Source organism: Balaenoptera ricei, chromosome 20 (genome assembly GCF_028023285.1).
Source record: "Balaenoptera ricei isolate mBalRic1 chromosome 20, mBalRic1.hap2, whole genome shotgun sequence".
Taxonomy (NCBI): domain Eukaryota; kingdom Metazoa; phylum Chordata; class Mammalia; order Artiodactyla; family Balaenopteridae; genus Balaenoptera; species Balaenoptera ricei.
This window is the reverse complement of record NC_082658.1, coordinates 61,598,850-62,175,565: the sequence shown is the minus strand read 5'-3', so window position 1 is coordinate 62,175,565 and position 576,716 is coordinate 61,598,850. Positions and strand designations below refer to the sequence as shown.

General features: G+C 45.2%; 7 protein-coding genes and 2 pseudogenes across 23 annotated transcripts in view; 6 read left to right on the top strand and 3 right to left on the bottom strand.

The window, feature by feature from the left end:
* SPECC1 (sperm antigen with calponin homology and coiled-coil domains 1) overlaps positions 1-258,400 on the top strand; it is a 265,582-nt gene extending 7,182 nt beyond the window's left edge. Inside the window, exons 1-15 of one of the 8 annotated variants that reach the window (XM_059908101.1) lie at positions 41,205-41,306; positions 69,011-69,177; positions 86,534-86,669; positions 163,492-165,071; positions 176,105-176,312; positions 179,011-179,084; positions 179,435-179,613; positions 193,935-194,080; positions 195,186-195,286; positions 199,125-199,206; positions 202,149-202,305; positions 205,239-205,341; positions 238,280-238,396; positions 247,717-247,776; positions 255,277-258,400. In XM_059908101.1, the coding sequence (XP_059764084.1) occupies positions 69,031-69,177; positions 86,534-86,669; positions 163,492-165,071; positions 176,105-176,312; positions 179,011-179,084; positions 179,435-179,613; positions 193,935-194,080; positions 195,186-195,286; positions 199,125-199,206; positions 202,149-202,305; positions 205,239-205,341; positions 238,280-238,396; positions 247,717-247,776; positions 255,277-255,366 (3,180 nt within the window). In that variant the 5' untranslated portion in view covers positions 41,205-41,306; positions 69,011-69,030 and the 3' untranslated portion in view covers positions 255,367-258,400. Of the gene's footprint in view, positions 1-41,203; positions 41,307-69,010; positions 69,178-86,533; positions 86,670-116,918; positions 117,120-163,491; positions 165,072-176,104; positions 176,313-179,010; positions 179,085-179,434; positions 179,614-185,978; positions 187,414-193,934; positions 194,081-195,185; positions 195,287-199,124; positions 199,207-202,148; positions 202,306-205,238; positions 205,342-205,458; positions 205,705-229,066; positions 229,292-234,956; positions 235,243-238,279; positions 238,397-247,716; positions 247,777-255,276 lie in introns of those variants that run through there. The other 7 variants (XM_059908106.1, XR_009499670.1, XM_059908102.1 and 4 more) reach the window with 7 other exon arrangements.
* Positions 258,401-272,024: 13,624 nt separating this feature from the next.
* On the top strand, positions 272,025-293,601 carry ADORA2B (adenosine A2b receptor). Its single transcript, XM_059908998.1, has 2 exons — positions 272,025-272,424; positions 291,071-293,601. The coding sequence occupies exons 1-2, from the start codon at positions 272,087-272,089 to the stop codon at positions 291,732-291,734; spliced, it is 1,002 nt and encodes a 333-aa protein (XP_059764981.1). The 5' UTR covers positions 272,025-272,086; the 3' UTR covers positions 291,735-293,601.
* On the bottom strand, positions 292,104-305,619 carry ZSWIM7 (zinc finger SWIM-type containing 7). The gene is made up of 5 exons (XM_059908999.1): positions 305,517-305,619; positions 303,291-303,312; positions 300,253-300,355; positions 295,451-295,555; positions 292,104-294,095 (listed from the first exon to the last, which is right to left on the bottom strand). The coding sequence occupies exons 1-5, from the start codon at positions 305,605-305,607 to the stop codon at positions 293,976-293,978; spliced, it is 441 nt and encodes a 146-aa protein (XP_059764982.1). The 5' UTR covers positions 305,608-305,619; the 3' UTR covers positions 292,104-293,975.
* Positions 305,620-305,718: 99 nt separating this feature from the next.
* Positions 305,719-331,767, top strand: TTC19 (tetratricopeptide repeat domain 19). 4 transcript variants are annotated; one of them, XR_009499671.1, is made up of 11 exons: positions 305,719-305,952; positions 306,032-306,150; positions 307,954-308,064; positions 308,522-308,560; positions 309,343-309,399; positions 309,713-309,774; positions 311,940-312,034; positions 327,195-327,349; positions 328,519-328,681; positions 329,239-329,840; positions 330,907-331,767. XR_009499671.1 is itself a non-coding variant. In XM_059908108.1 (10 exons), exons 1-10 carry the CDS (start codon positions 305,769-305,771, stop codon positions 329,370-329,372), a joined length of 1,119 nt encoding a protein of 372 aa, XP_059764091.1. In that variant the 5' UTR covers positions 305,719-305,768; the 3' UTR covers positions 329,373-330,016. The 4 variants fall into 4 exon arrangements, 3 of the variants coding, with proteins under 3 accessions (XP_059764091.1, XP_059764092.1, XP_059764093.1); XM_059908108.1 differs by lacking the exon at positions 330,907-331,767 and having other exon boundaries at positions 329,239-330,016; XM_059908110.1 differs by lacking the exon at positions 330,907-331,767 and having other exon boundaries at positions 305,727-305,784; positions 329,239-330,016.
* Positions 331,768-332,566: 799 nt separating this feature from the next.
* NCOR1 (nuclear receptor corepressor 1) lies at positions 332,567-478,333 on the bottom strand. Of its 4 annotated transcripts, XM_059908097.1 has the most exons (47): positions 478,163-478,333; positions 456,951-457,128; positions 449,129-449,262; positions 441,523-441,715; positions 436,635-436,817; positions 425,175-425,288; positions 419,410-419,466; positions 418,794-418,846; positions 418,434-418,460; positions 416,315-416,381; positions 413,836-414,008; positions 412,488-412,578; positions 410,257-410,435; positions 409,725-409,779; positions 408,949-409,050; positions 397,844-397,971; positions 395,030-395,247; positions 392,399-392,461; positions 390,430-390,569; positions 387,288-387,414; positions 379,804-380,350; positions 376,987-377,116; positions 374,610-374,805; positions 368,990-369,150; positions 364,429-364,549; positions 364,235-364,336; positions 363,774-363,874; positions 361,115-361,283; positions 359,985-360,125; positions 358,600-358,683; positions 357,852-358,108; positions 357,215-357,575; positions 355,293-355,520; positions 352,996-353,205; positions 352,414-352,563; positions 351,965-352,072; positions 349,576-349,741; positions 348,801-349,291; positions 346,239-346,367; positions 345,717-345,877; positions 345,322-345,545; positions 342,662-342,808; positions 340,913-341,055; positions 337,001-337,054; positions 336,334-336,555; positions 333,796-333,975; positions 332,567-333,645 (listed from the first exon to the last, which is right to left on the bottom strand). In XM_059908097.1, exons 2-47 carry the CDS (start codon positions 457,056-457,058, stop codon positions 333,440-333,442), a joined length of 7,401 nt encoding a protein of 2,466 aa, XP_059764080.1. In that variant the 5' UTR covers positions 457,059-457,128; positions 478,163-478,333; the 3' UTR covers positions 332,567-333,439. The 4 variants fall into 4 exon arrangements, with proteins under 4 accessions (XP_059764080.1, XP_059764083.1, XP_059764081.1 ...); XM_059908100.1 differs by lacking the exon at positions 418,434-418,460 and having other exon boundaries at positions 349,155-349,291; positions 397,844-397,968; XM_059908098.1 differs by lacking the exon at positions 418,434-418,460 and having other exon boundaries at positions 352,996-353,202; positions 397,844-397,968.
* On the top strand, positions 430,127-434,793 carry LOC132355827 (nucleophosmin-like; annotated as a pseudogene).
* LOC132355724 (glycine cleavage system H protein, mitochondrial-like) lies at positions 443,728-444,237 on the top strand (annotated as a pseudogene).
* A 50-nt stretch (positions 478,334-478,383) lies between the features above and the next one.
* PIGL (phosphatidylinositol glycan anchor biosynthesis class L) lies at positions 478,384-541,363 on the top strand. Of its 4 annotated transcripts, XM_059908111.1 has the most exons (8): positions 478,392-479,505; positions 490,007-490,106; positions 520,414-520,504; positions 523,621-523,688; positions 525,098-525,129; positions 526,564-526,697; positions 529,072-530,672; positions 531,540-533,339. In XM_059908111.1, the coding sequence occupies exons 1-7, from the start codon at positions 479,268-479,270 to the stop codon at positions 529,168-529,170; spliced, it is 762 nt and encodes a 253-aa protein (XP_059764094.1). In that variant the 5' UTR covers positions 478,392-479,267; the 3' UTR covers positions 529,171-530,672; positions 531,540-533,339. The 4 variants fall into 4 exon arrangements, with proteins under 4 accessions (XP_059764097.1, XP_059764095.1, XP_059764096.1 ...); XM_059908114.1 differs by lacking the exons at positions 529,072-530,672; positions 531,540-533,339 and adding an exon at positions 523,407-523,503 and having other exon boundaries at positions 478,384-479,505; positions 526,564-526,652; XM_059908112.1 differs by lacking the exons at positions 529,072-530,672; positions 531,540-533,339 and adding an exon at positions 540,932-541,363 and having other exon boundaries at positions 478,388-479,505.
* Positions 541,364-542,760: 1,397 nt separating this feature from the next.
* Positions 542,761-553,743, bottom strand: CENPV (centromere protein V). The gene is made up of 5 exons (XM_059906903.1): positions 553,329-553,743; positions 551,193-551,291; positions 549,914-549,983; positions 544,033-544,147; positions 542,761-543,070 (listed from the first exon to the last, which is right to left on the bottom strand). Exons 1-5 carry the CDS (start codon positions 553,697-553,699, stop codon positions 542,946-542,948), a joined length of 780 nt encoding a protein of 259 aa, XP_059762886.1. The 5' UTR covers positions 553,700-553,743; the 3' UTR covers positions 542,761-542,945.
* Between the last annotated feature and the right edge of the window lie 22,973 nt (positions 553,744-576,716).

Genomic DNA, 576,716 nt, shown 5'->3' with positions numbered 1-576,716 from the left:
TTCATTTTGGATGATCTGTCCATTGGTGTAAGTGAGGTGTTAAAGTCCCCCACTATTATTGTGTTACTGTCGATTTCCTCTTTTATAGCTGTTAGCAGTTGCCTTATGTATTGAGGTGCTCCTATGTTGGGTGCATATATATTTATAATTGTTATATCTTCTTCTTGGATTGATCCCTGGATCATTATGTAGTGTCCTTCCTTGTCTCTTGTAACATTCTTTATTTTAAAGTCTATTTTATCTGATATGAGTATAGCTACTCCAGCTTTCTTTTGATTTCCATTTGCATAGAATATCTTTTTCCATCCCCTCACTTTCAGTCTGTATGTGTCCCTAGGTCTAAAGTGGGTCTCTTGTAGACAGCATATAGATGGGTCTTGTTTTTGTATCCATTCAGCCAGTCTATGTCTTTTGGTTGGGGCATTTAATCCATTCACGTTTAAGGTAATAATCGATATGTATGTTCCTATGACCATTTTCTTAATTGTTTTGGGTTTGTTTTTGTAGGTCCTTTTCTTCTCTTGTGTTTCCCACTTAGAGAAGTTCCTTTAGCATTTGTTGTAGAGCTGGTTTGGTGGTGCTGAATTCTCTTAGCTTTTGCTTGTCTGTAAAGCTTTTGATTTCTCCATCAAATCTAAATGAGATCCTTGCCGGGTAGAGTAATCTTGGTTGTAGGTTCTTCCCTTTCATCACTTTAAGTATATCATGCCACTCCCTTCTGGCTTGCAGAGTTTCTGCTGAGAAATCAGCTGTTAACCTTATGGGAGTTCCCTTGTATGTTATTTGTCGTTTTTCCCTTGCTGCTTTCAATAATTTTTCTTTGTCTTTAATTTTTGCCACTTTGATTACTATGTGTCTCGGCGTGTTTCTCCTTGGGTTTATCCTGTATGGGACTCTCTGCGCTTCCTGGACTTGGGTGGCTATTTCCTTTCCCATGTTAGGGAAGTTTTCGACTACAATCTCTTCAAATATTTTCTCTGGTCCTTTCTCTCTCTCTTCTCCTTCTGGGACCCCTATAATGCGAATGTTGTTGCGTTTAATGTTGTCCCAGAGGTCTCTTAGGCTGTCTTCATTTCTTTTCATTCTTTTTTCTTTAGTCTGTTCCGCAGCAGTGAATTCCATCATTCTGTCTTCCAGGTCACTTATCCGTTCTTCTGCCTCAGTTATTCTGCTATTGATTCCTTCTAGTGTACTTTTCATTTCAGTTATTGTATTGGTCATCTCTGTTTGTTTGTTCTTTAATTCTTCTAGGTCTTTGTTAATCATTTCTTGCATCTTCTCAATCTTTGCCTCCATTCTTATTCCAAGGTCCTGGATCATCTTCACTATCATTATTCTGAATTCTTTTTCTGGAAGGTTGCCTATCTCCACTTCATTTAGTTGTTTTTCTGGGGTTTTTTCTTGTTCCTTCATCTGGTACATAGCCCTCTGCCTTTTCATCTTCTCTATCTTTCTGTAACTGTGGTTTTTGGTCCACAGGCTGCAGGATTATAGTTTTTCTTGCTTCTGTTGTCTGCCCTCTGGTGGTTGAGGCTATCTAAGAGGCTTGATGGGAGGCTCTGGTGGTGGGTAGAGCTGACTGTTGCTGTGGCGGTCAGAGCTCAGTAAAACCTTAATCCACTTGACTGTTGATGGGTGGGGCTGGGTTCCCTCCCTGTTGCTGTGGCGGTCAGAGCTCAGTAAAACCTTAATCCACTTGACTGTTGATGGGTGGGGCTGGGTTCCCTCCCTGTTGGCTGTTTTGCCTGAGGCAACCCAACACTGGAGCCTACCCGTGCTCTTTGGTGGGTTTAATGGCAGACTCTGGGAGGGCTCACGCCAAGGAGAACTTCCCAGAACCTCTGCTGCCAGTGTCCTTATCCCCACGGTGAAACAGAGCCACCACTCGCCTCTGCAGGAGACCCCCCAACACCAGCAGGTAGGTCTGGTTCAGTCTCCCCCAGGCTCACTGCTCCTTCCCCTGGGTCCTGATGCACACATTACTTTGTGTGTGCCCTCCAAGAGTGGGGTCTCTGTTTCCCCCAGTCCCGTCAAAGTCCTGCAATCCAATTCCCACTAGGCTTCAAAGTCTGATTCTCTAGGAATTCCTCCTCCCGTTGCCTGACCCCCAGGTTGGGAAGCCTGACGTGGGGCTCAGAACCTTTACTCCAGTGGGTGGACTTCTGTGGTATAAGTGTTCGCCAGTCTGTGAGTCACCCACCCAGCAGTTATGGGGTTTGATTTTACTCTGATTGTGCCCCTCCTACCGTCTCACTGTGGCTTCTCCTCTGTCCTTGGACGTGGGGTATCCTCCTTGGTGAAGTCCAGGGTCTTCCTGTCAATGATTGTCCAGCAGCCAGTTGTGATTCTGGTGCTCTCGCAAGAGGGAGTGAGAGCACGTCCTTCTACTCCGCCATCTTGGTTAATCTCCCCCCGGATTTATTGATTAATCCTATTCATTTTTCTTTTTCTATGTCATTAATTTCTGTTCTTTTTCTTTCTACTCAATTTAAGTTTATTTTACTCAAATTCTAGCCTTTGAATCGAAAGATTAGATCATTTATGTAATCAGTCTCCTTCTGATGGAGGCAAGGGCCTCTAATTCCTGTCGACTCCCATCTGGCCTTTGCTCTATTTTTAATTTAACCCTTCAAATCAGACATTATTGCTGTTATTATTATTATTATTTTCTAGGTTAATATTAAACTTATCTACCTGTTTACCATTGTCTTCACTCTTCATTCCTTCTCGATCACAGATACTCTTCTTTGGATCACTTTCCTTCTCCCTGAACTACATTCTTTAGAAGTTCCATCAGTGATAACACATTTTTCTGTTTTTATAATATCTGAAAATTCCTTTAATTTTGTCCACATTTTTGAATTTTGACTTCACCAGGTTTCTCTAACCTATTGATTCCAAAGTTTTATATATATATATAATATATATATATTTTTTCTAGTATTTTTAAAAGATACTTTGTAGCTGGAAGGTCTCGGGACTTCAATTCTGCTATATTGCTGAAAGATGAAAAACAAATTAATTTGTAGTCTAACAAACTGTCGGTTTTAGTGACTTTTCCCTGTACAAAGTTATATGTTCATCTCAAATTTATTAATTATAACTAATATTGTCTGTACACTTATTTTTTCTGTTTGACCTATTGATTCTGAGAGTTGTGTTAAAGACTTCCACTATGATTCCTAGTTCTATTAGTTTTTGCAATATTATATACATTTACAGGCCAGCCCTAAGCAAACGGGCTGTGTGCACTTCTGTTGAGTATATGTCTAGAAGTGGAATTGCTTGGTCATAGGGTGTGCATATGCTCAGTTTTTGTAGATACTGCCAAACAGTTTTCAACAGCGGTTGCATCAACTTATGTACCCAAGAAGCATACGTGGTCACCACACATCCTTGCCAACTCCTGGTAATTTCTTTTTTATTTTAGTCATTCTGGTGGGTATCACATTGTGGTTTTAACTTGGATTTCCCTGATGACAGATGAAATTGAGCTCTTTTGGTATCCTTAAGTTTTCACACATATCTAAACATTTTTTTCTCTTGATGTTTAAAGATAATCTGCATATATGAGATTTTTGGGGGTTTTGTACTTTATGCATCAGCAGTCATAAGTTTTACTGATTATTTGCTCATCATTGATTGTTTTATCTCCTGTTTTCCTCCTTTTTGGATTCATTATTTGTTTCGATTGAATGAGTCCTTAAGTAAATTTTTTCCCCCAGAGATTCTATGGGTGGTAAACTTTCTGAGCCTTCACATGTTTAAAAAATATATATTTTTAAAATTTTTTAAAAAAGGTTTTTTTTTAAATTTATTTATTTTGGGGTGTGTTGGGTCTTCGTTTCTGTGCCAGGGCTTTCTCCAGTTCCAGCGAGCGGGGTCTACTCTTCATCGCGGTGCGTGGGCCTCTCACTGTCGCGGCCTCTCGTTGCGGAGCACGGGCTCCAGACGCGCAGGCTCAGTAGTTGTGGCTCATGGGCCCAGCTGCTCCGCGGCATGTGGGATCTTCCCAGACCAGGGCTTGAACCCTTGTCCCCTGCATTGGCAGGCAGATTCTCAACCACTGCGCCACCAGGGAAGCCCTAAAAAATATTTCTAAATTTTGCTGTTCCACGTGAATACTCTTGACTAGGTATAAGATTCTAGGTTAAAAAATTTCTGAATTTTGAAGATAATTCTCCATTACCTGCTGGCATGGCATCTAATGTGGTTGATAAGTCTATGCCGCCTGATTCCTATTTCTTTGTAGTTAAACTGTTTATTTCTCTGAAGCTCTACAATTTTTTCTTTTTCTCTAGTGTTCTAAAATTTCAGCACTGTTTGTCTAGGGGTGGATTTCTCTTGTTCTTCCTGCTCGGTTCTCTGTGGTCCCTTTCATTCTATAGATTAATCCATTTATTTGGCCCTGGGGAAGTTTGAGGAGTTCCTCATGTCCTCCATTCTCTTTATTTTCTGCTTCTGGAATTACTGCTAAATGGGGTATTAGAATTTATCTTTAATTAATTTATCTTTCAAGTTTCTTGACTTTTCTCTCAAATGTTATGTCTCTTTATCTCTGTGGACAGTATTCTGGGAGATTTCCCTAATCTAGTGTTTAGCTTTGTCCAGTCAACTCTTTAGCCGATCTGTTGAGTGTTTTAAGTATTGTTTATCATATATTTAATTTTCAAGGTTTCTACTTTTTTAAATTTAATGTTTGTAATAGATAAGATATTCAGTGTTCAAAAATTATGCTGTATTAAAAGGTCTCCCCATCACCCTATCCGCCCCTACCCAGTTCTCCCTCACCCCACAAGTGGGTAACCATTGTTATTAGTTTCTTACGTATCCCTCCAGAGTCTCTTTATGTAAATATAAGCAAATATGAATTAGATTCCTGATTCCTACTTTTTCTTTTGCACAAATAGTACTACCCTTGGACCTGCTTTTTTGTTTTTTGGCCGCACCCCATGGCTTGCGGGATCTTAGTTCCCAGACCAGGTATCGAACCTGGGCCCCAGCAATGAGAGCGCCGAGCCCTAACCACTGGACCGCCAGGGGATTCTCTTGACCCTGCTTTTTAATCTCACAACGTGCAGTAGAGATCTTCACCCATCAGCTGGCTCTTGCTTTTGCAGATAGAGTCTCCCCTCAGTCTTTCCAAGGACATTTAATAATTTCTTCTACGTGCTTTATTATCTCCTTCTTCTGGTATATGTTCTCCTGTTGGCTTGGTGTCCCCATTTTCATGACGCTGAGTAAACACGTGGGGTGCCTTTCTTTGAGTGTGAGGACTCCTGTTTCCCTATCTCTTTGCTGCCCCTGGTGACTGCTGGCGAGCTGTGACGCGCTGCTGGGTGGCGTGTGTGGCTCCGGGGAGGGGCTCATGTTGTGACCGCTCAGTGTGTGTGTGGAAGCATCCGGGGCCCTGGCCATCCCAGCCGCTGCGCCCCGGTTCATCTCCTGGTCAGATCCCATCCCTGCCCCTCTTTCTCTCTGCTGATTTGGAGCCTGAAACCTGTTGCCATTTGCCCCCTGCATGACGGCCTCCTCCCAGGCTTGTGCTGGGCTGGGGTTCACTTAGGCAGTCTGATCCTGAGAACTCTCCACCTTTCAGAAGTGTCTTAGATGCTTTAGTTGGCCAGTGGCCCTGTTTCTTGTTTTCCAGGTCTCTTATTGATTTAGTGGTTTAAAAATATTTCTGTTGTTCCAAAGAATTTTAGGGTACCTGGAAGGCAGAAGTATGTGTTTAGTTCACTTTCTTGGTCCGATCTCCAATATTTCTTAATTTCTTTTTTTTTTTTTTTTTAAACTTTGGGTTTATTTATTTATTTATTTATTTATGGCTGTGTTGGGTCTTCGTTTCTGTGCGAGGGCTTTCTCTAGTTGCAGCAAGCGGGGGCCGCTCTTCATCGCGGTGCGCGGGCCTCTCACTATCGCGGCCTCTCTTGTTGCGGAGCACAGGCTCCAGACGCGCAGGCTCAGTAGTTGTGGCACACGGGCTTAGTTGCTCTGCGGCATGTGGGATCTTCCCAGACCAGGGCTCGAACCCGTGTCCCCTGCATTGGCAGGCAGATTCTCAACCACTGCGCCACCAGGGAAGCCCTCCAATATTTCTTTTATCTTCAATTTATTTCTGTGTCAGGGGTCCACTAGACCACCCCCAGATTTAGTGATTCCCTAGGAGGTCTCATGGGACTCAACACATTGTCATCTTCATGGCTGCGGTTTATCACAGTGAAAGGATACAAAGCGAGATCAGCAAAGGGAAAAGCCCCATGGGGTCAAGTCCAGGGGACCAGGCACAGGCTTCCAAAAGTCCTCTCCTGGCTGAGTCACACGGTGACGAGTTGTGAGAACACAGGTGAGGCGCTGTCCACCAGGAAGCTCTCCAGAGACTCGGCACCAGGGTCCTTCTCTGGGGGCTGGTCACACGGGCGTCCTCGGCCTAGCACCTATCCAAACTCCAGACTCCCGGAAGGAAAGCAGGTGTTCAGCATAAACCACCGTGTTTGCACAAACAATTTAGGAGTAATAAGAGCCTCTCTTATCAGTCCTACAAATGTCAGGAAGTAAAATCCGAGTTCCCAGATGCCAGCCAAGGGCCAACCCGGCAAGCAGACCTTTTTTCAGAAGAGCCGTCTCAGGCCTGCTCTGTTAACCCTTTTTTGTAAAGTGTGCCTCCTGTTTTCCACAGAAAAAGATGGATACCATACCTGGAACTGACTTCTCCCATCCAGCTTACCAAGTGCTTTTTGCCCTCTCTCTGGAGAGAGCAGCATTTTTTGAGTATTAAGATGCAGTGATGGGTAAAGAACTGTTTCCTGACTTTGGAAGAAGCCAAAGTATGGCATGTGCCAAGCAGCCCTGAGGGGCAGAGCATGGGGTGACTGTTAAATTATTGGTTCTCTTGTTGGTCTTTGGTCACTGCAGGGCAACTGGTGGCTCATCGTGAACATGGCAGTCCCCAGTGTCATGCATACCTTTTCCATGGTCCATTCTGGTCACCCCGTCCATGGCACGCTCTGCTGCCCAAACTCTGGCCCTGGCTCTGCTCATGGGGCATTTCATCTCTTACTTCTCTTCCGTGGCTGTGTTCAGTGGCTTTTGTTGCTTCACTTTGTGTCTAAGTTTAATCTCCCACAAGATTGAGAATTCCCTGAGGATCAAACAGCAAATCACATGTAGCTATGGACCCAGAGCCTCCCTGCCAGGGTGACTGCTTACGTTGGTCCCTGTTAGCGCCGCTTGAAGGAACAGCTGTGTTGCCGACCAGGGTTCTTGGCCTCCTTAATTAATAGAAATTGACCAGAGGCCAGATGAGAAATTCAGGCCAGGCTTTATTGGGGCCCCTGCTGCAGACGGGGGAAGCTAGAACAAACAACAGGTTCCCTTGCTTGCTTGCTCCCTGAGGCGGGGCGAGCTTGTTCCTTATATGGGGTGAGGGTAGGGGTGTGTCCAGGTGACGGGCCAGAGGGGTGACTTAGCTGTTTTGCCCACCCCTCTGGTGGTGTTGTGTGCAGGGGGCATGCGCAGTACCCTGCTTTTGCTCCCGACACCGTGTTTTCGCTCCAGGCTCTTCGAAAGTGGAGGTGGGTTTTTTGGTCTCTTTGTATCTTTGGCGTCCAGAATTTGCCCCAACTGAGCATTCGTGCAGTTATTTTTAGTCCCATACAGTTTCTTTGTATTTTGTTGCTCCAGGAGAGGTGTGTCCAGGGGCAAGCACTGCAGCACTGCAGCAAAGGGTCCCAGGTCCCAGCCTGTCTCAGCTACAAGGACACAGGAGGCTGTCTCTTCTTCATCCTATTCCCTGCTCACCACGTTGCTGACGTGTGTTCTGTGCTGAGGATGGTGATGTAAAGCTCCAAGCTGACATTAACAGCCTGCGTTGTCTGAGTTCTGTCTTCCCAAGCAGCAGATGGTATAATGAAATGTCTTCGCTGGAAAGGCTTTTTGAGGTCATTGAACCTGCGTGTGGACTTAGACTGTCAAATCTTTTCTGACTCTACGGGCTGTGTCTAGTTGTAGACCTCATTCCTCCCTCTCCCCATGGTTTTAGACCTCAGGTGTGGGGAATTGAATTAATCTCATGCTCATTCTTAGCACTTCATCATCGTTGGTCCGTCCAAGCCCCTCTCTTGTTTTGTGTGATTGTTCATGCTTTTGTTGGTTCATTTATAATTCATTCCTTCTTCTTCTGTGTACCCCACTCTCTCATTCTCTTCCCCCCATAGCCGACTATTCTAATGTGTTTAATACATATGCTTTTGTTGTATGTATTCTTTTTTTTTTTTTAGCGTCAATTGTGGTTTTATTTGTAGTTGTATGGCCCAAATGTAACTGTCAATTTATTCATTATCTTGACTTCATTAGATAATGTGCTTACATCTTCCCAAAATATTTGCATTTGAATGAAAGTCGCTTCCCTACCAAATATTTCCATGTCTTGTTGTATGTATTCCTAAGAATGTGTACTGTTTTGTGTGCATGTTTTTTCATATTTTTTAAAATTTGTGTGCATGTATTTTTTTCTTTTTTCTTTATTTATTTTTAACTTTTTATTTTATATTGGAGTGTAGTCGATTAACGATGTTGTGATAGTTCCAGGTGCACAGCAAAGGGACTCAGCCATACATGTGCATGTATCCATTCTCCCACAAACTCCCCTCCCATTCAGGCTATGTGTGCAAGTAGTTTTAATTTACATAAATGGTGTCACCTTATAGCTCTTCCTAGTGTTATCACTCACTGCCATGTTTCTATGACTCATCCCTGTTGCTATGGTGACTATCTGGTTTGTGTATCCACCACATCCTGCCTATCTCTCTCCTGGTGATGGACGCCCACATTGATTCCTATGCCCAGACACTACAAACAATGCTGAATGAACCTCTTGTACTTGTCCCATATGGACTTCTGGGAGCATCTCTCTGGGATTCAGGCCAGGAGCAGAACTGCCTGCTCATAACGTGTGCCTATACTTAATAGAACCGAGTACCACCGGTTGCTCTTGAAAGAGGCTGCACCATCCTACATTCCCCCCTCCCCCCAGCAATGCACAGGATTCCAAAGATCTTTATCTCTGCAAACACTTGGCGTTGTCCAGCTTTCTAATTTTTAGCAGCCTTACTCTTTTTATTTACATTTCTCTGGTTACTACCGACCGAGTTTGAGAATATCTTTATATATGCTTGCTGCCTTGTTGCATTTCCTGTAACATAAGTTGCCTGTTCCTGCTCTTTCCCCATTTTTCTTTCTTTCTTTTTTTTCTTTTAAATTTATTTATTTATTTGGCTACATTGGGTCTTCGTTGCTGCGTGTGGGCTTTCTGTAGTTGCGGCGAGCGGGGGCTACTCTTCGTTGTGGTGCCCGGGCTTCTCATTGTGGTGGCTTCTTCTTGTTGCGGAGCATGGGCTCTAGGCACGCGGGCTTCAGTAGTTGTGGTGCGTGGGCTCAGTAGTTGTGGCTTGCGGGCTCTAGAGCGCAGGCTCGGTAGTTGTGGTGCACAGGCTTAGTTGCTCCGCGGCATGTGGGATCTTCCCTGACCAGGGCTCGAACCCATGTCCCCTGCATTGGCAGGCAGACTCTCAACCACTGCGCCACCAGGGAAGTCCCGCGAACCCAGTTTTCGACTGGGATTTCTGACTAGAATATTTTAGACATTAGCCACTTGTTGATTTTTAGATGATGCAAATGGTTTCTCCTGATATGTAATGTGTCCATTCACTTTGTTGTTGGTATCTTTGTTGAGTAGAAATCCTTAATTCTGTAATCCAATAACCAATTTGGGGAGTAGAGGAGGGAAGGATTGGGAGTTTGGGATAAGCAGAGGCAAACTGTTATATATAGGACGGATAAACAATGAGGTCCTACTGTATAGCACAGGGAACTATATTCAATATCCTGTGATAAACCATCATGGAAAAGAATATGAAAAAGAATATATATATTTATGTATAACTGAGTCACTTTGCTGTACAGAATTAACACAACATTCAACTGTACTTCAAAAAAAAAAATTTGCCCCCAGATCCCAAGAAAAATGCCTATGTTTGTTGATTGACAACATTTTAATAATCAAGACATTTTTCCACGTAAAAATCCAGATTTCTAGCCTCTGTTGAATCAGTCGTGCTTCGATGTTGGCTAGGGTAACCGAGTGGTGGGCTGTCCCCCACCTGGCTCGCCTCATTCGTTCTTGTGACCTCTCGGTCGTGTGGTCTTTTGAGCTCATGACCAGCCCCTGCTGTGTGTGGAGCGACACCTTGAAATAAACAAGCGTGGTGGTAGTGAGGGTGCATGAGGGTGTTAAGTGAACTCGATAAGAGGGTGAAGTGGGCGTGGAGCTGGGAGCACAGTGTGGTTGCCGTCTTCACGACGTCCAACGAGTGTCAATGTAGGAACAGGAAACCTATTGCACTGCCCACCATCTTTCAGCAGTAGTAACTCGTTCTTTTCAACCTTTCCTGGGTTGTTGCTTGTTTTTATTTATTTATTTATTTATTTATGGCTGTGTTGGGTCTTCATTTCTGTGTGAGGGCTTTCTCTAGTTGTGGCAAGTGGGGGCCACTCTTCATCGCGGTGCGCGGGCCTCTCACCATCGCGGCCTCTCTTGTTGCGGAGCACAGGATCTAGACGCGCAGGCTCAGTAATTGTGGCCCACGGGCCTAGTTGCTCCGCGGCATGTGGGATCTTCCCAGACCAGGGCTCGAACCCGCGTCCCCTGCATTGGCAGGCAGATTCTCAACCACTGCGCCACCAGGGAAGCCCTGTTGTTTTTTTTTTTTTTTTTTTTTTTTTTTTTTTTTTTTTAAATTTATTTATTTATTTATTTATTTTTAGCTGTGTTGGGTCTTCGTTTCTGTGCGAGGGCTTTCTCCAGCTGCGGCAAGCGGGTGCCATTCTTCATCGCGGTGCGCGGGCCTCTCACTATCGCGGCCTCTCTTGTTGCGGAGCACGGGCTCCAGACGCGCAGGCTCAGCAGTTGTGGCTCACGGGCCTAGTCGCTCCGTGGCATGCGGGATCTTCCCAGACCAGGGCTCGAACCCGTGTCCCCTGACATTGGCAGGCAGATTCTCAACCACTGCGCCACCAGGGAAGCCCAGCCCTGTTGTTTTGATGCATTAAAAAAAAAGAAAGTCCATGGCTTAGTGGAGTCCACATATGAGTGGAGGCTCCAAACCAGGGGTCTAAAACCTTGTTCTGTAAAGAGCCAGATAGAAAATATTTTAGGCTTTTCGGGGTCATACATGCTCTCACAGCCACTCTGCTCCTGCCCTGATGGCTCAGACGTAGCCGTAGACAGTATGTGAATAAATGTGGTCCATTTGTTCGGTCCAGACTTGACCCACAGACTATTGTTTGCTCACTTAATGTTTTCTTCCTTCTGTTTTTTCTAAGGTGCACGGTTATAACATTCACCTAATCACTACATAGCAGGTACCTACTATGTGCCAGTGCTGAGATTATAGTGATGGATGAGGCACAAGTTCAGTCTTTAAGCTCGAGGTCTGGGTGGGGAGACAGACAAGGGAGGATAACAGGCCAGGACTGGGTGAGCCCAGATCGGGCATTGGGGTTTAGGGTAGGGCATATCAGGGAAGACTTTCTGTAAGAAGGAGGCATCAGAAATGAGCGGGAAGAGGAATTAGGCAAGACAGGGGCAGGGCCTTTTTGTACTTCATCTACAAATCCAAGAGGCGAGAGTTTTGCTCAGCATAGCTGGGAAGCATAGATGTGGGTTTTGTGGTGGCAAGGAGCGGGACTCAGGGTGGACGTAGTAGGGCTGGTAACCAGCCGAAAAGTGGGAAGCAGGAATGACAAGACAGAGACTGGGTAAAAATCCCACACACACAGTTATGTGTGCTTGAATTATCAAAGGTTGATGGTGTGTCAGAAAATAAGAAAACACAGAACGTTAATTTCACAAACTTAAAATAACCCTGATGGGGCTTCCCTGGTGGCGCAGTGGTTGAGAATCTGCCTACCAATGCAGGGCACACGGGTTCGAGCCCTGGTCTGGGAAGATCCCACATGCCGCGGAGCAACTAGGCCCCTGAGCCACAGCTACTGAGCCTGCGCGTCTGGAGCCTGTGCTCCGCAACAAGAGAGGCCGCGATAGTGAGAGGCCCGCGCACCGCGATGAAGAGTGGCCTCCACTTGCCACAACTAGAGAAAGCCCTCGCACAGAAACAAAGACCCAACACAGCCATTAAATAAATAAATATTAAAAAAAAAATAAAATAAAATAACCCTGATGGAGTACAGTGCAAGCCCACAAAAGTAAAGTGTAGACCAAGCTTACATATGGATGTATGCAAATATCCTAAATAAAATAACAAAATGAATTCAGCAGAATTTAAAGAGGAGTACATTTTTCCAAGTAAGTTTTATTCTGGGAATTGAAGAATGCTTTGATATTAGGACATAAGTTAGTTTAATTTATTGTGTAAGTAATAAAAGCGGAAAGCTGTGTAATCACCTTGAGAGAAACTGAAAAAGCACTTCATGGAATTTGACGCTGAACATTGTGCTTCCTTGAAAAGCTTTCACTGCCCTGCCTTCAGGTGTGCGGTCTCCCTGCCTAACTTCCTCGCCTTTTTGTTTCTCTGGCACACCTCTGCTCTTCATTTCTTTACGTTTTCCTTCTTCATGTCCTTTGTGACCCTTTCCTGTGTCCTCGGTGTGGAATAAGTTATTCTCTTCTCCCTGGTGCAGGGAACACTATTCAGACCTCTCATCGTGCATTTCAGTTGTAATTCTTAGCCTCTCTCAATACTTAGCTGATTTCCTTCTGTTGGAGCCTGGTCCTGTGGTGGGCACTGCACATACGGAGCTAAGTTAGATGATGCTGGTCACTTGCCTTTTCGCCCTCAGGCTGGTTCCCGCTGCTCCCCTGGCCTCTGCCGCCGGCTAAGGGTGTGAGTAGGAGGCGGGGAGGTGAGAGGAGGGTGGAAGCCAGGGGATTTCTCCCCCGTTTGCTGCCTTGGACAGTGTCTCAGGGGTGGTTCCAGCTCCAGCTGAGTGACGGTGGCCTCTGGCCTTTGTCCCACCTCCTTCCCTTGTCCCTCCAGCCTCATTAAACATGTTGGAGGGGTCCCGCTGTTGGGAATCTCTGGGTCGGCTCGCCACCCGACTTGGCATTTTAGCCCTTCCCCAGACCTTGTGGCCAGTTCCCATATTAGGTTCCCTCTACTGAGCTACCGCTCTTGAATTCTGTTTTCCTGATTGGACCCTGCCCAATGTAGACAAGAACCCTGCTTCTGGGTGCCCACAATCTTATAGGACAAACAGACATTAAAACGACTCTGATTTTTGTCTGTCCAATGCTCCTTCCTGCCTTCTTCCCGGAAGTAGACCTCACCTCGGGCACAAGCATTGGCCGTGACCCAGACTGAGACCATCATAGGACTTCACACTCCTTGTTCACAGAGACTTTTCCAAGGATAATCATGTCTCCAAACCAGGTTAATCCCTTTCTTTTGAGTTGCTGGAGATGGAGCTGGTGGGGCCAGAGCCCCCTTTGCTCTCGGGGGTCATAGGATGCGTGAGCTCTGCGGGAGGTTGGTCTTTGGGCGTTTTTGATTTTTCCTTTTTAAATTTATGAGCTTGGTCTTTGTTTGGTTCAGTGTGTGTCTCCAGTGCATAGTGAGTGCCAGTCAACATCATTTCATAAAATCTAAGATGCCATCCATTTTCAAACAATTATTTTGTGTTCCACTAAAAAAGAAAAAAAAAATACTGTCAATTAAACGGTGATGTAAATTTTTTTTAAAGGTTTTTTGTTAAATTTTTAAAAATTTATTTATTTATTTATTTTTGGCTGTGTTGGGTCTTCGTTTCTGTGCGAGGGCTTTATCTAGTTGTGGCAAGCGGGGGCCACTCTCCATCGTGGTGCGCGGGCCTCTCACTGTCGCGGCCTCTCTTGTTGCGGAGCACAGGCTCCAGACGCGCAGGCTCAGTAGTTGTGGCTCACGGGCCTAGTTGCTCCGCGGCATGTGGGATCGTCCCAGACCAGGGCTCGAACCCGTGTCCCCTGCATTAGCAGGCAGACTCTCAACGACTGCGCCACCAGGGAAGTCTGTAATGTTTTTTATTATGTGCACTTTTTATTTTAGGCTTATTAAAAGGTCTTTTAGACGTATTTAAGACATCAATTCATGTTCTACAGCGTTCTTGTTTGTATACAGAAAGGAAAGTGTAAATGAAGTGAACTGCTTAGGGCATTTCTAAAACCTCGTCTTCTGAGTCACTTTGACTCCAGGTCATTTGTCTGTGACTTTTTGCAGATGACATCCCCTCTGCCATCAGGACCCCTGGTAACGTGTGGTTGTAAAACGGTTCCTCACTTGTCTTCAGGATTTTCTTTTGAGCTTGTGACACCCATTCTTCAAATTTGATGCTGGCCCTTCCTTGTCTCCCCTGAAGGGATCAGCAGAACGTGTTGATAAGGCAACCAGGACTCACCGCTCCTTCGATTGCCCGTCTTGGTGTGCAGGCTGAGATACTGTAGGACTGCGGTCATCTGTGAGGCCACCTGGAATGGAAGCCGAGTCACTGCGCTTTTGCAGGGAGCTTATCCTGTAACCGGCCGAGCAGTACCGACCGGCCAATGGCTACCGTAGGCGGCATATGCAGACTTCAGGGATGTTAAAATGTGTGTCTTAGAATCGACAGACTGTGGTATCTGCACAGTTAGTTAAGCGAAGGAACCTGGTGCTGCCTGAACCCATCCCCCACTGAGAGAGCGAAGGCAACTCGCAAAAGACGTGGAGAGTGGGTGTCCCCGGATCCAGTTGTTCCTTGGGCCGCATCCACCCCTGCGCTTTCCACTGTTTATGTACGGAAGCAGGTCATCCCTCCCTCTTTCTCTGTGAAGCTAGTTCAGATTAGTTTCATGTCACTTGCAACCTAGAGAATCATGACTTATCCAGAAGCTTATAAAATGAGTGTAAACAGTGTGGCGTGTGCAGGAATTAAAGGAATATCAGGGCTCAGAAGTAGCATCAAGAAGAGAGAGACTCGCTGTGTCTGAGGGTTCCCTAAGGAGAAGGTGGTCAAGCTTTGACTCTTGAGTTTCCCAGGTGAGGCCGGACCCTCCTCTGGGGTGCTTCCCAAGGACCCCATGTACACTCGTGCTTCAAACTACTGGCCCCCACTGTCTTCCTCACCACTGTCTGTTTCCTAAGTCAGGAATCAAGGACCCAGTACATACTTGTTGAACAAATGAATGAATGCGTTTTGAGGAAGGAAGAGAAATTGCTTGTAGACAGGGGTGGGAAAGGCGCTCCAGGAAGAGAAGCGAGAAAGTGCAAAGGCAAACGGGCCTGGACGAGCAAGATGTGCTCTGGAAACTGCATGTAGGGAAGCTCTGGGAGGGGAGGCTCAGAGCTGACATGGTTGGAGGTGAGGCTGAGGGATGGGCAAAGGCTGGGGGATGGGGCTGATGTGTAAAGTAGGATACTTGGACCTTATTCCTTAGGCAGTGGGAACCATTGAAACATTAAAAACTTTTATTGTGGTAACATATACATAACATAAAATTTATCTTCTTAACCATTTTCAGCGTACAGCTCCGCGGCATGAAGTACATGCACATTGTTGTGCAACCATCACCACCTTCCATCTCCAAACTTTTTCATCTTCCTAAACTAAAATTCTGTCCCCATGAAACACCAACTCTTCATTTTCCTTTCCTCAGCCCCTGGTAACCACTCTTCTACTTTCTGTCCCTGTGAATTTGACTACTCTAGGTATCTTATAAGAACCACTGAAGTTTGGTGGTAACACGGTGGGTAAATAGATGTGCATTTTAGAACATTCACATGGGCCACGTTTTAGAGGATTGTCAAGAAGAGGAAGAGGCTGCTGAGTGTAGGGGAGCCAGTTGGGAACCTCGATGGTGTGTGAGCCAAGGCTTTCGCAGTGGGGATGACAAGAGAGGGCCTGGAACCCTCAGGGTCCTGGGTGTGGGGGTGGAAGTGCAGGAAGAGCTCGTTTTGACACCTTTTTTTGGCTTGGATACCGGCCATGATGGGGAATCCAAGAGGAACTTGGATGCCCAGGTTAGGATGGGTAGCAGAAGCATAGGTACCCTGTCCGTATCCCCTTCTTTTCACCGCTTCGGTGAACGTTGGCCTGACTCCCAGTGATTAGCACTCGCGTGTCTTTGCCCCGGGCTTTCTGGTGCCCACAGGTGCCCGCTTTGCTGCCCAGAACAACAGAGTGGAAGTGCCAGGGAATTAACACCCTCCCAACTCCCCAGAAACCCTCAGCCAAAGGTGATGGAGTTGGTGTATAACTACCCCAGCTCCCTGCACCTCCCCCCACTTTGGGACAACGCCAAGGAGCGTATTGTATATGCTGACGCCCAGAGTTGCCTGGTGGGGTTAAGCTTCAGGTACTCACAGTGGTAATTTGCTCGATGAAGCACACTTTGTTGGCTGCCTATTCTTTTTCTTGTCTAATTGCCCTGACCAGAAGCTCCAGTACAATTTCACTAGAAGTGGCAGAGAAGACATCCTTGTATTCCTGATCTTAGGGGGAAAAAGCATCCAGTGTTTCACTGTTAAGAATGATGTTGCCTGTGGGTTTTTAGTAGACGCCTTTCTTCAGGTTGAGGAAGTTCCCTTTTATTCCTAGCTTGTTGAGGGTTTTTTTATCAGGAAAGGGCGTTGGATTTTGTCACATGCTTTTTCTATGTCTATTGAGATGATTGTGTGATTTTTATTTATTCTATTTATTCTATTAATTGATTTTTGGATGTTAAACCAACCTTGCATTCCTCAGATAAGTTCCGTTTGGTCATGGTATGCAATTTTTTTTATATGTTGCCGGATTTGGTTTACTAGTATTTCGTTGAGGATTTTTATATCCATATTCAGAGGAGATACTGGTCTGTAGTTTTCTGGTGATGTCTTTATCTGGTTTTGGTATCAGGAAAATATTGTTGTCATGAAATGAGTTGGAAAGTGTTCCTTCCTCTCTGTTTTTGGAACAGTTTGTGAAGAATTGATATTAATTATTATTTAAATGTTTAGTAGAATTCAACATTGAAGTCTTCTGGGCCTGGGCTTTTCTTTGTGGCTAGTTTTTTTTTTTTTTAGTAGATCTTTATTGATAATTGCTTCACAATACTGTGTTAGTTTCTGTTGTACAACAGAGTGAATCAGCCATATGCATACATATGTCCCCATATCCCCTCCCTCTTGAGCCTCCCTCCCATCCTCCCTATCCCACCTCTCTAGGTCATCGCAAAGCACGGAGCTGAGAGGGTAGTTTTTTAAATTACTAATTCAGCCTCTTCACTGTCACCAGTATAGTTGTTTCTGTTATCCCTTCATTGCTTTCTTTTGCATTGAGTGCTCTCTAATATAACATTTCAGTGGGCTGAATAGTCTCCCCCCTACTTCACATTCACTTAGAACCTCAGAATATGACCTTATTTGGAAATAGGGTCTTTGTAGATGTAACTAGTTGGGGATCCTGAGATGATATCATCCGGTATTTAGGGTGGGCCCTAAATCCAAATGACTGGTGTCCTTATGAGAAGAGAAGAGGACACACAGAGGCACACAGAAAGCAGTCCACCCAAAGTCAGCAGAGATGCAGCTACAAGCTGAGGAACACCTAGGATCGCTTTGACCCAGCAGCACCTGGAAGACACAAGGAAAGGTTCTTTCCTAGAGTCTTCAGAGGGAGGAGACACCTTGATTTCAGACTTCTAGACTCCAGAACTGGGAGAGAAGACATTTCTGTTGTTTTAAGCCACTTAATTTGTGGTAATTTATTCCTGTAGACCTAGGAAACGAATACAAACCTTTTATTTCCTTTAGTGATTTTTTCCCCCCCACCATATCTGAGTTATGCTCTTTGTTGTCGCTGTAGGGTATACCATGTATATCTTATCAGAATCTACTACAGATTTATACGAACTTAATTCCAGTGAGTTATAGAAATGTTATTGCTATATAGCTCTATTTCCTTTGCTCCCCGTTTGTGGTATTACAGATTATATCTATTAATATTGCAAACCTGACCATACATTGTTATAATTATCATCTTAACCATCTACAGTGATTTCTTTAGCCCAATATAGATTTGTTCCAACCCATCTCCTTTGTGTAGCTGTTGGCAAATATATTACACATATATTTCTATATGTTACAGGTCCAACAATACATTATATGCATATTTTACATAATGAAAAAAATCAATTCAGAGGAGAATAAAACCTGTGTTTTTACTCTCATTTATAATTACATAATTACCTTCACTGGTGCTCTTTGATTTTTTTGCGTGTGAATTTGAATTTCCTTCTGGGGCCACTTGCTTTTACCTTGAAGAACTTCCTCTAGTATTTCTTCTAAAGCGGGCAACAAGTTCTCTGCAGGATGGCAGACATTTTATTGGCTTCCGCATGCTACCATGGCTATAATAAGATCTGAGGCTGGTCTTACAGGTAAGGCAGTGGGACATGACTCACTTGGAATGAATCATTCATTGCTGAAGGTGACTTCCAGAGCTTCATAGCTCACCCTACAGGTAACAGTGCACCACTGGTGTCCAGCCTCTGGGTAAGTGAACTAGGGTTTTTCTTTTGCTGCCAGGTACTCCTTCTGTATTGCTTTGTGACTTTTAAGTCAGTTGCTCAATTTCCTTTTTTTTTTTCTTTTAACTTTTATTGTAGAAAATTTCAAACATTCACAAAAATATACAGCCTCATATGATAAATATTCATGTACCCATGACCTGGCTTCAACAATGATTAAATCGTGACCAAACTTGTTTTATCTATACTTCCACCTAATCTCCCTCAATATTATTTTGTAAGTTGCTCAATTTCTTTTCCTCATTTTCTTCTGGAAAAGAGTGTGACGGGTATCCTAAACAAATTTAATTAAGGTGTAATGAGAAAAACCTATAAAACCCTTTGATGTGTAGTAATTAAATGAAAGCTGTATTAAAAGTGCAGGACTTAGTCATTATAAGTAGCAACAAAGGATGCCTACCACCATATGCTAGGGTTTTTTTTTTCTTTAAAGGAGCTGTAGTGTGGCATTTTAAAAAGTGTTCCAAATGACAGGGTGGTTGCAGACCAAGTCTAACTTTGAGACTGTAATGATAAAGGACTGTAAGCTTATAGTTTTTTTGGTTGACTTTAGGTGGGTTTTGGCAGAAGGCACATGTAAAGTGACGTTATTTGTAACCTGCATGTTGACTGAAGGGACAGAACCTAAAAGGAAAGACTAAAATATTAAACACAGTATTTATCAAGCAAAGGGTGTGTATGTTATTTTTTTATGATCAGGAAGAATACTTTTATTCCATCATCACTGACAGAGTTAGAGGCATTCCATGTGTGTCTCTGTGTGTCTTAGATATCAAAATACAAGAAAAGTTGGCGATGCTTAAGACCAATAGGTTTAAAGAAATGTTTTGTTTCCTGAATTTAATCTCTTTTTTTTCAAAAAGTAATTCTTGTTTGGTGTAAAAATTGCAAACAATACAGATATACGACTTAGGGAAAATTCCTAATGTTCCCCCAGCTGTTTTGTTTCTATTCTTCCAGACATTTCCTGTGCGTGCACTGGAACACATAATCTATATTTGTTTTCAGGAATCTGCTCATATTAACATAATCACACTGTACTGCTAGTTGGTTTTGTTTTCACATAACACACATCTTCGTATGTCAATATGTGGATATCTTTATGCTTCTTTTTGATGATTGAATTCTGTGTATGTACTCTCGTATAGGCAATATCCTGATGATGGACATTTGGATTATTTCTCATCTTTTTCCTGTTATAAACAATGCTTCAGTAACATTATTGTGTGTGTATCTTTGCCTAGTTATGTATTTTGGTAGAAATGATATCTAGGAGTAGAGATGATTATACTAAGTGAAGTAAATCAGAAAGAGAAAGGCAAATATCATATGATATCACTCATATGTGGAATCTAGAAAAATGATACAGATGAACTTACTTACAAAACAGAAATAGACTCACAGACATAGAAAACAAACTTACGGTTACCAAAGGTGGAGGTGGGAGGGATAAATTAGGAGGTTGGGATTAACAGATACACACTACTATACATAAAATAGATAAACAACAAGGTCCTACTGTAGACCACAAGGAACTATATTCAATATCCTGGGATAAACCATAATAGAAGAGAATATAAAAAAGAATGTATATATGTGTATAACTGAGTCATTTTGCTGTACAGCAGAAATTAACACAATATTGTAAATCAACTAGACTTAAAAAAAAAAGTTGTGTCTATTTAAGATTTTGCCAATTGTTATCCTAAAGAGCTGATCAATTTACAGTGGCTAAGAAGGCACCCCCCAACCCCAAACTAAAGCAGATCTTCCCTTTCCTACACTCTCAAAGCACCCTGTATTTCTCTTCTGTACCACATGTCAGAATTGCATTTAAATAATTATGTAAATTCCCCCTCCCCTATTTACCCCCTAAAAATATAACTTCAGTGTGGACAGGAACATTGTTTCTATTTTATTCATATTTGTATCTCCAGCACCCAGAATAATTCCTTACACATAATGTGTCCTCAGCAAATAATAAATATTACCCCACCCTCTCGCCTTGGTATTGTCAATGTTTGCCAGTCTAGCAAATATCGCAGATCATCGTTTTACTGTGTATTTTAAAATTATTAATTAGTGTGAGCAAACTTTCACATATATTTTTAAACCATTTATATTTCATCTGTGTTTTTTTCTCTTTTTTTCAACTGGACTGTTTACCTTATCATTGATTCGAAGAGCTCTTTCTATTTTTATGTGATATTAGCAGTGTTGCACATATTTTTAATCTGGTTTGTTTCTCGTCTTTTGAATTTGTTTATGGGGTTTGGTGCCCTATAAAAGTTTTGAATTTTTACATAGTAACATTATAAATCTCTTTTTTATGCCTCTGGACTTCACGCCAGAGGCATTAAATTTCCATCAACGAGCACATTATTTACATCTAACTTCTAACTGGCTGGATTATGACTACATTTTTCTAAAAGATTCTTTTATTTTTTAAATTGAAGTGTAGTTAATTTAAAATGTTGTGTTACTTTCAAGTGCACAGCAAAGTGATTCAGTTATACATATATATATATTATATTCTTTTTCATATTCCTTTCCATTATAGGTTATTACAAGATATTGAATATAGTTCCCTGTGCTATACAGTAGGTCCTTGTTGTTTATCTATTTTATATATATTAATGTGACTATGTTAACCCCAAACTCCTAATTTATCTCCCCCTCTAAAAGATTCTTGAGTTCTTTCTTAAATTGCCTTTTTTCCCTTTCAATATGAGTGACATTCTAACTTGGTGAAGGATTCCTGGGTCCCTTCTCCTCCTCAACACTCCACTGACATGGCTCTTTCATCTCTGACTTCTGATGTCATGGAGATGGCTGGAGAAGATTGTTTCCCTATTATAGGTGATCTGACACTTCTGCTTCATTTTCGTAGGTTATCTCTGTGTCCTTGAGCACCAGTCAACTTTGCCAGGATAGAGCCTGTCTTGATTGCCGTCTCCCGATTTCCTTGATATACGGTGAACGTTTTCTATTTCAGGAGAGTTTTCTTCTAGTACATCTTTCATTCGCTTTCCTGTCCCATTGCTCTCTTCTTCAATATAGCAATTATGTGTGCATCACATTTTTATCTTCCACAACAAACATCTTTCTAGTCACTTTCACCCCTGTTTTCCTCTGTTCCATCTTCTCAAATGAATCTTCTATTTCCCTGACTTTTTCAACATTTCAGTTTCACTTCTTGCTCTTCCTTGTGTAACGTTTACCATGGGATGGTGCTGCCATTTTCTTCCATTTGTGTCGTTTTCATCTCCTACTGTCATCTTATTAGCTCTTCTGTGATGACCTCTTTCTCCTGTGTCTTCCTTCAGTGGGGACCAGAGCCCTCAATGGGATGTTCCTTGCTTCTGCCTCTTAATATAGAGAAATCTGTAACTTGCTGAATTTCCCTCTCTATTTTGACTTTAACTGAAGGGAAGAGTAAATAAATATGTCTGCTTTTATAAGAGTTCACAGACATACAGCTTAAAAATTGCGTTTTGTGAAAAAGTAACAAATGACAGTATACAAAATTCAACATGTTCAAAAGGAGATATGGGGAAAAAGAAGTTTCTCTTTCACCACTGTTCCCTAGTCCCCAGTTCCCGACCCTGGAAAGAATAAATCTATATAATACATTCGTAGAGTGAAATTGCTTTTGTCAAAGAAGATATGCATTTGTAAATTTAATAGATATTCCAAATTGCCCTCCATAGAAGATATCAATATGTATCCTTCTAGCAAAAAATAAGAGTGCTGATTTCCTCACACTCTTACCAACATTGTGATGTACCAGAGTTTTCAAATTTTTGCCATGCTGATAGGTAAAATAGATTTATAGTTTTAATTAACATTTCCTTTTTTAAAACTGAGGTTGAGCATCTTATATGTTGAAGAGCCATTTGTATGTTTCTGTGAACAATTACATTTGCACATTTTTATTTTGGATTAATGGTGGTTTTTCCTTGGGTTTGTAGGCACCTTTCATGTATAGAAAATTAACTCTTTGCCTGGATATGAGTAAATAGTGTTTTTTTCTCAGTTCATTCAGTGATGTTTATTTAACTGTGTTTGTGCTGTATTTAATTAAATATGCAGAAAGATTTGGTTTGTATGTAGCTGATTTTTTTCTTTCCTAGGTTCTGAGTTTTCATATTATAAATAGAAAGACCTTCCCCATTCTGACTGTAAATATTCTCCTGCACTTTATTCTGCTACTTATTTTAGTTTTATTTTTCTTTGAAATATTTGGTATTGCTGGAGTCATTTTAGGGTAAGGAGAAAGTAGGGTGTCTAACTGCACTTTTCCTCTCAGATGCCTGTCCAGCTGACCATTTATTGAACCCATCCATCTTTTCCTTTGAAATACCAGCTTTAACATGTATTAAATTCCTGTGTGTGTTTGGACCTAATTCTTTTTTAAAAATTAATTAATTAATTTTTATTGAGGTATAGTTGATGTACAATGTTGTGTTAGTTTCAGGTGTACAGCAAAGTGATTCAGTTATACATATATGTATTTATATATATATGTACATATATATATATATATATATTTTTTTTTTAAGATTCTTTTCCCTTATAGGTTATTACAAAATATTGACTATATTTCCATGTGCTATGCAGTATGGACCGAATTCTCGATTTATCGATTCTGTTGCTCTGTTTATTTATTGATGTATACCAGTGTCAAACATTTAAAAATTTAGTCTTATAATATTTTTTAAAAAATACTAATTCAATAATATTATTTCGGAGAGAAATCACGTTGAAAGATTTTAGTAGCATCCTCACAGTAAGATATTTTAGATGGTTCTTCTGGACATAACCCGCTCTTCATTGTTAGGGCATCCGTTTACTTACTCGCTTTGAATTGATTTTGCTGATAGAAATCAGGACTTTTCTACATTCTCTTACCCTGGCTCCCCAGTGATATAGGAAAAGCATTTGCAGGGTTGGTAGAGGAAATTAGGATTTTTTGTTGTTGTTCTGGAATATATCGACACTAACTTAGGCTCATACTTGATAACTTCACCTCAGTAAGCATCCTCCTTTGATTAAACTGGCCATGGATATTCTCCAGGAAAAAAAAAAAATGCTACAATTTTTTTGGGCAAATGTGTGCATGAGCTGGTAAAGAAGAACTTCCTTTAGGCACAATTTCAGAGTTATAGAGGCACATCTTTGTTATCATGATCTTGCAAGTTTGCTAAATGCTTTACTGAAAATAGTACATGGAAAAATACAGCACAGTATGTCCCAAATAAGCACTTGGGTATTTCTTTTTAAAATTTATGGTTTAAGTTCTGTCTTGGACTTGTCAAATGCTTTCTTTTAAAACTGCATATTTATATAAGCATTTGTTTTAGTGCTTTTGTTACCAAACCAAACTTGGGCCCACTCTCACCAAGCCAATCTACTGACTTCAGGTTGTGGTGAAGGAAAGTACAGCGTTTATCACAGGGCCAAGCAAGGAGAACTGACAGCTCATGCTGAAAAGACCCGAACCCCCCAAGGGCTCTCAGGGAAGGGTTTTTAAAGACATTGTTAGGGGTGAGGGTTGTAGGGTGTGTGATCAGCTTGTGCACAATTCTCTGATTGGTTGGTGGTGAGGTAATCGGGAGTCAACATCATCGACCTTCTGGTTCCAGTGGGTCTGGGGTCTACGTGCTGTTGGTCAGCATGCAGTTAACTTCTTCCACCTGGTGGAGGGGTTTCAGTATCTGCAAAACAGCTCAAGGATACGGCTCAGGATGTTATCTATAGCCCTTGAGGAGGAACTAAAGGTCCTTGACTTGTTTTATGGCTAAACTATTATTATTTCATCTTGCTTCACTTTTTTCCTTTGTTTCTGCATTTTCTCACTTTTCTGATGAACTTTGCTCTTTGGAACTTGAGGAAGGCCTAGGAGGCCAAAGCTGTTCTACAAACAACAGGCAGGGGACACGGAAGGTGGCGAGTTGTCTGTCCCCAGGTAGGCCCTGCAGGGTCCTGCTTGGTTTCACTTTCCTTTGGAATTTTTTCATTCATTTATTAATTCAACAAATACTTCTTGATTCCCTGCTCCATGCTAGATGATGTTCTAGGTACTGAGGTTGGGTGGGGAGTGAAGCAGACAAGGACCCTGCTCTCGTTGAGTTTATCATCTCAGTGGGAAGATAGGCAAGCAATAAGGAAATTTCAGGTTGTGATCAGTTCTATGGAGAAAGTTAAGCAGGGTGGTGTGAGAGTGAATATCTGGTAGAAGGTCACTATAGTTATACTTTAAGTTAGTTACCATTCATTAGAGAGACAATGTGGGAAAATGGAAAAAGCATGGGCTTTTTCTGTACAAATCTCAGGTTTTTTTAACACATGTTGTGTGAACTTCAGCAAATTACATAACCTTTCTGATCCCCAGTTTCCTCAACTGCGCTGAGGGTAAAAACTAATACGTAGCTCATAGGGGCTTTTTGAGGATTAAATGTGCCAATTTAAGCAAAAAACCCTAGGAAAGTGTTGGATCTGTAATAGTTGCTTTATAAATAGTAGCTAAAATCTTTCTAGCTTAATTGCCTTCTTCATTAAAATTTAAAAAATAAGAAGCTTCCCCATGATTTCATTAGGTTTACTATCTTGTGCCTAATGAGATGTTTCAAAGAAAGCACCTTTAAATAGCCATTCATGCCCATGGTCACCATGGTAACTGCTAACATGGGGACTTGCTAGTATCGGCTTATTCATTTCCATGAATCATCATAGTTTAATGTTCATCTACTCTTGGTCAGATTTTGCTGAGGTCAAAAATAACAGAAAGGGGGCTTCCCTGGTGGCGCAGTGGTTGAGAATCTGCCTGCCAATGCAGGGGACACAGGTTCGAGCCCTGGTCTGGGAAGATCCCACATGCCACGGAACAACTGGGCCCGTGAGCCACAACTACTGAGCCTGCGCGTCTGGAGCCTGTGCTCTGCAACAAGAGAGGCCGCGATAGTGAGAGGCCTGCGCACCGCGATGAAGAGTGGCCCCCGCTTGCCACAACTAGAGAAAGCCCTTGCGCAGAAACGAAGACCCAACACAGCCAAAAATAAAATAAATAACAGAAAGGGAACAACATTTGTATTTAACACTGCAAAATTTTAGTAGAACCAAAAGGTAATAAATCTAGACACCCAAACAGGTTCTAGTGCAGAAACATCAGCACCACCAGTTTCTTCTGTTCCGCCATGAGGAATGCGACATACTGCGGTTCAGAGGAATTTTACTACCTCATCCATACAACTAGGGGTCCAGGCTGGGATCCTATTAGGCCACAGACTGGGAGCAGGCAGAGCCCCCAAGATACCAAGTCTGTCAGGGCTGCTGATGGGAACTTTCCATAGAGGAGATTCCGAGGCCAAGCTGGTCATCTTCTTAGATAGGCAGCCAATCAAAGGCCTGATAGGAGCTTAGGGAACAGGAAAGCAGGTAAGTCAGAACGGTGAAACCTACAGCAGGCCAGGGGCTTGTCGCAAGGGTCTGCATACAGCAACAAGAGAAGGTAGGAAGGCTCAGGGAACAGCTAAACTGACTTGAGCGTGTTTCCCAGTGTGGGGCTGCATCCACATTCTGAACGACACGCTTTGTTCTGTACCTACTTGTCCTGGAGACAGGACCACCCTAAATAGCACCATTTCTTTCTTCTTTTCCTTCTCTCTCAAGTAAAGCGGTCTCTCCTCTGTGCTGAGTCAATGGGACCTTTGTCAACTACCCCCTACTCATTTGTACTCTGACTTCTCCCTCTCCACTGATTTCTTCTCCCTCTACCTATAAACATGCTCAAAGATTTCCTGTCTTAAGAAAAAAGTCCTGGACTTCTCTGGTGGCGGAGTGGTTAAGAATCCGCCTGCCAATGCAGGGGACACAGGTTTGAGCCCTGGCCCGGGAAGATCCCACATGCCTTGGAGCAACTAAGCCCATGCACCACAACTACTGAGCCAGCACTCTAGAGCCTGTGAGCCACAACTACTGAGCCCGTGTGCCACAACTACTGAAGCCAGCGTGCCTAGAGCCCATGCTCCGCAACAAGAGAAGCCACCGCAACGAGAAGCCCGCGCACCGCAACAAAGAGTAGCCCCTGCTTGCAGCAACTAGAGAAAGCCTGCACACAGCAACGAAGACCCAACACAGACAAAAATTAAAAAATAAATAATAAAAAAAATTAATTATAAAGAAAAAAACCTATTAAAAAGAAGTCCACCCAAATCCCCTACTCTGACCTCCAACTGTTGACTTCCTTTTATGCCTAAGTTTTCAGGAATAGCCTGACTTCCCTTGTCTCTCATTTCCTCCTTAATTCTGTAACCTTGCTTCTAACTCTGTCTTCTGTAGACTTTGTTCTCGCTAAGTTCAGCAGCGAGCACCTAGGGGTATGTCCATCTGCCCTCTGGACTCTTCCAGCTGAACGTCTCCAGCACTTCAAATTCAGCATGAACTGAACTCATCATCCGCTTCAGTGGTGTGATGATTTGAAAACATATCCACAAATTCTTTGATACTTTTCCTTTTAAGAGGTGGAGTTAATTCCCTGTTCTTGAATGTGGGCTGGACTTAATGACTCCCTCCTAATGAATGGAATAAGGCAGAAAGGATGTGTGAGACTTGAGGGTCATTAAAAACATTGTGGCCTCCTCCTTGCTCTTTCTTGGGTCACCTGGTCCGGGGAAAGCCATGTGCCATAATTGAAGGGTATTCAAGCAGCCCTGTAGAGAGAGGTTCACTTGGCAAGAAACTGAGGTCTGCTAACAACCACAGCTTAGTTGCCAGGCATGTGAGCGAACCCCTTGGAACTCCAGCCATGGTCAAGCCTTTGGATGATGCAGCCCCAGCTCAGGGACAATCCAGCAAAGCCTCTCCTAGATTTCTGACCCACAGAAACTGTGAGATGATAAATGCTGGTTGTTTCAAGCTGGGAAATTTTGTGGGTAATTTGTTAACACAGCAGTAGATAACGAATATGCATGGCAAACCTTCTCTTTTGTCAATCTCAGCAAATTGTTTCCAAATCAGAAACACCTCCTTCCTCCCCCAAATCCGACTGGTGATCAAGTCCTGTTATTTCCATTTTGGTATCTGTAGGTTCAGCCTCTTGTGAATTTCTCCGTTACTCTCTTAGTATATTATATCTCATCTAGACTGTTTAAATTGCCTCATAACTGGTTTCTTGCTTCCAGCTTTACTCCCTTATAATCTATCCTCCACGCCGCCATCAGAGCAGTTGTCCTAAAATGTGAATTTGATCACCTTGCTTCTTTGCTTAAATCGTCCTCACTGACTAGGGCTTATCAAGTCCAAACACCTTAGCAACACAGGTAAAGACGTTTGAGGTTTGAGCCCTTCTTGCTTTGCAGCTTAATCTCCTGAATCTCATGCAGGAGAGAGTTCAGCCATCACAAGAATACTTGTTTATATTGCTTTGCAGCATTTCAGTATAGTTTTTAAATATGCCAATAATATGTGAAAAATGTATTTAATTTGTAAAGAAAACTGTCAACTACTGGGGAAGTCAGACTCATGGAGACTTAGTTGCCCATTGTAGTTTGGTCACATCAAGGCATCCTAACATCTTATAAAGAAGATGTGGTACATATATACAATGGAACATTAGCCACAAAAAGGAATGAAATAACGCCATTTGCAGCAACATGGATTAGAGATTATCATACTAAGTGAAGTAAGTCAGACAAAGACAAATATGTGATATCACTTATATGTGGAATCTAAAATATGACAGAATTGAACTTATCTATAAAACAAAACAAAAAACAAAAAAACAAACAGACTCATAGACATAGAGAACAGACTTGTGGTTGCCAAGTGGGGGTAGGGGAGGGATGGAGTGGGAGTCTGGGATTAGCAGATGCAAACTATTATATATAGAATGGATAAACAACAAGGTCCTACTGTAGAGCACAGGGAACTATATTCAATATCTTGTATAAACCATAATGGAAAAGAATATGAAAAAGAACATATACATGTATAACTGAGTCACTTTGCTGTACAGCAGAAATTAACACAACCTTGTAAATCAACTGTATTTCAATAAAATTTTTTAAAAAGGTATCCTAACATCTTAGCATTAAAAATCTTGATGTTTTGGTTAAGATCCAGGCCGCTCCAAATATTGATTACTGAGATATACCGTGTCAGTGAGTCACCTGAGATCATAGAAACGGTCTTAATCGGCATCATCAATGTCTTGAAGAAATAGTTTTCTGTGATTCCTCATTTTCACCCGTGTGAGTGCATGTCTGGTGTGAAAAGCAAACCCTGGTGTCACATTCCGTACTGCACACTGAAGAGAGAGATCGTCCATGACTGTAGTTTGAGTCCGAGTGTTTATCCCTTTCTCAGCCCTGAGTGAAGGTCAGATGGTTTATTCAGATCATCTGCTCTTGTCCGAGAAAAACAGCAGTGGTGTGGATGGGCCTTGAGTGCCATGTCTTTGAGTCTACCTTGCGGCTCCTTTTCTCCCTGGCTGAACCAGTGACAGGCCCTCCACCTGTCTAGCTCCCTGAGGTTTCAGTCAACAGTAGGTTGAAGTTATCTGCGATTCCTCTTCCTCGTGGCATGCCATAGGTATTCCTTGACATTCAGAGCAATATTTGATAGAGGAATTTTGCTAACATCTTGTTCTGTTTTCTCTCTGACCAAAACATGTATCATTAACTTTGGGGCAGTTCTAAAAAACGTTCCATTAGTGTGTGTTCTGTACCAGTTTTATCTCTGAGGGGTACAACATTAAATGAGGCCTCTGTAGTTTTCCTTTGAAATGCATCGGTTTTGCCCTGAGAAACATTATTCTGCCCTTGAGGAAGAACTTGGTTGGTTTACCAAAGAGGCCACGGTGCTTTGTTTGGAAGTCACGTGGAGGGCATGCGTGGTTTTCTGCCATTATTTCAGAAACTTCATAAAAGCAATAAAGTGCTCTAGCCCTTAGGAACAAATGCATCAATGGGCCAATAAATTCCAGTTCTTCAATGTTCGCTCCTGTGCTTTCTGCCTGAACATCCCTATTTTAACTGGCTGGGTGGCACGTCACAACGTATGGGACATGCATCTCTCCAGCTTACATTTTAGTCCTGTTCAATAGTGACCCTTCCAAACAACTGTACTTCAATTAAAAAAACGTTGATTAAAAATAGAAAAAAAACAGTGACGCTTCTAATTCCTGAGTCATATTTATACTCTCAAACTGATCTTTATATTTCCTTGAACCTCTCTGCTATATCAATTTTTCTGAACTGATGTAATGCCACGAAATATAAAAAGATAAAAACTGGGTTTTAACAAATATGAACACCAGTGCACCAATATTATGAAAATATACAGTGAAAATAGAGTAACAGACCAACCAAGATGAACCACACCCTTTTAACTAAAGGTTAGATGCAGAAAAATGACAAGTGCAAGTATAAATTTCAAACTTAACGGTTATATGAAGAGTATAACAGGATTTCAGTGAAAAGAATAATCTTAACATTTCAAGTTTGTAAAATACATGTGAGCAAAATTGTTGCATTTGTTTCTTTTGAAATTGAAATTCCCAGAGTACCTTTTGATGTGTTCATCCGGTTTTTCTTTCAAACATTTACTAAGTGCCCTGTATTTGGCACTCGGCAGGGGGCAGGGAGAATAAGACAGAGTTTCTGCCCTTACGGAGCTAATGGCTTTGCATGTGCGGTTTTCTTCTGTATCATATCCAGTCTGTACTTTGCTGCTTATTTTTCTATTTCTCCTTTTTCTTACTTATTATGTTTCAGATCCATAAACTATTTTAAGTCTATGTCCTCATTTCAGGTTACTTTTTTCTCCCATCTAAACATACAATAACAATTGTGGCATTAATCCTTGTGTATACAGGCTTAGAAATTCCATTTTTAAAATTCCAGGTGTAATACATAAAACGCATTCTTGTAAAAATTCAAATATAGCAGTACAGAGAGTAAAATATGAAAAGTCCCCTTTTACAATCTCCAGTCTAGCTGCTTCCCGAGAGCCATACATACAAGTGTGTGAAATTGCCTGTTTCCTATATTTTTGCTAACATTGTTATCCCTTTTAAAAAATATTAGTCCATATGATGGGTTTAAAAGTATCTCATTGCTTTAGTTCATGTCTGCTGGATACTGGGTAGATTAAGCATCTTTTCATATGTTTATTAGTCTTTAGTATTTTTGTGAATTGCCTTTTCCTATCTTTGCCTTCTTTTCCCTCTGGGACCGTTTGTTTCTCCTTGACTTAATTTTGGTAATCTATGTTTTCCCAGAAAATTATCCATTTTGCCTAGTTTACAAATCCATATATGTAATTATGTCCTCTTTCTTGTTTCTAATTTGGATGCCTTTTTTTCTTCCTTGATTAAATTTGCCAGAGGTTTTTTTTATCTTGTTAGTCCTTTTAAAACACCAGCTTTTAATTTTGTTAGTCTTCTGGACCATTAAAAAATGTATTCTGTTTCATTAATTGCTGCTTTTTCTTTATTCATTACTTCCTTCTACCTTTGGTGGATGTACTACTTTCATTTCTTCCTTCTGCTTTCTGTGCACGCATAGGAAGGTGCGAGCAAAGGTTCAATGGTTGTTGGGGGTTGGGAGAGTAACTGTTGGCGTCATCCCCGTTCCACGCCCCGCCTTCCCCCCCATCACCAATACAGACGGTTCAGAATCAGGAAGAAACAAGTCAGGCATCAGATGGAGATCGTGTCAGCTTTGTTAATAATAAGGCTGCTTGAAGAATAATGCTTGACCTGCGATTAGTCAGGCTAACGACCCTTTCCCTCTGGGTTAACTTAACCAAGACATTCTTAGAGCAAATGCTTTTTGGAAGGTTCAACATGAAGCCAGTTAGAGCTGAACAGATCAACTGCTCAGGGGCTATGAGAGCTACATGCCCTCAGGGGAGTTCAGTCTGCATAGTTCCATCCGGAGACCCAGATTGGAAACAAAGAAAAACGGGTGATTTGGTGGATCCCCAGCTGGTGGCTGACTGAGCAGGGCCAGAGTAAGGGCATTGAGGGAGCTGGTGGGGAGCCTGGTGGAAGCAGGTGGTCTTGGGGTTCAGACTGGGCGGGGAGGCCTGTGGGACCCGCAGGGGAGGGAAGGAACCCGAGGCTGGGAAGGGTGCAGGGGCAAACCAGGCTGGGAGGGAGGATGTGGTGGGACAGCTGGAAGAGGGGCCGCTGGATGTCAGAGACAGGTCTTTCAGGTTCAGAATCCTGATGGCAGGAGAGTCGGGTAGATGGGCACATCTCCAGGGATGATGGGACTTGTGGGGGACCAAGGCTGAGTCATTCTTCAGACGCTCTGGGGCTCTTGTTCTTTCCCAAATTTAGCTTAACATCTGCTCTGAAGCCAAAAGAGTCACTGCTTTCCTATTCCTGGCTAATTAAACAAATTCAAACATACGCATTGCCTCACTCAGCACCCTCACACGGCTAGGAGGGGAGCGCAGTGTGGGTGGCAGGTGTATGGCACCAGCAGCCGAGGGTGGTCTGGGCTGCGGTGGGAAGTCAGCAGAGGGGGTCCAGCCCTGGAGCCACATATGCCTCATGGCGACATGACCTGTCCAGGCTCCTTTGGGCATATGAATTCATCTGGCCCTCCAGGAGTGCTTTTTATGACAATATATCAAGGCATTGTAACTCATAAGCTGACAGAACTCTTGTTCCGAGCGACACGTTTACAGAAAGAGCCTGGCCTTTGTGTTTTCTTAGGGAGGGTGCAGTGACCCCTGCCCAGAGCTCTTATGAAGGCCAACTTCACTAACCACCCCTTTCCTGGTGCGGTGTGTCTCCCTCTGTAATTACTCCTCTCTATGTAATTTCCTACAGTGAAATTTTATGCTTTAGAACTAAATTAAAAAGTCATCTAAAGAAATGGTTGGGTTAACATAAAAGTCAAGTTCCTCTTAGGAGGAATGAGTGTTTACAGTCAGGCCTTATAGATATTTACAAAGAAGAGCAATGTATATCCTACACACTGACGTCAGGTTGCAGAGTTTCTATAGTAGATCAGCATATTCATTATGACCTGCTAACCCATCAGGTAAACAATTTTTCTTTCTTTCTTTCTTTTTTTGTTTTTAATTTTTGGCTGCGTTGGGTCTTCATTGCTGCGCATGGGCTTTCTCTAGTTGCAGCGAGTGGGAGCTACTCTTGGTTGCAGTGTGCGGGCTTCTCATTGCGGTGGCTTCTCTTGTTGCAGAGCATGGGCTCTAGGCATGTGGGCTTCAGCAGTTGCAATACTTGGGCTCAGTAGTTGTGGCACACAGGCTCCAGAGCACGCGGGCTTCAGTAGTTGTGGTGCCGGGGCTCCGTAGCTGTGGCTTGCGGGCTCTAGAGCACAGGCTCAGTAGTTGTGGTGCACGGGCTTAGTTGCTCTGCGGCATGTGGGATCTCCCTGGACCAGGGCTTGAACCTGTGTCCCCTGCATTGGCAGGTGGATTCTTAACCACTGCACCACCAGGGAAGTCCCAGCAATTTCTATTTATACTCATTTTCCAGTAAGAAACGCTGGATCTGTTGCTGGCAGGTGAAATGTCGAGACCTGTGAAGATTTTCCAGCTGTTTTTGCCCCTGCGAGGGTGCCCTTTCAAGGTGCATCATCACAGATCCTTGTGGGCACCTCTCTGCTAGAATGCAGGGGTCCTGGGGACTCTCACAGTCTTTGCAAAAATTCATCAAACATCTGTTTGAAACCCATTCAGAGCTACTTTTCATCTTTTGGCTTTGTCCTAGTTATTTTTAGGGCTGATACATTTATTTTTCCAAGAGCAAAACAGAACATTTTAAGGCTTTGATTTTTGGCTAAGGTTTAGTAAATTCTGTTCCGTGGAGAGCTGGCAGGTTTCCCACTGAGGCGCTTATGAACTTGGCTGGCACAGAGGTTTCCTTTAGCGCTGGTCTGGAGTCATGGACCCAGCCCAGGAGCTGGTCCACTCTTGTACTGTGCAGCCTCCGTGCCAGTGGACACCTGGACATGCCATTGTGGTCCGTCACCTCCCTCTGTTCTGAGATTCTCAGTCCCTGCAGAGGGAGTCTTGTCCAGGGTTTACTTATTTCTACAATTAAGAAAGCCTTCCTTGGGTCACATTGAACTTACTCTCCGCAGTATAAGCTATCAAGTCACAAATAGAGTCTGATGCTCTCAGATGCATAATTGTTGTTATGCTTAAATACTATTATTAAAATTGTACAACGTTACACGTTCATTGTAACGAGTGTAGAAAAATCTTTAAAACGTAAAGAAAATTAGAACCTCCCATCGTCCCAGCACCCAGAGATAACATCCTCTTTTTTGTAATTTATTTTTGAAATTTTTGTTTTAACGTGGTAAGAACACTTGACGTGAGATCTACTCTCTTGAATGTTTACGCATACAATACCTGATGGGTGATTGTAGGTACAACGTTATACAGCAGGTCTCTGGAGCTTTTGCTCATCTTGCTTGACTGAGACTTTATGCCCGTCAATTAAATAATTAAACTTTATGACCTTTCCCCTCCCCCAGCCCCTGGCAACCACCATTCTACTCTGTGATTCTGTGAATTTGACTATTTTAGATTCCTCACATAAGTGGAGTCATGCGGTATTTGTTCTTTTGTGACTGGTTTGTTTCACTTAGCATAATGTCCTCAGGTTCATCCATGTTGTCACATGTTGCAGAATTTCCTTCTTTTTTGAGGCCAAATTATATTCCATTGTATGTATACACCACATCTTCTTTATCCCTTCATCTGTCAGTGGACACTTAGGTTGATTCCACATCTTGGATATTGTGAATAACGCTGCCATGAACACAGGAGTGTTAATATCTCTTAGAGATCCTGATTTCAGTTCTTTTAGGTGAATACCCAGAAGTGTGATGACCTGATCATATGATAGTTCTACAGTTGACCCTTGAACAACATGGGTTTGAACTGCATGGGTCCACTTACACACAGATTTTTAAAAATAAATATATGGTTGGCCCTCTGTAGCCACAGGTTCTGCATCTTCAGTTCAGTGCTGATGCAAACTTAATACACAATCCATGGGTGGTTGACTCTGTGGATGTGGTACCTATGGATACGGAGGGTGGACTGCAGGACTTGAGCATCTGTTGATTTCGGTGTCCACGGCGGGTCCTGGAACCAACCCCCTGAAAACGCGGAGGGACAACTGTGTTTTTAATTTTTTGAGGAACCTCCATACTGTTTTCCATAGCGGCTGCACTGTTTTGCGTTCTCACCAGCAATGTACAGGGTTCCAGTATCTCCACATCCTCACCAACACTTGTCTTCTTTTTTTTTTTTTATAATAGCCATCCTGACTGGTGTGAGATGATATCTCATTGTGGTTTTTATTTGCATTTCCCTGATGATTACTGATGTTAACCATTTTTCATATACCTGTAGGCCATTTGTATGTCTTCTTTGGAGAAACATCTATTTAAGTCCTTGGCCTATCTTTTAATTGGATATTAGGTTTTATACTATTGAGTTATAGGAGTTCCTTATATATTTTGGAGATTAACCCCTTATCAGATATATAGTTTGCAAACATTTACTCCCATTCTGTATGTTGCCTTTCCACTTTGTTGGTTGTTTCCTTTGCTGTGCAGAAGCTTTTGGGGTTTGATGTAGTCCTGATTGTTTATTTTTGTTTTTGCTGCTTGTGCTTTTGGTGTCATATCCATGATATTATTACCAAGACCAATGTCATGAAGTTTTTCACCTTTTTTTTTTTTCTAAGAGTCTTATGGTTTCAGATCTTATGTTTAAGTCTTTAATCAATTTTGAGTTGGTTTTGTGTATGATATACAGGTACAATTTCATTCTTTTGCATGTGGATATCTAATTTCCCCTGCACCATTTGTTGAAGAAACTATCTTTTCCCCATTAGAGATTCAGTGCAATCCCTATCAAAAGCCCAATGGCATTTTTTTAACAGAAATACAAAAAACAATTCTAAAATTCATATGGAACTGCAAAAAACCACAAATCATTTTGAGAAAGAAGAACAAAGCTGGAGGCATCACACTTTCTAATTAAAAAATACACTACAAAGCTATAGTAATCAAAACAGTATGGCATAAAAAACACACATATAGACCAATGGAACAGAATAAAGATTCTAGAAATAAATCTACACCTATATGGTCAACTCATTCTTCAACAAGGGGACCAAGAATAACATTTTTAATATATAGACTTTTCTCTAAGTCTTTTTTCTATGCCTATTGTAAATATGGTTTCCTACTGTATACACCTTTTACAATCATATTTTCCACTAATTTATTGTCACCATTATTCTACATGATCAAATATGTTACAGTATCCTTTGTGAAGTTGCTATAAATCACATACCATAAATTCACAATTTTAAAGTGTACAATACAGTAATTTTTCTTGTGTATTGGCAAAGTTGTGCAACACTCACCTCTACCAAATTCCAGGATATTTACATCACCCCAAAAGGGAATCCTGGAGCCATTAGTAGTCACTCCCCATTCTAACCTATCCCTCCATCCCAGGGCAACCACTAACCTACTTTCTGTATTTATGGATTTGCCTATTCTGGAAATTGCATATGAATGTAATCATACAATATGTGGCCTTTTTGACGTGGCTTCTTTCACTCAGCATAATGTTTTCAAGGTTCATCTATGTTGTAGCATGTGCCACTACTTCACTTTTTTTTTTTTTTTACTTCATTCCTTTTTACTGATGAATAATATTCCATCATATGGACCTACACATTATGTTTATCCATTCATCACTTAATGAACATTTTTTTCCTACTTTTTGGCTACTGTGAATAGTGTGGTTGTGTACAGATTTTTGTTTGAACTCCTGTTTTTGGTTCTTTGGGGTATATACCAAGGAGTGGAATTACTGGGTCACAATGGTAACTCTGTGTTTAACTTTTGAGGAAATGCCAAAATGTTTTTCATGGGGGCCATGCCATTTTACATTACAACACACAATGTATGAAGGTTCAATTTCTTCATATCCTTGCCAACACTTATTACTGTCTGTCTTTTTGCCTGTAGTCATCCTAGTAGATGCGAGGTGGTATCTAATTGTAGCTTTGATTTGCATACCACTAATGCCTAATGATGGTGAATATCTTTTCATGTGCTTTTTGGCCATTTGTATATTTTATATTCTCCTTGGAGAAATGTGTGTTTGGCTCCTTTGCCCATTTTTTGGTTGGGTTACTTGTCCTTTATATTCTGGATAATAGACCCTTATCAGATATATGATTTGCAAATATTTTCTCCCATTATGTGGGCTATCTTTTTACTTTCTTGATAGTGTCCTTTGAAGCACAAAAGTTTTTAATTTTTATGAAGTCCAGCTTATCTAGTGTTTCTTTGGTTGCTTGTGTCTTGGGTGTAGTATCTAAGAAAACATTGCCTAGTCCAAGGTCATGAAGTTTTATACTTATATTTTCTTCTAAGAGTTTTCTATTTTTAGCTCTTACATTTTGAGGTAATTCTTGCATGTGGTGTGCGGTAGGAGTCTAACACTTCATTTTTTTGCATGTGGATGTCCAGTTGTCCCAACACCACTTGTTGAAAAGACTATTCTTTCCCCATTGAATCATTTTGGCACCCTTGTCCAAAATCAACTGCCCATAAATGTATGGGTTCATTTTTGGACTCTGAGTTCTGTTCTATTTATCTACATATGTCTATCCTTATGCCAGTACCACATGGTCTAGACTGCTGTAGCTTTGTAGTAAGTTTTGAAATTGGGAAGTATGAGTCCTGCTTTGTTCCTCTTTTTCAAAATTGTTTTGACTATTCTGGGTCCCTTGCATTTCCATATGAGTTGTAGAATTAACTTGTCAACTTCTGTGAAAAGAGTAGCTAGAATTTTGATATGGGTTGTGTTGATTCTGTAGATCAATTTGAGGAGCATTGCCGTCTCAAGTTTTTCAGTACTTGAACATGGGATGTCTGTCCATTTATTTAAGACTTCTTCAATTTTTTAAATGTTTTATAGTTTTTAGTGTACTGCAAGTCTTGCGTGTATTTTGTTAAATGTATTTCTAAATATTTTATTCTTTTTGAGGCTATTGTAAATGGAATTTTAAAAAATATATTTGGATTGTTTATTACAAGTGTATAAAAATAATTGATTTTTGTATATTGATCTTGTAGCCTACAACCTTGCTGAACAAGTTTATTAGCTCTGTTTTGTTGTTGTAGATTCCTTAGGATTTTCTACATATGAGATCATGTCATCTGCTAATAAATATAGCTTTACTTTCTTACCAATCTGGATACCTTGTCTTTCTTCCTCCCTCCCTCCCGCCCTTCCTTCCTTCCTTCCTCCTAATTTCCCTGGCTAAAGACTCCATTATATTGTTGACTAGAAGTGGTGAGAGCAGACATCCTTACCTTGTTACTGCTCTTACAGGAAAAGTTTCAGATTTTCACCATTAAGTACGATGTTAGTTGTTCGGTGTTTTGTAGTTGCTCTTTATCAGGCTGAGGAATTTCTCTTTTATTCCTAGCCTGTTGAGTGTGTTTTTGTTTTTGTTTTTGTTTTTTTTATCATGAATGTGCATTGGATTTTGTCAAATGCTTTTCTGCATCTGTTGAGATGATTATGTGGTTGTGTCCTTTATTCTATTAATATGGTGTATTACTTTGATTGATTGTCATATGTTGGAAAACCTTGAATTCCTGGGTAAATCCCACTTGGTCATGGTGTATAATCCTTTATATGTGTTGTTAAATTTGGTTTGCTAGTATTTTGTTGAGGATTTTTGTGTCAGTATCATAGGGAATATTGGTTGATATATGTCACTTTTAACAGCTGCATAATGTTTAATCATGTGAATATACCATCATCTAACCAATTAGATTTTAATTATTTCCTTTGTTGTCATCGTTGTTATCATCAAGGATAAGCTCATAACTCTTGTACACACGGCTTTAAATTCCTTCATAATTATTTTCATAGGATTCATTTCTACAAATGGAATAACTGAACCAAAGGTAATGCATAGATGCTCAGCTCATCTTGTCATTGGCATTTACATTTTGTTTATAGTTTTTGTTTTGCAGAGTTTTTTTTAAGTAGTCAAATCTGTTTTTCTTTATGTATTCTGCTTTTGCAGGTGGGCTCAGAGAGGCCTTTTTCATCTTGTTTAGATATAGAATCTCCTCTATTTTCCTCTAGTTCTTGTAATGCTTCTTTTTTTACCCACTTAAATCTTTATTCCTTCAAAATTCATTTGGTGTGCAGTAGGAATCTCTTTCTTTCCTTCTTTCTCTGTCACTCTCTTTTTCTGCATATGATCAGCCAGTTTTCCCAATGCCATTTAAAAAAACAATCCATTCCTTGTCCTCAGATTAGTGACGCCATGTTTATTGTAATCCAAATTCTTATGCTTGGGCTTTGTTATGATTCACTGATGATCTTTCTATTCCTGAGCCATACTATTATAATTATTTTACTTTTCTGGTCTGCTTTAATATCTGGGAGTATAAATACACTTTCTTTTTTTTCAAGAATTTTCTTTTATAGGGAAGAACGAATTATTTTACCAGATGAATTTTAGGATAACTTTATAAAGAATTTTCTTCACACTTCTAATCCTATTAGAATTTTTATTGGAATTACAATACATTTATTAAATTATTTTGTGAATGATGAATATCTAATTGGAAAACCATGGTATATTTTTCCATCCAGTCCTCTTTTTGTCATTCTGTAAAATATTGTAGATTTTGGGGGGCAACAGCAATTTTCTTACCAGGTTTATTCATAGATATTTTATATATATATTTTTTACTTTGTAAGTAGGATTTGTTTAGCATGCAATAACTTATTTAATTAATTATTTTATTACACAATTTAATACCTACTTGTTTTAGAAAATTTAGAAGATACAATGGGAATTAAAAAAATAAATGACCTGCAATTCCAGAGATAAGCACTGTTAACATTTTGTGTATATCTTTCTATTAATGGATTTACAGTCTAATTGGGGAAGTAAGATGATCACGTGAAAGGCTTAAATCCAAGGCGCTAGTGGGTGACTAGCTTGTACTTTTTTGTCTGTCCAGCTTTTTTTTTTTTTTTTGCTTTTGGGAACTGCTCTTACAACTAGTGGGGTCACCAATCACCCAGGTCCCTCTCCCCTCTACTGGGTTGGACAGTGTATCACTCTGGGGTTCTTTTCTGAGGTCTCTTCTTCTGAGATCTTGAATGCTAAAGCCCCCTAGTCCTGGAATGCTGCTGGGAAAGGCTTTCCCATCCCAAGAGCACCTGTGTTGGAATGATGTGAACTCAGGGAATTAGAGCCGAGAGGTGATGAGAAACAGCTTCCCGATGGCATTTGAACCTCCAGGTATAACTGGCTTAAAGCCAGCTTGAAGTCATCCCCAGACTAGCCAGTTAGCCAGTAAGTTTGCTAGTTTGCTTAAGCCGAGTTCTGTCACTTGCAGAGTCCCGACCATGGCCACCTCCTGTAACTGTGCCACGGGGCCATGCGCTGGAGGAACCCCCGGGTGAGTTAGGTCCCCGTGCGTCCCCGGCGCCCCGGAGGATGGATCTTCCTCCGCGAGGGCGTGTCCCGTGCATTGTGCCTCTCGCTTTCTTTAAGGCAAAGAGGGGGGGCCACCAGAGGCGGCAGCGTTTGCCAGGGGGGCATGGGGCCGCAGTTATAGCAACACGCCTGGCGGTGAAGGTAGTGGGGAGCGGTTCTAAGCTGCGTGAGCAGAGCACCTTTCTGTGGTCTGGGATGGGGATGGAACCGCGGTGAACACAGGGGACTCGGCATCACTGAGGCTCTGCCAACCCACACCGCCAGGTAAGAGCTACTCGGCTGCTTTTCACACCTATTTTACAGTCAAATAGCAATTAAAACCCAGTTTATGGCCGTGACTAAGCTCTGCCTGGCCCTGATCCCTTCAGTTCTTGGTGAGTGTGGATACAACACAGTAGCTTATTTACCTCGACAAAATTTCTTCCGTGTGTATTTTCCGTGCATCGAGTTCGCCCTCTGTAACAGGAGATCTTACCGTCATGGGGCTTGTAGGCCACCTGTCGTGAGAGTGCTCTTATGATTTTGGAGCTCTCTGAATTCAAAATGAAGTATGAAAATATGTATCTTGAGTGAAAAATGAAATCTCAACAGATCACGGAGCCTTGGACATCCAGGCTCCTCACCTCCGAGATCCCTGGAGTCCGCTGATCAGAACCACCTGCTTTGGAATGTTCCTGGCCGTAACCTGAATTTCCCATCCCATCTAGAACATTCTACAAGTCACAGGCTCGAAAGGAAGGGACCCTGACGCTTCAGGGCAGACTCACCTCTGAAGAGCAGCCTGGCTTTTTTTTTTTCTGTTTGATATCTCAGGGAGCAATCAGCGAGAAACTAGTCAGCCTGCATCTTTAAATCCTTATGTTTCAGAGAGGTTCAAAGGAAGTATTCAGGAACCAGTAGGAGAGAAGTGATTTTGCAGGGTTTTTGGGGGGGTGGGTGGGGGGTGGAGGGGAGGGAGAGGCAGAAGGAGAGGCCGTCGGAAGCCCTGGAGAGCAGAGCCCGCCTGTTTCCTGAGCGAGGCGTCGTTCCAGCGCTCAGTGCCCGGCCCCTCGAGTGTGGTTTCCTCCCGGCCGGCACCAAACCCCAAAATAGTGCGGCCGGCTTGCTGATGGAGGCCAGCCACTCCGAGAAGCAGGAGAAGCCAAAGGTTTTGCAGTAAGTACCCAGTTGGTTACTCTTTAAGATGGAGGTGGAAACTCTTAGAACAGCTGTATCTGGGGGAAGAGGTTCTTCTTTTGTGGCTGTAACGTCTCAAGTGCCGGTGACTCTTGCTGTGACTACAGCGTTGTTAATATATCCTCCTGTGGGTTCGTGGGCTGGGCAAGTTCACGCTACGTGCATGTTTGGGGGCCTAAAAATGGATTTCAGACATCTTCTGACAGCTTGAAAACACTGTCTTTTCTCACTGCCTGTGACTTTTCTCGTCTTGCCAAGTCAGGATAATTAATGCTAACTTTAGGTTAAACGTCTAAAGGTCTTTGGAAGAGAAATCCTCCCGGCGGGTACTAATTCCTAGCCGCGTGGAGAGCTGTGTTTCACAGCCGCGGTGAAGAGGGCTGCTTCTGTGCGTTCCTCTTGCCAAGTGTGGGAAGTCTGAAATCCCGCGGGGGAGGGGGGGAGCCGCCCACTTGCCTGGTCTTCACCCCCAGGAGGTTCTAGGGCCTTCTCCCCTGGAAGACCAGCTCTGGGGAGCACGCCCACCCCTCCTTGCAGAGGGCCCGATAACGTGCCCGTGCTCAGTATCTGGGCCAAACATTGTGCTTGCAAGGCCTAGATGGCAGAGTTTCAAAGATATGACAAAGATAGAGGCTTTTCTAGGAAGTTACTCGTTACATGGTTTCTGTTTAGACGGTCTTTTGCCCCACCCGCCCTGGCAAAGGGCTCCAGCTACTTTGAAAGGTCTCCTCCACTCCGTTTGCTGGAAATTAAGTTTGGGGTTTTTTTCCCCCCTTTTTTCCATTGAGTCTAATCTCTTGTTAGAATCGAACCTTTAGCTCAGTTACGTAGAAAGTCCATTCTTTAAGTTGACTCGAGAAACGTGCTTTGCCCCCTCCCATTCGGATGCAGAGGTGGAGGCACACATGTGCTTCTTTGACTTTGGGTCTGTTCTCTGCAGCTGCGCCCCACAGACTATACATTTTTACGTGGCTCTGGTTAGAGGGGCCATTTCATCTTTCCTTTGCCAAGTGAGTTTACGTGGAAGTCGCAGTGTCGTCTCAGCAGAAGAAACCCACGAAAGTCGAGGGAGTGCAAAGCAGACAAGACCACACCTTCATTTGGGAAGAGCCACCGCATGGGAAGCATCTTTTTCCCTCGCTTCAATTTTATTTTTCAAACATGTTTAATATTTTTAAAAATGTTAAACATAACACTTTTGTCTGCTTACTGCGTGGCAGACACAGCAGTTGAGCTCTCCCCGAGGATCATCTTCTCTGAGTCTCACTGTTGTCCCATGAGGCACCCACATGTGCGGTCTTCACTTTCAAGGTGGGGAAACTGAGGCACAGAAAGGTCTTGTAACTTGGCCAAGGGCAGACTGACTGGTGGGTGGGGGTGGTCTGGGATTGGAACGCAGGTCTTTCTAAACCCGGAGTAAGTTTAGAAATCAGAGGAAATAGTGACTCAATCCCATGCACTAAAACGACTTCAAATTTCTATATTTCTCTGGACCTGTACAATTAAATATTATAGCATACTTCTTTATATTATTAGTACACAATTATTTTTAATGGCGTATAATGTTCTAGTAAGGGTTTGTTCCATAAATTAATTAACTATTCCCTGTTCTTGAAAATGGGATTGCTTTTTGTTTGTTTGTTTGCTATGATAAAGGACACTTCAGTGACTGTCTTGTCCATATAATTTTCCCCAAGTTTTTGGATTATCTGTAGAATGGATTCTCAGAGGTGGGATTACTGGGTCAAAGCGCATGAATTTAAAATAATTAATTAATTAATTTTTGGCCACGTTGGGTCTTCGTTGCTGCGCACGGACTTTCTCTAGTTGCGACGATTGGGGGCTACTCTTCGTTGTGGTGCACGGGCTTCTCATTGCGGTGGCTTTTCTGGTTGTGGAGCACGGGCTCTAGGTGCATGGGCTTCAGTAGTTGTAGCGTGAGGGCTCAGTAGTTGTGTCTCGCGGGCTCTAGAGCACAGGCTCAGTAATTGTGGAGCACGGGCTTAGTTGCTCTGCAGCATGTGGGATCTTCCCAGACCAGGGCTTGAACCCGTGTCCCTTGCATTGGCAGGCGGATTCTTAACCACTGCGCCACCAGGGAAGACCAAAGCGCGTGAATTTTTAGCAGTGCTTTGTATATGTTGCTAGATTGCTTTTCTACCAACACTGTGTGTGAGATGTCAGTTTAATTTTATCCATTCCAGTGACAGCACCATGAAAGAAAAAAAAAAAACCAGGCAAAACAGTAGCACTTGTTGGTAATTTTGCATCTTTTTTAATATAGTTACGATGAACTTTTTTTTCACGTGTTTGTTTACAAATTGTACCTTCTCTTCCTTTGCTCATTTATCTGTTAGGATCTTAATGTGTTTTTTATGGGGGTGGCTAATTCATAAAGTTTTTTTTTTTAAGATTTATTTATTATTTATTTTTGGCTGCGTCGGGTCTTAGTTGCAGCACGTGGGCTCTTTGTTGCGGTGCACGGGCTTCTCTCTAGTTGCGGTGTGCGGTTTTTCTCTTCTCCAGTTGAGGCACGTGAGCTCAGTAGTTGTGGCACATGGGATTAGTTGCCCCGCGGCACGTGGGATCTTAGTTCCCTGACCGGGGATCGGACTCGCGTCCCCTGCATTGTAAGGCAGATTCTTTACCACTGGACCACCAGGGAAGTCCCCATAAAGGTTTTTAAAAGATTTACTCACAAAGTTTCATCAGTTATTTTCCCCAGACTATGTTTTACCTTTTTAAAATGAGTTTTTAAAAACCATACAGCCATTTAACATTTCTGCATAATCACATCTGTCCATTTTTAACTATTTCTTCTTACTTTAGAAATCTATATTTTTTTAAGGGATTTATTTCCTTCTGGTTTTTACTTCGGTGCATGATGTGAAAAGTGGACTTTGACTTAAACAAAATAATGCTAGGCAGTTTTTCCAATGTCATTTTTGAGTGATCTTTATGTTCTCTAATATTTTCTAACTTTGTCAGTTTATATCCTCAGCTGTTCTATGATACATGCTTTTTCTGGATTGTCTGTTTTATTTATAGGAGCTGACCGTTTCTGAGCTGTTATCACTCTGTGTTGATTTTGCTGTTTTAAGATGTGTGGAGAGAACGGGTTGTGTGGAGGGACACTGAGTCAGAGGAAGAGTTGTTGGCAGCGAGGGCTCCATCTCAGCCTCCCCGGCCTTAGTCTTCTCATCTGTAAAACGGGGATGGTTATAGTGTCCACGCCATGGGTTGTTGGGGTAGGGAAATAAAGTTAAACAAGGAAACACTGAAAAAGTATTTGGGGTACACAGATATGCATAGAGACATATATATATATATGTGTATGTCTATTTTATATACATAAATATACATTCTGTGTGTTTCTTTTTTATGTAATTTTTATTGGAGTATAGTTGATTTATTACAATGTTGTGTTAGTTTCAGGTGTGCAGCAAAGTGAATCAGATATAGATATATAGATATATCTATATCTATATATATAGATATATCTATCTCCACTCATTTTTAGATTCTTTTCCCATATAGCTCATTACAGAGTATTGAGTAGAGTTCTCTGTGCTCTACAGTAGGTCCTTATTAGTTATCTATTTTATATATAGTAGCGTGTATATGTGAATCCCAATCTCCCAATTTATCCCTCATCCCCCCTTCCCCCCCCCGTAACCATACGTTTATTTTCTATGTCTGTGACTCCTTTTCTGTTTTGTAAATAAGTTCATTTGTACCATTTTTTTTTTTTAGATTCCACATATAAGCGATATCATATGATATTTGTCTTTCTGTCTGACTTACTTCACTCAGTATGACAATATCTAGGTCCATCCATGTTGCTTCAAATGACATTATTTCGTTCTTTGTTATGGCTAAGTAATATTCCATTGTATATATATATACCACATCTTCTTTATCCATTCCTCTGTTGATGGACATTTAGGTTGCTTCTATGTCTTGGCTATTGTAAACAGTGCTGCAATGAACGTTGGGGTGCATGTATCTTTTTGAATTATGGTTTTCTCTGGATATATGCCCAGGAGTGGGATTGCTGGATCATCTGGTAGTTCTATATTTAGTTTTTTTAAGGAACCTCCATAGTGTTTTCCGTAATGGTTGTACCAATTTACATTCCCACCAAGTGTAGGAGGGTTCCCTTGTATTTCTTACGTAGAGCCAAATGTATCATTCTTTCCCTTTATGACTTAAGACAACCCTTCATGTAATCTTGGGAGACAGAAAAAGATGACACACTTGACTCTATGCACATTTAAAAACTTGGTACATTGAAAGACAGGCATGTGGCAGAGAGAACTATGTGCAGCGCCCATACCACAGAGAGCTGCTAACCATTATAAGAGAGGAATTTCCACACATCCATTAGAAAAAGACAAAGACACACAGGAAAAGTGGGCAAAGGCAATTTATAAATAGAAATGTATATTTATTTCCATAAATATATGAAGACATATTGACAGCCAGTAAAGAAACCTCAGTAAGAATCATGGAAATGCAAATTCAAATACTAATGAAATGTCACTTTCCCTGTAGCAGATAGGCAAAAACTGAAAACATAAATAACATCCAGCGTCAAAGAGAACATATGGAGATGGGCATTGGCAATCACAACTAATAGGAACAAGAATTAGCAAAGCTTTTTTGTACGGCAATTTTACAAAACCTACCAAAACGTGTAATAGCCTTTAATGTCTTAGAAAATACTGTACATGTTTTCAAGTAAGCACATCCAACATAATCATATTTCCATTAAAAATGTCGTTATTTATGTTAAGAAACCTGAACTCTAGATTTTTATTTGTATGAATATAAAAGTTCATTTTAAAAAAGTTCCGGATATAAAATATCAAGCTGTTTACTGTGTTACTTCTGGAGAGGTAGGGAGAATTAGGGCAAGGTCTCTTCTACCTTTTTCTAGATATACGTCCACGTTTGAGTTTTTCATGAGTCTATATTTGTGTAAGATAAATACATAAATAGACACTTTTCCAGGCCCACGGGCCAGAAGATTTTAGGGAGCAGGATCCTAGCTGTAGAGGCTCAGGATTGGGAAAGTTCACAATTTTAGGAATTTTAGAGGCAACATTTGAGGCAATGTTGAGAGGCAATATTTTAATCTTCCTTAACGGGTTTTAACATATGTTTTAGGAAAAGCAAGGACTTGTTGAGAAAACTCAACCGGGGGAGGGGCCTAGAGGGAAATTTCCTTCCTTGGTGAGCGCTGACCTCTTCCCAGCCCCGCCCCTGCCCCTGTTTCCACGCTGGACACGGGCGTCCCCACGTGCCTGGCTGGCGGACCCCACCCCGGCCTCACTGTGCGCCTCGCCTTCCCTCCAGCTGGGCTCCTTGTCAATGTCTTAAAACGCCGCCCTGCAGTGTCACGCATCCGGTCACCGGCCCAGCAGACACCTAGCGCCTGGTCCCGTCCAGCCTCTCGGGAGCAGCAAACTCTCTAATGAATTACTCATCACGATGCCTGCCGAGCAGGGCTGTGAGCTGCCGAACAGGGAGCCGTGCTGCAGAACGATGGGATGGGCGGGAGCCCCGCTTAGACCGGTGCTCAGGACCGGCCGCCAAACCGGCTGTGCTAAGAAGAGCATCCTTCCTTTGGCCACGGCCGGCCGTCCAGCTATTTGGAAACTCTAGCCGATTCCAATACTCCAGTCTCTCCCACTCCGTCCCCTTCTCTCTACCCTTACGGCCATTTCTCCCTTCCTTTCCCCGGGACCACTGTGTTCCCGATTTTAATTCCTCTTTTCACAGCTTTGGCCCTAGCCAGCTACTGTCACCTACTCATGACACGTCCTCAAACGGACTTACATCATTAACATATTTTAAAAGGCAACTTTGTGACTTACTGTCAATGAGAAACGATGAAAATGGAATAATGCTAAGTTTAAAAATTACAATAAAAAGTTCCCGGTAGTGAAGGCAGAGCTCTTTACCATGGTCTTTAAGGCCTGCGAGGTCGCTTTGACCACACAGGGACGCTACTGATGAAAGGAAACGTATTAGCGTTAGATATTCAGCCAGGAGAAATGAGTCCGCTGTCGGTGAATTCCGGGAGGGTGAGAGAAAGGAGGGGAGGTTGGAGGGCTTTTATTTATTTTGTTCAGTCGCCAGAGGGAGGTAAGCGGAAACACGGGGCAACCACGGAGACAGAGGGGGCCCCCCGGACAGCCCTGGAGCCACACCTGGGGCTGCAGTAAGGAGGAGAGCCAGGAGCAGCCTGGCCAGCGGCCTTGGGGAGAGTCAGCAGAATATTTGCTGGGGGGAGAATTTATGCGTAGATAAAGAGGGATGGTCTGGGTTGTGAATAAAAGTCTTTCCTCAGTCTGGGGCCTGAGACCTCTCTGGTACCCGCTGCCTCTGGGGACCTGTCTCGGTCTCACCGATGAGGTCTGAGCGTAAGGGTTTCCAGGGTCCTGGCCTCACCTGCAAATCGCTTTGCACTTCTGAGCACTGGGCATCTCCTGGCCATCACCAAGGAGGGCTGGGCCGCCCCGGGGGCTCCGGGCAGTGAGGGCAGAGGGTGAGGGCCCTGCTCTGCAGCCTGGGGTCATGGGACCCCGTCGCCCTCAGCCCGGCCGCCGCCTCCCTCCTGAGCGCCTCTTCCCGCCCCCGATCCCGCTGCCCGGCCACGTTCTGCCCCTTCTCACTTGTCATCCAGGCTGTCCTCCCTGACTCGGGCCCCGGGTGCACCACCGCTGGATGAGCTCTGACAGCACAGTCTGCCTTTCCTTGTAGTTTTTCCGGAACTGTCTGACAGTGTCCTGCTCGAGACCAGGAGCCGGGGTGAGCAGGGCCGTGTCTCTTTGGTCATCCCTGTGCCCAGTGCCGCGGGGACAGGGGGCAGGAGGCTGCGGTGGGGGCCCTGCAGGGCGTGCGTGGGACCGTGGTGGGGCTTGGATTTTATCCCGAGGGATGCGGAGGCCACTGGGGGACTTGAGGCCAAGGGCTGACACGGTCCGACGGGTATTTCAAAAGGAGCGCGGTGGGTGCTGCGAGCAGACAGTAGGAAGCCCCGGGCCCAGTGGGGTGTGTCCTGAAGGCAGAGCCACGGCTTTGGGCCCTGCCGGTCGGCAGGATCCCCTTACGTGTTGCCCTGATCAACGCCCTGGTCCTGAGTTTCTCACATTAAAATACGTGTAGAACTTTTAAATGAACAAACCTTTGTTGTTGCATCCCTCGGGAGGCTCGTGTGCGCCAGTTTGGGGCGCCCGGTGGCCCCGGCGGCGGGTGGCCGCTTCCAGCCCTGCCCGAGGGACGCCTGGTCCTGTCACCTGCTGTGTCCTTCAGGCACAGACGGTACTGAGTTGCCACTGGTCACACAGGGAAGAGGCACTCGGACCTGCAGGGTGAAGCCTCAACTCCTTAGCCCGGCTTTCAGGAAACCCCACAGTCTGCTGTTTCCTGCCGCTCCCCACCAGCGCGTCCACGGCTGCCGAGCAGGCAGCTCCAGCGCCCACACGCCTTCCCACCTAAAGTGCCCACGCATCCACGGCCCTCGTCCTCTGAGCTGCGCGAGTCTGCGGGGCCTCCCTAGCAAAGTACCCAGACTGGGGGCCTTAAACACAGACGTTTATTTTCTCACAGTTCTGGAGGCCAGAAGTCCAAGATCAAGGTGTGGACAGGGTTGGTTTCTCCCGAGGCCTCTCTCCTTGGTGTGCAGACGGCCGTCTTCTGCCTGTGTCTTCACAGGGTCGTCCCTCCATGAGTGTCTGTGTCCTACTCTCCTCCCGTGAGGACACCAGTCATACAGGATTAGGGCCCACCCCAATGGCCTCATTTTACCTTAATTGCCTCTTTAAGGCTCTGTGTCCAAATACAGTCACATTCTGAGGTGCTGGCAGTTAGGACCTCAATATAGGGATCTGTGGGGACACAGTTCAGCCCGTAACAAGAGTCTAGTTCAAATACCGCTTCGTCCTCAAGCCTCTCCCTGTTTTCATGCATCATGGCCCTTTAGCAGACTTCTTTCTAAAACTCTGTTCTTTAGTATCCCTCCCTCCCTCCCTCCCTTCCTTTCTTCCTTCATCTGAAATGCCAGGGACACTTATTGAGCACCTTCTGTGTGTCAGGGACCCACTTGATGGTGTGCATCCAGAGGTGAAAAATATGGTGCCTTCCTGGATGTTTAGGTGAGAGACAGACAAACAGGCATAGCAGCTGCGGTGCAGGGAGGATCGGAGGCAACAGAAAGCTTCCTGGGGCCCCGAATGCTTCAGCTCAGCCTTGAAAGGTGACGGGTGTTGCTGGCGGGGGCGGGGGGAGAACGCTGCCGCCAGAGGGGCGGCGTGCGTGCAGGCCCGGAGCTGTGAGGGTCGTGGTGCTTTCGGGGAGCTGCAGACAGTCCAGCCCGGAGCGGGTCTGAGCAGTGGGTGAGAGAGAACGGCGAGAGGCACGTGGAACTTTGTCTTCACCCTGAGAGAGGGGGTGGGGGTGGGAGGTCTGTAAGCAGTGGGGTCAGGGTGCGGGCACGAGTGGGTCTGTGTTTGGAAAGCCTGCTGGCAGCGCGGTGGCAGACGGCGGCCGTGGCCCTGACGCTGGGCAGGGAAACCAGTGGTCCTTCTGACCCCCCTGATTCTTCGAGGCTCTGGGAATAAAGAGCGGAAGGAAGATCCAGGAGAGACTTCGGAATCAGAGGGCAGGACCTGGTGACTGGCTAGATACGTGCGGGGTGTGGGGGGGGAGGACAGCGACGGGATTCCCATTAGGGCCCTGGGTTCCGAGTCTCAGCAAATGTCCCTGCTTTGAATGTGCGTGATTCAGGGACTTTTGATAAATGTATACACCCACAGAACCGCCACCGCAGTCAAGATATTAAACATCTCCTTCACCCCAAAAGTTTCCTCTGTGTCCCTTTACAGAAAGGCCCATTCCCAGCCCACCACCTGCAGCCCCGCTGCCGTCCCCAGGCAAACACTGATCAGCTTGCTGTCACTCTATTTTGCCTCTTCTAGAATTTCATATCAATGGAACCACACGCTGCGTAGTGTTTTGTATCTGGTTTCTTTTCAGATTCATCCATGCTGTTCTATGGATCAGTAGTTTGTTTCTTTTTATTGCCAGGTATGGATGTATTACAATTTGATGATCCATTCGTGTGTGTGCGTGTGTGTGTGTGTGTGTGTGCGCGCGCGCGTGTGTGTGCGTGCGTGCGCGTGTGTGTGTGCGTGTGCGTGCGTGCGTGTGCGTGTGTGTGTGTGTGTGTGTGTGTGTGTTGCTTCTATACAGATTCTCAGAGCTGCCTTTTTTATCAGCACCTGTGGATGAGTCTTCAGCCTCCTGGCCGTTTAGGAAGCTAAGTCCCATGCTTGGCTGTTCAGAGTCACCCTGGGAGTTTAGTAAAAAACTGAAAGCAGGACTCACCCTTGATGGACTGAATCAGGGTCCCGGCGAATGAACCCCAGGCATGCGTGTTTTCAATCAGTCTTGCAGGTGATTTTGATCAGCTGGGTTGGGGAACTGCTGCTTCACATGACTACTAGGGGAACAGTAGGTGTGGAGTTAAAACCTTCACAGTCCTGTTCGCTTATCACTAAGAGACCACCTCATCTGAACTCCTGGGTGATGTTATTCTTTCTGAGTGCCGACCACACCAACTTTACCTGCCGTGGGTCACCCTGGCCACTTATTTTTTCATTAGTTCATCAAACAATATTTCTGAGCTCTTACCACATGTAAGGCATCATCTACATGCTGTGTCTCTATGCAAAAGTGAATCAGACTTGGTGCTTACAATCCCTTGGAGAGATGTTGACATACACAGTCATACAAGAGAAGGCGGTACATGTAAAAGCACGTAGACAAAATGCTTGGTATTCAGAGGCACATCCAATAATTTCCAGCTTTTTGTGGGTGTGGGGAGGTGGCAGTCAGATGAGGTTACAGGAATGAAGTCACATTTGATCTGGGGCTTGAAGGATGGGTGAGATTTGTGTAAAGGGCAGTGAGGGTGAGAAAGGCAGCTCAGGCCGGCGAACAAGAAAAAAAGCAAGGATGTGGGCATCCCAGGCTGCTGGGGGCTAGGGAAGCCCATGTTGGGGGGAGCAGAATTGAGTTTGGGAAGGTGGGCTTGGGCCAGAGCAAGGAGAGATGGCATTCATTCAGCCCACATGAGCTTGACCAATGCATGCACAGTGTGACCTCCGCCACAATCACCCCCAGGTCTCCTGGTTCTTCTTTATAGTCAGCCCCTCTGAGGTGTTTGCCAGCCACCAAGCAGTTAACTCAGTTCTGGCGCTGTCCACCTGGACAGAGTGTAAAGGCTTAGTCCTACAAGACTGTCCCCCCTTCACACGCTGACCGCAGGTCCGCGCTGACCCCTGTGCTTCGGACCCACCAGCTATAGATCAGAGGTTGCCAGGACCCCCTCCTCGGATTTGACTAATTTGCTACTCAGAGAAACATTTCCTTACATTTGCCAGTTCATTATCAAGGGTATTATAAAGGCTACAGATGAACAGCCGGATGAAGGGGTACAGAGGGGGCGGTCCAGCAGGGTCCCGAGCCCTTCCTTAGGAGCTCCTGTCCCTGAGGACCTGGTGTGTGTCACCCTCCTGGACGTGTCCACCAAGAGATTATGGAGCTTAAACTGCAGGCCCCTCCCCCTTCCCAGAGGCTGAGGGAAGGGGCTGAGATCCCAACCCTCTAATCACTTGGTCTTCCTGGTGACCAGCCCCATACCAGGAACCACAGGCAAAGGCCAGATATATTTCATATACACAACCCCTCCTTCTACTCCCAGGCCCTGGTAACTGCTGGTCCGTGCTCTGTCCCCAGGGTGTTGCCTTTTCCAGGGCATCATGTGAATGGAGTCCCGTAGCAGGAAGCCTTTTGAGGCTGACCTCTTTCCCTAAGCATAATGCTTTTAAAATTCATCCACTTTTTTGCATGTACCACTAGCTCCTTCTTTTTCACTGATGAAGAGTGTTTCACTGCGTGGACACTCCAGTCTGTCTATCCACCCACCGTGGAGACAGGTTGTTTGCAGTTTTCGCCGTTATGAACTGTCGATGCAAAAATTGATTGATAGTCAATCTAAGAAAGAAAGGGACATTTTATTCGAGCCAACTCAGGGATTATAACCCGGGAGACGGCCTGTCAGGTAACTCTGAGAACTGTTCCCAAGAGGTAAGGCGGGGAGGCTGTGGTTTTGGCAAAGGGGGTACGTGCAATGAAGCACTCATGTCGGTAGACGGTTGCTGCTGGTCACAAGGAACAGACACCTTAATTAATGCTTTTTTTTTTTAAGTGCTTTTCTAAGTATGGGAAGATGCAAGAATCCAGGTTCATAAAAAATTTCTCCTGAAAATGTCTAACTGTCTGAGGGTTGGTTCTGCCAGTTTTCCCAGAACACAAAGTGCCTCCTCCTGGTCTTTGCTCAGAATTCCTTTCAAGGTGTCCTGTAGGTCACTGACTGCAGTGGCTGTTGACTTGGTTCTTGTGGAACTGGATGGTGGGCTACCTTCTTTATGTTACAGGCCCCTCCCTTTTGGTCTTAATTTTGACAAAGGTTTGGGAGGCATTTAGTGACCAATTTGTCCCACGGTCCTAGGAATGCTCATTCCCAGGTCGGGTGAGGATTTTGTTGATGGGCCACTTGATGTGCTGATACTGGGCTAGGCCCTGTTAATAGTTGCCCAAAACCTCTGGACCCCCTGTCCTACAGTCTTTTATGGTCCAGGAAACGGTTCCCTCTGCGGCTTCCTCCCAATTCTAGAGTTACACTGTTACAATCACTGATCTTATAGAACTATGTATTTGGTCAGTCGTTTCAAGTCACCTAATCATCATTAATTTTATCTGAGGCTCAGTCACACATTTGGTGATGTAAGAAACAATCCTTGTGTAAAATAGGCAGAATACAGGTGACATAGCTAGTAACGCTAATGTAAGGTCATAAGTAAGTATTTAAGCTAAGAACTTCCTTTAGGTGTGGCCCAGTATCTCTCTAGGTCTTCTGACCAGTCTGTTCTGCACCAATCACTGTCTTTAAGGGAAATGATATATTGGCTTCGTATATAAAGTCCACCAAAGATGTCTGCATGCACCAGGCCAGTGGTGGTTATCGTGGCCCCTTACAGGATTGAGAAAGGAATATTGCCTTCTAATGAGTTACATGGCTGGTACCAGAGGGAGAAGATTTTGGTTTTTTGTTTTTTAATTTTATTTTTTTACTGAAGTGTAGTTGATTTACAATGTTGTGTTAGTTTCAGGTATACAGCAAAGTGATTCACTTATATATATACATGTATGTATATTCTTTTTCAGATTCTTTTCCCTTATACGTTATTACAGAATATTGAGTATAGTTCCCTGTGCTATACAGTAGGTCCTTGTTGCAGAAGGAGAAAAATTGATCTTTATGGTTGAGTAGTTATCTCTGCCATTGGGGAAGTGTGGTTAATGCAGATGCACAGTGCACACTGGAGGGGGTGGGGAGGAGACCAAAAGCAGAGAGAAAAGTTTATGTTTAAATTTTTCTTGTCTTGCCTTAAAATATGAATTTTATTTCATCAGAGCCCAAGCCTGTGAATCAAGCTTCCCACTCAGACACAGTTTTCATTTCTCTTGGATAAATACTGAGGAGTGGGATTACTAGATTGTATGATAAGCGCATGTTTAATTTTGTAACGTTAAAAACAAGAGGCCCGGGGCTTCCCTGGTGGCACAGTGGTTGAGAATCTGCCTGCTAATGCAGGGCACACGGGTTCGAGCCCTGGTCTGGGAAGATCCCACATGCCGCGGAGCAACTGGGCCCGTGAGCCACAACTACTGAGCCTGCGCGTCTGGAGCCTGTGCTCCGCAACAAGAGAGGCCGCGACAGTGAGAGGCCCGCGCACCGCGATGAAGAGTGGCCCCCGCTTGCCGCAACTAGAGAAAGCCCTCGCACAGAAACGGAGACCCAACACAGCCAAAAATAAATAAATAAATAAATAAAGTAGCTATTAATTAAAAAAAAAAAATACTTGTTAAAAAAACAAAAAACAAAAAAACAAGAGGCCCCAAATGGAGTCGCTGACGCTGAGCCCCACGTCACCAAACTTCACTTAACTGCAGTTTCAGCCTCTCCCAGAAATAGGATCTTAAACCAGGGAATCAGGAATCCCCTGATCAGCACCAGAGAGGTCATCTGCCTGGTGGGCCCAGGCATCCCCTAAAGGGAAGTGACTTTGCAGTAACCAACCTGCTATTTTGCCGAGTATAACTTCCTGTTCTTGCTCCTTCTGCCTGTAAAAGTCTTTCGCTTTGTACGGTTCCTCGGAGTTCCTTTTTATGTGCTAGATCGGGTGCTGCTCTATTTATGAATCATTGAGGAAAGCCAATAAGATCTTTAAAATTTACTCAGTTAAATTTTGTTTTTTTTTAGCAATAAGAAATGGCTACACTGATTTGCAGAGCAGCTGCACCAGTTTGCATTTCCATCAACAATGGGAGTTCCAGTTGCTCCATATCCTTGCCTGCACTTGTTTTTATTTTTTTAAACTTCAAGCCATGCTAATTAGACGTGTAGTAATATCTCACTGTGGTTTCAATTTGCATTTACTTAATCACTCATGACATTGAGCGTCTTCTCATGTGTTTATTTGCCGTCCAATTATCTTCTTTGGTGAAGTGTTTAAATCTTTGACCAGTTTTTATTGATTTGCGTGTTTTGTCATTGTTGGGTTTTGTGAGTTTTGCTGAGTTTCCTCATAAATTCAGGAATCAGGTCCTTTATCAGTTTTGTGTTTTGCGGATGCTTCCCTTCCAGTTGGCTTTTCATTTTCTTGACCATGTCTTCTGAAGAGCAGAAGTTTTAAATTTTGATGAAGTCCAATGTATCAGTTTTTAAAAAAAATTTATTTATGGATCATGCTTTTGGTGTTGATTCTAAGAAATCGTTGCCTGACTGAAAGTCACAAAGATTTTCTCCTGTCTTCTTCTAGCAGCTTTCTAGTTTTATTAAGGTTTTCAACCTGTCTTTACCCAACATTGATTATGGCCCAGACAGTGGGTGGAGAGCTGTGGAACCACAGAGGAATGAGATGGTCCTTTGCTCCAGGATCCTCTGGGCCGAGAAGCCGTGGTGGGAGATGAGTCAGCAGGGTGTCAGTCTGGTTGGGGTGCTGTGAACCCTCCTTGTGGTGGGGAAGCAGGACAAGACAGTAGGGGTTAGGTTGAAAGTAGGAATGGGGGTGGGGAGCCATTGTCCTGGGTGTGGAGTGGCCGTGGGGAGGCCTGGAGGCTGGTGACAGAATAGCTGCCCATCCTTTGTGGCGCTGGGATCTGAGTGCAGGGCGCCTGGCAGGCGTGGGCAGAGCGCGCAGCGGGCCTCATCCCGGAACAAAGAGAAGGTGGGGGCAGCCTGGTGACGTGGCTCATGCCGGGCCCCCTGAGGGACAGGGAACTATCTTTCTTCACTGAAAGCCAGTCAGACATGTCAGTATCACAAAGAGCCCATCCTTAGGGGACGGCCACAGTGCTGTTGCATCATTGTCTCAGGCTCCTACCCTGGGGGTGGACCACAGAACCGCTGCTGTCCTGCTGTTCCTTGTAGATTTGCTCCCGAGACCCCTGCGAGGCACCCATGATGACAAGGTCGTCCCAGGAGCAGCCTGTACGTGATCCCTCATATTTGCGGCCATTGTATATATTTAAAACACAATCCTCAAAGCGTGGTGTGCTGGGGAAAGATAGGGCATGCTCCAGGCACTGAATACATTAACCCTGCAAAGGACAGCAGTTGCTTTCATGAGCCAGCTGGCACTACAGGAAAATAGCTGAAGCCTGTGGCTTAGAAAAGAATATTTCAGGAACGTGAAAACAAAAAAGAAATCAGCATGTCCAGTGATTTAACTTAAGCCGGTAACAATAAGGAAACCCAGAGCAGTGGCAGAGTCCTACAGCCCTGGTGGCGGGGTGGACTCTGCCTCTTACCCAGAGGGGTGTCTGCCAGGCCTGGGGTGGCCAGTGCCGCCGTGCGGGCCTGAGTCAGGCCCCTGCATGCTCTGTGCCTGTAGAAGCTCCAGGAAAGTTCTGTTTCCCCCTCGTTTCCTCCTGTGGTCCAGGAGCCAACCCAGACCGCTAACAGGGTCGGCGGCTGTGCGGTCCCTCCCTTTGTCCCTCCCCTGCCCTGCTGTCCGGTCCCTGCACTCGAGGTCCTGCAGACCCAGCTCCTGGGGCCACAGCTGGGAGCCTGGCCCGCCCGCTGGCGCTCCTCCACCACCGCCAAGAGCCAAGGCTTCCATACGCCCCCAAAGACACGATGAAAGGGCCCTTCATCTTCCTGGCCCAGTCCCTGCCTCCCTCCCTGGGCCCCCAGGATGAGAGTTCTCCCGGGAGCTTCTTCAGTGCCTTGGACAGACAGACAGGCAGACAGATGGACGGGCTGCCAGGGGCCACCCTGGCCGGCCTCCCGACACGCCTGGGCCACAGCACGCAGCGTGGCTGATCTCCGGCTGAGACCCTGCCGCTCTGAACCCTTCAAGCTCCCATGACTCGGGGCTGCCTTTTCAGAATAATGTCATCGTTATAAAAAACCCACAGCTGCCGACGGGGTCCTTTGTGAGTCTGTCAGGGACCACAGGCCTCTGAAGGTACCGATCAGAGGAGAAGTCCCCCCCTTTCTGAGCAAAAAGCAAGAAGGCAACCAGAGTCCATCTTGGTTTCTTCCCTATACAAGTTCTTTATTTTGTCGAGCTCAAGATTCACTTTGGTTATTCAATTGCTTGTTCCCAAACTCCTAATTTAGGAGCTTGGGATTAACATATACACTCTACTATATACAAAATAGATAACCAAAAATGCCCTACTGTATAGCACAGGGAACTATATTCAATATCTTGTAATAACCTATAAGGGAAAAGAATCTGAAAAAGAATATATATATGTATATATAACTGAATCACTTTGCTGTACACCTTAAACTAACACAACACTGTACATCAGCTATACTCCAATAGAAAAAAAATCCTAAAACAAATCGGTTGTTCCCACTGCCACACCCACCCACACACAGACACACACAGATGCACACACACACACACAGGCACAGACACACAGACAGTGCACACACAGGTATACATACACACAGACAGACACACACAAAGTCAGAAACTGGCCAGACAGCTCGGGGTCTGTCAGGTGAGCCCCCCTTTTGTCCTGAGGGCCCCTGCCTCTGCCATCTGCAGACTAGTGGTGAGGACCCGGTGGGGAGGAGCACGTCTTCGGGGGAAGAGAAACTTAAGTCGTGATGATTAGAGTATCGGAGGGGAGACGGCCACGGAGGAGGCCTGGCTTGTGATTCGGGGCATCACACGGCAGAGCCCGTGATGGTGCAGAAGGCTTCACGCCGCGCTCTTGCCCTGAGTCAGGGTGCGGGTGTGCGTGCTGGGATCTCCCACCGCAGCTCGGGAATGTTGAGCCGCTTTCTCAGCAAGGGGCCTTGGGAGGTGAACCTCCGCGGTTTCTCGTGAGCCCCGTGTACAGGGTGGAGAGCGTGGCCTGGGAGCTGCCCTTCCTGAGTCTGCAGAGCGGGGGCTGCCTTCTTCCTGGCCTCTATTTCCCTTTGGCCAGAGGCCCATGTGGCTAACGTCTAGTGAGCCCAGGGGGGCGGTGGATGTGGGGTGGGGCCCCACCTCTCCGCCCGTGGACGGAGGACCCCGGTTTGCATCTGTGCCCTGTAGCGCTGGGGGAGGGGACTTGCGTGCCCCCCATCTCTGTAGGGCAAGTGCATTGAAGTGAGTGGGTGGAGGGCATAGGGTTTTGCTGGGGGTGCTGGGGTCGGGGGCGGCATGCCCTACAGTGTTTGCATTGTTTTCTGGAGGAAATAGAACAGAATGACTCAGAAGTGGCCGCCCGTTTCCTTGGAAGCTGTGCCACCGACATCATAGGGCTTTGCCCCTTGTCCCACCTGGTTGAGGGGCCCCTGGTAGGAACAAAGAAACAGAAAAGGCTGCATAAAAGGTACTTACACTTGAAACTTTAAATTATTGGGTCCCTAAACCTGTGGTTGCCATTGGCTACCACTTAACAGAGCATCGAACATAAATGCATGTACTGTGATGTTTTGGTTAAGGTGTCTGAAATCTTAGAGCATAAAATTGTAAACAATTATTGACGGTTACGGTGAAACTGCGCTGTCTAGCACAAATTGAAAAAGCCGTCCTTCGGGAATAAAGTCACGAATGGAGATGAATCAGTAGATGATTTTAGAGATTTGGTGTTGAATAACTTCGGGAACTATTTCTTCAGCACGTTATAAGTTAATGAGATGAATTTCATAAGGCTAATGCTTATACATCAACATGAACCCTGTTTTCAAGGTAATAATGCTGGAAGGCTCCGTATCAATATCCATGGGGTTCTCATCCTGAAAGCAATCTGGGGACTGCTTACTTGGTAATTGTTTAGAGGCATTTATAAGTCTTACAGGAGAAGGACTGTCATTGCTTTATGGCTCCGTTTTGTGTTCCCTGATTAATTCAGCAAATACTTTGTGAATCTGGGTGCCTGGCTAGCGAGGGAAGGGCAGGGAGACACTTGCACACATTTCTTCAATGACAGGCAGGATCTAAACATTCATTAGCTAATGTTGGTTAAGCACCTGCTCAGTGCATCCGGGAACACGGTGATGAACCAGAAGGTAAGGTGCCCCGGGAGCTGTAGTGGGTGGGCCGAGGCTGATGTCTGGCTTTGGTGATAGAAGCTCTGAAGAAATGACCAGGGTCTGTGCAGTGAGCTCCTCCAGAGACTGGAAGGGAAAGGCCTTTTGGAGGAAGGAGCCCCCCTCCCCCGCCCCCTCCCCCCGCCGTGTGAAGAGCTGGAGGGGGGCCTTCCAGTTCAATGGTCCTCCTTGGGAACCAGCTGGGCAGGTCCGAGGGGCTGGAGTAGCTCCCACAGCACACAGGGGAGGGTCTCAGGATGCAGACGGGCAGCCCCACGATGGCCTAGGACTTTGGGGTTGTGACAGAGATCTTGGATTTGCGCTCTAAATATAGTGAGAAGCCACAGCAAGTTTCTCCGTAGGGAGGGACATGATCTGACTTGTGTGGGGTTTTTTTTTTTTAATAATTTTAAAAATTTAACTCGTGGTTAAAAACACACACATACCATAAAATGTACCATGTTAGCCGTTTTTATGATTTGTGTTTTTAAAGAGGCCTCCGGCTGCTGAGTGGCATTAACTGTTGTGGGCAGGATGGGCAAGAGCAGAGCTGGGGACCCGGGGATGCTGCGGCATCAGGAGGGGGGCGGGACGGGGAGGGGGCAGGGAAATGGGGGGGAGTCTTGGGCGGGTGAGTATCAGAAAGTCTTGTCGGCAGAGCCTCGCAGGAGGGGCTGGAACATTCCTGGGGGAGGTCTCTCAGGAGGGCCCTGGGGCCGTGGATGCCCCCAGACGAGAACGGTGGAGAGGTCTGGGTCTGGCCGCACTGCAGGGCAGAGCTCAGCTGGGCAGTCCCTTGATCTGGAACAAGGTTGAGCGCAGGCCCCGGCTCGGGAAGTGAGCAAATTCCTGGGGCCTCCCCGGTCGCTGACGGTGAAGCTGATGGTGACATCTCTGCCTCCGGCCCGAGCCTGGCACGGAGACGGTGTGAGGAGCACCAGCCTGAAGACGTGCACCAAGCACGGGTCTGGGCGGGAGCGGCGGCCCCAGCTGAGCGCTGGAGCCCGGGGAAGGGGTGACTCCGGGAGGGAGCTGCCGGAGCTGTGCTCTGTCCATCCGGACGAGAAGGAGGCCTCGCGGGCCTGGCGCCGGAGCCTGAGCTCCCCCGGCAGCCGTGGGTGTGAGAAGCGGCCCCGGGCCCGGGGGGGAGGCCACGGTGCTCTGAGTCTGGGAGGCCGGGAGGGAGGCCTCAAGGATCACAGAAACGGGAAGTCGGGAGAAGCTGCTGAGTCAGGACCGTCTCTGCGCTGTGCTCGGGCAGGCGGCCCCCGGGAAGGCGACAGGCCAGCTGCGTGGCAGGTCGGTGGACAGACGAGGGTAGGAGCCGCGGGGAGGCCCTCCTGCGCTGGGGGAGGCGTCCGGAGGGAGACGCCTGAGCTCGCTTTGGAAGGCGGGTGGGAGATGGCCAGGCCTTCGTTTGTGCCTCCACGTTGCCACCACCTTGTGGATGCTGCATCAGTGGTGGCCGCCCCTCCGCCCCACCCCCGCCTTCTCCGTGAGCCAGTGGGTAGCCCCGGCGGGTCGGGGAGGGGAGAACGCCCTTGAGGCCTTTCTCCCCGCAGCTCCTCCCGCCGCCCCCGCCCCCAGTGCCGCTGAGTTGGTTGGGTTGGTTGCAGTTCTCTGTCGAGGCCTCAGCTTCTACTCGTGGTCCAGCTCTCTCCGGATTCCAGCTGCTTCCTCCCCGACCCCGCAGGCTGGGGGTGATAATGTCCTAAGCCCGTGTTGCTCCTCTAGGCCGGCCCAACCCCTTGTAAACGGGTCCTTTTGGAGCTCTCCCCGGTTTCCCAGCTGATGTCCCAGACGGTGGCAGGGGCATCATGTGACTGAGCAAACATTGTGACTCAAGATGCTTTTGCCGAAATGGAGATGAAAGTCTGCGGTTCTCTCCTACCCTATAGCTTTTGTTTTGTTTTGTCTTTCTTATCACATTTTAAAAAATTGTGGTAAAATACACATAATATAAAATTTACTGTCTTAACCATTTTTAAGTGTTTAGTTCCGTGGCATTAAGTACATTCACACTGTTGTGCAACCATCACCACTATCCGTCCCCAGAACTGTTTTTATCTTACAAAACTGAAACTCTGTCCCCATTAAACAACAACTCCTATTCCTCTCTCCCCAAGCCCCTGGCCCCCACCATTTTACTTTCTGTTCCCGTGAATTTGACTCCTCTAAGTACTTCATATAAGTGTAATCATACAAGTGTGTTTGTCTTTTTCTGCCTGGCTTACTTCACTTAGCATAATGTCCTCAAGATTCATCCATGCTGTAGAATGTATCAGAATTTCCTTCCTTTTTAAGACTGAGTAATATTCCACTGGATGTATAGACCACATTTTGTGTATCCACTCATCCATCAGTGGACACTTGGGTTGCTTCCACCTTTTTTGGCTGTTGTGAATAATGCTGCTATGAACATGGGTGTGCAAATATCTCTTTGAGACCCTGCTTTCAGTTCTTTTGGGAATGTGCCCAGAAGTGGAATCGCTGGATCATACGGTAAAATCTATTTTTTATTTTTTGAGGAACTGCCATACTGTTCTCCATAGCAGCTGCACCATGGTACATTCCCAGCAACAGTTCACAAGAGTTCCAAATTTCTCCACATCCTCGCCAACATTTGTTATTTTCTGGTTTGGTTTGGTTTGGTAGTACCCATCCTAATGGGTGTGAAGTGGTATCTCATTGTGGTTTTGACTTGCATTTCCCTAATGATTAGTAATGTTGAGCATCTTTTCATGTACTTATTGGCCATGCATATATCTTCTTTGGAGAAATGTCTATTCAAGCCCTTTGTCCATCTTTAAATCAGGTTTGTTTTTGTTGCTGAGTTGCAGGAGTTCTTTATATATTCTGGATATTAGCCCTGTCTTAGTCTGCCTGGGCTGTCATAACAAAATACCATAGACTGAGTGATTTAAACGACAGAAATTGATTTCTTACAGTTCTGGAGGCTGGGAAGTCCAAGAGCAAGGTATGTATGGCTGATTTGGTGCTTGGTGAGGGCTCCCTTCCTGGCTTGCAGACGGCCGCCTTCTCACTATGTCCTCCCATGGCTTTTCATCAGTGTGTGTGCACAGGAGAAAGATCTCTCTCTCCCCCTCTTCTAATAAAGCCACCAATCCTATTGGATTAGGACCCACCCTTATCACTTCATTTAACCTTACTTTACCTCCTAAAAGCCCTATCTTCAAATGCAATCACACTGAGAATTAGGGCTTCAACATGTAAATGTGGTGGGACAGGAGACACAATTCAGTCCACAGCAAACCCATTTGCCAATATTTTCTTCCTTCTGTGAGTTGCCATTTTACTCTGTTGATTGTGTTCTTTGATGCACAAAAGTGTTTAATTTTGACATATTCCAATCTGTCTAGTTTTTCCTGTTGCCTGTGCTTTTGGTGTCATATTTAATCATTGCCAAATCCAATGTCATAAAGCTTTTCCCCTGTGTTTTCCTCTAAGAGTTTGACAGTTTGGGCTCTTATATTTAGGTCTTTCATCCATTTTGAGTTCATTTTTGTATATGGTGTAAGGTAAGGGTTCAACTTCATTCTTTTGGTGTGGATATCCAGTTTTCTCAGCACCATTTGCTGAAAAGACTGTCCTTTACTATTGAATGGTCTTGGCGCTAGACTATAGTTTATATTCTTAGTTACTCTTTCAACAGACCTTTTCAAACTATTCCTATAGAAAGAGCTCTTGGAAGTATTTTATTTCCGTCTCCTTTCTACTGCCTTGGCTCATTCTTTTAATTCTTTGATGTGAAACCGTGTTATAGGTAAGGAAATAACTACTGATTAGTGGCCACCAGCTCTGTGGGATGCCGGCTTCTTGGTTCAGCTTTGGAGACAGAAGGATGTCCTGGGGCAGCGATTCTCAGGGTTTGGTCTCAATATGGCTCCCAGATTACAGCCTCTCTCTAGGGTCTGCATTTCATATTTAGAGACCAGCTCCTCCTGTTTCTTATTCCAGATTAAGCTCTATTTGTTATGGTCTCCACCTCGTGGCAGTGTGTCATAGTTTCTCCAGGTCCCTATTCCACTTCCAGAGTTTGTTTTTGGCTTGAGATGGTATGGCTAGTGCTGTGCAGATGTTCTTTTCTGTTTAGTTTTTGTCTTATCCCTTCTTGGTCCTTGTTTTCTTTCAATGACTTCTCCTGATAGGATCAGTGAATTTTTGTTTGCCATTTTCCTTCTGATGCTGTGTGGAAACCTGTTCTTTTCTTTATTTACCGGGAAGGAATCTAAGGCTAACGGTCATGTCGAGACTAACAGGAAATAATAAGCTTCGAAGAGTTTCCTGTGGCCTCCAGCCGAAGTCTGGGATTCCCTTGGCTGCTCCCAAACTAGATTTTCAGAGTAAACGTTCCAGTGTTAGCATAAACGAACCAGGTGCCTGTCTAAGAATCAGCGCCCGAGGAGCTTCCCTCTTCCTCTGGAACTGAGTTTCTCGACCTCGACTCTTGACATTTTAGCCCAGATCATTCTTTGTTGTGGGGCTGCCCTTTGGGTACTGGGATGTCCAGAAGCATCCCTGGCTCTACCCTAGCACCTCCCCCCGCCCCAAGTTGTGACAACCCAAAGCAGCTGCACACATTGCCAAATGTCCCCCTGGAGGCAGAATCAGCCACCCACCCTGCTGAAGAGGTCAAGAGCAAACTGGGCACGTGTTCTAGAAAGCTCTAGCTAGATATTTTCAGCATGCTGTTCACTTGCCTTCTATTTCCTGCCAAGTCCCCTGGTAGTTGAGCTATGTGAACATTCTTAGTTTGTTCGTTCTCAGACTTGAATGCCTCAGTTCTCGGCTTCCTGGGGCTTATTGTACTTGGAGTGCAAACCTCAATGCCCTCTCCCACCCCCGGACACTCCTTATTTTTTTAAAAATTTATTTTTGGCCAAGCCGCGCAGCATGCAGGATCTTAGTTCCCCGACCAGAGATGGAACCCTCACCCCCTGCAGTGGAAGCGCAGAGTCCTAACCACTGGACCGCCAGGGAAGCCCCTGGACGCTCCCTATTATTTGTGATGGTCCAGAATGGTTTCCCAGTCGCCTTTCCGTTTTCTTGCCTTAAAAGGGTAACCAATCCGAGGGTCGAGACAACCCCTCCAGCCCAGGTTCTGAAGGCGGTGATGAAGCAGCCCAGCAGCATGTTGGAGGGGCTCTGACCCTCCCCGGTGCCCGGACACTCATCGTATTCCTAACTGTGTCCCTCTTCCCTCTCTCTCTTCTATCTTTTCTACTTAACTCCATACAATTAATGAGTTATGGTTTAAAGAGAAGTCTGGCACGATTCTGGCAAGGAAAGAAGCTTGATAATTAAATAAAATGAACAATTTAAGGAAAACACCCCTGGGAAGACCCTCTCCCCGCCCCTGTGGGAGTGAATTCCTAAATTTAACTGTACTGTGGACCCTCGAATAACACGGGTTTGAACAGCGTGGATCTACTTACAAGTGGATGTTTTTCAACAGTGGATGCAGCCATCTTTGAGATGGTTAGGAGGATTTTTAGAAATCAGGGAATTAGTAATAGAAAATTTTTTTTCATGATCTTGCACTTGGCCAGAACCCGTCTATTTCTTTTCCGTAAGAAAAGTATCGTTCACCCAGCATTCACGCCCACGTTTATCTTTCAGCAACGGGGGCCAGTTCTAGTGACTGTAAGGTGTCTGCCCGAGGTGTTCATCTTCCTCCGCGCTTTCCCTCTTTGACGTTGCCAAATGAAAACCGGCCGCTCTGTGTATAAAGAGAGCTCTTTCCTTACATGGCCCCGGCCAGTGCACGTTGATCCCACTGATCCGCCGCTGGGTGTTGCTGAGTTAATAAAGCAGAGCGGCCCTCAGCTGAACACGGTGAACAGTTGTGGGGGCCATCTGGTGTTTGCTGAGTGTCTTCTGGGTGCCACGTCCTCCTTCATCTTCAGTTTTGCGGTGCAGGCACCAGTAACTCCATTTATCAGGCGACGCTGTTGAGAATCATAGTGTTTAGCAAGCATGCCCGAGCTCACGCGGTGAACGGTGGAGCGGGATTTTGACCAGGAACACTGGATCCAAAAGCCCGCGTGCTTTCCCGCGGGAGAAAGATTATCCAGGGAGGCCGGACCCAGCCCTGGTGTGTAAGAGCCCATTAAAACTGGGTTTGAATCCTGGCTGTATGATAAACTCTGTGGTCTGGGCAAGTTGCTTAACCTCCCTGAACGGAGGTGACCCTTACCTCGTAGGATTACAGGGAGGGTTTGACACCAGGCCCGGGGCGAGGGGCGAGAGGAGGGTCGGAGAGGAGATGGTGGGAAGCAGATTGGGTGAAAGTCTGCAGAAACTAGGAGTGGGCCTGAGGGCACCTGCCCCCTGCCAGCAGGAGGGCTTCTTGGGAGTGGACAGAGGGCAGGGCCAGAGCAGGCCGATTTGGAGATTTGGAGAACACTAGGAAGACACCAGTCCTGCTGGATGGGGGTGGGCGATGCTTAACAAGGTCCTGGACGTGGAGTGTGGGGAGAAGGGTGCAAAGCTGGCCTTCAGCCTGGCTGGAGCGGTGTCCCCACCCTCTGCTATCATCCTTTCATCGTCCATCCCTGGAAAGCTGCTTTGATCCGGCAGAGCCCACTACCCCCCGCCCCACCCCCGGCATCCCACCCCCTGGCACACTCCCTACCATTAGGGCTCTCTTCCTGGTTCAGGAGGGGACATTACTTATTTCATTTCTGTGTATTTTGAATTCTGGAAGAAAATGGAATTTGAAGAGCCTGGCTGGTGCACGAGTGCAAAATAGAAGCCTCCGTCTGGGGAAATAACGGGAAAGACACATGAAGGGAGACAAGGAAAAAGAGCCTGGCAGTGAGGAGGGCCCGCGGGAGGAAGGCCCTCTGTGTACACTTGTCTGGGAGTAATTTGATGGGTTCAAGGTTCTAGGAGGATAAAGAAAGGTGTGATTATGCAAATGAAGTAAACCTGAGAATTCTGCCTCAGAGCAAGTAACCGGGCAGCCTTTGAAAAGTGGCTGCATGAAAAAAAAAAAAAAGTGGCTGCATGTTTTTCAGATGATTGTCTAGAAGGTTGTCAGAAATTAAGAGTTTAGATCTGGAATTTTGACTGGGATGCCTTTTTCCTCCTCTCCTCTCCCCTCCCCTCCCCTCCTCTCCTTTCCTCTCCTCCCCTCTCCTCCCCTCCCCTCCCCTCCCCTCCCCTCCCCTCTCCTTTCCTTTTCCTTCTTCCTTTCTTCCTTCCTTCCTTCCTTTGTTTATTTCTGTTATTGTTATTACTTTTTTTTTTTTTTTTGCCAAGGACTTAGGGCAACATTGGGGAAATTTTCTATCATCTTACTTCTGCTTTTCCTCTTCACATTCTTTCTTCCTTCTGGAGAATAAACAAGAGCCATTTCATTTCAGGGGTGACCTGGGCAGATTTTGGAAAGCATAGATGCATTGCAGAATCACCTATGTTTTCATCAAGTAAGCCCTGCAATAATCATCTCTAAGTAGTCGCAATCATCACGTAAAAGGGCGCCTTCATGAAACGTATTTTATTTCTCGTCTCCGTGAGTCAAACTGACATGTTACTGGTTGTTCCTGCGGTCCTGGATAAAATTCATCAGTAATTCTCTCCAAGAATCACTCAGGCTATGTTCGTTCATTTTATATTTATATTCATTTAATAAAATTAGTTGTTCTATAGGTCTTAACCTAGGAATTCTTTCATTGTTGCTGTGGAAACCAGAATTAAAAATTGTGGGCTGAGAAAGAAAAATAGCTGGCGCTGAACATCGTAAAATACACGAGAAGTGGTTTTTTAACTATAGAATTTTAAAAAATCATGATACCTGGAGCCAAGCTGAGACTATTGAACTAATCATATAACTGAAATCGTGGATAATTTTTCTCAAAAACACTTTAGAAAACAAATCGCTGTCTTAAAAATATTATTTTCACAGGACTTCCCTGGTGGTTCAGTGGTAAAGAACCTGCCTTGCAATGCAGAGGACGCGGGTTCAATCCCTGGTCAGGGAACTAAGATCCCCCAGGCTGCGGGGCAGCTAAGCCCGTGTGCCACAACTACTGAGCGCGCACGCCGCAAACTACAGGGCCCACGCGCCACAACTAGAGAGAGAAAACCCCTGCACCCCAACCAGAGAGAAGCCTGTGCGCTGCAATGAAAGATCCCGCGTGCTGCAACTAAGGCCCGACGCAGCCAAAAATAAATAATAAATAAATCTTTTAAAAAATACTATTTTCACCTGTAGCCACATTGGCACAGCTGCCAGGATAGCAGTGCTGCAGAATGAGCCCCAGGTGGGGTCTTGGACCCCCTGCCACCTGCTAATCCCTTTAAGTAGGAGCAGGAACTGGATGGCCCTGGCTGGGACGCTGTGGGTTGACATGGTGTCCCTGGGAAAGGAGAGAAGAATGGGAGGAGGTCCCCACTGCGCCAGGCTGGGGGCGGTGGCAGCCTGTTCTTTTTCTCAGAGGGGCGGACAAGGTGTCCTGGGGTGCGGTGAGGGGAGAGGAGGCCCAGGGCCACTGAGCACCAGCTGCGATCCCGGGGGGCAGTTATTTAGCCCCGGGTCCTGTGAGTGCAGCCACAGGCATTAGCTGTCACCTAGCGGTGTTTGTTTGTTTGTTTTTTTAAATTTTTATTGGAGTATAGTTGCTTGACAGTGTTGTGTTAGTTTCTGCTGTACAGCAAAGTGAATCAGCTATACATATACATATAGCCCGTCTTTTTTGGATTTCCTTCCGAGTGATGTTTTTTAAAGTGCTTTTTTTCGGTTTGTTTCGTGTCTGCGGTTTTGGTCTTCTGTCTCACATCTCTGGTCATGAGAGTCCACGGGGACAGCAGAGTCAGGGTCCCATTGTGCTACTGAGAACAAAATGGGCTCTGAGGGCTCCGAGAGGTTAAGAGATGGCCGGCCCACCTCCTCAGCCTTGATCGAAGGACTCAGGCTGTCTTGCTTGCCTTTGGACGGGGATTCACACTTCCCCACCCACCAGGTCTTTAACCGAATCCTGCTCCTTTGCATAAATTGTCTTTCATAGAATATTTTAGTTAGGGCGGGTAACTCTGCCCTATGATGTCAGGTCTGCCCAATTAAAATCTGCCCTATTAATTTTTTAAAATTTATTTAACAGATTTATTGAGGGTGCCCTATTAATTTTTGATACCATTTTTGCCCAAAAGAAGAAAAAACCTGTGCTTCTGTGAAATCTGATTTTCAAGTAATTCATTTATGTCTATTTGGAAATTACGTAAGTTGCTCAATTATCAGCCCTAAAACGGCAAGACTTAACGGACATAACATGTCTTGACTCAAGCTGACCTGTTTTACGTGGGGATATATATATATATATATATATCCAGTATATATATGTATATGCAGTAAGACTGTTCTAGGTGCCCCTGACCAAGGAGAAGCCATCATTTTGCCAAAGAGTAATGTCAGAGCATCAGTAATATTGCACTTTTTTTAAAAAAAAATGCGTTTATTTTTGGGTGCGTTGGGTCTTCGTTGCTGCGTGCGGGCTTTCTCTAGTTGCGGCGAGCAGGGGCTACTCCTCGTTGCGGTGCGCGGGCTTCTCATTGCGGTGGCTTCTCTTGTTGCGGAGCATGGGCTCTCAGTGCATGGGCTTCAGTAGTTGTGACTCGCGGGCTCTAGAGTGCAGGCTCAGTAGTTGTGGCGCACGGGCTTAGTTGCTCCACGGCATGTGAGTTCTTCCCGGACCAGGGCTCGAACCCGTGTCCCCTGCATTGGCAGGCGGATTCTTAACCACTGAGCCACCAGGGAAGCCCGCACATGTGTTGTTAATAGTTTGGTGAAAGCTGCTGTGAAGCCAGAGAAAGGAACCTGCTGCAAAGGTACCTTCTCAGTAGAAAGATGCTCTACGTGCAGCCCCATCCCGAAGGCTCGTTCTCCGTGACCACGGTGGCGCCCATGGTGCATGGGGATGGATCTCTGTGATATCTCTCAGCAGGTTCAAGTGTGGACACACACTTCTTCTTTTCTGCTCTTGTACAGAAGGACCCACTGGGACAAACATGAGGAGCGCAGCCAAACCCTGGAGTCCAGCCACCAGAGTCGGAAGCCATGGGGTGGACCGCGCGCGCCCCCTCCCCGCCCCCTCTCCCGGCATGAAGAGCTCCAAGTCGTCCACCTCGCTGGCATTTGAGTCCCGACTCAGCAAGGTATGGACGGGACACGCAGGGCAGGGCTGCTGGGCGCCCCGTGACAGTGAGCAAGGCCCCAGGAGCCCCGGCATAGCTTGACCTAAAGGCGCAGAGCAAAGGGGATGCAGTCGGAGTGCCCTGGGGTGGAGAGGGGAAATGTGCAGGTTAACAGGGTGGCTGGGATCCCCTGCCCTGGACCATGTGGACTCTCTAGCCAGAGTTTGCCCCCAACGCCCACTAGACGGGCTCAGCGTCACCAGGATCCTGATAATCCAGGTGTCAGCTCCCTACCCGCCTGCAGCTGGGCCCCCTCCTCTCCGTGTTCCTTCCCCCTGGCCCGGGCAGCCCCTGGGGGCTCCACTGCTGGCTCCTCCTCACCCCCCAGGGGCTCCTAATGTCCGCTGGGCCGGGGTGCCTCCTTCCTCACCCTGAGATGAAACTCAGAGACCGTGTCGCCTACCTACACACACACTTTGGAGAAGTCAGTGTAGTATCCTAACTATAAAAGCCAAACAAAAGGAACATCGCTTACAGGTAAATAATCCGCATTTCCACCCACGTCTGCCTGCGCGTGATTCCGCTGAAGGACCCCATGCTCCTTGGAGCCCTGTGGACGTGGCAGCTCCGGGCAGACGGATTCAGGGTTGTTGTGCTGATGTCTCAGATACCAGGAAGGCTGGGGGGGGGCGGGCGCGTGACGTGTTGGTTTGAATGCTGAGCACTCTTGGTAAAGTTCTGAACCCGAGTGCAGTCTCCCCTCGTTACTCTTAGAAAGTTGAGTGTATCTTAAAGTTGTGCAAGAAATACACTGTTTTTACATGTAAAACAGAGGGATGCCGTTGGCTCGGATAACAATAAGAAGATGCTCCGCCGCTGAGTGTCTGTGGAATCGGTGAGACGTGTGGGATGCAGGGCCGTTCTTTGTGCAAGATCGTCACGTTCACGGTCTCCATCCTCCCGTCCCTTAGGTGCCCGCGGCACCTCCAATTGCAGTGGCAACTAAAGATGCCCTCACAGATTTCCGACACACTCCCTGAGGGACAGCACCGTCCCTGGTGAGGACACTTGTTCTAGGCGACAGCTTCTGCTCTCATGAATTTTAACACTGTGTGTGGATGACCCACAAATTTGCATCTCCAGCCAGCACTCCTCCAACTGCCTTTGTGACACCACCTCTTGGATGTCTACAAGGCACCTTGAAGGTGACCTATTCAAAACTGAATCTGTTCTCCCTCCTCTCCATCTCTCTCCTGCCCCCCCAAACCTGCCGCCCCTGGTGACTCTTCCCACTTGAGTAAACAGAAACTCTGTCTTTTAGTCGCTCAGGCCTGGGCCCGTGGCCTCATCCTTGGACCCTCCTTTTCTCACATCCCATGGTCCGTCGGCAAAATGCCATCTACCTTAAAAATAGATGTCAACTCCCACCAGCTCCCACTGCCTCCTGGGGACCACCGGGGACATGCCGCCACCTTCCTGCTTTTGACTTGAGGCCTGTGCTCCGTTCTCAGCAGAAGCTGAGAGGTCCTTTCTACGCAAGTCATGTCACTTTTCTGCTTAATATGCTCCCGGCTCTCCCCACCGACTCAGAGGGGAGCAAAGTCAAACCCCTACCGCCACCCAGGCTGCCCAGGCTCCGGACACATGGCCTCCAGGTGCCCTGGCGCCGTCCCTCGTGCGAGCCAGGTGTGGTAGCCGCCCCTCAGCCTGGGGCGTCCCTCCCTCCACCCTTGCACTCTGCCGCTTCTCCTCCCCTAAGTCTGTGCTCAAGGTCACCTTGTCAGGTGCGCCCCTGACCAGTCTGTGTAAAGTGTGGCCTCGGCCCGTCCTCCTCGCCCTGCCTCGTTTTCCTTCTCAGCTCTTAGGACCCTCACACCCACCTGCGTGGTTACTCTCGTCTCCCCGTGGCTAGACTGGAAGCCCCACGAGGGCCGGGACCATCTGCTCTTTTGTTTGTCACAAGCTGTGCCCTTCACGCTTAGGAGAGCACCTGCTACCTGGCAGCGCTCGGCGTGGCTTGAATGCCCGAGCACACCTGTTCTCCCGGGGGTGATGGATGTGGGAATAGGAGGAGCTCGCTCGGAGAGGGGGTCGGGACCCTGGGCCGCACTGGGACCCCCAGCTCTGCCCCTTTCTAGCTGTGAAACGTCAGGCAAGCTATGTAGCTGCCCTGAGCTCCGAGGTGGGATGAGCACCGTATTTGCCACAAGGAGTAAATGTGGATAAAGTGTCCTACGTATAATTTTGATTATTATTCTATTATCCCAGACTTGACTGTTATTTCCATGATTTTAATTTTTATTATCTTTGACCTAGAGCACATTTGGGAGACATCTCTAATATGGATTTTAAACGAATACATACATTTCCCCCAGAACAGACCGTTAGAGCTTCTGGATTACATTAAAATATTTTAGAAGCAGTGTTTCAAAAAAGGTCTGAAGCTTGTGTGTTTCCTGAAGACAATGAAACGGTGGCCGCTCCGCCTTTGATTGGTGTGTGTTTGGGAAACTTGTTCCACGCGGAAAATGTCGGGGGAAAAGCAAATACTCCTGTGGAGACTCTCAGCTCTCGTCCTGGTCCTTGGGATCCCCAGGCCCGATCCTGTAGAAGAGGATGACGGGGCCTGGGGGAGGGAGTAGCAGAGAGCCATACCCCCCTGTACCCGCCTGGCTCTGACCCTCGCTGCTGTGCGCCTCAGTGGACAGAGGAAGAGGACAAAAAACCCGGAGAACAGAAGAGAAAGAGGCAACAGCGACGGACAGAAGAGCAAGCAGATTTCCCCCTGAGTATTTACTACGGAAATCTGTTAGCGTTCAGAGAAGTTGAATTACACAGTGAGCACAGCGTCCCACCACCTGGATGCCACAGTTAACGTCTTACTACGACTGCTTTGTAGGAGATGGACACATATGGGATGGACAGATGTGTTTTCACTGGCCCCAAATAGGAGAACTAAAACAAATGCACCAAAAGTAGGACGAAATACGCTACTGCAGATGCTGGCCTGAGCTGAAGGAGCCCTGGGGGAGCAGGTGGGGGAACAGGAGCCTGGATGGGACGGGGTGGGGTGGGGGGCTACCGTGAGTCTTCCTTGTGTCTCTGAGCACAGCACAGGGAGGCAAGTACCCGGACTGCTCTGATGCAGACAGGCTGTGTCACGCTGGCCACTTACGCGGCCCAAGTCTATTAGTCAGGACTCTCCTGGTCGCAAATGGCAAAACATTGGCTTGAGCAGAAAAGAAATATATGGAACAGATCTGAGGTTCCCGGGTCACTGTGTGCAGGCCAAAGGTGCAAGACCGGAGCACAGAGAGGCCAGGACCACAGACTGGGGTGTCCCAGGACTTCGTGTCACCTGTCTCTGCTTCTCTGCCACCTGCACGTGGTATGAAGCACGGCTGCCAGCCGGCCCAAGCCTCCCTCATCCCTTGGAAGGCCCAGCTGCTTCTTTGCTTCTGGCTGGTTAAAAACAAAAGCAAGAGAAAAATTGGCTAGGCACGAGTCATGTATTGATCCTGCCCAGTCTCCTGTGGCCAGGGTTCAGGGTGCCTGGAAAGCAGAGTCTTAAGGTTTATGTTCTCTACGAGTCTTGGGGACCCGGTCAGTCGTGTCATTGTCCTTCGGGAGTGAATGCTCCACACCTGCGCTGCCCGATAGAGGAGCCACCAGCCCCGTGTGGCGATGAGCCCTTGACACGTGCTGTGAGTGCAAAATACACACCAGAGCGGTCGCCTCGCCATCTTCATGTCTCCTTGACGTCCTCAGAGACGCTGGCTTCCCCACCTCCCGCCTCTGCTAAGGCCTGCCTCAGATACCCGTCCCGGGAAGGGAATAAAGGATACGCCCCGAGACGGCGGGACCAACTGCAGCTTCCTGTGGCCGCAAGAAGGCGTAGCTAAGACATTCTCTAGGAATCTTCTCTACTCTCCCTTCTAACTTGCTGCACCAAATCTGTCAGGCCCTAAGGAGAAACAAGCAAGACAGAAAAGAGTCAGAAGAACCTATACTTCTTCCTCCATGAAGCAAATTATCCTTAAAGAAAAACAAAACCGTGTGGCTGACAGGGTCTTGGTGCTCTGTCTGGGTGTCAGGCCTGTGCCTCTGAGGTCGGAGAGCCGAGTTCAGGACATTGGACCACCAGAGACCTCCTGGCCCCACTTGATATCAAACGGCGAAAGCTCTCCCAGAGATCTCCATCTCAACGCTAAGACCCAGCTCCACTCGACGACCGGCAAGCTGCAGTGCTGGACACCCTACGCCAGACAACTAGCAAGACAGAAACACAACCCCACCCATCAGCAGAGAGGCTGCCTAAAATCATACTAAGTTCACAGACACCCCAAAACACACCACCTGACTCGGTCCTGCCCACCAGAAAGACAAGATCCAGCCTCGTCTACCAGAACACAGGCACCAGTCCCCTCCACCAGGAAGCCTACACAACCCACTGAACCAACCTTACCCACTGGGGGCAGACACCAAAAACAACGAGAACTATGAACCTGCAGCCTGTGAAAAGGAGACCCCAAACACAGTAAGTTAAGCAAAAGGAGAAGACAGAGAAATACACAGCAGATGAAGGAGCAAGGTAAAAACCCACCAGACCAAACAAACGAAGAGGAAATAGGCAGTCTACCTGAAAAAGACTTCAGAGTAATGATAGTAAAGATGATCCCAAATCTTGGAAATAGAATGGAGAAAATACAAGAAATGTTTAACAAGGACGTAGAAGAACTAAAGAGCAAACAAACAGTGATGAACAACACAGTAAGTGGAATTAAAAATTCTCTAGAAAGAATCAATAGCAGAATAACTGAGGCAGAAGAACAGATAAGTGACCTGGAAGATAAAATAGTGGAAATAACTACTGCAGAGCAGAATAAAGAAAAAAGAATGAAAAGAATTGAGGACAGTCTTAGAGACTTCTGGGACAACATTAAACACACCAACATTCGAATTATAGGGGTCCCAGAAGAAGAAGAGAAAAAGAAAGGGACTGAGAAAATATTTGAAGAGATTATAGTTGAAAACTTCCCTAACATGGGAAAGGAAATAGTCAATCAAGTCCAGGAAGCACAGAGAATCCCATACAGGATAAACCCAAGGAGAAACGTGCCGAGACACATAGTAATCAAACTGTCAAAAATTAAATACAAAGAAAAAATATTAAAAGCAGCAAGGGAAAAGCAACAAGTAACATACAAGGGAATCCCCATAAGGTTAACAGTTGATCTTTCAGCAGAAACTCTGCAAGCCAGAACGGAGTGGCAGGACATATTGAAAGTGATGAAAGGGAAAAACCTACAACCAAGATTACTCTGCCCAGCAAAGATCTCATTCAGATTCAGTGGAGAAATTAAAACCTTTATAGACAAGCAAAAGCTAAGAGAATTCAGCACCACCAAACCAGCTTTACAACAAATGCTAAAGGAACTTCTCTAGGCAGGAAACACAAGAGAAGGAAAAAACCTACAATAACAAACACAAAACAATTAAGAAAATGGTGATAGGAACATACATATCGATAACTACCTTTAATGTAAATGGATTAAATGCTCCCACCGAAAGACATAGACTGGCTAAATGGGTACAAAAACAAGACCCATATATATGTTGTCTACAAGAGACCCACTTCAGACCTAGGGACACATACAGACTGAAAGTGAGGGGATGGGAAAAGATAGTCCATGCAAATGGAAATGAAAAAAAAGCTGGAGTAGCAGTTCTCATATCAGACAAAATAGACTTTAAAATAAAGACTATTACAAGAGACAAAGAAAGACACTACATAATGATCAAGGAATCAATCCAAGAAGAAGATATAACAATTGTAAATATTTATGCACCCAACATAGGAGCACCTCAATACATAAGGCAAATGCTAACAGCCATAAAAGGGAAGATTGACAGTAACACAATAATAGTAGGGGACTTTAACACTCCACTTTCACCAATGGACAGATCAGATCATCCAAAATGAAAATAAATAAGGAAACACAAGCTTTAAATGATACATTAAACAGGATGGACTTAATTGATATTTATAGGACATTCCATCCAAAAACAACAGGATACACTTTCTTCTCAAGTGCTCATGGAACATTCTCCAGGATCATATCTTGGGTAACAAATCAAGCCTTGGTAAATTTAAGAAAATTGAAATCATATCAAGTATCTTTTCCGACCACAATGCTATGAGACTAGATATCAATTACAGGAAAAAAATCTGTAAAAAATACAAACACATGGAGGCTAAGCTACTAAATAACCAAGAGATTACTGAAGAAATCAAAGAGGAAATCAAAAAATACCTAGAAACAAATGACAATGAAAACACGACGACCCAAAACCTATGGGATGAACAAAAAGCAGTTCTAAGAGGGAAGTTTATAGCAATACAATCCTACCTCAGGAAACAAGAAACATCTCAAATAAACAACCTAAGGTTACACCTAAAGCAATTAGAGAGAGAACAAAAAAACCCCCAAAGTTAGCAGAAGGAAAGAAATCATAAAGATCAGATCAGAAATAAATGAAAAAGAAATGAAGGAAACGATAGCAAAGATCAATAAAACTAAAAGCTGGTTCTTTGAGAAGATAAACAAAATTGATAAACCATTAGCCAGACTCATCAAGAAAAAAAGGGAGAAGACTCAAATCAAGAGAATTAGAAATGAAAAAGGAGAAGTAACAACTGACACTGCAGAAATATAAAGGATCATGAGAGATTACTACAAGCAACTATATACCAATAAAATGGACAACCTGGAAGAAATGGACAAATTCTTAGAAAAGCACAACCTTCTGAGACTGAACCAGGAAGACATAGAAAATATAAACAGACCAACCACAAGCACTGAAATTGAAACTGTGATTAAAAATCTCCCAACAAACAAAAGCCCAGGACCAGATGGCTTCACAGGTGAATTCTATGAAACATTTAGAGAAGAGCTAACACCTATCCTTCTCAAACTCTTCCAAAATATAGCAGACAGAGGAACACTCCCAAACTCATTCTACAAGGCCACCATCACCCTGATACCAAAACCAGACAGTCACAAAAAAAAGAAAACGACAGGCCAGTAACACTGATAAACATAGATGCAAAAATCCTCAACAAAATACTAGCAAACAGAATCCAACAGCACATTAAAAGGATCATACACCATGATCAAGTGGGATTTATCCCAGGAATGCAAGGATTCTTCAATATACGCAAATCAATCAGTGTGATACACCGTATTACAGATTGAAGGATAAAAACCATATGATCATCTCAATAGATGCAGAAAAAGCTTTCGACAAAATTCAACACCAATTTATGACAAAAACCCTCCAGAAAGTAGGCATAGAGGGAACCTACCTCAACATAATAAAGGCCATATATGACCAACCCACAGCCAACATCGTTCTCAGTGGTGAAAAACTGAAACCATTTCCACTAAGATCAGGAACAAGACAAGGTTGCCCACTCTCACCACTGTTATTCAACATAGTTCTGGAAGTCCTAGCCATGGCAATCAGAGAAGAAAAAGAAATAAAAGGAATCCAAATCGGAAAAGAAGAAGTAAAACCATCACTGTTTGCAGATGACATGATACTATACATAGAGAATCCTAAAAATGCTACCAGAAAACTGCTAGAGCTAATCAATGAATTTGGTAAAGTAGCAGAATACAAAATTAATGCAAAGAAATCTCCTGCATTCCTATACACTAATGTTGAAAAATCTGAAAGAGAAATTAAGGAAACACTCCCATTTACCACTGCAACAAAAAGAATAAAATACCTAGGAATAAACCTACCCAAGGAGACAAAAGACCTGTATGCAGAAAACTATAAGACACCGATGAAAGAAATTAAAGATGATAAAACTGATGGAAAGATATAGATATACCACATTCTTGGATTGGAAGAACCAACATTGTGAAAATGACTCTACTACCCAAAGCAATCTACAGATTCAATGCAATCCCTATCAAACTACCAATGGCATTTTTCACAGAACTAGAACAGAAGATTTCATGATTCGCATGGAAACACAAAAGACCCCGAATAACCAAAGCAATCTTGAGAAAGAAAAACGGAGCTGGAGGAATAAGGCTCCCTGACTTCAGATTATACTATAAAGCTGCAGTAATCCAGACAGTATGGTACTGGCACAAAAACAGAAATATAGATCAATGGAACAGGATAGAAAGCCCAGAGATAAACCCACACACATATGGTCACCTTATCTTTGACAAAGGAGGCAAGAATATAGAGTGGAGAAAAGACAGCCTCTTCAATAAGTGGTGCTGAGAAACTGTACAGCTTCATGTAAAAGAATGAAATTAGAACACTCCCTAACACCATACACAAAAATAAACTCAAAATGGATTAAAGACCTAAATGTAAGGCCAGACCCTATCAAACTCTTAGAGGAAAACATAGGCAGAACACTCTATGACCTAAATCACAGCAGGATCCGTTTTGACCCACCTCCTAGAGAAATGGAAATAAAAACAAAAATAAACAAGTGGGACCTAATGAAACTTCAAAGCTTTTGCACAGCAAAGGAAACCATAAACAAGATGAAAAGACAACCCTCAGAATGGGAGAAAATATTTGCAAATGAATCAATGGACAAAGGATTAATCCCCAAAATATACAAGCAGCTCATGCAGCTCAATATCAAAAAAACAAACAACCCAATCCAAAAATGGGCAGAAGACCTAAATAGACATTTCTCCAAAGAAGATATACAGATTGCCAACAAACACATGAAAGGATGCTCAACATCATTAATCATTAGAGAAATGCAAATCAAAACTATGAGATATCATCTCACACTGGTCAGAATGGCCATCATCAAAGAATCTACAAACAATAAATGCTGGAGAGGGTGTGGAGAAAAGGGAACCCTCTTGCACTGTCGGTGGGAATGTAAATTGATACAGCCACTATGGAGAACAGTATGGAGTTTCCTTAAAAAACTAAAAGTAGAACTACCATATGACCCAGCAATCCCACTACTGGGCATATACCCTGAGAAAACCATAATTCAAAAAGAGTCATGTACCACAATGTTCATTGCAGCTCTATTTACAATAGCCAGGACGTGGAAGCAACCTAAGTGTCCATCGACAGATGAATGGATAAAGAAGATGTGGCACATATATACAATGGAATATTACTCAGCCATAAAAAGAAACGAAATTGAGTTATTTGTAGTGAGGTGGATGGACCTAGAGGCTGTCATACAGAGTGAAGTAAGTCAGAAAGAGAAAAACAAATACTGTACGCTAACACATATATATGGAATCTAAAAAAAAAAAAAAAAAAAAAAAAGGTTCTGAAGAACCTAGGGGCAGGACAGGAATAAAGACACAGATGTAGAGAATGGACTTGAGAACATGGGGATGGGGAAGGGTAAGCTGGGACAAAGTGAGAGAGTGGCATGGACATATATACACTACCAAATGTAAAATAGATAGCTAGTGGGAAGCAGCTGCATAGCACAGGGAGATCAGCTCTGTGCTTTGTGACCACCTAGATGGGTGGGATAGCGAGGGTGGGAGGGAGACACAAGAGGGAAGGGATATGGGGATATATGTATACGTAGAGCTGATTCATTTTGTTATACAGCGGCAACTAACACAACATTGTAAAGCAATTATACCCCAATAAAGATGTTAAAAGAAAAAATAAATGAGTCACAGGGATGAAAAAAAAAATACAAACCAGATTTTGAAGAGTGACTACAAAAGAAATAAAAGACCTTATTAATGTGTTTTACATTGATTGATAATATTTTGAATGTATTGGGTTCAGAAAATATATCGTTAAAATTAATTTTACCTGTTTCATTTTACGTTTCTTCATGTTCCTATTCGACCATGTAAACTTAGGTCTGTGGCTCTTATGATATTTCCATCGTCGGTGCTGCTGTAAACCATTTGGTCCTCAAAGCGTGGTCCCCACACCGGCGGTATCAGCATCACCTGGGCGCTTGTCAGAAATGCAAATCCTCAGGCCCTGCCCCAGACCTAGGGATTCAGAAGCTTGGTGGTGTTGCTAGGGTTGCGGGCTGGGGTGCAGGCAGCCGTCTGCATTTTAACAGAGCCTCCAAGGATTCTGATGGACTCTCAAGTTTGAGAACCACTGCTCCAACCATAACATGTTATCTACCTTTAAAGACCGGGTTGTGTTCTGTGTGATGATTTGAAAGCTTTGAATCTCCCCCCTCCCCACCCCATCTTTGTGGAATTGAAGGAATTTCTTAGTTACATTCACCTGTGAGCTGTTCAAACGTTTTCCTTTTGTCAGCTTTCAGGTGCAGGTGCTCAGCGGCTTGAATATCAATGGACGTGTTAGTGAAAATACTTATCAAGCATATCAAAGCAACACCGACACTTTGGTAGGGATCTTCTATAACAAACCAGAAATCTCAAGTGGTGCCGAGGCTGCATTTGACGGCTAGGAAACAAAGCCAAGAATGCAGCCACAAACAGAGAAAGAAAAAGACTTAGTAACTGAGACTCATAGCTTTCTGTGTCTGATGTTGCCTTCAAAAAATAGTGACGGTGGGGCTTCCCTGGTGGTGCAGTGGTTGAGAATCTGCCTGCCAAAGCAGGGGACACGGGTTCGAGCCCTGGTCTGGGAAGATCCCACATGCCGTGGAGCAACTAGATCCGTGAGCCACAACTACTGAGCCTGTGCGTCTGGAGCCTGTGCTCCGCAACAAGAGATGCTGCGATAGTGAGAGGCCCGCGCACTGTGATGAAGAGTGGCCCCCTCTCGCCGCAACTAGAGAAAGCCCTCGCACAGAAACGAAGACCCAACACAGCCAAAAATAAATAAATAAATAAATAAATTAAAAAAAAAATAGTGACGGTGGGGCTTCCCTGGTGGCGCAGTGGTTGAGAATCTGCCTGCCAATGCAGGGGACACGGGTTCGAGCCCTGGTCTGGGAGGATCCCACATGCCGCGGAGCGACTGAGCCCGTGAGCCACAACTACTGAGCCTGCGCGTCTGGAGCCTGTGCTCTGCAACAAGAGAGGCCACGATAGTGAAAGGCCAGCACACCGCTGTGTGAAGAGTGGCCCCCTCTCACTGCAACTAGAGAAAGCCCTCGCACAGAAACGAAGACCCAACACAGCCAAAAATAAATAAATAAATTAAAAAAATAATTGTTAGAAATTATTAGCATGAATTTAAAAAAAAAAATAGTGACGGTGTAAGAGAGGCTTCGGCTGTTTGCCTCGGAAGACTGGTAGGATGGGTTTGGGGTCTGTAAGCCCTGCCCCCTGGGAGACCTTCTAAGCCGTGACTCTTTCTCCGATGGAATTCCCTGTGGAAGGTGCAGGAGAAATGAAGTGCTCCCTGTAAAAGCTTTGCTGCCACCCAAACACGCCGTGCTGCGTGGTAGGGAGAGACGGCATGCCCCTGGCCTGGAACGTGTCTGACTTATCCTTTCACCTGGAAAGGATGGGCTCAGATCTTTTTATAATACAGAGTGGGACCCCAAAGTCCACGAAGAGGCAGAGTAAGTTGGGTGCGGCTGGTAAAATGGAACTCAGAAGTGGGCTTCAGGGCTAGCATGGTGTGTAGAAGCAACAGAACTTTCAGGAACAGCTGTCATGTGTGGAGCAGGTGCCCTGTGCCAAGGTGTTTTGTATATTTCATTTCCACTTCTCACAATAGCCATGTGAAGTGTCTGCTATCCTTGGCTGTGCCTGGTACCTCATAAGCACGCACACCATGAATGTTTCCTGGACGTTGTTATGAAAAGATGGAGAGTCTGAGGTCCAGGGAGGTTAGTGACTTGTTTTAAAAAGTTCTACTGTGCCCTCTGGAATCCCCGTTGCATTGCCTTAATCTTTTCCTAAAACAGTCCCTTCTCATTCTTGCTTTCCTTTAAAAACAAAAATAATAACGACGAGTTGTGTTGGTTATGATTACAGCCGGCATCTGTTAAAAGCGTGCTATGTGTCAGACACTGTTATTCTAAGCACGTCCTACGGCTAACTCATTTAAGCCTCAAAGCTACACTCTGAGGTAGGTACCATTGCTAGATCTGTTTTTTAGGTGAAGAAACCAAAACACAGAGAGGTAAAGCGATTTGCCCTAGGTCACACAGCTAGTAAGAGGCAGAGCCAAGATTCCAACCCAGGATTCTAAGTTTGGACTTAGAGCCCATGCCCTTAGTCACCAACCTGGGCCGCCCACGTGATGTGGCTTTCCTGCAGCCCCATTTATTCACCCTCACCCCATGAGGTATGGCCAGAGTCTCTGACTCCTGTTGGTCTCTGGCCCAGCGGAAATGTTAAAGCCCTTGGAAACATGGTGCCAGGCCTAAATCCCGCTCTGCCTCACCCATACAGCCTTGAGTGAGTTAGTTAATCTCACGTTAGTTTTCTCATGTCCAACACGGCAGAGTTGTGGTTTGAATGACAAGAAACCTGTGGGTAAAGGACCTAGACGGACCCACTCCGCCCCGTGTCATCAGCTCCCGTCCGTTTCCTGAATTCTGCCCCCGACCCTCCAAACAGCCTCGTCCTCCGTGTCTTCAAAGCAAGAACTCGACTTTGCCCTCCTTCCGCCTCCCCTAGGTGCCTCCGCTGGTCCTGCTCGCAGAGGGCTCTCCCCAGCGCAGCCCCAGCCGGAGGGTTCCCCTGGCTGCAGGCACATGGGTGTCCCCGTTGTCAGCTCACCAAGTCTGAGTCCTTATCACTGCTGCAGACCTGGGGAATCTGGAGGGTCCTGCCCTGGTCCCACGTGCCGCTCCCTCTCTCCCCGGAGGCCACCCGCCTCTCCCGTCTTGGTTTTCTGAGTCACTGCACAGGAACCAGCCCCTTTGTTGGACGTTAACTCAGAGCACAGGCCTGCCTGCTCCGCTTTGACACGCGTGCAGCCTGGCCCTGTGGACTAAGTACACCGTGTGTATTGAGGATGGACGCCCAGCTTGCAGTAGGCCTTCCGGATCACAGTGTCCAGGACGGTGGGAGCAGCCCCAGGGGTCGTGGTGAGAGGGGAGGAGTCCCAGGGTCTCTGCTCCTGCCCCGCTCCCCCTTTCTCTCTCTCTCTTCCCCAGGGTATGTGCATAGGGCTGCTCTGGGCTCCCTGGGATGATGGTGCCCAGAAGGGATGGCCTCAGTTCTTTCCCCGGGACCCGACTCTCCCGGCCCACTTCTTCCTGGCTCTCACATCTGGACGGAAGGCAGTCAGATGAAATCAGATATGAAAGGCTGTTCAATGGCCGAAGCGCCCTTGAACCTTTAAACTATTAGCTGCAGCTGATATTTCAGATGGTCCCCATATCCCACAGGACACCTTAGGGATGGGGGAAAAGGGGCAAAAGAGCAAAGGGTGGGGGAGAAGGGCGTTTTCTCAGGACCTCCCTGAATCACATTCTTTTGGTGTGAAATGTTGTTTCATCCAGACCCGAGATTATTAATCACGGCATTTCCATATTGTCTGTGGAATGAATGTAAAGTCTGCCTTAGGATTAATAGTCAAAATTCACCGTGTTTGAAACGAGGTTAGATCAAGTCAGTCACTACAACGCTTGGCTTTTACCGTGGTGCCTTGGCAGTGCCGGTGTTTCTGATGAAGGAAGGGTCAGAGACAGCCACTGCTGGTGGTAAGCGGATGGGGGTGGCGAGTGCAGCCTTAGTCTAGGATCATGACGGGGCTGGCACGCCCTCCTATTTATAAGCCCAGAGCCTGGGGTATTGTTGTTGTCATATCGTTATAGTACCTGTGCTTTGAGCAAAAGCTTTACATTGATACAATATGCAATAAGCCCGACCAACAAATTCTTTAAGCCTAAATAAGTAAATAAAATCTAATATAACAACTAGGATTTAGGAGGTGAGAAGGATCTTAGATGATTGAATCAAATTCTTCTATTTTTTAGGTGAGGAAACTGAGTCCCTATTTAATAACTTGCCCAGCAGCCAATCAGTCACTGATTTCTAATACATAACAGTACCCCATGCTCTGGTTCCAGACTTTTGTTTGTGAGTATGAAGGTGCTGCCGTGGCTACCAGCCCAGTGAACCATCGTGGAAGGAGCACCAGGAAAGCTTTCAGACAGCAAAGATGGAAGTTTCTGGATGAGTTCCCACAGTTGTAATGGTGATGATGGTGATGATGGTGATTGTGATGGTGATGATGGTGATGATGGTGATGGTGATGGTGATGATGGTGATGATGGTGATGGTGATGATGGTGATGGTGATGATGATGATGGTGATGGCTGCTATTTATTGTTCTTATTTGATGTTCTTAATTAGGGTCAGAAACCTAGAGGTGTGTGTATTATTTTCTCCCTTTTAGAATTGAGAAGCCCTCAGCACCTCCCCCCATCACACAGGTAGGAAGAGGCGGAGGCAGGGTCTGTCCCCAGCAGCCTCTCTTGGAGCCACAGGCACACACCTTAACCACTATGTGGGCTGCTTCCCATGGGTTTGCTGGGCACCTCATATGTGGAAATCCCACATCCCAAGTCCTCTTTTGCATTGCCGCCCCTGTGAACAAAAGCAGACCCTCAGCTACAGCATCTACGCACTGCTAAATCCCCACTGGAGACCCTCCAGCCCTGAGCCTGGGGCAGTGACCTCCCACCTGCCACCCCTGCCTTCTGTTGCCTCGCCCGCCATCTCACCAAGAACCAAGCTCTATGGGAAGGGGCCGGGGGCAAGCTGTACCCGAGACCATGCCCTGGGGCGGGCGGGGATGGGGGCCAGGGTGGGATGGCTGGAGGCCGGTTCACTTCTGGCCCGGTGGGGGACCTCTCATTTGGTGGATGCCCTGTCCTGGTTTGCAGACCCAGCCTTGGCTCTCTGGGCCTTTGCTGCAGAGTTTGATAATTCCGCGCTTCTTTGCGTCAGACTTACTGATTTTAGGAATGTCGGAGAACCAGACAGAGGAAAGCAGAACCGTGAGCATATCATTTGCAAAATTACGTTAAGAATTCCCTTCCGTGTTTCCTCTGAGGTGTTTTCGAAGTCTAAAATCAGAATTGATTTCCCTGTGGGGACCCAGGAAGCCCCTGGCACGCTTCTAGGCAGAGTGAACAATAGTTCTTTTCTGTTGAGGAAATGGTGCTGACATCCTGAGCTATTGTCGTTCAGTACTAAATACTTGTTACACTGATGACCTGGCGGATAATTTGAGAGGCTGGAGAGCTTGGGGGCAGGGACCCTTATTATTCTGAAATGGGAGGTAGGAAAACAATCATGGGGTCCGTGTAAGAAGGCAGTTGAGGTATTTCTGCGTCAACCCTTGTCGTATTTCATCCCTTTTGTTAAGCTGCGGTGGCCTATGCTGTTGGCTGTTCAGTGTGGTTACATTTACATCCAGTAAACTGCAAGCGTGTGCACGCAGATTATCCTGTCAATGTTAACTGGTTAACTAGGTTAACTAGGATTGCTTGGCTAATATTTAGACTTTTACCACCTTTTTAAAAATGTAGGCTGTGGGGAGTTAGTGTTTAAGGAGTAGAGTTTCAGTTTGGGAAGATGGAAAAGTTCTGAATGGTGGTGATGGTTGTACAACCATGTAATGTACTTAAGGCCACTGAACTGTACACTTGAAATGGTTAAAATGATAAATTTTATGTTATGTATATTTTACCACGATCAAAAATAACAATGAGGGAAAACCCTAGACGAGCAATTGGCAGGGTGGCACCAGGGCTTTGCCCCTGGTTTAACCCATCCTCCAGTTTTCTTTCTTTTTTAGTGAGGCACAACATACTTACAAAACAGCATATAAAGTGCATTAATCTCAGTCTTAGCTGTGCAGCCCATTGAATTTTTACGTGTGCTTATATCTGTGTCACCATCACCCAGGCAAGATGTAGAACATGCCAGCACCCAAGAAGTTTCCTTCCCAGTCCGTAACTCCCCCAGAGGGAACCACTGTTTTGACTTCTGTCACCATCATTTGGTTTTGTCCATTCTTAAACTTCACTTACATGGAACCAGGCATAATATACTCTTTTGTGTCTGGTTTCTTTCACTTAGCATAATGAATGTGAGACCCACCCATTCATTACTGTGTCGGTAACTCTTTTTTTAAATTGCTGCGTGGTTTCCATTGTATACTGCACCACTATTTAATTTACCCCTTCTGTTGAAGAACATTTGGGTTGTTCTAGGTTCGGCTGTACTAAATAAAGCTGCTACAAACATTCTTTTCAGGAGCGTGTAGAGCTTGAGTGTGTTTGCTGGATCACAGGGTGCAAATATTTAGCTTTAGTGAATCCTCCTTGTTTTCCAAAGCGCTGACCAGTTTACAGTCCCACCAGCAGACGGGGAGTGTTCCAGTTGCCCCCCAACCTCACCAGCACTTGGTATTTCTCTTCTCTTTCAAGCCATTCTGAGGGATATGTCGCAACACCCTGAAATCTAAATGCTGCAAAGGTGGACGTGCTTTTTTTGCATTGTGCAAATATCTAGACCCCTAACCTTCAGTACGTGACCCCAGAGCCAGCAAAGCGGGATGGAGCAGGGCCCTTGGCCGATGTGGTGGGCCAGGCTGCTGCTTCCACGTCCCGGTTGATTTGAGGGCGTTTTCACGCTGGTTCCCAGGATGTCAGGCGCGTTTGTGGTGGCATCTGCCTGCCTCCATCTTCTGGAACAATTAGTGTTCTTTAGCGGAGACTCACACTGGTTGAGAGAACTTATTTGTGGGTTTTCTCTTTCACCTTGAGCGTAATTTACCTGGGCCAGCGCGTGAGCTCATTTCGGGGCGGGGTCCCCCCCTTACGCTTCAGTACCTTTCAACAAATATTTGTTCTGCACCTCCCATGCCAGGGAAGAAGGCAGAAAAGGAGCCAAGGGTCCCTAACAGCCTTCTTCTGGCCCCCACAAAAGTCCCTCTTCTCCCTTCGGAGGTGGTGTGTGTTTGGGGGCACGGGAGTGCTTGGGGTGCGCACACGTGGATGCTCAGATCTTTGTATCTCTTCCCCCTGCTTCCTCCAGACGTATGTGTTTGTGCTGCTTTTTATAGTCTTTGCATTTCTTGTGCGTTGCCCTATCCTGACTTCTGTGTACCACACAGTTCTTTCTTCATCAGTTCCCAGCCTTTTAACTTTTTTTAAAAGAAAACCTCATTATTTGACGTGTGAACGATGGGTAGTAACCACCCGCAGCCTTATACCGATCTCTGAAACAGTGATGGGGGATCACACTGTGCCCTGGGAGGGCATCGCGGGTTTGTGTGCTTTGCGCTTTTCCCTCCGCGCCTTCCTGCTACTCAAGGTGCCATCGCTGCCCCTCAGCTGCTGGGCAGGCGGGCCTGCTCGGTGCTTTCCTGGGTTATAGCGCTCCAGCCCGAAAACGCGTCTCTTCACCCTCTCTCTCTCCATCCACCTCTCTCCCAGCTCAAGCGGGCCAGCAGTGAGGACACGCTCAACAAGCCAGGAGGTGCCGCCGCTTCTGGGGCAGCTCGGCTGAAAAAGACGTCCACGTCCGGGGCCGTCTCCGAACTCGCAGAGAGCCGCCTGAGGGGCCCCCCAGGTAGGAGGGCCCGAGGGGGGGGCAGGTGGGAGGGACTCAGGGAGGAGGGGCTCAGGCGGGTGCGGGGGGGACAGGTGGGAGGGACCCAGGTGGGGGGGCGCAGGTGGGAGGGACCCAGGCAGGAGGGAGCCAGGTCAGAGGGACCCAGGTGGGCCTTTTCTTGTGCATTTGAAAGCACCTCGGGCATTCAGGCCTCCTTCCCCATCAGATACGTACCGAGCACTTACTCTGAGTGAGGACTGGTTCAGGCGACAACTTCCCACAACAGGAGATGGGATGATCCACAAAAGGAAACAGAGAGGCCGTGGGGAGGCCTGTGCTTCCCCGGTCCCTCTGGTTGTCCATCACCTAGCACGTGTTGCGTCCCTGGAGATCCAGGCTGGGTGGTGCAGGCCCTGGGGCTGTCTTGGTGTCTTCGTGGTGCTCCGCGTGTCAGATGAGCGAGTCAGTGCGTAGGTCCCTGGCACAGGCAGGGGCACAGCATCCATCCTGGGCCCTGTGGAAGCCGGGAAGATCCTCTCGGAAGGCTGCTCAGAGTCGTCTAGATACCAGTGGCCTCCAGAACCCCTGGGCTTTCTCAGTGTGACTAGTTCTTTTTGAGAAACCGAAAAGGTGTTTTTTTTTTTTTAAGTTTTAAAAATATTGATTTATTAATTCATTTAAAAATAACAGAAATAAAAATAAACCCATTACATGTTAACATAACTACCATATCTTTATGAAAAATTTTCAAAAACAAAAAATAATATCGAGAAAAATGGCATTTTATATCTTTGCATATCTTTTTTTTTTTTTAGAATTTTATTTTTTTATACAGCATGTTCTTATTAGTTATCGATTTTGTACATATTATTGTATATTTGTCAATCCCAATCTCCCAATTCATCCCACCACCACCAACCCCCCTCCACTTTCCCCCCTTGGTGTCCAAACATTTGTTCTCTACATCTGTGTCTCTATTTCTGCCCTGCAAACCAGTTCATCTGTACCATTTTTCTAGGTTCCACATATGTGCGTTAATATACGATATTTGTTTTTCTCTTTCTGACTTACTTCACTCTGTATGACAGTCTCTAGATCCATCCACATCTCTACAAATGACCCAATTTTGTTCCTTTTTATGGCTGAGTAATATTCCATTGTATATATGTACCACAACTTCTTTACCCATTCATCTGTCGATGGGCATTTAGGTTGCTTCCATAACCTGGCTATTGTAAATAGTGCTGCAATGACCATAGGGGTGCGTGTGTCTTTTTGAATTATGGTTTTCTCAGGGTATATGCCCGGGAGTGGGATTGCTGGGTCATATGGTAATTCTATTTTTAGTTTTCAAAGGAACCTCCATACTGTTCTCCATAGTGGCTGTATCAATTTACATTCCCACCAACAGTGCAAGAAGGTTCCCTTTTCTCTACACCCTCTCCAGCATTTGTTGTTTGTAGATTTTCTTATGATGCCCATTCTGACCAGTGTGAGGTGATATACCTCATTGTAGTTTTGATTTGCATTTCTCTAATAATTAGTGATGTTGAGCAGCTTTTCATGTGCTTCTTGGCCATCTGTATGTCTTCTTTGGAGAAATGTCTATTTAGGTCTTCTGCCCATTTTTGGATAATATTGAGCTGCATGAGCTGTTTATATATTTTGGAGATTAATCCTTTGTCCGTTGATTCGTTTGCAAATATTTTCTCCCATTCTGAGGGTTGTCTTTTTGTCTTGTTTGTAGTTTCCTTTGCTTTGCAAAGCTTTTAAGTTTCATTTAGGTCCCATTTGTTTATTTTTGTTTTTATTTCCGTTACTCTAGGAGGTGGATCAAAAAAGATCTTGCTGTGATTTATGTCAAAGAGTGTTCTTCCTATGTTTTCCTCTAAGAGTTTTATAGTGTCCGGTCTTACATTTAGGTCTCTAATCCATTTTGAGTTTATTTTTGTGTGTGGTGTGAGGGAGTGTTCTAATTTCATTCTTTCGAAAAGGTTTTTTTTAAACCATTATATTTGAGTCCAGAGTATAGGAAACTTAAAACATCGGAGAATGTATTTCATTTTCTTTTGCAGCACATAGATAAGAAAGCTAAGTTTTCCGTGGTCTAACTCACAATGCAGCTCAATTAATAATAGTAATGTACTGCTCAATTGTCTAAGGTGGGAACACAGCTGAAATATGACATTACTCATTTATAACAGGAGGTGAATGGTAGGCTACTTGTGACTTTTGCACTGTTACATAAAATATCACAATCCAGATTAGCTTTCCAAAGGTGTATTTTAATTTATTTAGTTTTCAAAATGTTGAATCTGTGAAGAATATATGTGGCTTTTTTTTCTAGGATGCAGGGGAATGGCCTTGTGTTTCTACATAATGGTTTTACTTTTTTTTTTTAAACTTGACACTTCATTATTTTTTAAAATTTTTATTGATTTATTTTCTTTTATTATTTTTTTGGCTGCGTCGGGTCTTAATTGCGGCACGTGGGATCTTCCCTGAGGCATGCGGGATCTTTCGTTGCAGTGTGTGGTCTCTTCATCGTGGCACGTGGGCTTCTCTCTAGTTGTGGTGTGCAGGTTTTTCTCTCTCTGGTTGTGGTGCGTGGGCTCTGTAGTTTGCGGCACTTGGGCTCTCTAGTTGTGGCTCATGGGCTTAGTTGCCCCGTAGCATGTGGGTCGTAGTTCCACCACCAGGGATCGAACCTGTGTCCCCTGCATTCGAAGGAGGATTCTTAACCACTGGACCACCAGGGAAGTCCCCACATTTGGTTTGTAAAATACAGCATATGAAAGTACAACTTATTTTCATCAAGGCAGCCTAAGACTGATTCTAAAAGTTAACAAAGGGACTTCCCTGGTGGTGCAGTGGTTAAGAATCCACCTGCCAATGCAGGGGACATGGGTTTCAGCCCCGGTCCGGGAAGATCCCACATGCCGTGGAGCAACTAAACCCGCGTGCCACAACTACTGAGCCTGTGTTCTAGAGCCTGCGCAACACAACTACTGAGCCCATATGCCACAACTTCTGAAGCCTGCACGCCTAGAGCCTGTGCTCCGCAGCAAGAGAAGCCACCACAATGGGAAGCCCGCGCACCGCAACGAAGAGTAGCCCCCGCTCGATGCAACTAGAGAAAGCCCGCATAGCAACGAAGACCCAACACAGCCAAAAATAAATAAATAAATAAACAAATAAATGAGTTAACAAAGCACCACTAAAAAACTAACAGACTGACCTCACTCTCAAATACTGATGCAAAAATGGGAGATGAAAATATTAGCAAGTAGGATTTAACAAGAAATTAAAAGAACAATAGTGCACATCACAACCAAGTGGATTTACGCCATCCAAGAATGGCTTAATAGGAGATTTGGAAATATAATCCATCATACAATATTAATAGACTAAAAAAGAAAAACCATATGGTCATCCCGATAGAGATGGAAGATGCCTTTGACAAAATTAACGCTCTTTCTGATTTAAAAACAAACTCTTGGGGGCTTCCCTGGTGGCGCAGTGGTTGAGAATCTGCCTGCCAATGCAGGGGACATGGGTTCGAACCCTGGTCTGGGAGGATCCCACATGCCGTGGAGCAACTGGGCCCGTGCACCACAACTGCTGAGCCTGCGCGTCTGGAGCCTGTGCTCTACAGCAGGAGAGGCCACGACAGTGCGAGGCCCGCGCACCGCGATGAAGAGTGGCCCCCGCTTGCAGCAACTAGAGAAAGCCCTCGCGGAGAAACGAAGACCCAACACAGCCAAAAATAAATAAATAAATAAACAAAACAAAAAACAACAAAAAAAACCCAAACTCTTGGTAGACTACAAGTGTATGGGTACTTCTTTAGTGATATGAAATATATGTATCTCAAGCCAAAGCCCACACTATGCCTAATGGTGAAATCCTAGAAGTGTTTCCATTAAAATCAAGAATGATTCAAGGTTGCCCACCACCAAATTTTTCTGCAAGTATTAACCTAGGCAGTGCGACAGGAGAGCTATAGGAGTGTATTCATGTTGGAAATGAGGATACAAGATGATGATTTTATGCAGATAATACCGCTGTATGTTTAGAAAAATGCTTAGAATTTCCTGAGAGTTGTATCATGAGAAAAAATTTAGCATGTCCTGAAAATCTATTAGATACGATAAGAGTTCAGTGTGTGGCTGGTTATAGAATATAAAATATCAATAGTTTTCTTATCAGTGACTAGTTAGAAAAGATAGTAAGAAATGATCCCATTTATGAAGGAACAAAAGAGGTAAAATACCTAGTAATAAGCTTAATATTACCAGAGCCTCTATTTTAAAAACTCTTAAAACCCTTTTAAAGGACATAAAAGAAGATATAAATACACATGGTTCTTGGATAAGAAGACTAAATATAATATAGATTAAATTTAGGGACTTCCCTGGTGGCACAATTGTTAAAAATCTGCCTGCCAATGCAGGGGACATGGGTTCGAGCCCTGGTCCGGGAAGATCCCACATGCCGCGGAGCAACTTAAGCCCGTGTGCCACAACTACCGAGCCTACGCTCTAGAGCCTGTGAGCCACAACTACCAACCCCATGCGCCACAACTACTGAAACCCACGTGCGTATAGCCCGTGCTCCGCAATAAGAGAAGCCCCAGCTCGCTGCAACTAGAGAAAGCCTGCAGGCAGCAACAAAGACCCAACACAGCCAAAAAAAAAAAAAAAGATTAAATTTAGTCAGTATACTATGTTAAATAAAACAAAGATGTCTAAATTATTCTATGAATTCATTTTCATCACAATTAAAATAACAGTGGGAATTTGAGAGTAGAAGCACTGATAAAATGATACTGGGTTTATCTAAAACAGGGGTTCTCAACTGCGGGCGATTTTGCCCTGCACCCCAACCCATGGAACGACTGGCAAAGTCTGCAGACATTTTTTGGTTGTCATCACTAGAGGGGTGATACTGACATCTAGTGGGTAGAGGTCAGAAATGCTGCTAAATATCCTACAAAGCACAGGACTTCCTGCCCAAAATGTCAATAGTGCCGGTGTGGATAAAACCCTGATCTAGAAGAATAAATACTGTAGAAGAATAACCAGGAAATTTCTGAAAAATTAGTGATCGAGGGACTAACCTCTTCAGTGGAACAGTGGAGACAGTCCAGAATACACTGGAGGATTTCATGTAGGATAAAGGCGGCATTTTATATCAAGGCGGATAATTCACTCAAAAATAACAACTGATTGGATTTTTAGGAAAAAATAAAGCTGGATCCCTATCTCACTCCTCTGCTCAAAACAAATTCCAAGTGAATTAGAGATTAAATTTTAAAAAGTGAAACCATGAAAGTACAAAGAGGAAACATGAGAGAATCAACTTGTAGTCTCGGCCTTGGAAGGGCCTTTCTAAGTAGGAACAAACACAGGAACCATAGAGGAAATGGTGAAAAATCACATAAGTATTAAACACTCCTTCGTAAAAAGAGGAAATTATTTGCAAAACATGTAACAAAGGGCACTTGTTTACAGTTTGTATAAATCAATAAGAAAAAGAAAAATAGTAAAAAAGAAAAAAGAGTAGTTCACGTAAAATGGAAATACAGATAGCCACTAGAAAGATGCCAAGTCTCACTTAGAGGTAAAGGAATGTAAATCAGAGCAATAATTACAATATACAATTTCCCCTAACAGATTAGTAAAAATTAAAATGATAGAGGGAATTCCCTGGTGGTCCAGTGGTTAGGACTCCACGCTTCCACTGCAGGGGGCACGGGTTTGATCCCTGGTCGGGGAACGAAGATCCCACATGCTGTGTGGCACAGCCAAAATAAGTTAAAAATAAAAACCAAAACATTAAAATGATTGATAATTTCTGATGTTATTAAGGGTGAAAGGACACACCACATATAGCTGATGACAAGGACAATCTGGTAAAATCTATCTGCATTTGAAATACATATAATCTTTCACCAAGGATTTCTACTGCTTAGCATTTAGCGTTACTGATATACTTGAAAAAGGATGCCGATATATATGGACAAGATGTTCGGTTGTGGCATTATTGTAACAGTAAAATACTGGAAATACCTAAGTGTGTATCAGCCCAGTGCTGATTGCAGAATGAGATTTTGGTACAGCAGAACAGTATGCAGCCATGGAAACTGACACAGATTTGTCTGTACGGACGGGGAAAGATCATTACTAAGTGGGGAAAATAACATGGTGCATCTAGTCTGACCTCATTGGTTTTGATTTTTAAATAGATGTTAATATAATTTTTGAAATCATAACTTTTTTTCTGGGAGGATGTAGGGATGTTATCTTTGAGGAGAGTTACCAGAATTGAAAGTGGTGGGGGAGGGACTTCCCTGGTGGCACAGTGGTTAAGAATCCGCCTGCCAGTGCAGGGGACATGGGTTCGAGCCCTGTTCGGGGAGGATCCCACATGCCGTGGAGCAACTAAGCCCGTCTGCCACAACTACTGAGCCTGTGCTCTAGAGCCTGTGAGCCACAACTACTGAAGCCTGGCACCTAGAGCCTGTGCTCCACAACAAGAGAAGCCACTGCAATGAGAATCCCGCGCACCGCGACGAAGAGTAGCCCCCGCGTGCCACAACTAGAGAAAGCCCGCGCGCAGCAGCGAAGACCCAAGGCAGCCAAAAATAAATTAAAAAAAAAAAAAGAAAAAAAAGACACTTAAAAACAAAAGAAGTGGTGGAGGAAGGAGACTTTTCATGTTAGATCTTTCTATACTGTTTAAAAATTTTAAAAACACATGCAGACATTGCTTTAAAAAATTAAAAACAGAGTAAATACAAATCATAACCTAAACTTTGGTTTTTTTTGCCTTAGCCAAATCCTTCCTCTTCCACTTGCTTTTTAGTGTGTCTTAACCATTCTTTGGTAAATTATTTAACTGCTTGATCCCAGCACGTGCTCCCTTTGTTCAGGATTCTAGAGAAAGACCTTGGTTTTACTGGTTCCCACACCCCATGGACTTTAGTTTCCTTACTTGTTCCCTTGAGGAAATACCTACAGATCTACGGCACAATGAAGTCACAGCAAAGGTCTGTGAATGCTTTGTAAACTGTAACGGGCTATTGGAATGTAAGATGCACTTCTATTCCTATAGTTTTCATTCAAATTCAGTTTGCCATCTACTTGATTGTAATGAAATTATATCCTTTGACCTTATCGAGTTGAATTAGAAAACTGCATTTGTCTCTGGACCTTTTGTTTTGAAGTGCAGGTTGTCCTTAACATTTTCATATCAGCTTTTGGACAGCTGGCACTTTTGTACATTGTCATGTATCCCCAAACTGCTTCGTTCCTGGTGAATTTGGACCCGTGCATCAGCTGATGAGCCCACGGTTAGAAGCAGTGGCCGGCGTGGCCATGCTGCCTGTCAGCCGGTGTGTCTCTGTTGCAGGTGCCAGCACCCCTGCAATTATGCAGTCGTGTTAGTTGTTCGTGTGAATATTGGATCACACTTTGTCTTTATTTTACGAGCACGAAAACCGGGGTAACGAGAGTGTTGGCACTAGTAATAAGTGTGGGTTTTTAAATCTCAGTCCTCTTGAGTCAAAGAGGGAGGTGATTTAGTGTGTTAGAAACGGCACCTCACTGGACTCACAACCATTCTCTATAGATTCAGCTGTGAAGAATAATATAAAACTAAAGAAAATAAGGAAAATGCTAGCAGTATGTAGTTCATTTCCTCTTAAAGGAAAGATGTAATTATAAATTATTTATAGACCTTAGGGGACAGAAATCTTTTTAAGGCCCTCAAGTCTTAGTTTTTGAACTTTTGGCTTTAGGACACTTTTTTTTTTGTTTTTTGTTTTTGGTAATGCGTGGTATGGTATAATCTGTGTTTTCTTTCAAATATATTAAATTTGGAAGGGATCTCACTGTGAAATTATGATACAGTGTTGTGGTTTTAAACTCACAGTGGTTAAACCTGTGATCAGCCTGTATTGCACCCTTTCCTGGGAATTGATCTGTCCTCAAGGAGGAGCCCTCAAACGTAGAACAGGAGAAAATGCTCACTCTTTAGGTAATAATGATTGTATGATTGCTCACGCTTGCATCTGCTGCTAACACACAGTCTAACCCAGGTGCTGGGGGAGCTGCGTGAAGGGGCTGGACTGTCTCCGGGTTCTGGTGTCCAGGCCCCAGCATCCCCGGGGCCCTGCCGCCGTCTGCAGTAACTGCAGCAGCCGCAGGGGTGTGGACGGGCGCTCGGGGTCCAGCCCCAGCTGGTGCCCCCGAGGTGCTGGCCTCATTCGTCCTCCCAGCAGCCTCCAGGAGAAGGCGGTGTTTCATCCAGATCAGGGGGCTTCAGAGAGGTCAAACGAGCGTGGCTTTGTCTCGCCCACGCCCGCCCTATTTCCACACTCAACACGGGCTCCTCCTAACTGATTCTGCATCAGTATTATTAACATCTCTGCGGTACAGCCGGACACACCTGCTTCTTTCTTCCTTTTCTCCCTCCGGTGCCCGTGGTGCAGACCTGGTCTTATCCGATGGGCGTGGAGCTTAGAGAATGGGGTGGCCCCTTGTGCTAGGCATTTGTCCTCCCTGGTACCCCATAACCGCGCATCTCAGCCCCCACGAGATACTGAGCGCCCCCAAAGCTGCAAGGCGGTCCTGCCACTAGATGGCAGTCTCGTCCAAACACTGACCCCTGCGCTGGGAGTCCCCGCTCTGACCAGCAGTCCTCCTGGCATTCATTAGGTCAACAAATATTTTCGAGTGCCTACTGTGTGCTCGGCACTGCCCTAGGCAACAGAGAGACATCGGGGAGCAGGACATGGAGCTCCGTGAACGGACTTGGCTGCGGCCGAGGGGGGGAGGGGGACAGCAGTGGCGGAGGAGGGCAGAGGGCAGGGGGCCGGGGACTGAGAGAAAGAGGGGTGAGTGCCCCGACCTCATTTTGGAAGGAGCCCTTTGGCTGCCTGTGCAGACTGGACGCATGGACAGGGGAGACCAGATGAGAGGCTATGGCCAGACCCCAGGAGAGAGACTTTTCAAGGCTGAATAATAGTCCATCGTATGTAAACACTACATTTTCTATATCCCTCCGCCATCGGACAGACCAGAAAGACCAGGAACGAGCTTTAACTTCAGGCGGAGTCTGGGGTGAGCCCGGTGTGAGGAGGGTTTGAACTTGGTGCTGGTATTATCAAGTCCTGGGTTCTGAGGTGGTACCTGGTGGTTTCACGGCCCTGTATTTCCCAGGGGTCATCAGGACTTGGCGGCTTTCCGGGGTCCTCCCCGGGCCTCCCGGCTTTCGAGTGGTTCCGAGGGGGGCGCTCTCCCTGCTCCCCAGGAACACTGATGTTTCTGCCAAGTCTTTCCATCCAGAAATGTGCTGCCTCTCCAGTTCTCTGAGTTTTCATTTTCGTTTTTCCCTAATGTCCGCTTATTGCCCCCGTCCTCCCCCCTCCCCCCTCCCCGTCCCCCCTCCCCCTCCCCTCCCCCTCCCCCTCCTCCTGCCCCCGGCTCTTCCTCCGGCCCCTTCTGTTTGTTGAGTTTATGCCTAGGTTTATACTTTTCCTGCTTGCGTGGATGGGATTCCTTAGTCATTGTATTTTCTTTCTTTTTCTTCTTTTTTAACATGGAAAACTTCATGAACTTGCATGTCATCCTCCACGCTAATCTGCTCTGTGTCCTTCCAAGTTTAGAATGCGCTGCTGAAGTGAGCACTTGTATTTTTTTTTAATTAGCTATTTTTAAACTATTTAATTCATAACTGACTCCTTCCCTTCCTGGTACTGATGGTTTTCAGTGGATTCTCATGTGTTTTCCAAGTGAAGGATTCAATCAGCTGCGATAACAGTGCCTTTTGTCTCCATCCGTAGCTGTGTCTTTTCTCTCTGATTTCTGCTGTATCGTGAGTGAGACCCGAGTTGTGCTCAGTGCTAGTGACGTCCTTGTTCTCATTTTACTGTGGTTGGGTTTTTTTTAACTTTATAAATTTATTTATTTTATTTTTGGCTGTGTTGGGTCTTCATTGCTGCGGGTGGGCTTTCTGTAGTTGCGGTGAGCTGGGGCTACTCTTTGTTGCGGTGCATGGGCTTCTCATTGCAGTGGCTTCTCTTGTTGTGGAGCACGGGCTCTAGGCACACAAGCTTCAGTAGGTGTGGCTCGCGGGCTTCAGTAGTTGCGGCTCGCAGGCTCTAGAGCGCAGGCTCAGTAGTTGTAGCGCACGGGCTTAGTTGCTCCTCAGCATGTGGGATCTTCCCGGACCAGGGCTCGAACCTGTGTCCCCTGCATTGGCAGGCGGATTCTTAACTACTGAACCACCAGGGAAGCCCACTGTGATTGCTTTTGATGTTTCCCCAGTAAATCAGATACAGAGAGTTGGCTTGAGATATTGTTTTGCAGTTTCAGTTCTTCCTTTCCTCTTTTGCTCAGTTACTAGGATTGGGTGGTAGATTTATTAAATGCCCTCAAGGCATTCTGTTATTACTTTAATTATTGATTTTCTTTTTACCCTGGCATCTCCTTCAGGAAATCCAAATATGTGTATATTTGGTCTCCTGGGTATGTCTTCCACATCACGCATTTCTTTAATCCTTTTGATTACTTTCATGCATCCTCTGATTTTTAAAAGTTTATCATCTAATATGCTTTGCTTTGTTTCTTTACTTGAATTCAACTATTGTGTCTTTAATCTTTAGTATAATTTCTCTGATCTCAAATTGTTTCTTCTTTATGACTTCTTGCTCTATCTTCATAGCTATAAAAGCTCCTTGAATTTCAATGAGGAGGCAAATTAGAGATTTTTTTAAAAATTTCCTATTTCTTCCAATAACTTTGTTTCATAGGTACATATTTATCTGGATTTCTCAGATGATTCCCCTTTTATGAACTGCTGAGACTTTCCATATAGATCTAGTGATTTTTTAGAATCGTCCATCTTCAGAGGGAAATCTGTCCTGTCATGTCCCAGGGGTGGTGTCCACGCTGGTGACTTTCTCTCACGCTGAGACTCAGGGTAAACTTTGAATAATGCAAAGTGCTGGCTTCCCTTGATTTACATGTTAGCTGCATTTCTAGAAAATTCAGTGTCTAATAAAGTGTAAAAACTCTCCTTGTGTTTCTGTGTAAAATAGTGTTAGATTCTGGACTCAGATCATTATAAACAGTTTTTTTTTTTTCACTTCCCGAATGCTGGGTATCCTAAGAAAGGGGAGAGGGCTGCAAGAAGCAGGCACACCCCTGACATTTGTAGGGCCTGGGGCAAGGAGGCAAATAAGGGCCCACTGTTTATTGGCAAGGTTCTGATCAGTGTAATTAAGTAGCCTATGAAGGATCAGGGATTTTGGATGATCTGTTAGGTTGTGGATTTGATGAAAATAATTTTCTGGCTCATTTTCATTGTTTTTATCAGTAAGGTATGAATTTTGTGTGGCAAATTTTATTCTTTTTTTCTGCTAAGCCTTTTTCCCCCTGAGTTTATGTTAGTATTTTCTAATTTCTATCACTTCATGATTTTGAATGATTCTCAAAGATTTTTTAAAAAATGTAATGGTATTCAAAGTGTATAGTTTTTATATAAATTTTCATCAAAATATAAATTAAAGTCAATATAATAGTTGAAAATGTATTTCACATGTTTTTTTTTTTTTTAATTACCTTTAAGTTTGCAGTAATTGTAGATTCACATGCAGTAGCAAGGTATGAGATTCCCTTGTCCCTTTTACCGGTTATCCCGAACGGTACCATTTTGCAAAATGCTAGTACAATGTCACAACTGGAGAGCAACATTGACACAGTCTGGTTATAGAGCATCTCCATCACCACCAGGATCCCTCCCGTGGTCCTTTTACAGCCACACTCACTTCTCTCGTTCCCCACCCCCTCCATAACCCCTGGCAACCACTAATCTGTTTTCCATTTCCATAGTTTTGCTATTTCAAGAATGTTATACAAATGGAATCATACAGTATGTAAGCTTTTGGGACTGTCTTTTTTCATTCAGCATAATTCTCTGGATATTAATCCAGGTTGTTGTGTATATCAAAAGTTTATTCCTTTTTACTTTCTTCATAGTATTTCATGGTGTGGGTGTACCACAGTTTATTCACCCACAAGTCTGGGTTGTGTCTAGTGTTTTGCTATCATGAACAAAGCTGTTACAAACATTATCATGAATAAAGCTGTACAGGTTTTTATGTGGACATTTTGTGGAAGCATTTCTCTGGGACAAATGCCCAGGAGTGCAATTGTTGGATTGTATGGTAGTTGCATGTTTAGTTTTTTAAGAAATTGACAAAATGTGTTTCCAGAGTGGCTGCACCATTTTATAGTCACGCCAGCAATGTGTGAGTGATCCAATTTCTCCACAGCCATGCTAATAGGTGTGTGGTGGTATTTCACTCTAGTTTTAATTTGCATTTCCCTGATGGCTAATGATGTTGAAGCACATCTTTTTTTTTGCAACTTTAAAAAAAAAATTATTTATTTAATTTATTATTTATTTTTGGCTGCATTGGGTCTTTGTTGCTGTGCGCGGGCTTTCTCTAGTTGCGGCAAGCGGGGCTACTCTTCGTTGCAGTGTGCAGGCTTCTCATTGCGGTGGTTTCTCTTGTTGCGGAGCACGGGCTCTAGGTGCTCAGTCTTCAGTAGTTGTAGCACGTGGGCTCAGTAGTTGCAGCTCGTGGGCTCTAGAGTGCAGGCTCAGTAGTTGTGGTGCACGGGCTTAGTTGCTCCTCAGCATGTGGGATCTTCCTGGACCAGGGCTCGAACCTGTGTCCCCTGCATTGGCAGGTGGATTCTTAACCACTGCACCACCGGGGAAAACCCAACATTATTCTTCTTTTCCAAAGTTGTTTTATCTAGTCTTGTTCCTTTGACTTTCTATATAAATTTTAGAATTATCTCATCTACGTACACACAAAAAGTCTTCTGGGAATAGACATCTTTACTGTGTTGAGTCTTCCAATACACAAACATTTATTTAGATCTCCTTTGATTTCCTTCATCAGCATTTTATAGTTTTTAGCATACAAATCCTATACCTATTTTGCTAGATTTAAACCTATTTCTTTTTTTTAGCAATTGTAAGTATTATGTTACTGTATTTCTAATTTTGGTGTTCATTGCTAGAATATTGAAATACAGTTGATTTTTTATGTTTATCTTGTATCTTGCAAACTTGCTGAACTCACTTATTAGTTGTCGGAGATTTTTTTCCTCTAGATTCCTTGGGATTTTCTATGTAGACAATCATGTCATCTACAAGTAGGAACAGTTTTAATTCTTCATTTCTGATCTGTATGCCTTTTATTTCCCTTTCTTGCCTTGTTGCACTGTCTAGAAATTCCAACACTGTGTTGACTAAAAGTGCTGAGAGCGGACATACTTGCCTTGTTCATAACGCTAGGGGGAAGGCATTCAGTCTTCTACCGTTAAGTATAATGTTAGCTTTCGGGTTTTTGTACGTGCTCTTTATCAAGTTGAGGAATTTCCCTTCTATCCTAATTTTTGTAAGATTTTTTTTTTTCTGAGGAATTTCCCTCTATTCCAACGTTTATCATGAACGGAAGGTGGAAAGTGGACCAGCTGACAGTCAACATATTCACCAGCTAGACTTACTTTTTAAAAATGTGGATGATTGGGAGAGCGTTTTGTGAACCACTCATTAAGAAAAGGGAGAGTGGAATTTTTAATGTTTTTATTTATACCCTTTCTTGTATGAAAGAATTTAAGAAGTCTTATAGAGATAAATGCAAGAAAATAAAAATATAAAAATGTGGGGGGGGGTGGAAATAGAAAAACCAAAAGCTAGAAGGAAAGTGCACTGATTGCTAGTTTGGCGAGGAGTTTCTAGAAGCCAGAGGGGAGAGGGAAACCTGATTCATGATGAGAAGATGAGAAGAAGCCAGCTAGTGATGAAACACACAACCTTCCTGGGACTGAAATGTACAAAAATCAAGTCTCCTTTAGGTATCTGAAGGAAACAAGGGATCGATTTTCTGAAGTCGGCAAAGGCATCTTATAAAGCAAAACTTATATGTCTGAACACCCCACTAGCACCCCTAGGTAACAGTTCTCTCCTTTATTATTCTTTTAAACAATTCATACATTTACTCTCTCTCTGCAGTATTTAATCAGAAACACAGCATTACTGTTAGATTTCGGTGAATTTAAACCAGGTGAGAGTATTGGGTTACGTGCCAGAGTGACAGTACAGCAATAAACTTCAGGGATGGAGATGTGATACTATTGATAATATGTGTTTGTGTTGACAGCTGGTGTCTGCTAGCTGAAATGTTGAGGATGCCTGTGAGTAAGCTTGGCAGGGGCCGTCGTAGAGCTCAGTATGACTGCAGTACAGTGGGTGGAGGTCGAGGACATTTCCCACTGCAACTGCCCTTCCCGGGAGAGCATGGTGACTAATGGCCTTTAATAGGGTTAGCTTCTGGACGGAGGGATGGGATGATTCGTTCTTCTAGGAGAACGATCGTGGGTGTTGCTCCTTGAGTGAGTGTGAGCTGGTTCGTGGTCAGAACCACGTGGCCTGGCGCCCGTACCCCAGGCTTCTTTATGGAAGAGGAGAAAAGGGAAGGAAACGGTGGGTCCCACTGTGGAATGAGTTTTATGTTCCAGAAGAAAGTTCTGCTTTTCTGGTTCTGGGTAACCGTCACGTTGGACGGAAGGTAAGCTGGAGGTCTTTCCACTGAATTCATGGAACATTCAAGTTCCAGGCCCTGAACTTGGCCATGACCTTCTGAAATGTTCAAATCGCTCTCTGGAAAACATGACCAGACCTGCTCCCTTGTGCTGCTTTTCCTGGCTGCCGACGCACAGTAGATTCTCAGCGCTCTGTTCTCTCTTCCTGAAAGTTTGGATGATTAAGCTTGCCGTTGAATTTTATTTGTTTGCATATTGATTTCCACATCAAAAATTAGGTGAATACTGAGGAAAGCATTTTTCCTAAGCAAATTACAGTACAGATAGAGTAGAAGTGTGTCCTGTTGATACGTGTCGCCCCCCTCCCTCAACTGAATCTTGCTCAGATTTTCTTAAACGCTCTTGGAGGGGATATTTATCCTCATTTGATCAGTTCCAAAAGACAGCCCAGCTGAGGTGGCTTTATGCTGTGGGAATTCGTTTCGGAACCTGAACGCAAGAGATTAATAATAAATGAAATCAACATATATTTGATCATCTAAGTGCAGAGTATTAAAGTCAGGAACTATGTGTGGGGTTGATGGCGGAGGGTCCGAAAAGAAGACCTGCAGACAGCAGTGGAGCGGCCGGAAGGCTGGAAGAAAAGTGGCAGAGGAGGGCACAGACGTGGCTTTGTTCTGCCCTTCCCGCCGTGCCCCAGCTGTGTGGCCTGAAGCGAAAGGATCCCCCAGCAACGCCGCCTGTCCCACTCTTGGAGTAGCTGCGTCTGTGGGCTTTCAAATGAAAGCAGGTGGAAAGGGTCCTTCTGCCGTTTGCCTCGTTCTCAGTGCATTATCCGAGTTAACCCATCCTGGCTCCCGGCCACCCCTGGGGCTCCTTTTGGGCCCTTGCAAACCATTCCTTTTAAAATCTGTTCTATCAAACTCTAATCTTTGGTCAGGTAAAATTTTAAAATCATATTCATTTTTTGAATCGGTCATAGAATCATGTGGCTCACAATGCAAAGGGTACAGTGAGAAGCTTTGCTGCCACCCCTCTGTCCGCCTCGTTGAGCACTGGCCCTCCACTATCCTTCTAGAGATTCCCAGTGTGTGCAGAAGCAGGTGTGCGTCCTCTTCCCTCTCTGCGCACAGACAGTGGCGGGAATGGAACGTGCTCATGCGCGTGGTGAGCCCCGGAACCCAGCCCGCACCCTCCCACGTGTGCGGTGTGCTTCACTCCTCTCCGGCCCGTCCCTCATCTCTCTGTGCTTATGAGAGCCGTTCATGACCTCGTTCAAAGTTATCTCCGCTTTTGGGGTTGTCATTTCCCTGGGCCAGGAAATTTACGCTCCTTAGGTGGTTTTCCTGGGCTTGAGTTTCCTCTCACTAAGGTTTGGTCTGCCCTCTGCAGGGCAAAACCATTTTGGGGGGCACGTGTGTGCGGGAAGACAGGAGAAGGGGCAGAGCTTTTGCCCTTAATTGTTTTCAGCAAACCTCAGCTCCTTTCCAGGATTAGCTTTCCAGACCATTTTCTTACAAGTTTCTGCCAACTTCATAGTCAGGCAAGGCTCTGCGTCCTGTCCTTTAGTTTTTTACACACGTCCTCGAGTTTGCCTGGGCCACCGTCACACTGATTGCTTAGGGATCACCCCTTTCTCCCATCGGCGTCGTTACTCACTGTGGGATGAGACTCTCCCGTTTGGAGAAGCATCACATGTTTCGTTGCCTGTAAGACGAAGTTAACCCCACCCATCTCAGGAAGCAGGGAGCACAAAAGGCAATGGCCTTTTTCAGAAACCAAGAACAGAGCCTAAAATGTAGATATCTTTATAAAACATGCTTTTCCTCTCAAACCATCCTCCGTAACAGGATCTCCGAGTTAGGAATTATGGCAATTAAATAAAATCCACCTGCTTTGGACTCTGGGGCGTCTTGACCAGGCTCTTCCAGCTCTGCTTTCCTAAGATGATACGCTTTTTTCTTCCTTGCACTTTGTCAACAATTCCTTTTTCAGTCAAAGTTAAAGTTTTCTTTTTTGGTTCCAAGCAGTAAAATTAGGGCCAGGTTTTGACTGAATATGTGGAAGAATGTTCTAGCAGCCACAGAAGTTCAGGGAAGCGTGCTGCCCCAGGAAACAAAGAGCTCCTGGTTATTGGTGGGGAGGTTTCGTTCTACGCTGAACTCCTTGCTGGAGATGTTGGAGGGCGATGGGATCAGACCCCACTAACGTCCTTCCCAGACCTCGAGGGGTTGCTATGAAGCTCAGAGACCTCCTCCTCAATGTCTTCTCTTGTCTCCTTCCATGTGGGAGACCCTGCTCCAGCCCCTCGGACCACCAGGTCCCTGATGACTCCAAACCTGCATCTCTGCCCCAACTTGCACCTGCCTTCCGGAAACGCTCCTCCAGCTGCCCACGGCGTCTCGTGGATGTTCTGCACGTGTTGTGTCCGTCTGTTCGTTCCTTCAACAAACGTGTCCGCTGAGCTCCAGGCATCTTCCCAGGTGCCGGGGACGCAGCCCCGAGCGAGACAAGGGAAGCCCCGGCTCTCCTGGGTCTCACACTGCGTTCGTGTGGGATCTGTCGGAGCGATGCCCACTCCTCTCGCTGCAGTTGTTTCCCTGCTTCCTCTAGCGTCTGACTCCTGCCGACTGCAGTGCTCTCCCGACACCCAGATCGGCTCTCCTGTCCTCCGTCAGCCTCCTTTCCTCCAGCGTGTGACTGTCTTTGTCACCACGTCTACCCACTTCTTTTCATTTCCTCTGGCTTCCCCTGACCCCACCTGGCACAGCATCTCTCACCTAAAGCACAGAGGCTTCCTGGTTGAAGCTGGGCTGCTGGTAATGTTTGCCCCACCCTCTTGTGCTGAGCGCCTGGGACCAGTTTGGGTCAATTCATTGACAAAGTTGGTTAAATTGGGGAATCCTAAAAAATGAAAGATATACTTTAAACATTTTATTTTCACCTAAAATGTTTAAGTGCTTTCATTCACTGATGTCCAGTTACAGAGCCAAGGTATTTTCTTGGAGCGCACCTGTCGGCGGGAACCCTTTGGCATCTTCCCACACCTGTAACACACCTTCCGTGATTTCCAGCTTTAAACAGGAGCGAGAACTTAGGTGCTTCCGAAGAAGACTGCCTGCAGAATCCTTTCACGTGTTTGCTAATGGTCCCCTCATCATTTAGAGCTACTTTGGGCATTTTTTAAAATTGAAGTATAGTTGATTTACAATGTTGTGTTAGTTTCAGGTGTACAGCAAAATGATTCAGTTATATATATATATATATATATATTTGTATGTAATATGTGTTTTCAGATTCTTTTCCATTATGGTTTATTACAAGACGTTGGATATAGTTCCCTGTGCTATACAGTAGGACCTTATTTACCTCTTTTATATATAGTAGTTTGTATCTGCTAATCCCCAACTCCTAATTTATCCCTCCCCCATCCCCTATTTTAACAGGTCACTTTCATCCAGTCTTTTCAAACCATTCAGAGTGGCTTTTGAGGAAACAATCTGTCTCTCTCTCTGCGCTATTTCATTGGTTTACATAATAATTAAATTACGTAAATAAAATCACTGGTACAACTAGAATAAATAGGGTTGGGACAAATAGACCTACTCTCAGTGTGCAGACAGCCCATGTGGAGGGGGCCGAAGTGCACAGCTGTTCCAGGTGGGGCCCCCCAACCCACTGTGCTCGTCCTGCCCGGGACATTGGTCAGCGTGTCCTGTTCAGATGGGCACCTTGGTTATCTTGGTGAGCTGGTCATGTGTGAAATGCTAGGAAGAGGGTAGATGACCAGCAGGCTTTGCATCAGCAGGGCCATCGTCCTGAACCACAGCTTTGGATGGCCCAGGCCTCTGCTCAGACACCTCGGGCTCTCCCGCGGGAGACCAGGGGCAAAGCTCCTGCCTGGATCCAGCGCGATCCCGCGGCAGCCTCGGCCCAACCCTGTGCGTGCCTTGAGCTCCAGTCCTGGGCCACAGGGGGGCTGGTTCTCCAAATACACTCAAGACTTTCCAACAATCCAGCCTTTGTTCGCCCTGGTGAGCACAGACCCGGCACTGCTCCTCCAGGACGCACATCCATGCCCGGCACCTGTCCTGCTGGCCCCTCCTGCCGCTCTGGACCCTGACAGCAGTGCTGTTCACCGCAAGAGGCAGGACCGACTCGTAAGCATCACCTCCTCCGTGAAGACTTTCTCGACCCCACAACAGGATGAGCTTTTCCCCTTCTAAAGATACGCCGCGTTTGTCTTTCTGCTCAGACCTCCCCGCGTCCTGCCCTGTAGCGCTCCCCTTTCCTGCCTCTTCCTTCTCGGCCGCTTCCACTGGACTGTGCGCTGGACCTGCTGGCAGCGCACTCAGGAAGCAAGCCCGTCCCAAGCGCGGCTGAGGCCTCTCTCTCCCCTTTATCTCATCTTCTTCAAAGCCAGTATCTTTCTAGCCTTTATTCCTGGCACTGAGGCACCCCCAGGCTTCAGTCTTGCTAATTGATTTGGAGTAATGACGGGGCTCTTTTTAGTTCAGAAATAATTCATAGAGTCTTGAAGGCTCATCCGTTTATCTCCCTTTACTTATTAAAAAAACCCCAGCTTTGTCGAAGTGTAATGTACATATCACTAAATTCACCCGTGTAAGATGTGCAAGCCAAAGAGTTTTAGTCAGTTTACCAAGTTACAACCATCCACCACGACGGAGCTTTAGAACATTTCTGTCACACCGAAAAGATGCCTTGTGTCGATTCCAGTCAATTCCTGTTTCAGGCCAGCTCCAGGCAACCACGAATCTGCTTTCTGTCCCTACAGATCCGCCCTCGACGTTTCCTGCCACCTTTCTGTCGTTGGCGTGTTTTTCAGACCAATATATGTGCTGTTTACCTGAGGAACTTTTCTTCTGATTCAGTTACTAGACTTCGTTTGTTACCCTGTCTTTGACTCTTTCTCCCAGCGTTTAAGTTTCTCTCGGTTTTCTTTGTGCGAACCTCGTTGGCCTTTGACTTATTAGGAAAGTTGAGGTTTCCCCCCTCCTTTAGAAGATGGAAAACTTGGAGAGTGTCATGTACAACACAGGTGCTGAATATTATTGATTGAATAAAGCAGCCTAAGCCCCATGCTCCTGGGACTTCCAGAAATCATTGAGGGGAACATGACCCCCTTTGTGCTCCTAGACGTGGAAGCTTAGGGAAAAACTCACGTTACACCCGTATGTAGGTAGCTGTTTGGTCTAGGCTTGTCTTTCACATATAACGTGAACTTCAGAATCTGAAGGCCAGTGATGAGTTTTTATTATTTATACGAAGCTCCAAGGGAAGGTGATGGGTAGATAATAAGGCTCTTGTAGGCTCAGGGGGTGGTCTGGACACGGTCACCTAATGAGTCAGTGGCTGAGACAAGGACAGACAATGGGCATTTTTATTGTACGGGGGTCTATAGTGCTAATGACCATTATCTCAATCTGCCTTCCTTTACCCTGTAGCGATGTTATTTATATTTAAATTAAGCCCTGTTGGAGATTTAAAAAATGTGTTTTCTCTAATTCAGGAAGGGTTTTCAAGACTTTCTCCCATAGTTTACAGTTACTTATTACAAGAAACTATTTGCTTTCCTGAATCCCGAAAGAGTTGCTTCTCTTTGAAGATTCTGGGGCCAGCTTCTCCTGAAGGCAAAGAGGTAGAGAAAGAAAGAACAAGTGCTTTGCAGGCAACAGGCCTGAATTGAACTCTGGCTCCTTCCTTTTTATCTCTACGTCCTTGGGCAAGATAGTGAATCTCTCTGTACCTGAGTCCCTTATGGAGAAAAAGGAGAGCTACCAGGTCAGATCATATCTGACTCAGCTGGACTTCAGCGCTGAGGAAGCGTGCCATGTTGTATTAACAGAACAGAAGGTAGTTGACTCAAAGGAGGTTTACCTTGGGGACACAGTGATGTCGTGGGAGAACCAGTTCTCTCTGTCTTTCTCGTCTACCCTCCTGGCCACCTCCCCTCGCCATCGTGGTGGAGACGGCCGCTGTAGTGCTGGTGACTGCAAGCCGGGAGGACAAAGCCCCATGGAAGAAGAGGGCATTCTTCCAGTGTGTCCCCTTAAGGGCAAGAAAGCGTTCCCGGACTCTCCCACGAGACCTCCCCCAGTCACTAGCAAGGAAAATGGTATCACCACAGTTGGCCTAGACCGTGTAATTAAGATTCATTCCTGGGGCTTCCCTGGTGGCGCAGTGGTTGAGAATCTGCCTGCCGATGCAGGGGACACGGGTTCGAGCCCTGGTCTGGGAAGATCCCACATGCCGCGGAGCAACTAGGCCTGTGAGCCACAACTACTGAGCCTGCGCGTCTGGAGCTTGTGCTCCGTAACAAGAGAGGCCGCGATAGTGAGAGGCCCGCACACCGCGATGAAGAGTGGCCCCCGCTTGCCGCAACTGGAGAAAGCCCTCGCACAGAAATGAAGACCCAACACAGCCAAAAATAAATAAATAAATAAATAAATAAAAATGATAATTAAAAAAAAAAAAAAGATTCATTCCTGAGCTAAGAACAGTGTGACCTTCTATCAGCATCACGTTCCGTGGAGTTCATTAGCAAAGAAGAAGGAAATGGCTGATGGACAGGTGATCCCCGGTGACTCTTATCCCTGTTTTGTGGTGTTACTTTAAGCCCGAGGTAGTTATTTGGATCATGATTTTTGTTAAAGGAATGGCCTTTGTTTTTTAAAGAGGTTTCAGGTTTATAAAAAAAATGAGTGGAAAGTATGGAAAGTTCCCATATACCCCCTCCGCACCCCCCTCTGTTTCCCCCTTTATTAACAGCCTACACTGTGAGGTACATTTGTTACAACTGATAAGCCAATATAGATCTGTTTTTTTTTTTTCATTTTTTTGATTGACGTATAGTTGATTTACAATGTTGTAGATACGTTATTATTAACTAGACTCCACAGTTTATATTGGAGTTCACCCTTTGGGTTGGTTATACATTCTGTGGCTTTGGACAAATGTATAATGACATGTATCCATCACTGGAGTGTCACCCGGAATAGATTCACTGCCTTAAAACTACCCTGTGATCCACCTAGTCTTCCCCCCACCTTTCTTCCTCCAAACCCCGGCAACCGCTGATTGTTCCACTGTCTCCGTGGTTTTGCCTTCTCCAGAGTGTCGTATGGTTGGAATCATACAGGATGCAGCCTTTGCAGACTGGCTTCTTTCACTCCGAAATCTGCATTTAAGGTGCCTCTGGCTCATTTCTTTTTAGTGCTGAATAATATGGACGCCCCACAGTTTGTTCATCCGTTTACCTATTCACAATTTGGTTGCTTCCACGTTTAGGCAATTATGAATAAAGCTGCTGTAGACATGTCTGTGCCAGCTTTTGTGTGGACATAACTTTCCAGTGCATGTGGGTAAATACCAAGGGGTGTGGTGGGTCATGTGGTGAGGATATGTTTACTTTTGTAAGAAACTGCCAAATTGTTTTCCCAAGCGGCTGTACCATTTTGCATCCTCATGAGCAATGAATGAGAGTTCCTGTTGCTCCACGTCTTTGCCAGCATTTGGTGTTGGTGTTTTCGATTTTCACCATTCTAATAGGTGTGTTGTGGTACGGATTATGATTTTTTAAAAAATCTTGGTATAACTGGAAATTTGAACTCTGATTAGCTATTTGATAAGAAATTACTGTCAATTTTTTCAGTTGGGATAATAGAATTGTTGGGTTTTTTTTTTCTAAAAGGAGTCCTTATCTTTAGAAACACAAACTGAAATATTTACCAGTGAAATAGGATATCTGGGATTGCTTCAAAATAATTGAGGATGGGGGAGAAGTGGATGATGGTACTTGAAACAAGATTGACCATGAATTGATAATTGGGTTGATAGGTACATAGAATATCATTATAATATTTCTTTCTACTTTTGCATATGTTTGAAGTTTTTCATAATAAATGTTTAAAATTAAAGTTCAAGGTCATGTTATTAAAAAACTGCACTTGTAGGTGTGTAGTAAAAATTTCAACCTGTCTTCTAGCACCACCTTCAGATTAAGCTCAGCCCTTAACGGTATTACGTATGTTCAATAATTGTACATGTACCGGAGTAATAATTATTTAAAGGATCTTCTTAGAAACTGAAGAACCTTTTGGTAATATAAGCAATTTTACCTAACATTGTTGAGAGAATATATGTGATTTTTTTTCAAAGTGAATTTTTTTTAATTACAAAAGCAAAAAGCAGTACACTGTGCATACAGCAAAATAAAAAACATATGGAGAGGCAAAAAAAAAACAAACATAAAGGTCATAAAAATCTTACCCACTCCACTGAAAGAGAGCCACTCTTAATCAGAGCCTTGAGGTATAATTTTCCAAACCCTTTACGGCTTATCTGTGTGTTTGTATCCAAGTGTTTTATGTCTGTATACAAATATACAAAAATTACGAATTATGTCCTTAGTATATGTACCGTTCTGCTTTATAACAACATGTCTGACACATTGTTTAGGGACTGCATAGGACACCATCGTATGGCTGTGTCATGATTTATCTAACTAGGCCCCTGTGTTGAACACTGAAGGTTTTTCCCCAGCTTTTTGCTGTTACAAACACAAGGGAAGCGATGGACAGTTGTGAAGAGCACAGACTCTGGAGTTAAATGGCGTGAGTACCGCGTGCAGAACAAAGTGGGCCCGCAGGCCTGGCGCGGCTCTCCTTAAGGGCTGGCGCTTGGCTGGCCTCTGGGAACTTGGATTTTGGGATGGTTTCCACCCCCCACGGATGAGGGGGTCACTGTGCTTAAACTCTCTGTGCAAACACTGTGGTTCATGCTGAACTCCTGCTTTCTTTCTGGGTGTCTGGACTCCTGTTGGGTGCTAGGCAGAGGGTGCCCGTGTGGCCAGTCCCCAGTTAAACCCTCGGCCCTGGGTTTTCTCTAGCGAGCTTTCTTCTTATGTAACAACACACCGGCGCTGTCACATCTTGTTGCTGGAGGAACGAAGCACACCCGCTCTGACACCCCTGGGAGAAGGTTCTTGGAAGCCTGCATCTGGTTGCTCTGGCCTTTGCCCCATGCGCCCTTTCCCCTTCTCAGTAGCCTTTCACTGTGGTAATCAAAGCCAGGAGCGCAACTCCACGCCCTGCAGGTCCTCCTAGTGAATCGGCAAACCGGGTGCCCCGGGGGACCCCTGACACAGGTTCAAATCTTGGCTCTGCCACTTCACACCTGAGTAACTCAGGCAAGTTACTTACCCTCTTTGTCATTTCCTAATCGTTAATTTGGGTTAAAAAAATAGTTTTATCTTGTTGGATTTTTGTAAGGAATTAAATCAATTAAAATATGTAAAGTACTTAGAATAGTGCCTGGCAGGTGATTATTTTTCAATAAATGTTAAGAATTATTATCTTGGAAGCGAGATGTTTATGTGTATTTGTAATTATTATTATTTTTTAACAAATTCCTAGAAGAATTGCTGGGCTTAAGGATATACACATTGTTTTTCTTTTTGTGTGTCCTGATCTTAAAAGTAAGATATGTTTACTGTTAAGGTATTAGAGATACTTGCTATAGAAAAAGCAATTCCTCTATGACTCTATTTTTCAGATATGGCTATTTGTAGTAACTTGCTACACACACGTCCAAATTTATTTCTGCATAGACTAATATGACCAGTATAATAGAGCATTTAAAAAATAGTGCCATGTACATACTATTTTACTGTATATGCCTGAATGTTAGGGGGTCCTTTTATTCAGTGAAGTTTCCTAAAAACCTTTTTTTGTCTTCCATTTCAAATAGAGATGAAATAGAAAACACATAATTTTAATGTTTAATTTATCAACTTTAGGTACACCCTTACCTTTGAAATCACACATTATATAAATATAATCATTTAGGATTCCATTGTTGCTCTTTTTAAAAATTATTATTATTTATTTGGCTGTGTCGGGTCTTAGTTGTGGTGCGAGTGGCTTGGTTGCCCTGCGGCACGTGGGATCTTAGTTCCCTGACCAGGGATCGAACCTGCATCCCCTGCATTGGAAGGCAGATTCTTAACCACTGGACCACCAGGGAAGTCCCCTGTTGTTGCTCTTTTAAAACAAGCATCATAGGCGTCTTCGACGTCCCTAGAGCATTTTTGAGTTTATTTAGCACCGGTTCTGGTTCTGGAGCATGTCAGCTGTACCTCCACCTGTGGCTCCGGACAAACACTCTGATTCCACTGGAAATTTTATCCTATTCCCATAACACTGGACGGTCAGCGTTTGTTTGCCCAGTTCGTATCATTGCCACAACTTGACTTCTCGCTGTCCTGCTTTCAAAGTTCTCTTTAAAAGATTTGTTTTCAGTGATGGCTGATACTTAAAATTGTGAGGTCATGCCCTAAGGAATAAATACTAGGAGTGTGTTAAATTTCTCTACCTCCTTTTAAAATGGTTTTATCAGGTTACTGCCATCAGCATCTAAAACTGTCACTGATGGATTATCACTGTCACTGGTGGTCCAGTGGTTAGGACTCGCTGCTCTCACTGCAGAGGGCCTGGGTTCAATCCCTGGTGGGGGAACTAAGATCCCACAAGCTGCGTGGCCAAATAAATAAATAAATAAATAAATAAAACTATCATTGGTGAAGGTTATTTCAGGATGTGTCTTCCTTAAACAGTATTTAACATTGATTGGATAATGATGTTTTTGGGGAAAATTTTTTTTGGAGACAATTGGGGAAATTTTAATATGAACTGTGTACTGTGTAATATTTTGAAAAATATTATTTTTCGTAGGTGTGATCATGGTGTTGTAGGAGAGTTTAGGAGATCCTGCTGAGTATTTGGCGGTGAAGTGTTGTGATGTCATGTGGTTGGCAACATACTTTCAAATCAGTCAATGAGAAGGAAAATGGAGAGGGGTCGAGATAAAGGCCAAATGTGGTAAAATGTTTATGCGGTAAAATGTTTACAATTGGTAAATGTAGGTGATGAATATAGAAGGTATTCATTGTAGTGTTCTGAGCACATTTTTCTGTGAATCTGAAAATGTTCACGGTGAAAAGTCGGACAATAAAAAAAGACTTTTTCCCCTTCAATATTATAAAACATTCATCCATGTTTATTTCTAGGACTTTTATATGTTCATATTTTACAGTTAAATTTATACTGAATTGAACTTATTTTTGGCATAAAGAAGGAGATATGGCTGTCAATTAATTTGAAGTGCTACTTTATGTTCAATTCTTTAATATTTTTATAAATTTATTTATTTTATTTATTTGGCTGCGTTGTGTCTTTGTTGCTGTGCGCCGGCTTTCTGTAGTTGAGGTGAGCGGGGGCTACTCTTCGTTGCGGTGTGCGGGCTTCTCATGGCGGTGGCTTCTCTTGTTGTGGAGCACCGGATGTAGGCGTGAGGGCTTCAGTAGTTGTGGCACGCAGGCTCAGTAGTTGTGGCTCACGGGCTCTAGAGCGCAGGCTCAGTAGTTGTGGCGCACGGGCTTCGTTGCTCCGCATCATGTGGGATCCTTCCCGACCAGGGCTCGAACCCGTGTCCCCTGTGTTGGCAGGCTGATTCTTAACCACTGCGCACCAGGGAAGTCCTGTTCAATTCTTTTAAATCTGTTTTTTTGGGGAATTTCCATTCTGTTGTAACCACTCTGGTTTTCTGATGTAATTTTATGGCATGTGTTCATCTCTAATAAGGCAAATCTCTCCTCTTTTTCTTCCTCTTCCAGATTTTCTTAGACTTTCTGATGCCTTTATTCCTCCAGGTGACTCTTGGAGTAAATACATCAAGTTCATGATTAATTTGAATTTTGTTAAAATTATAGATTAATTATTTGGGCAGAGTTGATGTCTTTATAATAGTTAGTCTTTTCATTTCAATAACATAGGATGTCTCTGGAGAGCAAAGAATCCTTCAGAAGTTCAAGTGACCATCCCAGAACTATTTTGTTTGTTTCAGTTAGCGTTGTATTACAGAGTAGGTAAATATGTTATTTACTTCAGTTTTATAAGATGTGGATGCAAACATGACTAAGACAGCATCACTGCCGCTCAGAGAGTTCACAGTCTTACGAAGAAGCATAGTTTAAATAATGTGGTTCTGTGGGAAAACACAAGCATTGACAAGGGACAGAAATACCATAAGGGAGTGAGTGAGAATTTGATTCTGGCTGGGATGGGCAGGCTCCCAGGGGAAGTGATGCCTGACCAGGAACTTAGAGGAAAGCATAGGCATTTGCCCGGTAGCCAGGGTAGGGGGGGGGTATCAAGTCAGAGGGAATATAGCAGATATGAAAGCATAGGGACCTGAGACAGTAGGGCATGTTCAGGGCACCACAACTGGCTTCATGTCGCTGGGAGATAAAGGGAGGGTGTACTCTTGAAAGATGAGGGTAGGGTAACGGGTGTCGGGGTGCAAGATGATACACCAAGAACTGGGGACTTTATGCTAAAGGTAGATGGGAGCGGCGGGGAGCTTTTAAGCAGAGGTGTGATAAGGTTGCATTTGCCTCCTTGATGGGTGGAATGGGGGAGGGGTTTGGGCAGCAGCAACACGGGAAGCATCGAGTGAGTTGGAAATTAGTGCTAGTTTATCCTTGTGTGAATTAACAGACTGAATTAAACAAGTGCCAGCAAAGATAAGAGAGAGGCAAGATTAGAACAATGTTAAGAAGATGAAATACACACAGGACTTGATTTAAATATTTTCGACTGTAAAAGAGAGTCATAGTTGTACAGGATGTATCTCGGGTTGGTATCTTGTCCAATTTTCATGATGAGATACATGTTAATTGCATAACAGTTTATGGGATTAAGAAGATGACTCATCAGTTTCAAAACTCTCCAGATAAGTATGTAACTGTTCTGTAAACTGAAGTGGTGTCACTGTGGCAGTGTTCACAAACTCAGCCTTTGTCGATTGATCCATACATATTTTGGGAAGTCAAACATCTTTTCTGGGCTTATTCTTCACCATTTATTTATTTATTTATTTATGGCTGCGTTGGGTCTTCGTTGCTGCGCACGGGCTTTCTCTAGTTGCGGCAAGTGGGGGCTACTCTTCGTTGCGGTGCGCAGGCTTCTCATTGCGGTGGCTTCTTGTTGCAGAGCATGGGCTCTAGGCACGTGCTTCAGTAGTTGTGGCTCACAGGCTCAGTAGTTGTGGCTCGCAGGCTCTAGAGCACAGGCTCAGTAGTTGTGGTGCACGGGCTTAGTTGTTCTGCGGCATGTGGGATCTTCCCAGACCAGGGCTCGAACTCGTGTCCCCTGCACTGGCAGGTGGATTCTTAACCACTGCACCACCAGGGAAGTCCATTCTTCACCTTTTAAAAAGGGGGGTTGAGCTTGATCTCATGTGCATTTCTGCTCTGAAGTCATCCTATGCAATTTATTTTCCTTCATACATCCGCTTCTGTGTGCTCCGGGTTGTGCCAGGTTTTGTAGTTTATAGAACTATGACTCTTGTCTTTGGCAAACTAGTTTTGTTGGAGAATAACTCACAGCGCTACTACTGAAAAGAAGTAACGTGTAAGAGCTGATGTGTTTACCGTACAGCCTATAAACTCACTCATGCATTCATTCCCTGTTCTCATGATGTTTGCACTCTACTGGAGAGACAATAAACCAGTTAACAAGTAAACATACAGTCGACTAAATGGTGGAAAGTGTCACAAAGGTCCACAAACCAGGGAAGTGTATGTGTGGAGGGTCTGATTGACTATTTCACATGATGTGATAAGAGAAGCCCCTCTTAATCGAATGAATGAGAAGTGAGAGCCCCTCGGAAGTGAGAGTGAGTGAACCATATGGTCTGTGTAATGTAGGAATGTGGGGAAAAGCGTCCCGGGCAGAGGGAACAGCAAGTGCAAGGGCCCTTGGGTGGGAGTAACTTGGCTTATCTGGGAAGAGTGAGGAGGCTACTATAGCAAGACAGGTGTGAGGGGGGAGGCAAATCCAATGGTGGAGGGAGGGGAAGGGAATTCAGGGCCTTGAAGGCCATTGTTAGGGCTTGGCTTTTCCGCCGAGTGAGACAGAAAGCCATCAGAGCGTGTCAGTGGGGGTGTGATATGATTTGACCTGGGTTTTAGAAGCATCACTCTGTTATGTGAAGATCAGGAGCAGAAGAAGGGAGAAGAAGGTTAGGAGGCGGCTGCAGTGATCCTGGTGGGAGGTGACTGTGGGCTGGACCAGGTGGTATCAGTGGAAGCGGTGAGAAGTGCTGAGGTGGTGGCATTTACCATATTTATCCTGATATCATCCGTTTATGGAGATGGAGGAGACTACGTGAGGCATCGATGGAAGAAAATCTAGAATTTGGTTTTGTTCCCATTAAACTGAAGATGTCTGTTAGGACAGCAAAGTGGAGGCGTCAAGAAGGTAGTTGGATAGATGAGTCTGGAGTTCAGAGGGCAGCATCAGGCTGAAGATATACAGGCAGGATCTAAAAGCCACAGCTTGGCTATGATGGCCAAGTTAAAGGCAAAGAGTTAAGTTGGATGGAGGTGACTGGGCATTAGGGCACTGGGGGTCTAGAGGAGATGAGGAGAAACCAATGAAGGGGACAGAGAGGAGGACCGGGGAAGTGGCAGAAAACTAGGAGAGTGTGGTGTCCCTGAAACCAAGGGAATAAACTGTTGTTGAGAGTGACCAGCGGTGACCTAAGATGTTGAATGAGAGCTGAGAATTGGCCAGTGTTGAAGTGATGCAGCACATGGAACCTGCCATCCTGCTCATAATTTTTTTTCCCCCATTACATACTTTTCACTGCAAGATTTAGTGAGTTCTAAGCGTTTTCACATAAGGCAGTCATTTATTTATTTATTTATTTTTGGCTGCGTTGGGTCTTCGTTGCTGCACTCAGGCTTTCTCTAGTTGCGGCCAGCGGGGGCTACTCTTCGATGCGCTGCACCGGCTTCTCATTGCGATGGCTTCTCTGGTTGCGGAGCACAGGCTCTAGGTGCACAGGCTTCAGTAGTTGTGGCTCGCTGGTTCTAGAGCACAGGTTCAGTAGTTGTGGCGCACAGGCTTAGTTGCTCCGCAGCATGTGGGATATTCCCGGTCCAGGCCTCGAACCCGTGTCCACTGCATTGGCAGGCAGCTTCTTGACCACTGCGCCACGAGGGAAGTCCCCGATAAGGCAGTCATTTCTGAGGTAAGTTTGTCCTTGTGACTGGCATGCATATTTATTATTAGCGGCAGTATTCATCGTGGAGAATGTTGTTAAAGCGTCGTCTTCACCGCCTCCGCCTCAAAACTTGCTTATTCGTCTACTCATTCATCCAAGAACTAATTCCCAAAAAATACTTACGAAGCGCCCGTCCTATGGCAACCCAGGTTTTTCCCGAAGGTCTGATTTCTCACGCGCGGGACTGTGCCTTCCTTCCTCGTGACACCTGGCCTCAGCGTCCCCGCAGTGGGGTTTTTCCAGCCTGCAGGGTCCAGCCGCAGTTCTCAGCGTCCGCCCCTAGAGGCCGGAAGTCGGGCAGCGGGCGCGTCCCTCCCCCGCCTGGGAGGGAAGCTTTGGAAGATCCAGAGCGATATGCAGATGAGGTGGGCGGGTGGTATGTAAATGAGGTGGGCGGGCCTGTAGGGTGGGCAGCCCGAGTCGAGGTGGACGGCCTGCGTGGGGGGCGGTATGTAGATAAGGTGGGCGGGCGGTATGCAGATGAGCGGGCGCGGAGCGGCCGGCGGTCGCGGGGACTGGAGGCGCCGGCCCTTTCTTTGACTGGAGCGGACCCGCCGGACGTAGCCGCCTCGCCAGCTGGAGCCGGCGCGAGCTGCCGCGCGGTGGACACGCCGTCCGAGGCGGCCGGTCGGCCGCTGCCCGAGGCCGCAGAGCATGGGCAACCACGCGGGGCGACCCGAGGATCCCGAAGCAGGTCGGTGCGGCGGGCGGGGGTCGCGGCACCCCCTCCCGGCCGGGCGCCCTTCCCCCACCGCCCTGGGCCGGGGCCGCGCTGCCCGCGGGCGCCGAGGGGCGCGGACGGCGAAGTTCCCGGGCGTGAGTCCCGCCTCTGGAATGCGCGCCGGGGGTGGTGAACTCACCTGTGCCCGCGCCGCGACGGGGAAACGCCGCCGGCTCACCTGGCGCCCGGGCCCGCGGGGGGGGCGGGGCGGGGGCGGCCGAGGGGCCGGGGTCGTCCCCGTGGCCGCGTGGGCAGTTCGTGCGGACTTTGTGGGCACTGTCCGTGTGCGTGTCACGCACTTTCCAGAGTCCTGTGGAAGGTGGCGGCCCATCAGCAGGTCTGTTAACTCATCCTCAGACCCGGGGCTGGATTGTGACTGTTTCTTACTCAAAATAGCCAGTGCTTATTCTGGGATACCGGCGCTTCTCCAGCTTATCAAATTTTTATTTGCTCAGAGATTGGGCGAGCTGGGTGGAAGGCAGCTGGCCTCTGGTTTTCATCTCCTGTTGGTCATCCTGACCTCCTGCGCAGAGTTAGATGCTGCTGACCGCGGGGTCGCGTTTACAAACAAAACAGAACATTTCTGAACTGCCACACACGCAAACGGGATTTCCTTTAGCCCCCAAAAGTGCATCTTGGCCGGTTGGGGAGAGATGGTCCAGCTGGGACTGGAGTCCTGGGCTGGCAGGTGACGGGTCTGTGTTTGTGGGACAGAGTCAGAACTCGAAACACTTTTTCCAGCGAGTGGTTTTTAAATTTGAATTTGAATGAGGAAATGGAAGCTCTGAGAGGTGCAGCGACTTGTCCAGGTGACTTAGCCCTCGCATTGGAGGCAAGGCCGTTAATTAAGACCTGGGTCTCTTAGCCTCGGGTCACTGCTCTTCACTCACCTTGGCAGGGAGGCCAGGCAGGGCCAGGCCGCATCCTTGAGACTGGGTGGTGGTGGGTGCCTCGCTGGCAGCTGTGGGACATTGGACTGATATGACAACCAGGGTGGAAAACTTTGCCACACAGGGAGACAGACCGCGAAGAAAAACTCTGGAGATGGGGTTACTGCATTGATTACGTAGCGGTGACTTTCTAAACTACACAGCGCTTATCCAAACTTCTTTGGGCAAAATAGCCAACATTTGCAAATTAATGCAGATTTGCCTATGTCATAAACAGCCCTGTGATAAGCTATTAGGTGAAGGATATGTAACATTTTAAAAACACCTCTCAGTAGTACACACTTGGCTCTGTGTATTATTTCTTTAGTGTCAAAACTGTGAAGAGACTGTGCCCTTTGTTAGAGTTTTTAAGAGTTATTCGGGTGCTTGTGTTCTGATTTCTAAGTGACCTTTTTATTTGTATTTTATTTTATTTTTTAAATAAATTTATTTATTTATTTATTTATTTATTTTATTTTTGGCTGCGTTGGGTCTTCGTTACTGCACGCGGGCTTTCTCTGGTTGTGGCGAGCGGGGGCTACTCTTCGTTGCGGTGCGCGAGCTTGTCACTGCGGTGGCTTCTCTTGTGGAGCAGGGGCTCTAGGCTCGCGGGCTTCAGTAGTTGCCCCACACAGGCTCAGTAGTTGTGGCTTGTGGGCTCTAGAGCGCAGGCTCAGTAGGTGTGGTGCACGGGCTTAGTTGCTGTGCAGCATGTGGGATCTTCCCGGACCAGGGCTCGGACCCGGGCTTGGACCCACGTCCCTTGCACTGGCAGGTGGACTCTTAACCACTGCGCCACCCGGGAAGTCCGACCTTGCTTTTTCAAGCGCTCTGAAGGATAGGAGATGAGAAGGACACTTTATGCCAGTGAGTTATTTTATTGCATTTTTCAGAGTGCAAGTAATTTCAGAATGGGAACTCAGGCTGATTTGCCGCGAGTAGAGATACCCAATTAGAAAGTCTTAGTAAAGATTATAATGCTAGACTATTGTTGGCTGAAAGTGTGTGTATAACTTTAGGTGATCTCCATGCTGAGATGAAATGCTATAGAATGCGCCAATGAGATCCCGGAAATGAGAGTTTCGTTAAAGATTAACGAACCCTCAATCCCCTCTACCACCTCGCTCGCAGGGAAGCGGTGGGGCCTCCCACTGGCAGGTGTGGTGCATCGGGCTAGCACCAGAGCCAGTGCTCTGGCGGCTCATCGGAGCAGGGCCCAAGGGCGGGCGGTGGAAACAGGTAGACGAGGCAGAGCAACAAACGCCCGAGTATGATTTTCACACCCGTCTTCTGTCCTGTCAGTTTTGTCCTCTGAGGCGCAGACCCTTAAGCAGAATCAGGAACAAAGGAGGGTTATCAGAGGGGAGAGGGAAGGGGTGGGACGCGGGACCGGGCCTGGAAAGCCTGTGGACCATGATGCAGACGCAGCACCTGGGAAAGGAAAAGGAGGGAGCAGCCGGTGTGGGCAGAGAACCGTGCAGGTCCCACCAAGTCCTGTCCCGCTGCCCGGAGCCCCCAGCAGACCGCCCAGGAGAGGAGCCCCCGCTCGGGCAGTGACGGCCAGTCCTTGGTCCTCTTGCTGGAGGCGGCCTGGGAGGAATGTGCCTTAGGCCCAGGAGCCAGGCTGAGTCCCAGCGGCACTGACAGCTGGAGCGTCAGCTAACCCCAGTCCTTGCAGCTGAATGCCAGGGTCTTTGTCGAATGGAGATCCAAGTGGCGCACCTCCTGGCTGACTCCCTCGGATCCCTGACCTCGGTTACTCGGACAGGGAGGGGCTATGAGAGGGTAAATGAGGTAAAAGCCCCATCTCCAACCCCTACCCCACCCCAGCCCCCTCTGCGGGCAGGCCTGAGGCCGAAGGCAGTTCTCAGCTGCTGCTGCTTTTCTAGCCTTGGAATTGGCTGCTGTGACAGCAAGAGTCTCTTTTGTGGGGTCTGCGATCCTCTGAGATGAGTCACTTTTGCTGTGGTGTTACAGTATGGACAGGAGAAATGAATCAAGCAGAAGGCATGAAAGTTTGCACGGATGAGGGCAGCTGGAATCAGAACGTGTTGACCACACCTCTTACTTCCTAAAAGGTCTCAGTTAACAGTCTTTCAGTTTCCAACCAGGTTGTTGGTGCCTGCAAGTCAGAGAGGGCTGCTGTGTGTAGTCGCGCAGGTCGTGCACTGTTCAAAGGCAGCTGGGAATAAAGAAATGAGTGGGCCCAGGTGGGGTTGTATCACTCCATTGGAAGGGGTGCCATTTTGCCATTTTATGTTCACACAAAGGTACCCAGTATGCTAAAGGAGGCGTTAGTTTCTACTTAGGGTTAGAAGCTTAGAAGGCTTTTCCCAGTCTCACAACTAGCTGATATCTGCTTACTCTTTGCTTTAAATTTGCATGTATGTGTTTAAACAGTGGCTACCAATGACAGGAAACAAAAGTAAAAGCTTCTACCCACACTCCCTCAGGTTCCACTCAGTACTGGTTATAGTTAATGCTAACTGTGGTTAGAGACGAATCCCAAAATAGCCCCTTAAGACAGTAAAAGTTGATTTCTCGCTCACGCCCCAGTCTAAGGGGAGGTGGGGGCCGTCCAGGGAGTTGTATGGTTCTTAGAGGCTCAGGCTGGGGAACGTCGTCTTCAGGGTCTGGCTCCCCGCTTGTGCTGGCTCTGGTGGCGGTCAGGAGGGGGGAGAGGGTGTGAGGGTCCTGCGGGGGCTGGCGGGGCCGGGCCTGGACGGGGTACCCGTCGTCCCCAGCCGCATTCCACCGGCCAGGCTCGAGCCTGGAAGACAGCTCATTCTCAACCACATCTGTGTCAATATTTTCTTACGAAATTTTAGTCAGAAAAATGGAAAGATATATATAGTTAACAGCCATAGACCCACCACATAGAGTCTACAATTAGCATTTTGTTACATTTGCTTTATCCTTCTATTCATCCTGCTGTCCATCCGTCAGTCCCTCTTATTTTTTGATGCATTTCAAAGAAATGGTGGTTATCTCTGTAATTCTACATAATATGCTATACCTATGCTATTTCTTGACTTATTAGCTTTGAAGGCTGTCTACTAACCGTCACTGTGAAAGGTGAGGAATTCAGCACATTTTTACTGCTGTCTTCCTCTCCTCCCCCAAGTCGTGCAAGTCATACTGAAATTTTCTAAATCTATTGTTAGTAAAGTGTTAATGGTGGAATACAGTTGTTGGTGTTTAGTTGTTCACTGTAAAATTCTTTCAACTTTACTATATGAAATTTTCATTCAAAAAACAAAAATACTAAGGAGATCTTTTATTATTTACCACTTGTATTTCTTGACGGTAACCAACTTTAAACAGTGTCCTTGGCTAGGTAAAGGAGGATATGCTGTCTCTAAATTTCTTCTGCCTTTTCCCCTACATCCTCCATACCCTATCCTGGCCTACTCTCAACCTTTATTTTTACATGGCTACAACATTCTGTTTCCTAATCAGTATTATTAAATCTTCTGTGCGTGTTTGTAGGTTGATTCTAAAAATTGAAAACCAATCAGCATTTAAAATATTAGGATCCCATGTATATTATGTGCTGGAAAATCAGGTAGTGCATTTAGATGTAGAAGAGAAGGAAATGCAATCTTAGGTCATTTAACTTATAATCTGTGACAGACAATATTACTTCAAAAGAAAAATAGAACGAGTAAGGAGATTGGAAAGTAGTGTAGTTATTTATTGATACTTTGAAAATTATCTTAACATGGTTTTACCCTCTTATCCACCTTCTTGATTTTATAGATTGTTGCAGAGAGTTCATTTTCTTCTTAGAGACACAAGGCTTGGTGGTTGAGAGTTTGGGCTCTGGAGCCAGACTCCGTGTTCAAATCCCAGTTTTGTCACTTAGTAGCTCTGAGACTTTGGGCAAGTGAGTTAAGCTCTAGAAAAGGGGATAGTAGAACAACCTACCTCATAGGGTTGTTGTGGTCATGAATAGGTTGAAACACATGATGGGTTAGAATAGGCTCACACATCACAGAAAGTGCCCGGTAAGCTTTAGTTGTTACTATTCTAGGCCTTCTGACTTAATGTTTCCGTTTGGACTTGGTTGCCTTCTGGTCTTGTCTCACTCTTCGGGTGAACCCACTGCTTCTTGAATCCTTTTTCTCTTTTCCTGCATTCCCTTTGCTTTGGCTGGAATATTTCCTGTGATTCTCTCTGTTGCTGAACTTTTATATATTGTATCATCTCTATGTTCACCTTTTTCTTCCAGTTTTCCTATTGACTTCTAAAATTTCATCAACTCTGTTTTCTATTTCCAATTTTTTTGTGTGTGTGCTCTGTTTTATCTTATTCATTAGCAGTTTGGGGTTTTGAGTTAAGGGAGGAGGGGAGTGGAGTTGGTAGGAGGGCTTGAGCAAATGAGTTAGTGGCTTCTCTTGTCCTTAGTTTTAGATTTCAAGGATTCATCAGAGTTTTTACAATAGTCACAAAGAAGAGAATATAGCATGCATTTTTCTCAGATATATTTTGTTCCACAGAAGAATTTCAGAGTGGAACTAGTGTCCTGAGAGACATACTTTGGAAAATGCAGCCTTTTAGGATTAAAAAGATGTATATAGCAAAGATCAATGATAACGCATAATAAAAAAAAAAAGGTGAGAATATCAGATATATTTGTTACTATAATAAATGTGAATGGGTTAAACTCACTTAAAAAAAGAGCCTCCTCCTCTAGATTAAAACAAAAAACAAAATGTATATGCTGCAGAAAAGCATATTCCGATGTTAGTTTGATTCTTAAAATTAAGTCAATTAAAGTTGTGAATAATAAGAAACGAATTCTAAAGAAAGCTTTCAATTCAGCATCTTGTTATTCTATTTATAACTCAAGTAAAATTTAATGATCACTAAGGGTGATTTATTAATCACTATTTGATTAGTATTTATTAACCAAGTTTTCAAACTTGGTTAATAAATTTTAAATATTTTAAATTGTGTTTATTTAATATATTTAGGTACCTGTTAAAGTCTGACTGACAAACAAGTCCAGTTTTTAGAAGTCTTATACATTTAATAATTATTCTTAAAAATATAGTGTTTCTTAAGTCCTCTTATACGTCCCCAAACACTCACACATTCTCTCTTTATATGTGTGTGTATATAGATGCACACTTTCAATTACACATTTTAAATTAGAATCTTGAGGCTGATCGGTAACTCTTGGTAGGTCCAGTTCTCCTAAACATTAAAACACGTAATTCCAAAATGCAGGTATTTCTTAATACATAGTACTATTACTACTTGTTTAATTATTTTGAATATTTCTCTCCTTGATTCTAACCTCTCAGATTAAAATATGTTTACTTAAGTGTTTTATTCCAAATAATAAATGGTATTGGGATTTCATCCCATATAATTTTGGGGTTGCCTTCTTAGTTTGCTGAGGTTTTTTAACCAACAGAGATTTCTGGCAGGAACAGGGACGGGATTCTTACCCATACCAGCTAGAGCACCTTTTGCTGTGGTTGGGGCACATTCTTGAGCAGTTGGGTTTGCGCCCATGCAAAGATAATCCACGTGTGATGCACTGTCTCAACCTTTATCTGAGGATATCTCTCTTATGCCTTCAACCTTACTGATAGGGTAGAGAATTCTAGGTTCAAAATCCTTGTAATCTCTCTGTGACACTAACTTCAAAACTTGAAGAAGGAAGTGGTCATAATGCCCATGTACCTTAGATTCAAATTATATTTTACTTAATTCCTGTAGCTCCTGACAGGAGTCTGAGACCTCCATTCAAACAGCTGGCCGTATCACTTGATTAGGGTTTGCATGTCTTTGGGACTTAAAATATGTAAACGTTTTCCCATCTGACTCAGAAGACCTTTGACTTGATACAACTCTGCCTGCTTTTCTTAACACTTTCTGTCTCTTAAGGCGGTGTCTTTCTTGATAGTAAAGCAAAATGTGATTTAATTGTGGCTATTGCTCATGCCTCTGCCTGGCTTACAGCTGACTGTAGTATCAGTTAAAGACACACACCACAGAGTACCTTAAATCAGACAGGACCTTCTTTATTGATAAAAGTACAATTCAAGGAGAAAAAGTAGCAGTTACAAAATGCAGTATACTAACTAGCAAAACCGTGGAAGTGATTAAAGCAAAAGCTATTAGAAATGCCTAAAAAAACTCACATGTGAAATGAGAGACTTCAACCTGTGTCTTACAGTTTTTCTAGATTGTTCATGGAATGGTTAAAACACTGATCTGTTCTAGACCAGAAAGAAAACCTTATTACCATCTCTTAAGGGAAATTTTACTGGTCACTGTGTGATTGTAAGGCAATAAAACTGTAGGAATAAAAATTGAAAATTTAAAAACTTAATCCATCTGGGTACAGCATGGTGTGACTATAGTTCATTATAATGTATTGCACATTTGAAAGTTGCTGGGAGGGTAAATCATTTTGTAAGTGTTGGTGACCGATGGTAACCAGACTTACTGTGGTGGTCATTTCACAGTGTGTACAAATATCCAGTCATTATGTTGTATACCTGAAACTAATATAATGTTGTTTGTCAATTATACCTAAAAAAAGAAAAAAAGAAAAAACTGTTTGGAAATTGATGCAAATAGGAACTGAAAACTGTAATTCACATCATTTAGAAAAATAGTTATGAAATACTTCATAAAGTTACAAATAGCAAGCAGATTCATTTCTCTGAAAGCTTTTGTTATCATAAATGAAGTGCAGAAAATTAGAAAATAAACAACAAAAGATATCTGGGAAAACAGGAGGGAGTTTTTTTAAAGGGGCAGAAATTAATAAAGTAAATTATGACAGCGTCTGTTCCCCCTTCTCCTACCCTCAGCACCTGGCAGGTGGCCTGGCACATGGTTGGCACTTAGTAAATATTTGTTAAATGAATATATGAATTAACAAAAAAGAAAAAAAAAACTCTAGAATTGAAAAATCTAAGAGTAGGTCCTTTGTTAAAACAATGAAGTAGATAAAGCTGTAGTTAAACGTAGAAAAAAAACCCCACAAATACCCCAAATTAGTAATGTAAGAATGTATGTAATCAGAGATGTGGAGATTTTTAAAAAGAGGAAAAAATAGAAATTTTTGATGAAATTGAAATTTTCTAGGAAAATGAAATTACCAAAATCAATTCATGAAGTAATGAGATACTTGGGCAGAAAAATAATCTTGGAAGACATCACAAAGTGACTTAAGAAAAAAAGCTCCAAAAAGAATCCTGAACCCAGATGGTGTTACAGGCAGAGTTTTTCAAAGATCAGAAAAATAGAATTTCTGTGCTATTTAAAGACGTCTAATGTATCATTTCCCAAAGATTATTATATTACAGAAGGTGTAGATAATGGTTTAAGGTATATACTGATGACTAGTTCTTATTTTGATAATTAAATTAAAATGTGTTAGAAAAATTGTAACTAGTTCATCGAATCTGTGTTGCTTAGGACAAGGTTAGGTTTAAAAAAAGTGAGTCGATATTAAGGTTATGCAGGAAAATATTAAATATATAATAGGACAGGTAAATGCAAATACAGCCAAAAATGCAAAGGTGATACTCAAATAACAGAAGCTTGAAAAATACTCCAAAGTACATAAAAGATGGAGAGCATTTCAATTTATTTTGACAGAAGCAGTGCTAATACTATCAACGCTCCTCCTGATACCAGAGGCTTTCAGAGAGAGAGGAAAAAAGAAACCCAGAGGACAGTATGGAGTGCACACCCCGGCTGAAATATAAGCCAAATTTACTCCAGCGATGCCTTTTTCAAATATTACACCCACTGGTTAAAAAAAAAAAAAAGGTTCATTCCAAGAATACAATAATGGTATTATATAAATAGAATTTACAACATCAGTAAATTTAAAGAGGAAAAAATTCATCTTACTGTATGTCAGTAGTGCATTTAATAACACTTAACATCTACCTCATAAACATTTAATAGGAATGAATGGATTCTTTCTTAAGATAATAAATAAAATGGTCTGAAAGCCACACACACCATGCTTAACAGGAAACTAAAAACATTCCTTCAAAGGTCAGGAAAAAAACAGTGGTGCCCATAGAGGACGTTGTTTTCAGATAGACTAGCCAAGGCAGTAAGATTTTTTTTTTAAGGTTTATTAAAAATGAGACAAAATTAGCATTATTTATAGAGACTGTAATTCTTCTGTTATAATAGCCAAGAAGGTCAACTGAAAAGTGATTAGAACTAGTGAGAATACAGTAAGGTAACCAGCTTGGAAATGCACGTATATGTGCCTATATGTGCGAACATGCGTCTACGTGCGTCCATGTGTGTATGTAGATGTGTGTAGGACAGTAGCTTTCTTTAAGTTAGTGATAACCAGAAACAAGGGTTTATTAAAAGGTCGCATTCATGGCGTGAGCCTGGGGAGAAATGGGTGGTGCGGCCCTCCGTGATGAACTGCGAGCTCTCCACTCTGAGCTGGGTGCCCGTGGTCACGAGATGGATGTCCCCTGTTACACGGAGGAATTGTCCTTCACATATTACAGGTTTTAAGCTCAGAAACAGTTGCTGAGTTTTGTAAAATGCCTCTCGGGCATCGCTCTTGAGATTATGATTTTTCTTTGTAGGCAGAATAATGTGATGGATTTGAAATTTTTCACCTTGTAATGAAATTTTCAATCAGGTTTTTCTTAAATCCACCTCTTGGAGAAAAAAGTTTTTTATCAGGAAAGGTGAATTATCAGTTAAAGCTTTTCTTGGTCCCTTGTTGCCTTGTATGTGAAAAAGGGTGTGCGTGCAGGGTTCTCTGCTACCTTTAACGTTCTGTGACTTTGTTTGGGGATGGAGGAGACTGGGATTTCACCTGGGGAGTGTGCTGCCCGAATGTGCTTTAGGTATGAGGTTTCTAGTCTGTTGAATCCTGTTTTACTTTCTTTAAGTGTTGTTATGGCTCCAATCAGCAGAGACCAGACTGTGTAGTAGTATCATAGAAGCAGCATTAAAACGTGGAGAATTTCGAAGGTTTCCGTGTATCCTTATGAAGACCTTGATGGCAGCTGTCCCCTGTATTGCCAGGGAATTTTTGAATTCTCAGGAGAAAGTAGGTTTGATATTTCAAAATTAATGCGGTTGGCCAAATATTTAAAATTGAGATTAAAAAAATCATTTAATGTTATGAAATTCAGAAAAGCTTCTTTCACAGAAAGAGTTTTTCTGCATTCCAGACCACTACAGAGATAAGCCAGATATCCTGAGCTGAGGACTCCCTGGGGGGCTGGCCAGGACATTGCCCCCATCGTCTCCTTCCCTGCCTGTCACAGAGGCCATCCCCCGTCATAAGTCAGATCTATTCGTAAATATTCTCTTACCAGTGTCCTTCTGCCCCTGCTCATTTTGTAAAACCCGTGCTCTGTTTCTCTAGTCTTTTCTCCTTTACCCCTTATCCTCCCTCATTTCCAGCTGCTTGTTCCAAATTAAACCTAATTACGATGAGTGTTAAGATTAGGGGTTATGATCAACTTGGAAAGTAAAGTCTTAAGTTTTGACCTGAAACTATATCCAGGAAAAAACCAGTGCCAACCACCTTCAGAGCCCTTGAAAATCCCCTTTGTTTCATCTGCCAAAGAATTCATCTCCTTCCTCTAAATAAATGGTCTTGCTTTTCTCTCTGGCACCAGTAGCCACATTAAAAAACAAAACAAAACAAAACAACTTGGAAGGTTAAGTTATCAGCAGTCTAACCTTCTCTTCTGATTTATAAACAGATAAACAAAGAGCCTATTCATAGGCTCATATGGGCATAGAACTATCATGAAAATTATCTGCTTGTAGTTTTATTTTGGTCTCTTCTGCTCTTTCTTCAGTCTGAGTGCATTACAGTGTGCCAGAGTTACGTGGAATTACATGCTTGCAAGCTAGACCAAAGATGTGACAGAATAGTGTCTTTTTGCAGGTTCACAATGTTGGGGAGGGGTGTGCCTTTGTGTGTGTTGTGTTTGTGTGTGTCCCTCACAACTTTCCTGGCATCCTAATCTTCTGTGGCTTTCTGCTTTTGTGCTTTCTGCCTTGGTAGGGATTTTCAATCAGTAATTCTAGGCAATTAAGAAAAAAGAAAAAATGAAAATGAAGAGATAACAGTGATTCCATTTTAATGAAATCTGTACATTAAAACAACCTCTTCTCTGTAATAAATTCTGGTATCCAGAGTCTTATGCTAACCACTTCGGATCCAGAATCATCCCCAGAAGTGTTACCAACGTCCTCCTTTTGTTTACTCAGGTCGTCACTGTCCATGTCAGTTCTGTCCCCAGCCTTGACTCTGGGGTGCCCTGGGGCTCCTTGATGGCTGTGGTCAGTCCACACGGGGTCATGTGCTGGTCACACTCTGGACTCCCCCCGCCACTTATCTCTTGCCGCAAGTGTGTTCCCACGCACCTGGAAACCAGTAACCAAAGCTGCCAGATGTGTCTAAAGCAGAGGTGCTTCTCCTGTTGATGAAAGAGTGTGAAGTTTAGGGCACAGACATGTTTACCATCTCTGGAGATCTCTTCTTGTTCCTGGTTAATGACAACACCGCAGGAGGCTGAAGGGCCGTCCAGGTGAGCCTTAGCCGGGGCCTCAGTGCGCACCTGTGTAGTCACGTGCCGTTCCTGCCTAAGGTGTGTCCTCTGTGTCCCGTGACCCACCTTCCGCTGTCCTTGCCCCTTTCCTGGGATGCTCCTGTCACAGGACTCACAGCCTGCCGCGGGTCACCCTGCCTGCCACCGTCCCGGTTTACTCTTGTTATCATCACCGTCAAAAGTGCCGCCATTGGGAAGATAAACAATACCTTTAACCTACAGCTCATCCTCCCAGGCCTCAGCTCGGATGTGGCCTCCCCAGGTGGACCTTTCCCCACCAGCCTGGGCAGGCTCCCTTCTCCCCCTGGGGGGGTCGGGGGGTGAGGGAAGATTCTTTGTGCGGCTGCTGAACGCCCCCCTGGGCTGGGCTGGGCCGGGCTGAGCCGCTGGGGTTTGTGCGAAGTAGAGAAATGTAGGCTTCTTTCCACGAGAGGACGGGACGGAGCAGGGCCAGACCGGGAGGAGTGAGAGAGGAGATGCTTAGGTGGCGCGGGGCCGGGGAGGGAGGTGAGATGGAAGAGGAGGAAGGGAGGAAGAAGCAAGGGGACACGGTCTGTGTGGGGAGGGGGGGGTGTCACTGGTGTGATCCTGGGTATCATCCCTCAAGGAGTTCTAATCCCCTCTTCCCCTCAAGGCTGTAGCATCGGATTTGAGTGCTTCAGAAATGAGACAGTCAGCGTGCACCATGCAGGGAGGGGGTTGATTCTACACGGATTGCGTGAAATAAACTGCATCTTCTCTCGGTGACAGGTCGTATATTAGACAGAGCCCTGGATTCAGAGACAGACCCTGGAGGTTCATTTCTCCTTTTTTGACCTTGGTGGGTTTTCACGTTGGTCAGATGAGGGGCTGAGCTGCATTCGTGACGCCCCTTCCACCTTTTAGAAGGAGTGCATGATTCCATGGGATACTTTGGAGATGCCAGACTAGAAAGCATTTTGAGTTTCTAGAGTACTGTTTTTTTCCCCCAATTGCAGGCCAGAAAGGAAAACTTCCAAATAAGGGTGCATGAGCTACTCTGGGAAACAAAGGGAAATCATACTAAAATACAAGTCTAGCCTTTGCCTTGGCATGAAAAGAATGCAGACTGCTGACTGACCTAAAGGTTTCTGTTTTATTTCATATTTAGGTGAAATGGGCAGCTTTGACCATTATTCCCAAAGAAGTTGCTATTTAGACTTTAAAGATGTTTGTGTAACACCGAGTGGATTATATTATCCTTGAGAGCCTTGTGCGCACTTTTATCTGTGAAACTGCCATGCTTCATTGTCTGTGTATCAGGAGCAGTGCCTGAAAGCCAAATTTAGAAAAAATTAATCTAGGCCCATGAATGTTGACAGTAGACATTTAGTCAGCACCCCATCTGATAACCGTCACAAGCATTGCTAGGTCACTTCCCCACAGTGTAGCCGTCTAAACAGAAGAAATGGTTCAGTGATTGTGGTGATTTGACTCACTGGGTAGCGCCAGACGGAACCGTCAGGATTACACCCAAGGATGAGAAGCATGTGATGTCTAGGGGGATGAACAAAGCCGAGTGCAGAGTTGTGTGTGTACCGATTATGTCTTTGTGGAAGTACGGTACAGAGGATGTGGATGGGCAAACCTCCTTTACTTACAGAGTGTCTGGAAGTTTTGGGATGGGGCCTGAGCTCCACATGTCATATTTCCCTCCACTCCCTTTGGCTCCTTACTTTGCCTTTCAGACCTTTATTTACCTGTGTGGATCTCTTGGCAGTTGAGCTTTTGACCTCTGATTGAAGAAATAATAAGACGAATTAAAACGAAATAAGACTTGGGATTTCCCTGGTGGCGCAGTGGTTGAGAATCCACCTGCCAGTGCAGGGGACATGGGTTCGAGCCCTGGTCCGGGAAGATCCCACATGCCGCGGAGCAACTGGGCCCGTGCGCCACAACTACTGAGCCCGTGCTCCACAACAGAGAAGCCACCGCAATGAGGAGACCGCGCACCGCAACAAAGAGTAGCCCCCGCTCGCCACAACTAGAGAGACGCCATGTGCAGCAATGAAGACCCAACGCAGCCCAAAATAAATAAATAAAATAAATAAATTTATATATTAAAAAAACGAAATAAGGCTAAATTAAAAGAAAGATTATTTTAAGATCAAATAATTAAATGAACACACTACACACGTGTAATGAGGTTATAATGGATAGTTCTGGTTGCTTCTGGGGAAATAGGCCTCGAGACAGAGATCTGTGTGCAGCAGGTTTATGGGGGGGTCCCCGTGGAAACAGTACGTGTGAGGGGGCCATGGAAGTGGGGTGGCAGAGGGGGAGTGATGCAGTCACAGCTGCTGTCCGTCAGTCCCGGGGGAGCTGGAGCTGGGACGGTGCTGACACCTGTCCCACATTGAGGCCGGGTGGTCAGACCTTTGTCGTCCGCCATCAGCCAGGGGAAGGCCCCAGGGGAGAATCTGTTTCCTGGCTTTTTCTGGCAATCTTTCATTTCCGTTACGAATTCTGCCCCGAAGGGAGCCCTCTGATGTCCTGAAAGCAGACGAAGACCACGCGGAGCTCTCTTCCTTAAAAGTTCACTGGCGGGGAGCTGGCTGCACGCTGACCACAGGTCCTGCCCGCACAGGGCCTGGCTGACTCGGGAGGTCAGCGCGGGGCCTGGCTCGCTCTGTCCCCCCGCGGGACGCGTGCGCCGGAGGCCGGGCGGGGAGGCCAGGTCACTGCCTGCCCTGCAGAGCCACAGGCCTGGTGACGCCTGGCAGGGTGAGACATGTACCTCTGGGCCCCGGCTCCCGTGCAGAGCCCCGAGACCAGTGGGATTTCTGAGTGATGGGGTGAGGGGAACGTCTTTTCTTACTTGGAACGAGCTCCTTCTCCCGTACCTGAGGGCGGGGCTGGTGGCAGAGGGACCAGCGGGCGGTGGGTCGGAGGCTTGGGACCCCTGGGGCGGGGAGGGGGTGTGGAGGGGTTTCACCACCAATGGCCAGGGGTCCCATCAATCTTGCCTGCATAGCGGAACCTCCCTAAACTCCTCACGGTGGGCCGTGGAGCTTCCGGGCTGCCAAGGGCGTCGAGGTGCTGGAGGGTGTGGCCCCTGGACGGGCTTCTCTTCCATCCAGCCGTGCTGAGTTGTGTCGTCTGCAATAAACCGGTGATCTACCTGTTTGCGGAATTCAGTGAGCGGCTCTAGCCGATGATCAAAGCTGAGGGGGAGGCCGTGAGACCGGTGGTTCATAGCCGGTTGGTCAGAAGTACAGGCGACAACGTGGGACTTGTGACAGCACCTCCGGGGGGTAGGGGGGAGGCAATCTTGGGGACTGAGTCCTTACTGTAACCTGTTGGTCCCGGGTTAAGTCCAGGTAGTTAGTTAGGGCAGAATTGAGGCGGCTGAGAGAGGCGGCCAGAGTGGGGAACCCACTCCTCTGGGGTCGGCTGTCGGGGCGAGTGCAGCAGGGAAGCAGGGTTCCTTCTTTCCAGCCAGGGTCCTCCCCACCTCCTCCGGCTCAGCCTGGCACCTTCGCTGTGGGCTCGGCACCTCCATCTGCAGCGCCCCCCGGAGGATGGGGAGCCCCCAGTCGGGGCCAGTCATTCCTAGGCTCCCGCCTCTAGCGCCCTCGTCAGACGTCGGAACCCTCCCTCCTGCCTCTGCGGCGGGCCGGCCCGGCTCGGCTCACACGCCTGGTGGTGCTTTGCCAGGTAACTGGTGATCCCTGAAGTCTGTTAGCCCTGTTCTTTATCTCAGGTTAATTTTCTCCCGTTGCTTTTTTCTTGCCACCTGGCTTTCCTGCAGTGCTTAGGTTGGTCTCGCTGACCGTCCTCCATGTCTCTCAATTTAAAAAAAAAATTGTATTCATCCCATTATCCTTTTTCTCAGGATTCGGAGTGACTTTCCTTAGCTGGTCTTCTCACTCACGGACTGGTTTTCTGTCTTGGGCAGTATTGCCAGGCATCGGTATTTAGCACCTGAAAGCAGTCTTTCCTGAGGCCAAGTTTTCCCCTTGAAGGAAGGTGTTTTCCTTTCAGATCTTACTGAAAATAGGGAAGGGAGACTTTGCAAAGATGTGTTTCCCCACTGGCCTTGCCTTGTAATCTGGGAACCATGACTGATTTGCTTCCGGGGGGGTCAGTGCTGCTGCCGGCCTTCAGTCACCCACCTCCCTTCCGCCGGCTCTCCTGACCAAAAAGAACACTTCTTACAGGTCCTGGGGCTTCTCTGACCACTCAGGCCCTCGCGCGGGGAGTGTGCGCTGGACTGCCGGACAGGGCGGACAGCCTGGGCAGGGGTAAGAGGGAGGGCTGGGTGCCTGGGAAGGATAGGCCCCAGGCGGCGTCCCCGCAGCCTTCAAACAGCCCCTTCGGCATCAGGCCGCGGGGTTTGCGTCCACGTGTGAGTCGGACCACGCAGAAAACAGAGCTGCACCGAGCATGGCAGGTCGAATAGAGAATAGTCCTTTAATAAGTTCAGCCTAATTTAAAGTATATTTATTCCCTGTGTCTTACGCAAACGTGCAAATTCCTGCAGGTCCCTCAGCGTGTGTGTACGCTGTTTCTTCTTAATACTCAACAGCCTGGGCTCTGGAGCGAGAATTCCTGCATTCTTATCCTGGCTTCCCTATTTACCAGCTGGGTGATCCTAGGCTAGTTGCTTAATTTCTTGCTTTGTTTTCCTTCTCTGTAAAATGGGGATAATAGCACTTCCTTAAAGGAATTCCCAGAACAACGTAAGGTTCTCAGAACAATGCCTGGAAGGGGGAATAAGTTCTCAAAAAATGTTAATAAACATTAACAAATAAATTAGCAATAAACTTTAACATCTCAGTAAATGTTAACCCCTCCTCCTCTTCTTTCTCCTCCTTCCTCTCATTTTCCTACTTATTTTCCATCGTTTTCCTTCAGGTAGACAGTGGTTCGTTTATCCCCTGATGTTGGCGGAGTGTGTCCCCTGCTGCCCTGTCCCACCCTCCCCTCCCCTCCCCTCCCCTCCCCATGCCCGCCCCAAGGTGCTTTTGGCGTGGTCAGGAGTGTATTAGTTTCCTATTGCTGCTGTAACAAATCCACAAACTTATGGGCTTAAAAGAGCACAGATTTATTTGCCTGTAGTTCTAGAGGTTAGATGTCTACAATCAAGGTGTTGGCCGGGCTGCATTCCTTCTGGAGCCTTCAGGACAAATCTGTTTCCTTGCCTTTTCCAACTTCTAAAGGTCACCTGCATTTTCCCTCAACCTTCAAAGTTCCTCCTCCAGCCTCTGGTTCTATGGTCACATCTCCTTTTTCTGTCTTTGACCCTCCTGCCTCCCTCTTATAAGACCCTTGTGATTATATTGACCCCCTAGATGATCCAAGATAATCTCCCCGAGTCAAGATCCGTAATCTCATCACTCCTGCAAAGCCGCTTTGCCACGTGACATATTCCCGGGTGCCGGGGGTTCGGAGTGGACATCTTTGGGGCATCATCGCGTTTACCACAGGGAGGAAGACACACAGTAAACCTTGTTACGGTGCACTCCCTCCACAGTGCTGCCCTGAGCAAAGAGGTGTGGAACCCAGACCAGGAAGCAGTATTTCTTCCCGGGGACATTGGGGAGGTTTTCACAGAAGAGGGACATCCGAGTGAGTCTTTCGGGATGAAGAGGCCTTTTGGGGGCGGAAGGGCCTTTCGGCAGCAGGCGCAGCACCTGCCAAGAAGTGAAGCTGTGCGAGAATGCAGCCATGTTGAGGGCTGGTTCGCTCTTTGTTGTTGCCAGAGCATTACGGGGGGATGGGAGGCAAAGATGTGGAGGTTCAAAAGGCAGTGAGTGTGCTGTGGTCAGGGGTTTAGAATGTATCCCGTGGGGAGAGGGGAGCCAGTGGAGCTGTTGTGGTGGTTTTTTTAAAAATACAAACGTCTTGTCTGGTTATGTAAGTTAATATGTGCTCATTTTGTAGAAAATGAAGACACTAAAGAACTGTGTCCAGACAGTAAAAATCACTCATAATCCTCCTGCCACTCAGAGATCATGACTCTTGACATTTCTGTGTGGTGTGGTTACTGAGCCTTTTTGATGCACACTTTCACACAGTTAGACCGTATTGTGTATTCAGATTCACATCCTGACTTCTTTACTTAACAGCGTATCATAAAGTTTCTTGGTGTCATTAAATATTCCCAAATATTCTTAACATCTCCGTGATATTCTGTTGTATGTATTAATGTGTCTAAGTTTCTGAATATATCCTTAGGCTAAATTATTAGATAGATATTTACTTGGCCAAGATATAAGATCATTTGTAAACCTCTTGATAGGTATTCTGTGTCCTTTCGGGAAGTGTTATAAAATACACGCAGCTGGTAGGAGGAGAGTGGTCCTCTTGGTCTCGTGGTAACCTTGCCGGTGTTATTCTGGTCCTAAATGATTTCTCCTAGTTAGATAGGCAAATAAGTATTTCATTGTTTTAATTTGTGTGTCTCTTGAATTTCATATATTTATTGGTCATTTTTTCTTGTGATTTGTCTACTGCTGTCTTTTCGCAATGTTCCATTGGAGTTTTAGTATTATTCTTGTTTATTTTTTGGCATGTGAACACTGCCAACCCATTTCTGTTATATTGTTGCAGATAATTTGTACAGGGTTGGTTTTTTTTTTTTGGTAGTATATTAATTATTCAGTTTTTTGAAATAAAGAAGTCTTTTTTTTCCATTGTGATTTCTAGCATTGTTTCCAGGCTTAGAAAGATTTTTCCTTCCCAAAGGTCAGATGTTTTTGGGTTTCGTGTTCCCATTTTTTAATATTTTTGTCTTTAATCCATTTGGAATGTACTTTGACATATGTTGTAAGAAAATGTATTTAAAACATTTGACCATTATTCCAGCAGCATTTACTGAGCAAGATTTCTTTTCCTCGCTGATTTGCATTTGCCATTTTTTATCTTATGTTAGACGCTTGTATATTCTTGGATATATTTTCTGTTCTCTATATTTTGCTCACTGGTTGTATGATTTTAATTGTTGTAGCTATGCAGTATCTTAGTATCTGACAAGGCAAGTTTTCTTCATTGTAATTTTTTTTTTTTTTTTTTTTACTGTTTTTCTTATTTATTCTTCCAAGTGAGTATTTGAGTCACTTTAGCTGGTTTCCAAAACATCCAATTTGAATTTTGGCGAAATTGTATTACTCTAGGAGGGAATTAGCACATTTTCCAGTATAGAGCTTTTCCTTCTAGGAATGTGATAAATGTCTTCATTAATAAAAATTTTAACTTTCTTCCCATAAAGGGAGAAATGAATTAAAGGCGATGTGTGTTAAGATTGGGTGATTGGGAAAATGCTGATATCAGTAAGAGAGAGAGAGAGAGACAGAGGCTGAAAACAGGGACATCCGGAGGAAGGTGTGAGAGACAACGTGAAGAATTCACTTTTAGAAATGTTGAGTTTTAGCGCATGGGCACATGTGAATGGCTCTGCCGTCTTCTGTTAAGCTGCCATCGATTTGTGTAAGGGAAAGTGGTTGCTGGTCGATGGAGATGGTCTAGGTACCCGCCCCCCGCCCCCCAGGGATGCTTCCTTTCCTCTAGGAGGGGTGGACAGCCGTGCTAGTATCTTTTACAATTCATTGTACAACAGGTACATTTGCTGTCATCCCTGCTGCGCTGTCCTCAGTCTTTATAGAGTCCTTTCTGGGTTTCGTCCTCTTTTTTTTTTTTTTTTATAAATTTATTTATTTTTGGCTGTGTTGGGTCTTCGTTTCTGTGCAAGGGCTTTCTCTAGTTGCGGCGAGCGGGGGCCACTCTTCATCGCGGTGCACGGGCCTCTTACTATCGTGGCCTCTCTTGTTGCGGAGCACAGGCTCCAGATGCGCAGGCTCAGTAGTTGTGGCTCAGGGGCCCAGTTGCTCCACGGCATGTGGGATCTTCCCGGACCAGGGCTCAAACCCGTGTCCCCTGCATTGGCAGGCAGATTCTCAACCACTGCGCCAGCAGGGAAGCCCTGGGTTTCATCCTCTTAACTGTTCTGTTTCAGGATGGCGCTTTTCAAGATGATGGGGTGAGATTGGCTCCTCCCTAATTTCTGAAATGCTGGTGCACTCTTTGTTGTTTTATTACGTGCTGTTTATTTTACTGGGTTTTGTAGCTTCATCTCTCTGCTGTACTTTCTTCATCTGCAAGTCCACCAGCTCTGTTGGGATGACCTGTCCTCACTGCTCCCATTGGTCTGTCCTCAAGACCCAGCTTAGTTGTGATCCCTTCCTTGACCACCTCCTCTGACGCCCTGGGCTGGACCCAGTGCCCTTCTGTGCTCCCAAGTCTCTCTTTTTACCGCGCTGTATTGAAACACCTCTTTGGGTATCTGTTACATACGTTCCGGCACATACCGTGTACCAGGGTGCTTGGCATATACAAGATATTCAGGAAAGCTTTGTTAAAATGCATATAACCTGGGACTTCCCTGGTGTCGCAGTGGTTAAGAATCCGCCTGCCAACGCAGGGGACACGGATTTGAGCTCTGGTCTGGGAAGATCCCATATGCCGCGGGGCAACTAAGCCCGTGCGCCACAGTGACTGAGCCTGTGCTCTAGAGCCCATGAGCCACAGCTGCTGAGCCCGTGAGCCACAACTGCTGAGCCCACGAGCCACAACTACTGAAGCCACATGCCTAGAGCCCAGGAACCTGGAGCGGGGAGGAGCTGGCAGTTGGGAAAAAGCGCGTCTCCTCTGTTTATTCTCAGAGACGTGAGCTCAGACGGAAATGTTCCCCATGGCTGGGTGGAGGGGGTCCCAGTGTGCCAGCCCGTTCACTGCTGGGTTCCAGAATGAAACTTGCTCTGTGATGCGTGATGATTTGCCGCTGCCCTAGAAGCATTGCTGTGTTTGGATGCCGGGGGCCAAACCGTTTTTTTTTGCAAAGGACAAACCTGATCCACCTTAAGAGAGATTGACTAACTTGAGCTAGAAACCTCAAGCTGAACATTCAGAATAAAGAGACAGAAGAAAGCATTCACCAGAAGAAAGTGGTAATTCTCAAGGAGTTAGTATTCCTGATGACACTTTTACAAGATGAAATACAAAGGATCACAGCCCCTATTGAGAACTGAGTTAGTTTTCTGGAAGGAGTGTCTTGTAAACACAAAGATATTGATATCATGAGGTGAATAAGGGAAGATGCTTGAGGTCAATCCAGGAGACCTAATCATTGAACACTAGGATTTCTAGCAGGGAAAAAGGAACAGATGGAGAAGACATAAAGAGGGACTTCCCTGGCGGTCCAGTGGTTAGGACTCCGCGCTCTCACTGCCGAGGGCCCCGGTTCCATCCCCGGTCGGGAAACTTAAGATCCCACCAGCTGCGTGGCCCAGCCAAAAAATAAAAAATAAAAATAAAATAATCAGTAAAAGGGAGAAGACATAAGTAAAGGGAGAAGACCTGAGCCAAAGAAAATGTTAGACGTCAGATGAGGGCTCACAGAATTCTGGGAAAAGACATAACTTGGTGGCTAGACTGCAGAAATGAAGATAAAAATCCTGGCAGCTTCTCCACAGGAGGGCAGTCCAGCTTTGAGGAGCGTGGGGATGGCACCGGGTGCCCCTGCCCTGGGGGCTAGGGTCACATCTGTAGGGACGAGTGACGCTGAAGGTCTTCGCGGCTTCCGTGCCAGCCCTGCGGGCCTGGGTGCTTCCCTGCAGCCACAGCGGCTGGTTTCGGTTCCTTGAGGAAGAAAAATCAGCTCGTAGAGGCCACTGAGTGGTGGTGGACTTGTCCCGAGGGCTGGCGAGCGAGGCTCGGCGATGCTGCAGCCAGGAGCAGCGCGCAGAACCGCAGGCAAGGTCGGCTCCGGCTGGACACGCCACTGCGTGTGCGGGAGCGCGGCCAGTGCGCCTGGCCCCAGACACGCTGGCACCGGGGCCACGGCCAGCGCCTGAGCCGCCGCCTGGCGGGACCTGGGGGTCTTGCTGCAGCCACCGTGCCTGCCAGCGAGCACCCCCGTCTCGGCGTCGCCGCGCAGCGGGAATTCCGGAGTCAGAGTCCAGCGCAGGCGCACACGACGTCAGCACAAGCGGCCTCCCTGGCTGCAAGGGGCGGGGGGGCGGCAGCTGGGAAAGCAAGCAGGTGACGTTCTCAGCTTCTCTGATGGGAGGTGGGCCCTGCCCTCCCCCGGGACTCGCAGGGTGTGGAAGTCCCCAAGCACAGGACAGAAAGGGTGCCGGCTGCAGCTCCCCCTGCCAAGGTGAGTCAGTCCAATGAATCAGGGCAAGAGAAGGGTATTTTTAGACATGAAGGACCTATGTCCCCTACTTGAGCACATATTCACACGTCCAATGAGATGCTGGTGACTGGATCAGTAGAAATATGGAGGGGGGTGGTGAAGAATTCAGGAAACACTGCACACAAGTGTAGGACGCTAATGCGGCTGAAAATGTGAAGTAGGATTCTTGAAAAGAAGGATTGCCCTCTCAGGGAAAATCTGGGGAATAGCCCAGAACTAAGAACTCTTGCCTACCTCAGCAAAACCCAGGCTTGCGGCTGGGGGCATTCAAGACATTCAGATGTAGAATTACTGTGAAAGTAATCTCGTCTTTGTTGGCAAGGGATTGGGGGGCATCGTTATTTAATTTTGATGAACGTGTGGTTAGGACTGTTAGGAACGCCTGGTAACCACGAACAGAGTAGAAAAGCTAGTTTTCCCCAAATAATAGGGATTGAGGGTGATCATGAGGGGTAAGCAGGCCACAGAGGAATGGAGAGAAACAGTACCAAATCAGCCAAAGTGGGGAGAGGAAAAATGGTGAACCAAGAGTTAATAAACAGTAAACAAAATGAAGTGGAAACAATAAAGCCAAAGAAACAGCCTCACAATAAGTATTCTTAAGCCAAATTCACCCATTAAAAACAGAGATAGCAATATTAGTGTCAGACAAAGTAGAGTGAAGAACAAAAGCGTTGAACAGCACAAAGAGAGATATATACTGATAAAAACCAAAAATACGTGACCATCTTTAATCTTTAAGTAACTACGCAGAACAAAAACTGGGAATAAAAGAAGAATTGAATTTAAAAAAAAAAAACCATGTTATGCCAGGAGATGTTAATTATGTGTCTTTTCTAATTTGACGGGCCAGGGAAACTAGGTTGCCAACTTGGGATGCCCACAGGGACCAGTTGGGCAGCGTGAATATGTGAATTCCTGGTGTAAAACAGCACAGATGACAGGATTGCACGTTGAACTGGAGGATGCATGCCTTGCCTAAGGGCATTGAGATTCATACATTTTAAAGCACTTTGCCAGCCAAAGAAAACATATCTGTACCTTGCAGGCTGCCAGTTTTCAACCTCTGAAACAAATTAAAAAAGCAAAGTATACAGGTTATAAATAGCACAATCAGCAAATTTATTTATTCTTCCTCTAGACCTTAGGATTGTTGACAGAAGTTGGTCATGTGCTTTGTCACAGAAAACAAAAAGTAAAATATAAACATTGTGATTGTATTTGCAATATGTCATCTTAATCCAGTGAAATTAGTGGTAAAAAAAAAAAAAGATGATTATTAAAAAAACTGCTTTGGAATTCAGAGACACTTTTTAAATAATCTCTGCACCAAAAGAAAGTCAAAACAGAAACTACAAATCACCTAGAAATAAACGGAGGGAGGAGAGTTTTGTAGCAAAATTCATGGAATAGAACTAAAGCCATACTCAGAGGAAAATGTATAATCATAGATGCCTTTATTAGTATATAAGACCAGAAAGACTGAAAATATATGAGTGAAATATTCAACTTATGAAACAGGAAAAAAATAAAAGATAGAGAAATAAGTTAATAATGATAAAAGCTGAAACGAGTGAAATAGAAAACATAAAATGGTAAAGAAGATAAATAAGGCCAAACACTAGTTCTTTGAAAGGCAAATAATGGAAATTATCTCTGATTTAAAAAAAAAAGGAGGGCTTCCCTGGTGGCGCAGTGGTTGAGAATCTGCCTGCCAATGCAGGGGACACGGGTTCGAGCCCTGGTCTGGGAAGATCCCACATGCCGCGGAGCAACTAGGCCCGTGAGCCACAACTACTGAGCCTGCACATCTGGAGCTTGTACCCCGCAGCAAGAGAGGCCGCGATAGTGAGAGGCCCGTGCACCGCGATGAAGAGTGGCCCCCGCTCGCCGCAACTAGAGAAGGCCCTCGCCCAGAAACAAAGACCCAACACAGCCAATAAAATAAAATAAAGAAGCTTTCATTTTAAAAAAAGGAAAAATATTAAAAATGAGTAAGGATCTATTGTTATAGTATGAAAGAAATGAAAAATTCAGCCTACACCTACATTTGAAAAACTGAAGGACGTGGATGAATTTCCCTCAAAATATAAATTCACAAAACTGTTCCTAGAAAAACTAGAAAACTTGAAGTATTATCCCTAGCATTTAACATTGTTCTGGTATTAATGCTATTAAGCAAAAACGTCTTTTGGTTTAAATATTGAAAAGAAAAAACAAATTAGACCAAAGAATAAGGGAATTTGATTGTAAGAGAAATATAAAAAGAACAATAGCTTTTTTTCTATACTAGCAGGAACTGGTTAACCCTGGAAATTAAAAAAAAAAAGAAAGAAAATCACGGGTGCCATAAAATATCTAGGATTAATTTTAACTAGACTATTATAGAACATAAGGTGAAAAATATTAAATCTCATTGTGGTTCATAAAACAAGACTTGAAATGATACAGAAACTGTACTTCTCAATTAATATGCGTGGATATGAGACTAATTTCTCCCCAGAATTATTTCTTAGGGAAAAAGGAAGCTCCTTACATGCAAGCCTCACAAAATGTCATTTTTAACTGAGCATGTCCTTAATTACTTTATTCTGAATAACAAAGTAATATTTGGGGAAGACAGACTAAAATAACCTGACTCTGATTTAATTTTAGAGTTTTAATTATAGAGTTGGTCTAGAAAAGGGAGGCACATTTAAAACAAACTTAGTACTTATGCCATGAGGTATGATCTCAGAGTTACAAGCATTATAGGTTGTTGGCGTGAGGCTTTGAAAGATTACATGACAGTACAGTAGGTGGTTAGGTCGTAGAGTTCTGAAATATATACCCACGGGAAGAACAGTTTTTTAAAGAATCAACCTGATATCATGCAGATAAGTATTTGTGACTTGGTATAACATTTTCAGTGACAGCATGATACTGTCACTGGACTCAAAAAGCACAGAATCTCAAACAACTTCAGCGGTTCTCCTGTAAATTGAATAGATGGTTTAAAAGTAGCTCTAGTGATGATGGAGACTGTGATGTAGAACATGGCTTGTGACAGATCTGGACATTTTCTTGAAATGTGAGTATGGGATCAATGTTTCTGAACGAATATATTTTATATAAGGTGATTTTAAATATGTACATATAAATAGAAATTTAATGTATTAATATACATATGTAATACAGTAAGGCATTATATCCAATCATAATATATTAACACATATAATATAAATATATACTTAAAGTACATATTTTATATGGAAATATGGAATACCTATTACATGTTAAATATATATAATATATAAATTAAAGATAGGGATTTGACTCCTTTGTCTGCAGCAATGAGACCTTTCTCAGGTTGGTCAAGAAGCTTGTATTTTGTTTTGTTTTTGTTTTTTTGCTCTTTGGGAGATGGGTATCACCTTAGATTCAGAGTCACTCCATTTTAGGATTACATTTGGCTACAAGTGACAACCCCCCTCCCCCAAATGATAGAGGTTGACCCCAGACCCAAGTTTATTTCTCACGTGAAAGTCTGGGTACGTGGTCCAGGCCGGCATGGGGCTTGATGTTCCGGGCCTGGGCTCCCGGTGACTTCCGGCTCCACCGTGTGAGACCCTGACTTCGTGGTCCCAAACGTGGCGTTTGTACTTCAGGCTTAAGGATGGAGGAAAGGGGTGTTAAGGAGACCTTCCAGAAAATGCTTCATCCAGTTGGCCAGAACCTAGTCACCCAGCCACACCCAGCTGCAAAGAGGCTGGAAAATGTCCTCATTCTGAAAGCAGTGCCCAGTGAAAAGTCAAGTTACTGAGGAGGAAAAGGGAAGGAATTCTGGGCTGCAGCCAACCTCTGCTTACAGATATGTAACAATCGGGGGAAATATTGCAGGATACCCTGCGTCTATGATGTCCACCTAGAAATAAATAAGGAAAAACTAAATGCCAGAGGAGGTGGTGGTCCAGGTCAACTGGCAATAGTATGACAAGCAACTAAATGGCAAAAAAGAAAGAAAAGAAAAAACAAAGAGTGAACATCAGTTGTAATCAGAGAAGTGGAAGTCAAACGTTACCATTTTTCGCCCATAGAAAAGAGTAACAGCTTCCCTGGCTGGTCAGGGACTAGAGAAACAGTTACCCCCCTACGTCCTGGTGGCAGTGTGAGTGATTGCAGTCTTTTTGGAAGGCAACCCGGCAGTAGCTGTTGAGATTGAAAATACACGTTTCTTTTGACAAAGCAGTTCCGTTTGGGGGATTCTGTCCTCTAGAAATAAAAGCATCAGTACTTAAGCATGCAGTGAAGGTAGAAAAAGTTTGTCAATTGCAGTACTTTTTTTGTAATGGCCCAAATCTAGGAACAGTCTGAATGTTCCTTGGTAGGAACTGGCTGAATAAATTGCAGGACATTATTCTTAGGAAGTATTCTATTATTAAAAAAGCAGCGAGATCAGGGGCTTCCCTGGTGGCGCAGTGGTTGAGAATCTGCCTGCCAATGCAGGGGACACGGGTTCGAGCCCTGGTCTGGGAAGATCCCACATGCTGCGGAGCAACTAGGCCCGTGAGCCACAACTACTGAGCCTGCGCGTCTGGAGCTTGTGCTGCGCAACAAGAGAGGCCGCGATAGTGAGAGGCCCGCGCACCGCGATGAAGAGTGGCCCCCACTTGCCGCAACTAGAGAAAGCCCTCGCACAGAAACGGAGACCCAACACAGCCAAAAATAAATAAATAAATAATTTAAAAAAATATATAGCAGCGAGATCTATTCCCACTGTCCTGGAAGGTTGTAAATGCAGTGTATTCTAACGTGATGAAATAGAATTCACAAAGGAGTGTTTGCAGCTTTATGCCGTGTATGCAGATGTCATGATCCCAAACAAAAGACTCAGCCCTTTTGTCTCAACGTGGAAGAACGCGTTCTTTCCATATCTCACAGTTCTTCTCGATGGCTCAGGAAGGTAGGGGATTTTGATTATTTCAGTTTTAGAAAGAGCATTGTTATCTCTGTGTGGCTTCACTCCTTGGCATGTAGTGAAGACGTGGGACCAGCTTGTCCAGGAAAGTGCAGACCACAGAGAGTTGTGTGCTTAGCAGAGGGGACTTTACAGGTGTCTTCACTGTGCCTTGGGCACTAGCGGGTCGTGAGTAGCACGGACGTTGGCTTCACGTCTGGACGGCTCGGTGAGCGGTCGCTGGTTTTATGAGATGCAGCTCTGTCGTGTCCACCTGTGGAGGTGCTCCGACCACTAGATATGACAGAAGTGATGCCGTGTGACCACCGGGGCTGGCCGGGTTACGACAGGCCGTGCAGCCCCCCTTGTTTGCAGAAACAGGGACGCTGGGAGCCCTGCGCCCACCTTGCTGGGAGGCCACCCCAGTGCTCCCACCAAACCCAGCCAAGCTCCCACCTGCCGGCCGTGCGGGCAAGCCAGCCCGGCCCCTCCCACATTTCCTGACCTGCAGAACCATGAGCGAAATAAAATGGTTGTTTAAAGCGTTGAGGTTATGGGGAAACTAGTCCTGAAACAGCAGTAACTGAGACACGCAGGGTTGGTAGATAGCAGCGTGACTGTGACGGTGTTCACACACTCAGGGTAGAGGAGCCTTCACGGGACTGATCCCAGCTGCGTGTTGCACGCAGGTAAACCATCCCATAAACAAGAAAGGTTTGCCTGGTTACGATGAGTACTCTTAAAATTCAGTATCCCACTTGGCCTTTTTACGTATAATGTTTTATTTTTAAGTATTACATATATGTATTATATAGTATGCATTATATACACTAAAAGTATGGCAAACAATATATATTTAAAAAAATTTTATTGAAGCATAGTTGATTTACGATGTTGTACTCATTTCTGCTGTACAGCAAATTGACTCATATAAATATATATATATATATATATTCTTTTTCATATTCTTTTCCATTATGGTTTATCCCAGGATATTGAATATAGTTCTCTGTGCTCTACAGTAGGACCTTGTTGTCTCTAATCCTATATGTAATAGTCTGCCTCTGCTAATCCCAAACTACCAATCCATCCCTCCCCCACGCCCCTCTTGGCAACCACGGGTTTGTTCTCTCTGTCTGTGAGTCTCTTTCTGTTTTGTAGATAGGTTCATTTGTGTCATATTTTAGATTCCACATATAAGTGATGTCATATGGTATTTGTCTTTCTCTTTTCTGATTTACTTCGCTTAATATGATAATCTCTACTTGCCTCCATGTTGCTGCAAATGGCATTATTTCATTCTTTTTTATGGCTGAGTAATATTCCATTGTGTGTGTGTGTGTGTGTGTGTGTGTTATATATACACACACACACACCCCACATCTTCTTTATCCATTCATCTGTCGATTCGTTTTTAATTGTTGCCTAATATCCCGTGCTGGGGTCTGAAGCCTTTTTTGTTTCTTCATTTTGAACTGGAGTACTATGCCGTTTTCTCTATGCTGTATTCCCATACTGGCGTACTGTACCAGGAAACTAACTCAGCTTTGCTCAGACCACGTTATGAACACTTTCTGAAACTTTGGTGTTTGTTTCCAGCATCTACTTCCCTCTTCTTTCAGGAACTCTTCTTGGCCAATTCACCATTTCTCCACTTTTAGTAGATCAGCCGATCCCTTGACATCAGTGAGACAAGGATGGTCCAATCAGACTGAGATGTGAGGAGACATTGTCAGGGCTTCTGGGAGAGACTTAGCGCTCTTCACTGGGTTTGGGGGTGTGCAGATACGAGGCCTGGAGCTGCCAGGGGCATCCCGCGGCCCTGAGGCAGAGCAGCTTACTGATGAAGGGCACCTGTCCAGGAAGCCCGGAGCAAGGGATGGAGGGAAATGGGCCCTGAGGACATCTTCCTGCTGAGCTGGACTTGACATTGGGCCGCTCCTGGACTTCCAGTTCTGCGAACCCAAAACCTCTCTTTTTATTACTGCAAGCTTGACTTGGGTTTTCTGTTGCAAAAACTCCTAGTGACCACATCCGCAGCATTTTTGAGATTCTGGGTAAAATTTCGGAGGGACCTTGCTAAATCAGAGGATCTCCAGCCAGTTCATCCGATGACTGGCCCCGGGTCCTGGGAGGCCTGGTGGGAAGGGTTAGGAATGTCCTGCTTCGAGAACAGAAGAGCGGGGGGATGAAAGCTGCCCTCAGATGTTCAGATGTCACGTGGAAAAGGCAATCCATTTGTTGTTTGTGGTTCCAGATGGTTTCCGAACTGGAACCCACATGTGCCATGTTCACGAAGACACCGTTCAGCCAGGTATAAAGAAGGATCGTCCGACTGTTTGAGCTGCTCAACAGTGGAAGCAGCTAATGCTGGGTCCAACGTGAGAGTTCAAAATAGCAACAGAAGTTGGATGCTATCGATAACTACTTTTCGTGGAAGATTAGGCTACATGATTTCTCTTTTTCTTCCAGTTCTGAAATAACAGGATTTTGAGCCTCCTTAGGTCTCAGAAGATGTACTTAATGTGTGACCCTTAGGCAAATAGTGAGGCCTCTCAGACTCTCATTTTCCTTTTCCATAAAATGAAGATAACAGTAGGTTGCCAGCTGATTTTTGTGAGCCTCATAATGTGTATGAAAATGCTGTGAAAACCAAAGCGCTCCACACATGTCAAGGGCTGTTACAACTGCCTACATTGTGAACTCCAGTTTAAAGAATGTGGACAGTTCCTTAAAGTTCTTTGTTTGTTTTGACCTATGGGTGGTTAAAAAAAAAAAAAGAGAGAGAGAGAAAAAGAAGTGATACTTATCAGATAAATAGGATTCAGCTTGCCCAGTCCCCCTAATTCTCTTGTTTCTCCAAGTGCAAATTCAGGTGAATTTCATATCTTTTAATGGTGGAACTCGGAAGTTTCTTGGGGGTCGCTGTGAGATAGAGCCAAGTGTCTCATCTTAAGGAGCCAGAGCTAAATCATGATCCGAGATAGGTCATTCCCCCCTGCATCAAGCCTCTCAAGGTCCATCTTTTCTGTCTGACCTGAAGAAAGGCTGCCCATGGAGAGGCAGGTCTTTTCATTCACTGGAGTCCCTCCTCCCCCAGCTCCTCCTCATTCTTCGCGTTTGCTGCCTGGAGACCCTGGGGATGCTGGGAGATTCCTGCGTGCGGATGCCAAGCTCTAGGGTTAGGTGATGAGGATGGTACCTGACCTGCACGATGGACCAGGAGGCTCACGTGGCCTGCAGAGCGAATTCCAGGCCACTTTGGTTTCAGGGGAAACTAGCTGTCCCTGTGCCTTCCGGCCGGCGCGTTGGGAGCTGCCCGTCCGGCTCTCGTTTGCATTTCGGCTCCTCCTGGTGATGACAAATCGAGCGGCTGTTCAGGCCGCCTGCAAGAAGCTCTTCTGCAAACACTGCCGCTTTGTCTCCTGCCCCATCTCGCCTTGAACCCGGCACAGAGCGGCCACTGTGTCCTCCCCAGGCCAGAGCCCCTCCTGAGTGTTAGGGGTCTTTTGTTCAGAAGCTCCCCGGTTCTGGAGCGCTGTACGTGGTGGCCGTGGTCCAGTGTGAGTGTTTGGGAAGGAGAAGAATGCAGATCTACGGGTGTTTTGAAACCTCACCCAAGTCGCAGACCAAGTGGAGCTGTGAGCAAAATTAATTCTGCGTTCTGGAAAAAGAAAAGTGAAATGACGCTGAGACACACCATTTGTCCTGTTACAAAAACCATCTCTGAATGTGGACCCTACTGCTTGCCTTCAGTGAAGGAAGCCAGATGAGCAAGTCATTTGGTTTATTTGTGTGTGTGTAGAACTCTTTCGTGTTTTTTCCTGTGTTTGGTTTGCAAAGGGAGTTTCCGTGAACTTTTATATGAGGTAAGTATGAATTTCTAGCAACCACTCGACTGAGATTCTCCAGAAGGCAGTCCAGCTATGGAAACACTTAACTGCCCCAGGCAAGGTGCGGCCCGGAGATGTGATAACAGACTCTGCCGCAGTGCTGCTGCTGGCTGAGTGGCCTCGAGCTGTCCTCTTTTATCTCATTCGTTCCAAGTCCAAAGGGTCAGCGCTGCCTATAAAACCAACTGCTGATTACCTCCTTCCGCACTGCGTCCACAGGCGCTCACATTTCTTTTTCTTAAATCTTATTAACAGAGTGGTAGACGCACAGGTTAAAAAAAAAGAAATAGGGCAAGACCCGTATTATGAAAATCCAGGCCACCGCTGCCTGTCCCCTTCTCCTTTCACGTCCCTCTTCTTCAAGGTAACCATTTCATCATCTTATGCTGCTTAGTTTTTTTCAGTAGACTTTTAGAGCAGTTTTAGGTTCACAGCAAAACTGAGCAGAAAGTACAGAGATTCCTCCCATATGCCCCCTGCTCCCACCCACGCCCGGCCCCGCCCACCAGCAGCGACCCGCACCGGAGTGGCGGGCTTGTGGCAGTCGGTGGGCCTACATGTCATCGTCACCCAGCGTCCGTAGTTTGCATCAGGGCTCATTCTTGGTGTTTGTACATTAGATGGGTTTAGACAAGTGTATAACGACATATATCCATCATCTAAGTATTATACGGAAGAGCTTCACCGCCCATAAGATACTTCATGCTCTGCCTGTTCATTCCCGCCCCCCTTAAAAGCCTGGCAATCACTGACTTCTTTTACCGTCTCCATAGTTTTGCCTTTTCCAGAATGTCATGTTGTTGGAATCGTGCAGAATGCAGCCTTTTTCGGATTGGCCTCTTTCACTTAGTCATATGCATTTAAGGTTCTTCTGTGTCTTTTCATGGCTTGATAGCTCATTTCTTTTTAGCACTGATTAATATTCCGTTGCTTGAGGTACCACAGTTTATCCATTCCCCCACCGAAGGGCATCCTGGTTGCTTCCAAGTTTTGGCAGCTGTGACTAAAGCTGCTGTCGATACCCGTGTGCAGGTTTTTGTGCGGACATACATTTTCAACTCATTTGGGTAAATACCAAGGAGTGCAATCGCTGGACTGCACAGCAAGAGGATATTTAGTTCTGTAAGAAACCACGAGTGTGTCTTCCCAAGTGGCTGTACCGCTTGCGTGCCCAGCAGCAAAGTACGAGCTCCTGTCGCTCCGCATCCTCACCAGCATTTGGTGACAGTGTTTGGGGTTTTCGCAGTTCTGACAGGTGTGCAGTGGCATCTCATTGTTGTTTTAATTTGCAATTCCCTAATGACATATGACACTGAGCATCTTTTCATATGCTTATTTGTCATCTGTATATCTTCCTTGGTGTCTGTTCCCATATTTTGCCCATTAATTAGATTGTTCATTTTCTTTTTTTTTTTTTAAACATCTTTATTGAAGTATAATTGCCTTACAATGGTGTGTTAGCTTCTGCTTTATAACAAAGTTAATCAGTTATACATATACAATATGTTCCCATATCTCTTCCCTCTTGCATCTCCCTCCCTCCCACCCTCCCCGTCCCGCCCCTCTAGGTGGTCACAAAGCACCGAGCTGATCTCCCTGTGCTATGCGGCTGCTTCCCACTAGCTATCTATTTTACATTTGGTAGTGTATGTATGTCCATGACACTCTCTCACCCTGTCACATCCCACCCCACCCCCTCCCCATATCCTCAAGTCCATTCTCTAGTAGGTCTGTGTCTTTATTCCCGTCTTGCCACTAGGTTCTTCATGGCTTTTTTTTTCCTTAGATTCCGTATATATGTGTTAGCATACTGTATTTGTTTTTCTCTTTCTGACTTACTTCACTCTGTATGACAGACTCTAACTCCATCCACCTCATTACAAATACCTCCATCTCATTTCTTTTTATGGCTGAGTAATATTCCATTGTATATATGTGCCACATCTTCTTTATCCATTCATCTGTCGATGGACATTTAGGTTGCTTCCATGTCCCGGCTATTGTAAATAGAGCTGCAATGAACATTTTGGTACATGACTCTTTGAACTATGGTTTTCTCAGGGTATATGCCCAGTAGTGGGATTGCTGGATCGTATGGTAGTTCTATTTGTAGTTTTTAAAGGAACCTCCATACTGTTCTCCATAGTGGCTGTATCAATTTACATTCCCACCAACAGTGCAAGAGAGTTCCCTTTCCTCCACACCCTCTCCAGCATTTATTGTTTCTAGATTTTTTGATGATGGCCATTCTGACCGGTGTGAGATGATATCTCATTGTAGTTTTGATTTGCATTTCTCTAATGATTAATGATGTTGAGCATTCTTTCATGTGTCTGTAGGCCATCTGTATATCTTCTTTGGACAAATGTCTATTTAGGTCTTCTGCCCATTTTTGGATTGGGTTGTTCGTTTTTTTGTTATTGAGCTGCATGAGCTGCTTGTAAATCTTGGAGATTAATCCTTTGTCAGTTGCTTCATTTGCAAATATTTTCTCCCATTCTGATGGTTGTCTTTTCATCTTGTTTATGGTTTCCTTTGCTGTGCAAAAGCTTTTAAGTTTCATTAGGTCCCATTTGTTTATTTGTGTTCTTATTTCCATTTCTCTGGGAGCTGGGTCAAAAAGAATCTTGCTGTGATGTATGTCATAGAGTGTTCTGCCTATGTTTTCCTCTAAGAGTTTGATAGTGTCTGGTCTTACACTTAGGTCTTTAATCCATTTTGAGTTTATTTTTGTGCATGGTGTCAGGGAGTGTTCTAATTTCATACTTTTACATGTATCTGTCCAATTTTCCCAGCACCACTTATTGAAGAGGCTGTCTTTTCTCCACTGTATATGCTTGCCTCCTTTATCAAAGATAAGGTGACCATATGTGCGTGGGTTTATCTCTGGGCTTTCTATCCTGTTCCATTGATCAATATTTCTGTTTTTGTGCCAGTACCAAGCTGTCTTTATTATTGTAGCTTTGTAATATAGTCTGAAGTCAGGGAGCCTGATTCCCCCAGCTCCATTTTTCGTTCTCAAGATTGCTTTGGCTACTCGGGGTCTTTTGTGTTTCCATACAAATTGTGAAATTTTTTGTTCTAGTTCTGTGAAAAATGCCAGTGGTAGTTTGATAGGGATTGCATTGAATCTGTAGATTGCTTTGGGTAGTAGAGTCATTTTCACAATGTTGATTCTTCCAATCCAGGAACATGGTATATCTTTCCATCTATTTGTATCATCTTTAATTTCTTTCATCAGTGTCTTATAATTTTCTGCATACAGGTCTTTTGTCTCCTTAGGTAGGTTTATTCCTAGATATTTTATTCTTTTTGTTGCAGTGGTAAACGGGAGTGTTTTCTTAATTTCACTTTCAGATTTTTCATCATTAGTGTATAGGAATGCAAGAGATTTCTGTGCATTAATTTTGTATCCTGCTACTTTACCAAATTCATTGATTAGCTCTAGTAGTTTTCTGGTAGCATCTTTAGGATTCTCTATGTATAGTATCATGTCATCTGCAAACAGTGACAGCTTTACTTCTTCTTTTCCGATTTGGATTCCTTTTATTTCTTTTTCTTCTCTGATTGCTGTGGCTAACACTTCCAAAACTATGTTGAATAATAGTGGTGAGAGTGGGCAACCTTGTCTTGTTCCTGATCTTAGTGGAAATGGTTTCAGTTTTTCACCATTGAGGACAATGTTGGCTGTGGGTTTGTCATATATGGCCTTTATTATGTTGAGGAAAGTTCCCTCTATGCCTACTTTCTGCAGGGCTTTTATCATAAATGGGTGTTGAATTTTGTCGAAAGCTTTCTCTGCATCTATTGAGATGATCATATGGTTTTTCTCCTTCAATTTGTTAATATGGTTTATCACATTGATTGATTTACGTATATTGAAGAATCCTTGCATTCCTGGGATAAACCCCACTTGATCATGGTGTATGATCCTTTTAATGTGCTGTTGGATTCTGTTTGCTAGTATTTTGTTGAGGATTTTTGCATCTATGTTCATCAGTGATATTGGCCTGTAGTTTTCTTTCTTTGTGACATCTTTGTCTGGTTTTGGTATCAGGATGATGGTGGCCTCGTAGAATGAGTTTGGGAGTGTTCCTCCCTCTGCAATATTTTGGAAGAGTTTGAGAAGGATAGGTGTTAGCTCTTCTCTAAATGTTTGATAGAATTCACCTGTGAAGCCATCTGGTCCTGGGCTTTTGTTTGTTGGAAGGTTTTTAATCACAGTTTCAATTTCAGTGCTTGTGATTGGTCTGTTCATATTTTCTATTTCTTCCTGGTTCAGTCTCGGCAGTTTGTGCATTTCTAAGAATCTGTCCATTTCTTCCAGGTTGTCCATTTTATTGGCGTAGAGTTGCTTGTAGTAATCTCTCATGATCTTTTGTATTTCTGCAGTGTCAGTGGTTACTTCTCCTTTTTCATTTCTAATTCTATTGATTTGAGTCTTCTCCCTTTTTCTCTTGATGAGTCTGGCTAATGGTTTATCAATTTTGTTTATCTTCTCAAAGAACCAGCTTTTAGTTTTATTGATTTTTGCTATTGTTTCCTTCATTTCTTTTTCATTTATTTCTGACCTGATCTTTATGATTTCTTTTCCTTCTGCTAGCTTTGGGGGTTTTTTGTTCTTCTTTCTCTAATTGCTTTAGGTGCAAGGTTAGGTTGTTTATTCGAGATGTTTCCTGTTTCTTGAGGTAGGCTTGTATTGCTATAAACTTCCCTCTTAGCACTGCCTTTGCTGCGTCCCATAGGTTTTGGGCCGTCGTATCTCCATTGTCATTTGTTTCTAGGTATTTTTTGATTTCCCCTTTGATTTCTTCAGTGATCACTTCGTTATTAAGTAGTGTATTATGTAGCCTCCATGTGTTTGTATTTTTTACACATCTTTTCCTGTAATTGATATCTAGTCTCATAGCGTTGTGGTCGGAAAAGATACTTGATACGATTTCAATTTTCTTAAATTTACCAAGGCTTGATTTGTGACCCAAGATATGATCTATCCTGGAGAATGTTCCATGCGCACTTGAGAAAAATGTGTATTCTGTTGTTTTTGGGTGGAATGTCCTATAAATATCAATTAAGTCCATCTTGTTTAATGTATCATTTAAAGCTTGTGTTTCCTTATTTATTTTCATTTTGGATGATCTGTCCATTGGTGAAAGTGGGGTGTTAAAGTCCCCTACTATGATTGTGTTGCTGTCGATTTCCCCTTTTATGGCTGTTAGTATTTGCCTTATGTATTGAGGTGCTCCTATGTTGGGTGCATAAATATTTACAATTGTTATACCTTCCTCTTGGATCGATCCCTTGATCATTATATAGTGTCCTTCTTTGTCTCTTATAATAGTCTTTATTTTAAAGTCTATTTTGTCTGATATGAGAATTGCTACTCCAGCTTTCTTTTGATTTCCATTTGCATGGAATATCTTTTTCCATCCCCTCACTTTCAGTCTGTATGTGTCTCTAGGTCTGAAGTGGGTCTCTTGTAGACAGCATATATATGGGTCTTGTTTTTGTATCCATTCAGCCAGTCTGTGTCTTTTGGTGGGAGCATTTAATCCATTTACATTCAAGGTAATTATCGATATGTATGTTCCTATTCCCATTTTCTTAAATGTTTTGGGTTTGTTATTGTAGGTGTTTTCCTTCTCTTGTGTTTCTTGCCTAGAGAAGTTCCTTTAGCATTTGTTGTAAAGCTGGTTTTGTGGTGCTGAACTCTCTCAGCTTTTGCTTGTCTGTAAAGGTTTTAATTTCTCCATCACATCTGAATGAGATCCTTGCTGGGTAGAGTAATCTTGGTTGTAGGTTTTTCTCCTTCATCACTTTAAGTATATCCTGCCACTCCCTTCTGGCTTGCAGAGTTTCTGCTGAAAGATCAGATGTTAACCTTATGGGGATTCCCTTGTGTGTTATTTGTTGTTTTTCCCTTGCTGCTTTTAATATGTTTTCTTTATATTTAATTTTTGACAGTTTGATTAATATGTGTCTTGGCGTGTTTCTCCTTGGGTTTATCCTGTATGGGACTCTCTGTGCTTCCTGGACTTGATTAACTATTTCCTTTCCCATATTAGGGAAGTTTTCAACTATAATCTCTTCAAATATTTTCTCAGTCCCTTTCTTTTTCTCTTCTTCTTCTGGGACCCCTATAATTCGAATGTTGGTGCGTTTAATGTTGTCCCAGAGGTCTCTGAGACTGTCCTCAGTTCTTTTCATTCTTTTTTCTTTATCCTGCTCTGCAGTAGTTATTTCCACCATTTTATCTTCCAGGTCACTTATCCTTTCTTCTGCCTCAGTTATTCTGCTATTGATCCCATCTAGAGTATTTTTAATTTCATGTATTGTGTTTTTCATAGTTGCTTGGTTCCTCTTTAGTTCTTCTACGTCCTTGTTAAATGTTTCTTGCATTTTGTCTATTCTATTTCCAAGATTTTGGATCATCCTTACTATCATTATTCTGAATTCTTTTTCAGGTAGACTACCTATTTCCTCTTCATTTGTTAGGTCTGGTGTGTTTTGACCCTGTTCCTTCATCTGCTGTGTGTTTTTCTGTCATCTCATTTTGCTTATCTTACTGTGTTTGGGGTCTCCTTTTCACAGGCTGCAGGTTCGTAGTTCCCGTTGTTTTTGGTATCTGTCCCCAGTGGGTAAGGTTGGTTCAGTGGGTTGTGTAGGCTTCCTGGTGGAGGGGACTATTGCCTGTGTTCTGGTGGATGAGGTTGAATCTTGTCTTTCTGGTGGGCACGTCCACGTCTGGTGGTGTGTTTTGGGGTGTCTGTGGCCTTAAGATTTTAGGCAGCCTCCCTGCTAATGGATGGGGCTGTGTTCCTGTCTTGCTAGTTGTTTGGCATAGGGTGTCCAGCCCTGTAGCTTGCTGGTCGTTGAGTGAAGCTGGGTCTTGATGTTGAGATGGAGATCTCTGAGAAATTTTTGCTGTTTGGTATTACGTGGAGCTGGTAGGTCTCTTGTGGACCAGTGTCCTGAAGTTGGCTCTCCCACCTCAGAGGCACAGCCCTGATGCCTGGCTGGAGCACCAAGAGCCTTTCATCCACACAGCTCAGAATATAAGGGAGAAAAAAATAGAAAGAAAAAAAGAGGATAAAATAAAATGAAATAAAGCTATTATAATAAAAAATAAGAAAAAAAATTATTGAATAAATGTATTCAGAAAAAAATTTTTTTTTAATTTTTAAAAATAGATTTATTAATTTTTTATAGTAAAAAATAAGAAAAAAATTTTTAAGAAAAAATTTATTAAGAAAAAAAAATTTTTAATTTTTTAAAATAAAAAATGTGAAAAAACTTATTAAAAAAATTTTTAATTTCTAAAAATAGAAAATACAGAAAAAATTATTAAGAAAACATATATTAGGAAAAAAAAATTTTTTAAGTAAAAAAAAAAAAAAAAAAAAAAAAAAATGGACGGACCTAACCCTAGGACTGATGGTGAAAGCATAGCTATACAGACAAAATCTCACCCAGAAGCATACACATATACACTCACAAAAAAAGGAAAAGGGGAAATTAATATATCCTGCTCCTAAAGTCCACCTTTTGAATTTGGGATGATTCGTTGTCTATTCAGGTATTCAACAGATGCAGGCACATCAAGTTGTTTGTGGAGCTTTAATCCGCTGCTTCTGAGGCTGCTGGTAGAGATTTCCCTTACTCTTCTCTGTTCTCACAGCTCCCAGCGTTCAGCTTTGGATTTGGACCCGCCTCTGCATGTACGTCACCTGAGGGCGTCCGTTCCCCGCCCAGACAGAACGGGGGTTAAAGGAGCAGCTGCTTCGGGGGCTCTGGCTCACTCAGGCCGGGGGAGGGAGCGGTACGGAGGAGGCGGGGCGAGCCTGCGGCGTCAGAGGCGTCGTGAAGTTGCAGCAGCCTGAGGCGCGCCGTGTGTTCTCCCGGGGAAGTTGTCCCCGGATCACGGGAGCCTGGCAGTGGCGAGCTGCACCGGCTCCCGGGAGGGGCAGTGTGGAGAGTGACCTGTGCTCGCACACAGGCTTCTTGGTGGCGGCAGCAGCAGCCTTAGCGTTTCCTACCAGTCTCTGGCGCTGATGGCCGCGGCTCGCGCCCGTCTCTGGGGTCCACGCTGTTAGCCGCGGCTCGCGCCCGCCTCTGGAGTTCGTCTAGGCGGCGCTCTGAATCCCCTCTCCTTGCGCGCCGCGAAACAAAGAGGCAAGAAAAAGTCTCTTGCCTCTTCGGCGGCTGCAGACCTCCTCTCTGGCTCCCTCCCGGCTCGCCGCGGCACGCCAACCCCTTCAGGCTGTGTTCACGCCGCCAACCCCAGTCCTCTCCCTGCGATCCGACCGAAGCCCGCGCCTCAGCTCCCAGCCCCGCCTGCCCCAGCGGGTGAGCAGACAAGCCTCTCGGGCTGGTGAGCGCTGCTCGGCGCTGAGCCTCTGTGCGGGAATCTCTCCGTTTTTCCCTCTGCGCCCCTGTTGCTGTGGGATCCGCGCTGATAGCCGCGGCTCGCACCCGTCTCTGGATTTCGTTTAGGTAGCGCTCTGAATCCCCTCTCCTTGCGCGCCGCGAAACAAAGAGGCAAGAAAAAGTCTCTTGCCTCTTCGGCAGCTGCAGACTTTTTCCCGGACTCCCTCCCGGCTAGCACCAAAGCCCGAGCCTCAGCTCCCAGCCCCCGCCCGCCCCGGCGGGTGAGCAGACAAGCCTCTCGGGCTGGTGAGTGCTGGTTGGCGCCGAGCCTCCGTGCGGGAATCTCTCCGCTTTGCCCTCCGCACCCCTGTGGCTGCGCTCTCCTCCGCGGCTCCGAAGCTTCCCCCCTCTGCCACCCACAGTCTCTGCCCGCAAAGGGGCTTCCTAGTGCCTGGAAACCTTTCCTCCTTCACGGCTCCCTCCCACTGGCGCAGGTCCCGTCCCTATTCTTTTGTCTCTGTTATTTCTTTTTTCTTTTACCCTACCCAAGTACGTGGGGATTTTCTTGCCTTTTGGGAGGTCTGACGTCTTCTGCCAGCGTTCAGTGGGTGTTCTGTAGGAGCAGTTCCACGTGTAGATGTATTTCTACTGTATCTGTGGGAAGGAAGGTGATCTCCGCGTCTTACTCTTCCGCCATCTTGCCCCTACTCCTCTGTTCATTTTCTTATTGTTGAGTTCTGTGTGTATTTTGGATAACAGTTCTTGATCAGATGTGTCTTTGGCGAATTTTTTCTCCCCGTCTGTGGCTTGTCTAATCATTCTCTTGACATTGCTGTATTTTAATTTTTCAAGTTTAGACATTCTGTGGATTCCTGCTATGATAGATGAGGATTTAACTAATAACATTTCACCTCCTCCCAGTGTCATAATATCACTATTTTTAGTTCCTTTCGTGGTTACCTCTTGTACTTTAATAATGTATTTTATCTTTTTTCTTGTTTTGTCAACTGTATTAGTATCTTTGACTCTCCATTTGTAAGATGAGGATGGATATTATTGTTACTACCCCTTTCTGCCAGCTCTCTCCACCTTGTCTTATACCTCCCAATTTCTTTCATCTGTACTTTAACTTTTTTTGCTAACAAGGATGATAATATTCAAATGTTCTATAAAATAGTCTATCCTACTTTGGGTCAATTTAAGTAGTATTAATGTTATTATGACTACATAGATAGTCTTCCTTGCAGAGTGAAGTCATGTGCTATGATTTTGTTACCTTTCTTGTGTGGCTTCTTGTTTTTATGAGGTTTCTGTTTTTTTCACCATGTTTATTATACCCTCATTCCCACCCCCCACCGCCACCCCCACCCCCCGTACTCGTCATCCAGTGAGGTGTTCTGTTAAAGAAATTCCCTTCTTAGGCACTTTGTCCTCTCACCCAGCTTGGGCTTGTTCTCCAGACTTGCTCCATGGATACCATCTTGGACTTCCCTTGACTGCTTTCCTCTGATAGGGCCATGCTTCCTGGATCACTCCTCCTCTTCTCTGTGATTTGTTTCCTTGTTTTCCTGGAGCACATCCTCAAATGACTTCCTCAGAAAGGGTGTTCACAATTTAATTTTCTGAGACTTTGTGTGTCTTGAAACGTGTTTTCCACCTCTCTGATTGATTTATAGTTAGATTGGGTATAGAATTCTAGGTTGAAAATCATTTTCCCACAGAACTCTGAAGGCGTTTACTTTGTTGCCTTCTAGAATTCAGTATTGCCTATACATGATGATGGCCAGTCTCATTCTCAGTTCACACCCCTTCCCTAAACTTTCAGGCATTCTTGGTATTTTGAAACTTTAAAAAAAGATGTATCTATCTCCATGTAGATCTTTTTTCGTTTGTTTTGCCTGACACGAATTCTGGAGACTCACATTCTTCAATTTTGGGGAATTGTCTTGTGTCCGTTCTTTGATTATTTCCTCCACTCTGTTCCCACTGATCTATAGTTCTGGAACTTCTATTAACTGATTGTTTGATTGCCTGGATTGGCCCTCTGTGTTTATCTTTTCTGTTTTCATCTTGTTTCGATTCTGTTGTACACATTGAGAGAGTTCCTTAATTTTGCATTCCATTCCTTCCACTGAATCTTTTAATTTGACAAACATATTTAAATTTTCTGAGAGCTTCTTCTTGTTTTATCTCTGTTCCTTTTCCATAGCATCCTGGCCTTGTTTTAGTGGATGTGTGTCACCTTGAATCTCAATGGCGAGACCTTCCTTGAGTGCCTTCAGCCAGTTAGCCTTCTACCTCACCTCCCCTGCACTCCAGGGCCTTTGCCCATTCTGTTCACACTTTCCTAGCCTTCCTTTCTCCCTTTTATCTAGTTTGAGGTATTTTTGTGGTAATTCAATTATGCTTATCAAGTTAAGTAGTTTGATATTCAGATGTTGCTCAGAGGAGAGGACCGTATGAGAGAAGGGATGTAGAAGTCATCAGTATGTAGGTGGTATTTAAAATCATGGCACTGAGTAGAAGCACCAGGAAAATATTCGTAGTAAGAGAAGGGAAAAGGCCCAGGACCGAGACCTGAGGAATTCCAGCATGCAGAGAGTCGGGAGGGGGAGGAACCAGACAGGGGGTGGCTGCTGAGGTCAGAGAGCGCTAGGTCAGCGTGACACCGGAGGCATGTGTCAAAAAGGGAGGTATTGTTCCCACCGTGCTGAGAGGATTGGAAACGCCCATTGCAGTGGACCACGTGGAGGTCACTGATGAACTGGCGTTTGGTTGAGTAATGGGAGTGGGCAGAGGAGGGGATATGGGGGGAGAAATGAAGACAACCAGTAAACACAGCTTGGGGCAGGATTCTGCTGTGAGGGGGAGGGGCAGATCAGAGATGAGCTGGAGGAAGATGTGGATTCAGATATTCTTTTTATTTTTATTATTTAAAAAAATTTTTTATTGTATAGTTGATTTACAGTGTTGCGTTAGTTTCAGGTATACAACAAAGTGATTCGGTTATACATATATATTTGTCTACTCTTTTTCAGATTCTTTTCCGTTATAGGTTATTACAAGATATTGAGTATAGTTCTCTGTACTATATAGTAGGTCCTTGTTATTTATCTGTTTTATATATAGTGGTGTGTATCTGTTAATCCCAAACTCCTAATTTATCCCTCTGTCCCCTTTTCCCCCTGCTAACCATAAGTTTATTTTCTATGTCTATGAGTCTGTTTCTGTTTTGTAAATAAGTTCATTTGTATCATTTTTAAAAGATTCCACATATAAGGGATATCGTATGATATTTCTCTTTATCTGGCTTACTTCACTTAGTATGATAATCTCTAGGTCTATCCATGTTGTTTCAAATAGCATTATTTCATTCTTTTTTATGGCTGAGTAGTATTCCATTGTGTGTGTGTGTGTGTGTGTGTGTGTGTGTGTATCTCACATCTTCTTCATCCATTCATTCGTCAGTGGACACTTAGGTTGTTTCCATGTCTTGGCTGTTGTAAATAGTGCTGCTGTGAACATAGGGGTGCATGTATCTTTTAAATTAAAGAGAATTAAGTGTGTTTAAATGCCAGTCAGAAGTATCCAGTGGAAAGAGAATGATAGTTCCACAAGTCACATGTGTATTGGGGACACTGGCTAGAGCTCAGTGGGGGTGGTGGAGAGCAGAAACACCCAAATAGTGAGTATGGTTGGCTGTGTGCTTAGAGATTATGCATGACCTTGGAGTGACCTTGAAGCCACGGGAAGAGGTTTGACGTTGATGCAGCAGACGAGAGGAGATACCTACAGATTCTGGAACAGAAAAATGAGAGTTATTTAAGGGTTACTGATCCAGAACATATCAGAGGTGGGAGATGCTGGAATCAGGAAGCCCTGTGAGAACGTTTCAGAAATTTCAACAGAACATCCCAAGGACCTGGCCTAGATTCAGTACTGAAGGGAAAGGAAAAATATGGAGACTTTTCCAAAACCAGTTAATACGTTTGAGTGACCCACTGGTTGGTTACAAAAAGAAAGGGGGAGGGAAGTTTTAAATATGTTTTCAAGGTTCCTTGAATGGGAGAACCTGAAAAACGTTTGATGCCAGTGTCAAACGTGAATAAAAAGAGTGAAGATTCTCAAAAGTGAGCCGCCGGCCAAGAGCGGAGAGGGACGAGGAGCCCGGGGAAATTAGATTTGACGGTGAAGAAATTATTGGAACTTTCCGAGAAAAAAGGTTATGAAGACTTACAGTAAAGACTAACCTAGTAGTTTAGATTTTTAGACACAGAACGAGTGAGTCCCCTTGTGTTTAGGAGGCAGGGCAACAGGCGTGTGACGATGTGAACCACATGTATCTCCTGTAGAGCAGGTCCTCTAATCCTTGGTGAATAAATCAAAGGTTAATCATTTACTTCAGAATGCCACCGTTTCCCTCAGCCGTGCACGTTAGAACAGCCCCAGTAGCATGTTCTTTAGGTAAGATGAGGAAGTCAGAAAGGGACTGAAAATAGTTTACCTTCAGCTGCTGAGAATCACTTCTGAAAACCCGGTCGATGATTGAAATGATCGCGCTATTGTTACGTACAACAACATGCTTTTTGTTCTCTGGAAAGATTAATTTTTCCCACCCCCTTCTCTCTCTGTGTGTTGGCATGATAGGATTTTTCCCTCCTCTTTTTTTCTTTATTGCATAAATGTAACTATAAAAAGAAACAGGAAAATTACTCACAGTCCGACCAGCTTAACACTCTCCTGTTCTGTGTCTCTGTGATATGTAGTTGGATGCACCTGTGATCAACCACAGTATAATACAGTTTTTCATTTGGCATTGTGAAACGTGACACGTCACACGCGGTTTAAAAAAATTATCGTGTTAGGTGGAGCTTGCTTTTATTTTAACTTCTTGCAGTTGGACCACCAGCCTCGGTAGGAGTAAGCCTGGTGTGAGGAGGGGAAGAAGACGAAAGATTCAGGGCGCCAGCTGAGCCGGGCCCTGTCCACGGACTCAGGCTTCCCGCCACCCCTGCTGTCGCCCTGCCCCGCTGTCCTGTGTGAGGGAGCGTGCGCAGGATGGATGGTTCCGTGGTGAGGCTTCTGAACTCAGTACTTGAAGGAGACTGAGAAGAGGAACCCTGCTGGTGGATGACATCATAAGCCGGGGGACTGCGCCCCTGCCAGTGACCGTGCCGGGGTGTCTGAGCACAGGTGGGGGAGCGACACCCACCTTAGTTTGGCCTGATGATGAATTTTAGCAACCCTCTCAACTTAACCTCAGCTCATTACAGTTTCTGGAAAGATGCGTCCAGAGATGGGAAGAGCCTTTCAGAAGATCAGGGGGCAAATTATACTGATCTTCCGGGGATGAAGTGGCAAGAACGGAAAAAGGAGCAGATGTGGTGAAAGTATAGCTGGACTGTGTGCTTCATAATCTACAACTGGATGCATTTCATTAATGTACTTTGGTTTGATGTAAGCAAATTCCTAGTGGTTTAGATAAGGCATAAGTAACACCAAGTGGCGAACAGACCAAGATTTGTTGGCAAAAGGAAGGGCTGAAGCTGTAGCTGGGAATGATGCCCGGGTTGGTCTCCGGTCCTCTGTCGTTCTTCCCAAACCAACAAATAGCTGAAAAGGAGCCTTACTTTTAGTGGCATCATTAGGAATGGCAAACGCCTCTATGGCAGTCAGTCCTGGACTCTCAGTTTTGCCTGTTCTGACTATAATTATGTTGAAACTTTAGTTACCCTCCAGTTTTCATTATGGTCCTTGCCAAGATTACTTCACTCCAGAGGGCTGGTGTTACTAAAATGTTTTATTGCTTAGTGGTTTTAATCTTCATTTTACAAGAATAATTAAATGCATCTTTTCTTCGTCACTGTTTAGCGTGATGGCAAGTGAGGCATCTGGACACCTACATGCATTACATGTGTATTATCGTGCTCTTAGCTTTCTGGTAACTTAATTTGGAAAAGTTAACTTAAAAACCATAGTTTTCCAGTATATGAATATGACAGTTTAGTCTTTATTATGTCAAAGTTTTCAAAGCACTCAGCCGTCAGGCACTTAAAGAGGACGCCACCCGCCTCCACTTCATCCCCTTGGATTCTGGGATGCTGGGAGATGCAGCTGCTCACGTCTCAGTAGCTGTCTTGGCAGTGGGTTCAGAGCTGTTTCGCCACAGTGGTTTCTGCTTCTGCCTCAGAAGACGGAGGCCTCTGCCAGCCTGTGGGCGCGTCCCTGCTTCCAACCCTCCCTACACAGCAGAGGCCTCCAGCCCACGGTGCAAACGTATAAGTTACTGCGATTGGCTGTGATTCATCAAATGTCTTTTGAGTTTGTAAAACAGGTCCAGATTTTTCATTTTATACTTTAACCTCCAAGGGGGTTTTATTTCTAGAGCACTTAGGAGATCGATATCTGGGTTTTCACCCCTAGAATTTTTTTTGACATCGTCTAGAGTAAATAGTATAAGTGAAAATTAAAAATGTAGTATAGATGAAGACTAAAAAAATAACGATGGTGGTATAGGGGAAAATAACAAATAATTCCGTACCTTACATTTCCCATTATAATAAGTATTATAAATCCTGAATCATTTCCATGTTATGTAAATCCGTTTGGCATTGAAAACCATACCATAGATGAACGTACTGGGCCCTTATCCTGTTGGTTCTTGTTTCTCTATGAATATAAATGCACACAGCATTCACACTTAGGTTAAAAATAATAGGTCATTGAATCAGATCAATGTCTCCTTAGTATTATTTGGGTCTTCTGATTTCTTCATCGAATTTATGCCCAGTCAAAATATGTTAATGATAAATTTTTTTTGAGTGTTTATTTAGGAATTCACAACAATCCTGTATTTTGTTTAGTTGCCAGGACTCTCAGTTCAGATGTGTTCCGTTGCAAGTTACAGAAAACCCAGTTCAGGGTGACTTATGAAGGGTGACTGTTGGCTTGTGTAATTGGAAGGCCGGGGTAGGGCCCGCCTCAGGGTGACTGGTCCACAGCTCCACAGCCCACTAAATGCTCGGTTTCCTTCTTTCTACCCTGCATCCTCACCTTCCTCTTGTGGTGGTGGTTGCCAGCCATCGCCAGACTTAACATGATCGCTCACCCGTGTCCAGTATGTTTTAGAAACTCGCCCAGGAAACCTCTCCTTGTGTCTCATTGACCTTGACTGGGGGGGCTCGTGCCGTGCCTTGAACCAGCAGCCATGGCTGGGGATGGGGTTATGCTGAGTAGCTCGGCTTGAAGTCAGCTCCCCGCCGAAGTACAGGTACAGAAACCCCAGTCAGAGCCGGGTAGTTACCTAGGGGAGGGGGGGATGGAGGGAGGCAACAGCCGCCCTGCTCACCATGCCCTGTAGTTGGAGTTGTTTATACAAGCGCTCGCTGGGTTTCATTGGTTTCTCCTTCTCTCTTCAGGGGCTGTGGCAGCAGCCAAGCGGACAGGCATTCCCACCCCTCGAGAACTTGCGGTAGCTGTCTCGAGAGAGAGAACGGTGCCACGCGGTCCCTCCAACTCCAGGAAAGCGGTATCCAGCCCCACCTCTTCCAGCACGCCCACCCCCACCAAGCACGTGCGGGCCACTCCCACGAGACCCAGGCCGGAGCACGAAGACGCAGAGAAGGCCGCGCTCGAGTCCCAGGTCCGGGAACTCTTGGCAGAAGCCAAAGAGAAAGATGGTGAAATTAACAGGCTCCGAAGTGAACTCAAGAAATGGATGGAGAAGTGGACTCAGAACACCGAAGGGGCTGACGCTTTGGACCCAAGCGTGGACGGAGCGTCAGTCTTGCCGGGTGACTCGGAGCCTTTGATCAGAGCCCTCGAGGAGAAGAACAAGAACTTCCAGAAAGAGCTCGCTGAGCTTGAGGATGAAAACCGGGCCTTGAAGGAGAAACTGACTTATTTTGAGCATTCCCCAAATTCAGAGGGGGGAGCGAGTCACACCGGGGACAGCAGCTGCCGGACGTCGGTAACTCAGGAGTCCAGCTTCGGGAGCCCGATGGGAAATGAGTTGTCGGGCGAAATCGACGCGTATAAAAAAAACCCACACGAAGGTGTGTTGCGGACGTCGGGCTCTTCGAGTAGCGATGTCACCAAGGCTTCCTTGTCCCCGGACGCCTCCGACTTTGAGCACATCCCAGCAGACGCCCCCCCAGGGCCCCTGTCCCCCGCCGGGAGCCTGGTCAAGAGCTCCAAGTGCTCGGCGGCCGGCAGCTCCCCGCACACCGCGAGCGAGCTGTCCCTGGCGTCCCTGACGGAGAAGATCCACAGGATGGAAGAAAACCACCACAGCACCGCCGAGGAGCTGCAGGCCACGTTGCAGGAGCTGTCGGACCAGCAGCAGATGGTGCAGGAACTGACGGCTGAAAACGAGAAGCTGACGGACGAGAAGACGCTCTTGGAAGCGTCCTTTCATCAGCATCGGGAGAGGGCGGAGCAGCTGAGTCAGGAGAACGAGAAGCTGATGGCCCTCCTGCAGGAGCGAGTCAAGAGCGAGGAGCCCGGCACCCAGGAAGGAAAAGTCCTGGAGCTGGAGCAGAAGTGCACGGAGGTCCTGGAGCAGGGCCGCTTCGAGCGAGAGAAGCTGCTCAACATCCAGCAGCAGCTGACCTGCCGTCTGAGGACGGTGGAGGAGGAGCACCGGGGGGCTCTGGAGACGGTCCGACACCTGAAGGAGGAGAACGGGAAACTGACCGCCTTCCTGGAGCTGGAGCGGCGTGACAGCGGGGCGATGGCCAAGACCCTGGAGGAGTGTCGGGTTACCTTGGAAGGGCTCAAGGTGGAGAACGGGTCTCTGAAGGCTCACCTGGAGAATGAGAAGCCGAAAGCTGTAGAGAGCAGCCCCCCGGGGCACACGGCCGAGGGCTGTGACGTTCAGGAGATGCTGACAGTGGCCCGAGCCGAGAAGGACCAGCTGGAACAGTCCTGCGCGGAGCTCAGACAGGAATTGCTGACGGCACATGGTGAGGTTAAGCGTGTCTCAAGCCTGCTGTCCAAGGTAAGGGGCGTTCTCTCTGCCAGTGTTTGCTCATCCTCGTCAACACAGCCCTCCTCGGCCTTTAGAGGCACACGGCACAGAGAATCAGGCCCTCGACTGCATTCATAATCCAGCATTCTAGCCTGAAGATCTGTCAGAGTCCAGACAGACTGGGGATGCAGAAATGAGACACCCCCGTTTCTGGCTACAGCAGTTGAATGTGTAGTGGGGATATAGTGAGTCTGGTGCAGGGATAAAGATGGTGCGGGGATAAAGAACATCGCAGAGGACAGCCCGGAGTCCAGTGCCCAGAGGAACACCTAGAATAACGTGGATAAAGGAGGTGGTAGTGCCAGAGGACTTGCTGGAAGAGGTGGCAGTTAGCGGAGTCTTGAAGGAGTGAGTGTGAGGCATCCAGGTGTCTCGGATACCATGCTTTGGGCACCTCGGAACAGAAATCGAAAACCACCCCAAGTTTCCCCACCAAGTAATGCTATAACCACTACTTTGGTGTTTTTTTCCAGATATGTGTGTGTGTGTGTGTGTATCCCACAAGTTAAAACAAATTTTTTTTAGAGTCATCCTGTGTATATTAAGTTTTTAAAAATCTGATGTTTCCTGAGCATGTTCTCATCATTAACTATTCTTTGAAACATGATGTTGAAGGCCAGACAGTACTCTGTTCTATAAATATTTCCTAAGTACTTTGCTAGTCGCCTGTTGTTGAACATTTATGTTCTTTTCCGGTCTTTCAATAGTGTAAATCATTTTTTGTCCCTCTGTCTTAGGAAAAATTCCTACTCATTGACTTACTGTGTCAGAGTATGACCGTTTTAAGGACGTTGAATGCGTTTGGCCAGATTGGCCGCCAGGAGTGTGACACAGGTGTGCTCCCACCAGCAGAGGGATTCCCTGACCCCTAGCCAACACTTGGTATCAAGTTGTTGGGTCATTCAGATCTGGTTTTCATTTCCTCCTTTACCCTTCCCCTTTTTACTTGGAAAGATCTTCCCCAACCCAGGATCGAATAAATGATCACCACCTTCATTTTTAAAAATAATCCTTTAATCAGTCTGGACCTTTGTTCTGTGGTGAAGATTGCTGGTGATTGTGTGATATTTTGTTTTTTATTTTTATTTTTTTATAAATTTATTTATTTATTTTGGCTGCGTTGGGTCTTCGTTGCTGTGCGCGGGCTTTCTCTAGTTGTGGCGAGCGGGGGCTACTCTTTGTTGTGGTGCGCGGGCCTCATCACAGCGGCCTCTCTTGTTGCAGAGCACGGGCTCTAGGCACACGGGCTTCAGCAGTTGTGGCACGCAGGCTCAGTAGTTGTGGTTCGCGGGCTCTAGAGCGCAGGCTCAGTAGTTGTGGCGCACGGGCTCAGTTGCTGTGCGGCATGTGGGATCTTCCTGGACAGGGCTCGAACCCGTGTCCCCTGCATTGGCAGGCGGATTCTCAACCACTGTGCCACCAGGGAAGCCCGATTGTGTGATATTCTGCCCACCCACAGAGCAGTGCTGGAAAAGTGTAGACAGGTGGCTTCCAATTTCCTGTTTCCTCTAAGCTCTGGGTCTGTGATTAGGGGTCCCTTGGTGAGAGAGGTTGAAAACATCTTCCCACCTTATTTCAGAGGCTGTCACTCTTTTAAGAAACAAATTTGCCCTGAACCCCCAGGGGGATTTCTCTTTCCTGCTTCATCTGCCTTAAGAATTGTCACTTGCAACCTGATTCTGGCATTGGGCTGATCTGAGTGGTGGGCAGTGTTAGAAGTTTTTATCATTGTGTTCTGAATTCACAGCATTTTATTGAAAGTGTGGAAGCAGTGCCCTTGGCAGGTACTAGCCAGGTGCCCATGTGAACTGTTGGTTGGTAATTTGTAGCTTTACATTGAGATTTCCTGTCTGGAATAATCCCCCTTCCCTTACTCTGTTGCAAAATGTTTGATCTCCCAGGCAACTTTCTTGAAGTTCTCCCTCAGTCCTTCATCTGTCTCTTTGTTATTTCCATTGGCATTACATTAAATACACGTGTCAGCGAGAAATAATTTGGCATCTTAAGACAATAGCTTATTTTTCTGATCAAAAAGTTGTATATTCATCACAGAAAAGTTTTAAGAAGAAAATAAATATTACATTTAATCTCACTACTTGGAGGAAAAAAATGCGGCTAACATTTTACTCTTTGTCTTTTCAGACATTTTCCTAGGTTAAGCACATTTTGACATGCATACAAACTTGAATTGGCATAATTACCATATTTAATCTTCCTATTCAGGAGAATAGAGTATGTCACTCCACATTCCGTGAACACAAAGACCCAGTTGGATTGGTTTATCAATTCTCCTATTAATCTGTTTCTACTTTTATCTTTATCAGTTCTTTCATCCTGCCTTTTGTATATTTCTTTGGTTTCTTCCTAGTTTCTTGAGTAGAATTCTTTGTTCATTTAAGTTTATCCTTTCTTGGTTGATAGTATAAGTATTTAAAGCTGTGAATTTGTCCCTTATTATAGCTTTGGCTAAATGAAGACAGTAAAGTCTAGAATTTTTAAATCAAGCTGTTTATTATATTATTCGTATATTCCATATCTTTATTAATTGCTTGCTGATTAGAATGATCAAATACTTGACAGTAGGATGAAAAAGGTCCTAGCTCGTATTTTGATATGAGTTGGAGGTAAAAGGTGTGAGGCATGATGTCACGGATCGAGATCTTAGGCCTGTGATTTTGTGTGTGTACACAGAGAAGTTGTAACTTCTAATCTTCATGCCCTTTTCTGTTACGTAGGAAAGTAAAACCCAGATCTCCGAGCCTGACTAATAGCTTATTGTAGCCCCACCGAAGCATATCAACTGACCCACCAGCAACCGTGAACTTAGATGATGAGACGTAGGGACTCTTGACCAAAGGAAACCAGAGCACTTTTAGCACAAAACTCTAATGAGGATATAAATGCTGGACCAGCTGGAACGCTTGGGTCCTCTGGACTCAGCTGATGGTTAATTTGGTGACCGTGGGCCCCTTCCAAGTGTACAGTAGAAGCGTGATGGTAGAGGGATCCTGGCCTTGTTCCTGATTTAAAGGGAGTGCTTTCAGCATTTCATCATGAAGGATGTCCATGGTAGGCATTGGCTATATACCTTTTATTGAGTTATGCGAGTATTTTGCGAAGAATTAGTGTTTTAACTTCATTGCTTGTTTTTTAAAAAAAGGTTGGGGATTGAATTTTTCTATATCTACTGTAGATCTTAGACATCTGTAAGATCTATGCAGTAGATCTTGTACATCTACTAAAATCTTATAGTTTTTATATAATCATAATGAGTTTTCTCCTTTAATGTGTGAATGAGGTGGATTAGGGTAACAGACTTTCTAAGGCAGTCTGGTGTTAAGCCACTTTTGCATTCCTGGGTAAATTCTAAGTCTCCAGTTCTCAACTGCTTCACTGGACGCTTTGCATAGAACTTTCAAACGTAACCTCCTTAAGCAGATGCCAGGGTGGCTGTCCTCTTTGTCACTGAGCAGACTGCGTGGTGCTGAACAGCTCTTGCCCTTGAGCCCTGCATCCGTCCACCCTAATTCTTGGCAGAAGGTGAATATTACGAGAAAAGAACAAAATAACCTATTTACAGAGAGGAAAGGCAACGCCAAACCATTCTGTGACCTTTTAGATTTAGTAAATCTATAGAAGTCTCCAGTTTAGATAAGATAGTTAAGTGACTCAGATACTGTTAGAAGAGCCTCGGAAAGGCCTTAAAAGGTACTTTTTTTTGGTACGGGGCGGGGGGCGTGTGTTATCAGTTCCTTATACAGTGAGTGGACAGTTGGCGGGTGTGTTTGTTAATGGTGTGAATGTTTTGTAGGCTTTCTCTTCCTCTCATTTCTTTGTCTTCAGCTAATGTCTTCATTCTTTGAGCTTCTGTGACACCCATTATATAACTTTGCTGACAGCTTTCTGTGTGAGTGTGTAACCTACCTCTGCACAGCTTTGAGGGAGGGGCTGATTTCCACAGAATCCTGAAGTCTCGGCCTCCTGCGATCGCACAGGTGCCTGCCCCAGCCAGCCAGGGGCGTGGAGTTGGACCACATCGTTGTTTCCAGACTGTAATGCAACCCAGGTTTACATTTTTTTGACTTTCAAGTTTTCATTCATTTGGGATCTTGATGTCAAGGTAGAGAATTTATAAGGCTTGGAACCTAGACGTTTTCAGAGAAAACACTGATGTTTTTCCCCTCCTGAGGTTGAAAGCTTATAGGTGGTATCTTTAGAGATTCAGTTCTTTCTGCAAAAACTCAGGTGTTTTTTCCCGAGGCGTAAGGGGATCGTAAAGAAACACTTGCTGTGAGTGGTCGGGGAAAACTAGAGGTGACATGATCATCGTGCAACCAGCGTTGGTCATCAAGGCAGAATAATTAGGGTAGCCACTGGCCACAAACGGCAGAAGCAGAATTTGAGAGGACGGCGTGGCCAAGTGGATGATCCCATCTCCGGGACTGAGAATAGGACCCTGCCAGGACTGGCAGGACCTGGACCCTGGCTTAAATAGCAGGTGGTCCGTGAGGACACCCAGGTGATGCTTTGGACCGTGAGAAACAGACCCCTGGTCGACGTCGGTGCCCGAGCCGGCAGATGAGCGCCCTACTCCGTAACCCAGAGTCTGGGGTCCAGGCGGGGTAACCTCACGGCTCGAGGCTGGCGGCTCCGTGACCCTCTCAGCCCTCCTGCCTGGGGTGCAGGTGAGCACGACCTCTTCAGTGTCTGGTCCCACGGTCCCTGCAGGCAGGAGGCTCTCAGTCCCGTGGGAAGAACTCTTCCCTGGGAGCCCCTCAGCAGCCCTCCCTTTATACCTGGTCAGAACTGGGTCACACACCCTCCCTTGGTCACCTTCCCTGAAATCACAGGGCCACAGCCTGATTCCTGAATAAATGGGCGTTCTAAGTAAGAAAAGAAGGGGGAGTGGCCCCTGGGTAGGTGAGCCATTGCCGCAGCCAGCAGGACTCCGCGTGGTCACTTCGCCACCCGTCGGCTTGTCTGCTTTCCCCTCCAGCCTCGGCCCCTTCACTGCCCTCCACCCCTATCCCCGCCGGGCGCCAGGCGAAGTTCTCGCCCTCAGGTGTCTGTGAGGGGGGCGCTGTGGCTGCCCCCTTCCTCCCCCTGCCGGTCCTGTTTTAAGCTTTCGGTCTGAACTGCAGCGTCCCTTCTTTAGGGAGACCCTCAGCTCTGGGGGGCTGTGGGCTTGTGGACCCAGGTGGCCATGTCCCGGATGAGCTGGGACCTCTTGCCCCACCCTGGGCACCTCGGAGGTGCTGAGTTGGGCCTGAGCGCTATTCTCTTCTTTAACTTGACCACAGGGCTGGTCTTTGAAGCCTCTGGCCACCCCAGCGCTTGCCTCCCCGGTGAGATCTTGGGAACCACCTCGGGGAGCATCACAGCCCTGGCTTCTGAAGGTCTCCTCGAGGGTTCCCCGGTGAAATACAGATTTTTACCCTCTTCCTTGAGTTTTCCGTCGCCATTTTTCTTTTTCCAGAACAAAAGTGCAGACTGAGTTAGCCTATTTCCTCTCCCGTGGCAGAGTAGCATTGTAAAAAACTAGTGCAAACGTAGGCCAGAGTGCGTGAGACCCGGCTCTCCATCAGCGGTGTCTGCTCAGAGCAGGGCCAAGAGTCAGCAGAAGGAGTTTTGGAATAACCAAGTTCGATGTAAAACAAACACAACAAAATAACACACACTCATGGTACAGTTACTCAAGCCGTCATGCTATGTACAGTCATGACATGTGACTTCTTCCATGTATTAAGCACCCGGTAAATGCTTGTTGAGTGAGTGAGTAAATGAATGAAGGAATGAATGTCAGAGAAACTTGCAACAGAATTAGGAGAGAGAGGCTGCTAGAATTTTATATCAGTATGTTAAAAAATAAAAGTTTATCATATTTTAATAACAGCTACCGTTTTAGTAGGCACTCTTAGGGCCTTTAGGTCATTTAATCTCAATTAATCATTGTAATTTTAGGCTGTAGGTACTGTCATTATCTTTTTTTTTTTTCCGTTGAGGAAACTGAGGCAGAGAATGATTAAGTTACGAGGCTTAATTAATTAACTGATGAAGGCCAGGATTCAAAGTTGGGTCTGACCCCCGAACTCTTATTCTTAATCCCTGACTTATACTGCTTCCTGGTTACATGAAAATAAAGAGGAGAGAGAAAGAACCATTGAAAGCAGACCTAAGGGCTCAAATACACTGTAGTCTTATGGCCAAAGCCCTTGGGTTTGAAGAGAGCAACCTGTTGGGTGTCGATGAACTAGGAAAAATTTTCTTACGTGTAAACACAGTAGAGAAGTCCACAGCGAAAAGCTGAGTCATCAAGACACGTCCTCTTGTTTGATTTATAACCTGAATCCTGAGGGGAGTCGGGGTTACCCAGGTGTGTTGGTGGGGCGGGGACAGCGGGAATGTCGCAGGGAGAGAACAGTAAGTTCTCGGCTGCCGATCAAGGAAGTGGTTTGCAGTTGCTGAGTGCACGGTGGCCACCTGCGGTGGGCCCGGAGGAGACCCAGTCGAGAGCTTTGAACTGTTCCCTCAAGCCAGCGGGAGCCTCTGAAGAATTCTTTTTTAATACCAGCTTAATTGAGATACAATTCATATAAAGTGTACAGGTCTGTGGGGTTTAGTATATTCTGAGAGTTGTGCAGCCGTCCCCACAATCGCTTTTAGAGCGTATTTGTCACCTCGTACCTGGGAGCAGTCCCCTCCCTCCAGCCCCTGGCAACCACGGCTGCTCTATTTTCTGTCCCTGCAGATTTGTCTGATCTGGACGTTTCATCTAAATGGAATCGCAGTGTGTGGCCTTTTGCGTCTGGCTTCTTTCCCTTGACATGATGTTTTCGAGGTTCATCCGCGTCGTACCGTGAGCCAGAATTTCATTCCTGCTCAGAGCTGAGCGATAGTCCATTGTCCGGACGGGCCACATTTTGTTTATCCCTTCGTCAGTTGATGGACAGGCGGGTCGTTTGCGGGTGTGCAGGAGAGAGGAGGGGTTCAGCTCATTGCAGATCTGTGGTTGTGCTGCTTACCGTGAGGTGGGGTGTCACTGAACACGGAGCAGGTTAGAGGAGGGACGGCTGTCGGATGTGGGTGTGGTGGAGCCAGAAGGGAGGTCCAGGCCGGCAAAGCCCGGCTGCTCTCGGAAGCTGCCGACCCAGCCACGGGCGGACGCCGAGGCCGGGCAGAGATACCTCTGAGTCCAGGAGGCCCCTCTGTTCTCGTGCCCGAGGACCCCTTGCCCCTCCGGTATCTGAGACACGGGAAGAATACGAGTAGGAGAACACCCTGCATTTCCCTTCGCTGGGGTTCGCAAAGCGTCTCAGCGGCGTCAGGGGAGGACACGTCCTTGCAGGTGGGGTGGGTAGGATTCTAAACTTTCCGTCACCACCCTCTGCCCGTGTAGACGACCCTCACCCGCCGTGGTCAGATCACCTGGTGGTGAAACCAGCCCAACCACTTGTCCACTCCCCTGGGAGAGAATCTAGGGGTGTGTGTGGTGCCCCCTGTGGCCAGCCCAGGAATGCTCTGTAATATCTGGGGGGGCCGGGGGGCGCCCCCAGGGCCCCCAGGACCGAAGCCCTCTTCCCCCGAGTGCCCCGCCGGAGCCCCTCCCCGAACCTGCCCTCTGTGGGGAGAGCCATCTCCTTCCTGGGGTGACCACCCCCATGGCTAATCCCCTGGGGGTGAGGGCGTGGAGAAAGGCCTGGTTTCGGCGTGGGGCAGCCCTGGAGGGCGTCCTGGGGCAGAGCCGCCCTGGGAGGAGCCGAGCCTCCGCTGTGACCACCCCACCGCTCCCCCCCTCTGCTGCCGGCCCTGCTCCCCCCACCCCGTCCCCACCCCTGCAGGTGCGGGTCTCCACAGTGCTCCCGGGTGAGTTCCTTGTGCACAGCCCAGAGATCTCAGGGTCTGTTTCCCTGGGAACAGGCCTGCGACAATAGCAGGTCCTCAGTTTCAGTGTCTGACAGGCCAGAGGAAAGGAGGTGAGCCTTGCTGAGATCCCAGCCCCGTCCGTCCGGCTCAGGCTGAGCCCCGCAAGACAAGTCCCTCCCAAGTGGTCTCTGCTGCCACCTGCCTTTGGTGGTTGTCAGAGCATCGGGGGCCGGCTTTAAGCGCCCCCTTTCCCGGGCTTCCGGGGAATTCATTTGACATATTTGTGATGCAATTCTGCACGGCCCATTTCTAGAGAAAGTTGACTTCTGAAGAGGAGAGGCGCTTGGAACGCGTGAGTGATTTCTCACTTTAAAGGGAAGCGTTGGAAAGAAACCGCGTCACCGGGTGTGTGAGTGCGGAGTGCGGTTCTCGGACTAGGGAAGCTGGACTCGGGAAGTGGCTGGGTGCGGGGGCAGCTGGAACCCGATAGTCGTGGGGGGCAGGGTGCTGGCCTGAGCGGCTGAACAGACTGTTCTTTTCAAATGATTTAATCTTTCTCTCTCTCCGTTAGTTACTCTGTGAGAGGAATATAACAGTACCTCCCTGTTACTACCCAGCCCCTGCGGGAGGAGTTGTGAAGCTACTTAGGGTTTTCCTTTTTCTTCTTCTTTTAAATAAAAGAGCTTTCCAGAATACATGGCTAAACCTGAGAGAATTATCCCAAAATCGAGAAGGAAGAGCGATGTGTGTAATTTGGAAGGGTGCACTGGCTTATGGGTTGGCTGACCTCAGCCGTGCTCGGCACACATCACAGGGGCCCCTCCCCGCCCCTGAGCTTACGCTGGTGCCTGCGCTCATGACCCCAGCACGGAGGACATAACGGGAGAGGCCGGCAGCCTCTGCTGCACGCGGAGAGCCTCCTCAGGCCCTCGGCCTTGCCTCACCTGGTCCCATCCTCCCGTTTTAGTCCCAGCCAAGTAATGGGCGTGTTTCTAGACCCCAGGGGAGCAGCCCTCAGCCTGAGGGTTCCATGATGCAGCCCGGCCACTCTGCAGAAGAAAAGCCAGGTCTGACTCGGGATGCGAGACTCACAGGTGCCCTCCGTGGCTGCTTCTTAAAGGCTGCCAGACGTCAGCCTTCTAGTAGCTAAGATGTAGTGGCTCTTTCTCTTTAAGAGTTGCCTTCCGTTTATTAAAGTAGCTATTGTAGAACAGAAGACTTCTGGTCTTTTCCATGTGTTGTAATTTTCTTGGACCTGTATTATCATTTAATGTGCATACACGAAGACAGAGAGAAATAATAGTTTTCATCGCATGCCTACCATATGCCATGCACTGTGATAAACTCGTGAAGTGCACTGTTTCATTTAATTGTTCAGATGAGGAAACTGAGGCAGGGAGCTGGAAGGATACAGGGCTTGGTCTGGCAGAACTGGGATTTAAACTCTGCAGTCTGGCTCCGGGCCTGCAGCCTCCGCCCCTTGGATGTCACACAGCAGCCTTCAGGCTCCTGACTCCCCTGCAGCGACGGGCACGGCCCTCCAGAGCCACCCTTTCTCCCGATCACTCTCCCCCTTACCTTGCCCACACCGGCACTCGCGCTCTCTCTCTCTCTCTTTCTCTCTCTTTCTCCTCCCTTCTTCCCTTCCTTCCTTATTTATCCTTTGTCACAAGCTCCCAGTTGAAAACCAGTGCAATACTGCCCTCCAGTGTTTGTTTATTCATTCATCAGCTACTCATTAGATGCCTCCTATGGGTCTGACAGTGTCAGCACCAGGGATACACCGGGGAAGACTGCAGACGGACTCTGTCCCCACAGAGCTTACGGCCCACACGTTTTGTACATTAAATGCAATTGGAAAAAAATTGTATCATATATGGAGAACCCCCTCTCCCAAATCTAGTAAGAAATCTGTTAGGTATCAAGCTTATGTTACCTACCAAATATATAGTTATTTAATAACAGAGAACTACAGAAACAGGGTATAGTTCATAATAATAAAATGATTAGTATATTCAGACAATAGAACACTATGCAGCATCTAAAGTAGTGACTTAAGGAATCCCCTGGCAGTCCAGTGGTTAGCACTTGGCGCTTTCATGGCCGAGGGGCCCGGGTTCAATCCCTGGTTGGGGAACTAAGATCCCACAAGCCTTGTGGCACGGCCAAAAAAAATAAAAAAGAATAAAGCTTTCCTTTAAAAAAAAAAAAAAAAGTACTGACCAGAGCAATGTGTATCATGAATACATCTCAAAAACATAGTTGAAAAGAAGTTACAGAAGTGTAATCAGCGTAGCATATAACAGGACACAGTATAATACAGGACAAGAGCATCTTACCGTAGGATACAATGCAGTATAATACAGTGCCCTGCAAAAGCTTAATACAGTGTAATACCATTTGTGTCAAAATTTAAAAACATCCAGAACAATACTGTGTATTATCATGGGCACGTCCACATATAGTAAACCTGAAAAACCATTCGAGGAAAAACCACTTGCCAATTTTTGGACACTCTCTGGTGTGGGAAGGAAGGTTGAGGCTTTAACAAACGTTAAAGATTTCGCAGACGTGGCAAAATTTAACCATTGGCTCGTCTGTTTTGGTGCCTGGTTACCGTCACCTTTGGTGCTTTTCTGTATATTGAGAACGTTCGCTGATTAAACTTGAACAGGTGAAATGGGCGTGCTGTGCGCTTCTCCGTGTCTGGCATGTGCACGTTTCTGGCATTGCTGTCACATGGATGTTCCTCTAAAGAAACACTGTAGCTACAGAGGTTTGGGGTGTGCAGGGAGGTGTCAGCCTCCTGGGGCCCCAGCAGGGGGCGCGGCGGCATAGCGGACGCGAGGCGGCTGGGCAGCACCGCGGAAGGGGCAGGAAGGGCGGGTATTTAATAAGCACGTGCAGCTTTCCGTAGGCTGTAGGCAGGGGCCCAGAATCCCCCCGTTTGGCCACTTAACATCCATCACGTTCCTCTGCACATCTGTTGCCTTGGCTGTTTCCGAGGCTCAGGATACAAAGACGGTGCCAGGCACACACGTGCCCAGAGCTTCCTCTGCCGCTGCATCGATGGGCCTGACGCTGACGTGCGGGGAGCTTTTTCCTGTCCAGGTGACTGGGGAACCGTCCTTTTCTTCCAGGTGGAAAAGGATTATTCTTACCTGAAGGAGGTCTGCGATCATCAGGCAGAACAGCTGAGCAGAACCAGCCTGAAGCTGCAGGAGAGAGCATCGGAGAGCGACGCGGAGATCAAGGACATGAAGGAGACCATCTTCGAGCTGGAGGACCAGGTGGAGCAACATCGAGCGGTCAAGTTACACAACAAGCAGCGCATTGGCGAGCTGGAAGGTCGGTGGGCCCGAGCCCTGGGCGGCGTGGGTCGGGAGGCGGGGGGCTGCTGCCGAGAGGTCTTCCTCGTGCGTGTGCTGTGGTCTCCCGGGAAGAACGGCAGGTAACAGAGGCAGAATCATCAGCCTCCTTGACTGAGCCGCAAAGCAGGTGATACAGAAGGAAGCCTGTGGATCGTGGGCGGACAGTGTGTGGAGTTAGGGGCACCGCGTGTGAGCCGCTGCCGACCACACGGCGGGTGCCAACAGGTGTTTGCCATTGGGCTCTGATGGCTAGAGAGGTAGGGGGCAGGGGGTCGGACTGATTCGAACAGCCTGTACTCCTGGCCTCGGGAGAAAACAATTCCAGCATGGGCCCCATGGATGGTTGGTATCAAATGACTCACAGAGGTTACCTACTTCTTACTGAAGAGGCACCAGTGTATGGCTTACTTGTGAACCGGTTGCTTGTTTTGAATAGGGAGGGATGTTTGTCAGAGATTAGTTAAACATTGCCTGCCTTGTCCAAATAAGCCTTATCAAATGATCGCATCTACTGTGTTTTCCCTTCGTAACAAAAGAATTAGCTTGCAGAGCTTTTAGTGACAATAGCACGACTGGTGGCCTGAAAAGTTCCCCCACGGGTACAGCCCATCCTGATTATTTGAGGAACCCTTATTTTCGAATTCACCTGCTCGCCCAGACCGACTTGTAACCCCCAAAATCAGTACTCACAGCGCTCCCACTGCCGCTGGTGCCCGTGCAGAGCAGTGGAAAGCTTGAGGCTCACGACGTGCAAAACATCGGGACCAGAGGCCCGCGGGAACGTAACCTGTCTTTGCCGCGGGAGCTGATCCCGTGCGCCTGGCGACTGTACGTACCTGCCTCGACCGTGGCACCTGGCCGCGTAGTCTACGCCTCGGTCCAGTGGTCGCGTCACAGCTACTTCGTGTGCAATGTGGGGGTGACAACAGGACACTCAGCGTCACCGTCACCCAGGCTCTTCTCAGAGGTCACACCTGAGAGTACAGCAGAACACCCGACGCCGGACCGGACAAGTACAAGGCCAAACAGGAGGAGACCCGTTTCGTTTGTATTTTGTTTGTTTTTGCTTCAGTGATTTATTGTTGTCGAGAATTCGGTCGTGCTGTCCCCAAATCCTAAAAAGTCAGCACAGACACACCAAGAAAGCAGCATGTAATTACTGTCCAGAGCACAGGTCAGGCCCACTCCCTCTGGTTACGTCATAATGTGTCCAAGACCGAAAAGAACAATGACGGACCTGCATCTTTTGAGAAGCCGTTAACATCTGTTGGGGACGTTAGGGTGTTGATAGGTGTCTTTTCACCAGGAGATGCGGGGACACGAAAATCCATCTCGAGATAAACCGCTCCTCCCCCTTAAGACCCTTCAGAGGAATGGCCAGAAAGATAAAAAGAAGTTAAGGAGTGCCGTCTTTTTCTGCACCATTGACCCCAAACACAAATCCTCAGGCCCCACGTGTGAACCTGAGCTGCTGGGGTAGAACCTGACCACGTGTGGGTTTTCTGAAGCTTTTCTGGTAATTCCGGTTCGTATCCTTAATAGACAAGGACAGCTTTGGAGGGACCATGAGGACCCACTGGAGAACTTACACTACGTGTAACGGACGCGATCAGATTTAAACTGAGCGACTCTTGACAGCAATGTGGAGAGAACCAGAGACAGAGAGGGACTGAGGATTTTTTTTTTAAGTTTCTAATTCAATTTTATTTTATTATTTTTTTATTGAAGTAGAGTTGATGTAGAATATTGTGTAAGTTATGGGTGTATAAGATAGTGAGTCAGAATTTTTGAAGTGTTAGTCCATTTATAGTTATTATAAAATATTGGCTATATTTCCCATGTTGTAAAATATATCCTTCTAGCTTATTTTATACCTAATAGTTTGTACCTCTTAATCCCCAGCCCCTATATTGCCCCCGCTTTCCTCTCCCCACTGGTAACCGCTAGTTTGTTCTCTATGTCTGCGAGTCTGCTTCTTTTTTGTTGTATTCACTGGTTTGTTGTATTCTTTAGATTCCACGTGTAAGTGAGATCATAGAGTATTTGTCTTTCTCGTTCTGACTTATTTCACTGAGCATAACACCCTCCAAGTAAGATGTTCTTTACTAGGGAAAGGAAGTCCAGTCCCCAGTGGAGCTGTTGACGTACACCCGCCAGACCCTTGTCACCCTGGAGATTCTGAGTCTGTGGGTCAGAGTCTGGGGCTTGAACATCTGCTCTTTTGGAAAGCTTCCCAAGTGATTCAGAGTTTTAACTGCAGTTAAGTCCCACGGCTGTAGAAACTGACCTAAAAGTCACAACGGTAATAACCAGCCATATCTGCTGTTACGCAAAAGCCCTCCCTCCACCTCACGGTGATGAAGGATGTTCAGGGTGCCGCGTGCACTTCCAGGGAGGCCGAGAGTAAGTGTGTGAGTGTGAGCCGCTGTTTGCTCTCTTCCCAGAGCTCTGTGAGGCTGTGCCCTAACCTCACACCACCGCTTTCCCGAATCATCCCGCTCTCTCCTGGAGGAGCCCCTGCCTCTGGCTCCCGTGCTCAGGACGCTGAATGGGGCCCCGGCAGAAGGGGTGGGCTTCAAAGCCTGTTGCAGGATCTGGGTCTGCTCTGCTTCCGAACTTAGCTTCTCCCCAGAGTCTCGAGACTTTTCCAACTCCGTCTGCCTGTTCATTTCCAGGCAATGTGATGAAACTGGAGGAACAGAAGTCGGACCTGGAGAGGCAGCTGAAGACTCTGACGAAGCAGATAAAGGTGAGACGCGGTCACGGCAGGGGTGGGACGCCCTCCATCATTTTACTGGAAGTGTCCCCGTTAACTTAGGTTTGGACACCTCTGAGAGGTACCCTGACGACTCTCTGGCCCGCTGCGTATAGCAGGTTTGCGGGGCCCGGGCCCTGGAACCACGAACGGCGTGGCCGGGAGGGAAGTTCAGGCGACCTTGATTTCAGGACGGGCACTCCGACACCTGAGGGTGCAGCCCCGCCTGGGCCTTTTCCCGGTGGCGAGGCTGCTACAGCCGACCTCGCCCGGGGACCCACCTGGGGCCCCGCAGCCCAGCCCGGGGGCCGGTCTGATGCGGGCGCGGACTGCGGCTCTTCCAGGACGAGACGGAGGAGTGGCGGCGCTTCCAGGCTGACCTGCAGACAGCGGTGGTGGTGGCCAACGACATCAAGTGCGAGGCCCAGCAGGAGCTGCGTGCCGTCAAGCGGCGGCTGCTGGAGGAGGAGGAGAAGAACGCCCGGCTGCAGAAGGCCCTGGGGGACGCGCGGGCCCGCGGCAGGTGGGTCAGTGCCGCAGGTACCCGGGCCCGGGCCCACCTGCTCTCCTGGCCGGGGCTGCCGGCATCCACGCACGTGATGCTGGGCGTCTGTCCTGAGCCCTCGCCTCCCCTCCAGGTTCCTCTGCCCCCAGCCCCAGCCAGGGAATAACTAACTCCACGGCTAAGGAATAACTAACCCCCGGCCAGGGAATAACTAACCCCAAGGCCAGGGAATAACTAACCCCCGGCCAGGGAATAACTAACCCCAAGGCCAGGGAATAACTAACCCCCGGCCAGGGAATAACTAACCCCCAGCGAAGGAATAACTAACCCCACGGCCAGGGAATAACTAACCCCAAGGCCAGGGAATAACTAACCCCAAGGCCAGGGAATAACTAACCCCAAGGCCAGGGAATAACTAACCCCAAGGCCAGGGAATAACTAACCCCACGGCCAGGGGATAACTAACCCCACGGCCAGGGGATAACTAACCCTAAGGCCAGGGGATAACTAACCCCCGGCCAGGGAATAACTAACCCCCAGCGAAGGAATAACTAACCCCACGGCCAGGGAATAACTAACCCCAAGGCCAGGGAATAACTAACCCCCGGCCAGGGAATAACTAACCCCCAGCGAAGGAATAACTAACCCCACGGCCAGGGAATAACTAACCCCAAGGCCAGGGAATAACTAACCCCAAGGCCAGGGAATAACTAACCCCACGGCCAGGGAATAACTAACCCCAAGGCCAGGGAATAACTAACCCCAAGGCCAGGGAATAACTAACCCCACGGCCAGGGAATAACTAACCCCAAGCCCAGGGAATAACTAACCCCAAGGCCAGGGAATAACTAACCCCAAGCCCAGGGAATAACTAACCCCACGGCCAGGGAATAACTAACCCCAAGGCCAGGGAATAACTAACCCCCGGCCAGGGAATAACTAACCCCCAGCGAAGGAATAACTAACCCCACGGCCAGGGAATAACTAACCCCAAGGCCAGGGAATAACTAACCCCCGGCCAGGGAATAACTAACCCCTGGTCAGGGAATAACTAACCCCAAGGCCAGGGAATAACTAACCCCGCGGCCAGGGAATAACTAACCCCACGGCCAGGGAATAACTAACCCCACGGCCAGGGAATAACTAACCCCAAGGCCAGGGAATAACTAACCCCCGGCCAGGGAATAACTAACCCCTGGTCAGGGAATAACTAACCCCAAGGCCAGGGAATAACTAACCCCGCGGCCAGGGAATAACTAACCCCACGGCCAGGGAATAACTAACCCCACGGCCAGGGAATAACTAACCCCAAGGCCAGGGAATAACTAACCCGTGGCCAGGGAATAACTAACCCCGCGGCCAGGGAATAACTAACCCCACGGCCAGGGAATAACTAACCCCACGGCCAGGGAATAACTGACCCAAGCCAGAGAATAAGTAACCTGTGGGCAGGGAATAAGTAACCCCCGGCCAGGGAGTAACTAACCCCAAGGCCAGGGAATAACTAACCCCACAGCCAGGGTATAATGAACCCCACGGCCAGGGCATAACTAGCTCCACGGTAGAAATATTCCGCCCAGCACCGTCACCGCCGTTCCCGGTGGTGAGAAAGCTCGTCACTCGAGGGGACAAAGTTTTAGCCAGGTCCTCTCTGGGTTTGGAGGAGAGGATGCTCTTACATCTCACTGCTGGTCCGGGCCACTCGTGTCGGTCACCCTCGCCCAGTGGGAGAAACTTGACCGCTTCCTGGGGCCTGGCCACCAGGTGGAGGCCTCACCGTCCTGGCCCAGGACCTGCTTCTGTATTAGCAGCCCCCGTGGGCTCCCTGCAGAAGACCTTGAAATAAGCCGCTTTATTAAAAAGGGTGAGCGTGGAGAACATACGTCCGGCTGATACGTGATTCCCTTCTGCTCTCGAGGGGGACAGCACAGTCCGTTACCCAAGCAGGCCCTTCTTAGCAGCGAGCTTTCAGAATAAGCTGTTCCCAAAGTGAGCCCAGAGTTGGTTATTGTTTAAAATGTAAATGGTTTACACACAAGACTATCAACAGTATTTTAGGCTTCAGCTGATGCAGTGCTGTCTTTTTCCCAATCAGGAATAGATGTCCTTGACGTTGAGATTCTTGGTTATTAGAAGTTATTTTGAATTTTTGGATTTCTCTCAACATAAAACGTAGTAGAATTTAAAAATCAGATTTATTAAGTTCTGGATGCAGATTTGTACAGTTTTCCCTTTTTACCTGTTTTCCAGGGTTGACAGAGGCTGGATTCCGAGCCTCTGGGTCTGATATAGTATCATGAACTTCACAGCAGTGGAAGGAGTAGATTTCTGCTCAGAATTCTCTTTTGATTCTCTTACCAAACTTGCTTCAATCAATCTGGCGGCCCTTTGTTTATGAAAATCAAGATCATAATTTTATAGTCACACCTATACCCTCTGGCCACCAAAAGCACGTGAATTTTAAGGGAGAAGCAGAATAGGAAAACTAGATTTCATAGTGTTCCCTATTGAAATGATTGTGAGGTCATTCTGGTTTGCTTTGGTGTCTGCTTTTGTTATTTGTCCACGTGTCTTGCTTTTCTATTATGTGTCTTTGGAAGAGGAACCACGTCATAACCTGCATTGCTTCATATATACGTGAATTTACAGATGAATGATAAAAGACAAGCCTTGAGTTTAAGAGGTGGCCCTAAATAAGTTATTGTATGGGATGCTGCATTTCTTACTTAGATTCTAAGATACAGGTCAGATTATACAACTCGAACCCTGATACCACAGGAAATTTGAGTGCGTCTTGACAATTTAGGGCCCCATGTGCTACATCCAACATTTTCAAACTTAGGGTCACTTTTTTTTTCAAACACAGTATGTTTCTCTTTTGATTTTCAAGTGATTTGCAAACCTACCTCCTAATTCCAGCAGTTTAATCCCTTTATCACAAAATGTTTCAAAATTCGAGAACTGACACCAGTTCAGAACATAGCATGTTACTGAAACCCTGCAGGCGTCCGTGGGTTTCTTGGCTGTCATTGCCCTTCAGATGATTGCCAGAGTGGTTTCTTGTCTGATTTTGTGCTGCCCCGGCTAGCTGCCCCTTCTAAAGCATTGGCTATTGGAAAGTTACTTGCTGATGCCTCCACCTCTTCCTGAACCTACCACGTGAGCCAGACTTGCAGCCAGCTCACACCCTCCGAGGTCCCAAAGCCGCAGAGTGTTTCCATCTTGGCTGCCTGGGTTCTTGACTTTGACAGTCTTCTGACGAGAACTCAGAAGTCCTTCTCGGTTCAGCCACAGCCAAAGAACTTGCAGAAAATTCTCTGATGGGGTCCTCTAAGTACAACCAAGAGAAAGTAAGAGCATCAGAAAAGCGACTTGATCGTGACCCTGGATGGACTGATTCACATTCTCATCAACTGGCATTCGAGAGATCATAGGCCAGTAGGCAGGCAGGTGGGGTGCCTGGGTGTGAAGGCAAGTTAGCGTTTATTACCAAGAACTCAATAGTTAAAGTGGAACGTTATTTAACGTAGTAGTTTTAGATGATTCTAAAGCTTAGCTCATTAGCCATCTTCAATCCTGTGATGTTTTCAGAGGTATTTTTATTTTGGAGTCAGAATAACTGTTACTAAGGCACATGGGAAAATGAGGCTCTGGTCTCATCTTTGCCACAAACTGGCAAGGTTTTCTTCCCAGACCGAGCTCCTTCCTCTCTTAAATGAGAAGGTAAGGGCTTCCCTGGTGGCGCAGTGGTTAAGAATCCGCCTGCCAATATAGGGGACATGGGTTCGAGCCCTGGTCGGGGAAGATCCCACAGGCCGTGGAGCAACTAAGCCTGTGCGCCACAACTACTGAGCCTGCGCTCTAGAGCCCGCAAGCCACAACTGAGCCCGCGTGCCACAGCTACTGAAGCCCGCACGCATAGAGCCCGTGCTCCGCAACAAGAGAAGCCCGTGCACCACAACGAAGAGTAGCCCCCGCTCGCCGCAACTAGAGAAAGCCCGCGCACAGCAATGAAGACCCAACGCAGCCAATAAATAAATAAATAAATAAATAAATTTATTTTAAAAAAAAAATGAGGGGCTTCCGTGGTGGCGCAGTGGTTGGGAACCTGCCTGCCAATGCAGGGGACACGGGTTCGAGCCCTGGTCTGGGAGGATCCCACATGCCGTGGAGCGGCTGGGCCCGTGAGCCACAACTGCTGAGCCTGCGCGTCTGGAGCCTGTGCTCCGCAGCGAGAGGCCGCGGCGGTGAGAGGCCTGCGCACCGCGGTGAAGAGTGGCCCCCGCTCGCCGCAACTGGAGAAAGCTCTCGCACAGAAATGAAGACCCAACATAGCCAAAAATAAATAAATTAAAAAAAAAAAAAAATGATGGGCTTCCCTGGTGGCGCAGTGGTTGAGAATCTGCCTGCCAATGCAGGGGACACGGGTTCGAGCCCTGGTCTGGGAAGATCCCACATGCCGCGGAGCGACTAGGCCCGTGAGCCACAATTGCTGAGCCTGCGCGTCTGGAGCCTGTGCTCCGCAACAAGAGAGGCCGCGATAAGGAGAGGCCTGCGCACCGTGATGAAGAGTGGCCCCCGCTTGCCACAACTAGAGAAAGCCCTCGCACAGAAACAAAGACCCAACACAGCCAAAAGTAAAATATAAATAAAAAAAAAAAAATGAGAAGGTAAGAGTAGGTCGGATTTTAAGACCCCCCCTAAGCTCTGTTCTGAGACTGTTTGGTCAGGGGGCCTTTCTCTGATGGGGGAGTCAGGGACACATGTGCCCCCAGTACCACGTTCCCAGCACAAGCCTTGGGTCTCCCTTACACAGTGGCATCTCCGTATTGTAGCTGGGCCGTGGACCTCCTCTTTCTCTTCCAGAAATTTGAACAAACCCGTGTAGTTTTTGTGGACCTGAAAATGATCTGTTTCGCCAGACACAGAAATTATTGGATGGAAGGATAATGAATAACTTTTTCAACTCTGGCTGCTTCTTGTTTTGAACCATTAAGAGAAATACAATGAAATTAAAACTTTCACCAAAGTTAAAACATCAGACCTTTTTCCTGAAAAGTTAAGTCCTTGGGATTCAGAGAACACATGTGCAGCTCGACTTAATGCCTTGATGGGCCACACGCAGCCTTTCTAACAGAAGACACTGTCGGTGATATGTACATGACACGGGCGTCTCAAACAGTAGCAGGGAGAGACCTTTGTGTGCCTTCTGTTTCTCTGACACAGTATGGACCATTGTTTTTAGGGTGACTCATTCGATTTTTGCTGTATGTATCATATGACACCAATAAGCAGCCTCTTAAAGAGTTAAACACACTGAATGTCTGTGCCTAAATAACTGTATCAGTTTCTAAAATAGAACGTCGAAGGTTCCCAGTGTGTTTAGCTTGTACCACTGGTTCTCTCGTTGTCACCTCTGAACTGAGCAGCATGGCGGCCGGTCACTGCCAGACTCTCTGGAATTGGCTTTTAACTCTGTGTGTGCACACGTGCATTCTGCCCTGACGTCAGTTGTGTGCCTGCGCGCCCTGTGTGTTGTTCTTACAGCTGTAATGTGTCACAGCCGCTCGCTGGGTGTCTGGAGCTGTCGCTGGAGAGGGAAAGTAGGAAGTTGGAGGCATAGCTTCTTGGGTCACTGAGATGACTTGTCCGGCTCTCTCCCTGTGGATGCTTTGATACAGCATCTCCGGCCCTTCAGCGAGGGGGCCAGTTCTCGTGGGGATTCCTGAGCAGTTTCCGAGCGAACCTCACATGCGAACCTCCAACTGCTGGGGGCCTCTGGCATTTTATTTGCCCCTCGAAGTAGAAACCGGTCCTCTGGTATCCCAACAAGCATAATCCTTTCACTCTCACATGACTTATTTTTTCAAAGCTTCAGTTTGCATCTGTGGCATTAGAGCTGTAGCCTATGATTCTAAAGAGCTACGTCTACTTCCCTGCTCCCAGGCCCCTGTCTTCACAGATTTGCTTTGAGAAGTGGGCGTGAGCTTCCCTGAAGCCTTTAGAGTGTGTGTACTGTAATAGTAAAAGAAATCTTTTTTTTTTTTTTTTTTTGGCCTTAACTGTAGGACAGTAGAGGGAAGCACGAGCCATTCTGTCAATTACAGGGGCCTGATTTGGTTGGTCTTGGACATCTCTGCCGACACCCTTGTCTGTCGGTGACGGTCTAGTGGGAGGAGCCCGGCGTGTTGAAGTTTTAGCATTTTCTCTGTCTGAAGACCTTTGACTTCCAAAAGAGATGGGGACAGTCGAAATTCAGACGTGCTGCTCTGAGCTTTTCCCCGTGGACAGCGCCAGCTGTTAGCCCTTGTGTGTGTAGACTAAGGTCGTGTTGCGTTAAGTGACACCTTTACCAGCCTTTGCCTCCCGTTTCTATTTTCCAGCTCCATGGTCTCTGTCAGCTATAGCAGAGCAGGTGGTGGAAGAGAGGCCGCCCAGCCCTTGCCATGATGGGAAACCACAGCCATTTCTGTGTGAAAGGGGGAATGTGTAGAGGAGAAATAACCTTTTGATAAAGAACCAAACGGTCTCCTTAGAACAGCCACTGTTGCCCAGAGTCATTGTCATCAAGTCTCTTTACCCTTTTTTTTTTTTTTTTTTTTTTTGCATTTTGGAGTCAACTCTACACAAAGATGATCCTTCCCTCTTTTTTTTTTTTTTTTTTCTTTGTTCTTCTCAGAAGATTCAGCAGTCTTTTGTTTGGAGCACAAAATAAAGTTGTTCTGCAAAACAAAGTCTGTCGTGAAAAAATTTTCGAGATGCAGCCAGAGTGCTGAGGGAGGGCCGTGGCGTTGCACGTGCAGAGTGAACGCAGCCCAGGCCGTGCTTTACTTTTTTGGAGTTTATTTTTATGTTTCCTTTTGAATACAGTGTCTGATAAGCTTGGAATTAACACTGTTTTAGGTGAAATAGGAAGCCGTCTGCATGACGTCTCGTTCTGAAGAAGTTAGAAAGTTCTGCTTCCTCTGTGTCAAGTCTTGATTTCACCTTTTCACGCTGGGGTCTGACTTCCTTAAGCTCGTCTGAAACAAGCCACCACCATGTTTTGGGCTGATTTCCAAAATCTCTTTGGGGTTCAATATGGATAGATGTTTGCTTGATCATAAAGGATGTAGTTGAATCAGATAAGTTTCTGTGGTGACGGTGCTAATTGGAATTGAACTGAGAACTAACGAACAACGACAAAAGCCTCGTGAATAAAACTCACCCTGGAAATCTAAAGACTTTTTCAATCCAGAAGCATATAACTCAGCGGGATCCAAGATTCAAAGCGTGACTTGAAACTCTTGGAAGTACGTACGTTTGTGAAGATCTGGGTCCAATTCAGCAACCTCCGTCAGGCAGAACTCATTGCAGCTCTCGTGTGAAGAACTTCTAGACCATTAGCTACGTCATCAGGAAGGTGAGACAAGATGGGATCCACGGAAAATTAGGAACAGGAAAGCCCTTTAACTCAGGAGGACATTGTGGGTGTCATACAAGAGAGCACAGAGTCACTAGAAAAATTCGACGTGGTGACAGAAAGAGGAGAGGTCGATGTCCTCTCTGTAAAAATAGTTCTGACATTCGCTGGAGTTGTCCTGGTGGGACAGGAATTTACATACTGGGAGATCTTTACCTCGGACTGAGAATCCTTAGGATGATATAAAACTCATTTGCCGGGTGTTTTCAAATACAAACAAGAAAAATGCAACCTCAGCTTCAAATGCACAGCTGTCTCTGCCCCACATATTTTGATCTGTCTTCCTCTGGGGACTGTCAAGTATTTTTATATGTAAGCGTTTATGAAGTGCTAAATAAACATGTCGTTATTTAGAAGAGTCTTTTGCCTGATTTTTAATCACTGGCCACGTTTCTGCGGGGCCTTCTGGTCACTTTGTTCTCAATTTTCCAGGGTGTGTAGTTTCAGAACTTTAAAGCCACGTCAGATGACTGGAATTGAGGCAGAAGCAAACGGTATTTTCAATGCAAGTTGTAGATAGGAGGTTGAGTTTTAAGTACAAATGTTATTTTTTTTTTTTAAATGATTTCATTATTGGAAACAAGAGGGCAAGGAGCAAGTATAATAATTTTGCATAAATGAATTTTTAATTAAAGATTCTGGAGTATTGGAAAGTACAGGACATGGTATTTGAAGTCTAGAACTGTCTTGTTGAAATTTAAAGACAAATAGTAGATTGTTTGGTGATTTACTGTATTGGATTTCTTCTTAATTATGAAGTAATATTTAGGTGAACCGGTAATAAAATGGAGGTGTTAAAGAAAATATTCATCCTTCTCCCCCTTGAGTAGCGTCCTGGAAGGTAATCAGTATTCTTCATCTGTTTTACACACATACTCTCTCAGATATTTGGTCTGCTTTCTTTATTTAGTCTGATGTGAGGAGTGGGTCTTCTTCTTCCAGATGGACAGCAGTCACGCCAGCACCGTTTATTATATCACCACACCATCCTTTGCCCGCAGAACTGAAATCCCACCTTGACGTCGTTCATTTCATCCGTTTTCAGAGAGACTTTCCCAGTGTGCTCTTGTTCTTCTTTCTCTGGAGCTGATTCTGCTTTAAACTGTCTTCATGGGATTATATGATTGCTAATACAATTTTTTACACTTGGCCTTTCATCTTAAAGTGTCATCTTTCACATACTTTCTTGAATTTTATTGTATTCTGAAGGCAGATGCTTTTAAGTGTCTAAATCTGTTTCCTGTTCTGTATTTACAAATGTCTGTTCTCCCTTGAGTGCGGTGATTCTTTTCAGTTTATACTGTGAAATCTATTCATGGATCAGGGCCTGTTTTTTCCCATCACTTATTCTTGCTTCAGTGGATAAAAGTGTATCAGGGCCTGTCACTCGCCCTGGATCAGTGGCTGGATTCTGCCTCGATCTGTGCTCACTCTGCCTGACTGCTCTTGAAATCTTCTTCTCATATCTTAAACTTGAAGGAAGCCTCTTTAAGGTAAATTTCTGTCGCATGTCGGAGACACAGACAGGGCAAGGAGTGCAGAGGAAGAGGTGCCAGCGGGGGAAATTCACCCGTGTCCAGTTTCTTCTCTGTTTGGTGAAGGCGGCATGTAGGAGCTGGTTTTGGGGTCTGTTTTGCTTGGCCGTTGTCCATTTCAGGCGTGTCCTGTGGCCATTCCCGATCTGCCCCCTTTTACTACTGTCCTTTGTGCCGGGGATCAACCACCCCGGCCTCCTCGGACAGGCGTGTCTTTCTTTGTGTCACTGATCCTTTGCGGGAGGGGTGCTCTGCCTGTCCCCCAGGTGTTGCTTCCAGCCCTGGCCGCCCTCCAGGACCCAGGGCCTCAGTGGGGTTTCCCACATCTTCAATCTCTTTGCAAGGGAATCGGGGTAAACCGGTAGTATTTTTCTCGTCACTTTCCCCCACTTATTCTCTGCGTCACAGAAATTCTTCAAAGTCAGAGGCACGGACATGCTATCTTTCTGTAGTTTCTGGTGCCGATGCAGGGTTTTTACGATGTATTCCTGTGTTGCTTGCTGTTGGGATTTGGAGGGTAAGAGGCTTGTGTTCAAAATGCCGTTTTACGCTGTTTGTTTTTATTGTCATAGACATACTTACACTGAAATTCCGAGGACACTGACACCTGAGACAGAATGCTTAACTGATTTCTGTCTCGCTGTGGACCTGCAGACTTCTTTTAGGTTTGTGTTGTGCACAATAAGAAGAAACATCTTGGGAACATTTCCTTCCAGGTCAGGATACAGAACAAGCAAAGGCACGGAGGACAGAAGAGGAAGAGAGCATCAGGCGGCCGGGCTTTGGTCCGGAAGCCAGTGGGTGGAGGGGAGTCACGGGCCGTCGGTCTGTGCGGCCCCAGGAAGGGCCTGGGTGGGCTCCATTCAGTTGTTCAGGAAAGAGCTGTGCTGAGTGCGAGATTGATGTGCCCCGTCTTCTTTACAAATACTAGTCTCCCGATTGTGAAGGCATCAGTGGTGTAATGCGACGTTTCCCAAACATAGTTAACCTTTGAATACCTTAAAACTAATTGCGAGCAATAACTCGCATGTCCTTGGATCAAAACCGACAGCAACGCCGAGCTGTGCCCTGTGTGATGACCTAAGAGCCGTAGAAAACCGACACTATTTGAAGATTCTGTTCTGTAACCAAACAAGGGAAGCCATGCGTTAGAGGCATTAGACAACATTTAATAAGTAAGGGGTGAGTACAGACATAGGCGCATGTACACGTTTAAATACCAGTGAGAGGTACAGAAGGTAGGCAGCAGTCAGCGAGCAGGGGACGTGGTCCACGGGCAGGACACACCCCCATCTCCCGTGTTGGTGCCTCGGGTGGCCTCACATACAACTGACTATCTGTCGTTCTCAGGGGTGGGTTGCACCTCCTAAGAGCAGATTACCCCATAAAAATAAGAGCAAGGAAAGAAATATTGGTAGCATTTTTCTTAAATATACATTAAACAAATTTGGAGAAGTCCCATCAGCGTTATTACTTTTTTTTTTAAGAGCCCTTTGTGCCTCTCACAGGACACCCACACATCATAGAAAAACCTGAGAAAGGCATGTCAAACAGCTGGGTTTTCACCCCAGATTCCCCACATACAAGCCTTATGACCTTCATCAAGTGTTTCATCTAAAATGAAGGATTGTAACTTACGGAGTTTTTGCGGAAAAGTAAATTAGATAATGATTTTAAGACCCATGGCACGGGCCGTGGAGTTATATATCAGACACAGATTTTTTTGTGGAAATTATTCATTGTCACCAGAGTTGTACATGCTGGGAGCAGACGGGAAACACGCCTCGTTTCTGTGGTTGGTTAAACGTGGTCGCTAAACGACGCAGCTGTCTGAGCTGCACTGAGAAGCAGATTGAGCAAAGCGCAAGAAGTGCAGCTGCAGGAGGCTTTTGTGTGCAGTTGTATTTACAGCACCGCGCGAGCTGTCCTTTTGGGCGATTCAAGGGATTTCCAAGGCTCTGTTGGCTATACGTGTGAGTTTTACTTTGCAGATCAACCCGACAGCCTCTCATGTGTCTTAGGAGGCCGCAGCTGACCGTGAACAGTGTCTAACCCACAGTGGGCCCTTGGAGTGTTTCCTTTACTTAGTGAATTGGCTAGTGTACACCTGGTTGTATGCTTGAGTATTTCTTAGTATCCTTTATAGAATACAGAGTCTTTATTCTTCTGCAGAACAGAGGGAATGTCATACTCGGTTTATCGCTGGGGTTGTTGCTGGTCGATCCTAACAGTCTGAAGCCAAGCGGTGTCCCTGCTCACGGTTACAGCGCTGATGGGACCAACAGCGTCCTATGCTTCTTCTCCCTACACACACACACACACACTTCTGTGGGTCTTCTCCCTACACACACACACACACACACACAGCCACACTTCTATGGTTCTCCCTACACACACACACACACACACACACACACACATACACACACACCCCTACCCCTATGCTTCTTCTCCCTAGACACACACACACACACACAGACACACACAGACACACCCCTATGCTGCTTCTCCCTAGACACACACACACACACACACACACACTTCTGTGGGTCTTCTCCCTACACACACACACACTTCTATGGTTCTGCTCCCTACACACACACACACACACACACACACAGACACACTTCTGTGGTTCTTCTCCCTACACACAAACACACACACACACACCCCTACCCCTATGCTTCTTCTCCCTAGACACACACACACACACACACACACAGAGACACACACACACACCCCTGTGCTTCTTCTCCCTAGACACACACACACACTTCTGTGGTTCTTCTCCCTACACACACACACACACAGACACACTTCTATGCTTCTTCTCCCTACACACACACACACACACACCCTTACCCCTATGCTTCTTCTCCCTAGACACACACACACAGACACACACACAGACACATACACACCCCTGTGCTGCTTCTCCCTAGACACACACACACACACCCCTACCCCTATGCTTCTTCTCCCTAGAAACACACACACACACACAACCCCCTGTGCTTCTCCCTAGACACACACATGCACACACACACTTCTATGGGTCTTCTCCCTACACACACACACACACACACACCCTTATGCGTCTTCTCCCTAGACACACACACACACACCCCTATGCATCTTCTCCCTACATACACACACACCCCTGTGCTTCTCCCTAGACACACACACACACACACACACTTCTGTGGGTCTTCTCCCTACACACCACACACACACACACACACACATATATCGCTGTTATGTAACGTGGTAGGTCTTTAGTCCAGTAGCTTCGTTAACCTACTTAAACAGCTGGCGGGGTTTTCTCACACTCATTCTTGCTGTTCTAGCCCAGCAGACTAGCGTTGCTAGTGTGGAACGCTGCCCTTGATACCTGAAAGCAGGGGGGCTGGGATTGGTTCTTGCATCCTTGCTACTTCCTTATGGTGTCGAAATGAGTCTTCTGTATCATTTGATGTTGTGAGTCACAGAGAAACTTAGGTAATCAAAGGGAGCACCTTGGCGGAATGTAATTTTATTCTCATTAAATTATCAAGGAGTGAAATAAAAATGGATTTTTAAAAACAGTCTTCCTTTGAGGGGTGCTTTAAATCCTCCAGGCCAGGTGGCAGGACGGGTACATGGATGGGTAAGAAGGTGCCCTCTTTATCACCTTCCTGAGAATGGCTGGGACAGAAATGAGAGGTTTTTTCCCTGCTCGTACCTAACCTGATTTCGCTCTCTTTCTGCATACTTACCATCTGATTTCATACTGTGTGACACAACAGGGAAAATAACAAAAACCAACCCCATTCGATTAAAAAAAAAAAAAAAAAAAAACCCTTACCAATTTCTGAAATACCTGATATTTCGTTCCAGAAAAAGTCATCAATTTACTGATTTTTTCTTTTTTTCACTCAAAAGAAGGGACTGTGGAGACAAGAGCGTAGGGCAGTGTGACTTAAGTGTTTTAAGTTCTGTTTCACTTAAATTTATTCTACTCACGTTGATTACAGAGCAACAGGAGAAAGCTTTGAGAATTAAGGACAAGTAAATTCAAGCACAGAAGCTTATGAGTAGCTAGGTTCCTTTCAAAAAGATCAATAAATGAATATTTTAAACTTCCACTGACCTTATTTAAAGTACACTGCCAGAAGTGTTCTGTTTGAGCCATTCTCATACATTAGTCACCTTTTTGCAAAACAGCTGTGGCAATTTGACACAATAGAAAGAGCAGTGATTTAGGAATCGGAAGTCGGGAGGTGTTGTCTTGGCTCATTCACAGGGAGATTAAATGACAGGCTAACGTCCCCTGGATGAGGAAGCCATGCATGAGAGGATTGACGCCGATGGTCTGTCTTTAAAAGGCTCTTCTATGAGTCTGTGCTGCAGTCTGGAAAGCACAGAGAGAACTCGCCAGGAAAGTGTGGGAGAGCGGAGAAGCCTCAGCTCACGCAGAGTTGCACTGTTGCTCTAGAGTACAATTACCATTCTCTTGGGGGGCAAACACATGAGTCAGGATTCTCTTGTACCTAAGAGGTGGCAGTCTCGTGGGTTTAAGCAGGAAGGCACCAAAGGGGTTGCAGGATCGTTGGGGGATGGGGGGACAGCTGGAGAGACAGACTCCAGGCTGAGCTTCCGGGAGCAACGCTCGAAGTCACAGCGCACAGAACTGGGCTGCCAGGAGAGCTGCTGCCTCTGCCGTGAAGGGGAGCCTTAAACCAGGACGCTGCCTGCCTGGTCGGAAAGCTGCCACCAGTTTCCAGCCGCAGGCGCACCTTGCCTCTGCTTCCGTCTGTCTCCGCGTAGTGAAAGCCCTGTGCCCTGCCTCTCCTTCCTGACTCGGGTCCCGATCCACGGCTCGTCCAGTCTTTCTGCTGGGAGCCTAAATCCCCCATCGGAAATCCTAGCTGCGGGGGGGGTCCCGAAATGTCATCTTTCCAACCTCTGTGCGCCAGGTGGGGATGAGATTCACATTGACACACCAACCCGTTGTATCTACCACGGACAGTAAGCTAACTATTTTATGATAAATAACATTTGTCTGGGTTTTTTTTTGCAGTTTACAGTTACATCCTTTTTATTTAGAGCTCATGTCAAGTCACTCTACATATAAAAATGCTATCTCTGGCCATTCCGGAGAAGACATCTCTCTGATGAAAATTAAGAGCGGTACCCACGTTATTTCCTAAAATGCAAAGCTGTTAGGGAAAACAGGATTTTCAGTCTGGGATCCTCCTCCCAGATTTGTTTCCTCTTCTCGACGTTGGTTGTTTCCGTCTCTGTTCTGTGTCCTGTGGGGACATCCTCCACCTTTTCAATCTGATTTGCTCTTTGCCGTGCAGACCTGTGAAGGAAGACTCGGAGCCCTCCGAGGTGGACGCCCCTGGCCGGTGGCACGGCGTCTACGTGAACAGAGCTCCTTCCACGTCTTCAGAGTCTGCAACCACCGTTAAGTCCCTTATCAAGTCATTTGACTTGGGACGTCCAGGTATTTCATCATTCTGTTTCATAAGCGAAACTCAAATTCAGACCGTGGCCCCATGGATCAAGCCCATCCTCCACCACTCTGGTCCCACATTGGTGTGACCACGGGGCCCTTCCCAGGCCATCCACGTGTAGACATGGTGCGCGATGCCCTCTGGGGCTCCAGTGAGACAACAGAGAGAGCCAGCTCTCCTGTCCTCCTCTCCTCAACTCCAGTTCCTGCCTCTCCACCTTCCTTTTCTGCCTCTGTGTCTGTGAAATCCAGGCCACTGCTGATGGCCTTCTTGCCATCTCGTGAGGATTAGCAGGGTCGGCCAGAGGCTCCGTCTCTTGGGAAATGAGGCACAGATCTGTGTGTTCGGCCGCCTTGCTGACACCCTGGCCTTCGTTATCCTAGAACGTGCTGCTACAAGCTTCTCCCCGTGGTCTTGTGTGCGGCCCCTGGTGCTGACCTGTGTTCCTGATCGTGGGACATGCCCAGCTTTTTCTGGCAGTGTCTGCCTGACCCACAATTCACCTTTATTCACTGTTACCGCCACATGAGAAAAATGCATCTCTCTACTGTACACCCATAAAGACAGGGAAGAGAAGAAACCAAATGTGCCTGTATGCAAAATACAATGTATTTCTTCCCTTGATTGCAACAGATATGCCTGTTGTAGTGGAAGGCCAGAGTAACAGCTAACCCTAGGATGCCGTCTCTGCTAAAATAGTTTGGGGCTAAATTAGATTAAGATTAGACTACAAAGACCGGAAGCTGTGAAGGCTCAGTGACTGCATTCGGTCTGTGAAGGTGGGAAAGGAATGAACAATAATGGTTTATGCAAGAGTGTTCTGTTCTGCCTGCTGTAGGTGACTCATCCCCTGTATGTTTTCTTGTTCCTCGTGAGTCCTACATCTAAGAGCAGCCCCCATTTAGTTAACTCCCCCCAACTCATTCCCCAATTCAATACTGGTCCAGGGCAGAAGAGGGTGAAAGAGTACACGTAATACCTAATTAGCATCATGGGATACTTCTTTAGCCACCAAAAGAGTAGCAAGTCAGGAACTATTATTTGCTGTTTTGAACCAGAGCAGCGTAGAAATGTCCCCATCTCTTTTCTTGGCAGGTGGAACTGGGCAGGACATTTCTGTCCATAAGGCCTCCAGGAGCCCCCTGAGTGGGATCCCCGTGAGGACCACTCCAGCCGCCGCTGTTTCTCCAATGCAGGTATCAGAGCCAACGGCGTGGGGCGGGGGGTAGGGCTGGTGTCACGCGGTACCCAGGCAACAAAAGGGAACCGAGAACCAGCGGGTTTATTTTTTTGAGGCACATTGAACATTTTTTTTAGTACACTTAAAATAATACTAATGAAACTTTCGTTAAAAATTACCTGTTGGTTCCTGAGGAAGGTCTGAGATGCTGCAAACGTCGTACAGGTTTGTTAACGCCTCTTTCTTGGTTTCCCATAAGATGACGCTGTCAAAGTTTTCAGTTAAATGAAGATTGTAATTTTTATTAGAAGTGGACATTGAACTGGATATATCTCTCAAAGAATCGATTTTTTAAAATGCCCCCAGAGAGAGAGAATGTTTACAGTTTATAAATTCTTAGAGTTCACTGCATGTAACTGCATGTAAAACCTGAAGGTTTTAGACCAAAGCCTCTTGGCATTTCTATGACCAGGGCCTTTGTTGTTATTAATGGCACTCAGCATTTTGCCTCTGCTGAGCTAAGATTGATGTTGTCATCAACAAGTTCCATTTTTGATGTTATTAGTAGTTATGGATATTGTTTGGGATCTTTTAAGCTTTAAAAAAAAATACTTTTTTCACTTTTTTGCCCTTGAAGGTAACTTCCACCACCTTCTGTGTAAAACCAGATAAAACAATTATTTATTTTATGATAATCATTTTTTATTTAATAAAAGTGAAAGAGGTCATGCTTCGTTTTTACTTATCTTTGTTGAGCTATAAACACAAGTTTGCTAGTAAATGTTTTACAACTGGCTCCTTGGGGGAAAGAGCCCCGATTTGTAGTGTTTGCCAATTTCTTGGTAAATATTCCCGTTGTGGCCAATTTCAAGCTGTTTCTACGACCTCAGTGCATATGGGGTTGAGAAGAGATGTACGTTAGATAGTATTTGTACAAGACAGACAGAGCAGGTGTGTAAACCCCATTAGCAAAATGTAGAAAAATAATTAGGAAGCAGTGAGTTTTGAGTATTTATTACTTTTGCTTTTAACATAGTCTCATTTTAATAATGGCTGTGTTTAGTAGCTTAGCCTGTGGAATTCCTGAAGATTTATCAATTGGCCCTATGAGCAGGTGCACACCAGCTGCAGCACACTGCTGGCTATAATTCACATACCGTGAAGTACAGACCTCTTCAGTACGTAACTTGAATGTTTCCATGTGTAACCAACACCAAGATAAAGCATGTCGGTCACCTCAGAAGGGCCTCTCGTGCCACCGTCTCGTCAGTGACCCCCTAGAAAGAACCGTTCTCTGACCTCTCTCGCCACAGATCAGTCCTCTGGGATCTCAGACTTCGTCACTGGATTGTTGTGCTCAACGTTGAGTCTGTGAGATTCGTTCCTATTTTTGTGGCACTTTGTCCTTTTCTCGTTGCGGTGTCACGTTCCTTTGTGTAAATATACCATTCTACTGATGGTTTATCCATCCTACTGATGGTTGACTTTTGGATTATTTCCAATTTTTAACTCTTGTGCTTATTTTATTTTATTTTATAAATTTATTTATGTATCTTTGGCTGCACTGGGTCTTCGTTGCTGCGCGTAAGCTTTCTCTAGCTGCAGCGAGCGGGGGCCACTCTTCATTGCGGTGCGTGGGCTTCTCACTGCGGTGGCCTCTCTTGTTGCGGAGCACGGGCTCTAGGCACACGGGCTTCAGTGGTTGTGGCACGCGGGCTCAGTAGTTGTGGCGCATGGGCTTAGTTGCTCTGCGGCATGTGAGATCTTCCCGGACCAGGGCTCGAACCCATGCCCCTGCATTGGCAGGCGGATTCTTAACCATTGCACCACCAGGGAAGCCCTTGTCCTTATTTTTAAAATATCTTTTTTCAAAAATTTCAGTATAAAAGGGAAAAAGTGAAAAATCCCCCTTGTTCCCTAGCCCCAGAATTAACCACTGTTTATGGCTTGTTGTATATTCTAGATGTTTTTCTTTAACATAAAAATGTGTGTGGGGGGCTTCCCTGGTGGCGCAGTGGTTGAGTCTGCCAATGCAGGGGACACGGATTCGAGCCCTGGTCTGGAAAGATCCCACATGCCGCGGAGCAGCTGGGCCCGTGAGCCACAATTACTGAGCCTGCGCGTCTGGAGCCTGTGCTCCGCAACAAGAGAGGCCGCGATAGTGAGAGGCCCGTGCACCGCGATGAAGAGTGGCCCCCGCTTGCCGCAACTAGAGAAAGCCCTCGCACAGAAACGAAGACCCAACACAGCCATAAATAAATAAATAAATAAATACTTTAAAAAAAAAAAAAGAGTAGTTAAAAAAAAATGTGTGTGTGTGTGTGTGTAGTGAGGGAGAGAAAGTGTTATAAATTGGGTTACACTACGTGTTATTCAGACACTGGCTCCTTTCGCTTTGTCATTGGCATGTACCCCCGAGGGCAGGGATTTTTATCCCTTCGGCTCGATGTTATTATCTCTTGTCTAGAACAGTGGCTGCACGTAATCATATCATAGTAGAAGCTCAATAAATATATGTTGAATAAATGAAGGAATGTATCAGATATCTTTCAATGTCAGTGTTTGGAGAAGTAATTCATTCTTTTTGAAGGCTATATGATAATGCAGTGATTAACTTAACCTCTCCTCTGTTGATAGGCATTTAGGTTGTTTTGGATTAAACTTATTACAAAAGTGAAATTCCTTCTACAAATTTTTCCCCACTCAAGGGGCGATTTCTGTATGAATGTGTACCCCCATTCTTTTGTAAGTACGTCAGTCACTCTAGCTAGTTAAGCAGGAAGGAATTTAACACAGGGAAGGCTGCGGGGGACGCTCTGGTCTGCACTGCGCTTCAGCAAACGTTCCCACAACACCCCGGGGTTGGCCCATTAAAGGAACATTTATTCCTGCCAGAATCAGGGAGTCTTCCTCTAAGTGCAGCCTGGGACCACTCCTGTCAACATGTAGGTTCAGGCTTCGGGCCACGGCACAGGTGCAGTCCCCTGTCAGCAGGTCCTGCCCTCTAGGTCCATCCAGGTCGTAGCTAGTGACAGGATTCCTTTCTTTTTTAAGGCTAAACAGCATTCCATTGCATGCAAAGACCACATTTCCTTTATCCATTTATCTGTTAATAAACTTTTAGGTTGTTTCCACCTCTTGGCTAATGTGAATCATGCTACAGTGAACATGGGTGTGCAAGTACCTCTTCAAGATCCCGTTTTCAGTTCCTTTGCGTATCTACCCAGAAGTGGTATTGCTGGATCACGTGGTAGTTCTATTTTTATGTTTTTGAGGAACCTCCCTACTGTTTTCCGTACCAGCGGCACCATTTCACATTCCCACCAGCAGTGCACGAGGGTTTTCTCCACACCCTCACCAACACTTGTTTTTTCTGTGGTGGTTGTTTTTTTTATAATGACCATCCTCGCAGGTGTGAGGTGATATCTCATTGTGGTTTTGATTTGCTTTTCCCTGATCACTAGCGATGTGGAGCATCTTTTCATGTGCCCGTTGGCCATTAAAAAACAGTATTTTTTACACGCATCCTTGAATATACATAGAATATTCCAGGAAGATGTTCACAAACCTCGTTAATAACAGTTACCCCAGGGAGAAGAACTGGGTGATGGGAGTGAAAGGGAGACTTTGTTTTCACTCTGTGTCCCTTCTGTTCCTAATAGGATTTATTACCTATTCAAATAAAGAAGTCGTTTTAAAAGGTCCCCCTGGGGATTCTAACGAGCTTGAGAACTGTTTTATGCGCGTGCGCACACACGCACCCGCACACACACGCGCACACACGCGCACACACCCCTTGCTCATGCTGTCCCTGATGTGACACGTCCACCTGTGTGGGTACCTTTTGGTTTCAGAGGCATTCAACCTTCAGCAGTGCTCGGCCGGCCAGCAAAGGAGTGACTCAGCACTTGGATCTCCCAGACCTTCCCCTCTCAGGTAAATCACCTTAAATAGGAAGTAGTTTTGACTTACGTATTGTGAGGTAAACTTTTCTTCTTTTCTTTGCATGAAACTGAGCTTAGAAAAAGAATCATTTATTTGCAATAAGTGGCATTTATTGCAAACGATTTCAGATTCTGAGTGTATGTGTTATGGACACAAGACCCCAGCTGTGTTCTGCTGGCTGCACTTCTCAGGGTGCATGAGTTTGGGAGAAATGTCAGGCTCTGGAGGTCTTTTGTCTGTTCTTTTAACTAAATCTCAAGAGCATATCTCATCTTTAAAAGTAACTATTTTGAGAAAAAAATCTTACCTGATTCTGAAGGTCTATCGCTCCCCCAGTACCTAAAATATGCCTCTTCTGAGCCATCTTTGGCTCTGAGTGTAGACCTCTTCCTGTTGTTATGCCATGTTTTTAAAACTTCGGATCCCGACGGTGAAGCGCTGCTTGTGACCGCAGGGCCTCACGCGCCTCATTTTCGCTCCTGCTGCACGTGCCGTGCTGATGGCTGATGTGAAGGAGCTGTTGAGGGGGAACCGGGGTGGGACGGCGTGTGGGCTTGCACCTTGGCCCCCCTGCTACCTCCCGTCTGGCTCTGGCCCGGCTGTTCCAGCCCTCGGCGCTGGGGTTCCCCCATCTCTGAAACAGAAATCGTGCTGTCCGCCTCGCGGGACAGCCTGGAGGGTTGAGTGAACCCAGCCGGGCTGGGGACAGAGCCGCGGAGGGGCTGCTGTCACCTACGCACTGTCGCCTGCGGAGTCGGCTCACACCCCAGAGCCAGGGGGCGTCAGCGGAAGGTTCCGGCTGTCTAGAACCTGCACCCTGGAAATTGATGGCTGGCTGCGAGGTCACTGCTATAAGGAAACAAAAATGGTGAAAAGAACACGAACTGACTTATTCCTGGTGCCTGTTAGAAGGAGAGAAAGCCAGAAATCTAGACCGCATGGAGAGAAATCCGTTGTGTCTTAGACAGTTTCTGTGACATGGTTAATAAAAAAGACATCCCCACTGTCCTTTTAGGCCATGGTCAAACACAGGTTTATCCTTAAAATAGTTGTCTCTGTGAGGCAAGTTTCACCCTTTGACTGTAAACTGTTTCACCTCACCACCTTATTTTTTTCCCTTCTGAATTTTTTTCTTTTTCATGGAATTAATAGGATTTTAGCCTTAGATAAACACTGACATTGAGAATTTAAAGATTACCTTGGTCCGTTCCCTGCATTTTACGGGTAAGAGGCTCAAGCCCTGAAGAGCTTAAGCGATTTACAAAGGCCACACTGATTTTGAGTAGCTCTGGGACCAGGATAGGACTTTTCCTGATTCCTTCTACCCGGTTGCCTTCGGGTGACAAGGCTGGCGATCGCTTTGATGAGCAGCTTCATAAAGAAGTGGTCACGGTTTGTACAGGGCTTCAAGTTGTCATAATGACTTCCAGGAAGAAGGAAATGGTGACCAGAGACCACGGGTTGTCCAGGGTCAGAGGAATAAGGAAACCAGAGGGGGTGCCCGCGTTGAGTTCTCCACATTGGCCACATAGCGTGAAATAGGAATAACTTGGTTATAAGCACAGGGCTCTGTGTGTTACGTTTTTTCAATGGTGGTAAAATATCTGTAACATCAAGTTTACCATCTGAACCATTTTCCAGTGCATCAGGTGAACTTTTGGTCTTAGTATTGGTAATCTCTGTTCCTCCAGCTCTAAAGTTTCCTTTGTGTAGAGAAACCGTTCTTTTCATTGACAAGATAAATACTGACGCTGAGCCCACAGCGGCGATTGCCCGGAAGTAAACAGTTCATCCTCAGCCACCCCCCTTCCCCCCCGCAGGCGCCTGTCCACCCAGGTGATTCTGTTTACCTGGCTCGGAAAGGACCGCACGGTGACAATGGCCTGCTTTCTGGCCAGCCTTGCAGCATCACGTCCCCAGAAGCTGCAGGACCGGGGTTAATACACTGTTTTTGTTGTTCCCTTTAGTGACGTAAACTCTGTTTTTCTCTGCTCTTCCCAGCTAATTAGCCTCACTCCCAGCTTGAGCACCCATAATTGATGCTATCAGCTGTACAAGTATTGTTTTCTCCACGACTGTGGCGTCAGAGGAGGGACCCTGGGCTTGGCCTGGTCACCAGCTGTGTGTGGCATCAAGCAAGTGACCAGTTTCCTGCTCCCAAATCCTCTGTACATACAAACTAGACAGTCTTGGGAATTTTCTCCCATTCTACATTTTTGTGATCCTTTAGGAAATATCCTCTGGAGGGTTAGGCTGTTTCATTAGCTGTTTTGCCACAAACTAATATGACAGCAGAGAGGAACCTTAGAAGAAATATCGTGACTGATTTTTGGCAAGCCAGGCCCTGTGGTTGGCATGGCTTCCTGTCCTGGGAAATGGATGTCATTCCTGTTCCCGGCATTTTGACCCGATAATCCCACTAGGGGTCTTCCTGCTGGCGCCCTCCCTCAGATGCGCGTCGATTAGAACATGGCACTTCACCGGGGGTCGGGCTGGCTTCATGGGCCTGGCCACCCGTGCACCTGCCAAAGGCTCTTAGAAGCAGGATCTCTGTTCAGTACCCTGCTGGTGCCATCTTGAAATTCAGAGTAATTTTTGAACAAGGGGCTAACTTGGCATTAGTCCCTATGAATTACAGAGCCAGTTCTGCCTGGAGAATCCTTTCTAGAAAACACCACGTCCCTGTTTGCATTTTCATCACTCAGTCCAAAAAGTGTATCTATGTATCTCCATCTGTATCTGTTGTGTATTTCTGTAATAATTTTACTGGAGTGTAGTTGATTTAAAATGTTGTGTTGGTTTCAGGTGCACAGCACAGTGATTCAGTGTCTGTTGTGCATTTGTACGTGACACTGATGTGAGGGTTGTACTGGGGAGTGTGGTGACCCGTCGGGCCTCTTCTCCTCACACGGGTGATTCTGTTGTCCCCACAGATCTTCTGAAGGGAAGGGCCGAGGACCTGAGACCAGACCCTTATCTCCGCAAGAGCCCCTCACTCGAGTCCCTGAGCAGACCCCCTTCTCTGGGCTTCGGGGGCTCCAAGCTGCTGAGCGCTCCCACCGGGGGCTGGAAGCCACAAAGCAAACTCAGGTATCCATCAGAGCCTGTTATGTCTCCTGCCTTTGCAGTGTCACACCAGCAATCCTGACTGCTGAAGAGGTTCCGGCCGAACTGTCTTCCTTTTGTCCTTTCACACTCCTAAATACCACTTCTCCGTCTGTGTCAACCCTTCCCTGAGGTTGCAGCTCACCACCCGGTATCCGGGACACCCCCTTTTCTGCCTTTGGTGTCTGACACCCATTTGGTATTTAATTTACCGTTGCATAGTATGTGTGCCTTTGTCACCGTTTGGGCTATAATTTAGTGGACAGTAAATACTTCATATTAACACTTTGATCTCTTTCTCAGCCCCTTGTATTGTGCTGCACTGAGCCTTTCAGTAAATATTTATGAATAGGCAGGTAGATGAATACACAAAATGGGCTACTTTAGAAGTAGTGGCTTTTTAACAAACATTAGAACTACCATTATGAGTATTATAAAAGGATTTTATGTAAGTCTGAATACCTCAGGTCAGCTATTGTCATATCTGTGGGTGTGGCCTATATTTGGACCCAAATAGATGAGGTCATATCTTTCAGAGGTTTACTTTAAAGCCCCAGATGTTACATTTCTGTCTTGTTTATGTGCAAGAGATTTAAATAATCAAAACAGGCTTTAAGTACCAGAATTAGTGCTATTCTGAAATTTCTCTTTTCTTTATGCCAGAAATGTATACAGACAGGCTATGTGTATATTAATATGCTATTTATATTATACATTCATCATGAAAGGTTAGATTAGTGAAGTTAATTTGTTGTTTCATTTTTATATTCATGTTATTGAGACAAACCAATAATAGAATAGAAATTATTTACTTTGGAAATTCTCGTATTATTATTATTATTGCAATCATATCTAGTTAACTTTACAATTTTAAAGAAAACTGGTAAATGGTTTATTTGCTTATGCAGAAACTCTTTTGCAAGGCTTCCCTTCAGTCTTCTCTGATTTGTCAGGCCTAGAAACTTGGCTGACAAATTTGAAGAGTTAAGTGATGAATTAAGACCAGGCCTAGTAAAAACAGGCAAAATCACCATAACTTCATCGTTAACAGTGATTCTGACCACAGAAACTCATGGACTCCAATTTACAAATATGCCGGGTACACGGGAGAGAAGCCACCTGAGGTCCCGAAGTGTCCCGTTACTCTTTTAAAAGTCATTGTCATTAAATAGTGGATGGATACAAAAGAATAATAATAAAATATGTCTAAGGCATGAAGAATTAACAGTACAATGGAGATGCACCTGGGTACCTACCTTCTAGTTTAAGGAAAAGAAAATCATTACTTTTGAAATTTCCTATCAGCCGCTTCATTGGTATCACCTCCCTGCCCCCCTCCAAGGTCACCACCATTCTGAACTTTCCTTGCTTTTCGTTATACTATCACCATGTATGTTTGTACCTCTAGCAGTATAAACAGTATATTATTTAATTTATATATTTAACATTTTGTATACATGGAAACATCTTGTGTTTATTTCCTTTTTTTAAATTCAAAATTGTTCCTGTGATTCACTCACATTATTGCATACATCTGTAACTCTTTAGTTTTTATGGGTACATAGTATCCCCTTGTATGAATATACCACAGTTTATCCATTTCCTGATGAGGTACATTTGCTTGTTTCCAATTTTTTGCTATTATAAAAAGTGCTGCTGTGAACATTCTTGTATATATGCCCTGATGATATATACCTCGGGGAGGAAATCCTATTACTCTTTTCTAAAAAATTGAGGTATGGTTGATTTACAATATTATATACGTTTCAGGTGTACAGCATAGTGATTCACACTTTTTAAAGGTTATACTCCATTTATGGTTGTTATAAAATATTGGCCATATTCCCTGTGCTGTACGATATATGCTTGCAGATTATTTATTTTACACGCGGTAGTTTGTACCTCTTAATCCCCCCACCCTTATATCGGCCCCCCTCCACTGGTAAACACTAGTTTGTTCTCTATATTTGTGAGTCTGTTTTGTTCTATTCACTAGTTTGTTTTATTTTTAGATCCCGCGTACAAATCCTGTCATAGAGTATTTGTCTGTTGCCCTTAAATTGTTGCTACAGGTGCCTCTCCAGACATGCACCACCTCCTGTTCTCGCTCTACTCCTAGTGGTGTAGGGAAATAGAATACCGTTCCACAAGCTATAGGAATGTCGTTCTCATTTCATGATATTCGTCATGGAAGACACTGTGTGATCTTTAGTCCCTCTTCAGTATTTGGATAATTTTAGGTCGCGTACAAAGTGTAGGTGTCTGTAGAAAACTGAGGCTGGGGCACCTAGACTCTTGCTCTTGGAATGATATGGTATTAATTAGTGAAATCACTTCCTCTGGCTAAACAGGTGCTCAGAATTGAGTTCTTGCACCATAAACTGAGGAGTATGAGTGTCACCTTCAGAGTTTCAGGGCCCCCCCCCCATTTTGAGTCAGTTTTACCGATTTTGTTTTCCATCTCCATTCCCATCACTTCCCCGTAAGTAACCAATCTGGTGTTTTTAAAATGCCCTTCCAGTCTACCTTTTATTTGTTACATAGAAATAGGTGTAGCCTTGAAGCATGCAGAGTGTTTTTCTATAGGTGTCTTTAATTAAAATGATAACTGTACATAAGTATTGATAAATAAATAAAAGGCTAGAAGGATGGAGCAGCAGATAGATTGGAAAGAAAAAAAAAAAAACAAAACCCTCCCCAGACTTCTGAAAGCCAAGAAGCACAATTTACTTTTCTCTTTCATACCATGAGACACACTAAAAATGTATTGTTGATGGGACCGATTTGGTGGTTTCTTTAGAGTCTTACTGGATAGACCTCGACTTTTGCTTTTCTAATCTAGTTAGTTATTTCCTATGTATTTGTGGGTTTTAAAAGTTAGCATCTTCTCTGTACTGTGTGCTCTCCTTTCTAACTAGCGTGGAAAGAAGAGACCCCCTGGCTGCCTTGGCCCGGGAATACGGTGGCTCCAAGCGCAACGCTCTCCTGAGGTGGTGCCAGAAGAAGACGGAGGGCTACGCGGTAAGGGACGGTGGCAGCCAGCGTCCAGCGGCTCGGGCGGGCGGGGTCCTGTGTCCTGCGTGTGTACTGGCCTGGCTGGGCCACTGTGCCTGTCACTGTCGACTTCTGTTCTCACAGGCGGGGTTGCCAGGGAGGGAGATGTCTGTGCGGCCCCAAGGACCCCGTCGGAGAGGCGGGCGGGACTGAAGGCCCGTCTGTACTCCCAGCAGATGTGACCTCAACGCAGGCCTGCGTCTCTTACGGGAGGGGGCCTTTTCCTTTGCTCAGAGGAGGTATAAACCCCCAAGCAGGGTGCCTGACAGGCTGCTCAACCCGAGCAGACAGCTTTCGCTAAATCATCTTCCCAAAGAGGGAGCCGTTTCCTAATTCACATAAAGGCCCCATGTGGTGGACCTTCAACTTCTTCTGTTACTTTAGGAGTTGCTTGCATTTAGTTGAAGAGTTTCGGTTTACTGGGACAGTTTTTGTTTTCTGTGGAGTTTAAACAAGGAAGTAACACCTGATATAAGTTTAAGTTTTTTTATTATGAAATTTCATACACAAAGACAAAAGTGCGTCAAGCGTGAATCATAGTTTCATGAATTATTGTCAAGTGAAAACCTACGGAGTTGCATCCAGAAACGGCACTGCTGTCCCTCAAACCCTTTGTGTGATTTTCCTGTCATAGCCCCTCACAACTCCCACAGGTACCTTTGTCCTCAATTTGGTTCCTGATGGCTTTCTCCAAAAGTGTGCGTCCCTAAATGCCACGTCCGTTTTGCCCACATTTGAACTTTATATAAATGGAAGTAAAAACTAGTATTTCCATCTGTCTTTTTAAGTTAAGTTATTGAGATTTATCCACGTTGCTGCCTATAACTGTAAGTCTGTTCATTTTCTTCACCCATCAGTAACCTATTGTATGATCCCACCATTATTCATTTATCCCTTCTGCTGTTGATGGGCAGGTGAGTCACTTCCAGTTTGGGGCTGTCATAAATCCTGCTGGTATGTTCTTGTACTCCTCTTGGAACACACACATGTGCTCATTCCTTCTGGATCTATACCTAGAAATGGAACGGCTGGGCCACAGGATGTCCGTGTGTGCAAGTGTGGTAGATCGTGCCAGCCAGATTTCCGAAGCAGCTGTATGGTTTACCTCCCACCAACGATTTATGAAATTTCTGTTTTCTCTACCTTCTCCCCAGCACTTGCCGTTGTCAGTCTTTTTGCTCCTGGTCATTTGGACACGTGTGACGTGGGGTCTCACTGTGGCTGTGACTTGGCGTTTCCCTGCTGGAGGGTGAGGTTGAGCTCCTTTTCATGTGCTCACTGGACATCTGTCTGGGCTGTCTGTCTTGGGACACCTGCTCAGGCTTTGTGCCCATTTTTAGAAGCAGATTGTCTTTCTTTCCTTATTGCTTCCAGGAGTTCTTTATATATTCTGCATACAAGTCCTTTGTCAAATAGACAAATATCCTCTCCCAGGGTGGTTGCATTTTCACTCTTTTGTTGAACAAAGTTCTTCATTTCAGTTAAGTATAATTTATCAGTCTCTGATGATTAGCGCATTTTGTTTCTGTTTAAGAAACCTTTGACTATTCCACAGTCATGAAAACATCTTCTTACATTTTCTTCTGGAAGTTGGATTGTTTTACCTTCCCGTTAAGGAGACGCCCTCTTTAAAATGGCCAACCTCTCCACTCTCCTTATTCAGACCCAGCCTCCCATACCTTTACCCCATTTTTCTAAAAATTCTGAAGCCGCTGGCACCACGACTCTCCTTCCCCAACCTCCAGCTTTTAAGGGTGGCAAGAAAACAAGGCCTTGGCCGAGAGCCAGCCCAGACGGCAAGGCAGCAGCTGGGATATCTTTGTAACAGCAGCAGTCAAGCGTCTCAAAATCAGACTCTGCCCAAGAAGAGAAGTGTCCCATATATGTGACATTAAAAAAGGAAAAGAAAAAATCAGGGTAATGACCAATAATAGAGGCTCCCAGGGTACAAAGGAGTCAGGGAGGAGAGCTGGTTACAGGAGGTTTCAGGGTGAAGGAAGTAGGCCTGGTAACAGAAAAGTGAAAATGGGAAGGAGTAATCAACCAGGCACGAGGTCCAACCATGGCCGAGCCCGTGGTCGAAGGGACTGTCATTTCCCCAATTTACAGAAGTGGGCTGAGGGACGTGCTAGAACAGGTACGAAAAGACAATTAAAATTTTCAGAAGGAATCAGCCCTTGAACGTGGAATGTCATTATAAGTAGGTCGCAGGGAGGGATTAGACGAGACATTTCCGGTTGTGAGAGTGAGAATGACATTTCCTGATGTAGTGCTTTGTCTTGCTTTGTTTTTTGTGAACATTTTGAACTAGTTTTCAAAGCATCTCACGCTGGATGAAACCCAAACTCATTTTGCCTGCAGAATATCTTCCATTCATTGTTAAATCTCTGTAAACTTGGAGAGAAATACAAATCATATGTGTCTGATTTATTTACTCTTCACAAAATATTCTCTGTCTAGACCTGTTTGTTTAAGACAGGCCTTTAAAGCTTGTTCTCTCTGACTTGGGAAGCCAAAAGTAAATTGTAGAAAACTCAGACAGTTTAAAAACCATCTTTTTAAAAACTGGTAGCCATGTAATTTTGAGTGAAAATGATTTCTTTTTACCCCACCAAAGTGTAGCGTGATGGATTAGATCAGAACTCTCCTTATGGGACTTCCTGGTGGCGCAGTGGTTAAGAATCCGCCTGCCAATGCAGGGGACACGGGTTCAAGCCCTGGTCCGGGAAGATCCCACATGCCACAGAGCAACTAAGCCCGTGGGCCACAACTACCGAGCCTGCGCTCTAGAGCCCGCGTGCCACAACGGCTGAAGCCCGTGTGCCACAACTACTGAAGCTCACGTGCCTAGAGCCCGTGCTCTGCAACAAGAGAAGCCACTGCAACGAAGAGTATCCCCTGCTTGCCACAACTAGAGAAAGCCCGCACGCAACAATGAAGACCCAAAGCAGCCAATAAAAAGGAACTCTCCTTATATTAATTCAGTGAATTTGTATTGAGCTGCCAGTTTGGAGCCATGTAATATTTAAGTGCTGGGAATGGAACAGGCAAAATCTCTGCTCCCGAGGAACTTACATTCTCATGGGGAACGACAGTTAATTAAAATTTAAAAGTAAAATATGTACTGTATTAGCCAGTGGAATGTGCTAGGGAGAAAAATAAAGCCAGGAAGGAGGCCTGGGAATGTCGGTCGGTCGTGCGGATGCAATTTTAACACAAAGGTCGGAGAGGGGACATTTGGGTGATGGCTCAGCTCACCTGGAGAAGGCGAGGACTCATGTTTTCATCAGTGTTTGTCTCACACCAAGTACTAGGCTTGGAGGTCATGGCCTCAGTGATGCATCAGCTGGAGTTGAAGTAATGCGAGGTGCCTGCTTCATTTGGCCGCAGCGAAGGTTAGAACGGCCAGCCAGACCCTCGGCTGAGGCCCCGCCCAGCCTTCTGGTGTCTCGGGGCTGCCCGAGGATGGAGGTTGGGCAGTAGAGCCTGAGCAGACCTGCACTATGCGCTGGGGCCCGCACTGAGCCAGAAATGGCTCTCGTTAAAAGGAGACCCTTCCAGATGGTCTGCTCAACTCAGATTTCCTTGGGTCCTTTTGGGAAAAAGTCAGACTTCCGGGGAAGGCCCTGCAGACTGCCCTCGGTCTTGGGCTTGGCGCTGGTTATGCCTTTAGCTGTATCCCACCCGACCCACGGAACCCCTGCTACTCCCTTTCTTCATCTGCCTTTAGTTCCCTCTTTGGGGTTATGGCAGAGAGATTTCCATCTCTAAAGAACCAGGAAGTGTCCTAAAGGGGCGGAAAACCAAGATGGGGTGGGTGGGGTGAGCAGAATTCTAAGAGTGATGCCCGGTGACCCTCGCCCGCCCTGTGCAGCTTCCCACTGTGTATGTGACAAAAGGGAGATGACCTGGGTTAGGTGGACCAACACATGAACCCGTAGAAGCCGAGAGTTTTCTCTGGAGCGTAAGGACCCGTACCGTCGGCGGGTTGGAAGGTGGAGGGGACGCGTGGGGAGGAGCTGACAGCCAGCGAGGAGACCGGGACGTTGCAGCACGGAGGCCCCGCAGCGCCGAGGCCCTGCCGACCCCCGGGAGACGCCATGGGGGCACCCCGCGGCTCTGGAGCGGACCTGCTGGTGCTGCAGGGTCCCCTGTCCTTCCTCTGCGGTCCCGACGCCCGCGGACCTCAGCCAGGCTAAGGGTGCCTGGCTTGCTTGGCCTTCCGCCGCCCTTCGCTGAGGGGCCTCGACCTGTAACGGTGATGAACGCGTGGAATTCAGCCCGGAATCTTGGCAAGGTCCCGGGACCTCCCAGGAAGCAGGACGAGGCGCAGCCCCCCACCCCCCACCCTCTGCAGGTGGCACCTTGGCTGCGTTCCCAGGGCCCTGCCATGCCCTGGACTGTGGCCGACACTGGCAATTCGATCAAGGTCATATGGCAAACTTAAGAGGGTGAGTTCTGGCAACACCCTGAGTCAACTAGGAAGTGGATTCTGTCCCAGAGCCTCCAGGGCAGAGCCCGGCCCGGCTGACACCTTGACGTCTGAAGCAAAGAACCCAGCGGAGCTTGCCGGGACTTCTGACCCGCTAAACACGAGCTCACAATAAATGGGTATCGTTTAAGCTGCTGCAGCAACACAATGCTGGTAGAGTGAAGTTACTGGGATCTGGACGTAACAGAGAGAACCCCAGATTCTTCCTTCGGGTCAGATTATTTACTTTTCGTATGTGATCAACCAGGGACAGACTTTTCCTCTTCAGGCCATTAGTGTACCATTCATCGTATGGTCAGCTCACGCTCAAAAGGCCCAAACTCCCCATGACTGTCAGGGAAGGATTTTTAAAGACAGAGAGGGAAAGGGTTGCAAGGTGTATAATCAGCTCGTGCACACCCTTCTGGTTGGCTGGAGGTGAGGTAACAGGGTGGTGTTTCAGGAATCTTAATCATCAACCTTCTGGTTCCAGCCAGTCTGGGGTCTACAAGCTGTGGTCAGCCTGCAGTCACCATCCGCCGCCTGGGCGGGGGGGGGGGGGGGGGGGGTGTCTTAGTTCCTGCGGAACAGCTCAAAGATATGCGTCAGGTTGTTCTGTGTATCCCTTGGGAGGAACCTGGACTCTGTCTTAATGCTGAACTATTGTTTCTTGACCACTTGTCCTTTCTTTCCGCATTCCCTCCTTACCTAATTAGTAACTGCTTAAATCTGCTCTTTGGAGCTCAGGAAAAACCTAGGAGACTGAAGCCTTTTTTCTACAAAAAAGAGACAGGGGACACAGAGGCTTTTGTACCCGGGAAGGCCCCACAGGATCCTGCTCTGTTTCAGTCCCCCCGCCTTTTCTTTGATATACTCCTCCGGAACGGGGCACGACATGGAAGGGAATAAAGTTTTTAGATAGAGAGGTTTATCATAAACTCCGCAGGGGAATTCGATTTTAGGGGGATCCAGTTTCAGAGGGAGTGACTGGGTACAGGGTTTCTTTTGTAGGCGATGAAAATGTTCTGGAATTACATAGTGGTGGTAGTTGTACAGCCATGTGAGAACACTCAAAAGCTACTGAATTGTACATTTTATAAGGGTAAACTTTATGGTATGTGAATTATATCTCAGTAAAGCTATTATTTACTTTTAGGAAAGGCAGTTAGAAGAGCTTCTGTAGAAAGATCAAGGAGATGGTGGGTGAGATGTAGGTGGGGGCAGGGTAGGAAACCAGTACTTAAATTATAAATCTTACCAAACTATAACTTTAACAAATGTATCCATGTATTACTTTGGGCATGTATACTGCCCATGTATATTAAAAAATAATTGAGGGACTTCCCTGGTGGTGCACTGGTTAAGAATCCGCCTGCCAATGCAGGGGACACGGGTTTGAGCCCTGGTCCAGGAAGATCCCACATGCCGCGGAGCAACTAAGCCCGTGAGCCACAACTACTGAGCCTGCGCTCTAGGGCCCGTACGCCACAACTACTGAGCCCGTGCTCTAGAGCCGGTGAGCCACAACTACTGAGCCCACGCGCCACAACTACTGAAGCCCATGTGCCTAGAGCCCGTGCTCCGCAGCAAGAGAAGCCACCACAATGAGAAGCCAGAGCACCGCAACGAAGAGTAGCCCCCGCTCGCTGCAACTAGAGAAAGCCCACACGCCGCAACTAGAGAAAGCCCTCACACAGCAACAAAGACCCAACATAGCCAAAGATAAATAAATAAAATAAATAAATTTAAAAAAAAAATTGAAAAGTAAAATGGAGATACGCAACGTGTGGGTCCTCTAGTTTTTATTTGGGAGGTGGGATTCACACGTGTTCACTTTAATATCATGATTCATAATCCAAATATATTCTTTGTATCTATTGTTGTGTTATGACATACAGTTTGGGGGTGAAGTCTGAGGGAAAAGGCCATAAAAGTGTGTTACAGTCAATAATTAAACCAGATCCTTTCTGACAAAAACTTTAAAGTGGAAGAGCAGAACACCTAAGGAATTACAGTACAAAGAATGGGCTTGAAAATCAAACATAAACCTAAAAGATTGATCGCACATTTTTCAGAAAAATGGGACTTCTCCAAGTGGTATACCTAAAATGTCCTTAACCCTGAATGGCGCATACTATAACTCAGAATTTTCTCGTTTTGGCCTGGCTCGTCTTATTTTTTCACATTTTATATCATCAAAGCTTTTGCCATTTGAAATAGCATAACTCTGATCCTGTTACACTAAGTAACATTTAAGTCTTGACTCAGATCAGTGTTCAGCCAACCATGGCCCAGGGGCCAAATGTGGCCCACCACGTGTTTTGTTTTGTTTTGTTTTGTTTTGTTTTAAATTTATTTATTTATTATTTATGGCTGTGTTGGGTCTTCGTTTCTGTGCGAGGGCTTTCTCTAGTTGTGGCAAGTGGGGGCCATTCTTCATCACGGTGCGCGGGCCTCTCATTATCGCGGCCTCTCTTGTTGCGGAGCACAGGCTCCAGATGCGCAGGCTCAGTAATTGTGGCTCACGGGCTCTGTTGCTCCGCGGCATATGGGATCTTCCCGGACCAGGGCTCGAACCCGTGTCCCCTGCATTGGCAGGCAGATTCTCAACCACTGCGCCACCAGGAAAGCCCCCACCACGTGTTTTTCATGAATAAAGTTTTATTGGCACACGGTCACATCCATTCATTTACATGTTGCCTATGGCTGCTTCCGTACTACAAGAGTGGAGTTGGGTAGTTGCAAAAGAGCCCTTCCCGGGAAAAGTTGGCTGACCCCTCCCTTAGACGAAGATGTACAGAAGTATCCCCCATCATTCAAACTATATTTGCCTTTTGCATGTCAGAGAGCAAGAAGCCAGTGTTCAGATGTCAAGAGATGTCAAGAGACTTACTTGAAAATGTATCTGAATCTGTTCAGTTTCTGATTTTGTATTGCACGAGTTGAGCTAGCAAGGAGATAGCTGTGCTGTCACGAAGGCCCAGACATCTTTGAGCCTGTTTTTAAGCTCTCAGCTAGCAGCTACACATTCTTCTGTGTTAGAGAAAAAAGCAGTCTTTGTGTTGTCCAAAACAAACCTTATTTTGCATCTGGAAAGAACACCCACGTCCTTGTCCCCGGCACTGTGTTTTTCTGTCTCTGCTTCCCAGACAAGCACCAGCAAGCGCCTAACCAATAGCGAGCAGCCTGTGCTCCATCAGGCCACTTGGGGCTCCGTTGGTTGTTTTCTTTTTTGAGACAGGTCTCTTGAGAGCTGCAAGCACGATTCAGAGAATGTAAAATGCTTTGATTTATTTATCGTCATTAAAGTGGCTCTTTTCCTGCATTATAAAGATAGATTCCCAATAGTAAACCAATGTCCTTATTGGCCTGTACTCTGTGGAGGCCCCTTTTCACCTGCTGTCTCTGCTTCTGCAGCTGTTTATGAAACACGGTGATTTGTGAAGACATTTTTCTTTCACATTTTAAAAAATTTAACTATAGTTGATTTACAATATTGTGTTAGTTTCAGGTGTACAGCTTCAGATTCTTTGCCATTATAGGTTATTATAAGATATTGAATATAGTTCATGTGCTTGCCATACAGTAAATCCTCATTGTTTATCTATTTTATATATAGTAGTGTGCATCTATTAATCCCCTACTCCTAATTTATCACCCCCCCCCTTCCCCTTTGGTAACCATAAATTTGTTTTCTTTGTGAGTCTGTTTCTGTTTTGTAAATAAGTTTATTTGTGTCATTTTTTTAGATTCCATGTGTAAGTGATATCATATGATACTTGTCTTTCTCTGTCTGACTTCACTTAGTATGATAATCTCTAAGTCCATCTGTGTTGCCGCAAGTGGCATTATTTCCTTCTTTTTATGGCTGAGTAACATTCCATTGTATTTATGTACCATGTCTTCTTTATCCATTCATCTGTTGGTGGACACTTAGGTTGCTTCCGTGTCTTGGCTATTGTGAATAGTGTTGCTATGAACATTGGGGTGCATGTATCTCTTCTAATTAAGAGTTTTTGTCTTTTCTGGATATATGCCCAAGAGTGGGATTGCTGGATCATACGATAACTCTATTTTTAGTTTTCTGAGGAACTTCCATACTGTTCTCCATAGTGGCTGCACCAATTTACATTCCCACCAACAGTGCACGAGGGTTCCCTTTTCTCCACACCCTCTCCAGCATTTGTTATTTATAGATTTTTTGATGATGGTCATTCTGACCAGTGTGAGATGATACCTCATTGTGGTTTTGATTTGCATTTCTCTAATAATTATCAATGTTGAGCATCTTTTCATGGGCCTGTTGGCCGTCTGTATGTTGTGGAGACATTTTAAATGGCACCAGGCATTGTCTTACAACCTGAGGCAACAGTAGAGCTTGTCTGGAGAATCAAGATGAAGGTTGTGGTAGACGTGCAGTCAACCCGTAACTCCTGCTGGTTTTATCTCGTGAGCCAGTGCTCAGGAGCCCCCCTTTCCTGCTCGCAGTTGTGTATGCACGCCCAGATGGATGAAATTCTGAGCAATAAAAAGGTTTTTCTGAACAACAATATCAAATGAAGGTTGTAGATTGTGAGGTTGTGTGCACAGCAGATGGGGAGGGTCTTCCCCCACCTTCACCTACACGGATCGCAAAGCAGCCCAGTGACACCCTCACCACTGCCAATGGGTCCGGGAAGGCACCCGATCTAAGCCAGGGGGTTCGGAACTAGAACTGAGAGAGACGTGCCTCTGATACAGCACCGGACACTGTGCAGCGTGTTTTCGTCGCTGTGCAGGAAAGAGCGGGCGTGGCAGGCCTGAGGAGGCTGTGCCCACGAGGCTGCCAGCCAGGGGGCCCGGGGCTGGCGTCTGGGGACTTGGATTTCGGGAGGGTTCCCACCGTTCCCAGAGCTGATGAGAGAGGCTCACTGTGCCTGAACAGTTGGTACAAACACTGTGGTTTATGCTGAACCTCTGCTTTCCCTCTGGGAGTTTGGAGTTTGTGTTCATACAAGGTAAAGGGCGTCTGCGTGACCAGCCCCCAGAAGAAAACGCTGGTGCCGAGTCCCCGGAGAGCCTCCTGTGTTCTCACGGCTCGTCGCCATGTGACTCCGCCTGGAGAGGACTCTTGGAAGCCTGCGCGCCTGGACTTGAGCCCACAGGGCTCTTCCCTTTGCTGATCTTGCCTTGTGTCCTTTCACTGAGATAAGTCTGTGCACAGATTCGTCACCGTGAGTGTGACTCTGGGCTGAGTCCTGTGCATCCTCCGAGTGATGGCTGAACCTGAGGTGGAGGTGGTCTCAGAGACCCTGACGTGGCTAACTGACCAGGAGAAGAGTGGAGGACAGAGAACGGGTCAGCTGCACGGGGAGATGGCCAGGTAATAAGACCGAATGAGACCCCTTGGGTCTCCTGGCTCCAGCATCTCAAGGCTCGGCAGCATCCTTTTTGGGTACCGTTGGCTTCTGTGAGACACTGAAATCTTTAGGACAGATTTCCCCTTTTCTTAAAACAGTTCCGGTTGGGTTCCGTTGCTTAACAGTTCTAGCTCATACAAAAGGATCATAACTGATCTTCTCTTTACTTCTGTGTTTTCTGAATATGAATATTTTACAGTAAGCATTTTTTCCTTTTATTATTAGAAAAAAATGGTGCTATTTGCTTTATTCCTTATTTGTGTTTTTTCAATTTAAAACAAAATAATTCTTTGGCAGAAAATAAAATAATTGTGTATAAACAGTGACATAGAGACTCCCCTGGTGGCACAGTGGTTTAGAATCAGCCTGCCAATGCAGGGGACACGAGTTTGGGCCCTGGTCCGGGAAGATCTCATGTGCTGCGGAGCAACTAAGCCCGCAAGCCACAACTACTGAGCCTGCGCTCTAGAGCCTGAGAGCCACAATTGCTGAGCCCGCGTGCTGCAACTACTAAAGCCCATGCGCTTAGAGCCCGTGCTCCGCAGCAAGAGAAGCCACCGCAATGAGAAGCCCGCACACAGCAATGAAGAGTAGCCCCCGCTCGCTGCAAGTAGAAAAAACCCGCGTGCAGCAACCATGACCGAGTGCAACCAAAAATCAATCAATCAATCAATCAATTTATAAATAAATAAACCAACAGTGACAACTCCTAGCCCATTGCTCAATTTTACCCTCTAAAAATATTTTTTATAACAATTGGGTATTTTTCTTTTTTTTTTTTTTTATAAATTTCTTTATTTTTGGCTGCATTGGGTCTTTGTTGGTGGTGCACAGTCTTCTCATTGTGGTGGCTTCTCTTGTTGCAGAGCACGGGCTCTAGGTGCACAGGCTTCAGTAGTTGTGGCACGCAGGCTCAGTAGTCGTGGCTCGCGAGCTCTGGAGTGCAGGCTCAGGAGTTGTGGCACACGGGCTTAGTTGCTCCGTGGCATGTGGGATCTTCCCGGACCAGGGCTCGAACCCGTGTCCCCTGCCTTGTCATGCGGATTCTTAACCACTGCGCCACCAGGGAAGTCCCTGGGTATTTTTCTTTAACTCAAGGTTTCTCAGCTTTCACCCTGCTGATGCTTAGGGCCAGATCATTCTTCCTGTGGAGGCTGCCCTATGCCTTGTAGGATTACAGCAGTATCCCTGGCCTCTACCCACTAGATGCCATGGCGTTCTCCTAGTGGTGACAACCAAAAATGTCTCCAGACATTGGCAGATGTCCCCAGCCAGGAGAGGGAGGGGACAAGATTGCCCCTGGTTGAGAACCACTGCTTTAAATATACAAATGTGTGTATATAAACTTACTTTACAAAAATGGGATCGTATATTGATCTGTGATGAACGTTTCAGTTGATGTATTGTGGTCATCTCTCTGTTGGTGCATTTAGAGCTACTTTATTATATTTCATACCTGCATAGGTTTTCACGGTGTGCGTCACCATACTTTATCTGGTCTCCTGTTAATGAACCTTTAGGTTGCTTGTTGCTTTACATTTGAATTTCTCAGGGTTCTTTGCTACAGACCACTGAATCCACTCCAGGTGTTTTAAGCAGGAAGGGGTTTGTTTAGTAAGGGTATACTTAGCTCACAGAATTGTTGGGAGTATTAAAGACACATACTCCAGGCTGAAATTCTAGAAACATTGGGTTGGCCAAAAAGTTCGTTCGGGTGTTTCGTAACCTCTTTCTAAACACCCGAACGAACTTTTTGGCCAACCCAATGACTCCCAAATTGTACATGTCAGAACTGACCTGCCAGGGGAGCTGCATCCGTGATTACTGGAGCTGTGGGCTCCAGAATCAGACCGCCTCTGCCATGGGGTGGGCTCGCAAAGTGGATGCCGCAGCCTTGTCTCTTTCCCCGTGTGACTCAGCTCTGAATCCGTCTCATGCAAGTGCCTCTGATTGACAGAACCCAAATCACATGCTGAACCCAGGCTGCATGTGTGTCTTGGAGATGTACTTTTCAACTTTGTAGGTCCTTGAAAGGGGTTAGATGACCGTTGATTAAAGCAATCCGTAATATCTGTCCTACCACCACCCCTAGAAATGCTGCCACGGGAACAGCAGCAAAAGTGGGGAGTTAGGAAATCCAAGACTCCAAGACTCTACAAAAGCAAGAAATAAGGTGGCAAAACTGTCAGGGCCAACCTTTTCAGAACTCTGAAATCTAATCAAAAACTTACAGCAACCAGGGGGAATACGTAATAGGTGAAGGGGGAAAATCACCCCGCTAGCGTCCCCCGCACCCCCAGCTCAGTGATAACTGTGAAGATGGGGGCCACTGTTCCTTGGGCAGCTCGCTAGTACCAGAGGGCGCCAAACAGACCTTGCTCTCCGAGGACTGTGGTTGTGCCTTTTGACCTGTTGATGGTTCCTTAAAGACAGGGTGGCCTCCCGGGTAAAAGCGTTTGAAGGCAGAGGTATTCTGCCTCCCAGGTCGAGGGGTGGGCGGGTGGTTGAAGCAGAGACAGACCGAGCAGCCCCGACAGGAGAGCCTGGGGAGGGAGGTATGTGGGGATGGGGCTGGGAAAAGTCCCCGTGTATCCCGAGAATCTCAGGAAGCTCAGGAAGGACCTGACAAGGCCTGAGCTCTGACCTCTGGCCGACCTTCAGGCTCCGCTGCACAGGCAGAGCCGCCCTGCAGAGACTGGGGAGGTCTCCCGGCATTTGAGGGAATCTCTGTCCAGTCACTAGCTGGTCACTGAACTAACAGAGCGGAGACTGCAGTGACTCGCTCGGAAAAGAATACAGACTCTACAGAACTAATTCAGAGAAGTCCCTGCACAAACAGGCACCACCGCAGATGGTAACAACAAACCCTGCAGAGGGAGAGACTCTGACTTCCCGAGTTGCCACACGGTCATGCTCTAAATGCCAGTTTGCAGTAGACAGTTACAGATACGCAGAAAACCAAGACAGTTTGGCACCATGCACAAGGGGAAAAAAATACAGGAACCGTCCCTGAGGAAGCCCAGACCCTGCACTTACTGACAAAGACTTTAAACCGTCTTCAGTACACTCAGCTCAAGGAGGCCTTGGCCAAAAAACGAAAGGAAATCAAGGAAGGAATTCATGAACAAAATGGGAAAATCAGCAAAGAGATAGGGAGTATAAAAAGGGACCAAACAAATTCTGCAGCTGAGAAGGATTAGAACTGAAATGAAAAATTTGAAAAGTGTTGGCAAAGATGTGAAGAGATTGTACCCCTCGCACCGCTGGTGGGAATGTAAAATGGTGCAGCCGCTGTGTATTTCGGAATTTACCTTCCCATTGCTAAATAGCACGCTTATACTGCTGTTTCTTGTTTCTTATTTTAGATGTTGTGTCTTGACCTCCTCCTGTGAAAGATGAGGGTTTATCTTTTTCACCACCCCTCGTACTTCCTGTCTTCCCATTCTCCCCAATGTGGTTGTGTGTATTTGGAGTTTACGTTAAAATGATACAAATGTTATCTGTGGATAAGCCATGTAATAGTATACATTACGTTTTCTTTTCTGTGTAATCTTTTGTTTTACTTGTATTTTTAATCATCTTTGTGTTTCTTTGTTTACTTTAGTTTTCTATATGATTATCACTAATTCAATCCAAACCCTCTTGGAATATCTCCTTACATCATATGTGTGAGGGATTCCACCAGTTTCCCCCTGAGGAATCTCTCCTGAGCTTTCTGACCTCCTCTATCCTGGCTTGTCCTCTGTGCCTGGTGCCCAGACGTCAAACCGTTTCACTGTTGTATTTCTTTTCTTTTCTTTTCTTTTTCCTGCTTTAGTCACCTTTATTTAGCACAGTACTGAAAGTCCCAGCCAGAGCAGTTAGGCAAGATACATAAATTAAAAGGCATTCAAATTGAAAAGGAACAAACAAAACTATTCACAAATTACATGATCTTATACATAGAAAATCCCAAAGAATCTACAAGTTGCAGGGTACAAGATCAACACACAAAAATCAGCTGTAGTTGTATATATTCACAATCAACAATCTGAAGATGAAATTTAAGAAAACAGGCCTTTTCTGGCAGAAATGGAAAAGCTGATCCTAAAATTCATATGGAATTGCAAGGAGTCCTGAAAACCCAAAACAGTGTTGAAAAAGAAGAACAAAATAGTGATGACTTTTGTGTGATGGTTACACAAAATAATGAATGTACTTAATGCACCTGAACTGTACACTTTAAAATGGTAACACTGTAAATTTTATGTAATTTCTTCCACAATAAAAAATTCATTATGACATCTATGTGAAAAAATTTTTAAATGGTTACAGCCTTTTCTGTAAAAAATAAATAAGGCAAGGAAAAAATGAGAAGCAGTTCAGGCATGAAATAATATGAACAGTATAATGGTGTTAACTCCAGGCTATAGTCAAACCCCGCTTATGATATGGTCTTGGATAATCTCTAGGCCTCCATTTCCTCATCTGTGAAATGGAGATAATTATTATCCCTACCTTAAAAGATCAGGAGGATTCAATGAAATAATGCAAATAAATCACTGAACACTGAGACTAATACAGAATAAAGGCTTAATAAATGCTAGCTGTCCTAATTGCAGAACTGTATTTATGGTTACAGTTATGTAAAATGTATGCTCTTGATGTGAAGGTCTCCCCCAGCTGATATTTCCTGATCTAGTTGATGGGATACACAGTGTGTGCACTTTATAAACAATCAAGCTGCACATTTATGATTTGTACCCCCTTTTGCATATATGTTTTACTTCAGAAAAAGTTTACTTAACTCAAAAAGAAAGGTGGTTGCACAACATTGTGAATGTACTTAATGCCACTGAACTGTACACTTAAAATGGTTAAAATGGCAAATTTTACCAAAATTTTTTAAAAGGAAGAAAAAGGAAAGAAAGGTGATTGTGGTGATGGTGTAGAGAATAGATGGGGCGGAGGAGAGAAGAGTGGGAGACCTATGGGGTGCTCAGGTGTCGCTGTTATATTTCTGCCTCCCCCCTTTTTTTGATCTTCGGGGTCCCATACCCTTTTTTTTTTTTTTTTTTTTTTCTTGTTTTGGTTCCTCCAGTATCTTCTGAACAAGAGTTCATGGAAGGTAAAATTTTATGACCTTGCATCTTTATTTTACTCTGACACTTGATGGTTTCATTGGGTATAAAATTTTAGGTCATAAAATATTTTCCTTCATAATTTTGTAGATGTCACTCCATTGTCTTCTAGTTTCCAGTGTTGAAGTGAGAACAAAATAATTCCAATCCTTTGCATTTTTTCCTTTCCAGAAGCTTGTAGGAGCTTCTGTCCCCTAGTATTCTACCATTTCAGGGTCATCTGCCTTGATGTGTATCTTTTTTTTTTTATTTTTTGCTGTCATACCGGACACTCACTGCACCTTTTCAATAAGGTAACGTATGTACTTATTTTCTTGAATTATTTCTTTGGTAATTTCTTCATCTCTGTTTTCTTTTTCTCAAATTCCTCCTAGCCTGGATCCCCCATTATCCTATCTTTTTTACCTTTTTTTCCATCTGTTTTACAGTTTTGTTTTCTAAGACTTCTTTAACTTAGTCTTCCAAAATCTATTAAATGTTTCATTTCTGCTATCATATTTTTTGCATCCTTTCAGTTTATTTTAATCTTTAACTGTAGTAAAACACCTATAATATAAAATTCAGCATCTTAACCATTTTTAAGTGTACAATTCAGTATTAAGTACATTTCCACTGTTTTGCAGCCATCACCACCATCCATCTCCAGAACCTTTTTATCTTCCCAAACTAAAACTCTGTCTCCATTAAACACTAACTACCCGTCCCCCAGCCCCCCGGCACCCACCCTTCTACTACTGTCTGTCTCTATGAATTTGATGGCTCCAGGGACCTCACACAAGTGAAATCATACTGTGTTTGTCCTTTTGTGACTGGTTTATTCTACATAATAATGTGGGCATAATGTCCTCAAGGGTCATCCAGGTAGCTAGCACGTGTCAGGATTTCCTTCTTTTGTAAGGCTGAGTAATATTCCTTTCTGTGTATGTGCTATCGTGTTTTTAAGTCTTAGGGGTTCTTTTTTTTTGGACCCTGAATTTTTTATAGCATCCTGTTCTTTTTTCACACATGTAATATCATCTATTAATCTTGCCGAGAATAATAGGTTGTTTTCATTCCCACATCTTCCCCCTGCCTAGATTTTCCTACAGATTCCTTTGTTGTGTTGGTATCGCCGGGTCTCTGTGCTGGAGGCTTTATCGGAAGCCAGGTGGTCTTGATGAGTGTGGGGCTCTGCAGAGCTGACTGGCAGCTCCTGGCTTGTGACTCAGGCTGTCACTGTGGAGTGCTGTACTCGTGCCATGCCCTTGACAGACTCCTGGTGTCGGTGTCTAGGGCTGGTCAGGTTCCCCAGAGAAGGACCTTCCGGTCTCCTGCCTGAGGGCAGCGGAGGTTTGGGGCAGCAGATCAGAGAAGAGGAGTCAGTGGGGAGGGGCGGGACTGTCCGCCACCTGGGCACCCGGTAAATACCTCTTGATTCCCTGTTTTCGGGACATGCCTCACCATGAAATAGGATTTTTGTATTGTTTTCTGATAAATGCTCTCTTGACGAAAGGAATCTTGCTTCTCTTTTGCATTTACTGGGAATTTGTTTTTAAATCCAGAAATAGATAAGCACTGTGGTCGATACCCCCCAGTCCGGGGACCCCCCCCCCCTTTGCTCTCCAGGCTTCGGCCGCGTGGAGGGGCCGCCCCGGGATGTACAGAGACGCCCGGGCATCTGTGGCTCTGACCGCTGTGCACGGACTTCCAGCCCCGGGCCTCCTGGTCTTAACGGCCTTTGTCGCCACGTCCCCGGTGCTCGTGCCAATCGCCTGACCTTGGGGAGGTTCTGCACTGAAGTCAGGTTGGATCTTCGCTCTTGCCCCTGCTGCCCTGGGATTTCGTTTTCTTAGGTCTGTTGTGTCAGCTATTTCCAGTGCATCCGCTTTTCAGATGCCAGAATTTTGTTTCCTTTCCCGTTTCCTTTTTCCTCGTCAGTTAATACCTTTGGGGGGAAAAAAACAAAATCTCTTCTCTGTGGTTTTAAAGGGCCTTTGAGAGAGAATGATATTAAGAACGTGTGTCCGTCTGCCTTCTTTACCCAGGAGTCTCAGAGCTATTTATAGGTTAAAATCTTAGCCTTCAGATGCCACGGTGGTTCCAGATATTCTTTTTTGAACATTTAAATCTTTCCTTTTTTTTTTTTTTTTTTGTGCAATTTGTGTTTATTTTACCAGGTAGAGTCGTAACTTTTTTTTCTCAATGAGTGGCTCTGTGTTTCAGCATCATTTATTGAACAGTCTTTGTTAAACCACTTGATAGACCCAGACATAAATGGAGATTCAGCATCTGGACTTTCCAGGCTCTTCTGCTGGTCTCTTGGTCTGGTTTTCTGCCACCAGTGGCTGCCATGCAGAAAAATGGGAAGGTGACCGGCAGGTACTTACCACGTGCAGGGCCGTGGGAAGGGCTCCGAGAACATTCCCTGTCCTTGTGATTGATCACAGTGTTTGCAGCTCTTCATTTTTCATTATTTGGTTGTATTTGTTGATTTTCTAGAGTTTCTGAGGCAGACTATTGCAAATAATAACTTTCCCCCTTCTTTCCAATATTTATACCTCTCGTACTTTTTTTGTTTTCTTCATTCATAAAAGTTCATAAAATGTTGAATAATAACTTTTTTTTTCCTTTAATTTTTATTTATTTATTTATTTATGGCTGTGTTGGGTCTTCGTTTCTGTGCGAGGGCTTTCTCTAGTTGCGGCGAGCGGGGGCCACTCTTCATCGCGGTGCGCGGGCCTCTCACTATCGCGGCCTCTCTTGTTGCGGAGCAAAGGCTCCAGGCGCGCAGGCTCAGCAATTGTGGCTCACGGGCCAAGTCGCTCCACAGCATGTGGGATCCTCCCAGACCAGGGCTCGAACCTGTGTCCCCTGCATTGGCAGGCAGATTCTCAACCACTGCGCCACCAGGGAAGCCCTTATAATAACTTTTGATGATGGATATTCTTGTCTTGTTTTGCATTCAAGGTGAGTAGTATCTCACCTTTAAATATGATTTTTGTGTTGTTTCCTGATAAACACTCTGCCCACTGAAGGAAGCTTAGTTCTGAGTTTACTGAGAGGTTTTTCTTTCTTTAATCCAGAAATAGATAAGAAATGTATCAAATTCCTTTTTGGCATTTGTTGAGCAATAAATCCATCAGGTGTTTTTCTCTTTTAACCCATCTATGTAATTAACATAAATAGATTATGTAACAGATTTCCTAATAGGGAAACATTCTTATATCCCTGGGGGCCAAATTCCAACTCGGTCATGGTGTATGGTATTTGTTAATATGGTATATTATCCCTGGGGGAAATCTCTGCTTGATTATGGCTGTTCTTTAGTATGAAGCATATTGTTTTCTGTACCCTATTCGTCATAAAGGACATTTGTCTTGTTGCGTGGTTTAGGCTGGACAGTGCCCCTCACTGTATGGTCAGGGGATTCGTTGAAGTCTTTCACTCTGATTGCGGTTTTTGTCAAAATCTTTGATTTCGAAGAGTTTTTAAACATTAGGTATTTTGATACCAGATTTAAGGGTTTGTAGCTCTTATACGTTTTCCTCTTATTTCAGTTGAACCTTTTGATCTGAAAGTTTACATTCTGTGATACCGACATTACTGTTCCCGTTGCTGTTCAGCTTTTATTTGCGTGATGTATCTTTGTGCTGCCTTTGTTTTCTGTCTTTACTCGCTTTAAGTGGATTTCTTTTAAATAGTTTTAGCTTTATGTGTAATCTGAAAATTCCTCGAATAGGGAAATTTAGTCCGTTCACATTTTCTTGTGGCTTATTAGTATGGATTTAGTCTTATTTAGTTTGTAGTATACTTTTCCTACTGGTTTTCTTTTTACTGATTTCCAGCCACGGCACCCGTGGTAAGCATGCGGGTTGAAAAGGTGGGAAAAGCACAGGTGTCCCCACCTGAGAATCCAAGTGAAGATTAAGCTAAGGTCAGTACTTATCAAATTTGAGTAGAATAAAGAGACCTTTTTCATCAAAATCAGGTTTGTACAATGTAGAGCTAAAAAGCCAGTCGAATGAATGAGAAATGGTTCGGGGATTCCTGCTGGGCTCAGAAGGCAGAGCTGGGGTCAGAGCGCAGGCCGGCTGCTCAGGCCAGGTGGATGGGTCAGCCTCCAGGGAAGCGGTCAAAGCCAGAGTCGTGCCTGAGAGGGAGAGGGACTTGGGAGACCTGGGAGCCATCTGGAGCATCGTGAGCTGGAGAGGAGGGGGTCAGACAGCAACCTGGAAGGGTCGGGGGGTGAGCAAGCTGGGCGAGGGGAGAAGGAGTGGACGTGGCCACACCACGTGGTCACACGTGCAGCTGTGCAGGGGCTCCAGGGACAGACGGTGCCAACAGCACAGCCAAGCAGAACTTCTGAACAGCGATTTGATGGAATCCGAACTGGGCAGGATTACTTAGCCGCTTGCTGAGTAGAGCAGGATATTCTTGAAAATACTTTTAATTACCCAGGGAGCATCCATTGCTGTCAGTGAAACCCACTTAGCTACTTGTGTTGGTGTTTGTGGGAGGAGCCATCCCTTCAGCCCCGTGTCTTTCTTGTCCTTGATCTCTCTCTCTCTCTCTCTTTATAATTGTGGTAAAATACACATAACGTAATATTGACCGTCTTCACCATTTTTAAGTGCGCAGCTCAGCGGCATTAGGCACATTCACGTTGCTGTTCAGCCGTCCCCGCCCTCCACCCCCAGACCGTTCTCATCTTCCCAAACTGAGTCTCTGTCCCCACCGAACAGTGATTCCCGCTTCCCCCGAGTAAACTGTTCTCTTTCTGTCTCTGTGAGTTTGCCGCCCCAGGTGCCCTAGAAGTGGCCCCGCGCGACGCTTGCCCCTCTGCGTCCGGCTGGTAGCACTTGGGCAATACGTCCTCGAGGTTCGTCCACGTTGGGGCAGGTGTCACCCCCCTGCTTTTGCAGCCCTCCGCCTGCCTCGTGGGTGAACTCAGCAGGGACACCTCAGTGCCCCAGAACCACAGCTCTGGGGACCACTTGCCACTCTCCGTGGCTCTGTACTGACCCGATGTTAGACCCGTACCTGTGGGCTGTGTGAGACGGTCAGCCTTTTCCAGCAGGAGTATTTTGCTGTTTTGTTTTCGCTCCCTTTTCTCAGAGCTTTGGAATGTAGTCCCCCCCCCCCCGCCCCCCGGTCACCACCACCTACTGGAAAGGCCGGTAGAGTAAGTCCTCCGTGTCCTCCAGGACAAGGAGAGTGTTTTGGTCCCCGAGGATTTGGGCTCTAGCGTTCCGAGGTCATAAAGGTCTGTGTTGAGGAACTAGAGGCAGAGGGTCCCAGAGGGAGAGGGATGGAGGGCAGGCTGGGTGTGGGCTGGGGAGGGGCTGGGTGTGGGCTGGGGAGGGGCTGTCGGGGAGAGTGGGTAGGAGTGTCGGCAGCCCAACAGGCCACTGGCCGGGGGACCCACATCCTGTCCGTTCCAACCTGCTGCATTCCTACGAAATGCAGGAGAAAGGGAGGGGGCAGGAGGAGGTGGGCTTTAGGGGCGGCATTAGAGGCTCTCGCTGTGAGCTAGCTGAGTCTTGTGGCTTCACAGGATCATTGGAACGAAATGCCCGCGTTCTTACATTGCCAGTGCATACGTTTCTCCGTGTGCATAGAAATGTTAGGCGTCCTGCCAGCTTCAGGAAGCAAGAGCAGGATTTTGAAAGTAAAATGGTGCGAGAATGTTTCCTCCTGTCTGCTCCCTGCCGGGGGGTGCTCTGGAGATGAGATACACCAGCAGCCGGTGTGGCAGGGCGGCACCACCGGACACCAAACGCCATCATCCTGCCTTCAGTAAGAGCTGAGGCCTGGATGTTTGCCGCCCTTCCCTCTCCATCCCCCCGGGCAGCTCGCAAGTCTGTTTAGATAATAACGGTCCCAAGTGACTCTGCACTGAGGATTTTTTCCATTCTCTTAATCATGAAACGTTCATCTGGGAAAAAGAAGCGTTCCAGCCACAGGAAGCTTCGGATTTCGGAGGCTGAATTCAGTCTTTCTGGGGGTGGGAGGTTAAGATTGGCTTGAAGATTGTTTGTCTAGTATAAATTAAACTCCGTCTTAGAACAGAATTCCTCCACAAGTTGTTTAGCTATTATGTATTATTTTCTTAGTAAGCACATCCAAAAATATACAAGTGCTGTTTCCCTTAAAAAATGGTTTTTTTTCCTTACTAAAAATATTCTGTTTGGAGTGTTTAGAACATCGTAGGATGGACAGAATCATGTTGTTCCCTGAAACTTTGTGGATTCCCTTACAAATGTGTAGAGAAGCCACTGGTATGTTGTGGGGTGGGCATGGGAGGGAATAAGATGAAAGAACGTCCTGGAGGGCAGTTTGGCAGAATCCATCATAATTTGTTCCACATGTGTGCAGAGTGATAACAAAAGACTGGAAACAGCCTAAACGTCTGTTGTGTCCATGCATGTCATAGGAAAGAACGGAGATGAGAATGAGCTGGTGTATAGTGAGTATCTCACATATGGCAGTCATTGTTCTGCATGCTTACCTGTGCCTTGTGCATTTAATCTTGACTGCAATCCTATGAGGTATCTATTCCAAATCCACTTTAAGGATTCGGAAACCAAGGCACAGAGAAGTTGCCTAATTGCTCACAGTCATACCACTAGTAAGTGACGGGACTTCTGGCTTCAGAATCCAGCCTCCTAGTTTCTACACTGTAACCGTTTCTGTGTTATGTGGTGTAAAGACCTATCTCTGTGGATCTTGGTGAGAGGGAAAAAATCAGGATGCAGAACTGTCTGCTACATTTGCATAAAAGGAGAGGAGATAAATATACATGTTTGTGTAAGTGCAGGGCGGGGCTGTCCAGTAGCACTTTCTGTGCTGATTAGAACATTCTAGATCTGTGACGTCCAGCATGGTAGCCACTCACCACTCGTGGTTCCCGAGCATTTAAAAGGTGGCTAATGTGGCCGAGAACCTGAATTTTAAACTTCATTTAATTTTAACTAATTTAAACAGCCACCCGTGGCTAGTGGCTATTGTGTTGGACAGTGTAGGACAGAACAGACGCGGGAGCTGGCAAGAGAGCATTTTATCTTCTGGTTTTCAGGCTCGACTTCAGCAGAAGCTTCTGCAGAAGCTTTCGTTGGAAGAGCAGGTTGCATAGCCAATCATTTCAATAGCATGAATATAATCTAACCGACTCTAATCTAGGCATTTGGAAGATGGGGAAACTAAAAACCAGAAAAGTTGAGTCATTTGCCTGAAGTCACAGTCACATGGCTGCTTTAGTGACAGAGGAAGACCCGGGCCTAGGAGCTGGTCACAACTCGGGTGTGTTTTTTCTCCTTAGAGTCACTTACGTTTTGGTTTGCCAAGGCCCGTTCAATCCGATTTTCGGCCACAAAAAGAAAACAAAACCCAGGCTTTTGTCTCCAGTGTCCCACAACCACACGGGGAACCCCGTCCACGACTTCCTGGTTCTCTGCAGCCCAACCACCAGGGGCCTCCTCCATGTGACCCCCCCCCCCCCATCACGGTGTGTCTGCCCTGCCGACTCCACTGAACGTGGCGAATCACTGGGGCCGGGAACCGCGCTTCGTTGTTTGTCTGTCCCTCGGCGCCTGGCCCACGGAGGGGCTCGATGAACATTTGCTCTAATTAGATTTCAGAGCAGTGGGTTGGGCTCTTCTTCCAGCCTGGAGATTTGACCCATGGGTGCAGATGGTTTGTGAGAAGGTTTCTGTACAACATCCTTGATGGATACAGATAAGCTCTCAGCTAGAAGGATGGGGTTTAGGGGTGCAGAGAGATGACAGAGCCTGGAAAGGGGGTGACTGGGCCATTCTAGGATGAATGGAACCAGCAGAGCTGCAAATAACCATCTCCTTTTTTTAGAAAGAGGCAGCCAAGAAGGTGAGTGAAATTAATGAAAATGATGGGTGAAATAAACAAAAGGCAGTAGAGGACAGGAGAGGAAGAAGATTCCCGAAACGTGTTCCTCCTGGAACGAGACCTGGAACGAGGGCTGGGCCTGGGGATAGGACGCGGCAGGGAGTTGTTTGGGAGCCAAGCCGAAGGGGGAGGGGAGACATCACAGCAAGCTGCAGAGGAGCTGCTGTCCCCTGTCCCCGTGCCGAGGGAGGCCAGCCCTACAAGCTGAGCTAGGGGCAGGGCGGGAGGGGCGCTGGCTTGGGGCTGGACCCAGCTAGGTGGTTCAGGGGCCGGCCGTGAGGCAGCAGGGCACGTGCAGTGAAACAGGACCATGTGTCACAATGCCAAGGTCAGAGAACCTCAGGGAGGGAAGTCGTGGGTGGGGACGCTCCAGCGCTTGTTCAGTGAAGAAGGACGAAGCACGGAAGATAAGCTCTAGCCACTCTTCTGATGTCAGTACCCTTTTGACTCTGTCTCCAGGGAGAGGTTATGCATATCTGCCTGTACGTCCCTGGAGACACAGCAGCCCTTTTGTCATCAGAAAGCCCTTATCCTCAGAAGATGTTCCTGTTCTCTTTCCCCTGTAACTTACCACCTTGGTCCTCACCATGTAAGGCAAAGGGCAACCCTTCCTAGACTCGCTGCTCTGAGCTACGGTTTCCCGGGTCTCAAGGCCTCAATTCCTTCAACAGGGATACAGTGTGGGAAGAATCGTTGAAAAAGTAAATTATTCCAAATTAATCTCTCAATTCAGTTCCAATTAAAATCCCAACTGGGGGACTTCCCTGGTGGCGCAGTGGTTAAGCATCTGCCTGCCAATGCAGGGGACACGGGTTCGAGCCCTGGGCCAGGAAGATCCCACTTGCCGTGGAGCAGCTCAGCCCGTGTGCAACTACTGAGCCCACGTGCCACAACTACTGAAGCCCACGTGCCTAGAGCCTGTGCTCCGCAACAAGAGAAGCCACCGCAATAAGAAGCCGGCGCACCAAAACGAAGAGTAGCCCCAACTCGCCGCAACTAGAGAAAGCCCGCGCATAGCAATGAAGACCGAACACAGCCAAAAATAAATAAATTAAATAAATAAATTAAAAAAAAATCCCAATTGGATTTTTTTATTCATGAACTTAAAATAATTAAAAATTCACCTGGTAGAACAAACAAGAACAGCCAAGAAAGTTTTGAGAAGGAGTATGTAGTATAATAATGAACGTACATTTGCCATACCTGATTGGGAACATACTGAAGCTGGAGTAGGTCAGGCCCCTTCATCCTACCCCCTGTTAATCCACCTTACGGATTCCAGAGAGATGACCATAAAATCTTAAATCTTATGCTCAGTGAAATAAGTCAGACAGAGAAGACAAGTACTGTATGACATCACGTATATGTGGAAACTGAAAAATAAGACAAACTAGTAAATATAGCAAAAAAAGAAACAGACTCACAGATACAGAGAACAAACTAGTGGTGGGGAGAAAAGGGAAGGGAGGAGGGGCAAGATAGGGAGGAGAGAGGATTAAGAGATACAAACCACTACACATAAAATAAATAAGCTACAAGGATATATTGTACAGCACAGGGAATATAGCCAATATTTTGTAATAACCATAAATGGAGTATAACCTTTAAAAACTGTGAATCACTATGTTGTACACCTGAAACTCACATAATATTGTACATTGATTGCCCCTCAATTTTCCAAAAAATTTTAAATGAAAAATACATAAATAATTTTTTAAAATGTGACTAGTACAACTGAGGAAAAAAAGGATAAGCAAAAGTTTTCAGACTTGATTTGAGAGATAATTAGCCACATAAAATCTTAAGTAGAGAAAAAAATGATTAAAACAATGATACGAATAGGATCACGAGAGGAAAGGAATTCCAAGGAAGCCCCAAAGTTATTTGCTTGAGGAACAAAAGGTTGGTTTCCATTCTCCACTGTGCAGCAGACACAAAAGAGGTACATGAAGCAAGTTCTGAGTTACCTATACCTGTACAACAAACCACCCCAAAACCTAGTGGGTTAGAATAACAACAGTGTTTTGTTCTCAAGTCTTCAGTTTAGGCTTGACTTGCTCTGCTGCACCATGTCTGGGACCTGGAACAGTTGGGGGCTGGTCAGTCTCTCTCCAGACAGCCTCTGCCCTTGGCTGGGGTGGGCTTCCGCACACCGGGGGCCTCGGGGCTCCCAGAGACGGTGTTCCGAGTCCTGGGTAGAAGCTTAAGGCTCCTTGTGCCCCGGTCTTGAGGGTCCCACGGGTCACTCCTCCACACTCACGTGAACTATTAAGGCCAAACCAGATTTCAGGAGGAGGAGGGTACACTCAGCCCCTCCAGTGGAAGATTTCAGAGACTCTGTAGCCTCCTTTAATCTATCACAGGGGAAAAAAATTACGGTCACTAGGCTGTCTTTCTAGCAAGTTCTTAATTCTATTTTCCTTTGTTCATCTACAGCCAAGTCTGTATTCTTCTTCCTCAAAATTTTGGGTGGGGGGAGGGGAAGAAAAGAGGGCATAACCCAAGGAACTATTCAATATAGAAACATACAATTATTAGGACTCAGATTCGTTCATCATGTTGGAATCTACATTGGCTTATTCTGTCTGTATTTGATGCCATTAATATTTTTAATAATGTGTATTATTTTTCCTAATTGTAAAAGTAGCACATAGTCATTTTAGAAAAAAACAGGAAACACATACAAAAAGAAGATGAAGAATTTGGTTGAATGTCAGCTCAATTTGGTTCCTGTTTCTGATTTATTGAAATCTTTTTGGCGTCTGAATCTATGCATTTGTTATTCTCTCTGTCTCTCCCAGATTTCCTCAACTAAGTCAATGATGATGTAGAAGAATACAGGACCAACCCTCTAGACTAACGTTTATCCCATAATTCATGAAAAACACCGAGTATCTAGAAGTTATTGCATATGGCAAACATATCAAAAACCAGAACATCAGAGTTTTCCCACGAGCTTCATAGGAACGTATACAGATTAGAAAACTGAGTTACAGATTTTTTATTAAGTTTTTCAAAAGAAAAGTTTATTTAGCTTAATTGGTAGACAACCTAGGGTATTGCCAGTTCCCCATTCTGAACAATAATGCTGCCGTAAACATTCTTGTAGGTATGTCTTTGGCAGACAGATGCCTGACTATTTCTTCTAGAAAAGTTGCCTAGAAGTGAAATTACTTGATCAAATCATACTTTAATGAAAAAAAAAAATGCTTCCGATTGCCTTCCTAAAAGCCTGTACCAATTTGTATTCCTATCAGCCAATATAAGAATACCTATTTCCCCGTATCTTCATTACCTATGTGAATTTACCATCTATTTCATTTTTGCCAATTGGTTGAGTGAAATATTTTGCTATTTTTATTTTCCGGTGAGACTGAACACCTCTTCTTACGTTTCTGACTGTTTGTTTCTCCTCTTTGGCGCCTCACCAGTTCATTCCTCTGCCAGTCTTTGCTTGAGTTGTTTCTCTCTTTCTCATGGTTTAAAGGAATATATTCTGGATATTAGTCATTTGCTGTATGTATGCATCTATCTTGTTTTTAATTTTTGTCCTACAGAAACTTAATTTTATGTAGTCGGTTCTCTCAGTTCTTTTATGCTCATTGCATCTTGTGCCTTGGATGGCTTTCTTTCCCCAAGATGATAAACCCGTTCATCTATATTCTAATAATGTTTGATGTTGGCTTATAAATTTAGCTGTCTGATAAGATATACTTATCTCCAGGCAGCTAATCTCTGAGAGAAGGGAAACTCACGAGGTGACCCCATGGTCACAGCTCTCTGCTGGGGAACAGTTTCCATCATGGTGCAGAGCTGGCGTGTTCGGGGGGTGGGAGGCAGTGATCAGAGTGGGCACCCAAAACAGTGACATTCAGCGGTACGGGGCCTCAGAAAGGAAGAATCTGCAGAGAGGGGCCCCTGTGGTCCACAGGCGGGTCTCCATGACTCCACAGCTGAGGACTGTGCTGTCCATGTGTGGGTCCAGGCCACTCGGGGGTTCACCAGGTAGCCCGCGGCTGGACCGGCTCCTGGAATGGGATGGACGCAGACGCGTATCCAGGCAGGGAGTGAGGCCGGGTCACGGGCAGGGGAGGGCGTGCAGGCCGCCTTTGTGGTGATTTCACCCGCCCCCCGCCCCCCATGTGTGCACGTGCTCTGTACTGTTTCTCACCAAATCTTCAAAGGAAGCTTGGTCCCCCCAGGACTCCTTCCTAGACGAGCTGAACCTTGCTGAGGAATGAGCTGCTTGTATCCTCCATGAGCTATAAATTGTTACATTCCCCCCCCCAAAAAAAACCTCAGTCTGCTTCTACAGCTGTGACAATAAGACGTCTCCAAAAAAGGTCCAGGAGGTCCCAGCGAGGGGATGCTAAGGCCTCCCTGTGCCCAGGACAGCTGGTCCCTACAGCAGGGGACAGACGGCATTTTCTAATCAGTCTCCTGTCTTCTTCCCAGAACCTTCATTTTTTTTTTCCTTTTAACTTTTTAAAAACTCGTGCATTTAGTGCACACAGAGTCGACCCACTCATAGAAATCTAGCAGAAGAGCCTAGAGAGACCCTGAGAGAAGATGAAGACGGGGTGGGAACATAGCCACATCCTCGGTGGGGTTGACGGGACCCACCAGTGTAGGCTCCGCAGAGTGGTTCATGTTTTTACCAGATGTTGGTGGGTGTTTCCAGGCAACAGAAGCAAATGAAGTGAAGCTTCCAGAAGCAAATGCTGCGGCGTGTTGGGTCTTGCTCTGCTCTGTCCCTCTGCGTTAGGAGTGCTGCTTCTCCGCTCGCCCTTCTAGAACTTGTCTACAGTCTCAGCCACTCTGATTATTTTCTTGGATGTTCACTAAAGTTAGTTTAGCTTCCCCTGTGCTCTTCAGTATTTCCACGTTTCTCAAATGACTTTTGCTGCCCTGAGGACAGAATTCTCTTATCTTAACGAAATTTTCTTCTAAGTGCTCCTAGAAACTTCACCTATTTTGGAGATGCTCAGAATGTTACCTTTTTTTATATCTGAGCCTTTCTTTCCCCAGAATTTTCTCTCACTCAGAAATATCTCTGAGGTATTTATATCCCAGAGAAAGTTAAAGATAATTTGCAGTGAGTAATTTCCCTTGGGAAAATAATCAGCAAGTTTCTTTTGGTTGTCGCTCTGCTTTTTCCCGCCAGTAAATCTTATAGTACCTAAATTCCAAAATGTTGGCATTCTTTTTAATGGCCACAGTTCAGCCCCTTAAGAAGATCAGGGTCCCAGTTTCTTTCCTTTTCCCTTCCTAATCCATCTTCCCTCCCCCCTCCCCCTCCTCCACTCCCTCCCCCTCCTCCCTTCCTTCCTTTCTGTTTTATTGATGTAGGTTTTATTGTACATACACACGTACAGCTCAGTGAATTTTCACAAAGTGCACATAGCCCACGTGACGAGCGTCCGGCTCACGACACACAGCATCGCCCCCACCCAGAGTCCCCTTCGTGTTCCCTTCCAGTTACCCACTTCCAGTCAAGGATAGCAGTTACCGAAGTCAATTTTACTCGGGAATAAGTAACAAGGAAAAGAACTGAGGATCTATCTTGTAGAATGCCTTGTTGGCCGTTTTCCTTTTTTCTCTACGTTATTCTTTTGATGAAGCCCTAAGGTTCAGCTGAGGGGTCATTAGGAAGAGGAAGACATCGTATTAGCACTCACAGGGTGTCTGTGTTCTTGTCCTTGGTCAGTGCACCTGTGAGCAGTGAGGACTGTGGCCCGCAAGCTCGGCAAGCCTCACCCCTCACCAAGGCTGAGCCGATCTTGGGCATCCCCAGCTGAAAAGAAGGCTTTTCATCCTGTCCAGGGGTGGGGCCTGGAGTCAGTAGTCACCTTGTTCCTTGGCCCAGGAAACGGTCCTCTCTCTGCCCTTACCCGGCGCCCCGGTCCCATCCTCGAGTACCTCCTGCTGTGTTTCCTTGACCTCTCTGGTCACGACAGTGGGGCTGGGCCCACAGCCCCTGCCCAGCTACCCTGGGTGCCTTTCTTGTCCTACCCAGAGGTAGGTGGTCCCCGTGCTGCCACCGGCACCCCCAAGCTGTCCGCACGGTCCAGTCTGCAGGGCCCCCGGGAAGGCCATGCCGTCCCCAGGAAGCCCCGGCTCCCTGCTCGGCGAGGCCATCCCCCTGTGTCCTCAGCGTCCCCTGCGCCCCCTCGGTCTGCTGACCAGAGACCCTCAGAGCGCCCAGGTCAGTGATCTGAAGACGGGTCCACAGGTGAACGGGGATCCGAGTGAGAGAGGCCCGGTGGGCACATCCGCTCACCCCTTGCCTGTGATTCACGCGAAAAACACGGCCGTCATCAAATCGTGCCACCCCACAGCTAACCCCTCACTCGCCCAAATATACCTTGGGGGGCAGTAAGGAAGCACGTGGGGTGGTGATAGCAACAGGGCGACCGCTGAGGCCTGATGCCTCTGCACGCTGGCCCTCACCTTCTGACCAGAGGGACCATAGATGCACACGTGTTTAGCTGTCCCGCCAGCTGTGCTGAGGTGGGAATTGTTGTACTCTTGTTGTTCACATAGAACCATGGACAGTTTCAGATGACCTTCAGGGAACTAGAGCTGGGTTGTTCCACCCAGAGATAAAAAGGGTCAGGTTTTTTTGATAGCGTCATGTTCTTGGAATGAATGTAATGACGAATCATATAGCCTGATGCCGTCTGTCTCTGCCAGAGTCAGAACTCTTCAAAGTCCAAAACCTGGGAAATTGTTGACATGAAAGAGAAGCCCTTCCTGACCCAGATGTTGGATTTGGTGAGCTGACCGGATTTGGAGTTTCCATTATTCCTTTTTTTACAAGCTAGGACGCTGCCTCCTTTGTCTGGGAGAGTGTTGGGTGGTCCCGCTGCTAAAGCGTGAGGGTCCGCGTGTGTCTCAACGATCCCCGATGGCCTGCGAGCGGCTGTCCTCCTGGAAGTGACCCGGCCATCTGCGCTGTCCTGAGGACATGAGTCGTTTTGATGGACTTTTCAACCCTGGCTTTGGTCGCACCAGATTTTCGTCTCGACCTGCTCAATAAACGAGGACATTTACACTTCAGATCAAAAGCTGTTCCTGAGTGGTGTTCAGTGAACTAAAACAGAGGGTGCCGTCTTGGTTTTGTGAGGTGGATGGCATTGTCATCCCTCTGGGTCCCTTTGGCCTCTCCAAATGCCAGTGAAGATTGTGCAGATGGAGAAAAATGATGCTTTGTGTCATAGACGGCACGAGAGAGAAGTGTAGAAAATGTTTTCATGTTTTAGGAAAAGAAAGATCTACCAAGTGTTAAACGCTTTCAATGTAAAGTGAATTTACACAGGAAGGAAGTCAAGGAGGGAGGGAGGGAGAGGGAAAAGAAAGGGAAAAGGAGGAAGGAAACACGGCAAGAGGACGCGTGCCCGCGGCCGGGCGGGCGGGAGCTGGCCCGTGACTCTGGTTTACCGGCAGCACTTCTTTTCGCCTCAGCTCTCTCACCTGTCACATGAGCACCACACCGCTTACCGTGCATGGCGGTTCTGGGAGTTAAGTGAGAAAATGCACAGCGACAGGCACCTTGTAGACACTCAGCAAACGTTTCTGCCCTGCTGCCCCCGTAAGTCTGGATCGCGGAGCATTTGGAAACACCGCCCCTCACCGTGATGCCGGGTTTCCCTGCAGCTGGCCCGGCCCAGCCCGGCTTCCCCTTCCCAGGGTCTGCTGGCCCAGCCCAGCGTCTGCTGTGAAAGCTGGAGACTCGGAGTGAGCTGGATGGATCGTGGCCCCGCCCGGCTCTTCCCTCTTCAGAAGGTATAAAATCAACGCGCTTCCCATGTCTAGAGCAGCCCCCAGGCCTCATCAGGTAGCTCCAGAGTCCCCAGAGAGACTTTTGAAGCCAAAGATGCAGATGAGCCACTTGTCAGGGGTCCCGGCTGTGGCGTCCAGCCTGAGGACAGACTGGCCCCTCCCAGTGGGGGATTCTCAGACGTTTATGTCACACTGGTGCCTGGCAGCTTGTGTGTTTGGCTGTGCTCTGGGCCACGTTCCCTCGCGGGGGGGTGGGAGTGTGCTTGCAGACCAGACCACGAGCAGGACGCACAGCTGACGGCGGCGCTCCAGAGGGGCGTCCTGGGGTCCCGGGACCACCCTGGACTGCAGTTGGAGGCGGGAAAAGACTTGTTAGAGAGGCCAGATGTGGCCCTGGGTCCCCGACGTGTCCTGGTTCAGGTAAAGCTGCGCGCGTGGCGGCAACACTACCTCCTCCACCGAGAGCGCCCAGGACAGGCCTGCGCTCGGGGCCCCCTGGGGTGTGCCCTCCCGCAGGCGCTTCCACGGCCTCTCCCAGGCTGTTTCAACACATTCAGGCAGCCGCTGTGTAGATCAGCCTCAGCGGTGAGGAGTCGGTGGGCTTGGGAACCTGGCGTTTCATTCAGGATGAGCTTGTGAACTTGGGAAGAAAACCAGCCCTGTTAGGATGAGCTCGGTCAAGGAGAAGGAGGCAGGTGGGTGTGAGGGTCTAAGAGGTGGAGGTAGCCTGGGGCTACCGGGGGTCCTGCCTGGGAACCGTCATCTCTGTGGGCTGCTGCCTGTCAAGTTGGATGTTGGCTTCCTTATCACTGTTTGCCAGGCAGCTCCCGGGGTCCCCGCCTGTCCTGAAGGAGGAGCTCCTTTCTCCCTGTGAAGCCTCAGCCCCTGGGTGTTTGGCATGCTGGTGAGGAGACTGTTGAGCATGGCTTTCTCCCCACCGAGACGCCCCCAAGTTATGGGGAGAAGAGGGTAGTGGCAGGAATAAGCCATGTGGGTTTTTAAGGTCTTCTTGTTTAGTCTTGGTCTCCCTGTTGTTAATTGGGGTCATAGGTGATGATGATGATGGTGATGGTGGTGATGATGATGGTGATGGTGATGATGGTGATGGTGGTGATGGTGATGATGGTGATGATGGTGATGGTGATGATACTGGTGGTGGTGATGATACTGGTGGTGGTGATAATGGTGATGGTGATGATGTTGGTGATGATGGTGATGGTGATGATGGTGATGGTGATGGTGATGATGATGATGATGGTGATGATGGTGATGGTGGTGATGATGATGGTGATGGTGATGATGATGATGATGTTGGTGATGATGGTGGTGGTGATGATGGTGATGGTGATGGTGGTGATGATGGTGATGGTGGTGATGATGATGGTGATGGTGATGTTGGTGATGATGATGATGGTGATGGTGATGATGTTGGTGATGGTGGTGGTGATGGTGATGATTCTTCTTTGGCCACATAAGGCTGGGAGGTGCTGGGATGTGCAAAGCTGACTAAGTAGGTTAATTTGAGAGTAAGATGTCAGAGCCTTTGACATACCAGAGGGTGGGCAGAAGTTCCCTACTGTTTTGAGATGTAGAGAAGAAACTTATGGTTACCAAGAGGGGAAGGTGGGATGGGGTGAATTGGGAGATTGAGATTGACATATATACACTACTATGTATAAAATAGATAACTAATGAGAACCTACTGTATAGCACAGGAAACTCTACTCAGTGCTCTCTGGTGACCTAAATGGGAAGGAAATCGTTAAAAAAAAAAATGGATATATGTATATATATAACTGATTCACTTTGCTGCACATCAGAAACTAACACAATATTGTAAAGCAACTATACTCCAATAAAAATTAATAATAAAAAAAAGAAGTTCCCTAGCGTTTTGAGCTCCAAAGACTTTTCTCGTGCCTTTTTTTTTTTTTTTTGGCCATGCTGCATAGCTGGCAGGATCTTAGTTCCCCATTACCCCTGCAGTGGAAGCATGGAATCTTAACCACTGGACCGTCAGAGAAGTCCCTTGTGCTTTTCTGTGAATGGATTTGGGCAACACCAGGCCACCAATCCTGGCACCAAAATTAAAGGTACTGCCGGCAGACTGGGTGGAGTCTGATCTTGTCTTACTGCAAACCCAGAGGCGGATACGCACATGGATCCTAGCACGGTCCCATTCATAGTCTGTGACTTGGCACGGTTTGGTGATTAATGCTGCTTTTCCCCCACAGAACATCGATATCACCAATTTCAGCAGCAGCTGGAGTGATGGCTTGGCCTTGTGTGCTCTCCTGCACACCTACCTGCCTGCTCACATCCCGTACCAGGAGCTGAACAGTCAGGAGAAGGTAAGTCCCCCCCACCACCCCGGTTACCCTCCAGAACACACAAGGGGAACTCCTCATACTTTCGATACATCCCAACCGGGGTAAGGTTTGTGGACTTGAGATGTAAATTGGGGTATTGATTCCAGCACAGATAACTACGGAGGACAGGTCTACACTGCAGAACGCCACCCCTGGTAAATGTTCTCAGTTTCCTTTGTTACCTAGAAAAACACAGTGGAGCCCAGTTGACTGTGGCTGCTGAGAAGTTCCTGTCACCCGGTTTTCAAAGAAAACCCTGGTGAACTCTCACCTTCATGGTTTCAAGACCTTGGCCAGCATTTTCAAAATCTTTCAAAATCTAAAGAACCAGAAAGCACCACTAAAAAGAGTTCCCTGCTCAAATAAGCTTGGGAAACTGTATATTATATCACACTTTTGGAGATTCACAGCACTCATAAAGACTTCAAGAAGTCCTTTGTTAAAGAAACCTGTGTGACTCTGTTTAGCTCAACCTATGTCAGAGCCACAGAACCTTTCTAACTTTTAATATAATCACCCGTAACAGGAATCAGCGGACTTCTCCTGTTGGGGGCCAGTGGTAGGCTTTGTGGATCTGTGGTCTCTGTCACAGCTACTCAGCTCTACCATTGTGGCGCCCAAGCAGCCACAGACGTTTGTAAACAAATGGGCATGCTGTGTTCCAATAAAACTTTATTTACAAAAACAAGTTGAGGGCCAGGATTGGCCTGCAGGCTGTGGTTTGCCAAATCCTGACCTAGAACATCCTAAAAATCACATTCCACAGAGTGTACTTTGGGAAACGCTGTCCCGGGCCCTGTACTCATTCACTCAACAAGCATTTCTTGCCAGGCCTAACTCACAGTAATAAGGGCAGCGGTGAGCACGTAGACAGGTTCTTTGTCCTCAGAAGGTGGACGTTCAGTAAACAAGTGAGTAAACCTGTAACAAGCAACACTGTAAATAAACGAACTGTGGAAGAACATGAGAGAGACACAGGGCTGTAGGGTGAACAAGGGGACCTGACTTCCACCAGGAAGGCTGGGAAGGTCTCCGAGGAGGCGGAATTCCAGCTGAAGAGCGGACGTGAAGGAGCCAGTGGCACAAAGTGGGGGAGCTTTCCAGAGCCGGGGAGCACAGCCGAGGGAGCGCCCGGTGCCTGCGGCCAGGCTAGCAGGGGACGGGGAAGGTGGCCTGCCATGCCGCCTGCCTTCCACGACGGCCGGCAGACGGCACTGAACGGTGACAGGCACGATTCCTGTTCTGAAAAGATCTCTCTGTGAAAAAGTGAACTGTCCCGGGGACAAGAATGAAAGAGGGGCTGCAGTTGGGAGGTTGTAGGCATTGTGGTGAGAGCTCACTTCCCTGTTCACCCGTTAGCGGAGGCCGGTGGCAGCATTGTGGGTGGGAAGGCAGAGGAAGATTCGAGATACATCTGAGATGCAGAACCAGCTAGACGTGGTGACTAAGTGGCTGTGTGGGGAGAAGAGAAAGTCAGAGGCGACCCAGGTGTCTGGCTGACAGGACCATTTGCTGAGGGGGAAGGAATAGAAATGTTTGAAAGCTCTGTTTTTGACTTTCTCACACTAGGATGTAAGTAAAGTCCAAATGGTCCTGGCACTGATGGCGATGATTACTGAACAAAGTGATTTAATTGTTTGGAGTGTGTATCAGTCAGGGTTCTCCAGAGAAACAGAACTACTAGGATGTGGGTGTGTATGTGTGTAAACACACAGATATATACACACACATACACAGAGAGAGAGAGGGAGAGAGATGTTTATTTTAAGCAATTGGCCCATGCAATTGTGGAGGCTGACAAATCCAAAATTTGCAGGGCGGGCTGGCAATCTGGGGACACAAGAAAGAGTTGGTGTTATAGGTGGAGTCTAAAAGCCATCTGCCAGCAGAATTCCCTCTTCTTTGGGGGAGATCAGTCTTTTTCCATTCAGACCTTCAACTGATTCGGTGAGGCCCACCCACGGTATGGCAGGTCATTTGCTTTACTCAAAGTCCACCAATTTAAATGTTAATCTTGTCTTAAGAATGCCATCACAGAAATACCTAGAATAATTTTTAGTCAAATATCTAGGTACCAAGGCCTAGCAAAGTCAACACATAAAATTAACCATCACAGAAGTATTAAAGTTTCAGGGCATAAATTAAAATTTATGCTTCGTAATCTGTAAAGCAGGCTGGACAGGATTATTAAACATTTGGGGGGGAAAATGGTCTGTTTTGAATCATGTTACGTCTGAGATGTCTGTGAAGTATGCAGGTAGCAATGTCAGAGGCAACTGGATAGCAAACCCAGGGTTCAGAGGGCAGGTCAGAGCTGGAAATAGAGATTTGGGGCCCCAGGGAATGGACCAGCTGTGTCTAATTGAACTGAAATGATGGAAGTGTGATACATCCACGCTGTCCCATGCGGTAGCCACTTGCCACATGGGCTGCTGATGGGAAGTGTCTCGTGTGACTGGAAAACTGAATTTTTATTTTTAATTACTTTTAATTAAATAGCCACATGTCATGAGTGATGTGAACCTGAACAGGGCAGGTATAAGGTGGCATTAAAGCCGTGAGCGTGGAGGTCACCTGGGCCCCAAGCACTAAGGAAAAGCCCTCCCGTGTGGCTCCTCTGCTCTTAGTATGTCACTTCTGACACCTCTGTGAACAGGTGTGGGGGGCCCACACCAGGTGATTCTGCGACACCTGCTGTGTGTCCTGCAGTTTAACTCAGTTCTGACACTCTCCACCTGCAGACGGCGTCAGGCCCCACAGGTTAAGGGCTCAGTCCTCCACAACTGCCCACCCCCTTCAGACACCTGTCACAAGTCCAGGTTGTCACCTGTGTTTCCAACCGACCGGCTGTAGATCAGAGGTGCCCAGGACCCCCTCCTCGGGTTCAGTTAATTTGCTAGAGCAGCTCACAGAACTCAGGAAAACAGCTTACTTACGAGGTTACTGGTCTGTTACAAAGGATATTAAAGGATACGGATGAGCAGCCAGATGAGATCCATAGAGCGAGGTCCGGGAGGATCCCGAGCACAGGAGCTTCTGTCCCCTGGAGTTTGGGGCGTGCCACCCTCCCACACATCGATGTGTTCACCCACCCAGAATCTTTCTGAACCCCGTCCTTTTGGGTTTTTGTGGTGGCTTATTATTAGAGGCATGATTGATTAAATCATTGTCCTTTGGTGATTGATTCAACCTCCAGCCCCTCTCCCGCCCCTGCAGGTCAGGGCGTGGGACAGAAAGTTCCAACCCTCTAATCCCGTGGTTGGTTCCCCTGGCAACCAGCCCCATCCTTCAGTCATCTAGGGGTTTAAAAAAAATTGCCTCATTAACATAAATGCTGGTGTTGTTGGAAGGGGTTTGTTATGAGTAACAAAAGACACCTGTTCTGGGCTTCCCTCGTGGTGCAATGGTTAAGAATCCACCTGCCAATGCAGGGGACACGGGTTCGAGCCCTGGTCTGGGAAGATCCCACATGCCACAGAGCAACTAAGCCCGTGCTCCACAACTACTGAGCCTGAGCTCTAGAGCCCACGAGCCACAACTGCTGAGCCTGCGTGCCACAACTACTGAAGCCCGCGTGCCTAGAGCCCGTGCTCTGCAGCAAGAGAAGCCACCATAATGAGAAGCCCACGCACCGCAACGAAGAGTAGCCCCCGCTCGCCGCAACTAGAGAAAGCCCGCGTGCAGCAATGAAGACCCAATGCAGCCAAAAAAAAAAGACACCTGTTTCACCTTTATTGCTCTGAAGCTGTTTCTGGAACCGAGGACAGAAACCAAATATTGTAACAAAAGATGCCCCCGTGGCTCCTACACAGAAAATTACAAAGGTTTTAGGAGCTCTGTGCCAGGAACCAGGACAAAGAGCAAAGGTGCATTTCTTACTATAAATCACAACTTCACAGAGGCACAGAGAGACCAAGGAACAAGCCTTGAGGACTCCACACTTGTCAGGGCAGAGGAGGGTGTCCCAGCGAAAGGACCAGAAGGAACAGCCATGGAGGAGACCAGCGGGGGCATGTGGAGTCCCGGGGTCCACGCAGCCTGGGCACTGTTGACAGAAAAATTAATCAGCTGATCTAACGAAGAAATAGAAAATCTTATTGGAGCCAAGTTGAGGATTATAACCCGGGAACAGCCTCTGAAATAGTTCCAAGAACTGTTCCGCCCTTTAGAGGTCAAAGCACAGTTCCATAGGATTTGAGACAGAGGGCTGGGCGTTAAATGGTTAACATGATCCCGGTCTGCTGCGGGTCATGGGTCGCCACGGCCCCTGGCAAGACTAAGGAGGAAGGCTGTCTCCTAGGGAGTGTCTTGTTGGCGCCGGCAGAATGGTGCTCCTTATGGGTGAGCAGGTATTCCTGCCGATGGGGAGGTCTGGTCGATGCCTAATGCAGGGACATCCTCAGAGTGTGACATTTTTGCCCGCAGTCGTGGGCGCTTTGCCCTCCAGTCAGTACGGACGTGTTGGAAAATAATGGGCCTAAAAGTGTTTGTTTTCACGCTTGGGATCGTGACGTTGCTTCCTGATGGCGGACACCGCAGCGTCTCCGTGGATGCCGCTGATTCCCGCGACGCGCGGCCGGCTGCCTGGGTCTGGAAGCCTGCGGAACAGCCAGGCGTCCCGGCTCAGCCGCGCTGTGGTCCTTGTGGTCCAGGGGCCCGTGGTTCCTACACGTGGGGTTGCCTTTCTTCTCCCCGATCCAGAACACTGTCATTGGGGAGCACGCCGTCAGGCCGTGGAAGGCTTCGGGTCTGTGAGGAGATGAGGGACTCAGCTCCAGGTGGCCAGAGTTTTCATCCTAAGATCATGTGGTGGGACTTCCCTGGCGGTCCAGCAGTTAAGATTACTCACTTCCACTGCAGCGGGTGCGGATTCGATCCCTGGTCAGGGAACTAAGATCCCACGTGTCACACAGTGTGGCCAAAAAAAAAAAAAAAAAAAGATCGTGTGGCTTCACAGCCTCCCCAAAGGACCAGCCAGCCTCCTGCTTCCTAAATGCCCCCATGTAGAGGCGCTCTGGGTGGAGGGACAGTTTAGCCACTGCCCTGGGGGAGCTTTGCATTCAGGATGGGGAGAGAAACTCATATCTATTTGAGTTACTGATGAGGGTTCTCAAAACAGTGTCTCAACACAGGCAAATCAAATCATTACAGTTTAAAACTGAGCATGTGTGTGAGACTCAGCCTGGGAGTATCTTGCTGGTGGAGAGAGAGGGATTCAGGCAGGGAAGGCTTCCTAGAAGGGGCATATTCGAAGTTGGGCTTCACAGGGGACGAGCTAATTTGAATGAAAAGTATGCCTTTGACCTCATCAGGATGCGTGGAGTCCAGCCCTCACCTGGAGCCCGGATCTGGGGAGCTCTCAGTGCGGGGTGCTTCTCGGGTTTTTTGCTGGACAACATACAGCAAAAAGGGCACCAAGAGAGGCCTGTGATAGTTGTAAAAACCCATTAAAATCAGAATCTAAAAATTGTGTGATCCAGCTCTCAATAGCCCAGAACGTTCAGAAGTCATGAGGTGTTCCTCCTTCCCCAGTGGAAGTGTGACATCGGTACCAGGTAGGGAATTTCTGATAACATTAACAAGGATGTCTTCTGAGACATTAAAGAGATTTACAAGCACAGGATGTGAGTTACAGTCAGTGGAAAGTTTGGTGTTTTTTCAGTAAAAAGCGTATTCCTCTGTCCTCCTGTGAAACTCTCGCTGAGGTCCTCAGATTCAGGTGATAGGATGGAGGTCTTTATGTTGGTGTCTGAAACGAAATACTGATGTGAGGGGGCAATTCTGGGCTGGGGCTCCTCAGTCCCGTCAGTTTCAGGCGAGACCCCCCCCCCCTCCACCACCACTGCAGGGCCAGCAGCAGTCCCCATGGCTGGGGGCTTCCACTGTCCAGGGGCTGGAAGGTCCTGGCCGGGCACACTCTCTGCGTCTGTCTCCCCTCTGGCCTCCCCACGGTGGCCGTGACGGTGTTCTAGTGAGAGAATTAGGATCAAGATGCTTCATCACTGATGTCCTGCTGCCACCAAAGCCAATAAAAGTCATTTTCATGCACCAGAAACCATCTCTCCCTATAATGGTCCATGTCATACCATATGCTCTTTCAGAGTGTTTTCCGACAATTTTTCGGCATGGACTATTTCTTCTTTGTTCAATTTCTGCTTAGAAAACACTAGCAGTTTCATTAGAATCAGGATAAAGGGTCTTGGGTGGGGGTGGAATTCTGTTATAAAACCTGAGGTTTAGAAATGCCTTTTCCTTAGACCTTACTGGTAATCAAAGAATACAGATTAAAACAAAATATTGTTTTTAGCCTGTTACATTTGGCAGAGGCTTTCGAAAATCGTAACATTCTATGCAAGTAAAGGTGGGAGAAAATGGGCACTTAAACATTGTTGCTGGAACTGAAAACTGTGTTAACATTTACGAAGCTGTTTGGCATTGCGTACCAAAAACCATAAAAAAATGTTTGTATCTTAATGTCTGGAGTAATGGTAGCCTGAAAACCATTGGCTTACAAACTCCTTTCCTCCCCCAGAATGAACCCAAAGGACTTTAAAGTAAGGACAAAGGCCTCATTAGCACCAAAATAGGAGCTTCCTGCTGCTGGCTGGGGCTAAAGTAAAGGAAGCCAGGAACCACTGGACAGCTCCCCTCTCAGCAGGACGGAGAGCAGCGTTAAAGTTTCCAGTCAGTCCATCCCCATTCATTACCTTTAATTTGGAGGAAGGGCGCTGGTGGCTTGGGCAAGATGACCACGGGTCAACGACTTTCCAAGGCCCCGACCACAGACCAGAAGAAAAGTTTTTTGCCGTGTTCTAGTGTTTCCCGTGACCTGGTACCTACTACAGAGAGTTTGCCTCAGTGTCCAGCGGACGTCTTAATCTTCAGGCACCAGATGTGCCGGAAAGGACAGAAAGGGGAAGTGGGGAAATGTATAAAATTATGTAGAAAACCTAAATGCATAAAAGTACGAAATTCTGCTGAGCAACAGAGAACATGAATACATAGGGAAACATTCATCTCTCACGTATACTTAATTTACCAATTTAATTAAAGTTTCATATAATCTGAGTGACTTCAAATGAATTACGGGAGGAGGCATGACCAAATGATTCTTAAGTTCATCCAGATGAAGAAGCATCAGAGAACAGCCAGAAAGGGTCTCAAAAAAGGAGCAACGAACGAGGGCTAAGTGACGTGGAGCCTCTAAAGTTCTAGGGGAAATTATTTTCAGCCTAGAGTTCTATATCCAGCCAGATTATTAACCTAGTGTGATGGTAGAAAAGAGAAAATTTCGTATATGAATGCATCCAGAAAATGTATCTCTCCCACAGCCTTTCTTTAAGAGGGAAACTCAGAATGTGCTCTAGTAGAATATGGGTCTCAGGGGGATTCCCTGGCGGTCCAGTGGTTAGGACTCTGAGCTTTCACTGCCGAGGGCGTGGGTTCAATCCCTGCTTGGAGAACTAACATCCCGCAAGCTGCAGGGCGCAGCCATAAATAGATAGATAGATAGATAGATAAAAAATTGTAAAAAAAGAACAGGGGTATCCAAAAACTGACATGAGGTTTGTGGACAAAAAGTGTCGCCTGCCATATCAGTAAACAAAGGATGTTGCGGCCATCAAGCCCTCAGCCACTGCCCCCCCCGCACCCCCCCCCCCCGACCATGTAACCTGCGACGATTCAGGATGGAGGAAGAAAGCAGGATACGGGCCCTAGATATTTAAGGTGCATTTCAGAGAAATGATTTCAATAAGCCCAGACTCTTGCATCTTCCCATGCATAGAAAAGTGCTAAACTCACTAGCTTGAGAAGTTTGGTTTTTTTTCTTTAATTAGCAGAAATCTTTTGATACTCAACTACCTGGTTTGTTTTTGCAAAACTCCTGTGTATTCTGGCTTCTCCCTGACCTCTTCGGAACAATCCCTTCAGAGCTATCTGAGAGCCTGTCTCCCAGGCTTAAGTCCTCAGTATGTCCACCAAATAAAACATAATTCTCCACTTTTAGGTTGTGCTTTTTTTTTTTTTTTTTCAGTCGACAGGTTCTGGAGGACTCCAGGGCTGAAGGGTTTCATAGAATAATGATACGATTAAGAGCTTGGGGACCTAATAAAGGGGGGCAATGAGAGAACGAACATGTTAGAACAGAAAGTCAGTTTGGTACAAAGATAATATCATAGATTGTAAGCCATAGTCAGAAAGATAAGAAATCAGAAGATGAGAAGGAGGCACAGATCTTCTCCCAGCAAGAAAAATCCCAACAAGCAGAAATGAAAACAAACGGACTTGAAGACAGTCAAGGTCCAGGTCTGGAGCACACTGAAACGTGGTGTGGTTTTGAGCCGTTGGTTGAGTTACAAAGAAGAAAATCCTTTGGAAAAAATGTTTTGAGGGGCACAGCATGACAACTGTGATGGAACTGGGGAGAGGAATCTGATCTCAGCTGCTGTGTAAACACCGCTTACTGTGTTCAGCCTTCAGAGTCGTCCTGTTAAGAGGGTGCTGAACACTTAAGTGTGGTTGAAGAAAAGGAAGCAAATTCCATCAGCTTTAACAGTTTAAAACTTGACAAGGTGGATGAAAGGCCAGGGAACGTCTTCCTTATCATACAAAGTGGAGTCAGGAACTGCCGTCTGTAATTGATGGGACAAGAAATGGAGGTTTAAGGAAAATGGTTAAAGTCACAAACATAACTAACACAGGCACAAACATGAGCTATGTGACTATAATGCAGGGAGGAGAGAGGTACCTAAGTCCTCATTTATCTTGGGAAGAAGTTAGAAGGCAATGCCTCTCTTTTGGAAATCAAGCAACGGTGGTATGAGCAGTTACAGACGTATGGAGGAGATCACCAGAATTAAAGAGAGAAACAAAAAGTTCTTCTCCCAAGGACCAGGATTGAGGGAAGCAACAGTTTTTCATATGACTATGTTTAACGATGTGCACATATTACTTTGATAATTTTTTTGGTATAACACCATGATTAAACAACTTGATACACAACATAATGTGTATGTCATAAATCTTGACAAAGCAAAAAAATAATAATAATAACCGAATTAACAAAAATGTATCTTTGATGGTCAGGAATCAATCAATAATGTCATTTTTAGTGACAATGGTAACCTGTTAATCTTTTTTTTCCCCATAAACTAAGATCATTGGTTGCATATCTGACTTCAAAACTTAAGTGTTTTATAAACAGTAGGTAATCTTTATAGGAATGTCAGTTGGTGTTTTTTCCCAGCAAAAGCTATATATTTTTAGTTGATAATTTCATTGTCTTTGTCTTTTCAACCTAGAAAAGAAATCTCTTGTTGGCATTTGAAGCAGCTGAAAGTGTAGGCATCAAACCCAGCCTGGTAAGTATCCTCCTTCGTGTCCCTGTGATACTTTGTTCTAATCATATGAGGAAGAACTTTATACCATCTACTAAATAATTTTTACAGAACAGTGAAATCCATCTTCTGAAGATAATGTTACTCATGATTCCTAATGAAAATTATCCAGTTGGTCTGACCACAAGTGATTTAGAGTGTTTTCAGTGAAGATTTCACTGTGGATAAATTTCAGTTCTAGACTGAATTATCATTAAAACCCTCTTGTTCAAGGCACCTAGAAATCTGAATAAAATGTAATTTGAAAAATATCAATACATAGCTGATCTCTGAAGAAAGACTGGGAAATAACCAGATGCTGGAAATTAAAAGAAGAGTGAAGACCAGAGCCCTGAAGCATGTGCTGGGACTCTGGCCACCCCCAGGGTTGGGGCTGGGGTGGTGGAGAGAGCTCGTAATGAGCGGGCATCTGATGGGTATAGGCTGTGGTTCTTGCCCACGCAGGGGCAAGAGACAAAGCCCTGAGCTCCTGTAAACAGTGCATTAGTCCTGAGACCCCTGCACAAAACCAAGGCTCACAAGTGCTGCTCTTCGTGACAGGGCAATAAAAATCTCCACCTTCCAGTGCAGGGAGGTGATAAGGAAGCTTGGTCTCCACCTGGGATTTTTTTGGTGGCCAAAAAAGGAAAGTCTCCTGTAAGGAGAGAAAACTGGGCCAGACGAGGTTTGGAGTCCAAATTTATAATATCTGCTGCAAGCAGCCCCCGGTTTATACTGTCTCTGCTGTAGGAGGCTCCTGGGCCGGTAGCACAGAGGCTGCTGAAAATACACTCACAATCCAGAATTACAAAACACTCAAGAAAATGATCTACTTGACAACAAGGACCTACTGTATAGCACAGGGAACTCTACTCAAGATTCTGTGATAACCTACGTGAGAAAAGAATCTGAAAAATAATGAATATATGTATATGTATAACTGAATCACTTTGCTGTACACCTGAAAGTAACACAACACTGTAAATCAGCTATGCTCCAATAAAATTTTAAAAAAGAAATCGATCTACTTGAGCTAGTCAGCAGGCACCACCAACAAGAGGATCATCTACCAGAACTTGAGATAATAAAACAGGAAGAAAGATACCTCAAAAGACTATGTTTAAACATATTAAAATCATAAGGAAGGAGCACAGTACTGTAAAAAAAAGACTTGGAGAAGAATCAAGTAAAACTTGTAGAAATTAAAATTTGGAATTAAAAATACCAGTTACCAGTTGGGCTGAAAACTGATTGGATACAGCAGAAGAGAGAACTACTGAATTGGAAACTAGATCTAAGGAAATTACCCAGAACATAAAACAGAGACATTTAAAAATGGAAAATGTAATAGAAGGGTTTTATTAGTTAATAGGTTTTTCAACTTCAAGAAATGGAAAACCCAACTAACAGTTGCTTCAACCATAAAGATATATGTGTGTGTGTGTGTGTGTGTGTGTGTGTATATATGTATGTGTGTGTGTGTGTGTGTGTGTATATATATATATATATATATACTTTTTTTTTTTTTTTAGTTTCAGAAATGGTTCACTGCTCAGTGTTATAATCAAGGACCCCAGAGTGTCTCTTCTCTTCACTCTACCATCTTTAATCTGTTGGTTCTTTGTCCTCATACTTGTTTCTCTGTGGTTGAACATGACTACCAAGCTCCAGACATCACTCCTGTCTGCAGGGCAGGAAGGAGGGAGAAGGGAGAAGAGCAAGTACCTAACATCTTACCCCTTTGATAAGGAAACCAAAAGGCTTCCCAGAGTCCCTCCAGCTCATTGGTAGTACTCTGTTATGTGGCCACACCAGCTGCAAGGGAATTTGAGAAAGTAAGCATATAACATTTCTCATTCTCTAAATTTAGCATGAAGCCTTTCAAGGAAGAGAGAAGTTAGGAACATCTGATAGTGTCTGTCACAGAGCTTAAGAGGCATGGAAGATAAAGTCAGACCATGTCTAAGTCCCACATCCAGTGGGAATTCCAGAAGAAGAGGAAAGAAAAAGTGAAGAGAGATAATATTTGAAGAAGTGGTGCCTGAAATTTTTCCAGAATGATGAAAGACCACAGATTCTTAATGAATCTCAAACAGGATGAATAATACAAAATTTCCATCCAGACACATCATAACATAACTGCAAAAAAAGCAAAGACATATAATCTACAAATAATTTCTACTAACCAATAATTTAAAAAAAAAAAACCTAGTAGAAAATTATCAAAGTCTGGAATACACAACTCACAAATGGCCAGTAAACATTTAAAAAGATGTTCAATCTTACTAGTGATTAGGAAAATCTCAGTTGAAGTAACAGTGAGACATACTTGTGTAACCTCAGAGGATGAAATAACAAAGGGAAAGGACAGCTATCGTAGGAATTTTAGTACTATGACAGTGTACGCCAAAGTGTTTGAAACAGAATGAGCAGTTTTCTAAAAAAAATATGTAAATACATTCCTTCAAATAGTAAATGTAAATATTTCTCCAAAACTTACTCAGAAAGAAGTAGAACTTTAACCTTTATCAAAGAAGTGAAATTCATTGTTTTAAATATAGTCACACACACACAAACAAAAAAATCCCAGTAAGCCCAAATTCCACTGAACCTTTACGAAACAGGTGTCCCTATTGTGTAAATACAAGTCTAGAGAATCTAAAAAGGAGTGAGGGGACTTAATATCTGGCCAAGATGGAGTAGCAGGAACCTGATTTATCTTCTGAAACAGTAAACAGCTAACAAGTAACCACAGATAATTTACATAAGGAATCAAAGACACAATGAAAACTTGTTAGAAGATGATATTATACACAGAATACGGTTTTCTTTGTAGTGTTACAGTTAATATTTGCTTTTTTAATTTAACATTGTTTCCTATTTTCCATCTCACGTACTACTGTAGTGAAAGCTGGGAAGCAAATGAGATCATCTTGTTGAACTAATCGTCAGAGCCAGCAATTTTATTTGTAGAGATGTCTTTGAGGCGCTACTGACAAACATCATGATGAATCTCAAAAACAGTTAGGAATGTTTGTGAGCAGTTTAACCTGTTTATGCCATCAAGAAAATAGAAGCTTCCTACATTATTAAATTTGCTTTACAGTATCGTGAGATGGATTGAAAAATAATATATTTAATTACACATGACATTTTAAAAAAACACCCAATCAGAATTGACAGCAGTAATAATCCCAAGTCCTTGGTCAAGTTCTGTTATTAGATTAGTCAGGAAAAAAAATTCCCTTATATGTGTACATTCTAGCAAATAAAGGTTTCTGGGTTTACCATGTTAGCAAGGATGAGATTTTTCACAAGTGAAAACCCTACGGTGTTCCCCAAATTTTAGAATGCATTCCTTCCCAGCCACGGTGTAATATAGAAGCTTAACCCCCACATCACAGGTGGAACAACAACTCACAGGAAGAAGAGGAGAGAGAATATGTGTGACACTGTTGCCACTGCCGTAAAAGCAGCCAGCATGTGTGCCCTCCGAGGGTTGATGTGCTTGTACCTGCTGAGGTGGGCACGCCCGCACTAGGTCACACGGTCTGTGAGGGTGTTGCTTGCTGGGTGAGCCCGTGTGTCCACCAGAACGGTCACTCCTCACACAGCCTAAGGTCTTCAGGTCACCTGGGAAGGGAGGTCATTACAACTCAGGATTTTATGGGGATATCAGAATGATTCCTTAGGCATAACTGGGCCTGATCTGTAGCATAAACTTTATAGAGGCTACTTAGACAATTAATTCACTTACTGTGTGCATGTTTACTCTGTGCTGGGCACTTTCCACGTGTTGGCTCATTGGTCCTCTCAAAAGTCCTGCGACGTAGATGCTCCTTGTGGGTGGGACACTGAGACAGTGCGGTTCCGTGAAAGGGCACGTGGCCAGTGAGTAGCAAAGACAAGGGTCAAGGAGGCCAGCTGTCTCCAGAGCCCACGTCTCAGCCCTCCGTGACCCTGCCTCTGGACAGCCGTGCCCACCTGGGCCCTGAAAGCACAACTTATTCATAGTCTGTGGGGCACGTGTGTGTTATATTGTAATTTCTCTGATTATAGAGCTTATCTCCATCCCCACCAAGACCCCTGAGGACAAGAAGCCCTATCTTTTTTCTTTTTATCAATTATTTTTATTGTGGTAAAATACGTGTAACATGCCCCAAGTGTCTGCCCCTTGACTGGCACCACTCTGCCTTGATTAATAGAGCTTTATAAATTGTGACATCAAGTCTTCCAACTTCATTCTTCTTTTCAGAATTGTTTTGGCTATTCCGGTACCTTTGCCTTTGTAAATTTTAGAATCAGTTTGTCGCTATCTACCCCAGAAAAAAGCTTGCTGGGATTTTGATTGGGGTTGCGTTGTATCTATAGATCAGATGGGAGGAATTGCCATTTTAACAATACTCCGTCTCCAATCTATGAACCTAGAATATCTCTCCATTTATTTAGAGCTTCTTGATTTCTTTCATCAGTATGTTGTAATTTTCTGCATGTGGTGTTTTATAGTTTTCTGCATGTAGATTTTTTTGGGTGCCATTTTAAATGGTTGGGTTTTTTTTTTCCAAATGCCGTTGTTAATTGCTGGCATGTAAGAAAGTTGATTTTGTGTCCTGAGACTTGGCTAAACTTGCATATTAGTTCCAAGAGGTTTTTCTGGTTGACTCTTTGGAGTTTTCTGCATAGACAGTCATGTCATCTGCAGATAAAGACAGTTTAGTTCTTTCTAATCTGTATGCCTTTTGTTTCTCTTTCTTGCCTTACTGCACTGGCTAGAACTTCCAGTACAGTACTGACTAGGAGAGGTGAGAGAAGACACCCTCACCTTGTTCTTTTTTGCTAATCTTAGGGGGGGAGTGCTCAGTTTTTCACTGTTAAGTATGATGTCAGCCTTTGGGTTTTGTATATGTTCTTTGTTAGGTAAAAGAAATTCCCTTCTATTTCTGGTATTTTGAGAACCTTTATTATGCATAGTTATTGAATTTTGTATAATGCTTTTTCTGCATCTATTGATATGACCATATGGGTTTTCTTATCAGTCTGTTAGTATAAATAACATTGATTGATTTATGGATGTTGAAGCAACCTTGCTTTCCTGAGATGAACCCCACTTGATCATGATTCAATTGATAATATTTATTAAGGATCATTGTGTCTATATTCAAGTGAGAAATTGGTAGTTTTTTTGTAATGTCTTTGTCTGGTTTTGGTATTAGTATTGGCGTTGGTTTCACAGAATGAGTAAGGAGGTGTTCCCTCCTCTTCTGTTTCCTGGAAGAGATTGTGCAGAATTGGTATTATTTCTTCCTGAACTGTCTGGAAGAATTAACCAGTGAAGCCATCTGGGCCTGGTGTTTTCTTTTTTTGGAAGGTTTTAAGCTACTAAATCAAACAACCCCCTCTTCTCCTGAAAGGTGCTAAATGATTTCTTCAAACACGTTCAGATGTGATGTTGACCATGTACCAAAATATTTTAAAATTTAATTATTGTTAGGTTCAGGCCTATCGGATACTCTGAGTAAAAGTGTGAATATTGATCAGACTTCCGAATCCTCTCTGAGCAGGAAGACGCGCCCGCCCTTGCCCCCCTTGGAGGGAGGTTTGCCGTCCCTCCAGCATCTCTGGGTCATCCTTCTGTTCTCAGAGCTCATCTACCTCTCAAGTGCTCGATTCCTCACCACTTCTTCTCCGTATCGTCATGTTGGCAACCCTCGTGTTGTGAGAATTTTAGCTCTCCATGCATCATCCGTCTGTGTGCACAGGCCTGACTGCAGTATTTTAGGTGGAAGGAGACTTTTTCCCCTTGTATTCTGTGAACGCTTTGTTTTCCTTTTCAAATTGTTGTAGGTACATCTGTGTGGAATGTTCCACACATTTCTTTTCCACCCCTTTCCCATGACCAAAGCTATGCTGATTTCTTAGCATAACCAGGGAGCAAAATCAGTAAAATATATTTAGATGTTGAAACAGAAGCTGAATGGCTGGTTCCAGGCCTCAGCCAGTTCTGACCCCGCCCAGGAGCAGATGTGCTAAGTTCAGCCTCCTTTTCCACTGCATCTCTGCTTCTGGCTTTACGCCAGGACCTTCCCCGGTGTTCTCCTGTGACCACAAAAGAATCCAAGTTCAGCCCCAAAGTGAATTACTAAATACGTTCAGCAGCATGAATTTCAGGAACGCCTGGCCAAGCGATAGACGGAGTGCCGTCCTGCCTGCTGTCGCTCCCCAGCCTCTGCCTCTGCTCGCTCACTGCCAACAAAATGAGGGGGAAACAACAATAAAACATGGAATGGTGACCCTTAATTCTGGTAAAACAGCTTTCGATCGGTTCAGGACTTTTGTGGCACGAATCCAACAGAAGGAAGCAGTACCGCACAGAGATGCTCACTGCAGAGTCTGTGTGGTGAAGAGGGGACCACAGCACATGCCATGCACTGAGAGGACAAAGGGTAGTCATTCCCCTGGACAGTGCACATCTGCTAAAATGGCACAGCACAGTTGTGCGGGAAATTGTGTATGAAAAGTGTTCAGTGACAAAGCACAGGGCACACAGTGACGGAGCGTGTGGGACACAGGTGTGTGTTCAGAGGTAGCTTGGAGAGGTGGGAATCCTTTCACAGTAATGGAATCGCGGTGACTCTTTTCAGAACTTTTGTTTTATTGAAGTATAGTTGATTTACAATGTTGTGTTAATTTCTGCTGTACAGCAAAGTGATTCAGTTATATACATACGTACATCTTTTTCATATTCTTTTCCATGATGGTTTATCACAGGATATTGAATATAGTTCCCTGTGCTCTACAGTAGGACCTTGTATCCATTCTATATATAATAGTTTGCAGCTGCGGATCCCAACCCCCTCCTCCTTGGCAACCACAAGTCTGTTCTCTGTGAGTCCGTTTCTATTTTGTATACAGATTCATTTGTGTCCTGTTTTAGGTTCCACATGTAAGTGATATCACATGGTGTTTGTCTTTCTCCTTCTGACTCACTTCACATAGTATGGTCATCTCTGGCTGCATCCATGCTGCTGCCAGTGGCATTATTTCATTCTTTTTTATGGCCGAGTAATATTCCATCGTATATATGTACCACATCTTCTTTGTCCATTCCTCTGTCGATGGACATTTAGGTTGTGTCCATGTCTTGGCTGTTGTGAATAGTGCTGCAGTGAACATTGGGGTGCATGGATCTTTCCGAATTATGGTTCTGTCCAGACATATGCCCAGGAGTGGGATTGCTGGATCATAGGGCAATTCTTATTTTTAGTTCAAAACTTCTGTTAATGTTCATTGTCGTGTTGTTAAAAGACGGGAGAGGCGGGAGGTCAAGTCTAATGTTTCCTAAAAGGGACAGCATCTCTTGCACAAACGGGAAGGAAAAGCTTTTCTTTTCACTCAGCACCTTTAGCACCGGCTGGGTGTTGCCTGCACCTGCCGGCTGCATGGGAAGGCCTCGTGGCGCCCTGTGACCTCTGCCCTCTCCCGCAGGAGCTCAGTGAGATGCTGCACACAGACCGGCCCGACTGGCAGAGCGTGATGCAGTACGTGGCCCAGATCTACAAGTACTTCGAGACGTAAGTCCGGAGGCGGCGCCCGCCGCTCTTCCCTGCTCCGCCCACCGCCCAGCTCGCCCAGGGCCGACACACACACACACAAGAAACAGCCAGGTCCACCGCGCCCACCTTGAACCCCGACGCACGTGGCCCGTAAGTGGGGGGGGGCCACGCTCTCTTGGGCCCCCCTTCTCCGCGGGAGCCCAGCGGTGTGTTCACTGGAGCTGCCCTGAGTCTCACGACAAACAGCACTTCCAAACCCCACCGTCTCTTCTACAAATGCTGGCTTCTGCCTCTATAAAAACTCTGCACTTGACACCTCCCAGCCCCCTCCAAAAAAAAAACGCTCAACAGAACACAAAAAGACAAAGTTTGCTCTCAAGCAGCGCTGAAACACATGAGCGCCCTGCATTTTGGGGAAAAGACTTGCGTCCTCAGTAAGGGCTTCACCACCTGTAGGTCTCCTGTCCCTTATTTGATTCTTTGGGTGGAAGATCAAACTTGAGATGCAAAGGAGCCCCTGGGTAGTTTGCTGGGTGTCCCTGGGAGGGACAGGAGGATGTGTGTCTGGGACGCAGTCACACCAGGACCCCGTGCTCAGCGGCGGCGGACGGGAAGCCTCCGTGACTGTCACCTGCTCCGAGTGTCCTGCACGTATTCACGCCCTGTCCACACCCACACGTTTGCCCCGCACGGAACCTGACAAAGTCGCTCAGACAGAAGGGACTGGCCTGTGCCGGCCGGGGTCCTCATGCTTTTGCACAAACAGTTGGAGGACACGTATTTCTCGGGGTGCTGGGCAGACAGCGATGTAAACAGTATTTCAACTCTGGCTGTGGTTTTAGCCCTTCTCCAGGCGGCCTACATTTGCATGGCAAAGGAGGCCCTGGGGGCAGGCAGAGCCAGCTAGGGTACAACTGAAGGAGGGAACTCAGTTTCCCTAGAGCCTGCAGTCACCCTAAGCGGCAGCAGAGCCCTCTCCAGAGCAGCCCTCCGCCTGGGAAGTGCAGGTGCAGGTAATCACCTGGGCAAATAAATGTACATTACGTAGCAAATGAGGCTCACCCCGGCCCAGGGGGGTCCCCCAGCTGCACGCATCAGCGCCCGTCGACCAGGGTCCTTCCCACGGCGACTGGCCCCGCGCAGTACTCCCTGCAGGCTGGTGGGAGCCCTCGTTCGTAGCCGGGGCCCCATCGGTCCCTGTCCTGGGGGCGGCTGAGCTCGGCCCTCCCTCCCGCCGCCTTGGAAGAGGCATCCGGTCCCACGCGGCGCCCATCCCTCCACCTCAAGCTGCCGGGCCGCTGGCTGGGGTTCTTCTGCGGGGCTCGTTGGAAACACACACCCCTCGCCTGCCCCAGCGTGGAGTCAGAGTACTGGGAAGGGGACCAGGGTTGTGTTCTGTGTATGTTCAAAGTCCCCGAGAAGCACTGGTGGCGGTGGCCCTGATGATCTGTCTTCACATGGAAGCTGGAGGCACCACCGGGGCAGCTGTAGCTCACGCCTCCCTGAGGGGCGGTCGGCTGAAAGATGCTCCCGGTGTCTCCTCGCCCCCCGACCCTGCCTTGCTTGCTCGGTGGGCACGCCGTTCCCCAGGAGTGGGGCTGGGCCGTTGCTGGCTGTGTGCAGCCTGGGGTCACCGTGGGGCTCCGTGCGGGAGGGGCCGCCGATGCCTCAGGGCGCCTGGAGGGGCCTGGGCGCTGCCGTGTCCTGTCTTCAGTGATCACCGAGGAGGATTTGGAGTCGGCAAGGAGCCTCTGCAGTGGTGGTGCTGTTTCCCCTCCCCCCATGCTGGAGCTGCTGCTGCCTTTAGGCTAAAGAGAGGAGGGAAGGCCACGTGCAATTTGTTTTCATAACGCCAAGAGGTTGCCCGACTGCTTTGCAGCGAGAGCACCCTTAGGGCCCAGGGCACCTGTGTTCTGCCCGCAGGGACACGGGTGGCATTGGGGCAGGTCTGGCCCTGCAGGCACCGTCAGGCCTTCCAGCGCTGCAGGGCCGGGGCCGGGGGCGGGGGGCGGCCGCGTAGGTCAGGCTTTAACTGGGGAGCTCGGGGCACAAGGTGAGCGTGGGAAACTTGAGAACACACGGTGGTTACTGTCGGCAAACCGCCTCCTCCCCGGTTTTCTGTCCTGAGGTTTTCAGAGGCCACAGTATCCGTGTTACTTCCCATCTTCCTTCAGCCAGCACTATGTCACTTAAAATTATTTGGTGGCTCTACAGATCCTTTTTCCAAAAAATGTATTATTTTTATACACAAGATAGATGCAGAATGCAAGACCCCCCAAGAGTGGAGGAGTTTTGTTTTGTTTTGTATTTTTAAAGACATGAAGAGAGGTCCATGGTTCTTTGCGTTGTGAGTTGTTTCACGGCTGACGGTGGCTCCATGGCCCCTGCCCACAGGGCTCGGTGTCTGGGGACACCAGGCAAATTCACCCACCTCCCATCCGGTCCCTCCTCGCTTCAGAAACTACGATGGCCTTTGGTTTTCGTTCTTCACCCAGCTGTTGTTTTATAGCTTTTGTTGATTCCACCCAGAGGATCCTGAGTGGCTCATACCTGGCGTCACGGTCCCCAGACCCATGGGCTGCTTTCCCGGTCCCCCTCCACGTCCCCGCCGAGGGGACAGGCACCGCGCTGCCTGGGGACAGAGGTCTCGGTCGTCAGATACCAGCCCCTTTGCCAAATCCAGCCCTGGTTCTTCCCAGCGCAGAGCTCGAGGGCCATTTGAGAGGAGCTGACCAGTGACATGCAGCAAAGGACAGGACCCAGCAACCTTTTCATAAAGGATTTTTAATACCGCGTGTGCCTGGCTTCACTGCGGGTTTCACTTCTCCGACCCAGGTTAGCGTTGGGCTAAACCTGTGCCGTCCCGAGTAGCTCAGTAACTTCGACTGCATGAGTGGAATGCAGCGGTGCGTGTGCGGCCTCATTTCTGCCCAGAGCACAGACCGTGCCCAGCGCTGTCAGGATGCAACAGAGGCGTGTGTAACTGTGAACGTGGACGTGTGCGATGTATGGCTCTGTAATATTTCTAATAAATATATTTTGTTTCTGTCTGACTATGAATTTGTCCCAGTGACATTTATTGTTACTATTTTCTCAAAATGCCAGGCTTCCCTTCAGTCTGTTTCCAAACCGGCATCTTCACGTCCCTGTTCCTCACTGGGCCGTGGTCCCCACTGCAGCTGCCGGGAGTCACCAGAAAGGACTGGGTCCTGACGCCCTTTGGCCCCCTCCCCTGCACAGGCCCTTGCTGTGACCGCGGTCCCCCGGGGACCCCGCCCTCCAGGGCCGCTCGGGATGCTGCAGAGCTGCTTGGACGTGCCCACTGGGGGTGGGGAGCAGGAGGGGTTATACCGAGATCGCGGAGGCAGAGTGAACACGAACTTTAACGGACCGGGGATGCTGGCGTGTGCTGACACCAGGACGCTGAGCGAGCGATTCGTCGGGTGATGTGTGGTCTTCGGGCACCACTCGGAGGCCATCCTTCATGGTGCCTTTGGGGACCAGCCCTGCCCACAGGAGAGGAGAGAGGAGAAGCCTCTCCACCTCCTCCTCCTCCCAGGGAGGCCCCACGCGCTGGCCTTTCCCCCCTGGGGGACTCCATCTTCCCAGGACAGCACAGCCTCTGATGAGGGTGTGACAGGCCCGGGGCCAGGACGGTGGCCGCCAGCCACTTCTCTGGGCCGTCAGGTGCTGCGCGATGCTGTACCCAGAAGATACCAGGCTCCCCGTGTGATGACCCGAAGCCGTCTCAGCGGCTCAGCCCACATACATGTGTGCGCGCCCACATACACGCACACACACGGACACGTGGACATTTGGTGGATGGCCGGTGCCTCAGCCGTTGCCAGTCGTCCCTCCGTGGTTTGGGGTCCAGCGGGGAGGTTCCTGGTCTGTGGGCCTGGGCCCCTCTCTGGACGAAGCACAGCCCGCGTGTACTGAGTCTGCTCCCGGTGGGGCTGACCCACAGCCCGCGCTCCTGGTGGCGTCTCGTGACTCGGCCTGAGTGGCTCTGAGCTGCCCGAGGGGTCTGTGGCCGCGGGGTCTTGGCCGGCCCTGGGCACCTTCCGTGGTGCTTCTGCTGTTCCTGCCGCAGGGCACTCAGCTCCCCAGGCCAGAGCCGCGTCTTCATTTGTTCAGATGACGAGATCAGATGTATTATAGGGCCAGGGATATTTTCAGCCAGTCTGAGCTTGCAGTCCTGTAAGCCAGGGTCTTAGACCTTATCTCCTAGACCAGCTCATGCCCCTCAGGGTCTCAAGACAAGTTTGAAGCTGTGCACTATGACTTTTTTAGGGAACTTTTATTTTGAGGGCCTAAATTTTTTATTTGAAGTCTTAAAAATGTTGAGAATTCTACATTCCCTTCACAGCATATCAGTGAGTTTCATATAAAGATGGTGACTTTTCCCCTAAAAAAATCTTCGAGTAACATCGACATGCCAGCAAGGTTCATCAGCTCATTCTAAAGCCACGTACCGTGGTGTCGAGAGCCCACAGGCCTGCCTGTGACTCCGGGGCGTGAATCCAGCTTCGGGGCGCGAGTCCAGCTGGAGAAGCGCAAAACTGGCCATAAAGGTGAGTCACAAATTGTGTGACTGCAGGCATCTGGGAATAGCAAACCAGGGAGCACGGTGGTCACCAGCCTCCTTGGAGCCCCTTTCTACACGTTTCTGGAAAGGTTCTCCTCTGGAGCTGTTTGCACATGGCAGCGTGAGGAACCAGGCTGGATTCCAAGAACATTTGCTGGCCTTCCCATCCTCCAGGTTGAGTCAGCTGGAACCCTCCTGCTTTTCATTGTCTGTGTCCCCAGGCCATGGAGGATTCCTCCCCTCCTTCAGACAATGGAAACCTGTCTCCCAGCAGAGAGCAGACTCGTGGGAGCCTGGGGATTTGGCAAATCTGGATCAGACCTGGACCCAGGCATCTTCTCCGGCCTGTTCACAGTTTAAAGCAGCAGGCGCTCTTCCTTAACTTGCGGCTCCAAGCTTGCCGCACAAGAGCAGAGATGTGGTGAGGTCTCAAGGGCTGCTGTGAGTGGCTGTGGGAGGTGGTACCCTCAGCAGCAGCAGTATTGCCACCTTTGAAAGGGAAAGTCTCTGACCATGAAACCAGAAGCCGGAAGATGCGTTTCCTGCAGTAGTGTAAATGCCGTTGTTTTAAAGTGACAGTTGTTATTAAAATACATGTTCAGTACAGAAAATACCAAAAAGTACAAAGACAATACAAAGCTCTGGGCATCACATCAAAAAATGGGTTACCAGAATTAACAACCTTTTGGTATTTTATTGGTACACTTGTGGATCATTTAGGATTGGGTTAACCTGTAAGGAATAGAGACCTGAGCAATACTATCTTAGGTAAGAAACTACCTATTTCTCACCAAAAAGAAGAAGTCCAGAGGTGGAGAGTCCAAGGCTGGTATGTTAGAGTCATCAAATCCTCAGGGACCCAGACCCCTTTCCACTCTGACATCCCCAAGGAAGTGGCATTTGTCCTCATGAGCTAAGATGGCTGCCAGAGTTCCAGTCATCACAACTGTATTCCAGGTGGCAGGGTAGAGGAAGAGTGCCCTGTCCCTTTTAAGTCTTCCTAGAAGACCCATTTAACACTTTCACTTATGTTTCATTGGGCAGAATTTAGTCTCTTGGCCACACCTAGCTTCACAGGAGGCCAGGAAATGTAATCTTTTAGGTGAATAGCAGTGAAGCTGGCTAAAATTTAGGGAGGGGAAGAATCAGCATTGTGTTCTGTGACAATGTATACACTTTTTCATCTTTAAGTTTAATTCTTTGAATAGGTTCAAAAACTTATTTTTACTTGGCTCAAAAATGTAAAAATTATGGAAAGATATACAGTGAAAAGTCCCCTGTCTGCTCAGTCATCCCTCCCCTCCCCTCCCCTCCCTTCCTCTCCCCATACACAATCTCACTGGTAACCGTGTTATCAGTTATTTTGTGTATCCTTCCTGAGTGTCTTAATACAAGCAGGTGTGAATATCATATGCTCTCCATCTTTTTAACCTGAAAGGTGTCAGGCTAGGCACATCTTCTGCATTTTGCTTTTTGTTTTGTTTTGTTTTCCCTTAATGATGTATCATGGAGACATTTTCCCGTCAATACAAAGAGCATTCTCACTTTTTGTTTCTGCTGTCTGGTGTTCCACTGCGTGAGGGTAGCATAAGTTATGTATCTGCTCCCCTGGGGAGGGGTGGGGTGGCTGGATGATGTGTCGTACAAACCAGGACCCTTCCAAGAGTGCACGTGGGGGTGTCTGTTGCTAATTACACTGGAGCAGAGGTGTAAACTGTCCCAGGCAAACTGGGGCACGAAGTCACCCCACAAGGATGAACATGGGGGTGTCAGTCGCAGTGCTTTGCAGTTACAACAATGCTGTACATTTTAATGTGCACGTGCATAGATGGCTTCATCTGAATAAGTCTCACATATGATCACTGGGTCAGAGGGTGCCTGCATTTGTGCTTTGGGTAGAAACTGCCACTTTGCCTCCGTGGGAGCTGGACTGGCTTCTCTCATCATTACAGCTTGGCCCACAGAGCATGCTGTCAGACCGTTGGATTTTTGCCGATCCTAATAGGTAAAAAGCGGCATCCGAATTTAGTTGTTTTTTAAAATTGTTTTGGCCGTGCTGCGCAGCATGTGGGATCTTAGTTCCCCCACCAGGGATGGAACCCGCACCCCCTGCGTTGGAAGCGCGGAGTCTTAAGCAGTGGACTGCCAGGTAAGTCCCTGAATTTAGTTTCAATGTGCATTTTGTGAATGAGGCTGAGTGTGCTTTAAAATCCTATTTGTGTTCCTTTTCCTGTGACTTGCCTTTTCGACTCCTTTGCCCATTTTTTTCTTACTGAGTGTTTAGAAATCTCATCTTGGAGCTTTGGGTGCGTTAGAGAGATGATGCTGGTGATTTGAGATGCAGATAGTTTCCCCAGCTGGTTGTTTGTCTTTGCTTATGATGGTGTGTTGGTTTTTGCCACGTAGGAGTTTTTTATTTTTATCTTTTCTTTTATGCCTTTGGATTATAAGTCAAAGCCCTTCCCTGTTCCAGGGTTATAAAGGAGCCCTGTTATGAAGGAGTGCTCCAAAGTTTTCTTCCAGAACTTTCTTCTATTTTAAATCCTTGGTTCATTTGGGATTTATTGGGGTGTTCTTGTGGGGTATGGATGCATATGCTTTTGAAAAGTATATTTACTTTTTTTCCGTAGTAATACAAGCTCATGGTTTAGTTACCTCCATATTTATAAATAGTAACTTACACTGACCTGTATTCACTTTATCGATTTTAAATGTGCTTTTTTATGTCACATGAGAATTTTAAGTCCTGCACCTTCACCCCCACATCCTTTGTACACAAATGCCCGTCAGATCTGTCCACTGGGTAGCGGGTACTGGGTACTGGGATTTGACCATGTTCTATTTCTCTCCTTGTAAAAATGAATTAACTTTTCCTTTTTCAGTAAGTGACCTGATTTAGTCACTATGACCCCCTCTTCAAAAGTATAAAAACCAGACAGATTTGGGGTTAAAGCGTGGGAGGGGGGGAACTCCTTATTTTTTTCTGCAAAGCATTTATTTTTTCTAACTACTCGCACAATCTTACCGTTTGAAATAGCTGGTTGCGTTTGTCTGTGAATAAGTGGTAACCTGGTGTTTGTTTTCTTGACTTGAATGCTTTCACTGTTGCATCTGAGCAACCTGAGCGTCATCTGCAAATATTCCACGTGGCTCTTCTGTGCCAGGTGCTGTGGCTACAATTGTGAATGAGACAGACTCGGCCCAGGCCCTTTTGGAGGGCCACGTTCTGATGAGGGAGGCAAGCGAGAAGGAGAGGAATATACAAGATGACGGTGTAGATAAGCACTGGGGAGAAAAGCAGAGCAGGGGGAGAAAATCGGGTGACTGGTGAGGGCAGGTGCTGTTCTAGGAAGGATGGACAGAGAAAGCCTCTTTGAGTAGGTGACAAAGTTTGAACAGATACCCGAAAGATATGAGAGGGAGTCTTATGAAAATGGGGGGGGTGGAGCTTGATAGACCGGGAACAGCGTGTGCAAAGGCCCTGCGGCAGGAGCATGCCACTTGTGTGTGGAGGGGGGCGTGTGTGTGTGTGTTGGGGGTGTAGCAGGGGGGCCAGTGTGGGCGGCAGAATGTGGAGGTGACTGTCTAGAAGCGGGAAGGGGTAAGAACCTCCCAGGCTTGTCAGAAGTAATTGGAGCGTTCTGAACATGGTCTAACTTACATTCTTAAACATTGTCTTTGGAAGTCAAGCAGAGAAGTGATTGTGGTGGGACAAGAGTGTAAAAATAAAATAAAGCAAAAATAATAAAGCCTGGCAAGGAGGTCAGGTGAGCGCTGTGGGAGCTCAGACAGGATGACAGCAGGGAAGATGGGGAGGAGCAGGCAGGTTCGGATCAGCTTTCAAGCAGAGGCAGCGTGCGCTTGAACCGCGTGTGGGGAGGAGAATCTACGAGGAGCGCGTGCTTGAACCGCGTGTGGGGAGGGGAATCTACGAGGAGTGCGGTTGTGTGAGCCGGGCATCTGCTGAACCTGCGCTGGCGAAGGCCGGGGGAATGAGCGTCAGCCTCGAGACACCTTTTCGACAGCCAAGTAGAGAAGTTGAGTAGATAGGAAACTACAGGCCCCTGGAGCCCAGGAGAAAAGAAGAAAACCGCGGGATTACGGTTCCTGGTCCTCCAACACGTAGCCTCTGGGGAGGCCGAGGGGCATCTTGGAAGCCAGCGATTGGAGAAAGAGGAAGTGGTGGACCAATGCTGCGAGAGGTTGCGTAAGACGAGCACTGAGAGTAGACCATTGGATGGGGCAAGATGTGCGCAGCTGGTGACTTTACAAGATGGTTTCAGGAACGGGCGGGACCCACGGCCTCAGAGGTGGGAGAGAGGACACAGGAGGAAGTGGGGGCCCGAGACCTCGCTTGGGAGGGGGTTGGTGTAAAGGGCAGATCGCGGGAAGGGATGTGAGGTTAGGGAGGGATGTCGTGGTCAGTTTCTTGGAGGAAAAGGATGGAACGATGGAACGATGCAGCCCGTTTGCCTGCTCGTGGGGGACAGTCCGAAGCCGGGGGCAGGAAGGAGCCGGCTCTTGGGCAGCAAGGGCCCGGGCGTCGGGCGAGGCCGTGCATGGGGAGCGGGGAGGAGCGCTGTGAAATCCCACGCGAGCTCCGGAGGCCGATGTGCGGAGGCCCAGGCAGTGGCTGTTTGCCAACCTGGGTGGACACATGTCTTTATTTTCACAGCTGGTGCAGCTGGACGAGGCCCAGGAGATGGGCTGCGGGGCGGGCGGGAGTCTGGGGGTGGGGGGACGGCTGAAGCAGACATTCTGGAGGTGATTCGGGTACCAGTAGTGACTCTGAAGCAGGATGACGAGGGCAGAGGTGGTTCATGTGGGTCGGAGGGAAGAGTGTGGACCAGGGAGACAGAGGTGGAGGATTCACGGAAAGTCATTGTTGGAGCTGCCGGGAATGGCGACATGTGGGGAGAGAAGGGCGGGGATGGGGCGCGGGTGTAGGCGGGACACAGACTAACCACCTTCCTGGAAGTGGCCGGAGCGGATGGCCGCAGGGAGAAATGCTTCCTTACTGCAGACGTGAGCCCAAATCCGCCCCTTCCGGAGAGAGCGTGGGGCAAGCAGCCCTGGGGAGGGTCGGGGCACACGGCCGCTTCCCTGAGAGCCAAGAGGGCGACGGGACACTCAGAGAAGAGGCCGAGGATTGGGGGCATTTTCTGGTGACACCATGAGTTCCCAGTGGCCCCCAGTGGTAGAAATTTGGGGGTCAGGAGGAGGCGGCCGTTTGGGTCCGGTGAGGGGATGCTTGAGCTGGGTGGGGACCACAGCATGGGCAGTGCAGGTGGCCTCCAGCCAGAGCCCGGGGAGTCGGGAGGACCTCCAGCGGATCCCCCAGGAGGGCCCAGCGAGGAGAAGCCCGGACGTGCTGATCTCTGCCCGGCCCCTGGGGGCTGGCCTGATCAGGGGGCCTTTCTTCGTGCAGGAGGCTGAGAAGCATTTGCTCAGCTCCTTCCGTCCTGTCTCAGCAGCCGCCGTGGTGCCCACCCTGTCCAGCAGCACCATTCGCTGTAGCCAGAAGGTCTGTCTACACAGTGGAGTATCATCCAGCCTTTAAAAGGGAGGAAATCCTGAGACGTGTACAACGTGGATGAACGTGGAGGGCCTTGTGCTGAGTGAAATAGCCAGTCACAGCAGGACGAGTACTGTATGACTCCACTTGTACAAGGTCCCTGGAGTCATCAAATCCACAGAGACAGAAGGTGGGATGGGGGCTCCAGGGGCTGGGGGAGGGGGAGGAGGAGTTATTTAACGGGGACAGAGTTTCAGTTTTGCAAGATGAAGAAGCTCTGGTGGTGATGGCTGCATGACGATGTGAATATACCTAATGCCACTGAGCTATGTAGGCTTAGATGTGGTTAAAATGGTTTAAAAGTCGATGTGGGGAAACTGAGGCTGCCCTATCACCTCTGGGCCACACATCAGACCAGAATCTGGCTCCTGACCCCAGCGCAGGAGGAGGGATGGGGTGGGTGGTGACTCAGGTGCTGAGCGCCCAGGGGCCACCCGGTGCCCCTCAGGAGGGACATGTGCTCCCTGGAGACACCTGGGTCCCCAGGGTGGTAGATGCAGCGGGCGGGGTGGCACCTGGGCAGCTGCTCAACTCGTGAACGCTCACGACGGCAAGCCCAGCCCTGCGGCTCTCCCTGACCCCAACCTCAAGTGCTGGACCTCAAAACTATCATTAAAAACAGCCCGATTCTTCCCTTTAGAGAAAACAGCGTCTGCCGAGCTCCCTAATGCTCACCTGAGTGTTTGTGCCGCTCGGCCGGGGCCCCACAGCGCTTGTTGGGAACCCGAGTCTGACCCACAGAGCAGAAGAGGCTGAGAAAATTCTGAACAAGACAACAAAGGAAGACAGGTATCAAGACGCCGTAAAGACAGTGCTTTCCCAAAGTGTGGTACCAGCTGGGAAGAGAGGGCAGTAGATTCCTTCATCAGATGGGAGCCCAGAGATGCTACAGCTCAGAATGGGCACCTGCGCCCTGAGCTGGGGGAGGATGACATCCCCGCGGGGGGCGGGGGGGGCACCTGGCCGCTGTGTTGGGATTGGGGGCAGCTTAGATCCATCCTCCTCGAGGGAGACACAACACCCAGAAGAGAGACGGGCACGCTTCACCACATAAAATGAAAAGCTTCTGTTCAACAAGACACCATAAACAAAATTAAGAGATTAAAAACAGACTGGGGGGGAAAACAGGCTGAGAAAAATATTTGCAATACATCACAGGCAATACCCAACAGTCACTCTGTAATAACCATGATACAAAGAGCTCCACAAAAATAGAGAAGACAAACAATCCAGTCAAAGAAGGGATTCACAGGCAACGCTTAGAAAAAATGAGAAGTATTAGTAAGAATGAAGGGAAGCTTGACTTCCCTAGAAAGTCATGTAAAATAAAGCAATGATGACCTCAATATTTACTTACCCGATTGGAAGAAACAAAAAATGGTGGTGATGTTCGGTTTGGGCACAATTATGCAGAAATGGATGCTTTCATACACTGTTGGTGAAGGATGAATAAACAGGATCTTTCTGGAGAGTGATTTGGAGATGTTAGTATGTTAAATCTTAACATTAAATGTTAAATATCAATATATAAACCTCTGATACAGTGTTCCCACTTCTGGAAACTTAGCCCAGAGAAGTACTCATGGATATTCAAGAAGAGCTATGGACAAGAGTAACAGCAAAAATAATGGGAATAAAGTAGGAATTTCCATGAACAGAAGAGTGATGAAAACTAAATTGTGTGTGTCCAGTAGTATGGAATACCAGGCATCTTCAAGATAGACTGGGATGAATGTGTTGTTAGAAAGATGTCCGCGAGACAGTTGTTAAAAAACAGGTTTCTTGACCATGTGGGTGGGGTGAGTCTTACTTTTATTTTTTAAAAATCTATGTATATCAAAAAAACAACCCAGGGCTTCCCTGGTGGCGCAGTGGTTAAGAATCCGCCTGCCAATGCAGGGGACACCGGTTCGAGCCCTGGTCTGGGAAGATCCCACATGCCGCGGAGCGGCTGGGCCCGTGAGCCACAGTCACTGAGCCTGCGCGTCTGGAGCCTGTGCTCCGCGACAAGAGAGGCCGCGATGGTGAGAGGCCTGCGCACTGCGATGAAGAGTGGCCCCCACTTGCCACAAATGGAGAAAGCCCTCGCACAGAAACGAAGACCCAAGACAGCCATAAATAAATAAATAAATAAAATTTTAAAAAAAAAAAATCCCTTTAAAAAAAAAAAAAAAAAAAAAAAAAAAAACAACCCAATCCAAAAATGGGCAGAAGACCTAAATAGACATTTCTCCAAAGAAGATATACAGATTGCCAACAAACACATGAAAGGATGCTCAACATCATTAATCATTAGAGAAATGCAAATCAAAACTATGAGATATCATCTCACACTGGTCAGAATGGCCATCATCAAAAAATCTACAAACAATAAATGCTGGAGAGGGTGTGGAGAAAAGGGAACCCTCTTGCACTGTTGGTGGGAATGTAAATTGATACAGCCACTATGGAGAACAGTATGGAGGTTCCTTAAAAAACTAAAAATAGAACTACTATACGACCCAGCAATCCCACTACTGGGCATATACCCTGAGAAAACCATAATTCAAAAAGAGTCATGTACCAAAATGTTCATTGCAGCTCTATTTACAATAGCCAGGACATGGAAGCAACCTAAGTGTCCATCAACAGATGAATGGATAAAGAAGATGTGGCACATATATACAATGGAATATTACTCAGCCATAAAAAGGAATAAAATTGAGTTATCTGTAGTGAGGTGGATGGACCTAGAGTCTGTCATACAGAGTGAAGTAAGTCAGAAAGAAAAACGAATACCGTATGCTAACACATATATATGGAATCTAAAAAAATAAAAAAGAAAATGGTCAGAAGAACCTAGGGGCAAGATGGGAATAAAGATGCAGACCTACTAGAGAATGGACTTGAGGATACGGGGAGGGGGAAGGGTAAGCTGGGACAAAGTGAGTGGCATGGACATGTATACACTACCAAATGTAAAATAGATAGCTAGTGGGAAGCAGCCGCATAGCACAGGGAGATCAGCTCGGTGCTTTGTGACCACCTAGAGGGGTGGGATAGGGAGGGTGGGAGGGAGGGAGATGCAAGAGGGAAGAGATATGGGGACATATGTATATATATATAACTGATTCACTTTGTTATAAAGCAGAAACTGACACACCATTGTAAAGCAATTATACTCTAATAAAGATGTTAAAAAAATAAAAATTAAAAAACCAAAGATAATAATAGTACCTACATCATAAGATTGTTGTAAACATTGAATAAAATAAAATACGTAAAGTACTCAGAAAAAAAATAATAAATCTGTGTATGTATACATGCATATGTCCCAGTTCACTAATTCCAGGTTGCGTACCCTCTTCACGTTTTCACAGGATATGTCATCACTAGCATTTTTGATTCTATAATATATGGCACCATATTTGTATAAGTACAGAAAAATGTCTGGAACAGTACTCAAAACTGTGCACCATGGGGGTGGGGGGCAGGATTAGGGAGGTTGGGGAGGGCACTTTTACTGTCTTAAACACGTCTGTGAGTTTAAATTTGTACTGTGAGTACATGTCATTTTGCCGTGTGTGAAAACAACATGTCAACAACAGAGGTACCAGGTACAGACGCGGCCATGGTCAGCCCCACCAGATTTCATCCTGAGCCTCTGGATGGCCGGTTTTACTCTTCAACCCTGGACAACCTTTATTCTTAAGGGGGTGGCAATTCTCCTTCCATGGTTTTTTCATTTTCCCCAGAATCCAAGCTGTCACCCCCGACAGCAGGAAGAACAGAGCTGGAGCTCTGTGGAGTGGAATCTGGAGCAGGTGCTGGCGGCCTGCTGCGTCTGTGGCCTGTGCAGAGTTAGGACTTCTGTCCTGGACCCTGATTAACAGGAGGTTGGAGAGGGAAGCGACCTTAGAGGGCACTGGATTCAGCTTTCTCATTTCATGATTTCATCCCTGAGGAAATGAAGGTTCAGAGACGTGAAGCGATGGTCCCAGTCCTGCAGGGAGAGCTGGCCTTGCCCTGGAGACTAGGCTTCGGGGTCCCAACCATCGTTCTCTCCCATGGGGTTCTGCTGAATGTGTGAGCCAGGAACTAAGATCCCCTTGACCCAGTATTTGTGTAGCTCTGAATTCTGTAGGACCCTTTGACGCAAGTCCCAGAAAACATGCACAACGGTGGGGACATTTGCAGGGGTACTGAACAAGAAGTCCAGATGTAGTTGTTCTCGGGGTTGTTTGTGCTGTTCAAAGATGTGATCAGGGACACAAGCCCTTTCCTCCATCACCTTCAGTGTGTTGGTTTTCACATCAGCTTTGTCACCTCACGGTTGCAAGGTGGCTGCCATAGCTGCAGATACATGTTTTCACAAAACAGTGGCCAAAGCAGGAGGGGAGGGAGGAGGTCGGAGCCTCACTGCCTAATCCCCCTTCCTTCCTGTTGGCCAGGGTTAGTCACACGCCCATCCCTTAGACCAATCACTGGCAAAGGGGAAAGGGGTCATTTGATTGGCTTCGACCACGCCTGATTCATCCTCTGGGGCGTGCATGTCACTGCCACCTGGGGTTCTGTTAGCAAGCCAGAAAGGGGGCGAGGATCAGTACTGCCACCTGCTCCTAATCCTTGGTAGTGAGAGAGAAAATCCCCTGTAGTAACTGCACCCAGCCGGGACATCCACTTTGAGTGCTTTTGGAGAACTTGCTGCCCCTGTTGATACGTAGGCAGGTGGTATTGGTCATGCCTGATGGAGGCTTTGTTGTTATTATGGCTACACTGAGATAGAGTTCACATGCCATCTGATCTGTTCATTCATTCATTCATGTATTTAAACGGTGACTTTTTAAAATTAATCAATTATTTTTGGCTGTGTTGTCTTTGTTGCTGCGCGCGGGCTTTCTCTAGTTGCGGCAAGCGGGGGCTACTCTTCGTTGCGGTGCACGGGCTTCTCATTGCGGTGCACAGGCTCTAGATGCACAGGTTTCAGTAGTTGTGGCTCGCGGGCTCTAGAGCGCAGGCTCAGTAGTTGTGGTGCACAGGCTTAGTTGCTCCGTGGCATGTGGGCTCTTCCCAGACCAGGACTCGAACCGTGTCCCCTGCATTGGCAGGCGGATTCTTAACTACTGCGCCACCAGGGAAGTCCCTGATTTGTTCATTTAAAGAGTATGATTCTATAGTTGTTTAATGTATTCACAGAGTTGTGCAACCACCATCACACTGAGACTATTTTTATCAACCCAAAAGGAAATCCTCTACCCTTTATCAGTCAGCTCCAAGTTTTATTTTTTGCTTAACGTTATTTCACAAGTATCCTTTCCTGTTGCCTGACACTCTTATTTTTTTTATTAATTAATTAATTTTTGTCTGCATTGGGTCTTCGTTGCTGTGTTTGGGCTTTCTCTAGTTGCAGAGATTTCGTTGCGGTGCACGGGCTTCTCATTGCGGTGGCTTCTCGTTGTGGAGCACTGGGCTCGAGGCTCGCGGCTTCAGTAGTTGTGGCACGTGGGCTCAGTAATTGTGGCGCAGGGCTTAGTTGCTCCGCGGCATGTGGGATCTTCCTAGACCAGGGCTCGAACCCTTGTCCCCTGCATTGGCAGGCGGATTCTTAACCACTGCACCACCAGGGAAGCCCCTGACACTCTTCTTAACTACCTGGTCAGGTGACTGCAAGCAAAGCACGTGGGGTGGGGGCCAGGCACGCCCAGGTGTGCTCTGGAATGACGTGTAGGCGAGGACCCCGGAGCATCATGGAGTGGGGTGCGGGGACCCAGGGCAGCGATGGGGGTGGATGCTGGGAGCAGGCAGTGAGGAGGGACCACCAGCGGCGACTTTGGGGTGGAGAGAAGCGAAGCTCTGGAGGCAGAATCGGCAGCACCGCGTACGGATGTGTCTGTGGGGAAGGACGGGGGAGGGTGTCAGCACCCGTCCCCCCGGGGTGGGCGAGGCTGCGAGGGGCGGCAAGGTCAGTCACTGAGTCCCGGGGCGGGGGTGGGGTACGGGCCTGGGCAGAGCCGAAATTGTACCTGCTGGGCTTGGGCCCGGGCTCTCCTGGGGAGACCGACAGGCGGCAGGGGGCGCAGGCCGGGCTCTCCGGAGGCGCCGGGGCTGCAGGGGGAAGGGTCTGGGGGTTCAGTTAAGGGCCCCGTGTGAGGCCTTGGGGCCTGAGCTCACCCGGGGTGAACAGGGGGCCGAGGCGGCGCTGGGGGCGGGGATGGGGAGCCCGGCCCGAGAGACGGGCCGCGCCTCCCCGTCGTTCTCGGGCAAGCCCTGCCGTCCAGCGGGGTCCGTGGTGTGCGTTGGGGGAGCCCCGAAGCCTGCAGGTCGTCGCCTCGGCCGGCGGCGGCGCGGGGTCCTCTCGCGGCAAGGTCCGGCCCTGACCCCCAGCGCCCGTTCCCGGGACGGTGCGAGCGCTCGGACCGCCCCGCCGGGTGGGGCGCACGGAGCGCGGGGTCGGCGGCGGGGCGGAGGGGGCGGGCTCGGCCGAGGCGCCGCCCCCGCCCCCGCGCCGCCTTCGCCCCGCCCGCCGGCCGGCAGAGCTCGAGCCCCCGGCTCAGACGTGCGGTCCTGGCGCTCCTGGAGGCGCGGCGGGGCCGGGCGGCGATGCCGCTGGAGCTGGCGCAGGCCGCGCTGTACGTGGTGCTGGAGCTGGCGCTGGCCGCGCTGGCGGTGGCCGGCAATGTGCTGGTGTGCGCGGCGGTGGGCGCCTCGAGCGCGCTGCAGACGCCCACCAACTACTTCCTGGTGTCCCTGGCGGCGGCCGACGTGGCCGTGGGGCTCTTCGCCATCCCCTTCGCCGTCACTATCAGCCTGGGCTTCTGCACCGACTTCCACAGCTGCCTCTTCCTCGCCTGCTTCGTGCTCGTGGTCACGCAGAGCTCCATCTTCAGCCTCCTGGCCGTGGCCGTCGACAGGTACCTGGCCGTGCGCGTCCCGCTCAGGTGAGGCCCCGGCCCCCGGCCGCGCGGAGCCCCGCCCGCCCCGGCCCCCGGGACCCCAGACCCTGCCGGCCGGGGCGCGGGGCGCGCGAGTTCCGGCCCGCAGCCTCCGGACCCACGTGCGCCGGGCCCGACCCTCTCGGCGCCCCGGGCGCGCGTCTCCTTCAGGGTACCCGAGTAGGGACAGCCCTGGGGCCCCGGGGGTGCAGCCCGGCGGGGCACCTCCGGGGAGAGCGCCCCGAGCGCGCGGGAAGGGGCCCGGCGAGCGCTGGGTGGTAGGGTCGGGGAGAGAGGCTCCAGGGCAACCTTGGACGCTGGGACCTGCGTGGGCAAAATGACGCGACTCGCCGCCCGACTTCAGGCTGTACCTGCCGACCCGGGCGGAGGTGCCAGTTAACTTTGGGGAACGCTGCGTGCTTCGTGCGGACTCTAATCACCCCCTTATACTTTAGAGAGAGTTAAAGCGCTTCCCGGCTCGCCAAGGCAGCCTGAGAGCCTCGTGCGTTGTGTAGCCTTGCTTATCTGCTGCCCAGTCCCAGCTGCTGGGAAAGTGCCACCAGGGTTTCCAAACGCTGGAGGACTTGCGGGTCGCTGTTTCTCCCACACTCAGAAGGTGTAGGAGCCAGTCAGCAAGGGGAGCGGAGTCCCAGGTGTAGCTGGGAGCCTGAGAGCCCGAGCATCACAAGCATCACGTGGGGCTTAATTGAAAGTATTTACTTTCTCTCTTTCTCTCCCTCCCTCTCTCTCTCCTTCTCTCCCTCTCTCTCTCTCTCTCTCTCTCTCTCTCTCTCTCTCTCTCTCTCTCTCTCCCTCTCCCTCTCCCCCCCCCTCCCCCTCCCCGCCTCTCCCTCCCTCCCTCTCTCTCCCTCTCTCCCTCCCTCTCTCCCTCCCTCCTCTCCCTCCCTCTCTCTCTCTCTCCTTCTCTCTCTCTCTCTCTCCCCCTCTCTCCCTCTCGCTCTCTCTCTCCCTCTCTCTCTCCCTCTCTCCTTCTCTCCTCCTCTCTCCTCTCTCTCTCTCCCCCCCTTCTCTCTCTCTCTTTCTCTCTCTCTCTCCCTCCCTCCTTCTCTCCTCTCTCCTTCTCCCTCCCCCCTCTCTCCCTCTCTCCCTCTCTCTCTCTCTCTCCCCTTCTCTCTCCTTCTCTCTCTCCTTCTTTCTCTCTCTCTCCCTCTCTCCCCCCCCCTCTCTCTCCTCTCTCCTCTCTCTCCTTCTCTCCTCTCTCTCCTTCTCCCTCCCCCCCTCTCTCCCTCTCTCTCTCTCCTTCTCTCTCCTTCTCTCTCCTTCTCTCTCTCTCTCCCCCCTTCTCTCCCCCCTCTCTCCCTCTCTCTCTCCCTCTCTCTCTCTCCTCTCTCCTTCTCTCTCCTTCTTTCTCTCTCTCTCCCTCTCTCCCTCCCTCTCCTTCTCTCCTCTCTCTCTCCTTCTCTCCTCTCTCTCTCCTTCTCTCTCTCTCCCTCTCTCTCCCTCTCTCTCTCTCTTTCCCTCTCTCCCTCTCTCTCTCTCCTTCTCTCTCCTTCTCTCTCTCTCTCTCTCTCCCCCCCTTCTCTCTCCTTCTCTCTCTCTCCTTCTCTCTCTCTCCCTCTCTCTCCCTCTCTCTCCCTCTCTCCCTCCCTCCCTCTCTCTCTCTCCTTCTCTCTCCTTCTCTCTCTCTCTCTCTCTCTCTGTCTCTCACACGCGCGCCTGGAGCCCCTTTGGCGTTTCCGAGTTGGGTGAGCTTGGGATCTCTTTGGGTTTAGAACTGAGACAGGGAAATTGAGTAGGAGAGAAAGGAAGGAATTAATCTCTTGAGTGCCAACTCTGTCGGGCGCTTTAAACTTACATCGTTTAATCCTGCCAGTAATCCCAGAGGTAGGTACCTGCGTCCTATAGGTGAGGGGAGGACACTTAGGACGGTGCCTCTGAATCCGTGTAGGAGCAGGCCTGGGACTCAGCGCCGGCCCCATGTTCTCACTGCGTGTGGCATCAGTGTTTGGGATGCGGGCGGAGAGCAGACTGCCCTTTCTGGAAGCGGATTCTGCTGCAGTAAATTGGTGGCTGTAGGGGAAGAGTGTTTGAGGGAACTGACGGCTGGGGGGGGGCATGCTCCCAGGAGCCTTTGCAGCAGCCTGGCGTGTCGCACGTGCTCCCTGTGCTTTGTGTCCTGGGTCCCAGCGGGGGCAGGAGCCTCCTGCTTGGCCGGGCTGGGAGCCTCCTCTGTGTGTCTGGGCCTTTCCACGTGCTGCTGCCCTCGGCCTGTGACCAGGAGGCCCCATGTGTCCCATCAGGTGTGACAGAGCCCAGGGGTTTCCGAGGACCGGGGCGCACGGCAAACGCTTCTTTTCTCGTAGGGGTCCCTCTCCTGCTCTTGGCCCGCATGTTGGTTACTTGGTGGCCTTTTGGACTGTTTGCACCCAGCAGGCAGCCACAAGCCCCAGCCTTATCTGACGGAAGCCCCTTGGGATTGGCCCTGGCAGAGGTGCAGAGAGACCTCAGCTCAGTGCGAGTTACCGGAAGAATCCCCTGTGCCCCGTGGAGCAGGAAGTTCCCTGAAAGTTTAAATCTGTTAGTTCTTGTTCTGGTCTCTGCTGGGCAGGGTCTTGAAGGAATGGGTGTGGGTGTGTGAAGGCGAAAGAAACGTGAATCACAGGTCCCTAACTTCTCCTTTGCATTTGCTGAAGGCAGGAGGGCGGGATGTAGGCGTGGCGAGGGCAGAGCACCCCGGAGTGCCGGTCCCCGCCCCCCCCCCCCCCCGCCCTCCCGGCCTGCCCGCAGGAAGCAGAGGTCTGCAAGAGGTGTGTGTGACCTGTCCCAGGAAGGGATGGCATGTGTCCTGCCCCCCTGGCACCCAGCACACCCTCACGGGCTGGAGAGGTCCTCATGGCTCCTGTTTCAGCACTTCCTGGCCTGCTGAGCTAAAAAGCAGATTACAGGGCCGCACCGGGCCCTCCCGAATCAGAATCTCTGGGGCCGGGTGTGTGTGGATTCCAGTATCAGTACTTAACCGGGGACTTGTGGTGCCACCAAACTTCGAGGACCTCTGGGAGTCAGGGAGACGGGGGGCTCCCTTCTTTACTGACCCAGGCCGGGCAGCTCCCACTCGGCTCCGAGGCCCTCCCTGGGGTCACGGGTCAGTGGGAGTGAAGTTGGAAGTGTGCTGGGGAGGAGGGGTCTCCCTGTAGAGGCAGCGGTAACCGGGGTGAGGGCCAGGAGCTGAGGCCCGCCTCCTACCCGGCACGAACAGGGCTTGGACTCGTCACCGGTGCCCCAAGGCTCTGACCGAGGCCCGCGTGGTCTGCCGTGGGCACGGCTCGAGGCCGCAGAGCCCGCAGCCCTACGGCTGCCCGGCTGTCAAGGCAGATACTGACCCGGGAGCGTTGCAGGGAAGGGGCGCCCGAGGAGATGCCGGAAACGAAGACGAGAACCTGTGCCGACCTGACGAGGAGGCGTGTCTGCCTGCACCGGGCCCTGCCCCGGCCTCAGAGCGGGGGGCGTCCACACACAGGAGGACACCCGCCAACTCCAGTTCAGGTCCGCGCGCTTCCTGATGCAGGCGCCGGCCGGGGGTCCAGGCCCAGCGGTGCTCTCGGGGGCGGCAGCGAGGGGCCGGGCGGGGCGGGCCGGGGGTCCAGGCCCAGCGGTGCTCTCGGGGGCGGCAGCGAGGGGCCGGGCGGGGCGGGGGTGTCGGCCCGCAGCTGCTCGCTCAGGCGTTTCCGGCGGGAGCCCTTCCTCCTCCCTAATCTTGCCTGTCAGCCGCACCCCAGGCCCCTGGAGTGCCCGGTGGGTCCCCTCTGCCTGCCTGGAGGCTTGCCCTCCCGGCTCCTGGGCCCCGTTTCCCCTGCACTGCGCTGCTGAGTGTCCGCTGGGGCCGCAGGAGGCTGTTTCTGGGGGCGCTGGGCTGGCCGGGCGGGGCAGCAGGATGGCAGGCGCCGTGTCCGTCTGTCCCCGGCTGCTCACCCTCCCGCCCCTTTGCCGCGTGGAGGCGTCTTCTCAGAGCCTCCCATGTCCAGTCTGGGCGGGAGGTATTGGGGACCACTTAGCAGGACTGTGTCTTGGGTGAGAAGGTGGCCTCCACTGCGCTCCTTGCAGGTGACTGGACTGTAGGGACTTGGCAGGGGGTTTTGAGTGTTCTTTTATTTTTATTTTTTTACTTTTTTTCTTTTTTTAAATTGAGCTACAGTTCCCGTACAATAAAATTCACCTGTGATGTTTTTTTTAAACATTATCTACTTTTTTTTTTTTCTTTTGGCTGCGTTGGGTCTTCGTTGCTGCGCACGGCCTTTCTCTAGTTGCGGCGAGCGGGGGCTACTCTTTGCTGCGGGGAGGGAGTAGTGTCAGCCGCAGCTTAAGTTCGCAGCGCTTTGTTACCGTGGCCCCAGGGAACCCCCATCACTCTCCAAACGTGCAAAACGGACCCTCCCTCGCCGCTCTCCCCACCCACATGCCGGCTGTTCCTTGGTTTCCTCGCCAGGAAGCTTCTCTGACACGCCGTCCAGCCTCACGGCCTCCACTTCCGTTGTCACCGCGTCCCCCCCGTCAGGCCACCCCTGCAGGGCCCCCTCTTGGTCGCATCCGAGGGTCCCTCCTGGGCCTCGTCGCCTGTGTCCTCTGGCAGCCCTGGACCAGCTCCTGCGGGGAGCCCCACCCCACCCCCTCCTGCTCCCCTCCGGCCCATCTCCAATCCGGAGGGCGCCTGGGGTCCCGTCCCCTCGCTACGGGTAGTGTCCAACCAGCTGGACGTTCGTGCAGGAGCCCCTGGGGCAGGGGGAGGTGGAGGCGGAGCCCCGAGCACCTGGGGGGTGGGGGTCGGAGGAGGGGGTCCCCTGCGACCTTGGGCTGCCCTGGACCGTGGTGACCAGGAGCCCCTCTGCGGAGGAGGCTGCGGCCCTCGGGCTCTGATGCTGGCGCAGCAGCCCCGCAGGGACACAGGGCCGGGCTCTGCGGCTCAGCAGCGTTTGCACAGGATTCTGGAAAGCACGGGTCGCCTTTGATCACGTGCAGAAGAAGTGTGTGTCAAGGGGCAAAGTTAACTGCGTTTGCACAGGCAGATGAGCTGTGACCGCGGGCACGCTGTCTCCACCTCGCGCTCACCTGCCGGCCGGGGTCACGGCGCCGGGGCAGGGACACGTGGGCGGACAGGTGTGCTCCGGACACCCCAACGCGGGACACGTGGGCGGACAGGTGTGCTCCGGACACCCGAACACAGGGCACGGCTGTGAGCAGCAGCCGCTCTTTGACCTTTTCTGGGCCCCGCACACGCCTCACCTCGGTGAGCGCCTGCGACAGCCTTGTGGGGGTGATCCTGCCGCCTCCAGATCCGCAGGTGGGGAGGACAGGGCGGGGCGAGCCTGTGTCCCCGGGAGGGAGAGGCTGCAGCCTCTAGGCTTGGACGAGGGGCGACCCCGGCGATCGTGAGCCGGACCCTTTAAATGTCACCAGGACAAAGAGGACACAGCGGAACAGCGCCGTGGCCAGAGGGGAAGGAGGCGGAGGTGCCTTGGCAGGTGCGTAAACCGTCGCAGGATGTGACTCAGCTGCCGGGACCGCGGGAGCCTCCCGGCCACCTCCTCCTTCCTCAGATGCGGGAAGTCAGGCCCAGCCTTTTCTGACGCTTCCGATTCATTACTGACCCCCAGGAGCTGGGCTTCAGTGTGGTTCTTACCCCACCCCCGGCCCAGGAAGCCCGTTAGCAGGCTGTGCTCTTCGCCTCTGAGGCTGACAGGCTGGAGACACTGCCGTGGGCAGCAGGGGCTGAACAGCAAAGGGCAACTGTACCTTCTTTGAAAGAACTGAAGTTAGCAACAGACTGTCACGGGCTGAGGATGGCCTTCCAACTCGGCCCGGCTGACAGGGGGCGGTGGTCTTTCTGGAGGGCTGATGCCAAAGTTTCATGTGGGAGAAGGATGGGAGGATGGAGCGTTTCGACGCGGCAGGGATTGTGTGGGAGCAGCGGGCTTGCCGGGCCTCAGGGTCGGGGTCCCAGCACAGCGGGTCCAGGGGGGCCCGAAGGCTTGCTGAGCAGTTTGGGTTTTGTCCTCAAGGCACTGGTAAGTCCACGAAGGACTTGGTTTTGTTTGTTGTGTTCTACGTTAGAAATCAACTAGTGTGAAGAAGTAGGTATTCAGAAGCACAGAAGGTTCCAGAGGGAGAGGCCGAGTGGCCCACCCCAGCCCCTCTGCCTGGCAGCCCTCCCACACCGGTTCCCAGGGCCACTCCGCCCTCCATGGTGACAGCTGGCTTTGTGCTGCCATCTTTAAACAGAATCTGTTGACTGCCTACCACACAACACAAGCCCTGTTCCTTCCAATCTGTTATATTTTGATTTTTTCCTGTGGATCCTATTTCAGCCTCTGTTTTTGATTCCATCACATGTAGGCAGTAGCTGTTAACTGTCAAGAAAAATGAGGAAAAGTGTACCACCCTCCCTCCCCCATCTCTCCACCTCTGCTGTCACCCTGTCTCTACCTTACTTTGGACAGGTAGGAGGTTTTACTTTCCAAAGGTGATCCATGTGGTAGTAAAGAGAATGAAACCATATAAAAGGGTAAACTGGGGGAAGTCAGTCACCCAGTCTGACCTCTGATTTCCCATTTGCCCGTTAGAGGCAACCACTGCTTCTTAGTGTTTTTTTTTTTTCTGCACAAATTACGTATTGAACACATTTATATTATACCATTGCTTTTACAGTGTCGAGGTTAATATCATTTGCATTTTATTCTGTATCTATAATAAAGTTTCCTGCACTTTGTAGAGAGTTTCTGAAAAGTGGAAACCGATACCTGGCGCGTATAATGTTCTGCGTGCGTGTTTCTCACTCACCCTGAGCAGAGCAGGGTGACTGGAGCAGAAATGCCCTCCTGTCACTAAGTCCATCTCCTCCAGGAGATGGGTCTCATGGCAGGTCACATGCGTTCTGTTTGTAGATGCCGCTCACTGCTCAGAATTACGCCCCATTTTAGTCAGCCTTGTGTTTGGATCATGAACATCCCACCTGGAAATTAAAGGACGACCCAGCTCCTTCACATTCTCATTGTGGAGGGTGCATGGTGCTGCGCTGGTGTCATGCTGGGTCTCCCCATCATACTCTTGGGGTGCTTCTACCGTTTCTTGCCCCCCTCCCGCATGTTTTCTTTCCTCTTTCTGGGATTCCACATGTTTGTCTGTATACCATCCATAGGTAGCTTTTTCAGGACGTGGGTTCTTTCATGCCAGCAACGTTTTTCTTTCTCACATGTGGTTGGTAGTTGGACCGGATACGCTCAGAGGCTTGAAGGCATTGCTCTAACACCCAGGGTGCCCAAGAAGTCCGACGTCGGTGTGATTCTTCTTTGTTACTCTGTTTCCTCGGAAGCCTCTGGGATCTTTTGCTTTGCTTGGTGTTCTGAAATTCCGCGAGGTTGGGTCTAAATATTGACTTTCAGCTTTTCTCCTTCACCTGGGGATGACGCCTTTCCAGTCTGAAGACTTAGGTCTGTCCTCAGTTCTGAAATCTTAAAAAAGAATTTCCTAGAGTATTTCCTTATCTCCATTCCGTCTGGTTTTCCTTCCGGGATTCTTGATAGGTAGATGGAGACTTTCCCTCCTTGACTGTTTCTGTCTTTTAAATGTACTCTTACATATAAGGTTCCAATACTTTTGTCTTTTGTTCTCCCCTAGAAGAGTTCCTTGACTTTTCCCCCCTAGTTCTTCTCTTTTTGTTTTTTTTTTTAATTTTAGCATTCATATTTTTACTTTTGATTTAAGGTTAAATTTTTTGGAGTCAATTTTGAAAAACCACGTTTGGATTCACATGGTTCGGATTCTTGCTGTGGCACAGACTGTATATAATCAAAACTCTTCCTCCGACCCCATCCTCCGTCACTGGGTCTCGAGCTTCAGCTGGGGAAGGGTGGGGACGTGAGGGATACGTGCCCAGCTACAGGGGAAGTGCGGGCGTGATGCCTGAGGGGTGAGGCCGCCCCAGGCTGGTCAGCAGGCAGCCTTCCTCTTGATTTCTGCTCCTTTCCTAAATCCCGCCTGGAACCTGCTGTCTGCAAGGCTGGGACCTCTCTTCCCGGTCGACCTGTTTCTGGCTTAGGGCTCCATGCCCCATCCTGATGAACCCGTCTGCCTTCTGGCTTCTAGAGACTCATCAGAATCTCTGGTCCGCTGGATGTCGCCTTCCACCTATGTTTTTAGGATGATTACGAATTTATTTCCTTTTGTGTTTCTCAGGGTCCTTTAAACGTGATTTTCTGAGAGGTGGCAATTAGGTGGGACCTGGAAGGCCAGGGGAGGATTTTCATCAGGAGTTCCTGCGGTCAGGTTTGCATCATAGAGCGGCCGCTCTGATGGACGGCAGGGGCGGGGACTGAAGGGCAGCCTGCTGTTATCCAGCAGAGAAGGAAGGACGCGTGCCTGGGGCAGAGGCCGTGCGGGCAGAGGCAGAGTCTAGGGAGCCTCAAGGCAGTAGCGCCTGGACTTCTCCACCGGGGAAGCAGGCTGACGTGCCGTGCCAGCCAGGAGGTCGGGCAGAGTCTGCAGCAGAGGGGCCACGGGGAAAAGCGTGCAGCCGACCAGGAGACCAGGACGGGAGGACCCCCGAGACCAGAGGTGGGCCCTGGGGGTACAGTCGGTGAACGGGGACCAGAGACGCGGCTGGTCGGGGCCGGGCTGGCGTCCGCCTGGACCCCACGCGCTGAGCGGCGGGCCCGCGGCGGGGACACGGGGTCGCAGGGGTGACGGGTTCAGGAGGACTCGCTGACTGGGCAAGATGCTGGGCCCGAGGAGAGGAAGAAGCCAGGTGGCCCATCCCAGAGGCACGGGGGTTGTTAAGGCGCCCGCGTGGGGCGGCGCTCGGGGAGCTCCAGGCTGGGCGGCCCTTCCCGGCTCTGGATCCAGCCCCTCCTGACAGCATCACTCCAGACCCAGCGCTGTTTAAACGTCCTCAAACTGCTCTCTCCTCTCTCAGCCCCACAGGCTTTGCTTTTGGCCGGTCTGCTCCCGCCCTGCCCCCCCCAAGTCTCCCCAGAGCCGCTTTCTGTCCCACATCTTGATTAACAGTGCTGATTTTGACACCACCGACGCCAGCGCCGAAGCTGCCTTTTTTTTTTTTTTTAATAATGTAGAGTCTCAAGCGCTAGCGAAAGGCATCACAGACCAGGTGCTGTTGGCTGCACGTCTTCAGCCCCCCTGCAGCCGGGTCTCCTTGGTCCCCCCTCTGCTTCCTCCCTCTTCCCAGCGCCAGCCCTGCATCCTTGCGGCCCCTTCAGCCCTCTTCGCACCTGGCGGCTGCTCCTTCCTTGACCTGACGCTCCCGCGCCTGGGGACAGGGCCGGCCTCTCCCCGGCTCTGGTCCTTTCTCCCGCCTCCCCCGCCCCCCTCTCCCCTTTGTGTCTCTGCTTTGCTTCCCAGGACCCCCTCGATTCCCTGGCTGAGGTCAGGCCTTTGCACGTGCCATTCTCCCTGCTTCGGATGTTCTGCACCTGCCGACTCTTGCCGATTTTCACGACACTCTCTCTGGGAGGCACCCTGGATTCCCTTGCAGCTCTCTGCATACTTGTGGGTATTTTCCAGATTATTTGTCATTGGTTTAAGGTTGCCTTTCCTTCTTCTTTATAAGCAGGGCTCACGCTGCTCCCTCAGCATCTCCAGTAGGCGGGTCCAGTTACTAGCGTGTGACGTGCCTAGGGGTTGTCAGTGTGTGTGCACATGTGCGCACACATGTGTGCTGGAGGGACCTGCCCTGATAGGGATGGACCAGCTTGTTGTTGAGACACGACAAGCCCGTGGAGGGTGTCCTCAGGGTAAAGCCGGGGAGAGTGGAAGACTGAGAAGGAGAGGGAGGGGAAAGACATACTGGCATCACCTAGAGGGGTAAATAGCTCCTAAGTTTGGCGTTTTCAGAAGTCATGAGAAACGTAGTTTTTTGATACATACACAAGCACACACGTACTGCATTCATTTTGTACTTTTTAAAAAGTCCCTGCTATTAAAAGATATATTTGTATATATGTTTCTATATCTGTGTGTATATATGTATGTAGTTATACACACACACATTTGTATCCATTTGACTAATCTAATGTGGTCTGTGGTTTCAGAAAGAATGAGTCATTCTGAACTAGTGAGTTTTTTTTCACAACTTCTAAGTTGCAAAACTAAGACAAATTCCCACATTGTTCGTATTTTGCTACATTCGCTTTCTCTCTCTCTCTCTCTCACACGCGCACACACACACACACACACACACACACACACACACTTATACTCAGGAGCTTTAACATTGACATGGTACAGTCTACAGTCAGATGTCCCCATTATCCCGATCATGTTCTTTACAGGTTTTTAAAAATTCAGATTCCAATAAAAGGTCACACGTACATTTAATATGTGCCTTTGGTTTTCTTTAATCTGGAAGCATTCCTCAGTCTTCCCCCCCCCCCCCCTCTTTCAAGGCAATACCTTATTTTGAGTTTGGTTGTTTCCTTATGATTAGATTCTCAAGTTGAGCATTTTTTGGTGGGAACACCATCTACCTGATGGCGTGTCCTTTTCAGCCCATCACATGGGACGGCACATGGGGTCAGTCTGTCCCACTGCTGTTGTGTTAACTCTCATCACTGCTAGGGTTCATCACTGTAAAGGTGTGTTTTCCCCGTTGATGAGTCTTGCTTGGATCAGTTATTACCATGTCGAATGGTAATTTTATTTTTTCTCATTCCTTCCGCTGTATCAATTGGCCTTCTTCTGTAGAGAAGAGGTTTACTTTTCTCTGCTCTTCCTTAAATTATTTTTTTTACATACCAGTGGACTTAAGGAATTTTATTTGCATTTAATGTGTTACAATCCATACCTGTTATTCACTTTGATGCCCAAGTTTGGTGAATGAGAACCTGTTCAAACTGACTTCTGTTTGAGCATTCCATCACGTTTTTGAGCACTTCTTACTTTCTGGCACAGAAAGGTTTTTCAGGCTCCATTGTATTTTCTGGCTTTGGAATCGGCCATTTCTCCAAGGAGCCCTGTTTTCTTTCAGTGGAGAATGGTATTTAGAAACCAAGATTCGGCAGGAGTGCTCATGGCTGCTGGAGTGTCATTTCTTCTAGGCCCTCGTGATGAACACAGCGAGGAGAGCTTTGTTTTGTTCTGTTAAATAACGACTTGGAAGAACTCTTGCTTGCAGTAGAATGCCATCTCACTAACGAGTAGGGATGACTGAGTTAAGCAGGTCATCACTTGGCGACTGTCATCATAATAACTGGTTCAGGGAAGAACAGTCAATAGGTGATAAAACTCACTGGTGAAAGTTTGATGGGGGCCAAGATGTTTACAAAATCTCAAAGTCTGTGCACCACAAGGTACAGCTGATCACAGAGGGATGGGCAGTTCCAGTGGAGAAGCCTGTGGACGTCCCCATGAGCAGTTATCTTCAGAGTTACCATCGCCAGTAGCGGGATGCCACGTCAGCCGATGCCGCGTGTCCCCTGACGTCTAACCGGTTGTTAGTGTGCGTGGTGTCTGACGCTTTTGACAATTAACGGTGTATCTGAAGCACAGTGTGTTTCAGCCCCAGCCATGGGAGGAGGGTACCTTTGCGGGGAGAGAAGATGACAAGGTATCCTCTTTCTTCTCTGGTCGGGGTTCAGGCAGTGGGCTTTTCTCTTGGCGGTTCTTATTTCACGTCAAGGAGACCAGAGTCTGGAGCCCAGCGACCCTGGGCTGTCCCCAGGTCCCACCCGATATAGGAGACCAAAATAGGAGCCTCGCCAAGAACCAGCCTCAAAGACGAGCTCTGGGGGACCTGGTCCTGGCCACCACCCTCCATCTCTGTAGGCCACTCTGGACGGCCTCCTCTGGCCGTGCTGACTGGGTGTGGACCGCTGCCCACGTTCTTTCCTGCACTCTTCATCTGATGCTCCCGGGTGACCGTGAAGGACAGGTGGCATCTCTTGCACCCGCCTGCACCTTGGCAGTGGCTCGGCTCAGGCCCCCACCGGGACTCAGGCATGTCTGAACTTGGTGGAGGGGATGGGGCACCCTCAGGAGCCAGAGTGGCTGAGGGTCCTGGCCTCCTGGGAGGAACTCAGCCTGAAGGGCAGCTCCGGCGGCCAGAGCTTGTCATCCGGCAGGTGGGCAGGCGCTGTCCTGGCCTCCGGCGGCCCTGCAGGCTCCAGCCGTGACCGTCTCAGGCCGTGGAGACGAGGCGGCTGGCCCTCAAGACATTTATTTACCACAGACGGTAGACGGGAGACCCTCCTCCCACCCCTAGACCTGAACTTCACGTACACAGAACTAAACAGGTCTTTTTGTGTAAACATTGTTTTATTTGTTCCTTACGTGTTTGCGAGAGTTCCTCGGTGAAGTCACGTGCGTCTTCGGCTTTCTTTGCGGGAAGGTTTATGGATCCTGGGTCTTGAATGGGCGCAGTGCAGAATTGCTACTGCTTCTGTCCGTGACAACATCTGAAACCCCCGTTACCTTGGTGGGAAGCAACTCTTCAGCCTCAGAAGGTCCCTCTTGTGAGCTACAAGCTGGAGCTCCGGACACGTCCACGCGCCCCGCGGCTTGTTTGTCTAGAGCTACCGGGTGGGTGTTAGGCGGGTGCGTGTGCCCAGGAACCAGAGCGCTGTTCCTTTCTTACAAAGTCAGGCTGGCGTCGGGGCTTCGCTCGCCAGGCCCGGTGCGAGGCGTTCTGGATGCGAGCGTGAGTGAGGGGGAGTCCCTGCCTTTGAGGAAGTCTCGGCTCCGCGGGAGGGGACAGCCCTGCAGCCCCCGGGAGGCTCTCGCGAGGGGCCCTGGGGACGCGGGGCTCCTCGGGAGCCCAGGGCTGCGCTTCGGGGGAACTTCTGTCCTGTGAACGGGACGCACGCGCCGGGTGAACGGGGGAAGGTGTTGGGATGGCGCGGGCACTGTCTGGGTTCATCTGTGCTTCTGCCCGGCCGCGGGGAGCAGGAATAGCGGCGTTCGCCTGGCCGGCGTCAGCGGGGGAAGGAAGAGCCCTCGGTGGGAGTGCTGTGCAGCCCAGAGCGGCTCCCAGGACGGGCGAGGGAAGCGGGGCCCGGGCCTCCTGCGTGGGCACCCGCTGCCCGCAGCCCTCGCAGCGCGCGGCCACAGCGCCTCGTCCGGCTGCGTTGCCTCGGCGCCCGTCGGCCTTGCTCTAACTGCACTTTTGCAGGATTTCCGTTAGACTTTCTGGGGACTTTTTTAATATTCACCGCGGCAGCCTCTCCTCCCCGCGGACCTGCCTGCTGGGGGTCCAAGTTATTTTGTTAGTGCTGTAGTTATAACGCTTGGTAGGTGTTGAGTGGTCCGTCCTCACCCCATTTTCACGCAAGTCCCCTTATTGTTCGTGTGCGATTTTAGAGAATATGACGTTTTCTGAGAATGTGTATGTTGCTTTGGAGCAGAAGTGTTTCTATTACAGAGAAATGAAACTTGGGAGCGAAACAGAACATAAAGAAAAAAGTCCCTAAGGGAACAATCAGCAATTTTAAGAAGCAGAACAGAACTCGGGGTGTATTTACTTAGTGATCTGCGTTTATAAAGTGCTCTGCACACACGATGTCTGTGTTCAAAGGCCCCGCAGGGGCGGGCTCTGCAGCCACCACTGTCCCCGTTTTTCTGAGAGCGGAGCTCAGGCTCTCCCCAGCCCCTGTGTGGACTCAGTGTCACTGCCAGGGTAGCTGCCCTTGGGGATCTGCTGCACTCAGAATGCCCGGAGCGCTGGGAATTCTCATTGCCGAGGCTGAGCGAGCGGCCTGGTCTGAGCCGAGGGCTAGAGAGCCAGAGGAGGGGGGACCCTGGCCCAGAAATAGGCCAGCGCTTGTTAAGCAGCGCTTGGCAAGCCCTCTGTCATGATGTGAGCCCGGGCGTCCACACTGCTTCCTTTTCTTGCGACTGTCTCTGGATCCGGCTCCTTAGCTAATGAGCCTCTTGCATGGAGAGTGGGTGGGTCCGGCACAGCAAGGGGCACAGCCCCTTCCCAGAGGGTGGACTCTCCCAGGACACCCCTTCTGTGTGGGCTGGAATCGTTCCTGCTTGCTTGGAGTAATAATGCCGCCTACATTTCCTCTATTCATCGCCTTCCGTTTACTCCTCCTGCACTTGGGGCGGATGTAGGAAAGGACGCGTTCCCGCCGTTCAGGAACGATGTGGGGGGCACGCACAGACACACACACACACACACACATACACATGAGGATGCTCTGAGAGGCCCTGGTGCACGGGGAGCAAAGGAGCGAGGGGCGGGCGGGGTGGGAGCGGGGCGCTCAGGGAGAGGACAGAGGCCCGGCCGGAAGTGGGAGACGAGAGGGTATGGGGGAGGAGAGCGGAGCCCCCCGCCCCCCGTGAGATGCCAGAGACCCCGGGGGTCGTGCCCCCAGCCTCCCGCCCGGCGCGGGGACCCGGCCTGCTCTCCCCGGCATCGCTGGCCGTCTCCCACCCGTGCCCGGGTCCAGGCAGCGTCTCGCGGACACGGACTGTTCTGCCATCGTGGGGCCGCAGCTCTGCTGCTAAAAGCGCGTCTGCCTTTGGAGCCCACGTCCTCCTGTGGGTCTGGCTGTGTCCGCCAACAGAAGCGTCTCGCTGCCGCCTTTTAAGGACTGCCTGCCGAGCGGGCAGCAGAGGCCTCTGCCGCTTCCCAGGTGGCCGGCCACGGAGTTGGGGGCGGAGCGTCCCTGGAACGGCTGGCAGCTTTGGCCAGGGCAGAGGGCAGCAGAGCCGGGGCTGGGGGAGCGGGCAGCTGGCAGCTGGGAGAAGAACCACGGGGTCCTGGGCAGGAAAGTGACTGCTTTGGGCAAAACCGGAATCAGATCGGGTCGGAGGGTTTGTGTCCCGACTGCGGTTCAGGGGCAGCAGGCCAGTCATTTAACCGTGGGCGCCTCAGCCCGCACACCTGCAGCTGGCGGTGGTGCTCTGACCTCACGAGACGGGGGGTGCGCGGGCCTGGTGCCTGCAGAGCCGCGCTCAGGCGGGGCGGCCGCGTGTCTGATGTGCCCTGTGCAGCTGGGGGTGGGGGAGCGTGTAGGCACGTGTCTCCCGCAGCCCCCAGCGTGTCGTGGGGCCGTGTGGTTCAGAGCTGCTAGGACGGGGGCGTCTGTAGCCCTGTCTTTGCTGTCGTCCTGCTCCACGCCAGCACCTTCTCTTGAGTTAACCACGGAAGTAGTTTCCTAACTGCTCTGCTTTCCTTCTGGCTGCCCGAAAACTCAGTCTCCACAGTGAGCTTTACACAGCTGAAACCAGTGCCGTCCCCCCAGTGTGCCTCGAGACCCCCACGGCATCCTGCGGCGCTGGGGTATCTGAGTATCAAGCTCCAGCCCCTTCCCCCGGCCTGGGGACGGGCCCGCCTCACCCCTCTGCTTCTCTAGGAAGGTGAAACCCTTTCCTGTCTGGAAGCCGTGCACATTCTGTTCTCTCTGCTTAGAACGCCTTCTCCCCGCTTTCCAGAGCCTCCATGCCCCCTCCACCTTCGGCTCTGCTGCCTAAGAGGCTTCCCTGACACCCTGTGTCCAAGCTCTTCCTGGTTTTCTCTAATCTGCACCCTGTTCCTTTTGGTTTGGCCAAACTCCTTCTGACTTGTGATTGTACCTTTTGAGTGTTTACCTGTTTATTTTCTGTCTCTTCTGTTAGCTTCACAACCCACGAGGGCTGTGATTCTGTTTCCAGTGCCAGCGGAGTGTGTGGTACAAAGGAAGAACTCTGAATAAAATAATGAACCAGTAGGGGAGAAAGGCCCTGGTGCAGGGGGTCACGGAGAAGGCTGGGACCAGCTGCTCCCCGAATGAAATCAGCTGCTATTCCTCATCGAAGACGATTTAGCATAAAAGTAATTTTTCATATGTGCAGGATCCAGCAGTTTTGAGAAGTTCAGATGTGGGTGGATTCTGGTTGTTTTGAACTCCGCCAGGAAGCCACCCCCTGGGACCCCTCTGTGTACAGAGGACTACGTGTCTAATATTGCTTAGGAAAAAGTCACGTAAAAGAAGCAGCATAGGGACTTCCCTGGTGGTCCAGCAGTTAGGACTCCGTGCTCCCAATGCAGGGGGGCCCAGGTTCGATCCCTGGTCAGGGAACTAGATCCCGCGTGCCGCAACTAAAAATCCTGCATGCCTCAACGAAGATCCCGTGTGCTGCAACTAAGACCCGGCGCAGCCAAATAAATAAATAAGTAAATAAATAAATATTAAAAAAAAAAAAAAGGCAGTATAACGTGGTGTAAGGAACAGAGGCCTGAAAGTCCTGACTTACTGGTATTTGGTTCTTGTATTGCCTTTGTTACTTAAAGACTTTGTATGTCTGGTTCCTCATTTGTAAAACAGAGAAGTTGGACTAGAAAAGATGAAAGTCCCTTCCAGTTTGTATGAGCATGCTTTTGGCTACAGGTAATAGTGACTTAAGCAATCAAGACCATCAGTTATCTCTTGAACTACAATATGGAGCCATGATGGTTCTAGGGTTGGTGTAGTGGTTCAAAGACACCATCAAGGACCTGGACTCTTTCTTTCCTTCTGCTTCGCCATTCGCTTTGTTTTCAGGCTCATGCCTCATGGTCACAAGATGGCTGCTGCGGCTCTAGGCATCACAGCCTCCCATAAGAGCATCAAAAGCAGAAAGGGATGAGTATGGGGAGGAGCTCTCCTTGTGGGTCTCTCTCCTTTTATCAAGTAAAACTTTTCCTGGAAGTACCCTAGCAGACTTCCTTTAGTCACATTGGCCAGAACCACATCCCTTATCCATCCCAGACCATGACTGACAAGAGAATATGCTAATCCCAGATCTTACTCATCCCCCGGGGCTGGTCTGTGTTCAGCTGTACACAGCTCAGTGCAGTTGAGTCCCGTCAACAGTGGAGGCATGGCTGCCTCGTGGGCCTGAAGTTTTGTGACTCTTAAGTGCTTGGCCTTCAGGAGGCGGTGGCCTTGTTACCCTGCAGGGACTGATTGCATTCTTCACATCTCTGGCAAGGCAATGGCCAGGAATAACATTTTTATAAGGAATGGCTTTACATTCCTGCATGAGGGAAGCAGAAAGGATTTGGAAATAGATGGATTTATTGGCCCAGAAAAGTTCAGCGAGCAGCTGCACCCAGCAGGTCCTCTGTGGTCAAGACCCCACAACTGAGCTGCCCTCATAGGGAGCAGAGAAGGTGAGGGGTCACTGTCAACATGAGGCAAGACCTCAGTTAACTGGCCCCGCAGACTGGACCAGTTCCGCTGCCTGCCCAGGCCACAGCATCACGCATTCCCAATAAGCAGAATCCCGTTTTAAAGCTGTCTGGTAACAAGCCAGGAATGCGTTTGTAATGGCCACCTTACTAAGAACCTCCTATGTGCCAGGCACTATGCTAGCTCCTGGGGACACCGAATCAAAGGGACAAGGTCCAAGTCCTTAAAAGGTTGAACACCTGTAAGAGATAAACAAGCTCTATGACAGGTGTGTGTCTGGGGCCAGAGAGTGGGAGAGGCCACCTTTGCCTGTGAAGTGAGCAGGAAAGGAGGTGACCTTTGAGACAGGAGAGCGGCCAGGCCAGGACGCAGCAGCTGTCGGGAGCAGCAGGCAGGGGCACGTGGGGCTGCGGCCTGAGGGCTCCGTGGTCCACGCTGAGAAGTGTGAGCTTAGTCCTGCAGGCGAAGGAGACCGGACGCTTCCCACAGACGAGTCTTAAGATAATGTGTATCCACTTATTTCCCAGTTTTCTTCCCAGAGGTTAAGTAAAGATTTTATTTCATTTTTTTCAATACATTATGTTAAATACATATTATGGACCAGTTATGAATAGCAGAGTTTATACCTTTGCTATAAACCATATATGGACTACCTTGTAGCAAAAAGTCCAAAATGTGTATTATGATTTCTAGATTTTAAATAAGATTTAATGGTCTAAAAATTACTAAAAAGATTTGATATTTGCTAAGTTCTTTCCCAATTTTTATCAACTTCGCCGCTAGCTGAGACAGCCAGGGACGCTGCCAGAACTCTCGTTCTCCAGCATCTTACCGGGGAATTCAGGGGGATGACTCTTCCTAGGGTGTTGGTGGGAGACGGACCAGAAGGCTTCTCGCCCAGAGTCACCAGGTGAGGCTGCCTGACTCCAGGGGCCTGCGGTCCTCGCTTGTCGGGCGTTTGTTCAAGGGCATCTTATCAATGAAGCCTCCCTGCCTGACCTCTTTAACACTAGTCCCTGCCACAGCTCACCTTCCTCACTCTGCTTTTTCTTTTTTCACACTACACGTCTCCTTCTAACATACCGTATAATTTACTAACCTATGCTTGTTGTTTATTATGATCTGTCTCCCCTGCTAGAACGTAAGTCCCTGAGAAGCAGGGGTCTTGTGGGTTCCGTTCCCTGGTGTATCTCGACCCCCTACAACTGTGTCTCATAGGAGACCTAGACCCAAGGTCAGTATCTGGGTGATTAGAAAGCAGCCTTTAAGAATTCTCCACTTGTTCTCCTTGACCATGATTTGTCATTAGACAGAGATGAGTTATTAAGAATGAAAATCTTATTGAGCTTGTTAGAGCAAAGCTGTTTATACCTGTTTGCAAGCTGTTAGTGTTGAGGGTAAAAGGCCACGGTGCCCTCTGAGGCTGAACGGTAGAGGCTGTTAGGGGTAAAGGAACAAAAAGCAGAGGTGGGGTCCTGGACTTTGGTGGCAGAGCGCTGTAAGCTGACGGTAACCGCTGATGTTCTTTTCAACAGGTATAAGAGTTTGGTCACTGGGGCCCGAGCAAGAGGAGTCATTGCTGTCCTCTGGGTCCTTGCCTTTGGCATCGGCCTGACCCCGTTCCTGGGGTGGAACAGTAAAGACAGTGCCACCAATTGCACGGAGCCCTGGGACGGGACCACAAACGCAAGCTGCTGCCTTGTGAAGTGTCTTTTTGAGAACGTGGTCCCCATGAGCTACATGGTGTACTTCAATTTCTTTGGGTGCGTCCTGCCCCCGCTGCTCATAATGCTGGTCATCTACGTCAAGATCTTCCTGGTGGCCTGCAGGCAGCTCCAGCGCATGGAGCTCATGGACCACTCGAGGACCGTCCTCCAGCGGGAGATCCACGCGGCCAAGTCCCTGGCCGTGATTGTTGGGATCTTTGCTCTGTGCTGGCTGCCGGTACACGCCATCAACTGTGCCACGCTCTTTCAGCCAGCCTGGGCCAAGGAGAAGCCCAAGTGGGCCATGAACACGGCCATCCTCCTGTCGCACGCCAACTCGGTCGTCAATCCCATTGTCTACGCCTACCGGAACCGAGACTTCCGCTACGCTTTCCACCAAATCATCTCCAGGTACGTTCTCTGCCGGACGGACGTCCGCAAGAGTGGGGATGGGCAGGCAGGGGCGCAGCCTGCTGTCCAGGTGGGCCTGTGACCGAGGCTCTGGCCTCTTTGAGGAGAAGGCACAAGTTCGGTAACAAAGGGACAGGGCACGGCTGGCGGAGTCTCGCTGGAAGGACAGCTGCACCTCGCAGGCCAGCAGGTCGCCTCTTCGGAGCGCTTCCCCGGGGGTACCACGTACCCAGTTAATATGCACACGTTACTAGTAGGTTCCGAGGGTCGACAAATGTGATTATGGTTCTCTGGCTGCTCTTGTAGATGATGCTGACGACTTGAATGGATTGTAAAAGAAAGTTTTGTTTTTTTGAGAGTCTGACCTCTTTCATGGTAGAAAATGACTGAAACTATTTTACTGTGAAACACTGTGAACTATTACAATACAAATATTTATTAACTTAGCAGGCAATGGAAAAAGTTGGACATACTAAAAATATATACTTGTTCTGAGGAAGGTGACCAGGAAAATTAAAAGTATAATTCTTCAATCAAGACACTGCCATATTAGGGAAATGATAGTCTCATAAGTTCTTAAGTAGAATATCATCAGATGACAGGTTTGATAACAATCTTCTCCATGTACAGCAAACCACCCTAAAGGAAGAAACTGGAGAAGTGGGATCCCTCCGCCACCAGATTCTGTGTCCCCCTTCCAGAGCTAGATAAGTGAATTTTACTTCTCTCCCAAGTTCAAGTTTGGCCAAGTTGCTGGAATCCAAAGTGAAAATTCTACGAAGGAAAGTTAGAGAATTGTGTTCATGTATGAGGTGAAATAAAAAGAAAACTTAAAAAAAGAAATATACGGTTCAGGATGCTGCGCCGCCTTGCTGTGCAGAGCTCACCTACCTTCTGTTCTTTATCCTGAGATAAGTCTACACCCGAGGCCAAGTTTGCCAAGTAGCACAGTCTTGATAGGTTTTATTGGCCACACCTCGACCTAAGAGAAGGCCCTGCCACCACAGAGCCCTGTGCCATCTGGGGCCTTTCCCACAGTCATTCATTAGCGCTTCATATTTCGGGGCACAGGGTTGGGGGGTGTCCGAGGCTGCAAAACCATCTATTTCACCTGTCTGGTCGCTGACTCAGTTCCTTCCGCAGTAACCCTGCGAAGATGCTGCAGGCCCACGAACCCCTAGAGAGACAGGGAAAGCCTGTCCTTCTAGGACCCTGTTCCAGCTGTGGACAGCCTTCCCCATGAGAAGTTACTGTCCTGTGCCGAAATCTGTCTCGTGTTCCTTTTCATCCGTCATTGCTCCTTTGCTCTCTCTTGGGGTCCAGATGAGTCCCGTTTATCTCCCTCCCAACATCCTCTAGGGATCTCTCAGCCTTTTCTGGCTTGTTACAAAGCTCAGAAGTGCCTGCAGAGCAAACCGGCACTTCCTTGTCCTAGGTGCCACCTTTCTCACAATACAGCCTATTTAATCAGCTATTTTGGCCTCAACACTGTAGATTCTGCAGCTCACTGAAACCAGAACCCTGATGTCTTTTTATCTTTGCTGCCATTTAGCCACATCTCCGCTCTAACCTTTTATTGCAGAAAAATTTTCTGGACCCAAGAAAAAGGACTGATGCTTATTTATCTAAACTTCAGCTTGCTGTTTCACCTACTGTTCCAACCTCTTAAGAATGACTAGTACTCAGGCTTCCCTGGTGGCGCAGTGGTTGAGAGTCTGCCTGCCAATGCAGGGGACACGGGTTCGAGCCCTGGTCTGGGAAGATCCCACGTGCCGCGCAGCAACTAGGCCCGTGAGCCACAACTACTGAGCCTGCGCGTCTGGAGCCTGTGCTCCGCAACAAGAGAGGCCGCGACAGTGAGAGGCCCGCGCACCGCGATGAAGAGTGGCCCCCGCTCGCCGCAACTAGAGAAAGCCCTCGCACAGAAACGAAGACCCAACACAGCCAAAAATAAATAAATAAAGTAGGTAACTTTAAAAAAAAGTGATTTAAAAAAAAAAAAAATGACTAGTACTCTTAGTCACTTAAGAATCTGACTAATTATAACCATGACATGAGGTTAGGCTTTGGAGTCTCAAACGCTTGATTCCATCTGGAAATTTTCTACCCAAGGGGCTTGGAGGCTGGTTCAGACGTTTCACGAGGGCTTCAAACCATACACACGTCCTGGGCCCAACCCACAATGCCTCCTGCAGCCAGTGGGGACGGGACGGCGACAAGGAGCCTGGTTCACGTCCCCGCCGCGTGAGCCACGCGCGACAGGCTGCGTGCGTCTCTGGACAGGATCCTACGTTGAAAGCCAGTGATGCTCCAGCTGCGCCAGTTATGACGCTTCTTGTGTCTTTTCCATCAATAATACATCAGTCAGTTGCTTGTCAGAGACGCTCAGCTGCTGACAGGTCCTCATAACCTGACTAAGATAAACTGCCAAGAGGTGCTTGCACTGGAATGCAAAACACACAAACCAGTTAGAAACTGGAGGGGCCGGGCTAAGCCAGACCTCTCACCACCATCCCATGCAGCAGGAAAGGAGTGGGGCACACAGACTGTGCGCCTCTAACTCACTGCCTGAAACTGCAGACAAAGATGAGACCTTCTAGGAGGCAGTGGGGACAGAGGAGGTTTTCCTTTGCCTGTCGTTTGGAGCAACAGTTTAGATCCAGCTGGTACAGGTAAAACCAAGGGAAAACCGAGACGGGCTCTTTATTTTAGTCCTAAATTATATTTCTTTCTTCCTCGCCTTCAGAAAGCTGTTAATAGCAATGGCTAACGTTCCTTGAGGTACTGTGCTAAGTGCTACTTAAAGATTATCTCACTTAATAAGAGAGAATTATTTAATAATGAGATAATAAGACTATCTCATTTAACCCCCCAGGGGGACAGGTCTTATCCCCATCTTACACACACGCTCAGAGTCTACAGTGTAGTCCCTTCACCGCTATTAGACTTCCGGGGCGCGGTGTCGGGGGCAGGGGCAGGGGTGGCAGGACCCTCACATATCTCGGCCTGTAACACCTCTGGGGAGAGGATCTGTGCTGGACCTTGTATCATAGCACACACAGCTTAGGTTACTGGAGGGCCTGCTTGAACCCTGTCATTTCACAGGTGAAATCAGCTGTGAATGTGGCTTCTTGTACAATGGGACATTCAACCTGCCACCCAGTTCCCGAGGTGTGTAATTAACAGTGTAAAAGAAAGGGGAAGAATTCAGTGGGTGCTATAATTTTCTTCCTTGCCAAGACTTAAAAAATAGCTACCTCCTCTCGGGTGGGTCGTGCTTTCTCCTGTGGAATCAGGAGTTTTGTGAGTATGTCTTGTTCCTGCTTGATGCCCTGGACTCCGTGAAATCAGCAGAGGCACCGATGTGCTCTCCTGCCCCCGTGGAAGTCGAGCATGGCTAAGTGCCAGGCTGTCTCACGGGGAGTGGGAAGAAACACCTCAAGGCTGGACATGGACTTGGGGGTATGCAAAGTTGCCAGCATCCTATTTAGTTCATATTTTTATTGGGCCAACTAATTCCCCAGTTGCCAACTTTGGGGGTTACCTGTCGCCCTCCCCACAGCTTCATCTGTGACCTTTTAAATTAAAATGGGAAATTGGTGTAGTTCTAAAAATGACACTGCATTTTGGGAGGGTAAACCCAAAAGAGATGACTGACTGAAGTCAAGGACAAGAAACTACTATCTGTTTCAACATGTAGTAAAATCTCCATTTTGTGCAACTCTTAAACGATGCAGCGAGGGCTCACAATCTCTCTCCTGGCTCAGCTGCAGCTGGGGGGGCCCTTCCCATCCTCACCAGGAGGCTGTCACTCTTCCGCAGCACTGAGAAGGCAAATGCCGGACACGAACAGTAATGACAAGAGGCCAAACACACGTATGTTCTACCGGAACTTCCAAGTACCTAGAAAGGACAGGACAGATGGGATCAGACTTGGAAAGGTGTGCTGGAAACCACCCCCTTCCCCTGAACTCATCTGCCTGGTGTCTCAGAGCTGCTCTGCGCTGGGAAGAACCGCAGGAACATCTTCCGCAGAAGTGGAAACTCGACTTCCCTGCCTGCGGGACCTTCCCGCTGCCTTAGGGCTCTGCCCTTGAGGACTCCACAGGACAAAACAGAAGCATTTTGGGTGGGTTAAACCATCCCTCTGGCTGGTGATTCAGAGGGCCCACTCCGTGGGTTGACGATAAAGAGGCAGAGGAGAAAGCCCCCCCATCTGCACTTCATCGTGGTGTTTCTCAACCTCTGGTATTCCACAGCATGTGTGTAAACGTCTACAGCTTCCACCACACGTGTGAAGGGAGTCTGAAAACAGGTGAAGGCTTAGCGGTGAGGCAGAAAGACAGGTCTTCAGAAGAAAACGGGAAAGGGCTTCTGGAAAGCATCTGAGAACAGGAGGAACGTAGAAAGCAGAGAATCTTTTAACGGGGTGACTCAGCTGCTCGGGCGGCTGTCTCGGAGCGCGGCAAGCCCAGATCTGCCTGTTCTCCGGCAGGATGGAAGGAGCGCACAGATACGAGGGCTGGGAACACGCCCGTCCAAGAGCAGACGGCCTGCTGTCAGTCAAGTGGTGAGGAGGAGCCGTCCAGGGAGATGACGCTGCATCTGGAGCGTGACTGGACAAACGGAGAAATCGCCTGCTTACGTCTCCACCACAAAGCAGCCAAAGACACAGCTGAGGGCTTCATTCCTACAGTTAAATCTGCAGGGCTTCCCTGGTGGCGCAGTAGTTAAGAATCCACCTGCCAATGCCCGGGACACAGGTTCGAACCCTGGTCCGGGAAGATCCCACATGCCGCGGAGCAGCTAAGCCCGTGCGCCACAACTACTGAGCCTGCGCTCTAGAGCCTGTGTGCCACAACTACTGAGCCCACATGCCACAACTACTGAAGCCCGTGCGCCTAGAGCCTGTGCTCCGCAACAAGAGAAGCCACCGCAATGAGAAGCCCATGCACCACGACGAAGAGTAGCCCCCGCTCGCCACAACTAGAGAAAGCCTGCGTGCAGCAACGAAGACCCAACGCAGCTAAAAATAAATAAATTAAATAAATAAATTTTACAAAAACACTCTGCAAACTGCTGGCGAAAGGAGCGTCCCAGGCACGCGGCGCCACCCCGAGGGCTAGCTCACATGAACTGCCACTTAGGGACTGCCACAGGGCTCCCACGTTTTGCAGGCTCTGAGGTGGCAATCTACATGAAAAGGCCAGGACTTAAAAAACAACAAACGCCAGAGCTCCTCTTTCTCCTCACAAAGAATAAAGCAGCAGGCCGAGGAACAGCAGTGTTCAGGCACGTGCCGTGCCCGTTTGTCAAGTGTCCTGGCATTCACGTGACGCAGCCGTGTCGCTACGGTTTCTTGACCAAGTCAGGAGAATTCCTTGGGGGCTGCAAGATTACCAGAAATGGCCCATGACTGGGTAAGAAGTTGCCTACTGTTCCCATTAAAAATTTCAGCCCCAGTTACAAATCAGGTGTGAAGAAAATCACATGTTACATATTTCCAGTCCTGAGGCGCTGACGTGCTTTCGGTGGTGGGCGCTGGGGATGAGTGCAGGAACCTCCCCAGTGTCTGGAAAACATAGGCTGAAGGGAGAGCATTAAAGCAGATTGTTTCCCACTGAGTCCTGCAAGAAAACCCATCAACATCCAGCAGTGACACCAACAATTCTTGGGTCTCCAAACTGTCACCAATGAATAAAAAACTTCAGATTTCTTCTTCTCTCTGGATTTACATTTAACTAGGCGTAAGCCTCTGGAATTCTGCACTGACAAGTTCCTTCTTATGGTGGGTCCCCAGCCCATCAGAATACTCTCTGGATGAAGCTGAGTGCCTGGTAACTCAGGAATGGGGAGAGGTGCTCTTGCTGACCCTTTCAAAGGCTAGCTAGGACTCAAAACCTTCAGCCGCCCGAGGCAGTGAATACTGTAAACGAACAGTCAATTCTGAGTTTGCTTCCTCTTTATCTCGCAGTGGACAACTAAGGAACCCAATAATCAGGCAGAGATCTGAGTTAGATAGGTTTAGAACTAGAAATTGCCCTCAGGGCCCATCTGATTCACTTCCTTCACCCTTCAGTGGAAAAACCGCCTCCTCTTACGGGAATTGCTCCCAGTTTACCCACTCAGAGCCTGGAATGTTTATCCCCAGAAGGAGAGAGCTTTTAAAAAAAGAAATGCAGGATACTCAAACCCAGGCTGGACTTGCGTGCACCTTGCCTGGAGGAAGTCTGCTAGGTTTCAGCGAGGTTCTAAGGTGACTGACCCACCTGGGTGGTCATCCACTCACGAGGACGGTTTCACTTTATGGCTGCTCCAGGCCTCTTAGCATCCATCACAGTGGTGAACTGTGTTATTTACTGTTGCCCGAGTTCGGTGCCTCTCTCGGAAAGCGGATTATACATTCCTGCCCTATTAGATACAGGCTGACTGTGTGACCTGCCTTAGCCAGTAAAATGTGAGTAGCCAAGCAGAAACATTAAAAATGGGTGCATACTATGTCCTCTTTTCTTTCTGCTGTGAGATCCGCAATGTTCCAGACAGGGGCTGCCCCATCGACTGGGACCCTGAGGGAAGATGTTTTGGAGCAGAGCTGCAATTGACTCTTAATGGAGATGTATAGTGAGTGAGATATAAACTTCGTTTTGAAATTTGGGGGTCATTGTTACCACAGCCTAACTTAGCACCTCCTGACTGACGCACCCCCGTTCCTGGGTGGACCAAAGTTTATCAGAAAGCAACTCAGGTGACAACGTAAGTGTGACTTTAGGGTAATTTCCACTACACCTGGAGGAAGTGAGAGTATTAGAAGGTTGCCCTATGGAACGATAACTAGCAGGGTCAAGAGGCAATGTCTGACTCAACTTTTATCATCTCACAGGACCTCTGAATTAAGCCAACTTCTTTCTATGTTACTGTATACAATGAAACCATTGAGGTTAATTTGAGGGTGTCTATAAGATTTCTACAGCCTCATTTAATTCAAAGTCCAAGCTGACAGCCACAATTCTAAGAAGTTAGCATTTTTATGACGAATAAAGCAACATGATATAATACAGAATGTGAATGACGAAAATTAAACAAGTCACAGTGATCCTGGGAGGAACAAAAAAGTCAACAATAACTGAAATATTTCAGAGTTTTTGAGATTTTAACGAACAATGAGATCCCAGAACTAGAGAACAGTTAGGACTCTGCTTGCGCGGGTCAGGGGTTCTGCTGACGTTGGAACTAGGACAAAAAATCTGAAACTAAAAGACATGGGAAAACTCAGAGGCCCTCCCCGTGGAGGGCATTTTAGCTACATAAAAACCAAAAATAAATACTCTAGAAAGAAGACGGAAACGCTTCCTCAGGTACAAACAGTATCACTTAAGAGTGCCGATTATTAATCTATGAAGTTCACCATGAGAAAATTCTAATCAGCAGCCTCTTTTAAGTAAATACAACCCGAAGTTGTAACTGCAGCCTTCAGCACTGATCACCTCGGCTTACTTCATGCAGAAATGCAGGAGGACGTGCCGGGTTGGCTGCACCATCCTACCGTGTGGAACGGCAAGTAAGTTCACTAGGCAGAGCCACCCATGTACCCAGGAGGCCTTGCCCAGTCACTCACTCACTAAAAAGGAATCAACACGGTCTTAACTCTGAGAAGGTCATCATAAATAAACCAGAAGCCAAACACTGAAAAATCCCTTCCTTCCTGGTCTTCAGCAAGGCCTGGATTAAATACAAGAGCTGACAGCTTCTTTTTCACCCCTTCCAAGCCAGACACAAAATTTTGGAGACCACTGCTGATGTTTTAATTTCATTCACAAGATTCCCTTCGCTCAATCCCAGCGGCAGGTACCACTGTCTAATGCAGCTAAACTGGGGGCGGGGAGCGTGGCCCACTGCTGATGTAGGGACAGGCAGTGCAGGACGGCCGTCACACACCCCCGCTGCCAGAGGCGACTGTTCATTTTCTGCATCTCAGTTTTCGGCACAGTGAATATCTTTCTGGGCTTTTGGTGAGAATTATCAATACATGAAAGTAATTCGGAGTCTGATAAGAGTCTCATCTGTTACTTTACAAATCTACCTACCTTAAGCTCCAGTGGGCAAAACTAAGGTCCAAGTAAACTGCCTGAATTCAGCACAGTTTGGCCTTCATGAATACTTCTTGACAACAATTTTGACAGATCATTTCTATGAGATGAATCTGGACATATGGAAGGACCTCAAAATACATTTTGGTTTTTGCTTGTAAGCAAGAGATAATGTAACAAGGTGACGGTGTCGGCGCTTTTTGGAGCGTGGCAGGTGGGCAAGTACCTCTAGTATCAAACGACAGGAAGGCAGAAGTTGACTGTGCTCCGTTGGACCTGAGAAAAGAGCCTCTCTGCGTCATTGCTGGTTCTACACATCGCTACCAGGTAGAGCTAACAGGTCACGTGTATCTTATTTTAACTACTCATACTCTAATTTTACTAAGTTGGGTCAAATGCTTTTCAAAAGCCCAGGAAATACTCAGAGCTGTTCACCAGCTTTCACAGAGATTCATGAAAACATTTTGTCCTAAGGGGATTCTGTTGAGATAATCCCCACCTCTAGGTCTCTACCTGGTAAACACGCCTCCCACTGGGTGATGAAAGTAAGGTGACGGACTGGCGATCAACGAGGTCCAAGGCCTGGACGGCTGATGAGCCAAAGACAAACTTCAGCCTGGGGAGCAGAGAAGCTTCAGATTAGGCGGCTGGACTCAAGCCACCTCTGCGACTTGACCCGAAGGATCACCATCGGCAGTTTTTAAAAATTCAGTTCATTTTAATTTGGAAAAAATTTAAAAAGGTGATAATACAGCAAAACCCCATGTAATCAACCCCCCAGAATAAATGTTAACATGTTGTTTGGATAAAGAAGTCCTCTTTATACTTCACAGTCCTTCCTGTTCGTCCCAACTTCCTTCATCCCCGAGGCAACCACATGCATTTGATGGTTTCCTTCCTATTAATGTTTTTACATTTTATAATACATAGTACATATGTGTGTGTGCATACCTATATATACACACATACATACATACATATGGTATCGTTTTTAAGTTTTAAAACATAAAAGGTATATGGTAGGCTTTTTTGGCAACTTTTTTTTCCCACTCAGTGTACTTCTGAGAATGATGCATGTGTATATGATGCATTTGTGTATATATATATATATATATATATTTTTTAAACTTTTGAATAATATTCTATTGTATGTACATAATACATTTTATGTTTTAAATACTCTATTTTTTTAAAAGTACTCTATTGATGGACACTCTGAATGTTTCCATTTGACACTATTATAAATAATACTCAGTTACCCCGTACATGCCCCTTGGTGCACATATATGAGAGTCCTTCCTGGTTATGTAAGTGAAAGCGGAACTGCTGGGTCTTAGGATATGTGCAATTTTCAGTTTTAATGGGCGCTGCCAACAGCTTCCCACCGCGGAAACAGTGCTCCCCCCAGTGCCATATGAGAGTTCTATTTCCTCCTCATCCTCACCAACACCTGTATTATCAGGCCTTTTCATGTTTGACCATCTGATGGGTGTTAAATTTGTTCTTTTTGGATCAGTAATAAAGGCTATCCAGCTGTTAAATGATGTACCAGAAAAAATGTGATATGTGGGAAAATTCTTACAATATGTTAGGTGAGAAAGGTCGGGCACTGTATTTTATATCTAGAAACTCTCCATCATGTTAAAAATTTTTTTCTTAAGAAAATCTACAATTACCTCAAAATAAAACATTACATTGAAAAAAAAAAGGCAATAAACCAAATTGTAACAGTGATTATCACTGGCTGGTATGATTATTGATGCTTCTGACGTTTTATTTTCCAAGGACTTTATTTATTTATTTATTTATTTATTTTCAAGTTTGGGTTATTTTTATAAACCGGAAGATAAAATGGCTGGGTTGAACTAAAACTAAAAAGTTAATGTTTTAAAGAACCCATATGATTTGACACAAAATAAGAAGACAGCACTACTAAGGGCTTTAAAATTAAAACGTTCAACTTCTTCATTTTCTAACAAAGTAGTCTCTGTTACTATAACAAACTGTTAGAATGGGAAAAGTGTTTAAACATAGGATGATTGTCTATGGGCAAAGAAAACTAAAGACATAAAATCTGGTAATAACTTTATCAATCAGAGATAATTCCAGTTAACTTTAAAAATGGATCTAATAAGAATTTTTTTAACCTGCCTTGTCTACTTTATAACATATTGTGAATATCTCAATGCACTTTTAACCATTTTTAATGGTTACAAAGAATTCCATTGTAAAGATCAATTACTTTTATTTTCCCCAAACTCTATTTCTTGGATAATTAGAGTTTATTAAATTTAATTTGAATAATTAGATTGTTTCAAGGTGTTTTTTCTTTTTGCTACCATAAACAATAGTGGATGGATGTGCTCACTGTAGAGTCTTTAAACATCCATGATTAATTCCCTGAGATACAGTCTTGTAAGTGAAATTTCTGGGTCAAAGAATATGTATATTTTAAAGCTCCTGTTCCCAGTTGCCAGTTTACCTTCCAAGTTACACTCCTACCATCAGGATATCAGTTATCCTTTTCTCCATGTTCTTGCCAACATCTGGAAGATTCTTACCAACATCTTTTCTGTGATACCCAGGTTTTATAGATGGGAAGTTATCTAATTATTTTAATTTGTATTTTTTGATCACTAGTAAAATTTACCTTTTTGTCAAAGCTTTTCGTAACTTGAATTCTTTTATTATCTGCCTATTTTCTTTGTTTTAAATGTAGTAATTTTTTTAATAATTAAAATCTTTGTAAAAAATTTAAGAAATAGAGAAAAAGTTAAAGCCCTTTTCTAAACTGCACCTCCTTCCTCCCCCCTAAGATAACCTCTGGTATAAGTTGGTGTATATCCTTCATGAGTTTTTAAATATAAGTGTTTATGTGCAGTTAAATGTTTAGTTATTCCTAGGTAGCTTTCACTTTTTTCTTGCTATTGAGAATGTAATTAATGTTTGAACTTTGTGTATGAAAGAAAATAATTATTAGTTTCTGTATTTAAAAAAAAATAACTTTATTCTCTTGATGTTTAAAAAGTAGTTATGTCCCCTACAAATAATGACAATTGTCTCTCTTTGCAAACAGGCATATGGCTGACTCTTGAACAATACGGGGATTAGGGGCGCTGACCCTCTGAGCAGCTGAAAATCTGCGTATAACTTTAAGCTGTTCTCCATATCTATGGTTTAACCAGCCTCACATGGTATAGCACTGCAGTATGTATTTACTGAAAAAATCACAAGTGGACACACATAGTTCAAACTTGTGTTGTTCAAGGATCAAGTGTACTTCTCATTTTTTCATGTGTTCGTGTAACAGCTACAACTTTTAGAGCAATGTTAAAGTGGCAATTAGGACAATAAGGGAATGCCTTGTACTGTCAAATACAGTGTTGGTTATTCACTTGAGACAGATTTTTAATCATGTCAAGAAAATATTGTTCCTAGTTTAGTAAGAATATTTTTTAAAAATCAAGAGTTGATGCTGAAAGAATTTGGCCTTTAAAAAACACATTAATGATTAAAAAAGAAAACCCAAATACAACAGGATATATACTTACGATAATAAATGCTCATCAGGAACTGTAAAACAGGAATGGAAAGAAAGTTAATTGTGTTAAACCAGTGACCATAGACAAAAACATCTTAAAAAGACTATAAACAGGGACTTCCCTGGTGGCACAGTGGTTAAGAATCTGCCTGCCAATGCAGGGGACATGGGTTCGAGCCCTGGTCCGGGAAGATCCCACATGCCGTGGAGCAACTAAGCCCATGCGCCACAACTACTGAGCCTGTGCTCTAGAGCCCGCGAGCCACAACGAGTGAGCCCATGAGCCACAACTACTGAAGCCCGCGTGCCTACAGCCTGTGCTCCGCAACAAGAGAAGCCACCGCAATGAGAAGCCCGCGCACCGCAACAAAGACCCAACACAGCCAAAGATAAATAATTTTATCAAAAAAAAGAGAAAAGACTATAGCCAAAAAGACTTTTGTGTAAGATGGTGAATTGAACATAGGCATCAAATTTTACTCCTTCCCAATATTCTGCTAAACAATAACAAAAGGATTTTTTTAAAAAGCATAAACTCCCCAGGATGAGGACAGGGAGAAACACAGCTGGAAAATAATTTACAAGACCTGAGAACACTGAATCCTACGTGAGCAATGGGAGAGCCGAGTGTAAATCAGAGCCTGATTTACCCTTCAGAATCTAGTACCCCCTCCTGCTAAAAAAAACCTCAGAAACTGGTGGCACCAGATGGCTCTGGAGTGGGAAGGAAGCAGGGGGCTAAAATAAGACTCTTTGAAAGAAAGTTTAAGAAGCTAGAAGGTAGCAGAATAATGCTTTCAGATGTCTGAAGAAATGGTATTTCCAACATATAATTCAATACCTAGCCAAACTATCAATTAAGTGTGAGGACAGGAAAAGAACTTTTTCAGGCATGTAAAGCCTCAAAAAGTACATCTCGTGCTCTTCTTCAGGAAGGTACTAGGGTACGTGCTCTATAAAATAAGGTAATAAACTGAGAAAAAGAAAATTGTAGGGTGAACTAAATATAAGGCTCAACTTAGGTAAAGGGAATTCCCCAGACAATAATGGTGAAGGGAGATCTCAGGAGACAGCCAGCCCATACGAGAGCACCCCTGAAGGTTCTAGGAGAGACTCCTGCAGGAACATGAAATTGACAAAACATCGCATTCACCTGAACATCTTGAGTAGAGATTTAGAACACTGGTAAAAGAGTTTGAGGTTGAATTAGGGATACATAAAAAAGTAAACAAGCAAACGCAAGTATGACAGTTTTGAGAGAAAGCAGAAAGTTACAGGAAAGGAAACGTAATCCTAGCTTCCTGCATGGCTCAGCTGTGGCTCAATTTTACATCATCACACAAGTGTAAACTCAATATTGACCTAAAGAAATTACCGTTGAAGGGTGGGGGTCAGGAAGAGTGTATGACTATCTAGAACAAAGATTTTTAAATAGCAGAAAACGGTTCTGCTGAAAATAAACGTGAGTCAGTGGTAGTGGTCGCTCTGAGTCCTGAGCATCAGGGGCACCTGCAGGCCCCCTTCAGGACTCTCAGTGTATGGATTAATCCATTCAGACACAGAGCCCATATCGGGCAACCACTGTTTGAGCTGACAACAGACTGGCTTTCCCCCCACCCTTTCTGGGATCAGAATATGTTTGAATACCTGGCTGGCCTAATCTTTTATGCACATATACTGCTTTAGTTTTAACTGAAATGAGAAAAGTTGGCTTCCTTTTCTCAATTCTTTAAAAACAGTAACTCAAGATAAATCCTTTTCAAAGTGCGGTCCTTTTCCAACAAAAGCCATCCAAGTGAACCAGCAGGGGCAGTTCTGAGGTCTAATCTATTTATTCAATGACCATTCGGACGCTGGTTGAGCAGTTCTCATGCGGATGCACTTCGATCAGGACCCTCTCAATACCGGTGTGTGCTGCGAACGCCCAGGGATGCGGGAGCCTGGTCACAGAGCATCCTCTGCTGGTCAAAGGAAAACAGGTACAGCCACAGCGTCCAGAACTGCCCCCCTCCCCCAACCCCAAGTCGCTGCGTCTGCAGCCGGGTTTGCGGCCCTGAAATATTCGCTCGTTGAACAGGGTGTAGGAGAGGATTCGTTTAGAGCGAACACAGATTTTGAGAAGGAAGGGCTACTGACGAGGTCAACAGAAACCTCCCTCGTAGGGGCCAGCAGCCCCGCCCCGGTACCCCGGGTTTCCGCCCCCGCCGGCGCCGCCGCATACGCATCCAGCCCGTACTCGGCGCGCCGTCCCGCGCCGCCTCCGCCATCTCGCTCAGCAGCTCCTCCACCACTGCCGGCAGCGTGAGAGCCCGCGCCGCCACCGCCATCGCCAGGACCGGTCCCGCGCTAACCGGGGCGTGGCGGACGCGGTGACGTCGCGTGCGTCCCGGCCAATCGGCGGGCGCCCGACGCCGGGGGCGGGACTTCCGGGGGCGGGACTTCCGCGGCCCGGGCCGCAGACCGCAGTCCGCAGAGGACTCGGGCGATCATGTACCGGCGCTTGGGTGCGGGCTTGGCCCTAGGCCTCCTGCGGGTGGCGGGGCGGCGGGGTCGGAGCCGCTCGGCGCGCCTGCTGCCGGGTCCGGCGGGAGGCCGAGCGCCCGTGGCGGTCGTGCCGCCGTGCCGAGAGGCGCCGCGCGGCCTGGGCCCGGGCCTGCTGCCGCTGCTGGCAGGTGAGGGGCGCGGGCCCGCGGGCTGGGCGGGCCGGGCTGGCCGGGCCGGGCGCGGTGACCTCAGCGCCCCTTCCCGCAGCGCTCGCCTGGTCCTCGAGGCCCGCCCCGGCGGAGCAGGAGCGGGAGCGGCAGGGCGCGGGCGGGGCCGCGGCCGGGGACGCCGAGGCCGAGATCATCCAGCTGCTGAAGCGAGCCAAGGTGAGGGCCTGCAGTGACGGTGACACCGGTGGACGGAGGCCCGGAGTCTCCAGTGCAGGTGGAGGAGGCGCCGGGGGCAGCGGAGTTAGCCAGCGTTGGGGGTGAGAGCGCTGGTCGGGAGAACTGTGTACACGTGTGGCGTCCTGATGGTGCAGTTTAATGCGGGCCGTGCGCGGTTTGGTCCTCTCTCTCCCTCTCCTCGGGTTATCGCGTCTCTTCCATTGGGCTGACTGCCGCCACCTGGCCAACAACGTCCACACTGATGCCCGCAGACTGCGGGGTGTGCCGACGTGTCAGCTCCTCTTTGGGGCTTCACCTGCCCCAGACTAACCCCTGATCTTAAGTGCCCCCCCGCCGACACCTCCCTTCACCATCTCCTCTTTACTGCCACCTACCTAGTTTTCCAGCCTGGACGCTTCATAGTCATTCTTAAAACTTGTGGTCCCTACCTACCACCTCCTGATATACTTAGAGTCCAGCAACAGATCCTTTTTGGATTTTGCCACCAAGTCCAAAATATTTCTCAGATCTGCCCCCTTTTCTCTGTCTCTCCTGCTGTCACCTTGGCCACGCTGCTGCAGCCTCCTAACTCCGCGTCTCGTCTGCCCTATTGGCCCCCTGCCACCCAGTCTTCATGCAGCAGCCGGAGTGATTTTTTAAATGTAAATCGGATCGTATCACTTCCTTGCCTATAAACTTTGAATGACTTCCCACAGCATTTGTGATAGAACCCAAACTCCCTGCCGTGGCCTGTGAGGCCCTACACGGTCCACCCTGCGTTGCCTACCTATTTGGCAATCATCGTCAGGCTCGCCATCCTCCCTTCACATCTGTTTCCTTTCATTTTTGAGTTTTTTTTTTTTTTAGAACGAGTTAATTAGTTCTTTTTATTTTTATTTTATTTATTTATTTATCTTTGGCTGCGTTGGGTCTTCGTTGCTGCACGTGGGCTTTCTCTAGTAGCGGCGAGCAGGGGCTACTCTTTGTTGCGGTGCGTGGGCTTCTCATTGCGGTGGCTTCTCTTGTTGCAGAGCACGGGCTCTAGGTGTGCGGGCTTCAGTAGTTGTGGCTCGTGGGCTCTAGAGCACAGGCTCAGTAGTTGTGGCGCACGGGCTTAGTTGCTCCGCGGCATGTGGGATCTTCCCGGACCAGGGCTCGAACCCGTGTCCCCTGCATTGGCAGGCGGATTCTTAACCACTGCGCCACCAGGGAAGCCCTTGACTGGTTTTTGAAGAACCATTTTCTTCAGCCTGTAGGGCCTTTGCTCGTTCCCTACTCTCTGTTTGGGTCATTTTCCTCACAGTTCCTTGTTTGGTTGACTCTCTTCCTTCTTACCTCAGTTTAACTGTCACTTCCTTGGAAGGCTTCTCTGACTTCCATTCAGGGGGACCCCTTATTGTTCCTTGCTGTTGCTTTTCTTCCTAGCTTTTATCATTAGTTGTCATTAAGCTTACTTGTCCTCCAGGGTCACTTCCAGCCTGCAGGAAGAGAGAAAGAGGATGTAGGGCCAGCAGCTTCCTTATAAGATTTGATAAAAAGTGCTTACATTCCTGCTGCCTGCATTTGTTGGCCAGAGTTTTGTCATGTGGCCAAACAGAGCTGCAGGGGAAGCTGAACTCCCTGTCACCATTGTAGACATAATGCCTGGTGCATAGTAGGAATTCAGTCAGTATGTGACGAATGAATGAATAACTTCCTTCTGTGTGTTGGGATATATAGCTGTACCCACCTCCGTGTGGTAGCACAGGCATCTGCTTTCTTTATATTTCATTTTCTGTTATTTTCTTTGTTTTCTCTTTTCAGTTGTGCATCATGAAAGATGAGCCAGCAGAGGCAGAGCTAATTCTGCATGATGCTCTTCGTCTTGCCTATAAGAGTGATAACAAGAAGGCCATCACTTACACTTACGATTTGGTAACTCCGCTCACCAGTCTGAGCCGTTGATGATGAAGGGTGGATGCAGGAGAAGGGTGTTAGGCTCCTGACTCATGTTCCTGACCTGCAGCAGGCCCTGAAGCTCTTTGGTTTTTGTTTTTACTAAGTTTTCTTTTGGTTTCAATTTTTATTACTCTTGGGGTGTCACTTACAAGACGCCTCAATCCCAGACAAAAAAGAAATGAATATCACTAATATTTGTTTCTTCAGTGAAGAGTGGGTCTAGATTTGGTTTGTCATCATCAAAGTCTGTGGGCGTATTTGTTCTCACACCATTGCTGTACTTTGCTACTGGCAGATCAGTGACATACTTTTCTCTCTGGACTATTTTTTTAGCTAGAGGGTGAAAGCAAAGGGGAGTCTTCAGCTTAAAGGTTTTGAAGTAAGTAGGAATACAATGCTCTAAACTGAAAAACAACTTGTAATTAATTTTCAGATGGCCAACTTAGCATTTATACGGGGTCAGCTTGAAAATGTAAGTAAATCACTTTGTAATGTCGTGAATTTGTGAAGGGGTAGCCTGAAGGAACCTCTGTTAGTAAGGGTACAGGCTAAGCTGCTGTAACAAAGAGACCCCAAAATAGAGTGACTCAAATAAGAAGGAAGCATATTTCCCTTTAATGCATTAGTCCAGAGGTAGCTAAACCCTGAAGATGGGTAGGTACCTCTGCTCCATGAAGTGGCCCAGAAGCCCAGGTTCCTTCTGAGATATGTCCTCATCTGCGTAAGAGAGCTGGCTCACCTCCAGCCTGCAGGAGGGAAGAACGAGAGGATGGAGGGCAAGCAGCTTCCTTATAAAATACGATTTAGAGATTGTTCACATTCGTTCTGCATGCATCTCTCGGCCACAGCTTCATCATATGACCACACCTAACTGCAAAGGAGGCTTGGCCTGGTAGAAATTGAGGAGAGTCTAACTAAAAAGACGGAGAGGAGGGTGAATACTAGGGGATAGTTTCCAGTCTCTGCCACAGTGGGTTTGGAAGGGAAGTTAATTTCTGAAGTTGGTTTCTACTCATCACAGAATAGTTTTCAAGGTGCCCAGAGGATGTGCAGTCCTGGTATTTTGGTCTGTTTTCCCACCACAAGGTTACCTTTCTCTTTGTATATGTGAGTGTCAGTGTGTGTGTGTGTGTGTGTGTGTGTGTGTGTGTGTTGTGTTTTTCAAGGAATGGTACATCAGACTAGTACTTAGAATCCAGGGTCATCTGGATAGGGGACCCAAATAAAACAAAAATCTTTTCCTTATGCTTTTAGGCGGAAAAACTTTTTAAAGCAACAATGAGTCACCTGCTTGGAGGGGGCATGCAACAGGTAAGGGCGTGATGTAGGATTGCTCCCTAGCTGAAGCAGTTTTCAAAAGTCTTACTTCCTATAAACTCCACCCAGCCCCCACGTGTGCTTTGGCCAAAGAGTTGGAATTCTTTTTCCCTAAGACTGGTATAAAAATTGCCAGTCTTTCATTCATGCAAAAGCATGGTACCTGAGGAATTCACAGTTGCCTGATTGCTCCAGAAGTCTAAAGACTATGGCTTTCAGGTCAAAGTCAGTCTACAAGTTGATCTGAAATATTCCATGAGCAAATTTTACTTGTTATGAATTTCCTTCATTTTCCTTTTCCCAACAGGAAGACAATGCAATAATAGAAATCTCTCTAAAGCTGGCCACTATTTATGCTGCTCAGAATAGGTAAGTATAGTCAGAATCTAGGCGTGGAAGCAGCCAAGGAGTAGGGCTGTGGGCCAAACTTTGACCCTGGGATGTTGCATACTTTTCATTTACCTGCTAATCACCTGGGTCTCCAAAACTTAGGTGTCGCACTCATAGCGCTCCGTCCCTCATCTTTGAAATCTTGAGTCTTTTCTGGGTTTGCCCCTGCTGTTTCCATTAGCCTGCTGAGCGGGACATGCAGCCCTCATACCTTTGGCTGCACCGTGACAAATCTAGTCAAGTTTTCTGTTCCTACTTGAACTGGGAAGGGAAGTTGTACTTAGAACCTTAGTTTAGCTTTTCCTAGGAGAGGAGGGAGCACTGTAGAGGCTGCTGGGGATAATGTATTTTGCTGGTTTAAGGATCAGCAAACCAGGAAGTTAGGTATAAAGTTAAACGATGAGAGAGTTGCTGTGGGAGTGTCTTAGTGGCTAGCTCAGCAGGCAGCTTTTAAAGCCCATAGAGATTATCTGGTAGCTAGGTTTTAGGAAGCAATACCTAGGAGTGGAGGAGAGGCCTGCAGGTGGGACCAGAAAGCAGTGCTGAGTTAAAAGTGTTAGATGAGTCTAAGTTGTTACAAAGAAGGAAGAGTCTGCGGGTACACAGGAAAGGCTTTGGGGACAATCCGGGTGTGTGCCGTGGATGAGAGAGGCCTGGTACCTTCCTTCTCTAGGTGGGGTTCAAAGAAGAAACCCGAGGATGTAAGCAGAGAGCTCCTCTAGAGAGTTATATTTTGGGGTAAATTTAAGGAAAGACCTAAGTAAGCCTGGCTTTTCCTTTGCTTTATCGTTGCTGCAGAAGGTGGGTACCAGAAGTTTGGAGTGAGCTCAAGCCTGGTGCTGTAGGAAGAGTGCCCACTGAGGCCGGGGGCCCTGCCACTGGTCCCTGCTGCTCTAGTCAGCAGCTCCTTCGTTCTCAGCGGGACCCAGTCCGTCTCCTGGCATTTGGTTGGGCACTAGATGGGCCAGGGCCTCTGAGGGGCTCTGACTTCGAGTCCTTAGAGGAGCTTTGCGGTTGGTCCATGCAGGGGAGCGTTGCAGCCTGGTCAGTCTCCCTGGACGGGCGACCAACAGGACTAGCTACGGGTGGGGTATGAACTCCCAGGGTAAGAAGCAGCCCAGAGGTAGTAACAGTGGAGGGTAAGACACATCCGTAGTCTCTGAAGAGGTGAACGCTGTGTAGTACCCACTAGTAGTTCGCCTGGAAGTTACTCAAAAGTGTTTTTTAATTTTGATTTATTGAGAAACGCATGAGACCAGGAAATGTGTGGCCGGGTCCTGAGGCTGAGGAAGGCTGATACGAGTTGGGAGGGGTCGTTGGTAGACATTTTGCTGTGACTCAGGATGCCTTGTGGGCAGCCCCCCCCGTTCCGTGCCCTGATCCGATAGGGTCCCTCCTGCCAAGGTTTGGTTCTTCTGAGAACAGTAGAACAGCGGGGTCATCTGGCAAAGCACGAGAGGAGAAGAGGTGAGCTTGGTAGTGCCACCTGTGGTGAGAAGCTAAGAGCCAAAATGGAAGAGCAGAAACCAGGGCTGAGCTTGTGGATGGAGTCAGAGTTTATGTCGTGTTTCTGTGCGTCTCTGTAGAAACCAGCAGATGACCCTTGTTCTGTCCAGAGTCAGTCTCCCTGCTGCCTGGGTGCCCTCTCCAGTTGACTGAGGTCCTGAGAGTGGGGCTAAATGCCTTCTCGTGCCCTAGCTAGGAGTTCCATTTCTGTAAAGGAAACTTGCATCAGAGACCTGCAGCTTGGGAGGAGTGTAGAGCTAACAGACCTCCAGAAACTGAGTGAGGTCAGCAGTTAGAACCCTTACTGCAGGGGCCCTCGCCTCCGTTGGTAGCGCATCACTTTGAGCAGGGGTGAGGCTCTCACGTGGAGGAGCTGACCCCTCTGAACTGTGTTAGTGGGAGGTGAGGGGACGGCTGCTCATGTCGGTTATTGAAACTCTGTCCTAAGTTAACGTTAATTAGGTGACCAGAAAAAGCCCAAACTCTTGAGAAAGGGCAGATTGACACCTCTTAGAGACTTTAAACAAAATTCCCTCTTCCCGTCTTACACTTGATAATGTAAACCTGAGCTGGAAAAACGAGGACAGAAGAGCGCTTTGTGAAAGGTGTACAGCTGATTGATGCTCTTTGCTTTACAGGCAGGAATTGGCTCTTGCTGGTTATGAATTCTGCATTTCAACTCTAGAGGAAAAAATTGAAAGAGAAAAGGAATTATCAGAAGACACTTTGTCAGGTAGGGAAACCTGACTATTTTTTGGACAGTTGCCTTTTTTGCCACAAAGGGCTTCACTCTTAGGCTGCGGTAAAGGAAACAGAAAGGTATCTGAATTGGGGGAGGGAAAGTTACTCATTTTGGAAGTTGTGGCTGTTTCTAAGGTCTCAGAGGGTTTGGAATTAGATACTTTCTTTAAATGACTTGACCACTGGTTGTTGTTGTTTTTTTTAACCCCGTGGTGACGTCTTCATAATATATCTGTTGATTTTTATTATATATCGTCTCTGGAAAATTGGGGAGCAGAAAGGGAAGTTTTTTCTCTTGTCTCTTGGTTCAGCTACCAGTCACAACGCTAATTAACTAATTAAGTACCGTTGGTCCCCAGTGTCCACCAGATATGAGAGAGGAAGCGAAGCTCATGTTTTGCCTGTTTGTCCTCATTGCTGAGGGAAGAGCATGAAGAATCATGCTGGGAACAGAATGGGGTGGGCGGGACGCTCTCTGGCTCTCAGCCATTTGGGTTCCTTCCTCCCTCCCTCCCTCCCTCCCTTCCTTCCTTTGTATCGTTGATTTACAATGTTGTGTTAATTTCTGCTATACAGCAAAGTGACTCAGTTTTACACATATAGACATTCTTTTTTAATATTCTTTTCCATTATGGTTTATCCCAGGAGATTGGGTATAGTTTGCTGTGCTCTGCAATAGGACCTTGTTGTTTATCCATCTAAATGTAATAGTTTGCATCTACCAACCCCAAATTCCCAGTCCATCCCTCTCCCCAACCCCCTCTCCTTGGCAACCACGAGTCTGTTTCTATTTCACAGGTAAGTTCGTTTGTGTCAGACTTTAGATCCCACATATAAGTGATATCATATGGTATTTGTCTTTGTCTTTCTGACTGACTTCACTTAGTATGATAATCTCTAGGTCCATTCATGTTGCTGCAAATGGCAGTATTTCATTCTTTTTTATGGCTGAGTAGTATTCCATTGTATATATGTACCACATCTCCTTTATCCATTCATCTGTCAATGGACATTTGGGTTGTTTCCATGTCTTGGCTATTGTGAATAGTGCTATGAACAGAGGGGTGCGTGTGTCTTTTCGAATTATAGTTTTGTCTGCATATATGCCCAGGAGTGGGATTGCGGGATCATATGGTAGCTCTATTTTTAGTTTTCTGAGGAACCTCCATACTGTTCTCCACAGTGGCCGCACCAACTTACATTCCCGCCAACAGTGTAGGAGGGTTCCCTTTTCCCACACCCTCTCCAGCATTTATTTGTAGACTTTTTAGTGATGGCCATTCTGACTGGTGTGAGGTGGTAGGTACCTCACTGTAGTTTTGATGTGCATTTCTCTAATGATGTTGAGCATCTTTTCATATGCATTCGGGTTTCTTAATGTGGGTTGACGTATTGGGAATTTTCAGATTTGACATTCATTCAGTAGCTCTGATTTCACACTTCCTCTTTGCCTAGAGCTAGCATGATGCTAGAGTTACAGCAGGCAACTCTGTTGTCCCTAAAGCAGTACATATGGCCTCAAAGAGTTTTCTGTACGCACGGGTCTTCCAGCTCTCGCTTGCACATAGCTCAGTTTTCCTCCTTCATACTCCACTGAAGCCCCCCTTATTAAGGTCACCAGTTCTCAGTCCTTATCTTACCAGCTCTGCTTATTAGCAGCTCAACCTGGGTGATCACTGTCTCCTCCTGGAAACCCTTCATTCGCTTGGCTCTGGGACACCTCACTGGTCCCTTGCCCTCCCCGGGTCACCTGTAAACGTAGCGGGCCTCAGGGCTGTCTTTGGCCCACTTCTGTTTTCTCTCTGCCCTCACACACTAGGAGACAGCAGTTAGTCCCATACCTTTAAATGTCAGTTTTACATCTTCAGCCCCCGCCCGTACGTGAGCTGCAGACTCGTGGGTCAGATTGTCTACCTGACATCCTGATCTGAATGCCTAATGGTCATCTCACACTTAACATGTTCGAAATGGGTCTCTCTTTTTTTTTTCCTGCATTGATTTAACTTTTTTTTGTTGACGTATAGTTGATGTCTAATGTTATATGTTACAGGTGTACAGTATAGTGATTCACAGTTTTTAAAGGTTATACTCCGTTTGTAGTTATTGTAAAATATTTGCTATATGTTCCCCATGTTGTACAGTTGTACAGTATATCCTTGTGGCTTATTTTGTAGCGAATAGTTTGCACCTCTTACCCCTATAAGTGCCCCTCCCCGCCGACATGGGTCACTTGATTTCTGCCCCTCACAAACTGGTTTCTCACAAGGCAGCCCGTTTTGTAAATGGCACCACCATTCAGCCGGTGCTTTGCCCAAGAACCTAAGCATCATCTGTGATTTCTTCCTCATTCCCTACGTGTAATTCTCCAGCAAGTTGCGCTGAATCAGCCATCAAAATGCATGCACGCCACAGCCGTCTCACCCTCTTGCCCTACCGCTCTGGTCCAGGCCGTCACTGCTTCTTGCCTGGACTCCTGTAATCGTCTCCCCACAGGTTTCCCTGCTTCCCTTCATTCCCTCAGAGGATTTACTGTCCGCCCCCACCTGCCTGTTTGACACCGTCCTTCCACCTTCACCACCCGGCTCTTCTCTCACTGTCGTACGTTCCCAGCTCAGTGCCGCCACAGGGCCTCGTACCTGCTCTTGTCTCCGTGGCCAGTGGTCTTCATCCAGGCCTCTGCTCAGGGGGCCAGCCTGCCGGCCGGTCTTCCCACCTCTCTCCTCCCCTGCTTTGTCACCCTGGGAAGCAGGTGTGTGTGTGTTGTGTGCTTGTATCGCTGCTAAAGTTCATTTTTGTTCAAGCGTTTTTAGTGTCTGTCTTCCCTATCAAAGAGGGAAAGAGCCTTCATCTGTTTTGTTCACTGCTAAATCCCTAGGACCTGGAGTAGTGCCTGCTACATGATTGAGGCTCAGTAATAATTGCTGAGCGAAAGGGCAAAAGGCCCAACAAACACTGACAAATGTCAGTGCAGTGGAAGTGCTTTGAAGAAATTCACAAAAGATGTAAAAACAGGTTCTACCTGTCAAAGAAGTCATTTTTGAACTATCCACACCCTTGCTATGTTTCATTTATACATTGACTGTAGACAGTTGCTTAAGAGTATAAAGCAGTCTTTTCTGACTCCAAAAGCAATACGAGGGTGTTGAAGAAAATTTCAGACAGCATTAAGAAGAAAATAAAGATCACTCATAATTGTATTAAGAACTCCTGTTTATTTTTTGGTGTATGTCTTTCTAGGCTTGTTTTCCTCTAGCTATTTACATTTTAATAAGCAAATGAGGAGTCACACTGTACATGACTTCTTTGTAACCTGATTCTGTTTTTTAAATTGGGTCTCTTTTTTTTAATAAATTTATTTTATTTATTTATTTTTGGCTGCATTGGGTCTTCGTTGCTGCGCACGGGCTTTCTCCAGTTGCGGCGAGCAGGGGCTACTCTTTGTTGTGGTGCACAGGACTCTCATTGCGGTGGCTTCTCTTGTTGCAGAGCACGGGTTCTAGGCGTGCGGGCTCAGCAGTTGTGGCACGTAGGCTCAGTAGGTGTGGCTCACGGGCTCTAGAGCGCAGGCTCAGTAGTTGTGGCGCATGGGCTTACTTGCTCCGCGGCATGTGGGATCTTCCTGGACCAGGGCTCGAACCCGTGTCCCCTGCATTGGCAGGCGGATTCTTAACCACTGCGCCACCAGGGAATCCCTGTAACCTGATTTTTTAAAAATTTAGTAGCATATGGTGAAAGCACTTCCTTTTCCTAGGTGAAGGGAGTCTTGTCAGAGCAAACTAATTTCTATTATAAACAAGATTTTTACCTTTTACTAGTTATACAGTAAAGAAAACATGTTACATTGTTTTGGTTTTTTTTTCCGGCCAGGCCACACAGCTTGTGGGATCTCAGTTCCCCCACCAGGGGATTGAACCCGGGCCATGGCAGTGAAAGGGCTGAGTCCTAACCACTGGACTGCCAGGGAATTCCCATGTGCTACATTGTTCTTAATTTAATTTTTTTTCTAAAGAAATATAGTCCCTCTCAGTTTTTAAAAAAATAAATTTATTTATTTATTTATCTATTTATTGATTTACTTTTGGCTGTGTTGGTTCTTCATTGCTGTGCGCGGGCTTTCTCTAGTTGCGGTGAGTGGGGGCTACTCTTCGCTGCAGTGCATGGGCTCTCATTGCAGTGGCTTCTCTTGTTGCGGAGCACAGGCTCTAGGCACACGGGCTTCAGTAGTTGTGGCTCACGGGCTTTAGGCACACGGGCTTCAGTAGTTGTGGCTCACGGGCTCTAGAGCGCAGGCTTGGTAGTTGTGGCACACGGGCTTAGTTGCTCCACAGAATGTGGGATCTTCCTGGACCAGGCCTCGAACCCGTGTCCCCTGCATTGGCAGGTGGGTTCTTAACCACTGCGCCACTGGGGAAGTCCCTGGTAACTGCTTTCTTAAAGATAATAATCTATCATCATTATGTGCTTATAATATATTAATTAGTATATACTTGGGTTTCTTTTAATGTTTTCCATTCTGATTTATTCATCTGATGACTCATAACAGTATATGTTGTCTGAATTAGGTGATATCATTTGAGTTACATGGTGATACTGGTCTCACACATACTTCTTTTGGAAAATTTTTTCCCATTTGGTTTTCACTCAATTTCCACATGAATTTTAGGTATTTTTCATGTGAATTTTAGATCTTTTTGTTCACTCCCCAAAGTGCTTTGAGAATGAATTGTTAGATTTGTGTTGTTTATAAATTAGTTTGGGGAGGTTGCCATCTGAATTTAGTTAGCATTTGACTACAAATAGCAAAAAATTTCAACAAAATTAAGTTTAGCAGTGAGGACACTATTATGTCATGTGACTGGCAGTTCAGTGAAAGGGGGCAGTGCTTTATGGCTCACTGAAGTCCTGAGGGGTATGGTCTCCCCATCCTCACTGACACTCTCAGTGTGCTGGCTTTCTCTTCACGCTTTCCTTGTGGTTGAAAAGTGACTGTCAGATCCCAGGAATCTCATCCAGAAATGACAGCGTCCACTTTGCATGTTTCTCTTAGAATCAAGGTAATTTTTCCTAGAAGCCCCCCCGTAGATTTATGCTTACTTCTTGCTGGCCAGATTGGGTTATATGGCATTTCTAACCCCGTCCTTGGCAAGAGAAGTGGCATTAGCATGATTGGCTAAAACTGATCAGGACCCATTCCTAACAGAGGTTCGGAACCCCATCCACTTGAATCATGTGAGGAAGGTGGCTGAGACCAACGGCAGCTCTGCTCTCATCACGCCGTCTTCCCATTCGGGGGCGTGGTCTGCTTCTGCTTACAGATCTTTTCAGGTAGATCTGACAGCTGTTTTGTTACATTTGATTCTAAATGGACACCTTACTAAACTTATTTGCTTTTGAGTTGATATTCACACTATTTCCAGATATATAATTAAAGATTTGGGAGGTCATGATAATTGTCTTTTTTCAGATAGTTATACTTCTGTGTCCCTACTCCCTCCCCTTATTAAATTTAGTTCATTGGCCATAACCTCAGAACATTAAGTAACAGTGGTGCTGGACAACTTTGTCTTGTATCTGATTTGGTGTGAGACCGTGTGAGAAGATGTATTATTATGTGTGGAGCAAGTCAGGCTTGCCGGTAACTGGTTAATTGTTTGGTATGCTGCTGGGTAATAGTTAATGCTCATATTTTATTTAGACTTTCACATTTATTTTGTTTTGTGAGATCCATAGTGTATTTCTTGAGCTTCTCATCACAGGATTGTATTAATGTGATAAAATGAATTGGCATGCTTTCTGTGTTTTCTGGAATAGGTGTGGGGTATTACATGGAGTGATCTAGTCCTTGGAAGCTGTAGGATCTATGAAAGCACATGGCTCAGATCTCCTTTAGAGTTGATTCGCTGGCAGCTTTTTTTCTTCTTTCTTCGGTTACTTATACTTTTAAGTTTCTTCCATTTTCTTGAGTTGATTTCAGTACCTAGGACAGTGCCAAGAGCACAGCTTAAATAAATACCTGTTGAATAAGTGAATGCATGGGTGAAAGAATTTTGGAGACCTGTATTTTCCTGGAAGAAACTTACTTAGGAATTATATTTGTAAAGCATAACTTAACAATATTCTGTTGTGTATTCAGGATCATATTCCTTTCCCAGTTTTTAATTTTGCGGATTTATTTCCTTTTTTTAAGAGAGTTTTCCCACTGATTCCTTCCTCCTCTCCTTGAGATGAGAGTTTCATTCATTTTCATAGTTTCAGTAAAACACTTCTGGAGAGTTGAAGTATTTCTGGTGGCATATTTGGTTTCATGAGTGCCTGAAGTCTGGCGCCTGGTTGGAATTCCGGCTTTTCCACTTGGAAGGGCAGTGGGACTAGACAAGTTGCTCATCCCCTCCTCAGTCTCCTCATGCATACAGTAAAGAAACAGTAGAACGTGCCTTACAGCATTGTTATGGGGACTGCATGCTCTAGGACTGAGGCTGGGGCTCACTGAGGACCCTGAAGGAGGCTGCTGGAATGCGGTGCATCTGCTAACCTGGTTTATCAAGTGCTTTAGCGCCTCTGTGTTTACCGCTCTTAATTATGAAGGGCCTTCCTGACTCTTTTATTCATAGTTGCTCCTGGTTTTTGTCGATTTTGTTGACCTTGTCAAAGAGCCACCTTTTGGTTTCATTTTCTCTAATTTTTTTGTTGTTTTCGACCTCCCTTATTTCCACTCTAATCTTTTATATCTCTCCTGCTTGCTGTGGGGTTTATTTTGCTCTTTTGCTAGTTTCTTAGGTAGAAGATTAGGTTGTTGATTTAAGATCTTTCCTAATGTAGGCATTTACAGCTATAAATTTCCCTCTACTGTGTTAGCTGCATCCCATAAATTTTGGTATGTTGTGTTTTTATTTTCATGTATCTCAAAATATTTTTAAATTTTTCTTGTGATTTCTTCTTTGATCTTTTGGACATTTTGGAGTGTGTTGATTAATTTCCATATATTTGTGAATTTCCAAAATTTCCTTCTGTTGTTGGTTTTTAAGTTCATTCCATTATGGTCAAAGAGCATGCTTTGTATGATTTCAGTCCTTTTACATTTTACTGAGACTTGTTCCATGGCCTGGTACGTGGCTTATTCCGGGGAATGCTGCGTATGCACTTGAGAAGAGTATGTCCCTTAGCCGCTGGGAGACGTGCTCCGGAGACATCTGTCAGGTCTGGTTGGTTTACAGTGCTGTTCAGCTCTTCTGATTCTGTCTAGTTCTAGACAGAACTTTCGTTTTTGTGAGTTCTTTCTTTATACATATTTCTATGCTGTATAGAGCCCCGGATATATATATCTCTTCATTGTGAATTATCCTGTCATCAGAAAAGTGATTTTTTCCTACTTAAGGTATTTGTCACAAACTTTAGTTTTACATTGTTGACTGTATTTTACTCTTAAACTTTCTGAGTAATTTTGTTTTCAGTATGTGTTTTGTAGAGGGCTGTGTTTGGATTTTTTTAACCTAATCTGAGTATTGTTGTCTTGTGGTAGAGAATCTTAAAACCTATTTAAAGTTAGAATTGAAAGTGATATTTGGTCTAACTTTTTACATTAAAAGCTTTCCATTTTTGTTATTTCTTATATTTTCAAGTCCCTCTTTTTTTTAAAATAAATTTATTTATTTATTTATTTTTGGCTGCGTTGGGTCTTCGTTGCTGCACGCGGGCTTTCTCTAGTTGTGGGGAGTGGGGGCTACTCTTTGTGGCGGTGCGCAGGCTTCCCATTGCGGTGGCTTCTCTTGTTGCAGAGCTCGGGCTCTAGGCTCACAGGCTTCAGTAGTTGCAGCACACAGGCTCAGTAGTTGTGGCACACAGGCTCTAGAGCGCAGGCTCAGTAGTTGTGGCGCACGGGCTTAGTTGCTCCGCGGCATGTGGGATCTTCCTGGACCAGGGCTTGAACCCGTGTCCCCTGCAGTGGCAGGAGGATTCTGAGCCACTGCGCCGCCAGGGAAGCCCCTTCATGTCCCTCTTATAGGGACGATTTTCTCACTAAACCTCCATTTATATTTTGAAAGGAAGGCACATCTATGGTCTCCAGTTCTATTCAAGGGTAACCTGAAAATTTCTAAAAGACATATTTGACTCAGAAAAAACATTCTGTTTTCAGTTTCTTCTGTAAGATGAGGTGACTACAATTTAACATTCTCCTACCTCTCCCCACTTGTTTTTTCTCTGTGATCTGGAATTTTAGATCTAGTGGGACTTTTTGCAGAGAATTCTGAGGCCAACTTATTTGCCTTTTTTTATATATATATATTAGTTAATCAATTAATTAATTTGTTGGCTGTGTTGGGTCTTCATTGCTGCACACAGGCTTTCTCTAGTTGCTGCGAGCGGGGGCTGCTCTTCGTTGTGGTGCGCAGGCTTCTCATTGTCGTGGTTTCTCTTGTTGCAGAGCAGAGGCTCTAGGCGCATGGGATTCAGTAGCTGTGGTATGCGGGCTCAGTAGCTGTGGCTCACAGGCTCAGTAGTTGTGGCACATGGGCTCAGTAGTTGTGGCTCACGGGCTCTAGAGCGCAGGCTCAGTAGTTGTGGCGCACGGGCTTAGTTGCTCCGTGGCATGTGGGATCTTCCTGGACCAGGGCTCGAACCCGTGTCCCCTGCATTGGCAGGTGGATTCTTAACCACTGCACCACCAGGGAAGCCCTGCCTTCTTTTGTAGATAACCTGTTTTCTCCTGCCTGGTTACTTTGTAGGTGTCAGAAGCTTTTTAGCATAAGGTTAGGGGGTTGGTCTCTATGAATTTTGTCTGGTCTGTGGTGACCCTTCATTTTAAAATCCAGTTCTCTTGAGCTTCTGTAGTGCACCTTTGATTATTGCTACAGTTCTGCTTTGCTGTGGTTTTTTATTCAGGAGTGTCGTTTACCTGTATGTTGGACTCTTTCTTCTCTGTTCTGTAGTATAAATTTATTCTCTCCTCTCAGGTTCTTGTCTGTATTTTGGGAATTTTTCCAGTGTGTATTCCATATTATTGACTTATTCAGAAAAGTCAGTTCTGTCCTTTTCTTCTTCTGGTGCGTTTTTGTTTTGTTTTGTTTTGTTTTTTTAAGATTTCAAGCAAAAATAAAGAGTGGAGACTTTAACAAACACCTGTACACTTTCCCCGTAGCTTTGTCAAGTCTAAGTATTTTACCATATGTGCTTCAGGTGATGATTGGGGCAGGGATGGGGGAGTTTAAGCCCCTGCGTACTCCTGCTTGATGTAACTAGCAGGTAAACCATCTATTTACTTGGTTTTGGTCTTTATCATTCTTATGCCTGTTTATTGTATACATCAATAAACAATACGTTTATGTTTTTAAACTTTTTATGGACTAATATGTTTTTAAACTTTTTATGAATGGCATCATACTGTACAATTGTTTCTGCAGTTTATTTTTTCACTTATCATATTGCAGAGATTTATCCTCATTGACACTTAAAGCACCAGGGTTTTTTGGCATAAAGGCCCTGTTCGCTTGCCACGCTGTCTGTCTGTCCAGAAGGGGTGACTTTCTTTACTTAGTCCCTGGGGTGGGGGTGAGGGGTGAGGTTGTGCTTTTTTTCCGTCCTGGAAAGGAGGGACACAGCTAGAGGTGGCCCTGACACCCTTGTGGGCGTGTACTCACTCCTCCTGTTGATGGACATGCAGGTTCTACCTGTTTTGCTGTAGAACATAATGCTTGGGCCTGTGTCTCTGTGCACACGTGCAGGATGTTCCCTAGGGGTATACCTAGGAGTGGAATTGCTGGGGTGCAAATACTAGACATTACCAAGTCGCTCATCAGTGTGCTTTTACTGGTTTACATTTTCAGTGGCAATGTGTCAGCATTCTTGTTGCTCTGTATCTTTGTTATTATTGGACTCAAATTTTTGGATGATCTGGTGGATATGATGGAGTGTCATTGTGGCTTCAGTGTATGTTTCTCTGATTACTAGTGAGATACAGAACATCTTTTCATGTATTTATTGGCTATGCAGATTTCCTGTTCTGAAAACTGTCTCTTTATCCCCTTTGCTTATTTGTTTGAAGCGCTGTCTTTTTCTGAATGATTTGTAAGAGTTCTCAGCTTAATGTCTTTGAGCATCTTTTTTTGAGCATCTATTTTGTTGGTTACATTATCTCTTTGTGACCTTGTCTTTGCACTTTAGGGCATTTGACAGAGATTGAATGATTAATTCTATTGAATGTAATAGAATCTTTTGATATTTTCCTTTATAGTTTGTGTTTTCTGAGTCTTGTTTAATAAAATCCTTCACTCTTCTAAGGTCAGAAAGATAGTCTCTTCTAAATATTTGGCTTTTTTACATTTAGTCTTCAATTACATGGAATTTATTTGTAATATGGTGTGAGGTAATGATATGATTCTTTCCTTCCCTCAAGCACGGATTTTAGCTCAGGACTGTTTTATTAGTGCATCCGTTTCTCACTGGTTTGTAATGACGTCTCTGTACTGAGCTTTCGTAGATATATGCCGTGTTGTGTTGTTACTTCTGTAATTAAAACTTTTAGTTTTATTGTATCTTCTATATTTAGTTCAGTACCTTCACGTTTCTAGTCATTTCTTTTTATATATGTTCGTTCATTCAACCAGTCAGTCAAGAAATAACTGATAGAATGCCTGTGACATGCCAGGCGTATTACTAGGCACTGAGATACAGCTGTAAATAAAGCCTGAACGACGCCTCCTCAATTTCTAGTGGAGGAAGAACACACAATAAACACTATCCACTAACTTAATAACATATCCAAAGATGACAAAGGGCTACATAGATAACTTTATGAGGAAATACGTATTTAGGGGAGGGGTCGGGCGGTACAGTATTTTATAGAGGGGTCAGGAAAGGCCCGACTGGTAAGAAACCTGGAGAATGGGAGGGAGTAAGCCAAGTGGTCATCGCTGAGCAGAGTTACAGGCAGAGGAGGGGCCGGTGCCAGGCTCTGAGGTGGAGCATACCTGGCGTCTGAGTCAGCATTTGGCCCTACTTAGCTTATAGTCTGGGATCACTCAGTTATCTGGAGGGCAAGACCTCCTTTTTATTGTCTGCTGATTTCCATTTCTGATGCATCTTCAGGCTTACCTACTTGGGGTTATAAATTCATCTTCAGCGGGGTTCGAGAAATGAGTCTCCAGGCTGGTTTTGTTTGTTTCTTCCAGGCGCTCGGGTCCGAGCCTAAATGGATGGTATAGATCTGGACATCACACTGCGTGTGCACAGGCCTGTGATACAGCTTTCCCCACGGTCACTGTTCCCTTCTAGATCCCGGCTTGGCCATTCAGGCTTCTCTTGCAGCCTCTGGGGAACATCCTGGTTTCATGCAGGGGCTTCACATCTAGTTCTCTGTTCTGCACAAGGTGAAGAATCCAATTCTGGATTCAGAGACACTCAGGCCACCCACAGAACCAACCAGAACTGGGCTTCTCCTGCATCAACGCACATGCTTTCCACTTCGGGTTTTAGTTTATTTCTGATTTCTGGCCCTTGGGATTTCCTTCTCTCGGGAACTCAGCTGTACACGTAAAAGGATATTTGTTATAATTTATCTAATATTTGAAGCAGAAGGGTTTTCAGATTATCAGTCATGTTACTGGAACCAAAAACTCCTTCCACTGATCCCATTAGTGGTCTCAGGAAGTGCCGATGGGGTAATCGGTTAGGTAATGAGAGATTCAGCTTAGCAGAAATTCTAGGATGGATGTTCCTCGAACATGGGTGGCAAACACCTTTAGGTTCAAAGACCCTGTAGACTTTCCTAGATTATTATTGGTGGTGGGTGGGGGAGCTAGATGCCTGTGCTCACGTTTTCGTAAATTCGAGATGCTCTTTTTCTTACTGATGGGGAGTCCCTATTCCTGTTTTTCTAAGTGCATATAATTGTTCCAGTAACTTACCAAACTCCTTTTAGTCTGCATTTATGCAAGCCTAATTTGATATACTGATACGTTAAGTAGACTGAGCCACTCTTGGTATTCCTGGAACAAAAACTGCTTGGTGCATTTATCCTTTGTGCATTTGAGAATTCAGTTTGCTTATATTTTGAGTACAGATTTCTGTGATGAATCTTGTTTGTTTCATAGACTGCTTTTAGGTAGCTCATCTTTTTCTCCTAGGAATAATTTGTGAAAAAGAACTATTTACAACTAAAGTTTGAAGAAATAAGTATGCTTCCCTCCCCCCTCAGATTCCAGTAATCCTTTGGGGGAAGCTCTGTATAAACGATCCCAATTTATTTCTCAGCTGTTATTAGGTTATCTGATTTGTTCTTGTCTAATTTCTAACAGTGTTTATATTAATATTTCAAAGAACCATGTTTTAATTGTTATTAGTTAGAAGAGGAACTCTTTTTGGTACTTTACTAAAGGTATGAACTTTTAACTTGGCAGTGGGCTAAAGGTTTTATTATGGAGTCTTTTTATTTCTCCCTTGGTCCTATTTTTAGAGAAGTATATTGTTTAAAAAAATTTTTCATTTTTTTGTTAGTACGATTTGAATGTGCTATGAATTTAAAATGTATTTTCTTCTTAACAATGACAAAATATTACAGCTAAAATTTTACCTCATCAGTTATTCTTTCTAAAAAGCTTTACTATCTTTTCTGCCATTCTAGTTTAATTTCCATTATGGATATCAGGGGTAATTTTCTACTAGAATTGTCACTTTATTCTTGTACTTTTGAGTTACAGTGTTGAACATATTTTCTAATTGTAAAATGTAAAAAGAGCATGCTTTTGTTAATGTAGAAATATCTAAAGAGAGTTATTAACACACATTCCAGAAATATGATTCAGTAGTCACGTTTGAAACATACAGTTTCCAGAATTGGAATAATTAATTTATACATTGTTTTGTGATAGTTTTGGTATATGGTAAATATTTTTGTTTTTAAATGTTCTCCAAGAACATGGATTTTAGCGTATCTGTATATTCTCAGTCTGTTACAAATAGCTTATCTCCTTGGACCTTTGTTAGTAAGTGAAGAGAGCACAGAGGTTTGTCGGTCTTTACCTGGACCTTTGTCCATTACATTATCTCCCAATAGTGTGGATCTTAAACTGCTGCTGATTTTATAAGCTTTTGCTCAGCATTTTAAAAAGAGTGCTCATAGTGAGATATATTTTTCCGTTTCAGCATTTCCTTTTAATAAACATGGTATCTTTACATGTGGTATTTATTTGGTGCCATCTTATGTTTTGCTTTTTTATATTGGTTATATTTATCCATAAACTTATATATACTTTCTATATTTATAAAAATAATTTTCATCTATATTTTTGAAAATAAATTTGTAAGGTGTGACCTATTTAAAACTACTCCCAATTTGATTTTAAGAAAATGATTATCATTACCCTTTGTATATAACTAGGCCAAAGTAATAACTTAGGATTTCTACTTGAAGAAAAACATTTTTTTTTTCACTTTTACCTTCAGATATTATTTCAGTAGGTATTTTTACTTGCATTGTTTTATGTAAACTGTCTCATCAATAACTGGTCATACTGTTACTTGGTAACATAGTCTTTAAATTCTCTATCCCATTTGTAAGTTTTCTGAAACTTGGATGATATGGAAGGAAAGGTATTTGGTGTGAATACCTTTGCTGGTAAAGAAACCTGTCTGAACCCTTTCATTTGGGTGTCTAATAATGGTGTTACAGAAGATTATCTGAGGGAACCTCTTTTTCAAGTCCTTTGTGTAAACATTTACTTTCAGCTGAGCTGTTTGCAAAATTTCCTGTGATCTAGTTCATCACCATTGCCACATTTTTTTGTATCATCTCTCCTGAGTCTTTACTTGTGCAGGTTGCTTTTAGATACTGGTCCCTAGGTCTGTTCTCTGGTTCTTCTCACACGGCATTAGGTGTTTGAAGTTTGTTCTTTTTCAGACGTCATGTAGTCAATTCTTGCGTGTGTTGGGAGGTGCCATATCATTGCAGCCTTTTACTGTTCTTCAAAAAATGGATTAGCTGTTCTTTAAATTTGGCTCGTGACTTTCCATTTCAGGATTCTGAGTGTTCTCTGGTTCCTTTCTGTATGTATGTAGCTATTTTCATACCTGAAAACTTCTTCATTGGCCCTAGACTTTTTCTTGTTGTTAACTTCTTCTTCTTTGAGTTTATCTTCACCTGGTTCCGCTAAATAATATTAGATTAAAATTTGAAACTAAGTGTGGACTCAGACGTCATTTAATTGGATATTGCAGTATTGTGTTTTATAAGAAATATGTATTTGGTCATTCAGATGACGAAAAATATCTGGTCTTTACTCATAGTTTCCCAAATCCTTGGAATTTCCTAGGTGTTGGGAGTGATTTAAAGTGTCTTTTGTTATGTTAATGAGGTGACTTGGACTGCACCTAAGGACGGGCTGGTTGCAGGTGGAGGCAACCAGGAGATGAGAGGGTTGGAACCTTCAGTCTCAGCCCCGACCTCGGGGGGGGGGGGGGGGGGGGGGGACGGACTGGAAAGTGAGTCAGTGGCCAGTGACTGAATCATCTGTAATGAATGAATGAAGCCTCTGTAGTGAAGCCGCTATCAGCATCCCAAAGGATGGGGTTTGGGGCGCTGCTGGGGCAGTGGCGCCTGGAGAGGGCAGGGAAGCGCCAGGCCCTTTCCCCACACACCTTGCCCTGTGCCTCTTCCATCTGGCTGTTCCCGAGTTACAGCCTTTTATAAACCAGTGATGTAGTCATCTGTGAGCCACTCTCGCTAACTAATTGAACCCGAGGGAGGGAGTCCTGGGGAACCTCTGATTTACAGCCAGTTGTTCACAAGCACAGGTGACGACCCGGACTTGCGTCTGAAATCGGGGGAGGGGGTTAGCCTGTGGACTCTGGGTGGATGGTGTCAGAATTTACTTGGATTCTTAGATACCCTGCTGGTGACCAACTGCTTGTTGGTGTGGAGACGCTCCACCCCTTCCCCAACACACACGGGCGGGTCCAGGAGCCAGTTTAGATGTTAATCCACCTGAATTGTCACCTTTGTGTAGCGAAGTATAAGGTTAGGAGCACTTCTTTAGTGACGTGAAACAATCAGTGTGGGTCTTGGTAATAAGAAAAATGATCAGGGCAGCTTGGCCACGTCTCTGCCTCACTTTCTGCACTGTACTTGTTACATCCCAGCACTGCTCTTATTTCCTTCCTAGTGGAAGAGAAAGCCAACACCCACCTCCTCTTGGGCATGTGCCTAGACAGCTATGCCCGCTACCTTCTGTTCTCCAAGCAGCCATCACAGGCACAAAGGATGTATGAAAAAGCTTTGCAGATTTCTGAAGAAATACTAGGAGAAAGACACCCACAGGTAAGGGAGGAAAACAGAAGGACTGTAAGACAAGGTTTCAGAATCCAGAAATAAGAAATGGGGACAGATAGTCAGCAGGTGGCCCAGGTACATCCCCCTCCTCGTGCCCGACCACCCCTCCCCCCTGCGCCCAACTGCTTGTTTCTAGAAGGATTTGAGGCTGCTGCTGAGTTACTGGGTCTGCCCAGCAGGGCTTACGTGAGGATTGGTTTGCGCAGCACGGTATTTTAGGTACTGAATCTTATGAAAATCTTACGAGGAACAGGTTAACACATGCAGGTCCTCACCTCCTGAGCCCCACCGATAAAATGCCAGGGGAACATAGGGGGAAAAGGACGGTGGGACTGCATTAAACAAAATTAAAAACCACTGACATAGAATTTAAGCACAGCATGCAGAGCCTCCTGTTAGAACGGTGAACACATTGAATTGAAATCATCTGTTTTGTCTTAAGAGGTAAGAAATGGGTCCCTTTGTGAATGCTTGGTACCCCCCAGCCTAGGACATGAAAGTTCTAACTGGACTGCACATGCCCCAGGGCTGCGAGCAGGGCAAGTTGCTGGGCTGTGAGTTATCTTCAGGAGCGGGGGTTTAGAGCACCCCTTCACGGGGCAGCGCTGAGAAGTAAGAGCACGACAGACGTGGAATTCGAATCACCAGGTGCTAGAACCGGGGCCTGAAGTGGAGGCGGCGGTGAGGCCCGCCGCTCTTAGCGCCACAGCGTTTTGTAGACTCGGTGGGAACTTTTGCAAGAGCAGTGGCGGGTCTCTTCTTCTTCCTGAAGGACAGGAGGGACATCGTAGTACAGTACGGCTCCGAGGCCGGCTTCTCAGGGGTGCTGAACCTTGAACAGAAGGGGATCAGATTCTGTCACTTCTTTTTGCTGTTGTTGTTCAGTTGCTGCTTCTCCTTTGATAATTAGTTAGCTTCATACGTAATATTCACCCTGTTACCTAGTGTCTAGATTTGTATCATTTTCCAGAGGGTCAGGCTGATGCTGTGCAGTGGGAATGATCAGTGCACCCGACTTGCTGACGCCCTGACCTTTGCTGGACTGCCAGGCAAGGCGACCCCTTCAGTGTACCCACAGTTCGTCAGACTCCACGCTGACTCTCGAGCTGTGGAGGTGTTTGCAAGCAGCAGCCGCCTGTGCTTCCTCCCGCCTGTAGACCATCGTGCTGCTGAGCGACCTGGCCGCCAGCCTGGACGCGCAGGGCCGCTCGGACGAGGCCTGTGTTCACGCGCAGAGGGCCTCGGACCTGGCGAGGCAGGGGGAGCACCCCGAGCTCCACGTGCTGCTCCGTAACCTGGCTGTGGTGCTGCTGCACGGAGGTGCGGGGCGCGGGGCTGGGCGGGCGGGCCGGCCTCGGGAGGGGTGCGTGCTGTTGAGGGGGCAGTGAGGACAGGGTGCTCCCGAACCCACGGGCCAGTGGGGACAGACGCAGGGGAGGCGCCGTCGGGCCCAGCTCACGTCCCGCCTGTCGTCCTGCCCTGCCGGCCTGTCAGGCACATCGAGGTGGAAACGTCTGCCGTGGCACCTTATTTCTGTAGTGCTTTACAGGTTTCTAAATGTTGTCTCACGCGCAGCTTAATCTGTTCCTCACGGAGCTCGTGCGACAGGGCACGGCAGCTCGATGGGCATACTCTGCCATTCTGCTCAGAAACCTGCAACGACAGGTCTCTCACCCGAACCACCGTGGGCGAAGGCCTTAGCCACTGGAGTGTGCCAGGAAGGGCTCCGTGAGGTCCCGGGTGCCACGGGGTGAAACGAGGCCACGTGCCATGAACTAGACTTGTCCCATCACTTGTGCTTTCTCTTCACAATCTCTTTCAGAATCATGGTGAAACATACATTTTCTTTACTCTTCCTTCTCTCCGGGTTATTTTAGAGCGATACGCACAAGCAGAAGAGGTCTACCGGGAAGCGCTGAAGCGAGCAAAGCTGAAGAGAGATGAGGTCTCTGTGCAGCACATCAGGGAGGAGCTGGCCGAGCTGTCACGGAAAAGCAGACCTGTGTCGTAACCTTCCCAAGCTCTAGACCCCTCTTTCTTTGTTGTGGGGAATTTACAGTAACAAACACCTCTCATTCCTGTCCCAGTGGCACCCTAATCAATGGCTTAAATCCTTTGTCCTTGATACTCAAGTCCCCTCCACTGAGCCTTGCTGGGGGACAAGCTGTACACGCTGTGTACACTGCTGCGTTTGCTTTGCGAAGAAAACTTGCCCCCCCCACCTGACTGATTTTGCTTCTGCGGACGGGTGTCGGTTAATGCTTTCCGTTGCAGCAGACGGCTGGCTGGTGAGGTGCTGTCCATGTTGGTCCGAGAATAACTCTAGGTTGAGAGGGGCCAGTTTCCCTCTGGGGTGGGGTCTGCTATTTCAGCCAGGCATCTCTCCCATAAGATTTTTGTCCACTGATTGATTTGCTGCCTTCTCTTATCAATACCTGGCAGACCAGAGCTACCGGTCTCATGGCAAAGGGGGATGACGGTGAGTTATTTCCTCTTATAATCTATCTCCTGAAGCCCAGTGTGGGACTTAATGCGTAAAAAAGTAGTATCTTGGCTTGCCAGCAGCATGAAGTTTTAAAGTGGGAATAGGCACTTGAAAGTATAGCGCCCACTTGATTGGTTATAAATAAAAGCGAACTGTATGTTTTGTGTGCACCATCTGGTCCTACACAAGTGTGAAAAGAGGAGGAGGGCAAGGAGTGACGGCGCCCTGCACCCCTGCTCCCTGAGCATTCACCCTCTGCAGCCGGTCACGGGTGTCCCCAGGCCCTCTGACCGTGGGGCCCTGCAGGTGTCGCGCTGAAAGCCGCCCAGTCGTTGTGGCGTGTCCCACTGCTGCTGTAGAGGAACCAGTGCCCTGGACCCGAGCTCAGGCTTTTGGAGTTTGGGTCTCAGTATCCTCGTCTGTAGTGAGAGTCTCTCTTAGGCCTGGGAGCATGCATTTGGCGGATGACCTTACCTGGATAGGCCGCTGTGTTGAGAGCTTTATCACACTGCCTCAGAGTATGTAAAGTACACAACACAGGGGGCATCGATGGTGTTTTCATCCCAGCAGTTTTGCGGTTCTTCTAGGTACCACGAAGGAACCCTGTTGTTGCTGGTATGCCGGTGGCGGTGCCGGTGGCGGTGGCGGGGAGGGGTGAGGGTGGGGGGTGGGGGGATAAACTGACAGTTGGGTTCCTGTGTACATACTGGGAGAATCCTTTCATAATAAACTAGACACTCTGCAATAATAGTGTATGTATTCCATAATCTTTGAGTTTCTCATAAAAAAATAATTTACTAAAGAGTTAGTTAATAAAAGTAAAATACAGGGATTAGACTAAAACTATCATCTTAACATTGCGGATGTATCCATCTTCCCACTTTAATCACTCAAGTCTGACTCTGGAGAGACAAACTTTAACTCACGTTGAGTTTCAGTGCAACCAGTCTTCATTTATTAGTGACTTTAAAAAATTGTCAACTACTCACCTTCTGCATTGAGAACGTTTTTACCTTCTCACAGTTGCAGGAGTCACTGAAAGGGAGGTTTTTCGCTCCAGGTTTCACTGGGAATTTCTGAGCCTCCTCGGTGGCGCGGCGCCCGGTCCCGGAACGCCCGCGGGATTTTTCCAGAAAGCTCCTGTGCACGCGCTGCGGTCACTACAGGTCACTGCACTGAGGCAGCAAAACGAGGAGGACTGGCCTGCCACTGACGGGGCTGAATCCAAAGGTGAACCGTTCGCAGTAGCACGAAAACTTGAACTATCTCACTGGAGCTTTCAGGGCGTGGATAGTTGAAGATAGAATCACCCAGCACACCCACGTTCAAGCACGACGCATCTTCTCCTCATGAACACACGGTGGACACCGGCTGGCTGTCACAGTTCTGTGAACCGTAACTTCGTTCTGGGGGCTAAAAGAAAGCCACTTGCCAGGCTGTAGCTTCAGAACCCTGGGGTCTCAGCCCGCAGCATCCCACCTCGGTTCACAGCTGACTTGGCCAGGTCACGTCACGCCGGGGTGGGCCTCCACCTCCCACGCGGTCTGCCCCCTCCGCAGGCCTGCACTCCGTCCTGCCCTTGTTCTGAACCGAGGCGGGACCGTGGGTTTTGTCTCCCGTTGCGGGATCTCTTCTCCAGGTGGCGGCAGGTGAAGTAAAACAACTTGCACTGTGATGAGGAGGGGTGAGTGGTCAACAGCCGCTCCCTTTGGGTCCTGAGTGGAGCTGCACAGGTGACGCACAGGGCTCTGATCTGACGTGTTCTCAAGAACTAGTCATAGAAAAATACCAGCATCATCTCTTTGGGACTGTTGACAAATAATTAAAATCTAAAATATTACTAGTACCTAAACAAAATTTTAAGCAAAAACCTTAAGTTACTGTTTTTCATTCACATTAAAACTTTTTATGTATTTATAAAGTCGTACCAGCTTTCCAGGTAGTAGGGATTTGACCACTACACCTGATCTAAAGCTTACTTTGAGGACCTCAAGCATACGCAGGTGTACAGTTCCCTTGGCTTCAGACTAGTGTCGGTCTGTGGCCCTGTCTTTGTTGCTTATTTAACCGTGTGGGCAATGTACTGAACCTGCATCCACATCTACAAAAAGGGGACAAGGTCCCCTCCACTACAAAGGAGGCGCTTAGTCAGTGGTTGTCGGACACCTGCTGTCTTTAGAGGCTTGACTACTTTTGCTGAAAAGCTCGGGTCTACTTAAGAGTCTATAAAGTGCTAGTTTTTATCATCCTGAGAGACCTCTATCTCGGTGGCATTCCCCCAAGACCATTAGCATCCGTGTGCTACAGAAGGATGCTTCAATGCTATGTTAAAGTTGTATGAAAAAAAATGTTTAATTCAACAAGCAATTATTATTGAAGGGTAAGACTGATCCTCTAGTACCATAATGGGTTTAAAATTCAGTCTTTTAAGTTATTTGCTTCTTGAGAGTCAGTCAGTGAAATAAAAACATCTGGCAAACTCTTGCCCACAAGGAGTCAAAGTGAACGTAAGCACAGGGTGGCACGAAGGGGAAGGACCGGCTGCTCCCCACGAGCGCTCAGGACGTGCGGCACGAAGCAAACCTGAAACACTGAGGCTCTGCACAGATGGTAGCCTTCTGACTCCACCACTAACAGATAGCAAACTAAAGGAAAGTGTAAGTTTTTCCTTTGAAACCTGAGACACCAAAAGCCTTAAATCACAAATAATCTACTGTAGCTAATGGACAGGGCAGTCAGATTTATTTCAAAACAAAAGCTTTGTTGGGCTGCATCAAATGCAGGAGAAAAGGAGTTCTTGGGCGTGGTTAATTACCAGTGTGCATAACAGTGAGGTGTGCCTCAAATAAGCCTTTAAAACGTTAAAAACTGAACTATAACAATACCCATGCAGTACTATTTTTTCAGTGCTTCTAATTTTAAAAAAATTAAAGCCTGCACTGGAAATTTACAGTATGGCAGAATTTTGTTTCTCCTTTTGACCCTAATACGTTAACGTACAGATTTTATGACAGGGTCTGTGTTAAAAATCTAAACATTTATCACAAGATTTTAAACATCACTGGGAATCTGAGTTTGAAGGAAACAAAATTGGATAAAAGTACAATGCCCCTGACAGCCAACATTGTATAACTGGGCTGTATGAGGTTGTTTAGAAGGCAAAGGTTAAAAAGACGAGATTTTTAAAAATTACCCCCCGAGTTGATGCGCTGAGTTGAATATAAGTACACGAGATACTAGAGCGAGGGGAAACACTGCAAAAAGGTCATCTATTTACAGAAGAGTGATTTAAAGACATTCTTTACAAACAGATGTAAGAACAGGAATTATCCACTTTTTAAAAACTCTACATTCCAATCCTCCACTATTATTATAATCCACTGAACTGCCTATATCCGGGCAGCCTTTTCCCCTCATTTGACTCTTGAAATAAACTTCCATCATTTCGTCGTCGTCTGTGGCCCAGGCTCTCCTGAAAAGTCTCTGGGCACAAGTCCTAGGAGGGCAGGCTTTTGGCCTGCAATTAAAACTGAAGCCACCAGAAACTAGAGCCCCTCCCCCGCCCGGGGGGCCCCGGGACCCCTTCCCGCAGGTCAGTCGCTGTCGGACAGCGTCTCATACTGCGCGGAGAGCAGCGGGGCCGGCTCCCGATCCCAGATCCTGCTCGGCTGGTGAGGGGCGGCGGGGCTGGCAGCGGTGGGCGCGCAGGCGGCGGGCGCGCAGGCGACGGGCGCACAGGCGGGGGGCGTGCCGCTGAGCATCCGCATGGTCAGGGGGTTGCAGGGGAACTGCGTCGAGCCTGCGGGAGGAGGGGGGGGAGGTTATGCGCGCTCGGCCTCCGCTCCGGACGGTGGAACCCCCTAGTGAGGCTGTGATGGAAGCGGTGTTCGAAGCCGCGCTAACCGAGGCCCTGACGTTGGCTGCTTTCAGACTCCCAGCAGCTCCTCACCTGTCGAGGAGGGCCTGTCCTCCCAGGCCCAGCCTGGCGTCTGCCTGTGGTAATCCCCTTCTGAGTGCACAGAGGAGGCCGAGGAGGGCCGTTCAGCTCCCAAGTAGCCTTGCCCCGGGATAGGAGATTTCGATTTTCTGCTGTTTGACTTGCTGATCAGCTTTGGTTTGCAAACTCCTCCTAAAAGTGAAATAAATTATTACTGCTGATATTTAGTAATTATGTTCTCAACTTTAAAATCTACCAAAATGCTGATGATTATCTAATGCTAAGTGAAGGAAGCAAAATGGTAGCATGAAGAATCCAAATCCTAGTGCCTAATGAAGTAAAAAAGTAATATTTAAAAGAAAGCCAGAATTTACTTATAGCAGCTAAAGTCAAAAAGGGGTATGTCCTCATGCCATAAACTCAGAAACATGTAATGAAGGAACTAGCATTTCTGGAACATCATTTCTTTCTTGGCCTTGGAGCACAGAAACTGCTTAAGGAAATGAAAGCTGCCTGACAAACATCTTAAATCCTCACTTTCTCCTCCCCCACCAGTTTACAGAGGAGGAAGAAAACTGTAGAACAGAAGCCCCTTCAGGGCACTACTGGACCTCAGCAGAGCCTGACAAGTCAAGGTGGCCCTTTCTGCTTCTCCAGGCTGTACAGCTGATGAACTCAGCAGAAGTTCGCAGGAGTGGGAAGCCCCAAGTGGGCTCCAGAACAAAATGTTAAAAAGATCTCAGAGGAGATGAGAGTCCAGGTCACCAGCACTTGTCTTCCTCAGCCCAAGCAGAACAGTTTCGCCCTGCCCCCAGTCCTCCGAGGCATAGAAAAAGGGAACAGGAAGCAACTTTGACCCCTCCAACTATCTGGAAAAAGAAGAAATGCAAATCCTTGATGATAAGGAAGAGAATATAATAAAGAAATGGGTGGGGGTGGGGGCAGGGAAGGTGATTCAAACACTGGAGAAAACTTCAGAATACATGAGGCCAGTTTAAGAAAGAAGCTCAAAGAATAGATAACCAAAATGAAAGGGGCGAAAGGGCTTAGGAAACAAAAGACAGACAGCAAGGGTCAGAATAGACACGAGGGAAAGGGAATTATTAGTGCAAAGGAAAAATCTGAGAGACTCGCAGTAAAAGCAACAGAAAAAGATCAAGATGACTAAAATAATTAGAAGGTTAACAGATACAGAGGACAAAGACTATCCAGCAAAAAGGTAACTGTTTCTGAAATGCAGGGCCCCAAAAAGAAGGAGAAAGTAACTAAGAGGAACATAGGATAGAACGTTTCCCTGAATGCAGAAACCAACCTGAAGGGGCAAACGCCCTCCTGTGATCAGGAGATCTGATACAGGATGGGGAATACTAACACACGCATGATACATTTATCGAAATCGAGGGAAAAAAAGGATTCTTTGGGCAGAGAGTTACCACCAAAAAAAGGTGGGGGCGCGGGAGACATCTGGTCTTATTTTTTATACAACAATGAATGCCAGAAAAAAACCTAACAGTGTCTACGGGATGTTTTGAGAAAAGTACGTGCTGCGTATTATGACCTGCCAAACCGCCGTCTCAAACATAAAGGCGGCAAGAAGACACTGTCGCGCATGCACCTCAGGATACAGCAGCCTTTTGGAGAAAACGGTGTGAAAACTTTCCCAGAAAGAAACACCATAATAGAAAGATTATGTAACCAGGATAACTGTAATTGTGTAAGTCACCAATACTACAACCTTAAAACACACACACTTAAAATCAGTAAAAATCGGGAGGTTAGAGCAGAGATGGGAGACAGTGGCTCATCTTTTAGAGCAGGAAGTAAATTCATATTGTCCTAAAATTAACATATATATGTAAAAATAAATAACTAAAACCCCTAATCTCATTTTCTTAACCTTAGTGAGATCGTTTGTTTGACCATAACAGGAAAATAAACTAAACTTGAAATGTTGCTGACCTTCAGGTAGTTTTTAAGGTATAAAAGATATTCTCAAAAGATTAAGAAGAAAGGTTATATATACATATATAAAGAGTAGAGTCCTGGTTTTTGTGTGCTTGCTTTTAATAGGATGCATAAATTTATCTCATTCCAATAAGCTGTCCTTTTATGTAAACAACAACACTAGCTTTCTAGACGATGTGATCTGGTTTTTTTCTCTTACTCTTTTCTGTGGTTTAAAATTCTTTTATACTGAGCCTGTCATTTTTATTACAATAGTAAGTTACTTTGATTCAAAAGCAGAATATGAAATTGCACTTGTATTACAATTACAGCGTATGTATACAGATAAGGACTAGATGCAAGCAAAAATAAACACTGATATGCTGGAGGGGGTAACTTTCTGGGTAAAAATTTTCATCCTTTTAAATTTCATATTACTAACATGTCTGAGCAGGTTAAAAAAAAGACTTCGTTTAAGTAACTGAAACCTTCAGAGGCGACTCTGAGCACATAAGTGAAATCTCTTAGTGATCCGTTACAACTTGGGGTATAAATTGGCTTTTTCTTGGGAAAGGCGGCAGAAGAGCACGGAAATGAGCCCTTTACCTGAATGAGGTGACGGGTCCCCTTCCTCTCTCCGGGCCTCACCGCTGGTCACCACCGAGGTGCCGGCGCCACCAGGCACCCCCCCCAGGGGCTGGGGCATGGCGACCCCGTGGTCCTCCACTTTGTCTTCAAAGCTCCCCATGAGCGCCTTCCGGATGATGTCCTCCAGCCCGAGGTTGCTGGCAGGGTCAGCAAAGGAATGACCTCGGGAGCTCACGGAGCCTGCAAAAGACGAGCACGACGCGTCTGCCTGATTCCGAGGGCATGTCGGGAGACAGGAGCCCCCCCAGGACACGCAGCACCTGGCAAGGTGCCTACAACACAGAGCCCACACGGAGGCCGGCTAAGTCCAGCGAGCGTAACTCACAGGCAATGTGTTTTTCTTTGTTAAATCAGGCACCCACTTGTGTGAGAGTTACGCGACGACGGCTTTCTTCCCTTTTTAGCTCTTTAATAGTTTTGATTCTCTTTCTTCATTTATCTTTTCAACAAGTACTTACTGAATCTCAACTCATTATTTAACGCCATTGACTCCCTCCCTCCCTGACTAAATGATGAGCTTTCCTGGAGCAGTTTCCTGTATGCAGTCGGTATTCAATACCTATTTTCTGGACTGACTGCTACTGTACCAGTTTCCTATTGGCAAACAATGTCTTTTGAACCTTACCTGAGGTGGTGACTGCCGGCAGGTTAAAGATCTCAGTTCCTGGCTGAGCAGCTGCTGTATTTAAACAAACATTCAAGTTAACCGAGATGTGATAATCACATACATCGAAAGAGAGAAAGTCTCAAAAAAAAAATCCTGCAATAAAACTAACCTTTTTATTTTCCATGATCTCAACTTTATTTTTCACCCATTAAGTGAAGATAAAGTGAAAGAAATAATTTTTTTTTTTTTTTAAAGAAATCAGAAAGTAAGAAATCAGAACAGGAGTACAATATAGCCCAGGAAGGAAAGGAACTTTTGCAGTGCTGGAGAAACACACAGAGGGAAAAGCTGCCCTCAGAACAGGAACCCAGGCTTGCCGGGGAAGAGACGGTGACTCTTAAGAAGACCCTGCGAATATCCGAGTTTGAGATTAGATCCGGGGGAAAGACGCCCCGTGAACGGCATGAACACGACCGCGTGTGTCCCTGCTGCGGTTACCTGGAAATTATTTTTTTGATCCCAGGATGAGAGAAAGATTCTGCCTGTTGGTTCTGTTCATTCCTGCTAACTGTGCACTTTATCATTTGCTCAGTTTGAATGACAACAGCTGGGACAACCTGGGAGCTACTTGTAAAGCACTGTGCCAGAAATAGAAGGAATTTGGGAACATAAACGGTGTTTTCATCACGTCTTCCAGCTCGATGCTGAGACTTTTAAAGACACAGAATGTAGGAAGTCAGTCGGTGGCTGTAAACGAGCGGTGTCCCAGGGAAGAATGTGCGGTTTTGGGCAAGACCCCAGAAGGGGGCCCGTCCGTGCAGATGGGGAGCACACGGGAGCCCGGGCGCTGACTCCTGGGGTCAGGGAGCACTGCCCGGGCGGGAGGAGGAAGCTCCAGGAAGACTGCACGGCAGGGACCACGCGGCCCAGGCTCCTCCCTTACAGGTCAGGGAGTGGCAGATGAACTGAACTTGAAATGGCACAGGGTGGAAGGGCCAGCCTGGTAGTTACCACAAAACCTGGGGAATAGGACTCACTCATTTCACAAATACTTACTGAGCGATTATTTGGCTGAGTAATAAAATCACCTTCATATTGATCAAAAATGGTCATATGAAGACAATTTCGTATTGTTCAACCAACGATAACACTAAGATACTGGACTTAAAATACACCCCTTCCTTCACCTGTGGAGCTCACAGGTCAGCGGGGTACTTTCTGAGGCCATCAGGTCAGAATCACCTGGGGAGCTTAGTAAAGTGCCGGTTTCTGAGATTCCTGCAGCCCCGTAGGCACGTGTTTTAACAAGCCCTCCAGGTGACTGTGATGGGTAGTGAAGGTTGAGGGCCCCTGGTGTAAGACAGATGGGCGGACTTACGAGAGGACATGGTAATTACTCAGAAATGAGGGAAACGCAGACAGGCACTCAGGAGCTGTTGAGGCTGACGTGACAGTAGGAGGAAGTAGCATCGGGGTGAAGACCACGGACAGGACCCGGGGAGAGCGATTTGTGGAGCCTCGGGAGGGAACCGTGGAGGAGGAGGGGGAGGAACAGAGGTCTGTGTGTGGAGAGCTAGCGTGGGAAGTCATTTTAGACATTTAAGGAGCCAGTAAGACATTCAAGAAGCAATGAGGGCAGCAAAGATCTGTAAGTAGAGCTTAGCACAAAAAGCTGAACTCCAGATACAAGTTTGGGAGTTTTCAGCACACAGTGCAAACCGCTAGAGTGGATGAAATGACTCAGAATACAGTGCAAGGGGAGAAACTGGAAAACCAGCATCCAAGGGCCAGGCAAAGCAAGACCTAGCTTCTAAGGAGACACAAGAAATGGTCAAAGAAGTGGAGGAAAAAACAGGAGAAAGCAGTACCTGAAAGCCAAGAGAAGAAAGTATTTCTGGAAGAGGGAAGTGGGTCACTAATGTCAACAGCGACAGAGAGATCGGATAAAGTACGTTTTAAAGCATTAAGTTTTTTGCAGAGTAAAGGCACTGATGTCCTCGGTGGGAGCCCTGAGGTGAAGTGAAGCTGTCTTGGTTGGCCAGGGCTTGGATTTCTCAGTTCTACTTCCTGGTGAGAACCCAATGTGCCTGGGGTCCCACAAGCCCACTGGTTCCTTAGTACAACCCCTTAATTGTCCCTTTCCACAATCAGAAATCCCAAACTAAAGCAAATTTTGTTAGTACTTGCCTTACGACCTTAATAAAATTTATCTTCTGTTAAAAGTTAGATACTTGTTTCATTACACATTTTCACAGAGTAGAGACCACCTGTCATTCTAAAAGCACCCAACAGAGCACCCCGCTCGATAAATGATTATCGAATGAATGAATGACCGAGCTGCTGCCTAAGGACAATGGAAAACATTAGAAGAGAGAAGAAAACTATAAAGTAGGCTTCTTCAATTCATACATGGCATTTTCCTACCAAGAAGAATTTCTTCCCGAAGAAGAAGAAAGAAAGAATATCTGTAAGCCTGAGGGCAACTCTGGTCAGCCTTCTGAAGTATTTCTTTTAGACGGTTTGTTGCCATTTAAAAAGTGAATCTAGTCATCAAGAGCTAGAGTAACTACGCAAACAACAAGTGACACTGCGCTCCTCTTTTTTCTCTGGGACGTTTGGCCTTTATTAATCACAAAGTGTCACAGATCCAAACACACCTCCACCTGGCAGTTGATAGCAGGTGGCCCAGAAATAAAACAGACCGTAGGAGGCCTGGATTCTACAGGGCGTCCCACACAGCTTCTGCATCACTGGACACACGTGAGGAAAGGACCACGAGTAAGCCTGGGTGATGGCACGAGCGCTGAAAACAGCGGGCACGTGCATATCCACCCTAAGGAAAGGCTTGGATGCCCCAGAGCTCTATCCCAGTGGACATTTACCAGCGGCCTGGGTGAGGATGCCGAGTGCAGAACTACTGGAAGCATGGACTCCGGAGCTGGAATTCCTGAGTCTGAACCACAGCCCAAGTCACTAGTTATGTAACTTGCAACAGTTACGAAACCCGAGTCTCAGCTTCCTCATCTACAAAGCGGAGGTGAGTCCAGCACGTGGTGTGTAGGGTTTGTTATGAAGATGACAGGAGTCTATAGACGCTCCCGCTTAGACCGGTGCCTGGAGCCCAGCAGTGCTGCACGTGGAGCTGCGGCGGCTGCCGCCCCTCATGCTGGCACCGTCCTAGCTGGCGGGTTTAGCAGATTCGCACGCCACCCACAAAGACACCGGCAGTGCAGAAAAGGAGCCAGCACAGAGGGCCTCGTCCCATGTTCGGCGCGGGGCACACAGAAGGACAGCAAGCGGAGGCTCAAGGGCAGCTCATCTCAGGAGGCCTGCTATCTGTACCGACATTAAGTGCATTGGAACTTAACAGCACAGAGGTTGTCAAAAAACCCTAATACGACCCCAGACCCCCTTAAAATGATGAATGTGGTGTGGGTCCTACCACAGTACTCAGAACCTACTGAAAGGCGAAGCCGAATAAAGCGTTCTTCGTGAAGAACACTTGGGACGGCAGGAATGCTGAGAACCAGGCCACCTGACGGACGCCCACTGAATCTGGGGTGCGTGTAAAGGAAAGGCTGGAAGGGCACGGCCTGTCTGCACACAGCTGAGACGGCCCGCACGGAGGAAACTCAGACCAGGGCAGAAAACACTGGAGGGCTCATCCCGCCCCACATGAGAAACAAACATCCTAGACCCGGCACTTGTTCCAAGAGAAAATGGAGGGCTGCGGAAAGAGGCAAGTGCTTGCTCCCTAACAGGAAATCCTCTCGTGCCCACAGACATTTGGGAAGGAGCTTCAGGATCCGCTGTGCTTGGACAGATGCCTATAAAAGCCTTCGAACTCAAGGATTACACGAGAGGCAACACTGGAGATACCATTATTAATGCATTATTTTATTGGGGGTTCATGAAAGAAATCCCACTTACCCATATCAGAGTCACCTCCACCAGAGGAGTTCAACTTACGAAAGATCTCCTGCTTCTTTGATTTAACCATGGGTGAGGTGTTTTCCAGCTTGGTGAAGAATGAAGGCAAGTAGCTTATACTCCCTGGTGATCGGGAATCATTCCTGTCACGGACAGTTACGTGTGTTACCATCGTGCACTCCTACCCCGCCCATGCTAGTACCAGTCCCAGAGTCCCTCCCCGTCTGTCTGTGCTGACAGCCTAAGGACAGTGTGTGACCAAAAGCCAGTGAGGACATCACATCTGAGGACCCAAAGATGACATCAGAAAATGAGGACTGGAATAGAGATAATCTAGAACCAAGATTCCTAACAAAGAGTGCATGGACATCAATGGGAACGCTCGTCACGATTCTGTCTGCCCAACAGCACAGGCACTGATGTATTCAGGGTTACTATGTAAGCTGGGAACTATTCTACTAGCAGAATTACTTTGAAGTACAATAAAGTTGTAACTACTAGCACACCTGCCTATAAAATGTGAGCAAGCACTCACACCTAAGCAACAATTAGACTTGAACAGAATAGCTGCAATGTAGAAAAAAATTACCTATTTACTAGAATCTTTTCAAGCCTGCAACCAGATGAGCTGAGCTTCACGTAAAGACTTCCGTTCATATTTCATCGGCAGCTCCCTATACTAACACATTTAGAAAAACAAGTTTCCTCTACCAGTGCAGGACTACCCAGGATCTAACTAGTGCCAGAGACGGTAACAGAGAACATGTGGAAAGGTGCTGATAATTTAATCTGGTCCATCGCTCAAACATGAGAACACCTACTGTATCCAAGGAAGACAAAGAAAAATGACTAAGACGTGGTCTCTGTCCTCAGAAAACTCACAAGCTTAGGGGAAAACATGTAAACGTATAATTAAATTTAACATCATTCCCTTTCCAAAAATGGATTTCGTCCTCATTTCCTTGAAAGGCACCAACCTCTATTTGGTTGCCTATTAGTATATACAATAAGTAAATAACTATGACACATTGTTAAGAAATGCACCAACGGTTTGGAGTGAGACAGACCTTGGTCTAAAGCTGGACGCCCTCTCACTTTATTTGATCACCAGCAAATCAGAGCATCAGGGGAGGGTGTTCCACACCAAGAAAACAGCACGAGTTCCGATGAGGGAAGTCAGGGCACAGGGAGGGAAGCGTGAGGGCGGAGCGGCAAGCGGGGTGAGGAGCGTGCACCTGGCCACAGAGAAGTTCAGTGCCACGCTCGTGACCGAGTAAGTGCTGAGTCCACCTGAGCTCTAGACAGATCGCTGGTGGAAGTGGACCAGGCAGGGGCCAAGTCAAAGGCGTCTAAACCAAATGGGAATAAGAATCTAATAATTCCTAGGGTTGGGTTAGGGTCAGAAACTGCGAAGAGAACACACGGCAAGCAGCCCAGCCCAGGGGCTCACTGTGACCCCCGCTTCCACTCACAGCCCAGACGCCGGGTGCCCGGCAAGCACTCAAGTGGGGTTCAGCGACCACACGGACAGAAAGCTTTTAGAAATAAGATCTAGGACGACTTAACTTCAAGAAGAATAATGAACAGTTATGTTCTATGACCTATTTAAATATTACAATTTTTTCATTAAAATCCACTGGCATTAGGTCCCTAGGAAAACAGAAGCAAAACGATCCTCCTGACGCATGACCCGGAGGAGGGGACGCGCTGACTTCAGGAAAACGAAAGGCATGCAGCGCGCGCAGGCACCTCTGCTCCGCGGGCTCGGCTCCGCGCTGGGCCAGGAGCAGCACGCTGTCCTGCTTCTCGTGCGCGACCGGACCCTGGGGTGGGGAGATGGGCTCGTAGGGCTCGCTAGAGACGTGACTCCTCTCTGGGGACTTCCCAGGCCTGATACTGGAACATACAAAACATTAGACAGTCTTCCCAGGGCTCACCTGCGGCTTACCCTGAACAGGAACTGGTTACCTCGTTACTTCAGTCATTTCAAGGACCAGAAGTTGGCAATATGTATCAGAAAAAAGTGGCCTCATATACTCACTCTGTACCTAGTTATTCTGAAAAAGTCTGTTACTGTTGCTTCGTCCAGGCACACGGCGTTGCATGACGGACGGTGCCGGGGACGGGCCGCAGCCCGAGCTCTGTGGGGAGGTCACTGCCCAGCACCGGACCCCTCCTGCCCCTGGCCAGCTACTCCGCTGAGCCCTCCAGGGTCTTGTTGCTGATTTCGAGCCAGGACCTACCAGGTTACTTCCCCATTAAGTTAAAAGACAAAGGATTTGAGCGCCACACTGACACCTGCAATTTAATGTTCTTCCTCTGGACACCATGTTGTAAGGATGGTGTGAGATAAACACTCTTTGGGCCCAAAAAAGTTTTTGGCTTAGTGACTGTACATATTAAAAGCCATCTGTGACCTTTAATATCTGCTTTTATTACTATTATAGATATGTATAATTATATATATGTATTATTTATCATTTCTTTCCCTGATCTCACCCCATCCAATTCTTAGAGGTGGCCATTTTTGACCATTTTTCTTTTAGTTCTTTGGTGGTCACCTCTAAATCATCAATCTTATACCTTTTTTGATGTATCAGAACTTGAAACAGTATCTATCAGTTTCCTTCCATGAAAGATGAAGAGCTTGACTACCTTCTCTATGTCGTTGCCCATTTTATTTTAATCTGTAGTTTATCTACTTTAACTGTACACGTAGCATACTCAGCCATTTTTATGTGATTTACAGCATTTACATTCTGTTCTAAAACTCTAGAAAAACTCCTCTGTGTTTCGATCATAGATTGAAAGATCAGTTAATGGTGTTGTACAACACTATGGATTTTGTAAACATTTTAAACTGTAAAACCACGTAATCCGACTAAAACCAATGAAAGAAATGTAACGTTCCTCATTCAAATGTACAGGTGTGGTGATGCAGAAATTACAAGTGAAAAAGTCAAAAGGATTCTTATCAAAAATGCCATCAACTGCTCAAAATCTACATAGTACTTCGTATCAAGAATGTACCATGGGGCTTCCCTGGTGGCGCAGCGGTTGAGAGTCTGCCTGCCAATGCAGGGGACACGGGCTCGAGCCCTGGTCTGGGAAGATCCCACATGCCGCGGAGCAACTGGGCCCGTGAGCCACAACTACTGAGCCTGCGCGTCTGGAGCCTGTGCCCCGCAACAAGAGAGGCCGCGACAGTGAAAGGCCCGCGCACCGCAATGAAGAGTGGCCCCCGCTTGCCGCAACTAGAGGAAGCCCTCGTACAGCAACGAAGACCCAACAGAGCCAAAAATAAATAAATAAATAAATAAAAATAAAAAATAAAAAAAGAATGTACCATGAATGACTCTGCTATACCTTTCTGTTCTTCTTTGATAACAAGTTCTCTTGTTTTTTTTGTTTTTTGTTAAAAGAGAATGGGTTTTCATCTTATCCTTAAGATCAACCAGCTTCTTGAAATGATTATGTCATCTGAGATTTGTTTCAAAACAACCCGGTCTGAGGGTAGGGCAAGTGGGGATAAAATGAAACAAACTGGTCCTGTGCTGACGATCTTAAAGGTGGGCAATGGACGCACGGTGGCATCTTACACTGTCCTCTCTACTTCTGTGTGTTCAAAAAGTCCCACAATAAAGTTGTTGTTTTTTCCCAAATGAGCACATTCAGCTTCTTAAATATGTTATTCTTCCTCCCTATGTTCTCTGCTAACTTGGGGGGTGTCGGAAGGCAGACTGGAGAACCACCTCTGCTGCAAACTGAATTGTGGCTTCCGCTGCTCTGGGTCATCTACCCCGCTGTGTGTCTTCCAGATCTTTGCAGAATCTTGGACCTGCTGCCACCCCAGTCTTGTCCTCAGCATTTTTATGAACTTCATGAAAGTTCATGCTGCTCTACATCAACTCACATGCCCCAACACTTAGTCTACTACCTTGAACGAACCGCCCTGCGTCCATTTTAAACTTCCAAATGCAGAGCACTGGGGGAGAAGACATGCTCTTTACCAAGTAGCCCTGCACATAAACGTGTTTCCTCTCGTGGTGCCTCTCTTGGCCTCACTTTCATTATTTAATGTCAGCTTCCTAAACATCTGAACATTCTTAGGATTCTGAAGAACCAGGCAAAGTGTCCCGACATTACCACCAAACCACACATTCTTCCTAACCGTCTTTGCAAACCCACAGAGTAGAGCAATCAACTTGTGAATACATAATAAAAAGGTATAGGACCAAACTGCCCAGTAGACATTCCAAGAATAATATACAGAGGAAAAACCTTCATTTACACTTTCCAGGGAATGAGGGTAAAATAACTTTAGGTATAAGAAATGAATCTCCTAACTTGGAGATACAAACTGCTTTACTGTTGGGAAATTTACATATGGCTTAAAATAAAGACCATACCTTCCCCTGGATTTGTCCACAAGATTTTCTGGAGAGACCCTTGAACCTGGTCTTTGATGGTGAAGAGACTGAGACTGGGATTCTGGGCTGTAACGGTTTGATGTTTTAGTCCTCACGGGTGTAGACACCAAAGCAGACGGTGAATTTTGGAATGTAGAAGTGGGAGGCTGCTGGGGAGGCTGTGAGGGAACTTGATTTCTAGCAAAATCTTGCGTGATAATTTGCTGTGCGTGAGAGAAGAAGGAATTAGTTAGAGCCATTGAGTACTTTCAAAAAAGCGTAGCGTAAAAAATCTAGACAACTTTATTGTGATTCTACGTGAAATGTGCCTCCTACATGATCTTTCTTTAAAAAAAAAAACAAAACAAAACTAGTAAGAAGAGTGAGAAACTTACACAGATGTGATCAGCAAGTGTGATGAGTCGGTGGGTCCTGGGCACCTGCCCCACCACCTCGGCCTGTGAAGACGGGGGCGGCGGCGGCGGCTGAGGGGAGGGCGACTCCGGCTGCGGCCGATAGTGGTGCAGCGGTCCTTCGTACTGCCTGCAGGCTTCGTCTAACGGGGACAGACAGATGTCTTACTCCAGGGAGGCCCGCCTTTCACTCATGAGCAAAGATTAAACATAACGCAGAGAAACACATGGAAGGGAATTCATATCTTAATTTTGAAGAAAAAATATTTATTCACCGAGAGAAATCAGAAGACTAGCAAACAAAACTAATATCAACTATTATCATTAAAATATACACAAAAAAGTCATCAATAATGGCTTAAAAACCGTTTTCCATTAGAGCAGTTTTAAAAGTTTTACATGCTTCTAGACTCATACAAGATTACTCTCAAACAAAACGAGCTATTTCTTAACGTGCTCTGGACAGGCAAGGAGAAGGAAGCGTGAAAACACGCAAAGACCCACTTTCTGCCTGGCTCGCCTTCACGACCTCCGGCTGGTAGGCCTGCAGCCTCTCGGGGGGCGGCGCGGGGGAGCTGGCAGGGCTTATCACCTCAATGGCATCGCCAGGTGTTTCATACCGGTGAGAAGATACTTGAAGAAAAGAAAAGAATCTATTTTAAAACTAATCCTATGAAAAGTCTTGGAAGTCCAAGCTCTTCAAACCTATTTGCAAATTTTCGGTTTTTACTCTGAGAAATGTTCAATGGCACCTCAGGTCAATGGGAAAAAAAAAACAAACAAAAAAACGAGGTCAATGCATGGTGTCAAAGGTCAGTAGGCGCTTCCTCAGACTCCTAATCCTGGCAGGGTACGGAGTTTCCTGAAAGTCTGTAGGCTCTAAGACCTTTAGGTGAGGCAGAACAGAAACAGAGCTTGACGTTCTCCTGGGGGCTGGAAAAGAAAATCACGAGGAAACTCATCAGAAGGGATTAAACCCACGAGAGAGCAGATGTCAACAGTCCACTGTTGCCAGTCGTTTCCATTCTGTGGGGCAGTCAGCTCTTGTTTACCAGGACGACTTTAAAGCTGTAGGTTAAGTAACATCACATAATGATTTTCTCAAATCACTGAGTACTGCTGACAAAAATTACTCCCATTTTTTAGCACCACGTTACACTGTGAAGATGAACAGAAATGGTAGGGAGTGTCTTCAGGGAAGCAAAGTCACTCTGCTGGGTTAGCAGAAAGGGAGGATGCATACGCCAGGGAAGGGCCCTTCTACGATGCGGTTCCCAAGGAAACTGAGCGTCTATGCAGTGGGGGTCCAGGTCCTTTTCTCAGTCCTGCCGTGGCCTGAGAGCCGAGAACGGGGGCGCCGGGGGGCTGTGATCTCCTGCTCAGGAACCTTCTGACTCGCGAGTGCTGTGTGCACCTTTGAGTGCACTGAAGCACCTGAGGAAACGGTCAGAGGCCCAAAGGGTGTATGACCCTGGCCAGACCAGCAAGCGTGGCCAGGCGATGATGGGTCCTGGACGCAGGCAGAAGGTGGGAATGAACGCTGCTACTAAACCACCACCCACTCCTCCAACCTCATCTCAACAGCCCTCTCCTGCCCCCCACCAGGCCACGGAAGCTGCAGTAACCTGGGTCTAGTACACTCAGGACAGAAACCTGGTAACTGGGGTGGAAATTGTCTTTGGAGAACTAAAATAAGTCACTGTATTCAAAGTAATTGATACTGCTTTGCAGTGGGTATTCATCACTGTTCATGTGCCAGCTCCCTCCTAATCTGCTCCCCACACCCAACGCACAGTCACGGGAGGCCTGGCACCACTCTGGGAGCACATTGCTCTTGACGCCTGAAGCGGGGGCGTGGGGGCTCTGGAGAGGAGACACCGGAGGGCGCGCTGGTACCTGTGAAGAGCCTGTGAGCTCACGCAAGGAACTGACTCAGTGGCGAAAAGATAAACACTCACAAAAGCAGCCAGACTCTCTGCTCTCAGACGTTCTGCGACGCAAACTGAAAAGAAGTGTTGTCGGGTGATGAGCGAGCATTCGATAGGCCCCAGGTCGGGTCACCAGATGCGTGCGGGTGACTTCCCTCCAAAAGGCCTAGTCACAGAACTAGGGACCTTCCAAATTTTCTGCATGGATAATACCTATTGGGCTGATCTTCACAGTCCAGGCTAAAGGATGCCTTTCATTTACACAACAGGCTACCAAGCTGCCCCCCACTTGTCTCCAAGAACCTCAGCAATGAGGTATTTACCCAAATAGGTTACGACTAGGCATGGAACTAACTAAACTAAACAGAACGATGCATCGCATGCTGGTGCACAGCGACCACAGGTCACTGTCTCCAACTCTACTCAGTTCATTACTGGAAATGAGAGGTTACTACGTATGGTTAAATTACTTCAGTGTTAATGGATACTCGTTTAAATACTGGCCTGTTCCTTCAGGAATTCTATATAGAATTTAGGCTATAGTTAAAAATAAATTTAAAGTAACTCTTCTAGCATTTTACTGTAGATTTGTGAATTCTTACACCTAACAGGGTAGATATCAAAGTGACTAACCAGACTTGGTCAAAATCCAACTTGCAAGAAATGCCAATTACCAATAATAATAATTACCAACAAGGTGGTCTCGCTTTTTAAAAAACCTGTATCCTAGAAAAAGAATACTAGAGGCTTTGGGGTATCGGCCTAAATACTGAACCACATCCTAGGAAACGTTTCTTGAGGAATGAGGCCTCGGTAGCGCCGCGCTTGATGACACATCCATCACCTTCCAGAACCTGAAGATGTTAGCGAGCTCCGCCTCTATCTCCCTTCCAACCTTATCTCCACAAAGGGCATGGCTTCTCATGGAAAACACCTTGACAGGTATACTTAAGACACTCTGATATTTAAAGAGTCATAACAGCAGAAGAGACACTTTGCACCCGTAACCCACAAAACCTTTCCATTACATATGCTACCAAGATTAGAATTTCTTTACACCGTATGGTTCTGCTTTCCCTAAAGAATCAAGTAATTCCGTACTCGGTACCACAGTGCGAGGTCGGGTTGAGATACATACAGCTACCGGAAGAGTCTGAACTCTGGGAGCCACGTTCCCTTGCATCCTTGTCCGAGGCAATTTGCCGGGTGATGATCACGTCTATGAAGTTAGCTGCGGTAATGGTAGTCTTCCCTCGGGTCCTTAGCTCTTCCTCATATCTGGATTTTGGAGGAGGCCCTTTCTCTTTCCCAGCCTCAGAGTAAACTACTGCAGAATGAGGCTGGGGCTTGCCACTCGGCAGGGCTGAAGAAGTGTACAGACACTGACCGGGTCTCTTCTCCGCCTCCAGGCTTTTCTGCTCTAGCTGCTGTTCACTAACTGCTGCTGACCTGCTCCTCAAATTTTCTTCTAACCTGGCAGCTTCATGCTTACTCTCTTTTGTTTTGGACACGTCCATCTGGGGAGCAGACGCTGCGGCGTCCACGAGAGCAGCCAGGGCGTCCGCAGCAGTATTGTAACGGGAGGCCGGCAGGCCCTGGCTGATGGAAGGGCCCCCAGCAGGCAGCGGCCTGAAAATAAAACCAAACCAGAGGTCTGTGAAGGGGAGACGCTCCCGGGGGGAAGGGGGTGGGGGAGGAAGGGAGGGAGGGGTGTGTGTGTGTGTGTGTGTGTGTGTGTGTGTGTGTGTGTGTGTGTGGTGGGGCGGGGGGCGGGGGGCACGACGGACGGACTGCAACAAACACAGCGTGCAGCAGAAGGAAACATCACTCTCCTTAAACTATGGCAGTCACAGATTTAAAGGCGTGTGTGCAGAAGACGGGGGTTTTTGGTCCAAATGTACACAGAGACCTACATGATCCGTAGCTGTGCGCTCGGGTCCAAAGGTGTGATCACACTGGTTCCGTTGGCCCCCTGGAAAACGCTGGGTCTCTGCTGCAGCAGGGTCTCCTGGGCTCTGACTGAAGGAGACGGAGAGCGAGCGTAGCCGTGGCTGCTGGGCCGGCCGGGCTGTTCCGAGCCTGCAGGGCAGAGGCACAAAGAAACAAGCCTCCATAAGGAAGAGGCTGGACGGCAGCACTGGGGCATCGTTGCCTTCCTCACACTCCTAAATAGGAGAAAGGACAACAAGGGAAGAAACTTGCTACCCTGCTTTCTGGCCTTTCTAGAAATAAATTCTATAAGGGTTTTCCAATAAACATGCAATAAAACCACGCTAGTAACTTGAAACAAAATCATCAGCTACCATTTACTGTCATTTCCATCTTGGTGACAAGTTTCTATCTTGAATCCAAAGAGAAATAAAAATAACACCAATAATGAAGCACTAATACAAATCAGATAAGTTCGTTTCTCAGATTTTTCCTCAAACTCTGGCATGTTTCTCATTTCCAAAATCAAGTTTGCAACAACTATCTAAGTATCATAATGCAAATAATGCACATCTGCTGCAGCAGGGCCTGAGACTGCCCACCCACCCACAGCTCTGTGGCTCCCTCCACTTGGCCGAGGCTCTTCCACAGCAAAGCTCCTTCACTCACAGGGTCTCAGGTTCCCCCTCATCACCCTCTCCCCCACCTCCTGGGGTTCTCGGCCTCACCCTGACTTTCCCACTTGAGCCAGCAGCTCTAGCAAACACCCCTGTCTTCACTTCGGAGCAGGCGCCTAGCACAGCCTTCTGAGCAATTTTCTCCCTTCTGACCTCACACTGGTACTGAGTGCCCTACAGGGCACATTCCTAGAAGTGGGGTTACTATTTCCGTTCTTACATCTCTGAAGAAGCTATCCCTATCTACACTGCCACTGACAATGTGTAAGAATCAGTGTTTCTTCACACACCTCAACACAGGATATTTATCAACCTTTCAAATGTCTGATGGAGAAAAATGGTATTTTATTGACTTAAATATGCATGTTATTCATCAGTGGGATCACAAGCATTTTTAAGATACAGTTCCTAAAAAAATTATGTATAAGTTCTACTTGGCTTTCGTTAATTAAATCAATTCCCGTGGTTTCTATACAATCAACATATAATCAATATTATGGTGCTACCTCATGATTCATTAAAGCATCTCCTATGGTCAGACACTTAGTGATTCTTTAAATTATATACAGACAACAAGTTACATCTAAACGTACTTAGGCTTTGCAACCATTGACTCGTTTGAGGTAAATCCCCAGGAATGGTAAGAGGAAGTCAGAGGTGACTGCTGGCCTCGGCCCCCTCCTCAATCCAGGGGGTCTGTCGGCTGTGGCCACGGGAATGTGACACCCTCTGGTTCTGCACCAACCTCTCAGGCGGGTCTCTGTCCCCCTCTGCCCCCACCCACCTCTAGCAGCCCTCCCAGAAACATCTCGGGACAGACCTGCTCCTCCGTGCACACCTGCCCCCCTGATACCTTGTTCAAGCCAGACTCTCCACTCTCAGTCACCATATCCGTGCTCTGTCTGTTCTCCTAAGTACTGATCTGAGTATCTGACAACATGGACATGATCAATGGTTTGATTTCACAGAATATAAAAAGACAACTACGCCATGGATAAGAACACACCTTCCAAAGACACGTCAGATTAGCTACTGCCAAAACAATCACTATCACTTTGCTTTCACTAATCCTGCTCTATCTGAAGTGCAGACCAATCTTGTTTCTCACCTCTTCCTCACCCCCCATATCCAGTGATTGTGAAGTCCTTTTGATTGACCTTAAGAATATTCATCCAAGCACCTCCCTTCTGGCCATTCCCAGTGTCAACCTATCTCAGGAGATACAGGGACGACACACATGGTCTCACTGTCCTCGTGGCACCAGCCCACACCCGCCTCCCGGGTTCTAACCCATCTCAAGCTGCTCCCGTGCAAATGCCCCTCTGATCATGTCACCTGCCTCCTGCACTGGACCGTAATTCAAACCGTCACACAACCTTCTAACCATGCTGTCCATTCTTCCTTTACCGCCAGCTCAACAACACACCCGTCTTCACTTGTCTCCCGTGAGCCTTCGCCTGGGCTACTTTCGGCTTCAATGAGCCCTGTGTCCAGTCTTTGCAGACCCAACTGCTGGGGCCAAATGCACACGGCACCGTCATCGTGGAAACTCCACTTCCTCTGCACCACTCCAGCCCATACAGCACCTCCACTTAAGTGCCTTCACCGCCTTCTGCCTGATAACTTGGTCGCGAGATCGTGCCGGCGCCCCCTGCTGCACGAGCACGAGGCCCGAGGCCCGAGGCCCCCCGCCCACCTGGCCGCAGGTAGAGGTCCGAGGAGGCTGCGGCGAGGCGCTCCCGCTCCTTCTCCCGCTCCCGCTCTCTTTCAGCGTTTGCCGCAGCAGCGAGGTGTGTCGAGTGTCCTGGAAAACACACAAACCTGCAACTTGAGGACACAACGTCAACGTACAGGTGCGTCAGACAAGTTTTACATTCTCAAGTGACTGAAAGATTTTCAGAAAGTTCCAAAGCTGAGTTGTAGAAGTGTGTTTTATTAAGAGTCTCAGGTGACTTCGGAGCATAACACAAGCTCCCAAGATCTCTCCCGAGTATCTAGGGACAGACGGCGCAGAGGAACGATAACTAATATTAAATGGAAAACTGCAGACCAAATGTGGGAAAAGGACCCCAAACACCTCCAAGGGCTCTGCTGCCAGCACATGAGCACGTTGCTCACACCAGCAAGGGGTGAGCGCAGACCCACCTGGAGACATGGACGCAGAGTTGTACGGCCGGGGAGGGAAGGTGACCTGTGTTCCAGGAATGTAAGTGATTCTGTCCATGGGGGGAGTGCTTGTTCCCCCTGGATGAGGCACTAAAATTGCTGGGGGCATATTGGTCAGGTCAATGATTCCTGTTCAAAAGAAATACAACAAAATTATGTTTTATTTGTTATTCTAAAGATACAGAACTATACCTGGCTTTTTAATTTTGTTTATCTCTAAAACCCAATGATAATTTGCATACAGTAAGACCATCTCCATCTAGAGAAGGATATGAAGTACTGCAGCCCACACCAGCACCCAAAGACGTGGACAGAGGAAAGAGGGAGGGAGACTGGTGAGACCATGGCTTCAAACCCCGGGCACACTGGTCTGGTTTCAATATCTCAGTACTGCCAAAACAGCCCACCTCGATGGATCACTTTGTTTGCCTTCCTGGGCTAATGGCTATGGAGAGAAGGAGCGGCCTGCTTTCCTTCCTTTCCATCACCCACCCACCAGGCATCTATCAGAGTGCCTAGGAAAGTCTGGGCGCGCACGCTCGAGTCTGCAAAGGCACACACCCCTGGTGGCTGGGTATGGAAGACCCAGCTGCTGCTCCCGGGGCGACAGCCCTCTGGCCACGTCCGGGCGCAGGCCCACTTGCATCTGCTGTGAGGTGATGTAGTCGTTGAGGATCGTCTGCCGCGTGTTCTCCATCGCATAGAGCTGGTACTGACTGGGGTAACCTGGAGTTGGTGACAGCTGTCTCTGGAACAGGTAAGCAGCAGCTGCTGAGGGAGAGAAGAGAGACAGGCATTTAGTTTAGTCTGGGTAGAACTCATTTGCCAAACATCACCCACAGGAAAAATAAGGAAAAAAACCATCTGTTGAGCTATGTGCACAATCAACTTCTAGCTGTCATGGGGCCGGGGGTCAGGGGAATACAGGATTTTGGTGGATTCCTTTTAGACCTTGACATATCAGCAACGTGAATATAAATATTCTAATGTCAGACGTAGTGGAAAGGGGGAAGACAGACTAGACAAAACAAGAGTATTAACCTTTTTACCACTAGAACAGTAGCTAAAAAAAATTCTCCAGTAGTTTCATTTTCAGTATTTGACGTGGAACTTTATTAGATTTTTCACCTGAAGTCTCCAAAAGCTGTGTTTGAAAATAAAATTATTTTTTATAGTACCGATCATCTAATACAATTAAATGGAAATATGCATGAAAACACTTCGTAACAGATAGTAACTTTACTTTTCTGGGGCTAAGAATGATTAGTCTACAAGCATTTAATTAGCGTGTCTGTTTAAAGCAGAGATTAGCCAGCAAAGGGCCAGGTGGTCAGCATTTGAGGCTCTGTAGACCATTCCGTCGTACCAACTCAACTCTGCCATTACAGTGTGAGAGCAGCCAGACAAAATATAGACAGACAGGTGTGGCTGTGTCCTAATAAAACTTTATTTGCACCAGCAGGCAGCAGCAGGCTCTGGCCCGAGGCTGTAGTTGTTCTAACCCTAGGTTAGAGCGTGACACAGACGCTAGGAAGCTGGAGGTGTGGTAATGAGCAGACTACACACAAGGACCTTAGTGCTGTACGTCAATTCTATCCCAATAAAACTGGAAGAAATAAAAGAAGGTAATGCCTCTATCCTCAAAACACTGATCATCCAGCTCAAGCTCAAAAATGGCAAGCAAATGAAACTGCTATGAAATAAAGGACTATGATAAACACTAAATGAAAGTATAAACATTTGCTTCTGTCTGAGAGCTTGAAGGAACTATCATATATATATATATATATATATGTATGTATGTTCTCCCTAGAAAAACAAACGACAAGCTTTCGGGAATGTCTGCGTCCCCTTCCTCTAAAACTGCCAGCTGAATGTGTCAGCTGACTGTGTGAGTGGGAACTTCTGCCTCGGTTCTGGAGACAGGCCCTGAAGAACTCGGTGTGGGCTCCTCTGAAAGTGAACGTCCTCAAGCGACAACGTGATGGTACGGACGTCACGACAGCCCAGCGGAGACTCTACACCAACCTGCTGACGGGACTCCGTTCCCTGTGCAGAGCCCACTGCCGGGTGCCCCCAGCGTCACTGTGCCCAGCCCAGGCTGCTCTCTAGGAAACCTACACGCTTCTACACTGCCCAAAGCCATGTTTACTCACAGTCGGTGGTGTCTGTTCAAAAGTTCCTTCCAGCTGTACTTGCTACTGTAATTGTGTAACTTAATGAAAAAATCTGTAAATCTATGAGAGAAGAACGAAAAAAGTGGTTTCTCCAGAAACTAAGCTGACTGCTTTGGAAAGACTCAACATAGAAGCTGAATTAGGTATGGACTAGATAATTTTAAAAGACTGGGAAAAAATCTAGAAGGATTCTGTATTTAGATTGCTTTGAAGTGTCTTTAAATTCTAACTTCACTTAAAAAACCAAACCTGGAGGTGTATCATTTATACAAGAAAGACAGTGGTGAGGTTTAATCAGTGGCCCCTGACCTGAGATCAGAACACTGGTGAATGAATGCATGTCTCTGTTGTAAATTGAAACATATAACGTATGCATGTGTCATTTAAAAACAGTTCTTCACATTAACCCACTTTTCCAGTCAGCTTAACCAAATGCCATCAGACAAGAGAGCTTTCCACATACCTAGTATTTTTAGTTCTTTAAGGGGTGCTGGTAATATTTTGTGTCTTGATCTGAGAGCTGGTTACATGGGGTGTATAGTCTGTGAAAATTCACTGAACTATATACACTAATGACACATGCAACTGTCTGCGGACTGTACTTTAATAAACAGAAAGTCTAGAAAGGCACACAGGTATGTTATTTCTTTGCTTTCAGTTATTACTACACACGGTGCTTACCAGGATCCAGAGCCCGGTGAAACGGCATGGCTGGGTCCAGATGTGTGGGCAGGTGGCTCCGGTAAACCTCCCCTGGGGCACCGCCCCTGTGATGCGGCTCAAAAGGGCTGTGGCTCACTGCAGGGTCTACCCCAGGCACTGGAGACTTCGCTGTGATGCTTTCCCTCTGGGTAGGGGTCAGTGTCGATTTCCTTTCATGATTGGTAGGCTTGCTAGAAGAAATCGTAACTGCAAGAAAAAAAAAAAAAGGGGCCAACACCACAAATTCTTAAGCAAACTTGTTAATATTTATTTCTCAACCACTCAAATACAGACCATATTCGTATAGTATTTTGACCTTCTCTTCCCACTAAACACATAACAGTAATCTCGCAGAATATGCAAATGTGACGAACTGGCAGGCACCTCTGTGATTTGGAGACTGCCCCCTTTTGGATCACAGCCCAGTTTACCACCTAATGTTAAGACTGAAAATGACGTTCGACACTCCTCTTTAAACCCCACTACACACTGTTTTGTTGTCTCCGCGACCTGATATTCTAATTTCTCTTGATCCTGCATGTACCAAACCTCAGCTTACTCTCCGCCTGCGTTACCAGCCCCCTGCTAGGCTACACTGTGTTTCCTCGCTCTGTACGTCCACAAAGACTTTCTTACCAGCGTCAGTCTCCTCCCTGCCCCAGCTGCTTCCTCTCTACATGACGGTATCCAGAGAGGCTTGATCGTCCCATCAGTGCTACCAGCCATCACCCTCGATCGTTTTAATGATTGTGGTAAAACACACGGAACATAAAATTTACAATTTTAGCCATTACAAAGGGTACACTTCAGTGACAGTAATACACACACAATGTTGTGCAACCGTCAGCACCACCTAATCCTTCAGATTTTGATAATATCAACTTTGCTATGATCACACAAACCTGCCTGTCAAAACCAAGAAATCAAGCTGGTTTAGTACATCCCCTCACACCCCAACTTGCTCTAACTTGCAGAGCCTTTCCCTCTGCAGGGCACTTCTCCTCTTTCGTAACTAGAGCCAACAAGGTTTGGGTTCACTCCGTGCCCCTGAACAGGCACTTTCCTCTCCTCCTCCCTCCGTGCCGCCCCTCCCACCGCCCACATCCTTCACGCCCACAGCCTCGCAGAGTCCAGCCCGGGACCCTGCACAGAAGCCCAGCGATAAATGAGTACTGCAGTACAATCAAAAATGCTAAGTGGAAGCATTTTTAAGGGCCTTGGATTGCTTCAGGGACCACCTGGTAAAAACCATGCCTCTCAGCTCACTGATCTACCTGCCAGCAGCATAAACCCCAAGGAGGTGTGGGGTCGTGGCGCTAACAGCAGTACCAACTGTAACAATAGTGCACAGTAACTGAGTCCTTCCTACACAAGAGGCACTATTCTTTCCAAGCCCTTTAAACCTATCACCTCATTTTATCTTCAGAAGAATCCAATGAGGTAACAAGCCTTAGTATCACACCACCAATTCACAGACGAGGAAACTAAGGCACAGAAAACCTGAGGAACGTGCCCAAGTTAGTGCAGCAAGGAGAGCCCTGATTCAGCCCGAAGCGGTCTGGCTGCGCGGCTTCAATGTCCAGCCACCACGCCAGACGGCGCCCAGGAGCCAGCAGGCCAGGCTGACTCCCAGAAAACCTCACGGGTTAGCTGAAAGTCCACTCTAAGCATTACTTGCTCGAGCATTTCTGGACTCCACCATACTCTGCATTTAGTTAAAACATTAGGCATTTTACCTACGATTATGCCTATTTTAATCTGGCAGCCAGCCTTCCAGAGCCCTAGCATCAAGCACAACCGACAGCGCTTTCGACCACCTGGAGCCAACACTGGGATGTGTGCTGCTGGCGGAGGTGGACAGCACAACACAAACGATCAGACGAGGACACGAGGGAACACACCATCGGGAGCTCTGCTCATCATGGGCGAGCCTCTGGATGCAGTGCTGGCGTAACTCCCCGGCGTCCGCCGTGCGCTGGCGTCCTCGTAAATCCCCGGGCTCAGCTGTGCTTTGGGAGCTTCGTGGAGCGTCGACCTGAGAACCGAGGGGCCAGAGCTTACCACCGACGTGTGCCGGGAACGCACGGGCTCGCCCGCTTTCGCGTCCTCGTGTTTTCCCCGTTCGACCGCTTTTATGCTCTCTGGCCTAACTTCCAGTGGAGGCAGCCCACGGGGCAGTCTGCTAGGCCCCGCGACCAAGGACTTGACGTTGTGCTTGATGGCGGATTGGCCTGAGCTGCTGTCAGACTTGACGGGTGTGCCCTACAGGAAAAGAGACAGGCGTCACAGGCAGCCCCAGCTCAGCCGCTTCTCCACCGCAGGCCACGTCGGGCTCGCGGCAACGACGGCTGCTGTCTGTGTGGGTCTCCATCCCAGGCCCACTGAGCTTGAGCTGCACACTCTCCCAACACCAGAACAACTAAGGGTAAAGCACACACAAACCTTCATGTTTCCTTCCAAGAGACCTGACGCTTATAACGCTTATAAGAACTACCGATAATCATTAAGTCGCACTGCAGTCTGAAGCAGAATGGCTACCTGGGAGATGGAGCCCTCGACCGTGGGCCTCGTGCTCTGCACCGCTTCTGGGGTTTTCTGGCTTTCCTGGGTTAAAACATCTTGCCGTGGGATCTCATGGATGGAGCGCCCCATCTCTTTGATGGTGGTGATGCCATCGTAAGGTTTTCCTTTGGTAATGGCACCTTCAAACGCTCGTATGGGCGGACTCTCCCTTTTAATCTGTTTGGGGTACTTAAGGCCATCTTCAAAACTTTCAGTTGTCGCTCTTGGTGTGCCTTCAAAAAAGGATTCAAGAAACATGCTTATTAAATTAATGCCACTGAATTATACACTTAAAAACTGTTAAAATGGTAAATTTTGTTGCACAGAATTTACCGCAATATAAAAAAATGAATGCCTTGCCATCTTGCAGTTTCTAATCAATTTTCGGTTTACAAAAGATCCTTAAATAAATACTCATCGGCCATTCTTTTTTTTGGGGGGGGGCGGTGTTGTTCAAGATTTAATACATCACTCATCACAATCACAGAATTGTTCTTACATAACGAAGGTGTCTCTATATTCAAAGATTAGGCAACTATCATCTTCCAACAGACTATGTAACTCAAAGAAGAGTTATAATAAGGATTTAAATATCTAATATTTCAAAAGGGAAGATATCTTGAAAAACAGATATCTTTTTCAGATATCACACACTGCACATTAATTTCAAACTACTTTGCCAGTGAGGCAGTAATGAATAAAAGCAAATGAGCAAAATGTTTACCCTGCATTATGGAACCAGACAGCACAGTCCTTTCTTTGAGGTCAGAGTGAGGGCTCCCCCTGGGTAATGCTCGGCAGATCAGCCCTTTCAAAACAAGGAGGCAATTCTGGAGTTAGACACAACACGGATGTCAGTTCACGCGCACTGTTCTTAGAGGGTGTACTGTTGATAAAAGCTCCATGGAGAAAGGGGTACCATTTTAGATTTGCAAACTATTCAGAAGAATATCATGGAAAGAATAACAAAAGTTGGAAGTACCCAACATGACATCACCCGTTTCTTTTTAAACATTTTCCCAAATAGAAAATGGCCACAGAAGACATCTATTATAGGTCAAAAAGTAAAGAACAACACTTTCAAAGCTAAATCTAAACACCCAGTGCTTTTTGATCAAGGTGAGAGAAAATATAGAGGGATTGGAAATCATTGTTTAGCTCTGAAATATACCTGTGAGAAGGGGAAAACATGAAAGATGGATACCTCAAAAAAAGGTAAAATATATTAAACGAAACATGCAAATCAAAATGAAAGAGATGTAAATAACCTCCTAAGAAGTTTCATGTTATATTGCCAACAAATCTGAATCAAGGAAAGAAAAGTGAGATTTTTTTTTTTTTTTTTTTTTTTTTACTACAGAGAAAATCCAGCTCTTAGAAAATTTCACAGGCCTTCAAGATAGAGGAGTCCTTACCCTGTTTTTAGTATTTTATCTAGATTAAAATAAAATAATTGAGGCAGGTTAAGATTTAAGGAAAGTGAGCCATTAACAAAACAAAACCACAGCTATCATTTGATGAAGGCACGTCACATGCTCAGCACAAGACTGCACACCTGCCTCTAATCCTCACACAATGGCAGGTACAATCCCTTAATTTACAGAGCAAGAAACAGACACAGAGAAATTCACCAGGAAAGAGTGAAGTTAGGATTCAAATACATGTCTTTGCTCTGTCCATTATACCACTCTATCTGCCTCACAATAAAAACAAAGTTCTCATGATGAATTTCACATTTTTAAACTCACTTAACTCAAACAGGAATAATCTACAAATTATACGAGCATTCTAACAGTTACCTATGGTATGACCAATTATGTTTAATTTTTACTTCCCTCCACTGTCACGTACCACTTGATTTATATGTAGATACGAACATAAGTTTAAACATTTATTAATATAAATTTCATGTTAATATATTAACTGTATATTTCATATCACGTGCATTAGTAATATATTAATATATTTACATGAGTTTCATTTATATATTGATATAAATACAAATTTCAGGTTGAAACGACAGAGACTGAATACAACCTAACTCAACAATGGAAATTTACTATACGAAATTCAATGTATCTGAACAGCGTTCTGGAAACAACACCTCACCCTCCAGCGGTGCTGACACAGGAGACTCCCTCATGGACAACCCTTGCTTTAGAGCTCCTTCCACTGATTCATAGCTTCTTTTGAGACTGATTTCATGAGCTGTTCTTGGACTCCTCGTCCCTTCTCGGGCATTCTTAATATCTGCAGGACATAGACACAAGAATTGCTCGGACAGAGCCCAAGGCCTGTTGTATGGTAAATAAGTTATCTTAAATTTCATAATCTCACACAAAAAAAATATAAAAACTGGTCTTAATCTACTATATACATCTGTGCAGATGCCATTTATAAAAATGTTTTCATTCACTCAAATATATTTATTGAGTGTCAGGCATAAACTAGGCTTGCAGATACGGTTAACAAATTAAGTCCCTTCCCTCGTGAAACTTAGCAGTAGTGGCGGATACAGATAAATTACCAGGTGGTTACACACGGTAAGCGGTACTATGGACAGTGGGCTATGAGAATGCTGGAAGGGGATCCTGACATCTGAAAGCTCAGATCAGGGTCACTGAACACAGCACTGCGGTTCACGAAAGTCACTGTTGACCGAGCCAGTGTGGACACAGTGGGCAAAGGGGAGATTCACACCCTAGGTGGGATAGCGTGAGATTTCATCTCACTACTCAGAACAGCATGCAATTGAAAACTGAAACTTAAGGATACACCTAAAGATAAATGCTTACATACAGACAGACATTAAAATAGTTATATTTAAGCAGCATTTAAATTCAATACTCTTTCTAGGATTATCAGACTATTATCTACTCCTTAATTCTTAACACATAAAATAGGTACCCCTTTAAAATAAAAGTGATTCTATTAAAGTTAAACAAAGATTCTTTTCCTAGGCTAAATCAAATGACCACAGCTGGCGATGTTAGCTACCACTCAGGGCACACTTACTATGGGCTCTGCACTGTTAATCACTTTTCATTGACTGTTTCAGTTAATTTTTCACAAAAGTTTCACGAGAAGTACTAGTATTAACCCTTTTTTACATTACAGAGAGGAAACTTGGGCTCAGGGAAGGAAAACTAACTTTTCCAAAGCAAGCGTGTAGGGAACCAGACCCATGTCCTTAGTCACACATTACAACACTGGCTTCAGTGTGGAGATGCAATACTTACTATCGTAAGATAAGATGTGTCCACTTTTGCCTTCATAAATAACATGGCCTTTGGATGCAGCTTCCTCTCGGCCTTTCTCAGGACTGCTCTCTTCAATGGACAGTCTAGAAATGGGTCCCTTTACCAAAGCCTCAGTTGGTATGCCAGCCTGGGACAGAGCCGGGGTCCCCTGTCATCAATTCAAACACAGGCACCACAAGCGTCACTCGAGTTTACAGGAAACACAGATGCTCAGAAAATGTAACCTGCCACACCGAGAGTCAGAGCAAGCCATGTCCTCAAATAAGAAAGGCCAGCACATGACGGGAAATCAGACACACGTTTTATAAACGTAAAGAAACACTGTACCTTGGTCCTTGAACCCTGCCATACAAAACTTCTTAAAATGCCAACAGGTATATGAGTTGATGAAGCTTTCTTCCCCACCTCAAAGTCAAACCTCTACGAAGGTACTTAACTCTCAGAAACAAAATGTGTCTTAAGGCCTAAAATCACGCAAATGTAATAAACCTTTTACAAAATCTCTAAGAAAAATACGTCAACAAATTCAGTTTTAAATTAAAGTACCACGACCTTCTCTCATATTGTGATAAGAGGGAAAAAGAGCTTTCAGTTACTAAACTGTCTGCTGGGTTAGACCTCTGGCCATCAATAAGAGGGGACAGAAAACTCAGATGCCCCCGTGCTGTGATGTGACTCAGCTTAGGTTACGTCATCCGCGTTTTCACCATCACTAGTCCTCTTCTGGGTCGCCTATGGCCACGGTTCTTGTTGCCCTTCCTTCAAGGGAAGCGTTCATGGAAGCTCACATGTAGAACACTTTGCAAAGTGAGCTGCCTGAGTTGCATGGGAGAGGGGAGCCAGCCCAGCCCACACGCACTCCGAAACTCAGCGTTCCCGTAACTCCACTGAGGCCACTCTGAACCCACATGTCCCTGCAGGACAGTGACGGGGTCCACGCAGCTGCTCGTGCAGCCGAGAGGTGAACTCGGTGGTGAACACCCAGAAACCCTCACACGCTCTTTGGAAGCGCTCATGTCACGCGGACAGACAGATTTGAAAATCGACAGGCAAAGCCCAGCCGCACCTGATCCAGTTCATTCTGTATCCAGTTTGGATACTGGAGCGAAAATGAAGAAGGAAAAATAAGATGCATAGGCCATTTATTTTTCTTCTATTTATATTAAAGTGTTTGCTTATTCTGAAAACTAACATCAGGGGACTGGATAACTTTGGTCAAGTGTGAAAGGAGAGATCTGAGGAGTTAGTGTGTAACTTTCCAGATCACTACACACCACATGCTCTATAACCATGTTTCAGAAAGAAATCACTGGACTCTTATTAAAATGGAGATTCTGGGACTTCCCTGGCGGCGCAGTGGTTAAGAATCCGCCTGCCAAGGCAGGGGACACGGGTTCGAGCGCTGGTCCAGGAAGATCCCACATGCCGCAGAGCAACTAAGCCCGCGAGCCACAACTACTGAAGCCCACGTGCCACAATGACTGAAGCCTGCGCACCTAGAGCCCGTGTTCTGCAACAAGAGAAGCCACCGCAGTGAGAAGCCTGCGCACCGCAACGAAGAGCAGCCCACGCACCGCAACCAGAGAAAGCCCGTGCGCAGCAACGAAGACCCAACGCAGCCAAAATAAATAAATAAATAAATTTATTTTTTTTAAAAAAATGGAGATTCTGATTCCATAGGTGTGGAGCAGGGACTGACACCTCTGCGTTATTCTAACGAGTTCCCAGGTGCTGCTGCTGCCCTGGGGCACACTACACTCGGTCAGCAGGGTCCTAGCGCTGGCTCTCGAATGGGCGCTCGGCAGAACCCCTGGAGGGCTGGAGAACACAGACTGCTGGGACGCGGCCCCCATGGGTGAGACTGCAGGAAATCTAGGGCAGGGATTGAGCATTTATACGTCTAACAACTTCCCAGGTGACACTGCTGCTGCTGCTCTGTGGAACAAACTTTAACCACCACCGTCCTAGGGAACAGAAACACCAGTCAAGGAAGAGGAACAGAACAGAAAGCTTGTGACAGGCACACACACAAAAGCACAGGATTCTGTTTACAGTGAATTCCCAAAATAGAATTTTCCTTTTCCAGATCTACATTAATAAAGAGGCTAAGGACTGTTTTACATTTCAAACTAAAATTAACATCTAACTGAGGAAAAGAAAGACCTTTTATTAATCAAAATCGGCACCTTAGCCTAAAATTAGAAGAAGATACTTGACTTCTGGTGCTTTTGTCAACACCATCCATATTTCCTGAGACTACAGACCTTCCTTTTCAGAAGGGGCAAAGCAAGCAAACAATTTATAATGATCTTCCTCTCAATTTCTATTTAAGCTGAACACACGGTAAAAGCTTTGCCAGGAAGACAGTGAGAGTTACATCAATTAGAACTTGTTTCTTCTGCCAAGTTGCAAATAATCGACCTTTTCAAATGAACCACAGTACAGATGATATGGCTTGTGGTCGAAATGATCACATTACTGTCTCTCTGCAGACGGTTTATAGATCTGAGGTTTATCATCACTGAGACCCTGTTCCATAACCCAGAACAACGAACAACATAGTCACAAAACTACTGCTAGAACAGCCAACACGCTCGAGACATCACTTCTGGTTTTCTCATGAATGAGCACAACTAACCTGGGTGATAGAGCCCCGGAGGGATGGGATGCTCTCCACAGAAAGTTTGCTGGAGGGAGTTCCCCGAGTTATACTTCCTTCTTGAATGGCTCCTGTGGTACCTGAATAAAAACAAAATCATTAGCGAATCACACCCCTGCACCTGCAAAAAAAAAAAAAAAAAAAAACCAAGCAAACAAAATCAGCCCCTACTTCGAAGAGCGGAAACAGCAGCACAAAAAGAATAGTTTTTGTTTTATTGAAATGTACTTTTAAAATAATTCTCCAATTATGAAAAAGGATTGTAGAAATATGAAATTTCAGTTTTTAAATCATTTTTATACAGAAAGAAAACTTACATTTAGAATTTAAAGGCTCTAATTTAAGAGCCCATCATCATTAATTAAAACACATTAATGACTTCCTTTAACATATTTATTGGGGACCAGAGTTTAGTATTTCTGCCAAACAGCATATTTTACCTCTGACCACTCCTTCATGTTGGGCTCTGACCAATAAACCCTCAGGTTGTGAGTTCTGGCTTCGGGGAGAAAACTCTTCTTGCTTGATGTAGGGCACAGTAGCTACGGACCAAAGCAAGAGAAAGTGAGCTCAAGTGCTGAATCCCTGACTGTGACGCTACAAAGGCAGAGACGGCCACGTCCTCCTCACTGACCTGGCTTGGCGGCCTCCTGCTGCCGTGGCAGTCCCAGGGAGATGGAGCCCGCCGAGGGCTTCGCTGCCTCGGGAGCATAGGAGGCCTGATTAGGAGAAGGCAAGTAAGTGCCGGGTGTTCCCTAAAAATAATGTTAAAGGACTAGAATAACACTGTCTTTTCACAAGGTCAACTATATATTTAAGGTACATGTTTCTGTTTATAAAACTTACCACTCACCCCCCCCACCAAAATTAAGAATAGGTATTTGTAAAACAAGAAAATCCCTGACACAGGATTGGTTTAATTTTAAAAGTTTTTAAAGGGAGCAAGATATGTCTTCCAAAATTACCATAAATTTTATGAACATGCATTACTAACAAATTACATAAGTAAAAGCACTTAACCATACACACAAAATGTAAGCTACTATTATTAACAACATTATCCCTCGTAAAAATGCTATGGGAGAGAAGCACCAATGAAAATGGTGGAGTAAGGACTTCCAAAAAACCCTCCTCCATAAAGGCAACCAGAAAACTAGCAAAAATTTTAAGAATCAGCCTTTTAAGAACTCTTTTCCAACCCTTTAACCAAAGGCTTGTAGAAATCTGGGAGCATTTATTCAAGAAAATTGGCAGAACCCAGGTAAGAACCATGAGCTCTGTGACACTTGGACTTGCTCTGCTGCCGCTCCCACGCCCCCCACCCCCCCACCCCGCCAGCTGTGTCTCAGCCTTGAGAACCCACAGCCCTCAATCATGGTGAAAACCAGCAGTCCAGCAGACAGCACAAGGGAAAGAATGGGGTTATCATTCCCAGGTAACTGTCATTATCAGACTGGTCTGACGGTTCTCTGAGAGACCCACTTGCAAAGCTGTCTTTTCTGTCCTGACTGTGGTGGGGAAGAAAGTTCAGCCTTGTCAAAAACAATCAGAGTCAATGGATTAACCTCTCCACTGGCTGAGGCAGGAGAGAACAGCTAGGGCGAAAAAACAGGCTAACCAAAAACCTTAAGAGGAAAAGCTAAGGAAAGAGATATTCATAAGGGATTTGAAAAGCTCCAACATCTTCCTAGGAACCTAGAAGGCCAAGTGCACGTGCAAGGCTGTGTACCTGCCAGGGAAGACATAAGAAGGCCATGTGTTCTCACCGCTGGCTGACCTCAAGGCTCTGAGAAAGCAGGAAGTGAAGACTAAGGCAGAATTGTCCGCTGCCTGGCTGAACGTTGAAGGCGTATCCCAACATACACACACAGAGCCCCTCAGTAAAGACTGGGAAACTTACTCTTTCTGGGCACTGAACTCTCTGTCCAATCACTAGCTGACCGCTAATTAAGCAAATAGAGACTTCAGTGGCCACCCATGACACAAGAATACAGACTTTACTGAATTAGTTCAAATAAACAACAACAAAAGTATACAGCAGCAGCTGCAACAACAAATCCTAGGGAGAAAGGAGAATCTGATTTCCAGAGTTCCACATTATGTTATGTGTTTCAACCAAAAAATTACAAGACATGCAAAGAAACAAGAAAGTATGATCCATACACAGGAGGGTAAAAAAAAAAAAAAAAGCAGTGAATAAAAACTGTCCCTGGGCTTTAGACTTGTTAGGAAAAGACTTTAAGTCAGCTAATATAAATAAGTTCAATGAACTATAGGGAACCATGCATAAAGAATTAAAGGAAAGTATGAAAATGATGTCTCATCATATAGAGAATATCAACAAAGAGAAAGAAATCATAAAACAGAACCACATAGAAATTCTGAAGTTGAAAAGTATAAGAATTGGAGAAAAAGAAAAACTCTCAGCAAACTAAGAATATACAGAAACATCATCAATCTGATGAAGGGCACCTATGAAAAGTCTATAGTTAACATACCTACGAGTGAAGTATTGAATGCCTCCCTCCTAAGATGGGCAACAAGCAAAGTATAATCTCTTCACCACTTCTATTAATCATTGTTCTGAAAGTTCTACCCTAACCAGTTTAATAAAACAAGGAAAAGGAAAGGCATAAAGATTGGAAAGGAAGAAGTAAAACCGTCTTTATTTGTAGACGACACGCATACAGAGAAAGTCCTAAGAAATCTACCCCCCCCAAAAAAAACAAAAATAAAACCAAAAAACCCTATCAGAAACAGTAAGTAAATGTAACAGGAGATAAGGTCAAGATATAAAAATCAACTTTTTTCATACACCAGAAAGAACCAGAAAAGGAAAAATTTTAAAATATCGCTTATAAAAACATAAAATACATGATAAATAATCAAATTAACCAATAGTAAAGCTAACAAAACATGTACAAAATCTCTACAGTGAAAATTACAAAATACTGCTGAGAGAAATCAAAGACCTAAATAAATGGAAAGACAAACATGTGCATGGATTAGAAGACTCAATTTTCTTAAGAATTAATCTACAGATTTAATGCAATACCAACCAAAATCCCAGCAGAATTTTTTGTAGGAACTGACAAACTGATTATGTAACTTATATGCAAATACAAGAGACACAGAAGAGCTAAAACAATCCTGAGAAATAAGAGCACTGCAGGACTTATACGACATGATCTTAAGACTTACTATAAAAACCACAGTAACCAAGACTGGTGCTGATGGAAGGACGGGCAAGTAGGTCAATGGGACAGAACAGAGTCCAGAAACAGACCCAAACATGCAAATGGGAGAGAGAAAAGACTTTTCAACCAACGTCACGGGAACGCAGAGCCACACAGATGGGTGAGGCCCATCCTCGCCTCACACTGTACACAGAAATCAGTTTCACATGGACCTAAATATAAAAGCCAAAACTATAAAGCTTTCAGAAGAAAACCTGGGAGAAAATCTCCACAAGCTTGAAACAGGCAATGATTTTATAGAGAAGAAGAACTAGTCATAAGAGGGAAAAAAATGTATATGGACTTCCATCAAAATTTAAAACTTCTACGCATCAAAACACACAAGCCACAAATAGAGAAAAAAAAGTGTGTGTGTGTGTGTGCGTGTGTGTGTGTATATATATATATATATATATATATATATATATATATATATATATATATATATATATATAAAAATATATAAAAAACAGAATTTTCACCTGTGATGTATAAAGAACTTCTGCAACCTAATAACTAAAAGGTCCAATAAAAACAAATAATAAGACAGTCACTTCACAATCAGATGTACAAATGGCCAATAAGTGTATGAAAAGTGCTCAACATCATTTGTTATCAGGGAAATGCAGAATAAAACCAGAGTGGAACACTACATACCTACTAGTATGACTAAAATAAAAAAGAATGACAACAGCAAGTGGAACTCAGACTGTGCTGGTGGCAGTGGCACTGTAGAGCCACTCCGCAAAACTATGAAGTAAAACATACATCTACCCAGACATTCTGCTCTCAGGGCCTATACAAGAGAAATGAAACCACACGTCTACAAAGAGCTCAGTATAAGAATGTTCATATCGGCTTTATTTACAGCAGCCAAAAAGCAGAAAACAGCTCAGGTTTCCATCATCAAGAAAATGGATAAACAAATTGGTATGTTCATCCAATGGAGTATTATTTAGCAATAAAAAGGAAGAAACTACTGATTACACAAAAACCTGGACGGGGACTTCCCTGGTGGCGCAGTGGTTAAGAATCCGCCTGCCAATGCAGGGGATATGGGTTGGAGCCCTGGTCTGGGAAGATCCCACACACGGCAGAGCAACTAAGCCTGCGCTCTAGAGCCTGCGAGCCACAACTACTGAGCCCACGTGCCACAACAACTAAGCCGCGCGCCTAGAGCCTGTGCTCCACAACAAGAGAAGCCACCGCAATGAGAAGCCCGTGCACCACGACGAAGAGTAGCCCCCGCTCGCCGCAGCTAGAGAAAGCCCGCGGCGCAACAACAAAGACCCAATGCAGCCAAAAAAAAAAAAAAAAAAAAAAAACTAGACGAATCCCTGAAATCATTAATGCTAAGTTAAAGAAGACAGACAAAGAAGAGCACACACTGTAAGACTCCATTTATATCGAGTTCTGGAAAAGGCAGAACTAATCTACAACAACAGAGAGCTCTTGAGGCAGTGGAGGAAGAGAGCCTAGGAGGGGCGGAAATGGCCCCCAGCCCAGTGGGGGCGCGGTCACTGGCGATGAACGTCAGTCAACCTGACTGAGGCTTTACAACCAGACCACGTCAAGAGAGAGAGAGAGGCCAAGGTCAGAATAAACTAGGGCTTACCAATCATCTACAATTTAATATTAGAACCTTTAAAATAGTTATCCTCTAGCACTTGAAACTATTCCATCTCCTTTCATGCTACACTACACTTCAGGGCACACGCACCTTTCCCAAGCTAAACCAGACGGGTGCCACCGTCACTCAACCTGGGCACATGACTCGAATAAACTTCCTGTGTGTGGTATGGAATAGAAAGCGACTGCTGCATTTTCAGGTCACTGTCTCTTCATAAATAGACACATTTTTATTTATTAGGACTCTGACAAATTAATATGGGAAGGAGGGACAATTTTTACCAAAGCAAAAAACAACAGGCCATCTACTGGGAAGAGAAGCCCTTTTACCTGTGAGATGGAGCCTCCAAGTATAAAAGACGGTTTTTCTGAAGCCACTGTGGTTTTGGATGATGGGATGAGAGGAGGAGGTGGCCTCGTGGGTCGAGTTGTTGGAAGCCGAACCCCTTCAGGGAGGTTAGTTATCACTTGATGCGGCGCAGGCTGGAGGACTTTCAAAAGGGAGAAAACGTTATTTAAAATAGTCAATTTCCTAGTTTGCGACATTCCACCTATCTCAATTGTTTCTTCAATCACATTTAAACTATTAAGTGCAAGATGTAGTTGAGGATGAACATTTCTATTTTAAATTTCTTTCACTTAAATTAAACCTGTATCCATACTCAGGTCACAAATGGTATTGGTGAGGTTGAAATACTCAACTCCCTGGCAAACCAGAGCTTTCAGGCTGACGTCCATTTCAAACTATTTCTGCTCAGCATATGCAAGTGGCAAACAATTTTTTCTCTCTCTCCATCACTCTTTGGACCTCACAATGGAGGTCAGAAAAAGGGTGTTTGTTAGGAACAGCTGATATTACAACTCTGGAGAATATACAGATTGACTGACAACCAGTTATACATCCTCTTTGCATCTTGCATAATTTGGAAACATTTGCTGATTCTGACTCTCACAGACACTTGAATTTTTTTTAGGGGGGTGGATCTCAAGATTTTTACAAAGTACACGTACTCTTAAAAGAAGGCAGTCAACGTCACAGTACACATGTATGAACACAAACCTCCCAGTGGCCCAGTGCATCTCAACTGAATACAACTGAAGATGGAATGCAGAGAAATTCTGAAACAGCAAGGGCGCATCCTGGGAGTAAACCACGCAGGTCATCACGTGTAGGTCGATGGCCAGCAGCCACGGCACAGAGCAGCGGTATTTACCTGGTGGGACACTACAGCGCGCTGCACTCACATCGGGCTGTGGCGCGGCTTTACTGACTTCTCTCGGAGAGAGCCTACACGCTGATGCTGACCTTGCTGCGGTACTGTGCACCTGTGCTTCCTGTTCTAGAGCACGTGTGACCTCAGCATAAGGCATATAGGCGACTGATTTTCCTATGAAAGTTAAAGTTATCAAAATAAGGGAAGAACCCCATATTAAAATAGTAAGTGTGAAAGGACCAAGCCCACACCATCCAGGGGCAGATCCAACTATACACTACTATCAACATCTAAAATTCCCGGGGGGGAATCCACCCACAGAGAGGTTTAAAAAAACCCTATAAATCTAAATCTTCTGTGTAAGCATCATTACTGTGACCTAATAAAATCCTCAAAAATTCAATTACAATTTTTTCTTTCAAATCACAAAGAACTTCTCTTTCCTCTCATTAGGAGAATCAAGTATTTTCACATGCAATAAAGACCACAGCAGGCAAACATCAGATTATCCAGCCATTCTGTGAATTCAAGTATGGCCTGAATTAGAGGCCAGAACTCTGAGGACTTCAGCTCTTATAATTAGCCTGTTGAAGCCCACTGCTTAATATTCAGAGAAATAAATGTAATCAAGAAATGGAAGAAGGATTTCAAAAGATACAGATCAAAATAATTTTTTAAAGGCTACACAAGCTTATAAAACTATGAATTTTACTGTAGTAATGCTGATGAAAATTATTCCACATAAAGTAAAAACACACATATATATAATTATATATATAATATACAATATTTTCTTTATTTTTAAGTGAATTGACATAGTGTAATTTTGGAAAATAAGAAAAGCACAAAGAAGAAAGTAAAAACTCATCTGTAATCCAAACCACTTTAAATTGTGGCATTTTAATGTCTGCCGGAACAAATTCCCATTCATTTTTTATTCTTTTGCTTACCTAGTCTTACCCATTTATTCTTCCAGATAAATCTAAATTTATAAAATCATTTTGAATACTTCCTCCCCAAACAAAATATCACTGGAATTTTCAGTGGACGTGCATTAAGTTTATCTCCTGTATTTATAGGAGACTTGACATTTTATAATGAGCTGTCTAATTGAGGAACCTAGATGTTTTCATATAGGTCATTTTTCATAATTTCATAAAAAGTATTCATAGGTATTTTATATTTTGTGGTGAGGAAAACCATCTGTTTAATATACATGGGAATATATATATATATATTTATATATACTGATTACTGCAGATATATAAGAAAGAAAGTCGTAGATTTCTGTATATCAATTCTTTCTGAGAAACTTAATGAACTTTCCTCTTAGCTCTAATAACTTTCTCAGTTAATTCTCTTAGGCTTCCTAGGTGAATAATCTTACCCTGTGAATCATAACTTGTCTTCTCCCTTCAGCAGCTAAACCTCTTGTTTGGTTCCTTTCTTTCTTCCTGCACTGCAGTGAAGTAACACTGGGCATCCTCACAGGCCCTTTCTAAAGAGAAGGTCTCCAGCATTTCACTTTTAAGTGGATGGTTTGTGACTGGTTTCAGATAGAGACTCATCAGCACAATTAAAACATTCTCTAGTTAACTAAGATATTTTTTAAAACCAGAAACAACAACTGTAATGTCAGCTAATAGGAATCTGTACTATGGGCAGAGCACTGTGTATTACAGAAGTATCTCGTTTAGCCCTCATGACTAATGAGATCATTAACACCATTTGACAGAGGAGGAAACTGAGGCTCAGAAGAATCACACCTAACTGCCCAACCAAGGCTGGAGATTTTTCGAAAGCAGTGCAACTCCTGGCCCTGAGCTCTAAACCATCCTGAGTGCAATGGTGTCTCCCTGAGCACTGGGTGTAGAAATTTCAGATGCCTCTGGGGTAACCATCAAGATGATGTTACCCGTTCCTTCTCTGAAGGATTAATATAATGAATTAGATTATTAAGTGTCCTAATACTGTGCAGATTTATGAAATAAACCAACTTTAAAAGAATATCACTTCTCCCTTTCTAGAGAATTTAACATGAGAGTGCATTGCAATATATATTACATATATTCAGTGTCTGATTGTTTTATAATCATGTGGAAAAACACACTTTGTCATAATAGTGCTAAAGAAAAAGGTGAAAATTTAGATGGTTTTAAATATAGCTATTTAAATCATCATGTACTCAGCTGAAAAAATTAAGAAACAACAACAACAAAATAAACTAGATTCAGTTGCACAGAGGCATTGACTCTTATTTTGATTGGATAGATTTTAAAACCTGCATTAGAATTTCACTTCTAACTCTCTCTCTAAATGTGTAAAGTCTGAGTTCTTTCCCTGTGGAAAAAAGGTTTCCAACTAAAGCAGGAGTCAATGTGTGTAAACGTTACTGGAAAATGAAAACAATCTTTCTCTGAGGTTTTTTCAAGCTTTTCTACAAGTGGAAAGGCTTAAGCCACCTGTCTCATTGATATTAAGAGAAGGTGAACACAATCAAACAGGTGGACAACAGGTGCTGCCTGTTGCCTTCTAAATGAGCCCATGAAGGGAAAAGCCAAAACTGTGGTCCTACCTCAGGTGGACAATACCAGTTTGGTGATGGTTTATACGTAAATCCTCTTCTCACTATACTTACCATCTTATAAACTATTCATTTATATCAAACAGTCTACATACAAGCAAGTTAACTGCAAATATAGAAATGTTATTTGGGAGATTATCCTTTAAGCGAAACATAGGATAGCTATAAATTCAGGAGAGCCTTCAGGCACTTGTTAAATAAATTACTGGATGAACATACTAGCTAGATTAGCTAAAACAAAAGTTAACCTTGGGATAAAATGTAATCAACCATCCCAGTTTGTAAAGAGTCACCCTGAACCAAACTGGTGTCTTATTAACAAACACCTTGGTGTCATATTGATCAAATATATAATGACACTTTGGTTTTAAGACCACTGCATCACTATTAAAAGTAAGGGTACCATTCAGATCTAAACCACATGAATTAACGTGACTGATCACGGAGAAATGCAAGTCACAGTTTGGAGTCTCAGAATTTACGGCTCTAGCCTAGTTCAGTCTCCCCAGCTACCAAATACAACCCATCTCGTAAAGGAGGTCAAGAAAAGAAACTGAGGTCCTAAAGTAACTATACAATACAGACATATTAGAATGACCCAGATATTGTCACCTGAATAATGTTAAGCTTTAGCATGAGTTCAGCAAATACCTTTGAATGTTATTTTTTCTACATTTTAATTCTGCCTTAAAAAATTTATTCTAAATCATTTATGTAAGGAATAGATCAAAAGACTTTTGAATTATTCTATAATTTATCCTTCTCATAATGACAGATTTTCTCATAATTGAAGACAAGCACTTCTGCTACATCCATTTTTATCCTACTTCATTTAATCATTCCTTTAACATGTAATTACTGAGTATACATTATGTCAATTACTGAGTTAGGAATTAAGGATTCCCTAGAGGCAATATACTAAAAGCCCAAAGGTTAACAATGTTTTTTTAATCTCCATTCAAGAAATATTCATTTAGCACCTATTATACACACAGCCCTGGTGGGTATTAATCACTCTGGTTCACATTTTTAATAGCATACGATTTATATTTAAAACACTAACAATCTGATACGTGAAACTCTAACATAAGAGGTTCAGTGTGTCGTGTAACTAATAAGTCATTACTGGTGTGACAGGGGCGGGGAGCCGGCAGGGTCAGTTAAGCAGCACAGTTCCTCTTTTATATTAAATAGCCCTTGAAATGCATGGTGTTCTACAGCTAATAGCTCTTATCTATGTCAGGTACGACAGTCTCCTGAATCATTACAAAAACTGAAATCATAATCAGAGAAGACTTTAATAGTCTTATACACTAAGCATAGCATACTGGATAGTCCGTAAGTCATTATCAACCAGAATACATGTGCCATTTTCTTCCCATGCCAGAAGAAGTTACTAAAATTTAGAAATCGCTCCCTTTTTTCTTTTTTTAAAAGAAACTAAGTGTATCATGTACCAACTAAAAAGAGCACGCACAACTCAAATCTGTCACTTGAAATAAGTGACGTACAACAATAACAGTACCTTCATGGTATCTGTCACACTATGCATATACGAATGTACTACTATTACTTATTATATCGTACATAAAATGATGCTGAGCCATGTCTTATAAAACAATACTGAATGCTCATTCTTTCTTACAGGTTGTAATCCTGGCAAGGCAGAGATATAGCTAGATTAGACAGACAGATATATCATTTGCACTGTACAGATGAGAAAACCAAAACTGAGAAGGTCAAGTGGCTTGCCCATGGCCAGAGCGAGGGTAAGGCAAGGTCTGACTAGCTATATGCTACACAAAGCTGTCCCCTGTCGTATCAGAGATTTAGAATGTTACTCTGATTTGCTTGGAGGACAGGACAATTCTCACTCTGAAAACTCCGATGAATGTAGCGTAAAGCATGGCTTTTATGCAGTCATCCAGCATTAAGGTGAATATCAGAAAATTCACATTAACAACAAGACTACTGAAAATGTTACTGTCATTCCTCTGTGGTCAGTGATACTGGCCTTCTTTAGCTTAACTGAGGTCAATGTAAAGGTTTTACCTGTGAGGGACAAGCGCCATAAATCAAGTTCCTAAGCGCTCAGGACACTGCAGCTTTGCTTCCCACCAGGAAAGCCCCCTGTGGCGCCAGCGCTGCCTACCTTCCCACTCTCTGCTCGGGCTCTTGGGGGCGCCGCGCGGGCTCGCAGAGCTCCTGCGCTCCAGGTCCATCTGCTCCTGCCTCTGCCGCTGCTCCTCCAGAAGCGCCGACTCGTGCATGGCTTTGATGTGTCGCTGGTAGAGGGCGAAGCCGCTCACTGGAGTTCCAATCGGTATGTTACATGGGGTGCAGGAAACCTACAGGAAGAAGAAAATCTAAATATGCCAATGACCAACAAAATAGTAATTACCATCTGTGGCAAGTAATGCTTCTTTCTGTAATATGACTGCTTGAAGTGATTTTACCGTTTTTTAATCAAATCTTCAAGCATAATGCTTAAAATGCTAAACAATTACTTTCAGATCTGAACACAAAATAAATCCCAAAGTTGTGGTAAGAGAAATCAAAACAGAAATCACAATATTTCCATTTGCTTTTAACTCATGATGTTGAGTCCCTAGTGGCTCAGGCTTGGGTCCCACCCTCCTCTCTGCCCTCTCACAGGTGCTCACACCCACTTCTATGGATTTAAATGTCACCTGTATGTTAATGGCTCATAAACTTCTATTTCTAATACATTTTCCTCCAAGTTCCACACTCACAGACTGCCTACCTAACTCCACTTGGATATCTCAAAGCACCTCAAAACTTATATTCAAAACAGAACTTTTCATTTGCTAAACTCAATGCTTCTCCTACAGTGATTTCCATCATACGAAACAGAACCACAGCAGCTTAAGCCAGAAACCTGGCAGCCACCCTGGACTCCATCTCCTCTCTTCCCACAACCAATTCATTAACATACCAACATACCAATTCTCTTCAGGACGGAAATGAAACGTCACCTCTTCAGACAGGCCGTCCCTAACCATCCAAAACATACTGCAAACCCCCTCCCTCTCTTTCACAGGACACAGCACTCGCCACAATTTGCAATTAGATGCTTGTTTTCTCTGCTTCTTTTCTGTCTCTCCCACTTCATGAAGGAACCCAAGCTGCTTTGTCCAACACTAAATAAACATTCCCTAACTCAGTCCATCACTTCATGAACACAAAAGAGTCCTGGGAATAGCAGAGATCTGACTCTTTTAGAACCTATTATCTAAAGACTTCCAGAGTTTTCTCCGCTGCCATAAGTAGGGTTTTTCACTGCACCCATAATACACACATAATTTTCTTGCCTTTGTGCTTTGGCTTATATGTAAACATGGCTTTCTTCCTTTTGCTATAAAGCGAAATGAACTGTTTTGGTCCAACCAAAACATTATTTCCTACATGGAGTCTTCTTTAAGTGTCTCTTTAAGAAGGAAGCTCTCCTTCCTCTGAATCACCCATAGTATATTTTTCAACCGAAGAGAGCATCACATTTTAATTCTTTTAAATTTTTATTATGATTTTTTTCTATGTCTTATTATCAAGACCAATCGCTAAATTTTCTGAAGTCAGAGATCATGATATTCCACACAGCATTAAAAATGTTATCTTGAACTAGGCAGACAATCAATAAATGTCCATTTGGGTAAATCAATGAATGAGCAAATGCTTAATGATTTTTTTGGTGAGCCTATTTATCATAAGCACACACTTAACTTTCACATATTGTCATGTGAGACGAAATAAATTTTTATCCTCTGAAATAAACCAAGAGCTAGAACATAACTAAGTAAAAGATCAATACCCAAGACTGGAATTCAGGATCAAAAGGGAGTCAAACTCGTAGAGATTAATAAGGTAAAATGTAAATAAAATTAGATTTGGAACTGTATACTAAAGTTAACCATAACCTCTATAATTTATTCTAAATATTCAAAACCCAGTTATATACTTATTCTACTATTGTCTTATAGCAAAACAAAACAAACACAGAACTTACTAACATTTATGGCTAGAGCACTATATTTCTCTTTTTTCCTTAATTGGAAATGACCATTTCAATCAATTATCACGATGAATCCATCTGAAAAAGCAATGTATCCAACAGATGAATGGATAAATAAAATGCAGTGTTAAAATGGAAGAAGAATCGGATATGTGCTACAACATGGATTAATCTTGAGGAAATTACGCTGAGTGAAATAAACCAGCCACAAAAAACCAAATATTTACTGCATGAGTCCACTTATGTAAGTAGCCAAATTCATAAAACGGAAAGTAGAAAGGTGGTTACCAGGGGCTGGGGGAAGGGGGGGAAGGAGAGTGATGGTTAAATGGATATACTTAACCCTACTGAACACTTAAAAAGAGCTAAGACGGTAAATTTTATGTTATGTGATTTTTTACCACAATTTTTTTAAAAAACCAAGCACTGATTAAAGAAGAGAAGAAATGTCTCTAAAGGTCTTTGTTTTCAACACCTCTTACTCACATTGAAAACTTACCATTGGCGGGATGACAGCAGCTCGATGCTGAAGCTGTGGCAGGTCCAGCGGATTTGGTTTTATTGGGGACGAGACCAGTATAGATCCAGTGGGGTTTAACAATGAAGGTTTTGAATCCACAGGAAACATTCTGCAAATGCAATTTAAAAAGATAAATTAATATATTCTTATTTAAAACTTTAAACATACAATCACCATAATTCCTTCTAAGTTAACATGTACACACACACACACACACACACACACACGCACACGCACACACACACATCACATTAACCTTGCATATCTGAACAGTCAGGAAAAAAATCTACAGTGCTAATTTTCTAGGTAAAGAAGCCTAACGTTGCTTTATAGGTTGAAATTTATCTGAATTTAATCATCTGCATCTAACCAACAGAACAGTCTGAACAAGGGCCATTATAAAAAGTTAGGTCCTAATTTATCATTAACATAGGTTACAAACTATGTTACCTGTAACAGAATGTTTTTCTAGGATCACAGAGTATTGTTTTAAAACATTTGAATAAACCACCATCATTTTAAAACCAAGAATTTCACCCAAAATCCCAGACTTCTGGTTTCTCATGAAAAATGGGAAGAAATGGCACCGCAGAGGCAGCACTCCCATGCAACAGCGGGCTGAACTTGCAGGGCTGCCCTCCCCACCCAGCCCGTGCTCCCCAGTCACAGCTCTGCCATCTCACACTCCACCAGCTTCACTCATTTTCAGGACATACACTTGAGTTTAGGACACCCAACGTATGAACTGGGGAAATTATATCAATACCTTACAGGCTCCATCATATTTCCCAGTGTTGTCAGTTACTGGGGAAAGATGAACATTTTAAAAGGTATAAATTGGTAAGAAAATTAGAATGTGTAAAAGAAAACAATTTACATATTACACAAAGAATAAAGATAATATTAAAGATATAGAAGACAACTGAAAGTGTTATTTTAATAGTTTGGAAGTGAAGTAAACTTTAGAGTATCATCCACAGACCACTGTATATTCATAAGGAATTTCAAAATTTCACAACTACTGTCACGGTCATCTCTTAGGATGCTCCTCTCCTGTAAGATTACTGCCATCATAATTTTTCCTTCATTTATAAATTTATAAATAAGTTACCGATAAAAAAAAAAAAAACGTTACTGAAACCAGCAGTGCGAAACACAGGTAACTCTTATTTTAGTTGAGATATTTCAATAAAGCAGGCTTAAAAAGGGACCACACAGCTTGAATCCATTGATGTTTACTCTAAAGCCTGGGACAATTAAAATCTAGATTACTGTGACATGAGAAGAAAAGAGGGCTAGAATCTTCAATTTTCTGAAAACCAACGGTTAAGTAGGAGCCTTATATTATTTCAATTCTTGTTGATTAAAATTCTAGTATCTACCATATAAAAATCTCTTTGGAGAAACCATCACTGTTATGTTCAATATTATTCTAGTACCAAGTCCCATTCTAGAATATGTAAGATGCACAATATACTGGTTATGGACTGAAAGCACAGTGACACCAGGACACACTATGGAAGCTGAGCTCTGAGCAGAATCTGGCTGTCTCCTGAGAGCCTCTTTCTTATTAAAAAGGGGAAAAAAAGAAAAACAAAAACAAAAACCAGAGCTGAATTGGGTTTCTGGTTAAATTACGTTTTAGTCTAATTCACTTCTAGAATTTGCACCAATCCAACATTCTACTGTGATTCTAGGTGATTCCATTGCTTTCAAGGAAAAGGAAACACCCAGGAAATTAAATATATTAAAGAAGTTGGCATCTACTCCTGCAAAATATGTATTTTTTACAGTAATTTTTATAAAAACCATTAAGATTATATTTGCATATTATTAATTTGACTAAAAGTACTTATAAGGTAATTTGTATTGTACCTGATATTTTGAATTGCAAATATGAATAACCTACAGTTTTAACTGATACAAAAAAGTGATCGTTATATAATGACCACTAAGTTGAATCTTGATTACGCTTTCTAACACACTTTCACTCCAGTTCCCATCTTCGCCCTCAGCATCTCTCACGTGTCATGTGCAGGCCCCGCAGGCCCGGCTTGAGGCTGCTCGGTCTGGGGGCAAAGCTGGAGCCGGCGCCCCCCCACCTCCACTTTCACCACCACATCACACGGCTCTGCCACAGAAGCGGCTCAGGCCACAGCTCTGTGAGCTGACAGCCCCTTCTCTGCTATCATATGGCACGCATGTAACAAGTGATGTAGAAAGAAATTAAAATCTTTCTCATTGAAGAATAATGATCACCCAATTCTTTTTGGTTACTTAATCAGGTGAACAGCATCAGAACCCAACACTAAAAGCAGACAGAGGGACTTGCCTGGTGGCGCAGTGGTTAAGAATCCACCTGCCAATGCAGGGGACACGAGTTCGAGCCTTGGCCCAGGAAGACCCCACATGCTGCGGAGCAACTAAGCTCGTGCGCCACAACTACTGAGCCTGCGCTCTAGAGCCCGCGAGCCACAACTACTGAGCCCGTGAGCCACAACTACTGAAGCCCGTGCACCACATCAAGAGAAGCCACCACAATGAGAAACCCGCGCACCACGACCAAGAGTAGCCCCCGCTCGCCGCAACTAGAGAAAGCCCGCGCGCAGCAACGAAGACCCAACGCAGCCATAAATAAATAAATAAAGAATTTAAAAAATAAATAAATAAAAGCAGACAGACTCTCTCACTTGCCAGTATTTCTACAGGAGTAACCTCAGCAGCCAGCACCACCCTGGGGTTCAGTCTGCAACCAACAGAGTAAAGAGCAGGAGGAGGTCAAGGAGGGAGCCTCACCGCTGCCTCTCGGGTTCCCCGTCCACATCCTCGTCGGCACTGCATGTGGCACTGGAGTCGTGGTCAGAGGGGAGCTCGGGCCTTGGGGCACTCATCTGCTGGGCCACCCCTAGGTCGTCGTCTCCAGGCTCCGGCTTCTCGCTGCTTCTCTCCAGGTCTCTGTCTTTGGGGTCCCCTTCGACTCTGGAGGGACTGCTTTCTGGCATTTCAACATCCACAGCGTCAGCCTTGGCGGCCGAGGGGAGGTCCAGGGCGGAAATGCCTTCAGCCCCGCGCTCCTCGTGCTCCACATCCATCGGCTCTGCTGTGTCCACTGCCATGCTGTCGTTCGCCTGGGTCTCCACACTGTCATCCTCGGCTGCTTTTGTGCTCGCAACTGCCGGCGAGGGAGAGGCCCTGGGCACTGCGTCGGGTGTGGCCTCCAGCTCGGCCGCAGGCTCCGTGGTCCCTCGAGGAGGCGCGTTTTCAGTGCTGTCTTCGCCGGGCTTGACAGCTTCAACTGGTGAAGGAGAAGGAGCACTTTCTGTATCAGAACTATTTTCAGCACCTTAAAGATAATGATACAGCATAAAAATCTGATAATGAACACGTGTCAGGTGGTGACAGAAGCCAAGCTTGAAAGTACTTGTTTAGGATGAATTATCCTCCTTTGATGACCTCACTGAAGTATTACAGCCATTGAGAAAACTAAAGTTTTTTCATAAGTAGAGTATGAAAGGGAAACATCAAATTGTCTTGGCCTTCAGAAATTGAAAGCGTAAAAGCTTTTAATGTCTAAAAATAATCCATATGAAATTTGAAAAACAAAGAAAGATAGAAAAACAAAACTAAACAAAAAACATTCCCATAAATGATAACGTTCTGGTTCATTTCTACCAGCCTGTTTCTGTGCTTTTCTTTTTACCCAGGAGAGCTAACACTAGAACAGCACCATCCAATAGTAACATAATGCACATTACATCTGTAATTTTAATTTTTCTGGTGGCCATGTTAAAAAAGTAAAAAGAGAGACAGATAAAATTAACTTCAACAATATATCTTATTTAACCCAGTATGTGCAAAATATTATCATTTTAAATGTAACCAATATAGAAACCTAGTAATAAGATGTTTTACCTTTTTTGGTACTAAGTCTTCAAAATCTGATTGTATTTCACATTTCCAGCACATCTCAATTTGGACTACAGTCGTCCCCTGGTGTCTGCAGGGGACTAATTCCAGACCAACCCCCATGCCCCCACCACGGACACCAAAATCCACGGATGCTCAGGTACGAGATGTAAAACGGCAGCATGTGCATATAACCTATGCAAAAGTATCCTCCCATATCCTTTAAATCATCCATAGATTACTTACAATTACTTGCAATACGTAATACAATACAATACCAATGCTGTGTAAATAGCTGTAAATACAATGTAAATGCTATGTAAATAGTTGCCACTCTGTGGAATTTTGCTTTTGGGAACTTTCTGGAATTTTTTTCTGAATATTTTCAACCCACAGCTGGTTGAACTGCAGGACCCTCAGATAGAGGGAAGACTGTAATCACATTTCAAGAACTCAATAGCCACATGTGTGTCTAGTGGCTACCACATTAGACAACAAAGCTCTAGAACAATATCACATAGATTTTTTAATTTATCGTTGTAACACTGGTCTTTCCCATCATTTGTACCATTTCATAAATATACTCTTAATGCTTTTTGACATCTTTACCCAGATATCTCAAAGGAATCACAAATTCACTATGTCCTACTCTGGACAGGTATTCAACTCTCCCAAGTCCCAACTCAAGTTCTTTTTTAGTGTTTAGTACCCAACAAACAAACCAGGAACCTAGGAGTCACCTTTTAAACACTCCTCTCATTTGTCCCCATATCGTGCCTCAATGAGTCTCATAGATCTTCTCTCTAAAAATATCCCTCAAATCCAGCCATTTCTGTTCAACTTCACAACTGCCACTCAACTCCAAAACCAACTCTTCTGACCACCACCCCAGACCATTCTCTACAACAAGGCCAGAGTGAGTTTAAAAGCCAAATTTTACCAAAACTCACTCACACAGTCTCCCCCTCCCTCCCTCTTAGAACACCTCATGGAACCTCACTGCTCCCAGGATAAAGTTCCAAACTCCTGAGCGTGGCCTTGCTGCAAGCCTCCAGCCTCATCTCGAGCCCTGCATTCTCTGTGTCCCATATCACTGGCCTTCTTTCAGTTCTGTGAATGCCCCATGCGTCCCCCACCACATACTTCATACATTCTGAACGGCTTTCACCTACTTTTCCTCCTTTGGATATTAGATCAAATACCACATGCTTAAAAAAAGCCTTCTATCATTTCTTTAACAAAGTTGAATTTTGCTACTATGGCTCTTACAGCACATGTACTGATTACAGTTACAACTTTACATTTATTCACAATTATTTGATTCCCTGCTGTTGCTCCCACTAGGCTGTAAATACCATTAAGGGCAAGGATCATATACTTTGTTTATCATTTAAGTCCTAGAGACAAGCACAAGGCCGAGTGCCTGGCACAGAGCAGACTCAAACATTTACTGAAGTAAGAAGTGAATGAATGGCTGTGAATGTGTCTTTAAATTTACTTCACCTTTCCTCTAATAGTGGATCCTTGGGCTACTTCCAACTTGACACTGCTATAAATAGTTACACAGAGATGTTCACTTCAACATTGTTTTCAATTATTTTCTTAAAATAGACTAGAAGACAACATAAAACTTTAAATCTCCCTAAAATTAATATACATATCTCCAAGGAGAATCCCAGCGGTTTGTAAGAAAACTTCTTAAACTACATAGACCAATTTATAATTTATATGAAAAAATAAGTCCCTGAGAAAATCCAAGAAAATTAGAAAAAGCATTAGCGTGAGAGAGACTTGCCTCTCCAAATTCTTAAACTTACTATGAAGCCAATGTATTACAATGTGTTAGGAACTGCCAGAGAGACAGACAAAATAAATCAGTGGTACAGAAGATAATGTCTAGGGATAGCTCCTAAAGTATGTGAGAAATTAATATATGCCAAACGTGATACTTTAAATCATTGGGTAAAGGATGATATTTAATAAGCTAGCTTTCTCAGAATTGGTTCTCTGTCTGGAAGAAAAACTACACTATGCAGAAAAATAATTCCAAATGGAATAAAGATTTTTAAAATTCTAAGAAGATAATTTAGTACAAGATACAAATAACCTCAGGAGGTATGGAGAAATATTTTAAGCAAAACAGGAAACTCTGAAGCCATAAATGTATTATTTTTACATAAAAAACAGTAAAAAATAAAAACTTAAATGACCATATGGGAAAGAATACTTTTCATGCCTAACATAGTATTTAAAAACTCTGAATGAATGATAAAGAGTGAATTTGTAAATATGTACCTAACATCCGCCATGCAGGGAGCTGTTTGAGGTCCTGGTGACACTGCAGTGGGAAAAAGAAATTACTCTAATGGGGCGGAAATTCTAGTGTGAAACAGACAATGAACAATAAACACATGACATGTCAGGTGGTAATAAGCGCAGTGATTAAAGAACAAAATTGGGGCCCAGTGGGTACGGAGGCATTAGAGAGCTAATGTGACATTTCAAGAGGCCCGAAGGAAGCGGGGAAGCTCGTTCCAGGCAGAAAGAGTGACACGTGGAGACGCCCTCCAGCGGGGGCTGCCTGCCCAGGAGCAGCGGAGAGGACAGTGCGGTCAAAACAGAGGGAGGAGTCACCTCGAACCTGTCAGAGCGGCCACTGCGAAAAAGACAAGAAGCAACGGGGTTGGTGAGAACGCGGAGAAAAAGGAACACTCATGCACTGTTGGTGGAAATGGAAATTGGTGCAGCCACCATGGAAAACAGTAGAGGTTCCTCAAAAAATTAAAAATAGAACTACCATATGATTCAGCAATTCTATTTCTGGGTATTTATCTGAAGGAAAAACAAACAGCAACTGGAAAAGATACATGCACCCCAACATTCATTGCAGCATTATTTACAATAGCCAAGATATGGAAGGAACCTAGGTGTCTATCAATGGATGAAAGGATAAAGAAAATGTGTGTGTGTGTGCGCGCGCGCGCGCGTGTGTGTGTGTGTATCTTGCCATTTCTGACAACGTGGATAGAACTTGAGGGCATTATGCTAAGTGAAATAAGTCAGACAGAGAAGGACAAATACTGTATGATCTCACCTACATGTGCAATGTTAAAAAAAAAAAAAAGCATAAACAGAGAAGAGACTGGTGATTGTCAGAGGCAGGCAGTGAGGGGTGGGCAAAGTGGATGAAGGTGCGAACGATACAAGCACCTAGTTATAAAACAGTAAGCCCTGGGGATGTGACATACAGCATACTAACTACAGTTAATTATGCTGTGTTATAAACCTGGAAGTTGCTAAGAGTAGATATTAAAAATGCTCATCATGAGAAAAAACTATGCAGTGATGAATGTTAACTAGACTTTTGTGATCATTTCATGATATGTACAAATATTGAATGATTATGTTGTTAACCTGAAACTAATATAATGTTGTATGTTAATTTTATCTCAGTTAACACCAACAACAAAGAACAGAGTGAGCAGGCAGAAAGGGGTTGGCAAAGAGGCCACAGAAACCTAAGGGTCCGTTCCCGCAGGGAGTCCTCACGCATCACCACAGGTCTCTGGCTTTGATTCTGAATGAGACGCGGAAAAGTATCAGAGGATTTGGAGTACAGGAGAAAACTGATCTGATTTATATTTTATAAGGTTCACTCTGGCTGTTCTTTGGAGGAAAAAAATATAATGGAACAAACAGCAGCAAGCAGACCAATCAAGAGGCCACTGCAATAGAGATGACAGTGGCTCGGAAGCAGGGTGGCAGCAATGGAGGGAGGGGGATGTGACGAGAGTCTAAATAACGCATCTAAAGACAAGTTGACAACCCTCACTGATGGCCCACACGTGGGGTATGAGAGAGAGCTGGCATCATTTACTGACCGAGGGAGAGACTGGAGGGAAAGTAGGTTGTAGTGGTGGGGAAACACAAGTTGGCTTTGGATGTTAACTCTTAGGTATCCAAGTAGAAATGTTAAATAGGCAGTTAGATGTATGAGCCTGGATTCAGATGAGACTTCAAGTCTCAAAAATAAAAACAAAGTCAAAAGACAAAAGCTCAGAAGAGCACCTCACACGTAGTAAGGTCTCAATATACAGCAGCAATTACTATCAGTGAAAGATGCTACCAAAATGTTGAAAGGCTAACAAAAAGCCTGACGTCATCCTCATTTCTATACATATAGTGATGGAAACCTCAAACCCAAGGAGAAATGAACAAGTCATTTATCTTCCAAACACAGGAGGACATGTTAGTCATCTGACATAAGCACTTTCATGATATCATCTGACATAAGCACTCTTTCAGTTATTTTATTCTTCCAAGCCACAAAGGAGTAGGAATATTTCCAAGGCACAGTGCTTCACCAAGCACCAGCCAAATGTTGAGTGCCTTTTTTTCTTTCCCCCGCCAAAACACCGTAAGGAAAGATTTAGAACAAGAGAACAAGAACACATCAGAATTCTGGTAAGGTTTTGGTCTTTCTGATTTAACTCATCTAGTCACAAAAGACACTCCCACGGCTAGAGGCGTGTCTCAGGAAGCCAGACACAGAGGCTCTGCCTTCAGCAGATGCCTCCCCTCTCCCGCCGGCAAGAGCCTGACCCCACAACCAACAGGAGGTCTGCAGGGTCTCCGGAAGCTGGGCAGTAAGACGGGGCATAGCTCATGGACACCGCACTGTACTTTCTTTTCTCTGGCACTTTCCAAATGAAATTAAGTCAAAGGAAATAAAGATCCCACAATTCTAGGGGCAAGTTCATTTCCTATTAATAGGAAACTATTCTAGATGTCACGACACAAGCATATGTATAAATGGGCAGGACGTGACCATGCTACCCCACACTAGAGCCGACGGAAACGTGATTTTAATACCTCACTTAACCTTAAATCACCTTATCTGACAATTTGAAAAAAGCTTCACACTAAGACAAAGTAACAGGAGGGAAACAGAAGGAAAAAAGTCACTTTCTGGTGCTCAGTTTTTAGGAATCTGTTAGCCCGTGCACGGATAGGCTTCTCTGTTCTGAAATAAACACGTATATGACAAATAGGCTTGGCCCTTCTTATGAACTGAATTGTGTCCCCCCGCCCCCAAAATTTATGTTAAAGCCCTAACCCTCAATGTGACTGTATTTGGAGATAATGACCTTAAGGAGGTAATTAAGGTTAAATGAGGTCATAAGAGTGGGGCCCTAATCCAAAGATAAATTTCTATTGTTTAAGCCGCCCAGTCTGCGAAATACAGGCTTCATGTACATTTATAACCCAGGGAATACTGGCTACCAGCTACAAACCTATTAAAATTAACAAACTCTGAGGACCTCATTCGAAGTGCCAGACACACCCTCCCCGCCAACTGTCTGCAGGACCCTCATTCTACCCCAGGGTGCGCCTGCTCCAACAGTCTCTTTACTTTTGTAACAGCTGCCTCATTTTGCACAAAACCTCACAGAATAAAGTTTACTGTTCAAAGCCAAAACCCATTTCAAGACAAATTTTAAGTTGAAAACCCAGTAATGACAACTTGTAGAAAAAAAAATAATAAAACAAAATCTGAAACTCCTGGAAGGTGTAGAACCTCTTAAGCTTAAAATATAAGAGCCTACAAAGGAAAATGTAAATAGCTCTAATTACCTGCAAAGTTTAAACTCTGGTAATTTAAAGATAAAACAAAACAAAAAGCAAATGAGATGGAGGGAATATTTGCATACATAAAAACATGAACATGTTTAAGATATAATATATAAAGAGCTACTGAAATCACTGTGAAAATCCCCACTTCACAAGAGGGCAGTTTACAAAAGAAATCCAAGGAAACTTTGAAAGTAATGTAAACTGAAATAAATTAGGTACCTTTTTTAATTAGGGAAAAAATCAAGAAAATATTTACTTTTCCAGGAAGTTGTCATTAATTTGTTCAAGTGACAAAAAGGATTTTATTAAGTTATTTGGGCTGATGTTTTTTTCTGCCAGTGCCTCTGGGTCATTAATACTTTTTACGTGAAAACATCAATATGACATGTGTAAGCTTTGTAAACACTGAGATAAATCAAGGTCAATGGAATAAAATAAAGAGGGAAATGTAACCGATTATACCGACTGAACCAATACGTGTGGCAATGATCCAGACACACAGACATTTTATTGATGTCGGCACTTAGTGTCTGAGGCAGGACCACCATCTTCAAGATCTTCTGGGTGTAGCACCTGGGCCGTCTTAGGAGCTACATAAATAAATATGTGTTGAGTGAACGAATAAATACATTGTGTTCACGTTTCCTTAATGAAGCAATTCCTAGATAGTCAAATGACTAAGGTACACGTCACGCATCTGGGCCAGCAGAAGCCACAACCAGATGGAAGATCTGAGATACCTTCACTGTCCTCGGGATTTTCCTCTTCGTTGGAGGCTTCGATGTCCTCGTCCTCCTGAGCAGAAACGGTGGAAGCTACACTTTCACACTGAGACACATCTCGCTCTTCACGAGGCTTTCGTGAGGCCTAAAGGAGGAAAAAATATTGCTATTTGGGATGTAAGTAACTAAAAGGAAAGAAACAAACCTTCTCACACCTGAGGTGAGGCAGAACACTGGCGCGCACACACCAGACCAGCAGGCTGCGTGTCCGACAAGCACTCTGGCTGGAGTGCAGGCACCTCGCGGACCCACTAACGGGCCTTTTGTGCAGGTGGACGGATGGCTTTCATCAAACTGACCAAAAGTTACATCCGAGCCGTTTCTGGAACTACTCATCACTATACATGTACAAATAGCCAAACCCCACAAAACTCCTGCTTTTTATTTTCATATATTTATTTTCTAATAAAAATAACGTGTTGGAATGTGGAAGACAGAAAATTATGTTAAGAAAAATAAGAACTGCTCATAATTCTAGCAGCTAGAGATTCTAAGTATATTGCTGCATTTCCTTTCAGTCTTTTACATGCATATACGTGTGTATAAATGTTTACGTACACATGTAAACAAAACAGGATGGCCCTATGTAGTTATATATCCTACCTTTTTTTAACAATATAATCATGAACTACACACACACCTACTTTACAAATGCTTCAAGGTTACTACTTTTATTAATGATTCCATTACAACACTCTATCAATATATATTTCAAATTTTCCTGTTTCAAGGCATTGAGGTTGCTAATAATGCTGCAATAGCCTTCCCTCACTAGCGTTAAGGATTATGTGATTTCATAGGCAACAACTCATCGCTGTTGTTACTGAATTTCTTTTACTATTAATGAGAACAAATTCCTTTTTTTTTTTTTAAATAGGATTTTCCCTCCTGCAAACTACACGTTTACGTAAAATTGTTCATTCTTCTACTGGGGTCACTTGTCTGTAAGAGTATGTGTTTATATACAAAAATGTAAGACATTAGCCATTTACTGTACTATCTATAGGGTCCCGGCCCTGGCAGTCCTCTGTTCTGTGCCTCCTACAGACCCTGCACATCACCAGGCATCAGCTGCCAGCCTCTCCCAGGGAGAGATTCCTCAGAGGTAATAGGTAACAGATTCCCACTACCATACCAACTGTGAAAAATTACCAATATTCTTATTCTTATTTCTTCTTATTCTTAGTTTAGATATGAATATGCTATTTAGGATCCAACCTAAAGCATTAATTAAGTCAAGAGAAAAATCCATTTTCTGACATCAGAGTAATAGAACTAGATGAAATTCTGAAGACCAAAAAAAAATCTATCCTTATGTTCTGAGCAAGAACACAAGGGAAGACTCCTCTGGCTACATTTCCTAAGAAGCCTTCAGAAGGTTCCATGAATGCTCTATTTTTGAGCATTAGCTAATAGCTACTCTATGGGTTTTCTCAGTGCCCAATCTGTGCCCTCCTCTGGCAGCATCCACCCATTCTGTGGGGCGCTGTCCTGGACGGCTGCAGAAGAGACAGCAATTTACCATGACTGCGACATCCCTCTCTTCACACGCAGTGAGCTACTGTACCTCCAGACCCCTTCTTCATTAAATCAGAGTATTCGTTTTAAACGGAAATGTAACACCTATAAATCTTCCACTGAGTTTTAAAAGGTACTAGACATTTTGTCATGTTTTCCTGAAATCTTTTTAAAAAGGATAAAATGCTCTACTCAAGGTTAGTTGCAATGTGAAATCTGAAACGTATCGATACATTTTTGGTACTCTATTAAAATGCATTCCCCTATCTTGTACTTTGGTGTATTAAAGAACATTTTATGGATCTTTTATCCATACACAACATACATTGTGACATCATGAGTTGGTCACTTGGAAAATGAGTTACAGAGATTTTTTTAAAATTTGGATACATTTCATTATGTATCAAAATATCACATTAGTTATTATTACCACTAATCTCATCAGAAAAGTCTGAGTATTGTGAAGATGTTAATCTCACGGTGAGAGATACACACTTTCCAAAATTCTAGTTTTTGCCTGAAAGCTGGAAATTTAAAAGTGGCAACAAATACTAATGGCTGTTTTCTTTCAAGACAGGCCCATTCATTTTTGAGAAGATGTCTGCAAAATATTCAGGTCTGAAAAACCATATCTGTTCTGTCATTCTTTTAATTAAAAATAACATTCCATGGAAAAGGGGGGACTAGTTCAGCTTGGAACTCAAACGACACAAGAGTGCCTTCCCTGAGACCCGCTGCACCGGGACCGAGCAGAGGGCCTGTAAGGCTCAAGATTTACCAAAGTCCATTTTTAGTGGCTTCATCAAGGGCATTCTTAAGGGAAATGGCCATTTACAAAACAAAGCTGCAACTGCTTGGAGATGAGGAGGACGCTGAGCGCGGTGGTGCCCTTCGTGCTAAGGCCCCAGCACTCTCACTCACAGCTGCTTTGACACCATGGATGCAAACGTCCAGACAGTGGAAAAAGGAAACGTCTGAATATTTTTATGAAAATAGCTTTGACTTCATGGAACCCTCAAAGAGCTCTGTGAACTCTGAGAACACTGGAACTTCTTGGTTAAGGAATTCTCAATAATCTCTAATAATCTTTCAATAATTTTCAAAACTTGCCGGTTTTTAGTTTTTACCCCATGGAATCTTTCTCTCTGAGAAAATGTTTTTTAATATGCCAAATCAACTCAATCAACATGGTAAACAGAACTAGAGTTTTCAATTCAAACTCCAAAATGCTTATATTTTTCAAATCCAGCCCACAGAAACTCAAAAGTACTGAATCGCCATTAGTACTAACAGAAATTTTACTCCTTAGCAGTAAATAAACAAATCGTCAACGTGTGCCAAGAAACTAGCATTTCCCTTTACAGGGAAATGCAAATAAAAATACAAGATACGCTGATTCACTTTGTTATACAGCAGAAACTAACACAACACTGTAAAGCAATTATACTCCAGTAAAGATGTTAAAAAAAAAAAAAAAATACAAGATACAAAAATGTTTCCTTCAAAACCAATCTTTGAAGCTCAAAAAAAAAACTAAGTAAAAAACAGTAAGTAAAAGACTCACCACCCCTGATATACTCACTTTCTGTTTATGCTGCTGCAAGAGGTTGTCAAGATTGTGTCGTCTCTTATAGTTAAAATAGAAGTTTTTACATTGGGCTTCACTTTTAGTTCCCACCATTTTGGCAATTGCTGCCCAGTTACGACCATGTTCTACTAGACCTGTATTTTAAAAACAGACCAAACATTAACTGAGTAGTCACCTGATAAAGCAAACAAGAAAAATAATAAAATCAACTTAATCCATTTCATTCACAATCATTAACACTAAAAGTGTTTTTTCAATTATTTATTGATATACTTCAATGCTTGCTGAAATGAGATTCACACAAAACTCATTAAACAGCTCTATTTTTCTACCCAAAGTTAAAACATGCTCATTAATGGAAGGACTCAACCTTATCCTTGTTATGTATCTCCCAGAGTACTAGGACAATGCTGGACACACAGTAAGAGCCCAAACACTGTAAAATGAGTCATTAGGTACAGTACTTCTAAATCTTTGGAAACAGTATATCAATACAAAGTTAATAAGGTAATCAAATGTAAGTGATTAACACAAAGTAAAGATATACTTAAGGTTCCATTTATAATCAGCATGTCTTCAGTCCATTCCCAATCAAGGATGCCCTCAAAAATATTAACCAGTTTTTTTTTCTTTTAGACCTGTTGTAATACGATACATCACAGGAACCTATGCAATCTGACATTTCTTCCAACAAATGATGCACGTATGCACACAGATACATATGTGCAACGAGTATGGATATATAAATGCATAAATACAGAGAGATATTTTAGACATAGGTGTATCCAAGCAGGAATTTCTAGTACAAATTCATTAATTCATGGGAAAACATCAATTTTTCAAGGTTAACACCAGTAGCTTCCTGCACAATGATAACTGGAAGATCACCTCCAGATCCTGCTGACGTATGACTAAAAGCTGGAAGGAGTGGGGCCTGAGCAGTCACGTGCTAGGACGTGCACCTGACAAAAGCACGCTGTGGCAGAGCTGACACCTACCTACTCCACTGTGACGCTGGGATGGTCAGATGACAGTAATACACGGAAGCATGACAGTCACAGATGTGCTAACCATGGCAATAAACTTCAAACAAAAATATTCTGAAGACAGAACGCTCTAAGCTGCTGTATTTTTGGTAAGCTTGGTTTATATGATTCTTAAATGCATTACTCATTACCAACTAAACAGAAAATAAATCTGAAATGTGTCACTAAAAGTTCAAGCTATTTGCAATAATTTCTCTTTAGAACTACAGGGTAAATCCTTAACCCCCAAAAGAGCTGGCTAATCTTTCTCAAAATTAGTTTACTTAAAAAATAGTTTTTTATTTATAAACCAATTCAATTACCTATCCTTTTAGAAATTTTAGTTCAATCTCAAACTGTATATGACATTTATAAGAAACAACAGAAGAACACAAGATCCGTAAAGTTCCAGAGTAAGATGAAGGCCACACAGCTAGGAAAGTGTCAGAAGCAGAATTCAAACCTTCATCTGTCTGGCTACAAAGTCCATGCTCTCTCCTCTGAATTATTTTATATCAAACTTAGCCCTACTAAATGCAAACTGAGAAAGTATTTACCATTCTATTAAATGCAACTTTTAAATAAGAGACTTTTTATATCAAATACCTTCCAAAACTTTAATAGCATTTAATCACAACTATTCTGGAAAACTGAAAGTAGCTTACTTGCTCTCTAATAAGACATTCAAAACAAAATGAGAGAGAAAAATTCCTCAAAAGTGGGCCTCTAAAACAAGGCACACTGGGGCACCTTACAGGGAACCACACCATCGAAAAGAACTCTTAAGTGTACTTCTAACTTCTACTTACCATTGTGGAAGAACGAACTTTTTTTTTCAATTAAAAAGAAATTAGTTCCATCTCACTCATTACCAATAACCCTAAAAACAAACAAACAAAGAAAAACAAACCTGAAGAACCTGAACTACTATCATTTACCTTTTTTAGCAACTTCCATTTCTTCTTCTGTCCATCGAGAGGTCTCTACAGGTTCTGTAGAAACTGAAATAAAGACAGAACCCAATAAGCCAGAGAAAAATGAAGTCCTTCATTCACAGATTATATGGCACCAACCGTATAATCTATAGCCTAAATATTTATCTGACATAAAGCCACTTTAAAGCATTAGGTGAAAGAAACTATGGAAATAGGATGGTATCAGCCTCTCCTCTACTGTAATAGAGGGGAAAATCCCACACTCCTCAGCACCATGGTCTTCCTCAACGTTCTTTAACATTCCATCCATGTCCACATGTTTGAATGCGGTGCCTCCCCACTTCCTAGAGCTCCATCACTTCTCTCCTGAAGTGTCAAAAGAAGCAGTCGCCCTGCTGCTTCCTGCCCAGGCAGGCACAGTCCTCTCCTGTTCTCTGAACCCCCATCTCCCCCGAACTCCTGGAAGTCCCTATGTTCAATCTCAGTGCCTGAAATCTAGCAAACAGATGGATCACAAACTGAACACTTTCTCCTTTACTTTAGAAAACTGAGACTCTCAGGCCTAAAATGAGCTCCTGCTATATTCTCCTTCTCAATTAACATTACTACCATCCACCCAGTCACTCCAGTTATTATCAGGATCTTCAGACTAATTTTTGAAGCCTTAGACTAATTTTTAAATCTTTCCATCCATCTACCCCTCACATGCAATGATGTATGTCAATTCTAGTCTCCTGAATACACCCCCTCGCTGCCTGGACCACTGAATGCATAATGATGCCCTTCTAGCCGGTCCCTCAGCCTCCAGCCCTTACCCCAAACACACCTCCTCCACACTGTCACCAGAGTTATCTTTCTAAGACACCAATCTAATCACAACACTCCTCTGTTTAAAAACCTCTGTAAGCTCCCTACTTTGTAAGCAAAGCAGTATATAGTTCAAACAAAGCCCACCATGATCTGCCCCCATCTGCTTGTCCAATTGTTTCCTTCACTTCATTCCTGTTATTTCCAAAACTTGCGATTTGGGCTTCCCTGGTGGCGCAGTGGTTGAGAGTCTGCCTGCCAATGCAGGGGACACAGGTTCGAGCCCTGGTCTGGGAAGATCCCACATGCCGCGGAGCAACTGGGCCCGTGCGCCACAACTACTGAGCCTGCGCGCCTGGAGCCTGTGCCCCGCAACAAGAGAGGCCGTGACGGTGAAAGGCCCGCGCACTGCGATGAAGAGTGGCCCCTGCTTGCCGCAACTAGAGAAAGCCCTCGCACAGAAACGAAGACCCAACACAGCCAAAAATAAATAAATTAATTAAAAAAAAACAAAAACAAAAAAACTTGCGATTTCTTTCAGACTTCACGTTATGATAAACTTGGTACCACTGAACCACCAATGATGGTACTCATCATTAATATGATCCCTTTATAAACTACTGAAGACAGTCCTTAATAAGAAGGAGAAAAATGCCTGTACTCTTAGACCCAGTATTCCCTTGTCTAAGAATTTATTTCCATGAAAACTAATTTAACAGAAAGAAAATGCTATGTGAATAAAGATTTTTTTTTTCATTAAAGTGCTATCCATATTAGTTTTAAAGGCGGGAGGAGGGCTTCCCTGGTGGCGCAGTGGTTGAGAATCTGCCTGCTAATGCAGGGAACACGGGTTCGAGCCCTGGTCTGGGAAGATCCCACATGCCACGGAGCAGCTGGGCCCGTGAGCCACAACTACTGAGCCTGCGCGTCTGGAGCCTGTGCCCCGCAATGGGAGGGGCCGCGATAGTGAAAGGCCCGCGCACCGCGATGAAGAGCGGTCCCCGCACCGCGATGAAGAGTGGCCCCCACTTGCCGCAACTAGAGAAAGCCCTCGCACGAACCGAAGACCCAGCACAGCCAAAAATAAAAAAAAATAAAAAATAAATAAAGGCGGGAGGAGATGGCCAACATCTCAGAGCCACTGAAAGTGAAAATGAAGATCACTTAGAAAGTAGAAAACATTCATGACATGTGCCCAGTTAGAATATCAGGAAACAAGGTGGCACGCACTCTAGGATTACAACTAAGGAAAAAGAAAAACAGCTGTATTAGGTAGTAAGGTTGGGGCTCACGTTCTTTTTTGAAAGACTTTGATATTAAAGTCTAACAAATTTAGGGCTTCCCTGGTGGTGCAGTGGTTGAGAATCCGCCTGCCAATGCAGGGGACACGGGTTCAAGCCCTGGTCTGGGAAGATCCCACATGCCGCAGAGCAACTAAGCCCATGCGCCACAACTACTGAGCCTGCGCTCTAGAGCCCACGAGGCACAACTACTGAAGCCCACGTGGCACAACTACTGAAGCCCGTGAGCCTAGAGCCCGTGCTCCGCAACGAGAGAAGCCACCGCAATGAGAAGTCCGCGCACCGCAACGAAGAGTAGCCCCCGCTCGCCGCAACTAGAGAAAGCCCGCGTGCAGCAACGAAGACCCAACGCAGCCAAAACTAAATAAAATACATAAATTTATTTTTTAAAAAAAATGTAAAGGCCAGAGTTTCAGATCAGCATTTCTAGGCCATCAATATCAGAGGTCCCTCCTGCCTCATCCCAGCACTGAAACAGAATCCCAAACAAAATTCTGGCCCGTTCGCTCCAATCTCGTCCACTCACTGGGTTCTGGCGGCGGTGGCAGAGGTGGGGGTGGCTCCTCGGTGGCTGCAGCAGCCGCAGCGCTGGCAGCCGCGGCCTCACTGGTCATGGACCTGGTGACCCGGCCCTTTCGGCGGCCCTGACTGTTGGCGGTCTTTCGGCCCCGGGGCGTGGCCTGCTCTCTCTCCTCAGTTTCTTCTGCCGTACTTTCTGTCTTATCCTTTTCCTTGGTGTTTTCTCTAGAAACAACAGCAAAAGAACAATTTGTGTGATTTATAAGTATACATACACCAAAAAGCTTACAGCCTTAAAAATTCTTTAAATAGAAATTGAATAAAACTTCCCAACCTCCCAGTTACTTGGAATAACCGCTTGGGCTTCCCATCAATACAAACTCAACCCGCCCCAAAACACGCTCACCCTCCCCGCCCTGCTTCCTGCTCCCTGGTCCCCTGACCAGCAGCTGTTAACAGCACCAGCACGCTCACGACCACTCAGTTTACAGCTCTGACTTCACCTTCAGCTCTTCCCCGTGTTCGTTACCTGTATGGGAACTAGTGCCTCGTTTTGGTCCTTTCCCCTCACTGATGTTTCTCCCACCAATCCCACCACCTCTGTCTCTGCTCCCTCTGCGCGTGTGCAGTGCCTCAGTAGCCCAGTCGCAGTCTCTTACAACAGCCTTCCTGACGCCTGCATCCCCATCCATTCTCTACTGCTCATGGACCCATATTCTAGCACAACAGCTTTGGCAATAATCCATTTCCTCCATTCTAATCCTACCTATTCCCAAACACAGCCATGCAGCCTCCTGAGTGGAGGCTACGCTTTAGCTTTCATTAAGGCTTTACCTAACTGAACCTGAACCTCCTTCCGCTTTTCTTCTTGAGGCGTCCTACGTTCCAATCTAATGAAACCACTATCTGCCATTTCCCAAAGAGGCCTGTGCATTCACACTACTCCCTCTGTTCTACCCACACTGACCACTAGCTCCTGCAAGAAGTCCTCCAAACTATCCAGGCAGAAGGAAACCTCAACCTCTTCTCAATCTCCCAGCATACTTTATTGACTCTGCTCTTTCCTTCCAGGCTTTTTTCTTTTTCTTAAAGAGTACTTGTATCTTGCCTAATTTTTCCTACTAGATCATAAACTACCTGGGAAGAGTACATATCTTACGTATTTCTGCATCCTCCATAAGACCTAGCTCACAGCAGTAATAAATGAGCGCTTGTTAATAAACTAGGGATTTTAAGAACAAAGTCAAAACAAGATATGGCAGTAACATATGAGCAGAACCACTGACCACGTGGGAGGATAAACATTTTACCTGAATAACTAAAAAAAAAAAAAAAAAAAAAAAAAAAATTTTATAGATATCATCTTCCTAAAGCACAAAATTAGAATGGCATGAGTATCCAACTCTTTAAAAAACATGGCAAGTGATTTAGGCTGCTTTAGCTGCCTCAAAATTAGATAAACCTTCAGTATTTCCAAGAGGATTATAGAAATAACAATAAATATTAAAAAGAAACAAACTACTAACACAAGCAACAACCTGTATGGAACTCACACTTATTAAGTAAAAGCAGCCACACAACAGGAGATTACGTACTGTACGATTCCATTTATATGAAATTACAGGAAAGGCAAAACAAATTAGTAGTTACCAGGGGCTGGGAATGGGGGGAGGGAAACTACTGCAAAGGAGCACAGGGGAACTTTCCTGGGGTGATGGAAATGTTCTGAGTCACAAGTGCGGCAACAGGTACACCAGTGCATACAACTGTCAAAATATATCAACGTATATGCTTAAAAACTGGTGAAATTTAGTCTATGTAAAATTATGCCTCAATAAAGCTGATCCTTGGAGGAAAAACAAAACAGCTGCTAAGGGCCTCCCCGCACCCAACCCTGCCAAAACATGTACACAAAGATGTCAACGATAGCTGCCTCTGAGTGGCAGAATCACAGGTTAATTTTCTTTATATTTTGCTCTCTCTTCCTGATTTGCTGTAAAGAATAAGAATTATTTTTATAACCAGGAAAACAGCAACAGCAACCACAAACACACCAGGAAATCTGGACTTCCCTGGTGGCACAGTGGTTAAGAATCCACCTGCCAATGCAGGGGACACGGGTTTGAGCCCTGCTCCGGGAAGATCCCACATGCCGCGGAGCAAGTAAGCCCATGCTCCACAACTACTAAGCCTGTGCTCTAGAGCCCGCGAGCCAAAACTTCTGAGCCCACGTGCCACAACTACTGAAGCCCACGCGCCTAGAGCCCATGCTGCGCAATAAGAGAAGCCACCGCAATGAGAAGCCCGCACACCGAAAACGAAGAGTAGCCCCCGCTCGCCGCAACTAGAGAAAGTCCACGCGCAGCAACGAAGACCCAGTGCAGCCAAAAATAAATTAAAAAAACAAAACAGGAAGTCTATTTTATATGAAAAATAAAATCCATAAAGCTGGAAGAGAAGGTGTTATATAAATGAAAACCATTTAGCGGCATTTTTACACTAATGTACACTACCTGAGGTTCAAAACACAAGATCCTGAGGTTCTTCCAAATCAAAGATTAAATTATACTCAGTGTATCTCAGTGATGGCGTATATTATTGTAGCTCATCCCTTCTGAAACAGAGTATGTCATGTCTGGCAAATAAGTCCATCAAGCCAAAAGTTATACTTACTGGAATATTCCACTCCTTAATTATGTCAAATAACTATTAGGTGATCAAAGCACACATCCCATTGATTCTTTTATCTAAAATTTTATACCTTCAATAGATTCAATCTCATTATTTAAAAATAACTACAACATTTAACTGTTTAACTCACTTAGAGTCCTCCTTTTCATCTTTTTCTTCTTCATCTTTCTTTTCCTCCTCTTTTTTTTCTGTTTTTTCTGCTTTATCTTCTTCTTTTTCTTCTACTTTTTCTTCTTGTGAGGGTCGGGCAATTTGCTGCTAGAATGAACCATCATTTGTAAAATTGGAAAGTAAAACAAACAGCTCCTCAAATCATAATGATGAATAATACATATCTATGCAACAAATTTATGATTAACTTATTCACCATCTACAATGTAACTAGGGGTCATGTATTAAAAATGAGTCTAATGCTCTTTAATGTAGTCTATATGTATTGCTTAAAAGGTCACACACACAAATGTTCATAGTGTCTGGATCCATCAGACAGGTGACAATGTTAAGATTCCACTTAGAAAGCTGAGGTTGGTACTCTCTTTTTGTAATTCCCACATCTAATCTGTCACTTACACATTTCAATTCTACTTGAAATTCGGTAATTTGTCAAACCATCCTCCCGGTATTAGATCCTTAATATGTTCCCAAATTTTTCATCATTATGGATAATACTACAAGAAACCTCTTTATGCTTTTACTCTTTTGGGGAAACATTCATTTACTGGAAGAGTAGACAGCCATGGCCATTATCAAGACTGAAGCGATTCACGAAAATATTATGGATATAATAAACTAAAAAGTAAAACACTCAAATGCCTAAACTGTAATTACAACTCTGTAATCGTAAATATGTATATAAACAAAGACTGGAAGAGAATAAGATTATGGACCCTTTTAACTCTGATGTCTCATTTGCTAAACCTGAGAAAAGTGAAATGAAATTGTGGTGTTTTAATTACGAAATCAAACAGCCTAACCGAATAGGACCGTACTCCAGCTCCCCCGCAGCATGCGGCCGACCAGCCCAGGTGTACCTTTGCCCACACGGTCTGCGCCCGGGCTGCCCTCAGCACACCCAGCATTTTCATGCCTTTGCTCAGAATAGAGTAAAATCTTCCTCAACTTTCGATAGCATCTCACAGTCTTTTACCACCTCCCCAGAACTACAATCTAGCTTCTTCCTTAAGACAGCTGGCCTCTCCAGAAGGGGTCCTCTCCAGAAGGGGGACCCCTTCTGGAGAGGCCTCCTTCTACACACGGAGGAAGAAGGAAGAATCTAAACCCTTCCTGCTCCCGACTGCCACTTCCAGAACACTGCTCAACTGCGGTATTTAAAAACCTCCTTTTACAAGTTTCAGAAAATCTACCTATGACACCTTTTTTCCTCTTTTGGTGTTACAGATTGACTCTCAAAGACTCCCAGGAGCACAGAGATGATTTTATCACATGGCTCATTATGCCATGTCGCTATTCTTCAGATTTCAAGATGCCTGTCAATGCCTTTTCTATCAACACGATATCCTACGTGTGAAATACTTTCAGGTCACTGCCATTCAGTCTCCCACAGGGAGTCACCACCGCCATCCTCAGTGGGCACTGCCCCGCCCCGACCCTATAATCCGACAGTGTGACCTGCAACCACCGCCACTCACATCCCTCTCAGCCCACATCTCCACTGTCGCCGGTCCAGTCCTGCTTTTTGTCCTCATCACCATCTACAATCCCTTGACGCTAGGAAATTTTCACAGCCCACCAAGAACGGCATCCACTCTTCCACTCTGACCCCAGCTAAATCGTTTCCATACCATGATTCCCTCACTTACCTTACCTGACCTTCCCAGGTTCTCACCCTGGCTAACTGCCAGTTTCCTTTTCTCCTGAGTATGTATTATTGCTAGAGAAAACTAAGAAATCAGGAAGATTTTAATAGATACTTTCCAGCTGGGAATGTTTTATTCATCCAACTTCCTAGCACATCACAGTGATCCCAAGATCTGTCTGAAATGCTAATAACCTCACCCTGCCCCCCACAAACGTAGCATTCATCTGTCATTCTGAACCAACAAAATGACATACCAACAACAAACTCTGCCCCCTGCCTAGCAAGTGGGCTGCGTAACCCAGAAAACGGTTTATAGCCCTAAGAAGTGATGGGGAGGTGTCAACTCAGCTGAAGATAAGGAAAGAGGTCTACTGTCCCTTAGACTTGAACAACACATATAACTGTATTCCCCGAATACTCTTCTGCTTCTAATGCTGACCCGGGTTTTGAAGTAAGCAAGCAATCCCCCATGTGCCCTGCTGCCTGAAACCGTCCCACAGCTGACTGGCCCCCTCCTGCAGTGCTGGTGGCTGAGAGCAAGGGCAGCACCTGTTTCGACCAGTCAAAGGGCAGAAGAGGGCAGGATCCCTCCAGAAGCGCAGCCCCCAGTCCTACAGAGTGTGTGCAAATGAGCCAAAGAAACTGATGGGGCTGCCACACAGTCTGCAGGAGCGTGTGCACCTCCAGAGCAGAGCCCCACACTGAGCAGCAGCAAGTGCAGAGGGATGTGACGGAGGCCCGAGACTGCGGACAGCACTTAACCCGGGAGACAAGCATCAACACCCGCAGCAAGGATGGCCACGGACACTAAGAAAGGAAGGAACAAACTCTGGTTTTCACAAGAAGTGGCTGGTACTGCTTCTGTTTCAGGCAGATCTGTAAAGAAAAGTGCCAGCCCCCATGGTCTAGGACGGAGGTTACAGGCCACACACCTCAACCCTTTCCAGCGGGCTGGCTGGAGCGGAAGTCCATGGTTTCAAAAGGAGACTCTTCAAAGGACCCTAGAGACACAGGCGCTCCCATGAGCTTCTTGTCCGGGTTCCTCCCTCCTTAAGCCCAACGCTTGACAGTCAATTAAAAAAAAGTCTCATTCTGTTAGGGAGGTTCTCCCAACATGAAACATTCCTGCCAAACAATAAGCTATTCACTCTGAATGGCAGAGCACATTATAAAACAAAATAAAAATTCCAATGAAAAAAAGTGAAAGTTACATGTATTTCATGAAGATAAATGAAGAATAGGGTCAATTTCAGCAGGGTCCTCTATAGCAAGATCAAATGCTAGGGCTTCCCTGGTGGCACAGTGGTTAAGAATCCGCCTGCCAACGCAGGGGACACAGGTTCAAGCCCTGGTCCGGGAAGATCCCACATGCTGCGGAGCAACTAAGCCCGTGTGCCACAACTACTGAGCCTGCGCTCTAGAGCCCGCGAGCCACAACTACTGAGCCCATGCATCACAACTACTAAAGCCCACGCGCCTAGAGCCCATGCTCCACAACAAGAGAAGCCACCGCAATGAGAAGCCCACACACCGCAACGAAGAGTAGCCCCTGCTCACCACAACTAGGGAAAGCCCACATGCAGCAACAAAGACCCAACGCAGCCAAAAATAAATAAATAAATAAATTTTAAAAAGAAATATATTTAAAAAAAAAAGAAAAAAGAAAAGATCAAATGCTAGCTTATGCTGAGATTTATTACTACTACGTCTGACTGGGTGTCTAACACTCATATATATTTGTTAAAATGCTCAGGTCTTTAGAAAACAAATAAATAAAGGAATTCCCACTCAGCAGACAATGAAGTTGCCAAGAAGTGAAATGACCAAACTTAAGAACAAGGAGCTAGTTAAATAACAATGTACAAGAAACAGAAAAAATGAAGTACTTCAGCCACTGAGGTTTTTTTAAAGTACTTCAGGCAGTAAACAGAAAATATCTTATGCCAATCTATAACTAATGCCTTTAAAGCAATTGAATTGGAGACTACTTTCCTGAAGAGTGAAAGCTGTCGATCACCAAGAAGCACGTTTGGTTGAAGGCAACAAAAGCGGTAGCTGCTGCCCTTTACTTACTGGGCGGTCCCTACACTCTGGGTACTGCACACACAACTAGTCTCCTATAAACCCTGCAAGGTAAGAACCAGTGCTCACAGATGTCACCAAGGGACACATCTAGAGTGTCACAGACACAAAGAAGCAGAGCATTTGGGGATCTAAAGCTCCTTCCATTATACCCAATTCTTTAATTGTCTAAATCACCCTTTCTAACTAGTGTATAGCTAATGGTTTAGTCAAAAACTCCTCCAACTTCAACAATTACTACATTTACATAAGTATATGCTTTCTGAACACCTCTGGGGAATAAAAACACGCTGGCACAGTTAAAGGGGAAGATGTTGTCGGCATGAAGGGAGAGTACAAATTCTTGTAAGAGCCCTCGAAGATCTGTAAATGAAAAATGTGGTTTCTAAACAATGACTTGCTTTACTGCAGGTCACGAGCAGGTGCCACAGGAATCCCATCTGCACAGTGACAGACTTATTACATGGGAGTTTATGCTGGAAAGTGAGATGAATTCTCACTTCTAACAAAAATGTTGCACACAGAATCAAGTTACTACTTGGCATGGTATTTACAATTCTAGATCCCAAACAGTAAAGCCGAAGAGGGGCTTTTGGTTTATAATTTTTGATAAGCATTCACTGCTTCAACTAAAATTGATAAAGAACCACACGCATTCTCGTCATGGGACGCCAATATGCTGGACTGTAACAATGGTTTGGGCAGTAGCTAACAGGATTTCTGAGAGAAGAGTTAAAACTTTTGCCAACAATAACCTCTGAACACAACTGTAACAAAAGTATGATTATCTCTCATTTCCCGATGATTCTAAGATTAAAACTCATTTTCTATGTAAATAATATGCAAGGTCCCCCTATGGCAATAGCAATGTTAAAAATCACACCTCACAGATGTGGAATCTCTCAGCCAACAGCACACTGCATATTCATGTGCTGAATAAAAATTACTTCCTACAGGTAAGCAGTTGGGACTGGGGGAGGGGAGAAGCAATCAAAGCCTGAAAGGATGGAGTGCACACATCAGAGGAATAAATCCGGAATAAATCTCTAATCGCTCGGGATGACCTGAGGTAATTCCTACTCATTCAAACTTGACTGCATAATAGAGCAGTAGAGTGATTTTCAAATTAGTCACATCTCTATACCTGCCAGGGTAAAAATACCCATTTAAAAATTTTTAACTTGTAACTAGATTCTTTTTTTTAAAAAAGTCTTCTGGGGGAATTCCCTGGCAGTCCAGTGGTTAGGACTCCGAGCCTCCACTGCTGGGGGCCTGGGTTCGATCCTTGGTCAGGGAACTAAGATCCCACAAGCCACGTGGCATGGCAAAAAAAAGAAGTCTTTCTGAACATTTTTCTATATAGAAAATTCTCTATTTCCGACAGAGATCTTCTTCCTAAATTGCAGACTTCTGTATCTAACCGCCCACTCTACATCTCCATGTGGACAAAGTCTAACAGGTATTTAAAATCTAGTACGTGCTTATTATCCCCCCAAATCTGCTCCTCCTTCCACCATGCCCGTCACAGTCAACGGCAACTCCAGCAGCTAAGACAGCCTATCTCTGCTAACTGTCCTTGCATCCCCACAATCACTGCATCAGCAAAACCCACTGGCCTTACCTCCAAAAACATACCCAGAACCTGACCAGTTCTCGCCAGCTCCCACGAGAGCCTGGTCCAAGCCACTGAAATTACTAAAATAACCCCTAACTGGCCTCCCCTACATGAGAGTCTCAACAGAGCAGCCAGAAGGCTCCTGTCACAAATGAAACCTGAGGTGACTCTTCTGCTGAAAAGTCTAATGGCCTCCCCTCTCTTCTGGTATCAGAGCCCACCATTCGGTTCCACAGGAGAGAGCAAACATGACCCAACACTACCTACCTCTGAAAAACTGTCCATGTATTTTGACATAAGCAGCTAAGAAACAGAGGTAAGATTCTTTTGGTCTGAGATAGTAGTTTAAGTCCATCATTTAACTCCCTCCCCTCCCAAGTTCCCAATGAATCAACCAGAGAAATATAGAAGTAGAGGGAAAATCTTCAGGGTGGCAGGACTAGACTGTCAGAAAGCCTACCCAAAACGAAAACTGAGCCTAGCCAGGGGCAAGCATTCCAAGGTTCAGGTCCAGGTGAGGGTACACTTGGACCACCTTGGCTCTGCACATGCGTCCTGAGATGCGGGAAGGGTGCTAGCACAGAGGACAAGTGGTGCAGAAGAAAACACCACCATGGCTCGAACTGCACAGGGACATGTACGTCCCAGCAAGGAGTGAAATGCTGTCCCAGATAACTTTAGGATAGAAAGCCGATGTTTCAGAGTAAGAGAGACACTCCCTGTCGCACAAAACTTCCTGCTCTGTCATCACAAGCAACAGACTGCTAACCCGCCAAAGGTGAGGTATAATATAAATCAAATTATCCCCTGACTTTACCTGGAATTGAAAAAATTAAACAGTAATACATATAATTTCTAAAAATAAATGTTATAAATACTAGTTTGTAATTAGGAATAAAGCTATTGTTAAAAATTAGTAGCTGAGAGGACAGACAGCAGAAGCAAGAAAAACTACAATCCTGCAGCCTGTGGAACAAAAACCACATTCACAGAAAGACAGACAAGATGAAAAGGCAGAGGGCTATGTACCAGATGAAGGAACAAGATAAAACCCCAGAAAAACAACTAAATGAAGTGGGGATAGGCAACCTTCCACAAAAAGAATTCAGAATAATGATAGTGAAGATGATTCAGGACCTCAGAAAAAGAATGGAGGCAAAGATCGAGAAGATGGAAGAAATGTTTAACAAAGACCTAGAAGAATTAAAGAACAAACACCTAGAAGAATTAAAGAACAAACAAACAGACATGAACAATACAATAACTGAAATGAAAACTACACTAGAAGGAATCAATAGCAGAATGACTGAGGCAGAAGAACGGATAAGTGACCTGGAAGACAGAATGGTGGAATTCACTGCCGTGGAACAGAATAAAGAAAAAAGAATGAAAAGAAATGAAGACAGCCTAAGAGACCTTTGGGACGACATTAAACGCAACAACATTCACATTATAAGGGTCCCAGAAGGAGAAGAGAGAGGGAAAGGACCCGAGAAAATATTTGAAGAGATTATAGTCGAAAACTTCTCTAACATGGGAAAGGAAATAGCCACCCAAGTACAGGAAGCGCAGAGAGTCCCATACAGAATAAATCCAAGGAGAAACACGCCGAGACACATAGTAATCAAACTGACTAAAATTAAAGACAAAGAAAAATTATTGAAAGCAACAAGGGAAGAACGACAAATAACATACAAGGGAACTCCCATAAAGTTAACAGCTGATTTCTCAGCAGAAACTCTACAAACCAGAAGGGGGTGGCACGATATATTTAAAATGATGAAAGGGAAGAACCTATAACCAAGATTACTCTACCCAGCAAGGATCTCGTCCAGATTCGACGGAGAAATCAAAAGTTTTACAGACAAGCAAAAGCTAAGAGAATTCAGTACCACCAAACCAGCTCTACAACAAATGCTAAAGGAACTTCTCTAAGTGGGAAACACAAGAGAAGAAAAGGACCTACAAAAACAGCTCATAACAATTAATAAAATGGTAATAGAAACATACATATCGATAACTACCTTAAACGTGAATGTATTAAATGCTCCAAACAAAAGATACAGTCTTGCTGAATGCATACAAAAACAAGACCCATATATATGCTGTCTACAAGAGACTCACTTCAGATCTAGGGACACATTCAGACTGACAGTGAGGGGACAGAAAAAGATATTCCATAAAAGAAAGCTGGAGTAGCAATACTCATATCAGATAAAATAGACTTTAAAATAAAGAATGTTACAAGAGACAAGGAAGGACACTACATAATGATCAAGGGATCAATCCAAGAGGAGATATAACAATTATAAATATATATGCACCCAACATAGGAGCACCTCAATACATAAGGCAACTGCTAACAGATATAAAAGAGGAAATTGACAGTAACACTATAATAGTGGGGGACTTTAACACCTCACTTACACCAATGGACAGATCATCCAGACAGAAAAGGAAACACAAGCTTTAAATGACACAATAGACCAGACAGATTTAATTGATATTTATAGGACATTCCATCCAAAGACAGCAGATTACACTTTCTTCTCAAGTGCGCACGGAACATTCTCCAGGATAGATCACATCTTGGCTCACAAATCAAGCCTCAGTAAATTTAAGAAAACTGAAATCATATCAAGCATCTTTTCTGACCACAACACTATGAGATTAGAAATCAATTACAGGGAAAAAAACGTAAAAAACACAAATACATGGAGGCTAAACAATACGTTACTAAATAACCAAGAGATCACTGAAGAAATCAAAGAGGAAATCAAAAAATACCTAGAGACAAATGACAATGAAAACACGACGATCCAAAACCTATGGGAGGCAGCAAAAGCAGTTCTAAGAGGGAAGTTTATAGCAATACAAGCCTACCTCAAGAAACAAGAAAAATCTCAAATAAACAATCTAACCTTACACCTAAAAGAACTAGAGAAAGAACAAACAAAACCCAAAGTTAGGAAAAGGAAAGAAATCATAAAGATGAGAGCAGAAATAAATGAAATAGAAACAAAGAAAACAACAGCAAAGATCAATAAAACTAAAAGCTGGTTCTTTGAGAAGATAAACAAAATTGATAAACCATTAGCCAGATTCATCAAGAAAAAGAGGGAGAGGACTCAAATCAATAAAGTTAGAAATGAAAAAGGAGAAGTTACAACAGACACCGCAGAAACACAAAGCATCCTAAGAGACTACTACAAGCAACTCTATGCCAATAAAATGGACATCCTGGAAGAAATGGACAAATTCTTAGAAAGATATAACCTTCCAAGACTGAACCAGGAAGAAATAGAAAATATGAACAGACCAATCACAAGTAAGGAAATTGAAACTGTGATTAAAAATCTTCCAACAAACAAAAGTCCAGGACCAGATGGCTTCACAGGTGAATTCTAACAAACATTTAGAGAAGAGCTAACACCCATCCTTCTCAAACTCTTCCAAAAAATTACAGAGGAAGGAACACTCCCAAACTCATTCTATGAGGCCACCATCACCCTGATACCAAAACCAGACAAAGACACTACAAAAACAGAAAATTACAGACCAATATCACTGATGAATACAGATGCAAAAATCCTCAACAAAATACTAGCAAACAGAATCCAACAACACATTAAAAGGATCATACACCATGATCAAGTGGGATTTATCCCAGGGATGCAAGGATTCTTCAATATACACAAATCAATCAATGTGATATACCATATTAACAAATTGAAGAATAAAAACCATATGATCATCTCAATAGATGCAGAAAAAGCTTTTGACAAAATTCAACACCCATTTATGGTAAAAACTCTCCAGAAAGTGGGCATAGAGGGAACCTACCTCAACATAATAAAGGCCATATACGACAAACCTACAGCAAACATCATTCTCAATGGTGAAAAACTGAAAGCATTTCCTCTAAGATCAGGAACAAGACAAGGATGTCCACTCTCACCACTATCATTCAACATAGTTTTGGAAGTCCTAGCCATGGTAATCAGAGAAGAAAAAGAAATAAAAGGAATACAAATTGGAAAAGAAGAAGTAAAACTGTCACTGTTTGCAGGTGACATGATACTATACATAGAGAATCCTAAAGATGCCACCAGAAAACTACTAGAGCTAATCAATGAATTTGGTAAAGTTGCAGGATACAGAATTAATGCACAGAAATCTCTTGCATTCCTATACACTAATGATGAAAAATCTGAAAGAGGAATTAAGGAAACACTCCCATTTACCACTGCAACAAAAAGAATAAAATACCTAGGGATAAACCTACCTAAGGAGACAAAAGACCTGTATGCAGAAAACTGTAAGACACTGATAAAAGAAATTAAAGATGATACCAACAGATGGAGAGATATAGCATGTTCTTGGATTGGAAGAATCAATTAAAAAAAAAAAATTAGTAGTTGAAACTTGTTTAAGATGCTGGTGGGCTCTACCATCTCTGGCTAGTGGACCCTGACTCCACTCTGTCTGTGGGAAGTGGGGAGATGCCCTGGCTCCTCTGGCGCCACAGAGTTTCCCACATCACCACCGACGTCCAACCTGCCATTCAGTCAGTTGGTTAGCCCTTCCTGGAGCTCTGCAGCCACTGCTCTGTCTCTGCAACACTGGCTGCTGCACCAGCAGGCCCCTCCCTCCCTTCCGATTCCCAGCAGCCCCGCCACCGTTCCTCGGCACCCTCTCGAAGCGAACCCTACAAACAAGGGGACGCCTGTGCTCTGCAGCGTGTCGCCCCGCACCCCGTGCCCCTCGCTCACTACGGTCTTAGTCCTGGCCCCTCACCCACCCACCGCAGCTCACTTGACCTCTAGCAGCGTTTTACACAGGTGACTCATGAAACACTCTATACTTTTTTTGACCAAGAAATACTGCTTCTGATGAGTGTGCCATCACATCTTGTCAGGTGGCATTGTTTTGGAGGAACAATGACCACACATCATGAGAGAACCTGTATCTGGCGACCCGGGTGACCAGGGAAGGGAAGGCGGGGGACTGTGTGAGGGAACCAGAAGAGCGTTAGGAATGCTTGAAGATGGCAGCAGCTGTCCACGCCCACACGTGCCACGCGTCCTGCAAGCGGTCTCAGGGTGTGGGGCGCACAGGAAGAACAGATGGGAGCTGTGACGGTGGCTGATCAGCTACTTGAAGGAAAAGAGTTTCTAAAGTACTGAACTGCGACTGTGAAAACACATACTGCACTGCATTAAAAACAGTCTTTTGAGGTCAAGTGCTTTAACCCCAGAAATAAAAGTTAACCTGAAACACAATCAGGTCCCAGGTATTTCAGTAAACAACCCTGTACTCTGGTCACCATGCTGTACTTCTCTTCTCTCCCTTACTCTACCTGTCCCCTCCACAGACAAAAGGACTGGTAAAGGTGGTATATAAATAGGGTGTCACGGTTCTCATATTTAATTACATTATTATTGTTAACTCTGACATGCACAATTTCGACAGCATGAAAATATAAAACTTCTCATTAATTTTGTTATACTAGAAACTTAAAATGCATTCAAAGTAGAAAATATAACACATTAAATATATATTCAAAATAATCAAAACATGCTCATAACATTCTAATTAATTTAATAGAAACGTCAATTCCTAAAGTACACTTTATTACATACAAGGTTCCTGTTACAAAATTTTTCATCTTCATATTTCCACCAACCCTGAAATTGTTTAATACAATAATGAAACATACCTGGTTTCTTCCTCTGCGTTTTCCATAGTTCCTTCTTACTAGGGCTTTATAATTCTCATTTTTCTTGGTTAAGTAGTAATATAAAACACAATCAGGAACACTCTACAAAAAAAAAATTATTTTTGAGGATCCAATGAAATAAAATTTTTTAAAAATATCAAGTAACACTTTCAAGGAAAATCTCTAGTGTTCTCAAAGTATAAAATGAGGAAAACCACAAATGGCTAGCTTTTTAAGGCATATCTAGGCTGTAAAAATACATATATATAGTGTCTACTATCTTGATGGACAATTACAGCTGTCTTAATACAAATTATGTAAAAGATACCAGGAACTATCAGAAACATTCAAGCACTTTCTTCTTTCTGAGTAGCTAAAGTCTCTTTCTTCCTCTATATACGTAAATATTCAAAATGTCTCACTTTGCTCACATACCCAACATCCAATCCACTGTGAAAAAATTTCAGGGAAAATCAGAACTCTGAAATTTTAATTAGAAGTTTAATGAGGTTCAAAAAACATTGTAACCTATGTGTTTTTAGGGAAATATAATATCAGGTCATTTTTGATTAACCATGAAAATTAGTCTGTGCTCTGTGCTTAGAATTGGTCATCATATAATTGTAAATATCACTATACTATTCACATGAGAATCTTTTCTGTATCAAGCCCTTTGCAAAAATTCTATTTAACTACTTCTGTGCACTAGGCACAAAAGCTTCAAAGCAGCAACCATCACAAACCTACAGACATTCTCAATGCAAACCATTTCTTACCTTCCTTTCCAAGTAAGATGCAATCAGTCCAAAGTTTTTTGGATGCTGGATAAACCTGAGTAAAAGAAAAAAAACACACAAACATTTTAACAACTTAAAAAGAGGGGGGAAAGCCCTTGGGAATAGAAATATAATGCAGACTAATTTCTAGCGACTCCTAAATGCTAATGTCCTCTTAAAGGGCACAGATTCCTGGGCACCGTCCGCCAGGAACTGACTGGATTGGAATACAGTAGAGCACAGAAATCTGTAACTTTAAAATGCACCCCCGGGTGAATCGGACACCGCCCAGGTTTGGGTACCACTCTTAAAATGACTCCACAACCCTGTTCTTACCTGGTACCTGCATTCCCACCCATAAACTTACAGGAAGGTCATATCAAATCTGTCCTTTCTGACTTCCACAGTACCCACTCAAATGCCAAAATGGGGTCAAGTTTTGGGGGAAACAGTTCAATTTACAAGTAAATGCCAATACTTTTCACTAACTTATGTAAGCTTCTATTAGAGAGTAATTTAAAATTTAAATTACTTGTCCTTAAAGATCTCCTTCTCATGGTCAGTCCAAACATTCATGAACTGCCTATCTTTATAAACCTTCATAGGGTCCTCCATAAGCCCATTCATATTAATGAACTTGACCCTTCTCTGTTCTGCATCAAACATCATAGGTGGGATCACAGAGAGCTGTCGCATTTGTTTCTCATTATTCTGAAAAAAAAAGAAAAAAGAAAAAAAATGCAATTTACAGAGAATAAAACTTAAAGAGGGCCACAGACCAACTGTCTTAATAGACAATGAAACACCACGTATGTACTTTAATGACAACAGCAGTGGTACCATAACATCTAACATACAGTAATTATACACATTATCTAATAAATACTCATTGCATGAATAAGAGAGGCAGAGAGTACAGGTATTATTTTTTTATAATCCACTACTACAATTTGAGAAGAGTTCTTTCCTTAAAGGAAGCTGATACGTCAAATAATGAATCTTAGACCTAAAGGACAGGTCACTGAAGTAGTGATCTTACGAAGCACTTACTAACATTAATATTGCCTCATTTTAAAAAGTCTTAACATCATTTTAAAGAATAATAAAATAGAAAAATAAGCAGACAGGAACCAAAATCTTAAGGTCATTGATCTTAAATTAACTAAACTTACTTAAGTATTAAACACTTCTTGCTAATCTTACATAATCTTTCCATTGCAAATTTAAGACTATTATCCTTAGAATTTCAACTAAAACTTGGTTACAGTTATACAATTTATTTTTCCCACAGTTTAATTCAGTAAGTTTATAAGCACAAACTTCCATGAAAAAACTTTTACCAAAAAGTATAAGTACTGGGCTTCCCTGGTGGCGCAGTGGTTGGGAGTCCGCCTGCCAATGCAGGGGACACGGGTTCGAGCCCTGGTCTGGGAAGATCCCACATGCCGCGGAGCAACTGGGCCCGTGAGCCACAATTGCTGAGCCTGCGCGTCTGGAGCCTGTGCTCCGCGGTGGGAGAGGCCGCGGTAGCGAGAGGCCCGCGCACCGCGATGAAGAGTGGCCCCCGCTTGCCGCAACTGGAGAAAGCCCTCGCACAGAAACGAAGACCCAACACACCCAAAAATAAATAAAGAAATAAATTTGAAAAAAAAAAAAGATGCACAAATACATGATTCTATTTAGAATTAGATTGCTTCAGTTCACATCTTAAAAAAAAAAGAAAGAAAAAAAAGTTTAAGTATTGACCTCAATACAAGGCTAGGTTTTTTTCCTGAAACTCTTCTCCTAGAAGCGGACATTGCCTTAGAGTCAAGTCCTTACAAAGGTTCTAATTTTATGGGTACTCTCAATCAGTCTGAACACCAAAGTGTGGTTTGGGACAGACACATTAGCTTGAAATCACCTCACCTGATACTAGTTTTGGCTGTTTACAGATGCCCCCCTTATAGAATCAGTCAAAAAGTGAGCAAAGAAATTTAACACAGAGTTAGTCATCACTGCAGAGATTATGGCCACAAATTCTGAAATGTATAGCAATATAATAATTGTCTTCATTACTTAAGAGGACCATTATGTTCAAATAAGCATGCCTTTCAGAATTTAGAGACGAGGCTTTTTAAAAGCCATATTATAAAACCAAAACTAGCAAAACTCAATATATGGTTTTTGGACCGACCTTCAGAGATAGTTTGAAAACAGCTACGAAGATTCAGTTAGGAACAGAAATTTACTCTTATTCAGAACCGATTTATTAATATCAGATCAGATCTCAGCTGGCTAGAGATCACACTCTGGACACCCCCCCGAACCTCAGGTCCACCACCCGACATACAAACACCTGCAAAGTACACGCTCCTTTGCTCTTTTAGGAAGCGGCACCAGCAGCTCAGTCCTCTCACCTGCTCTTCCTTCTCACCCCACACTTGTCCTGTCCACTCTACCTTCTACAATCTCTCCACCAGGCCCTCCCTACACGTTTCCACCACCATCGCCCTGACTCAGCTCCTTATTTTTATCCTAACAGCCTCCTCACCTCTTTCCAGGCCTCCCTGCTGCCAAAGCCGTCTTCGTAGAAATGGCAATGTGATCACAGGGCGGCCTTGTTTAAAACCTTCAATGGTCGGCCACAAACTTTGGAACAATTCAAATGCCATAAGTGTTCCCTCAGTTATATACAAATAAACCCTTAGTTTATGGGGTATGAGGCTAAAATGCCTGAATAATTAATCAATTAACTTGAATTAAATCAATTAACTGTCTTACCTCCTGTTCAGAGAGCCCATCAATAATTTCAGAAATCTCATGTTCACTCCTAGCAATGGTGGCTGAAAGACCAGCTCCCCTCTGCCCAACTCTAAATATGAGGGAGAAATTATAGATATATTGAAAGACCTTTTATAAAGAAGACATATCAGTTAGATTACTTTCACATCGATTTCTTTTCTGAATGGGACTTTTTAATCAACTAGAAGTCAGAGAAGAAACCTAAAATGCTACTGAGAAACTACTTTTAAGCAATATGTTTAAGCCATTTATCTATAAAATTAGTAACAATTTAAATGCTAAGATTTCTTTTTAAAGGTTACATGTCTAAGTTCCAATGGCAGAACTGTTTATGGGAAACTTCTGGAAAACTACAGTTATTGGTGTCATTTTCATCTCAAATAGCAGTCTTTTGTCTGCCTTCCAGAGAACAGGACAGCCGACTTAGAAAAATACACAAAACAATTTGAAAGGGATGGGAAAAAAACACAATCATCATCCCTGACAGAAACTTAATTGTGATTAATGGGGCTTTCATGAGACAGTAGAGAAGAAAACTAAAGCTTCTACCTTTGCAAAAGTACTTGGTCTCTAAAAGTAAAAAGAAATCAGAAACTACATACCAATAACAAAGAATTTCTCAATTAGCAATCAATTTAAGAGTTTTGATCATGTTGGGAGGTAACGAAGAACTGTGAGACATTCAAGTCTATTCTTACTAACTCATTTCCAAAGGAATGAGCATTTTCAAGAACTGAAGAATTAATTTCAAAATATTCACTTAAATTTAGATTCAACAGCATGATTAAATATAAAAAATTAATATTAAATTCACTAAGGCATAAACATTGTTAGCTGATAATGAAGTTTTATATTCAAAATAAAAGTTCTTAGACTCGGAGACACAGAGAACAGACTTGTGGTTGCCAAGGGGTGGGGGAGGGATGGATTGGGAGTTTGGGATTAGCAGATGTAAACTATTATATATAGAATGGATAAACAAGGCCCTACTGTATAGTACAGGGAACTGTATTCAATATCCTGTGATAAACCATAGTGGAAAAGAATATTAAAAAGAATGTGTGTGTGTGTGTGTGTGTATATATATATATATATATATATATATATATATATATATATAACTGAATCACTTTGCTATATATAGCAGAAATTAACACAACACTGTAAATCAACTATACTTCCGTTAAAAAAAAAGAGGAAAAACATAATAAAAGTTCTTTATGAACTTTCTTAATGATTAGATTCAGGTAACAATAAATACTGTGAAGGATCAAAAAAGTATGATTCAAAGGAAAACAGCATAGCCATTAAACATCAAACCACTTACCGCTGAAACCGTTCTTGCTGTTCTCTTTGTTTTCGAATTTCTGGAAACTGCTTTTCATAATACTCCCTTGTTTTGCTTTCTTTAGCTTTCCTCCGAGGATTATTTTCTATTCTGTCCACTTTTTTCTCCCATGCCTCCATGAGCTGATCATAACGTTGGCAGATTTTTTGCTCCTATTAAATACCCGTAGCAAATTAATAATTAAACTAAACTCTGTGATTCTGACAAACCTAATACTTTAAAGTAAAGGTTACTTCTTAAAGCTAAGTCAGAAGTACATGTGGCCTATGACTCAACTGTGAATGAAAAGCTGTCCTTGATCTGAAAGAAGAGAAAGAAAGGGAGCTGTTTTCTACGAAAGATCAACACATAGAGCCCATTGTGGCTGGATTTTTTAGTTAATATTAAGACTACACAAATTAACAAACTAAATGATGAGCCACTCTGATAACAATTACATCTTCACTGTCAAAAAAAATGGAAAATGAGAAATAGAAATATGTAAATAGTTCATAATCCCAAAGGCAAGCGGATTAACATTTTGTTGTTGTCCTTCCAATATGTGAGAGAAAACACTCACACTTAAACCATCCCTCTACTGCTGGACGTTATGGTTACTTGCAGTTTTTTCTTACTACAAATAATGCCATATAATGAACATTTTTGACAGTCTGGAAAAGGCAGAAATTGGTTGTACTTTATGATAAAAAGAAATGCAGTAAACTACATGAAATCGAGAACGAATGCTTTTAGAGAAAAGAATAATGTATGATCTCATTTTTTAAACAGAGAAGAAGAAAAACAGAACCGTGCACTACGAGACCCAGACCGTGGGTGTGAGACAACGAAAGGGCCTGCCACACGGTCAGCTCCAGGAAGCAGCGCGAGGGGAAAGCACTGCCCTCCCCATGCCCGTCTCCTCCTAGCCTGTCCGCTCCTGGGCCTCCACCCGCGCGCAGCACTATGCCGCCCCCTCGGTCTCATCTGGATTCAAGCAACGGCCTCCTTCCTACATGACTCCCATGCACCCTGAATGGCATCACCAGATGCAACTTCTTAAAACACAGAGCTCAACACTTCACTTCCTCAGCTCAAACACTTAAAAGCCGCCTCATGACCCCTGGGCTGTGCACGACCCGGCCCTGGCTTCCCTGCGCAGCCTCACTCCTCGCCACCCTGCCAGCTCAGTCCCAGCCCAGCCCTCTCCAACCTGCCACCCTCCCTCCACTGCCCAGCCCTTCCTGTGAGCTGCGCCCACTGCTTGTGGAAGTCTGCAGAGGACTGGTTTTCCTGTGCAACGCCCCTCATGACTCACATCTGCGCCAGCTGTCCCCTTACGCGCTCATGCTCCTCTGTACATCCTGTGCCATCGTAAGACCACAACACTGCCATCGCCTGCAGCCTCACCTGCCCCCTTACTCCTCAGGCTCCCTAAGGGCTAAAGCCACATGGCTGCCCGCTCCCTTTGTAGAATAATACATGGGACAAAGGAAATGGCCAATAAGTATTTATTAAGCAAATCAATGAACATATAAACTTCATAACTAAATACCCTGTGACGTATGAAAACAAAGTCCGTGCTTCTGTGTTTGTGTCTCCAGATAGCAAATTTAGCAATTACACCATAATTACAACAAAATTATCAGATAGAAAAAAATACTTTAGCTAATTTCTTATTTATATGTGTATGCTCTTGGCCAAAAAAAAAAAAAAAAAAGATTCAAGACCGGTAATTTAAGAAAGTATCTGAAGGACTAGACTGGCAAATTAGAACGTTAGAAGTTATATACCAAATAAAAGCTGTTGACCCTTACAATTCATTAAACTGCCAGGTCCTTAAATACAAGGTACAAAGTTCATTTCTGATGTGAATCAAAGAACATCATTTATTCACTAAAAAACAATTTAAATGAATAGTCTGTCTAAAATTAGTAGGAACACACTATAAAAATAAGAATACTGGCATTATATTTTCTGTAACTTAATTTCCATGAAGATTATAACCACAAAATTTTTAGGCTGCAAGTCATATAATAAATATGAAAAACGATGTGAATTTGAAAAAGCTGAACTTTAGCTGACCCAGTTTCTAATAAGAAAGAACAGTGATGTCTTATCAGCATGACCATAACTTACCCACATTTGTTTGAGGGTTAAGAGACTAAATGTAGATCATCCTATTTCTCTTTCATATTTTTTTTTTAACTACTCACCATTTTCTTTATTTTGGCTAGATGAAAATGTTATACACAGATGACCAAAGAAATTAATTTGATAATGATATTAAATGTGATTTATGACATCAAAATGTTGCTAGAATTAGTTTTATATTTACGTCACATCTATAGTTACTGTCTAAATCAGCACCTGTTCTCATGTGTGATCAAGAACCGTTCTCACTACAATGGGAAAGCGAATGCCTGAAGAAGCGCGGACGGGAAAGTTGCACAAATTTCAGTTAACAAGGATAGGACCTCACCCTTTGTTTTCTTGCATGATTTCTTCTTTTAAAAAATAAAATGAGTTTTTTCCTCATCACCTGGTTTCTAGAAGAGAAAAATATGGTTGTATGACATTAAGAAAAAGTACAATTTAATAATGCATTCACTTTTTTGTTTTCAGAGACACTGAAAAACAAGCGAAGATCACTTAAGAATATATGATGTAATCAAAGTTAACCCTAATTTTTTTCACCCTGCAAAATAAGACTCCTGCAATAATTAGAACTGACTAAAATTCCTCCCATTCTATAGTAAGACTTTAATACAAATAGTTCATTTTTAGTTATTACATTCAATTGTAAGGCAAATATTATTTTCAAGTTCTGATTACACAGTTACTGATTCTCCTTAAGAACCCTCGTGAGATAAACACCTTGGCACACTCTTGGAGGGAGGGGGGCGTAAGAGAAGGCGGAGCTTTTAAAGTTATCTCCTCCCTCAGGTATGTGCTGCCCTCCCTCCTGTGGGAGTACACCAACACAGAGGCGGCTTCTGCTTTACAGAGAAACAACACAATACACTCTAAGACGCCACGGAGGCCAACATGACAGGACAGGAAGACTTCCCTTATAACTTAGTGTAATAGTTTCACTTTTCAAATTGGAAGCACTGCAACCTTCAAAAACAATGACATGCAGGCTCAGATATAAATATTTATACCCCACCGACTTCCAGAAAGGATTTCAAGCTGATTATTCAAATATAAATACAAAGCCAAGGCAAGTAGAAGTAATTTTTTGGATTATCTGCCACTCAGGACTAACACTGACACTGGCTCCACTCAAACAAGCATGGACAGTCAGGAGCTGGCTATATGGAAAAGCAGCCGAGAGATGAAGAGAATTATTAAAAGGAACATTTGCTATTTCATACAAAGCAAATGACGGTGATGAAAGAATAGCTACTGAACGATTCATATAGACGCATGCAGCTGAGTAAACGATATTTCACAAGGTGATGTACAGTAGGAGCATTACCATATATTCAGTTTGCTCTCATTGTAATTATGTGCTACTCAAAAGCAAATGACAATCAATAAATATAACTTAAAATGTTTCCTAAGAATTTAAATGAAGAACCCCATCTCAGGACAGTGTGATAAGCACTGTAGTAGGCAATGTAGCTAACATGAAATAAATCAGGGCTGCTGTGCAGCTAATATCAGGGAAAAGACAGAACACAAACATAACGGAAGCTTTGCGGAAAAAAAAATCATTAAAAGTAGCCAACTAGATTTTATCTGCTATTCTCCTTTGTAAAAATGTTAAAACAGCGCAACAGTTCCAAAACAAGGTATATTTTATATGAGTTTTGCCTAACCTACTTCTAAGGGTTGTCAAGCCCATAGCAGCATCTCACAGAAAAATTCTAAGTATATGACTTTTATTATAAACCACTTACTTAACAAAAGTTAAAATTATTCAAATTTCAATTTTTGTCATGCATACTACCATGCAAATTATATTTGCCACCAGTTCTGCAAAGTAGTCAACTATTGCACATATTCTCAGTAAGAAAATTTTTTAAAAGAAAAAAAAAGATAGATATATATATATATATATATATATAAATAGCAATGTGCTCATTAGTAACGGTACTAGTAAATAAGTATAATGTTCTGGTTATACTTAATAAAACATATAAAGTAGAAATATCACATTTTTGTTACAAACTAAGAATAATTCATCTAAAATTCTCTTAAAATATGATAATTAAAAAAAAAGATACCTATCTAGCTTCCTCTCTTACTTCAATCAGATCAGTAAATTAGGTTTTCTTTTCACTTATTTTCTCATTCCAAAATGTGCATCCATAAAGGCCTGGTGTCTGGGATGAGCAAGGCTAAGCAAACTACAACCTGGAGCAGTCTCCTCGCCCACATGAGGTGGCTGAGCGCTTCCAAGGCACCAGGACATGAAATGGCAGAAGGGTCTACAAATACCGTCATTAGCAAGAGTCATGGAAGGGATTTCCCTAGAATAGGATTTTGAATAATGATAAAATGATCCGTGGCACTTCTACTTTGCAATGGCAGATGTGGCTTGGTGGGGGACGGTGTCATCACTAGTCTTAAATGAAAAAGCTTCATTATCTTACTTCATCATGCGCCTTGCAGGTACTCCACTGAAAAAAAGACAAAACAGGAGGCAAAAAATTCAAGCCTCAAGGTAAGCCATTTCAATGTTAAGTATCCACCTTTTTTACTAGCAGATTATAAAACCAGCTAGTTTTATGCAATAATTTATTTCATTTTTTGGCCTCGGAAACTCAAAGCTGTTACCCCAACCCCCAAGAAGCCAGAGGAAGATAACATATAGTAAAACGACAGCAAATTACACAAATCTAAAACACACCTACACTATATTATACTACTATGTCAGCAGATAACATAAAAATGATCTCTTTATAGAATATACGGTCTTTAACTGAAGAACTCCAAAGATGATCAATACTTACGTCTTGATGTTCTCATGGTACACCTTGGTATCTGATGGCTGGTTATAGAGTGGCTATAAAATAAATCAAACATTTATATGCAAAATGTTGTACGTCATATGTATATGAAGAGACAAAGACACAATTTCTATCTCAATGGAAGCCGAGGTACAGTACTACTGGGTCTACACAACAGACGCCCTACCAAAACCTCCAGACTCAGGTTCCCTGAATAACTCTGTCCACCCCATCTCCTAACAATGCCACTGCTCTAAGAAAGTTCATAAATCCATTGTATCCCATAATAAATTCATTCATAGATTTTTTTTAATCTCAAGGGTAAAGGAGGATTTAACACCAATATTACCCTAACAGTATGATTCAAAGAGCTTTCTATTTCTGTTCTTACTTCTTTCTCCTTCTACCCGAGTGATTAAATGGCTGCTCAGGCAAAAACACAATCAGGAAAATGCTTCTGCAAAGGTAACCAAGTTCCTGCACATTATTTCAAGCTTATCACCCTTACTGCCCAGCTACATCACTCTCATCCCAAAGTAAGTGACTGTATTCCATTTCATCCCAAGAAAAACTGCTACAAAAAGAGCACTAGACATGAAAAAAGAAATTTCTTACTTACCAGTTCAACTTTTGGGCCAAGACCTTCAAATATTTTATGAGCTTCTTCTGCTTTTTTCTAGATAAAAACATTATTATATTGTATAAGTAAAAATTACATTACCTAAATGCAAAATCACTTCCAATTTAATAATATTTACCTAAATACTAATCTACAGTCAAACTTATCCTTATTTCCAAATATTCTTCTTTCATATGATAGCCTGAAATACTCTCTAATTTTATTTTCATAACTCCCTCACGAAATTCAGTCAAATCTGAACATTTGTATTGAAAGCAAAACCTAAAGAACTGGTAAGTTCTTAAAAACAAATAGATATTAAGATTCCAGGGAGAGGGAACAGATATTCACTATTAGAAATGAATCCTTCAAACATTTTTAATACTTCAATGTCTTTATGGTATTTTATGTTTTTAAATTTTAATTAAAGTTGCCAATCTTGGGCTTCCCTGGTGGCGCAGTGGTTAAGAATCCGCCTGCCAATGCAGGGGACACGGGTTCGAGCCCTGGTCAGGGAAGATCCCATATGCCGCGGAGCAACTAAGCCCGTGTGTCACAACTACTGAGCCTGCGTGCCACAACTACCGAAGCCCGTGCGCCTAGAGCCCGTGCTCCGCAACAGGAGAGGCCACCGCAATGAGAGGCCCGCGCACCTCAACGAAGAGTAGCCCCGGCTCGCCGCAGCTAGAGAAAGCCTGCACGCAGCAACAAAGACCCAACGCAGCCAAAAATAAATAAATAAAAATATATTAAAGTTGCCAATCTTTACTACGGTAAGCCAAGTTGATCTCTTTGAAGAAAAGCTTATAATGAGCATATTTTCCAATTATAAGAAAACCTTAGTAATAACAATAGAGAAAACAACTAGTTTGAATTACTCAAAGTATTCAGTAATAAATAAATGTTGAATTATATACTTTTACATGCCTTTTTCAAAAGTAAAATCATCTAGACCAAAGTGCTATCTATCTAACAGAAATCTACCTTTAATAGACAAATGAAATATAACAAAATTCAATACTAAAGCTGTTTAAGCTGGAATATGACATCCAGCAAATGTGTCGGGGGTTCTCAGATCTCTCTCTTGCCCCAGCACATGCTCACTAGTAACAACAAGGGCTCACTGCCCGCTGCAGAGACTCCCACATCCACGCACTGTGGCTGGGAAACTCTCCAGGGCTTCTGATGCAACACACAAATGGGAATGGAATCAATCAGTATCCCCAAGTGTAAAGAAAGATGTTCCCTTAAAATAAACATTATCCTTTTCATTTAACAATTACAATAGTTCAAATATTTATTTAGCATATATTATGTGAAAAGAACTATGTTTAATTAGCAAAGGAAGCTCAAAGTAGTGTAATGCACTTTCCAAACTCCAAGAAACTTAAAATGTTATTAAGATGAGAAATAAACATATCAAAAATATCATATACAAAACTATAAAAAAACCACTGAACTTGCATAGCTAATGCTATTTCTGTAGATAGTTTTAAGTCGATTTGTTGACCTTGGTATTATTAACATTTGGGCCAGACATTTCTTTGTCATGGGGGCTGTCCTGTGCACTGTAGGCTATTCGGTAGTACCCCTGGCCTCTACCCACTAGATGCCAGCAGCACTCCACCCCTCCCCCAAGTTACAACAATCAAAACAGTCTGCAGTTGAGAACAATGTTCTAATCTCAAAAAGCCAAAATGTAATTCTCAGAAAATTTATTAGCTTTAAGGTAATATGTTAAATAACACACAAACAACATAATCACAGATGATAAATTTGGAATATCTAGCACCTACAGCTGATTCTCTCTAGACGACCTACACTCTCCAACGTTTAAATCTGCTTTCTTGAGGCACTCCACGTTACATAGAGTCTATGCCAAGAACAGGCAGGCTAAGTGAGGCTGTAACAGAGAATACTGAGAGACAAGGGGGAAATCATATCATGACAAATATTTACTGGTATCCTATTATGTAAAGGCACTTACCTCTTCGGGGCTAATTTTAAAGGCTGATATTTAAGGTGTTTGCATATCCCAAGATTTAAGTTTTGCAAAATTTTATTACATATTTGACTTCATGTTGGCTTAACTGCTAAGAACAGATTAACCTATCGTTTGGCAGAAAAAAATTAATTTAAAACCTTCACATTTACATAATATAATTTTATTCTAAGTCTACAGATAGAAGTAATTAATGCCTCAAACATATGTTGACTATGTTCTATGTGCCAGGCACCTGCGAGACACTAAGGAAACAATGAATAAGATATCCTTCCTGGTGTAGGAAGATAAGGAGTCTTGAAAGGCTTCATAGAGAAAATGATACTTGAGCTGGGTCCTGAAGTCAAGTGCACTCAACAGACAAGAAAGGCAAGCCACGGGGATGCCTGGCGGCAGGGGCAACATCACAGGGTAAATTACTAACGTCAAGGGAACATTCACACCTGTTCTGGTAGGGTATGGCTAAGAAAGGAGTATTGGGCCACAGGCCAGCCAGGCAGGCATGTAAGCACTGATGAAAAGGCTGGGTTACTCTGTAGAAAGGGGGAAATCATCAAAAGGTTTTATTTGGAGAACCACGTCAGGGGGCTCAAATATGAAGGATGGATTAGAAAGAAAAAAAAGACTGAAGGAAGGAAACTCAGCATCTATGAGAGGTGCGGGCTCCAATCAAGCAACTGGCGAAGGAGGAAGAGAGAAGCAATTGACCAGACCAATATCCAGGAGGCAGGACTGAGGCTCTTCATTGATTAACCAAGTCTGCAGAGTGGCAAAGAGAGAGAAATCGATAGTTTCTAGGACGATGGCCGCGGTGACCAGAGGTTGTTGGCACTAAGTACATTCTCCACTGTCAATCACTTTCTTTCTTCTGGTGCCATGTTAACTTGCAAATCATTCAATCAAAATATAAACAACATGTTCCTGAAAGCTTCACTGCACACCCCCTCTTTTCTATACGTATTACAATGCCTAAATTAGAGCATTTACAAATATTTTTGGAACCTACAACTGGGAAGGGTAACAGCAAAGTGAACTGTTAAAAACAGTCCAGGAGAAGAGTCTGTTTGGAGACTAAATGAATCCTAGCCTCAAGTTTAAATGTGATACAAGGCAATTTTTCTCCCAGGAAGCCAATTTTAAAACTAACAGTCAGGGCTTCCCTGGTGGCGCAGTCGTTGAGAATCTGCCTGCCAATGCAGGGGACAAGGGTTCGAGCCCTGGTCTGGGAAGATCCCACATGCCGCGGAGCAACTAGGCCCGTGAGCCACAATTACTGAGCCTGCGCATCTGGAGCCTGTGCTCCGCAACAAGAGAGGCCGCGATAATGAGAGGCCCGCGCACCGCGATGAAGAGTGGCCCCCACTTGCCACAACTAGAGAAAACCCTCGCACAGAAACGAAGACCCAACACAGCCATAAATAAATAAATAAATAAATAAATAAATAAATAAATAAATAAATAAATAAAAATTTTAAAAAAAAAGTAAAAAAAAAATAAAACTGTCAGTTTGAGGTAGTTTTCTGCCTCACACTAACCTTCTAAATAAAAGAAAGATGCCTCATACGAGATAAGGGCCCCTATCTCTTGGGCCACATTTGGCTTAACTGCCAACCAGTATCTGCCACTGTCAAACGAGGAACAAGAGGGAGATGTACTCTTGTTGCCCCCCATCGCTCTGTGCCCTCGGTGTCAAAATAGGTAAGGTCATTCATGACAAAAAGCTACAAAGGCAGTGAAGGTCTAACAAAAGGCAGCATGGTGAGGAGGAAGACGCAGGCAAGGGTCAGTGGTGAGAAAGCCGGCCTGCTCCCAACACGCCCCTCGGGGACTTCTGCTACCATCCAGGGTCTACTGCACAAGCACCACCAAGGCAGACGACTAGCAGCAGGGGATACAAAAAGAACCTATTTTTTGAAAGATATTTCTACGGTTACTGAATTAAAAACAATCCTCATTGCAAGTCTAATATTAAGACAGATTTCAAGTTTGGTTCTTCTATTCTTCACAGAATGTGTAACAAACTGAATTGTAAATGCTAAAATGGCAAGAAGAGGTCTAAAAGGAGCTTTCGTTTCTGCTGATGGGCATCAAGGAACATTTACTACACTAGCTAATGAAAAAAAAATACATATATATAAATTAACACAAACTGAATTCTCTATCAGATCTTGTTCAATAGTTTTCAGTCCTCACATCCTAGTCAGGCAACCGCAGAATTCACTAACATTGGAACTGTTTATTAGGCCTGTAAGAGAAGGCTAATTAAGAAACTCAATCAATTAATAAATATCATTGAATTCAATGTATTTGAAAAGTAACTCATACTAAGAAAGAAGTCAGTACTTTGTAAGATCCTTTTCCATTATTATCAGCTCTAATCCCTATTTACTTTACCCCTGAAGTCACAAACTGGCCATGAAGCCTATCAGCCCTCAGAAGTACTTTCTTGTTCTCCAGTGTGCCTTTTAAAAGCAGGAGATCTCATATAAAATCCATGTACCTTACTTCTCTTAAACAAGGGAGCGCCTGTTGACCTGGGGCCACATCCCCGCAAGGACCCCGGCGTCACTGCCCTCCAGGCATGCCCTGAGGGGTCCTCATCACTCATTCCACCGACTGCCCTTCACCCTCACTGGACTCATCTTCACGTAGGTTGTTCTGCCCAATAAATTGGACTGATTTTGAACCCAGTCAAGGAACTAGTAATAATTGCCCATATTTCTGCCTCTCAGTGACTTAAAATTCCTTAAGTATTGTATACCTGATGACTTTCGGTTATCTATCTACACACACACGTACACCTGAGTCCAAGATCATTCCTATACAAGTGTATTTAATGACTATCTCACAGCTGCTTTTCTTAAGGTCAATTTCCTTTAGGATCTGGGCTAACCTTGCTACAGGATGCCTGTGTAAGACTCCACTCACTACAAGGCAAATAAACTGAAATGACGATCCCCAGCTTCGACCTTATGATCACCTTAAGCTGACAAGCCAATTCTCTACCACAGTACTTAAAGCATATAATTCTTTCTTGAACTGGGGGCTTCTGGAAGCCCAGTGTTAAGCAGCTCTGTTGAAAGGTTTTCTTCACATTAAGGTGAAATCAGTTTCCCTTTAACTGCTAGTTCCTGGGCTGGATTCTGGCCAAAAACCAACTTCAGCATCACAAAATTATTCATAGAATTGAGGCCTGGCTTTCCTAAATCCGGGGACACTTTTAATTATGAGTATGAAAGAAGAAATTATTTTAACAAACCTAAAAAAGAAAGTTGACCTAAAGGTCAATGGCCTCATACTTTGTAACTAAAATTCAAAGCACAGCCCAGCTATCAGTTCTGAAGCAGATAATGCAAGTCGTTTCCACGTCCAATGACCATCTCTACTAGAATAGTGTATTTGGCATTAAATGTTGCTTATAAAGTGAAAAACTACAGAATGGCTGTATTATGTGCTACACAATTGCTTACCACTCTTTATATAACAGGAGAGAAACTCAGCTGATAAAATTATACTGTCACAAAATAGTATTATACCATGTAACATGCAAATGAAATATTAAATAATTTAAGACACAACTATCAACTTTTCTTCAGTACATAAAGAAAAAACACCAAGCTTCAGTCAAAGTTTAAGAACATTAAAAATTATAACAGAAAGCAGGTTAATACAATTAATATTACCACAGAATACACAGATGACTGGAAAAGGCATAGTCCAGTGGTTTTAAAGGCCTGTGCCGTCGGGAATGGCATGAACTTACCCGATTTTCATCGTAAATAATTTGGACAATACTGCGGTGTTTCTGCTCCACGGGAGGAGGGGACACAGGCTTCTCAGGCTCTGGAGGTTTAGCGGCTTCTTCTTCGAGCTGTTGCTAAGAGACCCAGAAACGAAGAGTCAGGCATCTGCTGCACATCAGCCCCACGAGTAATTAATCACCAGAGGTATAACACATGCTTCTGAGCAATGCTTTGCTGATTCTATAGGGTAATCACTTAATCTACTAGGGCCTAATGGACCGGACCCAAAGGCTCTAACGAACCCAATCAGATTTATTTTGACTAATAACCAAACAACAGAAGTCATCATTTGAAAAATCCTTTTATATTTTAATTCTGATAAATTTAAAGCAAAATAGTAAGAGAATCTAAACATATGAAGGTACCCCATCTACCTCTATCACAATGACCTTTTGTGGCACTGTAATAATGCTTTTCTGTGTTATACATACACAGTATGTGTTAATGTCTGGCGGGGAGAGTAAGGTAGAACGTTTAAGGGTTAATCCTTAAGTCAGCACAGCACCATCCTCTACCCTACTCCCCTGCCAAACTTTATATTCTATAGCGAAGAGGCCCTGGGAAAACCAAAAGAATATGGACTGCTGGTGTGTGCAATCACAAAGCAGGAGCCTACCTGAATTACTGTGCCCAGGATTCAGCCTCAGGGTCGCCCTTTACAAGTGGTTTGATCCTAGGACCTCAATCTTGAGCAAGTATATAAACCCCTCACATGTAAAGTAGGGATATTAATCCTACCTACCACATAGCTTTCTGAGAGATTAAATGACTCAATATATGTCAAGCACAACTATAAACAGTCAGTACCTATTACCTACAATTATTACTGAAGTAAGTAAGGACTCAGCTAGGTTCACTGCTTTTTGTCTTCCATCACCTAACTAGTGCCTGATACCTAGTAAATGCTCAACAAATAGCTACATGGATATAAGTTCACTGAATGAAATGATAAAAAAGACATTAGGTAAAGATGGTTAAGTCTACCAAAGGCCTAGCAGAAAAAAAGTCACCTATACTACCAAGTAAGACTGATAGTCAAGGTTCCTAGTCATTTAAGTCAGATCGTACCCAAATGAAAGGATAAAAATCCTCCAAGAGAGAAGCTTTGAGGACCACTTCCACTTTGGAACAGAAAGTACTCTTTCAACCTGCTATCTGTGTGAGCAAAAGATACTTGGAGTTCTGAGATCATTTTTATGGGAATGAGTTCTTCAACCATGCCCTTTTATTCCTTTGTTCAGAGGGCCTTCTTTTAGAATCCCCGTTAAGTAGGTGCAGAGAAAGAAATAAACAAGTTTCAGGAAATCACATTTTGTTCTTAGTAGCTAAGTAGCCCTGGGACAAAACCACAGTAACAGAAAGTCTAAAAACAAAACAAAACAAACAAACTTTCCTCACCTATTCTTTTACATTAACTTTACGATAATTTTGGCAAACTTTAAAAATAAATTTAGTTAGAATTTTTATTGAAATTGTATAAAATGTGAATTAACATGAGCTCACATTATTAATACTGTGTTTCTATTCTGCTGTATTTATTTACTCAAGTTGTCTTTTATATTCTTCAATAAAATCTATAGTTCCTGTATATCTCATAAGTCATACACTATGTCTCATTATTTTTAATTATTTTAATGGGTTACATATTATTGAGCATGCACTATGTGACACATTATATAATACATTCATTATCTCAACTCATACAACAATCTCATGATTCAGTTGGTGTTATTAGTATTATTACTATTTTATACATGAAGAAACTAAAGAAAAGTAAAAATATGACCAACCCAGAAGTATAAGACTCACTAAGACTTAAAAAAATTGTCAATAAATCTAATATGATTTAATAAATAAAAGAGGGCTCAACATATTAAAAAAAGGCAAGGGGGGGATATTTTTTAAATGACCAAGCAGATTTTTTAAATGAGTCAAATAAAAATTCCAGCAATAAAAACATAATTATTGAGGGACTTCCCTAGTGGTCCAGTGGGTAAGACTCCAACGTTCCCAATGCAGCAGGCATGGGTTCAATTCCTGCTCGGAGAACTCGATCCACATGCATGCTGCAACTAAAAGATTCCACGTGCCACAACTAAGACCCAGTGCAGCCAAATAAATAAATAAATGTTTAAAATAAAAACATAATTACTGAAATTGAAAACACACTTGACAGCAGATATGCCAGAAATGAAGATACTGCACATAATGAAGCCTGAAGAAGGAAAAAACGGGAAAGAAAAACAATTAAGAGACATGGAAGACAGAGTGATAAAATATTACATCTAACAGGACTTTCAAAAGATGATAAAGAAACTGTAGGAAAGGGTTTTGTAAAAAAGATAATGGCTAAGCAATTTTCCAGAACTCATGAAAAACTCTAACATATTCAGGAAGTCAAGTGAGTCTCAACCTGGAAAGATTAAAAAAAAAAAAACACCCACTCCTAAAGAAATCATAGTAAAAACAACAGCACTCAAAGAAAAAGTTACTGAAAGCAGCCAGAGAGAAAATTCAGACTCTCCACAAAAGAACACAAATTAGACTAAGGGCTGATCTCTTCACAATGAAAGGAAAAAGACAGCATGCAGGGAAAACTGAGAAAATAACCACATTCCAAACAAAGATACCTTTCAATTAACAGGCATAAGTAAAAGACAACAGTTAAGTTATAAAAACCAAACAAACACTGAACTCTCCAGCTAACAGATCCTCACTAAAGGAAATTCTAAAGGATGTTCTTCAAGAGGAAGCACATTCTCACAAATGGAAGAAGATCTGTGTTGCAAGAAGGAATGACGGGCAAATAAAATGACATATATGTGGGTGAACCGAAATGAAGATTGACCATATAAAATAATAATGTCTTTGGCAGTTTTAAGAAAATAAGAAAGAACTAAAATATGACAACAATAGCATAAAAGTCGGGAGGAAAGAAAGAAATCAAGAAATTCTATGCCCTCCTATACTCAAGAAGTTGGTTAAGATACTACTTAGTTTTAGGCTTCAAGTTAAACAGACCGTTAAAATTTCTGGGGAACCACTATGAACAAACAAATAATGTATAAAATCCAAACTGGTGGAGCAGGAGAAGATGGAATAAGACAATCAATCCAAAATAAGGGTTGGAAAAAACAAACAAGAACATCAGTATCAGCATAAAAAAGACAGGACAGGGACTTCCCTGGCGGACCAGTGGTTGAGACTCTGTGCTTCCACTGCCAGGGGCATGGGTTCATTACCTGGTCAGGGAACTAAGAGCGCACATGCCACATGGTGAGGCCAAAAAAAAAAAAGACAAATAGAAAGCATAAAATAGTTTAAAAATAATTGAGATATTACCTATCATCATCATCAATTTTTTTTTCTTTTTTTAATAAATTTATTTATTTTATTTATTTATTTTTGGCTGCGCGTGGGCTTTCTCTAGTTGCAGTGAGCGAGGGCTACTCTTCGTAGCGGTGCGCGGGCTTCTCATTGCGGTGGCTTCTCTTGTTGCGGAGCACGGGCTCTAGGCGCCTGGGCTTCAGTAGTTGCGGAGTGTGGGCTTAGTAGCTGTGGCTCGCGGGCTCTAGAGCGCAGGCTCAGTAGATGTGGCGCATGGGCTTAGTTGCTCCGTGGCATGTGGGATCTTCCCGGACCAGGGCTCGAACCTATGTCCCCTGTATTGGCAGGCAGATTCTTAACCACTACACCACCAGGGAACATCATCGTCAATTTAAAAGAACTAAATTACCCTGTGGAAAGACAGTTTGCCAGACTCAATAAAAAACAAAACCCAGAAACATACTTATATAAGAGATATACCTAAAATACAAGCACAGAAAGTAAAGGGAAAGAAAAACATATACTAACCTATATCAACCAAAAGAATGCTGATCTAACTACATCAGTATAAGGCAAAGCAGACTTTATGGTAAACAAAGCATTGGCAAGGATGTGGAGAAAAGGGATCTCTTGTGCACTGTTGCTAGGAATGTAAATTGGTGCAGCCACTACGGTAACAGTTCCTCAAAAAATTAAAATAGAACTCCCATATGATCCAGCAATTCCACTTCTGGGTATTTATCCAAAGAAAAAAACATAAACAAGAAGATATATGCACCCCCATGTTCACTGCAGCAGTTTTTTTTTGGGGGGGTGTCATCATTAAAAGGGGTCAAAATGGGAAATGAAAGGGAGGATAACAGAGTTCGGGGTTGCTGGGGCTTCGGAGGTGCAGACTAGTTCCACAGTTTGATTTCCTCCTGGCCATTAAGGTAGGAATTTGAGGATTTTACAAGAGCTGAAGCAGCGCCACTTGAGAATGGAAAGCGGTAACTGGGAGGTTGCTGTCCACATTGTCAGAACCCAGTTTAGTTCACGAGCCTTCACATATAGGGTCAATTATAGTTTTCAGACCTTTTTGAAAGTTCAATACTTCTTGAAGACTTTCCAAAAAGCAGGCTTCCCAGGGCAATGTGAATTCACTAGCAGATTTGGCAGCTCACTCCAAACAAGCCTAGTTTTAGGCAAATAAAGTTTGCCTAAAAGACAGTTTAGCCCCAGCTCTTCCTTGCAAACACATCACCATTCCTGAGTCTCTTCTACAGAGAAATCTTGCATCTGCCACTGTATAAATTTCTTCAAGAGCTGGGCTGAAAGGCAGAAATCTTGGAATCCTAGCATGCATCTGAATTTAGGCTTGGACATACTTTCCTGGGGCATATTTTGTGTTTAGTTTCCCTTTCATGACAGAAGAGATGAAGAGAAGCATCAATAAAATCAGGGGCCCATGTTTCCATATTAATATGAACCTGCTGGTCTTGGAGAGTCTCCCAGAGAGGCGGGGGGGGGAAGACCCAGCCACTGCTCACCCTTGGGACACAAGACACTGGCAGCAGCCACTCTTGGGAGCTCCCCCACTGCGTAGATGCTGGTACTAGCGGGCCCCACTGCAGCACTATTCACAATAGCCAAGACATGGGAACAACCTCAGTGTCTACCAACAGGTGAAGGGATAAAGAAGATGTGGTATATATACACAATGGACTATTATTCACCCATAAAAAAAGAATGGAATCTCATCATCTGCAACAATATGGATGGACCCTGAGGGCATTACTTTAAGTGAAGTCAGATGGAGAAAGACACATACCGGTGGATCTCACTTATGTGTGGAATCTTGAAAGAAAGACAGGAAGGGAAGGAAAGAAGTAAAGGAAGGTAGGCAAGAAAGAAAGGAAGGAAGGAAAGGAAGGAGAGAAAGAAAGAAAAGGAAAGAAAGGAAGGAAAGGGGAAAGAAGGAAGGAGGAGAGGGGAGGGGAAGAAACAGGAGCTGGTAGATGCAAGAACAGACTGGTGGTGGCAGGGGCAGGGGGGAGATGGACCAAATGGGTGAATAGTCAAAAGGTACAAACTTCCAATTATAAAATAAATAAGTCATGGAGATGTAAAGTACAGCTTGGTAACTATGGTTAACAACACTGTACTGTATATTTGAAAGTTGCTAAGAGAGTAGATCTTAAAAGTTCTCGTCACAAGAAAAAAAATTCTGTAACTATATGTAGTGATGGATGGTTAACTAGCCTTATTGTGGAGATCTTTTTGCAATACATTCAAATATAAAATCATTATGTTATACACCTGAAACTAATATAACGTTGCATGTCAATTTTTTTTACCTCAATTTTTTAAAAATTGAGTACTAGAAAAAAGATACAAATCCAAAATCATAGTGGTAATTGATAAGTTACAGACAAAAATGAGAGAAGACATGGATGATTTTTTTAAGTAGAGAATATATACTCTTCTCAAGTATGCCCAGAGTATTTTTATGAAATCGATCATCATCTAGGCCAAAATTCAAGAACCAATTATTTCAAAAGACTGGGTATTAGCGACCATACTCCCTGGCCACAATAAAGTTAGAAATCAAATAACCAAAAATAGTCAAGAAAACATTATATATAAGAAATTTAAAAGAACACTTTTATTAATACAGGAGTTGAAAAGGAAACCAGGATGGATAATAAAATGCATTATAAATTAAAGCTTGCTGAATGAAGTTAAAGTAGTGCATAGGGAGAAGGGGGAAGAAAAAACTGAAAAGTTAATGTTGACAAATTATAAAAGAGCAGAATAAATTCAAAGAGGAAATAAGAAGCAGAAACTGATGATACAGAAGATACAACTATATTCCCCAAAATGAGGGAAAAAACTATCTCCAGAAGAAATAGAAGTGAATGTTTTTAAATTGAATCACTAATTTAAAAATACTTTTTACACAAAAAATACCCAATAGATCCAGCTGATTTTACCAAATAATTACAATCTTAAACTATTTCAGAGTTTAGAAAGGTTATGACATTAGCATGATCTGTTACCAAACCAGACAAGAACCATATAAGAAAAGAAAATGACAGGCTTATCTATCTCACAAATAAGATACAAAAATCCCAAAATAAATACTGGTAAGTCAAGTCCAGCAATTTATTAAAAATAGATAATACATCATGACTAAGTTAGGTTAAACGTAAAAATCCACAGGTGATTTAACACTAGAAAAATAACTGATGTCATTCATCCTATTAATATATTTTAAAGGAGAATAATTAGATCAACAAACTTATGCAGAAAAAGCATTTGGTGAACTTCAATGTCCCTCATGATTAAATTCTCAGCACACTGGACCAGATGGGAATTTCCCAATCTGAGGAAGGATGTCTATAATACTGACATCATAACCAGTGGTAGTAAAAAGTAAAAGGCATTCCTGAAAAAGCAGAAAAGAACAAGAATAACCACTTTCAATGTTGCACTGCAGGGTTTTTTTTTTAAGTTTTTTTTGATGTGGACCATTTTAAAAGTCTTTATTGAATTTTGTTACAATATTGCTTCTGTTTTATGTTTTAGTTTTTTGGCTGCGGAGGCATGTGGGATCTTAGCTCCCAGACCAGGGATCAAACCCGCACCCCCTACACTAGAAGGCAAAGTCTTAACCACTGGACCGCCAGGGAAGTCCCAATGTTGCACTGCAGTCTTAAGCAGAGCAATAAGGCAACAGAAAAGTAAGGAAAAGGTTTAAGAACTGGAAAGAAAGAAACAACTGTCTTTTTTTTTTTTTTTTTACTGTTGATATGACCATTACCTACATAGAAAACCCAAAAAAAATCTACAAATAAGTAATTAACATTACAAGGATAATTTAGGGAGGTTGCTGGCATATATTAAAAAAAAAAAAGACTGCAGATAAACAACAAGGAGCTACTGTATAGCACAGGGAACTATATTCAATATCTTGTAATAACCTATAATGGAAAAGAATATGAAAAAGACCATATATATATGAATCACTTTGCTGTACACCTGAAACTAATGCAACATTGTAAATCAACTATACTTCAATTTTTTAAAAAAAAGTTATTCTAGCATGTGAAAAAAAAACTGCAACAGTTAGAAGAAATATAATTTTTGAAAAGATATTATTAACAATAGCATCAAAAATATAAAGCCCCTAGAGTTGAATCTAACACAAGGCATATAAAAGAAAGTAATAAAACATGAAAGCCCTCCTAAATAGACAGATATACCACAGCCACGGACTGGAAGACTCATTAACATAAAGGTACCGTCATCCTGGAACTGATTTCTGTATTACATATGATTCCAGTGAAAATTACAGAAAGATATTTTGGAAAACTGAAAAATATGATTCTAAAAGTTATATGAGATGGTAAAAAACTTTTAAAAAGCTAAATCATGCCCACAGAAGTGGGGTTTGCCTCACTGGAAAAAAAAAGAATAAAGCTCTAGTAATCAGAAGGATATCTATTATATTTCTGCATCAATACCACAAAGAACACAAAGACCACAAAGCCCAGAAATCAATCCATATACAGATGCAAACCTGAATTATAATAGAGCTAAAAGTGTAGAACAGTTGGAAAAGGATGAACTTTTTAATTATCAATACAGGGAAAAAAATGAATATTGACCCCTACCTTGAGGCAGACACAAAAATTCAATTTCTGGTGGATTAAGAATAATGTGATGAGGGCTTCCCTGGTGGCGCAGTGGTTAAGAATCCGCCTGCCAATGCAGGGGACACGGGTTTGAGCCCTGGTCCAGGAAGATCCCACATGCCGCGGAACAACTAAGCCCATGCACCACAACTACTGAGCCTGCACTGTAGAGCCCACGAGCCACAACTACTGAGCCCACGCGCCACAACTACTGAAGCCCATGTGCTTAGAGCCCATGCTGTGCAACAACAGAAGCCACCGCAATGAGAAGCCCGCACACCAAAAACGAAGAGTAGCCCCCGCTCACCACAACTAGAGAAAGCCCGCGCGCAGCAACAAAGACCCAACACAGCCAAAAATAATAAAAAAAAATAAATTGTAAAAAAAAGAATAATTTGATGAGAAAACTATAAAACTTTTAAAAAGACAATATAAGTAAACTCTTTTAATGGTCCCAGGGTAGTCTCATATAAAATCTACAGAAATTCTGTTCACCAAAAATACTGACCTAAATGTAAGAGCTAAAACTACAAAACTTCAAGAAGAAAACATAGGTATAAATCTTTGTCACCTTGGATTATGCAACTTGGATTAAGGTTCTTAGATATGACACCAAAAGCGCAAGTGATGAAAGAAAAAATAAACTGGACTTCATCACAATTAAAAACTTTCTGCCCCAGTATGACTCTGTCCTGCTCAGCTGTCCTCTGAAAGGAAGTCACTTATCTCCGTCCACCTTCTCTCCCACCTAAGTGTGTGCCCCTGAGGCCCCAGAACTATCTTTTAGTTGTCAACTGAAGACCAACAAAGATTATCACTTCAAAGTGGAGAATGATGAAAATGAGCGGTTATCTTTAGGAAGGGTCAGTTTCGGGGCTGGTGCAAAGGATGAAGTGCACACTCTTGAAGCAGAGGCAGCCTAAGCAAAGCAGCCCTGGCAAGGTTGATAACGTCTGTACGGCCAATGGCTTCCCTGGGGGGCTCTGAAACAATACTACGTGTGGTCTAAAAGTAGTTCAGGGCTTGTACTTATCAGTGGACAGCACTTAGAAGATGCAGAGTAAGAAGATGAAGAAGAGGAGGACGTGAAACCCCTAAGTATATCTGGAAGTGGTAGCAAGGTTCCACAGAAAACAAGCAAAACTTGCTGATGAAGGTGAAGAGGAAGCTGAAGAAAAAGCTCCAGCAAAGAAATCTATATGATACTCCAGCCAAAAAGGCATAAAATCAAACCATAATGGAAAAGACTCAAAACCATCAAATACCAAGAGCAAAAAAGTCAAGAATCCTTCCCAAAAACAGAGGGAAAAAAAAAGAAAAAGAAAAAGAAAAAAAACCTCCTAAAACACCAAAAGGACCTAGTTCGGTAGAAGACATTAAAGTAAAAATGCAGGCAAGTCTAGGAAAAAGCACAATGAACAGTCCTGGTAAATTAAGACAGGGAGAGAGGAAAAGGAAAGACGAATACAAAGGAGAGTCCAAACTGAGTCTCATTAGCAATCCAGACGAAGTCTTCTATTTTAATCTCAATCCCCGTTCCTGACTTTCCAGCCACCCACACCCCTCTCCAGGCTAGAAGCAATCTCACTCTTGATTTCCTACAGCACTTTCCTTTGACTGCTGTGATTCAGTGAATCTTATACCTTGCCTTCTATTACTTATTCATTTGATTTACCTCTTTGACCATGTTTTAATCACTTTTGTATCTCCCTAGATGCTCAATAAATATTTGAATGAATCAAATAGAGGAAATAACGGTTTTGTACATCAACGAATACTATCAGGAAAGTAAAAAGACAACCCACAGAATGAGAGAAAATATTTGCAAATCATACATCTGAGTATGTAGAATATATAAAGAACTCTTACAACTCAACAATAAAAAGACAACCCAGCTAAAAAAGAAATGGGCAAAGGATCTGAATGAACATTTCTCTAAAGAAAATATGCAAATGGCCAACAAGCACATAAAGAGATGTTCATCATTGGTTACTAAGAAAATGAAAATCAAAACCACAATGAGATACCACTTCACATTTACTAGGATAGCTATTTTTAAAAAAACCAACAACAAATGTTGACAAGGAAGTAGAGAAGGTGAAACCCTCCCTCATACACTGCTGGTGGGAATTTAAAATGACACAGCCACTTTGGAAAACAGTTTGGCAGTTCCTCAAAACTTTAAACAGAGATTTGTCATGTGACCCTGCCAATTCTACTTCTAGTATATATCCAAGAGAACCAAAAAAACATGTCCACACAAAAACTAGTGTGTCCTAGCAGCACTATTCATAACATCCCAAAGTGAACACAACCTAAATGCCATCAACTAATGAACGGATAAACAAAACATAGTATATCCATGCAATGGGAATTTTGTGCTGATACAAGATACAGCATGGATGACTCTTGAAAACATGCTAAATAAAAGGAGTCAAAATGTCAAATATTATGATTCTATATTTATCTGAAATGTCCAGAATAGGCAAATCCATATATAGAGAGAAGAGGTTTATAGTTGCCAGGGGCTGGGGGGGAGAGGGAAATAGAGTAGCTGCTAAAAGATATGTGGTTCCTTTCTGAAGTGATAAAAATGTTCTGGAAATATATAATGATGACAGTTGCACAATTTTATGAATACATTAAAGCCACTGAACTGTACACTTTAAAAGTGTACACTAAAGTGTACACTTTAACTGTACACTTTCTTAATTTCAAAAAAAAAAAATCCTCCCCCCCCACCCCCCCAAAAATTGAAATGACGAGCCACAAATTAGGAGACACGTGCTATACACATACCTGACAAGAGGCTTCAGGAAACACTAAACATAAGAAAATGACAAAGTAACCACCCACATAAGGCACACAACCCATAAACAAATGAAAACAAGCTCTGTCTCATTCCTCACCAGAGAAGTGCAAATCAAAACTAGTTCACATCCACGTGAAGGCAAGAACACGCACAAACTGGAACGTGAACACACTGCCAGTGGGAGTATAAGTGGTGCTGCCATCTCAGCAGATGTGGTCTCATCTAGCACATGCGAACACATGCACACGATCAGGCCACGGAACGCCATTCCTGGGCACACGTCCTAGAAAATCTGTCTACACGTGAACCAAAAACATAGCACCATGTGTGGAATAGCAAGAAACTAGAAACAACACATCCAGTAAGAGCCAACATGGAACAGACAAATAAGTTTTGCTATCTGGAATCATAAAACCAGACAATACCACAAGAAAATGAATGGATGAAACTAAGGAAACTAACAACAAAAATAAGCAAGTCACAGAACATACAAGGCATGATTTCCTTTATGTAAAGTTAAAAATATGGAAAGTTCAACATTCTCTTGTTTAGTGAGACAAACATACATTCTGAGAATGTATTAAGCAGTAAAATCAAACACTTACTTGTTTCTTTTTCAGTTTAAGGATCTGCTGTTCTACTTTTGCAATTTCTCGATCTACACGATCCATACTCTGTATTAACTCTTCCTTTGAAAGCTTTGAAGGTGAAGCATTTTGATCATCTCCACATGGTTGCCCAGAGATTGGAGAGGAAGGAGCTTCATGTTTGACTCCAAATGCTGGATCCTTTAAGGAAGAAAATCAAGAACAAATGATTTCTCACTAACAGCCAATGTCAGCTGCAAGATCCTCTTAACTGAAAAAAGTGAATTTTAAAGCTTAGCAGAGCAATGTATGCTCTCTGTAGATGGCAGTCCTACGGTAGCAATTTTCTCCCTCCCTCCCTTTCTCTCTCTCACACACACACAAACCCACACCACTGCTGTTTATAGTTTAGACATATCATTCACAATTTGGACGATCCTAAAAGCTATCCAGAATGAGGTGGCTAAGTGGCTAACCAGCCTTTAGTACAACGATACTGAGACTTCTAATTTCTGCAGAAATAATAACGCAATCACGGCAAAGGAAGATACCAATTCCTCAGCCATTTCCTCGTAATGGCACTCCAAAAGGTCTGAACATGCATGCCCTGTGTGCCCACCCAACGTAACAGCTATGATATGGCTGTTCCTATCAAAAAGTTTTCAGACTTTCCAAGGGCCAACAGTGAGGTACAGAAGTCCAAGAAATGATCTAGAAGTTTTGTTGCTACAGTCACCCAGGCCTACCTTCATAAAGGGCAACTAAGCCTGCCCACCCTATATCGCACATAACATCTCTTCAGCCTAATATATCATCCCACTCCAGCTCCAAACCAGCAGGGGACTACAACAGATTGAAGGCCCCTCCACCCAAAACCTATCACCCCGTCAACACACACATGCACGCATGCACACACACACATACAGCCTACTAATCTCCAGTCTAAAGTGAAGATATAAGCAACACTGTAGAGCACATAAATTTTAGGTTAAGGTACTAGTTTTCTTTAGGGTATAAGAAGCCTAGAATGAGCATAGTTCCTAGGACTATAGAGCCCTCAATGTATTAAATAAGATTAATTAACTGTGAGAAATCAGTAGTTCTAACCAAGAATGCACTTAATTATACCTGGATAGTTGTTCCAAAACACATTGGAACAGAGATTTCAACTAAAACATAACATGTATATTCCTGAAAAGTCTGATATTCTGTAATAGTATAGTTAAATATAAGACTTCTGGGGAAAATAGGATTATGGTTATTACTTAAACTTTGCAAGCAGAGCATTAGCAAAAACAACAGCGATCCTAACAGAAGTAATAATATCGTTAAAGCTCCAATATCATTTGCATTTAGACTACAGTCAATTCTTTGGTAGCCATAAACCCTATAGTTTACGCTTCCTTTGTTAATCCTTGAGGTCATTTGCTTCCAGTAGAAAATAGTATGTTTCATCAAAATAAAAATCAGATTTGGGGTATAAAGATTTTTATCAACCTTTAAAAACAAAAAAGTACAGGAGAAAATGTCTTTGCAGTTTCTTTTCAACATTCCAATCTTCATTAGTTAGCTTAACATTGAAAAGCAGAGCAGTTCATGAATTAACTAAGCCAGCTACTACCTGCACTAAATGAAAACTAAATGCAGACTTTTCAAATCTTTTTAAGGTCTTCATCTATCTCAAAGGCTATTTCTTAATTATGAGGCAGCTTGATCCTGAGAGCCTGAAAACATTCATGTGCAGGGAACAATCATTCACGAATCTTTAGGACTTCCATGTTATATTCATATCATTCTCTTACATATGCATATGAGCTAATTTGTGTTACATAACACGTGTAACAGCAAAACAGATTATATTTCGATTCAGCAGATTTTGAAAATGCTCCTCAGGTGATCTGATCCGTGCCCTAAGAACTACTATTACAAATCAGTATTTTCCACTGACTTCTTCTCTAGTTAAATATTTAACAAAAAACAAATTCCTTGAGTGCCTATTATATGACAGGCACTAGGTAGAGTGGTGAACAAAACAGGCATGATGCTCGCCTTCAAGGAGTTTATAATTTTGTACTGGAACATTCTGATAGTAATTTGAGGGAAGAAGCTAAGATTCCTACCTCACATCTTATATCACAATGAAAGCCAAATAATAGCAAACATTTATATGAGATTTATTAGCAAATCACAAGAAGCCTCAAACAAACAAAAAAAGGCATTCACATTATCTTGAGCTCAGGAAAGCCAACAGCAAAAGACATTTAAAAAAAAAAAAAAGACTGATGAATCAAAATAAAAAACAATTTTCTCTTCATCAAAATTGAAATAAAAAATTTAAAAGGCAAATGGAAAAAATCATTTGCAAAATGTGAACTCTAACAACTCAATATAAAATAAAAAACACACCAACAGAAAAATGAGCAATAGACATGAAAAAGCAATTCATAAAACAGGAAAAATAAACAAATGAAAAAAATGTCAAATTTTACTAACAAGCAAATAAATGCAAGTTAAAAATTTATCAAACAATGACTTTTTAAAAAACAGTAAATATGTGGTATCAGTAAGGGCACACAAGACCTGGGAGCCCTCATACCATGCTATCAGGGACAAGAACTGGTTCTCCTCCTTTGCAGGGCAATCTGGACACACCCATGAAAACCTTAAAATATGCCAACTCTGGTCTCTAATTACTTACACTAACAGGAATTTACCTTAGGGAAATAAACAAGACTGTATACCAAAAAAATCAACCTAGGGACTTCCCTGGTGGTCCAGCGATTAGGACTCCGCACTTTCACTGCCCAGGGTGAGGGCTCGATCCCTGGTCAGGGAACTAAGATCCCGCAAGCCGCACAGCGCAGCCACAAAAAAAAACAAACACAAAAATCAACCTAAAGAAAATATGTCATTGTTCTAATGAGCAAACAGGTAACCTACATGTGTGGCAATTAAATAAATTACTTTATATCCATATATGGAATATGACTAAAAATAAAATTGTAAACTTAACGACACAAAAAGTATGTATTTAAGCAAAAATAAAGTTATATACAATATACAAAGCGAGCACATTAAAATATGCACAATTAACAACAATTTCTAACTGGTGAGACTGTAACTTTTTCCTTCAAACTTATCTAATTTAATCTTTCTATAAATGATATACCTGGGCTTAACAACATTAAAAAAAAAAGAAAAAAACTAACAGATGCTAATTCTTTCAAAATCCCTACTTCTAAAAAAAGGAAAGTCACGATTTACAACTTAGGGAGGTGGGAAAAGAGCAGGACTAGGGGTCAGAGGTCATGGGTTCTCATTCCAACTCAGGAGGCTCGACCTAGGTCACTTAATTTTTCTTAACATCTGCCTTCTCTACTATAAAATGGAAATCAGCTGTACTCTGATCCAACATAACACATTATTTAAATGGATGAAGTTTTAAGATCTCTTTCTGCCAAAAAAATCTATAGCTATAAATTACCTTTGTGGTCATTTATTCAGCTGTGGAAGAAGACCTTTATTCACTGTATTTCTTTCTTTCTTTCCTTCTTTTTTAAATGTTTCAAACATTTCTTATAAACCCATAGACTATAATACAGATACTTCACATAGTGAAGCAGGTCTCAATATTCCTAGAAGCTTAGTTCATTTCTAGCTTATCACAAAGAGCTTTCCCCACCCAACTTATTATTTTGAATATTTTCAAATTTACATAAGAGTTGAAAGACTAGTATAATGGACACTCAATATCTTCATCTAGATTCACTAGCTGTAACATTTTGCTGTATTTGCTTTGTCTCTATACACATGCACACACCTACCTTTTTTTTTTCCAGTTGACCTATTTGAAAATAAATTGCAAACATATTCACTATCTTTTAAATCATTTCTCACTGCATAAAAACTCAAAGAAAATGTGTATTTATTTATCTGATATCAGGGTGGACAGGGCCATTAGCCATAAAGGCAAATAAACTTTATGGGAAAGATATCTGATAACAAAAAGGCAGGGGTAAGAGATATGAACATATGATAGTAAAGGGGTTAACACTTTATTGTTAAAAGTGTTTTAAAGAATTAGTTTATTCTTTCTAAAACAAATATTTATTCAGTACCTACTAAGTGCCAGGTACTTCCTAATCTGAAGATTTAATGACAAGCAAAATAGACAGTTAAATATGATAAACTCAGCAACAAAATAAGGGCATAATACAGGAAGATGCATTTCACAAAAGAAAGGCAAATAACAATAAACATAAGAGAAAAAGAGGTTTGATCTTAATAGAACCTTCTCATAAATCCACAATACACATTGTTTGAAATGTCACGAGATATAGCTACATATTAAAAGTTAACAGTTACCTCTAAGACAGAGAATTATAGATAACTTTTTTCCTCTGTATTTGCAAGAACATATATTTTACATAAATTAGAAAAAGAAACTTTCTTTAAAAATTATAAGCACAATTAAACCTTACCTAAAACATGTCTTCTCCTATGCAGTAAGTGAATAAACTGCAACTGAATTTAAGGGTATTATTTAAAATTTAATTTAAATTTAACAGAACTGTGGTAGTCTTGAGTCTGACCACATTTTACAGCCCAACAAGCCGATACAAAATGCTTGAGATTTAACAGCAGTTGAATGTCATTCAACAGCAGTTTTTCTTTACAGCAGTCCTCGGATTGTTTTCATTTACCAAAAAGTTAAAAGTACTGACTTTAAAAGTCTGGAGTATTAAGTCTGTGGTTTTTAGTTTTGTTTAACAAAATTTTTACTTTCCCATAGCACTAACCTTTAGAGACTGGCATAACTGGACTTTCTTTTAGGCGCTGTGCCTGAATATGGCTAAACAAACATTTCAGACCGACAACTCCACAGGGTAAGAGAACAAATATTTACCTTCTTAGCATCTGCAGAAGACCTCAACCCTTCTGGCAGCGTGTGCACTAAAGGTAAGACCGCAGCGCTGACCCGCTGGAAATGGGAATCAGAAACCTGCTCCAGACGTGGGCGCTTGGATTCCAGTGAATCATGATCCACCGGGGAAGGGCCTGGGTGAAACTGCTCATATCCAGTTCTCCTTTCTTGAGGCCTAATACATACAAAGAAAATAATCACTTGAAAATGTTTAAGTGATGCACAACTTCCTGCTAACATCCCTGGTTGAACTTTGAAATAAAAGAAAAGTTATGCTCACTTTCAAGTGAATTCCCTCACCCCAGGAGAATATATACCTCACTATAAAGTACTATTAAACTTAAATTCTGATAGGAAAAGTTTCTTCAGGGGAGGTGGGAGTAGAGGTGATAAAGTAGTGAAAGATGTAACAGAAGATTTCAACTTGCAGAAAATCTGAAGTTGCTGAAAAATATCCATAAAGTATTTTTAAACCTATGCCATAATAACTGAATATAATCTAGACTAGAAGAGCCACCGTTTTCAACCAATAATAAAAGCAAGCAGAAAAAAAAATAATAATAACAAATTTCCCAGCAACTGCCACATGGAAAGATAAATGACTTGAGTTGTGAAGTATTATTAAGACTTAAAAACAAGTCTCTTGAGTGGGAATGCAACAGTACTTTGAATACATAATTCTGACTCCTAAAACATGTATTTTGTCTAGTTTCCCCAAGTACCTAAGTATCCTGAAGGTCAGGAATCTGTTTTTAATTTCTCTACATGATATACTGTATAGAGTACTATGTATGGGTGTTTGTTAATTTGACTTTTCATTTTCTACCGAAGTATTTACAGAAGCAACATCTTACCTATGGCCAAGCTTTAAACGAATGTCTCACAAAACAACTTTTAATTGAAAAGTTAATCATGGGGTTTCGTTTTTAGGATAGATGATAAAATAAACCCTGAGGTCTACAATTTTATTATACTTCAAAAATTTGAAATCTCATTCAAGACCTAAGATCCCATTGTCTCCTTAAAATTCACAATGATGTCACAAAAAATACTGGAGTAGGAAGCTTCAAGAGTAAGACAAGGATGCTTGTTTTTGCCACTTCTTTTCAATATAGTATTGGGAGTTCTTATCAGAATATTAGGCAAGAAAAGAGAGAAAAGGCATCCAAATTTAAAAAGAAGAAGTATTTCTATTTGCAGATGACACAATCTCATATGTAGAAAACTCAAAAGAATCCACAAAAAAAATGTTAGAGCTAATAAATGAACAGAGCAAAGTTACAGGGTAAAAAAAAAAATCAACATGCAAAAATCAGTTTTATTTCTATACACTGGCAATGAACAATCTGGACATGAAATTAAAAAAACAATTCCAGGACTTCCGTGGTGGCGCAGTGGTTAAGAACCCGCCTGCCAATGCAGGGGACAAGGGTTCAAGCCCTGGTCCAGGAAGATCCCACATGCCACAGAGCAACTAAGCCCGTGCGCCACAACTACTGAGCCTGCGCTCTAGAGCCCGCGAGCCACAACTGCTGAGCCTGCATGCTACAAGTACTGAAGCCCGAGTGCCTAGAGCCCATGCTCCGCAACAAGAGAAGCCACCACAATGAGAAGCCCGCGCACCGCAACTAGAGAAAGCCTGTACGCAGCAACGAAGACCCAACGCAGCCAAAAATAAATAAATTTATTTTTAAAAAATAATAATTAAAAAAAAAAAAAAAACTAATACCGTATGATCGTGTGGCCACTTTGTAAACAGTCTGGCAGTTTCCCAAATGGCAAACAAAAAAACTACCATGTAATCAGCAATCCTACTCCTAGGTATATGACCAAGAAAAAGGAATATATAGATAGCCACAGAAAAATTTGTGCTTGAAAACAGCTATCAACTGATGAATAGAAAAATAAAATGTGGTATTTCCAAAACAAACAAACAAAAAAAACCAAAAAAACAGATTTTCATACTAAAATATCTCTGTAGCCTTTTAGACTTAAAATTCCCTACATTTTACTGACTTTCATCAGCTCTTAGTATCATCTTTAAATAGCTTTAAAACAAGTTTATCAAATGAATTTTTTATTGAAATGTACCTAATCATTTTAATTTTTTAAAAAAGATAACCCCTCTCCCCGCCGGCCGGGGGCGCTCTAGATGCTGCACGGAGACCCCCCTGCACCCCTGCGAACATGGCGCTGCGAGTGGTGCGGAGCGTGCGGGCCACGGTTTGCAGCCTGCGCGCCATCTCTGCGCCCAACGCGCCCTGCCCGCCGCGGCCCTGGGGACTGCGGGCGGGCGCCGCGCACCGGACCCGCTCTGCTGTCGGGTCGTAAACTCAAACATGAATGGGTAACAACAGAAAACGGTGTTGGAACAGTGGGAATCAGCAATTTTGCACAGGAAGCTTTGGGAGATGTTGTTTACTGTAGTCTGCCTGAAGCTGGGAGAAAATTGAACAAACAAGAGGAATTCGGTGCTCTGGAAAGTGTGAAAGCTGCTAGTGAACTCTATTCTCCTCTATCAGAAGTAGCTGAAATTAATGAAGCTCTAGCAGAAAATCCAGGACTTCTCAACAAATCTTGTTATGAAGATGGTTGGCTGATCAAGATGACCCTCAGTAACCCTTCAGAACTAGATGAACTAATGAGTGAAGAAGCATATGAGAAATACATAAAATCTATTGAGGAGTGAAAATGGAACCCCTAAATAAAGTAGTTTGAAACAACTTAATCTAGCATAGTTGTCTTAAATTAGTGGTGGATAGATTTTTAAAAAGCAACTTTTAGCAAAAGAAACTACTCACAACAGTGTTGCCTGAAGAAAATACCCCTTAACTTCCTAATGATTTCAGATAAACACTATGCATCTTTTTCACAACACGCTGTGATTTTTAGTTATAATGAATAGAATATGTAATATTCAGTTATAATATTCAGAATTCCTGAAATTATCTGTGGTAAAACTAGTTATAAAAATTATCTGGGGCTTCCCTGGTGGCGCAGTGGTTGAGAGTCTGCCTGCCAGTGCAGGGGACACGGGTTCGAGCCCTGGTCTGGGGGTATCCCACGTGCCGCGGAGCAACTAGGCCCGTGAGCCACAATTACTGAGCCTGCGCGTCTGGAGCCTGTGCTCCGCAACAAGAGAGGCCGCGATGGTGGGAGGCCCGCGCACCGCGATTAAGAGTGGCCCCCGCTTGCCGCAACTGGAGAAAGCCCTAGCACAGAAACGAAGACCCAACACAGCCATAAATAAAAATAAAAAATAAATAAACTATGTTCCTTTAAAAAAAAATTATCTAATTCAAGGATAACATTGTTATCTTAACCTTATATAATATTGTAACTTGCTTACAGCCATCCCTGGATTTGGGTCAAAATACTCAATGAACTTGCCACTGGAAATAAATGGCAGTGGAGAAAAGTTTGTTAGTTGTATAGTGTCCAATGAAGAACATTACTATCTTAATTTTGCAGTACACTGTGTTTGCTGGTGCTATTTTTATACAATGAAGCAACAGCCTTGCAGGAAAATAAGAAACAGTTTAATAATAAAATATTCAACGTCTTAAAAAAAAAAAGATAACCCTCATTTAGGGGAAATATGTCATAAACTTCATAGCTATTCAAAATAGTGGCCCACAAAGACCATCTAGAATTACATCAATTTATTTTATTTATTCCCACCTAAGGAAGGCTGTTGTCTGAAACAAAATTAATTTCACTTAAATTTAAAAATGTATAAATATGATTTGGCCTCTTGTTGCTCAAGGGAAAACCAATTATCTGAGTTTCAGTGAATCTTTTTTTTTTTTTTTTAAGTATTTGTTTATTTATTTATTTATGGCTGTGTTGGGTCTTCGTTTCTGTGCGAGTGCTTTCTCTAGTTGTGGCAAGCGGGGGCCACTCTTCATCGCGGTGTGCGGGCCTCTCACTATCGCGGCCTCTCTTGTTGCGGAGCACAGGCTCCAGACGCGCAGGCTCAGTAATTGTGGCTCACGGGCCCAGGTGCTCCACAGCACGTGGGATCTTCCCAGACCAGGGCTCGAACCCGTGTCCCCTGCATTGGCAGGCAGATTCTCAACCACTGCGCCACCAGGGAAGCCCTCAGTGAATCTTTTATAATATCTGAAACTACCTCAGTTGTTCTGTATCTGCTATCTAAATATCCAAATACTCTAAAATGCTATTTGGACTAATTTTTCCAATGAAATCTATAAAACATGATGAATGACATTCACACAGAAATGACTCTTACATTTTATGAGTGCTGTGTTTATAAAATGATAAACATTTGCTAACAAAAAATTTCCTGGAATATATAACAGAACTAAACAGCAAATCACCCCAAATCCCACCACATAGAAACAACTATAATTAGTGGTGAATATCATTCCCAAACATCATTTTTATATATGGATGTATGGATATACAGGCAAAAATAAAACAGAAGAATCACCATGTTTTTTAAATACAGAATATTTGGTTTATTTTTATACAGATATGTATACGAGAAAAAAAATGAAATGAAATGAAGGAACTGCTATATTCCAGGTCAACACTCCTTTAGCGTAAGAAATCAGTTCCTAAAAAATGCTTGCTAAAGGGTTAGGAAAATAATTATGAAGAGCATTAATTAAAATTATGATTTTAATTTTTTTAACCTAATATATTTCCATTTTAGAAGTCATCAAATCACTCCAGGCACAGTTTTCTTTTTTTAAAGATAAATTATTTATTTATTTATTTATTTTTGGCTGCATTGAGTCTTAGTTGCCGCGCGCAGTCTTTCTCTAGTTGCGACGAACAGGGGCTACTCTTTGTTGCGGTGGCTTCTCTTGTTGCAGAGCGTGGGCTCTAGGCGTGCAGGCTTCAGTAGTTGTGACATGTGGGCTCAGCAGTTGTGGCTCATGGGCTCTAGAGCACAGGCTCAGCAGTTGTGGAGTACGGGCTTAGCTGCTCCTGAGCATGTGGGATCTTCCCAGACCAGGGCTTGAACCCGTGTCCCCTGCATTGACAGGCAGATTCTTAACCACTACACCACCAGGGAAGTCTCCACACACACTTTTCAAATGCATACCTTTAAATATTCTCCCACTACTTATCGTACCTCTGATTTGGGGTACTTATTTTTACTTTGTCAAGATTTGGTACTGACATTCCGTTAAAGAACCATAATTCATCGAGATGTCTCATATGGACTTTCCACTTGAATGGGTTTATGGCTACTGTAGTCCTTTTACCACGGCTTCCATTCTTTGTTTGACTGGATTCCATCACGTAGAAATTCTTCAAGAAGCTTTAGATGCTCAGTGCTTTCATGTCTGAAAACGTCTGCTTGTTACTTTTAAACGTGTCTGATATAAATATTCTTGGATCTCAATTTCTTTTTCTCAGAACTTTGTAGCTATTGCTCTACTATTAATATCTTCTGTCAGATTCTTTTCCCCATATCAAGGACTTGTGTTTTGCTTCCTGGATTCCTGATTCTTTTACTTAGCCTTAAACTTTAATAATAACCAGGACCTGTCTCGGTATTGATCATTCTGTGCAAATTTTTCTTGGAGCAAGGTATGTCCTATCAACCTATTGAGTTCTTCCTTCACTTTAAAGGGGAAAAAAGTGGTTTTTTTTTTTAAGTTATGAATATTATTTCCTTTCCTTTACCAGGTTCTCCACCTCAGAAACACATGTTCTTATGACATGTTGGATGATTTTAATTTGCCCTCCATATTTATCCACTTCTTTCTAATTGCTTTAATCTCTGTCCTTTTCTTCTGTATCCACTCTGATCATTTCTAGACCTTTCTTCCAAGACAAAGGACTGACTTTCAGCCACATCTATTTTATTCCTTGTTCCTTCTCACTTTATACATTGAATTTAAAATGGTGGTCTTGGGGGCACAGGAATGTCCAATCTTTCATTTTATCTGATATGTTTGCCTTATTTTGCTTTTGAATACTTCATTATTAATTTTACATTCTACAGTGCACAGCACTCACGGGGCATGTTCTTTGTTTTTCATCTTCTTTACACACACGGGTCTTTGTTTTTGAAACACTGTATTGCTTTAATCTTCCTTTCCAGGAATATGTTTTCCCTGTTCATGGCATCCCTTACCCTCCTGCTCAGGCATACTATGAGAAACCCTACCCAGACTCCCTCTTTGGTGTGGAATGGTGTGTGGGCGTTTTCCTTGCTCATCCCCACTTTGCCTGGAATGTGTTTGTCTACAGATGGAGGACTGGATATGGCTTTCTAAATACTTTTCTGGAAGTATATAGCCTGAGGAAACAGAAAAGTGGGGCAAATCAGGGGAAAACTCGGATGGGGCTGTGACAGCCTTTGCTAAGGATCCTGGTCCGCTCCACCAGCCACACAGGTAAACCAGTCCTGAGGGCTTTGGCTCAGCACTTTGGAAAGTGGCACACTGTAACTATCCTTCCTGCAGGATGGCATAATGGGGATTCCTAAGCCAACCGTTCACCACATCATCACCCCCACTCATGTCTTCCCAAATTAGGGAGCAATCATGAGAAATCCTACGACTACACTAACCTTCTTTCTTTCTTCAACACTGCTTCTTTGAGAGTAAAAGTAGGAACCAGGAGGCCAAGTTGTGCAATATTCTTCTCATTCCTTCCTTGAATGCCACTTTTCCAAGTTTATGGCAGTGGCTGTATCCTTTCCTTTTTTATGCAGGGTGCATTTTTAGCCCTTTTTTAAAAAAAACCATCTTTGTATATTTGCTAGATAATAGAGGAGAGTGATCTGAATTCTCTCCACAACCTTCACCAAGAAATGCATTTTACAATGATTTTAAACATGGCAGAATAATTTTAAACCTTTTATCATCTTAAAACCTAAACAATAATCATATTTTTAAAATAGTAAATCAGGTTCTTTACAAAACTGCTAAAACAAGGACTCAAGAAAGGTGATTTAATAAAGGTAGTTATTATACTTCAAAATCCTTTAGATTAAGAGTGAGAATGGAGTAAAAGACCGCAGAAATGGTAAGGACCCTGGAGAAAATGAGTACCTCCCATGGACGGGGCCAACATTACCTGACCAAATACTTATCCTTTGCAGACAATGCTATTATTATCCTCATTTTTACAGGTAGAAAACTAAGGTCTGAGAAGTCTAAATCACTGATGGCAACCCTGTCTGCAAATGAGAATGACCTGGGCCCACTCCCAGAGACTCATTTAATTATTCTGGGATGGGACTTGGGAATCAAGCTTTTAAATCTCCCCAGGTGGTCCTAATATGCAGCCTGAATTGAGAACACCTGTTTACACAATGCTACAAAGTCCACAACAGCTGACCAGGATTCAAACCTAGGTCTACCTGACTGCCCACTACACAGCATTAACTCCGAACTCTGGAAACAAGTTTTTAAGAGTTTGTTAACTATTATGACAACTACTCCAAATGGTAAACAAATATAAAAGAGCTCAAAATATAAACTGTAAATGACCAGTCACAGCTTGGTTAATAAGATTACAAGTTAAATATAACAAAATTAAAGTAATAAAATAAATGACACAAGTTCAGTCCTGGATGGAAACGTAAAAGAAAGCCTGTTACCTGTCAGAACCTGGGTGAAACTCTGAAAGCAGGGAAGGTCGTCTGCGAAGCTGCTGCTGCTGCTGTTGCTGCAAGAGCTGGGAGGCCTGACTGACTTCGAGATGAGAAGAACGATAATCAGGGACTGCAAACTCCTAGTGGTAAAATAATCATAAATTAATTATTAACCAAGAAGTGAAAAGCATCATGAAACCAAACCAAGGACAAATGAACAAAGGCAGTTATGGTCCACTAAGTATGGAAAGAAGCAGCAATGATTTCAATCCTTCACTGATTTAACTCTTTCACATAACCTAAAACAATCAACATTAACTATATATCATTCAAAAGAATTCAAAATGAGATTTCCTGTTCAACCTATATATATTTTTTAATTTTTAAAAATTGACTTATTTATTTATGGGGGCATTGGGTCTTCATTGCTGCACGTGGGCTTTCTCTAGTTCCGGCGAGCGGGGGCTACTCTTGGTTGTGGTGCAGGGGCTTCTCACTGCGGTGGCTTCTCTTGTTGCAAAGCATGGGCTCTAGGCTCACGCGGGCCTCATTAGTTGCAGCACGCGGGCTCAGTAGTTGTGGCTCATGGGCTCTAGAGCGCAGGCTCAGTAGTTGTGGAGTACAAGCTTAGCTGCTCTGCAGCATGTAGGATCTTCCCAGACCAGGGCTTGAACCTGCAGTGGCAGGCGGATTCTTTTTTTTTTAAATAAATTTATTTATTTTATTTATTTATTTTTGGCTGCATTGGGTCTTTGTTGCTGCGTGCGGGCTTTCTCTAGTTGCGGCAAGTGGGGGCTACTCTTCATTGTGGTGCACGGGCTTCTCATTGCAGTGGCTTCTCTTGTTGCAGAGCACGGGCTCTAGCCTCGCGGGCTTCAGTAGTTGTGTCACGGAGGCTCTAGAGCGCAGGCTCAGTAGTCGTGGCACATGGGCTTAGTTACTACGCAGCATGTGGGATCGTCCCGGGCCAGGGCTCGAACCCGTGTCCCCTGCATTGGCAGGCGGATTCTTAACCACTGCACCACCAGGGAAGCCCAACAGGCACATTCTTAACCACTGTGCTACCAGGGAAGTCTCAACCTATATTTGGTTTATTCTTCTAATAACATATCACAATAACTCTTAATCTATATTATTCACGTAATAAGGTCTCAAACCCTTGTGTTCAATATGAAATCCTAAAAAGCATTCCTATCTTAAATTTAAAATGGATAAGCTGGAAGGGACACAGAAGCCATCTAGTTAAATCCACATATATTTACAAATGAAGAAACAGAAGTCCAGAGAATCAAGATGCTAGTTAAGAGTAATAGTTTTGGGCTTCCCTGGTGGCGCAGTGGTTGAGAATCTGCCTGCTAATGCAGGGGACACGGGTTCGAGCCCTGGTCTGGGAAGATCCCACATGCCACGGAGCAGCTGGGCCCGTGAGCCACAACTACTGAGCCTGCGCGTCTGGAGCCTGTGCCCCCCAACGGGAGGGGCCGCGATAGTGAAAGGCCCGCGCACCGCGATGAGGAGCGGTCCCCGCACCGCGATGAAGAGTGGCCCCCACTTGCCGTAACTAGAGAAAGCCCTCGCACGAACCGAAGACCCAACACAGCGAAAAATAAATAAATAAATAAATAAAGTAGCTATAAAAAAAAAAAAAAGAGTAATAGTTTTTCCATCATTCTAGGTGGGTGTTTTATGTTTGTTTTTCTACTTTTCTTTTGTTGACTTTTTGTTGAAAAGGTCAAAGCTTCTTTTGAAAAGATACTAACAATCACAAACAGATAAACACAGAATTACCAAATAACCCTGGAATTCCACTCCTAGGTATATAGACAAACTAACTAAAAGCATATGTCCACACACAAGAATTTGAACACAAATTGTCAAAGCAGCATTATTCACAATAGCCAAAAAGAAGACAGAATCCAAATGTCCACTGACTCATACATAAACAACATGATATATCTGTACAATGGAACAGTATTCGGCCATTTAAAAAAATGAAGTACTAATACATGCTACAAAATAGTTGAACCTAGAAAACATAATGCTAAGTTAACAAAAAGATTCAAAAGCCACATATGATTCCATTTACATGAAATGTCTACAAGATGCAAATCAAGAGACAGAAGGTAGATTAGTGGTTGTCGGGGATGGAGGGATGACAGGAATTGCGGCTGACTACTATTATGTATGGGGTTCCATTTTGGGTGATGGAAAAGTTCTAGAATTAAATAATGGTAATGGTAGCCCAGCATAGTGAATATATGAAAAACCACTATATTATACACTTAAAAATGGTGAATTTTATGTTATATGAATTATATATCAACAAAAGTTTAGAAAATCATAAACAGATAAAGTACAGTTGGCCAGACTGAAACATGGAGTAGGACAGGAGGTCCAGAACCTTTCATTAGAAGCAAATAACAGTAAAAAGATTATCTCATACACAGTCTATGAAAATATATCAGGTACAAAGTTGAAAACATAAACAAGAAAAAACATTGAAGAAAAGACAAAATCATTTTTTTTAAAAAGTACATCAAAACTCAAAAAATAAAGAATTTACATCCAAAGAAACAGACAAGATTAAGTGAAAGTGAAAAAGGACACAAAAGTATTAAAAATATCCTCAAAAAGAACCAAATAGCAATTAAAGAAATTAAAAAGTTGATCACTGAAATTAAACAACAGTAGAACAGACAGAGGTGAAGGGCAAGTGCAAGCAAAGACAGAACTGAGGAATTCTCTCATAACACAGTAGAGCACAAAGATACAGAAATTACAGAAGTTAGAAATGGCAGCTACAGTAAAAGGTTCCAACATTCAATATCCACAGGTGAAAGGCAATATTCTAGGAATAATAGAATAGAATTTCTCAGAAGTTGAAAAAGACATAGTCCTCAGATATAAAAGGGCCTAAGAGAAAAGTTGAGCAGATTTAAAAAATTAATCCACACTGGACATATCAAAATCTTAGAAAACAAAAGATGCAGAGAAAACTCTACTACTAGTCATAAGAAATAAAAAATTGGTTTCCTACAAAGTAAGAAGGATCATAATAAAAGCAGACTTCTCATCAGCAACACTGAACAGAACGAAACACAAATACATATTCCAAGTTCAGAGGAAAACAAATTTGAACCTACAAATTCAGTAACCAAATCATAGTTCAAGTTTTAGGACTACAAACTTTTCAGAATTCAGGAACTCAGAAAATTCACCAGTAACAGCATCTCTCAAAGAATTCCTAAAGGATGCAGTGAAGAGTACACAATGAAGAGTAAGAAGCGAAATAAAAGAAACAATAGTGCACTTCTGCTTCCAGCTATGAGCAAGTAACGCTGTCCAAACTACATTCCCATAGTAAACAGCAAAAAAAAAACTGGACAAAGTGTAGGAATTCCTTTCAGACACTGGACAACAGGCTGCACAGGACTTGACCTCTGAGAAAAGTGACACAAATGGGGGAGTCCTAGCATGATCCAGGCTTTCTGCCTGGAGGTGATTTCCAAACTGCATCCAAACAGTGCCCCAGAATGTTATTCATTGAAGAAGCAACCATACTAGTTTGGGAAAGCCAGAGAGAATTTCTGGAGACTTCCAGAGAGGAGGGAGTTACACAGAGAAATATTTCCTGAAATATGAATTTGTGTTCCCTTAAGTGTTTGGCTGAATTCCAATCTGTAATGCATAGGGAGAGCATAGCCCAGTCTTTAAAGGCTGAGCTAAGAACAACTTCTGAAGAAAGAACTGTTAGAAGGAATGATAAAACAAACAATTCCCAGAGCTCACACAGGGCCAGACCTCATTCAAATTTCCTCCAGCCAGAGATAAGAAATCTCACTGGATACACAAGATATTCAGTAGATAGCCCAGAAGAGGCAAGTTCAGAATTGGAGGATAAATTAGACCTAGAATAAAGACTATTCTAAACTTGCCTTAAGAGTGTTTAAAAATAAAACTCAAAAGTAACTTCACTACCTACCAGAAGGAATCCAACTTTCTTTAAAGGAATACAACAAAATCCAGCAATGTTCATATTCTAATCAAAAATTAAATATCCAATGCCTGCAATGATAATTTCACAGGATGAAATTAACAGTAGATTGGAAACTGCAGAAAAAAAGATCACTGAACATGAAACCATAGCAAAATGAAGCAAATGGATAAAAAAACGGGGGGGGGGGGGGGGGGTAGACCACAGGTCCAGTAACCTGTAGGATAAAATAATACAGGAGTAACTGGTGTCTCAGAAGGAAACTAGGAGTAGAGGAGACAGAAAATATACCTGAAGAAATAATGGCTGAATACTGCCCAAATTTTATGAAAATGACAAATACACAGAGGCAGGAAGCTCAGTGAATGCTAAAGACAGTAACATATACATTCAAAAAGCACAACAAAGGCACATCATAATCAAATTGCTGAAAACCAGTGATAAAGAGAGAAATCTTAAAAGTAACCAGAGGGAGAAAAAGATATATTTAAATAAACAAAGATAAGAATGAGCAAAGACTTCTGGTCAGAAACCAAACAGGTCAGAGTACTACGAATTACATCTCTTAAAATGCTGTAAGAAAATAACTGTCATCCTAGAATTCTATATCCAGTGAAAGCATTCTTCAAAACTCAAGTTGAAGTAAACTTTTTCAGGTAAATAAAAGCTGAGCAAGTTCACTGCCAAAAGACCTGCACTAGGAGAAATGATGCTCTTCAGGCAGGAAGAAAATGTAGCAAAAGGAAACCTGAATATATACAAAGAAGTGAAAGGAGTCAGAAATCACATATATGTGGGCAATTATATAATAGAAGGGAGAAAATAATATGGACAGAAATCAGTTAAAATACAGAAAAAAGTAAAAAATGGATGAAACTAAAGCTAGTTCTTCAAGGAAAAGAATCTACTAAACTGATAAACCTCTATCTAGACTAATAAAGAAAAAAAAGGAAAAAGAAAACACTTATTATTAACACAAGGAATGGCATCACAACAGATCTAAAAGACACTGAAACAATAAGGGAATAGTATGACAAATCACGGCAATAAATTTAGTATCTTGAACAACAAAATACCCAAACTGACTCAAGAAAAAGTAAAGAATCTGAATTATAACTGTTAAAGAAATTGAGTTAATAATTTATCAGTTAAGTTCTTCCCACAAAGAAAATTCTAGGCCCAAATGGCTTAGATTCTATCAAGTATCTAAGGAAGAAAACAATACCAATCCTACAATGACTCTTCAAGAAAATACAGGGGGAAGAAACACTTCCCAAGCTAATAACCTTCCTAATGGTGAAAGGCTGAATGCTTTCCTCTTAAGATCAGAAACCAGGCAAGGATTTCACTCTCACCCCTTCTATTCAATACTGTACTAGGTATTCTAGCCAGGGCAATAAGGAAGAAACAGAGCAGACATCTAGTTTGGAAAGGGAGAAGCAAAGCTGTCTTTATTCTCAGGTTACAGGATCATCTACATAGAAAATCCTACGAAATCCATAAAAAAGCAAGTAGAGGTAGCAAGTAAGTTTGCAGGATAGAAGATAAATATACATAGCAGCAATGAACAACTGAAAACTGAAATTCAAAAATAAGTACCAGTAACAATCACATTAAAAATATTACATATTTAAGAATAAATGTGACAAAAGATGTACATTACCTGTACACTGAAAACTACCAAACATTACTAAGAAAAATTAATGCAGACCTGCATAAATGGAGAGATATACCATGTTCATGGACCAGAACATTCAAAGTCGTCAATTCTCTCCCAAATTAATCTCTAGATTCAATACAGTCTCAGTCAAAATCCCAGCAAGCTTTTTTGTAGACATTGACAAGTTGATTCTAAAATGCGAAGGCTCTACAATATCCAAAACAACAATTCAGGAAAGAATCACACTACTTAATTTCAGGGTATTATAAAGCGGTAATAATCAAGACAGTGTGCAGTGCTTTATTAAAAGATTAAATGTTTCTTTACACAGAAAAATCATAGATGCAAGATAAAGAAAAACGAAACATATCAGTGTAGAGAGAACAGAAATATACTCACATATATATGATCAACTGATTTTCAAAGAAAGCGCCAAAGCAATTCAGTGAGGAAAGGATAATCTTTTCAACAAATGATTTCTAGAACTGAATACCCACATGCAAAACAAAGGCTTCAACCCTTACTTCACACCATAAACAAAATGTAATTCAAAATAGATCACAGACTTAAATGTAACAACCTAAAGTTTTAAAGCCTCTAAGAAGAAAACATAGAAGAAAATCTTAGTGACCTTGAGTTTGGCAAAAAACTTCTCAAATATGACACAAAAAGCAAGAAATATTAAAGACAAAAATTAATAAAATGCACTTGATAAGATTAAAAACATATCTCCCAAGGATACCGTAAAAAAAGAAGGCAAAGCTTCTTTATGTAATCTAGTAGATACAGCTAAAACATAGATACAGATTTCCTAAACAATTTGTAATAACCAAAAACTGGAATAAGTGACTGGATAAACAAATTATGGTATATCCATACCCAGCAATAAAAAAAAATTAATTACCAAGATGCGCCAGAACATGGATAAACCTCAAAAGTATTATGGGACAGAAAAGAAGCCACTGACAAAAGAGTTCATGTGAAACTCAAGACAAAGGTAATCTGTTATGACAGAAAGCAGACCACAGTTTCCTGGGAGTTGAGGTTTGTGGGAAGTGGGGGAGGAGGCCTGACCTGGACGGGGCACAAGGGAACTTTCCGGGGTGATAGAAATTTTTTCTTTCTTCATTTTGGTGGTGGTTTTATGACTGTATGAATCTTGTCAAAATGTACACATATAATAAAATTTTATTATATATAAACTAAATCCCAAAGTCGATTTAAAAAAAAAAAAAAAAAGACAGCAGCAGCAACAATAATCTAGGAAATTAGTAATCAGAGGAATAGCACTGGGGCAGGAAGGACACACAACCAAAACTCAACACCTAACCATGTAAGAATCCTCAATCTAGCAGTAGAAAGTGACTTCTTCAACGAAAAAAGGACATCTACAAAAAACATGTGACTAATATTATACTTAATAGTGAAAGACTGAATGTTTCCCTAAACAGAAACAAGGTAAGGATGTCCCTTCTCACTTAGTAATCATGACCATGCTTTAAAGGAGTCCTTGGTAGTATCCAGTAGTACTCAACTATATTTGCTGGTAAGTGTGCTTTCTTGTTCTCCGAAATGACCATTTCATTCCTTCCCTTCTCTTTTCTTCAAACCTCTTACACATCCGTCCCTGGCGCACTCTAAGCTGATTATTTCACCTATTTTATTTTTCACAAGGTAAAACAATCACGCAAACTCATCTTCCTACCATCAAATCTCTCAAGAAGGCAGAGGTTCTTTAATATATCATAAATAATACCAGTAGCTACATAGAGTAAACACACATATAGAAAACCTTAGCACAGGACCTGGCTCTCACTCAAGAGTGGCCAAGTCATCCAGCCAGCTTAATACTCAACCAGAACTTGGCACATAAACAGATGTCTTAACTTAGAAACTCTAGGCAATTGATTCTTCTCTATCCATCAACAACTCCTACAATCAGAAGCAGAGACATGTTCACCTCCTGAAATCTGGCATAAAGCCACAATAAGAAGATAATTAATCCCTAACCTTTGGTCCCCCACCTTCGAGAATGGTTCTTGCCATTAAAAATATATATATAACAATTATATACATATAATTGTATTTGGTTTCTGACCAACAAATGTATTAAATGGGAAAAGTAAAGAAAAACACAAAATACATATGCAACGTGCGTAATAGCTGTTCCTTACCTGCTGGTGGCGGGTGCTGGGAAAGGTGTACTGAACAGAGTGGGGAGGATAACGACTTTGCTCTGTGCTGAACGCTCCTTGGTTGGGGGGATAACCTGAACTTGACATTATCAGTAAAGAAGTCCTCACCAGGTTGTGAGATCAAGTGCAACAAACAATCATGCTTCTAGGAAATCACCTAAACAGGATGGGGAAAGAAAAGAATTGGTAAGTACTAAAAGCACCAGGTGTGCTTCTAATAACACAACTATAGCTACATAAACAAAACCACTATTATCAGTAAAAGCTTTCTCTGATGTTACTTACTTAATATAATAAAAGTTACTGGGGCTTTAAAAACATCAATGGGTCCTTTCCTCTATACTTAAAAAAGTTTCTTTAAGATATCACAAATAATACCAGTAGCTACATAAAGTGAACCACATAAACTCTTAGCTCAGGAGCCAGCACATAGCAACTGCTCAGTAAACATCCTTCTTTCAGTAAATATCTGAAACACAAATATTACATATTACAAAAACAAAAATCTATGGCTGTAAATTTGGGGGTTGTGAAAAAGTCAATTGTTAAAAGGATTCAAGAGTATTTATAAGGTAAGCATTTCTGCAGAGGAAACATTGTCTTTATTAAATAATTCTGCCCCAAAATGACAGCCTAAGAAGGCATTAGGGATAGAAAAGCTTTCAAGGAAGAACAAAGTGAGCCTATCACTTCAAGAAAAACTGCCAAATTTTTTTTGAAAATGAGGATTTTGGCAAACTTCCATCTGCCACCATGAGCCTGACGGCTTCCCCACATTTAAAGACTTTTCTGGCAAGACTGGTGGTGGTATTAACAAGGGTGAGTTTTTGATATTACATAATGAAATCTGAAGATCTGCGTAACTCAATGAATCAATATTTTCCAAATGACCAATACAGAATTACAAAATAAGGCGTGAATGAAGTATTTATTTAAAGTACAAAACATTTTACCACAGTTCAATAAATAGGCGCAAGACAAACCAATAAATGTTTAATGTGACAGAATATGAAAGGTTTACTAATATGGTTTCAGATTCTACACAGTAACTAACCTTTAAAAATTTACCATTTGTCTGGTTTGGGTGTGATATCAAAGAATATCCACAATTACGTTAAAAGGCTATTAAAATACCCCCTCCCTTTTCTAAATACATGGCTACATGAGGTTAGCTTTTCTTCATAAACTTCCATCAAAACAACACACTGGGGCTTCCCTGGTGGCGCAGTGGTTGGGAGTCTGCCTGCCAATGCAGGGGACACAAGTTCAAACCCTGGCCCGGGAAGATCCCACATGCCGCAGAGCAACTAAGCCCATGAGCCACAACTACTAGCCTGCGCTCTAGAGCTCGAGAGCCACAACTACTGAGCCGCGAGCCTCAACTACTGAGCCCACGCACCTAAAGCCCATGCTCCTCAACAATAGAAGCCACCGCAATGAGAAGCCCGCGCACCACACCGAAGAGTGGCTCCCGCTCGCCGCAACTAGAGAAAGCCGCGCACAGCAACGAAGAACCAAAGCAGCCAAAAATAAATAAATAAAACAAATTTATATATATTAAAAAAAAAACATATTGCAAGATTGAATGCAGAAGCAGAAATGAGAAACAAGCTACCTTCTTTTCAGATACGGAAGAGGTCTGAAAAAATGTAAAACAATGCCACTATTCTCATCAAATTTTTTGTTATATTTTGGAAAATACTTATTAAAATGTTATTTACGTTAAGACTTGGGTTTATATTATTTTAAATAAATATCTTTTAAATTTTCCCATTTTAATATCTAATATGGTAAATATCAACATATATAACCCACATAAGCAAAAGCTCTTTGGAGTCCCAAATAATTTTTAAGAGTATAAAAGGAGTCTGGAGTCCAAAAGGTTTGATGACCACTGGCCTAGAGAATCAGGTCATCTTTAGATTGACTAGCATTAGTGCCCTACAGAGGCAGGTCACACCAGGTCCCTGCACTCCTTCTAGAAACTCTGGCCCTGTTAAGGTGTGGCTTTCACATGATGTTTATGTCAAGTGAACTACTCTACTGGACCCAGGTTGTACCAATCAGATCCCCCTCCAGGAATCTGAACTGAGAACATCAGCTATTGCGAAGTGGCCAGAGTAGGAGTCAAGGTGAGCCAGAGCATGCGCCAGAGAAGTTACAGGGGAGCAGAGGACGCCAGTCCAGACACAGACCAGAACAGGATGCAGAGAGAAGTGGAGCCCAGAGACCTCAAAGGCCCCCCAAGACACACTGGGAACTGCCTAGGCTCACACTCCTTGAATCAGTCCCCACGAGAAGGCACTGTATTTCTTTCTTTCTCCTTGGATACCTGTTAAACTGCCTACATAGTCTCACAGTAAGTCCTCTTTTGCTTAATACAGGTGGAGTAGGTTTTTACATCTTAGAATCATTAGATCTCAAGTTAAGTCCCAAAATAACTATACAAACCTTGAACAATCCAAATGTCATGTCCATCAACGGAGGAATAGATAGATAAAATCAGGTATATTCATACAAGGGAATATTATTCTGCCACAAAAAGAACAAAGCACTGATATACGCTACAGCTTAGACAAGCTCTGAAACATATGCTAAGTAAAAGAAGCCAATCATAGTGACTGATGATTCCTTTCATATGAAAGTCCAGAACAGCCAAATCTATAGCGACAGAAAGTAGATTAGTGGGTGCGTAGGGATGGTGGGGTGGGGTAGAGGCACAGTAGGTGATGGCTAAAGTGTATGGGGTTTCTTTTGTTGTTCACTGTCATAAAATATACATAACATAAAATTCACCATTTTAGCCATTTTTAAGTGTACATTTCTGTAGCATTACGTACATTTACATTGTTGTGCAACTATCACGCCATCCATCTTCAGAGCATTTTCATCTTCCCCAAAAGAACCTCTACACCCAGTAAACACTAACTCTCCATCTCCTCCCCCAGCCTCTGGAACCACCATTCTACTTTCTGTCTCTATGGACTTGACTGCTCTAAGGACCTCATATAGGTGGAATCATATGAGTCACCAGTCCTTTTGTGACTGGTTTATTTCACTTAGCAGAAGTCTTCAAGGTTTATCCATGTGTTAGCATGTATCAAAATTCCCTTCCTTTTTAAGGCTGAATAATATTCCATTGTATTGGGGTTTCTTTTTGAGGTGATGAAAATGTTCTAAAATTGACTGTAGTGGTATCTGTACATATCTCTAATATATTAAAAACCACTGAATTGTACAATTTAAATGGATGAATTTTAAGGTACATAAATTATATCTCAATAAAGCTTTTTAAAAAAATTACCTAGCCAAAATCAAACAAGCAAAAAAACTATACAATGCAACCACAAGATTTAAAAACAATTGTGCTGCAGTCCAAGTTGACATATTCCATAGTCCATGAATCTAATACCCACATGTTCATATCTTTAAAACTCTGGAGTCAATATCCATCCCACAATCACTAGCATTTTATGGTTTCATGAGTAGTACTTTTCCTTTAATCTTAGAGGTAAATAACAGTATCTTATAAGCGAAGACATCTTTTTGCTGAAACACAGTATTAGAGAGTTACTGCATACAGTCTTAGGTTTCTGTCCTAAATCTCTCTCCAGAAAGCTTTTTGTCCCTTTAATTTGTTCCTTGACGCTTAGGATAAGGCAAGAAAATTGAGGACACTGATATTCTCAAAGTGATTTCCAATCTGAGGTCCTTCAAAAGACCAGGTAACGTTTGCAGGACTTTCAAGAAACCTAACAGAAACACATATACAAACGAGGGACAGAGGACACCCTCCTAAGCACAACCCCCAAAAGCACAAACAAGACTGTTATCTTTGACAGAGAAAAAATTTTTCTTATTTTTCTGTAAAACAAAGACACCCTAAAATGGCAAACCGCAAACCAGAAAAAGCACAACAGCAAAATTCTGATATACATATACATATGTATCTTTCAAATCAATAAGAACAAATGATCACAACAGAAATATAAGACATGACAGAAATATGGGATTAACAAAGGAAATAAAATTAATGAAGTCAACTTCAATAATGACAGAAAAGTAAAACAAAGAAACTGGCAAAATATTAAAATATAATGCTTAGTGTTTGGTGAGGGTTTAGAGAAAAAGGTACTGTTTCACACATTACTGGTATGTATGTAAAATGGGTACAAATTGCTTTCTAAAGAAGAATGGCAATTTATACAGCATCAGCCTTGAAAATATGCATATCCTCTACCACAGCAATTCCACTTCTAGGAATTCATTTGGTTATTCAATACAGATATATCCAAAGATGAACACCTGAGGATGTTTCTCAAGGAATTGTCCTAAATATCCAATACACGAGCTTAGAAAATTGTTTTTTAAGAAATTTAGCTAATGAAAAATTTTACTTAGAACATGCCACAAAAAAAAGTTCTTATAAATAAGAACATTTTGTTTTATATAGTATGATTTGTATATACCACTACTACTCGATTTTTCATGTGTCTATCACATCTTCACAAGACTTCAAGGCCAAAGGCAGAAATATCATGTACGTATTCAGTTAACATCTACTGAGCAGTATATACTGTGTGTCAACAGCTCTAAATGCTGGCATAGAATGAGACCACGATTGGCATCTTATCTTGAGGTGACACAGACAATAAGTGACCACAAAATACTATGATAAAGTGCTATAAATAAAACAGGATGAGAGAAGGGAAAGGGAGACATGTCTGGCAGGTAGAAAGCCAGTCTCAGCTAGGATGACCGTATGCCCCGATTTCCTGAAACAGATCCAATTTACAACTACTATCCCAGTGCAGTTATTAACTATGCTCCATTTCCTTCTCAAAACGGTCCCAGTTTGGGTAATAAATTATATTCTAAGATGACTTTTGAGCCAAAGCCTTGAAAAGACAAGAGCATTGCATGGAGAGAAACTAGAGAAGCCCTAAGGCAAAGCAAGGATGCTGAGGGAGAGTGAGGGAGAGGGTGACTGAGGCCAGGCCTGAGACTGGGTGGGGGAGACTGCATGGGGTTCTGCTGGTGTGTGACCTTATGTTACAAATATTTTCTTTCAGCATTCATAACTTGTTTTGTCTTTCTGAAGACCTTCTCTACCCCCCAAATTTTCAAATATTCTTCTACTTTCCCCTCTTACACTTCTTAAAGTTTTTTAATACATTTAACTCCTTAATCATCTAAATTTTTTTCTAAAGAATGGTAAGGTAGGGGTCTAGATGTATTTTCTTTACTACTTGATAGTTAATTATCCAAACAAAACCCTTACTAAACATGTCTGCCTTTCCACACCGATCTGAAATGTGAATCATTCTTATTACAACCCAGCAATTTCAGGATATACCCTAGAGAAACTCGCATGTACATACAAAAGGATATTTATTGCAGCAGTGCAATAGGCAAATTTGAAGACAGCCTAAATTCCATATTCATGATAAAATACTATACAGCAGTTACAATGAATAAACTAGAGCTATGTTTCAATACATATAAACCTCAAAAAAAGTAAAGGTTAGTGAAAACAACTTGTAGAATGATACATATGTTCGAAATACAGAAAACAATACTACATATTATTGACACACGGCTTAAGTTTTCTGTTTTCGTTTTTCTTTTTCATCATCTTAAGGATTTGGGAAGAGAGCAAAATTCAGTGTGTCAACTTGATCCAAATTCCTACCCAGCTAGGTTTAGAAAATAAAATTTTCTAGAGAACTGTCATTCAATCTAACCTTAAAAGAAAACTTAAGAGAAAGCAACTTTTAAAATGTTACCATCCTTACTACTACTCACTGCACTGTTCCTGCTGTCCCAGCAGCAGCCAGGGGAGGGGTCAGAAGAGGGCCAGTGCCTCCCAGACTGTTTCCTGCCTGCTCCCCGCCAAGGCCCAACTAACAGCGCTTTCACAGACCAGGAATCTGAAGCACAGAGAAATTCAATAATTTCTCTATGTCACAAAGTTGTCAGCGGCAAAAATGGGAGAAGCTAGTGTTTTCTGTGATGCTGTGCAGCTTTCTCAGCAGGTAATGAGCTACTCTGAGGAGCTGAGATGTGCAGTGAGACCACCCATCAAAACGACCAAGGGGCTTCCCTGGTGGCACAGTGGTTAGGAATCCGCCTGCCAAGGCAGGGGACACGGGTTCGAGCCCTGGTCCGGGAAGATCCCACACGCTGCGGAGCAACTAAGCCCGTGTGCCACAACTACTGAGCCTGCACTCTAGAGCCCACGAGCCACAACTACTGAGCTCACACGCCACAACTACTGAAGCCCGCACGCCTAGACCTGTGCTCCGCGATAAGAAGCCACTGCTCGCCGCAACTAGAGAAAGCCTGAGCAAAGCAAAAGAGACCCAACACGACCAAAAACAAATAAATAAAATAAATTTTAAAAATAAATAAATGAATAAAAATAAAACATTCCTTCCTACTAATTAAAACAAAACAAACAAACAAAAAAACCACCTGGGCAGCGCTCCCTTTCTACACACCTGCACTTGCTAGTGGAAGGGGAAAAGTCAACAAGGGAGGGGGAGGCGGGGGGGGGGGGGGGCTTTGTTTTTGTTTCTGGAAATAGATATTATATGTACGGTTTAAGAGTTTCTCAAAGTACCACAGAATACAGAGGGAAAAATCTCCTTCTCACCCTGTCCCCAGCCTCTACTCAGTTCTCCTCCCAAAAGGCAACCAAAGTTACTAGTTTCTGGAGTATCCTAGAAACAGCCTTCTCACACACACACACACACACACACACTTTGCCCCCTACATAAATGGGAGCAGAGTAGATAATATATTGTTCTATATCTTGCTTTTATTACTTAACATCTTAATACATCTTGACAATCATTTTCATGAGTCCATAAAGAGCTTCTTCATTCTTTCTATTGCTGTAATGTATTTCACTGTATGAATGTTCACAAATATTTTATACATTTTCCAAGTAATTCTGATCTGCATCCCTAAGAAATGCTTAGGTGATCTGTCTCTGAGCTCTCCTCCCAACTCGGACATCCTAAGTAAATAAAGCTATAAATGGAATGGAGAGGCAAAAGAAAAGATCTTAGCTCAAGGTCATCCAAATTTTTTTCCATCAGTGGCCTACATGATGAGAAATCTATAGAGTACAGTGTTGTTTTCGGGTTGTTTTATTTTCATTTTCAGCAATGATGAGTCCTGAGTTCAACATGTACATTCAATGTCACTCAAATACAAGTCAAATGATTTGTCCGTGTTTCCCTTTTATCATAACCAATCCTTCATGATGTCCCAGTTTTCTCATGTGATTTTAGTGAAGTTTAATTTGAATTATCTTAAAAATAAATTAAAGATAGTTACTATCAGCCCATCACAGGTGGTAACAAAACATCAGCAAAACTAGAGCTTAGCCCTTACTGGGATACAAATTTATTGGTCAGAGCGGGCCCTACCTCTGGTGACAAGAACTGCAGCTTGGAGCCCACCACGACCTCCTTCCTCAAAACTTACCCACAAGACACACCACAACAGTTCAGACCTTTGTTTAACCAGTGCTCTTTCTTTCCTCAAACATCTTACATGGAAGCCAAATGTATAAAATACATAATACTCTGATTCAGGGAGAACGGGGAACCTAAATCTGCCTTTTCAGCCCCCTCCCCATCCCCGTCCTGCCTCCGACCCTCACTCCAGTCCTGGCTCACCAAGACACCTCCACAGAACACTTGACAGTTTGAAAACAACTGAAGTAAAAGAATCGGTTTAAAGTGGAGGCTGAAGGGGAAGGGAAAACCTTAAATGGCAGTTTCCAATTTTAAGTTCAGTTCATAGCTCCAAAACTCATTAACTCACAGTTACATGCTTGACTCATGGACTATAAAAATTCTGTGAAATGTTTAAGAAAACTGGTCAAGGTTTTACGTGCAACAACCTCGTATCATAAACATACATAATTGTATTCTAGGATGAAAATAATATACTAAAACCAGATGTCATTGTTGTAAGTGACGAGCACACATTTTATCTGAATTTTGGAGATAAACTCAGAACTAGCCTCCAACGTTTTGCAAACAGATAATAAAATACAGTAAAATGAAATCAGTCTATTTAAATTTCTCTTTGAATCTTCCCATATTAACATAATAAAGACACACATACTCACACACAAATTTACTCAACCGGAAACTTATCTTGCAAAACAAAATTTCAAATGCAATCCTAAAAAAAAAAAAAAAAAAACCACCAAAAAAACAAAAAAAACAAATCCTTTCTCCCCAGGAACTCCTGGCTTTTGGCCTACAATCTTTGCATAATCAAAATGTACTTGGATAGGTTTTCAAGGTGGCCTAATCTGTCTTGGAAAAAGAGCTAAAAATATACTTCGCTGTGGAAGGACTACAGACGCCTCTTTAGATGAGCAAGAATGACTCCACCAAGGGTCACAACAGAGGTGAAGTCCACATTTCACCAAAGCAGGAAAAGGACACAATTCAATTTTCTTTTAAACTATCAAATAATACTTTTCGATACAAAAGTATGGCATAGGGGAATGGCCTCTATGACACTGCAGGTGCCAAACACTGGATACTAAACTGAGGCAAATCGGGTCTCACTAATTCTCACAAAGCAGTTCAGCTCTAGCCCAACTCCAAAAGCCCAGGAGGCAGGGAGAGGCTAAGGACCACCCCCTGGGATATCCCAACCACCTAAGAGTCTCTGGGTTGGTGAAGGTTTGGAGAAAGCCCATCTGAGCCTATCTCGGGGTCCAGCCTCCAGGAGAGGAGACAGAGGCTAGAACCATCCAAGTGGATTCTGTAATTTGTATGAGATCAGAGTGGTGCTAAACTGGAACAGAATTTCTCCCGTAAAATAATCTAAAGCATTCTTCCCTTTGCGGGGCGGGGAGGAGTTACTCTGGGGGAATGTCATTAACAAGGTGTTTTATTTGTGGCCTCTTTTGACATAATGACATCTCACTTAGAAGACAGATTAAGGGGAGCTAAAGAAAAAGACATTTTAGACTACCCTACCCCCGATAAAATATGACAGTGAAAGGAACACATTAATATGGGCATAATCATTTGATTAATCTAAGAATACAGACATTCAATAAATAATTCTTGAGTGAAAACAACAACACTACTCTATCCCTACCTAAGGTGAGAAAGGAGAAGTTTCCAAAGACAGCGGCAGCAGGAAGACGGCAGCAGGCAGATGACTGAGAACCCTGTGGCACAGTGGCACTGAACTGACCTAATTCTCTAAACTGAGCAATATTCACTCCAGCTATAAGAATGAATACATTTCAAAGTGAAATGGACAACTATTGGGACTCCCCTGGCGGTCCAGTGGTTGGGACTTCGCCTTCCAGTGCGGGGGGTGCAGGTCGGATCCCTGGTCGGGGAGCTGGGATCCCGCATGCCTCGCAGCCAAAAAACCAAAGCATGAAACAGAGGCAATACTGCAACAAATTCAATAAAGACTTAAAAAAAAAAAAAAAAAAAAGGACAACTATTTACCAACCCTCTCCTCCATCAACACAAACAAAGAACAGGGTATTGAGATCAGAAAATTTTTAACTTTGGATGCTTGGGATTAATAGACATGACAATACCTAAGGAGAATAACAAACAGTCACCATTTATTGAGCCTTTGCTACATCCCCGGCAGTGTACTAAGAGCATGGTGTGCACGAGCTCACCTAAACCACTAGTTCTACTACTACCCCTAAGAAAGGCTTTGGAGAGGCTAAGTAACTTCTTCAAGGTAATTTTTTTAGCTCAGAGCTATCTTAAAGATAATGTTTTGCTGCCTCCCCTCTGACCTGCTAAGAGAGGCTGCTAAAGGTTAGGAAGCAAAATAAAACAAGTCTAATGAACAGACTCTACTTCTATGGTATATACCAAAATAAAGTAGAAAAAAAGCAACTGACTTAAAAGGTACTGAATTCTATACAAAAATAATAATAATAATAAACAAAACCATCAGAGACCTGTGAGGGCAGGGACCATCTCTTCTTTCCACACATGGCCTCCCCAGCACCTAACAGTTCTTAGCTCTCAACACACCCATTCCAACAGCAAGTCCTAGCCTTCCTTCCATGCCCCGCCCCCAAGCCTCCCATGCTTCTCCATCTTGACTACCCCCATCCTCATCTCTTGCTGCAAGAAACTCCTAATTGGACTTCCCACTTCAATACTTTCTCCACTCAAAAAGCCAAATGTTTTTTAAACCATAAGTCAGAACACATCACTCTTCTGCTCAAGACTCCTCAGGAGCTGCCACGCACTTCAAACAGAATCTGAACTCCTCACTGTGGCCCAGGAGCTCCCCCCCGCCCCCCCACCCCCCCTACTGCTCAGGAGGCCACAAGGAGCTTCCTTCCAGCTCCCTCACCCAGGGCCAGGCCCTTCCTTGACTCAGGCCTTTGTCCTTCTTTACTCTCTGCCTGGAATGCTCTTCCTGGCTCACCCTTGGGGCCGAGGACTCCTCAAAATTAGGTCTCAGTTCAAATGCCATCTTCTCAGAAGGGCCTTTCCCAGCCACCCTCCAGTTACCCTTTTTGTTCTTCTACAGATTAATCATAATCTGAAATGCAGTCGTTTGTTTTACTTATACTGTCTTCCCCCACTAGAATATAAACTCCCTGTGTGATTCCCTACTATATTCGTTGGACAAAAGAAACAAGAAATGTGCAGAACTTATTTGAAGGAAAGTTTGAAAATCTACTGAAGAACATAAAAGTCTGTTTGAACAAAAGGATAGGAAGTACACAAAGGTGTCAATTTTCCTAAAATTAACCTATGAATTCAATAGTGCCAATCACTATTCAGTATTCCCGATAAAAATCTCAGCAAGATTTCTTTTTGAACCTCACAGAATGATTCTGAAGTTCATCCAGAAGAATACATAGACCAGAAGTGCCAAAGTCTGAAAAAAAAAAAAAAAAAGAGTAATGAACAGATGACTAACCCTACCAGTATTAAAATTATAAAACAATAGTAATTTAAAGGATATGATAACATATATCAAGAAAACATAACAGATTAGAAACAGTGCCAAACATATTTAGTAAATTGATAAAAGGTGCAAATCTGCTAACTGGGGCAAAGGCTGGATTATTCACCAAATGGTGCTGACACAACTGGTTACTTCAGGGGAAAAAAACATACACACCTCTATCCCCCCAAAATATATGTCTACCTCATGTCCTATACTAGAAATGAATTCCAGATGGACCCCAAAAATTAGAAGTTTAAAAAAGGAAAAGGAAGAAAGGCAAAGCAAAAAAAAAAAAAAAAAAAAAGAAACAATAAAAAATTAAAATCTAAAGACTTCTTTGTTTTAAAAATACAATCAAAGGACTTCCCTGGCGGCACAGTGGTTAAGAATCCACCTGCCAATGCAGGGGACACGGGTTCGAGCCCTGGTCCAGGAAGATCCCATATGCCGCATAGCAACTAAGCCCATGCACCACAACTACTGAGCCTGCGCTCTTGAGCCTGCAAGCCACTACTACTGAACCCACGTGCCACAACTACTGAAGCCCATGCGCCTAGAGCCCGTGCTCCGCAACAAGAGAAGCCACCGCAATGAAAAGCCAGCGCACCGCAACGAAGAGTAGCCCCTGCTCTCAGCAGCTAGAGAAAGGCTGCACACAGCAACAAAGATCCAACACGGCCAAAAAAAAAAACAAAAAAACAAATACAATCAAGGTATACAATCAAGTATCTCACTCATGTGCCTCTCAGTTCTCCATCCTACAGCAAGCAACAAGGAATACCAGTTTCTTAGGTTTTGTTTCAGAAATATTCTATGATATAAAAGCAAATATGTACACACTATTTTTCCCCCTTAAAACAAGCAGTAGGGGGCTTCCCTGGTGGCACAGTGCTTGAGAATCTGCCTGCCAATGCAGCGGACACAGGTTCGAGCCCTGGTCTGGGAAGATCCCACATGCCGCGGAGCAACTGGGCCTGTGAGCCACAATTACTGAGCCTGCGCGTCTGGAGCCTGTGCTCCACAACAAGAGAGGCCGCGATAGTGAGTGGCCCCCGCTTGCCACAACTAAAGAAAGCCCTTGCACAGAAACGAAGACCCAACACAGCCATAAATAAATAAATAAATAAATTTAAAACAAGCAGTAGCATACTATACTTAATATTCCTCACTTTGCTTTTTCAGTTTAATGGATGAATATTTTAAATTTTAGACTAAGGAAGGTCTAAGCAGAGCATGAAACCCAGAAGCCATATACAGACCAATAATGAAAACAGCTAACATTTAGAATTTTTACTTACCATGTGCCAGCCACTATGCTAAATGTTATTTACATTATCTCCATTTCCATTCTACAAATAAGGAAATTAAGGCTTAGAGAGGTTAAGCAATCTGCCCAAGGTCACATAGCCAGCACAGTCCCAGTTGGATATATCTGACTACATAATACTACAAAAGAACAGCTGGGGGGTAGGGGGATGTGCACATACGTAAAAAGTGAATACCCTAATATGTAAACAGATCTTCAAATCAATCTGAAAAACACCAATAATCCCATCAAAAAATAACCAAAGAACAAAAGCAGATAATTTCTAAAAGAAATACAACTCCCTTCATTAAAAAATGTTCAGCGTCAGTAGCAATTGATAAAGGCCAATTAGAATCACTTTTTTTTTCCACTTTTTTTTTTTAATTAATTTATTTTTTGGCCGTATTGGGTCTTCGTTGCTGTGCGTGGGCTTTCTCTAGTTGCAGAGATCGGGGGCTACTCTTCGTTGCGGTACGCGGTCTTCTCATTGCAGTGACTTCTCTTGTTGCGGAACACGGGCTCTAGGCGCTCGGGCTGCAGTAGTTGTGGCTCACGGGCTCCAGAGCACAGGGTCAGTAGTTGTGGTGCACGGGCTTAGTTGCTCCCCGGCATGTGGGATCTTCCTGGTCCAGGGATCAAACCCGTGTCCCCTGCACTGGCAGGCAGATTCTTAACCACTGTGCCACCAGGGAAGTCCCTTTTTCCACTTCTTAAATTGGCAAAATGCTTTAATGTGTAATGTCCAGTGCTGGCCAGGGTCTGGAGCATACCCATACACTGTGACAATATCCATCCAAATCTACACTATTCACGTATCTGCAACACTACTTTAGAAATCTATGCTACAAAGCTGCTTGCATAAATATACAAAATAAATACACATACATACACACACACAAATAATTCACTACAGCTTTGTTTTTCTGACAAAACACTACTGGCCGGAAACTGATTAAACAAATTATAGTGTTTTCTTTTTATAAGTGAAATACTATGTAACTGTTCATGACAGAAGTAGCTCTAAAAATACCAACATGGAACAGCAGTATACACAAGAACAGCATATCATGGTCCCATAATACAGAAAATTACATACACACAGAAAAAAAAAAAAAACCTGAACGAATACACAACACTCAGCAAATTACATCTAGGAAGTGGTGCTTTCAATTTCTTTATATACTTCCATATTGCACTTCTGTAAAATAATGTATTACTTATAGTAAATAAAAGACAAGTAAAGATTTCAAAATAACACATCCCCCTTCACTCATTAAAATGGTTTTGTGTAAATATAGAGTAACTTCTTCCACCCCTCCCCTCCTGCTCAGTTTATGCCCTCCCCCCTTCGCTCCTCCTGCCCCACCCCATTCTCTCACACTCACACACTCAGTTAATGGACTACACACTCCCTACTTCTGGTATATTTACACTGTGTATATTTCAGGCTGTAACTCCTAGAAAGCACAAGTTTTGGTTTCATTCCAAATACTTAAAAGTTATCGTTATTCCAAACTAAATTAAAAGAACTTAATCAAAAGTAATACAAAGTTAAATGTCTTTGAACAGGAGTTCAAAGGCATGATGATTACTACTTAAAACATTTCAAAATTATACAAATCCCTGTGCTATTGCCAAGGGAAATGAACTGCCGAAAACAGATTACTCTGATGCTAAACTGTGTATGACAACAAAAATGTCAAGAAAAGAGCCTATCAGTTAAGTAAAGTATGGGGGGGGAGGCAATCTCTAACCATAAAGGTGACCCTCCTAACAACTTAGTCAAATTTTCCTAAAAAAAATGTAACCTCAATTTATTCTGGTTTCATTTCAGTTTATGTGTAACGAAGAAAAAAAACCAGAAAAACACCCCAAACTTTATTCCTCAAGTAGAAACTGCCGGCGGGAGGCGGGGATCAAAATAATTTGGTAATCTTAACTCTTCTCTTCCTTTGTTCTTGACTAATCTACTCAAAAATTTAATTTTTGATATAAAACTAATCAAGTACTATTCTTTCAAAGGGATCCCTTCAAAGGGATTTTATAATAATCCTATAAACCAACTATTCCTAACTCACATTTTTTCCCTAGCACTGAACTCCAAAGTTCCCTGCATATATAAATTAACCCATTTTTGTTCTAACATTACCTGGAAATACAAATAATCTGAGATGAAGTGATTCTGCGCTTACTTTCTCTTTCTCCCAAAAATCCCAGTAAACTGAGAGAAATACTTTTTTAAAGAAATGCTTTAATAATTCACTGATAACAGATATTTTATCTCACTGACACTGGTGAATTTCTACCTGTTTTTTTATTTCCAAAAACTATTCATCATCAAGTTCCCGAATGTGTATCCGTTGGCTTCCACAGCTGCACCAAGTAACTCCAGCAGCTGAGCTGCTTTTTATGCATTCAACACATTTCTTTTTTTTTTTTTTTTTAAAGCACTTTTCTTTTTTTTTTTTTTTTTTTTTAATAGCTACTTTATTTATTTATTTTATTTTATTTTTGGCTGTGTTGGGTCTTCGGTTCATGCGAGGGCTTTCTCTAGTTGAGGCAAGTGGGGGCCACTCTTCATCGCGGTGCAGGGACCGCTCTTCATCGCGGTGCGCGGGCCTTTCACTATCGCGGCCCCTCCCGTCGCGGGGCACAAGCTCCAGACGCGCAGGCTCAGCAGTTGTGGCTCACGGGCCCAGCTGCTCCGTGGCATGTGGGATCTTCCCAGACCAGGGCTCGAACCCGTGTCCCCTGCATTAGCAGGCAGATTCTCAACCACTGCGCCACCAGGGAAGCCCTCAACACATTTCTACTACACCATTCCTGGGGACAGAGTGTTATTCTGGGAGTGGGGGCAGGGGAAGGATCAAAAATAACTGAGACACAGACATGCCCACAATGGGCTTATGGTCTAGTGGGGACTAAACGGGCATGCGCATAAATAACTATGACGTTATAGCAGAGGCATAAGTTAGGCATTAAGAATTTCCAGACCATAAAACACTTTCTTCAGAGAAGAGGGAGGAGGAGGAGACTGACTTCCTGGATGAAGTGATATGTGCTCAAAACCCCTCAAAAAATAGGCAGTATGTAGGTGCGGTAGAGTTTGCAAAAGTAAGGTAGGGAAATAGCATTCCAGAAAAGAGCACAGAATGGGAAAAAACAACCCTTCTTAATGCAACACAAAAGAGGCATATTATTTAACAGCCCAAGTGGAATAAAAAAACATGCCATGGGACTTCCCTGGTGGCACAGTGGTTAAGAATCAGCCTGCCAATGTAGGGGACATGGTTTCGAGCCCTGGTCCAGGAAGATCCCACGTGCCACAGAGCAGCTAAGCCCATGCGCCACAACTACTGAGCCTGCGCTCTAGAGCCCGCGAGCCACAACTACTGAGCCCGTGTGCCACAACTACTGAGCCCGCAAGCCTAGAGCCCATGCTCCGCAACGAGAAGCCACCGCAGTGAGAAGCCCGCGCACCGCAATGAAGAGTAGCCCCCGCGCGCGGCAACTACAGAAAGCCCACGCGCAGTAACGAAGACCCAACGCAGCCAAATATAAATTAAAAAAATAAATAAAATTTATTTTAAAACACACATGCCATGCTTCAGTATTCATGTGAGGACATTAGTTTAAAAAGAATACTACGCCTTTTCCTTTAAAATAAATTTTATGGCATGAGTACCTATCGAAAACTAACATTATATATTAGTTTTCAACATGGCATTAAAAAGATAGTTCATGTTTACGCTATTTATCTAAGCTTTCATATAACAACTGAAGTTTCTCACACTTTAAAAAAAAGTCCAGAAGTTTGAGAGTAAGTGAAGCAAGCAGTAACTAATATATAAAATAATTTAACCTATCTATTTGTATCTCAGAGGTACCTAACCATTGGCATAATAAAATTTCCATCACTGTAACACTTAAATTCCATGAAACATCAGTAGGTCCAGATAACCTTAAAGACATTTCTGTTTAAGAAGACAGTCATCATAGCAGATTAAAAATGAGACAAATAGGGGCTTCCCTGGTGGCGCAGTGGTTGAGAATCTGCCAATGCAGGAGACACGGGTTCGAGCCCTGGTCTGGGAAGATCCCACATGCCGCGGAGCAACTAGGCCCGTGAGCCACAATTACTGAGCCTGCACGTCTGGAGCCTGTGCTCCGCAACAAGAGAGGCCGCAATAGTGAGAGGCCCGCGCACCGCGATGAAGAGTGGCCCCCACTTGCCACAACTAGAGAAAGCCCTCGCACAGAAACGAAGACCCAACACAGCCATAAATAAATAAATAAATAAAAATTAAAAAAAAAAATGAGACAAATAATTCCTGGTGATCATGTTACTAATGTAGACCAATACCAATTTTTTTCAAGCTATATTTTCACTGCAGAAATGTAAAGTTAGGGAAGTACCTACATTCAATATCTAAGCTGAGTGACTGACCACTCATTCCCCACCCACCCCAATTTTTGTTTTAAGTAGTAGTCAATCATCACATTGACTCATCCCATGGATTATATGGTGTCCCAGAAGGAGCTACCCTGGAAGGCAGAAGACTGGATTCTGCTACTGGCCAACAGTAACAATTTAGGCCAGACCCCTTCAATTCAGTGACCCTCAGTTTATTCACCAGTAAAACAAGTAAGACTAGATAATCTACATGACTCTACATTCTGTAACTCTATAAATTATGAGCATTTTATTTTAACCAATTTAGATTGTCTTTGAGATTATTATTAAATAAAAGTAACAGCAGCACACATGGAAGAATCAAACTGAAGAGCTCCCCAGGAACATTCTCACGGCTTTGTATGGTCTCATTTTCACATGCAAAGAGGAGCCCCTCCCCCCCAAAAAAATGTTGTATCTGAAAACAATCCAAGTAATATCCAAGTAATATTTTGACCACACAAGCTTACAAGCTTCTGGGGTAGAAAAAAATGGTAGAACAGTAAAAATGTTCAAGGAAAACCACCACCACAATAATACCAAAATAAAAAACAGATGCTCTACATACAGTTATTGCTACATGACAGAAGCTTTCATAGCTTTTCAATACTCCTAAGGAGTCCTGATAGAAAACCAATGTTTTCTTTCTTTTTTTTTTTTTTTTTTTTTTTAGGGGTATCTAACACAAGATTTGATACTCTTTATTAAATTGCTATTTATTAAGATAGAATTCTCAAACTTTTTTGAGCAGCAATACTGGCATGGCTTCAAACCAGATGCACTAAGAAACTCAAAGAAACGTGAGACCTTTGCTCTTCAGAGATCCTCACAATTTAGTTGGGGGAAAATAGGCCATAAACACCGGGGAAATTAAACAGCCATAAAATAAAAATACTAGATCAATAATACAATTAAAGGGACAGGGCAGCATGACAGGAGATGCCAAGTCACCTGGAGCTGGACTGATCAGGAGAAGCTGGGCTTAAAGTCAGAGGAGGGGGCTTCCCTGGTGGCGCAGTGGTTGAGAGTCTGCCTGCTAATGCAGGGGACACGGGTTCGGGCCCTGGTCTGGGAAGATCCCACGTGCCGCGGAGCAGCTGGGCCCGTGAGCCACAACTACTGAGCCTGCGCGTCTGGAGCCTGTGCCCCGCAACGGGAGGGGCCGCGATAGTGAGAGGCCCGCGCACCGCGATGAAGAGTGGCCCCCACTTGCCGCAACTAGAGAAAGCCCTCGCACAGAAACGAAGACCCAGCACAGCCAAAACAAATAAATAAATAAATGAAAATTAAAAAAGTAGCTATAAAATTAAAAAAAAAAAAAAAGTCAGAGGAGGCTGGAACGGGCAGCTCTAGACCTGACTGTCAAGGAGTATGAGGCTGTGGGGATGCATGGCTCCTAGGAGGAAACATAATAATAATATTCTATCTAAATGTACTTTTGCAACATTAAACCTGAAAAGGACAAAGTATCAATCTACAGACTGAGTTCTTTGTGCATGTAACTGATCTGGTCAACTTTATACTTCTATAGAATTTAGTAACATGCTGTAAACATACAGCATGCCACACTGGTTGAACAAGTGAATGAACTACACACCAACAGATAAGTCCAGACATAATAAATTCTGACAACCTTTGTACCGTATTCCAGTAAAATCCAGTCTCTGAAGTAAATGAACACAAGGAAGTAACTAAGTATTTGAGATCTCTACCATTCTCAGGCATCAGTTAAGAATTTGAAATTGCAATTAAGACAGGTCACAAAATACAGTTAAAACTGAACAACAAAACAAACACAAAAAACCTGAGTAACAAATAGCCTGACATTTACCTACATCAATCCCTGGCATACTGAAAGGCCTCTGCTTTTCTCCTGCAGATAGCAATGGCAAGACAATCTCCCACTTCACAAAATTTACAAAAAAAAAAAAAAAAAAAACGCTTAAAAAAAACTTGATTAATCCAAATATGCTTGGCCTTGGAATAAATTTTACTCAAACTCAAAGATAGTTAATTCTGAGCATTCTGTGCTTTTTTAAAAAATTATGTGGGCAGGGCAAATTCTTAAGTTTTACTATATGATTAAATCCAACAAGACACCCAGTTAAAAAATATTTATTCCTGGGCTTCCCTGGTGGTGCAGTGGTTAAGAATCCGCCTGCCAATGCAGGCCACACGGGTTCGAGCCCTGGTCCGGGAAGATCCCATATGCCGCGGGGCAACTAAGCCCGTGCGCCACAACTACTGAGCCTGCGCTCTAGAGCCCGCGAGCCACAGCTACTGAGCCCGTGAGCCACAACTACTGAAGCCCGTGCGCCTAGAGCCCGTGCTCCACAAGAGAAGCCACCGCAATGAGAAGCCCGCGCACCGCAACGAAGAGTAGCCACCCCGCTCGCCGCAACTAGAGAAAGCCCGCACGCAACAACAAAGACCCAATCAATGTAGCCAAAAATAAATAAATAAATAAATAAATATTTTTTAAAATGTATTCCTCATAGGTCATGGAGAGAATCACAGCTATATAAATATGTCACAGCAGGTTAGCAGGTGTATTTGGTAAGCTGTAATGCGAACACATTTCCCTAATTAGAATACAATGTTTATTCGTTCAATAAACATTTGCAGTGTCAATATCCTAGGCATTGCCTCCAAGATAAAGTCAGAGAAGGCTCCATTCCGCCCTCAATAGGAGATAAAACAGGTACGTACCTCAATACAAGGTAGAAAGTGTAAATGCCATGAGAGGAGATATGCAGCTTAAGTATTTCAGGAGAGAAGAGGGAGCTGTTACTCTGGCACAGAAATATAACCTTTTCAATCTCTGTAAAGCAATTTCATAACAGCTCTTTTAGGCTCACAGCAGCAACCTAGGAGAGCAGATGTTTTCCTGCTATCATAGATGAGGAAACAAGCAGAGAAAGACTGATCATGTTCCAAAATGACACCGTTAAAGGAGGAATCAGGACTCTTTGTATTATATTTTCTCTGGGGTAGGAGTCCAACATATGGCAAGCCTTTTGTAAAAGGAAAGAGTATTTTGGTACTGCAAGTAATCACATCCTTATGTATGTATGTGCATATTATTTATATACATGTGTGTGTGTTAACCTTGATTTCCATTAACAGGTGTGCTTAAAGCAAGGCAAAGCAACTGTGTACTATAAATATTAAAATAAATAAATAAACCTCCACTGGATTTTAACAGAATGAGAAAATAAAGACAATGTTTCTTTCTGCAACAACTTGCTTATTTCTTCTGTAATCTTCACCCATGTCTAAATAATATTCTAAAATTGGTCTGCTCCTGAGACTGGGCAAGTTAGTTCTGCCAATAAATATCTTTATGAAAGGATACATCAAAACATTTTCAAAAACTATTAAAAATTAAATAATGCCATCAACTCTTCAGTTATCCAAGAGAGAGTCACATGTGACCAATCAGCAGCAGTTATTGATCACGACATGTTGAACGAATGAATGAATATTTGTAGGCATTTTAAAATCCCAGGCCTGTTGCTCTTTACGCCACGTTCCGCCTCCAGTCACCGCCTCACCAAGGTGCACGCAAGGAATGTAAATTTCAGTACAATTAGGATATACTTGGGGAAGCAAATCTGATGCAGGTGAAAACACTAATCCCAAAGATTAGAATTACCCACACCTCTACTCTCCAAGGGTAACTCTGGAGAAGCGGCACTGTAGCATGCAACATCGGTAAAAGAAAACTGACACTTTCTGAGCAAACACTTTTCACAAATATCACCTATTCCCACCCACACCTTTAATACACGACTATACCTAATCCGGCTAATTCGAAGAATTCAGTCTCCTTGCCACTAAAACTGACTTCTCAATTACAGTTTCTCGAATCCCTCCTCCCCCCAAAAGAGAATTCACACTAAACAGCAACGGTAAAAGGCAGAAGGTACCGGGTTCCGATCTCCACCGTCTCCCCCGCCCTCCCTTCGCCATTACACCCCAAGTGGTTTGGTCGCAAAGGTGAACTAGTTTGCTCTTCAGGCACTTATCCACCGCTGTCACCCGCCCTGACCTCTTGCACACTCCCGGGCCGCCACCAACTCCGCCCCGGAGGGAGAGCTGGCCGCCACCTGCGCCGGCCCCACCCGCGGCCCCGGCCCGCGCCCGCCTCGGGCCCCGCAGCCCGCTCCCCGCAGGACACCCTGGGCGCCCCGGCCCGGCCGCAGCCCATTCTTCCTCCAAACTCCACGAGCCTCCCCCGCTCGCCCGGCCCCGCTCCCCGCCGCGCCCGGCTCTCCCCGGCCGCCGAGGGCAAGAGGCCGGCGGCTGGGCGAGTCCCGAGCCGCCGGGCCCGCGACGCCCCTCGCCGGCCGGAAAGCCTCCCCCGCGGCCGGTGTCCCGGAGCCCTCGGCGGCCCCGGGCTAGCGGGGGCCCGGAGGCCGGACTGAGGGCGCCGGGCCTACTCACCGGGAGCGGACGAAGCGCGGCGGCCGACGCGGCCCCGGGCCTGAGGGGCAGGACGCGGCCCCGCGCGCGACCCTGCCCGGGCGCTGGTCGGCGCGGCGAGCCGGGCGCTCACTCCAGTCGTCGCCGCCGCCGCCGCTGCTGCTTCGCCACCTCGGCCGCCATCTTGATTCAACCCCTCTCCTCCCCCCCCGCCCCACCCGCCGGCCCGGCGGCCGCGGCTGAGGCTGCTCCGGCTCCTCCTCCTTCCGGAGGCTGGGAGGCCGACTCCCTCCGCTGGCCGAGCTTCCCGGCCCCCTGGCGTACCCCCTCGGCCCGGCGGCGGACCCAGGGCGCTGCCATCGCGCCCGGGACTCCCCGCGGGCGTGGGAAAGGGAAGGACGCGAGGCCGTGCCCCGGGCCTGAGAGCCCGGGCTGAGGGCAGGAGGGAAGCGGGGGCCCGGGGGGCGCGCAGCCACCCGCGCAGCTGCTTCCCGGGCTCAGGCTGCGTTCGCAGCGGGCCTGCCTGAAAGGCCGCGCGAGGCCGACCCGCCCGTGATGCCGGCCCTCCCTCCGGCCCCTCCGAGGAGCCCGGGCCCCCGCGCCCGCCAAGTGCGCTCTCGGCCTCACGCTCCCAAGGAACTGACCGGACGGGCCTCGCCACCGCATACTTTTCCGTTAGAGAAGCCGCCACTCCACATCCCAGAATTAGGAAGGAGAAACAAAGTCGGTGTTCACCGGGATAATTACGAGAAAGTCCGGGTTTTAAGAAATGAGTGATAAAATGGTGACGTAAAGACAGGAGAAACTCGCACTGAAGATGTTGGGGGTTCTTTTCAGACGCTTCCCCTTAAGTACTGTGTGGACGGCAAGGGGGTCGGCTCAGCCCTGAAACCGAGCGGCCACGAGAGCTCGTAAAGGCCGCGTAAAGTAGCGGGAGCCCGTGAAGAGGTGCTGGGAGGCGTCCGTGTCAGAGCACACAGCCCTACGCTTAAAGCCTCCGGCCGTTGGAGCAGCGCAACCGGACGGATTTCCTCTCGGAACGCGGTTTCCGCGAGCGCTGGTTTCCTGTCGGAGCCGGCCCGGCGGCCGCCTCCCCTCCTGCGCAGGCGCAGTGCTTCCTCAGGGCATGGAAGTGGTGGGTCTGCTGCTGTGTTTGGCGGCGGTGGTCCTGGCATGGGGCTTCCTCTGGGTTTGGGACTCCTGGGAGCGAATGAAGAGTCCGGAGCAGCCTGGCCTGCCGGGAGCCGGAAGCCGGACTCTGTTGGTGACCGCGCACCCCGACGATGAAGCCATGTTCTTTGCTCCCACCGTTCTAGGCTTGGCCCGCCTGCGGCACCAGGTGTCCCTGCTCTGCTTCTCCTCAGGTAGGAAGCTGTAGGCGGGGCGTGGGGAGCCGGAGCTGGGAAGGCATTTAGGCGCCAACCTGTCTCAGTCGACTTCTTCCCGGAGGGGTCTCTGTCGTAGGGAGCCAGGTGAATACACTGCAGGTCCCTTCTCCGGGCGCTTCACCGAGGATCGGTGGCCCCAGCCTGAGGGCTGTAGGGCAGGCTTCCCAGGTGCGTAGGGAGGCGTGGGCAGCGTGCGAGCTCCGCTCTCCGCTAGCAGGACCCGGGAGCTCACATTTGCTTCCATTCAGTACCTACATCCGCGTTGGGAAGTGCGACTGTAATCAGTATCCTGTGGAACTTTTTCAGTTCCAGGAGGGCCAAGAATAACGACCAAACAGAATGTGGGCTGTGTCATGCCTCATCAGCCCTTCAGTCCACTTTGTGCTGGAAAGATGCATGTATCAAATTGAAGAGAGAGATCATTAGACTAGAAAATAATCTGATAGGTCATTTTAGAGTTCAACTCCACCCAGCTTTCACTGGGGCCTTTCAAGGAATTAAGTCCTTCTTTACCATACAGAAAAGATGGAATGAGAAAACAGAAATTGACCATGATACTGGATTATGGTGGAAATTGCACAGCTGTATAAATGAAATAATTGAAGTGTACATATATAATGGGTGAATTTTTATGGTATGTAAAAATCATACCTCAATAAAGCTGTTTTTAACAAATGCCCAGTGACCTCTTTTCCCATTTGGTTGTTTCGTACCAGTTCTTCTTCTCTACAGATTTTTCTCAATAAGCACATTTTATAAGATTTTATATTTTTCACCGAATATTACCTTTTCATTAATTTCTCAAATATTTATTAAAGATTTCTGTGCACTACTCACTATTAAAATGGCCAAAATCCGGAACACTGACAACAGCAAATGCTGGTGAGGATGTGGAGCAAAGGAACTCTCTCATTCATTGTTGGTGGGAACGCAAAATGGTTCAGCCACTTTGTAAGGCAGTTAGTTTGGTAGTTAGTCTCTTACAAACCTAAACATACTCTTACCAAACCATCCAGCAATAGCCCTCCTTGGTATTTACCCAGAGGAACTGAAAACATGTTCACACAAAAACCTGCACACAGATGTTTACAGAAGCTTTATTCATAATTGACAAAACTTGGAAGCAACCAAGATGCCCTTCAGTAAGTGAGTGGATAAATAAACTGTGGTCCAGCCAGACAATGGAATATTAGAGGCAAAAAGAAATGAGCTATCAAGCCATGAAAAGGAAGAATCTTAAATGCGTATTACTAAGTGATAGAAGCCAATCTGAAAAGGCTTTGTACTGTGTGATTCCAACTATGTGACAATCTGGAAAAGGCAAAACTATGGAGACAGTAAAAAGATCAGTGGGGATCAGGGGTTGGGATGAGAGGAAGGATGTATAGACAGAGCAGAGAGGATTCTTAGGGCAGTGAAAATACTCTGTATGGTACAATATAATGATGGATGCATGTCATTAGACAGTTGTCCAAGCCCATAGAATGTACAAGACCAGGAGTGAACCCTAATGTAAACCATGGACTTTGGGTGATTATTATGTGTCAGTGTAGGTTCATCGATTGTAACAAGTGTACCATCCGGTGGGAGATGCTGATAATGGGGGAGGCTGTACGTGTGTGAGGACAGGGAGTTTATGGAAACTCTCTACCTTCCCCTCAATTTTGCTGTGAGCCTAAAACTGCTCTTTAAAAAAAAGTCTTCATAAAAAAACGTTTTTAATTAAAAAAAGTCTGTCTGCCAGGACTTATTCTCTGCCCTAGGAATAAAACTGAAAACAAGCTAGGTTAGGACCATGTCCTTCTGAAACTTATATTTTAAATATTTACCTATGTTAATAAGAACTAGATATATAGCCTTTTAAACAGTTTCATACAGATAAACCTTAATTTAGTTAGTCATCCCTTATTATACATATATTTAGGGTTTCCCCCCCCCAGGTTATCTCTATTACAAATAATCTCTTTATGTATAATATTTCTTGATTTGACTAACATTTTTTTCCTTCAAAATCTTTTGTTGCCAGTAAGATTAAACCATTTTTCATAAATATTGAGAACTTCAATCTAAGCACTTTTCTTCTCAGTTTGTGCTATTAAGGATATTAACTGCAAATATATGCAAGTAATGGCCTCATTTTTTTGTTTGCTTTTAATTTTATTTATGTTTCATATTACAACTATCGGAATCAAATTATAAGCAAAATTTGTTACAAGATGCCTGGATTTTATTTACAAAGTATTATAGGTACACAGGATTCTTTAATAAATTTCTCCTTATTTTTTAGTAGGTTGGGACCAGAAATCAAAATTTTAAGACCACGCCCTTGACACATACTAAAACTCAGTATCTTCATTGTTGTCTTTCATTATTTCCTCTGAATCCAACTTTCTGTTTAAATTGTTTTCTCTTGTAATTTTTTAAATTATTTTTAAAATCCCCAACTCATTTAAAAAAATGTACGGACTAAACATTACCCACCTCCCTGATTTATTCTAACCTGAAAAATAGGAAGTTAATAACTTGTGATATAACATAATGAAAGCTGTAATTGACAGAGAAAAGACTATGGACTCAAAATGGGGAAAAGCGTCAATTCTCTTTTCAGGGAGTTGGATTAAGGAAACTTCTCCAAAGAGCTTTTCTTTTGAGCTGGTCTTTAAAAATAGGACTTAAGTATACAGGAAATGGGGCAAGCCATTCAGGGCAATAGTAAAAGCATAAGTAAGTCTTGGACTCATTTGAATAACTCATTCTAACTACATCTCCAGTTTTAAGGGGTAGGGAGAAGGAGGAAAAAATGCATTTTGTTATTAGTGGCTCATTTAATCCTCTCAGCAATCCTATGATAGGCATTACACGTATATATAATTTGTTTTTCCCATTTTTTAACTATGGAAACTGAACCACAAAGAAGTTAGGTAACTTGACCAAAGTGAAGAGCTAGAACACAGCGGAGCCAGGACCCAGTGGCTCTTTCCTGTTCTAAACCACTGCACCCACACACATTGCCTTGCTGCTGTATCAGTTAAGGAAGTAACCATTTTTGATTCCCAGTGTATGTTCCACGAAATACCAGTTCCTCAAGCTGCTATTAAAAAAAAAATGTTAATACCTTGACCTGACAAGTTTAGGGAAATTAACCAGATGTGCTATCCCCCCTTTAGAGGTGCATGGTCCTTATTAGACTATCAACATCTTGGAGAAGTCTTGCCATAAAAAATTCCTATTTAATTTTGTTTAGTCCAGCATTTCTCCAATTTATGCAACCACTGAAGTACCTAGTAATATACACATGAGAGGAAGCCACAGTAGGTAGTAGAATGCATGTGCTGGAGAATTAACACAGCCAGTTCTGTGTTTCAGCAAGCTCATACTGGTGGCATATGAAGAACCGTTTGGAGGGAAAGACTGGAGTCGGGAAAACCAGTTCAGCCCATCTTTTCCCCTCCTGACTGCACTGCTACCTCTTATATGTCAGAGCTCCATGTATTTCTGATCTGTATACTGTCCCTTCAGTCAGTTTGACATCCCTGTGCCAATATCATGCTGTAGCTTTTACAACAATTAACTGCTGTAGCTTTTACAACACTGTATCTGGTAGGGCCAGCCCTCTCATCTGTTGTTCCTCAGGGTGTGTTTGCCATTTTTGACCTTTTCTTCTTCCAAACATTTTATTTTTTTTATAAATTTATTTTTATTTATTTATTTTTGGCTGCATTGGGTCTTTATTTGCTGCGCGCGGGCTTTCTCTAGTTGCGGTGCGTGGGCTTCTCATTGCGGTGGCTTCTCTTGTTGCAGAGCATGGGCTCTAGGCGCTCAGGCTTCAGTAGTTGTGGCACGTGGCCTCAGTAGTTGTGGTGCATGGGCTTAGTTTCTCTGCAGTATGTGCGATCTTCCCCGACCAGGGATCAAACCTGTGTCCCCTACATTGGCAGGAGAATTCTTAACCACTGTGCCATCAGGGAAGTCCCCAAATACATTTTAGAACTAGTTTGGGCATGCTCAAGGAAAAACTTTGCTGGCGTTTTTATTGGAATTTCACTGACTCTATTGATCAATATTGGGAAAAATCGACAAGTTTACAATATGAAGTCTTTCTGTCTATGATTTCATGGTACGTCTCCTCATTTATATTGGCCTTTTTTAATGTCCTTTAGTAGATTTATAATAAACGCCTTACATATATATTGAGATGATTAGTAATTTTGTCCATTAGGCTGTTTCTCATATTCAGAGCTTCTTTTGCAAATATTACAGTCTCTTGTTACTTCCTCATAGTTTGACGTTCTTTTTATTTCTTTAAATATATTAAACACATGTCTACTTCCGATAATTCCAGTTTCTGCAGTCTTTGTGTCTGGCTCTGCTCTTTGAGTAACTCATTCTGAGTGACTTGTTTCCCTGTGTGTTTTGTGATTTTTTTTTTTTAATTGTAAGCACGTTTCACGGAACCATACTTGTGATAGTATTTTGATGTTTATGTTTGCTTCAGCCAGGCAGCAAAGGGAACTACCCATCTTAGATCACTCTAAATTGAAATTTTAGACTGAGACTTTTCAGGCCATAGAGGTAGTGTAAATTCAGGGCCCAAACTCAAGTACATCAGTTGCCTGATGGTGTGTAACAAATTATCTTGAAGCTTAGTGGCTTAAAACAATCATAACACTTCGTCTCTCATGGTTTCAGACAGAGAGCAGTTGTCTCTACCCCATGACGGTTAGTACCTCAGCTGGAATACCCAAAGGCTGGAGACTGGAATCACCTGACTTAGCTAGAGATGTGCGCCAGAACATCCACATACGGTCAATCCACGTAGCCTGGGCTTCCTCACAGCCTGGTGACTGGGTGCCTGGGCAAGTACGCGAGAGGGCCTGCCCTCCGGGGAGCCGCATTGCCTGCTGTGGCCTAGCCTTGGAAAGCACGTAGTATCACTTTGACTGCATTGTGTGTCAAGGCCGTCACAAGTCACATCCAGGTTCAAAGAGAGAAATGCCACCTCTTGATAGGAAGCAGCAAGGTTCTAGAAGTGCATGTGGACTAGAATTATTGCAGTGGCTGTATTTGGGCACTACATTGTGCCACACCAAGTGAAAGCGACTGTGTCGTTGACAGTTCTCAGGGGGTGACATTTTTCTTATTTTCCCTTCCACTAGAAACAAGTCTAAGACACAGAAGTAGCCCCACCATCTCTGTTTCGGGTGGTTTTTCCCTTAGTTCACCCACTGTAGGTATTGCCTTCTGAGGGTCCTATCTTTGTGTGGAGGTTTCCTTATTCGTGCCCAAGTTTTATCTCCTGTCCCGACTTCAGGCCACCAGCTGACCTGGCTTCAGCTCCACCCTACCTATCTGGATTTGTGCTTACCTACTGTTTATGACCTGCAAAGACAGCCCTTACTTTCCTGCCAGCTCAGCCATACATTCTAAAACATGCTCGCCTTTTATTTCACATGTTCAGGTATTCTGTGGGGGTTTCTCCAGACATCTGACTCACCATATTTCCTAAAACAGAACTTATCAGGTTATTTTCACTATTGCTTTTTTTTTCCCCCTGATTTGTTTTTCGTTTTTTTTGTTTTTGGTGCACTAGGTCTTCGTTGCTGCGCGCGGGCTTCAGTAGTTGTGGCTCATGGGCTCTAGAGTACAGGCTCAGTAGTTGTGGCACATGGGCTTAGTTGCTCCTTGGCACGTGGGATCTTCCCAGACCAGGGCTCGAACCTGTGTCCCCTGCATTGGCAGGTGGATTCCTAACCACTGTGCCACCAGGGAAGTCCCTCACTATTACTGTTTAATCATGAATAATTATTCAAAATTTTCCTTATTGAGATAAATTTAGATCCGGGCTCAAAAGTGTTAGTCTCATCTATTTTACTCTTTTCTTTCTGACCTAATCCATTTGGGATTTCTAAAAATATATGATCTTAAGATTGACTGCATCTTATTAAGAATGGGATAGGGCTTCCCTGGTGGCGCAGTGGTTGAGAATCTGCCTGCCGATGCAGGGGACATGGGTTCGGGCCCTGGTCTGGGAAGATCCCACATGCCACGGAGCAGCTGGGCCCGTGAGCCCCAATTACTGAGCCTGCGCGTCTGGAGCCTGTGCTCCGCAACGGGAAAGGCCGCGATAGTGAGAGGCCCGTGCACCGCGATGAAGAGTGGCCCCCACTTGCCGCAACTGGAGAAAGCCCTCACACAGAAACGAAGACCCAACACAGCCATAAATAAATAAATAAATAAATAATTTTTTTTAAAAAGTGGGATAAATTAGTAATATTTAAAATATGAATTATGGGAACTTCCCTGGCGATCCAGTGGTTAGGACTCTGCACTTGCACTGCAGGGGGCACAGGTTTGATCCCTGGTTGGGAAACTAAGATACTGGTTGGGGAACTAAGATTTTTTTGCCACGTGGCACAGCCAAAAAAATAAAATAAACAAGATAAATATGAATTATGTTTAAGAGAGTGATAGAACTTCAGAACAGGACTCAAAGGTTACATATCTCTGGCCCTATTTTGTAAAAAAATATATATATCTGTGTATATATATCTCGAAAATATCGAAAGCTGGGCAAGAAAGCCAGAGGACTAAAAGAATAGAAAAAAAGAATGTTATCAAAATGTTTATGACATGGCCCGCACATGGAGGGTACTCCCCAATATGCCACCAACCCAGGCCCTGCCCCCTTTTCCTCCTCTTTCCTATTTCTTTCCAAGAGTCCCCACTGGCTCCCCGCGCGGTCACAAACCCTTGGCCGAGTCTAGGAGCGTCTTGGTATTCAATGAACCAAATGGGTGAGTGGCTCTAGAGCCCCCATGCCCGTTCACTCAGCTTAGACAGGATTTGTCAGTCTGTCTTCAGCTCGAGAGAGAGATCCTCACAAATCCAGTCTCTTGGGCCCCTCTCCTCTTGCTGCTTCCATCTTTCAAATTGCTCATCAAAGGGGCATGATCCTTCCCGTGTGTGTATGTGTGTGTGTATACACACACACACACATACGCACATCGTGATTTCTCCAACTGGGCTCTGTGGACACCTTCTAATGGAAGGTGGCCCAGCTCTTTGGGTTTCAGCTCCTGGGGAACCCGGTTCGGGCTTGAGTGATATTGCCTCCTCTTACCTCTCCAGCCTAGGGTTGGTAGTTACTTCCTCCATCACTACACTCTAGGTCTCTCACTCTTCCCTGTTTGGCCCTCAATTCCTCCATCAGCTACGTTTCAAATTCTTTTTATTAAATTCTTACCGATGTAACTATTTGATATGGGTTCTGTTTTCCTGGGTAGACCCTAAGTGGTACAGAACCTAAACTCCCCCATTTTATAGTTGAGAAAATGTGGACCTTTTTTTCTTCCCAATACATTTTAGAATTAGCTTAGTCATGTTCAGGGAAAACCCTTGCTAGCATTCCTGAAACCCAGGAACTTAAGGAATCTCTTCAGGTTCACAAAGTTAGTGGAAGGCCAGGTACTGGGTCCACGATGCCTTGATTCTCAAACCACTTCTCATTCTAACAAATTAAAACTTCCAGGGTAGGAAAATGGGTAACTAGAGGAGTGGGAGAGGGGCTTTTTAAAAAAATATCTATACGGTTTTGTTTCCTTGGATTTTTAACCATGTAAGTCTTTTTACCTATTTAGAATAAATAAATGAATTTTTAAGGTAAAACAAATGTCTACCTTTATACATTGTGCTGTGTAAATGTGGGTCTTTTACAAAGTGAATTTAATTTCTATTAAATGTCATTATGTTTGCTAGTTATTGCTAAGTATTAGTTATCACACAGACACACACACAAAATGTAGTTCTATATAAATAAATCTACATTAATCCCATTTGTTTTCTGCCTTCTAGAATAATGATCTCCAAGCTTTTTTTTGGTCACATTTTCCTATTGGTAAAAGCTTTTGAGCATATACTCCCATTATATGTATGTTTATTTATAATTATATTAAGTAGCTGGACCACTGAATTAATGTGTACAGTCTAAAACAATGAAAGTTGACATTTATAAAGGACAAGGTAAACAAATTAGGAGGAGAAGTTCCAAAACCTTTCCTCCATCCCAGCAGATGGTCCTGTGCACCCAACATGCACCCAGGGGACACTGTTCTAGAGAATGCCAGTCAGGAGCTGCTGGAGGGTCCCAGACACTCCACTGAAGTGCGTACATGTTCACCAGACTGAATGAAAATGTTGAAAATGCTCTCTGACTTCAACTCCCTAACTTGTTCTAAGTTCCTCAGTTCAAACACAAAGCAATAAAACCAGTTCCAAAAACACCTTGGCCTCACTTCTAAGCTGTTTCTCACAGCCGTAACCAGAGTCTAACATGCTCGGCCTCTGAGGTTAGGAATCCCGTCACTAGTGTACGTTAGACTATCTACTTATCACCAAAGATAAGTAACCTTGAGATAAAATGGGAGAGGGGAACCTAAAATATAATGACCATCACAAAAATTGACAATTTCTATCTGACTCAAAAATTTGTGATGAGAACAGTACAAAATTAAGCTATTTTCTGGAACCTTTTGGGGGTTAGTCCTTTTATCAGATACAACGTAATGACTGTCTCCTATCTGGGTTCAAACAGTTCAAAACTAGCCCTAGAGTAACCCCTGCCAAAGTTGAAAGGTTTCACTTGGGAGTTTCTTTCTGAGTTTTCTGGAACAGTAAGCAGAGCCACTCTCTGCTCGGGGCCTCTGGAGTGCCTGCAGTGTGCTGACACCAGGATGATACAGAGTTGAACGAGACCGTGGCTTTTCAGGTCAATGACATTTAGGAATTAATAATCAGATCACGGAGGAAAGTTCATACTTCTGAGCAGAATACTGGAAATGATTGCTTGCCAGGGAAAATAGCAGAAGGCTTCCCAGAGGGAATGGCATCTGATCTGGATGATGAGGAAGAATTATAATTCAGGAAGAAAGGAGAGGAGGAGGGGGAAGGTAAAGATAAAGCAGTCAAGGAAAGAGAAGATAAACACTGAGCACCTAACTAGGTAGATGTGTCTTATCATATAATCCTTAGGAAAGCCTTTGGAGACGGCCATCATCCCCACTGCACAGGTACAGAAACCGTGGCTCAGGAAAGTTAAGTAACTAGCACAAAGCACACATGCAGTTATCTGCTGGAGAGTTGAATTAAGGGGGCCAGTAGCTAGACAATTGCTCATAAGGGCAATTTAAGTGGTACCAACACGTCACTGTATGTTATTTGTAAGGATACAGAGCAGTTACTTAACAGAACTATTCTTGGGAATTATAGTGTATGTGTTGGGAAAATAAAGTATTCGTAAGCTATTTGGGGTGCTGATGTGGTCCAGATCCCCAGGGACATGTCGGGATAGCTGGTTACTAAACTCTGAAGGAGGCTATTTTCCTATAACACTCAGGAGTAGCAGCCTCTTTAAATAAGTGCTTAACAGATATTTGAAGACTATCAATTTAAAGGGGCCCAAACGACATATACCAGGACAAAACTATAATTCAAGAAGATACATGCACCCCTATGTTCATAGCAGCACTGTTCACAATAGCCAAGACATGGAAACAACCTAAATGTCCATCGACAGATGAATGGATAAAGACAGTGTGGTTTATATATACAACGGAATACTACTCAGCCATAAAAAAAGAACGAAATAATGCCATTTGCAGCAACATGGATGCAACTAGAGATTATCATACTAAGTGAAGTAGTAAGTCAGAAAGAGAAAGACAAATACCATATGATATCACTTATACGTGGAATCTAAAATATGGCACAAATGACTCTATCTACAAAACAGAAACAGACTCACAGACATAGAGAACAGACTTGCAGTTGCCAAGGGGAAGGGGAGTGGGGGAGGGAAGAACTGGGAGTTTGGGATTAGCAGATGCAAACTATTATATATAGGATGGATAAACAACAAGGTCCTACTGTATAGCACAGGGAACTGTATTCAATATACTGTGAGAAACCATAATAGAAAAGAATATTTTAAAAAGAATGTATATATGTGTATAACTGAGTCACTTTGCTCTATGGCAGAAATTAACACAACATTGTAAATCAACTATACTTTAATTTAAAAAATAAATAAGATTAAATAATAAGGGGCCCAAACAAATAGTGTGTCCAGATACCTGACTTGTTCTGAGTGGTTGTAGAAGGGTCAGTCCTAAATCTGTTTAACGGCAAAGCAGGTGCTCAGAGCCTGTAGCTTGGGGCTGAAAGGTACATAGACAGGCAGGCAGATGGACAGACACAGGGAGAGACACAGAGATGGGGAAGAACTCAAAGGTGATTCTAAAGACTGCTTCTCACAGGAGTGTCTGATAGTAACCCTAGCACTGTGTTTTCTTCAACTTTTTATCACCACCATAGAATTTTCAGGTAGCTTAAATCCTATAGGGAACAAGATGAGATAAGATTGAGTGAACAGATAGATCTCCACTGATAAAGAAATCGACAACTGTGTATTTGTTATCCTCAGGAAATTACTACAATCAAGGGGAGATTCGTAAGAAGGAACTTCTGCAGAGCTGTGATGTTTTGGGGATTCCACCCTCCAACGTAATGATTATTGACAACAGGTAAACTTATCTTTTAACAAGTGGAAATTCATTGGCAATAAAAATGCAGTGGTGGGCTTCCCTGGTGGCGCAGTGGTTGAGAATCTGCCTGCCAATGCAGGGCACACGGGTTCGAGCCCTGGTCTGGGAGGATCCCACATGCCGCGGAGCAACTGGGCCCGTGAGCCACGATTGCTGAGCCTGCGCCGTCTGGAGCCTGTGCCCCGCAACAAGAGAGGCCACGACAGTGAGAGGCCCGCGCACCGCGATGAAGAGTGGCCCCCGCTTGCCGCAACTAGAGGAAACCCTCGCACAGAAACGAAGACCCAACACAGCCAAAAATAAAAATAATAAATAAATAATAAATAAAAAAATTAAAAAAAAAAATGCAGTGGTACACTCAAAAGACACAAACATAATGTGGGTGGATAAGAACATCTTACTTGAGAAGTCTACAGAAAATAGTTTCACGTTTGTTTGTTTGTTTTTTTATAAATTTATTTATTTATTTATTTTTGGCTGTGTTGGGTTTTCGTTTCTGTGTGAGGGCCGCTCTTCATCGCGGTGCGCGGGCCTCTCACTATCGTGGCCTCTCTTGTTGCGGAGCACAGGCTCCAGACGCACAGGCTCAGTAGTTGTGGCTCACGGGCCTAGTTGCTCCGCGGCATGTGGGATCTTCCCAGACCAGGGCTCAAACCCGTGTCCCCTGCATTAGCAAGCAGATTCTCAACCACTGCGCCACCAGGGAAGCCTCCTCACATTTGTTTTTAAGTGACAGTGTAGTGCAAGTGAATTTTTTCAACTTGTGTTCAGATTTTGTCTTAAGATAGCTGCTTCTCTTGAATCTTTAAAAAAAATTATTAGAAAAAATTTCAGGGACTTCCCTGGCGGTCCAGTGGTTAAGACTCTGTGCTTCCATTGCAGGGGCCACGGGTTCGATCCCTGGTCGGGGAACTAAGATCCCGTATGCCGCAGCCAAAAAAAAAAGTAAAAAGTGTAAAGAACAGTATTACGAACCCCACATGCCTATAATCTGAGTCCAGTGATTGTCAAGCCTTTGCTGTACGTACTTCATCTAACCCCACATAACATCTGTTGTGTGTGAAGTTGTGGGTTTTTTGCAGTTATAACTTAGCTGTTAAATATTTTTTAAAAATTTTTATTGGAGTAGAGTTGATTTACTGTTGTGTTAGTTTCAGGTGTACAGCAAAGTGACTCAGTTATACATATACATGTATCCACTCTTGTTTAGATTCTTTTCCCGTATAGGCCATTACAGAGTATTGAGTAGACTTCCCGTGCTCTACAGTAGGTCCTTATTAGTTATCTGTTTTATATATAGTAGTGTGTATGTGTCAATCCCAGTCTCCCAATTTATCCCTCCTGTGTGTGAAGTATTTTAAAGAAAACCCAACCATCAGGTTATTCTATCCCTACGTACTTCGGGATACATCTCTTAAGAAGATAGACTTCTTTTTCATGCAACCACAATGTCATTATTATCCGTCTAACAAAATTAATAGTAACAGCAATTCCTTGGTTTCTCCAACAACCAGTCCATTTTGAGCTACTCCAAGTAGCTCAAAAATGAATGTCTTTTCACAGTTGGTTTGTTCAAATCAGGATGTAAACAAAGTGCACACATTATACCTGGTTGATATTCTGCGTGTCCCTCCCCCCTGCCAACCTTGTCACTGATTGTTGAAAGCCTGAGTCAGTTGTCGTACAGAAGGATTTGTCTGTCTGCTCCCTCGTGGTTTTACCTAAGTAGTTCCTCTATCCTCCATATTTCTTGCAAACTGGAAATGAACGCTAACTTTCAGGGGCAAGAAGCTGCACTATGTACTCCCTGTTCCGTCGTTTCAGGACATGTGCTGTCTGTCTAACTTTCAGTCACGCATGTGACTATCTGTCACACGTACTGTGCGCCTCTTAGTGAGCTCACGTGGCAGTGGCCGCCCCTTTCACTGTGAAGACCCACGTCAGCCTTTCACGCGGTGCTTCCACGAATCCTTAATTAACCAGAAGTTGCAAAACGGTGACTTTCTAAATGTCTCCTGCGTTCCAAATGTATTAGCTATACATTCTTCTGTAAAGCAGAACTTTATCAACTGGGGCTATTTAGTTATCCTGATAGGTACTTTGATCCCAAAAGACAGGCTAAATGCTTAATTCTTTCCCTTTAATTGCCGTTTTCAGAATAGGAGTTGATCCCCTACATACCTCCGATGGTAACCCATTGTTTGTTTGCTTGTTTCCTGGATGGGGAGGCCACTGCTCTATTTCATTAGGAACTTCTGTGTTCACGTGTTCGGTTTTTCAGTTTAAGTCATTGCGTTCTTTGATACTCCAGTTGTCTCCTCTTTGGCCTCTTCATGTTGGCTCATGCATCCTTTTGATAAGAAACGAAGACTCTGACTTAATTTATTACAATTTTTACATATCCTGAAGATCATGCAGCTTCAGCAACATCCCCTACTTTGAAGATGCTACAGTAGGGGGTTAGTAAACTTGTTAAAAATAAATACTTCAAGAAGCCAGTTTGAAGATTCAAGGAAACCAGGTATCTTAGTCTGCTCAGGCTGCCATGGCAAAATACCAGAGACTGGGTGGCTTAAACAACAGTTTTTTTTTTTTAATATTTATTTATTTGGTGGCGCTGGGTCTTAGTTGTGGCACGTGGGCTCCTTAGTTGCAGCAGGCGGGCTCCTTAGTTGTAGCATGCAAACTCTTAGTTGCGGCATGCACGCAGGATCTAGTTCCCTGACCAGGGGTCAAGCCCGGGACCCCTGCATTGGGAGCACAGAGTCTTAACCACTGCGCCACCAGGGAAGTCCCCAGAAATGTATTTTTTTCTCACAGTTCTGGAGGCTGGAAGTATAAGATCAAGGTGCAGCAGGGTCGATTTCTGGAGAGAGTTTGCTTCTTGGTGTGCGGGATGGCCGTCTCCTCACTGCTCACATGTAGCAGGGAGAGAGAAGTTTCTCTCTTCCTCTTCTTATAAGACCACCAGTCTTATAGGGTTAGGGTCCCACCATTATGACCTCACTTAACCTTAATTACCTCCTAAAGACCCCGTCTCCAAACACAGTCACATTGTGGATTAGGGCTTCAACACATGAATTTTGGGAGGACACAATTCAGTCCCTAGCAGCATGCAACGTTTAGTCTTTCAGCTTCTCATTTCCTAACCCAGAAAAAGCAGAGCTTTGGAATCTTGCTTTGGGTTATTTAGATGGGTCAAAGAGAAGAATGAAGGGGAGAAAGAGAAAAAAAAAAAGTTTTATGGAGGACCTACACTCGGAATAATAATGGTAAATGTATATTAAATTGTTATTGTCAGTGCCAAAGACCATACTAAATACGTGATCTTAAAACCTTCAAAATAATCCAATTACTTCTTCCATGTTATAGGTAAGAAACAGGCCTCGTGAGAGGTTGAGTCATTTGCCTGGGGTCATCCAGCTAATATGTGGTAATGCTGGCGTTCCAGCTGAGGCTCTCTGGTCACTGTGCTTTGTCAACTCCATGAAGGACTCACAATTTCACAAAGGTCATCTCATTTAATTCTTCCACTAACTGTAGAAAGATAGGTCTTTATTATCCTTTTTTAGTTTCACACGAAGAAACTAAAGCTTAAGAGACTCATCTGAGGCCAGACATTTAGCAAATGGCCGTCAGTGCTAGGGTTCGAAAGCACAAAGGAAGACAGAATTGATTCCTGACTTTCTGCGAGAAAGTAGGTCACCACTTTGTTAGTGTATTTGAAAGACCAATATGTGTTTAAGAGAACACTTGGTTGATGTTGTGTGCTTTCTTCCATTGTTCCAAACTTCGTGGCTGGATTTCAGGGAGACATTTAGCCAGAGGAGCTCAGTCAAGTAAACCCTTATCCAGGGACTTCCCTGGTGGCGCAGTGGATAAGACTCCACGCTCCCAATGCAGCAGGCCCGGGTTCGATCCCTGGTCAGGGAACTAGATCCCACATGCATGCCACAATTAAGAGTTTGCATGATACAACTAAGGAGCCCACGTGCTGCAACTAAGGAGCCCGCCTGCTGCAACTAAGAGCCTATGCGAGCAAATAAATAAATAAATATTTTTTTAAAAAGTAAACCCTTATCCAACCCCTTAAAGAGGGAAAAAAGTTCAGGTCTCAAGACGAGAAGGCATCTCAGTAATCAGACAACCAAATGGATACTTTGGGTAACTTTACCTAGTTCCTTAACATCTGTGGGTTCTGCTAATTTAATGAATCATATGATATTTAACTGCATGTTATTAACAGATGCAGATTAAGTGCCTGGACTGGTAAAGGCGCTGTGCTAGATGCTGAAGAAAAGTTCAAGGTCCAGGAGCCGGGTAATAGGTGTTGGCCTAACAGTGACCACTGCTGAGTTTGCAGAAACGTTCATTGTGCCAAGGTTCAGGCCTAGAAGGAGCTTAGAGACCCTCTCCAGGATACTTGGGAATTGAATGTGATTGGGAAATGCAACCTACAGATTTAGTATTCATTTGTTGCTTTTGTGCTTCTTAATATATTAGGAAGAGTCCATAGCATTATTTCATTCACATTTCAAAACAAAACAAAAAGTAAACACACATTTCTGTACACACAGATAATTTCTAAAAGAACATATACCAGACTCGTTAATAGTAGCTGCTACTTAATTGGATCAGGGAAGGACACTTGCACTTCTTAATTCCGCAGAATTCTGTACAGTTTTATTTTGCTTTTGCTTTTTTAGGAAGCCTATGTTACTTTTTAAAGTACAAGCAGAAACGCACATATATGGAATCTAAAAAAAAAAATGGTACTGATGAACCTAGTGGCAGGGCAGGAATAAAGATGCAGACATAGAGAACGGACTTGAGGACACGGTGGGGAAGGGTAGGCTGGGACGAAGTGAGAGAGTAGCACTGACATATACACACTGCCAAATGTGAAATGGATGGCTAGTGGGAAGCCGCTGCATAGCGCAGGGAGATCAGCTCGATGCTTTGTGATGACATAGAGGACTGGGATAGAGAAGGTGGGAGGGAGGCTCAAGAGGGAGGGGATATGGGGATGGACATATGTATACATATGGCTGATTCACTTGGTTGTACAGCAGAAACTAACACAACACTGTAAAGCAATTATACTCCAATAAAGATGTAAAAAAAAAAAAAAAAGTACAAGCAGACCTCAGACATTTCACAGGTTCGGGTCCAGCCCACTGCAATAAAGCAAATATCACAATAAAGCAAGTCACAGGAACGTTTTGGTTTCCCAGTGCATATAAAAGTTACGTCGACACTATAGTGTATTAAGTATGCAGTAGCATTATGTCTAAAAAGACAACATACATAGCTTAATTAAAAAATAGATATCATCTAAGCCTTCAGCAATTTGTAATAACAACATCAAAGATCATTGATCATAGATCACCATAACAAATATGATGATAATAATGAAAAAGCTTGAAATGTTACAAGAATTACTGAAATGTGACACAGAGACATGAAGAGCGCAAATGCTGTTGGAAAAGTGGCGCCAATAGACTTGCTCTCACACAGTTGCCACAAACCTTCAATTTATAAAAAAATGTAGCATCTCTGAAGCGCAATAAAGTGAAGCACAATGAAACGGTTATATTGATGTATTATATTTTTTAAAGACTATTCCACCTAAGTAATAAAACATTCTTCCCTCTGTACTCAGCTTCTATCCCTACAAGTGAAGGCTAAATTAGAAATAATTCTGCGTGTGTTTTGATAATATTTGATTTGATAAGTTCAAAACATACAATAGAATTCCTTGAAAAGATAATAATGCTTTTAAGCCTTTTTATAAACACTGTGCTTGTCTCATGGGCCTCATTCTGGAGGATGAGTGGGCACAGGGTCAGATAAGCTGCTCCAAAAGGCTTGGGCTGGAAATGCGGGGTTCAAGGGGGGCCTGACTGTGACAGAATAAAACAAAGCAGACCCCCCGGTCATAACCCAGGCCCATTAAAATGCTTCCGGGCCCAATGACCAACTGTTGGGCAAAACTTGGGGGGTCTCAGAGCTGATCGTGGTCTGATCCCTGCTCCCATGGTCCTGCACCTGTGATGCCACATCACAGCTATTCCCACAACCAAAACAGGGAGGACTCCCAGCGCCCCAACCTGTGTCCTCGTATGTAAGCTGGGCCGCAAACACACCACGCTTTCCTCTGCGTCCACACCCATGCATGTGCCTGGCTCTCTTCCACACGCTTCCTCTCTTCCCAGCACCCCACACCCTGGCCCTCTAGCAAACTCCTCTTCATCCTTCAAACCCCAGCTCAAGATTACCTTAGACTCTGCAGCACCATCCCTGATTTGCCCAGATTTTCTTAGGCACTTTGGTTATATTCTCATTGTCCCGTTCTATCCTAGCACATACACTAATTTTTTAATCCAATAAATCCACGCAAATCATACAGTGAAAGAGAGGCCACAAAGCAGAGAGTCTGGGACTGTTGGGTCATGTTTGTAATTAAACCCCCCCCTCTCTCTCAAGACCCAGTAAGAGCCTTCCCCCTCCAAAAACCGGAAGAGACCGTATGCCGACTGCCAAAGTGAATCTGACCAAGCGTCCTCTCACTGTAAGAGACGAAAACAAAGCTCCACACAGGCTTTCTCCAAATACACAAAGAAGTGCCTGGGCACAGGGCAAGGGCACAGCTCCAGTCCCAGTTGGCAAGAGCAGGGCAGGGCTCCCGTCCTCCCAAAGGGCGCGAAGGACAGGAATGTTTCCTAGAAAAGGAACCAGGGGAGGAGACCGAAGTGGACCGAGCTGATACGGAGCTACTGTGTGAACGTGGAAAGCCGCTTCCCTGCTACTTCAAAGGCGGGTTATTCTGGGAGGCTGGGTCTTTAAGTCATATGACTGGTCTTCAAGTCACATAAGTCAGTATAGAAGTAGAGTGGGACCAGGGAGGGTGGGCTTAACAAAGCACATATTTGTGGCTGATTCTACTCCTTGAAAGAGGCTGCAAATATACCACAAAAATAGGATTCAAGGTGACTGTGTATTGTGATATTCATTACAGCACTCTTCATAATACCAAAAAGTTGGTAGCAGCCTAATTTAGCCGTAGGCAATTAATTATATAGCCATGGTCCAGAACATTAAACCACAATTCAGAGTTTTCTCTGCACAGTTAATAACCCAGGAAGATGTTCATAATATAATGTTGAGTTTAAAAAGCAGTGTATACTTTCTTTACACTTTTCTGTATTTTCCATAGTTTTGATAGTGAGCATACATTACTTGTAAACCAAAAGTTTCATTAGATTTATTTTAAAATATATTATTTCTGGGAATTCCCTGGCGGTCCAGTGGTTAGGCCATCCGAAACTTCTACTGAATGTTATTGTCTTCAACTGCAGCTCTTCAGATATTCTCTTTCCTTTACCATGGAGGCACCTTTATTTTTCGTGCATTTTCTTTTTTTTAATTCATTTTATTTATTTATTTTTGGCTGCGTTGGGTCTTCGTTGCTGCACACGGGCTTTCTCTAGTTGCGGCAAGCAGGGGCTCCTCATTGTTGAGGTGCGAGGGCTTCGCATTGCGGTGTCTTCTCTTATTGCAGAGCACAGGCTCCTAGGCGCGCGGGCTTCAGTAGTTGTGGCGCACGGGCTTAGCTGCTCCGCGGCATGTGGGATCTTCCTGGACCAGGGCTCGAACCTGTGTCCCCTGCATTGGCAGGCAGATTCTTAACCACTGCGCCACCAGGGAAGCCCTTGTGTTTTTTCTTATTCGCCTTTTGGTACTCTCCTGGGGCAAGGAGACATGATGTCACAGCACTAGAAATAGCTTATCAACATGATTCTCCTTCAAAGTGTGCTTCTCCTTGACCATTATTATCTCTGGTTCTCACAGTGCTAATCAAAGAGTACTGGTGCCTCTGAGGATGGTGAGGCTTGACTTTGAGGGACTTTCAAATCCTGCTAAAAGCAGATGCAAGGTAGAGCATCTGCTGGCCAGCTGTATGCCCCTCTTTCTGGGGCAGATCTTACAGTATTAGGCGGGTATGTTTATGTTTTCTGATTTTCTGATATGGTGGGGGTTTTTTTGCTTCATCAAAGTCGATGCTCTATAACTGTTATTCCTTTTGTTGTTTTCGATGGAGTTTGAGGGAAGAGAGTGAAGTGGAAATGTCACTGGCACTGTAAGTGGAAGTCCATATTTCCACTTGAACGGAGTCCTGCTAGCAGTTGAAGGGAGAATGAGTAAGAGGAAATCAAGACCAGAGAAAAGAAAATGAGCGAAGTACAGTATGACAGAAAGAGCTCTGGTCCAGGGGTCGTGAAATGGGGCTTCAGGTTGTAGCTCTGCCACAAACCGGCTGTGTTCCCTTTGGCAAATAATGTCCCCTCTCTGGGCTTCTCTTATACGTACAATGACTGGATGAGATGGCGACTTTACCTCAAGCGCCTAGATCTTATCAGGAGCAGAGCAGGACATGTTTAGATACGGTTGTTCTTCTACAAATGGAGGTTTATGTGCTCAGCTTGGCAATATAGCTGATATACTTTTAAGTGCTTTCCATTTTACGAAGCACTTGTACATTTCATGACATCCACGGTAGACTATGTCCATTGTGACATGCTGGGGTCCTTTCATCAGACAGCTGAATAGGGATGTACAAAACTAAACAGCAGACCTTTTAATAACCAAAGTAAGTTTAGCCAGCTCACCCTTACCTCTGCTGTCTTAGTCCATTTGGGCTGCTATAACAAAAATGCCACAGATCAGGTGGCTCATAAACAACAGAAATTTACGTCTCACAGTTCTGGAGGCTGAGAAGTCCAAGGTCATAGTGTCAGCAGATTTGGTGTCTGGTGAGGGCCTGTTTACTGGTTCACAGATGGCTCTCTTCTTGCTGTATCCTCTCCTGGCAAAAGCGGCAAGGGAGCTCTCTGGGGTCTCTATTATAAGGACACTAATCCCATGCATGGGGGGCTCTGCCCTCATGACCTCGTCACCTCCCAAAGGCCCCACCTCCAAATACCATCACATTGGGGAAATAGGTTTCAACATATGAATTTTGAGGGGACACAAATATTCAGTCTATAGCATCTACAAAAATTGTACTAGGAACCAAAAACTTTGGATAAGAGGCAACTAATTCTCTACCATGCAAGTCTTATAGACAAAGAGTGCTAGGATCCAGAAGAAAGGTTATTGGGTCAGTTTTTCAGATTATTTCTCCATAACACCAAGTTCCAAGAAATAATTCTTAGTCATTTGTGGGATGTTCCAGAGAGCCCTTGGGATAAGAAAAATTGCAGCTGCCTGTATGTGTTGCAATTTAAGACGATGTGGTAGTACTTTGGCAAAACTGTCATGGTGAGATAGACCTAGTTCTGCAAGGCTGAGCCACAGCTTAACTAGCCAGTTTCTGTACTGGAAGGGTTTATAGGATTTATTCTTTTTTAGGTTTTCTTTTTCTTTCTTTTTTTAATAATACTGTTACCCTCATATATACAGTCAATTGGTTTTCAACAGAGCTGCTAAGACAGTTCAATGGGGCAACAATACTCTTTTCCACAAATGGATATCCACATACGAAAGAACAAACTTGGACCCCTTCCCTACACTAAACCCAAAAATTAGCTCAAAAAGACCTAAATATAAGAGCTAAAACTATAAAACTCTTGAAAGAAAATATAGGAGCAAATCTTCATGAGCTTGGGTTAGGCAAAGCCCTCTTAGATATGACACCAAAAGCACATACAACCAACAAAAGAGAAAATAGACTTCATCATCAAAATTAAAAACTTTAGTGCCTGATGCATACTGTCAAGAGAGTGAAAAGACAACTCACAGAATGAGAGAAAATATTTGCAAATCATACATCTGATAAGGGATTAATATCCAGATAAGATAGATAGGTAGACAGATATAAATGTAATATACCTTATATACTATATATAGTATAGTATACATAACAGATAAAATAATATATAAAGGACTTGAATAGCTATTTCTCCAAAGAAGATATACAAATGGCCAATAAGCATAGGAAAAGATGTTCAACATCACTAGTCATTACAGGAATAGAAATCAAAACCACTGTGAGACACTACTTCACACCGACTAGGTTGACCATTTTTTAAAAATAAAATTAAAAGGGAAATACCAAGTGTAGGCCAGGATTCAGAGAAATTGGAACCCTCATGTACTGGTGGGTTTGTAAAATAGTTCAGTCATCATGTAAAACAGTTTGGCAGTTCCTCAAAAACTTAAATACAGAATTACCATTACCCAGCAATTCTATTCCAATGTAAAGACCTAAAAGAATTGAAAACAGACATTCAAACAAAAACGTGTACATGAATGTTCACAGCAGCACTGTACACAGTAGTCAAAAGTTAGAAACAACTCAGATTCCCATCAGCTGATGAATGGGCAAACAAAATGTGGTCTACCCACACAGTGGAACATTATTCAACCACGAAAAGGAGTGAAGTACTGATACATGCTCCAGCGTGGAGGAACCTAAAAAGAAGCCAGATAACAAACAGCCACATAGCGTATGAGTCCGTTTATCCGAAACACCCAGAACAGGCAAAATCCATGGAGACAGAGAGTAGATTAGTGGCTGCCAGGAGTGGGGAGGAGAGGGGAGTGGGGAGGGACTCATCATGGGGTTTATTTTTTTGAGGTGATGAAACTGTCCTAAAATTGACTGCAGTGACGGTTGCACGACTCTGTTAACATACTAAAAACAAAAACACATTGAATTGTGCACTTTAAGTGAGTGAATTGCATAGCATGTGAATTATATCTCAACCAAGCTGTTATGAAAATAATAGTAACATTTAATAATAGAACATTTACAATGTTCATTGTGAAAACAAACAGTACAAAAATAAATCAAGTGAAAAAAATGAATGTCTCCTTCCATACACTTCTCGCCTCAGAACAAACCACTGTTAACCTCTTGATGTGTAAACTTCCATACCTTCAATACTTCACAAATATATGTTTACATACAAACACAAATATAGTTCATTTTTCAGTACTGCATACTATTCCATGGGATACCTGTATCATAATTTATTTGGCTAATAAAACTGTCCCGTGGCCTTGCTGGAAACATCATTAACCATCATGAAATAAGTCCCCATGGCCGCTCACTCTGGCGTGATACATCGAGTAAAACACTGTTTAATTATACGCCAGTGTCTGCAGTGCGGGCTTCCTGCCCACCTCCAGGATGAGACCTGAGGGTCTTGCATTGCTTCGTCTTTTGTGCCAGGTAGTGCTGGGCAGCTGACAGCCGCGTGTTAGAAATCATGGCTTTGGGGACTTCCCTGGGGTCCAGTGGTTAAGACTCCGCGCTCCCGATGCAGGGGGCCCGGGTTCGCTCCCTGGTCGGGGAACTAGATCCCACATGCATGCCTCAACTAAGAGTTCGCCTGCCACAACTAAGACCCAGTGCAGCCAAATAAATAAATAAATAAAATTTTTTTTTTTTTAAATCATGGCTTCGTAGCTACACAGCAGGGGTGCTGCTTGCCTCACAGGCCCCTTACTTGAACTAAATCTGGAACCCAAAGCCTGGCAAGTATAACTGCTCAATAAGTATTAATCCCTTCCTTTTTTTTTTTTTTTCCAAGGAGGTGGTAGAAACCAATTTCATGAATCTCCTAAGTCTTTGAATTATTTTTGGATATAGTCATATTACAAGTCTCTGGCTTTTAGGTCTTAGGAATGGACTTGTGGTTTCTGATTTGGCTATTAGTCTTTCTCTGACCACCAAGTTCAGACTCAATACCCTCACCTGCCCTCTGAGTGCATCTGGGGGTAGTGGAGGCTTGTGCAGGGCCGGCCACGGTAGAGCAGGCGTCCCAGGCTCCCCTCTGCCTGGCCCCACACCTGGGCTGACAGCCGGGGCCAGACTCACCCCTCAAGGAGCCCCCAGGCTACGGAGAGGATGAGCACATACACTCCATCACGCCACGGTAAGAGCAGAGATAGAGCACGAGGGCAAGGGCAGAGGAAGGTCTCCAAGGAGCGCCGCTGCGCCTGACCTGAGGTATGGGGCAGGTCTTCCTAAGATGTGACTGTTCTAGTGACCTGAGCCGAGACACGCATGCATAAAAGGCAGGCTGGTGAAGAAGCAGCAGGGGAGCATTACAGGTGGGAAACCCAGAAGTGCCAGAGGCCCCAAGCCGTGTGGTGTGAACACCAGGGGAGTGGTGTGTCGTGCAGGCAGAGTGCGAAACGCCAGCGTCCAGCGAAGCCCTCTCTCCCCCAAGCCATCCCTTTCTGCTGCCACTTCCTTTTCCCCGTTTCTTCCCTCTCCAGTGAAACAGGATCAGCAGCTTGATAACAATAAGAGCTGACACATCCTCACTCTGTATCCAGCGCTATTCTGCATGCTTTAAATATATTAACTTGTTTACTTCTCGGTCCTATGAGGTGGATACTGTTATTACTCCATTTTCGAAATGAAGAAACAGAGAGGTTAAGTAACTTGCCCAAAGCACACCAGGGCCACGTGGTCTCCCCTCTGCTTTGGCCTGTGCTTATGGTTTGCATGGCCCCCCTCCATCCAAACAGACTAACTAGAATGGTATTTCATAAAATACAGGGAGTGATCTGTCGGCCTGGTGCAGCAGAATTACCTGTGGTGCTTGTGGAAATGCAGGTACCTAGGCTCTACTGTAATCCTCTTGACTCTAGTGGGGTGAGGGATCCGGATTCTGCATTTTTTACAGACTCCCCAGATGATCCTAAGGCACAGTAATGTTTGGGAACCTCTGGGCTGCTGTGTCTGAGTTGCAGGTCCAAATTCCCATGAGAGGGAAGTGGAGTGGACAAGCCTGGATCAGGTCGCCTGGGAGGGGGCATTATTTGGTCTTTTTGCTTGGCGTTCGGGCGTGGGAACAGGCTCCTGATAGGGATTCAAGAGCAGAAAGGACTGCAGGAGTGAGGAGGAAAATACCAGAATCTCCAGTCACTGGCATTCCTGGGGAAACCTCTGTGTGTAGCCCAAAGTATGCTGTCCCCTGACCCCGCACACCGATAACACAGCCTTAGCTCTGACCCCAGTCACTCCTTACAAGACCGCGGAAGCAACTAACATTGGTCCTTGGATGCAGCTCCTTGAGGAGAGGCCCTCCCCCATCTCAGCTTCCTTCTGCCCAACAGATGAGAATGAAGTTCCTTTACTTTTCACCAAACTGTCCTGCAGATTTACTCCTTCTCTGCCATCCCTTTCTCCTTGTCACCCTCCAATCCAGTGTCTTCCTTAACTTTGGAAATCACTATTTTCCGGAGGAAAAGGTGAGGCATAGAGACACCTCTTCCATTGGTCCTAGCTGAGCTGAAGAAGAATCAGAATGTCTCTCATTACTCTTATTAAGCCACCCCGAAGAAGTGTGTGGAGCAGCTACAGCATGGGATCATCAGATGACCACGTGGGCACTTTTAACCCCTCAACCTCCAGGTGGGCTAGAACGGCATCCTTTAGGAGCAGAAGTCAGGGCAGGGACCGTCAGATTCCAGGCCCAGACACACTCACAGAGCCAGAAACATGTAGGAATCCAAGTCCCAGGGGGTCCGGAGGGGCTGCAGGGGCAGAGCCAGGAGATGGGATCTGGGGAGTCAAGATCAGGTGAAAGGCTATGGAGTATGGCCAAGGCACTTAGGCTGCTGTCTAGCCCTGAGCTTCTGGTCAGACACAGGAAGCCACAGACTTGTTTTAAAGAATGAGTCACTGCGTCTCTCAAGTATTTGACCAAGACTGTCTTCCCCATCTTGTATTTCATTCGTCAGTCTTTACAGAGCTGAGTCCAGGTCCTGATGGGGGTTTGCTCAGCACCGAGCTACACTCTTAAGATGTTCATCAGATGCCAGCCTCACCGACACTCTTTATCTTCCCACTTCCATAAATCAGATCCCTGCCCTGGTCTTCATTATCCTGCCCAGGTTCTTATTTTGAGGCTGGTTTCCTGGACTGATCCTCTGTGATCCCACAAGTAGTTTCAAATTACTAGATCCAACCTGAGATGAACTGACGTGGCATTTTTTTCATTAGATGGTTATCGGTCACCTACCTACAAACATGCGAGCCGTTGCCCACGGAGACTGAAGCAGACATAACCCTGGACTCATGTCCAGTGTATCCAGTGTAAACTATTATCTCTCAGCCTTTCTGTGACTGGGATATGTTATATGTGATCGCTCCATTTAACAGTGCACCTCCTTCCTCAAGGGTGCCGAGAGACGTCATAGAATAGATGGGTTCCTTTTTTTAATAATAAAATTAATTTTATAATAAGGCCTCTTAGAGAATTTCACGATGTCTCCTGGGCATTTCTCTTCTGTGACAGCCCTGGGGACTGTATGATGTGGCCCCAGCTCCCCGCTTCTGCCCAGCAGGGTGACAGAAGGCAGGCAGATCTGGGTTCTGATCCTCGTTCTTCTCTTAAATAAAATAAGGATGTTGAGTGAGATCATCTCTGAAGTCTTTTTTTCACAACTAACATTTTGTGATTCAAAAAACATAATGTTATACTGCAGAAAGGTATGTACCCTAAACAGGGTTGCCAGATAAAGGACAAGAGGCCCAGTTAAATTTGAGTTTTAGGTAAACAATCATTTTTTTTCATCTCCATATGTCCAAAATATCACATAGGACATAATAATATTTTAAAATTATTCACTGTTTGTCTGAAATTCAAGTTTTGGCTGGCGCCTCGTCTTGGCCACCCCAAGCCCAAAGGCCGTTCCCTTCCATCTCATTTGAGGTCGATTTCACCACTTCCCGACCTGCGCCTGCTTGTCTCCTGGCTTTTATCCTTAGCCAGAAATTGCTGCTCACTGCATTGCCTTACCTGTGAAAGAAGCTCCCAGAATTCAGAGAGGAGAGTAACCAACGGTCCATTTCCTAGAACCAGCTGCCAGGTCGGCCAGGAGACACCTGGACACCTGCTATTTACAGCCTCGCCACTGATACCTCATCAGTAATCCTGACCTTTGCCACAGTTTGTTACACCCATAAGGAGCTTCAGTGGAAATTTTCATTTGCTTCTGTTTGTTCTTATTTCATTGTTTTGGCTACTTTCCATGTCTGTTTGTTCAAGATTCTTGCATCATTCAAATAAACAAACAAAAAAACCCCTCCACTTAACTGTCTCCCATCCCACCCCTGCCCCCTCCTCTCTCTTCCGTATAATCAAGTATTACCTGTCCTCCATCCCATCCTCGTCTCTCACTCATTCCCCAGCACAGTCACATCTGGCTCCCTGTCCTCCCTCCCGCCTCCTGCCATTGAAAGCCCTCTTTGTCAGGGTCACAGTAACTTTCTAATTGTGCAATCGGTGGGGCACTTTTCAGTTGGGAACCAAGGGGATTGCCAGAAAGACAGTGTCAGGGTTCGAGGCTGAAAGTCAGGACAAGGCCAGAAATAGGCGATCAAGAGTGAGGCCAGAGGCGAGGGGATTGGAATGTGGTATAAGAAACAGGTCACAGGACTTCCCTGGTGGCACAGTGGTTAAGAGTCCACCTGCCAATGCAGGGGACACAGGTTCGATCCCTGGTCTGGGAAGATCCCACATGCCGCGGAGCAACTAAGCCCGTGTGCCACAACTACTGAGCCTGTGCTCTAGAGCCCGCGAGCCACAACTACTGAGCCCATGAGCCACAACTACTGAGCCCGCGTGCCACAACTACTGAAGCCCACGCACCTAGAGCCCATGCTCTGCAACAAGAGAAGCCACCGTGATGAGAAGCCCGCGCACCACAACGAAGAGTAGCCCCTGCTCGCCGCAACTAGAGAAAGTCCACGAGCAGCAATGAAGACCCAACACAGCCAAAACTAAATAAATAAATAGTATTTAAAAAAAAAAGAAACGGGTCAGGATGAGCAATTCAGATGTGAGGCCGAGGGAAGAGGAGGCCAGAATTCTCTGCAGGCCTCATCAGAAACCTCACTGCACAACAGCAGTTCATTTTAAACTCATCTTTACAAGCGAAATTTTACACGTTTTAGGTGCTAATTCTGTCCGTGTTTAGGGCCGCCCTGTAAGGCATAAAATGAGGCTTATTGCATCAAAGGACTGTGCCTTCTCAGTGGATGCACAGTCAAGAGATCTGCCTGCGAGTTCAGGGGGACCGTTTAGGATGGCCTCAAGCCCCAAGGTATCCTTTAGCACATTCGTGTGTATCTCTAACTTTCAATTTTCATTCACCTTTCTGTTCATTTCACTGCACTTCCCAACAGAGGATCTTCTATACGTTGTATTAACTTATTCCCATTACAGCTAAATTCAGCCCCCACTGTGCCCCCCTCCCCTCCGTGTTGTCACATCGGACAGGCATGTCTACCGGAGGGGCAGGGACCTCAACAGCATAGGCCAGCCCATCAGCCGGCAGATTACAGCGGTCTGAGGACGGGGCGAACGCACTTGAACTGGACTAGCGTCTGTCTCCAAGGAGGCCCAGGCTAGTGGGTGCGACACCGCGGCAAGTGTCGAGCTAACAGGGGCGTCAGAGTCAGGCCAGTGGCCCGGGGTGATTCTGAGTTGACCTTCTTGTTTGGAGCCAGACCACAGCCAGCATCTAGGACAGGAAACAAGGCACTTGTTTTTAACATGTGACCTCACCAGACCCTCGCGAGGCCCTGACCAAGTGGGCTGGCTCCACTCTTAGTAAAGAAACAGAGGCACACCAGGGCAGAGTCCAGCACACAGGTCTGGAAATCACAGCATCGTTGAGGGAAAGACTGGAGTCTGATGTGCACACAGGTGCAGGAATCACCACAGGCCCTTTGCAATCGAGTCCAAAATATGTCTTCACGTTGTTAATTCTAGGTCCCACCTGCTCCTGGGGTGCGACCCACTAAACGCTGCTGCCTGGGTCCATGGTAACCCCCCAGGAGAGGGGCTAAGGGAACCACAGGACTGGGGAAGGAGGGCTTGGTACAGACAGATTAGCCTTTATTGCCTAGAGAACGTGGGGTGGTTTTCCACCCACAGTGCTGCGGAGCAGGGTTCGTTAATCTTGGGTGGTGCATGGATCCTTTTGTCTTCCTAACTTAATTTTCTGTTCATGTTTAGCTCATATGTATTATTGAGTCCTTTTTTAAAAAGTATCTCAGGAACTTTGTGAATACACATGTGATCTCACACATGTAAATGCAAGCGCTAAAATCACATGAACATATCTGCTCTCTTGTCAATGACATAATCACAATTTTTCTAGATTGTTATCTCAGTAAAAATACCTTTTTCTAAGAACTCCTGGAGCGCTGAGAATTTGGCCACAGACATCTAGGGATTTGTGGGCCTCAGCTGGAAAACTCTGATGCAGAACAATAGTTCATTTTGAACTCATTTTTTAAGAGTATTTACTTTATTTACTTAATTTGGCTGCACCGGGTCTTAGTTGTGGCACACGTGATTCTCGTTGCGGCATGTGGGGTCTTTAGTTGTGGCATGCAAACTTCTTAGTTGCAGCATGCATGCAGGATCTAGTTCTCCAACCAGGGATCCAACCTGGGCCCCCTGCACTGGGAGCGCGGAGTCCAACCCACCGGACCACCAGGGAAGCCCCTGAACTCATTTCTTGACAAGGTAGATTTTGACACTTTTTTTTTTTTTCTTTTGAGACATGTTTTGGCTTTTTTTTTTTTTTTTGAATTATTTTATTTATTTATTTATTTATTTATTTATTTATTTATTTTTGGCTGCGTTGGGTCTTTGTTGCCGTGCACGGGCTTTCTCTAGTTGCGGCGAGCTGGGGCTGCTCTTCGTTGCGGTGCGTGGGCTTCTCATTGCAGTGGCTTCTCCTGTTGCACAGCAAGGGCTCTAGGCGCACGGGCTTCAGTAGTTGTGGCATACGGGTTCAGTAGTTGTGGCTCGCAGGCTTCAGTAGTTGTGGCTTGTGGGCTCTAGAGCACAGGCTTAGTAGTTGTGGCGCACGGGCTTACTTGCTCCGCGGCATGTGGGATCTTCCCGGACCAGGGCTCAAACCCGTGTCCCCTGCATTGGCAGGCGGATTCTCAACCACTGCGCCACCAGGGAAGTCCCTGTGTTGGGCTTTTTGTTTGGGGGGTTTTCTGTTGTTGTTTTTTGTTTTTGGCCACACCTCGCGGCTTGCGGGATCTTAGCTCCCCGCCCAGGGGTGGAACCCGGGCCCCCGAGTGGTAGCGCGGAGCCCTAACCACCGGCCCCTGGGGAAGTCCCCGCGATAAACATTAACTTTGTTGAGTTAGAGTAAGAACCCACTTGGGCTCCATCAGAACCCATCGATCAAGGTCTCATGTCTAGTTCACCTCCCGGCCTGTCTGTCGGGCTACTCAGGAGCCCCGGCAGGTCAGCCACAGCTTTGGAGTCGCCCCTGACACTTACTCAGTTGCTCCTGGCCAGCCGTTCACCTCACCAGGCCCTTCTCACAGCTGCTGGAATCCTTTGTAGGGAGGATGTTCGCGTGCGTCCCCACGAATGTGGGTGGCCACCAGCCCACTACGGTTTCACGAACCATCGGGCCCCGTGCTCTTCGTGCCCGTGACCAGCACCCCGTCGCCCTCGGGGCTGGGAGTGTCGGGTACATGTGAGCGTCCGTCCAGAGCCATCAGGCAACTCCAGCCGCTCTTCTCGGTCTCCCTCACAGCCTCCCTGTCCCGCCAGCCCCTTCACTGCAGACCTTCCTCAGCCTCCTCTCAGGCCTCTTCCGGGCAGTATGAAATGTCACCTCTGCTGCCGGCACCACCGTCCCGCGTGGTCACCGGTGGGTGCCTGGGTCCGCTCAGTTTCCCCCTGCTTCTGCTCGGCCCTCCAGCCGTGTCTGCATTTAGTCTCCATCTTTCTACCCCACCGTCCGCATCCAGGGTTCTGCAGAGACGTCCCCTCGCTGATAGCCTCCCAAAATGTAGGTCGAATCCACAGAAACCTTTGAAGGCCCCCTGCTGGGCCGATGACAGTCAGGTCACGTGAGCCTGGCTCTTCTCCCTCACATTTGTGATCTAATCACGTGGGCCGTCTGCCATGGACCACGCTTCTCTGTGGCCTGACACCCCGTCACCCATTTCCTTCCTTGGCATCAGATCCCCTTCCAATCAAGAATCAGGTCACGAGCTGACCTTTATTGGACCCTGACCACAGGCCAGGCTCTGTTCTAAGTGTCTGTCAGGTATTATCTCATTTCATCCTCACAGCAGCCAACGGAGCGGGAACCGTTAGCCCTGCGCAAGCCCGTAGCTCTGCTCCCTGCGTGGTACGTCCGTCCCCTGCAGCCACACGTTGCCCAGGATTCACCTCCGTCTCTCCTTTTGCCCTCACCAGGCAGCTTTACTCTCTACCAAGTCAGCTGACTTGTTTGCCGCATCCTCAGACATCCTCAGGGCTATACAAACCCTTCCGCAGACTCCGGGTCCAACTCCGGGTCCTGCAGGCCTCCTTTCTCACTTCCTCCCAAACTTCTTGAAGCTCTTGGTGCCGCTTTCTCACCACCCACTGACCCCGTCCTTCTGCACTGCCTGCCCCTCTTCATGGGCACTGCTTCCAGGGCCAGCCCTGGTCTCTCAAGGGGTGAAATCCAGCGGCCTTTTCTTCCTCAAGCCCTGCGCGGCGCTGGTCCCGTTGACAGCTCTGCGCTGTCTTTGCTCCACCAGACCCGATCCTCTTCCCCCATCCCGACTCAAGAGCTCGCCAAGCTGCAGTTCTGGTTCTTGCTCCCTTGAGGCTATTCCCGGAGAGTTTCTCCATGGCTACAGCTTCTTCATGAGAATTATTTTTTTTAACACGCTGTTGTAATTTTGATGATCTTAAAACGAACCCAAAAAAGTAAGCACCATTTGGATGAGCTCTCTATAGTCGGGTACCACCAATTTCAGTGCCCATCCTGGCACTTTGGATCGTCACACCAAGTGATGACTAAATAAAGCGATGGCATCTGACTGTAAGGACGGCACTGTTTCTAAACGTGGAGCCCTCGTGTGTGATGCTGGAATCACCTTCGATGTTGTGTTCTTCCTTATTCATGATGGATGAGCCATCCAATCAGCTGCTAAATCTGGCAAAGTCTCCTTCCGTAAGAGCTCCTGGCGCCTTGCTCTCTTCCATCCGCATGGCCACGTCTTTGAACTGGACCTTGCCGATGCCTCGCTATGCTCCACTCCCCCAGTTTACCCCTCACTGTTCCAGGTTGACTTCCTGAAGCAAACCTGATCTGCCCACTGCCCTGCAGAAACCACCCCGTGCTCCTCCCTGTACGACAGTCTCTATACGGGGGCGGGTGCCCCCTGCCCAGCGAAACTAGACTTGTGGTCTCAGCCACAGCCCTGTACTCAGCCTGCACACCGTGCTCTGCTCTCCTCCTCTTACTGGAGCTCTGGCCCCTGCCGGGAGGCCTGTTCCTCCCAACCCAGCACAGACGCCTCCACCTCCACAGAAGTCTTTTTTATCCACACTGTGCAACCTTAAGTTTTCCTCTCTGATCCCCCGTAGCAACGTGTTTGGCTGTTTCTGACGGTGCCGTTTGTCCTGGATTTTGCTATTTGAGCACTGCTCTGGTTCTCCTGTACCCACAGTGCCTTGCAGCCCAGTGGAACCTCCAAGTTAAGTTCCCTTTCATCCTAAGCTGCCCTGGCTCCCTGGTTCAGCCCCCCCACCCCACCCCTTGGGACTCCAGGGTGTCCTGGTGAGCAGGCCAAGGGGTCCGGGGGACTCTGCACCCCACCCTCTGGCTTTCTGTCTGTTTTTTTGTTTTGTACGTGTCTGCTCTTGTTTCTTGGCATGTGACAGCGTCTCGGGTGCTTGCCAAAATTAGGGATGAACCCCTTCTCTGACATAACCCTAAATTTGGCTTTTTTAGAAAAAGGAATGAGGCAGACGTTTCAGGCACCAGAAGATTGTGAGACCCATCAAAAGTTTAGGCTATGGCCCTTCCTTCTCTGTTCTGAGAATATTATTACACAGCCTCTGCTCAGGGGAGCCCTTGTGTGTCTGGTGGGGAGAGGGGAGGGGTCCGGACACAGGCCTGGGCCTCTCCAGCAGAACCCTTTGACCTCTGAAGGGAGTTCAGTGAGCACGTTCTGTTTTTCAGTTGCCATGTAAGACAGCTAATAAATTAGCAATTTTTGGAAAAGAATTTCTCACCTTGCAAGCTTTGCACACTTTGTTGTGATACTAACATAAAACGCATCTTTCAGAGAAAGGAGAGCTACAGGTATACCTAACAGTCATGATTTGCTTTTTGCCCTTGAGACACGAAGATCCATTGTACGGTTAGGGTGGGGAGCCTATGTGGACGAGGGTCTCCTGGAACATCTGATCGTTGTCTGTGCTCTTAAACTGCTTAAGGAGGGGCCCCTGTCAGAGCGGACACTTCACAGACACAGGCTGGTCTATTTCACTTCTCTCTCTCTCTCTGTCCTTTCCTTTCTCCCCCTCCTCCTCTTCCCCCGGTTTCTATTTCTCTCTACTCCTCTTAGGCTGGTCCCTGGCGATCAAGGGACGCCCCGCAGCCGCCCGCCCGCTTCGCAAGGTCCCCGCACCGACCCCAGCCCGGCGGGTCCCCCCGGGTCTCGGGCGCACCCAGCGGCTCCGGCCACGCGTTGGCCTGGGCGCGGCTCCTGCAGCCCGAGGTCCGGGGCCCAGGCCCAGGTGATCTGCCAGCACTCCGCCCGCCCGCCTCCGGTTAGCGCTGAACTCAGATGACCTTTGCCCGCCTGTCTGACAGAGGAAGCCCCGGGGTTTAGCAACGTGCCGGAGGGAGGCTGGGGAGGAGGCGGGCAGACGAGCCACAGGACCAAATAAGGGCGTGCGCGGCGCCCGCGGGGCGCGGTGATCAGCCCCCGGCCCGTGTCCCACGCCGGGGTTCCCACCGGCTAGCCCGTCTCCCCGGGGGGGAGGGGGGAGGAGGAGGGCCCACCGCCCCCTTCCCCCCCGTCCCGGGACGACGCCCGCATCGGGCCCGGGCAAGTCACTAGAAAGAGCAGAGCAGGTCGGAGTCCGAGGCTGCTCCGCCGGCAGGAAAACAAACTTTATTCTAGGATCCTCACAGGCCGAGCGCGAAGGTCTAGGGCAGGGCTAGGTTTGGGGCATTTTCCAGCGGAATTAACACCGCGCTTGCTAACTGCACCCCGGGGAGGGCCGCTTCCTCGGCTGTGTCGGGCCGCGTCCTTACGAGGTGCTCCCCGCGCTTCTGCGGCCCCCGCCGGCCCTCAAACCCCCCTCCCCCGCAGCAGCCGAGCCCCTTCCCCCGCCTGCCCGGGTCTTGTACCCGCGTTGGCGCTCGCGCTTGGCGCCGAGGGCATGCCCAGCCCGCACGGGTAAACGTGCAGGGACCCCCTCCCCTCTGGGAGCCCCGCCCTGCCGTGCCCTGCGCGGTGCGTGCCGGCACCACCCACGACGCCTCCCCGCGGCCAGGAGGCCGACGGCCCGTCGCCCGGGCCAGCCCTGCCCCTGCGCGGAGTCCGCCACGCGTGCTCAGCCCTAAAGTACTGGAGAGCTGACCACCCCGCCCCCGGGGATCAGTACCTGCCTCTTTCTCCTCCCGGACAGATGCACGATTCTGAGATGCCTGCCCTCTACGCAGTCCTGCAGCCCGCGGGCCCCCCGGCAGCCAGCCCGCAACTCAGCACCGCCTCCCCTCCCCGTGCGGCTTCCCTCCTGCTCCCGGATCACACCTCCCAATAGTCTTCGTCCTGGCCCTGCTTCCTGGGGAGCCCAGGCCAGGATACCTGGCCACTTGAAGACACCCAGAGCCCTTTATTTGGAAGTTCTCTCACAGGCTGTTTTCAAAATTCAATTCCTCTGTATAGATTTCCTCTTTCATATGAGTGTCATTCTTAAGTCAGGAGCAAAATTAAAGTTTAGTTAACTGGAGTTCTTTTTTTTGGGTTTTGCTTTAACATTCCTTTCCTTGGGTGTATCTAAGTTTCTTTGCTTTTACTTTGAACATGCCCTAAAACTCTGTTATCTTTAGCATTTTTCATAAACCACAATTCAGGAAGTTAGAGAAATTGCTCCCTGGTGGCAGAACAACAGAACTGCCGGCCTCTTTCTCTCTGTAATTGCAGTGAAAGTGGTGTCTCTGCCTGATCGGACTTTGACTTTTAGGCTGATTATTTCCTTAGAGTCAATTTCTAGAAAGATAAGGTCAAAGAGCACGAATAATCGCAGGTAGCCAAACGGCCCTTGCACACAGGTGCAGCCATTTAAGCTAGAAGGGGGGACAGAACCGCGCCCTTTCCTGTGAGCCCTCCTCCACACCATGTCCTGCTTTCATTTTGCATTTGCTTGACTCTTTCTGAGAATCAAAAGAATATATGTTGGCAGCTTGCATTTCTTGCTTTGTAAAATACCTGTTTTCTTTAAACAATCTTTCCTAGGCCTTCTTAATGTTTTAAGTGGTCTCCAGTCTTCGTCTGTAAACAACCTTGGAAATTCCACCCCCACTCCTGGTTCTCCACGGCTGGCTTCTTTATCAGGAAACATCACCTGATTGACTAGAGATTTAGAGTGGGGAGCGGGAGAGACCGCGGGCCTCTTGATTGTGACTTGCCAGACATTTCAGAGCAGCTTCAGCTTGACCGTTTCTGGGCTGAAGGGCTCTGTAGGCGGGAATTCTCCTGGAAGGAGAAGGCGCGTCGGGTAAGGGCGCCTGGTGCAATCCCTGCTTGTCCTTGTCCTCAGGTCTTCAGAGGTGTCATCTCTGCTCTACTTGGCCAAACCTGGCCAGAAACTTGTTTTCAGCCCACCATATCCTGTCTCAGCCAGAAAGGGTTACTCAGCTTTACATCTTAGCAGAGCTACCCAGGCACAGATCAGCGTCTGAGGCATTTCCATACTCTTTTCATTAAAATTGCAATAAAAGCCAAGAAGGAGCTTGCTAATAATTAAAGGAAGTTTCTAGGACCTCTCAATAGCTCGCCTGCTCAGATCTGGGTTCGGGGAGAGGAACGAGCAGCTGCAGAATACCTGTCAGCTGCTGAAGCAAACCCATCACATTTGCCTCAGGTAGAAGGGCGAGTCCAGATGTTCCTTAAATATGAAGCCTGACTACTCTTAGGGCTTGACCTCTGCTTTCCTATTGGCTTTGAATTACATCCACGTGATTTCCCAGGAGAAGGGTTGGTTAACAAGATGAAATTGGGGCCCTGACAACACACATGTTCCCTTACAGCCGCACTCAGCCAGCCGTCGGTGCCTACTCCACGTGTAACTCATTCCCTTCCAACCCGCTCTCTCCAGCTGTCACAAAATGTAAATGAACTGGCCTTTTCAGGGAGCTCTTAGGGATAAGGAAGTAGGTACAAAACACCTGAGTTGTTTAGAAAGACTGGAGCTCTGGGTAACAGTTGCCCCTGTTAGCCTTTCCTTCCCGCCTGTGACGTGCACGGCTCTCTCTCCGTGACGCTGTTCCTTGTGAGGTAACATGCTTTCCACCTCCTCCTCTTTTTTTTTAAATTTTTTATACTGTTTTATTTGTTTATTTATTTATTTTTGGCCATGCCACACGGCATGTGGGATCTTGGTTCCCCAACCAGGGGTTGAACCCTGCAGTGGAAGCACGAAGTCTTAACCACTGGACCGCCAGGGAAGTCCCTTCACCTCCTCTTAACACGGTTCCTCAGAGGGAGATCTACCCAGGTTCTCCTCACTTCACCTTTGACCCCGAAGGTATGTCTCTATGATTTTATCCCAAGGAAATACTGAGAGATGCATACAAACAGTTATGTATTAGGATGCTATTTACCACCTTATTTCAATAATAAAAATTGGAAACAACCTAAATAATCAATAAAATGGAGGCTTTACAAAATTCTGGCATATATAAATCAGGATCTGGTTATGCAGCAAATCACAGAAAACCCACTGTAACTACAATAACTGTGATAGGAGTTGCACCGTCTGGGCCTGGTGTGAAGGGCCAGGGCTCCTTCTCTGTGGCGACTCCACCGTGTCTGGCTTTCATACCTAAGGCTACTTCACGCACCAAAACGGCTGCTTCAACTCCAGTCATCCTCCGCCAACTCCGGCCAGCAAGAAGCAGGACAGCACAAAGGAAAACAGGGCAAAGGCCACTCACCAGCTCTCCCTTAAGGAGGGGTCCAACGGCTGACTCACACTTGTGTTTACACCTCTGCCAGCATGTTTATCTAAGGCAGAACTGTTAATCCATCAGAGAAGAAAGGAACTATTGCAGAAGTTATTACTTGGACCCAAGCCTTGAGTTGATTAGGGTTGAACTTTAGGAAGAAGACAACTCACGTAGTTGGTCTCAAAGGAGTCACTTTTTCTACATTTCTCTGTTTGAAGTTTCCCAGTATCAAATTTTATATTTTCCTACCTTGAGGGGAAGTGGTCCCATTGGGATGCCTTGCTCCCCTCTGCAATTCATATATATATATATATATATATATATATATTTTTTTTTTTTTTTTTGTCCCTAATCTGTTTTATAAAATTGCTATCTTCCAAAGCTCTTACTTGTATGTTCCAACCCCCAAAGGCAGGTAGGTACATCTGCCTGTGGCTCAGCCAACCACTTAAGCTCCTCAGTGCAGTTGGTGCCTGGCACACGGCAGAGCTCATTTATTGTTGTTGTTTATTTACATAAACGGGGTTGACTTGAATTGTGCAAAGTACCACATGAGACACAGGTGAGACACAGATCTATTCTCATACTTGACTACAGGTAGAGAGACACACAAAACAATGGAAATTAGCAGAATGTTGCACTAATTAGGTGTGAAGTGTGGCTGTCCCAAGCCATAGTTGGTAGAAAAGTTCAGTAAGGTTCCTAAATGCAAGGAAGTTCGTAGTAAAGAATTTGGCCATGTCCAAAAAGAGGTCTGGCCTTTGCGCTTGGCTTCTGGGAAGTAATCTCTGGCATACCTGATGGCAGTGCCTTTGTCTGGGGAGGGGGTGGCACCACATCGGAGCTTCGGGTGGGGCTGTGGGTCATGAGGTGTCAAGCTCACCTGGAGGCTGAGATCAACCACATGGGCAGCCGGTCAGCAACCAATCAATCCTGACTAAGTGATGGAGCCCCGATAAGAACTCTGACCACACAGCTCGCGTGAGCGCCCCCGGCTGGCGGCGATGCTCCGTGCGTACTGTGACACGTCAGTGCTGGGAGAACGGCGCCCAGACTCCACGGGGAGAGGACCACAGACCATCCGCCTTTACAATGCCCCCGGACTCTGCCCTACGTTGTCTCCTCCTTTTCTGATTTTACTCTTTTACTTTGTATCCTTTCCCGGTGAAAACCCGTTAACTGTGCACATCATAGCTCTCGGTGAGTTCTGCGAGCGCTTCCAGGGAATTATCACCCCGAGGGTGGCTGGGGGAACCCCTGGACTTGCAGTTGTTTTCAGAAATGAGGACCCCAAACTCCATCCAGAAGGGTCCGTGGAGGAGGCTGTACAGGATGTGTTAGATTTGGCTGGGTAGAAAGAAGAGCGGAGAGGAATCCCAAGTTATCAGAGGCCGGAGGCCACATGAAGGGAGGGCTCCAGGGACGGAAGCAGAAGGCTGTTTTCCTGACTTCGATGATTTCACCTCTCCGGGATGATGTCACGTTCCAGTCCCATCACAGACAGACTTAGAGCAAGACAGCGTAAGACACTGGGGAGACCATCTCTACATGCTCCGCCCTCATCAGACCCACAGATCGGCAGCCACTGGGGGACACTAGTCCAAAATCAATCTCAGTTATTCCTCATGATGACAAGTAATCCCTCTGTCTCTTGGGAAATAGGAAAACATTACAAAATAATAAGGGGAAGACAACATATAACGCGTGCCTACTCTGTGCCAGGCACTATTCCAGTGCAAAGTACCCAGTAATGAACAAACACTGCGCTAGGAAAAGGCCATCGGGAAGCACTGGGAGCGTGGCTGAGCTCTGGGGAAGTAAAGGGAACAGGATGCTATTTACCATCCAAGACCCCTCCTCTTTCCTAAAAACGACCATCCATGGTCAGTGTTTTAACCTCCCTCAGAAACTTCTTACAACATAAAGTCCTAGAAGTCAGGGCTCTCAGGAGGTCACCAGGTGTGGCCCAGGTTCTCCCAGCTTTCCTGATGACACAGCGCATGCCCCACTCACCTGGTGAGCAGGGAGCTGGAACTCGGGTGTTCTGTGGTCCGTCCTGGCATCACACTGCCTCCTGGCGACACTGGACCCTCTGAGCGTGGGCGGTGCTCCGTCCCTGAGCTGCGGGGGTGAAGCTGCCCGTCAACCGCTGCCACGTCTCCCTTCCCTGAGCCTGGAGTCCTGCTTGCCCGGCTGTGGCCTCCACGACCTCCTGACGGTGCTCCCTGCTGCCCTCCACACCCGAGCAGCTAGCGGGCTACTGCATTCCCAGAGGGGTGGACAAGGGCGACAGGCAGGTGGCCAGACTGCTGCTGCCCTTCGAAGGCTTAGGGTCAAGATGGGGATGCAGGGACGTCCCTGGCGGTCCGGTGGCTAAGACTCCGCGCTCCCGATGCAGGGGGCCCAGGTTCGATCCCTGGTCAGGAAACTAGATCCCACATGACGCAACTAAGACCCGGTGCAGCCAAATAAATAAACAAATAAATATTTTTTAAAAAACAAACAAACTGGGATGCAGTTGAAAGCAGACGTGCATTGGGTACCTGCCGGGAGCACTACCAAACACCTTGTGCCTTTGCTCAGGACCAGTGGACACCACACTTCCCAGGCTCCCTTGCCAATCAACTGGCTTCTCAACAGGTCTGACAATAGGTGGCTGTGATGGGAGACTGAAGGCAGAGGAGGGGAAAACCAGGGTCTTTCCTGCTCCCTCCACCTCGGGCAGCACCTCCGTCAGCAGCTAAATGTTCTCCGTGACTCCAGCCACTGCCCTTGTAGTTCCCGCCATCACCCCGTCCCTAGACTCTGATGTCCCACCCTAGAGGTGACAGTGGCTTCTCCAGTCTCCGATCGTCTCCTTGTTCCCTGCTGGGCCTCTCAGCTCTTCCCATCAATGGGGTAAGCAATTCTCTGTATTGAATTCCCTCTGAAATACCTGGTGGTTTCTGTTTTCCTAGCTGGCCCCTGAGTGTTCAATGGCTAACGTAGCACCTGGCCATCAGGGAACTTATAATAGGTTAGAGAATCAAGAATTAAATATATGCAAAATGCTAGTAAAATAAAATGTAGAAATTCTGTACATATACTAAAAATGACTAAATTGTACATTTTAAATGGGTAGGTTTTATAGTATGTAAATTATACCTCAATAAAGTTGTTTTAAAATATCCAGGAAAAAATGAAGTAAAATGTAGGGCGCGTAGATTAGACTAGGGGTCTCCACACAGCTCTGACCACAGGCCCCTGACAAAAAGAAACAAAATCGGAGTATATGCACTGCCAGTATCTGTGCGCTTACTTAAATTGTGTACGTGTCAAACTCTGTTAATGTACGATACCTTATAAAATAGCTACAAGATAGACATTTAAACAGACAGAGACACATAAATAGAAATTCTGGCGATTTCTTGCGTAACCTCAGTGGACCATCTCACACACCTCCTGGGATGCCTACACCCCACTTTGAAACCAGCGACCACTGATGCAGGCAGTCAGCACAGAGATCTCCGCAAGGGACTTCCAGAGCAAGGAAAAAAGATGGGGGACGCCTGCCTTCCTTCCTTTCTGAAGGGGCCTAAATCAGGCTAATGCCTCAATAACAGCCACCACTTTATGACCCTCTTCTGACATTTACACATCGCTTGACAGTTTTAGAATGTAAAGTTTGTCACATCGGTCCACTTTATGACCCTCTTCTGACATTTACACATCGCTTTACAGTTTTAGAATGTAAAGTTTGTCACATAGGTTATCTCATTTACTCGCCCAAATCAAGAGAAGAGGGTCAAATAGGAGACAGACTGGGGCGAACTCGAATGCCTGACCAAGAGGAGTTTGGACTAGATCCCAAGAGCGGTGCTGACGCATCAGATGTATCGGGTTACAGAGGGGCGTGTTGACAGCAGAGTCCCCCAAATAGCTGACTTCCTCTTTTAGGGTAGAGGCCCTGAAAGAACCTCAGGGAGCAATACTTATTCCCGTGGGCCTGGCTCTGAGGGAGGTGCCCAGAAGGCGGCAGTGAGCTCCCCACTCGGGGGCTCACCTTTCAGCACTTCAGACCCGAGAACTAGGCTTAGCCAACAGCCATCCTACCCTTCCTCTTACACTGCTTCTCCATCCATGTGACTATCATTGGTAAATCCAGCTTCCAAAATGACGCCTTGATACCTTTACGTGGGCCTCCCAGCCAGGGGCGTGTGTGCAGCTGTTTTCACTCCAGGGTGTCTTCCTGTCTCTCTTGCTCTTGAGCTCAGCAGGCCATGTTCTCCATCCCATATTCAGCTCCCTCCCAGGGAACACGGCAGGACTCTGTCCCGGTCCCTCCCTCTCCCTTTCTCCCTGTCCAGCTGAGCTGTCTGTCCTGTCGCGGGGGAACGGCTGGCAGGGCAGTGCTCTGAAAAGCCTGAAGCCACCTCTGCAGGAGGCTCCCCAGGGTGTGGAAGAGGGAGCCAAGGAAGCACAGGAAGTAGCTGCGTTATCTAGTGCTGAGGGTCATGTCCTCTTCCTCCTGAAAAACCTCCAGCGACTCTCCTTTGACCAAAGTCCTAAGTGGGTCCGTTAACGGCCCTTGTCCGTGGAGAGGTGACAGCCACCTGCCAGGTGGGAGCGGAGAGGCCCGTGTCCTCCCAGTAGCAGGTGGGTGTTGCCGGGACCTGAGCCGGCAGAGATGGCCATCTATTTATAAGACTGTGAACAATATCTTCAAACTGAAGGCAGACCACGGCCTTGGCCTCAGATCAGCAGGTGGCAGGGGGAGGGAGCAATAAGGCTTGGAGTCACCTGCAGAGGCCTCTGCCCTTGAGGGTGCCCGGGGGGATGGGGCTGCGGTGCTCCCCAGGGCTGAAACCTCTCTGCTCTACAGTCAGAAAACCTGGGTCAAATCCATCCCTAACGACCTTGCAACAAACAGGCTACTTAACTTCATCCATCAAGGCTCCTTCACAGCTGTCTGAGGTTAAATGAAGCAACTCCGTACTTTTATCAACGCGCCGTTCCTCTGACTCTTACAAAGACACGTGTCCCTCTGCCCTGCGTCTGAGCTCGTGGGTACCACACCTGTCCCCAGCTCATGGACAGAGCCGTGTCTCGCTGATGTCTGCTCCCTCCCCCGGCCACGAGCCAAAGCCCCCAGAGCGTGCCGTGTTTCGTCCAGATGCCGCTGCCTCCCCCCTGCCCCCCACACCTACCGGAGCCCCGGGGGAAGCCTGCACCGGGTTAGAAACGGTTTCCAGGTTGTGCTTCTTCCTTCCAGGGATTTCCCAGATGACCCCGGCGTGCGGTGGGACACCGAGCGGGTGGCCGACGTCCTCCTCCGGCACGTGGAAGCCAGCCGCATCAACCTGGTAAGGGGATCCTTCCGCTAAAGCCGCATCAACCTGGTAAGGGGATCCTTCCGCTCGAAGCAGAGGCCCAACTGCGTGTGTCTGAAACCCACCGAGGGACACACACACCTTTCTTGAGTCACTGAGATCCCAGCGCTCAGACAGAGGCAGAGATTTTTCCAAAGTGCGCCCTCTTCACCCACCCACTCCCACCCCTGTGCTGCCACCTGAAACCGCAGGACCCCTCGAGCCTGTGCCACGACCCGCTGGCACAGAGCTTTCTACCAAGCGTTTTCGTTTTAAGGTATCATTGTAACTTTGGAGGTAAGTGTTGTTGTAATGCTCACCTTACACTGAGAAACTTGAGGCCCCCAGAGGCCCAGCAGCTGCCCAGGGTCGCCAAGTGTGAAGCTAGGATTTTAAGCCTGGAGTCCTCACTCCAGAAATTGCGAGGACAAATTCACAGCCCCTGCGGGGAGAACACTCTGGTCACGGTTAGAGCTCTAGTGGGCATTCAATTCACCTGCAGAGGCGGACGGCCCAGGAACACCCACCTCGACTCTCGGGCCCCGCCGGCCCGGGCCCCGCCGTCAGTCGATCTTAAGGCTCCAAGAAGGTGTCCACCTCTAAAATAAGAGCGCTAACCCTTCATGAGTTAATACCTAAATCCTACCATTTAAAGACCCAACCACTTGCTTTAAGTTTTGATTAAGCCTCGTTAAAAGATGATCCCTGCTGTTAAGCTTTTATCGGTGATGAATTCTCCAAGTGAACGGATTTGTTAGACCTTTGTTAAGAGCAGATTTTCGTGGATATATTAGACCGTCTTTGAGCTCTAATGACAGAAATACAGCGGGAGCTTCGTCCACATGGGCCGAAGGGGCACCTAACTGGCTGGCTCTGACCCACACCAGGCGGAGGTGCAGGGCTCTGCGCTGGCTTCTCTCTTTGTTCTGGCTGGAAATATGGTCACCCAGAGCCGCAGGCCCACCCCTCCCGGCTGTACTTCCCACAGGGTCTGAGGGTGACAGCTGGAGGGTTCACGGCCCGGGCCTGCTGCCTGGCCTGGATCCTCTTGCCCCCACCCCCCAGGCCACACTCAGACCCTCTCAGGGCCCCAAGCCTGGCAGGGGGGCAGAGCTGGTCCTCCGGGCTGGCCTGGGGTACAGGGTGGGGCCTGTGAGGTGGGCCGCAGTGGCCCTCGGCACCCCAACTTCCCCAGGGCCAGTCCCCAAACTCTCCCCTCCTCCGCTTTGGTGCATGGGAACGGCTGGTTTCCCAGTAACTCCTGCTTGTAGGATGAACTCCCATCTTCGTGAACTTGGCCGTCTCCGACCTGGACCTTCCTTCGGTGCTGTTTGCTGATCAACAGGGTTGGTCTTTACTGAGGGGCCGGGCTGTTGTTTAGACCGTGTTGCAGCCATGGCCCTGAACATCCAGGGAGGAGCTTCAGGGCACAGACGCTCTGCGTGCCTTTCCTGCTCTCAGAAGAGTCTCCCCAAGTCTGTGTCCCAGAAAAGTGATTTGTGGTCCAGGCCCGGCTTAAGACCGCCTTCTCCGAGAAGCTTTCCCTGACTTCTTCAGCCCTCTTTGGGACAGTGTTTGTCGTGTGTCCTGCACCTGTGACATGAGTTGCTGTTTATCCTCTAAAGTACAGACCATGTCTTGTGAGCCACTATCTTCGAGAAGCGAGAGCAGCCCCACTGTTCCCTCTTGTTTACTGGGATCTGGGTAAGACTTCATTTGCCCAGAGATTTCTGCAGTTTAGCGGGGAAGGTGGATGGAGTTCTGCAAAGAACCACAGACGCCATTGCTGTCAGGTCCTAACCTGCACGAGTCCAGGGCTAGAGACCGATCAGCTCAGCCCTCCTCGAAGCAGGAAGAGAGGGGGCTTATCAGAAGGTATAGGATGAAGAAGAAACAAGACCTTGGAGAATTTCAGAAGTGATGGAGCCAAACTGCAGTGGCCCCAAGTCCCCAGACCAGGGAGTGTGCCCCAGCTCGCCAGTGACAGCCCAGCCCTGGCGTCACCTCCACCCGAGGGCAGCGGACACTCAGCCTTGACTGCTGTCCAGGTCCTGCACTCCCACGTGGCTTCACTTGACCTTCACCTCGACCCAGAGAGAAAAGGCGGGCAGGCCTCACTCTTCCCATCTCACAGATGAGGAGACCAAGACACTGAAAGTTGACATCACTCCCGGGGTGACATGCTGCGACATGCCTGAGGGGCGGGGGCAGCTAGCGTCAGAGGTGGGAGTGGACACAGGGCCCACACTGGGCTGCGGGGGAGGGTGGGCTCAGAACAGGGCACCTGAGTTCTGGGGTGACCTTTTTTTAATACAGTATATTTTTTAGAGCAGTTTTAGGTTCGCAGCAGAATTGAGCAGAAAGGACATGCATCGCCCCCGAGCCCACAGCGTGTTACAGTCAGTGAACCAGCGCTGACACAGCATCTTCACCGCAAGTCCTGGTTCACATTAGGGTTCAGTTCTGGTGCTGCACGTCCTGTGGGTTCTGACAAATGTATGACACGTATCCACCATAATGCGATTAGCTTATATGCCTTTTTAAAAAAAATTTCGGGACTTCCCTGGTGGCACAGTGGTTAAGAATCCACCTGCCAATGCAGGGGACACGGGTTCGATCGCTGGTCCGGGAAGACCCCACATGCCGCGGAGCAACTAAGCCCGTGCGCCACAACTACTGAGCCTGCGTTCTAGAGCCCGCGAGCCACAACTACTGAAGCCCGCGCGCCTAGAGCCCGTGCTCCGCAACAAGAGAAGCCACCGCAATGAGAAGCCCGTGCACCGCAACGAAGAGTAGCCCCCGCTCGCCGCAACTAGAGAAAGCCTGCGCGCAGCAACGAAGACCCAACCCAGCCAAAATAAATAAATTAAATAAATAAATTTATTTTTTAAAAAAGATAGAAAAGAGTGAACAGTCAAACCCACAGCCACGGTGTCCACACAGTCGGCCGAACAGTGGTCACACACCCCCGACCCGCTCCCACGTCAGTTCAGGTACGCTCAGAACGTGAACAGGCGCAGGGTTCTGGGTCCTCCTGTCCTTCCCGGGCCGCGGGGGCGAGGCGGGAGAGACGGGTCCGGCCCGGAGTGAAACCCTGTGTGTCTCTGCAGGTGGTGACCTTCGACGCGGGGGGTGTGAGCGGCCACAGCAACCACGCCGCTCTGTATGCTGCTGCCAGGTAGGGCGCTCTGGCTCTCCGGGCACTGGTCTCCCCGTCGCGGTCCACCCTCGAGTCCTGGTGTTATGGTCTCGTCTCCCGAACAGCTGAGTTTCCCCACCCCGGATACGGCAAGTGGGGGAACGGATTTGATCTATCCCCCTGCTTTGGCCACAGAAAGCTTTAGGGCCAAATTTCAGCTCCTTGTAGCACACGCGCAGGACTAAGGACTGAGTTCTGTGGATCGGCGTCCCTCCTGGCTGCACCCTCTTTTCCCTCCTCTTACTCCAGCTTATTTGTTCTCTCCTGCTGTGTATTTTGTGCACAATTTCAGATCTTTCTTCGGAGGAGGAGGATGTGCACGTCATAGGAAACCTTACTTGTTCTTTGCAGCCTCTGCATTTCACTGGCACGCACCTGCATTTCACCAGTAGAAAACCCTGATCCTCACACATCTTGAGGACTGACTCGGGGTCATGCACACCTAGAGCGTGTGTCCTGACCTCTGCAGCCGTGCTCGCCCTGGGCCCGTGAGAAGCTTGCTGGACGTGGCCTGGGGAAGGAGGGGGCAGCCTGATGTGAAGGACTGATTTTATGACCCTCTTCTGAACGCGCCCAACGCCTTTCAGGGCTTGAAGTGCCGTTCCCAGGCGCGGCTCCAGGGCCCCTTCCTCCTCCACCTAGACGCTGCCTCCCAGCTCCTTCCCTGGAGATCATCCCCAGGGCTCTACCCAGAGCGCAGGACAAGCCGCCTCTGACCTCAGGGTTTTCTATTCCTCCGGCTCTGCCGGGGGGCGGGTGGCAGGCCTGTCAGTTTATCCGTTCCCTCCCAACTTCTCATCTTTAACCCCTGCACCCGAGAATCCCTTCCAGATGAGTACGTGTGTCTGTGTGTTGGTGGGGGGAGGGGACTCTGCCCCATCCCTCCATCCCTCAGCTTTCAAAACAGCAAGTTCATTGCTGGTGGACCCACCTCACCCCTCCTCTTAAGGCAGTGAGCACAGAAGGGCCTCTACTGTCAGAAGGGGTGGGGCAGGGTGTCAAATAGGAGAAAGGGGCATCAGAGAGGAAATACCAATTAACATTTTAAATATTCTCCACCACTCTCACATCTCAATTTCAAAAGAGAAAAACTTCAAAGAGTCCAGTGTCCTTACCTTCATATCTGTTGGGCAAAGCTTGGACCGGGGCACTTCATAAGCCACTGGCCACCTCCAGATCGGCTGACCTTGGGTAAGGGACCCACCCTGGTCCCTTCAGCTGTAGCCAAAGGTGTGGAATCCAGGGAATCTATATGGTGACTTATGCTCAAGAAACTGCCTAGAAACCGACAGTGGAGGGACCCCAGGGTGGGGCAGGCGTGGCTCTGAAGGCCCTGCCTGGTAACTGCAGAGCGATGCTCGCTCTCACCTGTCCTCTCCCTCCTCCAGGACCCTGCACGCAGAAGGGAAGTTACCTAAAGGTAAGGCCCGTCCCTCTTGTAAAAGGTCACCGTTACTATCCCTCTAGGGTGAAACTGGTAAACACACAGAGAGCTGCCCTCAGCCAAACCGGGCAGGGCGGGGGTGGGGGGATGCAGGGCCACACTCTCCTGACTCAGCTCAGTGTGCCTGTCTCGGCGGGTCCCGGGGTCTTGAAATCAGGTTGTATCCACTGGGAAGTACCCTCCGGGTGTGAGGGAGGAGCGTGTAGTCGGGGCTCTCCGGAGAACCAGAACCAAACAGGACACACAGGTAGACAGATATGGTGCTATACGCACTTATATATATATACATATAAAATAAGGAATTGGCTCACACGATTACGGAGGCCGAGAAAGCTCGGGATCCGCCGTCGGCAAGCCGGAGGCCCAGGAGAGCTGGGGCGTCACTCAGCCTGAGAACAGGGGAGCCGATGGTGTAAATCTCAGTCTCGGGGCAGAAGACCGATGTCCAGCTCTGCAGTCAGACGGACAGGAACGGATTCTCCCTTCCTCCGCCTTCTGTCCGGGCCCTCGATGGATTGGATGAGGCCCACCCACGCTGGGGAAGCCTTCTGCTTTACCAAGTCATCCAGTTCAACCGTGGAACACAGACACACCCAGAAGCAACGTTTAGCCGAGTATCTGAGCACGCAGGACCCAGTCGGGCTGACACAGGAAGCTAACCACCTCCGCAGGCCTTGCGCCTCACCCGCCTGGTTTCTCCCTGGCCAGGTCTGCTCCGCCTCTGGTGCCCTTTCAGGATGTCCACCCAAACCCACACCCATCCCCCAGTTAACTGGCCAGGCTGTGGGTGACGGATGGGTGCCGGACGGGTCTGAAACTCTTCCCAACTCACAGGAAGGCGTCTGACCCGCTTGGTCAGTTTCTGTGCGTCACCCCCTAACCTCCCGGAGCTGGCTTCTGTCACGACGTGCACCCTCACAGGAGAGCCCTGGGGATGCAATGATGGCCCTTCTGGCTGGTGGTGCCACAGGGGCTTCGGAACACAACTCTAGTGTGTTTGATCCTTGTACCAACCCTGGGAAACAGGCCGGTCCCACACTCAGGACCAACACCATCATACAGATGGGGAAACTGAGGCTCACAGAGGTGAAAGGACTTCCCCAAGCCCGTCAGTTCTTTAGTGACGAGCAGGAACCAGGTCTCTGGCCTTCCAGGACAGAAATCCTATCTGCATCCCCTCTCCCTGGGCCTCGATCCCAGCCTCTAGCAGCCGACCCTTCCCTGCTGGGGGCGCAGAGCAGGTAGAGGGCGGCCGCCAGGGGTTCTGGGGCCCTTTCACCCTTCTTGTCTGTGAGAATGACGGGCAAAGAGCAGCTCTGGTGACACTGCCCTGCCCTGAGCCCAGAGGGAGGGGTGGTACTCAGGAAGATCTGCCTGAGGCAGCAAGTCTCCCCTCTGCCCACCCCCCAGGGTGCTTGGTGCTCACGCTCCAGTCTGTGAACCTGCTGCGCAAGTACCTCTCACTGCTGGACCTGCCCTGCTCCCTGCTGCTCGCCCGCGACGCCCTCTTCGTGCTCAGCCGCCGAGAGGTGGCCCAGGCCCAGGTGAGGACCGCCCCACTCACCCCTGTACTCCCCCCCAGGTCTGCGCCCTGTCCCTGGCTCACCGAGGCCTTCCACAGCGGTTCTGTCCCCAGAGCTGGCCCGCAGCCAGACCCTGGGAGCCGTAGACCAGGGACTTGCACATTTTCTTCTGATTATAGAAATAATATGTGCTGGAAAAAAAGCAAATAACAATACAGGCTCAGTGTAGAAAATCTGGAAATAAATAAAAGAAGAAACCCCACTGCCTGCAAGCCCACCCCTCAAGGGTAGTCACTCTTGACAGTATATACGCCCTCCATAAAGAGTATTCATACACAGGCATTTAGAGCGGGGGACACAGCCTGCTTATTTGAAACCTACTTTAGCAACATCATGACCATTTTCTCCAGGGTTATTAGGTGTTCACATTGTAATGTCTGCCTGTGTTCCATGGCATGGGCGCACCATAAAATAGGTCACACACCCCTTACGGTTGGACATCTCGATTCACCAGTTTTTCCCTGTTACACGTGGACCAGCGCTCCCAGCTTGAGCCAAGAGGAACTCAGACCTGCCAGGAGCCTCTGTAAAGAGCCACTGGGGCTGACCACGGGTTGCCGGCTGAGGAGTCAGGCCCAGCGAGGCCCTCCTGGTGAAAACTCTTGGTGGTCGGTGGGGCAGGTGGTCTGAGAAGGCTGCTGAGGAGTTCTAGCCTTGACCCTTTCCATTTTTGCTATCCAAGTGGAAATGTTCAAAGGCTAGAACCCATGTTGAGCCATTAAATGAAATAGGTGTGTAAATGGCTATCATTTTCTGGGAAGCAACAGTAGTAAATATCAGAAGTCTTCTCAGAAGTTGTACTTATCTTTTGAAGTTCTTGATACATTAAGTAGACACAAACGGGTTGCAGAGCAAATATATCAATAAATCTATACTTTCTCTGACCCACTAATTTTTATTTCCAGAATTTTATCCTAAAGAAATAAAATTGTGTCCAGAGACTGATGTACAAGAATGTTCACTAGTATAATTTATGAGGCCCAAAAAGGGAGCTAATATTTAGCAGGTAAATGATATGGTACTATATAATCAGAAAAATCATAGTTTTGAAACACATGTAGTGAAAATGTTCCAAAAGTAGGGAGGAAATAGAAACAATTTTGATATTTTGCAGTATTCCTTTGAAAATTTTGAACAAAAAGTAATAGGAAGAAAAGCTTGTAAAAAAACCCAAACTGGCCATAAATATATAATTACTGTAAGTGCCCATCTTATTGAGTGGGTGCTGCAGCCACTGAAAAATGAGGGAATCTACAAAATTGGCCACCTAGGCAGCAGGATGTGGGAAGCCCCTGTGACTCGGAATCTCTCACGAGTAGACAAGTGTGTTTGGACCACAGAGTTCCTACCTTCCCTCAACGTTTGTCTAAAATGAACATTTTATTCTCACTATGGTCTTCAAAATTGAAACACTATTCTGTGAGTTCACACATCCACTTTGTTTCTGAAAGTCATTTTTATTTAAAAATTTTAGTTGTATTTCCTGTTGAAACCATGCTGTGTAATATTCTGCCTGAATATGGCGACAGTTCTCTTTATCAACTTAAAGCTCGCAGTCATCACAGGGGTGTTTACATCTCTAAAGCCACGGATGTTCCGATAGCGAATATAAAATGAGTTTTTTACATAAAGGTTTGCAATGATATTAGCTTAGATTAAAAGCATTAATTATGCTACTTAGAGAAAAACAGGAACCATTTATATAGGTTACATCTAGTTAAATCAGTTGTTATGATCTATTCTGTTTAAAAACTGAGCTACACTAGATCTGAATAACAGGATAACATTTCCCCCACTGTATGGCAAGGAGAGCCAGTACGTATGGGTACTATTCCTTTTCTTCTTCTTCTAAGAGTGACTGTAATTACCCAGCTTAGCTAATCCATAGGAGTCTCGGCACAAAACAGCCCTATATGAGTTATATATGCAGGGTAGTGGAGCCAAGGGATTAAGAATGTAGGCTCCACAATCAACCAGATGGCTCTGGGTTCAATCTCAGCTTTACTACCTCCTTGCTATTTGAGACGGATGAATCAGTTTCCTCATCTGTTAAAAAAAAAAAAAAAAGCAGTAATAATAGTCCTTTACCCACAAGGTTGTTAAATGTTAAACTGAGAAAGTTCTCAGCTGCATCAGCATCCTCTGCTGTTACCACATCGGGTTTCAGGAGACGGGAGGGGGAGGCCAATCCAGAGGGGTTCGAAGGGCATAGCAGAAGCCGGATCAGGCCATAGCTTGCAGTATGTGGGTGGGAGGAGGCCTGAAGGAGCGGAAGCAGAGCGGAAACGACGAACGGCCGGCGCCAGCACTCATGACCGTCCTCTGATTCTTCCAGAAAGCCATGTCCTGCCACCGCAGCCAGCTGCTCTGGTTCCGCCACCTCTACGTGCTCTTCTCCCGCTACATGAGAATCAACTCCCTGCACTTCCTCTGAGCCGGGCAGGGCTCTCAGACCCAAGGAACAGAGAGAAAAACGGCCGGGAGCCCGGGGTGTGTCTGGAGCGACTCATCTCCCGGAGCCAAGGAGATCCCAGCGTAAGGCTGCGTCCCGGGCCCGTCTCCTCCAAGCTGCTCGGCCTCTAAGCAAAGGGAGGCCCCGCAGGCCAATGGGCTGTCCAGACTTGAGCTTCTTCCTCTGGGGAACAAAGCCACAACCACCGGAACACACACCACCCGAGGTCAATAGCCACCCCGCGAGCTTCTCAAGCTCTTGTGTAAGACAATTTACATAACGGCACGATGTATGTCAGCCCCCTAACACAGACACGCAATTGTCATAAATGAATGTAAAGTGCCCTGAAATCCCTTCTTAAATGCACTGTATTTTTACCTTGTTTCCAAAGCGGGCTCATCAGACATAAACACACACAAAAGAATGGTCTATACTGAATTAGTTCAACCATAATTCCTTGGATTTATCTTTGTGGCCTACCTATCAGATTTGAATCTAGGGAAGACATGTCCTTTTAACGGCATACCATCAAATATCTCACTATCAGTCTTTCGGGAGAAGCAGGAAATAGGAAGAGAGATCTGGAGCTTAACACTCAAGAACCTATGTCCTAAAATGGTGCTACAAACAGAAGGGCAGCAAGGGGTCTGGCTTGGAAGCTATTCCGAGTCCAGCTGGTGGTCCAGGAAGTGGCCCAAAGAGGGGAAGCTCCAATTCAGAAAGAGAGAAGACAAACGTGCCGTTACTGGGAACAGAATGGATAGGACAGCCACAAAAATGGAAGAGACTGAGAAAACTATAGGAGATGCTATGCACAGACCAGGGCAACAAAACTGAAAATCGAAAGGAAATGGACGGCTTCCGAGTACATGCTGGACCACCGCCAGACCCTACCGTAATGTCACAGATAGGGTCCGAACACTTCAATCCCATAAAATGCAGGGTTGCATCACTGCAAGATGAATGACAACCAGTTTTTTTAATTTTCCAAGGACTCAGCATCAAGCTTGTGCACCCAAGACCTGAAGGAGGTCAGCGTTCCTGGGCAGGTGGCTGTCCTGCTTTCTTGGCCGATTCTAGGAGTGAGGGAGGGACGCCTGTGCAGCAAGATGCTCGGGACCACACGCATGGCAGCGGTGGGGAGCGGGAGAGGAGCCAGGCTCTGCGAGGGGCTGAGGCTGGCGTGGCGGCTGTCTCCGCCCACTGGAGAGCTGCGCACTGCTCCTTCTGTTGAGCCCTTGCAAAGCAAAAATCGCTCTCCTTAAACTGAGAGAGTCCCATCTGGGGGTCGCCTCCAAACCCCTTTCCACGCCCACCCCCCCCCCAGTACAGCTTTGGCCACCCACATTTGAGAATAGGAACTAGGGAACAAGAACTGGATTATATCCAATGATGGGCACCTTATTAATGGGACTTTACATGACTACAATTGACTTAAAAAGTGAAAGGGAACAGACCCAATAACCACAGAAGAAATTAGAAAGGTAATTATAACAGATTTTTTAAAGATTCCTAGTCTAGATGGTTTTACAGCTATCTAAAAATAATTCCAATATTATTTAGAGCATAAAATAGAAAAGTACTCCAATTCACAGACAAGATAACAAAACATGAAATAGCACCAAAAAAAACCCTGACAATTTTATTTGTGAATATAGATGCAAAAATGTAAAAGAAAATATTAGCAAACTGAATCCAGCAGTGCATCAAAACAATTACTACTCCATGACCAAGTAGGGTATTATTCCAGAATGCAAGAATGGTTCCACTTTGGGAAATCCATCAACATAATTCATTACATCAACAAATTAAGAAGAAAAACCATATTCTTCTATGCATAGGCACTGAAAGATAACAAAATTCAGTCACTATTCCTAATAACAACTTTCAAGAAAAATAGGAAAAAAGAATACAATGTAAATATAATAAACACTATTTACCAAAATCTAGCCCCTAGAACCAAGTGGACAAGGTAGAAAGGTAAGCTGCCATCATCATGATTATCAAGGTTGTTCTGAAGGGTGAAGCTGATGAAGTAGGACAGAACAACAAAATAACTGATAGAAGTATTGGAAGAGACAGCTATGTTTAGAAACCCAAGAGATGTCCATAAAATCTACTAAAATAAATGAGGGAATTTGGTAAGGCAGCTGGATAATAGGTATCTTTACAAAAATCAGTAGACTGTCTTTAATTGGCAATAATGTGACAGAAATGAAAATGGGGGGAAAACTCCCATTCTCATCAACTTCAAGAACTATAAAATACCTAGGAATAAGCTCAACATAAAAGATATAAGATTTGTCTAAATGTTATAATCACTATTAAAATTCCAGCTATCTTTTTTGCAGAAACTGACAAATTGATCCTAAAACAATATGGAATTGCAAGACTCAGAAGCCAAAACAATCTTAAAAAAAGAACAAAGTTGTAAGACTCACATGTCCCAATTTTAAAAACTACTACAAAGACCTAAATGTAAGAGCTAAAACTATACAACTCTTAGAAGAAAACACAAATGTTAATCTTTGTGACCTTGGATTAGGCAACAGTTTCTTAAATATGATACCAACAGCACAAGCAACAAAAGAAAAAATAGAAACCTTTGTACATCAAAGGACACTATCACGAAAGTGAAATGGAGGCTTCCCTGGTGGCACAGTGGTTAAGAGTCCGTCTGCTAATGCAGGGGACACGGGTTCGAGCCCTGGTCCGGGAAGATCCCACGTGCCGCAGAGCAACTAAGCCCGTGCACCACAACTACTGAGCCAGGGCTCTAGAGAGCCTGCGAGCCACAACTACTGAGCCTGCGCGCCTAGAGCCTGTGCTCCACAACAAGAGAAGACACCGCAGTGAGAAGCCTGCTCACAGCAACGAAGAGTCGCCTCTGCTCGCTGCAACTAGAGAAAGCCCACGCACAGCAATGAAGACCCAACGCAGCCAAAAATAAATAAATAAAATAAATAAATTTATTTTTTAAAAAAAGTGAAATGGGAAAAAGTATTGGCAAATCAAATATCTGATAAGGACCTAGTATCCAGAATATATAAACAACAACAAAAAGACAACCTAATTAAAAGATGGGCAAAAGACCTGAATATACATTTATCCAAGATTTTCAAATGGCCAACGAGCACAAGAACATCATTAGTGATTAGGAAAGGCCTATCAAAACCACAATGAGGGGACTTCCCTGTTGGTCCAGTGGTAGAGAATCCGCCTTCTAATGCAGGGGACACGGGTTTGATCCCTGGTTGGGGAACTAAGATCCCACATGTGGCGGGGCAACTAAGCCCGCGTGCCGCAACTAGAGAAGAGAAAAGCCGCATGCCACAAATAGAAGCCCGTGCCACAACGAAAGATCCCGCGAGCCACAACTGAGACCCGGCACAGCCAAAAAAACAAAAACAAAACAAAACAAAAAAATTCAATGAGATACTACTTCACACCCAGTGGAAAGGCAGTGATTAAAACAAACTAACACAGACAACAACAAGTGTTGGTGAGCATATGGAGAAATTGGAACCCTCGAACATTACTGGTGGGAATGTAAAACGGTGCAGCTGCTGTGGAGAACAGTTTCGCTCTTCCTCAGTAACTTAAAGATTTACCATCAGACCCAGCAATTCCAATCCTAGGTATACACCCAAGAAAACTGAATACATGTCCGTACAAAAACTTGTGCGCAAGTGTTCATAGCAGCATTATTCATAACAGCCAAAAAGTGGAAACAACCTAAATGTCCATCAACTGATGAAAAGATAAATATGGCATTTTGTGTATTATTCAGCCATAAAAAGAAATGAAGTGTAGACACATGCTATAGCGAGGATGAACTTTGAAAAACATTACGCTAAGTAAGATAAGCTAGGCACAAAAGGCCACCTACTGTATGAATCCATTTATATAAAATGTCCACAACAGGCAAATCCACAGAGACAGAAAGTAGATTGGTGTTTTCCAGGGGTTGGGGGCGGGGAAAAGGAGTGACTGCTGAGGAGTTGTGGGGATTCTTTTGGGGATGTGCAGTGTTCTGTATTTGGCAGTGGTAAAGGCTGGACAACCTTGTGAATATATAAAAATCGCTGAATTCTACGCATTAAAAGGGTAAATTTTATGGTGCATGAATTATATCTCAATTTGAGAAACAATACTGCATTAAAATGTTCTAGCTTACTCTAAGGATACGCACATGATAAAGCTGGCATCGCTCTCTGAACCTGGTGACACTCACCTTACCTGCTAGCCTAGTAAATACTGCAGAGTACAAATCTTATTTGTACTTTAACCCAGTTTTAGTGCTTACTGCTTTTCTTTTTTTTTTTTATGGGATTATTCCTCTAATATTTTTCTTTCTTTTATTTTTTTTTTCATGCTTTATTTATTTATTTATGGGTGTGTTGGGTCTTCGTTTCTGTGCGAGGGCCTTCTCTAGTTGCGGCAAGCGGGGGCCACTCTTCATCGCGGTGCGCAGGCCTCTCACTATCGCGGCCTCTCTTTGTTGCGGAGCACAGGCTCCAGACACGCAGGCTCAGTAACTGTGGCTCACGGGCCTAGTTGCTCCGCGGCCTGTGGGATCTTCCCAGACCAGGGCTCGAACCCGTGTCCCCTGCATTGGCAGGCAGATTCTCAACCACTGCGCCACCAGGGAGGCCCCACTGCTTTTCTTTTAAATATAGTTTTTAAAAGTTAAAAAAAAATTTAATGCAGGACATAAAACAAGACCTGAATAAATGGAGAACTGTACCACGTTCCCTGATAGAGAGATTTAATATAAAATCCTTACAAAGTTAATAAATAAACTGAATAGCACCAAATATATATAGTATATACAAGTTCCAATTTATAAATTTATATATTTACATGTTATATTCATCAATTCCCATTCTTACAAAGTTAACATATAAATTTAATGTAGTTGCAGTCAGAATCTCAATGGATTATCTCTGGACTTGGATAAAATTATTTTTGAAATATATTAGAAGAGGAGATGTCCAAGAATAGCCAAAATATAAATATTAAAAATAATGCAGATATGGGACCTGCCTTTCTATACATTAAAACTTATAAACCCATTGCAACCAAAACAGTATGATACAAGCAAAGGAGTACACAGATGTTGGACAGAAGAGAAAATCCAGAAACAGATCCAAATTATATGAGCGCTACTGTACAGTAAAGGGGGCATTTTAACTCGGTGGAGAAACATTTAATAAATTGTTTCAGGATGGTTGGTCAGGCATTTGTAAGAAAACAAAGACTCCACACTTTATACCAAGTACAAAAATACACTGTACATGAATTACAGATTTATACATAAAAATCAAAAAAATTAAAATATTGTTTAAGAAACTTGGGAGACTCTAAATGCATATATACCTTGGAATGGGGCAGCCCTTATGAAGCCAGGCTGGAAACTCATAAAAGGAGTAAAGGAAAAAAACAGCTATTTCACAAGTTTCTGAAATTAACAGGTATCACAGATGTGTTAATAGCCCAAATATATAAAGATGGATAAGAAAACATCCCAAAAGAAAAATGGATTAAGGATGGAAAATTCATGAAAGAGGAAATCTAAATGGCCATTAAACAGGAAAAACTATTCAACCTCAGTAGTGGCCAGGGCTACAAATTAAGGCAAAGATGAAAATCTATTTTTCACTGAAGGTGGTGATTGGATTAAAGTAGGAGTTTTCCAGGGAAGAAAATGAAGAAGGCAGAGGACATGAATAGGTCTGCCCCCTCTCTCTCCCTCTCATTCTCTCTCTCTCTCCCTCTCACAAACACACACACACAAAATAAATGTGAAAAAAATCCCACTACTAACTAAAGGAACACAAATTATATGAAAATGCCATTTTCACTTATCTAATTTGCAAAGATGTCTATCAATAGTAACGCCCAGTGTTCTGTAGGTGAGGGAATGGACACATATATGCTGCTGGGGCAAACAGAAGATGGTGGAGTCTTCTGGAAATCAGTACGTCAGAAATCTTTAAAATGTACATATCCCTGGACTCCACGTGCACTTATCCTTGGGAAGTAGAAACTCGTACAAAGATGCACAGATAGTTGTTTGATGTGCAGCACTGATCAGAGAGAAAACAGAATCAAGCAGCTAGAGCAATGATCTCCCAACTTTTGAGTTTTCAGTAATGTATATATTCTAAGTGCACATTATAAAACATACAGAAAAAAAAACTTTAAAGGATAAATAGGAATTCTAACATTTTCTTCCCACCCATAATGGACCACCTTGAGCACTTCCTGGAGGGAGCACACCTTACGCTGGAGACCACCCGACCAGCCTATCGTGTAAAGTCAGTGAATCCTGAGAAAAGTGAGCCAGTCAAACTGTGTGGAGAGACAGACAGAACAGGACATTTATGCTTTTGGGCCCACAAGAGGTCGGGGAGCAGAAACATTGTTCTGGTTTGATCAGAGTGTTAAGGTCTTGGTCAAGTTTGAATCCTACAGGTACCCCTGCCAGGGGCTCCCATCCCTCGTGGACAGTATTACCAGGAAAATCTACATGAAGTGTAGTCAACTTCAGTAATTATAAGCTGGATAACACGTGGTCTGATCCAGTGCCCCTGGGGGGAAGGTCTTGAGGAGTTTGGGAGCAGTGAGGTCTTCAAGGGAAAGGATCCCAGTGATCTACAGGGTTCATCAGAGTCTATGAGCACGGAATTGCTGAGGGTCATTCCTCTACTGATCTAGGTCTACTCCGTATGGATGATCACGGTGGCAGCCTTGCTGCCTGAAAGGAAACCACCAGGAACAGCAGAAACGTGCTCTTCCAGAAGCCGTCTGCCAGCCTGGGCCCCGAGCAACGGCTGTGTCCTAGCGCCAAGGCTGCTCTCCCCGCCCGAGGGGAGCAATGGAGGGAGAGCTGGGGGTCCACAGACCGTCCCTGAGCACCTCCTCAGTCACAAAAGCAGCACTGGTCCGTGACCCGGGCCTTAAAGGGGTGAGGGTTGATTTCAGGAAAGAAAGAATCCTGGGAGAATCCCAGCGCTTGGATTTCCACCCACCACAGCTAGTTGAACTTGTCTTTTGGAAGTTCCTGCCACGTTTAGGACTGTTGCCTTCCTTTATGAATTCAGAAGGTGTACAACAAAGCTGTAACACAGATGCCCTCAGATTCCTCCACGGGGCATGTATGGGACTGTCACGTGACAGGCAGCTTCCTGGCCGCGACCAAAAGGAAAGCGACAGGTGCCAGGCTGCTACCGACAGCATCGAATGTTCCAAGGCACAGTCTTAGCCAGAGCTCCTTCTGGCCGGCATCACACTCTTGCCTTCTCTGAGCCCCAAGCATGTGGGAAAGTACCAACGTCTAAGATGACAGACAGCTCAGGAGGCTGAAGCCGGGAGTCTCCACCCGGGGGCCCGCCCGGTGACCTCACTGCCGAGAGATGCTTCCAGGAGGCTGGCTTAGAAAGTCACCAGAAGCTCAACAGGTAGCCGGATAAAATGTAACATACCAAAGACAACAGCGTTCCTCTCCACCAGCAATAACCAACTGCAAAGTGGAGAAGAGATCCCGTTCACAAGGACGACCAAAAACCATAAGACATCTGGGAATAAACCTAGCACAGAATGCGCCGTCTACACGGCTGCCACATGGAGAACAGCAGGAAGCTTGACAGAGGAGCAGAGAGGAACAAAACCAACTGGTGAGATATCGCACTTTCCCAGAGGATAAAACTAAGTATTGTAAAGAAGCCTGTCCCCGCCCCCCCCAAATTAATTAATAAACTCAGCACGCTCTCAATCAATATATGGCACTCGATACACTAATTCTAAAATTCATCTGGAAGACAAAATAATCAAAAAAGAATAATGAGGAAGATTTATTCTATCAGGTTTTTTAAAGCACATCATTAAACTTTAGGGATTTAAAATGCTTTGGTATCTGTGGGACTATAGAAAAATAAATTTTAAAAAAAAATGTAGGGTCCAGAAACAACCTCATCTAGAACGTGCATTTTAAATCAGTAAGGAATGGATGGATTACTCAGTGGAAGGGTCAGTGCAGTGGTTATCCATTTTGAGGGTGGGGAGCTGAACCCCAACCTCATACCACAGACAAAAATAAAAAATGAAAACCACTCAGAAAAAAAAAATCCAGACAGATTAAAAACAAAACCAAAAAAAGGCACCAAAAAACTATGAGAGCAGTAGAAGAAAATCTAAGTAGTTTATAAGCTCGATAGGAAGGTATTCCCAAACAAGATATAAATCACAAAAGCCAGGAAACAGAAAAGTCTGAATGCCATAAAGGAAAAAAAAAAAAAAAAAAGACTGATAAATTTGAGTGCTTCAAAATCTAAAACCCTAATAAACAGAGAACAGTGAAAAACTGTAAAAGAATATTTGCAAAATTCATCACAGGATTTATATCCTGAACATATAAAGCACCAAAAATTAATTTTAAAAATAGTATCTGAAACACATTATTTACTAATATTTTTTAACACGTGGATGGAAAAGAAAATAGCCCCAAAGAAAAATGGGCAAAGGACGTGATCAAGGAACTTACAGGACAGGGAATAAAAATGGGTCCAAAAACATAAAAGATGCTCAAACTCAGGGTAATCAGGAAAATGGAAACATAAAGAAATGAAACTGTTTTGCCCAACAGATTGGTCACAATTAAAAAGACCGATAACATCAGATGTTGGTGAGGGCACTGCTATTTACAGGGTTCATGGACATTTTAGGGGCTGGTATACACTTTCTGAGGGAAACTGAGCATTTTTAATGTTTAAAATATGCATATCTTCAACCTAGCAATGCATCTTCTATAGCCTCAAATAATACACATGTACAAAGAGGCCTGTAAAAGGATGCTCACTGCCAACACTGACTGTAAAGCAGAAACTGGAAACCCTAATTTGCATTTAAAAAAAAAAGTTAAATAGACTAGACCCATACTCTGCAAATCTATGTAATAGCCAATAATGAGGATTTGTATGTTGACGTGAGATCAAGATGTTACCAAACAAAAATGCAAGTTGCAGAACAAAACGCACAGAATGCCATTTATGTTTTAAAAGAGACACAAAGGACTTCCCTGGTGGCGCAATGGTTAAGGATCTGCCTGCCCAAGAATATACAGTGGGGAAAAGACACCCTCTTCAATAAGTGGTGCTGGGAAAACCGGACAGCTACATGTAAAAGAATGAAATTAGAACACTCCCTAACACCATACACAAAAATAAACCCAAAATGGATTAAAGACCTAAATGTAAGGCCAGACACTATCAAACTCTTAGAGGAAAACATAGGCAGAACACTCTATGACATAAATCACAGCAAGATCCTTTTTGACCCACCTCCTAGAGAAATGGAAATAAAAACAAAAATAAACAAATGGGACCTAATGAAACTTAAAAGCTTTTGCCCAGCGAAGGAAACCATAAACAAGGCGAAAAGACAACCCTCAGAATGGGAGAAAATATTTGCAAATGAAGCAACTGACAAAGGATTAATCTCCAAAATGTACAAGCAGCTCATGCAGCTCAATATCAAAAAAAACAAACAACCCAATCCAAAAATGGGCAGAAGACCTAAACAGACATTTCTCCAAAGAAGACATACAGATGGCCAAGAAGCACATGAAAAGCTGCTCAATATCACTAATCATTAGAGAAATGCAAATCAAAACTACAATGAGGTATCACCTCACACCCGTCAGAATGGGCATTATCAGAAAATCTACAAACAACAAATGCTGGAGAGGGTGTGGAGAAAAGGGAACCCTCTTGCACTGTTGGTGGGAATGTAAATTGATACAGCCGCTATGGAGAACAGTATGGAGTTTCCTTAAAAAACTAAAAATAGAATTACCATATGATCCAGCAATCCCACTACTGGGCATATACCCAGAGAAAATCATAATTCAAAAAGACACATGCACCCCAATGTTCATTGCAGCACTATTTACAATAGGCAGGTCATGGAAGCAACCTAAATGCCCATCGACAGATGAATGGATAAAGAAGTTGTGGTACATATATACAATGGAATATTAGCCATAAAAAGGAACGAAACTGAGTCATTTGTAGAGACGTGGATGGATCTAGAGACTCATAGTGAAGTAAGTCAGAAAGAGAAAAGCAAATATCGTATATTAACGCATGTATGCGTTATGTATACCTAGAAAATTGGTACAGATAAACCGGCTTGCAGAAGTTGAGACACAGATGTAGAGAACAAACATATGGACACTAAGGGGGGAAAACCGCGGTGGGGTGGGGATGGTGGTGTGCTGAATTGGGCGATTGGGATTGACATGTATACACTGATGTGTATAAAATTGATGACTAATAAGAACCTGCAGTATAAACAAACAGACAAACAAAAAAACAACTAATACTAAACTTTCTTTGGGTTATTTGTATGGAAATATGTTAATATAGATGTTTCAGACATTACATGAAATTTCTAAAAATCTTATATGTTCTGGTATAATGTTATGTCATAATTCTAGTTATTACTTTAAAATGTATATCTCAGAAATAACTAAATTTCCTTGTCAATTGCATTATTATGAACTTTCATCAAATCTTTAACCGTGGTCATTTTTAAGTCTTTTGTCATTTACAGACAGTTCTGGGTGTACTCTGATGCTTTTGCAAATATGTTCCTATAAAAGGGTTTCATCTTCAAGGAATTCATGGAAAAGACTCTGACAAGTACAGGTTTCTGGTAACTGACTATACTGCTGAACTGAATGAATAAGCATTTTCAGAACTCTAATGGAAAACTGATGAATTCATAAAAGTGCTAACAAAAGATCAAGATGAAAAAAAAATTAATTACATGGGACTGAGTGAACTGATGAGGATGATTATAATTTTTGTGACTTTCTGTTTGAATTAAAAAAAAAAAAAAAATTCCCACAAGGACTCAGAGGCAAAAAATATACAAATCAATTTTCACTGCAAAGTAAAGGAGCTGTTACAGTGGAGGATTACTGGACTGAATGTCAATATTATGACATAGTATGAGTGTGTTTCGTGTTTGGTAATTGCAATAATTGTTGCTTTTGTTGTGGTCATCCACTTACAATGCTTGGTGTCAGTTTATTTATGTCTTGTAAAACTAAAATACAGTGTGTGTGTGTGTGTGTGTGTGTGTGTGTGTAAAAAAAAGTCATGTACCACAATGTTCATTGCAGCACTATTTATAATAGCCAGGACATGGAAGCAACCTAACTGTCCATCAACAGATGAATGGATAAAGAAGATGTGGCACATATATACAATGGAATATTACTCAGCCATAAAAAGAAACGAAATTGAGTTATTTGTAGTGAGGTGGATGGACCTAGAGTCTGTCATACAGAGTGAAGTAAGTCAGAAAGAGAAAAACAAATACCATATGCTAACACATATGTATGGAATCTAAAAAACAAAAGAAAAAAATGGTCATGAAGAACCTAGGGGCAAGACGGGAATAAAGACACAGACCTACTAGAGAATGGACTTGAGGACATGGGGAGGGGAAAGGATAAGCTGAGACAAAGTGAGAGAGTGGCATGGACATATATACACTACCAAACGTAAAACAGATAGCTAATGGGAAGCAGCCACATAGCACAGGGAGATCAGCTCGGTGCTTTGTGACCACCTAGAGGGGTGGGATAGGGAGGGTGGGAGGGAGGGAGACACAAGAGGGAAGAGATGTGGGGATATATGTATATGTATAACTGATTCACTTTGTTATAAAACAGAAACTAACACACCATCGTAAAGCAATTATACTCCAATAAAGATGTTAAAAAGAAAGAGAAAAGGCAGTCCACAAAAAAAAAAAAAAAAAAGAATCCACCTGCCAATGAAGGGGACACAGGTTCGAGCCCTGGTCCAGGAAGATCCCACATGCTGCGGAGCAACTAAGCCCGTGCGCCACAACTACTGAGCCCGCGCTCTAGAGCCCGCAAGCCACAACTACTGAGCCCAGGTGCCACAACTACTGAAGCCTGTGCGCCTAGAGCCCGTGCTCCACAACAGGAGAGGCCACTGCAGTGAGGCCCACGTACCACAACGAAGAGTAGCCCCCGCTCGCTGCAACTAGAGAAAGCCCGCGTGCAGCAACGAAGACTCAATGCAGCCAAAAGTAAACAAATAGATAAATTTTAAAAATAAAATAGTATTAAAGAGACACAAAACTCTGTGTTTTATATATCGTTGCAAGAGGGAAGGCAGGTCAGAGGGGACATTCACTACACCAGGATATACTCCTGTTTCACCCATACAACTTTTTACCAGCTTCTTCCAACCGGCTGTCAGCTGACATGGTGACCACACGGAAGCCCAGTCAGTGCGTCTGTATTTCCTCTCCTCGCCTCTTTTTCTGGTCTATTCTATGTCCCAGATCATTTCATGATTCACCTTCCTAAAGCAAAGAACAATTATTTATTAGGCGTTTGCCTTTATGTATATACCCAGCATTTGGTAATGGAAGAATGCTTTAGGAAAGCATCTTGTAATAAAAAGCACTGATTATAACAGGAAGTGACATGAGACACAGAGAGTGGGGACAGGGAACCAGTCAAAAGGCTTCCCAACGTCTGTAAGATAAAGACCCAGGACCGTCTGCAGCCGTCGGCTTCGACGTATTTTTCTGACCCACTGCTTCTTCCCACCACAAGCCTCCAGAGTGACCTGGCTTTACCCTGTGCCCGGACCTCTGTCCACAGCTACTTCTCCCTTCTCTCTTCCCAAATCTTGCTTCCTTTCAAAACACAGGCTCAAAGGTGTTATTTATGGGTAGAGGGGCTCAGTTGTGCAAGATGAAGAGCCGTGGAAATCGGAGACACAAAAACATGAATGTACTCAGCACTGCTGAGCTGTGTGCTAAAAATGGTGAAGATGGTCAAGTTTATGTTATGTGTATTTTACCACAACTGGGACAAAAAAGAAGAAATCAGAAGCTGATTTACCTCTCAAAAAAAAAAAAGGCTCCGGGCTTCCCTGGTGGCGCAGTGGTTGAGAATCTGCCTGCCAATGCGGGGGACGCGGGTTCGAGCCCTGGTCTGGGAAGATCCCACATGCCGCGGAGCGGCTCGGCCCGTGAGCCACAATTGCTGAGCCTGCGCGTCTGGAGCCCGTGCTCCGCAACAAGAGAGGCCGCAATAGTGAGAGGCCCGCGCACCGCGATGAAGAGTGGCCCCCGCTTGCCACAACTAGAGAAAGCCCTCGCACAGAAACGAAGACCCAACACAGCCATACATACATACATACATACATACATAAAAAGAATGTAAGCAGACAAGAATAGCATTAAAAAAAATAATAATTAAAAAAAAAAAAAAAAAAAAAAAGGCTCCAATCACACTCCCCGCAGGTTTCCTAGACGCTCGTTCTCTTCCCAGCTCGGTGGCCCGCGATCATTCACCACGGCGCGTTTCTAACAGCCCCTAAGTTTGTCTCCTGACCCCTCCTCCCTCCCGACGTGGCTGCAGGCGCCAGAACAGTACTCAGTAAACACCTGCCGCTCAGTGACTGGCCTCAGCAGCGAGGTCAACGTCCAGAGAAAATGATAAACCGCAGTAACCGCTTTAGTGTTAAAAATATTTATTTTTCTAAAAGATCACACAAAAGTCGGGAAGAGATAGAAGGGTGTCAGCTAGCCTATGTCAAAATCTGAGCCGAGGGAGGACAGGAGCTGCCTGGAGACACTGGGGCCGGAGCCGACCGCGGAGACGGGGCGGCCGGGGCCCCCGCGCGGGACGGGGCAGGGGCTCACTCCTTAGACATGCTCTTGATGGTCTTGTGCTCCTTGATGGCCTTCTCCCAGTCGCTGCCGTTGAACTCCTCGACCACCACGCTGCGCACGGTGCCCTCGTCCAGGCAGTGGGGGGCGATCCCTACAGGGAAGCCAGGGGGGCGTGAGACCCAGCAGCGGGCTGGCTCTCAGGCCAACCCAGCCCGCAGGTGTTGCGGGAGGCGGGCTCTCCGAGGGGCCCTGCGCCCCGCCCCTGGCCCACTCCCCCCATCTCTCAGATGGGGGCCAGGGACTCGCGGCTGGGCCTCCCTCAGTACCAAGTTGGGAGGACAAAGGCTGGGGAGGCCTCGAGCCCAGAGCCACCTCTGCCCGGCAGCCTGGAGGCTTCACACGCCTGGTCCAGGGCTCGGAGGGACAGCTTTCTGAGCATTAAACACCGCCCCATCCGTACAGGAAGGTCAGCAGGAAAGACTCTCCGTGTGACAGATGGGGAGCAAACAGGAGCTGCTACGGGGAGAACGGGGGGGGGGGGCAGGGGTGACGTCACGCGCTCCGCCCGCCACCCTCCCCAAGGCTCGAGGCTGTCGCAGCCGCCCCACTGCAGCTCTGGAGGCTGCGTCTCTGCGGGGCCGGGATTCCAGGAGCTTCCTCCACGGCTACGTCCCACCCGATTCGCACGGCGGCTGGTGTCATTCTCGACAACTGTCTAAGGTGGGACGGTCTGCCCCCAGATCTAAGGAGGACCCGAAGACGGGCTTGGGGTTTCCGTGCTTGTGTTTGAACAAACCCAATTTTGTAACTGGCATCATCCCTGCTCCTCACTCCCTCTCCCGCCCCCCGGCCCCCGGCCTCCCCCCGGCCTCCTCTACCCTCCACGTCAGCCCCAGCAAAGTCCAGCTCGCTCGGCGGCAGGAAACGCGAGTCGGGGTCCGGGTGGTCTCGGAAGGGCCAGGAGAGAGCTCTGCTGGTGAGCCCCGTTCCTCACCCACGTGTGAGGGGCCTGGCCGGGCAGGAGGCAGCCTGTGACACCAGCGCGCCCCCCCAGGCTTCCCATCCGCGTGGCCGCAGGGCGTCGGTGCCCCGAGCTTGGCCCCCTTCACTCACCGAAGCCTCCGGGGTTGGAGCGGGGAGAATAAAAGCTCTGGACGCCGCACCTCTTACAGAAGGTGTGCTGCGCCTTGTGGGTGTTGAAGGTGTATGTGGTGATGCTCTCGGCTCCCTGAGGGACACAGACAAGGCGCTTCAGTCGTCGTTTACAAAGACAAGTCGTGCAAAAGGCTCAGTGGGGAAACCCTCTCGCCAGGCTCCCGGGGTCACGTCCAACCTGAGGTCGGGGCCCCACGTGCACGGCCCAGAGACCCGTCAGCCTGCAGTGTGACAGCTCAGGGCTTCTCCCTGGTCAGCTGCACACACACACCCCGGCCTCGAGCTTGTCCTGCATCCCCGGCCTAAACGGGGGGGGGCGTCAGCCGAGGGACTGGGTCCCCGTGTCCCCAAACGGCACCACTCAAGGTCCTAAGAACACACTCACTGGACTCAAATGCATCTACAAAGGACCAAGTAGGAGAGAACATCTGCCAGACGTCACAGGCTAATTTCCTTAATGGAGAACACAAACGGGAAACTGGTCAGAGGACGTGAACAGACAGTTCAGAGAAATGGGGAAAACAAATCTCTCTTTAACCTGTGACATGATAACCACACTCACAAACTGCAATGAGGTATTTTTCACTGTCGGGGCAAAAATTAAAAAGTGAGCTACAATATCAAAAAAACAAACAACCCAATCCAAAAATGGGCAGGAGACCTAAACAGACATTTCTCCAAAGAAGATATACAGATGGCCAACAAACACATGAAGAGATGCTCAACATCACTAATCATTAGAGAAATGCAAATCAAAACTACAATGAGGTATCACCTCACACCGGTCAGAATGGTCATCATCAAAAAATCTACAAACAATAAATGCTGGAGAGGGTGTGGAGAAAAGGGAACCCTCTGGCACTGCTGGTGGGAATGTAAATTGATACAGCCACTATGGAGAACAGTATGGAGGTTCCTTAAAAAACTAAAAGTAGAACTACCGTACGACCCAGCAATCCCAATACTGGGCATATACCCTGAGAAAACCATAATTCAAAAAGAGTTACGTACCACAATGTTCATTGCAGCTCTATTTACAATAGCCAGGACATGGAAGCAACCTAAACGCCCAACGACAGACGAATGGATAAAGAAGACATGGCACATATATACAATGGAACATTACTCAGCCATAAAAAGAAACGAAACTGAGTTATTTGTAGTGAAGTGGATGGAGCTAGAGCCTGTCACACAGATTGAAGTCAGAAAGAGAAAAACAAATATCGTATGCTAACACATATATATAGAATCAAAAAAAAAAAAAAGGTTCTCATGAACCTAGGGGCAGGACAGGAATAAAGATGCAGACGTAGAGAATGGACTTGAGGACACGGGGAGGGGGAAGGGTAAGCTGAGATGAAGTGAGAGAGTGGCATGGACATATATACACTACCAAGTGTAAAATAGATAGCTCGTGGGAAGCAGCCCCATAGCACAGGGAGATCAGCTCCGTGCTTTGTGACCACCTAGAGGGGAGGGATAGGGAGGGTGGGAGCGAGACGCAAGAGGGAGGGGCTATGGGGATATACGTATGCATATAGCTGATTCACTTTGTTATACAGCAGAAACTAACAGAACATTGTAAACAATTATACTCCAATAAAGATGTTAAAAATAAAACACAACACCTTAATATAAGCCTAAGGTATATGCGTATTATAGGTAATTGAAAGTTGTAGTTAATTTGAGGGCTAATACAATTTTTACGTTTAAAAAAAAAATAAATGGGCTTCCCTGGTGGCGCAGTGGTTGAGAATCTGCCTGCCAATGCAGGGGACACGGGTTCGAGCCCTGGTCTGGGAAGATCCCACATGCCGCGGAGCAACTGGGCCCGTGAGCCACAACTACTGAGCCAGCGTGTCTGGAGCCTGTGCTCCGCAACAAAAGAGGCCGTGACAGTGAGAGGCCCGCGCACCGCGATGAAGAGTGGCCCCCGCTCGCCACAACTAGAGAAAGCCCTCGCACAGAAACGAAGACCCAACACAACCAAAAATAAATAAATAAATAAATAAATAAATAAATTTAACAAAAAAAAAAAAAAAACAGGGAGCTAACTCGATATCGCGTGTGTAGAGAAACATTCACTCGGATACGAGTCACGGGAATGTAAATCCATAAATTTGGTAACGTCTACTAAAATTTTAAAATGCAGGGACGTCCCTGGTGGTCCAGCGGTAAAGAATCTGCCTTCCAATGCAGGGGACGCAGGTTCAATCCCTGGCTGGGGAACTAAGATCCCACATGCCTCGGGGCAACTAAGCCCATGCACCGCAACTACAGAGCTTGTGCACCACAACTAGAGCTGACACGCTGCAACTCCTGGGCCCACGCATTCTGGAGCCCGCACGCCACAACTAGAGAGAAGCCCGCGTGCAGCAACGAAGACCTGACACAGCCAAAAAAATAAAATATTTAAAAAAAAAAAAAAAGATTTTAAAATGCACATATTCTTTAACACAGCAATTCCACTTCTAGAAATGTATCCTGCAATTAAAATTCCGTATTTTATCCAATGACATGTATGTAGATGTTAATGCAGCATTTGTAAAGGCTAAACGTTAGAAACTCTGAAACTGTCCATCAACAGAAGACTGGTTAAAGCAATCATGGACGGGCATAAAAATGGAATCTCAGCAAGTTTTGGAAAAAATAAGGCAGTTCTACTTACAAATACTACTAGGAAACAATCTCCAAGGTTACAAAGTTAAGTGCAAAGGCAAGGTTTAAAACAATTTGTATAGCATACTAACACTCCTATTTTTAAAAAGCATACATACATCCTGGCATATGCTTTTAAAGAAAGCAGCAGTTTCTCTCCAGGGAGACACTGGGGGCTGAAGGGTCAGAGCTTTATTACGGGTCTTCCCCGGCCACCACGGGAGACAGGCCCTCAGAGCTGCATCGAAAGACTGTTCCCAGGGGGGCCTCTTCTCACCCCACAGGGAGGCCGAAAAGAACAGCCAAGGGGTCCCAAACCTTGCAGAGTTATCTGAGCGTACGCCTTCCCCCAGGAAACCCTCGGGAGGCCTGAGAAGCCGGCTCGCAGCCTCCTGGACCTCATTCAGCACGAGGGCCCACTGGTGACACGCAGACCCCGTCCCATAGTGTCCACATGTCCACCTGCCTGACCCCCACCCCGCTGGCCGCTGCAGCGCGTGGTCCATCGTCATGACGCTGCTATACGCTCACCCTCCCTGCTCGTTTCTTCTGTCTTCCTGCCCAATGAGAAATCACCAGTGTCCACCACGTGACAAACCTAACGGTTACTTCTCCTGACCCCCGGATTCTCGTCCCTCTGAACCTGGCCCTCGGTACCACTCCCTCCGTTCTGAGGACACCCCGCCCTGCAGGCTCCTCCTCCCTCCCCACCGGCCGTCCTTCCCGGGCCCCCTCCGCTCCGCTCCCTGTACGTGCTGGGTCCCGGGCCCCCGCGTGTTTGGCTGCACCGTCTGCCCAGCTGCCCTCACCCCACGACTCCAGACACACGTGCGTGCGGCTGCCCGCCCCCTGGCTCCGCCTCTGTCGGCGCCCACGACGCTTCACCTCAACCTTCTCAAGAAGGATCTGAGTCCAGCACCCTCCGCGCCGGCTTCTCCCCCAGGACCTGGCGTCTCCAGGCGACCGGCCGCTCGGAGGCCCAACCTCCTTCTCCGCTCTTCACACCCCGTCCTTCCTCTCGAGCAGCGGCTCTCAGCGTGTGGTCCCAGGACCAGCCGCGTCACCGTCACCTGAGAACTTGCGAGAAACGTCCATCTTGTGCCCACCCCGCCCCCCAAGACCTGCACAGTCAGGAGGGGGCCCAGCGACTTGTCTAACGAGCCCTCCGGTGGCCGTGCACACCCTGGACTCCGAGAACCATCCGCTCCAAAACACACCTCCAATGACCACTGTCTGCCCGTCCCCACGACTGCCACCCTCTCCCGGCCGCCCCCTGCCTCCGTACTCACCTCCTCACCATCCGCTCTGCACGTGGCGGCCACCGCGTGCTTTTCCAACACTGAAGCACATCTCGTCCCCGCCCCGCTTAAAACCCTCCCCAGGCTTCTCTCTCCAGAGGACAAAACCTGCCTCCTCATCCGCTCCGGCCTCTCTCCAGCCCCAGCTCGGTCCGCTGGTTCACCTCCACCCTGCGGCCACCCTCCGGCCACGAGGGCCACCGTGCAGCTCCTCGGACACGCCGAGCGGCCCCCTGGCGCCGTGCCCGCCCCGTGCCCAGGGCCCCCACGCCTCGGCCATCGAAGCGCCAGCGGGGCCTGCCTAGCCGCCAAGACTCGCCACTGGCCAGCCTCCGTCACGCTGCCCCGCTCCGACCCTCCACAGGGCACTTCCGGGCCTCGTCCTATTCCTCCGTCTCCCCCATGAGGCGTGAGATCCCAGGGACAAGGGCCTTGTCTGCCACGACAGCTGCGGGGTTGCAGTGGAACGGAGCCTGGCACACAGCAGCTGCCCCATAAACACTGCTGAATCAAGGAAGGAGGTTTGTACTTAAAGAACAAACGGAAAACTGCTCTCTCCTTCACCAGGCCAGGCGGAAGAAGAGAGCGGTGCTCGAGACGCCAGGGCGACGCCGGAGCAGGCCCACGGGGGTGGGATGGCGGGGCGCTGCCAACTCCGAGGCCGCGAGCCCCCGGCCACCCGCGTGTCTTCGGGAGCCGCCTGTCTTGCGGGGCTGGGGCCACAGCCTCCAGCTGGCACCCGAGGGGGGCTCGCGGGAAAGACGAGGGCAGATCCGCTGCCCGCCGGCGCTCCCACCCCGACCAGACGCCCACCCCAGGATCGAGGGCAGACACAGACAAGGAGCCACCCTGGCCCGAAGCGTCTGGAATTAAATCTCAGATTTTCCTCCCAGACACTCACCAAGGGGCCACTGGATGCCGAGGCCCCGGGGCCAGGAGCGCAGACTCGACCAAAGGTGGTTCCGGGAAGCCCTCCCGACCCGCCACGCACAGCGCACTACGCCCAAGGCGAGGCGTCTGTCGGCCCCGTTGGGGCAACGGGAGCGGAGGACCGGCCAGAGCCCCGCCCCGCCCCCCCGGAGCAAAGCACTCCGAAGCTTTTAAACGTTTGTGTTCTCTGACCGGAGATTTTACTTGCAGGAGAATTGATCCAAAGAAATAATGTCTAAACTATCAAAGATTTATACACAGGGAGGTTTACGACAGCACTGCACTCAACCTATAAGTTCAAACGTAGAAGGTCGCTCGTGGTACATTCACGCAACGAAATATGCTACAGACACAGCAAGAAACGTATAAGTAAACTACGAAACAGTTGTAGGCGCGGGGAGAGGCCAGGGGCCTGAGGGCCAGTGGAGGGGAGGCCTTTCACCGTGTATGTATCTACTCTGTACTTTGCAAATCCGGTACCAAGCACAAAAAATTCCCCCAAATACTAAAGTTAAAAATCTTTTCAATCATTTATTTTTCATCGGGAAATGATAAAAGTCAGTTATAAAGCAGATAAAAAGGTAAAATTCTACCTTGATAAAAACATACACGATTTATTTAGATGTATTCATCCACGTCCAAAATAACACGCAAGGATATTCAGCAGAACACAACCAGTGGTTACCTTTGATTGACAGGATTTGGGTGATCTTATTTATTTTTGATTCTCTGTGTTTGTACATGTTTCCACTGTAATATCAAATATATATCCAAAAATACTGGCTTGGCCAAAAAGTTCGTTCGGGTTTTTCCATAACATCTCACGGAAAAACTCAAACTTTTTGGCCAACCCAATATAAAGGGGGGAATGAAAGCTGGGTGACAGGGGAAAACATACGGCCCGGGAGGCCCCCTGCGCCTGGCACCCTGTAAGCCCCACTCACAACACTCACCTTGAGGAGCTTGAAGCGAGAGGCCGGAACAATGAAGTGTCTATTCTGCTTCTTCTTGCAAATGCTGCAGCTACAGCAAGACAAGAGCAGACCCCAGACTGTGAACGACCACCTGCACCCTCTGAGTTCCCCCGGGGGCCCAACCTGCCCCATCCCAGGAGCCAGCTGACCCCTGAGGTGAAGCCCCTTGCAGCACCGTTCCAGGAAGGGCAGCTGGGGCAGGCGGGCCAGCGGCCTGGGGCCTCTGCTCCGCGTGTGCAGGAGGGCCCGCGGGTCCCACAGCCAGCAGTGCAGGCCACGCCCCCCTCAGGAAACCAGGACGCGGAGAGCCACACTCCTGCCGCCCACCCCTGGCTTACTACGGTGAAGGGAACTGCTGGCTTCTGGAGACAGTAGAAAACAAGCATCAGGCAGAGCTACGACCTTCTGCCCCTGGGGTATCCTCACCAGAAACGGACAAGGAAGCTTAGGTTTCCCTCTGTCCTCATCTGCACGTCACAGAAAGCCCAGGGCCACGTCAAACAGGTCCTCAGAATCACATCCTCAGAATTAAATATAAGTGTCCCCCCCACTCCGTTTTAGTCCACCTTCTAAAAAACTCTAATTTCATGTAAAATCCTCTAACAACTTACTCCAGGGGCTGCTTCAATCTGGACCGCACTGCTTAGTAGCAGGGTCAGCTCCCCGTGGGAGGAATTCCACGGTACTTTCTTATTTATTCTTCACATATAATTCAGGCACCACAGCACCAAGGGACAAAAGGACTGGATACTGTTGCATAATCAGTTACACACCAACTGCCAGTCAGAGGTCAGAGCCTGGAGACCCTGTTCTATCACAAGGCCCGGGAGGTGCTGACAGCAGGCGCTCCACCGATGCTGGCAGCACTGCCTGCCTCACCTGGAGCAACGGGGCCAGGTGGCCTGGGGCATGGCACGCTTCCAGGGGCGCACGCCCTCACCTCACCTCACCTCACCCAACTCCCGAAGACTCCGCTCAAGGCCTTTCATTCAGTGCCCAGCCGGACGGTCTCTGGGGAAGCAGTCCCACCACCAGCCCCCCGCCCCTGCACCGGTGTCTCTGGGGCACTCTGCTGGGCACAAGTCGAGGGCCCTGCTCCACATCCCCTGGGGCTGTGCTGCAGGACTGAGCTGTGTCACACACAGCAGGCTGTTCTTTTTAGCCTCCCCCCACCCCCGTCTTTAAAACTTTTTCCATTAATGAAAACATCTAACACAACTTCTAACGTCTAAGCAACTTGGGAAGAGAAAACACTCACTTGCAGTCAAAGATGTGCAGGTCTGCGGAGGCCCAGACTTCAAAGCGAACCGCCCCACAGTGGCAGCCTCCTGTGTGTTTCACCAGGCCCTGGTATTCACTGGAGGGAACACAAATCAGGAAGATGAGGGTTTCTGAATAGTCAGGCCATGGTTGAAAGAAAGAAGCAAGATGGGACAGAAGTCTTTATGGGACAACCAGACGCATTCCTGCTTCTGAGGAGGCACTGTCAGTTCTCTAAAAGGATTCAGTACCTTCTTTGTCTGTGAGCTCTCTTTTTTCCACTTCTATTTTGTTAAGTCGTAAAATAAAGCATTCCAAAGTATGGAAAAAAGAGAATTGGGTGGAGGATCCTAATCCAGCCACCCGAACGTTTTTATTTACATGGCAAATACTCATTAAGATTTTTTACGAGCGAGGCACTGGGGAGAAGGCAGTAAACAAGATACAGCAGATGTGGTCCTGGCCTTAGGGACCTGGAGCAGCCATCAAACAAATTAACTGAATATTTACATGACTTGTGATAAAGGCATACAGGCTGCCATGAAAAAGAAAGGAGACCTGACCGAGTCTGGAGAAAGTTAACAAAAGGCTCCTGTAATTCTGCTGTATTCTCCTCCGGTATTTTGCATATACGTGGCTTTTTACAGAGCTATCCGTACACATTACGTACAACTTTAATCTTTTTAAAACTTATAAGTCAGGCCCTTCATTGAACATTATTAAGATTTGATAAATATCATCCAACTGTTTTCCAAAAGGGCTGAACACTCTTATCAGTAATAATTGAGAAAACATTTCACTGAATCGTCTCAAGCAATAATTACAGGAAAAATAGCTCTCTGCAGTCTTATTTTGCATTTATTTGGTTACCAAGACTGAATGCTTTTTCACGTTTCTGTACAAGTTGACTCCGTTAATTTGATGTACTTTTTTCTGCAGACACAAATAATGCTTACGGTAAAAAACGCAAACATTACAACATTTGATAATGTAAAAAATGAAAGTCTCTTAAGTCCTAACACCCAGAGGGATCCACAGTTAACTGTTTGCTCTATGTTCCTGAGACTATTTTCCGTACAATAATGTTTTAACAATAACAGCGATTATTGTTTAATATATTCTTTTTAATTTACTGAGTTTTGGTTTTTTAACAAATGTATGTAACTTGCGCCAATCTGATAGGTTTTAAAAAATCTCATCTTTTCATGTCAACTTTTAAAAATCTTTTTCTTGGCCATTTATCAGTTTGTTTTAAAGTATAAATTCAAACTTTCGTTCTACGTTTCTGACATCTTTATATTCCCCACACTGAGCAGTAGCTGGCACACCTTAGCTCAAAAACACTGAATGATGTATACTGAAAAATGTTCAGCCTATAGTCCAAGATGATGAACCAAAAAGTAAAGCACACGGAAAACCCAATATTCCATCTCTAAGACTCGTCCTAATGAAGAGAATTTCTTACGGAACAAAGACAAAGGAACATTTTTGTTCAAGAAAAGGAGTAATCCTCAGGTTGCTATGCAATTGTTAGGTTGCTTTGTTTTCTCTGAGGTTTTCTAGCATAAGACGACTGATTCTGAGATATTTAGGGCGCTAAACTACTTCTCGGTAGCACAACTGTGCTACGGGGTAGGGGCCCCGTCTGGAGACGACGAGGCGCCCCCAAGAGCTAACAGCTCACTGCGAGCTCCACGGACCCTCCGAAGTCCTCCTCCGGCCGCCGGGGAGCCAGGGGTCCTCACCCCGCGGCGGCAAAGCCGGGGGACGCGGAGCCCCGGCCCTCGGGCGCCCGCGGCGGTTCCGAACCCGGGCGGCCCGCGCTCTCCTCCCCGCCGCCCGGCTCCGCGCAGGGCGCGCGCAGTAACAGGGGCCACCGGCCTCCCGGGCGGCTCCGAACTGTCCCAGCGCCTCTCACCCCGGCCCTGCCCCCCCCACCCCAGCCGCTCTCCAAACACACGTGCGCAAACACAAAAGCGGCTCGGGGACCGGAGAGCCGGAACGACCCTCTTCGCGGGAAGGCCGCCGCCTTGGCGCGCGGCGCTGGCCGAGCGGGGAGGCCTTTGTCCGGCCGGTGCGCGGCTCGGGCGCCGCGGGGACGTTACAGGCGCCGGCCCGACCGCGCCGCACTCACTAGGTGTCCAGCAGCAGCTTGGCGGCGCCCTCGAAGCTGAGCCTCTGCCGCTTCTGGAACGTCTCCCAGCGCTCCCGCTGCTCGCCCAGGTCCAGCTCGGACGCCGAGGGCGCCGCGGGCGGAGGCGGGGGCAGCGGCGGCTCCGGCGGCGGCTCTCCGGGGCCCGCCTCCTGCGCCCGAGGCGACGACTGCGGCCGCCGCTTGGCCGACGGCTGCCTCGCCGCCGCCCGGCTCCCGCCCCCGGCCTGGCCCGCGGGTCTCCGTGCGCGGTCGGCGCCGGGGGCCGAGGCGGCGGCCGCGGGGGCCCTGGAGACCCCGGACCGCTTCTGCCCGCGTGGCTTGGCCGCCGCGCCGCTTCTCGCCCGCCGCATGGCTCCCGCACCCTGGCGCGCAGGCCTCTCCGCCGCGCGTTCCCGTTCCGCCGCGCGCCCGCTGCGCCCCGCGCGCGCCCGCCGCCCGCGCGCCCGCTGCCCCGTCTGGGCAGGGGGCGCTGCGCCCGCCTGCCCCGCCCGGCCCCGGCCCCCTCCCCGACCCCCTCCCCGACCCGCTCCTGGCCACAGCTCAGCGCACCCACCCCGCCCGCCCGCCGCGGGGCCCACACCTGCGTCGCTCCGGCCGGCAGGCCTTGCGGGACCGCGCCTCTGGCCTCGGCTCCCGACACGCGGAGCCTGCTTGCACCTGCCGAGGCGCCTCCGGGGCCCTTGAACCCCGAGGGCTTCTTCCTGCCTTCCTGAGGTCTGGGTCACCCTGAATTCACAGCCACATCCCAGCAGAGGCCCGGGGGCAACTTCATCTCCAAGATGAGGACAGCACCTTCCTGGCCGGAGCCATCGCGTGCCTGAATGAGCTAATCAATGTGGGTAAATGGCCAGGCACCTGCAACTGCAGGACAGGTAGCAGCTGAAATCAGAGTTCTTAAACTTGGACTTTCCTGCCAGATTATAAAACAGCGTCTTCAGGATCTCGATGGTCAACAGATTTTTTTCAATTTAATAAATGAACTCTGCACCAAATCCCATTATCGTTTTGTTCAACACAGCACCAAAGTTTAAACACAAAATCACGAGAACCACTGATGGAACCCAAGTCTTTTACAAACCTATTTTGTTGCTCTATTTTATTCATATCTTAAAAGAAATAACATTTTCATTTACTCATTTTTCTACTCTTTGTGTTCTACTTCCTTAATATCAACTTTCCTCTTTGTTAATTCTGTTTTATCATTAGTTTGATAGTTTATTGAATTAAATACATAGTTCCTTTCAGTATTTTTGTTAATAAAATATTAATGACTATAAATTTTCCTGAGTATAGCTTTAGCTGTATGCATTAGGGTTTCATTGGTGGTGTAGTTTACATTCAGCAAAAGGCACATAGCTTTTTTTGTCTTCTACTGTTTTATTGAATACTTTTAAAAATTGAGATGGGAAATTCCCTGGCAGTCCAATGATTAGGGCTCCCCGCTTTCACTGCGGAGGGTGCGGGTTCAATCCCCGGTCGGGGAATTAAGATGCCAAAAGCCACGTGGCCTGGCAAAAACAAAATTCATTTAAAAAAGTGAGATGAAATATATATAACATAAAATTAAACATTTTAAGGTGTACAGTTCAGCGGTACTTGCTGCATTCACAATGCTATACTGTCACCACCTCTACCTAGTTTCAAACTCTTCTACTGTTTTTAATATATTTATGCCTCACTGGTAAATAGAAAATTCAATGAGTTAAACGTTGTGTAGATTTCCCTCAGCAGATAACTGACATTTTACCAAATGATTTTTTTTTTTTTTTAACAAGAGTAGCTAAAAGATACTCCATCTGTTTCACCTTTTTCTTCTGCTGCCACCTTTGGATCAGTTTATGACTCCACTCAGGGGGTAAATTTCAAATAAATCTGATTTAACTCTTTAGTAAGTTTGTTTAAAAACTTTTTTACAGTAGGTATTAGATAGAAGAAAGGAAGATGGAGTAATTGACACGGCTAAAGTGCCATTTTGTGAGTTTTTTTAGTTTGTTACTTTTAGGTTTTTTTTGAAGTATAGTTGATTTACAATGTTAGTTTCTGGTGTACAGCAGAGTGATTCAGTTATACATATATATATTCTTTTTCATATTCTTTTCCATTATGGTTATCACAGGATATTGAATACAGTTCTCTGTGCTCTACAGTAGGACCTTGTTATTTATCCATCATATATATAATAGTTTGCATCTGCTAATTCCAAACTCCCAATCCAACACTGCCCGCACCCCTCCCCCTTGGCAACCACAAGTCTGCTCTCTCTGTCTGTGCATCTGTCTCTGTTTCATAAATAAGTTCATTTGTGTCATATTTTAGATTCCACATATAAGTGATATCATATGGTATTTGTCTTTCTCTTTCTGACTTAATTCACTTAGTATGATAATCTCTAGGTCCATCCATGTTGCTGCAAATGGCATTATTTCATTCTTTTATGGCTGAGTAGTATTCCATTGTATATATATGTACCACATCCGTATTAATTCATCTGTTGATGGACATTTTAGGTTGTTTCCATGTCTTGGCTATTGTGAATCGTGCTATGAACAGAGGGGGTGCATGTAGCTTTTTGAATTATAGTTTTGTCCAGATATATGCCCAGGAGTGGGATTGCTGGATCACATGGCATCTCTACTTTTAGTTTTTTGAGGAATCTCCATACTGTTTTCCACAGTGGCTGCACCAACTTACATTCCCACCAACAGTGCGGGAGGGTTCCCTTTTCCCACACCCTCTCCAGCATTTGTTATTTGTAGACTTTTTAATGATGGCCATTCTTTTATTTTTTTTTAAAGATAGATTTTATTTATTTATTTATTTATTTATTTATTTTTGGCTGCACTGGGTCTTCGTTGCTGCATGGGCTTTCTCTAGCTGTGGCGAGCGGAGGCTACTCTTTGTTGCAGTGCGTGGGCTTCTCATTGCGGTGGCTTCTCTTCGTGCGGAGCACAGGCTCTAGGCGCGCAGGCTTCAGTAGTTGTGGCACAGTGGCTCAGTAGTTGTGGCATGTGTGCTTAGTTGCTCCACGGCATGTGGGATCTTCCCGGACCAGGGCTCAAACTCGTGTCCCCTGCATTGGCAGGCGGATTCTTAACCACTGTGCCACCAGGGAAGTCCCTGTATATCTTCTTTGTAAAATGCCTGTTGACAGGCACTAAATTGGCTTCTTTGATGTATAGGAGTTCTTTAGGTCTGGATATGAGTTCTGGGCCAGACATATATTATCTAAAATATATTCTCTGAGTTGTGGCTTTCCTTTTCACTTTAATATCTTTGGATGAGTAGAAATTTTTTATTTTGGGTATTTTCTTCTGAGAAAATTCAACTTGTGAATTACTTATTTTATGGTTAGAGTTTTTCGTGTCAGATTTTTAAAAAATCTTTGTCTACCCCAAAGCTCATGATTTTCTCCTATCTTTTCTTCTAGAAGCTTTACAGTTTTAGCTTTTTTTTTTTTTAATATTTATTTATTTATTTGGCTGCACAGGTCTTAGTTGCCGCACGTGCGATCTTCATTGCCATGTACGGGATCTTTTTTTTTTTTAGTTGCGGCATGTGGACTCTTAGTTGCAGCATGTGGGATCTTAGTTCCCTGGCCAGAAATCAAACCTGGGCCCCCTGCATTGGGAGCACAGAGTCTTAACCACAGGACCACCAGGGAAGTCCCCACAGTTTAAGCTTTCATATGTAAGTGTATGATCCAACTCAAATTAATTTGCATATGGTGTGAGGTAGACACCAGGTTGCTGTTGTTTTTTCCCTCCATATTGATATCCTGTGGCCTATGTCTCAATCCTCTGTTCTGTTCTGTTGAGCTACTTACCTTTCCTTACACCAAGACCACTCTGCCTTAATTACTTAGTCTTGGAATCAGAGTAAGTCCTCCAGATTTGTTCTTCTTCAAAGCCAATTGTCTTAGCTTTTCTAAATCCTACTCATTTCCATATAAAGTATAAAATCAGCTGTTAATTTCTACAAAAAAAACCTGCTTGATACTCTATGCTATCAACCATATTCCTATGAAAATCCCTCAGTTCCTCCAATTTAATATTCCTAACTTCATTCCTTTAATTTTCATTCTTTCACTACTGCTCTCCTGAGAGCTAGACCAACTAATATTTTTCATATTATTCTAGTTACTCCTTGATTGAATCAAATCAACTTCATTCCTAGAGTCAGACTGTTCCAAGAACATACCTTTTTAATCGCCTTCTTGGGTTTTGGGTGTGCAATAACTTTGTTTTCTCCACCTCAAGCCAACTTAATGGTATAATATCTTTAAAATAAAACCCTGGGGACTTCCCTGGCGGTCCAGTGGTTAAGACTCAACGCTCCCAATGCAAGGGGCACAGGTTTAATCCCTGGTCGGGGAACTAAGATCCCACATGCTGCACAGCAGAGCCAAAATAAAATAAAACCCTGGCACAACGTTGTAAATCAACTATACCTCAAAAAAAAAATTTTTTAAGCCTAGTTCATGTTTTTCATTTTTACTTGTTATATCCATTTGTTTTATTTTTTAGACTCCATATATAAGTGATAACATACAGTATTTGTCTTTCTCTGTCTGACTTATTTCACTAAGCATAATACCCTCCAGGTCCATCCATGTGGTTGCAAATGACAAAATTCATTATTTTTTATGTGAGAAAACAGATTGCTGTCCCTGAAAAGAAGGCTGAAGTGGTAATTTAACTATGGCTGATCTTCAGGGACTTCTATATAAGGGATACTGACTAGTCATTATACATCTCCACTGAAGAATGAACAAATAGGGGCTTCCCTGGTGGCACAGTGGTTGAGAATCTGCCTGCCAATGCAGGGGACACAGGTTCGAGCCCTGGTCTGGGAAGATCCCACATGCCGCGGAGCAACTGGACCCGTGAGCCACAATTACTGAGCCTGCGCGTCTGGAGCCTGTGCTCCACAACAAGAGAGGCTGCGATAGTGAGAGGCCCGCGCACCGCGATGAAGAGTGGCCCCCGCTTTCCGCAAATAGAGAAAGCCCTCGCACAGAAACGAAGACCCAACACAGCTATAAATAAATAAATAAGTAAAATTAAAAATAAAATAAAATAAAAATTAAAAAAATTAAAGTTAACTAAAATTAAATAAATATTTTAAAAAATGAACAAATAAAAACCAATTGTAACTGCAAAAAAATTCATTATATTTTGTGGCTGAGTAGTATTCTATTTTATTTATATATATATATCCCATCTTATTTACAGAGTTCTTTATAGTGTTCTGCTTATGTTTTCTTCTAGGAGTTTTATGGATTCCAATCTTACATTTAGGTCTTTAATGCATTTTGAGTTTATTGTTCTATATGCTGTGAGAAAATGTTCTAATCTCATTCTTTTACATGTAGCTAGCTGTCCAGTTTTCCCAGTATCACTTATTGAAGAGACTGTCTTTTCCCCACTGTATATTCTTGCCTCCTTTGTCATAGATTAATTGACCATAAGTACATGGATTTATTTCTGGGCTCTCATGTTTTTCATTTTTAAATTGGGCTAAACCTCGCACATACTGAAGTGTTTTCACATATATGCATACCTTTGTAACCACCACCCAGACCAAAACAGAGAACATTTCCAGCATCTCAGAAGGGTCCTTTGTCCCCGCTCCCAATCAATGCACCCAAGGATAACCACTACTCTTGCTTTATCACCATGATTCTGAACTTCATATAAATGCATTCATACAATATGTACCCTTGTGTATAACTTGTTTTACTCAATGTTATGTCTGTGAGTTTCATCCATGTTGCTGTATGAATCCATGATTCGTTCATTTTCATTGTTGTGCAGTATTCCGATATATGAATTTACCACATTTTATTTATTCTTTCTACTGTTGAAGGACATTTAGAGTGTTTCCAGGTTGGGGCTATTATAATAAGGCTGCTATGATTTTTTTTAAACAACCATTTTATCTTTCTGACAATCTCATGGGACAAGAATTCAGGAAGGATTTGGCTGGACAGTCCTTGCTTGGAGTCTCTTGCACAATTCACTGGGATGTCTGCTAAGGCCACAGTCACCTGAAGGCTCACCAGGCTGGATGTCAAAGATGGCTTCACTCACATGCTGCAACTGATGCTGGCTGATGCCTGGGAGATCAGTTGAGCTGTCACCTGGAGTACTTACCCATAGCCTCAACATATGGCTTGGGCTTCCTTACAACATGGTGGCCTCAGAGAATTCAGATGTTTTTATATTTGGCAGCTCAGAGTTCCAAAAGTGAGAGACCTAGTGTTCAGGGTGGAAATTTTACCTGGATTTTTTTTTTTTTTTTTGTATTTTTATACAAAAAAAAAAAAAAAAGCCTGCTGGGATGTTGGGCTGTAGTTCCATTGAATCTGTAGACAAACATGGAGAGAAATGACGTCTTAAAAATATCATCTTCCACAATACTGCAAAGCTGAAGTAATCAAAACAGCATGGTATTGGCACAAAAGCAGACATATGGATCAACAGAACAGAATAGAGAGCCCAGAAATAAACCCACAGGGTCAATTAATCTTTGACAAAGGAGGCAAGAATATGGAACGGAAAAGAGTCTCTTCAACAAGCACTGTTGGGAAAGTTGGACAGCCGCATGTAAATCAATGACGTTAGAATGCACCCTCACACCACACACAAAAATAAACTCAAAATGGCTTAAAGACTTAAATATAAGACAAAACATCATAAAACTCCTAGAAGAAAGCATAGGCAAAACATTCTCTGACATAAATCATACCAATGTTTTCTCAGGTCAGTCTCCCAAGGTAATAGAAACAAAAGCAAAAATAAACAAACGGGACCTAATCAAACTTACAAGCTTCTGTACAGCAAAGGAAACCATAAACAAAACAAAAAGACAACCTACGGAATTGGAGAAAATATTTGCAAATGATGCGACTGACAAGGGCTTAATTTCCGAAATATACAGATAGCTCATACAACTCAACAACAACAACAAAAACAAACAACCTAATCAAAAAATGGGCAGAAGATCTAAATAGTCATTTCTCTAAAGAAGACATACAGATGGCTAAGAGGCACATGACAAGATGCTCAGCATCGCTAATTATTAGAGAAATGTAAATCAAAACTACAATGACGGGACTTCCCTGGTGGTGCAGTGGTTAAGAATCCACCTGCCAATGCAGGGGACATGGGTTCGACCCCTGGTCCGGGAAGATCCCACATGCCGCAGAGCAACTAAGCCCATGCACCACAACTACTGAGCCTGCACTCTAGAACCCATGAGTCACAACTACTGAGCCCGCATGCCACAACTACTGAAGCCCGAGCGCCTAAAGCCCGTGCTCCGCAACAAGAGAAACCACTGCAGTGAGAAGCCCGCACACCGCAACGAAGAGTAGGCCCCGCCCACCCCAACTAGAGAAAGCCCGCGCGCAGCAACGAAGACCCAATGTGGCCAAAAGATAAATAAATAAATAAATAAATATTTTAAAAAAACACTACAATGAGGTATCACCTCACACTGGTCAGAATGGCCATCATTAAAAACTCTACAAATAACAAATGCTGGAGAGGGTGTGGAGGAAAGGGAACCCTCCTTCACTGTTGGTGGGAAGGTAAGTTGGTGTAGCCACTATGGAAAACAGTACAGAGGTTCTTCAAAAAACTAAAAATAGAGATGCCATGTGATCCAGCAATCCCACTCCTGGGCATACATCCAGACAAAACTATAATTCAAAAAGATACATGCACCACTACGTTCATAGCAGCACTATTTACAATAGCCAAGACAGGGAAACAACCTAAATGTCCATTGACAGATGAATGGATAAGGAAGATGTGGTACATATATATAATACTACCTGGCCATAAGAAAGAATGAAATAACGGATGGAAGTAGAGATTATCATACTAAGTGAAGTGAGTCAGACAGAGAAGACAAATATCATGTGATATTGCTTATATGTGGAATCTAAAATATGACACAAATGAACCTATCTACAAAACAGAAACAGACTCACAGACAGAGAGAACAGACTTGTGGTCGCAAGGCGGGGGGGCTGGGGAGAGGGATGGATTGGGAGTTTGGGATTAGCAGATGCAAAATATTATATACAGGGTGGATAAACAACAAGGTCCTACTGTAGAGCACAGGGAACTATACTCAATATCTCGTAATAAACCAGAATGGAAAAGAATATAAAAAAGAATGTATAATATGTATAACTGAATCATTTTGCTATACACCAAAAACTAACACAACACTGTAAATCAACTATTCGTCAATTAAAAAAAAAAAAAGAAATGTAGCCCTGCTGACACCTTGATTTTTTTAAAAATATTTATTTATTTGGCTGCGCTGGGTCTTAGTTGTGGCATGTGGCGTCTTTAGTTGCGGCATGCAAACTCTTAGTTGTTAGGGCATGAGAACTCTAAGTTGTGGCATACGGGATCTAGTTCCCTGACCAGGGATTGAACCCGGGCCTCCTGCATTGGGAGCGCGGAGTCTTAACCACTGGAACACCAGGGAAGTCCCTGACACCTTCATTTTATCCAGTGAGATCTGTGTTGAACCTCTGATCTCCAGAACTGGAAGATAATAAATTTGTGCTCTTTTCAGCCGTTAAAAAAAATATATATATATATATATATACACACAAATATATATATTCTTCCAATCCATAAATATATCTCTCCATTTATGAAATCTTATTTAATTTATCTCAGCAATTATAAACTTAATATGTCTTTTGTTAAATTTATTCCTAAATATTTTGCTGCTATTATAAACGGTATTTTTAAATTTCATTTTCCAACTGTTTGCTGCTAGTATATAGAAACAATTGGTTTTTTGTATATTGACCTTGTATCCACTGACCTTGCTAAATTCACTAATTTTCCCAATAACTTTGATTTCCTCTTAGACCTGAGAGGCTGTTCCTTAATTTCCAAACGAAAATTTAAAAAATCTTTTTGTGGTTGATTTCTAACTGTATTGGGCTATAGTTAAAGTTTCTGAATTATAGAATCTCTTGTTATTTTCGAATTTATTATCCTTTTCTTTGTGGCATATAATTGATTTCTATTGACATGAAGGGTATATATATTCTCTGTAGATTCGAAATTTCTCTTTGTGTTATATCAAGCTTATAAACTGTATTATACAATTCCTCTATGATTTGCTTTGTTTTTGCCTAATTAGTTAAATTCTGAAAGTGAATATCATTTATGTATTTGGCCATGTTTAGTACATAAATATCTATGGCTCTTAGGTTGTTTTTATAGATGATGTATAATTATGAATTTTAATTATAAGTATGAAAAATGTATATTATTTTACAGTATACATACATGTACAATATTGTGTGTTTTTATTAAATAACAGCCTTTTTCACTTTTTAATGTATCTGGCCTTGATTTAAATTTTATCTGATGGCAGTATCCCATCCTGCTTTCTTTTTGTTTGTTTGTATTATATGACCTATATCTACCCATCCGTTTGTTTTCAACTCTTCTTTAAATTTTCTAAATAATTAATAGATGGATTTTTAACAACTTAATCTGTTATCTTTGTTCTTTTTAAATAGGAGAATTGAGCTCTTTTGCAATTATTACAAACTGGAATCTGTGCTCTATTGTATCCACCAATGTATACTTATTTTATATCTTACCTTGTTGTTGGTTCTCTTTGCATTGGTTTGGAAAAGTTTCTCGTCATTCCCTTTTTGCCCTCCTGTTAATTTGGCATTTCTTTTTTGTGTGTTTCTATTCACTTTATTGAATTAAAACCAGCTCATCCTCTAGGGAGTAAAAAGTAACTGCCATATGAGTTCACTGGCCAGAAGTTTCATGAAAAATTTGGCATTTCTCTTTTTTTTTTTTTTGGAATTTTATTTTATTTATTTTTTAGACAGCAGGTTCTTATTAGTTATGTATTTTATACACATCAGTGTATACATGTCAATCAAAATCTCCCAGTTCATCCCCCCACACCACCCCCCTGCCGCTTTCCCCCCTTGGTGTCCATACGTTTGTTCTCTACATCTGTGCCTCTATTTCTGCCCTGCAAACTGGTTCATCTGTACCATTTTTCTAGATTCCACATATATGCGTTAATATACGATATTTGTTTTTCTCTTTCCGACTTACTTCACTCTGTATGAGTCTCTAGATCCATCCATGTCTCTACAAATGACCCAATTTCATTCCTTTTTATGGCTGAGTAATATTCCATTGTATATATGTACCACAACTTCTTTATCCATTCATCTGTCGATGGGCATTTAGGTTGCTTCCATGACCTGCCTATTGTAAATAGTGCAGCAATGAACATTGGGGTGCATGTGTCTTTTTGAATTATGATTTTCTCTGGGTATATGCCCAGTAGTGGGATTGCTGGGTCATATGGTAATTCTATTTTTAGTTTTTTAAGGAACCTCCATACTGTTCTCCATAGTGGCTGTATTAATTTACATTCCCATCAACAGTGCAAGAGGGTTCCCTTTTCTCCACACCCTCTCCAGCATTTGTTGTTTGTAGATTTTCTGAGGATGCCCATTCTAACTGGTGTAATATGATACCTCATTGTAGTTTTGATTTGCATTTCTCTAATAATTAGTGATGTTGAGCAGCTTTTCATGTGCTTCTTGGCCATCTGTATGTCTTCTTTTGAGAAATGTCTATTTAGGTCTTCTTCCCATTTTTTGATTGGGTGGTTTGTTTTTTTAATATTGAGCTGCATGAGCTGTTTATATATTTTGGAGATTAATCCTTTGTCCGTTGATTCGTTTGCAAATATTTTCTCCCATTCTGAGGGTTGTCTTTTTGTCTTGTTTGTAGTTTCCTTTGCTTTGCAAAGCTTTTAAGTTTCATTTAGGTCCCATTTGTTTATTTTTGTTTTTATTTCCATTACTCTAGGAGGTGGATCAAAAAAGATCTTGCTGTGATTTATGTCAAAGAGTGTTCTTCCTATGTTTTCCTCTAAGAGTTTTATAGTGTCCAGTCTTACATTTAGGTCTCTAATCCACTTTGAGTTTATTTTTGTGTATGGTGTTGGGGAGTGTTCTAATTTCACTCGTTTGCATATAGCTGTCCAGTTTTCCCAGCACCACTTATTGAAAAGACTGTCTTTTCTCCATTGTATATCCTTGCCTCCTTTGTCATAGATTAGTTGACCATAGGTGAGTGGGTTTATCTCTGGGCTTTCTATCCTGTTCCATTGATCTATATTTCTGGTTTTGTGCCAGTACCATATTGTCTTGATTACTGCAGCTTTGTAGTATAGTCTGAAGTCAGGGAGTCTGATTCTTCCAGCTCTGTTTTTTTCCTGCAAGACTGCTTTGGCTATTCGGGGTCTTTTGTGTCTCCATACAAATTATAAGATTTTTTGTTCTAGTTCTGTAAAAAATGCCACTGGTAATTTGATAGGGATTGCATTGAATCTGTAGATTGCTTTGGGTAGTATAGTCATTTTCACAATATTGATTCTTCCAATCCAAGAACATGGTATATCTCTCCATCTGTTTGTGTCATCTTTGATTTCTTTCATCAGTGTCTTATAGTTTTCTGAGTACAGGTCTTTTACCTCCTTAGGTAGGTTTATTCCTAGGTATTTTATTCTTTTCGTTGTTGCAATGGGGAATGGGATTGTTTCCTTAATTTCTCTTTCTGATCTTTTGTTGTTAGTGTATAGGAATGCAGGAGATTTCTGTGCATTAATTTTGTATACTCCTGCAACTTTACCAAATTAATTGATTAGCTCTAGTAGTTTTCTGGTAGCATCTTTAGGATTATCTATGTATAGTATCATGTCACCTGCAAACAGTGACAGTTTTACTTCTTCTTTTCCAATTTGTATTCCTTTTATTACTTTTTCTTCTCTGATTGAAGAAAAAGAAATAAAAGGAAGTAACATTAACTTCTTCCTGGATTCAAAATCATAAAGACAGAAAGTAGAAGAGAGGTGACTAGGGGCTGGGGAGGAGAGGGAAGATGGGGACTTATTGTTTAATGGGTACAGTTTCTGTCTGGGATGATGAAAAGGTCCTGGAAATGGATAGTGGTGAAGGTTGCAGAACACTGTGAATGTAGTTAATGCCACTGGATTATACACTTAAAAAAGGAAAAAAATGGTAAATTTTATGTATGTTTTACCACAATAAAAAATTCTTCCTAGATTTTAGAGCACAAGTAAAAATATAAAGTGATGGGACGAAAATCCCGTGTGCCACAACTAAGACCCAGCGCAGCCAAATAAATAAATATTTTTAAAAATATATAAAGTAATGAACTTCTCATTTTGCACAGTGTGGATATATAATAAGACAGCAGAGTCATAATATAAAAGCCCACCTGTGAAAATCAAAAATGTACATACTTGTACCTAGAGTAGTCAAAATCATAGAGACAGAAAGTAGAATGGTGGTTCTAGGAGATGGAGAGTAATTGTTTAATAAGTACCAAGTTTCAGTTTGGGAAGATGAAAAACGTTCTGGAGGTGGATGGTGGTGATGGTTGTAGAACAATGTGAATGTACTTAATGCCATGGAACTGTACACTTTAAAATGGCTAAAATGGTAAATCTTATGTATATTTTACTATAATTTTTTTTTTTTTTTTTTTTGGTCATGCTACACGACTTGCAGGATCTTAGTTCCCTGACCAGGGATTGAACCCAGGCCCCAGCAGTGAAAGTGCGGAGTCCTAACCACTGAGCCGCCAGGGAATTCCCTTTACCATAATTTTTTTTTTTTAATTTAAGTGGGCTTTTTTGGTTCTAGTCTAGCCCCTAAAACCAACATGACAAGGTCTCTGGTGACCCCAGATGTGGAGAAACAAGTCCAGCGTGTAATGTGCTGGCAGAAAGGGGACAGGTAACACTCAACTTTAAAGGGAAAACACAAAAACTCCTGGCAAATCTGTACAGGATTTCAGGAAAAAGGAATCTGAAAATAGTACAGTGTGTTCGATTGGCTTTTTTCTAAAGCATAAGTTCCCATGATTTCGGCCAGAACTGCTAGAAATATAGAAGCATAAGAGAGTAAATAACATTGCCCTCCAGAGGCAAACGTGCTTTTCAGATATGGTTTGCCTGTGCTTGAGAGTGAAGGCGCCTGGCTGTTCTAGCTCCAGGCAGTGTGCAGAATCCGTACTGGCCACCAGGGGGCAGGAGTCCCTGTGTCGTACAGACCAGGTAGGCACAGGCTCGGTGAGTTAGTGCCCACTGTCAAAGGCATCATTTTGTACCCGCAGGCGCGCAGGAGGCTACCCGCAAGCTTTCCAGCTACCTGCAGATGGGGAAAGCACCTGACAGAGGTTAGGATGGCGTCCTTCTCAACCACAGGAGGGGTAACCAAATCTCTCAGCTCCTGGGACAGGCCTATTGCTTTCCTTGCTGCCATTGATATCAACACCTACATCCCTCCCTCCTACGAACATGCCAGTGGTAACTTCTCTTTTCTGAGCATATGCAGGGCCACCACTAACTTTTGTGCCGATCAGAACGAGAAGACTCTTCCTTCCGGGCACACAAGCTGGCAGGCACAGGGCTTGGCAAGCTGACTGATGCTGCTGGGTTAGAGAAATCTCCCCTCCTTCCGGGGCAGCCCCACGCGGTGGCCCTGGGACGGTCCTGAGTACAGGCGCTGTGCCGAGAGGCACTTCGGCACAGGGCAGGCACGGTTAGCGTGCACATTTTTCTGCTATGGACACTGAGGGTGTAAGTGACTCAGGCTCACAGGGCCAGCAGGCGGTAGAGCTCCCGCCAGAGGGGAGGGCCATGGCCTTGGCGGCCCTAAAGTCCCTCCCACGTCCCCTGCACTCACGGAGTCCCAGCCGCTGCACAGCCTCGCCGAAGAGCTCCCTGCTTCCACATCCCCCGCCTCCCCGTCTACTCCCTCACAGCAGCAAGAGGGATTTTTTCAGCTCCTTATTTTTGTTTTGTTTTTCTTTCTTCTTTTTCGAGGAAGCAGCTGCTCCTTCCTTAACTTACTGGGTTTCACGTGGTACCGAAGCCCCCGCCCGGACACCCCTCAGGGCCCCGCTGTCCCGAGTCAGGGCGGGGCAGGTGGTGGGCAGCCCTCCAGCGCCCAGGGGTGCAGTGGGCATGTCTAGCTGCCCATAAATACCTTTCCATAAATACGGCCCAGCTGTTTCCAGGTAAACAGGCTGAGCTGCAGCAGTCCCCGGGCCTAGCACCGGAAGAACCTGCTCCGAGGGCAGGGGCCCCGCGCCCGCACCTGCACCCACACCTGCCCGCAGTCCCGCCCCAGGGCGCGGCTTCCTCCTGACTGTGGTCCCCGCGCCCGTGCCGCAGTAGCTCCTTATCGTCATAGTAACTACCGGACATAATGCATACGTTCAGCTCAAATAATATTACTAAAAAGAATGCCCAATATCCATTTCGCGGATGTCCCCAACGTCCTCCTCCCTGCTCCCAAAGAGGTAACCACAGTCCTGACTCTTGTGCTAATCTTTATCACACGTGTATGTACAGCTAAAGAGGACGCTATTTAGTCTCGTCTGTTCTTGAATTCTATGTAAGTGGAATAATACTGTATGCATTCTGCTGAGACTAGTCTTTTGTGATTCATCCTTGTTGACATGTGTAGTTGGAGTTGATATATGTTCAGTGTTGCTTAGTATTCATCATATGAACATCCCACAATGTCCATTTCACTATTGATAGAGAAACATGTTTAGTTTTTGCTATTGTGAACGTTCTTGTTCATATCCCCTGGGGCAGGTATGCAAGGGATTCTCTAGGATAGAGTGTTTATAAATCTTTTAAGACAACTTGATTATGAGTACATGCCAAAGTTTTATTATAGTCTTGCTATAAGAACAAAGGTCTCTGATGGACCAAGCCAAAGATTTCTCTCTTGGTAGAAACACTTAAAGGGGGAAAAATGACTAGGCAATTTATTTATTTAGTTTTTCGCCTTGTGGGATCTTAGTTCCCTGACCAGGGATTGAACCCAGGCCCTTGGCAGTGAAAGGTCAGAGTCCTAACCACTGGATCGCCAGGGAATTCCCTTTTTTTTTTTTTTTCGGGGTTTTTTTGTTTGTTTTTTTGTTTTGTTTTGGGTTTTTTTGTTGTTTGTTTGTCTGTTTGTTTTGACTAGGTAATTTAAAGGAAAAAATTCCTCTACTCTCCATACTTCATTACTTCTGACACCAGATGTCTGGGGGGTCTTTTACCAAGTCATTCTCCAACACCAGCTGGGTGTCCTATAATTTAACTCACACTGATACCATCTGCCTGCAGTTACCATCGGATCCCACAGGTTAAGGGCTCAGTCCCACAAGATGGTCCCCTTCCCTCCCCACTTCAGACACCAATTCCAAGCACAGGTTGTCACCTGTGCTTCTGACCCACTGGCTATAAAGCCGAGGTTCCCATGACCTCCTTCCTCCTGGGGTTTGATTAATTTGTTCAATTGGCTCACAGAACTCAGGAAAACTGTTTACTCACTAGACCGCTGGTTGATTAGAAAGGATGTATCTCAGGAGCAGCCAGGTGGAACAGATGCACAGGGCAAGGGCGTGTGGGAAGGGGTGCAGACCTCCGTCCCTCTCTGGGGCCGCTCTTCCCACCTCCACTGTTCACCAGCCAGAAGCTCCCCAAACGCCGCACTTTAGAGAGTTTTACGGAGGCTTCGTTAGGTAGGCATGATCAATAAAATCAGTGGTCGCTGATGATTAATTCAACCTCCAGCCCCTCTCCCCTCCCCCAAGGTGGGGGAGTAGGGCTGTAACTTCCAACCTTCTAATCACACGGTTGATTCCCGTGGCAATCAGCCCCCAAATTTAAGGCCTTTCCAAAAGTCGCCTCATTAACACAGACTCTGGGAAGTTTAAAAGGGGCTTGTTATGAACAACAAGACATCTCTATCACTCTGATCACTTAGAAAATTCCTAGGGTTTTAGGAGCTCTGTGGTAGGAATGGGGATTAAGCCCAGTTTCTTAGAAATCACATCATCACAGTAATCACTGCTCTAGCATCACAGTAATACAATCAGTTAGATTGTGTACAAAAGAAAAGTCTAATTAAAGATCTTTAGACTCTTGATTGATAGCTGACAGTCGATTTAGTATATGGATATCTAGTGTCTCAGAAGAGATCTTAATTTGATTATGATCTGTCATAAAACTGCTTAAATATTTTATTAGCAATGCTACCTGTTTGTGAATTATGTCACCCCACTGGCCAGGTTAAGGACAAATTTTCTTCTATAATAATTGAAGAGATATTGCTGGGTCTAGGATATACATTTCCTCAATTTTGTTTTCCAAAGGGGTTGTAACAATTTAAACTCTCACCACAGCAGATATTGTCTTTTTTTTTTTTTTAAGATTTTTTTTGGGGGGGGATGTGGACCATTTTTAAAGTCTTTATTGAATTTGTTACAATACTGCTTCTGTTTTATGTTTTGGTGTTTTGGCCATGAGGCATGTGGGATCTTAGCTCCCTGACCGGGGATCAAACCCACACCCCTTGCATTGGAAGGCAAAGTCTTAACCACTGGACCACCAGGGAAGTCCCTATTGTCTGACTTTTTAATCTTTGCACATCTGGAAGTTATGAAGTGGTATCTCATCTTGGTTTTAATTTGTTTATTCCTGATCTGGTTGAGCAACTTTGTATGTTTATTCCATCCTATTTCCTCTTCTATGTTCTTTATATATTCCAGATCTGTGCTATCCAATATGGTAGCCACTAGTCATATGTGACTACAATTAAAATTAAATACAATTAAAACAAAACTGAATTTCTCAGTCTCACTTGCCATAATTCAAGCGTTCAATAGCTACGTGCGGTCAGTGGCTCTTGGATGGTGCACATATAGAATATTCCCATCATTGCAGAATGCTATTGGAGAGCCCCATGCTAGATACTGACCCTTGTGAATTATGTGCTGCAAGTCTCTTCCTCAAGTTTATGGCCAGTCTTCTTGCTGTCTTTTTTTGCTTATTTATTTATTTATTTGGCCGCCGCGGCATGTGGGATCTTAGTTCCCCAACCAGGGATCAAGCCCCATGCCCCCTACACTGGAAGCACGAGTCTTAATCACTGGACTGCCAGGGAAGTCCCTTTGCTGTCTTTATTAGGTATGTTGATGAACAAAAGTCCCAATTTTATTTAATGTAGTTGAATTTATGAAAGATTTACCAAAGCTCTTTACCTTGGTCATAAAGATATTTGCCTAGATTTCCTTCTAAAAAATATAAAGTTTTGCCTTTCACAGTTAAGGCCTAAATTCACCCATAATTTAGTTTTGGGTGTGGTGTAGAATAGGAATCTATTTTCATTTTTTCCAATAGTCCCTTCTTTACCCAATGTATGTATATTAGGCTTTTATATATGCACAGCTCTTTCTCTGAGCTCCTAGTCTGTTTCACTGATCCTGAGCCAATCACATTGTATTAATTATTATAACTTTAAAACGTAATAAAGGCTTGAGGGACTTCCCTGGTGGCACAGTGGATAAGACTCTGTGCTCCCAATGCAGGGGGCCCGGGTTCGATCCCTGGTCAGGGAAATAGATCCCACATGCTGCAACTAAGAGTTCGCATGGCGCAACCAAATTAAAAAACAAAAATGTAATAAAGCCTTGATATCTTGGTTCTTCAGGAATGTCTTGACTGCTCTTGGCCCTTTGCACATCCATATAAATTTTATTTTATTTATTTATTTATTTATTTATTTTTGGCTGTGCTGAGCGGCATGCGGGATCTTAGTTCCCCAGCCAGGGATCGAACCCGTGCCCCCTGTAGTGGACGCGTGGAGTCTTAACCACTGGACCACCTGGGAAGTCCCCATATAAATTTTAGATTCGCTTTTCAAGTCCCCATAAAATCCTGTTATAATTTTAATTGGAGATGCATTAAATCTACAGACTGATTTGGGGAAAAAAACCCAAACAAACCTGATATCTATGTGTTAGGTACGATTCATGGCCCTGGGGATGCAACAGTGAACAAGACAGACTGGGGGCTTCGCATCAAAATTAGGATAAAATTGGGCTTCCCTGGTGGCGCAGCGGTTGAGAGTCTGCCTGCCGATGCAGGGGACACGGGTTCGAGCCCTGGTCTGGGAAGATCCCACATGCCGTGGAGCAACTAGGCCCGTGAGCCACAATTACTGAGCCTGCGCGTCTGGAGCCTGTGCTCCTCAACAAGAGAGGCCGCGACAGTGAGAGGCCCGCGCACCGCGATGAAGAGTGGCCCCCGCTCGCCGCAACTAGAGAAGGCCCTCGCACAGAAACGAAGACCCAACACAGCCAAGAATGAATAGATAAATAAATTAATTAATTTTAAAAAAAATTAGTATAAAATCCAAACTCTTCACCACCGCCAATAAACCAATCCGCACAACAAGCCCCAGCTCGTTGCCCACCACTCCCTCTCCCTGTGAGCTCCAGTCACACCTTCCTTCGCACCCCTGGACCTCAACAAGCATTCTCTGGCTGTGTTTTTGCTAGAAACTAACCCCCACCACCACTCTCTGCCCCTTATTTGCATGACGGGCTCCTTCACCTTAAGCAGGTGTCTGCTCAAATAACCACCTTTTCCAAGGGGCCATCGTGCTATGTAAAAGAGCAGCTGCGTGTCTCTCTAACCCTTGCTTTATCCCTCAGCCCTCATCACTACCTAACACATTAAAGACGGTTTGGTTTTGTTGTCTACCTCCCTACTAGAAACTAAGCTCCTTGACCAGGAACTCCATCTGTCTTGTTTACTGTTATGTCCTCAGGGCCGTGACCTATGCCCGGAACATAGTAAGCACTCAGTAAATTTGCTGAATGAATGAAAGGAACAAGATCATACAAATGATCAGGAGACTTCTGAAAAACCCCAGGCAAGCTCTCTGAGTTGCGACATGTAGCTACAGCTCTCCTAAGTTCTAGAAATATTTGCCTAGTGCTTATCAATTAAAAAAAAAAAAAACTGGCCACAATCCCTCAAGATTTCCCAGGGAGAATAGTATTTCATCACCTAATGATTTTTAGAGTCGTATTTGCAAATACGTTATCCATCATATTTCTATATGAGGGCTTGGGCAGACTGATTTTAATTAATTCCAATTTATCAGTGTTTTCTTTTATGGATTACATTTGTGATGTCATAATTAAGAAGTCTTTACCTAACTCAGGGTCACACACAAAATTGTTTTTTTCATTTGGAAGATTTCTAGTTTTTCATTATATTTAGTTCTATGTGCCATCTTGAGTTAATTTGTGTGTATGGTGTAAGATTTATTTTGCATATGGATATCCAACTGCTCCAACACCATTTATTTAAAACTATCCTTTCCCCATTGAATTTCCTTGGTGCCTTTCGAGAAAATCATTTGTTAGCAAACGGGAAGATCTGTTTCTGGACTCTCTGTTATGTTATGTTGATCCTTATACCAGCACCACACTGTCTTTATTATGTCTTTACAGTAAGTGTGAAATTGGCTAAGTACTCCAACTTTGTTTATTATTTTCCCAAAGAATAGCTTTGGCTATTCTAGGTCCTTTCTGTTTCCACGTAAATTTTAGGATCAGGTCATCAATGCCTATTTTTAAAAGCCTGCTGGGATTTCAGTAGTGACTGCATTGGCTCTATAGATCTACTTGGGGAGAACTGCCTTCTTAACGATATTGAGCACTTCAATCCATAAACATGGTATGGGGGACTTCCCTGGCGGTCCAGTGGTTAAGACTCCATGCTTCCAATGCAAGGGGTGTGTGTGGGAACTAAGATCCCACATGCCACGTGGCGTGGCCAAAAAAGAAAAATTAAAACACGGTATGTTTCTCTGTTTGGGCAAATTAATCAGTTTTTTTTCTCTTATTCCAGCTTGTTTAGCGGCTGGTTTATTGGGCCATAACTGTTTCTGTTTTCAGTAGATGTGTAATAATGAACGTTTGCTTTTGTTATTAAAAAAACAAAACACTCAAAGCAGGTGAGAGCTTTCTTTTCCTCTGGAAACACCTTGTTTCTAGTGCCTGGGGTTTCTCTGGAGCTATCCTGGGACCTGAACCCCAACTCTTCCCCTTGGTGGCCAGACCTCTTCATGTTCCTAGAGCCTTCCCTGGGATTCCTGTGGACCCTGCTTCTCTATCCCACATTAATTCAGTCAGTCTCAGGACTGTGGACAGAGTGCTTTAAACCCTTCTTTCCTCCATTACATCCCAAATATCTATCCATCTTACATGTTCACTTTTCTTTCTGTTCTGGGATGTACTCAGGAGTTGGAAGCAGAGCAGGTCCTCCCAGTGAGCCAGATGAGGGCGTGACTGCTGAAACCAGAAGCAGACGTGTGTCCTTGGAGCAAAGGGACTGACTCTGCACCAGATGGGTCACTGGTCCCTGCTGACGTCCACTGGGGTCCGGGGGACAGCATTCGTGCACTGGAGGCCTCATCCAGGCACAGCGCAGGAGCCCCACGGCCTCCTGTGCCACAGCGCCCTCCACTGGGCCCGGACATCGACCCATTTGGTCTGGGAGGGAGCATGACAGCCCGCAGATGCCCACTGAGCGCCTGCTGGGTGCCAGGCATCGCTCTGGGCACCAAGATAAGACAGAGTCTCTGACCTCCTGGGGCTTCCGATGTAGGGGGGGTAAAAAACGAATGTGCCGAGCAAGTTCAGGCATCGGTAAGTGTGCTGAAGGCAACACAAGAACATTCCAGTGTAGTACGGCAGCGTGGTCAGAGGAGGCCTCTCTGAGGAGCGGACTCCGGAGCTGACGCCTGAACGGCGAGAAATAAAGCAAGAGCAGGCCAAGCAGGCGGACGAGGCCCGGCCCCGAGACCAGCGCGGCCCGGCGAGTCCGCGAGGCGGAAGGGAGGCCGTCCCGGCGGGGCGGAAGCGACTGGGGGGCGCATGGCGGGGGCGGAGCTGCAAGGGAGGCCACGGCAAGGGCTCTGGATCTTCTTTGGGAACAACGGGAAGCAGAGGAGCGACAGGCAGCGAGTGAGCTGCTGGATTCCCCAGCAGTGGAACGTGCCCGGTCTACACTGCGCTGTGCTCAGCGCGGAGCCGGGAGGCCCGAACGCAGAAGCAGCATCAGAAGAGCCATCTAGCCAGCTAGGGAATCCGGCCGTGGTGAGATGCGGAGGCCTCCCGATAAACGGCAAAACCTCCGGGCCTCGGCAGCCCACGTGGGTATCGTGCTGAGCAGGCGGTTTGGCGTGCTGGTGAATCCCACTCCAGGGTCTGCCCAGGGAGAACTCCCCCACCTCTGCCAGCTGGGGCTGAGCACATCCTTTACGTCACCCGCGCTTCTCATAAGCGCCTCTGTACAGTGTTTCTCACACAGCATGAGTTATTTATCGACACGTTTTCTATTCCACTTGATGATGCATACTTCAGGACAGACACGGAGCTGTTCAGCTCTGCCGTGTGCTGGGGGCGCAGATGACTGGCCTGGTGAGATATGTGGGTGGGGTGCAACTGAGGACAGCCCTGAGTACCTAAGGACATTTGGGTTTGCTCCAGGACCAATTCTTTGCTGCCAAGACTGTTCTTGAGACACAGTAGTGATGATGGACTGACCAGAGGGCATGTGGCCTCTATCTGTCCAGATATGTTTTCCCTGAAAAACATCTGAGATTTTGGACAACTGGGCTGGACCCTCGCTGAACAGCTGGGCACAAGTCTGTATCAAGGGCCAGCATAGGGTGTAGCTGTCGTGAAATTCTTTTTTTCTTTCCAGTTTATATATAATTGACAAGTAACATTATGTAAGTACAAGATATATAGCATGATGATTTAGGATGATTAAATTAAGATGATTTAGGATCTAATCTCTTAGCAATTTTCAAGTGTACAATACAGTATTAACTATAGTCACCATGCTCTACATTAGATTCCCAGAAGTTATTCATCTTATTGTACTGAAACTGCTTTTTTTTTTTTTTTTGGCCGCATCTCGCAGCATGTGAGATCTTAGTTCCCCTACCAGGTATCAAACCCACATCCCTTGCATTGGAAGTGCGGAGTTTTAACCACTGGACAGCCAGGGAAGTCCCTGTAGTAAAATTCTTGATTCTCTCTCCCGGAGGGATGCAATGGAAGGTTTTATCTATTCATCACAGGGCATACTCTTCGTTAGAACCTATAGAAGACATTTTTCGCAGGAAACTTGCTGTTTCTCTTGAATCAATTTGTCTGTGTCTTAGGGGCAGTGTGATAAATGCCTAATCATGTTTCCCTCTTTGCTTTGGCCACTACTAGGTAGTTTAGCAGTAAATCTGCAGACTATTTCTAATAACCCTAAAGGACCACTGGAGAAAATCAGCCTCAGGTTTAAGGCTTTGGAGTCAGGCAACCTGGGTTGAAATCTCACTTCTGCCACCTCTTAGCTGTGTGACTGTGGGCCACTTATCTTTTTTCTTCCCAAGTATTTATAAAATGGGCATAATCACATTATTTACTTTGGGAAGTTATTTTGGTGTAAAGATTAAAGGATACAATGCTAAGCATAGGGCCTGGCACAACAATCAGCATAAATGTAATCATTTTCACTTTAACGTAAGCAGTTCTGGGTGGTCATATTCCTCTTACCTTTAGTATTTTCTGGTCCCTAAGAAAGACACACACACACACACACACACACACACACAGACTTCTACTTCAGAATTGCATAAACTGATTACTGTTGTTATTATTTTTAATCTGCTATTCATAGCCTACAGACAAGAGTCTTTGGAAAAGTTGCCATGAGAATTAAATCTGCATCTGGGAGGTGCTTCCTCTCAACATCATGTAGCAAGGGAGCATAACTTATATGCCCAACAGGATGGGAAAACATGGAAAAGATATGCGTCCTGCTTGAGGCATTCATTACTTAGGGTGACCCTTGGTCACTACAGGTTCATTACTATTAATGTCTTCTGATACAGCCTCTGACAATACGTCTGTTTGGATTCAAAGGGCAGCACTTAATTCCAAAGTAATTAAAGAATCTGTGCTTTAGTTTCTGTTTGAGGTCAAATAAATTCAAACAGAGGGGGTCTATTAGGGTAACACTAATGTCTGGTACATTAATGTAATTTAAGAGGTCTCAAACTGGGTAAATATATCTTTATATTTTATAAAAGGAGACTGATATTTATTGTTAAAAATATATTTTTTTAAATTTTTATTGCTGAAGTCAGTTTACTTTAAATTCTTGAGATACCTCCATGCTCATCAAGGGTTTACCTGAGCTCTCAGGGACTGCTTTGCCAGATGTTTATCTAATTTAACTTTTTTATAGCTTTATTGAAGTGTACAGGATGCACAAGAAGTTGTACCTAATTGAAATATGCAAATTGTTAAGTTAGGATACATGCTTGTACCCATGAAGTCATCATCAAAATCAAGACAATAAACACTTTCCTCACCCTGCCCCCAAAGT

Bases quoted from the DNA above. Each gene is read 5' to 3' on its own strand.
- ADORA2B (XM_059908998.1), top strand. From the start codon at position 272,087: ATGCCGCTGGAGCTGGCGCAGGCCGCGCTGTACGTGGTGCTGGAGCTG. The intron at 272,425-291,070 runs GTGAGGCCCCGG...TCTTTTCAACAG, and splicing joins GCCGTGCGCGTCCCGCTCAG to GTATAAGAGTTTGGTCACTG.
- ZSWIM7 (XM_059908999.1), bottom strand. From the start codon at position 305,607: ATGGCGGTGGCGGCGCGGGCTCTCACGCTGCCGGCAGTGGTGGAGGAG. The intron at 300,356-303,290 runs GTAAGTATATAT...TCTGCTCCCCAG, and splicing joins CCTGATGAGCATTTATTATC to GCTGAAGTTTGTCTTTGGCT. The intron at 295,556-300,252 runs GTAGAGACCTAG...TGTCCTTTCTAG, and splicing joins GTGGGAGGCGTGTTTACCAG to GTACTTGGAAGTTCCGGTAG.
- TTC19 (XM_059908108.1), top strand. From the start codon at position 305,769: ATGTACCGGCGCTTGGGTGCGGGCTTGGCCCTAGGCCTCCTGCGGGTG. The intron at 308,561-309,342 runs GTAAGTAAATCA...TTATGCTTTTAG, and splicing joins TACGGGGTCAGCTTGAAAAT to GCGGAAAAACTTTTTAAAGC. The intron at 309,775-311,939 runs GTAAGTATAGTC...TTTGCTTTACAG, and splicing joins ATTTATGCTGCTCAGAATAG to GCAGGAATTGGCTCTTGCTG.
- NCOR1 (XM_059908097.1), bottom strand. From the start codon at position 457,058: ATGTCAAGTTCAGGTTATCCCCCCAACCAAGGAGCGTTCAGCACAGAG. The intron at 345,878-346,238 runs GTGGGTCTTTGC...TGTCCCCGTTAG, and splicing joins GAAGGCGAGCCAGGCAGAAA to ACGAAGCCTGCAGGCAGTAC. The intron at 336,556-337,000 runs GTAAGGTTCAAA...CGTCTTTTGCAG, and splicing joins GCCGGCAGTCACCACCTCAG to GCTCCGTGAGCTCCCGAGGT.
- PIGL (XM_059908111.1), top strand. From the start codon at position 479,268: ATGGAAGTGGTGGGTCTGCTGCTGTGTTTGGCGGCGGTGGTCCTGGCA. The intron at 479,506-490,006 runs GTAGGAAGCTGT...TGTTATCCTCAG, and splicing joins CCTGCTCTGCTTCTCCTCAG to GAAATTACTACAATCAAGGG. The intron at 490,107-520,413 runs GTAAACTTATCT...TCTTCCTTCCAG, and splicing joins GTAATGATTATTGACAACAG to GGATTTCCCAGATGACCCCG.
- CENPV (XM_059906903.1), bottom strand. From the start codon at position 553,699: ATGCGGCGGGCGAGAAGCGGCGCGGCGGCCAAGCCACGCGGGCAGAAG. The intron at 549,984-551,192 runs GTGAGTGTTTTC...GTCTTGCTGTAG, and splicing joins CTGCACATCTTTGACTGCAA to CTGCAGCATTTGCAAGAAGA. The intron at 544,148-549,913 runs GTGAGTGTTGTG...TGTGTCCCTCAG, and splicing joins CTCGCTTCAAGCTCCTCAAG to GGAGCCGAGAGCATCACCAC.